Consider the following 495,516-nt stretch of genomic DNA (forward strand, 5'->3'; position numbering starts at 1 on the left):
GCTGAAAGTTGGTGGAAGACGTACATCAGTCCTATTGGTTTGGAGTTTTGCGCGGCCCCTTTTTATATATGTACTGTTTTTGTGAATAAGAATCCACTTCACTTTGGGACTTGCTGCAATTAGAACTATCCAGGCAACGTATTTGAAAATGTATATTGAACTCTTAGCTTGAGGATAGACCATCATACCAAATTCCCGGATACCCCTTTAACTATGACGGTATGTATCCCTTGTGTTCCTGTGGTTTTAATGCATCCTTTGTAGGGATAAGCCATAGTGTTGTAAAATGTATGGATACCTTTGTACTGCATTATTTTATTGTTCATTTGCTTCCTAAATGCCGAATGAACCAGCTTTCTAAATGGTCTTCATTAAAAAAAAAGATCCTACCGTTTTGCTTCTACAGAGTTTGTGTACCTCCCTTTTCTAGCTGTTGAATCTGACATCTCACCTGCTCCCTCCTGTAGGTGTTATAGACTGTACAGCAGGAAGGTAGACATGGCAGATGTATGTGTGGATAGGGGGGATAGGGTCTAGGAGAGTTCACACAAGCTGTCGATGGGTATAAACCGTACACACAAGGCAGTCTACAGGGAGAGGACAGCAGCATCCTGGACACACAGATCCAGCATGTATTGTTTGGAGGGACACACCAAATGTGCAAAGTCTGAAACTTGGAGCAAATTGTAAACTAAATATTTGGGTTTATTACAGCCTAATGATTTAGTGCTACTTTTTCACTCAAGGTAACCACTAACTTGTGCAAAAATAATTTTTCCATAGCCCTTAAATGGGTTCTCTGAGTCTAACATATTAACTTACCTATCTAAGATCATCCATCTAATATTGGTAGTGGTCTGACACCCAGCAGCCCCCACAAATCATCTGTTAGTGGCAGCTGCAGGTTCTAGAAGTAAACAGTGTACAGACTGGACGAGCACAGCTCCATATACTGTGTAGAGGCTGTCTTGGGTAGCTGATGCTTCTATTCCAGTGAATGGGAGCTGAGCTGCAGTACTTGAGAATGGCCACTACACAGTGTACGGAGCTGTGGTGTTCTTTACTTCTGGAACCTGTGGCTGCCGCTTCCAGCTGATAAATAGGGTTGCTGGTTGTCAGACCCCCAATGATGTCATATTGATTATGGTGGTCCCAGAGTACCCCTTTAAGAAAATACATGTTGTTTTTTTTGTGTTTTTTTTTTAATCCTGGCTAAATAGCTGATGAAACTTTTCTCTGGTGTTGTTTTTCTTATCAATGATAGACCTTATGTGAGACCTGTATTTTGTTCTCTTTCTATACAGGTTATGAAATTCATGGTTTGGATAAAATTCCTGAGAATGGGCCTGCACTAATTGTGTACTATCATGGGGCGCTTCCGGTAGACTATTATTATTTTGTATCAAGGGTCATTCTCCTGAAAGGAAGGACTTGTCACTCGGTGGGGGACCACTTTCTTTTCAAAATACCAGGTAAGTGATCACGCCGTGGTATTTGAAAGCAATCTGCTGGGTAAGTGACTATTATATCTAGAGCCAGACATGGAAACCTATAATTTATTACAATAAGAACATCTGGTCTTCTCATTCTGTCCCTATTTTACTAAGATTGCTTGAAAAGCACACAAAAAAAGTGTTTTGTATGGTGAATCATTTTGGCTTTCATGCAGGTCAGAGGTGGCATTATAATGCCTTTTTGTAATGCTTTTTACTTTACTAATGTCACTGCGTAATTGTATTGTATATTCTGAAGTGCATCAAATAATTATGCATTTTTATAACTTTGTGGTAGTTAGCTTTCCGGCATGTAGTCCCTGCAAACGTGATGCCTATATAAACCCTAGGTCTAGGGGTATGTGTGCTGATCCTAGGCAAATCACTTGGCGCTGATTTCTTCCACTATTTCAATATAGCTTTGACATTTAGGCATCGGTGTACCCTGGATCAGTTATGGGAGCCCTGTCTCTGTTACAGAGGCAGTGATCCAGGCTGTCTCTGTTATAAGGGTGCTGATATAGGATGCCTCTGTTATGAGGTGCTGATACAGCCTGTCTCTGTTATGGGGGTGCTGATCCAGAATGTCTCTGTTATGAGGGTGCTGATACAGGATGTCTCTGTTATGAGGGCGCTGATCCAGGCTGCCTCTGTTATGAGGGTGCTGATACAGGCTGTCTCTGTTATGAGGGTGCTGATACAGGATGTCTCTGTTATGAGGGTGCTGATACAGGATGTCTCTGTTATGATGGTGCTGATACAGGATGCCTCTGTTATGAGGGTGCTGATACAGGCTGTCTCTGTTATGAGGGTGCTGATACAGGATGCCTCTGTTATGAGGGTGCTGATCCAGGATGTCTCTGTTATGAGGTGCTGATCCAGGATGTCTCTGTTATGAGGTGCTGATCCAGGATATCTCTTGTGAGGGTGCTGATACAGGCTGTCCCTGTTGTGAGGGTGCTGATACAGGCTGTCTCTGTTGTGAGGCTGCTGATACAGGATGTCTCTGTTATGAGGGTGCTGATACAGGCTGTCCCTGTTGTGAGGGTGCTGATACAGGATGTCTCTGTTATGAGGGTGCTGATACAGGCTGTCTCTGTTGTGAGGCTGCTGATACAGGATGTCTCTGTTATGAGGGTGCTGATACAGGTTGTCTCTGTTATGAGGTGCTGATCCAGGATGTCTCTGTTATGAGGGTGCTGATACAGGATGTCTCTGTTATGAGGGTGCTGATACAGGATGTCTCTGTTATGAGGGTGCTGATACAGGATGTCTCTGTTATGACAGTGCTAATACAGGATGTCTCTGTTATGAGGGTGCTGATACAGGATGTCTCTGTTATGAGGGTGCTGATACAGAATGTCCCTGTTGTGAGGGTGCTGATACAGGCTGTCTCTGTTACAGAGGCACTGATACAGGATGTCTCTGTTATGAGGGTGCTGATACAGGATGTCTCTGTTATGAGGGTGCTGATACAGGTTGTCTCTGTTACAGAGGCACTGATCCAGGCTGTCTCTGTTGTGAGGGTGCTGATACAGAATGTCTCTGTTATGAGGGTGCTGATACAGGATGTCTCTGTTATGAGGGTGCTGATACAGGATGTCTCTGTTATGAGGGTGCTGATACAGGTTGTCTCTGTTACAGAGGCACTGATCCAGGCTGTCTCTGTTGTGAGGGTGCTGATACAGAATGTCTCTGTTATGAGGGTGCTGATACAGGATGTCTCTGTTATGAGGGTGCTGATACAGGATGTCTCTGTTATGAGGGTGCTGTGTGGAAATTGTTGCCCACACAGAAATTTCTTCGGGTTCTGAAAGAGAACGCAATCACTGGGAGCCAAGTCTGGACTGTAGGGTGAATGGTTCAGCTCCATGAAGCCGCATTCCCTGGTAGCAGCTTGTTATTTGCGTGACTCGTGAGCTGGCGCATTGTCGTGAAGCAGCAACACACCCGCCGACATCTTCCCACAGCGTTTCTCTTTCATTGCCTCACATAGTGCCTTCATTGTTGAAACATAGGTGTCTCCAGTGATAAAACGCCTTCGGTATACAAAAAAACTGTTGCCATGATCTTTCCAGCTAACTGCTGCACACTTCAGCTGGTGACCCCTTGTGCTTCCATTGCATGGACTCTTGTTTGGTTTTAGGATCATGGTGGTGGATCCATGTTTCATCACCTGCAATCGTTTGAGAATAAAAGTGTCCTGGATTTTCCCCAAGCATGTCATAATTCTCTTGCTGCCAAGTTTTTTGCTCAGGCGTCAACATTCATGGCACCCACTGGGAACTGACCTTTGAAATCCTCAAAACATCATGAATGATCCTGGAAACTGTGCCAACCGAAATGCCTAATTCATGAGATATAAAACTGATTGTGAGCCGACGCTCTTCCAGAATCAAGGCCTCTACTTTGCAGCACATTTCCTCTGAAGATGCTTTGACAGGTCGCCCTGATCTTCAGTTTATTCCCTACCCCATTTAAACTGCTTGGCACAAAACTTTACTAGGTAGTAGGAAGGTGCATCATTACCGCATACAGCAACCATCCTTTCATGGATTTCTTTAGGTTTCTTTGCTTCCTTTTGTAAGGAAGTTAATCAGGGAACAAAGCTCCAAATCCCTCACTTTCTTTGTAGACCTGCGCTTTAGGCTACTTTCACACTGGCGTTTTGGTTTCCGTTCAGGGCTCTCACAAACGGTCCAAAACGGATCAGTTTGCATTCTAATGCATTCTGAATGGAAAAGCATCTGCTCAGAATGCATCAGTTTGCCTCCGTTCCGCTTTGGAGGCGGACACCAAACGCCGCTTGCAGCGTTTTGGTGTCCGTCTGACGAAACTGAGCCAAACTGATCCGTTCTGACACACAATGTAAGTCAATGGGGACGGATCTGTTTTCTATGACACAATCTGGCACAATATAAAACGGATCAGTCCTCCATTGACTTTCAATGGTGTTCAAGACGGATCCGCCTTGGTTATGTTAAAGATAATACAAACGGATCTGTTCTGAACGGATGCAGACGGTTGTATTATCTGAACGGATCAGTCTGTGCAGATCCATGACGGATCCACACCTAACGCGGGTGTGAAAGTAGCCTTACTTCACTTGCCATCCTGTCACTTCCATTGCGTTCATCAGAATGACCTGCTACTGTGAGTGTTGCATGTCCAGTTATGTCTCAACCTGCACAGACAAGCCCAGCTCTCTGACAGAACATGCTGGGGTAGATAACTTATTGAACACCCCTTGTACATTGATATGTCTGCCCTGTTGTCAGTCATATAATGTAATGACATTTCTATTACAGGCTTTAAACCACTACTTGAAGTGTTTTGTGTAATCCATGGACCAAAGGAAGAGTGTGTGAAAGCTCTGAAAAATGGCCACCTCCTGGCTATCTCTCCGGGAGGAGTGCGGGAGGCACTGTTTAGTGATGAATCTTATGTTCTCATGTGGGGAAATCGTACAGGTTTTGCACAAGTGGCAATCGATGCCCAAGTGGTAAGTTTATCTAATTCCTACAGACATTGTGCTGCAATTACAGCCAAAAAGAACGGCATCCAATTTTCTAATATTTAAAGGACGGATCTCTCTCCCTCTCTCTGTCTGTCTGTCTGTCTCTCTCTCTGTCTGTCTGTCTCTCTCTCTGTCTATCTGTCTCTCTCTGTCTTTCTATCTGTCTCTCTCTCTCTGTCTGTCTCTCTCTCTCTCTCTCTCTCTCTGTCTATCTGTCTCTCTCTCTGTCTCTTTTATAGTGAATCCTTCCATTCACCATGAGATAACAACTCTGTGACAGTTCATCTTAGAACTGTGCAGTGTGATTTCACTGTTATTCCTCCTGGAAATGTATGGTAAAATCAACAGCTGGACATCACTGTTCTCTTTTTCAATAGGTCAGACACTGCCAGCACTGATTGAACGCACCAACACATCACTCAGACACTCAGTAATTCCCACTATAAAACTGTATTAGAAAACTGCTTCTTGTAAGATGTGGTGTGGAGTGAGCTGCATGAGGAGGGCTGGAGACTAATGATTTTGTTAAATGGTTTTGATTTCTTTCCTTAGTGCATCATTCCAATGTTTACGCAGAACGTCCGGGAAGGATTCCGATCTCTTGGATGCTTACGTAAGAGCCGTCTCTTGCCATGCTGTATAATCTTAGTTTACTTTGTGCAGTGCAGCGTCTATGAATGTAAACTGTGTTGAATGTCACCAGTAATAAGTCTACACATCTGTTTGGCTTGATGTGTGTACAGTCGCAACCTTCGATTTATTGCAGTCACGGAGCTCATAGCAAAGTTTACAAAAAAAGGCACATGGAGTATATATAGATATACTGTATAACACTGAAAAATTGCCTAAGACATAATAGTAGAAGCAGCGATGTGCTATGATTCTGTGCTGCGTTCGCTGCGCTCAGTTTATAGCCTGCATACCAGATCGGTACAGGCCTTTAGCAGAGTGAAGCGAGCAAAGGCCTGAACTCCATAGCACATCACTGCTCCTGCCTGTGCCCTTTCTGCCAAAGCCTGACATAGCACATGTATGCCAGGCTTTAGGAGAGCAGCACTGGCACAGGCAGGAGCAGTGAAGTGCTATGGAGCTCCTGCCTATACAGTGCTCATTGTGGCCTCAGTGAATCCGTGCTGTACAGGAGTTCGGGTTCTCAAGCGCTATAGGCAACTGAACGTCAGGCTCCTCTTTAGCTGAGAAAAAGAAATAATTAAAGGGTTTCTGTCATGAGAAATAACGTTATGTAGCTGACTGACAGCGATGTGCTGATGTCAGCAGTACATAACAGTGTGCTTTATAACTCCCTGCCTGCCGCCGTTCTCTTAAAATAAAGACTTTTAAACCATGCTAATGAGCCTCTAGGTCCTATTAGGGCGTTGCTTCAGCACCTAGAGGCTCGGTCTACGCACCCTTTAAAGTTTAAAGCATATTAGAGAGAAAAAATATCTTGTCACATTTTGAGTTGGTTTCAATAACGTGACTTTGTAAGTTTAGGCACATTTTAAGTATAAGAGCTCACGCTATGCAAGCTACATTGTCTGGATAAAGCTCTGGGTTTCCATAAACCTATGGACAGTTGGAAACCCTGAACACGTCTATACGTAGCCATAGTGAGGTTACATCATCTGACCATGGCCGCTAGGGGCTACTGCAGTCTGTTCTGTGTCAGGTTCATGTCATAAACACAATACAATGGCCTGGGTGAACAGGTCCTCTAAAAATGTCACTAAACTGGTAATTTTACTGTGAACTGCAACGAGACGTGACCAACTTGCTTAGAAGAAACCTCAATGGTATTCGAGTGGTCTAACCTTCCCATGAACGTTACTACTCTAACAATAAATCTGAATTATCTACATAAGTTTATGTAATGTATAATAGGTAACTACATTATATAGCAATAGAAAGATGTTTCCACTGAACTTTACAGACAGTCATATCTCCCTCTTCTCATATGCCTCCATCTTGCTGCACATCGTTTAAATGGAAGTTGTGGGGCAAACACCGGTTAAAGGGGTTATCCCATGAGTAATGTGAAAAATGACATCATACAGTACATGACAGGCAATTACAAAAGTATTCAGATCCAGATGCTGGTTTGAAACGTGTAGAATATGTTTCGTGGGACAACCCTTTTATTAATTTGTAAAATGAAGGACTCTGCAGGGAAGCAGTATCTTCTCCTGTTGCTTGTCCTCTTCGTTCCCCACCAGTCCTGTGTTTTTTCACCTCGCTTATCATCTCCTCGTTCTTCTCATCAGGCCTCCATTTCTGTGTGGCTGGGAGCGGCTGGTCTGCAACTTAAGGAAATACTGTAGACAACAGCATGTCCGCCCGAGACAGCTTGCACTGTGCATGACATGACTGTATATTAACATGTGTGCAGTGCAAGTCATGAACAGAGGGTTTTTTTTGCCAGAGACTACGGACTCTAGAAAAAACGTCATTTTTTTGCAGACTGTCCTTAAAGTGTAACTGTCATGTTTTCTATTTTAGCATATGTTACTGCTGCAGCAGCATTATGCATAAAGCAATCTTTAGTTTCTTCACATACCACTGTTTTCCTTGAGTTTTTCCCCTTAGTCACTTCTGTTTTAACCTCTACAATATGAAGAGACCTTCTCAAGATGGCTTCTTCCAGTTCTATGAGGCCAAAACTGGCATTTCACACTTCCCATATTCACTTGCTGTAGCCAGTAGCTTCCTGCCAGCCAATCTGATTGGATGACTGAGAGACACACCTCCTCACTCTTAAACCTAATGAAGGCATGCAGTGTAAAGGACCGCCCCTCTTTCTTCTGTTTATACTAAAGGGAAGACAGACAAGCCCTAGCAACGGTGTTTAAATTTACAATCATTGACAGACTAACTCAGGTATACATGCCTAGCTCTAATAAACTAGCAAATAAAAAACATTTTAACAGTTACATTTTAAAGGAGTTGGGCCATAAACTACTTTTCAATCTAAACTGTACTTTCATCTCTAGCTCTCATTATTCCTTTGCTTGTTTTTTTTTTTTTTTTAATAAAAAAAAAAAATGTAATTTACCTCTTTGCAGTTTTCTCTTATCTCCCATGCTTGAATCCTACTTCCTTGTTCGTCATGTGACTGCTGCCCATCAGGCCTTAGTACTATGGAGATGTGTCCTGACATCATCAGATCATGTGACACTAACCACACCCCATGTTCTTACTAATGCTGCTTCCAACGTCCTACATTATAAGGCTCCAATGCAGGACGTAACCAACAGCAACTGAAAATTGAAATTGATTTGTCACAGGGTGCAATGGTAGGCTAATAATTTTAGAATAAGGCAGTTTTGATAAATGGTGGTATTTGGGGAAAAAAATGATATAACAGCGATGTCTGTTGGGCGGTATATATTTATATTTGTGGCACAGCTCCTTTAAAGGGAGTCTGTCACCTGCATATGGTCATATACAGTGCTTACATGGCTCTGTAGCACACCTATACAGGATTGTAACGGTACCTTTGTTCTTTTCTTTAGACTTGCACCAGCAGGAAAAACAAAGTTTAATTCATAAAGGTGTCCGTCCAGTGGGGGTTGCCAACTGTCCGTAAATTTAAAGGGAGTCTGTCACCTCCATATGGCCATATACAGTGCTTACATGGCTCTGTAGCACACCTACATAGGATTGTAACGGTACCTTTGTTCTTTTCTTTAGACTTGCATAAGCAGGAAAAACTAAGTTGAATTAATATGCAAATGAGCACTCGCAGTGCCCAGGGGCGGTGTTCAGTGTGTCGGTGCCCAGGCTGCTCTGCCTTCTTTTCACTTTACTCCTCCCCAGTCTCTGCCTTTGCCCGCCCTCCAAGTCCGAACCTATCGATGAGGCAAGAGACTTGGAGGGCGGGCAAAGGAAGAGGCTGGGGAGGAGTAAAGTGAAAAGAAGGCAGAGCAGCCTGGGCACCTACACACTGAACTCCTCCCTGGGCACTTGCGAGCGCTCATTTGCATATGAATTAAACTTCGTTTTTCCTGCTGGTGCAAGTCTAAAGAAAAGAACAAAGGTACCGTTACAATCCTGTATAGGTGTGCTACAGAGCCATGTAAGCACTGTATATGGCCATATGGAGGTGACAGACTCCCTTTAAATTTACGGACAGTTGGCAACCCCCACTGATAAACATTGATGTCCTATTCAAGTGAATGGAGCAGGGATTCTGTTCCCTGCACAGAGGGTGACGGGTGTATCTCTAGGCACATAAAACTGTTATAGGGGTTCTGGCGGATGGCCCCCACAGATAATTTTTATAGTCGGACAACCCCTTTAAGTAATGGTATTTCTCATTGAAATATGTGGGTTGTATAATGTATTTCTCTTTCATTTCACAGGGATATTTAGGTGGATGTATGAAAAGTATAAGATACCGTTTGTCCCTGTGTACGGTGGGTTCCCAGTGAAATTTCGCACATATCTTGGTGACCCTATCCAGTATGACCCAAATATCACAGCAAGTGAATTGGCAGAGAAGGTAAGACAACAAAAACCAAGACAACCAGTGATTAATAGTACTTAGATTAATTTAGAGAATACTTTGTATTTTATGGATGTCTTCTATATCTTGTGTGCCAGATCAACCTTCACCTATCATTTCATTAGGAATGGAGCATGTGCAGGAAAACCCAAATGTTAGGAACAGGACAGATTCACATAGGGATTCAGGGGTCAGTGTTTGGGTGCATTTGTTTTCCCACAACTGCTTTCTCCGGAGTGCTTTCCATCTGAATAGCTCTCACCTAACACAGTAGTTGTCATCATAGTAGTAGTAGTCGTTATATTCTGTTTTACGCAGCACTGGGGGGAGTTAACCCACTGGACACCTGGGATAAAACAGTTAACCTCCTTAAAACCTCAGCCCTTAGCATGTGTCCTGTATGCTGAAAGGGAGTCTTACTGTCACCTCCAGTATAGTTTTCAGAGTAAGCAATATATACATACTTTTCATGTGAAAATCCAGTCTGAAAAAAGCTTCATTTGCAGATTTTCTTTGCAGAGAAGGTTTTCGGTGCACTGTGGACGCAGCCTCGCTCAGTAGGTGCACCATCAACATGTTGGTAACGCCAACCAGCTCCTTCCCGTCTTGTTTATTTGCCAGTCCCTGAGATTTCAGAGCCAGTTGCAGTGACGCAGGGGACGTCAGGTGCACCGAATGGAGTGGTCCTGTCTGCAGTGCAACGAAAAACCTTATTTGCCTAAAAATAAAAAGAAGCATGTCTTAGAATGGTCTGGATTTTCAGAAAGGTATGGTTAGGTTTAAGTACATCTACCCTACATGACAGTTTGGTTACTTGAAACTGATTTTGGAGGTGACGGACTCCTTTAGCTATGCATACAGCTGTGTTGTTTGGGTAACTTATGTGCTTAAGATTACTACATATATCACAGCATAGAAAGGGTTTGCGGGAGTTCAATATTGATGACCTTTCCTCAGTTAATCAGAGTGGGGCCAACTCCTGGCACCCCTGCCGATCAGCTGTTTGAAGAGACCGCAGCTCTCCAGTGAGCTAATGTACTTCTAGTTTTGCCTCCTCTCTTGTGTTCTATTTGCTATAAAATCATAGAAAAAAAGAACCCCCCCCCCAACATAACTTTTAATAAAGACATAAAATAGATTATGACATACCCCAATGTGAACTCACTCTAGTGTATCCCTAACGCTGGGTTTACACGGCCTGATTGTCAGGCAGATCATGATGACAGTCGTTTGTGCAGGCAAGTAAATGATCATTTCTAGGCAGCAGATCATGCAGTCTAAACAGCACTCTGCAGCCCAGATACAATGCAGTTGTATAAGGACGAGCTATAGCAATAGCCATCGCTCTTCCTTAGGGCTCATGCACACGGTCAGGGCCCAGCCGTGTCCGTATAACGGCCCGCAAACAGCGGGTATACAATATGCGGGCACAGGCCCTGTGTACTGCGCATCACGGATGCGGACTGAAAAGTCTGGTGCGGAACGGAGACATGGAACCCCACGGAAGCACTACGGAGTGTTTCTCTCCGTGCCTCCACACCTCCAAAAATATAGAACATGTTCCATTTTTTTGCAGTGCGGACTGATCACGGTCCCATTCAAGTTGAATAGGTCTGGATCCATTGCCGCAGCCCCAGTGCACGAAATGGCCGAACAACGGCCGCGTGCATGAGCCCTTATACTGTGGAGATACATGCAGCAATTCACCTCCAGTTAACAGGCAGCCGATTGGCAGGAAGGAAGCGTTTTTTCCCAACAGTCGGTGTCTCCCCGCCTGGTCTAAATCCACATTTAAACGTCCTGGATAACACTGGGGTATAGCACAACAGGATAGACAGTGGGGTCGTATTCAAGGAAAGATAGCATAAATCAGATCTAGTCACTGCTGCACACACTAAATAAACCAGATATAACCCCTTAAATAATCAAAGTTACTGCATCCAGTGGCCTGATAACAATTACAATCCTAGTAAAGCCCAAAGCGTTTCCTCCCACCAATCTAGTGGGATTGATCAGGGGCTACGGTGGCAGTAGAAAAGGGTGAAGGTTATAAGAATATACACGAAGGATGTTACAAATATAGTAGTAAAAACCTAACTGTGACCTCATTCCCCCTAAGATCCAGTAATACCAGATAGCTGTATAATACCTCTAATACAGAGATATGGAGAGAGCAATAGCATAAATCAGAAAGGGAAACACTAACTAACCCCTGACACCAGTGCAGGATTGGTTGTGGAAGGGAGGTGTATTTCTAGAATAGGGGTAGGCAACCTCCGGCTGTTGTGAAACTACAACTCCCAGCATGCATGCTTGCTCTTCTAAGGGTACTTTCACACTTGCGTTGTTTGATTCCGGCAGGCAGTTCCGTTGCCTGAACTGACTGCCTGATCAGGCAAACTGTATGCAAACGGATGTCATTTTTTCTGACTGATCAGGCATTTTTCTGACTGATCAGGATCCTGATCAGTCATAAAAATGCCTGATCAGTCAGAAAAATGCCTGATCAGTCAGAAAAATGCATTGCAATACCGGATCCGTTTTTCCGGTGTCATCAGGCAAAACGGATCATTTTTATTTATTTTTTTCATTTTTAAAGGTCTGCGCATGCGCAGACCGGAATGACGGATCCGGCATTCCGGTATTTTGAATGCCGGATCCGGCACTAATGCATTCCTATGGAAAAAAATGCCGGATCAGGCATTCAGGCAAGTCTTCAGTTTTTTTTCGCCGGAGATAAAACCGTAGCATGCTACGGTTTTCTCTTTTGCCTGATCAGTCAAAACAACTGAACTGAAGACATCCTGATGCAAACTGAACGGATTACTCTCCATTCAGAATGCATGGGGATATGCCTGATCAGTTATTTTCCGGTATAGAGCCCCTGTGACGGAACTCTATGCCGGAAAAGAAAAACGCAAGTGTGAAAGTACCCTAAGAACTCTCATATAAATGAATGGAGCATGCTGGGAACTGTAGTTTCACAACAGCTGGAGTGCCGGATGTTGCTGATTCCTGTTCTAGAAGATTCATCTCCTATGTGACGTATCAGTAGCCAGAAGGTCAGTCATAAAGCCTGTTTGTGTGACAGTCAAGTGTGAGTAAAGGTTGCTGGAAGTGTTTTATAAGCTGGCAGGGAGAAGCTGTCCAGCGGATAGTGAAGGATATTACTACGTGCTGGCGAGGATTTCTTTTGCTGTTTAGTTTTTTCTTAGGTTTTACAGAGAAGGCTGCACACGAAAAATAAAAAAAAATAACTACGAGTTGGCGTACACCGATAAATTACTATTGGCTTCTTTTGGATGGAACAGACACCTGTTCTTTTACCGAAGAAAAGGCCGATCCCAAACAAAAACATCCCACCCCTAGATGATATGTAGCTGATCTCATAATATTAAATGATCTGGTAATAATAAATACATCATAGAAGAATAGCTTATCTTGGAGGGACTGCCATGTACTATTAACAGACGTTGCGTTACGTGGATGACCACGAATTTTGGCTTACCATGTCGTAGGTAGCGGGTTTCCAGTCTCACTGATCTCACATCTGAGTAGAAGCACCCTGGGAAAATGGCCACTGATATGTATGTAAGGGCAGAGGTGATCTAATACGTCAGAAGATGTACCAAGGGACATCTTAGAGTGGATTACAAAATGTCCCCAAGGTAACAGGTGACGCAGCCAGAGTGCAATAAACATGAGCTGTACATCCATGGTCTCAACACAATAACACAAGGACTTTGAGCAATAGATGACGGGCGCAATAAATACAGTGCTAAGAAGCACCATGTATAAATAGACATGGTGACAAACATTGACGTGAGCTGTGCCCATAAACGGGTCTAGGCGTAGTAACCGGCAGCTCCTGGGGAATAACTTTTTGAGGGAAGAGCAGGAAGGTGGATTAAAAAAATGGAGTCAAGTATCAAATTGATGAGGATAAAGGAGGTAAAAATTACAACCACCCTTCCCTCCCGATAGCCTAGAAACTAAAAGGATGGATTTGAGGTTAAATACTCCAAAGTGGCAAGCACATAAAACTACATAGAAGCAGATACTACCACCATATCTAACCTGATGTAAACTGGTGAGCTAAATGACACAGGCAAAACCTAATTGCTCATTGAGGACCATCGGATGTACAGTCTTCAACCTATATCCTCTTATCTCCGACGCCAAAAGCCTCCGTGGCAAAAAACCTCTGAGCGTCTTATTATGCTGCTCCTTAATGTGTCTTGCCACCGGTTTGTAACGTTCATTGTTGATGTCCTAACTATGTTCCAAAATACGATTGCAAAATTCTCTGATTGTTTTACCTCTACATCTGCAGATATGAATGACCCCCCCCCCCCCCACCCCCAGTAGGACAATTGGCAGATCTTCTGTTCTCATAATAAATGCCTGTGCCAGGGTTCAGAGAAGAAGTAGCTGTTAAAATAAATCTGCACGTTTACATCGACCACAGCGGAAAGTGTTTGGTGGTCCGGGAGAGACAAAGTGACTTTTCAGCTGACCATCATGGAAATTGCGACACCTTCTATAAATGATAGCTAGTGAATCCGATAGAGAGTGACAAATATTTGGCTCAGTTTTTAAAAAAAGACCAGTATTTACGGTAGATATAATCTCGCCTATTGTCTCTGCCTGGGCCTCACATGTGCCTATAATTCAGATACCGGACTTTTGGTTTTAGATATTTTAGCAGCAAGAAGCGATAACTCCAATATTGTGACTTAGCATAATAGTATGCCTTATTGATAATATGTGCAGGATATTCTGTATCCCTAAATCTGTTGGCCACTTTGATGGAACGATATTTTGTTAGAATATGGCTGTGTATCCTTAAAAATTGTCCCTCATATATTTACTTTTTCAGTGGGTAAATATGACAACTCTTCCGTTGTAGAAAGCTATTACTACCAATTTTTTTCCCGAAACAAAGTGGTCTGTATACTATTATCCATACCTCCTTCACATGAACCTGTCTACAAGGTTTGCATAGATGATACAGTACCTACACGGATAGCACATTATATCCCCAAAGCAGCCCCCCCCCCTTTTTGTTTCAGGGTTTGCAGTGGTCCTGAAAATATTCTCCACACCTGATGATCATGCCCCCGAATAGTCCAATTCTGGTCCACAATCTATGGCATTATACATAGTCTCTTCACTGTCCTCATCTGTCGAGATCCTGTGGCTGCTCTCCTGCATCATGCTGTCACAGCTCCACATCTAGTGTCACCGTCTCTCTTGTGTTCACTTTGCTGTCAAGCAAGTTAGACAGTTTTCAGACGAGCGAGTGTCACGCCCCGCATCCGCAGCATAGCACCCATCCTGAACTTCCAGCACTGCCGGGGTCGCATAGCATTATATTGATTTATGGTGCTATGTAACCCTTACAGTTCTGGAATGTATTGGATAACACTGACACCATTATGTCAGTGTTATCCAGTACATTCCAGACCTCTAAGGGTTACATAGCATCATAAATCAATATAATGCTATGCGACCCCGGCTGGAAGTTCCAGATAGGTACTGGGCTGCGAGTCAGGAGCGTGAAACTCGCTCATCTGAAAGGGGCCTTATTGTTCTTTGTCTGTAATTTCATTGTGAACTAAAGTCTTCTGAAATCTTTCTCCATTTTAAGCACAGTACAGAAGTTCAGAAAGATCTGGTTCTCAGAGTCTTCGTTGTGTACATGTCAAAAGTGACTTGTAAGCAGAGAAGGACTTTGATGAGAACAGTCCCCTCCTGACATGTCTGTTGTAATAGCTCCATGCATTCTTCATGTAATAACAATTCAGGAGCATCTATTCTTATGGCTCTCTGTTGTTCCATTCCTTTATTATTTCAACTAGAAGTTATGAATGAATTGCTAGCAGAGGGGTGTTGGGGGTGTGTACCTGCTCAGTCTAAAAATGGAAGCACTGATTGGATAGAGTGAGTCTGTGCAGGTACACCCCCCAACTGGTAACACCCCTCTGTACCCTTACTGCAGACTGCTAGCAATTCATTCATAACTTCTAGTAGAAATAATAAAGGAATGGCACAACATAGAGCCATAAGAATAGATTCTCCAGAATTGTTATTACATGGGGGGATGCATGAAGCTATTAAAACAGACATGTCAGGAGTGGTAAGAGGTCCTCTTTAAATTCATTCACATTGGGAGTCATTTATTAAAGACGCTGGTCTTTGATACTCCCTCCACTCCTGGAAGATGCACCTAAAATTTATTACGTAGCACAGGGCTTGTCATAAATTAGGTGCAGCCTCCTCCAGTCCATGCACCTACAGTAAACTCTACTCCAGTCCCTGGCTGAAGTAGATGTCAATTGTCATTTTGGCTGGTTTCCTGGTGAATTTGCCTGGGCCGATGGCTACAAATGTAGGGTGACGGCAGATAACTTCCATGCATACGTATCTCTCTGACCCAGTGCTAGTATGGCGATCTGCTTGTCCCAGTGCCGAGAACAGGGGTATGGAATTGACAATGACAGCAGCAAACTATCTCCAGGAGGGACTGACGATCACAGCCAGGGCATTCAGTGGGGTTTTCCCCCCTCTCTACTCTATATCATACTTCATGCTGGAGTTGGTCACACGGGGCTGGTTTCTCAGCCATGTGGTCATGCTCAGGGCCTCCTCTTCCTGCTCTTTGCAGCATGTAGCTCACACAGTGGTTGCTGAATGACTCCCCGGGGCCCTGGCTCCTGCTGTCATGCTGCCCATGTTCTCATGCTATTAATATTTAATACTGATAATGCATAATTGAAGCATGTTGAAAGGGAAAGCATAGAAATCCATTATTAGATGCTGTGTGTAATTGCCCTATTAATCAAATGATATTATTGTGTATTTAGACATCAAAATAAAATAGGTTTGAATGAAACATTAATAATCTCCAGTATCTGCAATTCCAAGTCCTTCTGCCAAAGCAGCTCACCATATTAACATGTATAATAAAATTGAGGCTCGTGCCTCACTGAGGCTCAGAATGTGTCTAGCACTTACCTGATAATCTTCTTAATGGGGTTTAGTTGCTTGAAGTTTATAATCATTGCAGTGATGGAAACTTGCTCTTCATTCATGTTTGCACGTAACACAGTGGTGATCACACAAAGCCTGATTCACACGACGGTGCTTGGTCTGGAAAAAAACAGTCCTTATGTTAGCCGCGGCTCCCCCGACCCGAACTGATTCAGTTCCTATCTGACTATGGGTCTGTTGTACTGTGCTCACAGGAACTGACTGCATCATTAAAAATGATGTTGCAGTTAGTTGATTCAGTATGAGTTACCCATAGAAAGCAAAGAAAAAGTATGAGTAAGGGCTCATGCACACGTATTTTTTTCCGTGTCCATTCGTAGTTTTTTATTTTTTTGTGGCCTACATGCAGAACCATTCACTTCAGTGGGTCTGAAATATGACTCTGTGTGCATTCCTTTTCCATATGGCCGTTCCGCAAAAAAGATAACACATATCCTATTCTTGCACGTTTTGGGGACAAGGATAGGCATTGTTACAATGGATCCACAAAAAAACAGATGCAATACGGATGTCACACGGACGTCATCCATATATTTTGCGGACCACAAAATACTTACGGTCATGTGCATGGTTTCACACTGCCGACACAACCTTCCGACTGCTGCTATTTGTCCGGCCGATTTTGGCCGGATCACCGCTGGACACCATACCATAATAGTTAATGGGGCAGTACGGTATTGCGGCAGCATCCAGCAGTGAAGAATTCTGCTGAATGTTCCTGACCAGGAACAGATGGGACATAACCGTATTTTGGATCCGATCCTCATTTTTTGGAGGATCTCACTTCTGTGGGTCCGCAAAGAAAATGGACAGCACTCTTATGTCCGCATCTGTATGTCCATTCTACAAATGATAGAACATGTCCTATTCTTTTCCGTTTTGCACCAACGGACGGTATCCGTATTTTGTGGATCCATGGTTTGTGTACTGCATAACGGATATGGTCGTGTGCATGAGGCCTTATGCATAGCAACAAATTATATTTTATTTTTATGAAATGAGATTAGATTGGCTTCTATGGATAACTTCTTCACTTTTTCTTTGCGCACATTGTGAGGAATGTCTACTACAGTCCTGTCTTATCATCAGCAATATGCCATATACATCAGTCACATGAAGCCCCATCCGAGTATCTCTTATGTCATTTTTTAAATGTTTTTTTTTTTTCTTCTAGACAAAATGTGCCCTTCAGTCACTGATAGATAAACACCAGAAAATTCCTGGAAATATTTTCCGAGCCCTACTGGAGAGATTTCACCAGAGAACTAAAGAAGATTAAAGTGCGGTTATGTACAGGTTGTCCTCTGGTCTCTTATGTGTTGTACACTTGTGTAAATATGGGAGTTAGTTTGATAAATCATTTTATTGATCTGTTAGATGAAAACGTAGAAAAAGAGATTCTTTGCCGTGCAATATGTATGTTTCTAAAGGCTTTTTAAAAGTGACCTGTCAGGTCTGTTGATTGGAGTATAAGTAATTAATGTAAATTGTGCCCGTGTTTAGTATAAGTGTGCAGTCAGGAAGGGGTTACAGCTGCACCCAGTACTTTCTCTCCAGGGGTGTTGGCAGCTTGTTGGGCTTTCCTGGCACCAGCATACACTGTCTACATTCCTGGTTCTCCTGCCTACTGGGTTGTATAAGGGTGCAGCAATATGCAAGTACCGATGTCTTTCACGGTATCATTTCAAGCCACTGTTACATGACCAGTAAAAGTGTGCCCCATGCAGGTGGCACCTTCTTTACACAGCACACGTGAAGGTAGAGGGGACATTAAACTACCTCTTTTATAGACCAATGCAAGCTGTGATTATACGTTGTGTCTCGGTGTCTTTGTAGGCGGATTAATTCATGGCACCATAGTGATTACCATGACTGTTACTCAGTTTGCTGTGCCACCTTTCTATTAATTAGGAATCCTCTGATTCTAGAGATTATCTGCTGGACATCCACCAGTTTAACACGTATTATCTATAGAACTGGCACATTCATAAATGTCTGTTGTCAGAGACACATTTAAATGGTTTCCCCACCGAAAATCTGATTAAAGGGGTTATGCCATGGTTGAAAAAAATGAAAATCAAACAACATATAGTACATGACAATCCTCGTTCTAACAAAGCCAGATCCAGCCCTGTACCTCAGATGGATCCAGAGATCTCCCCATGCATTGCTCCATCAGGGTTGCCCAACCTGCGGCCCTCCAGCTGCTATAAAACTGCAACTCCCACCATGCCCTGCTGTAGACTGATGGCTGTAGGCTGTCTGGGCATGCTGGGAGTTCTAGTTTTGTAACAGCTGGAGAGCCACAGGTTGGGCAACCCTGTGCTGGATTCTTTTCAGGCTGGCAGCACAGGGGCCCGTCCTTTCTGCTGTAGATCTTTCCCTGTAACTGCCTCAGCTTCTAACAGTAAGCAATTGGCTGGTGGCAGTTGAAGATATAAACTGAGCATGTGTGACCACCTCAGTGAGATGGACAAGAAGTGAGGAAAATAATAAACAGCAGGTGGTGCTATACAGATACATTTCATTGAATAGTTAAGTGGCCTATACAAAAAATGTTATTACATGCAATTACAAAAGTATTCAGATCCAGTTGCTGGTTTGAACAGAATGTGTTTTGTGACACAACCCCTTTAATACTGCATCCTGATATGGGGAATCACAGAACATGACTGCTGACTAATTTCCTTATTCTCTGTTGTCAGAACAACACCAAGTCATCGTTGAACTGATCTCATACTGCCATGGTGCTTTTGTTTTATGTTTAGGTAGAAAACCATCTTTAAAGGGTTTGTCCCAGATTTTGCTACTGGTTATCCTATCCTCAGGACAGGTCATCAGTAACAACTTGGTGGGGGTCTGATACCCGGTGTCACCACTGATAAGCTGTTTGAAGAGGCCACTGTGGTCTGGTCAGTCCTGTGGCCTCCTCAGAGCTGACCAAGCACAGCACGGTAAGTGGTATAGCGGCTGTGCTTGGTATAGCACTTCAGGCACATTCACTTGAATGGGATGTGCCATGTGACTGATGAACACGATGTCACTGGCCTACGAACTGCAGCGCTCGCCGGAGCCCCATAACCTTTTCAAACAGCTGATCGAGGGGCTGCCGGGAGTTGGACTCCTGCCAGTGAGATATTGATGACATATCCCAAGGATAGGCCATCAAAATCTCAGACAGCCTCTTTGAAGATGATCTGTCTTGGAGACTGTCCTAATCTGACTAAGCTAGGGCTACAATTGCACCAATCAGGGATCGGTTTTCGAGTGCTGGCAGCATTCAGTACGCACCCCTTAATGGAATGGCTAAGATAACAAAGGACCTTTACAGTAAAGGAGTTACAAAGCTGCGTAATTCCTCTCAGCAGATCAGGCAAGATTAGGATATAGAGTGCATTCACTTTGTGCAATACCCACTATTATCCGCATGGGGGGGGGGGGGGTTCTTTCAGAACTACAAAATTGATAGCCCATCCTTAGTATAGGTCATCAATATAAGATCTGTAGGAGAAATATCAGGTACAACCAACTTCCACTGAAAGTACAGCGCTCTGCCTGTTCTCGTGAACATTAGAACCCCCACCGATCTAAGGGCTCTTTCACACGAGCGGATCACGTGCGTGGAATCCGCTGCGTTAAAGAGTGCCAAGCCCCGTTCCGGACAGCAGAGACACGGAGCAATAACATGATTGATGATGCTCTGTGCCTCTCTACAAAATCACAGTGGGATAAAGTTGTCACCGTGATTTTGTAGTAAAGAGGTCACAGAAAGGCACAGAGCATTCTCAATCATGTTACTGCTCCGTGTCTCTGCTGTCCGGAACGGGGCTTGGCACTCTCTAACGCAGCAGATTACCCCCACGGCATCTGCTCGTGTGAAAGAGCCCTACTAGTTATTCCCTATCCTGTGGATAGTGGATAACTTCTAACAACTGGAATACCACTTTGATTGACTGCTCCTGCTAAAATACTGACTATACCAAAAATCCATGTGTCTTTTCTATCGATTGAATTAGCTCTATATCTTCGTTGAAGCTCGTGCTGGTTTCAGCTTTATGAATCGTGTGCACACTCCTGATTAAGTACAACGCTGTTTGGAAGAAGGTTCTTCTGAAATGAATGTGCCTGGGTTGATTTACCTAGCATTTTATGGTTGTTGTGCTGTTGGAGTGTCTTGTGTTTTTAGAAATCTGATTGACTGTCCTCTTTTAACTCTGATGTTATACCGTAGCTGTTACTGAAATTCATATTCCGCATTCTTTTTTTATCTGAACAGCCTTTATACAGCTCTTATACCGCTCTTAATAGATCGATATTGAGAAATAAAACAATAAATATTACTTCTTTTGTACATTTACAGAATGCGGATGAATATTTTTTGAGTCATTGATGTATCTATTATTGCTGCAGCCACGTGATCCGTTCAGGGGGTCATAAACTGTAATCTGTAAATCTGTTTGTTAAAGGGATTGTCTTAGATAATGTAGAATCTTGGACAACCCCTACAATAGCTTAAAATAAAATAAAACTGTGATACACTCACCCGTTCTGGTACATCTGCCACTGCTTGCTTACAGACAGCAGCTTGGTATGGCACGTGACTGTAGTTGCCAGTCACTGTCCTCTGTGGTCTGCTGCTGAGGACAGTGATTGGCTGCAGTCGTCACATGCTGTATCATGGCACGTCACTGATGCTGTTTGTAAATAAGCAGCAGCAGTAACAAACCAGCGCTGCAGAGAACAGCACGGGAGAAACAGGTGAGTATGTCATGGGTTTTTATTTTAAGCAGTTGTGGGGGTTGTTGTGGATTTTTTAATTATCTCAGACAATTCCTTTAAGTGAAAATAAATAAAAGTTTTTTTCCCCACTAGTAGCTCTTATGCCCTACGCACAGAATAACGGCTCCTGCACACAAAGTATTTTATTTATTTTTTGCGGAACCATTCACTTCAATAGGGCTGCAAAAACAAAACTGTAAATGACGTGTGCATTCCGTTTCCATACGTCCGTTTTGCCCAAAAAAATGGAACATGTCATATTGTCCGCATTACTGAAAAGGATAGGACTGTTCTATTAGGGGCCAGCTGTTCTATTTCGCAAAATATGGAATGCACACGGACGTCATCCGTATTTTTTGTGGATCCATGTTTTGCGGACCGCAGAATACATATGATCGTGTGCATGAGCCCTAAAGGAAACATTTATGATCACTGGGGTCTGACTTCTGGGATCCCAAGCTATCATGAAAACGGAAGCCCCGAAATCTCCTCTGAGAATTTTAATGTGTACGTGTCCACTGCTTCTTTCTTCTTTAGGAGTGTTCAGCACTTTCTCTGGCACTCCCATATACTGTAAGTGGATCACCAAAACCACTCTATATTCATAGGAGTTTCCAGGACCTCCGCTTTCATGATTGTTGCGGGTCCCAGGCGTTGGACCCTCAGTGATCACATACTTTATCCCTATGATGTGGATAGGAGATAATTGTTGTTAGCAGGAAAAAACCCTTTAACAATGCCCCTACAGATAACAAATTTGAATATTTCTGCAAATTGAAATGCACTATTTGTGGCTATTTACCAAAAAATCATAAAAACATAGTGAGGATCCAATCCCTGGAACTTTCATGTTTCAGTTAGCACTACTAAGGCTACTTTCACACTAGCGTTCATAGGTCCGTTCGTGAGCTCCGTTTGAAGGAGCTCACGAGCGGACCCGAACGCAGCCGTCCAGCCCTGATGCAGTCTGAATGGAGCGGATCCGCTCAGACTGCATCAGTCTGGCGGCGTTCAGCCTCTGCTCCGCTCGCCTCCGCACGGACAGGCGGACAGCTGAACGCTGCTTGCAGCGTTCAGCTGTCCGCCTGGCCGTGCGGAGGCGAGCGGATCCGTTCAGACTTACAATGTAAGTCAATGGGAACGGATCCGCTTGAAGATGTCACCATATGGCTCAATCTTCAAGCGGATCCGTCCCCCATTGACTTTACATTGAAAGTCTGAACGGATCCGCTCAGGCTACTTTCACACTTAGAAATTTTTCTAAGTTATTAATGCAGACGGATCCGTACTGAACGGAGCCTCCGTCTGCATTAATATGATCGGATCCGTTCAGAACGGATCCGATCGAACGCTAGTGTGAAAGTAGCCTTAAAGGAAACCTGTCTCCATGAATGCAGTGCAATCTTCAGGCAGCATGTTATAGAGCAGGAGGAGCTGAGCAGACTGATATATACCGTAGTTTTTTAGGAAAAGATTTAATACTTGTAATTTATTTATTTTATTTCCTGCTCATTCTGGGTTTAGCATTCCAATGGGTTATCTTATCAGTAATTGACTGCTTTCTATGCATGTGCAGTTATAGACGGAAGGCTGTCAGTCATTGATTATGCCGCCTATTTAACTACTGAGCCCAGAAAGAGCAGAGATTAAAATGAGCGTCAATGGCCATTTTTACCCAGGCCAGATAATTATCAAGTTTCTTATTACAGATTTGTTTAGCTTAGCCTCTGAGTTACTATATAAGCGTTGCCTTCTATTTGCCAGAGTATTGCATTTTCCCCCTATTGTTGCTGTGTGCTGTCTGAGGTCTCATTAAGTGTCACGCTTCGGTGTGGGAGGGAAACACCACACCGAGCATAAGAGGGAAGGGAGGAACAGGGAATCGGGCCTGAAAACTAGGGAAGGAAGATGGACACCTCCTAGTAAAACCCTAACCAAAATCCTGACTATCAGTATTAACAGACCCCAGAGGTAGGTGTGTTCATACACAGGAATTCCTAGAGTCCTATCTAGCCCTATAGGATCCTGGTACTAATGGCAGGGATAAGACTACCTGTTCCTCCAAAAGGAAGGACGAACAGGAGTCTCCTTCTGGCCTAATACAAACAACAGGGAAATGCAACACACAGAACCCAAACAAAATGCAAAAAGGGGAAGGAAAGACTTAACTTGTACCACATGAAAGGTTAGTATATAAAATGAGAATGCTTGGACTGAGAGAAAATGTCTGTATGTGGGTAAGAAACTGGCTCAGTAATAGAAAACAGAGGGTGGTTATTAATGGTACACACTCAGATTGGGTAACGGTCACTAGTGGAGTACCTTGGGGGTCAGTATTGAGCCCTATTCTCTTCAATATTTTTATTAATGATCTTGTAGAAGGCTTGCACAGTAAAATATAATTTTTTAAGATGACACTAAACTGTAAAATAATTAACACTGATGAGGACAGTATACTACTACAGAGGGATCTGGATAGATTGGAGGCTTGGGCAGATAATTGGCAGATGAGGTTTAACACTGACAAATGTAAGGTTATGCACATGGGAAGGAATAATGCAAGTCACCCGTACATACTAAATGGTAAAACACTGGGTAATACTGACATTGTAAAGGACCTAGGAATTTTAGTGAACAGAACAGCAAACTAAGCTGTAGATACCAGTGTCAGGCAGCTTCTGCCAAGGCCAATAAGATAATGGGTTGCATCAAAAGGGGCATAGATGCCCATGATGAGAACATAGTTCTGCCACTTTACAAATCACTAGTCAGACCACACATGGAGTACTGTGCCCAGTTCTGGGCTCCGGAACAAGGCAGACAAAGTAGATCTGGAGAGGGTTCAGAGGAGGGCAACTAAAGTAATAACTGGAATGGGGGGGACTACACTACCTTGAAAGATTATCAAAATTAAGGCTATTCACTTTAGAAAAAAGACGACTGAGGGGAGATCTAATAACCATGTATAAATATATCAGGGGTCAGTACAGAGATCTATCCCATCATCCATTTATCCCCAGGACAGTGACTGTGACGAGGGGACATCCTCTGCGTCTGGAGGAAAGAAGGTTTGTACACAAATTTAGAAAGGGATTCTTTACGGTAAGAGCAGTGAGACTATGGAGCTCTCTGCCTGAGGAGGTGGTGATGGTGAGTACAATACAGGAATTCAAGAGGGGCCTGGATGTATTTCTGGAGTGTAATAATATTACAGGCTATAGCTACTAGAGAGAGATCGTTGATCCAGGGAGTTAATCTGATTGCCTGATTGGAGTTGAGAAGGGATTTTTGGCCTTTCTCTGGATCAACTTGCAGGATAACAGGCTGGACGGGATAGACAGATGTCTTTTTTCGGCCTTATAAACTGTGTTACTATGTTACTAACTTCAAAGGCCAATGGAAGCACCAGGAACTCTGCCGAGATCCGCACACCAGCAATCCACAACTTATACTGAAGCTATAAACCGCACAGCATTGGGGGAGAAGCAACAATAAATAAGGAAGGTTAAATGACCACATTAGCACCTGAGGCAAGTGGTGTGGGCATTACCAGAAACAACAGACACCTATTGATCCACAAGGAAAACCTGTCAGATCAAACCACGTGTTGCCAGTCTCATTGATTTCCTGCCACCTGTCGCGGGAATGTCCGTGACATTAAGATGGCCTTAAAAGGGTTGTTTCACTTCAGCAAGTGCCATTTATCATTTAGAGGAAGTTATTACAAGGCACTTACTAATGTATTGTGATTCTCCATATTGCCTCCTTTACTGGCTTGATTTATTTTTCCATCACATAATACACTGCTTGTTTCCATGGTTACATACCACCCTGCAATCCATCAGTGGTGGTCGTGCTTGCACACTATAGGAAAAAACGTCAGCCTCTCTGGTGGCCGGGACCATGGGAGCACACATAGGCTAGTGCTTTTTCTTATACTATGCAAGCACCACCACCACCACTGCTGGATTGATGGGTGGTCTGTAACCATGGCAATGAGCAGTATATAATGGGATGGAAAAATGAATCCAGCCAGCAAAAGAAACAATATGGAGAATCACAATACATTAGCAAGTGCCTTGTATTAACTTTCTCTACATGATAAATGCCACTTACTGAAGTGAGACAACCCCTTTAATGTGTCTGTATTGCAGCTTCATGACCGGACCTGTCTGTAGGCAAATGACCCGAACTAATAGCATCCTAAATTCCGTTAAAGCTACACTCCGCAAAACTGTCCCTGCATAGGCTCAGTTCTTATTATGTTTGGATTTTACATTTGGCATATACATTGGGCATATATAATGAAATGTCCAGCTCACCGAGGTAATCCATACAAAATGCAGGACACTTTTAAATATTACTTCAGTTGTTAATAATTTATTAATTGTTTATAATTCTTCTTGGATAGAAAAAGCATAAAATCCACACAGGAAAAAGTCCACATGTGAACAGCATCCAAAAGTGCAAAACAAGTCTAAATGGTCAAACAGGTAATCCACAGGGAGGCACGGTGGAGGTGTCAAAATATGGAGGCAAAGTGGCACATACTGTATATATTGAAAACAAAAGAGTTATTCCAAATCTAATCACAGCAGTTTATTTGTATTCTATAAAAATCCAACATGAAACTGTCACGGTAGGGAGTGGGGGAAACTCCCCACCGTACAATGTCACCAATTACTAGGGCATAGGCAGGGAAAAGAGAGCTGGTCACATCCTAAAGCTTCCCTCAAATAGCCCTAGTCTCCTGGCTGTATGAGCCGCCTTCAATGGTAAGCGGGGTCATACCCACGAACCTAGAAGTCTAGGAATCCCTGCATCGCCCTCAACATAGTGACAGGGCAGAGATCTCCTGTTGATCCATCACCATGGATGACAGGAGTCTCCAGAGGCCCAGTAGCTGACAGAGAGAAAGACAATGCAGCAACTGCACGGCAGGTAAGTACACAGTGTAACAACATAACACTAGAAACAAACAACACTTGCCTGCCGCAGCAGAGATCTACCCGGACCTCCATGCGAACACCGGATGCACGGAAGCTCCAGGCAGTACAGCACACTGTCTTGTAGAGTAGTTCCCCCTCCGGGAACCAACCCCTTTCCGGAGGACACACACAGAAAAGGGGAAAACGTCAAATGTCCATGCAGGCAAGTACACACCTACATAAAACAAACACCCAGACGTAAAACAAACCTCCAACTCAAACCCACACCATAAACACACCAGAAGGGGAAGGAAGACGGGGAAACAAACAGTATGACATCACCAATGACATTGCAGAGAACATCAATGTCCCACTAGGTGGCCCTCAAGGACTGGCCAGACAGAACACCCTGGACTGGAGCTGAGCTCCACCACCAATGACGGCTGGAGAACCACAGACTCCAGCCAGGGAGCCACAGGTAAAAAACCAAAGTGACCACACCCAGCCAGGGAGTTAACCCTTCCAGCATCAGACAGAGGAGGAACCAGGAGAAGGGGAGCAAAGAACACAGATGCAGACAACAACGCATTGCCCCTGGCAACCGGCATATACGGCAAAGGTGTCACAGCGTAAAACACTGAGGCCTTGACAGAACAGCCGATTCTTACGCATTTCAGACCAATACAGCCCTTAGTTACAGAATATATCAATGAGAACAAAAAAAAGTTATAAAAAGTACTCAACCAATTAAGAAACAGGAATAGGTCACTTGAACCGAAGTCTCCATACTCCACCAAATTAGGAAGGATCCACAATATAAGTCCCAAAGTTATAACATGAGTTGGGAATAGCTATGGGCATGTGCCTCAAACTTAAATGAGTTGTGTCACTTCAGCAAGTAGCATTTATTATGCAGAGAAAGTTGATACAAGGCACTTACTAATGTATTGTGATTGTCCATATTGCTTCCTTTGCTGGCTGGATTAATTTTTCCATCACATTATACACTGCTTGTTTCCATGGTTACAACCACCCTGTAATCTATCAGCGTGGCTGTGCTTGCATGCTATATTTTTTCCTATAGTATGCAAGCACAAGCACCACTGATGGATTACAGGGTGGTTGTAACCATGGAAACGAGCAGTGTATAATTTGATGGAAAAATGGATTCAGCCAGCAAAGGAAGCAATATGGACACTTACAATACATTAGTAAGTGTCTTGTATTAACTTTCTCTACATGATAAATGTCACTTGCTGAAGTGACACAACCCCTTTAAATCTCCAACATATACAACTGCAGGGCCGTTTCTAGGGGCGGGCGGGGCGGGCGGCCGCCCGGGGCGCTGCCAGAAGCAGGGGGCGCCCGTTGAGGTACAAAAAAAATAAAATAAAAATTTGTTAAAGGATCGGGCGGCCGGCCGGCCGGCGGCGCCCCTCATGCTGAGCCTCCTGAGCGGCCGGCTCAGTGCTGCGCAGCCTGCCTGCGCTGCAGACTGCTGAGTTGTTAGTGTAGCGTGGCCGAGCTCTGTTCGGTCCGGCCCGGGGTACAGGAGCTTTTGTTTCTTGTACCCGGCCGGACTGAAAGGAAGTGCACACTAAGTGAGCACTTCCTGTCAGCCGGGTACAGGAAACAAAAGCTCCTGTACCGCGGAGCGAACAGAGCTCGGCCACGCTACACTAGAGGTGACATTGACAAGGGGGAGGAAATGAGAGGAGGGGGGGGGGAGTAGAATGAGACTGAGAGTGACAAGGGAGGGGGAGTAGTAGAATGAGAGTGACAAGGGGGGGGGGGAGTAGTAGAATGAGAGTGACAAGGGGGGGGGGAGTAGTAGAATGAGAGTGACAAGGGAGGGGGGGTAGAATGAGAGTGACAAGGGAGGGGGGGAGAAGAGAGTGACAAGGGAGGGGGTGGGGGGGAGAAGAGAGTGACAAGGGAGGGGGGGGGAGAAGAGAGTGACAAGGGAGGGGAGAAAGAGTGACAAGGGAGGGGGGGGGGAAGGGGGGGGGGAGAAGAGAGTGACAAGGGAGGGGGGGGAGAAGAGAGTGACAAGGGGGGGGGGAGAAGAGAGTGACAAGGGAGGGGGGGAGAAGAGAGTGACAAGGGAGGGGGGGGAGAAGAGAGTGACAAGGGAGGGAGGGGGGGGAGGGAGGGAGAAGAGAGTGACAGGGAGGGGGGGGGAGAAGAGAGTGACAAGGGAGGGGGGGAGAAGAGAGTGACAAGGGAGGGGGGGAGGGGGAGAAGAGAGTGACAAGGGAGGGGGGGGAGAAGAGAGTGACAAGGGAGGGGGGGAGAGAGAGTGACAAGGGAGGGGGGGAGAAGAGAGTGACAAGGGAGGGGGGGGAGAAGAGAGTGACAAGAGGGGAGGGGGGGGAGAAGAGAGTGACAAGGGAGGGGGGGGGGAAGAGAGTGACAAGGGAGGGGGGGGAGAAGAGAGTGACAAGGGAGGGGGGGGAGAAGAGAGTGACAAGGGAGGGGGGGGGGAGAAGAGAGTGACAAGGGAGGGGGGGGAGAAGAGAGTGACAAGGGAGGGGGGGGGAGAAGAGAGTGACAAGGGAGGGGGGGAGAAGAGAGTGACAAGGGAGGGGGGGGAGAAGAGAGTAAGGCTACTTTCACACTAGCGTTCAGTACGGATCCGTCTGCATTATTTTAGCATATAAAAGCTAAGTGTGAAAATAGCCTCGGACGGATCCGTCCAGACTTTCAATGTAAAGTCAATGGGGGACAGATCCGCCTGAAGATTGAGCCATATTGTGGCATCTTCAAACGGATCCGTCCCCATTGACTTACATTGTAAGTCTGGACGGATCCGCACGCCTCCGCACGGCCAGGCGGACACCCGAACGCTGCAAGCAGCGTTCAGCTGTCCGCCTGTCCCTGCGGAGGCGAGCGGAGCGGAGGCTGAACGCCGCCAGACTGATGCAGTCTGAGCGGATCCGCTCCATTCAGACTGCATCAGGGCTGGACGGCTGCGTTCGGGTCCGCTCGTGAGCCCCTTCAAACGGAGCTCACGAGCGGACCGACGAACGCTAGTGTGAAAGTAGCCTGACAAGGGAGGGGGGGGGAGAAGAGTGACAAGGGAGGGGGGAGAAGAGAGTGACAAGGGAGTCCGCAGAGCCAGACTGCAGCCAGAGACAGATCATCTAATTGTCCTGGTGGTAAGTAGACAATGCAATATGTGTATTATTTAATTGTTTAGTTATTAATACTACATTTTGCGGACCGCACATTGCCGGCACTAAGAGAATATGCCTATTCTTGTCCGTTATTGGGGACAAGAATAGGACATGTACTATTTTTTTTCAGGTTCGGAATTGCGGATCCGGGTCCGCAATTCCGGATCTGATAAGGGGGGGGGCGGGGGTGCCAATTTTTATCTTGCCTAGGGCGGCAAAAATCCTTGCACCAGCCCTGGTCAGACTTACTGACGTCACGCGCCTGATCCTCCCACTAGGCGGCGCAGGCGCGTGACATACAGTGACTGAGTGAGCGCCGCACTGCCTGCCTGTTACCGCCCGCCCTGAGCCCCTGAGCAGTGCTGATGCCTGCTGTGAGGCGAGTGATGGTCTGGGGGGGCATTAATTACAATGGGGGGATGGGGGTTATTACAATGGGGGGGGGGCATTAATTACAATGGGGGGGAATTAATTACAATGGGGGGGCCACTGTGGGAGACATGAAAATGGGGGCCACTGTCACTGTGGGGGACATTAAGTTTAATAAGGATCACTATGGACATTATTTAGAATGGAGGCTGCTGTTGGTGTCATTACTCATTATAACTGTATAATGTCTGATAGGCCTAGTCCTGAGCTGAGTTATATTACCCTGCCCATGCCCTGTATAATAATGTACCCATCCCTGATACCCCTTAGTTATATTACCCCGCTGGAGTAATATAACTAAGGGGTATCAGGGTACATTATTATACAGGGCAGGGTAATATAACTCAGGACTAGGCCTATCAGACATTATACAGTTATAATGACATCCACAGCAGCCTCCATTCTAAATAATGTCCATAGTGATCCTTATTAAAAATAATGTCCCCCCACAGGCAGGCAGTGCGGGCGGCGGCGCTCACTCACTGTACCTCACGGGGGGGGGGGAGTTTTTTTGACACTCGCCCTGAGAGAAATTTTACCTAGAAACTGCACTGTACAACTGTATGCCGTATGTATTGCACTAGTCTCTCTCCATAATGCCATACTGCAAGATTTTTTTTCAGCCGCAAGACCCACCAAAAAGAAAATCTAGATGCGCGCCTCAGGAGCCGTATCCAAATACTTCTCCATTAAGTCTATTTATAGAAGTGGCAGCATCCAACAATTTGAAGGAAATGGTGCTTTAATCCAAGAAAAAGCTGTACAAGCAACCCAGTGCAACATTTCGGCTATACCTTACCCTTCCTCAAGCATGAGGATAGGTCATCAATAGTAAAAGCCCGGACAACCCCTTTACAGACGAAGCCTTAAAGGCAAAGCCCCATTTTTCAAATCTGACATGTCACTTTATATGGTAATAACTTTGGAATGTTTTTTGTATCCAACTGATTCTGAGATTCTTTCATTGCAACACATCGTGGGTCATTTATTAAGAACGGCGTTTTAGACGCTGTGGCTGGCGCTGGGTCCGCCTAAGTTGTGTAGAGTCGTCGGTCTAAATGTAAGACAACTTCCGTGCTGGCTTAAATTTATACCATCTTCTATGCCTCGTGGCCCGTCCCCTTCCATGCCCATGCCACTCCCCCTTTTTTAGACCTGGCGTAAGTGGGGAAAAGTCGCAGATTGCGGCGCAAGTAACCTTTGCCCCGCAATCTGCAACAGATATATGCCAGAAAACTGGAGTATATCAGGTCGTAAATGACCCTCATTGTGCTTTATGTTAGCGATAAATTTCACTCCATATATTTTGTCCCAAATTTAGTGAAAATTATCAATTTTCCAAATCTGAATTTCTCTGCTTTTAAGACAGATAGTTATAACTCACAAAATAATTAATATTTAGCACATATCCACAGTACCTGTTTTTGGAGATGTTAAAGGAGTTATAAGTATAGCAGCAATTTTACAAATTTTCAAGAAAGTTTCCAAATCCTATATATATTTTTTTAAATTCAGTGGCTTTGAGAGGCCTATATATTGGAAACCCCCAGAAATCACCCCATTTTAAAAAAAGGCATCCCTCAAAGTATTTAAAATGGCATTTAGAAAGTTTATTAGTCCTTTAGGTGTTTTACAAGAATTAATGCAAAATAGTGTTGAAAATGTATTTACATTTTTTTTTTCAGATTTTCAATTTTAATACATTTATTGAAGGTGATAAAATAGCACTAATACTAAAACTTTATTACCCTGATTCAGCAGTTTTTAGAAATATCCCATATGTGGCCCTAGAGTGCTACTTGGCTAAAGCAGTGGTGCCCAACCATTTTTTGTCTGAGGGCCGCACTAGACATGGTATAAATTTCGCAGGCCAGAACCAGGTAAGGCTACTTTCACACTGGCGTTTTGGCTTTCCGTTTGTGAGATCCATTCAGGGCTCTCACAAGCGGTCCAAAGTGGATCAGTTTTGCCCTAATGCATTCTGAATGGTAAAGGATCCGCTCAGAATGCATCAGTTTGTCTCCGTTCCGTCTCCATTCCACTTTGGAGGCGCAGCGTTTTGGTGTCTGTCTGATGAAACTGATCCAAACGGATCCGTTCTGACACACAATGTAAGTCAATGGGGACGGATCAGTTTTCTATGACACAATCTGGCACAATAGAAAACGGATCCGTCCTCCATTGACTTTCAATGGTGTTCAAGACGGATCCGTCTTGGCTATGTTACAGATAATACAAACAGATCTGTTCTGAACAGATGCAGACGGTTGTATTATCTAAACGGATCCGTCTGTGCAGATCCATGACGGATCCGCACCAAACGCGAGTGTGAAATTAGCCTAACTTTGCCAGAAAGAAATGCAAACACTGTGAGGGGGCACGTGTGAGCATTACTACTGTGAAGGGGCAAATATCTGGGCATTTTTTCTGTAAAAGGGGGCGCATCTGGGCATTTTTACCATGAAGGGGGCACATGTGAGCATTACTACTGTGAAGGGGGCACATCTGCGCATTACCCGTGTGAAGGGGGCACATCTGGGCATTACCACTGTGAAGGGGGCACATTTGGGCATTACCACTGTGAAGGGACACTTCTGGGAATTACTACTGTGAAGGGGGCACATCTGGGCATTACTACTGTGAAGGGGGCACATCTGGGCATTACCACTGTGAAAGGGGCACATCTGTGCATTACCACTGTGAAGGGAGCATGTGAGCATTACTGTGAAGATGGCATATCTCTGGGCATTATTACTGTGAAGTTGACACATCTCTGGGCATAGCAAGACTAGGGAGTGGAATGCAGGAAATTCTCTTTAGAAATGCCTTGTGGCACAATATTATGAGTCCTCTCACGCGGGCACCAGACATAGCAATCACATATTAAGAAATAGGCTCAAGTCCAATCACTTCCACCACTACCACCCTTGCCAGTCACATCCTCCATAGACCTGTTCCCATCTGACTGTTCCTCATGAGTGGCACACTGTTATGGGGTATATATGGGTTGCACACTGTTATGGGGTATATATAGGTGGCACACTGTTATGGGGTTTATATGGGTGACACACTGTTATGGAGTATATATGGGTGGCACACTGTTATGGAGTATATATGGGTGGCACACTGTTATGGGATATATATGGGTGGCACACTGTTATGGCGTATATATGGGTGGCACACTGTTATGGGGTATATATTAGTGGAACATTGTTATAGGGTATATATAAGTGGCACACGGTTATGGGGTATATATGGATGGCACACAGTTATGGGGTATATATGGGTGGCACACTGTTATGGGGTATATATGGGTGGAACACTGTTATGGGGGTATATGTGACTTCTTTTTGGGAACTTTGGGACTAGTAAAGAGGAGTCATGTAAAACATGTGCCCCTAGTACACAACAAATCTCTCCTCCTCGTGTGTTGTACTCTGTGGGGTGGGAGGATGTATATTATTAGCTACAGTGGTGATTTGAGGGGTGCCTTGTCCCCCTCACCCTGTCTATCTGATGTTCCTCCCCTATAGAGTGATTGCTGTACAGATGACTGAGCAGCTCTCAGGACACGCGGCACAGGAACAGATTGAGTGGCAGAAGACTAATCATGCTGTGCACACAATATTGCTGTGTGACTGTGCTATACAAATACCTGTCAGAGACGCACCGCCATTAAACCGACGTACACTGCTGGCTGTGGCACCTTCGCTCCGTCCTGCATTCTGTAGATAACAGTTCTCTCCGATGATGCGGGCAGAGCTGGATGGCGTTGTGACGTCATGTCATACAGTAACACAAACACGGGTGAACAGCACTCCTTAGTAATAATGCTGCGGGTGCTTGTCTCCAGGGGGGGTAGTAAAAAAAAAAAAAAAAAAAAAAAGCAACTGATGGATGTAAAAAAAAAAAAAAAATGGAGACCGCACGTCCAAAAGGCGGAATTTTATTCCAGATTCAACGTTTCGGCTTAGTGATAGCCTTTGTCAAGCTTGACAAAGGCACAAAGGCTATCACTAAGCCGAAGCGTTGCATCTGGAATAAAATTCCGCATTTTGGACGTGCTGTCTCCATTTTATTTTATTTTTTTGACATCCGTCATGTCATACAGCACACTGTGCGGACGGCGTGCTACCTCCCTGCCCCTGCCATGGTTAAACTTAATCGAACCCTGACCCTGTACCACACTAAAGGAGGACTCCTGGCTGTCCGTCCTGGCCTTGCGCCGGACGGAGGACCAGGAGTCTTAAAACCGGACTGTCAGGCCTAACTGCACGGGCCACATGACACAGCTTCACGGGCCGTAGCTTGGCATCACTGGGCTAAAAAAATAACCCCATTTTAGAAGCTAGGGATGCAGTGATGGTTTTGACCCCACTGGTGTTTCATAGAATTTCTTAACATTGGAGTGTGAAAATAAAAAGTTTTCATTTCTTCCAATAGTACGTTGCCTATGCCAAGCATTATAAGAAAAAAAGGCACCAAATAATTTATTTCACATTTTCTCCTGAATACAGAAAAATCCCATATGTGGTCATAAACTGCTGTTTGGGGACACAGCAGCACTCAGAAGGGAAGGAGCAGCATCTGGGCTTTTCTAACATGGAATTTGCTGGAATGGTTTTTAAGAGCCATTGTTGACTGAGCTGTGTGAGGACTTATTTGTACAAGAAAAGCTGTAGTTTTTATTTGTACCATTTGGGGGCTTTTTGATCACTCTTTTATCTCATTTTTGGGAGGTGAAGTAGACAAAATTGCAATTCTGTCAGTATTTTTTATTTTTATTTTTGCTATGAAAACTTTATTCTGAAGGTTGATATGATTATGGATCTCCTGTAGTCAGTTTTAAACTTTTGGCAAGACTTTTATTTTGTGTAGAAAACACAGACCATGTCCGTGTGAATGCAGCCTTAATGACTGTAATGAGAATAAGTGCCACAACCACACCCATTTTTATTTATCTTTTGCAATTTCTAATATAGCCACAAGGTGGCGATGAGGAGCCTATATATCATCTACATACGCTTAAAAATGATTTGGATGCGCTTTGACTGCAAGCGTCCCAAGGCTCTCAATATTGAATTTCACATATAAAAGGAGTATATTAAAGTAACTGCATGCTGAAAATTGGAAACACTCACAGCATTTATTTTTGTAAATCAATTGGAACAGTTTCACTATGTACAAAATTATTTCTGTATTAGGTATATACTTAGGTATATTGACTGTGCAGACAAATTGGCGAATTCTTGTTGGTGTTTGAAATAACTCTGTTCATCGGTTTCATTTCACAATAAATTGAATTCTTGTAGCATTTCAGTTAAAAAAAGCAGGTCAGAGTATACATATGCCAGAGTGCAATGCGTGAAGTAATGTGTATGGTGCTAGTGTTATATAATACTCCAATAAATAAAAAATTGCTTTTATGGAGAGGACTCCTCCCCAGGCTAGCTCGGAGCTTCTCCTCTATACTCGCACTTAGCACATATGTCAGGGTTGTTCCATTTTACTCTTCTATATGAAGAGGGCCTATTTAGATTTTTATTTTGGGACTGTTACCTAGGTACGGTATATCCATGGTTGTGGCTAAACATCTGATAGGAAATAATATAAATCAGTGCTCCAGACAAAAAAAATACCCAGGAGTCATTGACTCCTAAACTGAAAAATTAAGGAACCAAATTAAATTTTTTGTCTCCAAATTTAAAATACCTGTAATTATAATTAAAAAAAGACTTGGAGGAGAAGATGAGACACAGGTCACAGTAGTGAGCCAGCTCTACATATAGCAGAATACAGCACCACATACCTATTAAATCCAGTGACATCTCCGGGCAGACGTTCTCTTTCCTCTTCTCCTGCATTTGACCCAGACCACCATGACAAATTCTTTCAGCCGCATCTAGTCTCTACAGAGTTTGTTGTTACATAGATACGTTGGATTTCTCAATTTTTCCATCAGCCTCCTCATCCTGGTGTCTCAAAAATGTCATCCTGATGCCACTCCCAATACTGTGCCCGTTGTGCTCCCCAATGTCCGAGGTACTATACTGCTGAAAAAATAGTGACCCCAGTAGACATAATTGGGGTCATTTATCAAACTGGTGTAAAGTAGAACTTTCTTAGTTGGCCATAGCAACCAATCAGATTCCACCTTTCATTTTCCAAAGGAGCTGTCAAAAATGAAAGGTGGAATCTGATTGGTTGCTATGGACAACTAATCCAGTTCTACTTTACACTAGTTTGATAAATGACCCCAAATGTATCTATAGTGTCTACAGAAATTATAACTCCCCCTAGAGTGCCCCTAGTAATAATACCCTATATTGTGCTCCAGGTAATAATACCTGTATAGCGTCCCAAAAAATAATGCCCTATAATATGTCCCGGTAATAGAAATGCCCCTACAGTGCCTCCCCAATAGCAACGTCCCGCACACTGCCCCCACATAGTAATCCCCCATAGTAATTTTCCCCCATGTAGTAGTTTGCCCCCACACTGCCCCATGTAGTAATTTTCCACACTGCCCCATGTAGTAGTTTGCCCCCACACTGCTCCCCATGTATTAGTTTGCCCCCACATAGTCATTTCCTCCACACTGCCCCCACAGTAGTAATTTTCCCCCACACTGCCTTCACATAGTTATCCCCCATAGTAATTTGCCCCTACACTGCTCCCCATGTATTAGTTTGCCCCCACACTGCCCCCCATGCAGTAGTTTTCCCCACACTGCCCTATGTAGTAATTTGCCCCCACACTGCCCCCCATGTAGTCGTTTGCCCCCACACTGCCCCATGTAGTAATTTGCCCCCACACTGCCCCATGTAGTAATTTGCCCCCACACTGCCCCCATGTAGTAGTTTGCTCTCACTCTGCCCCATGTAGTAATTTGCCCCACTGTCCCTTCAGTAGTATGTCCTCCTGTGCCCCCCAGTAACGTCCCTGAAAGTTGGCACATACAAAACAAAAAAACAAAAACAAAACTAAAAGCTAATACCTACCTGTGTCCCGACGCTCACTTGCAGAAAGTACGGGAATGGTGAGGCAGGCACGCACACGTCACTGTGCTGCGTCCCGCCTCAGGCGTGCAATGATGTCATCACACCCGCCTGCACCAGGAATTTACTAATGCATAGGGTTCAGGCCTACTAGTCGCATTGGCGACCATTTTGGTCACCATCTGGAGCTCTGTAAATGATAAAAAATTCTAAACTTTCCTAAATTACTATGTAGTAAATATACAATCTGTGCATTTTATGAATAATACAATATTAATAACACATTTAATATTTTTATTTTGAAGCCGCTACCACCCAAAACTGAATAAATCCACAGTCCCAAGTGCATCCCTATAAAACTTACTTTTGCATAAAAATGAAGAAATAATACAATGGCAATACATGTTTTATGATCCCAATATACATGAGGGATTACTACAATGCTCAGTCGTTAGCACTGTTAGATTGCAGCACTGGAGTCATTGGATTTGAAGGACAACATTTGCATGCGGTTTGTATGCTCACATATAGAGGATAGGCTGCAGAGTTTCCATTGCAAAATTGTAGGTGGAAAATCTGGAGCATATTATAGTACCAGCAAAGTGGATGAGATTTTACTCTCTGCAGCATGGCTGATCCACACCGCCGGATACTAACAGTGTAAGGAGCGGAAGCAGAAGACTTCGTGCACTGTGTGGTTTTTGACACCATGTTGTGCCTTTTAATAGATATATAACATTTATATCAAAATATCCTATTATAGTGGATTTGATATATACAGTGGGATGCGAAAGTTTGGGCAACCTTGTTAATCGTCATGATTTTCCTGTATAAATCGTTGGTTGTTACGATAAAAAATGTCAGTTAAATATATCATATAGGAGACACACACAGTGATATTTGAGAAGTGAAATGAAGTTTATTGGATTTACAGAAAGTGCGCTATAATTGTTTAAACAAAATTAGGCAGGTGCATAAATTGGGGCACTGTTGGAATTTTTTTGATTCCAAAACCTTTAGAACTAATTATTGGAACTCAAATTGGTATGGTAAGCTCAGTGACCCCTGACCTACATACACAGGTGAATCCAATTATGAGAAAGAGTATTTTAGGGGGTCAATTGTAAGTTTCCCTCCTCTTTTAATTTTCTCTGAAGAGTAGCAACATGGGGGTCTCAAAACAACTCTCAAATGACCTGAAGACAAAGATTGTTCACCATCATGGTTTAGGGGAAGGATACAGAAAGCTGTCTCAGAGATTTCAGCTGTCTGTTTCCACAGTTAGGAACATATTGAGGAAATGGAAGACCACAGGCTAAGTTCAAGTTAAGGCTCGAAGTGGCAGACCAAGAAAAATCTCGGATAGACATAAGTGACGAATGGTAAGAACAGTCAGAGTCAATCCACAGACCAGCACCAAAGACCTACAACATCATCTTGCGGCAGATGGAATCACTGTGCATCGTTCAACCATTCGGCGCACTTTACACAAGGAGATGCTGTATGCGAGAGTGATGCAGAGGAAGCCTTTTCTCCGCCCACAGCACAAAAAGTGCCGCTTGAGGTGGGCTAAAGCACATTTGGACCAGCCAGCTTCATTTTGGAATAAGGTGCTGTGGACTGATGAAACTAAAATTGAGTTATTTGGCCATAACAAGGGGCGTTATGCATGGAGGAAAAAGAACACAGCATTCCAAGAAAAACACCTGCTACCTACAGTAAAATATGGTGGTGGTTCCATCATGCTGTGGGGCTGTGTGGCCAGTGCAGGGACTGGGAATCTTGGCAAAGTTGAGGGACGCATGGATTCCACTCAGTATCAGCAGATTCTGGAGACCACTGTCCAGGAATCAGTTACAAAGCTGAAGCTGCGCCGGGGCTGGATCTTTCAACAAGACAACGACCCTAAACACTGCTCAAAATCCACTAAGGCATTTATGCAGAGGAACAAGTACAACGTTCTGGAATGGCCATCTCAGTTCCCAGACCTGAATATAATTGAAAATCTGTGCTGTGACTTAAAGAGAGCTGTCCATGCTCGGAAGCCATCAAACCTGAATGAACTTAAGATGTTTTGTAAAGAGGAATGGTCCAAAATACCTTAAACCAGAATCCAGACTCTCATTGGAACCTACAGGAAGTGTTTAGAGGCTGTAATTTCTGCAAAAGTTGGATTTACTAAATATTGATTTCATTTCTTTTTTGTGGTGCTCAAATTTATGCACCTGCCTAATTTTGTTTAAACAATTATAGCACACTTTCTGTAAATCCAATAAACTTCATTTCACTTCTCAAATATCGCTGTGTGTGTCTCCTATATGATATATTTAACTGACATTTTTTATCATAACAACCAACAATTTATACAGGAAAATCATGACGATTAACAAGGTTGGCTAAACTTTCGCATCCCACTGTAATAGGCCATGTGTGTTATATTCACTATATTGTATTTTAAAGTAGGCCGAAAGAGGTTCTTGGGAAAGACACAGTTCATGTCCGAGAAGAAGCATTCTTGTCTCCATATGGATTTATGACAGGAGATAAGGATGTTCTCTAGAAGTAGCTGGTACTAATTAGTCCTACAGTTTGATATCTATTAATATAGCAGAAAATCTGTGATGTATATGTATACGTATAATCAACCTTAGTTTTGTTTGTATAAGAAAATAAATAATATTGTTACGTATGATTAACCCTTTCATGACCAAGGGTCATTGATGCCCCAGTGTCCAGGTCAAAATTTACAAATCTGACATGCGTCACTTTATGTGGTAATTGCTTTTGAACACTTTTATTTATCCAGGCCATTCTGAGATTGTTTTCTTGTGACATATTGTACTTCATGATAGTCATAAATTTGAGTCAATATATTTCACCTTTATTTATGAAAAAATCCCAAATTGACCCAAAATATTGAAAAATTCTAACATTTCCCATATGTCTACTTTATGTTGGCATCATTTTGGAAATGTCATTTAATTATTTTAGGACGTTAGAAGGCTTAGAAGTTTAGAAGCAATTCTTAAAATTTTTAAGAAAATTTCCAAAACCCACTTTTTAAGTACCAGTTCAGGTCTAAAGTCACTTTGTGGGGCTTACAAAGTAGAAACTCCCCATAAATGACCCCATCGTAGAAACTACACCCCTCAAGTTACTTAAAACTGATTTTACAAACTTTGTTAACCCTTTAGGCGTTCCACAAGAATTAAAGGAAAATGGAGATGAAATTTCTAAATTTCACTTTTTTTGGCAGAAACACCCCACATGTGGTCGTAAACTGATGTAAGGGCACACGGCAGGGCGCAGAAGGAAAGGAACGCCGTATGGTTTTTGGAAGGCAGATTTTGCTGGACTGGTTTTAGATGCCATGTCCCATTTAAAGCCCCCCTGATGCACCCTTACAGTAGAAACTTCCAAAAAGTGACCCTATTTTGGAAACTAGGGGATAAGGTGCCAGTTTTATTGGTACTATTTTGGGGTACATATGATTTTTAATTGCTCTATATTAAGTTTTTTGTGAGGCAAGGTAACTAAAAAATTTTGGCACAGTTTTTTTTTTTTTTTACAAGATTCATCTGACAGCGTAGATCATGTGCTATTTTTATAGAGCAGGTTGTTACGGATGCAATGATATCAAATATGTCTACTTTCTCTGTTTGTTTGTTTGTTTCAGTTTTACATAATAAAGCATTTTTGAAAAATAAATTATGTTTTTGTGTCCATTTTCTGAACGCCTTTTTTTTTCTATTTTTCTGCAGATCCAGTGGGGCTGATGGCTGTACTATACTTTGCAATGCTCTTGCATTGCAAAGTATAATACTATCAGATGCCCTGTAGGTGGCAACACTGGACCGTTTGGAAAGCGTCCGGTTGCCATGGCAACCATCGGGCGCTGCCTTCGCAGCGCGGCAGCCCCGATGGTGGAGAAAGGGAGCCCCTTCCCTCTATTAACCCCATGGATGCCGCTGCCGCTGACACTCTCTGCTGATGGTGGCGGCTCAGGAATGGAGCCGCCGCCATCAAACACAGCAGGGGGACCGCATCGGAGGCAGGGGGCAGCGCTGGAAAGGGGGGGGGGGGGGTACGGCCGGCATTGAGAAAGGCAGCACAAATGTGGGCAGGAGGAATGTATGGGGCTGGGAGGGGGCGGACCGCATCAGGGCAGGTTGCTGGCAAGGGGCCACTCTGATTGGTCCCTTGCCGACATTACTGAACTGTATGCTGTCCGTGATTAGTATGAGTTTATAGTGGCTCACCCTTCTGCTTACCAGGTTCGGTGCTCTAACTATGATGTGGTATACCCTAACCACATAAGGAGTTAACAGTAAAGAAATGTATGAATTATAGTGAGCACTCAATATCTGTGGTCAAATATCAGGTCTGTTAATATAACTAATTTATTAGATCATGAATTACGCATACAATAGATAGGATAGAAATAGACAATATAAAATATAGTACCTTAAAAAATTATAAATATAAATAATAAAATATGGAGAAACACAATTTGTTATACTGATAAGAAATTGGTCACTTAAGATTAGTATTGTGTCCTTATAGAGGCTGCGATTTTGTTCTTATGGGTGTTGCAACATTGTTCCCAACGTTATATGTCTCAGTTATGTCACTGATATATCCGTGAGTGTAGTTATCCAGAAGTACTCACTGTTTGGGGTCCGGCTCGTGTGTAACTGTCCGTGGTGGCGTCCCACCGTGGGTCAGTGCACTCACCCGGTGTGGCGTTTTTGGAGTATCTTCCGATGTTCACGGTCCGCGATGTTGTTACGGTAATCCTGCTCCCCAAGAAACCGCTGTGCGTCCCACGTGTAGCTGGCGTCCTGCGTTTTTGCTGGCACTACACGTGATCAGGGCGCCGGGGAGATCTTTACCCGATGCAAGGTTGTGGGATATCTCCCGATGTTCAAAGTCCGCGATTACAGGTAATCCTGCTTCCAGGTAGCCGCTGTGTGTCCCACGTGTGGCTGGCGTCCTGCGCTTTTTGCCGGCACTCCACGTGATCAGGGCGCCGGTGAAGTCTCTACCTGTGATTGGTTCAAGACTCCTGTGATGAATTAGGAATAATTTTGATCACCGTCTATGCGGTCGTGTCCGTGGTTACGTGTGCTGATCAGCTCCGATGGGTTAAAGTGTCCAGTCGTCTATAAGGATCCCAACCGCTATACGCGTTTCAAGGTCTCTGACCTCTTCCTCAGTAGCTACTGAGGAAGAGGTCAGAGACCTTGAAACGCGTATAGCGGTTGGGATCCTTATAGACGACTGGACACTTTAACCCATCGGAGCTGATCAGCACACGTAACCACGGACACGACCGCATAGACGGTGATCAAAATTATTCCTAATTCATCACAGGAGTCTTGAACCAATCACAGGTAGAGACTTCACCGGCGCCCTGATCACGTGGAGTGCCGGCAAAAAGCGCAGGACGCCAGCCACACGTGGGACACACAGCGGCTACCTGGAAGCAGGATTACCTGTAATCGCGGACTTTGAACATCGGGAGATATCCCACAACCTTGCATCGGGTAAAGATCTCCCCGGCGCCCTGATCACGTGTAGTGCCAGCAAAAACGCAGGACGCCAGCTACACGTGGGACGCACAGCGGTTTCTTGGGGAGCAGGATTACCGTAACAACATCGCGGACCGTGAACATCGGAAGATACTCCAAAAACGCCACACCGGGTGAGTGCACTGACCCACGGTGGGACGCCACCACGGACAGTTACACACGAGCCGGACCCCAAACAGTGAGTACTTCTGGATAACTACACTCACGGATATATCAGTGACATAACTGAGACATATAACGTTGGGAACAATGTTGCAACACCCATAAGAACAAAATCGCAGCCTCTATAAGGACACAATACTAATCTTAAGTGACCAATTTCTTATCAGTATAACAAATTGTGTTTCTCCATATTTTATTATTTATATTTATAATTTTTTAAGGTACTATATTTTATATTGTCTATTTCTATCCTATCTATTGTATGCGTAATTCATGATCTAATAAATTAGTTATATTAACAGACCTGATATTTGACCACAGATATTGAGTGCTCACTATAATTCATACATTTCTGTATGCTGTCCGTGACAGCAGCAGTGCAGGGGCAGAAGCTTTAATCCAAGCACTTTGCAGCGCTTGGATTAAAGAGCTGGCTTGACGTTTATACACGTGGTAGCTGCACGGGGCATGTGCAAATATCACGTATATAAACGGATTGCAGTCGGGAAGGGGTTAAGGATGTTAAAATATTTGTTATCATATATGTTTCTCAATAGGAACACATATATTCCTATTATATGATGAAAACTGTTTAAGTATGGACTTTGTTAATGGAAATCTGTAAAGATGTGTTATTTTAACTAACCATCCATCACCCGTTGGTATAGCAGAGGCGGCACAGATATCTGTGAGAGTATAATGTCCATTATACTGTTATCTATAACATAAATTTAGGAGTATGGGAAACATTCAAGTAGTGCCTAAAAGTCTGTGCTTAATTGGTAAAAGTGTCAGAATTTAATCCTTCTAGCTTTGATTTAAGTTCCAGAGGTAATGTGTATAGAATGTGAGATAAAGTCAGGCTTGGATATTTAACCCTTACTAGAATGATACTAATAGCTTGGGTAATAGTGTCATCTAGGGGTAAATGAGTAACATTACACCAACAGCAGAAATGCATTTTGGGTAATTCAGTGACATCAAAGGCATTATTATATGTACACACCTAGCCGACAATAATTGGAAAACTCCAAGCTAGGAAGGTGTGTCTAACTGATAAGTTTGTGATCTTAAACCACACACAAACACGAGAAAAAAAAAGGAGCAACAGGAAAGAACAACAGGGAGCAACAGATGACACAGAAACACTGAAAAACAAAGATCACCCCACGAGAAAGATCCTAATGACCAGATCGTACTTTAGAGCTGACTTCCCTTACTCTCTGCACATCATCTGCATTCTCAGTAATGTATAACTTTATTTTGTGTAGTATTGATATAAATTAACCAACCTGATATTTAGCAAACTTCCCGCTGTTGGCGGATGTATAGTTAAAAGTGCTACATCAATATTGTCACTATTCAGTAAAGATGTATATTACTGAATAAAAGACCTATTTATTTCAGAGGTAACTCTCTGATTGATGAATAATTTCATTCCATAGTCAATACCAGGCTTGAAAATGTATAAGTTGTGTGACCATCCTACCCGATTATCCGAGATTTGTCATGGTTTGTGCAGAGCAAGGGTTCATATCTATCCTTGGATATTATTAAGTTTTTATATCTAAAAATTGTGGTCGAGACGGGTTGTATTACATTTTTATGTTTGAGAGGTATCGTCTATACGTTGGTCTTGGTGTTAGTGCCATCTAGTGACAAGTTTTGGGTACTACATATCACTGTGTGTTATTGCATATTTATATTTATATTCATTAAGCTTTGATTGCATTTCAAATTATTGTATAATAAAATCATTTTTGCCAAGACAATTTTACCATGATTTACTGATTGCACAACATAATTAAATTAACAACGATCTCTTTTTGAGAGTTTTATATGTCCACCTCAAGGATCAATACGCTTTGAAATGTTTCCTTTGATCCTTTCTTTTATATAAAGCAATTTGCTTTATATCCCCGACAACCAGTGTACTGCAGCTCATCTCCTATTCACATGGATGGGAACTGGGCTGCAGTACTCTTACACAGCCACTACCCAGTGTATGTTGCTGTCTGCCTCCAGTTAAGTACACTGTATAGCTATATCCATAGAATGTATTTGGTATCTGTACCAGGGCTGTGGAATTGAAGTTAGTTTTTATTTGAGTAAAAAATAAAATGTATTAAAGGGGTTATATAACTACTTTAATGCCCAAGCCCCATATGCTGTGAGGATACGAGATGTGCAGCACCTGAAACTACGGATACTGGAAGCCTGTGCTAGCATTTCTCCTGCGGTGTTGCTATCAGTGTGTGAAGAGTGGGAGAAGAGGGTTGCATTGACGATCCAACACAATGGGCAGCACATTGAACACATTTCATAAGTGGTCAGAAACTTGTAAATAACTCATGAAAGAATAAAGTTTGATGTGTTACATGACCCTCTTACTATTGAAAAAACTAAAGTTGGATTCAAAATGGCCGGCTTCAAAATGGCCGCCATGGTCACCACCCATCTTGAAAAGTTTCCCCCCTCACATATACTAATGGGCCACAAACAGGAAGTTAATTTCACCAACCATTCCCATTTTATTAAGGTGTATCCATATAAATGGCCCACCCTGTAGATACTGACCATGTGAAAGTGGCCTTAAAGGGGTTGTCTCATCACAAACAATGGGAGCATATCACTAGGATATGCCCCCATTGTCTTATAGGTGCGGGTCCCACCTCTGAGACCGCACCTATATCAAGGACGGCACCTCGAAATTGGTGGAGGGCGCACTGCGCATGTGCAGCCGCCCTCCATTCATTTTCTATGGGGCTGCCGAAAATAGCCGAGTGCTGGTTCGGCTATTTCGGTCAAGCCCATAGAAATGAATAGGAGCGGTGGTCAGTCATGCGCGGTGCGCTCCCATTCACTTCTATGGGGAGCGCGCTCGGGTGGATGCCAGACCGGAGTCCTCCATCCACCACTTTGCATGGCTCCGTTCCCAATATCGGTGCTGGTCCTAGAGGTGGGACCCTCTCCTATAAGACAATGGGGGCATATCCTAGCGATATGGCCTCATTGTCTGTGATGAGACAACCCCTTTAAAAGCAATTTCCCTCTTGATCACAAGTGGCAACCAGACAGGATCAACATTCAGAATAAGAATTCTTTACATTTACATAAGCTTTAATGTTATATTATTCATAGAAATTGTGTACGTCTTTTTTTTGAAGCAGCCAACTGTTTCTTGTGTGACAAGTCCCTGATGTGGCTATTCTACAGATTTGCAGCTCTAAGGGTGCTGTCAAACATAGTGGTACTCACACAGCTGGGCATCAGCCATGATGTGGCCCAAAGCAGCAAAGACGTGCAAATAACTAGTGACGGTAGGATTGACTCATTGCAGTATGCTAAATACAAAAGAGTTAGCACTTTTGTCGTTAGTTATCTGCACGGCTGCTGTTCGAAGGCCACTATGTGTGACAACATCATTATGAAAAAGAAGCATCATCACCTCTGATTGTTCTCCTTTCCCAAATAGAGGTTACACTTTCTTGTCTTTTGAGGACATTTTACATAGAACAGCTTCTGTTTCTGACATATATAAACAGCACGCCGGGTTTGATTAAAGGGAACCTGTCACCATGAAAACGAGAAGGACTTGCTGGGCAGATTAATATATAGCTTTGTAGGAAAAAATTCTGTATAAATGTATTTCCTTCATCTAAATTCCTGCTCGTTCTGGACTTTGAAGTCAAGGAGGCGGTCCTATAAATGATTGACAGCTATCTCTGTATTTACAGTCACAGTAGAATGAAGGCTGTCAATCACTGATAGGACCAACTCCTTGTCTTCAAAGGAACCTGCTTTTTTAATAACATGAAATACAAGTTATATGTGATCTTTTCCTGCAAAACTATACAACAATCTGCTCAGTTCCTCCTGCTTTATAACATGCTGCCTGTAGCTCAGACACCATGTTAAACACGACAAGTTCCCTTTAAATTTATTTCCCCGTCATCCATCTAGTGCTGTCAGCAGTTTTTAGAGGTCAGAACTGCTGCCAATCCCCTTTAAAGCACTCCAATTTAGTATTTGTATAATTATTTCATGATAGCTGCTCCTATTGGGAAAATTGACCTTTTTAAAATGAAAAGTTTTTGCCCTCCCCATCTTTGTTTTTAACAGTTTAGAGAGAACTGGATAGTTAAAGGGGTTGTCTAACTTCAACAAATGGCATTTATCATGTAGAAACGAGGTGGCTGCATGGTCCCGGACACCGGAGGGGCATTTTTTCTATAGTGTGCGAGCACGACCACCGCCACTGGATTGCAGGGTGGTCATAACCCTTGGAAATGAGCAGTGCATAATGCAATTGGAAAATGAATCAAGCCAACAAAGAAGACAATATGGTCATAATAAAAATCATTATTCCCATAATAAACAATGGTCCTATTTATTTATCGCATAAATGTGTCCTGTCACTGTGTGCTGACCCAGCCAATGAATGTGTCATGTAACACTGTTGATTACTGAATGACAGGGTGTCACGACCATGTTATGGCCGTGACTCCTTGGGAGCCGCATACAGTTGCCCGCGGTTTTCGGGTTGTTGTGTCAACCGCAGCTGGAGGCATTTTGCTGTTTGCCTCAGGTGCGGTTGCCGCGGAAAACAGTTATGTGTGCGGTTCCCTTGGAGTTGTGTGCGTGTTTGTATGCACTTTTGTATGTCTGTGTGCACTCTGTTTATGTTTGGTGTGCACTAACATCTTTCCTACACTGTGGTTGCCCGTGGCAACGTTTGGTTGGAGTTGTACATGTGGTGGCAGTGTCCCGGCCTTTGGGCTGACTCCCAGGACACGGTTGCCACCCATGTCGTTGCCTGCGGCAACAGCCACAGTGTGTTTGTTGTTTGGACACTTCCCCTTTAAGTTGTGTTTTCCCTTCTGTGTTTTTGGAAGGGTTAACTCCCTTTCTGTGTGTGTGAGTCACGGGGTGTGTCTGATTGTTGGGTGTGGCCTCTTGGCCCTATATAGCCTCAGTTGTAGGCAGTAGCCAGAGAGGGTGCTTCAGTCTTGCTGGCTGGAGACATCCTCCTGGTTACTTACCAACTGCCAGTGGGGGCCATCCTTCTGGTCATAGCAAAATAGCAAAAAATAATGTTGTTTGGTGTTTTGAAGATATGTTTGTCTTTATGCTTCTTTATTGCAGCTTATGGATCTGGGTTCCTGTGCGTGGATGTGTAGTTGCTGGGTTCATCTCAGGTTGTGTGGACATCAGCTTGCCAGCACAGGGATCCAGTCAGCAAGGCTGTGGCAGGTAGGTGGAACTAGTATAGTTCACCTGCCATATCCATAAGACTGTTAGTGTTCCCCTTTTCCCAGCAGCTTGGCCAGTGAGACTCCTGTTCCTCCGTGTCCAGAAGGAACAGGCCGTCTTACCCTGACTCCTAGTCCAGGGACCGGTCGGAGGGTGAGTTAGGGATCCGAGATTCCGGAGCATGGGTCCTCCTACCTTAAAGGTCGGCCCATGCAGCTAGGAGTTAGGGTCAGGTTAGGGACGCTTTAGGAGGTGACCTGCTCCCTAATCCTGTAGTCTTGGCCGAGCAGCCTAACATCATGTGGCATCGCACGGCTGAGGATTTTCCCCGTCCTCAGCCGTGACACAGGGATTATATGGTGTGGAGAGTGTCACATGACAGATGTCAGAATTTTAAATACATGCATATTAAAAAATTGCAAGATTTCCTATTATATGAACAAATACATTTAAAAAAATAAAAACTGGTATACCCTTTTAAATGTGTGCTTACGAGCTGTCAGAAATTCAGAAGTACTGTAAGGGATATTCATAGCTGATTACTGCTCAGTGTGAAAATGAAACTAAGATACTCTGCAGCTAGGCTGAAATTTAACCATGTAGCATAAAAACTGCTGAAAATATTAAATAAAGACCAACAGAAAAAATATTGTTATCCCAAAATGAGTAAAATGCAGTGATAAAGATGTTCATAGTCTTTAACTAATTAGAACCAAATTGTTTATTCGCTGTTTATTTTTAATGGCCTCACTACGCACCATTAAAGGGAACCTGTCACCTCGACTATGCTTTCCTCACTCGCTGAGTGTCACTTCTGGGCAAGCATTTAGTACTTTTGCAGTGCAAGGGAGATGAGTCAGGCAGTGTCAGACTGAAGTCCCTTGTGCCTACCAGAGAAAATGATTCTGACGGCCCACCCTCTATGTAAATAGGACCTTAAAGGCCCTGTTTCACTAGTACCTCGTTTCCACTGAGCGGATCGGTTCGGGTCAGCACAGTTTGGTCATCCAGCAGCTCGTGTTTTCACTACTTGCATTTTGGTGTATGGTAGTTAAAATACATGCTGTCTGTATGAGAGAAGGTTGCGGCGTGGTGTTTATGTTGCGCTTACGTTTGACGTAATTCAGGCCGCCAATCAGGAGAATGTATTGTGTGACGCAAGTAGCTCCGCCCTAACCGAACCGTTCCATTTTTCTATGGCCCTACATCTGAAGCAGGACCCTGAATGGTGCGGTACGGTTTGCTTGTATCGATTGCTTTCATAGTGGAAACACCCAAAATAGCGAACCGTACCGACCCGAACCGATCCGCTCAGTGGAAACAAGGCATAAGGGTCCATTATTATCAGAGCTTGGGCCCACCGGAGGATCTTCTTGTGGTCTGGTGCGACTCATGGCCCCGCTCCCTCCCCTACCTTCTGCTGATGATTGGCAGGTTTCTTTCCTATGCATAACAGAAAATAAATCTGCCAGTCATGGTCAGGAGGCGAGGGAGGATGGGGCCACATGTCTCTTCAGACTCTCCTCCCTCCAGACGTGACAGACCCACTGATTTCAGTCAGTGCAGCCTTGTAGAAGTGACAGGTTTCTTTTAAGAATGAATACTGAATAAACAATTTGGGTCTAATTAGTTAAAGTGGTTGTCCGGGTTCACAAAATGGACAAACCTCCATTTTCTCCCTGGCAGCCCCCCTGACTTCAGCATTGGAGCAGTTCATGCTCCGATGCTCTCCTTTGCCCTGCGCTAAATCGTGCAGGGCAAAGGCTCTTTTGTTTGCAATAACATACTGCCGGGCGGAGGCTTCCGCCCGGCAGTGTGTTCTGTGACATCACCGGCTCTGATGGGTGGGCTTTAACGCTGCCCTAGCTGTTTTACTGGCTAGAGCAGCGCTAAAGCCTGCCCATCAGAGCCGGTGACTTCACCGGGTTCCCTGAGCAGCCGGAAGAAGAGGCTTCAGCTCGCCTGCAAGAGACCCGGTACGTCACCGAGTATAAGAACACAGTCACTTCCGGCTAAGAATTTCCTATATGAAAATGGGGCTTCAGAAATATGTGGCAAAGGTAGGACATGCATGTATGTAATATGTATGTCACTCTAGAACTGTTACACTAATGTCCCTAATCCCGGACAACCCCTTTAATTTGATCCCATGGCAACGTAGTAATAGACCAGAAGGTGGCCACGTCCCATGGCCAGACCTTCAGGTTTCTGCTCTGGGAAAATTGTTTGGACCATCCTATTTCATAAAAAAAAAAAAAAAAAAAAAAAGGTCTCTTTCAAGGCATTTGCTGTCCTGACACCATAATACTTAAAAATATCATCAAAGAAATGACAAGCGTTGGCATGGTAACCAAAACAATGGCAATATAATCAATTATATGATTGATGATGGAACAGTGAAATAGCCTAGATGGCAGGCCAGTAATTTGGATGAAGATAGTGAAGATAGATGATGGGAATCCTTAATCGAGCACACCTTCATGACAGAGCCCTCCCTACAGAAAACCTGAACGTTTCATACTGTTCTATGGGTCTGTATGTAAATCCATAAAGTGTAAGATAAAACCGTACATGTGCCAAATAAAGCAGGACTTGAGTGTTTTTGTGTGATCGGTTTATGTTACAATTGTTATCTGCTGCTTTAATCTGTCTTTGTGTCAATCAGGTTTTTATGTTTAATATTTCATATCTCTGTTTAAAAAAAAAGATTCCGACATGTTCTAGTTTTACACTGGCTGCTGAGCAGTCACAATATGCTAACACTTCTTGTCACCTGTGTATACAGGGGCCAGGTAAGCAAATCCTTGCTGTAACTAAGGTTATACATCCCTCTTACCCCCTTAATGACGTTGGATGAAAATGTCCTTTGTGGTTGTCTGCTCCTGCCAAAATAACTTCAGGCCTACAATTTATTGCCACAGTCAATGGCAACCACAGCATCTAAGTATTTAGACAGAAGGAGGACACTATCTGTCCCCCCCATCACCCTCCCCACCACTACGTTATTGTAGAGTACCAATAGGTTGTTATGGCAGCTGAGCCTAACATTGGCTCCCAGGTATGACATGTACATATGCAGAAGTATTGCATTTTTAAAATAATCAAGTAAAAAAAAAAAATCTATGAAATATTTTAAAAAGATTTAAAAAAAAAACACAAACACTCTTTCCCCTGTAAATTTTTTGATTATGTTATCATGTTAGCTAACCTGCAAGGTCAATGCTGTTAAAAAAAACAACAATGCCAAAATTAAAATTTTTCGGAAAAAATAAATATGATAAAAAAAATTGTATGTACCCCAAAATGGTACCAATGAAAACATGAACTTATCCTGCTGGCCCTGCCACATACTTTAATCTCTCTTGCTGGAATAGTTTGAGGCCATTTTCCATGCCATAAACTGGTGTGGAAAATTATGAATGAGATGGGCCGGCTTGCCCGTCCTCTTCCCTACCCCCTTTTTCTGCCCCTTTGCAAAAGTGGCGTGAGCGGGATAAAGTCACAGATTTTGTTGCAAAACACCTTTGCGACAAAAATCTGTAACCTAAATACGCCAAAAAGTGGCGTATAACACATAATAAATGACCGCCCTACTGTTTAAATCACGTTTTTATGTTTAAAGAATTTTTGATATTATTGATAAGATGTTATTTTAAATTTTCCATGTCAATATCGCTATTTAAACAAAAACCATAGCATTTTGCAGTTCTTTCCTTGTACAATGATCTCTGCACAGGTCAGAGTATGCCTAGTAAACTATCCCATAGAAGTCAATAGAGTCAGCTGCAGTCCATTGTGTATATAGCCCGAGTGGTTGCATCAAAGTTATCCAACAACTTGTGACATTTGATAAATTTGGTGAAAATAAACGCAACGCAGACTCAAGCAAAACTGACTTAAAAAATTCCCCTTATGATAAATTCCCCCTACAGTATGTATATAACATAAAATATTAGTTCCATCTCTTTTACATTATATATGGAGATGAGCGAAGTTCTTAAAAATTCGATTTGGCTACTTCGCCGAGTTTCACCCCAAAAAATTGTCACAAAACGCAATTTTGTAAGTAGTGGGATTGCGCCGCTCCCCATCATCCCTCAGTTGCCACATTCACCGCTAATCACAGCATCTGACATTAATATTAAGGTCTATAATAAAAAAATAAAAACATTTTATCTCCATTTCTTATCCATTTGATCATAAAGAACTTGCACGGCGTGTGATGACGTCATCACATTGGTCGGTGTGCTGACGTCATACATCACCACGCATGATGTTTCAAGTGGGATCTTAAATCAAGATGGTGGCGTTGGGCTTTTCACGCTCAAACAGAAGAGGTGAGTACCGGTATGTTTTTCTTTTACCCCATTTTAGGGAAAATCGATTTGTCACTACGAAGCACAAGGAAATTCGGCTTCACAGGGATAAGTACCTTTTAATATTTTCCATATATTTAGGACATTTTGTCTAGAAAATAATGAAAGGAATAGAAGTCTGTAAAAAAAAAAAAAAAAAAGTAAAAAAAAAACATGTTACCTTCTTCAGGCAGTAAAACCACTTGTGATATCTGAAGAAGGGGCCGGTAATATCGACGTGTGCCGATCCGGATGTGTTAATTTGTGGACCGCCACCTAATCTTCTGATGTTTAAATATGAGGTGAGCAGAATAGTAGCATCCAAGCAGGATACAATAAAAAAAATGAATAGCTTTATTCACATTCCTGCATCTCATTTGCAGATTATTTACAATTATTTATCGTTTGTCACATATTTATATTGGAGAGCCAACTGTTCTCCTTTGGGGAAAATGTGTTAATGCATCACTGCTATATCACGGCTAAGTAATTCTGTAACTAGAAACATAATCTACAGTACATACATACAGTGATTTTCATTTATTATGTAATGTATTCTCATGCTTTTCCAGACAGTTTACAGATCATACTTGTTAATTGAATGTGATTTCTTTAAACTGCATTGAAACACATTTAGTGAATCTAACAAAACATGTAATTGTCACGATGAGCTCAAGAACTCCTGCATACATTGGTTAATCCCCGAATATCTCTGTATGAATTGAGCTCTGATAGAACATAGCGACTTTCTCAGTAAGCTACATTTTCTGCAGCCCCCATATGTTCAAGGAGTTGTTTTCATTTTTAAATTAAAGACCCTCCTGCCCCGGTGATCGCCTGATTGCCGCTGGTCCGGCTTCTGGTGATTGGTGGTTAAAGGGGTTATCCAACCCCAAAAAGTCACCCCAAATACAAACACACAGATTGTACTTACCTTGCTCCCCAGCACCCGCTTCGCTTCTGCTGCTGGCACGGCCACCGCTGCATCTCCCCATCAGGCGGATGAAAACATCTGCCAAAAGGGCGGGGGCCACCAATAGCAGGCCACGACATGAACAAGCCTCCCTGGCTTTGCAGGTGCCAGGGAGCGTGGTAAGTACAATCTGTATGAGAGGCCTGGGCATTTGGGGGGGGGGGGCATTTTTGAGGTTGGATAACCCCTTTAATACCAGTAAGTGTCCAACCATCTAATACATGGATGAGCTCTGGTTGTGAGAGAGAGCCTCCTTCAGCTGCTCTTCACTCTGGAGATGGTGTTCAGGGGACCACTCTAGGGATGAGCAAATTTCATATTTTGAAGTTTGTGTGCGGGTTCGTGTTGTGGTATTTACTGAATTGTGTTATGGATTCTGCTACCACGGACCATAACGCAATTCCATAACGGAATGCTTTTAGAGGCATTCCATTATTCATTCCATCATAATAGAAGTCTATGGCCTGCATAACAGATCCGTCCGGTTTACATTATGCTGGAGTCCTCTCCTGCATAACGGAAAACGGATGGATCCGTTATGCAGGCCATAGATTTCTATTATGACAGAATGCCTCTAAAGGTATTCCATTATGCATTTCGTCATGAAATTGCTTTATGGTCCGTGGTAACGGAATCCATAATGCAATTCATTAAAGGGGTTGTCCAAGTTATGAAAAAAAAATATATATAGCACAGAAAATCTGATATATAACTGAGCTAAGCAAGTTTTATGCAAAAAAAAAAAAATATTTCCTCATTTCCCTAGTTCTTTTCTGGCCCTTTGTTTACATGCAATAAAAACAATCTCTGCCCCTCCCCCTGCTCTGCTAAGGGAGTGAATACAAGAGCTGCCCTGAGTGACATGTCTGCCTGCTGGGAGACTCTGCAGCATGTTGTATGTGTAGGACTACAAGTCCCAGCTGTATAATGACACTGCTAATACACACAGAGCTGAACTTTCTCCATTTATAGACAATTTGTCTTACCGTGGACTGATGAACAGCAAGGATTTTGGTGATACTTTTATAACCCTTTCCAGCTTTATGCAAGTCAACAATTCTTAATCGTAGGTCTTCTGAGAGCTCTTTTGTGCGAGGCATCATTCACATCAGGCAATGCTTCTTGTGAAAAGCAAACCCAGAACTGGCGTGTGTTTTTTTATAGGGCAGGGCAGCTGTAACCAACACCTCCAATCTCATCTCATTGATTGGACTCCAGTTGGCTGACACCTCACTCCAATTAACTCTTGGAGATGTCATTAGTCTAGGGGTTCACATACTTTTTCCACCTGCACTGTGAATGTTTACATGGTGTGTTCAATAAAAACATGGTAACATTTAATGCTTTGTGTGTTATTAGTTTAAGCAGACTGTGATTGTCTATTGTTGTGACTTAGATGAAGATCAGATCACATTTTATAACCAATTTGTGCAGAAATCCATATCATTCCAAAGGGTTCACATACTTTTTCTTGCAACTGTATATGGTTTTAATCTGCCAGGGACTCTGCCAATTGAAGGGCGTCATTAGGAACTAAAAGTGGCCCTGGAAGGGCGTCATTAGGAACTAAAAGTGGCCCTGGAAAAAATACTAAAAGTGGCCCTGTTTTGTTGTCGGGTCCAAACTGATGGAAGGCAGGGCCAGCAATACAATATTGTGGCACATGATGTGATTGAAAAATGAATCAAGCCAACAAAGAAAGCAATATGGATAATAATACATTAGTAAGTGCCTTGTATTAACTTTATCTACATGATAAATGCCATTTAAGTGAGACAGACCCTTTAAGACAAAATAGTATTGTTTACACTAAACTCAGATTAATCTGAGACAACCTCATTCAGAGTAGATTATTACAAATAGGTTACACAGAACATAAACAGTAATTGAATGTACTATGTTAGATAGACCCGGAAAGAGTAAGTAAAAACCCACTCAGTGTACATGAATACACAAACCAACAAGAATAAACTGAGATTAAACAGGTATATTTATCAAAATTAAATCCTTTATTGAATAACTGACACATAGACGAGACATGAGACAACAGATAAAAAATGGCTACATCTGAGGAGGCATATTATATAAATAAGACATGAGGAGGGGGGGTGGAGTATGCAATATAAAAGAGGAGGTAGAAAAAAGGAGTATAGTACCTCACTGATTTCTGTGTGTATCCCTGCAACCACTTGAAGATGCTAAAGTGCAAGTGTTAAATGGCAAAACACCATATCAATAAGTGGTTGCAGATTACACCGCAACATGTGGATGTATAATGGTTCCAATATATGGGACCATATAACAGCCAACAAAGAGGTTAAAGTGCAAGTGCATAGAAAGTCACCATATAAATGGTCTAATACCACAATTGTAGCTGTGGTTACAGCTTAACCTCCATATACATACAGAAATGGCTCAGGTGCACAGTAAACATCCACCTGTGGATAACCCAAGTGGGTATAGCTGAGCGCCTAGAGCCAACAAACACATCCCTCAAAGTCCACAACAATATAGCATATCTACATACTCATGATATGGAGATATACACCTCAGGAGAGCCACGTAACCCAGATGCGCGTTTCAGCGGATGCCTTCCTCTGTGGGTGAGGCTCTCCTTGTAAATGCACTTCTTATAAGGAGCCCTACACACCTGTGTCACATATTGAATTAATCTAAAAACGCCCCATTGTGAGCAGGACTATGGGAGGAAGGATAATTGGGGGCGGGCAAAGTAGCGCAGCCGGCCAATGGGCAGTTAGCACACCTCGCCCCACCCATATGACGCGTCGGAGCCGCCGCGGCCAATCACGCATCCAGCAGCGCCCAAACAAAGGCAGGGAGGTAGGCGCAGCCCCCCGATGGCCAGTCACGAGGCCGCACACTTCTCTCGGCCCACATGATGAGTCGGACACGTGATGGCCAATCACGTGCTCCGTCGTGTCATAGATGGTAAACCACTTCCCCAGGAAGGTCCTTCAGACAAAGTGAATAATTAAATACAGCATTTAGCTAGTTAAGACAAATGCGTCCATTAACATGGAAATCCTTCCCAATCGAAATACTCAGCAGCATATATACACTCAATGTGTATTATTGTTACATTGGGAAGACAAATTATTACTATATACAGAAAAAGTAAATGATTACTGTATACAGAAAAAAACTAACAAAAAGTAAGAAGTTATATAAATGTGACGTAATACACTACGTGCAGAATTATTAGGCAAATGAGTATTTTGACCACATCATCCTCTTTATGCATGTTGTCTTACTCCAAGCTGTATAGGCTCGAAAGCCTACTACCAATTAAGCATATTAGGTGATGTGCATCTCTGTAATGAGAAGGGGTGTGGTCTAATGACACCAACACCCTATATCAGGTGTGCATAATTATTAGGCAACTTCCTTTCCTTTGGCAAAATGGGTCAAAAGAAGGACTTGACAGGCTCAGAAAAGTCAAAAATAGTGAGATATCTTGCAGAGGGATGCAGCACTCTTAAAATTGCAAAGCTTCTGAAGCGTGATCATCGAACAATCAAGCGTTTCATTCAAAATAGTCAACAGGGTCGCAAGAAGCGTGTGGAAAAACCAAGGCGCAAAATAACTGCCCATGAACTGAGAAAAGTCAAGCGTGCAACTGCCAAGATGCCACTTGCCACCAGTTTGGCCATATTTCAGAGCTGCAACATCACTGGAGTGCCCAAAAGCACAAGGTGTGCAATACTCAGAGACATGGCAAAGGTAAGAAAGGCTGAAAGACGACCACCACTGAACAAGACACACAAGCTGAAACGTCAAGACTGGGCCAAGAAATATCTCAAGACTGATTTTTCTAAGGTTTTATGGACTGATGAAATGAGAGTGAGTCTTGATGGGCCAGATGGCTGGATTGGTAAAGGGCAGAGAGCTCCAGTCCGACTCAGACGCCAGCAAGGTGGAGGTGGAGTACTGGTTTGGGCTGGTATCATCAAAGATGAGCTTGTGGGGCCTTTTTGTGTTGAGGATGGAGTCAAGCTCAACTCCCAGTCCTACTGCCAGTTTCTGGAAGACACCTTCTTCAAGCAGTGGTACAGGAAGAAGTCTGCAAGGTAAGAAAAACATGATTTTCATGCAGGACAATGCTCCATCACACGCGTCCAAGTACTCCACAACGTGGCTGGCAAGAAAGGGTATAAAAGAAGAAAAGCAGATATTGGAGACCAGCGGCTCAACCTATAGACCGGATGGAAATGGGTGCTCACCTCTCGGTCCACCCAGACCGTATAGTAGACAAAAATAGACTAAAAAGTAGAGGGGCACTCCTTAAATGGGAACAGAACGGCAGTCAGAATAAAATGTTATCTAAATAGATATTTAATATGAATCACATGCATCACATATAATATTTATATAAAAAACCACATCAATTAATTCAATATAACAAAATAAAATGAACAATAGGGTCCTAATTATAACACAAGAGTTCAGGGGTTCATGGGACAATGCCCACAGTAAAAATCAGTCTCAATGAATCCACATACACCTAGTAGCAGTATGAAAGGTGTGTGGTTAGATTGAATTAGTTGAAGCAAAATTGCCACACAATGTCCAGCTTCAGGCCTCCAGAGCAGGGAAATCGATGATAAAATCAAGTCCTGGAGAAAATGGCAGTAAGCGCTTCTTACCGTGAGCCTGCAGTAGTCTCGCTGTGATCGAGAGGAATGTCAGCCTAGCACAGCTGAACGCGGCGTCCCACGTGGTACAGAGTCAAAGCGTGACGTCTCACGTGACTCGCCAGCTGGAGCTATTGTAGCTGTAGTAGCGTCTCTCTTTATGTTTCTGAACACCACCTCAGATGCGAGACTGGTTCTACAAATCACCCCGACCGGCGTTGTCACTGCTCGGTCACTTGTAGTATCGGGGGAAAAGAAGACTCACTGTCCCAACTTGCCCAAACGCGTTTCAGGGTATACACCCCTTCCCCACTGAGGAAGGGGTGTATACCCTGAAACGCGTTTGGACAAGTTGGGACAGTGAGTCTTCTTTTCCCCCGATACTACAAGTGACCGAGCAGTGACAACGCCGGTCGGGGTGATTTGTAGAACCAGTCTCGCATCTGAGGTGGTGTTCAGAAACATAAAGAGAGACGCTACTACAGCTACAATAGCTCCAGCTGGTGAGTCACGTGAGACGTCACGCTTTGACTCTGTACCACGTGGGACGCCGCGTTCAGCTGTGCTAGGCTGACATTCCTCTCGATCACAGCGAGACTACTGCAGGCTCACGGTAAGAAGCGCTTACTGCCATTTTCTCCAGGACTTGATTTTATCATCGATTTCCCTGCTCTGGAGGCCTGAAGCTGGACATTGTGTGGCAATTTTGCTTCAACTAATTCAATCTAACCACACACCTTTCATACTGCTACTAGGTGTATGTGGATTCATTGAGACTGATTTTTACTGTGGGCATTGTCCCATGAACCCCTGAACTCTTGTGTTATAATTAGGACCCTATTGTTCATTTTATTTTGTTATATTGAATTAATTGATGTGGTTTTTTATATAAATATTATATGTGATGCGTGTGATTCATATTAAATATCTATTTAGATAACATTTTATTCTGACTGCCATTCTGTTCCCATTTAAGGAGTGCCCCTCTACTTTTTATTCTATAAAAGAAGAAAATCTAATGACATGGCCTCCTTGTTCACCTGATCTGAACCCCATTGAGAACCTGTGGTCCATCATCAAATGTGAGATTTACAAGGAGGGAAAACAGTACACCTCTCTGAACAGTGTCTGGGAGGCTGTGGTTGCTGCTGCACGCAATGTTCATGGTGAACAGATCAAAACACTGACAGAATCCATGGATGGCAGGCTTTTGAGTGTCCTTGCAAAGAAAGGTGGCTATATTGGTCACTGATTTGTTTTTGTTTTGTTTTTGAATGTCAGAAATGTATATTTGTGAATGTTGAGATGTTATATTGGTTTCACTGGTAAAAATAAATAATTGAAATGGGTATATATTTGTTTTTTGTTAAGTTGCCTAATAATTATGTACAGTAATAGTCACCTGCACACACAGATATCCCCCTAAAATAGCTAAAACTAAAAACAAACTAAAAACTACTTCCAAAAATATTCAGCTTTGATATTAATGAGTTTTTTGGGTTCATTGAGAACATGGTTGTTGTTCAATAATAAAATTAATCCTCAAAAATACAACTTGCCTAATAATTCTGCACTCCCTGTATATGATATACAGTACAGACCAAAAGTTTGGACACACCTTCTCATTCAAAGAGTTTTCTTTATTTTCATGACTATGAAAATTGTAGATTCACACTGAAGGCATCAAAACTATGAATTAACACATGTGGAATTATATACATAACAAAAAAGTGTGAAACAACTGAAAATATGTCATATTCTAGGTTCTTTAAAGTAGCCACATTTTGATTTGATTACTGCTTTGCATACTCTAGGCATTCTCTTGATGAGCTTCAAGAGGTAGTCACCTGAAATGGTTTTCACTTCACACGTGTGCCCTGTCAGGTTTAATAAGTGGGATTTCTTGCCTTATAAATGGGGTTGGGACCATCAGTTGCGTTGTGGAGAAGTCAGGTGGATCCACAGCTGATAGGTCTACTGAATAGACTTTTAGAATTTGTATTATGGCAAGAAAAAAGCAGCTAAGTAAAGAAAAATGAGTGGCCATCATGACTGAAGGTCAGTCAGTCCGAAAAATTGGGAAAACTTTGAAAGTGTCCCCAAGTACAGTCACAAAAAACATCAAGCGCTACAAAGAAACTGGCTGACATGCGGACCGCCCCAGGAAAGGAAGACCAAGAGTCACCTCTGCTGCGGAGGATAAGTTCATCCGAGTCACCAGCCTCAGAAATCGCAGGTTAACAGCAGCTCAGATTAGAGACCAGCCACACAGAGTTCTAGCAGCAGACACATCTCTAGAACAACTGTTAAGAGGAGACTGTGCGAATCAGGCCTTCATGGTAGAATATCTGCTAGGAAACCACTGCTAAGGACAGGCAACAAGCAGAAGAGACTTGTTTGGGCTAAAGAACACAAGGAATGGACATTAGACCAGTGGAAATCTGTGCTTTGGTCTGATGAGTCCAAATTTGAGATCTTTGGTTCCAAACACTGTGTCTTTGTGCGACGCAGAAAAGGTGAACGGATGGACTCTACATGCCTGGTTCCCACCGTGAAGCATGAAGGAGGAGGTGTGATGGTGTGGGGGTGCTTTGCCGGTGACACTGTTGGGGATTTATTCAAAATTGAAGGCATACTGAACCAGCATGGCTACCACAGCATCTTGCAGCGGCATGCTATTCCATCCGGTTTGTGTTTAGTTGGACCATCATTTATTTTTCAACAGGACAATGACCCCAAACACACCTCCAGGCTGTGTAAAGGCTATTTGACCATGAAGGAGAGTGATGGGGTGCTGCGCCAGATGACCTGGCCTCCACAGTCACCGGACCTGAACCCAATTGAGATGGTCTGGGGTGAGCTGGACCGCAGAGTGAAGGCAAAAGGGCCAACAAGTGCTAAGCATCTCTGGGAACTCCTTCAAGACTGTTGGAAGACCATTTCAGGTGACTACCTCTTAAAGCTCATCAAGAGAATGCCAAGAGTGTGCAAAGCAGTAATCAAAGCAAAAGGTGGCTACTTTAAAGAACCTAGAATATGACAAATTTCCAGTTGTTTCACACTTTTTTGTTATGTACATAATTCCACATGTGCTAATTCATAGTTTTGATGCCTTCAGTGTGAATCTACAATTTTCATAGTCATGAAAATAAAGAAAACTCTTTGAATGAGAAGGTGTGTCCAAACTTTTGGTCTGTACTGTATACCATATAATATATTCTGTGATACATGATTAGGTAAATGATACAAGTGAGCAGACAAACAATACATAAATCGAAAAAACATGATCGAGATGTGTTAAAAAAAAAAAATCCATTCATTTCAAGATCAAATTGCCAGTCAGCCATGTCCAAACACGGACAGCGTCCCCCCCAAGAAAAATGGGGTAGGAGCTAGCCGCGGTCGGGCACAACAAATACTGACAAGGAACGAAGGAATGGGTAAATATATACCTACTTTAAATTATGATACACAGGCAAAGTATAAGTTACATTTGTAAAATATAAGTGACAGTGAGCACCATGTACAAATACATAAGGTATATATCGTAAGAACATGTAAAGTAAGTTCAATACATAGGTCAAAAAATGTGATCAAGGTGTGTTAAAAAGAATGAATTCATTAATTTCAAGGTCAGATTGCCAGTCAGCCGCGTCCAAACACGGACAGCATCCCCCCAAGAAAAATGGGATGGGAGCTAGCCGTGGTCGGACACAGCAAATACTGACAAAAATACGACGAAATGGATAAGTATGTAACTGCTATAAATTATAATACACAAGGCAGTATAAGCAATACTGTGCAAAGCAGTAATCAAAGCAAAAGGTGGCTACTTTGAAGAAACTAGAATATGACATATTTTCAGTTGTTTCACACTTGTTTGTTATGTATATAATTCCACATGTGTTAATTCATAGTTTTGATGCCTTCATAGTCATGAAAATAAAGAAAACTCTTTGAATGAGAAGGTGTGTCCAAACTTTTGGTCTGTACTGTATATGACAATGAACACCGTGCGCAAATACATAAGGTGTATATAGTAAAAGAATGTAAAGTAAATTCTCCATGTCAACAGACGTCCAAAGGAATCTAATCCCCCCAATATATCCTATATGCAATAAAAAGTTGAGTGATAAAACTTCCATGTCGATGGATGTCCAAAAAGAATCTTCTCATCCCAATACATCCGAAAAGCTCCATATGGTAAAGGGCGCACAGGTGTGGAAACAACCAGATATACTAAAGAATATAAAAATACATATATAAGTAATCACAGAATAAACTGAAACGCAAAAAACAAGGATACCAAAACTTAAAAATTATATATTAAAAACAAAAGTGTGTGGCACTCAGAGAAATGGGGCGAAGCCCAGGACCTCATTGAGGCCCTTGGGTTGCATGGTGTCCATGGTCCAGATCCACCTGGTCTCACGTTGAGCAGGGTTTTCGCTATATTGCCACCCCACATCCCCAAGTCCATGTGATCAATGCCACGTACCCTTAAAAGGGCTGGATTACCCTTATGATATTTCCTGAAATGTTTGGGAATCGGTTTTAAATTGACCAGATCTTCAGTATCCATTGCTTTCACTATGTCCCGAACGTGTTCCCTAACCCTCACTTTTAGTTCTCTGGTAGTGAGGCCTATATAGATCTTTTGGCATGGGCAGGTTGCATAATAGACCACTGCTTTTGTAGTGCAGGATATACTGTGCTTGATCTTTTACGTTTTTGTCTGGGCTGAATTCAGAAAATCCGTGGCCTTCTCCACATTGGGGCACGCCACACATTTACCGCATGGGTAGCAGCCCCCTTTGGGTTCACTTGACCTAAAAATTGTCCCTGCCTCACCTGGAGTGTAGTATGATTTCACCAGGCGATCTCTCACATTTCTTGATCTCCTTGCAAACAGTGATGGAGTGGGGGACAAGAATTTTTCCAAAATTGGATCCGTCCTAAGGATGGGCCAAAACCTTTTTAACATTTGGTACATGTCTTCCCACTGTGAATGGTATTTAGTGATGTATCTTACCATTTCAGTAGAATGGTTCTTTGGCTTCGGGTGTACCAGGCTCTCCCGTGGTGTGTGTCTGGCCCTGTTGTACGCCTTCTTGATGGACCTCCTACTATATCCCCTTTCAAGAAACCGATTCCTCAGAGTGTCAGCTTGTTGTTCGAAATCAGCGTCACTGGAGCAAATCCTTCTTATTCGGATAAATTGACCGGTCGGGATTGCCTTGATGGTCTGTTTGAGGTGTGACGAGGAGGCGTGCAACAGGGCATTCACAAATGTTTCCTTCCTGTGTACGTCCGTCTGCAAGTAACCAGAATCATCGACTTTAATCTTAACATCCAAAAAAATCCACTATCTTGGGGTCATACTTGTAGGTTAAATGGATATTGTATCCATTATTGTTAAGTTCATTGATGAAGGTTTGAAGTCCATCCGATGACCCATGCCAGATCAAGAGGATGTCGTCGATGTACCGGGTCCAAAAATTGACCCGATCCATCGACACACTATGATCTGACATGAATAGCTCCCTCTCCCACAGCCCCAGGAACAGATTGGCATACGAGGGCGTGAAGGCCGCCCCAATAGCCGTGCCCTGGAGCTGCAGGTAGGGTAGAAGGAGCCATTGAATGTGAAGAAGTTGTGTGTCAACACAAACCGCAATAGGTCTGTAAGATATCCTGACATCACACTTTCATTGTCACTCATAGACAGAAAATAAGATGTAGCTTTTATTCCGTCCACATGTCTGATGTTAGTGTAGAGAGACTCTACATCACATGTTACGAGTAACATATCCGTGTCTAAGTGGACCCCATCAATTTTCTCGAGTAGATCAGCAGTGTCTCGTGTGTATGAGGGGAGACACTCAACCATTGGTTTCAATTTATGATCCAGGAATTTACACACCTTTTCAAATGGTCCCCCACAGCCAGATATAATAGGCCTACCCAGGGGCCTCTTCACACTCTTGTGGACTTTTGGTAGGAGATACAAAGTCGGTATTGTAGGACCATTCATAGTTAATGCACATGCGCAGTGTGGGTCGGCAAAAGGCACACAAGGAGTTGGTCACCAGCCTGCCAGCCAATGATCAGCGCTGGCAGGTTGGTGACTTTTAAAATAACGAACCACCAGCCATTTAACACATTATATTTATAAATATAATGTGTTAAATGGCTTCTGTGCTCTCTGCTGGGTCCTTTTCGTCGGTTGGTCCCAGCAGAGAGCACAGATCACAGTGAGTACTCCAAGCACAACATATTTAGCCCCAGATCACCCCAATTAACCCCTGTCAATCACTAGTGAAAGGGAAAAAAGTGATCAGTGTAAACTGTCACTTTTTTTTCCCCACCAGTATTGACTGTTAGGTTTAGGTTAGTTTAGGCCCCTTTAGTAAGTAGTTAGCTTCAGTTAGCACCCAGCCCACCGCACCGCAGTCACTGATTCGCTGATTAGCGTATTCCAGTTTTTTTTAGCTGTTCTTCACTGCGGAGCTCTTTGACTTAGTCGTGGCAGAAACAAACCGGTATGCCACTCAATTTATAGCCGCCAACCCGGGTAGCTTTTATGCCCAATTTAAAACTTTTCTGGGCCTTCTCCTCAACATGGGCCTGACAAAAAAGCATGAATTGCGGTCATATTGGTCCACGAACCCAATTCATCACATGCCCATGTTCTCTGCTGCCATGTCCAGGACACGATTTGAGACCATCCTGTGTTTCCTGCACTTTAGTGATAACAGCACCTCTCGTCCCAGAGGCCACCCAGCTTTTGACCGGCTCCACAAAATTCGGCCCCTCATAGACCACCAAATTTGCAGATTTGTATACCCCTGAGCAAAACATCTGCATAGACGAGTCCCTGACGCATTTTACCGGACGCCTTGGCTTCAAACAATACATCCCAAGCAATCGCGCCCGGTATGGGGTCAAATTGTATAAGCTCTGTGAAAGGGCCACAGGGTATACGCACAAATTTCGTGTCTATGAGGGTAAAGATCAGACCCTAGAGCCGGTCGGTTGCCCTGACTACCTGGGGGGCAGTGGGAAGACAGTCTGGGACTTAGTGTCACCCTTATTTGTCAAGGGGTACCACCTTTATGTGGACAATTTCTACACAAGTGTGCCCCTCTTCAGGCATTTGTTTCTAGAACAGATTGGCTGCTGTGGCACCGCGCCACCTAGTCGCCGGGGCTTCCCCCAATGGCTCGTTACCACCCGTCTTGCAAGGGGGGAGAGGGCTGCCTTGTGTAACGAAAAACTGCTCGCAGTGAAATGGAGAGACAAGCGTGACGTTTGCATGCTCTCCTCCATTCACGCAGACACGACAATCCAAATTGAACAGGCAACCAGTGTCATTGAAAAGCCCCTCTTGGTCCACGACTATAATTTGCTCATGGGAGGGATGGACTTCAATGACCAGATGTTTGCTCCTTATTTACTCTCCCGCAGGACCAGACGCTGGTATAAGAAGGTGTCTGTATACCTAATTCAATTGGCTATGTACAATAGTTTTGTTCTCTACAGTAAGGCTGGGAGAACAGGATCCTTCCTCAAATTTCAGGAAGAGATCATCGAGAACCTCCTGTATCCAGGAGGTTCTTTGGCCCCAACCACCAGTGTAGTGAGCCGTCTACACGAGCGACATTTCCCCAATGTCGTTGCTGGTACCTCAAACCAAGCGTCACCCCGAAAAAGATGTTGTGTCTGTAGCAGGAGTGGAATAAGGCGTGACACCCGCTATTTCTGTCCTGACTGCCCTGACCACCCTGCCCAATGCTTAGGGGAGTGTTTCCGGAAGTACCACACACAGGTACACTTAGTATAGGGATTGCGTGACACAGGACAGGCACACAGGGGTCATAGGGCCCTTTCACACAGAGCTGCTGCAAACCTCTCTTTTCACCTGGGACAAAGTGCATAATGTACTTCGCTACATCTCTGGGTGATTTGCGCTTTGCACATTGTCCCATGGGGAAGGAGAGGTTTGTCCTCTAAAGGTAAAAAAATAAAAATAAATCACAGGTAAGCAAAAAAGTTAATGTTCCAAAAGTTCAATAAAGTTTATAAAAGTTAATGTTCTGTTTCAAATGTTATATAAAGTTAATAATAAATTTATTGCGTTGCTGCCTGTTTTTTTTTTTTTTTTAACCTTCTAGGTTGACCAAGCGATCAACCAGCTGCAGCACTGATGTGCATTCTGACAGAAGCATTGCGCTGCTGTCAGATTACACAAAAGTCGGTGTATGCGGCGCTGCAAGACGAGATTTCTCCTCTGCAGTAAAAAAGATACGTTTGCCGAGGCTTATGAGCTGAGGCAAACACTTTGTATATTAAAAAAATAAATAAAAAATTCCGCCAATGATTTATTCATCCACATTGATTGATGTGAATGGAGAAATCGGGTTTGCCAGGGCATACGAGCTAAGTGGGTTTGAATGATAGGCGGAGCTCCTATGTCCTGGCAGATGCCTTTCCCCTCCTTTTTATTTTTTTTTGCACATTTTTTGGCAGAGATTTTTTCATCCACATTGATCGATGCGAATGAAGAAATCTGTGCCGTTCATTTTTTCTTTCAGCCCAGAGGCTGAACGGAAAAAAAAATCTTATTACCCGTATGCTCAATATAAGGAGAATAGCAAAAATTCCTAATGCTGGCCATACATGTAATGATTGTGGAGACCCTCAAATGCCAGGGCAGTACAAACACCCCACAAATGACCCCATTTTGGAAAGAAGACACCCCAAGGTATTCGCTGAGGGGCATATTGAGTCCATGAAAGATTTAACTTTTTGTCCCAAGTTAGTGGAAAGGGAACTCGCCATGCCCCTCATGGAATACCTTGGGGTGTCTTCTTTCCAAGATGGGGTCACATGTGGGGTATTTATACTGCCCTGGCATTTTAGGGGCCCTAAAGCATGAGAAGAAGTCTGGAATCCAAATGTCTAAAAATGCTCTCCTAAAAGGTACTCATTGGAATTTGGGCCCCTTTGCACACCTAGGCTGCAAAAAAGTGTCACAACATGTGGTATCGCCGTACTCAGAAGAAGTAGGGAAATGTGTTTTGGGGTGTCTTTTTACATATACCCATGCTGGGTGAGAGAAATATCTCTGTAAAATGACAACTTTGTATAAAAAATGGGAAAAGTTGTCTTTTACAGAGCTATTTCTCTCACCCAACATGGGTATATGGAAAAAAGTAAACCCCAAAACACATTGCCCTACTTCTTCTGAGTACGGCGATACCACATGTGTGACACTTTTTTGCAGCCTAGCTGCGCAAAGGGGCCCGAATTCCAATGAGTACCTTTACGATTTCACAGGGCATTTTTTACGCATTTGGATTCCAAACTAATTCTCACGCTTTAGGTCCCCTAAAATGCCATGGCAGTATAAATACCCCACAAGTGACCCCATTTTGGAAAGAAGACACCCCAAGGTATTTCGTGAGGGGAATGGCGAGTTCATGTAAAATTTTATTTTTTGTCACAAGTTAGTGGAATATGAGACTTTGTAAGAAAAAAATAAAATAAATAAATAAATATTCTAGGAACTCGCCATGCCCCTCACGGAATACCTTGGGGTGTCAAAAAATAAAAACTTCCATGAACTCACTATGCCCATCAGCGAATACCTTAGGGTGTCTACTTTCCGAAATGGGGTCATTTGTGGGGTGTTTCTACTGTCTGGGCATTGTAGAACCTCAGGAAACATGATAGGTGCTCAGAAAGTCAAAGTATGTAAATTAATTTTTTTGCACCATAGTTTGTAAATGCTCTAACTTTTACCCAAACCAATAAATATACACTTATTGCATTTTTTATATTCTTATTTTTTTATTAAAGACATGTAGAACAATACATTTAGAGAAAAATTTAAATAGAAATGGACTTTTATTTGAAAAATTTTACAACAGAACGTGAAAAATGTCATTTTTTTGGCAAATATTTCGGTCATTTTTGATTAATATAAAAAAAAGTAAACATGTCAGCAGTAATGAAATACCACCAAATGAAAGCTCTATTAGTGAGAAGAAAAGGAGGTAAAATTCATTTGGGTGGTAAGTTGTATGACTGAGCAATAAACCGTGAAAGTAGTGTAGTGCAGAATTGTAATAAGTGGTCTGGTCATTAAGGGGGGTTTAAGCTAGGGGGGCTGAGGTGGTTAAGAACAAGTGAATTTCATTCCGTAATATACGATAACTTACTTAAAGGGTATCGTGACCTTTAACAATCAGCAGGATCAGTATAATAATACATGGATTGACGTCATCTGAAATAATGTCACAAAATATACAGGATGCAGTGAAAACCTTTTATAAAGACTTTTTTTGTACAATTACCTGTTCTGAGGCACGGCGAGGAGAGCTGGAAAAGAGCAGAATAGCTTTTCTTCCTCTTATTCTTCTGAAAGTTAAATAAAAATTAATATCTATTAGTAATATCGACACAGAGAGATATATATTGTGACATCATATAATCTTTACTCACCTATATTAATAAGTCAATATCATTGACTGTAGGTGGGCACCGTATATACTATACATATTCTTATTGATACACTATCATTGAGATATCAATATACGGTGCAATACGGTAGGTTATATTGTTATTATTATATACAGTCAGGACCATAAATATCGGGACATCAACACAATTCTAACATTTTTGGCTCTATACACCACCACAATGGATTTGAAATGAAACAAACAAGATGTGCTTTAACTGCAGACTGTCAGCTTTAATTTAAGGGTATTTACATCCAAATCAGGTGAACGGTATAGGAATTACAACAGTTTACAATATTTTATTTGTAATAGAACGTAGATGACAGGTCAAATGTTTAATCCGAGTAAATGTATCATTTTAAAGGAAAAATTTTCACGGTGTCAACAAATCCCAAAAAAGTTGGGACAAGTAGCAATAAGAGGCTGGAAAAAGTAAATTTGAGCATAACGAAGAGCTGGAAGACCAATTAACACTAATTAGGTCAATTGGCAACATGATTGGGTATAAAAAGAGCTTCTCAGAGTGGCAGTGTCTCTCAGAAGCCAAGATGGGTAGAGGATCACCAATTCCCACAATGTTGCGCAGAAAGATAGTGGAGCAATATCAGAAAGGTGTTACCCAGCGAAAAATTGCAAAGACTTTGCATCTATCATCATCAACTGTGCATAACATCATCCGAAGATTCAGAGAATCTGGAACAATCTCTGTGCGTAAGGGTCAAGGCCATAAAACCATACTGGATGCCCGTGATCTACGGGCCCTTAAACGACACTGCACCACAAACAGGAATGCTACTGTAAAGGAAATCACAGAATGGGCTCAGGAATAATTCCAGAAACCATTGTCAGTGAACACAATCCACCATGCCATCCGCCGTTGCCAGCTGAAATGCTACAGTGCAAAGAAGAAGCCATTTCTAAGCAAGATCCACAAGCTCAGGCGTTTTCACTGGGCCAGGGATCATTTAAAATGGAGTGTGGCAAAATGGAAGACTGTTCTGTGGTCAGACGAGTCATGATTCGAAGTTCTTTTTGGAAATCTGGGACGCCATGTCATCTGGACCAAAGAGGACAAGGCCAACCCAAGTTGTTATCAACGCTCAGTTCAGAAGCCTGCATCTCTGATGGTATGGGGTTGCATGAGTGCGTGTGGCATGAGCAGCTTGCATGTCTGGAAAGGCACCATCAATGCAGAAAAATATATTCAGGTTCTAGAACAACATATGCTCCCATCCAGACGTCATCTCTTTCAGGGAAGACCCTGCATTTTTCAACAAGACAATGCCAGACCACATTCTGCATCAATCACAACATCATGGCTGTGTAGGAGAAGGATCCGGGTACTGAAATGGCCAGTCTGCAGTCCAGATCTTTCACCTATAGAAAACATTTGGCGCATCATAAAGAGGAAGGTGCAACAAAGAAGGCCCAAGATGATTGAACAGTTAGAGGCCTGTATTAGACAAGAATGGGAGAGCATTCCTATTTCTAAACTTGAGAAACTGGTCTCCTCGGTTCCCAGATGTCTGTTGAGTATTGTAAGAAGAAGGGGAGATGCCACAAAGTGGTAAAAATGGCCTTGTCCCAACTTTTTGGGGATTTGTTGACACCATGAAATTCTGATTCAACATATTTTTCCCTTAAAATGGTACATTTTCTCAGTTTAAACTTTTGTTCCGTGATTTATGTTCTATTCTGAATAAAATATTAGAAGTTGGCACCTCCACATCATTGCATTCAGTTTTTATTCACGATTTGTATAGTGTCCCAACTTTTTTGGAATCCGGTTTGTACAATGAGCAGATAAAAGGTCCAGAGTTCATTTCAAGTGTGCTATTTGCATTTGAAATCTGTTGCTGTCAACTCTCAAGAGGAGATCCAAAGAGCTGTCACTATCAGTGAAGCAAGCCATCATTAGGCTGAAAAAACAAAACAAACCCATCAGAGAGATAGCAAAAACATTAGGCGTGGCCAAAACAACTGTTTGGAACATTCTTAAAAAGAAGGAACGCACCAGTGAGCTCAGCAACACCAAAAGACCTGGAAGAAAACGGAAAACTGTGGTGGATGACCGAAGAATTCTTTCCCTGGTGAAAAAAACCATCCTTCACAACAGTTGGCCAGATCAAGAACACTCTCCAGGAGATAGGTATATGTGTGTCAAAGTCAACAATCAAGAGAAGACTTCACCAGAGTGAATACAGAGGGTTCACCACAAGATGTAAACCATTGGTGAGCCTCAAAAAAAGGAAGGCCAGATTAGAGTTTGCCAAACGACAGCTAAAAAAGCCTTCACAGTTCTGGAACAACATCTTCACAGTTCTGGAACAACATCCTATGGACAGATGAGACCAAGATCAACTTGTACCAGAGTGATGGGAAGAGAAGAGTATGGAGAAGGAAAGGAACTGCTCATGATCCTAAGTATACCGCCTCATTAGTGAAGCATGGTGGTGGTAGTGTCATGGCGTGGGCATGTATGGTTGCCAATCGAACTGTTTTTCTTGTATTTATTGATGATGTGACTGCTATAAAAGCAGCAGGATGAATTCTGAAGTAATAAATAACAGGGATATGTCGCACAAGAGTGACTAGGGAACAACACGAGGTGCACCCACTAACAGATGACACCCAATCTGAAAAAGGAGATAATAAATAGTGGGGCACTCTCGATTGCAATGAGAACATTAGGTTGAATGAATATATGCATTTATTACTATCCTAAAATATAAATAAATTGTCACAGCTGGTTAAAATAGTAGCAGCAATAGTGGTGGCAATAATACATGGTACGATAAAACAATAATACAGATAAAAAATAGCAACTAAATATATTAGTCCATCAGTAGATTTCAATAATTCCTAAATAGGGTATTAATCATACAAAAAATATAGTGCTGGTGTCTTGCACCAAAAAGTGTACATCAAAAATGCTCTGGTTGTAATCAGAGAACTTCCAGTTTTGAAAGTGTATCAACTGATCTCCAATCTAAAGTCAGCGCTGGTAATATTCAGAGCGGCGTCCCGCTCCTAAACTGAAACAGCGTCGTCCCGCTGTATATTTCAAAAAGCGATCGCTTACTGATGCAGACACATCGATCTTACCCAGAGGGCTTCAATGGAATCGCCTACCCTTTACACGGTGCACCTCCTGTATGTATCGGTGCTCCGGTCTCGAGGGCTGTTAGTCTTCAGAAGATCCCGCGCCAACACTGGGAATCCACGTAGGTTCGTTGGAAGTGCAGGTTTCCCCTCGTGCAGCAGGAACCTCGTGCAGCTGGCGTTATCAGATCTATAAGATGGTGAGTCCTACTCCTCCTAGATCGATCAAAAGTTGTGTGTCTGTAATCCAATCGTGGGGGTTCGTACCTAACGTGTTTCGGGGTTTAGGAAATTGACCCCTTCATTACGTAACTAATGTGTGTGAACCAGTAGGAGCAACTGTTTTCAAGTGCAGACCGGAAGTGGGGCTGCAAGTCTGGATGCAGGCCTGGCATGACCGGGGCTTGGAGGGAGCTGATTTCTGGGATATGAAGGGTTAAGGAAGGGGAATGACGTTGGAAGGGTTTGGGGTGTGGTTTAGGGCTTAAGAGGGTTAGTAAGGGCAGGGGAAGGGACCATTTTGTAGGGACAGCCGTGTGGCAGAAGCCCAGGTCTGAGCTGCTGCAGTACCTCTTTTTTATCGGTCGATCCTGTCCCACGATGTCCAAGGTGGAAGTGCTCCTGGCACAGCTCCGTGCGGCAGCGGAGAGCAGGGGAGCTGGATTTTGGCAGGCTACTGTCCAGGGCCTGTTCCCGGGGTCTGGGGAGACCGCTGCTTCGGTTCTTTCCTCCAGCCAGCCGTGAAGGACTAGGCCTTCGGCGCGCCATCCGGCGCCAGTTAAGGAGCCCCTCTGTGGACCCTCCAGCACGCACCGCAGTGAGTACCAGGGCTTCCAGGAGGTCACGGTTGGCAGCATAGGGGGTGCAATGCTCGGGGTTGACGGGGACGAGTGCGGCTGGGGGTTTTGGTGGGGCGGGCGTTGGAGAGGTCGGTGCGGGGGCTGGGAGCATGCTTGGGGCAAAGCCGCAGGGAGGGGCAGATAAGGACAGGAGAAAGGAGGCAGATGGTGCCAAGGAGAAAGATGTGGAGGAGCTGCGTTTGGACGACGCGGCAAAAGGGGAGGTTTGCGTGTGTTTTGAGAGCCCCCTGGAGGCGCACTTGAAGCACGAGGTTAGGGAAATATATTTGGAAAGGGGAGTAAGTGGATATATTTTCGCTGCTTCCCCTGGAGCGTTTTAATTTAGATACGGATAGGCGGGATGATAAGAAGAAGAAGGAGGAGGATAAGCGGCGTTCGCGTTTCATTCCGCGGACCTTCTCGAACTGGTTGCAAGCCTTTGTTATTCTGGCCAGTGTTAACGGGGAGAAGGCGCCGGAAAATTGTTCCCCCCTTTTTTGTTATCTGGATGCCATAGGCCAGACGTACCGTGTCTATGGGGGGCTTGGGGGGTTGAGGTACGATGAACAGTTTCGTCAGCGGAAAGCGGTCCGGCCTAGTATGCGCTGGGACCATAAGGACATTGGCCTGTGGATGAGGGTTATGACGCCGGTCAGGGCCACGCAGCCCTTTCGAGGGGGCACCGGGGGTTCTGGGCAGTTGGAGCGCTCGGCAGCCTCGGTTAAGAGACTCTGTCTTTTGTTTAATGAATGGGGATGCAAATACGGGGACAAGTGCAAGTTTAAGCACGAATGTTCCTTCTGCGGTGGAAACCACGGAGCACATCGGTGCTTCAGGGGGCGTAAGGGGAAAAATTGGGGCGATGCGGCAGGAAAAGGGGTGGACACCAATTTGGGTAGCTGAGATGGCGCGTTTTCAAAATAATTACCCGGATGCGGCAGAATTTTTGTTAACCGGCTTTAAGGAGGGTTTTCGTATACCGTTTGTTAAGGGGGTCGTTGGGGCAGGGGGGAAGAATTTGCGTTCGACGGCGGAACTGCCCAACGTAGTGACTGAAAAACTGCGGAAAGAGGTGGAGTTAGGTCACATGGCAGGGCCCTATCAGGATTTGCCGATGCAGGACTTGCGGGTGTCGCCATTAGGGGTTGTGCCAAAACGGGAGCCTAATAAATTTCACCTTATACATCACCTCTCGTTCCCAAAAGGGGGCTCGGTTAATGACGGGATTGCGCCTGAGTTGTGTTCGGTTGTATATATGTCGTTTGATGAGGCAGTTCGTTGGGTGAGGTTATATGGCCGAGGGGCTTTATTGGCCAAGGTAGACATTGAGGCGGCATTTCGTCTTCTGTCGGTGCACCCGGAATGTCAGCATTTGTTGGGGTGTTTCTGGGATGGGGGTACTTTGTTAACCAGTGTTTGCCGATGGGTTGTTCGGTTTCGTGCGCCTATTCTGAGAAGTTCAGTACTTTTCTGGAGTGGGTGGTACGCGAACGGTCAGGTTGGAGTTCTATCATTCATTATCTGGATGATTTTTTGTTTATCGGGCCTCCAAGTTCTAATGGCTGTTCTGTTATGCTGCATTCCTTTGAAGCCATGTCCCGCCTTTTTGGGGTTCCTTTGGCCTCTGAGAAGACGGAGGGCCCTACAACGCAGTTGAGTTTTTTGGGGATAATCATTGACACGGTGGCTATTTGCCTGAGGATATCAGATCTATAAGATGGTGAGTCCTACTCCTCCTAGATCGATCAAAAGTTGTGTGTCTGTAATCCAATCGTGGGGGTTCGTACCTAACGTGTTTCGGGGTTTAGGAAATTGACCTCTTCATTACGTAACTAATGTGTGTGAACCAGTAGGAGCAACTGTTTTCAAGTGCAGACCGGAAGTGGGGCTGCAAGTCTGGATGCAGGCCTGGCATGACCGGGGCTTGGAGGGAGCTGATTTCTGGGATATGAAGGGTTAAGGAAGGGGAATGACGTTGGAAGGGTTTGGGGTGTGGTTTAGGGCTTAAGAGGGTTAGTAAGGGCAGGGGAAGGGACCATTTTGTAGGGACAGCCGTGTGGCAGAAGCCCAGGTCTGAGCTGCTGCAGTACCTCTTTTTTATCGGTCGATCCTGTCCCACGATGTCCAAGGTGGAAGTGCTCCTGGCACAGCTCCGTGCGGCAGCGGAGAGCAGGGGAGCTGGATTTTGGCAGGCTACTGTCCAGGGCCTGTTCCCGGGGTCTGGGGAGACCGCTGCTTCGGTTCTTTCCTCCAGCCAGCCGTGAAGGACTAGGCCTTCGGCGCGCCATCCGGCGCCAGTTAAGGAGCCCCTCTGTGGACCCTCCAGCACGCACCGCAGTGAGTACCAGGGCTTCCAGGAGGTCACGGTTGGCAGCATAGGGGGTGCAATGCTCGGGGTTGACGGGGACGAGTGCGGCTGGGGGTTTTGGTGGGGCGGGCGTTGGAGAGGTCGGTGCGGGGGCTGGGAGCATGCTTGGGGCAAAGCCGCAGGGAGGGGCAGATAAGGACAGGAGAAAGGAGGCAGATGGTGCCAAGGAGAAAGATGTGGAGGAGCTGCGTTTGGACGACGCGGCAAAAGGGGAGGTTTGCGTGTGTTTTGAGAGCCCCCTGGAGGCGCACTTGAAGCACGAGGTTAGGGAAATATATTTGGAAAGGGGAGTAAGTGGATATATTTTCGCTGCTTCCCCTGGAGCGTTTTAATTTAGATACGGATAGGCGGGATGATAAGAAGAAGAAGGAGGAGGATAAGCGGCGTTCGCGTTTCATTCCGCGGACCTTCTCGAACTGGTTGCAAGCCTTTGTTATTCTGGCCAGTGTTAACGGGGAGAAGGCGCCGGAAAATTGTTCCCCCCTTTTTTGTTATCTGGATGCCATAGGCCAGACGTACCGTGTCTATGGGGGGCTTGGGGGGTTGAGGTACGATGAACAGTTTCGTCAGCGGAAAGCGGTCCGGCCTAGTATGCGCTGGGACCATAAGGACATTGGCCTGTGGATGAGGGTTATGACGCCGGTCAGGGCCACGCAGCCCTTTCGAGGGGGCACCGGGGGTTCTGGGCAGTTGGAGCGCTCGGCAGCCTCGGTTAAGAGACTCTGTCTTTTGTTTAATGAATGGGGATGCAAATACGGGGACAAGTGCAAGTTTAAGCACGAATGTTCCTTCTGCGGTGGAAACCACGGAGCACATCGGTGCTTCAGGGGGCGTAAGGGGAAAAATTGGGGCGATGCGGCAGGAAAAGGGGTGGACACCAATTCGGGTAGCTGAGATGGCGCGTTTTCAAAATAATTACCCGGATGCGGCAGAATTTTTGTTAACCGGCTTTAAGGAGGGTTTTCGTATACCGTTTGTTAAGGGGGTCGTTGGGGCAGGGGGGAAGAATTTGCGTTCGACGGCGGAACTGCCCAACGTAGTGACTGAAAAACTGCGGAAAGAGGTGGAGTTAGGTCACATGGCAGGGCCCTATCAGGATTTGCCGATGCAGGACTTGCGGGTGTCGCCATTAGGGGTTGTGCCAAAACGGGAGCCTAATAAATTTCACCTTATACATCACCTCTCGTTCCCAAAAGGGGGCTCGGTTAATGACGGGATTGCGCCTGAGTTGTGTTCGGTTGTATATATGTCGTTTGATGAGGCAGTTCGTTAGGTGAGGTTATATGGCCGAGGGGCTTTATTGGCCAAGGTAGACATTGAGGCGGCATTTCGTCTTCTGTCGGTGCACCCGGAATGTCAGCATTTGTTGGGGTGTTTCTGGGATGGGGGTACTTTGTTAACCAGTGTTTGCCGATGGGTTGTTCGGTTTCGTGCGCCTATTCTGAGAAGTTCAGTACTTTTCTGGAGTGGGTGGTACGCGAACGGTCAGGTTGGAGTTCTATCATTCATTATCTGGATGATTTTTTGTTTATCGGGCCTCCAAGTTCTAATGGCTGTTCTGTTATGCTGCATTCCTTTGAAGCCATGTCCCGCCTTTTTGGGGTTCCTTTGGCCTCTGAGAAGACGGAGGGCCCTACAACGCAGTTGAGTTTTTTGGGGATAATCATTGACACGGTGGCTATTTGCCTGAGGATAAAATTGGGGACTTACAGCGGGAGGTGTCTGCGGCTTGCGGCAGGCGAAAGATGCGGCTCCGCGAGTTGCAGTCCCTATTGGGTAAGCTCAATTTTGCATGCCGCATAATGCCCATGGGGCGGATTTTTTGTAGGAAATTGGCGAGGACATTGGCGAGGGCGTGGTCTCATTTCGTTCAGATCACCCTTGAGTTGCATAACGACTTGACGGTGTGGGCGTCCTTTTCGGAGACTTACAATGGGCTGTCTTTGTGGATGGCAGAAGGGGTGTCGGCGGCAGAATTGGATTTGTTTACGGATGCGGGGGTCGCGGTTTTGGGGCGTATTTGGGATGTCGTTGGTGTGTGGGAAGTGTCTAGGTCTAGAAGGAGGAAGGTTTGGTGAAGAACTTGGTGTTGCTGGAGTTGTTTCCAATCGTGGTGGCGGTGTCTATTTGTTGTGGATTCTTTCGCAATCGGAAGGTCTGTTTTCCTAGCGACAATATGAGGGTGGTCGAGGCCATTAATCGCAATTCCGCTTCGTTGCCGCCAGTTGTGAGATTGCTTCAGCATTTGACGTTGGGTTGCCTGTCGTTAAACGCGTGGGTGGTAGCATCTTATGTCCCGGGGGTTAGTAACTTAATTGTGGATGCTTTGTCTCATTTTCAGTGGGAGCGTTTTCGAGAGTTGGCGCCGGAGACGGAAGGAAGGAGCTTTCCCCCGGATCTGTGGAATCTGCCTTTTAGTCGGTTGAGGATCTGATGAGGGGTTCCTTGTCGGCAGGGACATGGGTGGCGTACGACAGGGCATGGGGTCTTTGGGAGGTTTGGATGCAGCGTTTTGGGGTTGTGGGTTGGAGGATGGAGTGGTGATGTTGCTTTGGGTGGGGCACTGCAGGGAGGAGGGGTGGTCATGTTCCAGGTTGAATAAGTTTATGGCAGGTGTAGATTTTGGTTGTCGGTGCCGGGGGGCGGTGGATGTGACTAAGTCTTTTTGCATGGTGCAGACTTTAAGGGGGTTGGCAAAAGAATTTAGCTGGGGTGGATACTCGCCGTCCGGTTTCGTTCGCTTTGCTGTTGGATATGTTGGGACAGTTGGAGGGGATATGTGTGTCGGCAGGAGAAGTCCGGTTGTTCAAGTTGGCTTTTTCGCTCGCCTTTTCTGGAGCCTTGCGGATTGGGGAGTTGGTTAGTCCGAGTAAGGGTTGGACCGGGGGCCTTCGCGGACAGGATGTGGAATTATTTGAGGATAGATTGGAATTCCGCATCAGACAGTCGAAAACGGACCAACAGGGTCGGGGTTGCCGGGTGGTGTTGTACAAGGTGGAGGGGGTCGGAAGCGTGCTCGGTTTGTTGCCTTAGGGAGTTTTGGGGAAGGGACGAGGTCAGAGGGCCTGGCCCGTTGTTAGTCCACATTGACGGGTCTTTCCTCTCTCGTTTCCAGTTTGTTGCGGTTATGAGATTGTGCTTGTCGGGATTGGGTAAGGACCCCTCGTTATATGGGGGTCATTCGTTTAGGATAGGCGCAGCCACTGAGGGGGCTCAGAGGGGTTTGGATGAGGATGTCATTCAGCACATTGGCCGTTGGGAGTCCCTTCGGTTTCGGTCATAGGCCAGGCCCGTGTGAGTATGATGGTGGTAAACTTGGTGGGAGTGGGGGGTGTAGATGGTGGTCATTGGATGATATGTTTATTTTGTTTTTGTTTTTTGTAGGTGTTCCACCGTGCTTGATTTGGATTATGGGGCACTCCTACGTGTTCTGGGGAGCGTTGAGAGCGGCGGTCAGGCCGGACGGAAGGCAGTTGTCATTCTCGAGAGAGGTGGTCATAATCCGATGGCTGGGGATGCAGGGCATGCTGTGGAGTCGGGTCCTCCCTGAGTTTCACAGGTTTGCGAGGTTGGATAGGCCCCTCAGTGTTTTTGGTGTTGCATGTCGGGGGGAATGATTGGGGGTGCGTCCCTTCAGGGAGTTGGTAAGGGACATTAAGTTTGACCTGCTACGGTTGTGGGCGCTGTATCCGCAGCTGGTGACTGTTTGGTCGGACATGGTGCCACGTCAGCACTGGAGGGAGGCAAGGTCTGTGGAGCGATTTAATAAGGCGAGGATAAAAGTGAACAGGGCGAAAACAACGTTGAGATGGTATTATACCCCTGATCGCCTATGCCATATCTTCCCAGGATACTCACACCTTTGTTGGAGGGGTTGTGGCCAGAGAGGCACATTATATCATATTCTATGGTCCTGTCCATTGTTGCAGGGTATTTGGGGATCTACTTTCTCCCTTGCTTCGGATCTGTTGGGTAGCCAGCTCTCGCCGACTCCCGAACTGGCCCTCCTTTACATTGATCTGAATAAAATGCCATGTGGCGTCAGGGTGGTGTTGGGACATCTCTTCCTATCCACCAAATTAGCTATCACCCAAAACTGGAAAACCCTGACTATCCCTAGCTTTACAGATATTACTCGCAAACTTAATTCCACTTACATACACGAGAAGATGTGGGCGAGGGCTGGTTGTTCTTCCGCAGCGTTTGAGAGGGAGTGGATTTCCTGGAGTTCCTCCCCACTTGCATTGCAATCCTCTGACTGACCTTGCTCTGTCTGTTCAATTTAGACCCGATGCATAGGGTATTATATATGTATACACCTAACCCATGTATGTACTGAACGCTTTTTGTTGTTTGTTTATTATTTGTCTGTTTTTCTGACTAAGCAATGATGTACCGCAATACGGTTCAGTTGGCGCTGCCAATGTGGCTATGTGAAGCGCTGACTTTGTAACTGTTCATTGATGATCATTAATATGTCTAAAGTCAATAAAAACATATTGATTCAAAAAAGTGAACAGAGCTGTTGGTGGGTTTGTTGTACGGAACGGGGGCGTTGTGATTTGGCATAGGGACTTGGAGTCGGGTGAGGGGGAATTTTGGAGGAGTGATGGGGTACACTTGAATGGGGTGGGAATTGATCTTTGGTGTTCTGGTTTACAGGACGGTATTGAATTGGCGCTGCGGGTGTGGCAGGACGCAAGGAGGTAAGGTGTTCACCTTCTTAGGTCGTGGGCGGTGGGGGGTCCTTAGAGTTGGTGGTTATGGTGGTTCTGGCGTGGTGGGGAGGGAGCCAAAAGGAGGCTCTGGACTCCCCAGGTACTGGTTTAAGGTGGGATATGGCGGGTAGCGGCCTACGTTGGTTGCCCTTGGTTAGCGGTTCCTTCCTCTGAGCTGGCGTTCATCGGCTAGAGGCAATTTAACGGAGGGTGGGGCCGTTATTCATCATTTTTGGGGATCCAAGGACCCTTCCCGTGTTATGATTTTCCTAGATTATTGGTACGGTTCTTGGGCGTGGCCTTCAGGTGGGAAAACCTAGGTTTCTGTATTATTTATGTTATTTATTAGTATTTATATTACTAATAAAAGGCTGCTGTGGCCTTAAAATCCACTTGCTGTGTCTGTCATTATTGGGTTATGAGCGAGAATTGTGGAGGAGGGGGGTAAGCGACTTGACAATACACCGGTCAAGTGCAGGCTGGAAGTAGGCCTGGCAGGACCGGGGCTTGGAGGGAGCTAATTTCTGGGATATGAAGGGTTAAGGAAGGGGAATGACGTCGGAAGGGGTTGGGGGTGTGGTTTAGGGCTTAAGAGGGTTGGTAAGGGCGGGAGAAGGGGCCATTTTGTAGGGACAGCAGTGTGGCAGCAGCCTCACCCACCCTCCCTTTTTTTGGCTGCTGTTGGTATGGGTTAGGTAAAGGTCTTGGAGCGGTTAGGAACGGGGGCGGGGGACCTGGGGTGGTTGTGAGTGGATTTTGGGTTGGTCCGGCAGTAATTGGTTAGTGGGCTTTGTCATAGCGGCCTGGGGCGGTGGGGGGTCCTTGGAGTTGGTGGTTATGGTAGTTCTGGTGTGGTGGGGGGGAGCCAAAAGGAGGCCCTGGACTCCCCAGTTACTGGTTTAAGGCGGGATATGGTGGGTAGCGGCCCAGTTGGTTGCCGTTGGCTACCGGTTTCTGCCTCTGAGCTGGTGTTCATCGGCTAGAGGTAATTTAACGGAGGGTGGGGCCGTTATCTGTCATTTATGGGGCACCAAGGACCCTCCCCGTGTTGTGATTTTCCTAGGTTATTGGTATGGTTCTTGGGCGTGGTCTTCAGGTGGGAAGGCCTGGGTTTCTGTATTATTTATGTTATTTATTTGTATTTATAATATTAATAAAAGGCTGCTGTGGCCTTAAAATCCACTTGCTGTGTCTGTCATTATTGGGTTAGGAGCGAGAATTGGGGAGGAGGGGGTAAGCGACTTGACAATACGCCGGTCATGTGAAATTTATTCTTCATCCTTCTTTAAAAAATATGACTCCTTGCCATCTAATACATTTAAATCATTATAGCCAATACATTCTTTTTTTTTTTTTTTCCCAGTGTGTATTAAAAGATTATTGCTCTCCTCTTGTTTCTGGGCATGTTCCATATTTAATTAACATTTTATTATTATCAATAATATATTCCTCTAGGCCTTCTTGTCATCCTGCCTGGCTCTACTATTCTATGTTATTTTTCAGTTCTCTTATTTGTATCTAGCCTCCTGTTCAGCAAACAGCATCAAGAGTATGTGATTTTCTGCTTCATCGATCTGTTTGGAGGAGATGCCCTCTCTCAGTTCTTATCCAGCACGTTGAAAACATGGTGGCCCTTTGGCAGAATGGGTCACTGATCCATATTAATGCAAAAAGGTTGACAAAATGTATAAAGCTATGTGATGCTAATACATGGTCTTTCACTGATATTATGTATCATGTATTTAAATTACATAGGGTCATGTAATATACATTTATAATGCATAGGTTTACAAATGGACTCTGACAGGGAGGAATACAATTTTCATGCTATCACTTCTCAAGACTGAGGAGAAGAGAATAACTTCTGGACTTGCCTCTGGAGCTGGGAGTGAAAGTCTGGATGGATATCACCACCCCTTATACTGAATAGTGAATGAAACATCTGGTCTTCACAGGGGTATTGGGATCTGACAGCTACTGTGCCCGAAGGCTACATTGATAAGAAATAGGACAAATATATTGAGGCTACTGCCTAGTAGTCTCCACAACACTTTTTATAAGAAATTCTAATTTCTGAATGACTCCTAATAAATCATTACAATGAAAAAAATGTGGTTATGAGATACTTACCAAGATTTCTGTTGGTAAATTCGGGGCTTTGAAGCCCAGGCATGTCTATACCTACAGTTGCAAGAAAAAGTATGTGAACCCTTTGGAATGATATGGATTTCTGCACAAATTTGTCATAAAATGTGATCTGATCTTCATCTAAGTCACAACAATAGACATTCGCAGTCTGCTTAAACTAATAACACACAAAAATTTTTATGTTACCATGTTTTTATTGAACACACCATGTAAACATTCACAGTGCAGGTGGAAAAATTATGTGAACCCTTGGATTCAGTAACTGGTTGAACCTCCTTTGGCAGCAATAACTTCAACCAAACGTTTCCTGTAGTTGCAGATCAGACGTGCACAACGGTCAGGAGTAATTCTTGACCATTGCTTTTTACAGAACTGTTTCAGTTCCGCAATATTCTTGGGATGTCTGGTGTGAATCGCTTTCTTGAGGTCATGCCACAGCATCTCAATCGGGTTGAGGTCAGGACTCTGACTGGGCCACTCCAGAAGGCGTATTTCCTTCTGTTTAAGCTATTCTGTTGTTGATTTACTTCTATGCTTTGGGTCGTTGTCCTGTTGCAACACCCATCTTCTGTTGAGCTTCAGCTGGTGGACAGATGGCCTTAAGTTCTCCTGCAAAATGTCTTGATAAACTTGGGAATTAATTTTTCCTTTGATGATAGCAATCCGTCCAGGCCCTGATGCAGCAAAGTAGCCCCAAACCATGATGCCCCCACCACCATACTTCACAGTTGGGATGAGGTTTTGATGTTGGTGTGCTGTGCCTCTTTTTCTCCATACATAGTGTTGTGTGTTTCTTCTAAACAACTCAACTTTGGTTTCATCTGTCCACTGAATATTTTGCCAGTACTGCTGTGGAACATCCAGGTGCTCTTGTGCAAACTGTAAACGTGCAGCAATGTTGTTTTTGGACAGCAGTGGCTTCCTCTATGGTATCCACCCATGAAATCCATTCTTGTTTAGTGTTTTACATATAATAGAATCGCTAACAGGGATGTTAGCATAAGCCAGAGACTTTTGTAAGTCTTTAGCTGACAGGATTCTTTTTCACCTCATTGAGCAGTCTGCGCTGTGCTCTTGCAGTTATCTTTACAGGTCGGCCACTCCTAGAGAGAGTAGCAGCAGTGCTGAACTTTCTCCATTTATAGACAATTTGTCTTACTGTGGACCCTTTCCAGCTTTATGCAAGTCAACAATTCTTAATCGTAGGTCTTCTGAGAGCTCTTTTGTGCGAGGCATCATTCACATCAGGCAATGTTTCTTGTGAAAAGCAAACCCAGAACTGGTGTGTGTATTTTATAGGGCAGGGCAGCTGTAACCAACACCTCGAATCTCATCTCATTTATTGGACTCCAGTTGGCTGACACCTCACTCCAATTAGCTCTTGGAGATGTCATTAGTCTAGGGGTTCACATACTTTTTCCACCTGCACTGTGAATATTTACATGGTGTGTTCAATAAAAACATGGTAACATTTAATTATTTGTGTGTTATTATTTTAAGCAGACTGTAATTGTCTATTGTTGTGACTTAGATGAAGATCAGATCACATTTTATGACCAATTTGTGCAGAAATCAATATCATTCCAAAGGGTTCACATACTTTTTCTTGCAACTGTAAATGGAAATGCTCATGTATGGGCAGAGTTTTTGTATGCTCCACCTATTTTTAGGATAGGACAAGCCAAATTCACCGTTATTTGTCTATGGAAATTTGGTACAATCTCAACAAATTTAGAACTGTTGGTTAAATTTGGAACTGGATAGGTCATCAATATCAGATTGGCTGGGGTGCAACACCCTACTGATCAGCTGTTAGAAGTGGCCACGTGAAAACACTGTACCTCAGTCTCATGGCCTAGTTGCAGCTTAGCCCCAATGAATTGAATGCTGCTGGGCTGCAATGCCGAGCATGTACGCCGCTGTGCTCAGTAAGCTGCTGAGAGTCCGCAGTGCTCACCAAAGCTCCAGTGAGAGCAGAGGCTCCCTAAACCACCTGATCATCTGTCCCAGCACTTGAGGAAAGGTTATCATTATCATTTCCTGGATAACCCCTTTAAGGTTCTAGAGTTACCATATTACAAAATATACAATATACAGTTGTCAAATTAATTGAGCAGACCTAGTACTTTAAAATACTGGGGCAGATTTTCTAATGCTAGCATTTCATATTTCTTAGTCAAAAGCCTGGTTAGAATCTAATTAGTGGCATAGACCTCTTAAAAAATGTATCATATCATGGGCTGTTCTTGTGCCCCGAACTGAAATCTATGCAAGCCATTTGATGGCATCAACTTCAGCTATAATTTTTTCATAAATTCAAATACGTAAATGTGTGGGGCCAAATAGTCTCATTCTTCTAAGGCTTACCCACATTTTCGAAAATCGGTGTGAGCAAAAAAATCGCAATGTTTCTGCAAACTGCCATTGCCAATTTTTTATTGAAAATAGAAAACTAGTGTACATTGTTGGTGAAGTTTATTTGCTGTGATTAGGATTTGACCTTTTTTTTTTTTTTCATAAGAGTGGAGTTCTGGTTTTGTTTATTAAAAATGTCCTTCCTATCTCATGCCCCAACTAGAGTCAGTAAAATCGCCAAAATACTTTAAAATGGTATTCCCAACTTAGACACTTACATAGTAACATAGTATATAAGGCTGAAAAAAGACGTTTGTCCATCCAGTTCGGCCTCTCATCCTGCAAGTTTATCCAGAGGAAGGCAAAAGAAAAACTCTGTGAGGTAGAAGCCAATTTTCCCCACTTGTCCCCTTGTCACAGTCACAGTCCTGGGGATAAATAGATGATGGGAGAGATCTCTGTACTGACCCCTCATATATTTATACATTAATTACATAATTAAATCTCCCCTCAGTCTTTTTTCTAAAGTGAATAACCCTAATTTTGATAATCTTTTAGGGTACTGTAGTTCCCTCATTCCAGTTATTACTTTAGTTGCCCTCCTCTGAACCCTCTCCAGCTCTGCTATGTCTGCCTTGTTCACAGGAGCCCAGAACTGTACACAGTACTCCAAGTGTGGTCTGACCAGTGATTTGTAAAGTAGTAGGGCTATTTTCTCATCACGGGCATCTATGCCCCCTTGGCAGCAGCTGCCTGGCACTGGTTTTTACAGCTTAGTTTACTGTTCACTAAAATTCCTAGGTCCTTTTCCATGTCAGTGTTACCCAGTGTTTTACTATTTAGTATGTACAGGTGACTTGCATTATTCCTACCCATGTGCATAACCTTACATTTGTCAGTGTTAAACCTCATCTGCCACTTCTTTGCCCTCCAATCTATCCAGATACCTCTGTAGCAGTATATTGTCCTCTTCAGTGTTAATTACTTTTCACAGTTTAGTGTCATCTGCAAAACATGATATTTTACTGTACAAGCCTTCTACAAGATCATGAATGAATATAAGTACTGACCCCTGAGGTACTCCAGTAGTGACAGTGACCCAATCTGAGTGTGTACCATTAATAACCACCCTCTGTTTTCTATTACTGAGCCAGTTACTTACCCACATACAGACATTTTCTCCTAGTCCAAGCATTCTCATTTTATATACTAACCTTATATGCGGTACAGTGTCAAATGCTTTGGAGAAGTTCAGATATACGACATCCATTGATTCGCCGCTGTCAAGTCTAGAACTTACCTCCTCATAGAAACTGATTAAATTAGTTTGACATGACCGATCCCTTATGAAGCCATGCGGATATGGCCTTATTTGCTTATTTTTATTGACGTACTCCAAGATAGCATCTTTTAGAAAACCTTCAGTTTCCCACGACAGATGTTAAACTTACCGGCCTATAGTTTCCAGGCTCTGTTTTTGGAACTTTTTTTGAATATTGGCACCACAATTTCTATGCGCCAATCCTGTGAAACACTCCATCCCACTTAAGGCGTATCCTGCAGATATACTGTAAATATGATAGATGTGGGCCTCTCTTCTGAAACTTCCACCCATCTAGTGAAGAGGGTTCCCCCTACCAACATATGGCCAGGTTAGGCAGCTACTCTGAATGGAAAGCTGGATACACATGCTTAGTTCTCCTCAGGGGCAAAAAAGGGCAAAAAAATCGCAATGTTTCTGCAAACTGCCATTGCCAATTTTTTATTGAAAATAGAAAACTAGTGTACATTGTTGGTGAAGTTTATTTGCTGTGATTAGGATTTGACCTTTTTTTTTTTTTTTCATAAGAGTGGAGTTCTGGTTTTGTTTATTAAAAATGTCCTTCCTATCTCATGCCCCAACTAGAGTCAGTAAAATCGCCAAAATACTTTAAAATGGTATTCCCAACTTAGACACTTACATAGTAACATAGTATATAAGGCTGAAAAAAGACGTTTGTCCATCCAGTTCGGCCTCTCATCCTGCAAGTTTATCCAGAGGAAGGCAAAAGAAAAACTCTGTGAGGTAGAAGCCAATTTTCCCCACTTGTCCCCTTGTCACAGTCACAGTCCTGGGGATAAATAGATGATGGGAGAGATCTCTGTACTGACCCCTCATATATTTATACATTAATTACATAATTAAATCTCCCCTCAGTCTTTTTTCTAAAGTGAATAACCCTAATTTTGATAATCTTTTAGGGTACTGTAGTTCCCTCATTCCAGTTATTACTTTAGTTGCCCTCCTCTGAACCCTCTCCAGCTCTGCTATGTCTGCCTTGTTCACAGGAGCCCAGAACTGTACACAGTACTCCAAGTGTGGTCTGACCAGTGATTTGTAAAGTAGTAGGGCTATTTTCTCATCACGGGCATCTATCCCCCCTTGGCAGCAGCTGCCTGGCACTGGTTTTTACAGCTTAGTTTACTGTTCACTAAAATTCCTAGGTCCTTTTCCATGTCAGTGTTACCCAGTGTTTTACTATTTAGTATGTACAGGTGACTTGCATTATTCCTACCCATGTGCATAACCTTACATTTGTCAGTGTTAAACCTCATCTGCCACTTCTTTGCCCTCCAATCTATCCAGATACCTCTGTAGCAGTATATTGTCCTCTTCAGTGTTAATTACTTTTCACAGTTTAGTGTCATCTGCAAAACATGATATTTTACTGTACAAGCCTTCTACAAGATCATGAATGAATATAAGTACTGACCCCTGAGGTACTCCAGTAGTGACAGTGACCCAATCTGAGTGTGTACCATTAATAACCACCCTCTGTTTTCTATTACTGAGCCAGTTACTTACCCACATACAGACATTTTCTCCTAGTCCAAGCATTCTCATTTTATATACTAACCTTATATGCGGTACAGTGTCAAATGCTTTGGAGAAGTTCAGATATACGACATCCATTGATTCGCCGCTGTCAAGTCTAGAACTTACCTCCTCATAGAAACTGATTAAATTAGTTTGACATGACCGATCCCTTATGAAGCCATGCGGATATGGCCTTATTTGCTTATTTTTATTGACGTACTCCAAGATAGCATCTTTTAGAAAACCTTCAGTTTCCCACGACAGATGTTAAACTTACCGGCCTATAGTTTCCAGGCTCTGTTTTTGGAACTTTTTTTGAATATTGGCACCACAATTTCTATGCGCCAATCCTGTGAAACACTCCATCCCACTTAAGGCGTATCCTGCAGATATACTGTAAATATGATAGATGTGGGCCTCTCTTCTGAAACTTCCACCCATCTAGTGAAGAGGGTTCCCCCTACCAACATATGGCCAGGTTAGGCAGCTACTCTGAATGGAAAGCTGGATACACATGCTTAGTTCTCCTCAGGGGCATAGCTATAGTGGAAGCGGCTCCTACAAGGCCCAAACTCAGAAGGCTCCTGCCCAGAAGGAGAACTAAAATATTTTATTGTCAGGGCCCCCTCAACGGTATTATACAATATACAGGCATGATCTGAGAGTGCAATATTGACTATCTGCAGGAGTAAGGATTGCATGGGTGGAGGGCAATTCTGAGAGGGCCCTATCCAAAAATTTGCTGTGGAGCCCATTCAGTTCTAGTTACGCCACTGGTTCTCTTCATTCACTTATGTTAAAGTTCTAAGTCACTTTTAGAAATGTAATTTCTTTCGTATTTTCAAAACCAGGAAATAATTTTTAAATCAGAAGACATACAAGTTTCCGTTATGCTTTTCTCTCTAGGTTACATTCCTAGTAACATAACATAGTAACATAAGGGCTCATTTAATAACAGAAATTTGGGGGAGACACATCATTCTCACAAGATCGTTAAGGCTCGTAACTCAATAATCATCCCAGGAGTCCCATATGGCGTTGAAGAGTCCAATTTTGTCCTGAAACATAGCTGTGGAGTATTCCATGGTTCGGACCTCCGTCACCCTAGCATACATATCGGAAACCCGTGGCGGTTCGGGGCTTTTCCAACATTGGGAGATTAGACAATGAACTGCCGTTAGTATCAATAGCAATAACTTAAGTGAGTGTTTTTTAACTTGAATGGGGAACACATTAAGCAGGAAGGACAGAGGGTCAGGTTGGATTTCTACTGTAAAAATATCACTCAGGAGGGTGCCTACTCTAGTCCAGTAGGAGCGTATCTTGGGGCAGTCCCAGAAGATATGAAGCAATGCACCCCTATGTAACCCGCACCTCCAGCACTCTCCTGGGACTACTGGGTTCATTCTATGGAGGAGGTCAGGAGTGTGATACCAGTACATCAAAATTTTATATTTGTTCTCCTATATTAGTACCGACATAAAGAATTTCGCTGCCCTCCTCCATATAAGGCGCCAAAGTGCCTCCGGTAAGGCCTTCCTTAAGTATTCCTCCCACCGTACCATGTAGGAATGCCTTTGGACCCGATCAGAGAAGGGGGTTAGCAATATGGAGTAGACCTCAGAAATTAGACCCTTCGCGTGTACCCCTTCCCTACAAAGGCGTTCAAAGGCAGTCGGGGGGGGGGGGGGGAATGTAACCCCCGAAAAAATGGACTGGGCAAAGTGACTGATCTGGATATAAAAGTAATTGGAGGAGGAGGGGAGATCATATTTGGTCTGGAGGGTTGGAAACGGCAAAAGGTCCCTAGTCAAGGGGTCTACAATATCTGCAAACTGGAACACTCCTCGTTGAAACCATGGTCTCATCGTGGATGAGGTAAAACTAGTAGGGAGCATAGGGTGATACAAAAAGGAGGTCATGGCAGAGTGGTTAGAAACCAGCAGGAACTTACCACTACATAACTGCCATATAAATCTAGTGGAAGCCATGGGCCCTAAGAGATCCTTAACTGGCAGGGCCCCATGGGATCCAGACCATAACATAGAGTTAGGATGTATAGGAGCCAGCCAGAGTCTTTCTATCTGCAGCCAGACAGAGTACGGGTGCAGAGAAGCCCAGGCCGTGACATAAAGTAGTTGGGCTGCCCAATAATATTTGGACAGATCCGGTACCCCTAACCCACCTTGGTGCTAGCCTGTAATATTATTACACTCCATAAATACATCCAGACACTCTTGAACTCTTTTAGTGAATTCACCCTCACCACCTCCTCAGGCAGAGAGTTCCATAGTCTTACTGCTCTTACCGTAAAGAATCCTCTTCTATGTTTGTGTAGAAACCTTCTTTCCTCCAGACTCAGAGGATGTCCCCTCATCACAGTCACAGTCCTAGGGATAAATAGATGATGGGAAAGATCTCTGCACTGACCCTGGATATATTTATACATAGTTATTAGATCTCCACTCAGTTGTCTTTTTTTGTAAACTGAATAACCCTAATTTTGACAATGTTTCTGGGTACTGTAATCCACCCATTCCAGTTATTACCTTAACACCTCTGAACCCTCACTAGCTCTGCTATGTCTATCTAGTTCACAGGAGCCCAGAACTTTACTGGGCTCTACTCCCTCTGAGGAAGATGATGCAAAACATGTGTCAGGGTCTCTTGGAGGTGCCACTAGCCAGGTCTGTATTGTGTATATGTTGTGAATCATGTTTTTTTTTTATCTAGGTGGGAGAACCACATGGTTTGATTTTGTATTTATTTATACTTGTTTCTCCATCCCACCTTTTCCACTACTTGCAATGCTATACCTTGATGTCCTGACGTGTTTTGTGCACTCTCCATGTGGTTGTCTTTGCTAATTTATCTATTTATTTGTTTTATCGATTTCAATAAAGATATATTTTTGGATACATATTTTTGTATTATATTTTTGTACATGCGGAGTGCCTGGGTTTGTCCCATCTAGGAGCTATTCATTTCTGACACTTGCGTTTAGTTGTGCTGTACAAATGTATTCTGATTTTGTGTTTTATTGCTGATTGGTATCCTGACTAGTGATTTGTAAAGTGGTAGGACTATGTTCTAATCACAGGCATCTCTGCCCTTTTTGATGTAACCCATTATCTTATTGGCCTTGGCAGCAGCTACCTGACACTGGTTTCTACAGTTTAGGCTACTTTCACACTAGCGTTCGGGTGTCTGCTTGTGAGCTCCGTTTGAAGGGGCTCACAAGCGGACCCGAACGCTTCCGTCCAGCACTAATGCATTCTGAGTGGACGCGGATCCGCTCAGAATACATCAGTCTGGCAGCGTTCAGCCTCCGCTCAGCAGGCGGACACTTGAACGCTGCTTGCAGCGTTCGGGTGTCCGCCTGGCCGTGCGGAGGCGTGCGGATCCGTCCAGACTTACAATGTAAGTCAATGGGGACGGATCCGTTTGAAGATGACACACTATGGCTGAATCTTCAAACGGATCTGTCCCCCATTGACTTTACATTGAAAGTCTGGACGGATCCGTCTGAGGCTATTATCACACTTAGAAATATTTTAACAATATAATGCAGATGGATCCGTACTGAACGGAGCCACCGTCTGCATTATATGAGCGGATCCGTCTGAGACGGATCCGCTCTGAACGCAAGTGTGAAAGTAGCCTTAGTTTGCTGTCCACTAAAACTCCCAAGTCCGTGTTACTCACTGTTTTATCATTTAGTATGTACTGTTGACTCTAATTTATCCAGATCCATCTGTAGTAGTATACTGTCCTGTTCAATGTTAATTACTTTACACAGTTTAGTATCATCTGCAAAATTTGATATTTTACTGTGCAATCCTAAAAAGATCATTAATAAATATATTGAAAGGAATAGGACCCAATACTGACCCCTGAACCATTAATAACCACCCTCTGTTTTCTATCACTGATCCAGTTACTTATCCACATACAGACATTTTCTCCCAGTCCGAGCATTCTCATTTTATATACTAACATTTAATGTGGTACAGTGTCAAATGCTTCGGAGAAGTCAGGATATATAACATCCATTAATTCACCGCGTTCAAGTCTAGAACTTACCTCCTAACATAAACTAATTAACCCCTTCCGGACCCTGCCATTTTTCACCTTAAGGACCAGGCCAATTTTTGCAAATCTATCACTTTTACTTATTTTGAGAATAAAAATCACAATTTTCTAAATTTCAATTTTCCTGCTTTTAAAACAGATAGTGATACCTCCTAAAATAGTTATTACTTTGCATTTCACACATGTCTACTTCATGTTTGGATCATTTTGTAAATGCCATTTTCTTTTTTGGGGATGTTAGAAGGCTTAGAAGTTTGAAAGCAAATCTTAACATTTTCTGTAAATTTCCAAAATCCACTTTTTAAGGACCAGTTCAGGTCTGAAGTCACTTTGTGAGGCTTATGTAATAGAAACCACCCATAAATGGCCCCATTTTAGAAACTACACCCCCCAAGGTATTCAAAACTGATTTGAAAAATTTTGTTAACCCTTTAGGTGTTCCACAAGAATTAAAGGAATATGTAGATGAAATTTCAGAATTTCACTTTTTTGGGCGATTTTCCATTTTAATCAATTTTTTTCCGATAACAAAGTAAGGGTTAACAGCCAAACAAAACTCAAAATTAATTGCCCTGATTCTGTAGTTTACGTAAACAGCCATATGTGGTCGTAAACTGCTGTACGGGCACATGGCAGGGCGCAGAAGGAAAGGAACACCATATGTTTTTTTTAGGGCAGATTTCACTGGGATAATTTTAAGTTGCCATGTCACATTTAAAGACCCGCTGATGCACCCCTAGAGTAGAAACTCCAAAAAGTTTAACCTATTTTGGAAACTATGGGATAAGGTGGCAGTTTTGTTGGTACTAATTTAGGGTACATATGAGTTTTGTTTGCTCTATATTATACTTTTTGTGAGGCAAGGTAACAAAAAATAGTTGTTTTGTTTTTATTTTTTGTTATTTACAATGTCCATCTGACAGGTTAGATCATGTGGTATTTCTATAGAGCAGGTTGTTATGGACGCGCCAATACCAAATATTGGTTGTTTGTTTGAATTTTACTTAACCACTTAAGGACCACAGGTTTATACCCCCCTAGTGACCAGGCCCTTTTTTACAAATCGGCACTCCACAACTTTAGCAGTTTATCGCTCGGTCATGCAACTTACCACCCAAATGAATTTTACCTCCTTTTCTTCTCACTAATAGAGCTTTCATTTAGTGGTATTTCATTGGTGCTGACATTTTTACTTTTTTTGTTATTAATTGAAATTTACCGATTTTTTTTGCAAAAAAATGACATTTTTCACTTTCAGTTGTAAAATTTTGCAAAAAAAACCACATCCATATATAAATTTTTCGCTAAATTTATTGTTCTACATGTCTTTGATAAAAAAAAAATGTTTGGGTAAAAAAAAAAATGGTTTGGGTAAAAGTTATAGCGTTTACAAACTATGGTACAAAAATGTGAATTTCCGCTTTTTGAAACAGCTCTGATTTTCTGAGCACCTGTCATGTTTCCTGAGGTTCTACAATGCCCAAACAGTAGAAAAACCCCACAAATGACCCCATTTCGGAAAGTAGACACCCTAAGGTATTCGCTGATGGGCATAGTGAGCTCATAGAAGTTTTTATTTTTTGTCACAAGTTAGCGGAAAATGATGATTTATTTTTTATTTTATTTTTTTCTTACAAAGTCTCATATTCCACTAACTTGCGACAAAAAATAAAAAATTCTAGGAACTCGCCATGCCCCTCATGGAATACCTTGGGGTGTCTTCTTTCCAAAATGGGGTCACTTGTGGGGTAGTTATACTGCCCTGGCAATTTAGGGGCCCAAATGCGTGAGAAGTAGTGTGAAATCAAAATCTGTAAAAAATGGCCTGCGAAATCCGAAAGGTGCACTTTGGAATATGTGCCCTTTTGCCCACCTTGGCTGCAAAAAAGTGTCACACATCTGGTATCGCCGTACTCAGGAGAAGTTGGGGAATGTGTTTTGGGGTGTAATTTTACATATACCCATGCTGGGTGAGATAAATATCTTGGTCAAATGCCAACTTTGTATAAAAAAATGGGAAATGTTGTCTTTTGCCAAGATATTTCTCTCACCCAGCATGGGTATATGTAAAATGACACCCCAAAACACATTCCCCAACTTCTCCTGAGTACGGCGATACCAGATGTGTCACACTTTTTGGCAGCCTAGGTGGGCAAAGGGGCACACATTCCAAAGAGCACCTTTAAGATTTCACCAGCCATTTTTTACAGATTTTGATTGCAAACTACTTCTCACACATTTGGGCCCCTAAATTGCCAGGGCAGTATAACTACCCCACAAGTGACCCCATTTTGGAAAGAAGACACCCCAAGGTATTCCGTGAGGGGCACGGCGAGTTCCTAGAATTTTTTTATTTTTTGTCGCAAGTTAGTGGAATATGAGACTTTGTAAGGAAAAAAATAAAAATAAAAAAATCATCATTTTCTGCTAACTTGTGACAAAAAATAAAAAATTCTAGGAACTCGCCGTGCCCCTCACGGAATACCTTGGGGTGTCTTCTTTCCAAAATGGGGTCACTTGTGGGGTAGTTATACTGCCCTGGCAATTTAGGGGACCATATGCGTGAGAAGTACCTTGCAATCAAAATGTGTAAAAAATGGCTGGTGAAATCCTAAAGGTGCTCTTTGGAATGTGTGCCCCTTTGCCCACCTTGGCTGCAAAAAAGTGTCACACATCTGGTATCGCCGTACTCAGGAGAAGTTGGGGAATGTGTTTTGGGGTGTCATTTTACATATACCCATGCTGGGTGAGAGAAATATCTTGGCAAAAGACAACATTTCCCATTTTTTTATACAAAGTTGGCATTTGACCAAGATATTTATCCCACCCAGCATGGGTATATGTAAAATGACACCCCAAAACACATTGCCCAACTTCTCCTGAGTACGGCGATACCAGATGTGTCACACTTTTTTGCTGCCAAGGTGGGCAAAGGTGCCCAAATTCCTTTTAGGAGGGCATTTTTAGACATTTCGGTCCCAGACTTCTTCTCACGCTTTAGGGCCCCTAAAAAGCCAGGGCAGTATAAATACCCCACATGTGACCCCATTTTGGAAAGAAGACACCCCAAGGTATTCAATGAGGGGCATGGCGAGTTCATAGAAAAAAACATTTTTGGCATAAGTTAGCGGAAATTGATTTTTTTTTTTTTTTTCTCACAAAGTCTCAATTTCCGCTAACTTGGGTCAAAAATTTAAAACTTTCATGGACTCAATATGCCCCTCACGGAATACCTTGGGGTGTCTTCTTTCCAAAATGGGGTCAGTTGTGGGGTGTTTGTACTGCCCTGGCATTTGAGGGTCTCCGCAATCATTACATGTATGGCCAGCATTAGGAGTTTCTGCTATTCTCCTTATATTGAGCATACAGGTAATGAGATTTTTTTTTCCCGTTCAGCCTCTGGGCTGAAAGAAAAAAATGAACGGCACAGATTTCTTCATTCGCATCGATCAATGTGGATGAAAAAATCTCTGCCCAAAAAAAAAAGGAGGGGAAAGGCGTCTGCCAGGACATAGGAGCTCCGCCCAACATCCATACCCACTTAGCTCGTATGCCCTGGTAAACCCGATTTCTCCATTCACATCAATCGATGTGGATGAATAAATCATTGCCGGGATTTTTTATATTTTTTTTATATATACGAAGTGTTTGCCAAAGCATAGGAACGCCGCCTCCTCCTCAGCTCGTATGCCTCGGCAAACATATCTGTTACTGCAGAGGAGAAATCTCGTCTTGCAGCGCCGCATACACCGACTTTTGTGTAATCTGACAGCAGCGCAATGCTTCTGTCAGAATGCACATCAGTGCTGCAGCTGCTTGATCGCTTGGTCCACCTAGAAGGTAAAAAAAAGAAAAAAAAAAAAAAAAAACCAGGCCGCAACGCAATAAATTTATTAACATTAACTTTTATAAACTTTTGAAACAGAACAATAACTTTTTTGCTTACCGGTGATTTTTTTTTTTTTTTTTTTTTTTTTACCTTTATTGAACAAACCTCTCCTTCCCCATGGGACAATGTGCAAAGCGCAAATCGCCCAGAGATGCGGCGAAGTACATTATGCACTTTGTCCCAGGTGAAAGGAGAGGTTTGTGGCAGCTCTGTGTGAAAGGGCCCTAAGACCCCTGTGTGCCTGTCCTGTGTACGCAATCCCTATGCTAATAGTGTACCTGAGTGTGGAACTTGCGGAAACACTCCCCTATGCATAGGGCAGGCTGGTCAGGACAGTCAGGACAAAAAAAGGTGGTGTCACGCCTTATTCCACCCCTGCTACAGACACGACATCTTTTTCTTGTGGAACGTTGAGTTGGGGTACCAGGATAGACAGACGGGAAATGTCTGCCATGTAGCCGGCTCACTACATCAGGGCCTTGGGGCACGGACCCTCCTGGATACAGGATTTCCGAAATGATCTCTTCCTGGAATTTTAGGAAGGATCCTGTTCTCCCAGCCTTACTGTAGAGAACAAAACTATTGTACATCGCCAATTGGATCAAATAAACAGACACCTTCTTATACCAGCGTCTGGTTCTGCGGGAAACTAAATAGGGAGCCAACATCTGGTCATTGAAGTCCACCCCTCCCATGTGAAGGTTATAGTCGTGGACAGAGAGGGGTTTCACAATGACTCCAGTTGCCCGTTCAATTTGGACAGTCGTGTCTGCGTGAATGGTGGACAGAAGGTAAACGTCCCTCTTGTCCCTCCACTTCACCGCGAGCAGTTCTTGGTCACACAAGGCAGCCCTCTCCCCCCGTGCAAGTCGGGTACTAACGAGCCGTTGTGGGAAGCCCCGGCGACTAGGTCGCGCGGTGCCACAGCATTGAATTCCGACTAGATGTAAGTGCCGAAAGAGGGCCACGCTTGAGTAAAAATTGTCCACGTATAAGTGGTACCCCTTGTGGAGTAAGGGTGACACCAAGTCCCAGACAATCTTGCCACTGCTCCCCAGGTAGTCAGGACATCCGACCGGCTCCAGTTTTGAGTCTTTTCCCTCATAGACCCTAAAACGATATGTATAGCCTGTGGCCCTTTCACAGAGCTTATACAGTTTGACCCCATACCGGGCGCGCTTGCTGGGGATGTACTGTTTTATGCCAAGGCGCCCGGTAAAATGTACTAGGGACTCGTCTATGCAGATGTTTTGATTAGGGGTATACGCATCTGCAAATCTGGATGACAAATGGTCTATGAGGGGCCGAATTTTATGGAGCCGGTCATAAGCAGGGTGGCCTCTTGGATGACAGGTGCTATTGTCCGTAAAATGCATAAAGCACATGATGGCCTCAAAACGTGCCCTAGACATTGCAGCAGAGAACATGGGCATGAAATGTATTGGGTCTTTAGACCAATATGACCGCAATACATTTTTTTTAGTTAGACCCATGCTGAGGAGAAGGCCCAAAAAAAATTTAAACTCGGAAACAGTGACTGGTTTCCACCGGAAAGGCTGGGCATAGAAGCTTTCCGGATTGGCGGTAATAAACTGTGTGGCGAAGCGGTTGGTTTCTGCCACAACTAGGTCATAGAGATCCGCGGTGAAGAACAGCTCAAAAAACTGAAGGGCCGATCCTAAATGAGCCGTCTCCACGCGAACTCCAGACTGGGCGGTGAAAGGGGGCAATACGGGTGCGGCGGAATCAGGGGATTGCCAATTAGGATTTGCCAGCACCTCTGGGAGACTAAGGGTTCTACGGGCCTGTGAACGCGGTGGCTGCGACGGGGGAGTTATTGCACGTGCCACCGTACCAGCTGGAACTGCCCTTCTGGTGCTCGCCACTTCACCAGGGAATACGGCAGTGCTGGTAGAAGGTCCAGGCTGTGCTGCGCTGCTGGTGTATGCCGCACCATAAACAAGATCAGCGCTAGCACCACTCTGCTGCAAATGAGGATCATCATGCAGGGTAGGCAGAACTCTTACATGGGATCGGGTACGTCTGGCCGTAGCAGGGACCTCTACCTCGTCATCCTCACTAGCCGTTAGAGTGCCACTGCTGTCTACAGGTTCATATTCGGAACCACTGGATTCAGCGGATGAGGCGTCCCTATCGCTTTCATCCATCACGGCCAGAATCCTGTAGGCCTCTTCAGCGGAATACCCCTTGTTTGACATTTTGGGTTCACTAAATTTAGGGGGTATTCCTCTGAGACTACCCAGGAAAAAGAGCAAACCTGCCTAGTAAAAGGGAGTGCTTGCGAAGTAAAGCTGCGATCGCTAATAAAGATCCAAAAAGCTCAAAAGTGATCTTTTATAGCGCCGCAGCGATTTTACGGTGTTTTTGCAGTGATCAGAAAAAAAAAATTCTGTCACTGCGGTGGGGCGGACTGAACGCAAGTGTGCGCACAAGATCAGGCCTGATTGGGCGAACACTGCGTTTTTTGTAGAACCTAAGGTGACCCTAATGTACTTATATAGATCTGATTGCGATCAGTATTGATCACTTACAGATACTATATAGTACTAGTGCTGATTAGCGACAGCGATGACGCTAATCAGCGACTAATCGGTGACTGCGGTGCGGTGCGGTGGGCGCTAAACTACCTAGCAAGTAGCTAACTACCTGGCAGGGGTGAGGGACCCTTACAGGGGGGGGTGATCAATGACAGGGGGGTGGACAAGGGGGTGATCAGGGTGATCCGGGAGTCTAATATGGGTGATCAGGTGCTAAATAAGGGGTTAATAAATGACAGGGTAATATCTAATGTGTAGTGTGGTGTTTGGTGCTACTTACTGAGCTGCCTGTGTCCTCTGGTGGTCGATCCAAGCGAAAGGGACCACCAGAGGACCAGGCAGCAGTTATATCAGACGCTATTTTCAAAATAGCGTCTGACATAACCATTTCATTGGACGATTCAAAAATCTACAGCCTGCCAGCCAATGATCGCGGCCGGCAGGCTGCAGATGAACTTGTGCACTATGCGTTCCTGTGAACGCGCGCTCCTGTGTGCGCGCGTTCACAGGAAATCTCGGCTCACGCGAGATGACGCCAATCGGCGTTAGCGTAGCCTGGGAGCGCCGCAGAGATGACGCCTTTCGGCGTTAGAGTAGCGGTAAGTGGTTAATAAAGCACTTTGTTTGTGGAGAGAGGTCTGATCCTGTGTGTTGCTGAAAGCAGAATGAGTTTAAGGGCTCATGCACACGACAGTATTTTGCGTTCAGTATACTGGACGTTTTTTGAGCTCAGTATACGGAACATATACTGAACCATTCATTTCAATCGTTCAGCAAAAAATACTGAAGTGTCTCAGTGTGCATTCCATTTCAGTATTTCAGTATTTCCGTGCCGTGAAAAGATAGAACATGTCCTATTCTTGTCCGCAAATCACGGTGCTTGGCTCCATTCAAGTCAATGGGTCCACAAAAAAAACGGAACACATACGGAAATGCATCCGTATGTCCTCCGTATCTGTTCCGTTTTTGCTGAACCATCTATTGAAAATGTTATGCTCAGCCCAATTTTTTCTATGTAATTACTGTATACTGTATATGGCATACGGAAAAACGGAACGGAAAAACGGAAAGGAAACGGAAACACAACGGAAACAAAAAACGGAATAACGGATCCGTAAAAAACGGACCGCAAAACACTGAAAAAGCAATACTGTCGTGTGCATGAGGCCTTAGTCAAAGGACTGAAGCTATCTACTCAAAAGTATCACGCCCATAGGCGTGACTTACTTCTGACAACGTCAATTATGTTTTAATATCTTTTAAAATAAAATGATATTAAGGTTTTATTAACCTCTTGTATGAATCTTTTAAAATATGGACCTCTTTTAATAAATGAATCTCTTTTACGAATTTCTTAAAATTGTATGAATCTCTTGTATGAATCTATTAAAAATCTTATGAACCTCTTAGAATCTTTAATAATAAAATCATGAAAAAAACCAGACTATGACAACATATATCACATACTACTATTTCTTTAAAGCATGGGAATAAAACAATAACAAGCTTTTATTTATTTTTTTACAACAAGTATTACTATAATGCATATAATATTTATTACAACATAACATTTGCTGAATTGAAAAGAGTTCTCTTTTATTCAGCTTCAGCATATTGAGCACAGAGATGAACCTGGGGTCATTAGTTAGATTCACTTATCTTCTTCTGACGTAGCAGGGTGGAGGGAAAGGGGTGCACTGTGACCATTAGATAGGTTTCTTTATCTTCTGAAGTAGCAGAATGCATTTTTCTTAAGCTACATCATGCTACCACAAGCATCTTTTCTATCAACTACAGCAAAATATATGATGTACACAATCAAAACTTATAAGCTTATATATAAATTTGCCAAAAGAGCTCTGCATTTCTGCTTATAAACACAGCACAATTTACAAGTTTCTTTTACACCATAAAAATACCTTTTTACAAACTCTGAAACTAATGCATCATTTTTATTATATCTTCACTAAAGACATCTAAAATCTTTTTATATGACAAACCCCATGCTAAATGGTATAGTATAAATACGCAATAATGGCCACAATATGAAGAGATTGTATCCTGCAATTGCTTACTCTGATAACTGTAAGATTCACAGTTTCTTTTTAAAAAATCTATAAATTCTTTAGGGAATGTCCTTGCAGTTGGTGCAAATCCATAGCTACTGTATTAACAAATATGGCCTTTTTTCACTACATAACACAATTAATATCCAATGGCTACCACTCTGACTCGAATTGTCTGTATTGACGATGTACGCCACTGGCCTTTCAACAATCCTGTATTGTGGTAAAAAAATCACATGGGAACACACCTGTAAATATATGTCTGGTATAGGGATCTGAATTCAAAAGATCTATAAGTGTATTCATTATTAATTGTAGTTCGCATCTCTGATTAATCTGTAGCAAATTATCATGTAGCGAATATACTATCATATTCACAGTTCCAGGAGTAGGTTGCGCAAATCTTATTTCAGCGCGCAGGTAACCTGTTTTGACAAGGGAAAAGTGAACTCCAGGCGCCTGATCAGGAGACAGGTCAAAAGCGAATAGTGTATACCCATGACTAAACTCGTCGCAATCTATTGATAGAGCTATATTAAATTTCTGGTTTCCAGAAATGTGAACTAGAGCAAGATATTCTCTGATAGCTGATAAAGTATCAAAATTTGGCTGAAAGGGTCTTGCAGGTATCTGCTGACCATCCAGATGCAAGGCTGCATGATTTATGTTGTAGTGTTGGAAGCATAGTGGGTTTCTTTGGTAACTGCCACTAAAGGCCTCATTATCCACAAAGCCTAATATCACAGGTTTAGGAAATTGACCCAGGAACAGATTCTCATGATTTATAATTCTTGTACCAGTGGGTATACTGTATACTTTCAAACTTGCCCTATCAAGGTTGTACTTAGCCGTGGATGTTAGAAGCGCTTGACTGTGGCCTATTCTGATGGCTGGTGAGACTTGGACTCTCTTTACATAGAGTGCGGCTTGCTGAATCTGTACTTTATAATGTTCTTGATCATCAGACATTAGACAAAAGGTATCTTTATTTTGCGATCATTTGATCTTCAAATCCAAACCATTTAGCATTAATTTCGGTTCATTGAATATGTCTCCAAAGATAGGGCCCCAAATCTCTACAGGCTTAGATTGAGCGGTTGCCTGTGCCCTCTTGTTGACTCCCAAATTCTCACCATCAATATCGCGTGTCTGATGTTGTCCGGCTGTGTCTTTGTTGAACAGGCCAGCTGTAAACTGGAAGGCTAGAGTTTTCGAACTGTAATTTAAAATAGTCTCAATGTACGCTTTATAACTATAGAGGTTATCCGACTGCGAGATAAGGCGATCACCCAGGGTAATGTCCACCTGGTTGAAGAGTGTTGCTATAGGGCAGTGATGGCTAACCTTGGCACTCCAGCTGTGGTAAAACTACAACTCCCAAGATGCCCCCCTTGCTTGGCTGCTCTCAGAACTCTGTAGAAATAAATGGAGCATGCTGGGAGTCGTAGTTTCACCACAGCTGGAGTGCCAAGGTTAGCCATCACTGCTATAGGGTAATTAATAAGGCCAACATATATACTGAGGCTACTGCCTAGTAGTCTCCACAACACTTCTAATTTCTGAATGACTCCTAATAAATCATTACAATGAAAAAAATTGGGGTATGAGATACTTACCAAGATTTCTGTTGGTAAATTCAGGGCTTTGAAGCCCAGGCATGTCTATTCCTACAGCTGCAAGAAAAACTATGTGAACCCTTTCGAATGATATGGATTTCTGCACAAATTGGTCATAAAATGTCATCTGATCTTCATCTAAGTCACAACAATAGACAATCTATGCTTTGGGTCGTTGTCCTGTTGCAACACCCATCTTCTGTTGAGCTTCAGCTGGTGGACATATGGCCTTACGTTCTCCTGCAAAATGTCTTGATAAACTTGGGAATTCATTTTTCCTTTGATGATAGCAATCGGTCCAGGCCCTGACGCAGCAAAGTAGCCCCAAACCATGATGCCCCCACCACCATACTTCACAGTTGGGATGAGGTTTTGATGTTGGTGTGCTGTGCCTCTTTTTCTCCACACATAGTGTAGTGTGTTTCTTCTAAACAACTCAACTTTGGTTTCATCTGTCCACAGAATATTTTGCCAGTACAGCTGTGGAACATCCAGGTGCTCTTGTGCAAACTGTAAACGTGCAGCAATGTTTTTTTGGACAGCAGTGGCTTCCTCTATGGTATCCACCCATGAAATCCATTCTTGTTTAGGCTACTTTCACACTAGCGTTGTTTGAATCCGGCGTTCAATTCCGACATCGGAACTGCCCGCCTGATCCGGAAAAACGTGTGAAAACTGATTACATTTGAATCCTGATCAGGCTTTCGATCACAATGGAAAAATGCATTGGAAAAAGCGGATCCGCCATTTATGGACTTTAACTTTTTTTTTCTATTTTTCTGGTTTAAGGGTACTTTCACACTAGCGTTTTTCTTTTCCGGCGCTGAGTTCCGTCCTAGAGGCTCAAATCCGGAAAAGAACTGATCAGTTTTATCCTAATGCATTCTGAATGGAGAGTCAGTCCTTCAGGATGCATCAGGATGTCTTCTGTTCAGTCTTTTTGACTGATCAGGCTTTTCAGAAAAACGTAGCATGCAGTATTTTTACCTCCGGCCAAAAAGCCTGAACACTTTGACTGAACGCCTGATCAGGCTTTTTTCCCATTGACTTGCATTAACGCCGGATCCGGCCCCGTGTGTTCAGTCAAAACGGATCCGGCTTTTGCATGTTAAACCCGAAAAATGTGAAAAAAAAGTTAAAGTCCATAAATGGCGGATCCGTTTTTTCCAATGCATTTTTCCATTGTGATCGAAAGCCTGATCAGGATTCAAATGTAATCCGTTTTCACACGTTTTTCCGGATCCGGCGGGCAGTTCCGGTGTCGGAATTGAACGCCGGATTAAAACAACGCTAGTGTGAAAGTAGCCTAACATGCAAAAGCCGGATCCGATTTGACTGAACACACGGCGCCGGATCCGGCGTTAATGCAAGTCAATGGGAAAAAAGCCTGATCAGGCGTTCAGTCAAAGTGTTCAGGATTTTGGGCCGGAGGTAAAAATACAACATGCTACGGTTTTCTGAAAAGCCTGATCAGTCAAAAAGACTGGTCAGAAGACATCCTGATGCATCCTGAGGGACGGACTCTCCATTCAGAATGCATTAGGATAAAACTGATCAGTTCTTTTCCGGATTTGAGCCCCTGGGACGGAACTGAGCGCTGGAAAAGAAAAACGCTAGTGTGAAAGTAGCCTTAGTTTTTTTACATTTCGTAGAATCGCTAACAGGGATCTTAGCATATGCCAGAGACTTTTGTAAGTCTTTAGCTGACACTCTAGGATTCTTCTTCACCTCATTGAGCGGTCTGCGCTGTGCCCTCTTGTTGACTCCCAAATTCTCACCATCAATATCACGTGTCTGATGTTGTCCGGCTGTGTCTTTATAGAACAGGCCAGCTGTAAACTGGAAGGCTAGACTAATTTAAAATAGTCTCAATGTACGCTCTATAACTATAGAGGTTATCTGCGAGATAAGGCGATCACCCAGGGTAATGTCCACCTGGTTGAAGAGTGTTGCTATAGGGCAATTAATAAGGCCAACAAATATACTGAGGCTACTGCCTAGTAGTCTCCACAACACTTTTTATAAGAAATTCTATTGTTGACTCCCAAATTCTCACCATCAATATTGCGTGTCTGATGTCGTCCGGCTGTGTCTTTATAGAACAGGCCAGCTGTAAACTGGAAGGCTAGAGTCGTCGAACTGTAATTTAAAATAGTCTCAATGTACGCTCTATAACTATAGAGGTTATCTGACTGTGAGATAAGGCGATCACCCAGGGTAATGTCCACCTGGTTGAAGAGTCTTGCTATAGGGCAATTAATAAGGCCAACATGGGCTCCAGCTGGAATGGCGGTAATATCCCGTTTCGCAACAGTTTATGTACAAAAGGGTGTTATTCAGATTGTAAAAATATTCACCGCTACCCGATATAAAAAATTCTAGAGTTGCACCATCTGCAAGAGCCGCAATAGGCTCCACTTCTACAAAGAGTGATTTTTCAATACTGGTCTGTGTATGGGAAACGTCAAAAATATCCAATTCTGATTTGGTGCATTCTGTAGAGTCGTCGTGTATGAATGCCATAATGCAGTATTAGAAGATATCATCAGCCGTATTTTACGCACAAGCCGTATTTTACGCACCACCTTCTTATTCATAAGCATTGGGGCAACAAAGTGGCAGATTGCCTTTTTCTTTTGTGTTGTTGTCTTGCGACATAAACTACTCCAGTCCCCTTCTGCTCTTGCACCGAATTGTTGATCTTATCTATAACAGCCGTTGAGGTAAATGCATCTTTCGCAATGTTTTTGACAGCATTCTTCAAATGCGGTTTTACTATCTCTATTCCCCTTCTAAATAGAGGTATAGCCCGTCTAAAAGGTTCTTTGAATATCCCTGCAAGACCTGCACCATAACATGTATTCATCACCACTGAACCCCTCTAACCCGGATCCGGCTTGTGTAACATAATAGCGGGCATAAACCGCTAGGTCTCCATACACCCTTTGAGCCATCATTTATCTCCTTGATTCCTTTCGGGATCTTAAGTGTAGTCTTAACACACACTTGCCGTATTTGAACTTTAACAGTGTGGCCTGATATGATAATATTGAGATGCTAATGGTCTCAAAGTATTGTTTGCACACGGGTATATAGTCGGGCCTTGTATAGTGTAGCATGACAATTTCGTTGTTATTTCCGCTGACTTTAACACTCCTTAAAAGTTGTACAAAGCTATCACCAACACACTGATGTTGAACTATATCCGTGTACATAAATAGTATATAAAAGCCAGCATTTACTGTATATTGGCATAAATGGGCTTTCTCTGTTCAAATAGGTTATCTGCTGAAGATGATACATACTGACTCATACCTAAAATACATGATAACTTTTCACCAGGACCAAATTGTATTTTATTAGATTCAGTGGTATAAACTGTTCTTTTTACAGGATCAAAGCGCAGTTTATAGATTTCGCTTGATATTTTCTAATTATCAATCCATTCGTTGATTGCTTTTACAACATCACCGACTCTCGAATAAAATCCTGACCTGATGTAATATTCTTTCATCTCCTCATCATGCTTTCTGATAAAAAAAGCAACTTCTTGGCTACCAAATGTGTACCAAGACCTCGGGTATGAAATTTCTGTAAGACTGACCTCATAGGATCCATTAAGATAGACAGGTTTAGCTAATTTAGTGGTATAGGTTAAAATTGTGTTTTCTGGGTAAATTTTAGAAGATGCATTACTAGGCAGTGTTATATAGAATGAGCCCTTCTCCATAACTTACCGTATATCTCAGTCAGTTAATCGCCTTTAATCCAGCTGTTAAATTTTTCAGGATATCCAAGCCACTTTACAAAATAAAAAGTTTTGCCACCGCTATGTCTCTTTTCCAGCGTCTTTTCTACCCTGTAAATACGGTTCTTATTAAGAGGTATCTTTTGTATCTCCTCGTTATAAAATGATCCCTCTATAGGCTCTCCATCCAAATCAACAATTTGTACATCGGTTTCCTGAATCGTGTATTGACAGCTGAGATCACAAAAATCTGTGTAAGTTTGCTCGTAACCTTTATCGAATGTCCCCTTATACTGAGAGATTCTCACATGGTCTCCGATTTTTAAAGAAGCCTTCATAGGTTTAGACAAAACAGACTTAGCGTAAGTGATTCGCCATATTCTTAATGAGTTATGCTTTGTTACTTCAGAAGGTCTGCACTGAAGTGTGGAGTGGTATGTATGATTATAGCTATATACAAGGTCAGGTAGAGCATTGATGTACCTAAAAGTGTTATTTTTTTTGTAAGATAGCGCCACAAATGTGTTTTTAAAGTTCGATTAAAACTCTCAACTATAGCCACTTTGACTATATTCGTAGTAAAGTATTGAAGTATACTGTATGATTTGCAAAGACTCTTCATAGACGCGTTCATCGCCCAAGGTCCGTCTGCAATTTTTGCGGAACGCAGCCACCCATTTCAAATATTAACTCAAAAGCTTTTGCAACAGATGATCCCTTATTGTCCCACAAAGCCACACACTATGCGTATTTGGATAATACATCAATTACTGTTAAAATATATTTTGCGCCATCGTTTTCTTTGGAATAAAGTATCATCATAACTAAATCGGCCTGCCATAATCTAGCTAAATCTAAAACAATAATCTTATTTCATTTTATAACCATCTTGTTGATCCAGCCACTCACATAAATCTTATATTTTTACTCCATATTTCTTAGCCTCTCTAAACAGGTTTTCGATCCTGGTGTTTTAGGGTTGAAATACAACCCTGTTTCTGTAAAACTTTTTCACTACGATTCCTAGCCATAATAAATTAAAATCAGTTTACAGCTCCTTTTTATTTTTACACAATCACTTAGAAGTAAAATGAAGTGTTGATTCTATCAATATAAGTTGTTTATAGCCTTAATTAATTTATCAATTTATGCATATTATGTATACGTAGAAAGGTATATTCGGTATAAAATATTGTACAATGTATAAGGCTATAACATAATTGTACGTCAACTGTATAATTTTAATTACTAGACAAATTGCTTGCTCATAATAATGATTGGGTACGTCTTTCAGCAGCAAAACATGCATTGTGCACGCGTGTCATGAGATTAGATCTCTGCGCCACCGCTTCCAAATTATGGGTAATAACCTTGCTAAACTGTATAAAAGAGAGCTGACTGAGAAGCCTTATTTACACAGTCTTTAACCAAGCACTTCTATAGAGCAGATTATCACCCACATAGTGCTCCAAAAGTAATATTTGAATTTATTTCATTATACGCTGCTTTCTGCTTTTCTCTATTTACTAATTTACACCTAATTATTTGACACAGATTGTACTAATTGTTTTTCTCTATTCTTTTATTAAGTATTAATGTTTTACTAATTTCTATAACTAATTATTTAGCCCTTTTATATATCTTGAAATAATTGTTTTTCTCTATTCTTTTATTGAGTATTATTGTTTTACTAACATCTGTAACTAATTATTTTGTCTTTTTTATATATCTTGAAATAACAGTTTTTCTCTATTCGTTTATTTAATATTAGTGTTTTACTAATTTAGACATTATTTAACACTTCATAATAACTGATTCCTAATAATAATTAATGTCTATTCAGATTCCCGAGTTATTTTACAATAATTAGTATGTAATATACAAAGTGATTTATCAAACTTTTTTTTTGTTTTTAATACAATGTTTTTATTGCTTGATGGAAAATCATGTTCATGATCAGACTACAACCAACCTAAGGCCTCTTTCACACTGGCAAGTTCACCTCACGCATTGCACCCGCACTGAATCCAGACCCATTCATTTCTATAGGGCTGTGCACATCACAGCCCGTGAAAATCGCAGCATGCTCTATATTGTGCGTTTTTCACGCAACCCAGGTTCCATAGAAGTGAATGGGGCTGCTTGAAAATCGCAAGCGTCCGCAAACAAGTGCGGATGCGGTGCAATTTTCAAGCATGGTTGCTAAGGAGACGATCGGGATGGGGACCCGATCTTTATTATTTTCCCTTATAACATGGTTATAAGGGAAAATATTAGCATTCTTAATACAGAATGCTTAGTAAAATGTCCATTGAGGGGTTAAAAATAATAAACAAATTTAACTTACCCCATCCACTTGGTCTCGTAGCAGATGTCCTCTTCCTTCTTCAGGACCTGGGCAAAAATTCCCACAAAAAATATGCATTTTAATCAGGGGTCATTTTTATGCGTCTTAAAGGGAAACTCTCAAAAATGTGCCCTGTTGGAGCATGGAAGAATTTTATTTCCTATCTGTTTGATGTATACAAATGTGCAGCACTCCATGTTTTTGTATCCTGCAGAGTCCATTAAAAAAATGCATACGTTAACGTAATTTATTTTTCTACCATGGCACTGTATGGTGAACAGATGCCACTGTACGGTATCAGTCTGAGGCATCTGTTAACGCATACATTTTTAGTATGCATTAAATGGATGGCAAAAATAGGACGTGAACCCAGCCCTAGTGTCAGAATAAGCACCAGTACAAATCGGAGCAGCGTGGCAGAGTGGGGAGGTCGCCATGTACTGACAGAGCGCTAACTGGTCCTGGTGGTCAGGTATAAGGACTGTGTTTCCCAAGGATCATTTTCTACTGGGAAATACAATTAGGTGGTCATTTATTATATAGAAATATGTCTATATTAGGCGTATTTCTGACACAGATTGTGGCGCAAAGGTCCTTAGCACCGCAATCTACATATTTTTCCCACTCATGCCAAGTCTAAAAAAGGATGGCGTGGCAGGGAAAGGGATACAGTTATGGCCTTCCAGTTATTGGCTACCACCGCATACATTGACCGGATAACACCTCTGTACAGTGACTGGATAACACCGTCATACTGTGACCGGATAAAACGGTATAAGACTGCACAGTACAGGAAATGACTAGGGGCACTGCACAGGGTGTGGTAAGAGGGTACAATGCAGGGTATAAGATGGCACAGTACGGGGTGGGGGCACAGTCACATGACCTTGTGACATTAGAAGGTCCTTATGGTGAATGTGGTTCATATTCCACCATAATGAGAGGAAGAGGAGTGAGACAGGGGTGTGATTATGTGGCTAGAGATAAAACATTAACTGTCGGCCAGTACAGGCCCCAAAAATTAGGCAATAGGCATTCACCTGACAGCAAAGAACTTTGGATTCTGTGGCTGGAGGTGTATTAGGCGGTCACAGGATAAATATGTAACTGTCGGCCGGTACAGGCCCCAAAAATTAGGCAATAGGCATTCACCTGACAGCAAAGAACTTTGGATTCTGTGGCTGGAGGTACATTAGGTGGTCGCAGGATAAATATCTAACTGTCAGCCAGTACAGGCCTAAAAAATTAGCCAATAGGTATTCACCTGACCCCTCAATCAGTATTTTGTGGAAGAAGGTAAATAGCACCCCTCAATCAGTATTTGGTGGAAACTGGTATATAGCACCCCTCAATCAGTATTTGGCAGAAACAGGTATATAGCACCCCTCAATCAGTATTTTGTGGAAGAAGGTATATGGCACCCCTCAATCAGTATTTGGCGAAAACAGGTATATGGCACCCCTTAATCAGTATTTGGTGGAAGAAGGTATATGGCACCCCTCAATCAGTATTTGGCAGAAACAGGTATATAGCACCTCTAAATTAGTATTTAGCGGAAACAGATATATGGCACTCCTCAATCAGTATTTTGTGGAAGCAGGTGTATCGCAGCCCTCAATCAGTATTTGGTGGAAGAAGGTATATAGCAATAGCAACACTCAATCAGTATTTTGTGGAAGAAGGTATATAGCACCCCTCAATCAGCATTTGGCGGAAACAGGTATATAGCACCCCTAAATCAGTATTTGGCGGAAACAGGTATATAGCACCCCCAATCAGTATTTGGTGGAAACAGGTATATGGCACCCCTCAATCAGTATTTTGTGGAAGCAGGTGTATCGCAACCCTCAATCAGTATTTGGTGGAATAAAGTATATAGCAATAGCACCTCTCAATTAGTATTTTGCGGAAGAAGGTATATGGCACCCCTCAATCAGTATTTGACAGAAACAGGTATATAGCACCCCTCAATCAGTATTTAGCGGAAACAGGTATATGGCACCCTTCAATCAGTATTTTGTGGAAGCAGGTGTATTGCAGCCCTCAATCGGTATTTGGTGGAAGAAGGTATATAGCAATAGCACCCCTCAATCAGTATTTTGTGGAAGAATTTATATGACACCCCTCAATCAGTATTTGGCAAAAACAGGTATATAGCACCCCTCAATCAGTATTTGGTGGAAACTGCTATATAGCACCTCTCAATCAGTATTTGTCGGGAACAGGTATATAGCACCCCTCAATCAGAATTTTGTGAATGAAGGTAAATCACAGCCCTCAAGCAGTTTATTTTGGGGCAACAGGTATATGACACCCGTTGCAATTAGTTACTCCAATAGCATTTGTCCCTCTATCTAGCTGCAGTATCGCAGCAGAACCGCACACAACTGCTGCACAATACAAATACACTATAATATAATTTCTATGTTAAAAAAGTATATTATAAGTATATCATACTCCTCTATATCACACCTATCGATAGCACACCTATACCAGTCCTTAAAAGGCCTTTTGTGGCCCTATTAGCATTTGATGTCCCTGCTCCAAAATGCAACCGCCGGGTGAACTGCAAGGCTATCTTTACAACCTAATAACAGATTCTGAAATGGGTAAATATACTATACCAAAAACAACTTTTATAGCCATTCTGTTATATAAAATTGCTAAAAGCTATCTTTCATTTTATGTTATAAGATGCAGTTATAGGTGTATATGAAAGCATTAATGAAGGTTTTGATTATACACTTACAGCTGATACCGATATCCTTGCTGGAATTTTAGACTCCACTATTAACAGTATGTTTTATATCATTTAGTTTTAATATCATGCTATTCCCACATTAGCGCTAAATTAAATTCACTTTCTTATTCAGTATCAGATGTATATCATATGGAAGTCGAAGCTCAGCCCGAAACTATGGCTGGTGTTTACGAAGTTCAAGTCCACAACAATACTGCTGTGGTACCTTCTACTAAAAAAAGTAATGAGAACAAGATCACTTATACAGTATGCTCAAAATAACAGCAGCGGTTTTTAATATTTAATTTGATTTCTACAACTAATCGCCGTATCACTTACAGATGAGAAATGATCCAAACCTAAAATACCTAAGGGTAAAGAAAACATCGAAGCACAGACCAAAACTATGTTTAATGTTCACGAAGTTCAAGTTCACAACAATACTGTTGTGGCACCTTCCACTAAAAAAGGTAATGAGAACAAGATCACTTATATGCTCAAAATAACAGCAGCTATTTTTAATATTTGATTTGATTTCTACAACTAATGGCCATAATCACTTAAAGATCAGAAATTAATCAAGCCTAAAAAAAACTAGGGCTAAAGAAAACACTCCAGCAGATACAGTGAAAAACAGATCTGAACCGTCAATTCTCAATGACGCTGTGAAAGAGATTACGGAGCTCGATACATTCAGCATCCCGTCCTAGCAGCAATCTGCACTCATGTAGGTGTTATAAATAGTTTACATAACATTAAATAGTTTTTGGACTATCGATTGTGTTATCAATTTGATGTATATGATGATGTATTTGATGTTTGCCATTACTCATCAGACTCATCAAATAGAGCTGTCAAGACAACAGGTCCTGAATATAAATCTGGTCCTGTAAAGAACAATGGGTCTACACCTCCTGTATTGTGCCCACAAAATGTTCCTGTAACATTCACACCACTATCAGGGATATCAAGCCTCAAAATGTCAATGTCCAGGACAGACGTCGGAAGCGAAAATACCCTGCTTCTATGCCTAAGCAATCATCTTCAGATAGCAACAATTTAATCAGAGCATTAGCATCACAAAATGGATCTATACGATTTACACCATTATCACCGATCTCTGAAGATGGACTCATGACTACCCCTGGTAAGCCTCTTGTTATAACTCCAAACAATAAACGGGCCTGTCATAATTTACAACCGTCAGATAAAGCTATAGGTAAAGTAGCAACCACAAGTAATCTAGGTCAGCAGCAGCCTCTCCACTCAGTACACAGTACACCAATCATAAACACAGCCACAATTAAGCTTTCAAAGAAGTCGTAATTGTCCTCCACCAAAAAAACTGAAAACAATAGTCACACAAACCATACAGACCTTACAGAGCTACGTCAATCATTTTCAGAACACTTTGCAATAAAAATAAAATAAAAAAAAACACATCATATGGAACATCCCCTCGCACATTCAAATATTGGCCTGAATGCATACTGGACATTTTTGATAGAATGTCCTGTGAAAAAAATAAGATAACTGAAAATATACACTGCTTAACCTATTTGTCTCAGAGTCTGGCTGAAATAATGGAGATGGAGCCCACACCTGAGAAATGTTGCGGCAGCGCAGAACCTCAACACAACATATCAGACAATAATTGAATCTAATGACCTTCTGGACGCAAAAATAGACTCCTGCTTATGACTAAACATGTGCGGTGGGGGTTGGAAGAAAATTTCCAAATACCCAGTATCCAAGATTAGTAGTCACAGAGCGATAAAAAGAGCTATAAAAATGCTGGTACGTGCCAGGCGGTCTTTAGCAGCCAGAAGACGTAGAGGAGCACTGCATAACACAGTGGGTGATACAGATGATGGCCCCAGCACAAGATCATCACAATCACACAATACCCATTCTCAAGATCAACCCCCAAGTGTTGAGCAGCAGCCAGTTGGTTCAGCACTTATTTTAAAGACAAAGGAACCTTCAATGCTGTTGAGTATGTGAATCATTTTAGGTTTGTGAATTTGAATATAGATCATATACAATCATTTGTAGAGGCTGTGAATGCGGTGCATGATGCTATTCAGACCAGACCTTGCTGGATAGGGTCATCGAGGCATTGAACCTGGTGACTTTGTGCAGTTAAGACTTGAAGGCTTCATACTTTAGATCCTGTTTATTCAACAAAACAGTCTGGGCTTGATTTTAATGCTGAGACATTTTTAAATGTTGTCACCAGTACACTACAAAGTAACGTCGAATGTCTAGCTAGTGATTGTCTAAAATGAGTAGTCACAATAGTCAGAAACAGGAGAGGTGGTGTTAAGAAACGGTTAAGGGCTATAGTTTATAGTCAGATAATCAAGCAAAAAAGGCGGTGGCTGTATGACTTTAATAACTACGGCCAAATATACTACCAAATTTGTGTCTAGCAGCTAGTTTATATGCTTTGATGAGTGATGGTGATATTGATGACGGTTTATTGTTGTTACATGCTAAACAGCTGCATGTTGATTTGGGCATCCCTGATAATCAGCTGGTGAGTTTTAGTGATATTTCAGCTTTTGAGCAGTACTTAAATGTCAGTATCCGCGTTTTGTACTACAGCCATGGTGATTGGCGTTATTTTTATACTGGTGATGCTCTTAGCGATCAAATTATATACATTCTGTATCATGATAACCACTAGTGTTGATCACAAATATTCGAATTGCAAATTTTAATCGCGAATATCAACACTTTGAGAATTCGCGAATATTTTGAATATAGTTATATATATTCGTAATTTCGAATATTCAAGATTTTTTAAAATCAGTACACATGATCCCTCCCTGCTTCTAGCTTGTGGGCCAATAAGAAGGCTGCAATATCTTTGACTTTAGGAGTAGTGTTGATTGCGAATTTTGATCGGCGATATAAATATATTCATTTTTTAAGTAACTTAAGCAGGGAGGAATCATGACTTCAGATGGAAAAAAATGACAAATATTCTAAAAAAACTAATATATTCGATATAGTGTTATATTTGTTTTTCAGAATATTTGCAATATTCTAAAACAAGAATATATAGCGAATATTTGAAAAAAACTAATAGAGAGCAATTTAGCTAATATAGTGCTATAATCTTCTTTGTCTAAGGGTACTTTCACACTTGCGGCAGGACGGATCTGACAGGCTGTTCACCCTGTCGGATCCGTCCTTCCGCTATTTCCCCGTACCGCCGGACCGCCGCTCAGCCCCATTGACTATAATGGGGATGGGGGCAGAGCTCCGGCGCAGTTCGGCAGTTCACGGTGAGAGGCCGCCGGACTAAAAAGTCGGATATGCAGGACTTTTAGTTCGGCGGCCTTTCGCCAGGCACTGCAAAATAGCGGAAGGACGGATCCGACAAGGTGAACAGCCTGTCGGATCCGTCCTGCCGCAAGTGTGAAAGTAGCCTAATAGTTGTAATTTTTTTCTCATCTGAAGTTCAGATTGAAAAAAAAATCGCAACTATAAAAAAAAGATTATAGCACTATATTAGCTAAATTTCTCTATATTCTTTTTTTTTTTAGAATATTCGCTATATTGCTATATATTCTTATTTTAGAATATTACAAATATTCTGAAAAACGAATATAGCACTATATCAGCTATATTGCTCTATATATTTGTTTTTTTTTAGAATATTCTGCATTTTTTTCCATCTGAAGTCATGATTCCTCCCTGCTTAACCCCTTAAGGACTCAGCCCTATTTTAGCTTAAGGACTTGACCATTTTTTGCAAATCTGACCAGTGTCACTTTAAGTGCTCATAACTTTAAAACACTTTGACTTATCCAGGCCATTCTGAGATTGTTTTTTCGTCACATATTGTACTTCATGACACTGGTAAAATGAAGTAAAAAATAATAATTTTTTTGCATAAAAAAATACCTAATTTACCAAAAATTTCGAAAAATTTGCAAATTTCAAAGTTTCTGTTTCTCTACTTCTGTAATACATAGTAATACCCCCCAAAATTGTGATGACTTTACATTCCCCATATGTCTACTCCATGTTTGAATTATTTTGGGAATGATATTTTATTTTTTGGGGATGTTACAAGGCTTAGAAGTATAGAAGCAAATCTTGAAATTTTTCAGAAATTTACAAAAACCCAATTTTTAGGGACCACTACAGGTCTGAAGTCACTTTGCGAGGCTTACATAATAGAAACCGCCCAAAAATGACCCCATTCTATAAACTACACCCCTCAAGGTATTCAAAACTGATTTTACAAACTTTGTTAACCCTTTAGGTGTTGCACAAGAGTTATTGGCAAATGGGGATGAAATTTGAGAATTTCATTTTTTTGCCTAATTTTCCATTTTAACCCATTTTTTCCACTAACAAAGCAAGGGTTAACAGCCAAACAAGACTGTATCTTTATTGCCCTGACTCTGCCGTTTACAGAAACACCCCATATGTGGCCGTAAAGTACTGTACGGGCACACAGTAGGGCGTAGAGGGAAAGGTGTGCCGTATGGTTTTTGGAAGCCAGATTTTGCTGGACTGGTTTTTTGGCACCATGTCCCATTTGACACCATGTCCCCCTGATGCACCCCCTAGAGTAGAAACTCCAAAAAAGTGACCCCATCTAAGAAACTACACCCCTCAAGGTATTTAAAACTGATTTTACAAACTTTGTTAACCCTTTAGGTATTGCACAAGATTTAATGGAAAATAGAGATACAATTTCAAAATTTCACTTTTTTGGCAGATTTTCCATTTTAATATATTTTTTTTCAGTTACAAAGCAAGGGTTAACAGCCAAACAAAAGTCATTATTTATGGCCCTAATTCTGTAGTTTACAGAAATACCCCATATATGGTCGTAAACTGCTGTACGGGCACACGGCAGGGCACAGAAGGAAAGGAATGCCATACGGTTTTTGGAAGGCAGATTTTGCTGGACTGGTTTTTTTGACACCATGTCCCATTTGAAGCCCACCTGATGCACCCCTAGAGTAGAAACTCCAAAAAAGTGACCCCATTTTAGAAACTACGGGATAGGGTGGCAGTTTTGTTGGTACTAGTTTAGGGTACATATGATTTTCGGTTGCTCTATATTACACTTTTTGTGCAGCAAGGTAACAAGAAATAGCTTTTTTGGCACTTTTTTTTATTTTTTTTATTTACAACATTCATCTGACAGGTTAGATCATGTGGTAATTTTATAGAGCAGGTTGTCACGGACGTGGTGATACCTAATATCTATACAATTTTTTTTATTTATGTAAGTTTTATACAATGACTTCTTTTTTAAACCAAAAAAATGTTTTAGTGTCTCCATAGTCTAAGAGCCTATCAGTTTTTGGGCGATTATCTTAAGTAGGGTCTCATTTTTTGCGGGATGAGATGACGGTTTGATTGGCATTATTTTGGGGTGCATATGACTATGTGATCGCTTGCTATTACACTTTTTGTGACGTAATATGACAAAAAATTGCTTTTTCTACACCGTTTTTATTTTTTACGGTGGTCACCTGAGGGGTTAGGTCATGTGATATTTTTATAGAGCCGGTCGATACGGACGCGGCGATACCTAATATGTATACTTTATTTTTATTTATGTAAGTTTTACACAATGATTTCATTTTTTAAACAAAAAAAAATCATGTTTTAGTGTTTCCATAGACTAAGAGCCATAGTTTTTTCAGTTTTTCGGCGATTATCTTGGGTAGGGTATGATTTTTGTGGGATGAGATGACGGTTTGATTGGTACTATTTTGGCATACATGCAACTTTTTTGATCACTTTTATTACCTTTTTTGGGAAGTAAGGTGGGCAAAATTTCTATTTTCTCATAGTTTTTATTTTTTTATTTTTATGGCGTTCACCGTGCGGGAAAAGTAACATGACCGTTTTATAGATCAGGTCGTTACGGACGTGGCGATACCTAATATGTGTAGTGTATTTTATTTTTAAAATTTTTATTTAGTGATAAATGTTTGGTTTTTTATCTTAACTTTTTTCACTTTTTTTTACATTTTTTTTGACCCAGACCCACTTGGTTCTTGAAGATCCAGTGGGTCTGATGTCTGTATAATACAGTACAGTACTCTATATAGGGTACTGTACTGTATTTTACTTTACACTTTGTCTGAACAGATCTATGCCTTTAGCATAGATCAGTTCAGCACCATGGACAGCAGGACGCCTGAGAAGGCGTCCTGTTGCCATGGGAACCTTCCCCGTCTGCCACAACTTCGCAGACGGGGAAGAGTGAGGACGGGGCCGTACGGACCGCGGTATAGAAAGGGTTAAACGGCTGACATCTGCACAGATGTCAGCCGTTTATACCAGGATGTCAGCAATGTGCTGACACCCTAGTATAACCACTAGACAACAACTAATTTTCAAGAGGAGGCGGGCGGGGGATCGCGATCCTGCCTGCCGCACCGCCCGCCTCCTGCACCGCCCCCACCGCCCACAACCCCCCCTGCACCACCCGCCGGCATTAAATCATGCAGGGGTGCAGGGGAGGGAACCTGTCATGTGGATATTTGATTATAATCTAACTAATTATATACAATCATTAACTACTAAAAAGTGCCTTAGATGTATTCACTTACTGGTGTGACAGATGGTTACCTCATAATATACACACAAAGATGCCACATGCCGCATGCTAATGAGCTGATTTGAGTCCAGCGTGATGTCATTGAGTCCAGCGTATATTTAATTCAGAGCTATAGCCACTCCCCTGTCCACCTGCTGCTGATTCATATGGAAAATAACTGTCATTCAGCAGCAGGTGGGCGGGGAGAGCAGGAGCTCATGAATATTCATGACTCATCATTATCAGCTGGAGTTTTTCAATACAAGATGTTGGCAGATTGACTGGGTCAATTAAGGAAAGTGACCCAGCATTTTGCTAAGCGAATCAGTCACTTTTTTTATGTTGCCCTTAGTTAGAACACCATAAAACTGGTGACAGGTTCCCTTTAAGTTACTTAAAAAATGACGAATGCATTTATCGCTAATAAAAATTTGCATTATGAAAATTTGCATTACGAAAATTCTTAAGCAGGAAGGAATCATGACTTCAGATGGAAAAAAATTCCGAATATTCTAAAAAACAATGCTATATATTCGTTTTTGACCCACGCCTGTATTGATCGCGAAATATTTGCATATTACATGAACATTACCTTGCCGATTTTTCAAGTAAAAAAAGTTCAATATAACGAATATTCAAATTTGTGGATATTCTATGAATAGTCTACGAAATATTCTCAAAATATTGCAAATTCGAATATGACCCCTGCCGCTCATCACTAATAACCACTACTACGGTATCAAAAGCATGAACGGGTTTATTGGGGAGTGTTACTTTTATGAACAATACAATCATGCTTGTCAATATTATTGTAGTGAGAACTTGGAGACACAACCACGGTGTCCTTATTGTCGCTCAGAAGATTTGCTTAGCGCTTTATATTTAGTTAGCCCAAGAGGATCTTGGATTGTGTAGACTTAAAACATTTTGTGACAGCTGCTGCCTCTTTGTCAGTAATAATAGTGAAAAGGAGCATAAATGTGGTGGTTTGCGATGCAGTGTGAGTCATGCCCGTGTAGCGGTCAGAGGAGGGAGAGACCGCAAAGCAGGATTCCAGTACAGTACAGCGGACAAGGAGCCTGAAGCAAAAGCCGGCTTTAATAAGGAGCAAAATGAAACTGCCGGAAAACCTGAGTAACAATACAGTACCACCGCACCAGCGGCACAATGGGTCAATGACAGGAATGGTATGAACAGGTGAACATAACACAACAACAGTGGTAATGAGATTTTGCATAGACACATAATAAGCTAAACAGCAAAACAGTCAGCTTGCAGGCTACTCTCACTACCAATTTCCTATCTAGCCCTGCTACCCAGGGGACGCTTCTACAGCGCACTGACTACGTCCCTGACTCTATAACCTATCACAGATAAGCACCGGTGCCACTCACAGTTCTGCAGATTCTCCTGGATCCAATAAGATGCAGTCTGGCTCCAGGTCCTGTCACTTGCTTGTATGTCTTTCTCTCTCTGGTCACAACAGATGCAGCTCTCCACCTCTGGCAGGAGGGTCACAACAGATGCAGCTCTCCACCTCTGGCAGGAAGGATCCGGCTGGTCTCTACACACGGTCCCACTCCTCTGGAACACACAGTGAAGTCCTATGTGTGCAGCTCCCCAGCTGTCAGGAAAATCTGAGCTAATATAGCCTTCTGCCGCTACAGTCTTTTTCTGTTATCTCTCAGCAGTCCATCTCTCACCGTTATCTCAGCCAGGTCCCAGCAACTTCTGGAACAGCCCGGGAAAAAATTCTTAACTCTTTCTTAGCCAGCACTAGTCAGGTTCCTGATTAGTCACAGTGGCCTCTGGTGGCCGGAGGGAAACATGACAGTCTGCATAGATATAAGTGCTGGAAATGCTGCTGGTTGATTCAGGGCTGCCTCTTACACTCATATTGATAGATTTGATGGTCATCTCTGTTACATGCAGCCTTATAACCCAGATTGGAGTCCAGTCTGTATATTTTCTATGACTTTGCGTGTATGCAGGAGACAGGTACGCACATTACGAATTACACTTATGCCACAACACTACATAATCAGCTGTTCTGGGAATTTCAGGGCAAAACATGTGCTAGTGACTTTGTTAGATTTTTTACTAATGGTAAATTTTCAGGCTATACTTTTATAGCATACAATGCCTGGTAGATATGACTCTTATTTTGTTGTTAAGGAATTGATTAATGAAAAACTGCGGGTAAGGCTACATGCACACGAACAGTTGTTTGCTTCAGTTTTTTTACGGATAGGATGCGGACCCATTCATTTCACAGGGTCCGCAAAAAAACGCGGACAGCACACCGTGTGCTGTCCGCATCAGGCTACATGCACACGACCGTGCCATTTTTTAGGGTCCGCAAACCGCAGATCCACAAAAAAACAGAAGCCGCCTGTGTGCTTTCCGCAATTTTCGGAATGGAATGGGCGGCCCATTGTAGACATGCCTATTCTTGTCCGCAAAACGGACAAGAATAGGACATGCTATATATTTTTGAATGGCCACGGAACGGTGCAACTTGGAGTCCGCATCTGAATGGGTCTGCATCCGAGCCGCAAAAACAGCGGCTCGGATGCGGACCAAAACAACGGTCGTGTGCATGAGGCCTAATGCAAACGTCTGCTTCCGTTCAGAACGGATCCGGTTGTATTATCTTTAACATAGCCAAGACAGATCCGTCTTGAACACCATTGAAAGTCAATGGAGGACGGATCCGTTTTCTATTGTGCCAGATTGTGTCATAGAAAATGGATGCGTCACCATTGACTTACATTGTATGTCAGAACGGATCCGTTTGGATCAGTTTCGTCAGACGGACACCAAAACTCTGCAAACAGCGTTTTGGTGTCCGCCTCCAAAGCGAAATGGAGACGGAACGGAGGCAAACTGATGCATTCTGAGCGGATCCTTATCCATTCAGAATGCATTAGGGCAAAACGGATCCATTTTGGACCGCTTGTGAGAGCCGTGAATGGCTCTCGCAAACGGAAAGCCAAAACGCCAGTGTGAAAGTAGCCTAAATTGCCAGAAGCAATAGGTTTTTCAGATTCAATAGGTTACTTTCCACACTTTTTTAATACAGAAAATAATAATAACTATGTGGGGCCCTTACCAAGTAATTGAGTATTAGGCCTCATGCACACTACAGTGTTTTTTCACTGTCAGTGATTTGGCTTCAGTGGTCCGTGTCCGACTTTGCTTCAGTTGTGTTTGCTTGTGTCTTCCTTTTTTTTTGTCTGACAGGGGGGAAAAAAAGGAAGGTTAATGAAAAGTGTAATTTTTAAGGTCTTGTAGAAAAAAACGGACACGGACGCAGACACGGATGACATACAAGTTGTGCATCCGTTTTTTTTTTTACGGACCCATTGACTTGAATGGGTCCGTCCTCGGTTTTCCACTGAAAAGAATAGGACAGGTTATATTTTTTTGACGGACTGGAATCACGGATCACGGATGCGGAGAAAAAACGGAGGACTATCAGTATCAGTTTTTTCGTATGGTTTCCTATTCCACTGTCTACAGCATTCATATGTTTGAAGAGGATTCACCTGCTTCTTCGGTTCAGTGATGGTGGTGCCTGCCAGAGTGCTTGGAGACCTCAGGAAACGCTAGGAGCATCCAGCAACGGAGGTACTCAGTTGGGGTGCCAGGTGATCCGTTACATTGGTGGCAAGCAGTGGGATGGCGTCCTGGTGTGAGAGGAACAACACCTTGGAGACACAGGAATTATTATGGAGCGGCATAGAACCAGCGAGTCCCTGGACAACGCTCGAGGTAGGAAATGAATTTAACCGGAGGTTACAGAACCTCTTGGCACCACTGGTCAAGCCAATAGGAGAGGCAACCAGGTTGGACTGCAGAGAGAGCGCCCGACAAGAGATGTGAAAAGAATCACTAGAAGGTGTCCAGCGTTGGCGAGGTGAGCGTCTTCCCAGCAAGGAGCAGCGGTTACAGGCCAGAGTGGCCCTACGGATACCTATGCTGGGAGAACAGGCCCAGGAGGAATTGGTGATGCAACTTAATTCACTGGCATGGAGGGAACTGGGTCTCGATGATGCATACCAAGCGCTACGTTGGTACGCGGTTCAGCGGGTTCCCGGAATGGCCAAATTTGACAAACCTGAGGGCAAGGATTATAATGGCCCTGGCTTATTATGGGGGACCTTGCAGAACCGGAATTTGGGAGTGCGGCAGAGTCACGGCTTTGGGACATATTTGACTACAAAGAGGCCGTGCTGGATCTTCCTATGGCCGAAGACCTAAGGCCAGACCTGATTGAACTGGCTGTCCAGGAATGGGAACTGGAGCAGGATTACCAGCACCTGGTCAGCTCCAGTCAGTCACCCTATACCCTGCAAGTACCACCAGAGCAGTGGGAGATCGAACAGAATTATGCGGACTTATATAATCAAGTGACACCGCCTGTCTCTAACCTGATGGGGCTTATGGACTGTACACCATTGGGAGTGGTGAGTTTCGTTCCCCCTCCCCAACAACTAAGCCCGTCATCAGGAGACTTGCATTCAGTACCTCCTACTCCCCAACCAGCTCCAGAAATGAGGGACCTTATCGACTGGTCCTGGGAGGACCCACAGATGGCAGGTGGAGATGGGACCGAGGTCTCTCTACCGGCCCTACAGGGATGCTGGGCCGCCTGCCCAGATCTCCAACGGCAGTGCATATCACAGGGAGAGGAGACAACCGGTCTCTCTCCCCAGCGGCAACCAGAGTCCTGGGGAGGAGAGGCAACCGGCCTCACCTTCCACCAGCAGCCGGAGATACCGGGAAAAGGGGAACACAAGCCCCTCTGCACGGGCGCAGATGAGACCGCGGGCTCGGTACCAGTCCTACAGGGATGCTGGACGGTCGGTCCAGATCCCCAGCCATCTCCGCAGGGATACCAGGAGGAGGAGGTAAGCGAGCCCTCCCCTTCCCAGCTACTTCCCAACCGAGTTCTGGGGGCAGGGGATGAGCCTGCGATACCCACTGATCCCTTCCCAGTAGAAGAGTTGGCATCCGGGCAGAGCGCCGCTAGCCCCTGCTCCACCGACCCCCTTGTTACAGGGCTGGCTTGCACCCCCTCACCCCAGCAGAAGTGCTGGCATCAGGGCAGAACACCGCTAGTCGCTGTTCCCCAAGTTTGCCTAGCACACCAAGGGGAGACAGTAAGCCCCACAACAGTGCAGATGGGACCGTAGTCTCTGCACCTACACCACTGGGGATAGGGACAGTCTGTCCTGGTCCACAACAACAGGCCAATGTATTGGAAGGAGAGGCAGTCTGTTTTCCCCGACAACAAGGGAGGGTGTCGCAGAGAGAGGAGCCTGTTACCCCTTCCCCCCAGCAACAGCTTTGTTCCACCAGGGGAGAGGGCACCCTGGGTACCTTCCCCCCAAGCCATGGATCTACAACTGGGCACAAGTGGCAGGGGGCCATAGGGACAACTACACCCTGTGAGAAAAGCCGTCTGACTATCAGAGCCCCAGACCGACTGGAGGTCTGGAGTCTGGATAGTCTCAATGGGAAAGGGGAGAAATATGGCGGAACTCGCCTCGCCACTGGGCATTGGAGAGGACTGGCTACCCGCCTCCTACCTGCTGACTATGGCCCCTGGTAAATTTGTACGTTTAAATGCAATTTGGGCATGTGGTATTTTATATTGCTGCTACTGGCCCTTTAAGGACCATCCGTGGACATATTATGACTTTTAGGAACAATGCCCTTTAAGACTGTGTAGCAGATTGCATTCAGGCTGTCTTAAATATTATGTATGTTATTATGGGTTCGGTTGGATTGTGTTGCGATGTATTGTGGACTGTGTGTGTCTTGCTCTTGCTGTGATGTTTGCTATGTTGGAGGTATTGCTGTTCTGTGCCTGTTCTCCTCCCCCTTTTTCCTGTCCCATTGTTCCCCCAGCAAGGTGTTGTCTCAGGGACACTGGAAGACCAGTTTGAACCAGCTGCTCTGACCCCCCTCAAATCTCCCATCAGCCCTTGCTATTGTCGGGCCTCACCCTTCCTTGTACCATAGCCCTCAATGTGCCCTATTGTATGGAAATGAAGCTGTTGGGGGGATTTAAAGTAGGTGTGCTATGTCTAAATAAAGTCAGTTCCTGTTTTAACCCTCAAGGTGAAGTGTCGTCTCATCATTGGGGGAGGATTTATGGTATGCTGTTCCAGTTTGACTGCTAGGAGCATAAACCTATTCGTATGGTTTCCTATTCCACTGTCTACAGCATTCATATGTTTGAAGAGGATTCACCTGCTTCTTCGGTTCGGTGATGGTGGTGTCTGCCAGAGTGCTTGGAGACCTCAGGAAATGCTAGGACCATCCAGCAACGGAGGTACTCAGTTGGGGTGCCAGGTGATCCGTTACAAACACATTGCACTCGCACTGAATCCGGACCCATCATTTCTATGGGGCTGTGCACACGAGCGGCGATTTTCACGCATCACCTGTGCGTTGCGTGAAAATTGCAGCATGCTTTATATTCTGCGTTTTTCACGGGCCCCATAGAAGTGAATGGGGCCGTGTGAAAATCTCAAGCATCCGCAAGCAAGTGCGGATGCGGTGCGATTTTCACGCATGGTTGCTAGGTGACGATCGGGCTGGGGACCTGATCTGTATTATTTCCCCTTATAACATGGTTATAAAGGAAAATAATAGCATTCTGAATACAGAATGCAAAGTAAAATAGTGATGGAGGGGTTAAAAAAATAAAATAATAACTCACCGAGTCCACTTGATCGCGTAGTTGCGGATCTCTGTCTTCTTCTGTAATGTTGAGCTTCCGGCTAAGGACCTGTGGTGACGTCACATCACATGATCCAATCACATGGTCCCTCACCATGGTGATGAACCATGTGATTGGACCATATGATGAGCACAGTGACGTCATCAAAGATCCTTTTCCTGTGCACAGCAAAGAAGAAGACAGAAGAGAAGCCGGGCTGCGCAATCAAGTGGTTAAGGTGAGTTAAATTATTTGTTATTTTTTTTAACCTTTCCAGCCCTATTGTACTATACATTCTGTATTCAGAATGCTATTATTTTCCCATTTTTTTAACCATGTTATAAGAGAAAATAATACAATCTACAGAACACCTAACACAGGGTTTCGGTACCAAACATGCCGATTTTTCTCACGCGCGTGCAAAACGCATTACAATGTTTTGCACTCGCGCGGAAAAATCGTGCATTTCACGCACCGCGTGAAACCAGCCTTAGATCCACGTGATGCATTGTATGGGGGCATAACCAACGCTGTTAAGCTCTATCACAAGCAGAATATAGGGAAAACTATAAATTATTACGATTTCAAAAGCCTCTATCCCTTCGTTAACAAAACAAAAACATATCCTGTGGGTCCCCCCAAAATCTTTTATGATTATTTTGGTTACATAAAACAATATTTGGTATTGTCAAAGCCACAGTCTATCCACCAAGAGATCTGTTTTTCCCTGTTCTCCCTATGAAAATGAACAAAAAATGTATGTTTCCTCTGTGTTATCCATGAGCTGTAAATTCACAGACCGACCCTTGCATGCACAGCGATGAGGAGAGATCTCTGACAGGTACACGGTGCACTATAGAGCTAGAGGCAGCAGTGGAAAAAGGGTACAGGATCGCACACATCTTTCAGGTCATTTTCCTAACACCACAGATGATTTGTTTGCTCCATACATTAAGGTACATCTTAGGGATAAGCAAGAGGCTTCTGGTTACCCGAGCTGGTGTACTGATGAAATAAAAAAAAACTATACATTGACTCCTACATTGACAATTTTCTAAATTTTTCCTAAATTCCTTATGGGGAAAGTTTGCATAGGGATCAAATTTGTGGTGCACCAGCATAGAAAGTGACCCTGGGGAACTTTTTCACTATGCCTTTCTACCATACTATGAGCTTTCAGAGTTGAATTTTATTGATTATGAAACAGCAAATGTCAATTGGAAGTATGTAAAGGGTCCTCACACCATCAAAAAAAAACACAAACATCTTTGTAGCCTGTTTTACCACCGCTTAAGCCAGACTAGAGCTGTATTCAGTTCTGGACAGACTCCAAGAAAGGTGTCTTTATCACGACACAAACTCAAGGATAATTAATTTATCAATATGTATAAAGATCAGCTGGATGGAGTGAAAAATTTCACTCCATCCAGCTGATCTTTATACATATTGATAAATTAATTATCCTCACCTTAACCGGGGGTAATCTAGTGCCACCCCCTCTCTGCACTCTTGTAGGGAATTGTAAGGGGTAGTAGTCTAGGTACGTGGACAGGGGGCCTCCACCATCAGGAGTCCTCCCTGGGCTGAGGTTTTAGGATAGGGGTAGATATAGGGATAATTATTCCCAGACCCCAGGCTATTTACTACTACATGCTGGATGTGAATATCAGTTGCGTTTAATTCTTTATATATATTTTTGATGTTATGTATAGTGGACCCTGCTAGTTTTACACTAGCGGCAGGGGACTCCGGCAGGCTGTTCTGGCGGGTGAACAGCTTATCGGATCCGTCCTGCCGCTAGTTCACGTGTGCCCCCGGACTGCCGCTCTGTTCCCATTGACTATAATGGGGGCGGGGCGGAGTTCCGGTTGGCAGCACGGCAGCGCACGCCGAGAGTACTTTTAGTCCGGCTGCCTCTTGGCGTGCGCTGCCATGCTGCTGCCGGAACTCCGCCCCCATTATAGTCAATGGGGACGTAGCGGCAGTCTGGGGGCACACGTGAACTAGCGGCAGGACGGATCCGAAAGTCTGTTCACCAGCTGCTAGTGTGAAAGTACCCTAATACACAAGTTAATCATTTTGACAGCTTAAAAGATTTAGTTTTGGATTTCCCTCACAATTCATCCTCTAAGACCCAGAAATATATAACTGTAGAGCAACCCGGTATTGTGCGGAATAAGAAGTTTTGGGAAGACCTTTGCGTAAAACACAAAAGTGTATCTTTACAAAGAGACATTTATTAGATGATTTTACAACACTACCTTTTGACGTCTAATAATGTTATCACACAACGACATTGCCTTTTTTCAGATACTTTAGCTGCCCTTTTTAAGAAGCTCGGTATCAGTGAAACAATAGAGCCAACTGCAACAAAAAGTGTTATTGCACATTGCTTGTAAGGAGTCTCTTTTTAGAGGGATTTACAACAAGACCTTATGGTTATTAGTAACATGGACACGCGCTTACAGCGCCCTTTCTCCTGTATTTTAGCAGGGCCGTCAAATTATGGAAAAAGTTATTATGTGAAACAACTGTTACACAATGCTGATGTTCTTTTATCGCACAAACCCGATAATTTGTTTGGTTTTATGCATGTTGGCAAAAACTATATGATGAACTGTCTCAAAATTTTGCCAACATCAGGTTTATTGAAGGACTCCCGCATACATTTGTAGATGATGACCTGTTTCCACCTGACAAGGTAAATTTGACTGTTAACGATCTCATGGAGAGCGCTAGTGAAAATTGCGAAATAGAAAAAGCATTTACCAAGTATGTACATCACATAAATCTAAGCATAATTTACCTAGTAAAGAATATATTCTGGCAGGGATAGAAAAGTAGAACTATAAATTTAAACACCAAGTATATGTTACTTTTTAATAACCCCCTTGATACGTAAATTACAGATTGTGACACCAGCGAGACAGATGTATCAGGGGAAATCACGTTTCTTTTTAGAAGCTTTTGAGGTTGCCACACCTGCTCCTTACGGATATTTGTTAGTAGATTTGAGAGCTACCATTCCATAAGAGCTACGATTAAGGTCAAAGGTCCATAAAAGGGGCGTGGCACCTGTCAAATTGAGTTTGACAAATAATATAGATGTTACACTACTTAGGTCATGTGATATTTTTATACAGCAGGTTCCTACGGACATACCTTATATATATATACTTTTTTATTTATTTAAGTTTTACACAATAACAGCATTTAAAAAAAAAAAAAATAATCATGTTTTAGTATCTCCATATTCTGAGAGCCATAGTTTATTTTAATTTTTTAGGCGATTGTCTAAGTTAGGGTATCATTTTTGTGGGATGAGATGACGGTTTGATTGGCACTATTTTGGGGTGCATATGACTTATTAATCACTTGCTTTTACACTTTTTGTGATGTAAGTTTTTTTAGCACAGGTTTTTTTATTTATTTTTTATTTTTTTACGGTGTTTACCTGAGGGGTTAGGTCATGTTATATTTTTATAGAGCCAGTCAATACGGATGCAGCGATAACTAATATGTAGACTTTTTTGACAGTTTTTATTTTTATTTTTTATTGTGTTCACCTGAGGGGTTAGGTCATCTGATATTTTTATAGATCAGTTTTACACAATAATATCATTTTTGAAACCAAAAAATCATGTTTTAGTGTGTCCATAGTCTGAGAGCCATAGTTTTTTTTATTTTTCGACGATTGTCTTAGGTAGGGACTCATTTTTTGTGAGATGAGGTGACTGTTAGATTGGTATTATTTTGTGGGGCATACGCCTTTTTAATGGCTTGGTGTTGCACTTGATGTGAGGTGACAAAAAAATGTTTTTTTTAGCACAGTTTTAATTTTTTTACGCTGTTTACCTGAGGGGTTAGGTCATGTGATATTTTTATAGAGCCAGTCGATACGGATGCAGCAATACCTAATATGTAGACTTTTCTTTTTTTCCCAATTTTTTCAATTTTTACAAAAACTTTATTTTGGGAAAACTTTGTAAAACTTTTTTTTTTTTACTTCTTCTTTCACTTTATTTGTTGTCCCACTCTGGGACTTCAACTTTTGGTGGTCTGATCTCCCTTACAATGCATCACAATACTTTTGTATTGTAATGCATTGGCTGTAAGTGTATAAGTCGCGGTAATACACTTACAGCCTGCTTCCTGTGAGATCCAGGGGGTTGGATCACACAGGTTTTTACGAAAGGCAGCCACGATGCCAAAGGAAGGCATTGGGCTGCCTTCCCTGCCATCAGGTTTCCGTCACAGCAGTGCGGGGACCTGATGGCCACCCTGCACCTGGCAGGATCCAGCATGTGCCGTGGTCAGTCCTGGCCACAACAGGCTGATTAACCCTCCTGCATGTACGGCGCGGGTCCTTATGGGATTAAATTAGTTTGACATGACCGGTCCTTCATGAAGCCATGCCGATACAGTTTTATAAGCTTATTTTCATTGAGGTACTCCAAGATAGCATCTCTTAGAAAACCTTCAAACAGTTTACCAAGACAGATCTTAAACTTACCAGTCTATAGTTTTCGGGCTCTGCTTTTGACCCATTTTTGAATATTGGCATCACATTTGCTATGAGCCAATCCTGTGGAACACTCCCTGTCAGTATAGAGTCCTTATAAGAAATAAGGGTCTGGCTATGACATTATTTAATTCTCTTAGGATACGGGGGTGGGGGGTGTATACCATTTGGTCCCAGCGATTTGTCTATTTTTATTTTGCACTTCACTCTGCATTTCATCTGACAGTTTATTTTCCTCAGTTAATACAGTGGAGAAAAAAATAATTAATAGATTTGCTTTCTCCTTATCGCTCTCTACAACTACTTCCTCATCACTCTGTAAGGGGCCGACACTAGAGATTCGCCCGGCGGTCGTTTCACGGCAAACTTTGCTCGTTCGTTGTTTGCCGAACTGGCGAATATATAACGATGTACGCCTGTGCAATATTCTTTTCCATTATGAAGAACTTTGACCCATGACACATGCATCAGGTGGTACATGGCAGCCAATTGAGATGTTTCAGCACATGGACATACCCCCTACCTTATAAATAAACCTGATCTGGCCGCCATTTTATATTTAGTCTTTTGCCAGTGTAGGGAGCAGGGACAGACTGTTAGGGACACCAAACGCTAGCTAATAGGGCCACAAAAGTTCTTTTAAGAACTGGTATAGGTGTGCTATAGATAGGTGTGACTTACTGAGGGATGTGATATACTTATAATATACTTTCTAACATAGAAAGTACACAGTACCCAGATCAGCCGGAGGAAGGTGGCCCCCGCTGTTGCTGCCTACTCCGAGATCTCTAATGTCAGTGGTGGTGAAGGTAACGATGATAACGTGTCGATGGACGCACACAAGAGAGGAAGAGGAGGGGAGTTTAGAGGGAGAGACGGAGCAGCAGATAGGGAGGAGATGGAGGAGAAGCAGGCAGAACTTACAGTGCACAGGAGACAAAAAGCAGACTGCTAATGTATCTGGAACGAGCCATCCACCATGCACAGTCAAATCTGGCGCTCCCAGCACGTCGGCACATGGCTCCGCAGTGTTGGTTTTTTTAAAGTGTCTGATGCTGACAATAGTGTTGCCATCTGCAGCCTGTGCTGTTAACGCATAAGTCGCGGTAAGCACAACACTCACGTAGGGATGACCCCCTTAAGAACGCACCTGGCCTCCCATCACCGAGCCCAGTGGAAGCAACCACATCAGAACCCACAAAGCCACACTCCCGGCGCTCCACGTCCTGCCTCTTCTCTTTCTCCTCTCTCCTTCCATTTGTCCTCTACTCCACCTTCCACTGTGCCGTTGTCGCATTCATCTGGCAAAAGGCAGGCTTCCGTAGCCCAAATGTTCGAGCGTAAAAAGATTAAGATGCCGGATAACCCTCTTGCCCAACGGCAGACTGCTGGCTTGTCAGAACTGCTAGCCCTCCAACTACTGCCATATTAACTGGTGGACTCGGAGGCCTTTAGAAAATGTGTGGCTATTGGCACACCGCAATGGAAAGTCCCCGAATATTTCTCCCAGAAGGGCATCTTGGAGCTATATGGCCACGTTCAGTGGCAAGTGAATGTATCTCTGGCACACAGCGTTGGTGCCAAGATACATCTGACCACAGACACGTCTTCTAGCAAACACGGGCAGGGAAGGTACTTAACTTTTACTGCCCACTGGGTGAACCTTCGGGTGGCCATCAAGCATGTAACCCGTGGCACCCATGTGGATTTGGTGTTACCACCACGAATTGCATACAGGACTGCCTCTTCTCCTCCTCCTACTCCATCCTCCGGCCCTCTTTGCCTGACTCCTCCTTTTCCACTGCTACTGCCTCTTCCAATGTGCCCCCAAGCTCCCCAGAACCTATTCGACATCCCAGGTGAGACGTTGCCATGCTGTGCTGCGGCTGTTGTGCCTGGAAGCCAATAGCCACACCGTTCCTGCACTCCTTTCAGCTTTGCGGTCACAGGCCGATCAGTGGCTAACCCCGCTTAATTTGACAGTTGTTAAAGTGGTGTGCGACAATGGTGACAATCTGCTGAGCGCGCTGAAAAAGGACAAAATGACACACGTGCAGTGCATGGGACACGTCCTGAACTTAATCGTACAGCGATTTGTTGCCAAATACCCTTGGGGCCAGGACGTCTTGCGGCAGGCCAGGAAAATCTCTGGCCATTTTAGAAGATCTTACACGGCCATGGCTCGCCTTGCTGACATTCAGCGGCGACACCACTTGCCCGTCAGACATCTGATTTGTGACTGCCCAATGTGCTGGAACTCCACCTTGTATATGCTTGATAGGCTGCTCCATCAGAAACGCGCAGTAAATGACTACCTGTACGAACTTTGCGACAGAACAGAATCTGGGGAGCTTGTTTTTTTTTTCACTGCGCCAGCGGCTGCTCAGGCGCGACGCATGCAGACTTCTGCGGCCATTTTATGAGATCACCCAACTGGTCAGTCGCATCCAGAGTGCCATCAGTGACATCGTACCTTACGCCTTCTTTCTGCCGCGTGCATTGCGTAGTGTCATTGATCAAGCCGTTGAGGAGCAGAAGCTGGAAGATGAGGAAGTCGCAATGCTGGATGATTTCCCGGGGGGGTGGGGGGGGCTACTCCATCTGAGACAAGTCAACAGGAGTCTGAAGAGGAGTCAGAGGAGGATGGTTCTGGGGCGGAGGGGGAGCAAGAAGAGCATGCTTTAAACTTTTCTGGGATCCCTGGTGTTGTCCGTTGCTGGGGAGAGGAGACCGAGGACAACATTATCCTGGACGATGAGCAGGAGACAGGCCACTCCACTGCTTCCAGTTTAGAGCAAACAGGAGACATCATGCTCCAGTGTTTGAAGAGGGACCCCCATATAAAAAGCATAAAGGGCAAGAACCAGTACTGGGTGGCACAATTTTGGGGCCTGTAGTCCACTGGCCTGCTGTACAATTGATATCCAATGACCGTGTAATCTACCTCCAGATACATACTTACTTGTTCTTTTCTGTACGGTGAATGAATAATTGTTGCGGCCTCAGAGGAATTCAACACCAGTGACGACCACGTGTTATCGAATTTCAACTATTATCATTAGTTGTTTTTTTTTAAGAAGGGGGATTTCGTTAGCCATGTTTTTTTAATCTAATTTTATATGTTTAGTTCTTTTAAACATATGTATTTGACCTGTATTTGTACTGGCCTGCATTAAAATTGATATCCATTGACTGTGTAATATACCTCCGGCCACATAATCACTTGATCTTTTCTGTCCGGTGAATGCGTAATGTTTGGGGCCTGTAGTCCAGTGGCCTACAGTAACATTTTTATCCACTTACCGCATAATGTACCTCGAGCCACATAATCAGAATTTCTTTTATGTCAGGTGAATGCCTAATTTTTAAGGCCCGTACTCCCATGGCCTAAAATAAAAAATTTCTAGGCTCCAACAGGGCACATTTAAGAGTATTTCCCTTTAAGACGCATAGAAATGTCCCCTGATTAAGACACATACATTCTAGTATGTCACTGTCCATGTTGTGGGACTATTTGTGCACTTCTACTAAGTATTTGGTGGCTGCAAATATGAGCTGAAGGTTTTTCAGGTTCGTCTGCCATTAAAGTGAATGGGGCCAGCCGTTTGTGCGATTGCATTCGCAAACCGTCCAGGCTGATGTTCGTCTATCACTAGCCGACACCTTCAGAATTATACTCTTTATAGTTTATATAACTGAAGAACATTTTAGGGGTTAGACTTAATCTCTCTTTCTCAGCCTGGCTGCTTTTGTTTATCTTTTACATATTCTATTTTTTCTATTTTCTTCCTGTTTTAGTGATTTAAATGCTTTTTTTATGTCATTTATTGCTTCCTTTAAATTTATATTTATCCACATAGTTTTTATTTCTTGTTCCTTACCATTTTATTCGTATAAGGTATGTACCTTTCAACACTGGTTAAAAATAATGACCAGAATATTGCTGTGTAAAAGTGGCTTTTCAGCAGAACCCCCCTCTTCCCATTGTGAACAAAATAAAATAATCAATCTGGGAAGGCTATTTTCAAACAATTTGAAGTCTATCGTTCTACAGTGAAAAATATTCAAGACTGTTGACAGTCTTCACAGACGCTCTAGCAAATTTTATGATCCCAACCACACCAGCAAATGTACAATAGAGTGGCTGAAAAAGAAAAGAATCAAGGTGTTTCAATGGCCCAATCAAAGTCCAGACCTCAAGCCAATGGAAATCCTATGGTGGGACTTTAAGAGAGCTCTGCATAAATGAATGCCCACAAACCTCAATGGACTGAAGCAACGTTGTAAAGAAGACTGGGCCAAAATTCTGAACAACTTGAGAGACTGGTATGATCGTACAGAAAATTATTCCTTCAAGGTATTGCTGCTAAAGGTGATTCTACAAGCTATTGATTGGGGTGCACTTAGTTTATCACACAAGGACTAGATTTTTTAAAATTATGTCCTGATGTGTAAAACCATAAAATTCAAAGAGGCTGAACTAATCCAGTTTTCCTTTACACCAGTTTTGATGAATCTTCCCCTATTTTTAGTACAGAAGTACCTTAAGTAGTATTCATACTTCATGAAGTTTTCTGCATTTTTTTCATGTTACACCCATGACTAAGGATGAGGGAATCGACTTCGGATGAAACATCCGAAGTCTATTCTCATAATACTTTGTTTGAATACTGTATGGAAAGAGCGCTCCGTACAGTATTAGAATGCATTGGCTCAGATGAGCCAAGGTACCACGAGTTCAGGATTTTTTTTTTTCAGTAGAAATAAATTTATGAAGTTATTATGCAAAGTCTCGCGAGACTTTGGGAAGTACTAACTTCGGCTCATCTGAGCCAATACATTCTAATACTGTATGGAGCTCTCGCTCCATATAGTATTCAAACAAAGTATTATGCGAATAGACTTCGGATGTTTTATCCTAAGTTGATTCGCTCATCCTTACCCACAACTAGTGATGGCCTTGCGGTTCGCCCGGCGGTCGGTTCGTGGTGAACTTTCAGTGTTCGTTATCCGCCGAACATACGAACACATGGCGATGTTCGCACGCGCCATATTCTTTTGCATTGTGCCGAACTTTGACCCATGACACATCCTTCAGGTGGAAAAGGACAGCCAATTGAGTCATTTCAGCACATGGACACATCCCCTACCCTATAACAGAACCCGATCTGGATGCAAGTTTACATTCTGTATTTTGTCAGTGTAGGGAGAGGTTGCTTTGTGGAGCAGGGACAGGCTGTTAGGGACACAAAACGCTAGCTAATAGAGCTACAAAAGTCCTTTTAAGGACTGGTATAGGTGTGCTATCGATAGGTGTGATATACAGAGGGGTGTGATATACTTATAATATACTTTCTAACATGGAAGGTATATTATAGTGCATTTGTACTGTGCATCAGTTGCATTTGGTTCTGCTGCGATACCGCAGCTATATAAAGGGACAAACGCTATTGGAAAAACTAATTGCAACGGGTGTGATATACCAGTGGCCCCTCAAAAAAAACTGATTGAGGCAGGGGTGTGATATACCTATAATATACTTTCTATATAGTGCATTTGAACTGTGCAGCAGTTGTGTGCGGTTCTGTTGTGATACCGCAGTTATATAGAGGGACCAACGCTATTGGAACAACTAATTGCAATGGGTGTGATATACCAGTTGAAATATGGAAGATTCAGCCCGCACAACCCCTAGCAGGTGCAGATTGCTATGGCGAAATACAAATACAAACGTAAAAACACAAAATGCAATCGCACACTGCAACCAGCACTCTGCCCTGCCTTTATGCTGGATATTGAATAAGGCATTGGTGTACATTTTGGCCAAAGCGTAATAAGCCACTCACCACGTCAAGGTCGCCTTCATGAGTGGTCCCTAACACTAGTTCCTACCTTTTATGGGCCATGACAGCCACATAAAGTCCAGGGAGCGCTGGTACAGCATGCACGCCAAGCACACTCTGCTTTTAACCCCGTCCGGTGCCATTACAGCTTTCATCGGATCCAGGGATGCAAGTACCAACATGCATGCTGAGCCCACTATATACTTCTCCTGGAGCCTAATGGCTACTGGTAGGTGCTATGTTTTATACTGACTTTAAAACCAGCCTCCAGGGGGCAGATTAACTGGACAGGTGTGCTTGACTGCTTGGAGATCGCCACACCTCCAATACGTACTACAAAGAAAAAATATGGAAGATTCAGCCCGCACAACCCCTAGCAGGTGCAGATTGCTATGGCGAAATACAAATACAAACGTAAAAACACAAAATGCAATCGCACACTGCAACCAGCACTCTGCCCTGCCTTTATGCTGGATATTGAATAAGGCATTGGTGTACATTTTGGCCAAAGCATTGATATACCAGTTGCCCCACCAAAAAAAACAGATTAAGGCAGGGCTGTGATATACCTATAATATACTTTCTATATAGTGCATTTGAACTGTGCAGCAGTTGTGCGCAGTTCTGCTGCGATACAGCAGCTATATAGAGGGACAAACGCTATTGGATCAACTAATTGCAATGGGTGTGATAAGCCAGTTGCCCCCCAAAAAAATTGATTGAGGCAGGGGTGTGATATACCTATAATATACTTTCTATATAGTGCATTTGAACTGTGCAGCAGTTGTGTACAGTTCTGCTGCGATACAGCAGCTATATAGAGGGCCAAACGCTATTGGAAATACTAATTGCAACAGGTGTGATATACCAGTTGCCCCCCAAAAAAATTGATTGAGACGGGGTGTGATATACCTATAATATACTTTCTATATAGTGCATTTGAACTGTGCAGCAGTTTTGTGTGGTTCTGCTGCGATACCACAGCTATATAGAGGGACAAACGCTATTGGAACAACTAATTGCAACGGGTGTGATATACCAGTTGCCGCCCAAATAAACTGATTGAGGCAGGGGTGTGATATACCTATAATATACTTTCTATATAATGCATTTGAACTGTGCGGCACTTGTGTGCGGTTCTGCTGCGATACCGCAGCTATATAGAGGGACAAACGCTATTGGAACAACTAATTGAAACAGGTGAGATAAACCAGTTGCCCCCCCAAAAAACTGATTCAGGGGTGTGTTATACCTGCTTCCACAAAAGACTGATTAAGGGATTAGATATACCTGCTTCCACCAAATATTAATTGAGGCCTCCAATATACCTGCTTTCACAAATACTGCTCTTCTCTTAGGACTTAGGCACAGGGTCATTTTGAAAATGACAGGCAGAGGAATAGGCAGGTCGTTCTGCAGGGGTGGTAGGGGTTGGGCAGGTGCACCAGGCCAGAGCCTAAGTTGGAAGTTGGAGAAGGCGCATGCAATTACTTCAAAGGATGCACCAGAGTTGGTTGAGTGGATCAGTAACCCTTCTGCTTCTGCACCCTCCTTATCCTCTGCATCTGCACCCTCCTCACTCTTAGCTGTGTGCACCCCCAAATCCACAACCACCATAGTCCCTCCACAAGAGTCAGAGGAATTATTTTCCATCCATTCCCAGACCTTACCGATGCACAGCCATTCTTGAGAGCGGATGAGGAAGAGGAGGTAGCAACGGCCGCCACTCAGCGGTCTGACGACAGTACCCAGATCAGCCCAAGGAGCGAGGTCCCCGCTGTTGCTGTCTACTCTGAGATTTCTAATGTCAGTGGTGGTTAAGGTGAGGATGATGACATGTCGATAGACGTCACGTGGGTGCCCACAAGAGAGGAAGAAGAGGGGAGTTCAGAGGGAGAGACGGAGCAGTAAAGAGGGAGTAGAAGGAAGAGATGCAGGCACAGCTCGCAGTGCACAGGAGGCAAAAAGCAGACTGCAAATGTATCTGGAGCTACCCATCCACTATGCACAGTCACTTCTGGTGCTTCTATGATGCTGGCACATGGATCCTCAGTGTTTTTAACGTGTCAGCTGCTGACAATAGTTCTCACGGATGTAGTAGGGGAGAACACCAAAAGACAACAAGAAGGAAGGGGAAAGACACTAGGCCTCACCGCTAGGGAAGGAAAAGGGTCACCACCTATAAAACCCTGCTCCTGGCCCTTACTCCTATCCGTATGGGCACTTCTCGATGGTAGATACCCATACACAGGAACATAGAAAACCCTGGTGGCCCTCAGATGCCCTAAAGATAATGACAAGGCAGAGACCACCCGTTCCTTCCCTGGTGAAGGAACTAGCGTCTCACTGAGGCCTAGTAGCCTAGTAAACAACCGGGGGGGGGGGAATACAAAACACAACAAGCGGAACACTTAACTTCAGAGGATGATGGATGAAGAGGACTTCAACACAAACGACACTTCAGCTCTTCCAAGACCAAATAAAGCTATCCCAAGCAAGGAGTGATGGGAAAAGTCAGATTAATAGGGCAAGGTAAAGGTCACATGATCCACAACTGAACAGGAGGTGTGGACATACCAGCAACACACAGACAAAGTGAAACCGAAAGAAGCTATCAGATCACTAATGTGTAGATAATCTTTCAGACCTTCTGAGACCTGTCACAGATGTGACAATAGTGTTACCATCTACAGCCTTTGCTGTCAACGCATAAGTTGCGGTAAACCCAACACTCATATAGGGATGACCCCCTTAAGAACGCACCTGGCCTCCCATCACCGAGCCCAGTGGGAGCAACACCATCAGAACCCACAAAGCCACACTCCACGTCCTGCCTCTTCTCCTTCTCCTCTCTCCTCCCATTTGTCCTCTACTCCACCTTCCACTGTGCCGTTGTCGTGTTCATCTGGCAAAAGGCAGGCTTCCGTGGCCCAAATGTTGAAGAGTAAAAAGATTATGATGCCGGATAACCCTTTTGCCCAACGGCTGACCACTGGCTTGTCAGAACTGCTAGCCCTCCAACTACTGCCAAATAAACTGGTGGACTCGGAGGCCTTTAGAAAATGTGTGGCCATTGGCACACCGCAATGGAAAGTCCCCGGAAGGCGTATTTCTTCCAGAAGGGCATTCCAGAGCTGCCACAGACACGTGACCATACATGTGACCACAGACACGTGGTCTAGCAAACACCGGCAGGGAAGGTACATAACTTTTACCGCCCACTTGGTTAACATTCCAACGGCCGTCATGCACGTAACCTGTGGTTTTTGTGTGGATTTGGTGTTACCGCTACGGTTTTATCTTTTGCCTGATCAGTCAAAATGACTGAACTGAAGACATCCTGATGCATCCTGAACGTATTACTCTCCATTCAGAATGCATGAGGATATGCCTGATCAGTTATTTTCCGGTATAGAGCCCCTGTGACGGAACTCTATGCCGGAAAATAAAAACGCTAGTGTGAAAGTACCCTAAGTGATACATGTCTATAACTCAATATACTGATAAGAACTCTTTACCAGCATTTACCGTAAACTATAAAATGATGATAATTACCACCAAATAATTTAGTCAAGTGCGTGCCGGTTCACAGCACAGACGACGGTAGGAAGAGCAGGAGGAGCGCTGAAGGTGAGGAGCATCGGAGTCCGGAGCAGGAGAGGTAAGTATTTTATTTTATTTTAATTGCTGTGAGGCTGTGGGCTGATCTGAGGACTTGAGGCAGGGGGCTCAGAGACCTCAAAATAGCTAATATCTACTAAATTGCATCTAGAGGACTAACTTAATGAATTTCATAGCTTACAATTACTGGTGGGTTGCCAGAAAGACATAATAGGGTATTGTAAGATGACATTTTAGAGAGGGTGGGGCCCATATTCAGTTCATGCAAAGGGGTCGTCTGCTGTCTGTGTCTGACCCTTCTGTAGGGGATATATATACCACATATTGTTCATATAGTGACTACAAGCCCTGCATCTGTCCTATACTTCATAGACCTTCTTCCTATGTAGGGCAATGTTGTAGACAAGTTCTGAAATTATGGGGATACTGTTGCTCAGGATCATAACTATAAGGGGTATAGAGGCAGTATTCACCCCAACCCTAATGCCTATGCCACAAAAGAAGACACCCTCGGCACTGTGGCTGATTCTGTAGTGGGCAGTGGGATTGGCTCATTGTGGAGTCAGAAGGTATGATAACATTGTGTCATATGGAAACTATGTGCTACTTGAACTATTTGTACAAGTATGCACATTATATGTCCTCTTTCCCATCTTCAAGGAACCTCAAGATTGAACCAGTGGTTCCTAAATAGGTTATCCGAGATATTTTAATTGATGACCTATCACATGACATGGCAAAGCTGCGGGAAGGCTATGGAGCTACTGCAAGCGGCGGTACATTCTCAAACAGCTTATCAGCGGGTGTCCCGGGTGTCCTCAGGATAGGTCATCAGTTAAAATATCTCAGAAAACCCCTTTAACACTAAGCCCATTCCTAATATTCCCATAATTTTGTTCAGCTTTATACTGGGTTGTGACATGATGTTTTACTTTATTTCTCCTCGATCAATTTTATCTAGGCATAAAAGTATTTCAGAACTCACATATCAGTATATTATATTTTCCTCCTGTTTGACAGGAATATTTCTCTTACTTGGTGATACATGGAAAGTATAACTACAGGCAAGGATTTGACTCACTAAAGTAGCAGTTTAATCAGATAGACAGTCTTTTGCTACTAGCGCCATTTAAGCCTAAAACATACCGTTCAGAATTCACATTTAATTTTTGACTGCTAATAAAGTCTTTAGGTTTTGAACTCTGTCAACTAAATTACTATTGCTTAGTAATAACATTTTTATTATATCTTGTAAAGCTCAATACACTTGCAATAGAGAAAACCTTAATCATAGACAAACAAATCAAAGCTAAACAAAATGGTTTCATATACTGCAGAACTACATTACCACCAATAAAGTACATGTTTTCAGGTTTAGGGAGAAGTTTGGGGGAATTTTTGGGGAGTTTTTATTTTTTTAAACATACTTTATTGGGTTTCCCAAATATATCAATAAGGCAAAAAAAAAAATATATATATATTACATGTCCAATATGTGACATAGATATAAAGTTATACAAATTCTTCATGGTTGTAATAACACATAGTAAGATTTAAGGTAAGTACATTTAAAGACATTGATAATGATTATTCTGGTACATTCACAACAAACATCCCCGAACTTACCCCCCCCCCCCCCAGATGCTGATGCTGACACCTTTTCTCATTGAAGGAGTTTTGCTTTCCCAACAGCAGTATACATACCCACAACAGACATAACCCTCCCTTTCCCTCCTGACCCATCCAGTCACCAATCACCAAGTTACTTCTATCATAGAACTGGTGTAATGACAGATCATGTAACCTTGTTTGCTTATTACCTTGTTAATCTGATTGTATTTCGAGATGTTCCTCCAATTTTCCCAGTGTAACCCTCACCTGTCAAATACCAAGTCGTTGATCTAAACTGTTTTATTACCACATGTATTTCTTCTTTGTCAATTACCCTTGTTATAAAGCTCCTCCATTTTTTCATGAGTCCTTTTATTAGGCTATCTTTCGCATGTTCTGCCGCTAATAATTCCATTCTCATGCACCATTTGATTCGGTTTATTATGTCATTTAAATGCAATAAACATATTTTTGCTGCTAATATGCTTATATGCGTTATTTGCGTAATATGTGTATTTCCTGGGTGATAGTGGAATAACATTAACTCGGGTGATAATGGAATCTTAGTCTCCAGTATGTCCTCAGACCATTTTATGAATGTTTTCCAGAAAGAGACTGACTGCGGGCATACTCATAGTCCATGATATAGGTTTGTATTACTAGTGTTGCACTTTTTGGGGGGAGTTTTTATAATTCTTACCTACTGTATAATCAGCAGTCACTGCTGTCTTTTGTAGGTTTCTGAGTAGTAAAATATCGGACAGAATGTACTAGACTGTTGAACAGTAACTAGAGTGCATCTAAAATTTGGAAATTCAACCCAAATTCTTTAAAAAAGTTCTGATTGCACCAAACCCGAATTTTGTGTCATTTGGGAGAATGAAGGTGAGAGAGGGAGAGAAAGAGACTTTTCCACACATTGAGAGCACTTTCAGAATAAATTTTACTCAAAACAAATTGGACGGTCAAGTTGGCTGAATCGGAACGGAGTCAAATTTTAAGAAATCGCCCATCTCAAATCGTAAAAAATCTTTTAAGCCCTGTGTATTCTGCTGTTGTCTCTGAATTTCCTCCAGGCTGATTCCTGTAGATGATGTAAGACTATTGTCAGCCAATCATATTGGCCCCTGCTATGGTGTGGAGTGTGACATGAATGCTGCTGCACAAGGCACAGTCTGCAACCTCTTCTATGTATTACCTGCACCTTAGACCAGCATCTGTGGTTCTGCAGTGTCCTGCTGACAGTTTCAAATTTTGAAAATAATGGTAGCTTTTCATGGTTCCAATATGTGATACCTAGGTAAGGCATTATGGGACATAAAGTTACCAAGGCTATTGTAGTGATATCTACAATCAAGGTGGTAGAGAGAAGCTGGAATGCTATATATTACAATTAAGAAAAAATATAAAATAATTATTTGTGGGTATTTTGGCTTCAAACTCTACACCAATTTGTTACTAGAATTTGGTTGGAAATGGTTTATAAACAATAATTATATACTGTTTTATAAAGATAAATTAGAAATAACCCCAAAGGCCAGTGTTTGAAGGTTAAAATGCAACATTCTTTGGAACCATTACATTTGGTGACGTTTCAGCATATTATCTCCTAAACATTTTGTATGCATCGATATTTCAATACCTTCATCCTGGAAGATTCTTGGTGAAACACGGAGCTATGATAAAAGAAAATATAACATCAATTTCATGTACTTTGCAAAAGATGAAGATAAGGCCATCAAAGGAAATATTTACTTTTCATTTCAAATGTATGAAAATAAACCTACCGGTAGTTTTCACTATTCTGTGCCTCTTTCCAGCCTACAGTTTATGTATGCATTTTAAAATGATACTGAGAGCAGAATATGTAAAGGATTTGGATGTTTAGCACAATTCTCCAAATAAGTAAGAGCAGGCGTTGGTTAAACTCTAACTGTGTTGTTAATTTGCAAAAGTGAGAACTGTGAACAAAAACTTTTGTAAAGGGAATCAGTGCATTCAAATCAGTGTAAAGGCAATAGAAGAGTAAATGTGTTATCTATCTTTGTAATATAAACTATTTTACCTCTGAATGCATGTGGTGTGGATTTTAGGGGTGTAGAGGTAGCAGTCATAATCAGGACCCTATTCCTGGGGTCCCAGATATGTCTCTGTTACATGCTATGTGCACGTTAACCAACTGTAATGAGATGCAAGAGCTTTAATTTACTCCTTTACTTTTCTAACAGCTGATGTCATCAGTGGGATTTAATTTTTAACAGTTAAATATTTAAATTGTAAGAGCATCAGGGCATTTAAAGGCTACAGACACCTGCCATGTTTACCTTGAGTAACAAAAGTTGCACAAAGTTTCGGTTATCAATCTTCATTTCGTTATTAATTTTCAGACCCCCTGATATGCAGTTTGCAAAATGCTTCTTGTTTCAAGCTTCACAATTTGCGGACCGCACATTGCCGGCACTAAGAGAATATGCCTATTCTTGTCCGCTATTGCGGACAAGAATAGGACGTATTCTATTTTTTTCAGGATCGGAAATGCGGACCTGGAAGTGTTTCTGGGAAATGCGGACCAGAAATGTATGGGTCCGCAACTCCGTTCCGCTAAATGCGGAATGGAATTGCGGATGTGTGAATGGAGTCTTAGTAATACATACTATGTGAGAGGTGTGTGTGTCCAGGATGCTGCTGTCTTCATTAGCTCTTAGCTTCAGTCCTGATTTCTCTTCCCCACTTAAGGACCACAGGTTTATACCCCCCTAGTGACCAGGCCCTTTTTTACAAATCGGCACTCCACAACTTTAGCGGTTTATTGCTCGGTCATGCAACTTACCACCCAAACGAATTTTACCTCCTTTTTTTATCACTAATAGAGCTTTCATTTGGTGGTATTTTATTGCTGCTGACATTTTTACTTTTTTTGTTATTAATCGAAATTTAACGAAATTTTTGCAAAAAAATGACATTTTTCACTTTCAGTTGTAATTTTTTTTTTAAAACGACATCCATATATAAGTTTTTCTCTAAATTTATTGTTCTACATGTCTTTGATAAAAAAAAATGTTTGGGTAAAAAAAAAATGGTTTGGGTAAAAGCTATAGCGAATTTCCGCTTTTTGAAGCAGCTCTGACTTTCTGAGCACCTGTCATGTTTCCTGAGGTTCTACAATGCCCAGAAAGTACAAACACCCCACAAATGACCTCATTTCGGAAAGTCGACACCCTAAGGTATTCGCTGATGGGCATAGTGAGTTCATAGAACTTTTTATTTTTTGTCACAAGTTAGCAGAAAATGATGATTTTTTTTTTCCTTACAAAGTCTCATATTCAACTAACTTGTGACAAAAAATAAAAACTTCCATAAACTCACTATGCCCATCACAAAATACCTTGGGGTGTCTTCTTTCCAAGGGGCCCTAATGTGTGGGAAGTAGTTTGAAATCAAAATGTGTAAAAAATGACCTGTGAAATCCTAAAGGTGCTCTTTGGAATGTGGGCCCCTTTGCCCACCTAGGATGCAAAAAAGTGTCACACATCTGGTATCGCCGTACTCAGGAGAAGTTGGGCAATGTGTTTTGGGGTGTCATTTTACATATACCCATGCTGGGTGAGATAAATATCTCGGTCAAATGCCAACTTTGTATAAAAAAATGGGAAAAGTTGTCTTTTGCCAAGATACACATACGGACGTCTGAATGGAGCTTTACAGGGGGGTGATCAATGACAGGGGGGTGATCAATGACAGGGGGGTGATCAGGGAGTCTATATGGGGTGAACACCCCCCTGTCATTGATCACCCCTTACAGGCCTTACAGGCTCCATTCAGACGTCCGTATGTGTTTTGCGGATCCGATCCATGTATCCGTGGATACGTAAAAAACATATGGCCGTCTGAATGGAGCCTTACAGGGGGGTGATCAATGACAGGGGGGTAATCAATGACAGGGGGGTGATCAGGGAGTCTATATGGGGTGATCACCCCCCTGTAAGGCTCCATTCAGACATCCGTATGTGTTTTGCGGATCCGATCCATGTATCCGTGGATACGTAAAAAACATATGGCTGTCTGAATGGAGCCTTACAGGGGGGTGATCAATGACAGGGGGGTGATCAATGACAGGGTGGTGATCAGGGAGTCTATATGGGGTGATCAGGGGTTAATAAGGGGTTAATAAGTGATGGGGGGGGGGGTGTAGTGTAGTGGTGTTTGGTGCTACTTATTACTGAGCTGCCTGTGTCCTCTGGTGGTCGATCCAAGCAAAAGGGACCACCAGAGGACCAGGTAGCAGGTATATTAGACGCTGTTATCAAAACAGCGTCTAATATACCTGTTAGGGGTTAAAAAAAATCGCATCTACAGCCTGCCAGCGAACTGATCGCCGCTGGCAGGCTGCAGATCCACTCGCTTACCTTCCGATCCTGTGAACGCGCGCGCCTGTGTGCGTGCGTTCACAGGAAGTATCGGCTCAAGCGAGATGACGCCAATCGGCGTTAGTGTAGCCTGAGAGCGCCGCAGCAATGACGCCTTTCGGCGTTAGGTGTGCGGCAAGCGGTTAAAGGTTTTCTGTCATGAGAAATAACGTTATGTAGCTGACTGACAGCGATGTGCTGATGTCAGCAGTACATAACAGTGTACTTTATAACTCCCTGCCTGCCGCTGTTCTCTTAAAATAAAGACTTTTAAGATATGCTAATGAGCCTCTAGGTCCTATTAGGGCGTTGCTTCAGCACCTAGAGGCTCGGTCTGCGCACACTTTGGCACGCCCAGGTCCAGTTGATTGACTTTCGAGTTCTCCTCAGTGTCCCATAAATCCCGCGCCTGCGTCATCCTATTTGGTATTAGGCGCAGGCGCAGTGAGTAAAGGACGCGCTCCTGCTGCCGGCTTCCTTCCTTCAGCGAGGGCGAGGTGAGGAAGCTGGCAGCAGGAGCGCGTCCTTCACTCACTGCGCCTGCGCCGAATACTAAACGGGACGGCGCGGGATTCACGGGACACTGAGGAGAACTTGAAAGTCAATCAACTGGACCTGGGCGTGCCAAAGGGTGTGTAAACCGAGCCTCTAGGTGCTGAAGCAATGCTCTAATAGGACCTAGAGGCTCATTAGCATATTTTAGAAGTCTTTATTTTAAGAGAACGGCGGCAGGCAGGGAGTTATAAAGCACAATGTTCTGTACTGCTGACATTAGCACATCGCTGTCAGTCAGCTACATAACGTTATTTCTCATGACAGAAACCCTTTAACCCCTTATGGACCGGGTTCATTTTCACCTTAAGGACCAGGCCATTTTTTGCAAATCTTACCAGTGTCAGTTTAAGTGGTGATAAATTTAAAACGCTTTGACTTATCCAGGCTATTAATTTGCAAATTTCCAAGTTTCAATTTCTCTACTTCTATAATACATAGTAATACCTAAAAAAATAGTTATTACTTTATATTCCCCATATGTCAACTTCCTTTTTGGATCATTTTGGGAATGACATTTTATTTTTTGGGGATGTTACAATGCTTAGAAGTTTAGAAGCAGATTTTGAAGTTTTTCTGAAATTTTCAAAAACCCACTTTTCAAGGACCAGTTCAGGTCTGAAGTAACTTTGTGAGGCTTACATAATAGAAACAACCCAAAAATGACCCCATTCTAGAAACTACACCCCTCAAGGTATTCAAAACTGATTTTACAAACTCTGTTAATCCTTTAAGTGTTTCACAAGAATTAATGGAAAATAGAGATACAATTTAAAAGTTTCACTTTTTTGGCAGATTTTCAATTTTAATAATTTTTTTCCAGTTACAAAGCAAGAGTTAACAGCCAAAAAAACTCTATATTTATGGCTCTGATTCTGTAGGTTTACAGAAACATGTAGTCGTAAACTGCTGTACGGGCACACGGCAGGGCACAGAAGGAAAGGAATGCCATACGGTTTTTGGAAGGCAGATTTTGCTGGACTGGATTTTTGACACCATGTCCCATTTGAAGCCCCCCTGATGCACCCCTAGAGTAGAAACTCCCAAAAATGACACCATTTTAGAAACTATGGGAAAGGGTGGCAGTTTTGTTGGTACTATTTTAGGGTACATATGATTTTTGGTTGCTCAATATTACACTTTTTGTGAGGCAAGGTAACAAGAATAATAGAAATAGCTGTTTTGGCACAGTTTTTATTTTTTGTTATTTACAACATTCATCTAACAAAAAAAAAAATGTTTTAGTGTTTCCATAGTCTGAGAAACATATTTTTCTATTTTTTGGGTGATTATCTTGGGTAGGGTATGATTTTTGCGGTATGAGATGACGGTTTGATTGGCACTATTTTGGGGTGCGTATGACTTTTTTATCGCTTGCTATTACACCTTTTGTGATGTAAGGTAACAAAAAATTGCTTTTTGTACATCGTTTATTTTTTATTTTTTTTACTGTATTCACCTGAAGGGTTAGGTCATGTGATATTTTTATAGAGCTGGTCGATACGGACACGGCGATACCTAATATGTATACTTTTTTTTATTTATGTAAGTTTTACACAATAACAGCTTTTTTAAAACAGAAAAAAATGATGTTTTAGTGTCTCCATATTCTGAGCCATAGCCCCTACCTGAGCGATTGTCTCAGGTAGGGGCTAATTTTTGTGGGATGAGGTGACGGTTATATTGGTACTATTTTGGTGGGCATACGCCTTTTTGATCGCTTGCTGTTGTACTTTTTATGATGTAAGGTGACAAAAAAATTGTTTATTTAGCACAGTTTTTATTTTTTATTTTTTACGGTGTTCATCTGAGGGTTTAGGTCATGTGATATGTTTATAGAGCCGGTCGATACGGATGCGGCGATACCAAATATGTTTTTTTTTCCCCCATTTTTTACCAATTTTTTTTTACTTACTTTTTTTGCTTAAAACTTTTAATTTTGCGGGGGGAAACTTTATTTTTTTAACTTTCTTTTTACTTCACTTTTTGTCCCACTTTGGGACTTCAACTTTTGGGGGTCTAATCCTTTACAATGCGTTCCAATACTTCTGTAGGCACCTTGTTCTGATCACCGCCCGCCAGGCGGCGGTGATTGGAAATACACATGACGTACCGGTCCTAATGTGTCCTAATGAGATTAAGATACAATATAGTGAGCAAAATTCTGGCACAAAGTAAGTCAACTAATAGGTCGTATATACAAACTAGGAAGTGTCTAAGTCTAAATAAAAAAAAAATATTAATGATTGTTTGGGGAATGTTCAACCATGAATGAACCTGGGCAACCAAATCATCAAGGTCCGCTTCTGGCAGTCCAGAGACACTGCAGGCTATGGTAGCATGTTTAGGCCTCACAGACTGCTCATAATATCACTAGCAACATGTGGCTTGGCACTGTCCTGTTGAAATACGTCTCTCACTTTGGAGAAATGGCTGTATCATGGTTCCACAACCAAATCAATATACCACCAAGCTGCTAGTGTACCTGAAATGAAGACTAGAAGGTTCTGGGTACTGTACATTATGCCACCATACACCATAATCCTGGGAGTAGGACCTGTGTGATGTTTTCTTTTAAAGGCCTCTTCACGGCATTACCTATGAGGTCTCCAGACCAATGTCCAGCAACTACTGCACCTTAGACAAAAGTGAGACTCATTGCTAAAGAGGATAAACCTCTATTCCATCCTTCATTAAATGATCAGTCCATGCAGAGGTTCACCTCTGTGCACCTTTTGCTGTTATTCCAGTTCGTCATTGTTCTCTCCACCACCGGAACATGCAACGTTGATCATCACTGACATCTCAGCCTAGGTACATAGCGATGTACCAATATGATAAACCAAGGCTTCTCAGTCCAAGGATACTGTCCCTCACAGTTTGTGACAAGTGCCGATAACTGGCACATCCATGAACAGGGGGCATTGCACAATCATGACACATGACTTAATCCGATTTTTAAGATTTAATGTGGCTAAATAACTTTGCTTTCAATCTGGCTTAGGCCTGTGACGTCACTTTCATTGGTTATATATCCCTAGACGCAGCTCAGTCCCATGCAAATGAATGAGGCTGAGCTGCAATACCAAGCATAGCCACTACACAATGGACGGTGCTGTGCTTGGTAAGCTGCAAGGAGGCCCTCACCAGAGCAAATATTCAAACTGCTGATCGGCGAGGGGGTGGGGGGAAGGAGTTGGATCCCCACCAATCAGATATTGATCAATTATCTGTAGGATAGGTCATCAGTATTAAACATTTTGACAAACCCTATGACATAGCCATATACTTATTCGCGTCTCCACTTATCCCTTGGTTGAACTTGATGGACTTATATATTTTTTCAACTGTATTAATTATGTAACTATATACTTCATTTTAATGTTTGTGAATTTCGAAATTACCTCCATTTTGGTATAGTGCATCTTAGTGATTTATATTTAGTGAATTATATTTAGTGATTTTATGGCCTGTTGGCCATGGAAGCAGCGCTGTTCATACTCAGGTCTTGCTGACAAATTACTGTATTTTTCGTCCCATAAGACCGTATTTTTCAACCCCAAAAGTGGGGGGAAAATGCTCCTGCGTTTTATGGGGCAAATACTAATGAGCTGGGGGCAATATGAGAGGCAATGGGGTCAATATGAGAGGCAATGGGGCAATATGAGAGACAATGGGGGCAATATGAGAGGCAATAGGGGCAATATGAGAGGCAATGTGGACAATATGAGAGGCGATGGGGCAATATGAGAGGCAATGGGGGCATCATGAGAGGCAATGCGGACAATATGAGAGGCAATGGGGACAATATGAAAGGCAATGGGGGCAATATGAGAGGCAATGGGGGTCATTCACATAACTTGTTGAGGTCTTATTAACATTAGGGATCTGATTGGGGCTGTTAGCTGAGGTCTGATCTGAGATGTAATGGAAATTAATTTTTTCTTATTGTCCTTCTCTAAAACCTATGGGCCGGTGCGTCTTATAGGGTGAAAAATACGGTAACTTAATAAATGATACACCGGCAAAGAAGTAATGCAGGTTTAATAAATAAGAAATATAACATACTGTATGTTTTGACTTTATGTGGTCCTCTCTACAGGTACAGCAGTTGTAAAGCTTCTAGTTCTCCCTCTCCCTCAGCTACACAGTATGTTCAATCTTTGACCTTAATTAGGGATAATGGGCTATTTATCTAGTATTTACCATTTATTGACCGCCATTGACTGGAGTCATAAATTCTTGCATGCATTTCCTAAAATCGCTCTTTGGAAATCAAGGCCGGTGTTCTGTCAGAAAACCCTAAATCGTCAGATTCCCTTACCCCACGTGACTTCCGGGGGTGTGTCGGTGGTGTGCGCCTCCGCGCAAGCACAGTACCACAACACAGCGCCTCTGCGCAAGTGCAGTACCAGGGGCATGGGTAAGTTAAAATTACAGTCAGCGGTGACTCACGGGCGCACACATGGACACCGCGCGTGCACCCAACCGCGTGTGCACTCTCAGGGGTAAGGAGATCTGACGGTCTTTTGTCTTGTTAAATCTCCTTACTGTAGGAAGGCGCAGGGGTCCGTCATTTACAGAAGGTATGTGTTACCGAGGTTCCTGGCCGGATTTTGTGTGTCACACTGTTGTAGAGTCCGTTCTTATTGGGAGCAGCCAAAGAGCAGGGTGGGTGGCTGTTCCCCACGTCCAGGCCAGGTTTTGGGCTGCGGTTTAAAAACCCAGCCAGCAGCTCAGCTGGGTGTGGTGTGAGTCTCCAACTGATACTGGAGCTGTGGAATCTCTGTGTTTTGGTAGCTGAGAAGACCCGCCACGCTGCCAGGCTTTAGAGCAGCCTGCTGAGGACCGCCAGGTGATTTGTGGAATCTTGCTGTGTGAATTAACACCAGGACCCTGTAAAGTTTTTTTTTTCTGACCTAATACTAAAATTTGGAGATCTCAAAAATGTATCAATTTTAGAGGACTTTGTTTGTTTCTGTCCCACCTTAACCACGTTTAAATCATCCGTTGAGTGTCTGTTCTGTTTGGATGCCTTTTTTTTTTTTTCCTTCTTCTCTTATTCTTATCCTCTCCTCTTCTGTCCCCCCCCCTTTTTTTTCCCTTTCTCCTCAAACTCTCCTCACCGTCCCTTTTTTTTTCATTGATAAATTTTTTCCCCCTAACCCAGTAAAGCTTTCGTATCTCCTTTTTTTTTTTTTCTCGCCCCCACTTCAATACAGGAGGTTAACAAACAATTGACAATACTGGGGGAATAAGGGTTAAACACTAAGACTGTCACATAGGGGTTATAAAGTCAGGTAGTTCAGGGTGAGGCTAAGAAAAAACATGAGGAGAGGAGGAAACGAGGCACACAAGGGGTCCCGAGCAGGGGGGGGACAGCCGGGATGGGTCTCACCATTCGAGCGTCTTCTCAGGGTCTTCCAGTCTGATTTAACCCTCTGCAAAAAACTCCAGGAGAGTCCTACAGGCGGACAAGAAATAGGGACGGAAATCAGAGGGGAAAGAGAACAATCCACCAACGACCCAAATTAAAAAACAGCATGAGGAGTCCAACGGAACTTCGGCGTCTCTGCAGGCGTGATAGGAAGGAAACAAGTCGGAGCGAAGTCTCCACAGGGCAGCAGGAGGGAAAACGCGGCAGCCACCTGGCTGACAGGAATAGAGGAGATGGGAGTGCTTTTACCTCCCAGGATGGGAAGCAGAAATACAATAGGAACAACAATTCTCCCGTCCCGCTGCCGTCACATAGTGGGAAATACAAACGGGGAGTCAGCGCCAGCATCACTAGGATCCACAGCCATCTCGGGGACAGCCGATACAGAGGTAAGCCGGTGAGGAGAAGGGAGAGCGCAACGTTACGCTCACCTCATCAAGTTGTTTTTCCTTTTCTGCTTGTTTTGGTGTGAATAAACACTGAACTTTTGTTTTCCGTGGTCTTGCCTTTGTGTTGCGTCCACTTACCCTGCCTACCAGAGCAAATCCCTACAACTGGTGGAGGATGCGGGCAAGCGCAGTGAGGCTGGCGTGAATGCCGAAGTATTTTTGGTTTGCATTTTTGGGCACGGTTGTATGTAATTTATTAAACCAGCTAAATTCAAACCTGTGGCTCACGACAAAATGGAGGCTGTTGTGAAGGCCCTCATGGAGGCTAATTTGCAGCAGTGAGAGACCAACCTGCAGCTGCGAGAAACTAACAAGCAGCAGCAAGAGACCAACCAGTTGCTGCTACAACACGTTATGGCTTTGCAAACAGCAGGAGCAACCCCAAGCGTCCATGATGCCCGGAAAGCAGCGATCCCTAAGATGACACCCACAGCTGACATCGAGACCTACCTGGCGATGTATGAGAAAGTGGCCACCAGGGAAAGGCTGCCCAGGAACAGTGGGCTGAGGTCGTTGCTCCTTTCCTGGTGTCAGACTCTCAGTGGGTGTATTTCAATTTGCCGAACGATCAAGCGGCCGACTACCCAAAGGTAAGGGGGAGATTTTGGCAAGACTGGGGGTGAATGTGCTGGTCCGGGCCCAGCGGGTGCTTTAGTGGGAGTATTATAACCTGCTCAACCTGTTGCAAACGTGGCTACAATCTGACCTGCTGAACCCCACTGCTATGCTGGACCGGTTGTTAGCAGACAGGTTCCGGAGGGCTCTGCCACCCCCTCTCCAGCAATGGATTGGCCAGGTCTCTCCAGGTATCGCGCCGGAGATGGTCGAGCTGGTGGAGCGCTATGAGGCCACCCGGAACTTACAGGGGGTTCTATTGGGAGGGGGGCACTCAAATCCCATATCCCTCCACCCTGGACCCGGCGACTGGTGCCCACCAAACCTGCCTGGGATGTAACCCCTGTGGACCCCGCTCCAATAATCTGCTGGTGGTGTCGGGAGCCTGGCCATGTTCAAGCGGACTGTCCACAGCAGGGGGAACCCATGGACACGAACTATGGCTTCCGTCAATCATTGTATGCCAGGAAACTGTGTGCCGTGGGTGCTCCGGAGTCTCTGAACCACCTGTGCCAGGTGGAGGTGGGAGACACTCCAGCGGAGGCTCTGTTGGACTCAGGGAGTCTGGTGACCCTGGTAAGGGCTTCCCTGGTACGCTCCACTGAGTACACCGGCCGTAAGGTCGGAGTAATGTGTATACATGGAGACTTAAAAGACTACCCCACTGCTATGGTGTCTCTGTCCACGGTTTCCGGCAGGTGGACCCACGAGGTGGCTGTCACAACCAACCTTCACTATGAACTTATAATAGGGAGAGACTTCCCAACACTGTGACCAGCTACGAGAGTGACTGATACCCATGTGACAGAGGTAACCATAGAATAGTGGCCTGGCTCAGGGGGGAGACCCGAACCCTGGGAACCCGAGTCCAAAGGGCCAGCGGTAGGGGTAACCGCCACTTCGGTGGAAGAGGGGGAAACCACCCCGCTAAGTGTAATGGTGGGAGACATGGAGGACTTGCCGCCGGAGCATGAGCTAGCAGACCTCCATGTCTCCGGGGATAATTTTGCTACTGCACAACACCGGGATCCAACCTTATCCCGATTCTGGGAAAATGTACTAATAAAAACCAGGGGCAGAGTCGGTGTTCCCCCATTTTGTAGTTCATCAGGATAAATCAGCTGCGAGGTGAATCCATTGAAAAGTTGGTGTTGCCCCAGGCTTATCGCAAACTCGTGTTAGCGTTAGCCCACCAGCATGTTCTCGGTGGTCATCTGGGAATGCAGAAAACACAGGACCAGATACTACAACGGTTTTACTGGCCCAGTGTGTTTAAAGAGGTGGACGAATTCTGTAAGTCTTGCCCGACCTGCCAGGCAACTAGCCCCCAGCATCTTTTTCGCAGTCCCTTGGTACCTCTCCCGATCATCAAGGTACCGTTTGAGCGAATCGCTATGTACCTAGTAGGGCCAGTACCGAAGTCCGCTAGGGGACACTAACACATCTTGTTTTTCCTTGATTATGCCACTCGGTACCCAGAGGCAGTGCCACTGCGACATACATCGGCGAGACTTTTAAAGTCAGGTCCATAAATATTGGGACATCAACACAATTCTAACATTTTTGGCTCTATACACCACGACAATCGATTTGAAATAAAACAAACAAGATGTGCTTTAACTGCAGACTGTCAGCTTTAATTTGAGGGTATTTACATCCAAATCAGGTGAACTGCGTAGGAATTACAACAGTTTACATATGTGCCTGTCACTTGTTAAAGGGCCAAAAGTAATAGGACAATTGGCTTCTCAGCTGTTCCATGGCCAGGTGTGTGTTATTTCCTCATTATACCAATTACAATGAGCAGATAAAAGGTCCAGAGTTCATTTCAAGTGTTCTATTTTCATTTTGAATATGTTGCTGTCAACTCTCAAGATGAGATCCAAAGGGCTGTCACTATCAGTGAAGCAAGCCATCATTAGGCTGAAAAAACACAACAAACCCATCAGAGAGATAGCAAAAACATTAGGTGTGGCCAAAACAACTGTTTGGAACATTCTTAAAAAGAAGGAACTCACCGGTGAGCTCAGCAACACCAAAAGACTCGGAAGACCACGGAAAATAACTGTAGTGGATGACCAAAGAATTCTTTACCTGGTGAAGAAAACACTCTTCACAAGAGTTGGCCAGACTGAAGGAAAATGCCCCAAGAATAAGTAGGAACTGAAGACAGTTGCAGTAGAGGCCTGGCAGTGCATCACCAGGGATGCAACCCAGCGTCTGGTGATGTCTATGTGTTCCAGACTTCAGGCTGTAATTGACTGCAAAGGATTTGCAACCAAGTATTAAAAAGTGAAAGTTTTATTTATGATTAGTATTATGTCCCATTACTTTTGGTCCCTTAACAAGTGGGAGGCACATATGCAAACTGTTGTAATTTCTACACCGTTCACCTGATTTGGATGTAAATACCCTCAAATTAAAGCTGACAGTCTGCAGCTAAAGCACATCTTGTTCGTTTCATTTCAAATCCATTGTGGTGGTGTATAGAGCCCAAAAATTTAGAATTATGTCGATGTCCCAATATTTATGGACCTGACTGTAGCTAAAGAGCTAATAGAAATATTATCCCGAGTGTGGCTACCTAAAGAGGTCCTGACTGACCAGGGGACCCCTTTTATGTCCAAGGTCATGAGGGAACTCTGCAAGTTACTGTGTATTAAACAGTTACGGACGTCCATGTACCATCCACAAATGGACGGACTGGTTGAAAGGTTTAACAAAACTCTTAAAACCAAGTTAAAAAGGGTGGTGTCCAAAGATGGACCTTCTTCTGCCCTATCTCATGTTCGCAGTGCGAGAGGTGCCCCAGGCCTCTACTGGGTTCTCGCTCTTCGAATTGCTATATGGCAGACATCCTCGTGGTTTGTTGGACGTAGCCATAGAGGTGTGGGAACAACAACCCACTCCACATAAAAGCATCCTTGAATATGTTACCAAGATGCAACAGCGGATAGAGACCGTTTTGCCTCTTGTCAGGGACCATATGGAGGCCGCTCAGCGAGCCCAGAGTCGGATCTATAATCGGCAGGCCCGGGTCCGGATCTTTAACCTGGGGGATCGAGTTTTGGTTCTGGTGCCGACCATGGACAGTAAGTTCCTAGCCAGGTGGCAGGGGCCCTACGAGGTACGTGAAAAAATTGACGTAATTTACGTAAGACGTAAATTACAAGGTACACCACCCGGGGAGGCGAAAGCCGAAGCAGGTTTACCATGTTAATTTACTAAAACCTTGGAAGGATAGGGAAACCTGTACGGAAGACAGCTCACGACCGGGTTTTCTAGGGGAAGAGGTTCCGCCTCCTCTGTCTGATGCAAGGGCAGCGGTTGCCAGCCTCTTCTCAAACAGGCTCAGGAGACTGGGGAATTTGTTAGTCGGAACACAGATGTGTTCTCGGACCTCCCTGGACGCACTTCCGTAATCCAACATGACATTGTCACTGTGCCTTAGGCAAAAGTCCGCTTAAAGGGAACCTGTCATCAACTTTATGCTGACCTCATTGAGGGTAACATAAGTTAGTGACAGAAATGCTGATTTCAGTGGTGTGTCACACATCAGCTAAAAGTAAGTGGTTGCTGAGAACCAGCATTATAATCATTGCAGCTCAGGCCTGGAAAAGAGTCAAATCTACCTGAGAAGAGTCATGGTTATTCCTAATCTCCTGCTCTCCCCGCCCATCTGATGATGATTGGCAGTTCTCTCCTAGAGAGAAAGGGAGAAAACTAGGTAGAAGACTGTCAGTCATCAGCAGGTTGGCAAGAGAGCAGGAATTCATGAATAACCATGACTCTTTTCAGGTGGCCATGACTCTTTTCCAGGCCCAGTCTGCAATGATTGTGACGTTGGCTCTCGTCAGCCACTTACTTTTAACTAATAAATGACTGACCGCTGAAATCATCTCATCTGTCTCTACTTTATTCTGCCGTTAGTATGGACAGCATAAAGTTCATGACAGGTTCCCTTTAAAGCCATACCAGGTGCCCGAGGCTCGGTGAAAAGCCATCTCGGAGGAAGTGCAGCTCATGCTGCGGCTAGACGCCATTGAGGAATCTAAAAGTGAGTGGGCCAGTCCTATAGTCTTAATTCCTAAGCCAGATGGGGCGTTACGATTTTGTAATGATTTTAGGAAGTTGAACAAAATATATAAATTCGATGCATATCCCATGCCTCGGGTAGATGAATTAATTGAAAAGTTAGGCCAAGCCAGGTATTTTTCTGTTTTGGACCTCACCAAAGGGTACTGGCAGGTATCCTTGACGGAGTCGGCCACAGAGAAAACTGCCTTTGTCACACCAGAAGGGCTGTACCAATATAAGGTGTTACTCTTTGGCCTGCATGGCGCCCCCGCCACTTTTCAACATCTAATGGATATTATACTTCGTCCACATTGGCGGTACGCCTCGGCTTACCTGGACAATATTATCATTCACAGTACCGACTGGGAAATTCACCTGCCCAAAGTACAGGCCGTAGTGGACTCCCTTCAAAAGGCTGGACTAACAGCTAACCCAAAGAAATGTGCTATAGGGTTAGAGGAGACTAAATACCTGGGGTATGTAATTGGGCACAGAGTCATCAAACCCCAAGTAGACAAAATAGAGGCGATGCAGAATTGGCCCCGACCTGCCACCCCTAGACAAGTAAAGTCGTTCCTGGGAATAGTGGGCTATTATATGAGGTTTGTCCTCCATTTTGCCACTTTAGTGGCTCCGTTGACAGGGCTCTTAAAGGGATGGAAGTCCGTGATAGTCCACTGGAATGATCAGGCGGAAGAGGGTTTCTCCGCTTTGAAGTCGGCCCTGTGTGGGTCCCTGATTTTGGTGACGCCGGACTTCAAGAGGGAATTTGTGGTACAGACCGATGCCTCCGAAGTAGGTCTCGGTATGGTACTGTCTCAGGAAATCAATGGGGAGGAGCATCCTATTGTCTTCCTCAGCCGTAAGCTCACTCCAGCGGAGACCCGGTACAGTATAGTGGAGAGAGAGTGCCTGGCCAGAAAGTGGGCATTCGAGTCTCTCCGCTATTATCTGTTGGGGAGGAAGTTCTGTCTGGTGACCGACCACTCCCCTCTCAAGTGGATGACCCAGGCCAAGGAGAGGAATGCTCGGGTCACCAGGTGGTTCTTGTCTCTGGAAAACTTTAAGTTCACAGTAGAACACAGGGCAGGCTGGTTACAGGGAAACGCGGATGCCCTATCCCGAGTACACTGTCTGGTGTGTGTTCACCCCCTCAGGGTTGAACAAAGGGGGGAGGTATGTAGGAAGGCGCAGGGGTCCATCATTGATGGAAGGTATGTGTCACCAAGGTTCCTGGCCTCGGTGAGATAAGAACCGGTAATTTTGTGTGTCAGTGGCAGCTAGTGCTCGCTGACACTGTTGTACTTAGTATGGCCGTAAAGCCTGTCAGAACTATTGGGTATGAATAAAGTCCATAAGTATAAGGCCCAAATAGAATGCAACAATTAGGTATTTCAGTAAATCATACCCCTATGGTGATTTTACAAACCTTTAAAACCCAAATAATTGTGAATAACGGTATGCCAAATGAAGTCCATTTGTCTAAAGACACTATCATTGGTATGGCATTAGATTCAGATTATTATACTTTTGGGTTTCAGAATGTAATTATTGGCCTAATACCTGAATCGTATCTAACAGAAGAACAATTGGTTGAACAAACATTTTATTCTTCTCCTGAAGGATTGTTCACCATTAGTTCAGTATATCCTTTTAATCTTGAAGAAGGTACATGTAAGGTCGAGGAATCCTCCCTTACCTTTGATCATACAATCAATGAGCAGGAAGCCCAGGAATATCATGGGTTTGCTGAAAAAGCAGGTAAGTCAAATCATGACCTCACTGACAGGTTAGAGGAAACCTATGAAATAGGTCAACCAGAAGTTTTCCCAGGGTTTATGGAAATGGTCCAGCAACAAATCTCATTAGCTGATGGATGCTCCAATGACCCAGAGCGACAACAACTAAAGGAAGTTCTCTTAGAATTCAAGGATATCTTTGCTAAAGATTCCTTTGATTGTGGTCTGACTGACATACACATTGCCAGGATTCAGACTGATCCTGAGGCACCTCCCGTTTATATCAAGCAATATCGTCTTCCACTAGATTGTTACGACTCGCTAGCGGAAATAATTCGAAATCTCAAAAAGAGAGGTATTATAAGACCAGTGCACAGTTCTTATAATAATCCTATTCTTGGAATTCTTAAACCGAATGTTCAATGGCGTTTATGTGCTGATCTTCGTCAGCTAAATAAACGTGCATATATGTTCGGCTGGACCGTACCATATATAGACCAATGCTTGGTACAAATGCAAGGCGCTAGGATCTTTACCACCTTAGATTGCGCTCAGGGATATTGGACCATCAAAGTGAGTCCTGAAGACCAATACAAATTGGCCTTTACTTTTGGTAAAGAACAATTTGCCTGGACTAGACTACCGTTTGGGTACATAAATTCAGGTAATGAATTTGCGGTGTTTTTACATAAGGCTATGCCTGATGCCACAGAAAGAGGAAATTTAACTTATGTAGATGACATTTTGATGAAAAGTACTTCATTTGACCAGCATATCCAAGAAATTAGGCATGTACTGAATCAGTTGAAAGAGGCAGGTGTGAAAATTTCTTTACAGAAAGCCCAGTGGTGTCGAACTAAGGTAAATTTCCTTGGACATGAGGTTACCTGTGAAGGCCTGAATCCCCAGAATAAAAAGGTGGAGGCTGTTATGAAATCTAAAACGCCCACCAATATCAGTGAACTAAGATCATTTCTGGGTATGATGAATTACTCCCGTAAATTCATTGATAACTATGCTGATATTAGTAAACCGTTACTGACATTGTTAAAGAAAGGTGTACCCTGGACATGGGGGGAGGATCAGGAAAAAGCTATGTCTGAGCTTAAAAGGAGACTCACCCAAGCCCCATGTCTAGCTTATCCAGAGGTGGGTAAACCCTTTTATCTGGAAACTGGTTTTACGAATCTTAGTATTAGTACTGTCCTATGCCAAAAACAGGATAAATTGCATAAAGTTTTTGCTTATGCAAGTAAATCCCTGTCACCAGTAGAAATAAAGTTTAGCGACTGTGAAAAAGCTTTACTAGCCACAGTCTGGGCACTTCAAAACTTTAGAAGTTTTGTACAGGGTGAGAAAATCATTGTTGAAACGGCCTATCAACCCCTACAATATCTACAGAGTGATAAAATTAGGGATGGTAACTTGTCTAACAGCAGGATCACTGCTTGGACCTTGTCTTTACAAGGATGGCCGTTGGAAGTTCAGTATAAGCAAAATAAAAAGTGTCCAGTAGCCCAAGGACTTGCTGAACTGCATGATTGCGCCGCTCATTCTCATACAGAAGAGCTGGTAGATGATTTTCTTGAGGAACAAAAATCTTCCCCTTACAAAGTATATGAAGACGACTATTGCTCTCTACTCCCCTGTGCGTACATAGATGGTTGTGCTTACCACACCATTGTAGGGGACGAAAGAACACTAGTGGCAGGAATTGGAATTACTTGGATAGATGAGTGCCCGAGTATTTCAATAGGTTACAGTATTGGTGCTAAGAGTAGCCAGGTAGCCGAATTAGCAGCTGTCTACCAAACCGTTAAAATTGCTATAGAGCACAATATAAAGGAATTCTTCATAGTTACTGATTCAAATTACGTGCGGAACAGTTTTGTAGAATATATGCCCACATGGAAGAGGAGTCACATGTTACGGTCCAATAACAAACCAGTGAAACACGCCAAGTTGTTTTTTGCCATAGATGAGCTGGTCCGACATAATGATCTAACCATTTATTGGAAAAAGACTAAAGGTCATTCCAAAACCCAAAATAAAGATAAAGAGTGTAATGACCTAGCTGATAAACTATCCAAACAAGGAGCCATAAATGGTGATCATGTGAATATAGATCATTTACTAGAGATGATTCCCATTGACGCTATCACTAGACAACAGGCTAAGACCCAAACTGAAAATAGTGTAGTTCAATGGAGCCAAGAATCTTCTAGTGAGGATCTGATCAAAAGCCAGAAGGAAGATCTTATATTGGGAATCTTCTATAAACATATTGAGGATCCTAATAGTAATCCCATATCGGAGGATAATTATACCCAAAAAGAAGACCTCCGATTACTTATGAAATCCAAATCCCAATTTAGTATTCAGGATGGGTTATTAATGAGAACCTCTAAAAATGGTATTCAGCAGTGGGTAGTTCCTACTACATTTAGAGGTTTAATGTTACAGCATGCCCATGATGCACCTACAGCTGGTCATCGTGGAGAAAAGATTACATATGAGTCACTACGTGATTATGCCTACTGGCCTCATATGTTAAAGGATGTCCAGAGTTATTGTCAAGGTTGTTTAGTATGTGCGCAATTTCATCCTCAAGGTCCTAAACATCGTGCTCCACTTCAAAAGAAAGGTTTTTCATTACCCTGGTCTGACATCCAAATAGATTTTATTGGTCCTGTTACCCGGTCATCCCGAGGGAATAAATTCATGTTAACCGTCACTTGTGTGTTTACAAAATGGGTAGAGTGTCTACCGGCCCGCAATAACACAGCCGAGACCTGTGCATTTTTGTTGATTAACCATGTATTTTCCAGATTTGGGTTACCATTAAGGATTGATTCAGACCGTGGATCACACTTTGTAAGTGAGGTAATGGCGAAGATGTGGAAGATGTTGGGTGTGAAGAGAAAATTACACATTGCTTATCGTCCAGCATCTAGCGGATCTGTTGAGCGCTATACCCAGTCTATTGTCAACATCCTTAGGAAATATGTTAAGGAGTCGGGTAAAGACTGGCATATAAGGTTACCATTAGTACTCATGGCCATTAGAGCTACTCCAAGTACGGCTACCCAGATGTCACCTTTTGAGCTGATGACGGGGAGAAGAATGGTACTTCCTCAACATCTGTTGTATCGCACATCAGATCATAACCTGATCAATGCAGCCACGACCCATCAGTATGTGGAGGACCTTCATAAGTATCTTCAACACGCGTTTGCTTTCGCGCAGAAGAATCTTGAGAAAGCCGCCGTAAGTAACAAAACTTATTATGACTTGAAAACTACCAAAAAGGAATATGAGGTAGGAGATAGAGTGTATCTCTATAACTTTGCCCGGGATCGGGTAAAAGAAAAAGAAATTCTCCCATCATGTAAAGGTCCGTATGATGTCATTGATAAAATATCACCTGTAGTTTATAAGGTGAAAAAAAATAACAAAGATGGTTTTATCGAGAAATGGGTCCATGTAAATCAATTGCGAGTATGTTATCCGAGATCACAACTGAGAATCATAGATGATGACACTGAATAAGAGAATGAATAAGGATGCGTTAATCTGATTTCTCTCAGTTCACGGATGTTACGATTTTGGTGTTTCCATACAAAGCATTTTACATAGCAACGCTAGGGAAACTGTATATCTCAAAAGATTAAAGGACGGGCAGAACCAGACGCGATTAAGGATAAACAAGGTGGTTGACTAAGTATAAAAGTCATTGTCTATTCAAGATCTTCTCAAGGTTTTGTCTAAAACCTTAGATAAAATTTATTGCTAGTGTATAAATAAAAGAAAGAAGTGAGTGCTTCGACTTTTGTATGGAGTACTAGTGCCATCTAGTGTTAGGGTAACATACAGATCTAGGGAGGTTCTATTGATTATAAAGTGAGGTCACTAGTTAATGATAAAACTTGGCCAAGCCCTTTCTAAGATAGGATAAAAAGATGGTATGGGCTGACAGAAGGGATCGATCTCTAGAGCTCTCTAGCTCTCTCTCTCTGACCATCTTAAAAAGACCATCTTCAGAAGGACCATCCTGAAGGGACGATCATCAAGGGAAAAGACCAGATCCAGCCCTGACCACCTTTTCAGTCATTGGAGGCAGCAATCTTAGAACCATTGAAACTGATTTCTGCTAGCTGACATTTTGGTATAGTATAACCTTACCTATATTTTATAGGATAATTAATTAATATAATACATATCTATATATATTCAATTAACCATACCATGGGTATAGTATCTGTTTTGGAATAAGATTGGGGTGTACCTGCAGTTTCATTCTGAAAATTAATCCAATACAGGGAGATTGATAATATACTGGTGAAAATACGGTATTATCTCCAAGGAATTGAATTCAGTTCTAGACCAGTATGGTTGAGTATATATACAGACGTGGACAAAATTGTTGGTACCCTTTGGTCAATGAAAGAAAAAGTCACAATGGTCACAGAAATAACTTTAATCTGACAAAAGTAATAATAAATTAAAATTCTATAAATGTTAACCAATGAAAGTCAGACATTGTTTTTCAACCATGCTTCAACAGAATTATGTAAAAAAATAAACTCATGAAACAGGCATGGACAAAAATGATGGTACCCCTAGAAAACACAGAACATAATGTGACCAAAGGGACATGTTAATTCAAGGTGTGTCCACTAATTAGCATCACAGGTGTCTACAACCTTGTAATCAGCCATTGGGCCTATATATATGGCTCCAGGTAATCACTGTGTTGTTTGGTGATATGGTGTGTACCACACTCGACATGGACCAGAGGAAGCAAAGGAAAGAGCTGTCTCAAGAGATCAGAAAGAAAATTATAGACAAGCATGTTAAAGGTAAAGGCTATAAGACCATCTCCAAGCAACTAGATGTTCCTGTGAGTACAGTTGCACATATTATTCATAAGTTTAAGATCCATGGGACTGTAGCCAACCTCCCTGGACGTGGCCGCAGGAGGAAAATTGATGACAAATCTAAGAGACGGATAATCCGAATGGTAACAAAAGAGCCTAGAAAGACTTCTAAAGAGATTCAAGGTGAACTTCATGCTCAAGGAACATCAGTGTCAGATCGCACCATCCGTCGTTGTTTGAGCCAAAGTGGACTACATGGGAGACGACCAAGGAGGACACCATTGTTGAAAACGAATCATAAAAAAGCAAGACTGGAATATGCCAAACTACATGTTGACAAGCCACAAAGCTTCTGGGAGAATGTCCTGTGGACAGATGAGACAAAAATCGAAGTTTTTGCCAAGGCACATCAGCTGTATGTTCACAGACGAAAAAATGAAGCATATCAAGAAAAGAACACTGTCCCTACTGTGAAACATGGAGGAGGCTCTGTTATGTTCTGGGGCTGCTTTGCTGCGTCTGGCACAGGGTGTCTTGAATCTGTGCAGGGTACAATGAAATCTCAAGACTATCAAGGAATTCTAGAGAGAAATGTACTAGCCAGTGTCAGAAAGCTTGGTCTCAGTCGCAGGTCATGGGTCTTGCAACAGGACAATGACCCAAAACACACCGCTAAAAACACCCAAGAATGGCTAAGAGGAAAAAATTGGACTATTCTAAAGTGGCCTTCTATGAGCCCTGACCTCAATCCTATTGAGCATCTTTGGAAGGAGCTGAAACATGCAGTCTGGAAAAGGCACCCTTCAAACCGGACACAACTGGAGCAGTTTGCTCATGAGGAGTGGGCCAAAATACCTGCTGAGAGGTGCAGATGTCTCATTGACAGTTACAGGAAGCGTTTGATTGCAGTGATTGCCTCAAAAGGTTGCGCAACAAAATATTAAGTTAGGGGTACCATCATTTTTGTCCATGCCTGTTTCATGAGTTTATTTTTTTACATAATTCTGTTGAAGCATGGTTGAAAAACAATGTCTGACTTTCATTGGTTAACATTTATAGAATTTTAATTTATTATTACTTTTGTCAGATTAAAGTTATTTCTGTGACCATTGTGACTTTTTCTTTCATTGACCAAAGGGTACCAACAATTTTGTCCACGTCTGTATATATATATATATATATATATCTGTATAGATAAAAGATAAACCAGATTTGGGTTTAATCGGACATTTGTCGGCTGAGAGAAATCAAGTATTAAATTGATTTAAATATAATTGAAGGGTATCATTATAAGAAGGCATAATTGTGTGTATATATATTCTCAATTATTTTTGACTTTCTCACTATTTTGCATATCATTGATTGAATTTTATTATCACCAATTTTATTATATATTATTTTGCACTATAAATTGTATTAATAAATTACATATACAGTGGAGGAAATAATTATTTGACCCCTCACTGATTTTGTAAGTTTGTCCAATGACAAAGAAATGAAAAGTCTCAGAACAGTATCATTTCAATGGTAGGTTTATTGTAACAGTGGCAGATAGCACATCAAAAGGAAAATCGAAAAAATAACTTTAAATAAAAGATAGCAACTGATTTGCATTTCATTGAGTGAAATAAGTATTTGAACCCCTACCAACCATTAAGAGTTCTGGCTCCCACAGAGTGGTTAGACACTTCTACTCAATTAGTCACCCTCATTAAGGACACCTGTCTTAACTAGTCACCTGTATAAAAGACACCTGTCCACAGAATCAATCAATCAAGCAGACTCCAAACTCTCCAACATGGGAAAGACCAAAGAGCTGTCCAAGGATGTCAGAGACAAAATTGTAGACCTGCACAAGGCTGGAATGGGCTACAAAACCATTAGCAAGAAGCTGGGAGAGAAGGTGACAACTGTTGGTGCGATTGTTCGAAAATGGAAGGAGCACAAAATGACCATCAATCGACCTCGCTCTGGGGCTCCACGCAAGATCTCACCTCGTGGGGTGTCAATGGTTCTGAGAAAGGTGAAAAAGCATCCTAGAACTACACGGGAGGAGTTAGTTAATGACCTCTAATTAGCAGGGACCACAGTCACCAAGAAAACCATTGGAAACACATTACACCGCAATGGATTAAAATCCTGCAGGGCTCGCAAGGTCCCCCTGCTCAGGAAGGCACATGTGCAGGCCCGTCTGAAGTTTGCCAATGAACACCTGAATGATTCAGAGAGTGACTGGGAGAAGGTGCTGTGGTCTGATGAGACCAAAATAGAGCTCTTTGGCATTAACTCAACTCGCTGTGTTTGGAGGAAGAAAAATGCTGCCTATGACCCCCAAAACACCGTCCCCACCGTCAAGCATGGGGGTGGAAACATTTTGCTTTGGGGGTGGAAACATTTTGCTTTGGGGGTGTTTTTCTGCTAAGGGCACAGGACAACTTATTCGCATAAACGGGAAAATGGACGGAGCCATGTATCGTGAAATCCTGAGCGACAACCTCCTTCCCTCTGCCAGGAAACTGAAAATGGGTCGTGGATGGGTGTTCCAGCACGACAATGACCCAAAACATACAGCAAAGGCAACAAAGGAGTGGCTCAAGAAGAAGCACATTAAGGTCATGGAGTGGCCTAGTCAGTCTCCGGACCTTAATCCAATCGAAAACCTATGGAGGGAGCTCAAGCTCAGAGTTGCACAGAGACAGCCTCGAAACCTTAGGGATTTAGAGATGATCTGCAAAGAGGAGTGGACCAACATTCCTCCTAAAATGTGCGCAAACTTGGTCATCAATTACAAGAAACGTTTGACCTCTGTGCTTGCAAACAAGGGTTTTTCCACCAAGTATTAAGTCTTTTTTTGTTAGAGGGTTCAAATACTTATTTCACTCAATGAAATGCAAATCAGTTGCTATCTTTTATTTAAAGTTATTTTTTCGATTTTCCTTTTGATGTGCTATCTGCCACTGTTACAATAAACCTACCATTGAAATGATACTGTTCTGAGACTTTTCATTTCTTTGTCATTGGACAAACTTACAAAATCAGTGAGGGGTCAAATAATTATTTCCGCCACTGTATAATTTGTCTGTAACTGGGTTTTGTCTTCAATTCAACGCAGATCACAAGCTTGTTTTAGCTTGATATTTATGATAATAAATTAGAATCTCCTTCATTACAGATTTTAATTTATTCACATAAATAATATAGACTGTCAATCGGAGACAGCATAAATATTCCGACAAGCCAATCTGGGCCGGTTCTTATTCGGAGCAGCCAAAGAGCAGGGTGGGTGACTGTTCCCCACGTCCAGGCCAGGTTTTGGGCTGGGGTTTAAAAACCCAGCCAGCAGCTCAGCTGGGTGTGGTGTGAGTCTCCAACTGATACTGGAGCTGTGGAGACCCGCAACGCTGCCAGGCTGAGAGCCGCATGAGAGCAGCCTGCTGTGACCTGCCAGGTGATTTGTAGAATCTTGCTGTGTGAATTAACACCAAGACCCTGTAAAGTGTTGTTTTTCCTTTTCTGCTTGTTTTGGTGTGAATAAACACTGAACTTTTGTTATATAAAAAAAAAGGAGAAAAGAAAAGAAAAGAAATGAATCGCACATCCAGCAGCTATGCTTTGATCTCATCCCTGCTACTTTTGCAGAAGACAGCATTAAATAGCGCATGTGTACCGCCTCCTATGCTTCATGCTGAATGAGGCATTAGTGTACATTTTGATCAAAAAGCATAAGCCCACTCACCACGCCAAGGTTGCCTCTATGAGTGGGTCCTAACCTAAAATTGGCGCGGCGCTGCACGGCGACCACCTACGCTGTGGCGCCATCCCGGCCGGCGGCAGGACCCAGCAGCCGAACAGCACCCCTGCTGCCTGACCATGCCATACCTAGCATGTGCCTGGTTCACCAGCAGGTGGCAGCAAACATGGCAGAGCTATATTTAGATAGAATGGAACCTTCCATTCCATTCTAACTCCCCCTCTGGAGAGAGGCGGGTGAATCCTACTTCCTTCAGGAAGGATGGGGACCAGAGTTAGTGAGTTCCATTTTACCCCCTGCCAAGGGAGGATGTGCTGGGCACATCTCTGCTAGACATGCCCAACCCAAGCCAGCCAGAGCACCCTCAGCTCTGCTGGCCATGGAGGCCAAAGAATAAAGCCTCAGGAGTCAGGAGTATAGTTCCCTGGCATAACTTAAGAGACAGACTACAAACAGAGAAAGTGCAGCAGACAGAAGAGTCTGAGTTATATAGCCAGCCTGTCAGTACAGCAGAGCCAGAGAGAAACAAGTGTAGCAGAGACGAGTTTGCCTGCCAAGGTTTAATGCTAAAGCCTGCTGGGACCAAGATATAGCTTGATGATTGTCTTTGATACATTTATTCAAGTAAAGCTGCTGTTCAACTTTATATAAGGTCTGGACTTGATTCTTTCTTCAATCCCTCAGTTATTCCCACTATTTATTGCTTCAGAGCAAAGGCCTGGGATCCTGCCGTATCCAGGTAGGAGCACCGTGACATTTTAGGCCGCACTATACCACTCGGCATTTCCTACGTCTGGGACACGTTATATAAAGAACCCTAGGGGGAGGTGCCCGTTGAAGGCCATAGGCGCCCTAGTCCGACACTGCATACTATGATACTGTGTATGTCTCTTAAAGTAATCGTGCTTTTGTAGATGGTAAGCTCGCGGGCAGCATGGTGAATCAGTGGTTAGCCCTGGTGCCTTGCAGCGCTGGGGTCCTGAGTTCAAATCTGACCAGGTTTATATGTTCTCCCTGTGTTTGCGTGGGTTTACTCCCACACTCAATAGACATACTGATAAGGACCTTAGATTGTGAGCCCCATTGGGGACAGCGTAATACTAATGCCTGTACAGCACTATGGAATATAGTAGCACTATGTAAAATAAATAAAATATTAATCTGGGGGCAGGTCCTCTGTACCAGTCTGTTAATAGTTTCTTGTTCATTGTATTTGTATATAATGCATGTGTAACCCCCCTCTTGATGTACAGCGCCATGGCTTTAATATAAATAATGCTGAATAATGATGATGATAGTAAATATTACATGTATAGTTCTATGTATTTTCTTTGGTAGACAATCTATATCTTTTTGCCTTGCACAGAATTGATCAGGATAGTATGTAACGGATGGATTATCATTGATCTCTTTGGAGCCCCCTATAAGCCTTATGTGCAATTTATCAAGCAGAACGTCTTTACTCTTGTGCCTGCTAAATAAAACAGAACTAAAGTGCCTGACGATAATTACATTTCCTGAAAGGTTAATGCATTTCTAACTTGCTTCCGTACAGGTCACAGCCAACCAGAGAGGAGTTGGTATATACACTGTGCACACACTATATGGCCATTCACTTAAATGCCATAACAGATACTGTTTCAATGGGGTTGTCCTTGTGCGCAGGAGAATAAAAATCTGCTATGTAAAGAGAAGACAAAAAAGATCTTTAAGGGGTATTCCAATTTCAGCAAATAATGTTTATGCTATGTTTAATGAAATGTTTTACGATGTCATTATGTCCTTTCTGTGTCCATTCTCCATATTTTCAAGATCTCAGCTTGCAGTCATTGAAGAGGAACTTTTATTGCTTACTTCCTCTCCTGGTCATGTGATGGGCACAGGTGCATGGATCATTACAATACATAACTCTACTGTATCAGGTACAAGCAATGGGAGCTGCTCTTATTGTGGCTCCCTGTTCTGGCTTATAGAGGGTGGTCCTGAATGGAGGATCCCTATATAGGCAGGGGTTGTACCCCTTTAAAAACAGTACAATACTATGTACAATTGGGCGTCAGAGAATGGGACTGGGATGAGACACATCTTCCTTTCCCAATTCGGCAAAGCGGTATACCGAGTAGTTGGACATTTAGGGTGCATCTAAGGGTTGTAATACTGCAGTGATGCCTTAGTGCATGGATGTCAAACTCATGGCCCTCCAGCTGTTGCAAAACTACAACTCCCATCATTCCCTGATAGCTGCAGTATGCCCAGGCATGATGGGAGTTGTAGTTTTGCAACAGCTGGAGGGCCACGAGTTTGACATCCCTGCCTTAGTGTGTTAAATGCAATGACCTTCAATATAGGCAGACCACGCGACTGCTCGGGGGATTGGGGAGGGGTAGCATGTGTGAAAACATTGCAGTTTCACACCACCACCACTACAAAGAGATTATTATAGCTGCTATAGTAGATGTATAAGTTCCTATTCACTGAGCTCCCCCTAGTGATGGCTTGCTTTGTAATAGAAGAAAAGCAGGAGATTTATCAATGTACTTGACAGTTTTCTGGTGTAAATACATTGAGAAATAGGGTGATTTAAAAAGAAAACAAAAATTCATCAGAAATCTAGGGTGTTGCACATGTTCTGCTTTCCCTGGGGTTGATTGATGCATATACACTGGGTGCAGGGGTCCCATACTAAGTTTTCCTATGGGGCCCTATGAGATCTGTGTACACAAAAGGCCCCTGTGCAAGCATGTCTGGGCCCCCTCCCTACAAAGGCAACCGATTTACACAAATCATATTCCAAACACATCAGGTCCTCACCAGACACTTAACACAGAGACAGGACATATGTTGAACACACATTAGACACATGCCACACATACATTGCACATGTATACCACTCACATTCTGCACCTGCTGTACAAATGCCACATATACATTAGATATTGGCACACATCACTCACACATTACATACATATCACTCACTACACACACTTGTCACTCACACATTACATACTTGCCACACACATATGTCACTCAAAGTGCATATTTCTCTCATACACTAGTGAATATATATAGTATATACTCATTTCACACACAAGACCACCCAAAACCATCTGTTACCTTGTGGTAGTACCTACCTGCATTCTTTTGCAGTAAAGACACTGGCATAGTTTAGGCCTCTTTCACACTTGCGTTGTCCGGATCCGGCGTGTACTCCACTTGCCGGAATTACTCGCCGGATCCGGAAAAACGCAAGTGTACTGAAAGCATTTGAAGACGGATCCGTCTTCAAAATGCTTTCAATGTTACTATGGCACCCAGGACGCTATTAAAGTCCTGGTTGCCATAGTAGTAGTGGGGAGCGGGGGAGCAGTATACTTACAGTCCGCTCAACTCCCGGGGCGCTCCAGAGTGACGTCAGAGCGCCCCATGTGCATGGATGACGTGCCATGCGATCACGTGATCCATGCGCTTGGGGCGCCCTGACGTCACTCTGGAGCGCCCCGGGAGCCGCACGGATAGTAAGTATGCTGCTTCCCCGCTTCACTTTACCATGGCTGCCAGGACTTTGGCGTCCCGGCAGCCATGGTAACCATTGAGAAAAAGCTAAACGTCGGATCCGGCAATGCGCCGAAACTACGTTTAGCTTAAGGCCAGATCCGGATCAATGCCTTTCAATGGGCATTCATTCCAGATCCGGCCTTGCGGCAAATCTTCAGGATTTTTGGCCGGAGCAAAAAGCGCAGCATGCTGCGGTATTTTCTCCGGCCAAAAAACGTTCCGTTCCAGAACTGAAGACATCCTGATGCATCCTGAATGGATTTCACTCCATTCAGAATGCATTAGGATAAAACTGATCAGGATTCTTCCGGCATAAAGCCCCGACGACGGAACTCTATGCCGGAAGAAAAGAACGCAAGTGTGAAAGAGCCCTTAGGGTACTTTCACACTAGCGTTTTTCTTTTCCGGCGCTGAGTTCCGTCCTAGGGGATCAAATCCGGAAAAGAACTGATCAGTTTTATCCCCCATGCATTCTGAATGGAGAGCAATCCATTCAGGATGCATCAGGATGTCTTCAGTTCAGTCTTTTTGACTGATCAGGCTTTTCAGAAAACCGTAGCATGTTGTATTTTTACCTCCGGCCAAAAATCCTGAACACTTTGACTGAACGCCTGATCAGGCTTTTTTCCCATTGACTTGCATTAACGCTTGATCCGGCGCCGTGTGTTCAGTCAAACCGGATCCGGTTTTTGCATGCTAAACCCGAAAAATGTGAAAACAAAAGTTAAAGTCCAGAAATGGCGGATCCGTTTTTTCCAATGCATTTTTTCATTGTGATCAAAATCCTGATCAGGATTCAAATGTAATCCGTTTTCACACGTTTTTCCGGATCCGGCAGGCAGTTCCCAGGTCGGAATTGAACGCCGGATTTAAACAACGCTAGTGTGAAAGTAGCCTTACTCAGCCCCGATACTGTAAGGCACCGCCTACCAGCCATACCGGCCACGCCCATTTCTTGGGTTAAGCCATGCCTCCATGTGGCTAAAAGGAAAATCTCCTAGGGATCACTGTGAGCATTTACTGCTCCCTCTCTGATCCTGCTGCATAGGCGGTATGTCCACCCCTGGATTAATCATAGGCAGTATAAGCCGTCCAGCGTTCACAATGTGGACAGCTCATCTAAGATAAGATAAATTAGCCTCATTCAGATGACTCTTTCAGAAAGTGACTTAAAGAACCAGGAAAAGGCCTCATAAATAGCTTGTAAATCTTTACATCCCAAGAATGGAGAAACGCGATCAATAATTTTACTTGATGCTAAAAGCTAATCAGTCATTTATAAAGGCCCCAAGCAAATAAAATGTCTTAAATTTGGGAACATTTATTAAGCCTGCTATACCAGTTTTGTGGTGTAAAAATGTCACAAGAGCAAAATTTGGTGCATATTTTTGTGACATATGGTGAATTTTTTTTATATTTGGTGGCCCTCTCCACATTTAGAAGTGGAGTGTAAAGTAGGTCAGGATTTCAGTTGGGACACCTGTAAGTCTCATTTATGATGTGTGACTTTTAAAAAAAGTCACATCTCCATGCCAGGTAACCCCCTGGTGTACTTTTACAGACATAGGCGTACCCCACATGGCACTTACACCAAATATATTATTACTGTGCGCCACTTCATAAATTTAGCACAACTTTACAAAGCAAAGACAGACTGAAAACTGACACCAAAACCACTGCAAATGATAAATTACCCCCTTTAGGCCTCATGCAAACCGCGGATCTGCAAAAAACGGAAGCCGCCCGTGTGCCTTCCGAAATTTGCGGAACGGAAGGCCGTCAATATAATGCCGGACAAGAATAGAACATGTTATATTTTTTTAGCGGGGCCGCAGAACGGAGCAACCAATGCGGACGGCACACAGAGTTCTGCCCGCATCTTTTGCGGCCCCATTGAAGTGAATGTGTCCGCATCCGAGCCGCCAAAATGGCGGCTCAGATGTGGACCCAAACAACGATCATGTACATGAGGCCTTAATCGTTGCTTTTAGTAGATTGTAAAATACTTTCGCCCAGAAAACAAAAACCAGCTAGCTAAAGCCACTAGTATGGGAAAAAATTCTATTTGATCTGAAGTGCTCTAATAGCAGGACGTGGCCATCATGGAGGGTCCATTCATTGTCCAGACATTTTGTAGCCGTAGCCAAAGAGACTGTTTCTACAGAGAATCGGAGAAGTCAGTCCTTTTCTCAGGAGCTGTATACGATTAATGTCAGCTTCAAATGACTAAAGAAGTCACCACCGGTTTGCAAGATTAAAATGCCAGCTAATTTAATTACATTCATATCATTCTGAGCTGAACCTGACAAAAACAAGATGTTTCCTAAGCAAAGTGCACAAAGCAAAAAAGTAATCATGAGAACTGACAGGGAAGCTGTAAAATCCAGGGCTTATATGTAATAGTTATATAGAGATGTACATTTGTGTCTGGGACTTGCACGGCTCATCAATTCCATGTCTTACTCTCAAGACATAATGTGAAATATTGTAATAACCAGGGTCTGTCCTTCTCACCAATGTCCTACATATACCTTTTTAGTGGGGATGAACATGCCAGTCAGCTATCAAATTCTAAATCCTTATTTAAGGTGCACAGGTTTGTAGTTAAAATCTCAGTGGCCCTCAGCGTGGCCTCCAACCCTCTCCCCCTGAGCAACTTCTTCTAACGATGCCAGATGTGGCCCACCCCTAACTTTCAGCTGCATCACTGGTTCTCATAAGTGACCCATTGATGGACCACTGGCCAGTCAGTCAGCGTTAGTGTGGTAGGGGAGCCTCCAGCTAAGGTGTGACCTTACAGCTACAGCTCAGACCACTGATACTGTGAACTGTAATATGAAGAGAAGTGCAGTCATAACAAAGTGTACATGGAGGCATGTCCTCATAAGAACTTACTAACAATCTGGGATGAACAAAGGCCGCAATGCTTTATTATGGGTTACCTTAATTAAATTAACACCAGAATAAATTATCGTAAATAATTAAATCATTATAAATACTTCTCCAATAAATAATTAATTAAATAACCTATAAGAATAATCAATTAATTAGAACTACATCCACCCAGGTACACTGAGTGATTCTGCCCATTCTTTATGCCTTCTCTAGTGTCGTGTTTATTCCATGGTAGACCAAGTTATGTTAAGTGAAGGACTGGAAACTAACAATATGTGCAAATCACAAACTGGTGATGTCAGGTGACAATGGTTTCATTTTTGGTGTTCCACCATTGGTGCTTGGGTGATATCTTTGCACCCTTTCCAGGGCACTAACCGTGAATGAAAACAGAGGTGGAGATGACAGAGCTAAATATAGCTAACAAAGGCAGTTTTTACATTCAAGCTTCTGCCATCCACCACAGCATTAGACTTAGGTGCTGTAACAGTGAACAAAGTAAGTCATTCTTGATGTAGTCACGGTAGTTCTAATGTCATCATCTTTGTAGAATCATTAGTGTTCACTGGTCGGTATTAGGGGCCATGGGTTTCTATCCAACCATGGCAAAATTGCATCTGTTTGCATAGTCCCTCTGTTTGTGTGGGTAGTTCTGCATTATCACACACCATAAAAACCAGGGTTTACCCTACTGTGTATGTGGGCACAACCCTAAGATTGCCTTGCAGCAAAATTATGCCTGCATCCACCTGAAAAAAACCGTAAAGTCATGGCCACTATGGCAGAGAGGAAGTGAGGTCCTGTCAGAGCTAGCTGAGATCCTAAGCCTGATGAAAGAACTGCCTCTACACCTCACAGGAGCCGTCTGCTTTTCTGTAGGTGTGATTTATGCCTCCTTATCTGTTCTGTGAGTTCCGGAGCTGCAAACAAACATAGTGAGAGATAAGGGAAAGGATGTCATAGCAGTATAAAGCAGGCAGAAGGCATACGCCCGCTGCTTCTGCGTCAAACTGACTGTTCACCCGAAACAGACAATAACTTTACTGAATAAAACATTAAGGGTCCATTCAAACGTCCGTACAATTATGCGGAATGGGTGTGGACCCATTCATTTTCAATGGGGCCGGAAAAGATGCGGACAGCACACAGTGTGCTGTCCTCATCCGCATTTTGGTCTGCGTCCCTGAACTTCCGGTGCGCGGCTCTGTATGATTGTATGAAGCCAGAAAGATGGCACAAAGCCCTGGGTTTGTGGGAAAACACATCCTTTAAATATACCTGATTTAAAAAAAAAAAGAATACTAAAATTTACATAATGGCTATGCTTCTTTGTACAATCATACCTGTGAAGGAGCAGTTATGTTTGGGCGTGTCAGGGTCCATTCAGACGTCTGTAGTGTTTTGCAGGTCTGGACCGCAAATTACTGATGCTGCACATCCAGACCGCAAAACACTACAGACGTCTGAATGGACCCTGACACACCCAAACATAACTGCTCCTTCACAGGTATGATTGTACAAAGAAGCATAGCCATTATGTAAATTTTAGTATTCTTTTTTTTTTTTAATCAGGTATATTTTAAGGATGTGTTTTCCCACAAACCCAGGGCTTTGTGCCATCTTTCTGGCTTCATAGATGGAACCCCCTTATCCCATTCTATGCCAAGCTTCTATTTGGACTATTCAAATATGCTGTAGCGCACTTCTATCCGGGGGAGCATATCCTGCACATGTGATCCGTTGCTAACGGCAATCCCCATTTCGAGGTGCGCGGGCTCCGGTATGTTCTTGATATAAGAATATATTGGTGAAAATCTCATTTTAATATTAGTGTGAGTGTTTAGCCATATATTGTCAATTGCATTCACCATTGTAGTGCACTATTTCTTTGTCCACTCTTTTGTTTTATTTAATTGTTTACATCCGCACATTAGGCTATCCTGTTCAGGATGTCCTTTTAGTAAATGTGGTCAACTGCGGGCATCCCCCATTGTATGCAGAACAAAATTGCTGGGGATTGCTGTTAGCAACTAGCCACATGTGTAGGATTTGCTCCCCCGGTTAAGAATGCGCAACAGCATTTGGGGTTTGAGCATTTTTCAGCCTTTCTAGACCACTCTTTTGTGTAGGATGTTATTTGTGGCACATGTGATCCATTGCGGGCATCCTCCAAATGGGGATTGCCGTTAGCAACGGATCACATGTGCAGAATATGCTCCCCCAGATCGAAGTGCGCTACATCATAGGGGGTTTGGAGCATCTCCTGCTTTGTAAGACCACTTTATTCTGTGAATTTGTTTATATCAAGTTATCCCCTATTCACAAAATAACTATTAGATAGTTGGGAGTCTGACTGCTGGAACCCCCAAGATCACTAGAGCAGGGGTGCCGTACCCTCCAAAAGGAGCAGCAGGTTGAGCAGGCACACTGCTCTTCCAATTACCTCTGTGGGACTGCTGGAGACCGCTGAGTACGGTCCCAGTTGGGGTCTGACAGATGGGCCCCTTCTGATCATTAGAATAAGGCCCTCATACCCCGAAAACAGAGCAGCAGTTTGAGCATGCGCACTGGTGCTCCATTCACCTCTATGGGATTGCTGTGGGATACTATGGGAGTGTTAAGCTTTTTCCGCTAGTCTGATAAAGATACATGGAGCGGCAGTGCGGATGCTTAATTGGCAGTTCCATTGATTTCAGGGGTCCTGCCGTAGTAAGAAACCCTGGTTCTTCTTATCTTTAGTTGTATTTAGTCTAGACCTCCACAGATCAAACATCGATGGCCATTAATATTTTATTATATTATATAAAAAATGTATTGCTGATTAATTTCACTACATAACTCTATATCAGGTCTCTGTTTTTGTACTTTTATAATATATACTCATTGACAAAAAAAATGTATGCACAGAGAAGGAGTTGTTGGAATTAAGTAAAACTTTCTATGTGTAAATGTAATGATGATATACAGTATCTCATAAAAGTGAGTCCACCCCTCACATTTTTGTAAATATTTTATTATATCTTTTCATGGGACAACACTGAAGATATGACACTTTGATACAATGTAAAGTAGTCAGTGTACAGTCGTGGCCAAAAGTTTTAAGAATTACATAAATATTGGAAATTGGAAAAGTTGCTGCTTAAGTTTTTATAATAGCAATTTGAATATACTCCAGAATGTTATGAAGAGTGATCAGATGAATTGCATAGTCCTTCTTTGCCATGAAAATTAACTTAATCCCAAAAAAACCTTTCCACTGCATTTCATTGCTGTCATTAAAGGACCTGCTGAGATCATTTCAGTAATCGTCTTGTTAACTCAGGTGAGAATGTTGACGAGCACAAGGCTGGAGATCATTATGTCAGGGTGATTGGGTTAAAATGGCAGACTTTACCTGTTAAAAGGAGGGTGGATGCTTGAAATCATTGTTCTTCCATTCTTAACCATGGTGACCTGCAAAGAAACGCATGAAGCCATCATTGCGTTGCATAAAAATGGCTTCACAGGCAAGGATATTGTGGCTACTAAGATTGCACCTCAATCAACAATTTATAGGATCATTAAGAACTTGAAAGAAAGAGGTTCAGTTCTTGATAAGAAGGCTTCAGGGCGTGCAAGAAAATCCAGCAAGCGCCAGGATCGTCTCCTAAAGAGGATTCAGCTGCGGGATCGGAGTGCTACCAGTGCAGAGCTTGCTCAGGAATGGCAGCAGGCAGGTGTGAGCGCATCTGCACGCACAGTGAGGCGAAGACTTTTGGAAGATAGCCTGGTGTCAAGAATGGCAGCAAAGAAGCCACTTCTCTCCAAAAAAAACATCAGGGACAGATTGATCTTCTGCAGAAAATATGGTGAATGGACTGCTGAGGACTGGGGCAAAGTCATATTCTCCGATGAAGCCTCTTTCCGATTATTTGTGGCATCAGGAAAAAGGCTTGTCCGGAGAAGAAAAGGTGAGCGCTACCATCAGTCCTGTGTCATGCCAACAGTAAAGCATCCTGAGACCATTCATGTGGGGGGTTGCTTCTCATCCAAGGGAGTGGGCTCACTCGCAATTTTGCCCCAAAACAAAGCCATGAATAAAGAATGGTACCAAAACACCCTCCAACAGCAATTTCTTTCAACAATCCAACAACAGTTTGGTGAAGAACAATGCATTTTCCAGCACAATGGAGCACCGTGCCATAAGGCAAAAGTGATAACTAAGTGGCTCGGGGACCAAAAGTTGTCATTTTGGGTCCATGGCCTGGAAACTCCCCAGATCATAATCCCATTGAGAACTTGTGGTCAATCCTCAAGAGGCGGGTGGACAAACAAAAACCCACTAATTCTGACAAACTCCAAGAAGTGATTATGAAAGAATGGGTTGCTATCAGTCAGGAATTGGCCCAGAAGTTGATTGAGAGCATGCCCAGTCGAATTGCAGAGGTCCTGAAAAAGAAGGGCCAAAACTGCAAATACTGACTTTTTGCATAAATGTCATGTAATTGTCGATAAAAGCCTTTGAAACGTATGAAGTGCGTGTAATTATATTTCACTACATCACAGAAACAACTGAAACAAAGATCTAAAAGCAGTTTAGCATCAAACTTTGTGAAAACTAATATTTGTGTCATTCTCAAAACTTTTGGCCACGACTGTACAGCTTGTATATCAGTGTAAATTTGGTGCGCCCTCAAAATAACTCAACACATAGCCATTAATTTCTAAACTGCTGGCAACAAAAGTAAGTACACCCCTAAGTGAAAAGGGCCAAATTGTGCCATATGTGTCAATATATTGTGTGGTCACCATTATTTTCCAGCACTGCCTTAACTCTCTTGGGCATGGAGTTCGCTAGAGCTTCACAGGTTGCCACTGGAATCGTCTTCCACTCCTCCATGACGATATCACAGAGCTTGTGGATGTTAGAGACCTTACGCTCCTCTACCTTCCATTTGAGGAGGCCCCACGGATGCTCAATAGGGTTTAGGTCTGGAGACATGCTTGGTCAGTCCAGCACCTTTACCCTCAGTTTCTTAAGCATGGCAGTGGTCGTCTTGGAGGTGTATTTGGGGTCGTTTTCATGTTGGAATACTGCCCTGCGGCTGCGCCCAGTTTCTGAAGCGAGGGGATCATGCTCTGCTTCAGTATGTCACAGGACATGTTGAGATTCATAGTTCCCTCAATGAACTGTAGCTCCCCATAGCTAGCCGCACTCATGCAGCCCCAAACCATGAAACTGCCACCACCATGCTTGACTGGTTGCCGCCGCACACGCTTGACACCATCTAAACAAAATAAGTTTATCATGGTCTCATGAGACCACAGGACATCGTTCCAGTAATCCATATCTTTAATCTGATCTTATTCAGAAAACTGTTTGTGGGCTTTCTTGTGCATCCTCTTTAGAAGAGGCTTCCTTCTGGGACGACAGCCATGCAGACCAATTTGATGCAGTGTGCGGCGTATGGTCTGAGCACTGACAGGCTGACCCCCCACCCCTTTAACCTCTGCAGCAATGCTGGCAGCACTCATACGTCTATTTTGAAAAGAAGACCTCTGGATATGACGCTGAGCACGTGTATTCAGCTTCTTTGGTTGACCATGGTGAGACATGTTGTGAGTGGAACCTGTCTTGTTAAGCCGCTGTATGGTCTTGGCCACCACGCTGCAGCTCAATTTCAGGGTATTGGCAATCTTCTTATAGCCTAGGCCATCTTTATGTAGAGTAACAATTATTTTTTTCAGATTCTCAGAGTTCTTTGCAATGAGGAGCCATGTTGAACTTCCAGTGATCAGTGAGTGCGAGAGCGATAATACCAAATTTAACACGCCTGCTCCCCATTCACACATGAGACCTTGTAACACTAATGAGTCACATGACACCGGGGAGGGAGAATGGTTAATTGGGCACAATTTGTCAGTTTTCACTTAGGGGTCTACTCCCTTTTGTTGCCAGCGGTTTGGACATTAACCCCTTAGTGACCACCCATACGTGTTTTTACGGCGGTCACTAAGGGGCCTTGGGCTGGAGCGCCGCCATTTTACAGCGGCACTTCAGCCCAAGTTAGCGCTAAAATCATGAGCTGTAGCTCTGTGCCTGCAGCTCATGAAGGTAGCTGAGGACTCGGGGCAGTGATCAGAAACCGTGACAAGCGGTCTCTGATCACGTGATCGCTGTGATACACTGTATCACAGCGATCACTGAAAACTTTCTCCCTCCTCTCATTTAAGAGAGGAGGGAGAAAACCTCCGGTGCAGTGATCGGGACCCCCAGCTTCCCCATAAGGGAAAGCTAGGTCCCGATCCTCAGCCCCCGCCTCAAGAAAGATGGCGGTGGCGGCCTGGCGCATGCGCACACTGTAACCAGTAAGATTCTCTTTCCTCAGGAGTAATAATTATGCCCCGATCGGGTTCCGCAGCACCCCCATTGGGGCAATATGGCCCCAATGCATGTAATAAAGGGCAGGAGCCCCCCCGCAGTAAAAAAAAAACAAAAAACAAAATGGCGCAGACATGCACACTAGTTACTGTGCTGAAGATCTGCCTTCAGCACAGTAATCATCAGATTATCATCACTGATCATGTGGTCTCCATGATAAAACTTTCATGGAGACCACATCCATTATATTTACTAAATACAGCCAGGACATGGGCTGTGCTTCTCTCTCCCCTCAGTTCAGTTGTTATGTGAGGAGAGAGAGATCAAACTTCTGTCCTGGCTGTGCGATTTGTGTGATTTACTGTGAATTTTTATTTTTTTTATTTATAAACTGCCCGTCCGTAACTAGCGGTCAGTGGATGTCCGTCATTAGGCGTCCATCAGTGACGGTCAATTATTTTCATTAGGGACCCTGTGACCCTCACTTTTACTGGCGGTCAGTGGGTGTCCATCAGTGGGTGTCTGTCAGTGGGTGTCCGTCATTAGGTGTCTATTAGTGACGGTCAATTATTTTCATTAGGGACCCTGAGTCTGTCTGTTACTGGCGGTCAGTGGGTGTCCGTCACTAGTCTATTAGGAACGGTCAGTTATTTTAATTTTTTTCTGAGCTTTTTATATAAAAAAAATATATATATAAATGGCCCAGAGATTATTCAGTGCAGAGCAGGCATATGAATTTCTCTGCTGTGACCACTCTGAATCCTCTGAATCCGACACTGCTTCAGAGGCGGAAATATCTTCAGATAGTGGGGACTCTAGTTCCGCTTCCATCCCCAGACACCATAGCCCTATGGTGGTAGAAGTCGCCACCTCATCTCATGCTCCACCCAGCGGTCCCGTCCCTTCTACTACGTGGGTTACCTAAGTACCCAATTTTTATCCACTCCCCAAATTAATGTGGACGTCACCACTTTTACCCCTTATGATTTTTTTCATTTATTTGTGGACGATAAAGTCCTGGAGTTAATTGTGCAGCAAACTAATCTATACGCCACACAGTTTGCTGTCAAAAGGCCACTTGTATCTGAAATAAAAAAAAAATTGGGGCTTACCCTGGACATGGGCATTGTAAAAAAACATCTGTCTGAGCTGTGTTTGCAGCAATTATGTCTCGAAACCGCTATGAAGCCCTAATGCGGTTTATGCATTTTTCGGACAATTCCCAAGTCCCCCCTAAGAACTCACTCAGCCTACGATCGCCTAAATAAATTGAGACCCCTTATTTCCCTCCTTACAGATTTATTCTTTAAATTATATCCCCCTGAAAAAAATCTATCCCTCGATGAATCCCTTATTAGTTTTAAAGGCCGCCTTTCCTTCCGTCAGTTTATTTCCTCCAAGCGTGCCAGATATGGGGTAAAATTATATAAGGTGTGCGAGAGCACAACCGGCTACACCTGCGGTATGTGTGTATTTGAGGGCAGAGACTCCCAACTTAACCCCCCAGGCAGCCCAGAAAATATTGGGACATCGGGAAAAATAGTGTGGGATCTATTGGCGCCATTCCTGCACAAAGGGTACCACGTGTACACTGATAATTTTTACACTAGTATACCCCTTTATAAGTCCCTCCATGCTGCAAACACAGGGGCTTGTGGGAACAGTCCTTAAAAATAGAGTGGGATACCACTGGTGTCCAAGTGTTTGGAGAAAAGAGCATCCTTCACTCTTGCAAGTGACCAGCTGCTTTCAGTGAAGTGGAAGGACAGGAAGGATGTCTACATGCTCACCACCGTGCACGCAGACACCGCAGTAGCAGTTACGGAGAGGGGGGCTACTGCTGACAAGCACAAACCGGTCTGTGTGACAGACTACAATAAATTTATTGGAGGTGTAGACCTCTCTGACCAAGCGCTTCAACCCTACCTGGTGAAGCGAAAAAAGAGGGCCTGGTATAAAAAGGTAGCAATCTACCTCATTCAGATTGCTACCTATAATAGTTTTGTTTTATCTAAAAAGGCCCAAGGAACCCTCAACTTCCTTGAGTTCCAGAAGGTGGTAGAGAGTCTCCTGTTTGAGCACCTGGGCAAGCCTTTGAGGCCTCTTTCACACTACAGTTTTTTGCGTTCCGTATACGGTCCGTTTTTTGCGTTCCGTATACGGTCCGTATACGGAACCATTCATTTCAATGGTTCCGCAAAAAAACGGAATGTGTTCCGTATGCATTCCGTTTCCGTATTTCCGTTTTTCCGTTCCGTTGAAAAGATAGAACATGTCCTATATTTGGCTGCAAATCACAGTCCGTGGCTCCATTCAAGTCAATGGGTCCGCAAAAAAAACGGAACACATACGGAAATGCATCCGTATGTCTTCCGTTTCCGTTCCGTTTTTTGCGGAACCATCTATTGAAAATGTTATGCCCAGCCCAATTTTTTATATGAAATTACTGTATACTGTATTTGCCATACGGAAAAACGGAACGGAACAACGGAACGGAAACGGAACCACAACGGAAGCAAAAAAACGGAACAACGGATCCGTGAAAAACGGAACGCAAAACACTGAATTCAACATACTGTAGTGTGAAAGAGGCCTGAATCTAAGGATGTTCGAAGGCTTTCAGAACGCCACTTCCCTCACCCTGCCCCTGCCACTACCAGCAAGACATATCCTCAGAAACATTGCCGGGTGTGTAGCAAACACGGAAGGAGAAGGGACACCCGAATTTACTGCCCCATTTGCCCATCACAACCAGGCCTCTGCAATTACCCGTTTTGAGACGTACCATACGGTTGCTAATTAATAATTTTATTTAATACCAAAAAGGGTGGGTGGGGGGTCTTTTCAGGAAGTCAATTTATTCTCATTTTCTGTTTAGTTTGTGGGCTTTCCAGGGAGGCAGGGAGGGATCCTTTTGGGATGGGTTGTGGGGCTAATATGTTTTTTTTTTCAGACATTGGAACACATTTTACCTTTTCTGATTTGTTTTCTTAAATTTCATTTTTTATGACTATGTCCTGCCAGACAAAGCTGTTAATTCCATTCACATTACTGTATCATGATATTGGCATGATATTTTTTTATTTGGAGGATTTCTAATGATTGAGTTGTTCCTCACCAGTACACTAAAGGATGTCTAGAAATCCTGACATTATTTTGGGAATTAGCGATCCATTACTGTTCCTACAGACGGTTCTGGACATTGTCTTTTTACACATTCTGTAGGTGACTGGTTGATTGTGTGCATAGCGGTTTCTACCTTGCCGGGCAGGGGCCTGTTATGGTGCACAGCGTCACTTAGCACGTTCGTCTGTCAGATAGGGATTGATGGTACTAAAGTAACGTTGTACGACCAGTCACTGTACTTGAATGCCAGCTTGTCATTATAGCCCGTTCTTGTATCTTGTGAACAAACTGGAATTTGCAGCATAGTTGGAGACATTTTGCTCCGTTTTCTAGGACTTGTTGCCTTTCACTACAGTTCAGTTTTTTCCTTTCTTTTCAGTTTGGCGAGACATAGTCATATGTACAGGCAAAAGCCTTTTTTCGAAATCTAGCTCCCTTATAAGTGCACAGCTTCACTTCTCATCTGTATGCACCGCAAAGATAATAATGTGGCGGATTTCTAAGACAGTAACAGGGTTACCCATCAAAAAATACTCTTTCTCCAATTTCCTGTGAAAATGTTATTAGCAATTTGAATAAAACAATATATACTCATTATTTCATCCTATAATAATTTTGCACTCAGCATGCTTACTACACCACTAGCTGCATGCTTTAAGGGATCTAGTTTTTAAAATGGGGTAACTTATAATGGTTTTCTATAATTTTGCAGCTCAACACCATTACATGTGTGCAATGGGTCCTGAACCATTTTCAGTTTATTATCTGAAAGGCCCCAAGTGCTCCTTTATGTTTGGGCCCTGCCGTGTAGGGGGTCTAAAAGCTCACTACACCCCTAGATGAATACCGTAGGGGGTCTAGTTTTCAAAATGGGGTCATTTATGGGGGTTTCTATAATTTTGGCAGATCAACGCCATTACATGTGTGCAATAGGGACTGAACCATTTTCAATGTATTATCTGAAAGCCACTGGGTGTTCCTTAATGTTTGGGCCCTGCCGTTTGTCAAGACATAAGTTAGGGCCACAATGGGGGTATTTCTGAAGACAGGAGAAATGGGGTGACACACCCCTATATGAATACCTTAGGGCGTCTAGTTTTCAAAATGGGGTCCATTATGGGAGTTTTCTATTGTTTTGGCAGCTCAACACCATTACAAGTGTGCAATGGGGCCTAAAACATTTTCAAGCAAATTTTGTATTCTGAAAGCCACTGGGTGCTCCTTTATGTTTGGGCCCTGTCGTTTGTCAAGACATAAGATTAGGGCCACAATGGGGGTATTTCTGAAGACAGGAGAAATGGGGTGATACATTTTAGGGTGTACTTCATTTTCATGTGCTCTGTAGAAAAAAATCTGTCTTTAAATTGACACTTTTGTGTAAAAAATGAAAGAAAAAAATATTTTGCCTGCTTAGCATTACCGTAATTTCTACAAAAAACTAGGGAGTCTAAAAGCTCACTACACCCATAGATGAATACCTTAGGGGTCTAGTTTTCAAAATGGGGTTCATTATGGGGGTTTTCTATTGTTTTGGCAGCTCAACGCCATTACAAGTGTGTTCATTGATTACAGCTCGGCCTTTAACACCATCCCTCCCAACAAGTTGGCAACAAAACTGAACAACTTGGGTCTCAGCTCACACCTGTGCAACTGGATACTGGATTTTCTAACAAAAAGACCACAAATCGTACGCATGGGCAAGCACTTTTCTTCATTACTTCTTCAACACTAAACACTGGGGTACCGCAAGGCTGTGTGTTGAGCCCTCTCCTTTACTCCCTCTTCACAAATGACTGTAAACCTATTCCCAATACCAATACCATTATACAATTTGCAGATGACATGACCGTGATAGGCCTAATCTCCAACAATGAGATTAGGCCTATAGGAAAGAGGTTGAGAACCTAGAGAGATGGAGTAAGAACAACAACCTCATACTCAATACCAAGAAAACAAAGGAGCTAATTCTGGATTTTAGGAAGAAGAAACAAAATGGACACCATCTCATTAGCATTAATGGTGGAAACGTGGAGATAGTTCAAAGTTTCAGATTCTTGGGAGTTCATATTAGTCAGGACCTATCATGGATAAAAAACACAACAGAAATTACCCAAAAAGGCCTTCAGAGGCATTATTTTCTGAGGAGTCTGAAGAAAGCACAACTCCCAAAACAGCTGCTAGTCAATTTTTACAGGTGCACCATAGAATCTGTTATCACATAGTGCATTACAGTGTGGTACTCCGGCTGCTCTTCTGAGGACAAGAAGACCCTCAAGCGCATCATCAGAATGGCTGGCAGAATTACTGGTATTCAGTTACCATCACTGGATGACATCTTCACTGCTCACTGCAGCAACAGGTTATCTGCAGGGCAGACGCCCCTACCCACTGGTAGGCGTCTTAGAGCCCTACATGCCCGCACCACTAGGCTGAAGAACAGCTTTTACCCCAAAGCAATCAGTCTCCTAAATGCTAGGAGATTATTGCCCCTTCCCAGGATAGAAACTACCACAGACTGAAAGTGACTGCTGCATTCATGAACCCATGATGACCTCTTGTCTGCAGTGGTGTCTGAATCAGTGTATATATACTCACAAGCCCTTCCTACTTTGCTCTTGCTTTATATATGCTGTGGACTGTGAATAGTAATGCCTTCTAGTGCAATGTTTATTTTTTTCTAGTGTAATGCTTTAGTTTAAATGTCAGTTCTTGTTCCTCTGTCCATGGCATCTAGGATTGCTCCAAACAACATTTCATTGTATTGTACATTGTATTACATTGTATTGTACAGTGACAATAAAGGCATCTTATCTTATCTATCAATGGGGCCTAAAACATTTTCAAGCAAATTTTGTGTTCTGAAAGCCACTGGGTGCTCCTTTATGTTTGGGTCCTGCCGTGTGTCAAGCCATAAGATTAGGGCCACAATGGGGGTATTTCTGAGGACAGGAGTAATGGGGTGATACATTTTGGGGTGTACTTCTTCATTTTCATGTGTTTTGTAGAAAAAAAATCTGTCTTTTAAATTGACACTTTTGTGTAAAAAATGAATTTTTTTTTCTTTTCACCTTCTTAGCATTATTTTTTTTTAAAGACAGGGGGTCTCATTACACCTATAGATGAATACGTTAAGGGGTCTAGTTTTCAAAATGGGGTCACTTTTGAGGGGTTCTATTATTCTGACACTTATAAGCCTCTGCAAACTTGGCTTGTTGCAGGAAAAAATATGTATTTCAAAAAATTTTAAATTTATGTTAAAATGGTAAGTCAAAATAAAAAAAAGTTAAAGTTTTTTGTTCGTGCAGCCAAAATAAAGTAAAGATGTGGAAATATATTTCTGATAAAATGTATGTATGTGAAATATTGCAGTTGAAAATAGGAAAATATGCCAATTTTAAAAAAAATCTGAGATTTTTTCATTTTTTAATAAAGATATGCATATTTTATCGGTAAAATTTTACCACCTATGTAAAGTACAATATGTGACGAGAAAACAATGTCAGAATTACTTTGATGTGCAAAACCTTTACGAAGTTATTCTCTGCCAAAGTGACACATGTCAGATTTCCAGGCCCAAATCTAGGGCTTGTTTACACAAACGTTTTTTTTGCGTTCCGTATACGGGCCGTTTATTGCGTTCTGTATACGGTCTGTATACGGAACCATTCATTTCAATGGGTCCGCAAAAAAAACGAAATGTACTCCGTGAGCATTCCGTTTCCATATGTCCGCATTTCCGTTCCGCTACATTTTGAGTCTTGTCCTATTATTGTCCGCAAATCACGTTCCGTGGCTCCATTCAAGTCAATGGGTCCGTTCCATTTTTGCGGAGCCATCTATTGAAAATTTTATGCCCAGACCAATTTTTTCTATGTAATTACTGTATATGCCATATGAAAAACGGAACGGAAAAACGGAACAGAGACGGAAACACAACAGAAACAAAAAACGGAACAATGGATCGGTGAAAAACGGTCCGCAAAACACTGAAAAAGCCATACGGTTGTGTGAACAAGCCCTTACACTGTTATACAAGCTGTACACTGACTACTTTATATTGTATCAAAGCGTCATATCCTGAGTGTTGTCCCATGAATAGATAGAATAAAATATTTACAAATATGTGAGCAGTGTACTCACTTTTGTGAGATACTGTATGTAAGTGATTACAAATACTGTACAATTGAAAGGAGGCTCTAGTGCCCTGTTGGGCCACAGCTATCCTGGATACAAGATGAGATACGTTTGGGCATGGAAGCATGCAGGTTCCGTATGGTATCCTGCCGGGCATTTACACACAAATTTTGCAGCTGAGCCTGTAGATCCTGCACACTCATGGGTTGCTGAAGCTGGCTTTCTAGCTGGTCCAATAATTGCTTGATTGGCGATAAATCTGGCAGGCCACATGAGTGTCACAATCTGGCAGAGACATTCTTGGGAAACCCTTGCTGTGTTATCCTATAATAAATGCTAGCTGGAAGCTCTGCCATGAGCGCCTAACACAGTATGTGCTGTTATTGTCCCTCATATCACCACTAGGGGTGACCGACTGTTGTATGCGACTGTCGTATTCAGGAAAGTGACAAGGCCGGCAGAGAAATGCCACTTGCACAAAAGGTTTGTATAAGTGTTGAAAAAAATAAGTCGCAAACGTACAGTTTAAAAAAAAATAGTGCCACAAAAGTTGCGTATCTGTATGATAGATCTGCCCCATAATGGTCAAAGGAGTAATTGCAGCTTATAAAAACATATAAACTTATAAAAATGTACTTTTTTCTTTGCATCTCCATATTCTGACTCCAGTAACTTTTTTTTACAGAGAGCAGCCCCAGATGCTGTGGTCACAATTAACCACAGCATCTAAGTCGTTAAATGTCTGTAATCTACGTTATTGCCAATCGTAGACATCGGTCCCGGGTATCTGCTGTATGAAACCCGGCAGCTATGGCTTCCACTCCGTTTCGGAGTGGGCAGCATCTTTAAAGAGAGACATTTGCAGTAAATGTAAGGGATATTCTCATCTCAAACATTTATGGCATATCCACAAGATATGCTATAATTAGTAGATGTAGGTCCCACTTCTGCGACCCTCACCTACCTATACAACGGACCTCATTCCAACAAGCCAGACATTGCTAGAACTATAGAAACAGCCAAGTGGGCTGTGCTCTGCTAATTCCATAGCTCCTATTCAAGTGAAGGGGATTTATGAAATGTATTTCATAGTACCTTCAACCTCTGGCGTGATCAGCACAGTAAAATATTGCCATCTGATTGCCTTGCCCTGACTTCAGGATAATCTATCTTGGGCAGGCTCGGACTGGCCCACCAGGGAGGTGGGGGATTCCTCAGTAGGCCCCCAGGCTCCTGTGCCCCTGAGATAAGAGGGAGGAGTAATTATTTATCTTGTTTCTCAGGAGAGATAATTATTGTAGCCAATAGGTGGCAGTATCGCACAGTGATGCAGCCTCCTACTGGTGTAAATTGGACAGGAGGCCCCGCAGTATCTTCTAAGCTTCCCAGGCTGCTGACAGTGAAGGAGGAGAGAACATGTCTGGCCATTCTTCTGCCCTCCCTGCTGTCAGAAAACTGTGGTTGCTGGAGAGGACTCCTCTGCGGTGCTGGGATGATTTCTCACGTGTGTGATAGTAGTGAGCTGTAGGAGACTGTAAGGGAGTTTAGAGTAGCATTGGGGGGACTCTGTCCTAGGTCCCCCCAATGCTTCTGCTTTAGGTGCACCCCCATTAGTGCCACAGATCCAGATGCCCCCCAATGCCCCCACTCTAAATGCACCCCTAATATTACCTCTTATCCAGTTGCCCCCTAATACCTTTGCTTTAGGTGTACACCCATAAATGCCCCAGATGCCCCCACTCTAAATGCACCACTAATATTGCCTCTTCTCCAGTTACCCCTGCTCCAGGATCCCCACTATTACCCTACCTCAGGTGACCCTAATGTCTCTGCTTCAGTTATGACCCTCCTTTTGTGCCGAAAATTGAGATAAGTGATCAATTTAAAACTTAACTTTTTATAATCTATTCATAGAAAATTGGCCCCAAGATAAATAGATAACAACATAGAAGATACAACAAAAAAGAAGCAATGCGGAAGGTCACCCCACAAATAGTTGTGGCACTCGGTGACCAGAACACACTTAGATAATAAGAGGTGCTCGGCGGCACCAAAAAAGTAACCAGGTGGTCCTACCGCTCTGATGAGATGCTCTTTGGTACAATTTTATAAAAAAGCTATTTTTAAAATATGTAAATTACCTTGCTACCAGCAAGTAGGGCGGCTACTTGCTGGTAGCAGCCGCATCCTCCGATCCTAAAGACGCCCACTCTGCATGTTGATTGACAGGGCCAGGGAACTGAATCGTTCTCTGCTGGCCCTGCCTGTTTGCATTCAAAATCCGGCACCTGCGCTGCGGCCGTACCTATCTTCAATGTGCGCAGGCGCACTGAGAGGCGGCCGCTCGCTCGGCCGCTCCATCCTCAATGCGCCGGGTGTAGATGTAGATGTAAAATGATTATTTAACTTATGTATAGGGAGCTCGCAGTATAGGAATTATTAGTAAACAAAAAAATAAAAAATGGTTAAGTGGGCTGACAGAAGCCCTTTAAAGGGGTTGTGCAGGTTTTCAAGTTATCCTCTCCACACTACAGTATAGGACATAACTAAATGATTAGTGGGGTCCGATTCTGCACCCCCCACTGATCCCAGGAATTGGTCCTGTTCCCCCTTTTTATGGTGTGACCGGCTACAAATATGCCCTGCTGCTCCATTTATTCTTTTTGGGACCACTGGAAATAGCCAGCGCTGTACTCCGCCATCTGCGGCGACCCCACAGAGAATGGATGGAGAGGCAGGGCATATGCTCGATCTGCCACTCAATCATAAAGGGGGATCAGTGGGGGCTCCAGCGTTCAGACCCCCATGGATCACTTAGTTATCCCCGATCCTGTAGATAGTAGATAATTAGAAAAGTGCACACAGGTCCTTTAACAGGCGAGCATTTCTATTTTAGTTTGACACATATTTTGGGCCAGATTTTTATTTTATTTATATTTTTTACACTTAAAAAAACCCTTTAAGGATAGGGAATGTGAAAAGGTCCAACAGCTATGACATGACAGGTGATGTGTCTGATTGATGGGGGTCTGACTGCTGGGACCCCCCTGATCAAGGGAACATGGTCTTAAGACCCTTGTGTATATAGATTGGCGGTAATGTAATTGATTGTCTCAGGACCCCTTTTTTCATGATCAGTGGGTGTTCCAGCAGTCAGGCCCCAGCAATCAGATTTTTATCACCTATCCTGTACATAGGCAATAGGTCATTATGGTAGGACAACCCTTTTAATTATACTGTAGATTATGTATAATATGAGAAGGTTAAGATTTGGTAAATTTCATGCCAGACATTTATGCTTAAAGGGGTTAAAGGGTTTGTCTCACTTCAGTAAATGGCATTTATTATGCAGTTAATACAAGTCACCTACTAATGTATTGTGATTGTCCATATTGCCTCCTTTCCGTCACATTATACACAGCACGTATGCGTGGTTATTACCACCGTGTAATCCAGCAGTGGTGGCTGTGCTTACACACTATAGGGAAAGACTGGAAGTGTGCATAGGCCAACACCTTTACCTATAGCAGGATTACCGCTGCAGGATTACACGGTGGTAATAACCACGGATACGAGCAGTGTATAATGTGATGGAAAAAAGGCAATATGGACAACCACAATACATTAGTAAGTGCCTTGTATTAACTTTTTCTTTATGATAATTGCCAATTGCTGAAGTAAGACAACCCCTTTAAGTTAATAGGGTTAGGCATAAATGTCTTGGTGTGTGCATTGCGTGTTTCCTATGTGTGATTGGTGTGTGCTATATATGTTCTATGTATCAGTGGTGTATGTGCAGCATGTGACATATGTATCAGTGGCATGTGACCCATGTATACGTGTCTTGTGTGCCACATGTGTCCAATGAGTGATTGGTGCGCGCTGCATGTGTCTTGTTTCTGACTGACTGAAGTGCAGGATATCCATATATGTGTATATTCTGCCACATGGATCCGCAAAACATGGATACCGGGTGTGTGCATTCCACATTATGCGGAACAGAATGGCTGGCCTCTAACAGAACCGTCCTATCCTTGTCTGTAATGCCGACAATAATAGGACATGGTCTATCATTTTGCAGAGCGGCCATGCGGACATACAGACACGGAATGCACACGGAGTCATTTTTTATTTTTTTAAGTAAAGTGAACGGTACAGACATGGAAAAAAAATAAGTTAGTGTGCAGGAGCCCTAAGGTGGGCCCCCAGAATCCGTTACACTGGTGGGCCCTAAGTACCCCAGTCCGACACTGATCTTGGGTACTTGGATATTACATTTCAGATATTTAACTCTTTGGGAATTCGGCTGGTTAAAACAATTACAAAATGCTAAAGGACTCCCCTGAGCAAACCATCTATTTTTGCCTTTAATTGGCGCTGCCTATAACCTGCAGTGCATGTGTGAAATAAGGTAAGCTGTCTAAAAAACAACTTTACTGAGAGCTCGGAGGGTCCATTTATCTAATGGCTTTAAAGCAGATAATTGCCTGTGATGGTATGTGCTCAAAGCTTCAAGATTCCAATATCCAGGTTGCAAATGCAGTTGCTTCAACCTCCTGGCCAAGAGCCTGAGGATGTAATGCAATGTTTGCATTTATATATCCTGACAGTTTGATATATTAACATTGTAAGGTTCCGGCATAAAAAAGCTTCAAATGACTCCTCTGCCTTAGAGGGATCTGCAGCCGACTGCTGTACGAATGAAGGTATCAGCCTACAGTAACAGCGTACTGGCTTCAGAGCACCTAGATGAAATATTCTTATTAAGCATCATAAACATATAGGGCCTTCTGATTATCGGGTCCTTTGAGGTTTCTTCTCAAAGGACTTAGATGAAATGTGGAAAACGTGTGAATTGAAAAAACGTGTTTGGTTCACAATAATATTATACAAAATGAATATAAAAGCCACATGTCTACCTTAAATCCACATTCCCTTTCTTGTTTTTCAGTAGTTTCCTTAATCATTGGCTTTAGGGCTCATGCACATGAACGGATTTTCTTTCTGTGTCCGTCCATTTTTTTTTGCGGACTGTATGCGGAACCATTCATTTTAATAGGGCCACATAAAGAATGGAAGTTACTCCGTGTGCATTCCGTTTCCGTATGTCTGTATTTCCATTGTGCAAAACAATAGAACATGTGCTATTATTGTCCGCATTAAGGACAAGGATAGGAGAGTTCTATAAGAGGCCAGTTGTTCCATTCCGCAAAATATGGAATGCACACGGATGTCATCCGTATTTTTTGCGGACATGTTTTTTGCGGACCGCAAAATACATAAGGTCCTGTGCATGAGGCCTTAATCTGAGTATTTTCCTTTACAAAGTCTGTCTTACATTAACTTAAAGACAACTATCCTGTTTGTTCTGTTACACTTAAAGGGGTTAGCTGGGATTTTATTATTGATGGCCTATCCTCCACACAGCTTACCAAGCACAGCGCCATACATTGGATAGTGGCTGTGCTTGGTATTGCAGCTCAGGCCCATTCACATGATTGGGACTGAGTTGCGCCTAGGCCACGTGACCAGTGTACGGTGACATTACTGCCCTAGAAAGAAGCCTAAGTGCTCAAACAGATGATTGGGAGTCGGATCCCTGCAGATCTGATATTGATGACCTAACCTGAGGATAGGACATCAATATCAAAATCCCTTATCACCCCAGAACATCATTTATCTAAACCATTACTAAAATGGGTCCGACAGTATTTTTAAGGCCTCTTGCACACAAACTTTTTTTTTTTCGTTTCCGTTCCGTTTTTTGCGTTCCGTATACGGACCATATACGGAACTATTCATCTGCAAAAAAAAAACGGAAGGTACTCCGTATGCATTCCGTTTCCGTATTTCCGTTCCGTTATTGTCCGCATAACGGACAAGGATAGTACTGTTCTATTAGGGGCCAGCTGTTCTGTTCCGCAAAAAAATGGAATGCACACGGACGTCATCCGTATTTTTTTGTGCATTCGTTTTTTTGCGGACCGCAAAATACTGAAAAAGCCATATGGTCATGTGCAAGAGGCCTAATATTCATAGCGTAAGTGAAAACTTCCAATAGAAGTAGGTCACATAAACATACATATCTATTAGCTATTAATATTGTACCATGTATTAATATTTAAAGCCGTATTGTTTTCCTGCTGCTTAAATCCTAAGAAGAAATATGAATGAAATCAGGAGGTGCTTCTTCCCGAGCTGCAATTACTAGTTGGCAAGTCTTCACCATAACCATTACAACTAATGTACAGTTTTAGCAGTATGTGGTTTTTGCCTACATATTTTATATTCTGATTCTGTCATATTCAGCGAGAGAGTATTTCTTTTATACACAGGTTAAATTCACATTGTGGAGGCAGTGTCGTATTGCTGTGGCACTGGGAATGTTCCTGGTCGTTCCTATTAAGTTTTGACAGCACGCCAAAGAGTTGATGTTCAAATATTCAGTTGTTATTCATTCAAGTTTCAACACCAGTGGTACATTCTTAATACTTATTGCAACGTTTCGGACCCAGTTTCTGTGCCCTTCTTCAAGCTTTACATGAGGGAGTCTGAATCCAGGAGCGTAATACAGGGAGTGCAGAATTATTAGGCAAGTTGTATTTTTGAGGATTAATTTTATTATTGAACAACAACCATGTTCTCAATGAACCCAAAAAACTCATTAATATCAAAGCTGAATATTTTTGGAAGTAGTTTTTAGTTTGTTTTTAGTTTTAGCTATTTTAGGGGGATATCTGTGTGTGCAGGTGACTATTACTGTGCATAATTATTAGGCAACTTAACAAAAAACAAATATATACCCATTTCAATTATTTCTTTTTACCAGTGAAACCAATATAACATCTCAACATTCACAAATATACATTTCTGACATTCAAAAACAAAACAAAAACAAATCAGTGACCAATATAGCCACCTTTCTTTGCAAGGACACTCAAAAGCCTGCCATCCATGGATTCTGTCAGTGTTTTGATCTGTTCACCATCAACATTGCGTGCAGCAGCAACCACAGCCTCCCAGACACTGTTCAGAGAGGTGTACTGTTTTCCCTCCTTGTAAATCTCACATTTGATGATGGACCACAGGTTCTCAATGGGGTTCAGATCAGGTGAACAAGGAGGCCATGTCATTAGATTTTCTGCTTTTATACCCTTTCTTGCCAGCCATGCTGTGGAGTACTTGGACGCGTGTGATGGAGCATTGTCCTGCATGAAAATCATGTTTTTCTTGAAGGATGCAGACTTCTTCCTGTACCACTGCTTGAAGAAGGTGTCTTCCAGAAACTGGCAGTAGGACTGGGAGTTGAGCTTGACTCCATCCTCAACCCAAAAAGGCCCCACAAGCTCATCTTTGATGATACCAGCCCAAACCAGTACTCCACCTCCACCTTGCTGGCGTCTGAGTCGGACTGGAGCTCTCTGCCCTTTACCAATCCAGCCACGGGCCCATCCATCTGGCCCATCAAGACTCACTCTCATTTGATCAGTCCATAAAACCCTTGAAAAATCAGTCTTGAGATATTTCTTGGCCCAGTCTTGACGTTTCAGCTTGTGTGTCTTGTTCAGTGGTGGTCGTCTTTCAGCCTTTCTTACCTTGGCCATGTCTCTGAGTATTGCACACCTTGTGCTTTTGGGCACTCCAGTGATGTTGCAGCTCTGAAATATGGCCAAACTGGTGGCAAGTGGCATCTTGGCAGCTGCACGCTTGACTTTTCTCAGTTCATGGGCAGTTATTTTGCTCCTTGGTTTTTCCACACGCTTCTTGCGACCCTGTTGACTATTTTGAATGAAACGCTTGATTGTTCGATGATCACACTTCAGAAGCTTTGCAATTTTAAGAGTGCTGCATCCCTCTGCAAGATATCTCACTATTTTTGCCTTTTCTGAGCCTGTCAAGTCCTTCTTTTGACCCATTTTGCCAAAGGAAAGGAAGTTGCCTAATAATTATGCACACCTGATATAGGGTGTTGATGTCATTAGACCACACCCCTTCTCATTACAGAGATGCACATCACCTAATATGCTTAATTGGTAGTAGGCTTTCAAGCCTATACAGCTTGGAGTAAGACAACATGCATAAAGAGGATGATGTGGTCAAAATACTCATTTGCCTAATAATTCTGCACTCCCTGTAATATTACAGGCTATAGCTACTAGAGGGGGGTCGTTGATCCAGGGAGTTATTCTGATTGCCTGATTGGAGTCGGGAAGGAATTTTTTTTTCCCTGAAGTGGGGAAAATTGGCTTCTACCTCACAGTTTTTTTCGCCTTCCTCTGGATCAACTTGCAGGATGATAGGCCGAACTGGATGGACAAATGTATTTTCTTCGGCCTTATAAGCTATGCTACTATGTTATAGGCGTCATATTAAGCCAAAGGAGGCCAAAAGAGTGTCCTTGTGGCTCTGTAGGCCTGGTATATGTAGGTGAAAACTTTTTTCTTCTGTGTGGAATAGCTCAGTTCTCTGTGCCATTCCATAAGGAGGCATCCCACTAAAGAACTGTATACCGCAAGACTACACAGCGCCATACATCGGGGAACAGTGAAAATGTATACGTCCGATTTACACCTAACAGCTGACTAGTTCTGTCTTGCCCTTTGAAAGCAGATCAGAGAAATCCTTAGGATTTCCCCAGGATTACAGTGCCTCAGGGCTCCTGCATGCAACCATTATGTTTCTGAGTTGTAATAGGTCACTTCTATGGGGCCCTATAGCATGCCTCTGATTTCCTGGACAGACATACCAACAATATTTCTTAGAGTCCAACTGGCTAATTATTGGCTTTTAACAAATATATTGAACCAGCTGGAGCTACGTACTCGTACTAGTTTTCTAACACAATTTATGAGATCACTATATGTAACATAGGTTTGAAAAAAGACATTTGTCCATCTACTGTAGGTCAGCCTGTTATCCTGCACGGTTGATCCAGAGGAAGCCCATTGTCCTTATGTTAGGGAGAAAGTTCCTTCCAAAGCTCAATCAGAATAACTCCCTGGATCAACGACATCTCCAGAAATCTAATAACTATAACCTGTAATATTATTACACTCCAGAAATACATCCAGGCTCCTCGTGAACTCTTTTAGTGAATTCACCATGACCACCTCCTCAGGCAGAGAGTTCCATAATCTCACTGCTCTTACCGTAAATAATCCTTTATGTAGAAACCTTCTTTCTTCCAGAGGCAGAGGATGTCCCTTCGTCACAGTCACAGTCCTGGGGATAAATAGATGATGGGAGAGATCTCTGTACTGACCCCTGATATATTTATACGTAGTTATTAGATCTCCCCCCAGTCGTCTTTTTTTCTAAACTGAATAACCCTAATTTTGATAATCTTTCAGGGTACTGTAGTCCATCCATTGCAGTTATTACTTTAGTTGCCCTCCTCTGGACCCTCTCCAGCTCTGCTATGTCTGCCTTGTTCACAGGAGCCCAAAACTGTACACAGTACTCCATGTGTGGTCTGACTAGAGATTTGTAAAGTGGTAGGACTATGTTCTCATCTCGGGCACCTATGCCCCTTTGATGCATCCCAGATCTTATTAGCCTTGGCAGCTGCTGCCTGACACTGGTTGCTACAATTACTGTCAATAATATTCCTAAGACCTTTTCCATATCAGTTTTATGTAGCGTTTTCCCAATGTGATGACTATACTGGTTTGTTTAGGCTTTTAATGTCTAAAATTTTTTTATTTTAGAGGAAAAAAGCTTTTTAATTGGGTGCTAAGGAAGAGAAATGCACACTGCAAATAAAAAAATGGAGAGAGGAGCTAGAGGCAAAATTTATGATAAGGCTAAGGAAAGGTAGGAAAAGTTTACCATTGGAAATGAAGGGGAATGTAATTGAAAAGAACACCTATTAGTAAGAGATCTATAAGAAATATTTGCCCAAAATATTCGGTTGAGGGGTTAATTTGATGGGTAATATTGTGTCAGACATCTATGGCATATCCAGAGGACCCCCACCTCCATCGTAGGTGTCTGCTGGCAAAACAATGGACAGGTGGCCAAGTATTTGTTCTATGAGAGCCAAGAAACAGCCAAGCAGGCATTTGGCCACTACACCATTTTTTCTTTGCCCACTTCATGAGGTGGGGCAGGGCCAGGGGACCATCATTCTCAGCATAGGTGTGGGTTCCATCTTTTTAATGTGCCAGAAATGTTGAGATGGGAATAATCACTCTAATATCGGAAATCCTTTGGAAGGAGATTCAAGTAGCTAGAATAACAGGAAAATGTAAATGTGTATATTCTATATAGCTGAAAGACATAAAGAAAGAAAATGATATGGTACATTTAATATTGTTAGCATCAAAAATGCTATTTAAAATACCTGGGTTTCTCTCGATCCGCCATTGATAAAACAAATGCTATGGTTGTTAATAAAAATTAATAATAATAGATCTGAGCGATTTTTCCCAAAGGAGAGGGAAAATAGAAAAGTTCATGGGGAAAAAAAATCAAAGCAAACTTCTCTCAGGAGATAAATGATCTAAATGAGGATTTCAATATTAAGAGGTATCACAGTCTGTAGGGGGAGGGGGTGAATTGAATTAACACAATGAATAAATAGTATACTGGATCCAGGAGAAGGGAGAATTATCCTTTCAAACATTGTCTACATACGGTACTTTAGAAAATAAAAGATGACATATAATCTTGGAATAAAATGTAAGAATATAAAAGTAAGAAACTATAATAATAAAAAAAACAATACAATGTGATTAAAGGAGAAAAATAAGCACATTAGAAATGGTAGTAAGGCATTAGTATATGCCATTACTTCCTGATTGGTGAGAACCCCCAGCAATTTTCAGTATGAAGGTGCTGTAATTCATTAAAGGGGTTGACCCATCTCAGACATTGGCATATTGCTAGAGTGCCGGAAGTCAGACCCCCACAGTCATAATATTATGGTATATCTTACCAATATGGTGATGCATTAATAAGATGGGAACATATCTTTAAGTAATTAATATGTAAAGATAAATAATTAATTAAAGGTGTCACAATGGACATTTATCATCAATCCACAGGCTAGGCAATGGATGTGTGAGGGCCCCACTCCTGGAACCCCTACGGATTATTACAACACGAGTGTCTTGAGTCTCCCTGTTCCTCCTCATGACATACCAAGCATAGCACCATCCATTTGATATCAGCTGTGCTTGGTAATACAGTCCAGGCCCATTTACCTATTAATTAATTTTTGCAAAACACCTGTCAAAGTGCTCACTACCTCCCTTGGTAAATACTGTGAGAGATGTAGTTTCTAAACTTGTGTCACTTCTTGGGGGTTTCTTTTCTATTCATTTAACCTCAGAGCCTCTGTAGTTTTTGGCTAGTGCAGTGTAAATCCCCAAACTAGGCTTCAAATGCACATAGTGCACTTTCTCCTTTGAAACCTGCAGTGTGCCCAAACAGAAGTCTATGTAGAGGTCTATGAAGTTCTCTGAAACACCTGTGGGGTGAAAGTGCTCAATATACTCCTCAATAAATTCCTTGAGGGGTATAGTTTCCAAAATGGGGTAACTTTTGGAGATTTCCACTGTAGGGGTACCTCAGAGTGTCTTTAAATGTGACATGGCACCCAACAACCATTCCAGCAAAATCTGCTCTCCAAAAACCATATGTCGCTCCTTCTCTTCTGAGCCCTGCCATGTGCCCATACAACAGTTTACAACCACATATGGGGTGTTTTTGTATACTTCACAATCAGTATGATAAAACTTGAGGTTTATTTTGCTGTTAACACTTGCTGTATTACAGAAAATAATGGATTAGAATGGAAAATCTGCAAAAAAAAGTCTTCTAATTTTAACATCCTAAAAATATAAAATGACATTTTTAAAGCACTGCCACCATCAAGTAGATTTATGGTGAATGTTAAGTAATAACTATTTTATGAGGTGTTACTATTCATCTTAAAAGCAGAGAAATGAAAACTTTGAAAATTGCAAATTTTTCCAAATTTTTCATACATTTTTATAAATAAAAGTAAAATATATTGACTCAAATTTACCATTAACATGGAGTAAGATATTTTGCAAGAAAACTGTCTCCTATCGGTTGGATAGGTAAGAGCATTCCAAAGTTATTAACACATAAAGTGACACGTCAGATTTGCAAAAATAGGCTCAGGAAGGTGAAAAATGGCTGTCAGGAAGGGGTTAAAGGTATGACTAATAACACCACGTTTCAGAAAACCCATATTATAGCAAAAAGTCACCATATTGTTATTTCCCACAAAAAAGGTAAAATCTTCTTGCACCTGATTGCCCCCCCCCCCCCCCTTCAAACCCTGGGCCCAATAGCAAGTGCTCTGTCTGCTATGACTATAGTTACACCCCTGGGGCATACAGTAAGGTCCTATGTCTCTTTGTGTACAAATTAATATATTACAGATATCTGCTATGTATAGTATTAAAGCCTCATGCACACGACCGTATGTATTTTGCGGTCTGCAAATTGTGGATCCGCAAAATACAGATACTGCCCATGGTGCATTTGCATTTTTTTTGAAGACCAATTCACTTCAATGGGTCCGTGGTCCGCATTCTGCGGCCAAGTACAGGACATATTCTTTTTGCGGAACGGACATGTAACAGATGGAGAAAGCACACAGATCATCTGTTTGCTTTCTGCATCTTTATGTCTGTTCTGCAAAAAGATAGAATATGTCCGCAAAATCCGGACCACGGACCCCATGAAGTCAGTGGGTACGCCAAAAAATGTGGATGGCACACGGACCGCACCAATATTTTTGCAGGTCATGAAAATGGATACTTGTCGTGTGCCTGAGGCCTTAAGGCAAGTGTAGCAATAGGGGTAAGCCAGTGACATAACAGTTTTCCTAAGACGTAAGATGGCTCTTGTAAAATGTTATTACAGGTGTGTATTCGGTTGCATGCAATTTATACCATTTAGCCTTCTGCTGAGAGAGGAGGATTCGTGTGAGCTAGCCTAATTGCAACAATGAGCAAAATTAAATGGCTCATTGTGTTTTTATACAATTCCACCCACATTCCCTTTCATTTTACCATTGAATTAGTAATTACAGTGTTGAGACTACTAATCTGCGGATTTGCTTTGTGATCACTTCCAGGCACTGTTTTTAATGCTGAACGAATAAGCAATAGCTTACTGAGGTATTACTGTGAGGTCACGTCCAGTGGTTCAAAGAAGCCACTCAGCTGCCTATTCTCGAGGCCATCTACAGATGATGCATTGTGCATGTAACAATGAAATACTAGTATCAATGAGAGATGCAAAGCTCGAGTATTACGGTAATATCTGAAAGCACTTTAGCTGTAAAGTGTAGGACATGTTTGGTATTATATGAATAAATGATAATAGTTCTTATAATAACAGCAATAATGGAGCAGATAAATGTACCTATTCTGTATACCCTGCTTTCAAACTATTATCTTTGTAAATACAAAGGATTATTGTCATTTATACTCTCACCAGAATACAATAAGGACACCTTCAGACACCCCAATCCATCAAAAGCTCAACCACAAGCACCCACTCTTTTATATTATGTACTAGCAGAAGGACCCGGCTTCGCTAAGGTATATTTCATCTATTTCATTTAATGCTTGTGTGTGTCGTTAAAAGATATTGACAGTGTCCCACATAACAGTGACCTCTACAGCACCCCGCCCCTTTAACAGTGAACTCCACAGTCCCCCACCCCTTAACATTGACCCCCCACTTTAAAATTTGACCTGCACAGTAGCCCATCCCCTTAAAGGGACTCTGTCACCAGTTTCTAATCCCCACTTTTAAAACTATTGTTCTGTCCACGGAGCCCTTGTGATTACAAAGGTGTTGTTATAAGCTAAATCTGCTGGCTCGTTTTGATAAAAAAAACCTTTTATCTAACCTGTCAGTCATGTAGATAAGGTGCCCAGGGCGTTTCTCATGGTCTGAAGATGCCGCCCGCCGCCGCCGCCGTTGGTGCCCAGCTCCTCCTCTGCTCTGATCAGCGCCGCCTGAATGTCAAGAAATACGGGAAAGAAGGGACTGAGGGAGAGCCGGAGGCGTATTTCTTGACATTCAGGCGGCGCTGATCAGAGCAGAGGAGGAGCTGGGCACCAACGGCGGCGGCGGCGGGCGGCATCTTCAGACCATGAGAAACGCCCTGGGCACCTTATCTACATGACTGACAGGTTAGATAAAAGTTTTTTTTTTTATCAAAACGAGCCAGCAGATTTAGCTTATAACAACACCTTAGTAATCACAAGGGCTCCATGGACAGAACAATAGTTTTAAAAGTGGGGGTTAGAAACTGGTGACAGAGTCCCTTTAACTTTGACATTCACAGCAGCCAGCCCCTTTAACTGTGAGTTTCACAGCACCTGACTCCCTTGACAGTGACCTTCTTAGGGGCCTGCCCCCTTAACAGTGACCTCCACAGTACCCCGCTGCCTTAACAGTGATCTCACAGTACTCTGCTGCCATAAAGAGGACCTTTCATGGGTCAAGGCATTATAAACTAGTATCAGGATACATAGGGCATAGTGCAGGGATCTAACTGCACTTGCTATTCTTTCTGGGCGCCACTCCGTTCACCCGCTGTGGCCCCCGTTGTATTCTCCCGCCTGGTATGCTAATTTTAGCATCAGAACAAGGAGGAGGAGACTGAGTCTTTCTCCGTGGGTGTCTCCTTCTCCCTGGCTGTAGCGCTGTCCAATCGCAGCGGAGAGCGTCACAGCCAAGAAAAAGATGCATTTTTTTTGTTACCTGGCTGTGACGCTCTCTGCTGCGCTTGGACAGTGCTACAGCCAGGGAGAAGGAGACGCCCACGGAGAAAGAATCAGTCTCCTTCTCATTGTTCCGATGCTAAAATTAGCGTACCAGGCGGGAGAATACAACGGGGGCCACAGCAGGCGAACGGAGCGGCGCCTAGAAAAAATAGTAAGTGCAGTTAGATTCCTGCACTAATGCCATATGTATCCTGATACTTAGTTTATAATGTTTGGACCCATGAATGGTCCTCTTTAACAACAGTTGCCCCTTTAATAGTGGCCCCTGCCCCCTTAACCGTGACCACCACAGTGTCCGTCCCTTTAACAGTGACCTCCAGTGGCCTGTCCTCTTAACAGTAACATCCACAGTGAACGCCTCTTTAACAGTGACCTCCATAGTGCCCGCCCCTTTAACAGTGACCTCCACAGCGCCCTGCCCTTTCAATGTTAGGGCTACTGTCACGGACGGTGTACAGGAAACAAGACAAAGCAACATGCATATATGACTGAGTGGATCCAAAGCTAAGGAACCAAAAGGGAGACCCCTGCACAAGACCTGAGACTATCCCTGGCTGCTCAGCCTATGCAAAGATCCGAAAGGTGGAGGTTTGCATATCCACGTACCTCGACTATATAACCCCTGAACACCCTACAATAGTGAGGGGACACGACCACCGGCTCCCTACTCCAGACACGGAGGGAGTCAGGGTCACCTGGGATCCAGCAAACAGAAAATAACAGATAAATGTTCAGCACTTAACTTTGTAGCAGACAGGAAAACAAGATCAGCATGCACACACACTCCAGGAGGAAGTATAAGCCGCCCAGCAATGCACCATGGGGAGGGATTTAAAGGGAAGCAATCAGTCCAACTCCATGACAGCTGAGAGAGGCTAACGAGATGAGGAACTGAACAGCACAACAAAGAGAACTCAAGGAGGAGGTTCTGAAAGGCCTCTGTCAGAGCTTCTCAGCTGTCTGGTTGTGACAGCTACACATCGACATGTGGCGTGCGACATTGGTGCGACATCAATGTTGCGCGACACATGTAGCAGTGTAGTTGTGCCCTATGTGTCATGCGACTTATTGTCGCGCGACACATGATGTCAAGTAGCCCTAGCCTAAAGCTGACCTACAGCAGTGAAGAAAAATAGTTGGGTTGTTATGGAAACCTGGAGTAAAACTGTGTGTATGTGGAGACTAAGGGCCTGCGAGCTTCTATTGGCACTAAGGGACATGTGACTGTGTGTTTGGCAGTTGGGATATGAAGGGAAAGACCTTGCAAGCTTGTATTGACTAATGCAGGTAATTTTTGGGGAATTTCTCAGGAACGGTACGTGCTAGAGAGATGTGACCCCCACAAGATTTATTTTCCGGTAACAAGGGATGTGTATACCGAGTTTTGTTAAAATCAATGGTTGCGTTTTTGAGTGATCATGGAATATACATACATCCTTCTTTAAATATAGATCTCGGGTCCAAACAAAATATTAACATAGGTGTTCTATCATGGTTCTAGCTTACTCCATTCTATTGCTTGGTTGGAGTTTATATACAGGTATATATACGTTAAAAACAACAAAACTGTGAGCCTTTCTAATCTATAGCATTTTTATAAAATGCCACCACATAACTATACAAAATAGTTGCTACAGTTTTAATTTGTCCTCAAGTTGCTTTATTGTAAAGTTGAATACTTATGTGGTTATTCCACCTTTCCCTCTTTCACTTGGGGATAGGGGCCCCAGCCTGGCATTCTCCCTGCCTGTCACGGATGATGTTGCAGAAAGCTGGAACTTATAAATAAACATCCGACTGGCTTGATACCAAACTAAGGAGCATATGGGTGAGCCCTATAAAACCCCTAGAGCTCTCTCTGACTGCTATGCCCATGCAAGGGTCTCGATGGTAGACGATTGCATGCCCACGTACCTAATACTGTGTGACACCTGAAAACCCTGCAATAGTGAGGGGACACGACCACCGGCTCCCTGCACTTAATACGGACGGAGTCAGGGTCACCTAGAATCAAGCCAGCAAAGAAACACAAATAAAGAAAAAATACTTATCTGAGGAAACAGCAGCAGCAGCCTCCAGCAGTAAACACCTTATTCAGGAAGTAGTATAAACCGCAGAGTGAGGCAGTATGGGAGGGAATATAAAGGGAGACAATTAGTCTAAATAGGTGACACCTGGGAGAAGGAAAGGAGATGACAAAGTGAAACCAAAACAAAGAACGTCATGCAAGAGGTAGAGAAGAACGTCTGCCAGACCTTCTCACAGAACTGGCTGGTGACACTGCCACCCCAATTATTTCTATGGGAATTCTGAAGATGGCTAAATATAGCTCCTGGCTATCTCAAGAAACTCCCTTAGAAATGAATAGAACAGAAGCGCACATGCCCGACCGGCCACTCTGTTCATTTCAGGGGGCTCCACAGAGTACGGGGCCCTCGTTCTCTTGATTGGTGGGGATCCCAGTGGTTGAACCCCTACTGATCTAATAGTATCCACTGGATAGGGAATAACTTGTAACAACTGGAATACCGTAAATGTAATGTGTAGGTGTCCTTATAGTATATATCCTTTTCTCTTGACCAGTTCCATTGCTGATCAGTAGCTATTTCTATTGATTTTTAGTAGATTTTGATGTGACACAATGCATTGTGGGACAGATGGCTTTATCTGCCGTTTAAATTCGGCATGTAAGGGCATTTGTACCATCTGCAAAATTTTAAACCTATAATTTTTATAGTTTCCTCCAATGATTTATAGTCTTATGGGGTAATTTATCAAACTACTGTAAAGTAGAACTGGCTTAGTTGCCCATAGCAACCAATCAGATTCCATCTTTAGTTTTTGACAGCTCTTTTGGAAAATGAGTTGGGCAACTAAGCCAGTTCTACTTTACATCAGTTTGATGAATGATCCTATTAGTTTCACATCAGATATGTATGTTTTTGTAAGATTGAAAATACCAGTGTCGGACTGGGACACCAGAGGAAATTATTCTTAAGGTCCAACCTCTAGATCATCAATAAAGTCTAACAGGTTGTGAATCAAACAATAGACCCTTGTGGCAACTGATTGGCTCCAAAGGCAATCATCTTTTTTTCTCCTGGACCTTTGGGGTCCTTTATAGTATCAGAGCCTGGGCCCACAGAGGATCCTCTGGTGGGCCAGTCCAACCCTGGAAAATACTGTCTTGTACAGATTTTTTTTGTACAATTTCCGACAAGATAAACTTTTATATTATTTTTGGTGCAAAATATCATATGACTTTTCCATCAAAGATGACCTTTTTCAAGTTGGATCTGGCAGAGGAACATGGTGGTGGATCACCAACTTAAAAAAGATCTTGTTTGACCAAAATATGTGACAATATTGCCTGGATCTAGTAATTCCAAGTGCTCTAATTTTTGGAAGAAGCATACATGAATATTCTTTGTCTGAAAAATGGGTTTGATAAAATATTTCATTTGTACCAAAAACAGTATGCTGTGGTTTTCTAGATGGATGTTGTACGGATTGAAGAACCCTTCTGTAAAAGAAAATGGTGTGTGGTACCATTTAGTTTGTTGTGTTGTACAACTGATCTCCATGTGTCCTATAAAACCAGCAGCTAGAAGTGTCCTTCTATCGAAACTAGTGATGAGCGAATTTTTCTATATTTTTATTCGGCCCGTTCACCGAATTTTTCCGAATTTATTCACGGTGAATCGCGTTAAAAAAATGCTGCAGAGAGCCTTTGTAGTGGTGTAGAACACTGACTTGCAGTAACACGCATAGGGAGTCTGCTTTGGTAGTGAAATAATACTGTGAGTCAGTATGACATGCAGATGACAGGTGTCGCTCTTAGAATCACTACACACTTCACATATTTCTGCGACCACGGGGCCAAAACTGACCAAATAACTCAAGTATGAACTCAGCCTTACAGGTCGATGTTAGCGCCAAGAAGAAGCGCACTCCTTTTACACCATCGTCAGCTGATTCCACTTAGATACCTACAGAACCAGTTATATTAAACAATTATACAAGTAGAGCGCCCCGACATAGTGGAGAGGGTGTCAGCAGTAAGTTTGTGTCAATGTCACTGAACAATAACTCCCAAAAAACGGATCCTGTCTGTTGAGCATCTGCCTTCACTCGGTCAGCATTTGGTCAGTAATCAATCAGTATTGCTAATGCCCATAAAAACAGGAGTGGATCTAAATCAGAGATGACACGTGAATGGAATATTTGCATGTCTTCTGTGTTTTGTACCCACTCCTGCTTTTGGCTACCAAATCACAAGCCAATTCTGATGGGACCATACAGGCCTTACAGCTGCTGCACAGACAGGATTCGTTGTGCATCTCATTTTTCCTTCCTTCTGACATATCAGAAGAAGGGTCAAATAAATGATGATGTCAGTCAGGCTGAAAGGCAAAATAGTGGCCGATTCATGAAGTGGGGAGAGTTGAAACAGCATGAGAAGTCCACAGAGTGGCCCTATGACAAAGTGGTGAGGTGGAAGCAGCATGAGGAGGTCCACAGAGTGGCACAATGACAGTGTGGAGGTGGCGGCAGCAACAGGAGGCCACAGAGTGGCAAGGTGACATATTGTGAAGGTGGCAGCAGCATCAGGAGACTACAGAGTGACAAGGTGACATAGTGTGGAGGTGGCAGCAGCATGAGGAGGCCACAGAGTGGCAAGGTGACATAGTGTGGAGGTGGGTGGCAATACCAGTACCAGTTGAAGATGGTGGGTGAAAGAAGGAGCACTTGGCATCAGATGTGTGGCATCAGGCGGGTGGCAGCATCAGAAAAGTAGCTGAGGCAGGTAGCCAGAGTAAACCGGTTTCTTTTGTCAAAGTGTTGGTGTGGCACCATGGATGATCTAGTCTGATGCATCAGACATTGGTGGCCTTGAGATCTAGGCACCACGTCTCCAGTCCCCTGATCAGCCAGATTTACCAGCATCTGTTCCAGGACATGAAGCAGTGGAATGACATTGTATATCCCGTAGTCCTGGCAACTGACAAATAACGTTGCCTTCTCAAAGGGCCTGAGCAAACGGCAGGTGTCACGCATGAGCTGCCACTGGCTGACATCGAAGTTACACAGGGGAGTACTCCTGTCCGCTTGGATCATCAAGAAATCGTTTATGGCCTTTCTCTGTTCATACAGTCGGTCCAACATATGGAGGGTGGAATTACAAATGTCGCATATCAGCCTCTGCAGCTCAAGGAGGGTGTGCTTTGCGGTGTACAAGTGGCTGAAGTGCATGCAAAGTTTCCTGGCCATTTTTAGGATGTCTTGCAGATGGGTGGAAGACTTCAGGAACTGCTTGACAACCATATTGAACACGTGTGTCATGCAGGGTGCATGGCTCAGCCCTCCTTGACGCAGCGTCGACACCATGTTCTTCCCATTGTCTGTCCCATGGTTCTGATTTTGAGTTGTCGCGGAGAAAGCCAGAATTTGATTTCTTGATGAAGGACACGGAGCAGTTCCTACCCTGTGTGACTCCATTCGTCCAGGCAAACGAGGTGTAGAATAGCCTGACACCGCCGTGCCCTGCACATGTGGTATGCTGGAGGAGCACTGTGAATAGTGCCTGCAGTGGAGGCTGAGGACAAGGTGGAGAATGAGGAGGCAGAGGCGGACATTGTCGCAGGACCAACCGCGTGAGAAAGTGGAGGCAGAAGCGGTGTCACAAGGCCAAGTTGCTGGTGTGGGTGGCCAGGAACCATATTTACCTAGTGGGTCATAAAGGACATATATTGTCCTTGACTATAGTTATAGCTACCGACCAATTTTCCCAAAAAAGGCTGTTTCACAAAAAAATTTCACCACTGAATGGCTAATCAACGTAATTTGGTCTGTACAGCAAAAGGCCAACCGCAATAGACTTCAATAGGAAGGCGAATTTGAAAACCCACAGGGACTCTTTGTGGCCACAATAGTGATGGAAAAGTTGTTTCAAGGGGACTAACACCTGGACTGTGGCATGCCGGAGGGGGATCCATGGCAAAACTCCAGTGGAAAATTACGTAGTTGACGCAGAGTGTGGTTGAAATCGCAATGCGATTTATAGAACTTGAATTAATCGCATTGCGATTTCAACTTTCTCAAATCCGACAGTACATTCTAGCATGGAGTCGTTCCCATGGTGATGGGGATGCTCCATGAGCACGGAAGTCGGCAGAAGTTATAAGTTGAAATCGCAATGCCATTAATTCAAGTTCTATAAATCGCATTGCGATTTCAACTTAGAGCTTCTGCCGCCTTCCGTGCTCATGGAGCGTCCCAATCACCATGGGAACGGCTTCATGCTAGAATGTACTGTCGAATTTGAGAAAATTCTAATCGCAATGCGATTAATGCGGGCTATATTTTTTATTTTTTTTCACTACAAAATGGAGAAAGAATTTCGACATTAAGAAATTACATTTTTTAAGATATCCAATACATACAAATTTTTTCCTCTTTTTTTTTCCCTTCCTCTTCCCCTTTCCTTCCCCTTTTTCTATACACACATATTTACGAATATCTTCATTCCCCATTTACCCACCCCCTACCACCCTTTTGGAGAGGGAGGGGGGAAGGAGAGATGCGTAACCACGACAACAAAACACAAAAAAATAAAAATAAAAAAAATAATGTTATCTATCCAGCCCTAAAGTACCCAATTATTCCATATTTCATCAACTTTTTTTTTGCTTTTCTACTATGGCCCTCCATCATTCGTTCTTCTTTAATCAGATTATCCACTGCTTTCCTCCACTGTCCCACTGTTGGAGGGTCCGCCCCTACCCATTTCCTAAGTATAAGGAGTCTAGCTTGGAATAATATCTTACTCAGAACCATTCGTATATCTCTATTTAGCCTCAAATGTTCTGTTGCCCCCAGGATACAAGTCATAGGGTCTTCCGATATTTGAACCTTCAAAATTAAATATATCATATCTGTTATTTCTGTCCAATACCTAAACAGTTTTGGGCATCTCCAAAAACAATGTATTAGATCAGCATTCTCTCCCCCACATTTTGTACAGTTATCCGAAACTCTGACACCCATTCTTTTCAATATCCGTGGTGATCGATGGAGCCTATGAACTACAAAAAATTGTGAGATCTTGTGTGAGCCCCTATTTGAGACTCCCGCATAACTTTTTAATGCATCATTCCATTTTTCCTCCGTAAAAAATTGTAGTTCATTTTCCCATTTTTTCCTAGCAGGTATTGTAATCTGTTTCTTTTTTCCCTCCATCAATATCCTATATCTTTTAGCCGTTCTTCCTCCTTTTTCAACCACGTTAATGAAATTATACAGTGTGTCAGATGTTTCCACCTTATATTTATCCACTTGCCTAACTGTATACAATGCATTCTTAAGCTGAAAATATTTATATATGTCCTTTTGTGGTATACCAAACTCTCTAACCATTGTATTGAAGTCTTTTAGTTTACCCTGTTCAAATATCTGATTTAAATACTTCACCCCATTTTTTCCCCAATCTATATAGGCCTTAATCCCTTGCAATTCCTTAAGATAAATATTTTTCCAAATAGGTGTATAGTGCAGAAACCCTTTAATCTCTAATATCTTTTTGATTTCCACCCATACGTATTCCAATAGATTTAAAACTCTATTTCCAATATTATTTCTACCAAGTGTACCTGATTCCAATACCTCTAAGTAATTCCATTCTTCTTTCCACCCCACTCTATTCAATACCTGCCTACCCACTAAACCGTTTAAGCTAGCTTTAATATGACTATATTGTGTAATTAAATAATAAAAAGACCAATTTGGGACAGCTAGCCCACCTTCTCTCACTGGTAACTGGAGTATCTCTCTCTTTATTCTGGGGATCGTACCTTTCCAGAGGAAATCTCCCATTAGCCTATCAAGTAATCTAAAGGTACCCTGTGGCAACCTAACTGGGGCATTTTGAAGGACATAAAGTATTTTAGGGAGGAAAACCATTTTTATTAAGTTTACACGACCCTGTCATCGGTAGTCTTCGCCAGATATGTATTTTGGCCCTAACTCTATTAAACTGATCCCCAGTGTTGTGCATAAATAACAAAATGTCATCTGCATACATTAACAATTTTTCTTCCCCGCCCTCATAGTGAAAACCTTTACTCTCCCTATCACTTCTTATTATGCATGCCAGTGGTTCAATCGCAATAGCGAATAATAGTGGAGAGAGAGGGCATCCCTGCCTAGTGCCCCGATATAGGGCAAGGAGCAGGGACAAGCTCCCGTCCACCATCACTCTAGCCCTAGGATTGTGATATATTAACTGTACCCACCTTATAAATCCCTCCCCAATACCAACCCTTTTTAGTACTATCCATAGGTATTCCCATTCAATACAATCAAATGCCTTTTGGGCGTCTAGTGAAAGTAACGCTTTCTCCCCCGCTTCTAATCTATTGGCTTCAATATTTAGAAACAGCCTTCTTATATTTGCATATATCGTTCTGCCAGGTATAAAACCAGTTTGATCTTCATTTATTACACTTTTAACCACTTTTGATAGCCTATCTGCCAAAACTTTTGCCAAAATTTTGACATCCGTATTTAAGAGTGATATTGGCCTATATGACCCAGGTTCTAGTTGTGCTTTACCCTTTTTAGGGATTAATGTAATAATTGCCTCTTTCATAGAGTCTGGTAGATCCCCAACCTTTTTAGCCTCATCCAAAGTTGTTTTTAATTCGGGTACTAACACCTGGGAGAAAGTTTTATATACTTCGAAGGGAAGCCCATCACAACCTGGTGCTTTTTCAGATTTTACCTGCCCCAAAACCTAATTTATTTCCATCATCGATATTTCTTTTTCTAAAAATTATTTTTGGGCCTGGGATATCTCTCTGAGGGGAATCTGGTCTAGGTATACCTCTAAATCTTGTATTGAGTACTGTACTTTGGACTTATATGTCTCCTGGAAATATTCCAGAAACACTCCTTTAATTCCTTCTGGGGTATTAATTATTGTGCCCGTTTTATCTTTAATCGCCCCTATCCAAGATTTCCCTCTTTGATTTTTCACTATACTTGCCAAAAGTTTACCAACTTTTTCTCCCTCTGAGGCTAGACAAATCCCTTTGAAAAGTAGTTCTTTCCTGCTTCTCTCCATTTGATATAACTTTAATTTTTCCTGTTCTTCCTCCCATATTTTCTTATTATATTCAGTAGGGTATTTTACACATGTTATTCCTGCTTCTTGAACTTTTTTTTCCAATACAATCCCCTTTTCCCTTGTGGTTTTTTTCAAATAGTTCACTTTTTTAAAAAGCAATCCTCTCAAGTATGCTTTAGCAATTAACCTACTCGCGGAATGATTATTCTCCCTAAAATTTTTTTTTTAATTCTTCGGTTATACTCTCTTTATCTGAGATAATTGATAACCAATGTGGGTTAAACTTAAACAGTGGTAAGTCCCTCTTTTTATTCAAGTCTAATTCCATTACCACCGCATTGTGGTCTGATAGGGCCATGGGCAAGTACTGTATTTTCATCCTATTATAGGCCATTAAGTTCTTGTTTCCCAGGACCATATCTATTCTAGACCAAGTTTGATGTGTTTTAGAATAACATGAATACATAATTTCATCCGGGTTCTGAAAGCGCCAAACATCAACCCAATTAAATTCATGGGCTAGTTTAAAAAAGTCTACTTTTTGAATTCTTCCCCCTCTGCTAAAGGTTCTATCCTTGAGTGGATCCATTACCGCATTATAATCTCCTATTGCTATCATTATAGATTCCGGTCTATTCAACATGAATCTGTACAGTTGATACAAAACTTCTGACTTATATGGTGGAGGAATATATATGTTTGCGATTACCATTTTTACCCCTTCTAGGCTACAATATAAGAAGAGGTACCTACCATAGTCATCGGCCTCATGTACCAAACACTCAAATTTAATTTTGTTATGAATCAAAATTGAGACCCCTCTTGAATAGGTAGTGTATACAGAATGGTAACTTTCCCCTATCCATCCCTTCTCCAACCATCTTAAAGATTCCTTATCTAAATGTGTCTCCTGTAGGCAGATGATGGCTGGCAGGAACCTCCTCATCCACTCAAGGATAGCATGTCTCTTTACTCTCTCACGTAATCCTCTAACATTCAATGAAACAATTCTAACCATTCAACAGAGGGGGAGAGAAAAAAAAAAAAAAAAAAACACGCATCTCCCCTTCTCCCGACCCACCAATACCCACCCCCCCTAGATAGTCACCCATTCTGCTGACCAGCAGTCCGGGGGACTCCATAACCTAGCATAGTAGCTCCTTTCCCCCCTCTACCGCCCCCCCGCACAAAGGCCCTCCCCATCCACCCACTCGCTAACCTTTTCCGGATCCTGAAAAAACACACTCTTTCCTTTAAATTCCACCCTTAACTTAGCCGGGAAGAGCAAACTGTACTTTAAGCCTGCCTCCCTTAATCTTTTTTTTACAGATATAAAATCTCTTCTACGGGCATTAGTGTTTGCAGAGTAATCTGGGAAAAGTCTTATTTTTTCACCCTGTATCTGATATTTTTCAGAATTTCTAGCGTCAGCTAATATAGTATCATGATCCTTGGTTAATAAACATTTCACCAGTATCGGTCTTGGATAGTCCCCTGGAGCCCTATTTTTTGTAGGGACCCTATGTGCTCTTTCAATGGCGAACAGGGGGGAGAGAGTACCCTCTTTACAGTTCTCCCTGATCCATTTTTCCATAAATGCAGGCTATATTAATCGCATTGCGAATTCAACTTAGAGCTGCTGGGTTCCTAATGGTTGTATTGCTAGAATATAACGAAGATTGAGAATATAGTGCTATATTCGTTATATCGTCAATTCTAGCAATACAACCATTAGGAACTTAGCTCTAAGTTGAATTCGCAAAGCGATTAATATAAGCTGCATTATTCGCATTGCGATTACAACTTAGATCTGAGTTCCTAATGGTTGTATTGCTAGAATTGACAATGAATATAGCACTATATTCTTAATCTTCGTTATATTCTATCAATATAACCATTAGGAACCCATCTCTAAGTTGTAATCGCAATGCGATTAATATAACCTGTATTAATCGCATTGCGATTACAACTTTGTGACACTGCAGCTTCAGAATTAATCTAAGATGGATGCTGTCCTTGCTTTTTGATAGGCGGTGGGAGGGTCTGGGAGGGAGGGTATGCTGATTGGCTGGAATGTGTCTGCTGACTGTGAGGTACAGGGTCAAAGTTTGCTCAATGACGACGTATAGGAGGCGGACCGAACATCGCATATGTTCGCCCGCCGCGGCGAACGCGTACATGCGATATTCGACGGGGACTGTTCGCCGGCGAATAGTTCGGGACATCTCTATTGATCACACAGCACAATATCACAGATGTCGCAACGTTTAAGGGAGCGTGCAATTGGCATGCTGACTTCAGGAATGTCTACCAGAGCTGTTGCCCATGCAATGAATGTTCATTTCTCTACCATAAGCCGACCCCAAAGGCGTTTCAGAGAATTACATCCAACCGGCCTCACAACCGCAGACCACGTGTAACCACACCAGCCCAGGACCTCCACGTCCAGCATGTTCACCTCTATGATCGTCTGAGACCAGCCACCCGGACAGCTGCAGCAACAATCGGTTTGCATAACCAAAGAATTTCACAAACTGTAAGAAACCGTCTCAGGGAAGCTCATCTGCATGCTCGTTGTTCTCATCGGGGTCTGGACCTGACTGCAGTTCGTCGTCGTAACCGACTTGAGTGGCAAATGCTCACATTCGATGGCGTCTGGCACGTTAGAGAGGCGTTCTGTTCACGGATGAGTCCCCGGTTTTCACTGTTCAGGGCAGATAGCGTGTGTGGCGTCGTGTGTGTGAGCAGTTTGCTGACGTCAACATTGTGAATCGAGTGGCCCATGGTGGCGGTGGGGTTATGGTATGGGCAGGTGTATTTTATGGACAACAAACAAAGGTGCATTTTATTGATGGCATTTTGAATGCACAGAGATACCGTGACAAGATCCTGACGTCCATTGTTGTGCCATTCATCCACGACCATCACCTTATGTTGCAGCATGATAATGCATGGCCCCATATTGCAAGGATCTGTACACAATTCCTGGAAGCTGAAAACATCCCAGTTCTTGCATGGCCAGTAGAGATGGCCTTGCGGTTCGCCCGGCGGTCATTTCGCTGCGAACTTTGAGTGTTCGCGTTTCCTCGAACATGCGAACATATGGAGATATTCGCGCCCACCATATTTTTTTACATTGTGAAGAACTTTGACCCATGACACATCCATCAGGTGGTACAGGACAGCCAATTGAGATGTTTCAGCACATAGACATACCCCCTACCTTATAAATAAACCTGATCTGGCCGCCATTTTACATTCAGTGTTTTGCCAGTGTAGGGAGAGGTTGCTGTGTGGAGCAGGGACAGGCTGTTAGAAACACCAAACTCTAGCTAATAGGGCCACAAAAGTCTGGTATAGGTGTGCTATCGATAGGTGTGATACACAGAGGGGGTGCGATATACTTATAATATACTTTTATAATGAGTCAAAAACACATAGATCTATATAGTGATCACCTGGAAATCAGGGGCCGAGGGGCTAGGGGCTTACTAGGGCCATTTTTATATAGGGTAAGGTTCTGGATGGGGTCGCTTTTATCAGGGCGGGTGGTCTGTGGTTAGGCTATCAGGGCCAGAATAGCACCCCCCTGTAGGGCAATATCAGGGACAGTTCATTGCCCACCCTGTCCTTCAATACCACATCATCATCTAGCCCAGGGATAGATGTTTTTTGCTTTCCCTCCAGGATTCATGGATGTGCACTGGAACCCCCCGGATTGTGGTAGGACATATAGTTTCTGATTTGGTGCCACCGAGCACCTGATTTAGTGCTGCCAAGCACTTGTTATTGCCTACCATCTATGCTTTTTGCTTAACTTTAATAATTTTATATATTTTCATTTTGAGGGATTTCTTTTCCATTCACACGTCCGCAAAATGGGTCCGCATCCGTTCTGCAATTTTGCAGAACGGGTGCAGACTCATTAATTTTCAATGGGGCCGGAATGTGCTGTCCGCATCCGTGCTTCCGTTTCCGCAAAAAAATAGAACATGTCCTATTCTTGTCCGCAATTGCAGACAAGATTAGGCATTTTCCAATATAGTGCCGGTGATGTGCGGTCCGCAAATTGCGGAATGCACATTGCCGGTGTCCGTGTTTTGCGAAACATTTACGGACGTGTGAATGGACCCTCATAGTAACATTACAGTATTAAAGGTTACGTTTTATCTTTATGTATATTCTAATGAATTGCCTTCATTGTACAATGTTATAATATACTTTCTATGTTAGAAAGTATATTATAGTGCATTTGTATTGTGCGGCAGTTGTGTGCGGTTCTGCTGCGATACTGCAGCTATATAGAGGGACACGCGTTATTGGAACAAATAATTTCTACTGGTGTGATATACCAGTCGCCCCTGAAAAAAACTGATTGAAGCAGGGTGTTATATACCAATATACTTTCTTTAAAGTGCATTTGGGTACTGTATAGTGCATTTGCGCATGCGCGTACGCGAAAATTATATTGCCGATATTTTGCATTGAAAAAAATAATGAATGGAGATTGCAAATTTGAATAATACATCTGGTATGTCACTGTCCATGTTGTGGGACTATTTGTGCACTTCTAGTAATTATTTCTTGGCTGCAAATATGAGCTAAAGGTTTTTCAGGTTCACCTGCCATTAAAATAAATGGGACCCGCCGCGAACTTGCGGTTCACGAACATTTGTTCGCGATCGTGTTCGTGAACCGTCCCGGCAGATGTTCGTCCATCACTAATGGCCAGCATACTCACGGAACATGTCATTCATTGAGCATGTTTGGGATGCTCTGGATCGGCGTATATGACAGCGTGTTCCAGTTCCTGCCAATATTCCGCAACTTCGCACAGCTATTGAAGAGGAGTGGACCAACATTCCACAGGCCACAATCAACAACCTGATCAACTCCATGCGACGGAGATGTGTTGCACTGCGCGAGGCAAATAGTGGCCACACCAGATACTGACTGGTTTTCTGCCAAGTTGTACTTTCTAATGGCATCATTTAATATTGCAATGAGTTGTTTTTGTGTTTTAATACTTAAAATGCATATTTACTTCTACAGAGTTGTCTGAGGGCTAATTTTTTATGGGGCGATCAGTAGTTTTATCGATACTATTCTGGGCTGTGTATGACTTTTTGATCACCTTTTTTAATCTTTTTGGGAGGTAAAGCAACGAATAAACTTTGAATTGGCCTTTTTTTCTCAAGGTGTTCAGTGTAGTGTAGGGACGAACTAGGTTTATATTTTATCACTACATGCATTTTGGGACATGGCGGTGCTAATGATCTTTATTTTTTTATAGTTTATTTTTATTTTTAAGATGGGGAAATGGGGTGATATATATATATATATATATATCTTTATATATATATATATATATTTTTTTTTATATATATTTTTTTCCTAGGGGTCTTTAACATGTGATCCTCAGATATCTTCTCCCATAGACTTCAATTATATTATCATTGCAATCTATGAGTGATTCATTATGTTCCTATAGAGCCCTGCCACAGGCATGGATCCATAGGAATATAGCTATGGCAGGACTTGGAGCTTTCAGAAATCCTGAGGCTGCCACAACAACCGAACAGCTCCCCTGATCCCAGTGTGGGGGAAGCGCAGCACTCCCAGGGAAAAACCTGTCAGATGCCATGGTCACAATTGAGGACAGCACATGAGGGGTTTAAAGACTTTGCCTATGGGTGTCTACTGTGTAAGGGGTTAATGCTAAGAGAGTTTTTCAGCTTTTTATTCAATTCCCCACCAATCAACTGTACCTGTGGAGAAATGCATACTCACCTGCTCCCCACCCACCACTCAGTTCTATAATGTCTTGGTATGTTGGAAGAATTAAACCTAACCTTTTTAACAAGTTTATTAAAAACTATTCTAAAAGCCATATACTGTATTTCATTTTTGTAATATATTTTTTTTTACTGTTTTACTTATAAAGTAGACGCCCCAAGTTCTGGTTTCTATAGCGCTTTGGAATCTCTATACTTGTGCACTGCTCACCGGTCAGCTTTGTACAGGTATACGGATTCCACTGCACTGTAGACATAGGAGCTGCAGTGGCTGCTGTACTGGCAGGAGCACACATCGCTGCCCCAGCTCTGCTAAAGCCTGGCATAGTACATCAGATGGGAGAACGGAGATGCGGCGCGGAACAGAGGTGCGGATCGGAAGCCCACAGAAGCACTTAGGAGTGCTTCCATGGGTTTTCTGTCCATGCCACCGCTCCGCAAAAAAGTAGTGCATGCACTACTATTTTGCAGTGCGGACAGTCGGGAGGTGGATCGCAGACCCCATTCAGGTGAATTGGTCCGCAATACGCATGCGGTGGCCCCACGGTCGGTGCCCGTGCATTGCGGTTCATGTGCATCAGGCCTTTAGCAGAGCTTGCGCAGGTAGGAGCACTGATGAATGCTCCTGCCAGTACAGCTCTCACTGCAGCCCCTATGCCTTAAGTACAGTGGAATCTGTATACCCATGCACCGCTGACATGTCAGAGGCGTATGAGTGTAGCGATTCCAAAACGCTATAGAGACCTAAACTTTGTGTGCTTATTTTGTAAGTAAAATGGTAAAAAAAATAAAGTATATGACAAAAATTTAACTATATGATATTTAGTATAGTTTTTAATACACTTGTTCAAAAGTTTAGGTAAACGTTAAGATTTCCCTTCACTGAAACTAAGGGGCCTAGGCAGGGGCGTAGCTAAAAGCTCATGGGCCCTGGTGCAAGAGTTCAGCTTGCGTCCCCGTCCCTCATTGCTTGTCGGCAAGGGGCAGGGGAGCATATATCCTTCCTGCTGCCTGAGGCAAACATTGAAAGGGCACCCCCTCATGCTAAATTCTTAACCTAACCCCTTCCCTCCAGCCAGAGGTATAAATTGACAGTATACACTTTCTATAATGGCAGTGTCTTATGTGGCACAAGGGTCTTTGGGCCCCCTCAGGCTCCTGGGCCGGGTAGCGACTGCTACCTCTGCACCCCCTATAGCTACGCCCCTGGGCCTAGGCAAATCCCTGTAAAACAACCACACACCATTATCCCTCCTCCTCCTCCAAACTTTACACAATACAGTCAGTCCTGGCATTTACCAGACTCATGCATCAGGCCACCATATAAAGGTGGATTCATCGCTCCCCACAGCATGTTTCCACTGGTCCTGAGTCCAGTGGCATCGTGCTTTATTTTACTCTATCCGACACTTGGCATTGTGCTTGGCGATATAAGGTTTGCAGGCAACTGCTCAGCCCTGGAAACCCATGCCATGAAGATCCCAATGCACAGTTTCTGTTAATGTTAGAGGAGGTTTGGCGCTCGGCAGTTATTGAGTCAGAGAAGAAAAGCGTTGGTAATGTGGTATCAAGGCTGAGTTGCTGTGGTTCCTTAACACTTCCACTTTGCACTGACTTGGAATGGTGGTATCCCATTACAGTACCATGCTTGAATTCAGTGAGCTCCTTAGAATGACCCATTCTTTCACAAATGTTTGTATAGGCAGACTGCATGGCTGGATTTTATACACCTGCAGCAATGGGACTAAAGGAAATGTCTACATTTAATTACTAAAAGCTGTGTTGCAATACTGTTGTCTGTACATATACTGTAAAAAAAAAAAATATATATCTATATATATACATACAGTTGCAAGAAAAAGTATGTGAACCCTTTGGAATTCTATGGATTTCTGCACAAATTGGTCATAAAATGTGATCTAATCTTCATTTAAGTCACAACAATAGACAATCACAGTCTGCTTAAACTAATAACACACAAAGAATTAAATGTTACCATGTTTTTATTGAACACACCATGTAAACATTCACAGTGCAGGTGGAAAAAGTATGTGAACCCCTAGACTAATGACATCTCCAAGAGCTAATTGGAGTGAGGTGTCAGCCAACTGGAGTCCAGTCAATGAGATGAGATTGAAGGTGTTGGTTACAGCTGCCCTGCCCTATATAAAACACACACCAGTTCTGGGTTTGCTCTTCACAAGAAGCATTGCCTGATGTGAATGATGCCTAGCACAAAAGAGCTCTCAGAAGACCTACGATTAAGATTAATTGACTTGCATAATGCTGGAAAGGGTTATAAAAGTATCTCCAAAAGCCTTGCTGTTCATCAGTCCATGGTAAGACAAATTGTCTATAAATGGAGAAAGTTCAGCACGGCTGCTACTCTCCCTAGGAGTGGCTGTCCTGTAAAGATGACTGCAAGAGCACAGCGCAGACTGCTCAATGAGGTGAAGAAAAATCCTTGAGTGTCAGCTAAAGACTTACAAAAGTCTCTGGCATATGCTAACATCCCTGTTAGCGAATCTACTATACGTAAAACACTAAACAAGAATGGATTTCATGGGAGGATACCACAGAGGAAGCCACTGCTGTCCAAAAAAAACATTGCTGCACGTTTACAGTTTGCACAAGAGCACCTGGATGTTCCACAGCAGTACTGGCAAAATATTCTGTGGACAGATGAAACCAAAGTTGAGTTGTTTGGAAGAAATACACAACACTATGTTTGGAGAAAAAGAGGCACAGCACACCAACATCAAAACCTCATCCTGACTGTGAAGTATTGTGGTGGGGGCATCATGGTTTGGGGCTGCTATGCTGCGTCAAGACCTGGACGGATTGCTATCATCAAAGGAAAAATGAATTCCCAAGTTTATCAGGACATTTTGCAGGAGAACTTAAGGCCATCTGTCCACCAGCTGAAGCTCAACAGAATATGGGTGTTGCTACAGGACAACAACCCAAAGCATAGAAGTAAATCAACAACAGAATGGCTTAAACAGAAGAAAATACACCTTCTGGAGTGTCCCAGTCAGAGTCCTGACCTCAACTCGATGGAGATGCTGTGGCATGACCTCAAGAAAGCGATTCACACCAGACATCCCAAGAATATTGCTGAACTGAAACAGTTCTGTAAAGAGGAATGGTCAAGAATTACTCCTGACCGTTGTGCACATCTGATCTGCAACTACATGAAACATTTGGTTGAAGTTATTGCTGCCAAAGGAGGTTCAACCAGTTATTAAATCCAAGGGTTACATACTTTTTCCACCTGCACTGTGAATGTTTACATGGTTGGTTCAATAAAATCATGGTAACATTTAATTCTTTGTGTGTTATTAGTTTAAGCAGACTGTGATTGTCTATTGTTGTGACTTGAAGATGAAGATCAGATCACATTTTATGACCAATTTGTGCAGAAATCCATATCATTCCAAAGGATTCACATACTTTTTTGCAACTGTATATATATATATATATATATATATATATATATATATACACACACTAAACCGTTCTTTTTTAGGCAGGTGTAGAAAAAGAGAAGAGAAGTTAATAGTTTATTTTTATGTACTAACAAAATACAAAGTGGACAAAAAAAAATCAAAATCAAATCTATATTTGGTGTGACCAGTCTTTGCCTTCAAAACAGCATCAATTCTTCTAGGTACACTTGTATACAGTTTTTAAAGGATCTCAGTAGATAGATTGTTCCAAACATCTCGGAGAGCTAACCACAGGTGTTTTGTGGATGTAGGCTAGCTCATATCCTTCTGTCTCTTCATGTAATACCAGACAGAATCAATGGTGTTGAGATATCATTACTTTCATGACTCTTTATTCTTCTTTACGCTAAAGATAGTTCTGTTTGGGGTTGTTGTCCTGTTACAAAATGGATTTTGAGCCTATCAGATGCCTGCCTGGTATTGCATGAGGGATAACTTTCTGCCTGTATTTCTGAGCATTGAGGGCACCATTAATCACACCAAATCCTCAATTATATTTGTTAAATGCTTACTTCCCTTTAAAATGAGACGGTGTCCAGCAGTACCATCAGCTCAAAAATGGCAGCAGGTTCTTTGGGCTGATGAGTCAAAATTTTAAATTTTGGCTGTAACAGAAGACAATGTATTCGCTGAAGGGCAGGAGAACAGTCTTCAAGCAATAGTGAAAAATGGTGGAGGTTCCTTTCAAGTTTTGGGGCTGCAGTTTAGTAAATGGAGTTGGTCAGCATTAATGGTACCCTCAATGCTGAGAAACACAGGCAGATACTTATCTCTCATGCAATACATCAAAATGTATTCTGGAAAAGAACAACAAATGCCGTTGAGAACTATCTTCAGTGTAAGAACAACAAGGAGAGCCCCCCCCCCCCCCCCATAGAGCCCTGATCTCAACATCATCAAGTCTGTCTGAGATTATTTGTAGCATTATCAACTGGTTAAATATTTCTGATAAAATCTCAAGGATGTGGGATTACTGGAATTTTGCAGTAAATACATTTATTTCACATAATGTTATATCCCAGATGTTGAGATGATCTTACCTTTAAAAGACACTTCCATCTTGGAAACATGGACACGACTCTGGGGATAAAAATGGATGTCCAGGAAAATACGTCTACTGACTTTTCTGAAACAGCGCCACATCTGTCCATTAGTTGTGTATGGTATTGTACTGTACCTCTTTCCACTTGTAGTTAAAGAAGCACTCCCACAAAAAATTGTATTCTCTGACCTGTTAGAAAGATACATGATAAAACTATAGCGAAAGTAATCTTCTTACCGGTGACTGTACGGTATTTGTGATTTATAATATATCTCTTCTGATCCTCAGATGTGTCATGTGACCAACACTCTGATCTCCAACTGACACAGGACAGTTAGTCTGTGTTCTTTTCTAGTCTACAGTGTTTCCAGTCCACAAATAAGATGCTGTGGTATTTGGAAAGGCAGTGTTAGACATAGCTGAGGATCAGAAGGGAGGAGATAACTCACAAATACAGCCACTGGTAAGAAAATTACCTTCACAACAATTTACATCATGTACCTTTCTAAAGGTCAGAGAATAAAATTTTTGTGGGAGTGCTTCTTTAATGGAGATGAACTGCAATACCAGATACAGCCCATGGGCATGTGTGGAACTTATATCTGCAATAAAAAAAAATTGATTTCCAATCCTGGACAATGTCTTAAAAATGGCATGAAACAAAGTACTAGATAAGGAATAAGGTAGCATATTGACTATATAAAAGGGAATGGCTCATCTGGTGGCAGGTAACAGTGTTGAGGACATGTTTTCATCTTGCTGACACTATGTTATCCATCTTGATTTGCTGCCCCACAACTATAGACGTATATTGGCTGTTTTCCCTTTTGAGCTGTGAAATCCTGTCAGGGGTGAACTTTCTGTTAACAAATCAGTCATTATAGACCTCCTAGATATTTCTTAGACATTCTGGTGATATTTTCACACCGAAAATGATCATTGTTCTGTGACTATCTCTGACATAGTATATAATTTTGGTGCAGCCATAATTAGATTAGAAATTTTAATGGAAAACCTGACTAAAACATTTAATGGCCAAAATTCAAGCAATCCTGTTGATACTTAGAGGATACACCAAAGTAATCACATTAAAATTCTAATATATTCTAAATTCTAAAATATTCTAATATTCATTCATTTAAAAAGGACCTTTCATTGGTTTGTGAGATAAATATCTGTACCTGCGGGTTACCCCCTGCTGTGCTGCCACCTTGCCTGGTTTTTTAAAAACCTTCCTGGCTGTGACGCTCTGCGCTGCGATTGGACAGCGTTAAAGCCAGTGGAGAAGGAGACGCCCACAGAGAAAGACTACGTCTCCTCCCCATTGCTGAGTATTAGCATACTGAGCGCAAAATTTGTGGGGGGCATAACGGGGAGCAGGAGTGCTATTTTAAAAAAACAGACAGGGTGGCAGCACAGCGGGGGGTACCCCACAGGTACAGATATTTATCTCACTTACTACAAACCAATGAAAGGTCCTCTTTAAAATTCTGCCCACACATCTTTTTCATTTCAGTAGAGTAGACCTCTGTCTCTGCACAGCTGAATGGTATGGCCCATGAATGGAGTCTTGTGAAATGCATCCATGAGCTGTCACATAAACTGTCCCTATAAAATATAACTAACAAAATACATTCAATGAGAAGCAGAATAACTCATCCACTTACATTTCTATTATGCAAGTACTAGTTTTCTTGTAAAATACACTGTTGAATTTCACAAATTAAAAGTAGAAGAGTCTGAATGACAACATAACTGAGGGGTCTTACACAATGGAGTTTTCAGAACTTTCAGAACTGTTGACATATAGCAGATTTGGCATGCTGTGGTATTTTTAAAGAGGTTGTCTGAGATTTTGGTATTGATGACCTATCCTGAGCGTTCATCAATCACGTGGCATAAGTGCAGCTCATCCCATTCAAGAGAATGCGGCTGAGCTACGATACCAAGCATAGGCGCTATCCAATGGACGACACTGTGCTTGGTTAATAGTGAGGCAGCAGTGGCAATCTCCATAGCATCGTGGCCTCCTCAAACAGCTGATCAACGAAGGCCTCAGGTGTTGGACCCTGCCAACCTGATAATGATGACCTATCCTGAGGTCATCAATATCAGAATCTCAGAAATTCCCTTTAAATATTCCTATTATATTGTGGGTTTGCACTGGATTTTCACATGTTGATTATGCCACAGATAAGTAGCAAAATCTGAGCCACATTCCCCCCCCCCAGGTCTGTACTCATCCAATATGTACTCATATTGTGATAAATAGTGTTTAATTCTGCTCTTGAGTTATGAATGAGTGTCCTGGCCCAACCATGGTTTCACTGACCCGAACTCACAGCATCATAAGAAGTCTGTAGACCTCCAGTCAAGCCAGGACACTCGTCTGTAATATGGACCTATGATAATTCATATCATGTATCATTTTAAATATTGTTTTGTGTAATAACCACAGAACACATGTATGGAGACCATTCTGAGAGTTTTCTCATAAGCACCAGACATTGAAGCTAGCAGAATCATTTAGTTTGCCAATGTCTCTCCACGGTAAATTAATCTTAGCAACAACATGGTAAAGCACAACTAATGTTCAGATATTCGGTAATGATGAAGAACTAATGAATACTGTAATCCCACTTGGTTGTGTGTTCCATTACTGCAGTGAAAAAAAATGAAACATGAAAATAATGACACTGGTGAAAAGCCAACTATATTTTGTCAATCAACTTGATAACTTACATTTTTACCTTATTAACTTTACCGATGATAAATAATTTCATAACAAAAGATTCCTTTTAAGTAAATGAAATTTTTACAGCACCAAAGTTTGCATTGATTTGCACACACACATACGCACAAATATATTTTACCATTTTCCTATGAGTCAAGAATTCACAATTTATTTCCTTGGCATGCTTATTCTTATGTGACATTTGTTTCCAATATCAGCGTACTTATTTTTTTTTTGTGACAGGTGGCAACATATGACTGATTATCCTATAAAGATACTTTATAACCAGAGACAGCACATGACTTGAAAACATTTAAATCGAATTCATCTCGGAGAATATTCTTTGGTTATTTTTTTATTTTATTTTGGGGACTGAGAAAACAATAAAGTACTCCATACAAAATTAGGATAAATCCATGCTCGGTTGGCTGAGGTTTCTCCATTTGGTCTTTCATTATCACTGTAATGAATTAGAACCAACACTGGTTCTGAAAGTGGCATGCAATCCAGGTCAGAAATTTTTGAGAATATTTTTTTTGCTGATATAACACCTAATAAAATATGTGTAGGGCTTAGAGGAGTTTTTGTAGTCATGTGATATGTTCCAAGGGAAGAGACACCAACTGGGCCCCCAAACCTCTGGCAAATGGTTGACACATAGAATGAGTTGACAAATTTACAGTAAAAGGGGCATAAAATGGGCAAATATTTTTTAATCACTAAATTCATTTTATTGTCTTTATGTTCTGGTTAGCCGCCAACACTGGGGCCAACGGTCTCCTTGTCCATGTGATGCCACTGCATAGAATGAAGCCAAGATGGAGGCGTACAGTATGTAACCATCTTTACTCTGCTAAGAAACTTTACCAAAATTCACCAGCTTCAGTATCCGTGCAAATGCTGGAGTACAGCACCTGCAAAGACTGAACAGCCTAGCCTAGACTGAACAGGAGGATGAGGCGCGACCAAACATCCTCCAGCTCTGGCACTTCTCTATGACATCACATGGACAAGGAGACCACAAGTGTCCAATGTTTGTGTCGGCACCAGTGGTATTGAAAGTGGAATCATTTTTTATAGCCTTTTAGCTCTTTTTACTGTAAAATGGACAACCCCACCTAAAGATAAACCTGGAGATAAACCTGACCGACGGGTTTGCCGCTGTCACATGTTAGTCATTGATAACACCAGTCTTGAGATCACCCGTAGGCTCTAAAACTGTTTAAGATAAATCCACTATGGCTAGATTTTCCTAGCCATTAAAAGATACCTTCATTGAGATCGTAGTCCTTGTTGATATCTGTTAAATATTAATGGTAATAAAAATAAAAAAAAGCCTTTCCTAAATAAAATAAATAAAATATGTAATTTCCCATAAAATGTATGTCGCTATATACAGATACAGAGGTTTTGTGTGTTTTACTCATAGTTGGGAAGTTTATACAGTGGGGTTTCCGCAAACAAAAATGTGAGGTGCCATTAATGTCACACACTGTTTCTTCATGAACCCCCAATATACAGGTCATAATAAGTGTTTATTCAACTTAACTTCTCTGTGACTTCTAATGAATTACAGTATTTAGAAAGTGATTTACATTAGACTGTAACAATATTTCTCCATTTAATATAAAACACTTTGATGGGAGTAACATATAACATGAATAGACTGACTTGGTGCTGAGTCATTGCACTGAGAATCGTTTGCATTTGCTGCAGGCTTTGACGTGTTATGGACGAGCAGGTCAAGGACATCTACAATTATTACTTGTTCTGTAGGTTAGCACCTACCGTACTTTTAATTTCTCATATAGGTTTAGCAGTCTCTATTGGAACTCCTTAAAGGGAATCTGCCACCAGTGACCTCACACCATAGACACATAGCTGTGGTTCACCTGATTAAAATGCTGTTTTTCTTTTGTTGATCCAAGGCTCTCTTCCCGAGTTATGATGCTTTTTCTTAATATACAAATTTGGCCTTTGGTGCAATGAAGGCATCACCGTTGCTCTTGCTGTAAACAAGCTCTGCTCCTTTCTGTGGCCACCCCTTGCACCAAAGGCCTAATTTGCATATTAAGAAAAAGTATCATAACTCGGGAATGGAGCCTCTGATTAACAAAAGAAAAACAGCGTTTTAATCAGGTGAACCACAGCTATGTGTCTATGGATTGAGAGGTCAATAGTAACAGATTCCATTTAAAGGTGTTGTCCATTAATTTTATACCGATGGCCTATCTCAAGATAGGCCATCAATACCTGATCTGTGGGGATCCAACAACCCACACCCCTGTTGATCAGCTGTTCCGAATTAGCTTTGGATCAGGAAGTGGGAGCCGTAACTTCACAGCTCCGTCCATTGTGTAGCGGATGGTTACTGCAGTGCACATCTCCCCATCTCCTACACAATGAACAGAGCTGTGCAGTTCTGGCGCTAACTTATGGCGCCGGAGCTACTGTGGAAGAGCTGATTGGCAGGGGTGTGGAGTATCAGACATCCGCCGATCACATATTGATGGCTTATCGATATAAAAATCCTAGACAATTTTAAGTCCTGTGTAAACGTTCAAGTCTAGCTCTTCAAGTTCTGATTTTAAGACTACTTAAAACTGAACACTGGGCCTAAATTATCAAAGCTGTCTAATAGTAAAACTGTCTTTGCTGCCCAAAGGAACAAATAAGAAGATGTTATTTCCTCAAGGGCATGGCAACTTTATCCCTTTCAATCCTAATGTCAATTATATGGCACTTACTCATACTTCTTTATTTCAATATCTGGGATTATTAGTCATGCCTTCTCCCTCCCTCAACTCAGACAGTCTACTGTGCCATTTGGATGGTGCTCCAACCCATAAGATGGCTAAAGATGGAGGGGTATGTCACCGAACACCTCAGCATCACTCCTCCACTAAACACTAGCTGTCTAAGCACCTGTGTAGATGGAAGGTGAACTGTGTTCCAATGGAGGAGGCATGATGACCTGTTTGGTCACCTCCATGTGCAGCCATCCTATGGAATGGGAGTGTATGTGAACATACAAGTAGACTGACTTTGGTGGAAGGGGATCGGATGTGACATCAAAAATCTAAAATAAAGAAATAAAGAAAGAAGTGCCATCTAATCAACGTTAGGATTGAAAAGGTGGATGCGCCACATACCACCAAATATAATCTAGCCTATTGTCTGCCCTAAGAACCCTTACCACTTATGCTGTTGACTTGAATATCATGGGAAATGTAGTTGAGCAGCAGAAGTTTTGGAAGTTTTTGTCTGTATTTGACCATGGGGACAGACCGCATACATTGAACAATCCTATTTAACATTACATTAGACTACTTGATCATTTCACAGTTGCAAGGTATGAATTCACACAAACATCACATAGACCCCTACCCATTTAAGGTACAGCACCTCTTGGTGAATACTGCATGAACCTGAATGGATCCGATGTATTTTTTATCTGCTATGTTTGTATACTGTTACGTGAATGCTTTCAGTTAGTTTGTGACCTCAAAGTATGAACCGTTAACCAAAAATGATCAGCATTGCAAAGTGCCGAGCGCCAGAGAAAGCATTCCATTAATATGAGGTTGGCTGTAGCCATTGATCTGATCATCCTCAGTGTACCGCGTATAACGTCTGATTGAAGAATCTGCCTCTCTAACCAGTAACTCTACTGACGAGGTGTTAGACCAGACTTCGGCTCTACCAACCTGCATTAACACAGTTGATCTATGGATATAGGTTGTAGGGTGATATGAAAACCCCACAGTCCATAAAAATAATACCTTGAGTAAACCAGTAAAAATGAGAATCAACTCTGCGGTTTTGCAATGAGATTGCATCTTGCCCTTACAACTAAAAGCACCATTTGTTATATACTCTTTTTATGATATTTTTTGTGTAGGCCGAACCTAAAGAATTGCAGCAAGAAACCACTGTCTTACAAATGTTTGTGTGGTTCTCTATTAATATGGAAACAAGTCTGGACTAGGACCAGTATGATCTTCCACAAATGTAATTTATTCTACGCCACTGTGTATACTTACTAGTAGACGACCCAGAAGGCTCTAAAAGTCATCATTTTTCTCGGTTATAGATACAAAAGGTGAGCTGTCTGTACATATGGAGAACTGATATACACCTTCTGGCTTCATACTCTTGTACGGCTCATCATGCCACATGTTCTGTGTTCATCAGGCAACAAGAGCAATCATATACACTATGCAATGTTTGGCACTAGGAGGGTACGGCTTCAGTTCATTTCTGTGTAGTTATCATACCTGCATAAATCACATGGAGCCATGCATTCAGAGTCCTGAATCTCATCCTCTGTATAGTACAATGAACTAATTGCTTTTTTTCGCCTTAAAAAGTTCCACTAACATTTTACACATTTAGTCTACACAAGTTTTGTTTGCCGACTGGGTATATCATCATGATTATCATTTCACGTCTTTTATGGCATCAAAGGTTTTATCATTTATTCTTCCCACAACGACAACTTAACCAACTACATTGCTGTTCACCACATCTGCTGGTACACTTGATCAACTAGAGTTATATTTAATAGACCACATAGAGATGACTTATGACACAGGGCTATGCTTTTGATAAAGCACTTGAACCTTTAAATTTAACTGTGGGCATTTGCTACCAATTTTTATTGCACTTACTGTAGAATACGGGATTTAAAAAACACACCCTAGGTGGGACATCTATCGTACTGTTTCCACATGTAACTTTGGCGTGCAAAGACCTGAAGCACAGAGGTTGCCGGTTGTCCTATGATAACTTCTTTGAGGTTTTACATAAAGCATCTTGTAGACGTTACAATTCTTAAGACATTTATGATACCTATATGAAGGCTCGTTAACACATTACTAGACAACACATTGCCTACACTACCTAGATTTACTGCCCTTGGTTTTCATGTTCTCTTTACATACTGTTGAAATTCACCTATTCAACCGTCAGGGAATGCACCATCAGCAATTGTTCTTCACTTATCATAATATTAAAAGACTGATAATCATGATGAATAGCCACTTAAAATGGTCTCCATGACATCATTAGCCATGGCTTGTAGATCAGTTCTGGTAGAGACTATGCAATTGACTCCTAGCCACCAAAGTGCTGTTCGGATTACATTTGCAACTTTTTAAGGTCCCCGTTTGTTTGCTGTTCGATCCTCTTTTTGTTGTTACAACGTTGTTTCATACTCCAGACGTTCCTGAATAAGTGCATCGTCTTTATACTGCAACCGAGGGGGAGAAGGTGAACATTCAAAAGCTAAAATTGCCTTACGTAGACTTCTGTCCAAAACGTGTCTTTCCCAAGCTGGATACCTGTTTCTAAACAGGTCAATTTTAATAACAGATTCTTCAATCCTTGGAGGCCTTGAGGATGGAGTTGAAGGGGCTATTGGCCTCACCTGAAAAACTGGCATGCAGCCGTCTCTTTCGGAGAATTTTTGATCTCGGTCACTGGTAACACTCCGGTTATTGGACATAGATCTTAGAGTGCTCGAAGCCACTTCAGGGGGCAAGGGAAAGGCAGTTACAGGGTCTTCACAAGCACAGCTTGGTGACTGCCCAAATCTAGGTCCATTAGGATGAAAGAAGGCATAGTACATGAGCATAAAAACAATACCAGTTAAAAAGCTGCTAAACACTACACACAGTGCTGGGATAGCAAATGCATCCAGGAATTTGGGGGTCTTATTTATATACCACAGGGTACTCAAGGCAGTGTTCTCCAGAAGGATGACAAAGTAATAAATAAACAGCCTGCACCGTGTCCTTCCTTCCTTGACGTTAAACCAGCTAAAGATATAAATTATTCCGACCACCATGTCGAACACAATCTCCTCCCATTTAGTTATACAGAATTCCGTTTCACAATGCACAATCCAGAAGGTCATGATGCACCAGTGAAGAACGATAAATATTCCAAAATAGAGTTGGAAAACTGAGGCAAAGAGAGCAAATGTTATAACTCTTGCTGCGATGGTAAAGAAATGCCAACAGAACTGGATGATCACTGCTATGTAACTGATGGGCTTCTTGTCATCTCTTGAATCCCGTAATGCCTTCTGGTATGACGCCAGGGCCCAAGCCAAGGATACAAGGGAGGCGGCAGCGGTTAGACCTAAAACGTGAACAAAAGAAGGTTAAGAAACACAGCAGATACTGAAACATCTAAGATACAGAAATTTCTGAGGTTAAATAAAACACTACTACTACTGTAGACTGTCAACCTCATTAACTCAATGGAGCTCTCAATTTATTTAACCTTTCACCAGCGGCAGCCACAGGGGCGTGCAAACTGTGCTGTGACCCAAGACACATCAGTCACCCCTACTAAAGGAGGCACTATGGAAGACCAAGCATTTAAAGGGGTTGTCCCAAGATTAAATGTTATTTTAATGTAATTCAGCATGGAAAACTAATTTGTAATTTACTATCTGTTACAAGATGCTTCAGTTGCGAGATATTCCCTTTACTTCATCATCACACATAACTTTTACACAACATACACAAGTGCTTCACATATAACTTATACACAAGTGCTTCACACACAACATACACAAGTGTTTCACACATAACTGATACACAAGTGCTTCACAAATAACTTTTATACAAGTGCTTCACATATAACTTATATACAAGTGCTTCACATATAACTTATACACAAGTGCCTCACACATAACTTATACACAAGTGCCTCACACATAACTTATACACAAGTGCCTCACACATAACTTATACACAAGTGCTTCACACATAACTTATACACAAGTGCTTCACACATAACTTATACACAAGTGCTTCACACATAACTTATACACAAGTGCCTCACACATAACTTATACACAAGTGCCTCACACATAACTTATACACAAGTGCCTTACACATAACTTATACACAAGTGCCTCACACATAACTTATACACAAGTGCCTCACACATAACTTATACACAAGTGCCTCACTTAACTTATATACAAGTGCCTCACACATAACTTATACACAAGCGCTTCACATATAACTTATACACAAGTGCTTCACACACAACATACACAAGTGCTTCATACATAACATATACACAAGTGTTTCACACATAACTGATACACAAGTGCTTCACATATAACTTATACACAACTGCCTCACATATAACTTATACACAAGTGCTTCACACATAACTTATACACAAGTGCCTCACACATAACTTATACACAAGTGTTTCACACAAAACTTATACACAAGTGCCTCACACATAACTTATACACAAGTGTTTTACACAAAACTTATACACAAGTGTTCACACAAAACTTATACACAAGTGTTCACACATAACTTATACACAACTGCCTCACACATAACTTATACACAAGTGCCTCACACATAACTTATATACAAGTGCCTCACACATAACTTATACACAAGTACCTCACACATAACTTATACACAAGTGCCTCACACATAACTTATACACAAGTGCCTCACACATAACTTATACACAAGTGCCTCACACATAACTTATACACAAGTGCCTCACACATAACTTATACACAAGTGCCCCACACATAACTTATACACAAGTGACTCACACATACTTATACACAAGTGCTTCACACATAACTTACACACAAGTGCCTCACACATAACTTATACACAAGTGCTTCACACATAACTTATACACAAGTGCCTCACACATAACTTATACACAAGTGCTTCACACATAACTTATACACAAGTGCCTCACACATAACTTATACACAAGTGCCTCACACATAACTTATACACAAGTGCTTCACACATAACTTATACACAAGTGCCTTACACATAACTTATACACAAGTGCCTCACACATAACTTATATACAAGTGCCTCACACATAACTTATACACAACTGCCTCACACATAACTTATACACAAGTGCCTCACACATAACTTATATACAAGTGCCTCACACATAACTTATACACAAGTACCTCACACATAACTTATACACAAGTGCCTCACACATAACTTATACACAAGTGCCTCACACATAACTTATACACAAGTACCTCACACATAACTTATACACAAGTGCCTCACACATAACTTATACACAAGTGCCCCACACATAACTTATACACAAGTGCCTCACACATAACTTATACACAAGTGCCTCACACATAACTTATACACAAGTGCCTCACACATAACTTATACACAAGTGCCTCACACATAACTTATACACAAGTGCCCCACACATAACTTATACACAAGTGACTCACACATAACTTATACACAAGTGCTTCACACATAACTTACACACAAGTGCCTCACACATAACTTATATACAAGTGCCTCACACATAACTTATACACAAGTGCTTCACACATAACTTACACACAAGTGCCCCACACATAACTTATACACAAGTGCTTCACACATAACTTAAACACAAGTGCCTCACACATAACTTATACACAAGTGCCTCACACATAACTTATATACAAGTGCCTCACACATAACTTATACACAAGTGCCTTACACATAACTTATACACAAGTGCCTCACACATAACTTATACACAAGTGCCTCACACATAACTTATACACAAGTGCCTCACTTAACTTATATACAAGTGCCTCACACATAACTTATACACAAGCGCTTCACATATAACTTATACACAAGTGCTTCACACACAACATACACAAGTGCTTCATACATAACATATACACAAGTGTTTCACACATAACTGATACACAAGTGCTTCACAAATAACTTTTATACAAGTGCTTCACATATAACTTATACACAAGTGCCTCACACATAACTTATACACAACTGCCTCACATATAACTTATACACAAGTGCTTCACACATAACTTATACACAAGTGCCTCACACATAACTTATACACAAGTGTTTCACACAAAACTTATACACAAGTGCCTCACACATAACTTATACACAAGTGTTTTACACAAAACTTATACACAAGTGTTCACACATAACTTATACACAACTGCCTCACACATAACTTATACACAAGTGCCTCACACATAACTTATATACAAGTGCCTCACACATAACTTATACACAAGTACCTCACACATAACTTATACACAAGTGCCTCACACATAACTTATACACAAGTGCCTCACACATAACTTATACACAAGTGCCTCACACATAACTTATACACAAGTGCCTCACACATAACTTATACACAAGTGCCCCACACATAACTTATACACAAGTGACTCACACATAACTTATACACAAGTGCTTCACACATAACTTACACACAAGTGCCTCACACATAACTTATACACAAGTGCTTCACACATAACTTATACACAAGTGCCTCACACATAACTTATACACAAGTGCTTCACACATAACTTATACACAAGTGCCTCACACATAACTTATACACAAGTGCCTCACACATAACTTATACACAAGTGCTTCACACATAACTTATACACAAGTGCCTTACACATAACTTATACACAAGTGCCTCACACATAACTTATATACAAGTGCCTCACACATAACTTATACACAACTGCCTCACACATAACTTATACACAAGTGCCTCACACATAACTTATATACAAGTGCCTCACACATAACTTATACACAAGTACCTCACACATAACTTATACACAAGTGCCTCACACATAACTTATACACAAGTGCCTCACACATAACTTATACACAAGTACCTCACACATAACTTATACACAAGTGCCTCACACATAACTTATACACAAGTGCCCCACACATAACTTATACACAAGTGCCTCACACATAACTTATACACAAGTGCCTCACACATAACTTATACACAAGTGCCCCACACATAACTTATACACAAGTGCCTCACACATAACTTATACACAAGTGACTCACACATAACTTATACACAAGTGCCCCACACATAACTTATACACAAGTGCCTCACACATAACTTATACACAAGTGCCTCACACATAACTTATACACAAGTGCCTCACACATAACTTATACACAAATGCCCCACACATAACTTATACACAAGTGCCTCACACATAACTTATACACAAGTGCCTCACACATAACTTATACACAAGTGACTCACACATAACTTATACACAAGTGCCCCACACATAACTTATACACAAGTGCCTCACACATAACTTATACACAAGTGCCTCACACATAACTTATACACAAGTGCCTCACACATAACTTATACACAAGTGCCCCACACATAACTTATACACAAGTGACTCACACATAACTTATACACAAGTGCTTCACACATAACTTACACACAAGTGCCTCACACATAACTTATATACAAGTGCCTCACACATAACTTATATACAAGTGCCTCACACATAACTTACACACAAGTGCCTCACACATAACTTATACACAAGTGCTTCACACATAACTTATACACAAGTGCCTCACACATAACTTATACACAAGTGCCTCACACATAACTTATACACAAGTGCCTCACACATAATTTATACACAAGTGCCTCACACATAACTTATACACAAGTGCCTCACACATAACTTATACACAACTGCCTCACACATAACTTATACACAAGTGCTTCACACATAACTTACACACAAGTGCCTCACACATAACTTATACACAAGTGCCTCACACATAACTTATACACAAGTGCCTCACACATAACTTATACACAAGTGCCTCACACATAACTTATACACAACTGCCTCACACATAACTTATACACAAGTGCCTCACACATAACTTATACACAAGTGCCTCACACATAACTTATACACAAGTGCTTCACACATAACTTATACACAAGTGCCTCACAGAATTCTTAAATACCATAACATAACAGAATAAATTGCCTTTCAAATATTCCTCATTCTTTTCATCTAGCACAGTTTGTTAGACTATTGATTTCTAGAGGATGTTAGATTCTGGAAGGTTATGGTAATATCAAAATAATGTAATATCTGTTTTCTGCCAGACAATGAAATTTCCAAATGTTACAGAGTAAAGATGTCCCACTCCCAAGCAAACTGAAATTCACTTTATCTACTTTTATTAATTTATTTGCATGTGAAAATGTTTAGTTTTGATGTTTGTTCCTTTGACTCATCATTGTTCTGAACACAATATTAATTTATACTAAAGAAATAAACTACAAATGCGTGCTACAACTGCTAACACTACGCACACTGACAGAGAATTTAAAGCATATGTATATTTCTGCATCCATTTTCCTATGGTTCCAATATATCTAAAATAAAATACAAAATAAGCTTATAAAGTGAAATATCGCTAGAATATTCATTCACTGTGGGACTCCTACTGATCATGAGAATGAGGAGACCACGGTGCAGATTTACTGATGCACCCCTCCCTGAGATTTTGCTGTATATCTGTGCACATTGTACCTCACTGTGTACATTCACCTAGGTCTGTGTCCAATGAAGTGCGGTAAAATGTATCCATATAGTGATACATAAAAATGACAATGTGACAACAACGTCTGTGAACTGGAAATGATAAAGTTCTTGTTTTGCTGTAATTTCCAAGCTTTTTGGTACACGTTCTGCACAGGGGTCATTTTCAGAAGATGCAGAACAAAACGTTTGATTCATTTCGGCCCTGGTTATCTGAACATTTCAAGATCCTTCAAAGACCAACACTTCTGCAACTATAATTAGAAGGACTGATAATCTATTGACACACACAATGGTTATTGATCCACATTGTTTTCTGGATTAGAGCCAATTAGTGAGTAGTAATTGAAGCCGGGACTGTGGGTGAATTTCTTTTTTCGGAGCTTATTGTTTACCCAAATATATGATGTAAACATAGTCAGACCACACATGGAGTACTGTGTACAGTTCTGGGCTCCTGTGAACAAGGCAGACATAGCAGAGCTGGAGAGGGTTAAGTGGAGAGCTACTAAAGTAATAACTGGAATGGGTGGACTACGTACCCTGAAAGATGATCAGAATTAGGGTTATTCACTTTAGAAAAAAGACGACTGAGGGGAGATCTAATAACCATGTATAAATATATCAGGGGTCAGTACAGAGATCTATCCCATCATCTATTTATCCCCAGGACTGTGACTGTGACGAGGGGACATCCTCTGCATCTGGAGGAAAGAAGGTTTGTACACAAATATAGAAGAGGATTCTTTACGGTAAGAGCAGTGAGACTATGGAACTCTCTGCCTGAGGAGGTGGTGATGGTGAGTACAATAAAGGAATTCAAGAGGGGCCTGGATGTATTTCTGTGTACAAACCTTATTTCCTCCAGACGCAGAGGAAATAAACTGAATGTCTGCCTTGTTCACAGGAGCCCAAAACTGTACACAGTACTCCATGTGTGGTCTGACTAGTGATTTGTAAAGTGGAAGGACTATGTTCTCATCACGGGCACCTATAACCCTTTGATGCATCCCAGATCTTATTAGCCTTGGCAGCTGCTGCCTGACACTGGTTGCTACAATTACTGTCAATAATATAACTAAGACCTTTTCCATATCAGTTTTATGTTGCGTTTTCCCAATGTGAGCAGGGATCAGCAACCTCCGGCACACTACTTGTTCTGAAACTACAACTCCCAGAATCCTACTTTCACTTCGGTGGGAGTTACAAGAACAGCCAAGTTAAGTGTGCATGCTGGGAGTTGTAGTCTCCCAGCAGCTGGAGTGCTGGTCTAGAGGAAAGTTTCCATACAAACATAAAAGAGGATTATTTACAGCCATGCTACAGAATGCTTGAAAATGGCTGCATTGACCAGCTGCCACGTTGCTGGCATTGGGTGAATTAAACTTCTGCCTTCTCCTTGTACATTTAACTAGTAACCCACTACTTCAAGAATGTACCCAGAGGACTTCTCATCCTGCCAGTACAGCGAAACTATAATATGGGCCTAGGAACACTTTGTATGTACTATGACCACATTACATCAAGCGGACTGTTATGTTGCCAATGTTTGCATTGTATGTCATTTAAGGGGACACGTCCATCAGAAAGGGATATTTTATTTTATAAATTTTCAAAGAAAACAATAAAAAAAATGATGTATTTTTTCATTATGGCTGTACTGTGCTACTGAAAATAAAATATTGTCCCTTTGTAGCCTTCAGCACAGAGGCAGGCATCTCACTGTTCGTTTATTAGACTTACAATATGCTCCTGTGGGGCCCTGCCACAGACAGACTCCATAGGAACTAATGTGCGGCAGCCTTGTATCACTCCTGATAACAGAGGCTGCCGCACACACCATCCGGCACCACCGATTCTCTCTAGGGGAGCTGGTATATGGCCAGAGAGCGTGCTCCTGGTCTTTAACCTTCCAGATGCCGTGGTCCCATTTGACATCGGCATCTGAGGGGTTAAATGTATGCAATCAATGTTATCATCGATTGTATACATTAGTTCCAGGCACCCGACCACTATGGCGCCCACTCTGCTCGCAAGCGCCTTTTTTACATGCCCAACCACCAATGTAATTTATGTGGGGCAGTCGGGAAAGGCGTAAAGGGGTTATGCCATGAATGATATAAAAAAGAAAAATTAGGCATTATATAGTACATGACAATAGCTGGAACAATTAATGCAGAGTTATATTTAAGGGGTTGTCCGGGCTTTTAATATTGATGACCAATTCTCTGAATAGGTCATCATTATCAGATCAGTGGCGGTCTGACACCCGGCATCCAATCAGCTGGTTGAAGAGAAGGCCGTGCTCTGTGCCAGCGCAGCCTTCTCTACATTTTTTGCGTTTCCCATTACAACAGGTAACATGCAGTGCCATGTCCGGAATGAAGGAGGTGTGATCCTTGGGGGTCCACACTGATCATTAGAATAAAGGGGCTGTGGCCGGCCATATAAAAGCAATAGGCCCATTTGGATCTTTTTCTGCAGAGTGCCACTCACAGCTCTGGACTAGGCACATACATGCAACCGAAGAAAACCACAGAAACAAGATAATAATGCACTTATTAAAGCAGATGCAAGCACTATATATAGACTAAATCCTCACTCTGATATGATAATGTCTGAGACACTTAGTCGATATATTTTGATCAAAACACATCTAAGCCCGCCACCAAGCGTCAAGGTGGTCTCAGGTCAGGCGGGTCCTACGCTAAACCTACCTAAGCCGTTGGGCTTCTATGTTCAGGAGCGCAGACCCCGCACATATGGTGTGCTGCTCCTAGTAACCTCCATGTGCATCAAGCAACCAATGGGAGGAGGAGCAAGCACAGCCATATGTACCACCTAATTAAGGCGCTCATTGGATAGAGGAGAGGGGCAAAAGTGCAGAGGAATGCTACTCCCAAGATACTAGGTGCGCATTCACACTTGAAGGTGCCACTCCCTCAAGCAAACACTACATAAACAAAAAAATCACAGAAAAAACTAAGATAAAAACATCCTGCACGATATGATACAAATTTGCGGATGTCCCTGGCCATATTATTGAAGAAAACCCCAGAAACAAGATAATAATGCACTTATTAAAGCAGATGCAAGCACTATATATAGACTAAGTCCTCACCCTGATATCGACTAAGTGTCTCAGACATTATCATATCAGGGTGAGGACTTAGTCCATATATAGTGCTTGCATCTGCTTTAATAAGTGCATTATTATCTTGTTTCTGTGGTTTTCTTCAATAATATGGCCAGGGACATCCGCAAATTTGTATCATATCGTGCAGGATGTTTTTATCTTAGTTTTTTCTGTGATTTTTTTGTTTACATACATGCAACCCCAAAACACAGACAGGAGCAGTTATTTGCAGGGAAATGCCTAAAGAGGAGCTTTCATGGGTCCAGGCATTATGAAATAAGTAGGGGTGTTGTGTAGGGCAAAATTCAAGGATGTAATATCGTTTACTATTGTGTCTGTCTGGCGCTCCGTTTGCCCACTGTGCCCTCGTTCACTTTGCCTGCCTGATATGCTAATGAATAGCATCAGTACAGGGGGGAGGAGACTGCCTTGTTTCTCAATGGGCGTCTTCTTCTCCCCTGGCTGTAGCGCGGTCCAATGCACAGCGCAGAGCGTCACAGCCAGGGAGAAGGGGAGTTTTTTTCCTCCCTGGCTGTGAAGCTCTCCTTTGCGATTGAATCGCACTACAGCCAAGAAGAAAGAAACGCCCATTAAGTAACAGGGCAGTCTCCTCCTCCCTGTGCCGATGCTATTCATTAGCATATCAGCAGGAAAACTGCAGGGGGGCACAGCGGGCGAACGGAGCAGTGCCCAGACAAACTAGTAAGCAATATTACATCAGTGCACAGTGCCCTACATTTCCTGCTAGTTATTTCATAATGTCTGGACCCATGAAAGGTCCTCTTTAAGAGGCTGGAGCCTCTAGGGATCCTAGCAGTCATTCTCCCAATTGTCACTAAGTTATAGAGCAGTGTGATGGTGGCATTAATGTGCTTGGCTCATGTATTCCCTTCCCAAAGGCTGCATACAGGGAGGAAACAGTTAACTGGCAGCCCTTCGTAACAGTCGCTGGGTTCGGACTGCTCCCACCCCTGTAGGGTAGAGCTAGTTGAAAGCTCCCAGTGGAGAGTTGAGGAGCTTCTGCTGGAGAATGAACACAACCTAGAGAAGCAAAAACAGTCTGTGATACAACAACCTGTGAACCAAGAACATCTTAGAGAGAGAAACTTAATTTAACTGAAGTAAAGTGGCCACTGCAAAGGGTGAGTGCTGAGTATCTGTTAGAGAAGGTATACTTTGGCTACAGACTTCCCTGCATTTTTGTTGGGGCAATAAACTTCAGGTCCTCTATCGTAGTGAAAGTACAGACTGGCCATCTGTTTGGCGTACTCCCCTCCACTGAGGGTGCTGTAGAAATACTGATATAGAGAAAAAGGCTGCACCCCTTGAATTGAGAATATTGCACAGGTTATCTGGAGAGAAGCTCAGAGGGAGACTATGGACTATGTACACCCCTATACACAGACTTATCAAAGCTGCCTATACAATGTGTGTGATAGGAAAAATGTCTATCACTGCCAGTTTGTGAACTGTTGAAGTTTCCAGTAAAATGGTCCATCTGTTACCTCCAAAAACAGCCTCATCATTGCATGCACTAACACCTGCATTGCTGCAATATTGTATTGTCTGCCATCATTCGGGATCCTGCTTCGCACCCCAAAACTCATCAACATCTAAGGCACCCCAAACCACCGCCAGGCAGGAGAACCCCAAAAGGCAGGGTGTGCCCTGAAGGAAGAAGGGTGCGCCCTCCCATCACTGTACAGCCTAGGGAGCACAAGAGTGAGGACTGCCTCTGTGAGTACTACTCCTCCTATCATTGCCACCACTACCACTCCCATTCTCTTTCTCTCCCCTACCAGCATATCCTAGTACTATGCTAATAACAGATTTCTGGATGCAGCGCACCATGAACCAGTAACGACTGGTTTAATTCTCATTGTAATATTCCACTCCTGAAATGTTTACTAGCACATATCAGTGATCTTACATCATCATTCATTTGTTTCCATTATATTATTATACTTTACTTTCATAGGAATTAAGACCCGATTACCGAGGTTTCTCCACTGAATATAGTAATCACCCTCGTTTTAACTATTTTTGAATTGGTTCTTAATTTTGTCGTTTTAGTTCACTATGCAGTCAATTTGTTTGTATTCAACGTATTTGAATTAGGAACAATAATGAAGAAAGAAACTATTAAACCTAATTACTCACCTACGCGTGATATGTAAGCAATAATGTCACCGTAATACAATTTGTACGAAGCCAAGCTGCGCTATAGCAGTCCATGTTCAGAAATAAATCCTGGCTGTACAATGACAGGAACTCAGATTCCTCAGGTACAGGAAACCTGCTCCTGACCTACTCTGAACAGTTAGGCCTCGTCCACACGGGTGGCATCTGCGGTGCGACCATTTTTCACAGAAGACAGATAGGAAAGGCTAATATAGCAGTCACATTTTTAAGTTGAGAATTTTGTATGGCCCGCGAACCATGTTACAAATATCCAAATGGCCCTTGGCAGCAAAAAGGTTCCCCACCCCAGACATAGACGTATTAGGGCTTGTTTTTTGTGGGACAAGTTGCACTTTCTAATTCCACTATTTAATTTTGCATACGAAGCCTCTCTGCTGAGGCCAGTGATTGGCTGCAGTGGTGACCTTTGTGTGCAGAACATCACTGCTGCAGCCAGAAAAACAGAGCAGCAGTGAGGACCAGAGTGCAACACAGGAAGAAGTCAGTATTCATCCATTTGTTATCCAATTACCCCTTACACAATGCATGGGGATTATTAACCACTGACTAATGTATCACTCTCATAGATCCTGCTAGTTCAGGGGTGCACAACCTGCAGCCCAGGGGCCACAAGTGCTCCTCAGTGCCACTCTAGTGGCTGCTTGCATGTATTTCCCATGTCACCGAGGAGTTGCACATAGTATGGAAAAGCGAAAGGTAAGCACTGAAGGCTCATGTACACGGCCATTGCCTGGCCGTAGCCGTATTGCGGTCCGCATGCACTTGAATTGAATGGGTCTGCAATCTGGGAGATGTGGTGCGGAACGGAAGCACGGATCGGAAGCCCGCGGAAGCACTACGTAGTCTTTCTGTCTGTGCCTCCGCACCACATATAATGTTCTATATTTTTTACGGTGAGGACGGATCACGGACCCATTCAAGCTGAATGCATCTCGATCCGTCCCGGCTGCTGCACCAATGTTTCCCGTGCATTGGGGACCGCAAAAAGTGGTCCCCAATGCACGGAACGGCCGCATCAACGGCTGTGTGCATGAGCCCTAAGGGTGCACTATGGAACTATCAATGGAGGTCTTCTGATCCCTGTGTGTCCCTCTAGTATGGAGCAGATGAGGTAGCCATGCATGGGTGCTGCTATCTTTATTGGAGTTTATGGGAGCAGTGAAACCCTCAGACGTTTCAGCAACTGATATAAACTAAATTGAAATTGAAAAAACATGCCTTCTGTAGTGTGAACTGGGCAGAAGGTGACCCCCTATTTTCCTGATTGGTTGGATTCATGTAGGTAGAACTGCCACCTATCAGACATTTATTATACCTTCGATATGCCACAAGTATCTCATATGGTAAAACCAGTTTAAGTTAAAGTAGTTATCCAAGACTTTAAAAATGTCCCCCATACGCCGGGCACCTCACACTGAATATACTTACCTGGTTCCCTGCGCCGCTCCTGGTACCCACACCACCGCTGCAGCTTCTCCCCATGCGCGGATGAAAACATCTGGTGTCGGCCATTTTTATAGTCTTGGATAACCCCTTTAATTCTAACTCTTTAGATTGGTTTAGTCTGACAACGTGGCCCTTGGACCAGAGTTTAGTTAAAGGGGTTGTCCGAGTTCAGAGCAGAACCCAGACATATCCAATTCTTCCCCCACTCAGCCCCTCTGACATGAGCAACGGAGCAAGGGCTTATTCTGGAGATCTGGTGACGTACTGAGCTCTCCAAGCGTAAGCTAGGCAGAGGCTTCCGCCTAGCAGTGAGCCCGGTGATGTCACCGGCACAAATGGGTGGGCTTTAGGGCTGCCCTAGCCTGTAAAGCCCACCTATCAGAGCCCTTGCCCTGCACAATACATCAGAGTGGGGGAAGAAGGGGATATGTCCGGGTTCAGAGCTTAGTTCCAACTTTCCTAACTGCAATAGAATAATGAAAGGAAAGGTGGACTCACAGCGATAATTCCTGTGAGAAAGGCCTAACACTACATAGTAGGGCTGCTTTCACACTGTCAGTGGTTGATCAGTGATTCTAATCAGTGATTGTGAGTGTGGCCTACATGGAGATAAGGTATAATGGAAAGATCTGCACCTGTCCTGGGTTTCTGTCCCGATCCTGGTTCTATCTCACAATGGTGTCATGCACAAGACCGTTGTTGTGGTCCGCATCCGAGCCGCATTTTTTGCGGCTCGGGTGCGGACCCATTCACTTCAACGTGTGCTGTCCGCATACGTTGCTCCGTTCCGTGGTCCCGCAAAAAAAAAAATAGCATGTCCTATTCTTGTCCGTTTTGCAGACAAGAATAGGCATTTCTACAATGGGCCGCCCGTTCCGTTCCGCAAGTTGCGAAAGGCACACAGGCTGCTTCTGTTTTTTTTGCGGATCCGCGTTTTGCGGACCGCAAAAAACGGAACAGTTGTGTGCATGAGGCCAATCACTGATGAAAATCACTGATCAAACATTGACCAAACACTGACTATGTGAAAGCAGCCAAAAAGTAGCATGTCTTTATTGTCCGGAAAGTTATTATTTTGTGGATATGACAAATATTTCACTGTTTCTTGCATTTAATATAAATCTACAATCTAATTATTACTGCTTCTACTTAAAAAATCATGGAAAGACTAGACTAATACAAAGAGCCAATTAAATATAATTGGGTCCCAAAGGTATATTTGTGCATATCCTCTTCACATCACTATTACACATTTGTGCTTGTTCACAATGAACCTATAAATATTAGATTTCACGGATAAAAGTGACGGACCAAAGCGCACCTCCGGTATGAAGTAAAATATACCATAAGGTTATGTCCTCCATTAACCTTCTGTGACCTCTTAATTCAAATGAGCTGGCGGATCATACAGCCCCCCACAGCGCCCATTAATCTCCGTACTTGTGCTGCGTCCTCAGTTCCTGTTCTCTGTATCAGAAATCATTGACCTGACCCCAATCAGTTACCTCTCATCAGGTGCCCTCCTACACTGGCCGGAGCGCTTTTTTTTTTTTAATACAGAGCTTTAATTCCCCTGCATAGATATTGAGTCAAATGATGAATTCTGGCTGCATGCAGCCACCACTAGGGGGAGCTTAGGCTCATCCTGCCTGCTGTTTCATCATTAACCCCTTAGTGATTAGCCCTAAAAAGGCCTGAATGCCCAGACACTTTTTTTTTTGTGATTTAGCGCACATAACAATGTAACGGTTGTAAATCTTTTATACGTTGGACTACCAAAATAATTTTTGCAACACTTTTTATGTGACTCATTTTTTTTCTTCTTGTTTTACTTTTATTTGGGGGGGAAGCTGACAAATTTTTAAAAAAATCTTTTTTTTTTTTTAAACTATAGCTCTTTATTCTTTAGATATGCAGACACCAAAATACATTATTAAAATGGGTTAACTGTTTTGTGTCAGTCATTTAGATATATAATATGTATAGTTTTGCGTGAATGTGGGCGATAAAGGCAACAACTTCAGTAGGCTTGAATGTCTGTATATTTTTTCCATTTTATTTGTATTTTATTATATTTTTTGCTTATTTTGTTTATTTATTTTTGGCACATAATATGTCACACTTATAGTTTTTTTTTTGCATTATTTCCACTGCAATTGGGGGTATCCAAAGGAGCCCCAGTTACAGGCAAAACAGCCTCCCTGTGGGTGGCATTGTACACCGGTATCAGGGTCTGCTTAGACCCTGCAGCTCTCCTATGTACAAAACACCTGCCGAACACATTTTCGATGGGTCCAATAAAGGAAGCAGCATAGCCATTGAACGCTATGCACCAAGGAAAGGCGAATACAGAAACACTAATAACATGCTTCTGTCTTCTCCTCAGGGTCCAGACCTTCTGCTGCTAGGTTGCAGGAGCAGTAACTAATCCCACACTGTACATGTGCAGGACTTTGGATTAAAGCCCAACACCAAGCACTGTACATGGGGTTAAAGAGGACCTATCACCTCTCCTGACATGTCTGTTCTAGGAAATACTTGCATTCCCCATAATATAACAATTCTGGAATAATTCTGGGTCATCTTTTATACCGTTCCTCTGTTATTCTTCCCAAAAATGTATGAATACAGTTGGGTGTTACCAGTTGGGGGTGTGACACTACACATTCTTATGCCTTAGGCCTCTTGTACATGAACAATTGTTTCTTCCGTTTCAGTTCCGTTTTTTGCGTTCCGTATACGGAACTATTCATTTCAATGGATCCGCAAAAAAAAAAAAAACAGAAGGTACTCCGTATGCCTTCCGTTTCCGTATTTCCGTTCCGTCCAAAGATAGAACATCTATTATTGTCCGCATAACGGACAAGGATAGGACTGTTCTATCAGGGGCCAGCTGTTCCGTTCCGCAAAAAACTGAATGCACACGGACGTCATCCATATTTTTTGCGGACCGGAAAATACTGAAAAAGCCATACGGTCGTGTGCAGTAGGCCTTATTCACACAGTCAGTGTTCGGTCAGTGATTTCCATCAGAGATTGTGAACCAAAACCAGGTGCGGCTCTAACCACAGAACAGGTGCAGATCTTTCCTTTACGCTGGGTTCACACCTGAGCGTTTTACAGCGCGTTCCTACGCGCTGTAAAACGCTCAACACAGAGAAACCAATGATTCCCTATGGGAATGGTTCACACCTGGGCGTTTTACAGCGCGTACGATCGCGCTGTAAAACGCCCGACGCTCAAACAAGTACTTGAGCTTCTTTGGGGCGTTTTGACGCGCGTTTGTGGCCATAGGACACTGCAGTCAATGACACAAACGCGCGTCAAACGCGCGTTTACTATTACATAAAACGCGCGTCACAAACGCGCGTTTGGGAAACGCTCAGGTGTGAAAGCAGGGTCACAGTCACTGATGGAAATCACTGACCGAACACTGACGTGTGAATGAGGCATTACACTGTCCAATCACTGCTCACAGGGCACAACCGGGTAGAAATACAGCCACACTGGTTACCAATGGAAAGTTTACACCCAGTTGTCAATTTATTCATACATTTCTAGGAAGAATAACAGAGGAACAGCTCATTGTAAAGACACCAGAAAAGATACCACAGAAACGTTATTTTTAAGTCAATGCAAGTATTTACTAAGGCCTCATGCACACGACAGTATTTTTTTGCGGTCTGCACAAGGGGTTCCGTTGTTCCGTGATCAGTGTCCGTTTTTGTTTCCGTGTGTCTTCCTTTATTTTTGGAGGATCTCCAGACATGAAGGAAAGGAAAAAAAATCTAAGTCAAGTTTGCCATGCAAATGATAGGAAAAAAACGGACGCGGATGACAATCTTGTGTGCCTCCGTGTTTTTTAACGGACCCATTGACTTGAATGGGTCCGCGAACCGTTGTCCGTGAAAATAATAGGACAGGTCCTATTTTTTTCACAGACTGGAAACACGGATCACGGACGCGGATGACAAACGGTGCATTAGCCGAGATTTCCATGGACCCATTGAAAATCATGGAAAGCGGAACAACGGACACGGGACACAACAATGGTCGTGTGCATGAGGCCTAAAGGAGACATGTCAGCAGTGAGGACAGATCCCCTTAAACTTTAATGTATTACCAGAAGGCAGTAAGCACAGAATTCTGGATCCACTTAGATGCAAAGAATGGTGTTCATCCTCCTCAAATATGCTACACTTCCCAGCATTTATGGGTTTTCAGCTTATTGAAGAAAATATTATTAGGTTTATATGCGATAGCTTAGGGTGAATGCTCTCATTAGTGTTGAGCAAATCGAGCTTCAATCACAAATTTGTTTAAACACTTTGGGCTCATGCCCACAAACGTAAGGGCTCCGTGCCCGTGTTGCAGGCCGCATACGGCGGTTCCACAATACACGGATCACTAGCCGTGTGCGTTCTGCTTCACGGATGTGGACCCATTCACTTGAATGGGTCCGCAAATCCGGAGATGCGGTGCGGAAGCACGGATTGGAACCCTACGGAAGCACTACCAAGTGCTTCTGTGGTGTTTCTGGCCGTGCCTCCGCACCGCAAAAAAGTCGTGCATGCACTACTTCTTTCCGGTGCGGACCGTCGGATGCGGAGGTCCGCGATCCGCATGTGGCTGCCCCACGGTCAGTGCCCGTGCATTGCGGGCCACAATATGGGCAGGGAGCCCTTACGTTCGTTGGCATGATCCCTTTGTGTGAGATTTATCAAACTGGTGTAAAGGAGCTGTGAAAAATAAATGGTGGAATCTGATTGGTTGCTATGGGCAACTAAGCCAGTTCTACTTTACACCAGTTTGATAAATCTCCCCCTTTGCTTTAATACTGTCCGGAGACCTGTCTCCTGTACATCATTAAAATGTATTGCCTCTGTAGAGGCAAAATTAATTTCAACCGAAGTCGCGCAAGACTTTGGTCAATGAATTCGGTAATCACTTCTACGTCTTTAAAACATTTTAAAATAGAAATCTGAAGTCGGGTTTGGTTCCGAGGTACAACTCCCAGGGTGCACCATTCACTTCTAAGGAAGTTCTGAGAACTGTAGAGCAAGTGTGAATGCTGGGTGTTATAGTTTTGCAACAGCTGGAGTCAGGTGTCATCAAGCAAATCGGATCCAGAATTTATTTTTTTCACATTTTTATGAATACCGGATCCGTCAATGTAGCAATTTGAATGCCGGATCCGGCACTAATTCATTCCTATAGAAATAAATGCCAGATCTAGCATTCAGGCAAGTGTTCAGCTTTTTTGGCCGGAGATAAAACCATAGCATGCTGCGGTATTATCTCCGTCCTGAACAGTCAAGAAGACTGAACTGAAGACATCCTGATGCATCCTGAACGGATTACTCTCCATTCAGAATGCATGGGGATAAAACTGATCAGTTCTTTTCCTGTATTGAGCCCCTAGGACGGAACTCAATGCCGGAAAAGAAAAACGCTAGTGTGAAAGTACCCTTACATAACAACCACTCCCAATAAGCTCAGGCGGTCAGCATGCTGAGGATTGAGGTTTCACAACATCTCGAGAGACGAGAAACACGGCACATAAGTAATACACATACAGTACATACTGCACCACCAAAGTTAGTAGCGGGCTGAGTTTTTGCGTTCCCTTGTGTCACCATTAGGGCTCATGCACACAAACGTATTTTTCTTCCGTTTCCGTTTTTTTTTTTTTTTTACAGTTCCATAGGCAGAACTACAGGACAAGGAAAGGCATTGTTACAATGGATCCGCAAAAAAAACGGTTGCAACATGGACGTCACATGGATGTCATCCTTTTTTTTATTTTTTGAGAATACGTCTTTCGCGGACTGCAAAATACATACGGGCGTGTGCATGAGCCCTTAGGAAAATGAGCTTGAGTATTTTTTAGTACCTGGCATGAAATAACCCTGCACAGCTATACACTGCACTGTGAGAGCTTTCCTGACCTTCATACCAGTATACGTATATAGGAGCTACATAAAGAATGTATATCGGCCCGGGATTCACTGCTTTTTACCATAGTCATTGCACGTTCTTGCTGGTATGTATGTAATCTGTACACCCAGATCAATATCCACTACAGCGGGTGAATCACACAGTTTACCAGATCCTGCTGCGTTGCTGACTACAAAGATGTGCGCACAATTAATAAGTCGAGCTCTGGCTTCTGAAATGTCAGCACGTTCCAGTTCATTGCCATAATAGACAAACGCCGCAAAGTTCACGGTACTGTACATAGAACAGGAAAAATCAGAAGGTCTCCCGAGTGCAGCAAGCTTCAGACCAAAGTGTGTAGATTATTCATCAACATCTCATTATATGGCCGTGTGGATCATCTGATGCTTTTACTGCAATGGTTACTGCCCCGAATCGCTTTGCTAATTTTTGGCAAAATGTAAAATATGTTTTCCTATGGGCAGGTGTGCAGCAGCATTCGGAATTCCTTTATACTGTTCTGTTACAACAGGGTTATGACGGAATTTAAGGACGGAAAGCAAAACCGAACCCTTTAGGCCCCTTTCACACTGGCGAGTTTTCCGCGCGGGTGCAATGCGTGAGTTGAACGCATTGCACCCGCACTGAATCCGGACCCATTCATTTCTATGAGGCTGTGCACATGAGCGGTGATTTTCACGCATCACTTTTGCGTTGCGTGAAAATCGCAGCAAGCTCTATTAGAAGTGAATGGGGCTGCGTGAAAATCGCAAGCATTCGCAAGCAAGTGCGGATGCGGTGCGATTTTCACGCACGGTTGCTAGGAGACGATCAGGATGGGGACCCGATCATTATTATTTTCCCTTATAACATGATTATAAGGGAAAATAATAGCATTCTTAATACAGAATGCATAGTAAAATAGGGCTGGAGAGGTTAAAAAAATATAAAATAAAATTTAACTCACCTTAATCCACTTGTTCGCGCAGCCGGCATCTCTTCTGTCTTCATCTGTGAGGAAAAGAACCTTTGATGACGTCACTGCGATCATCACATGGTCCGTCACATGATCCATCACCATGTTAAAAGATCATGTGATGGACCATGTGATGAGCACAGTGACGTCATCAAAGGTCCTTTTCCTCACAGATGACGTCAGAAGAGATGCCGGCTGCGCGAACAAGTAGATTAAGGTGAGTTAAATTATTATTATATTTTTTTTAACCCCTCCAGCCCTATTGTACTATGCATTCTGTATTCAGAATGCTATTATTTTCCCTTATAACCATGTTATAAGGGAAAATACAATCTACACAACCTTAAACCCAAACCTGAACTTCTGTGAAGAAGTTCGGGTGTGGGTACCACATTCAGTTTTTTATCACTCGCGTGCAAAACACATTGCACCCGCGCAATAAAAACTGAACAATGGAACGCAATCGAAGTCAAAACTGACTGCAATTGGGTACCTACTCGCGCGGGTTTGCCGCAACGCATCCGGACCTTATCCGGACAAGCTCGTGTGAAAGAGGCCTTAGAGGTATTCTGTTTTTCTCCGTCCTAATACATTTCTATGGGGACAAATAATGGTTTGGTTCTGATCCGTTATGTATGACAGAAAAAAAGTCATGACGACGGGACTTTATTTTCCGTCATACATAACGGAACGAAATCGAACAGTATAACGGAATTACGAGATCTGATGTGAAACCACCCTAACCTATACAACCAGCCTCTAATAACTGAGTCAGTTCCTTAGGCCCCTTTCACACGAGCGAGTTTTCCGCGCGTGACGTGAACGCATAGCACCTGCACTGAATCCTGACTCATTCATTTCAATGGATCTGTGTACATGAGCGTTTTTTTCCACGCATCAGTTCTGCACTGTGTGAAAAATGTTCTATATTCTACGTTTTTCACGCAGCCCTGGCCCCATAGAAGTGAATGGGTCCTCAGTGAAAAACGTATTGCCTCCGGAAGCAAGTCCGGATGTGATGCGTTTTTCACAGATGGTTGCTAAGAGATGTTGTTTGTAAACCTTCAGTTTTTAAGCATGTGCGCGGAAAAAAATGAACAACTGAACGCAATCGCAGACAAAACTGACTGAACTTGCTTGCAAAATGGTGCGAGTATCACTGAACGCATCCTGAACACATCCGGACCTAATCCGTCACGCTCGTGTGAAAGAGGCCTTAGCCACTTATACACATCTTCCCCCTGGCCAAGAAAAGATACATGAAATCCTGCTCCAACTGCTTATAGCGCCAGCAGGGGATGCAGCTGTGGTTAGGGTTACTGAGATAAATTATCGGAGTGATGACGTTTTCACTATCTGGCCTTGTCAATCAAAGTGCAGAAGGCAGCTGCAGAGAGAGCAGAGCCTCTAGGAGTAAGGGCAACGCCCCCGTTGCTCCTAGAGGCTCATTTGCGTATATTAAAAAATAATTTTTCTCAGCAATGTGGAACATGGGACCAACACACATGCCTTCGGCTGCCAAGTGCACATATAACAGGTCATTCAGTTACAAATCTGCCCTTTAATTCAGACCATATCAAATAATCCATACTTTTCAAGACATAGGAGGACATTTATTAAGACCGTTTTTTTCCACGATGGTCTTAAGTCCCTCTGCGCCTGGAGGAAGCACCAAAGGTATGTGGAAGGACAGGCCTCTACATAAGTTTGGCACTTCCATGCGACAGACAAATCTGGCAAAAATCGGCGTGGAGAATGATAAATGAGCTGGGCCTCCTGGCCCACCTACTTCCCAGCCGCCTTTTCTCAGCACTCAGGAAAAGCGGAGTGAGCAGGGAAAAGTCGCATATTTTCCGCAAAAATGCCATGCTTTAAAATCTTCCACTTAAAGTGGTTATCCAATACTATAAACTGCCCCCCCATTTGCCGGCCCCCTCAGAGAGAATATATTTACCCCGCTCCTCACACCGCTGCTGCTGCTTCTCCCTGTGCGTGGATAAAAAACTTGCGGTGTCAGGGGGAGCAGCCAATGGCAGGTGGGGATGGGGACGAGCCTCCCTATCATTGCGGGTGACACTAGGGAGGCTTCTCCCCAACTACCATTGGCTGCTCCCCCCGACACCCAATGTTTCCATCCACGCATGGGGAAGAAGCAGCAGCGGCGGTGCGGGGACCAGGAGTGGGGTAAGTATGTTCCCTGTGAGGGGCCCGACATATAGGGGGGGCAGTTTATAGTATTGGATAACCCCTTTAAATACAACAAAAAGTGGTGTATATAAGTTAATAAATGCCCCCATAAAGAGTATCTTTAGATTTAGTTGTGCAATGTTTCAGTCTAATTTAAGACATTTTCAATCAAATCTGTGTGAGAATAACAAGGATATACTGTATATATATATATATATATATATATATATATATAAATACACACACACTTACCCTGTTATACTCACACAGATTTGGCTTGAAAAAAAATTAAAATTACATGTTTCACAACTAAATCTGGATATACTCTTTGGGGGAGATTTATCAAACTGACTTAGTTGCCCATAGCAACCAATCATATTCCACCTTTTATTTTTCAAAGTGCATTTGGAAAATGAAAGGATGAATCTGATTGGTTGCTATGGGCAACTCAGCTAGTTTTCCTTTACACCTTTGTGTTTTTATGCTGTTACATGTCATATGGTTTAAGTTAATAAAATGTCACCTATTGTGCACTGCAGGAAGTGTGGCGTGATTTTCTACAGTCATCACATAGTCATTAGAGGGTGATTAATGACGACTCTGTTGCCAGAAGCTCTTTCCTGTTCCAGCATTATTGTGCATGACAAAGTGAAGTCCGCAAAGATATGACTTGATGACATTAGGTCTGTAGGAAATTGAGACACCTACATACTGTAGAGTCAGGACTGTAACCTCACTGAACATCTTTGAGATAAACTGGAATGCAGATAGTGAACCAGACCACTATGTCCAGCATCTCTGTCTCACCTTACAGATGTTCTTTCGGCTTAGTCTAGTCGCACACTATCGGCAGAACTGCCTGCCACATCTCCATGCACTCCCGCATTGCTGGAAGTTTGTACTGGGGACCAGCGGAGATCTGGCTGCATTCCCGCAAATATGCAGAGAATTGGCCGGGGAAAAAAAAATGCCGCAACAGCTTGCCGGACCACTAGTGTGCAACTAGTCTAAACTGGCAAAATTTGATATAAAAACCAGAAAAAGGAGGCCAAATCCATATTAACACCCATGGCTTTGGAATGGGAGGTCCATTAAGCTCACATATAGTAAAGTAGCTGTGACAGTCAGGTGTCCACATACGTACTCCTATGCATGTGGTGGAAGGCCTAGTTCACATTACATTTTTTCATCTTCTTGAAATGTCTTGTGTTTTTATCATGCAAAAAAAATGGATATCAAATAGGACTCCTATCCTGTAGCACCCTGGAGATGTAGACTTTTATGGTACAAACCCCTTCCCTCCGTGCAGTTTGCATAATGGCTGTGCGTCTTTGTACAATCATAACTGTGAAGGAACAGTTATGTTTGGGCTTCCCTAATGTCTCTTTCAGATATATTATTTCCTGTTTGAGCTGCACAGATAGATGCCTTTCTCTCACAAGCAGTGTGCCTCTCCCTTCTCTTCAATGTGCCAGTACTGTATGCAGTGACCTCGCTTCCCTTACTTACTGGAGCTCACAGAACAGATAAAGAGGGAGAGATCACACTTAATCTTCAAAAGCTGTGTAGAAGCAGTTGTTTTATCAGGCTCAGGATCTCAGCTAGCTCTGACGTCCCTATTTACTGTGAGCCATCTTATGACTCTGTTACCAGGGATGGATCTTGCTTCACAACTGAAACTTAGGTGGAAGTGAGACCCATAGTGGCCATGACTTTACAGCTTTTTTCAGGTGCACACAGGCAATTCTCTGTGAAATAAAATTGTGTGAAAGTACAGTGATTTTTTTTTTTAATGGAGACCAATGAATACTTTTAAACAAACCCTGTTGAAAACCTATGACTCTAAGGGTCCATTCATGTGTCCATTTTGCAGACATGTGAATGGACCCTTAAAAGATTCCTTGGAACTCTGGGTAAATAGAGGGTAGAGAATTTCCTTATATAAAAAGTTAAACCAGGCTAAATTATCTGGGATAGTTATGTTATCAAGACTTGCTCTGCTATTTCTCTATCATAGGGAAATGTCATTATTATGAAAAAGAGGGTTTTCTGCCCCGCACATTCTAAGAATAGGCTCGCAGAAAGAGAGTCTCTATTAACTTCTAGTGAAGACTGGTGATTAACTTGAATTATTAGCCTCCATCAATGCATGAGTGTCAAGGGAGCTGAATATTCAACAACCAGATTAATTAGATTTTAAACAATGAAATATACATTGACAGCTCAAATCCTGACCACGCGCACTAGGCAGTGTTACTTTTTGCAAGGTTGTTAATACTGCTAGACATTTTCCCAGGGCACTTTGCTGTTGGCTAGGTGCATTTAAGTCAACCATACTGAACTCCTCTTAGAACAGTTTGATCATGCAACACAATTCATACAGTCAATAATTTCTGAATAAACTTCAAGATCACCATATCAGGTACAAAAAGTTCTAGAAAGTAATGGCACAGGACAGATGGGAATTACTAATTAGCCCAGGCAGATTAGGCTTAGCAGTTAATCAAAGCTCATTCCGTCACAGTCTTGATCCAGCATCACATTAGGCCATGTTCACAAGTTGTGTTTTCACAGGAATTTTGCTTCTGGGGCATTTAGCACATTATGCACCAAGTATGGTATAGGGAAAATATGCAGTAATGTAAGAGGCTTGTAGATCCATACGTGAGGCCTTTGACGTGTAGCTCCGATAGAAACAAGGTCTTAAAAGGGTTGTCCAGAATCTTACTATTCAATGCTTTCCTTAGGCTAGGCCATCAATATCTGATTGGCGAGGGTCTCACATTTTGTAACCATGCCTATCAGCTGTTCTTGTGTAGCTCTGGCGCCGGTAGCTGGTGCCGGAACTACACCGATCCGTCCACTGTGTAGCGGACAGAGCTGGTTAGTGCAGCGCTGCTTCCACTAAAGTCAATGAGAGCAGCACTGCAGTAACCAGCTCCATCTGCTATACAATAAACAGAGCTGTGTATTTCCTGAGACGACTTCCTGCTACCCTGGAACAGCTGATAGATGTGGACATAGGGTGTCAGACCCTTTCCAATCAGATATTGATGGCCTAACCTAAGAGTGGGCCTTCAATAGTAAAATCCTGGACAACCCCTTTAGGGGCCCAAGGATTCATAATGCAACACCCCTAGCCTGCTTTGGACCAAGAATGTACCTCTGTCTTTTCTTATTGATTCGTGGCAAGTCATATTACAGAGGTATTCTCCCCTAGAAGCATCAAATTGTAGCGCACTAACTGCTATAGAGCCATCATAGATGGTCCATGAACTGTCCAGGTTTAGATCCATTACAGGTTTAAAGGCTATGGACACCTTTGTGCATGAAAATTCAATAAACACATATGTTACTAAATTGCTGTAGAAAAAATATGTGCACTTATCTATTTTTTGCATTGAGCTATCCTTTCTATGCACGTAGCAACTATTATCGAATGACTCCCCTGCGCTGAGATCGAGGAAGCCATTCAGTTGTTCTGGCAGCCTCGAACCTTCTGAAAGCTCTGGGGTCCTTTCATAGAAAAGTTCCTAAACAGACTGATTAACCCATAAACTGCAATGGTAAATCATTGGAGTCTATAGGAAAATGCGAACGTTCCCTAAGGAACTAAAAATAAGTGTAAAAAAAAAAGTTTTTAAAAAAAATAAAGATTTAAATCACATTCATTTTTAAGAATAAAAATAAAAAAAATAAAGATTAATATACCTATTATCTATTAAAATATAAGTGCATTTACCCCTCACGGTGAACAGAACAAAAAAATCTAAATGGCCAATTTAATGTTTTTTTGGGTCCCTTCACCTCACCAAAAAAATTGAATAAGAAGTCATGAAAAAGATAATACACAGTATATCACTATATCATATGCAGTATTAAATGGTGACATTAGAAAGTAGAACTTGTCCCCAAAAAACAAGCCCTTAAACAGCTATGTGAATGGCTCCAGAAAGGGAGGGAGTAAAAACTGAAAACCAAGAAATGGCTGCAGCAGAAAGGGGTTATTAATCCACAAAGGTTTGTCTTGAATCCACACCTGTTCATGTCCCTTTTCTGTTCCCTAAATGAGCTCTGCAGCAGACACTGCCCACACTTTTACCTGGCGCTATGGTGAATCAAGCTGTTTCTTGATGAAAACGTAATTTAAAACCAATCATCACCAATATGCCCGTCTGCTCGGATGCTTATTAAAAAAAGATGTTTCTCCGATGTTGAGTACTAAGAGATCTAAATTCCAAAAATGTCCAATAATTTCACATGATAATTTAGGAAGCAGCTGTGCGCAATTTCTCTGACAATGCAGCAGAGATTAGCACTATTATTAAAAGCCTCATGTGCATTTTGTTAGTTGGATTGTTTCCTTTAAGAGCTTTCAAAGAGTTTTAAAAAAAGTTTGCACAATGGCTATGCTTCTTTGTGCAATCATAACTGTGAAGGATTACGTCTTTTTTGGGCTTCCCTGATGTCTTTTACAGCCATGTTATTCTCTGTTTCAGATGCACAGCTAGATGCATTTCACTCAGGAGCAGGAGACGGCTCCCTTCTGTGGATTCTGCCAGCACTATACTCCTGTCACGTCCTTTATTTTACTTCCCACTATGTTTTGTTCTGTAAATGTGAGGGGGAAATCACACTTACAGACAAAAAGGAGCCTCCTATAATCTTCAAAAGCTGTGTGGAAGCCGTTCTTTAATCAGACTCAGAAGTTCATCTAGCTCTGACACTGCCCTATTTACTGTGAGCCCTCTTCAGTGTCTCTGTTACTAGGGATGGGTCGTGCCTGGCAAATTAGGTAAGTGAGTCGCTTAGTCGCCATGTCTTTACAGCTTTTTTTCTTGTAAATAAAGTGATTTAGAAGTTTGCAAGTTATACCTTTCTCTATTAAATTAAGTGACACTGTGTGAAAGTACAGTGACTCTTTAAGTGTAGTTTCATACACAGATTTTTTTGTGGGGGGGGGGGGGGGGGTGTTTCTCCCTCTTTTTTTGGGCATTTTTTTAAGGTGTCCAGATGTTTCTTTAAACTTTATTCTGAAATACACTAAAGACAAAATATTTGCTTCCTGACATTTTTTGTGTTGCTTTTTATTTTTTATTTTTTAACTTATTTGCCCCCTCCCCCCTTCCAAAATGCAGCATCCTCTGGGTATGCGTGCTCTAAAGCATATGTTTGCACTCATCTTATTTGACAACTAAAGGAAATAATTAAATGGGCTGTCTGGCAGAAATCTTTTTTTAAAGGAGCAGAATGGGTTAAAAATATAAAATAAGCATTTTTCGCCTCACTGATCTCCCATCACTAGTGTTCTGATGCTTATTGAAAACTGCACAATTTTGGGAATTTTATCTTGAAGGGCGTCTATCAACAGATTTGTACCTATGAAACTGGCTGCTGATTGTGTGCTTGGCAGCTGAAGACATCTGTGTTGGTCCCATGTTCCTATGTGCCCGCATTGCTGAGAAAAATGAAGATTTAATATATGCAAATGAGCCTCTAGGAGCAACAGGGCTGTTGCCGTTACACCTAGAGGCTCTGCTCTCTGCATTTGCCATGCCCTCTGCACTTTGATTGACAGGACCAGACTGAAAACTTCATCACGACTGCCCCTGTCAATCTAAGTAGAGAGGGTGCAGCAATTGCAGAGAGAGCAGAACCTCTAGGTGCAATGGCAACGCCCCCGTTGCTCCTAGAGGCTCATTTGCATATATTAAAACTTCATTTTTCTCAGCAAAGTGGGCACATATGAACATGGGACCAACACAGATGCCTTCAGCTACCAAGCGCACATACAACAGCCAGTTTCATCGGTACAAATCTGCTGACAGATGCCCTTTAAGTATAGACACAGTGACATGGAAAATAAAAAATAAAAAAATCACCCATAATTGTAAAAAGTATGTTTTACAAAAAATTATGATTTAAACAATATGTCATTTTCTGATAACACATTGCTTTTAACTTATAATTAAGACAATAGTTGTCCTCCTCACTGCGTTCCTCGAAATGAACCTTGGGCATTCTTCTTGGATCTTCTTGCTCCAAAAAACAAACAAAAAAAAGCTGCCTAATGACCCCTAAAGAAACAGATCCCCATTGTCCCAAATGAACCTTAGATGACAGTCCAGAGAACTATCTATTGTTCAATCCCTAAATCTATTCTTCTTTAGCAGTTTTCATGTATGTACGGTAATTCATAAGGCATAAAAAATCCATAAACTGAAACTAATTTCTGATACACAAAACTACTAAAATATTCTGATTACTTCTACTTTCAAGAACCACAGCATACTGCTGTAATACACTGGAGTATTTCCCTGCAAGCAGTATAGATACAGAGCGTATCGGCCTCGCTGCTGTATACTCTGTGAGCCAAACCATTTACTTGATGCATTATTATTTATTTTACATCATTAGTAGACTTGTATCCTAAAGTACATTAGTGTTTTTGCAGTTCACTGGTGTGCTAGCGTGGTACGATGTTACTGGCAGGCTGCCCAGCCAAGGGACCTTGCCTTTGTCATTCATAATAAGTAAATCAGTGTGGTTCCTACTGGCTCGGTGGAATACAGAGGAGATCTCTCCAATTTACACCTGCTGAAAGGGCTTTAATTATGTGCATTGTAAAGCTGTTACATTACAAGGAGTTTAGCACTGTGTATTCACACCCCATCGCACTTAGTGGGTACAAAAATGTCCAAGCCTAGCTTGTAATGAAGCTTGTTGTATATCACTTCCAAAGTCCTGTGCTCATTAATCAATTGTCCATGGCTTCTGTGTGAAAAATATCCATTCTGAACAGGAAATCTCACCGCTATAGTGAAACTTCATTAACTAATTGATGAGTAAATTCTGCACCAGGAGAATAAACTTTTCAAAAAAGGTCTCTGATAAGAATGGACAAGCATGGATTTGGGGAAAAAAAGATTAATTGGGTTATAGGGAAGTACGCTATGTGTGTGTGTGTGTGCGTGGGGTTATTTCTCAAGGCTATAGCAAGGGAAAACGGGAGAAACCAAGAAACCAATAAAGGTTCTTGCTTAGGGTACTTTCACACTTGCGGCAGAGGATTCCGGCAGGATCCGTCAAAACGTATGCAAACTGATGGCATTGTCCATGGCAAATGCATTGAAATGCCAGATCCATCTTCTCCAGTGTCATCTGGAAAAACTGATCCGGCATTTTTGTTTTCACACTTGGCATTAATGCATAAAAAAAATGGAAAAAATGCCGGTTCCAGCATTCTGGCAAGTGTTCCGGAATTTTAAACAGTCAAAAAGACTAAACTGAAGACATTCTGAACGGATTGCTCTCCGGATAAGACTGATCAGTTCTTTTCCGGTAGGACTGAACTCAATGCCGGAAAAGAATAATGCTAGTGTGAAAGTACCCTTACACTTTCTAAAGGCCCCCTAAAAATGAGAGGTGAAATCTGATTGGTTACTCTAGTGTGCCGATATTCTGGTGTAAATGATGCAAAAAATTAAATATATGCCATGTGCCAAATTTACTTGTAGATTAGGGATGAGCAAGCTCATATTTTGAAGTTCGAGTTCGTGTCGGGGTATAGGTATATGCTGAATTGCGTTGCCACGGACCATAACGCAATTCCATAACGGAAGGCCTTTAGAGGCATTCTGTTATTCATTCTGTCATAATAAAAGTCTATGGCCTGCATGACGGATCCGTCCGGTTTCCATTATGCTGGAGTCCTCTCCTGCATAACGCAAACTGCGCTTATCACATGGTCCATCACATGATCCATAATTTTCAACCCCTCCAGCCTTATTGTACTAAGCATTCTGTATTAAGAATGCTATTATTTTCCCTTATAACCATGTTATAAGGGAAAATAATAATGATCGGGTCCCCATCCTGATCGTCTCCTAGCAACCAATGCGTGAAAATCGCACCGCATCTGTACTTGCGGCCTGCGTTGCATCAAAAATGCACAAAATAGAGCATGCTGCGATTTTCACGCAACGCACAAGTGATGCGTGAAAATCACCGCTCATGTGCACAGCCCCATAGAAATGAATGGGTCCGGATTCAGTGCGGATGCAATGCGTTCACCTCACGCATTGCACCCGCGTGGAAAACTCGCCCGTGTGAAAGAGGCCTTAGACAGATTTTCGGCGTGGACACACTGGCAAATCTGGATGGCGGTACTTTGATCCATGATGTGGGCCAAACATGACCACTGAAGTCTATGGGTCTGTGAAATCCACTGCAGAACATGGATAGCATTTGTGCTAACCATTAGTAGAAGATGCTCTGGAAATCCAATGTTTTAGCCTAGCAGTGTATGTGGAATACAGATGGCCCACGAAAGGCAAATATGGAAAAAAAAAAAATACAATCAGCTCACTGCTTTTGCCTGTCCTCGGTGTGCAGATCCTTAGGAGAAGCAAACAAAGTAGCGGGTCCCGCACTCGGGCCTAGGATAAAACCATTGATTTTTTTTATTTCAAATATCTTTTTTTTTTAAGTCCAAAATGGCACACAGCATTTTTAAAGATATTTGAAATAAAAAATGTATTGTTTTATCCAAGACCCAAGTGCTGGACCCGCTACTTTGTTTCTAAAATATGGACACATGGACCACCCCTTCACAGACATCTTCACAGATGAAACACCGACCATCTTGACGTCATCACAGACCTCAGGGTACGGCCACGTGGTCAGGTTTCTGCATGCAGTTTTGGAAGCCAAAACCAGGAGTGAATTCAAAAAACAGGAAAAGGCCTCATGCACACGACCGTAGTTGTGTTCTGTGTCCGTTGTTCCGTTTTCCCTGATTTTCTGCGGGCCCATTGACTTTCAATGGGTCCGTGGAAAACTCGGCTAATGCACCGTTTGTCATCTGCGTCCGTGATCCGTGTTTCCAGTCCGTAACAAAAATAGGACCTGTCCTATTTATTTCACGGACAACAGTTCGCGGACCCATTCAAGTCAATGGGACCGTGAAAAAACACGGAGGCACACAAGATTGTCATCTGCGTCCGCGCATCCGTGTCCATTTTTTTTCTATCATTTGCATGGCAAACTTGACTTAGATTTTTTTTTACTTTCCTTCGTGTCTCAAAAATAAAGGAAGACACACGGAAACAAAAACGGAAACGGATCACGGAACAACGGAACCCCCTTTTGCGGACCGCAAAAAATACTGTCGTGTGCATGAGGCCAAAGTCGTATCTGTCCTGTATACTTACTCTTCTTTTATGATCCACTCCTGATTTTGGATTCTAAAACTGCATCAGGAAATAACTGTGTGGCCGTACCCTTACACATATTCTTGCACCCTAAACTAGTGGGTGACATTTATGAAGAGGGGTGTACAATAGACACCTGCTTCCCATGGAAAGCAACGAGGGTAGTAGGCCAAATCCTGAACATGCATTGGAATAATGGTAGCTGGAAGGGCTTTGTCGGCATTGGCAACATCTCTCGTAAGCTGCAAGATGTGTCCCTTCCACCCTCCGGCAAGTCTATTAGGAATATGTAGCATATGTTAACCATGTTGTTTCCATTCAAAGCAAAAACTACTGCAGCACTTCACTGTATCGTGTCATCCCTAATATATTGGCTTACATTTCTATCTACAGCACCGGTAAATACAAATTTATTTAAAGGGAACCTGTCATCAACTTAAAGGGAACCTGTCACCAGAATTTTGGGTATAGAGCTGAGGACATGGGTTGCTAGATGGCCGCTAGTACATCCGCAATACCCAGCCCCCATAGCTCTGTGTGCTTTTATTGTTTAAAAAAATCGATTTGATACATATGCAAATTAACCTGAGATGAGTCCTGTCCCTTTAATCCTGACCTCACTGAGTGACAGAAATGATGATGTCAGCGGTGTGAGCTCATGAGCTAATAGTAAGTGGTTGCTGAGAACCAGCATCATAACCATTACAGCCGGGGCCTGGAAAAGAGTCACATCTACCTGAGAAGAGTCCTGGTTATTCCTAATCTCCTGCTCTCTCACCATCTGCTGATGATTGTCAGTTCTCTCCTAGAGAGAAAGGGAGAAAACTAGGTAGAAGACGGTCAGTCATCAGCAGGTGGGCAGGAGAGCAGGAATTCATGAATAACCAGGACTCTTCTCAGGTGATTGTGATGTTGGTTCTCGGCAACCACTTACTTTTAACTTATAAATGACAGACCGCTGAAATAAACTCACCTGTCTGTACTTTATTCTGCAGTTACTATGGGCAGCATAAAGTTGATGACAGGTTCCCTTTAGGGTCCATTCACACATCCGTAGTGAATTGTGGATCCGCAATACACCCGGCCGGCACCCCCATAGAAATGCCTATTCTTGTCCGCAATTGCAAAAAACATGTTCTATTTTTTTCGTGAGCCGCGGATCAGAAGTTCAGGGGCATGCTCTCCGCATCTATTCCGTGCCCATAGAGAATGAATGGGTCCGCACCCGTTCCGCAATTTGCGGAACGGATGGGGACCCATTATTACGGATGTGTGAATGGAGCCTTAGGCTGGTTTCACACGGGCGTTGCGGAAAAATGTGCGGGTGCGTTGCGGAAACACCCGCGATTTTTCCGCGCGAGTGCAAAACATTGTCATGCGTTTTGCACTCGCGTGAGAAAAATCGCGCATGTTTGGTACCCAAACCCGAACTTCTTTACAGCAGTTCGGGCTTGGGATTGATGTTCTGAAGATTCTATTATTTTCCCTTATAACATGGTTATAAGGGAAAATAATAGCATTCTGAATACAGAATGCTTAGTATAATAGTGCTGGAAGGGTTAAAAAAAAATAAAAACGTTAACTCACCTTATCCCCAAGATCGTGTAGTTCCCGGTCGGTCTCTTCTCTAGCTGTGGGCTTGGGCTGAATGACCTTTGGTGATGTCAGATCACATGCTCCAATCACATGGTCCATCACCATGGTGATGGAGCATGTGATCTGACATCACCAAAGGTCCTTTAGCCACAGCTAAAGAAGAGACCGACCGGGAACTAGGCGATCATGGGGATAAGGTGAGTTAACTTTTTTATTTTTTTTAACCCTCCCAGCACCATTATACTAAGCATTCTGTAGTCGGAATGCTATTATTTTCCCTTATAACCATGTTATAAGGGAAAATAATACAGTGAATAGACTGTCACCTAGAACCCATGCGTGAAAATCGCACCGCATCCGCACTTGCTTGCGGATGCTTGCGATTTTCACGCAACCCCATTCATTTCTATGGGGCCTGCGTTACGTGAAAAACGCAGAATATAGAACATGCTGCGATTTTCACGCAACGCATAAGTGATGCGTGAAAATCACCGCTCATGTGAACAGCCCCATAGAAATGAATGGGTCAGGATTCAGTGCGGGTGTAGTGCGTTCAACTCACGCATCGCACCCGCACGGAAATCTCGCCCGTGTGAAAGGGGCCTTAAGGAGACAATTCTGTACAGTTGCCTGTCTCTGAAAGAACCGCACTATATTAAATTTGTCTTTTCATTTTGCTCTTGCACACATGAATGTAAGCCTTTAGTGGAAATGTTAAAAAGAATAGAGGGGAAAAAATATGTTCTCATATCTCTGTGCTCCATGGTGTTAGTCAGTCGTGTACATAATAGGAAGTTATACAACTATCTATTTTGTTCAGCTGCAGACATAACACAGACAATTCATAAAGAAATGCAGTGAATGGAGACACAGTGGTTAGCAATGCTGCCTCGTAGCATCGGGGCAACGGGTGAACTATTCCGAACATACTAGATCAGTGATGGCGAACCTATGGCACGGGTGCCAGAGGCGGCACTCAGAGCCGTCTCTGTGGGCACCCGCGCCTTGGAAAAAGTCTATGGTGTACCAATATGCCTTAGACTTTTCCTGCCATTCATCAGCACAGGACGCACTATGAACAGCACAGGCAGCGCACTGAATGTAGGCTATTAAGCTATTATAGCTAAATGATGGAAGATATACTATATTGGTATTTAGGTTAAATTGCTGTGTTGGCACTTTGCGATAAATAAGTGGGTATTTTGTTGCAGTTTGGGCACTCTGTCTCTAAAAGGTTCACCATCACTGTACTAGATGATCGTCCTTGTGTATTCCGATTGTTCTCTTTTACTTCTAGTGTCCAAAGCCTTGGCTCTTTGAACTTCGATTGGCATCTTCCGCTTTTTTTAATTTTTATAAAACAACAAATTCTCTATGGTGGAAGACAACAAGAACATAGAAAAATATTTCCAATATCCTCACCTAGAGTTTTACCAAATAGGGCATGAAGTAGCCATCTATTGAGACGGACAGAAAACATGAGCTCTGTTCAAACATAGACTGCATGTATGTGAAATAGAAATGTGCTAGCTCAATCAGACAGGGCATGACGTTGTGTTTCTATAAGATTTGGTGGACTAAGGCTACTTTCACACTAGCGTTCGATCGGATCCGTTCTGAACGGATCCGATCATATTAATGCAGACGGAGGCTCCGTTCAGAACGGATCCGTCTGCATTAAAATGGCAAAAAAAAGCTAAGTGTGAAAATAGCCTCGGACGGATCCGTCCAGACTTTCAATGTAAAGTCAATGGGGGACGGATCCGCTTGAAGATTGAGCCATATTGTGGCATCTTCAAACGGATCCGTCCCCATTGACTTACATTGTAAGTCTGGACGGATCCGCACGCCTCCGCACGGCCAGGCGGACACCCGAACGCTGCAAGCAGCGTTCAGCTGTCCGCCTGTCCGTGCGGAGGCGAGCGGAGCGGAGGCTGAACGCCGCCAGACTGATGCAGTCTGAGCGGATCCGCATCCATTCAGACTGCATCAGGGCTGGACGGAGGCATTCGGGTCCGCTCGTGAGCCCCTTCAAATGGAGCTCACGAGCGGACCAACGAACGCTAGTGTGAAAGCAGCCTAAAGGGGTTATAACATGATTGTGTCATGAAAGGGTAGGGAACAGTGCAGTCAAGTGCTCCACCTGAATTACTGTCCCTATCTACTTGCACAATCCGTCCTAAGTGAGGGCCCACAACTGGACGACAGTCCCTTCTTAGCAAAGTGGTAAAAGAGTAGTAGGACAGAAAGGGATGAAAACCAGGCAGGCAAAACCAGGACAGGATCAGGATCCAAAATTTAGATAAACATACAAATCAAAGTGAAACAAGGAGATAATGACAGAGACAAAGTCAGGAGGCAAAGGCAAGGTCACAGACTAACGGAGTCAAATACCAGGAGGTCACGTTAAAAGCAAAATCAGTAATCAGAAGCAATGTCAAAGTCAGCGATCCAGAGTAGCAAACACACAGCTAACTAGTGAGGCTTAGAAAACCAATCACAGGCACCTGTGGCCAGCAGCTGCCTGTTTAAATAGCCCGCCTCAAGAGGCATGTGAGGCCCACACAAAGCCTGATTAGTCCAGCATCCTAGCTCCCTAATAGGTTGAGCAGCCCCAATGGCAGTGGAGTCAGTTGTAGCAACAGAGTGACGCCTCCAACACCACCATATTGCTTCTGGACTCACTTCGGAAGCACAGACAGGTAAGTGTGTGACAGACTGATGTACAAAAATGAATATCAGACATCATAGAGTATGTGGCAATCCCTAAAAAGCTAGAACCATCCCTGTACCTTACATGGATCCAGAGGTCTGTTCAGTTGGTGGCAGTTGAAAGATGGAACTGAGCATGTATGACCATGATCATCCAGCTCAGTAGGTGGACATTCACATTACTATGCCGATTAAATACCAATATAATAAAGTAAAGAGGGTATTTTTGTAAGAGAAAAGTTTATTTTACACCTTTTTTAACCAATGGGTGTTCAGTACAAATCTGAATTGTCAGCGTGAGGTTTGTTGAAGCATATCTGCTTGGAAAATACATGGACTTATATAAAGCTGTATTTTTCAGCACTGATTCTGCCCCAAGATAGGGCATGCTGCTTTCCACATGCAAAAAAAGAAGCAAGTGCTGCTCTCCCATTAGAAATCACTGGGCCCCCATGTCCTATTTATAGCCCATCCCATTACCCATATTTTATATATATATATATATATATATTGGTAAGGCTGATTAGTCAGCCTGCATTTGTGGGAGGGGCGGAGGCTCTTCATATACGAGCCACACCCTCACTCACAGGCGTGTGTTCTCAGGTGCCCCACCCTCCCTCCCTTATCTTCTCATTTCCACAGGGTATGCCCACTTATAGGCCTACCCACGATCATGGCTTAGGGCACACAACAAGCCATTTAGTCAGGTCAGCTAAGACGCGCCTAGCTGGCTTAGGTTGCTCCCGTTGTTTTCTCCCTAGGGTTCTTCGGATATCTCTTGGCCGTAGCCATGACCACAAATATATATACACACACACACACTGCATATATTACACATACTTGTATGCAGCACTGTATGTACAGCAGTGTACTGTATAGTATATACAGCAGTGTACTGAAATGTATATATCTCTACTATACCCATTGCATTTATTATATGTATATCTGTTTATTATACGGTATATATATATATATATATATATATATATATACAGACAGAGCAGTGATGTAAGAAGTACAAGGTATAAGAAATATGTGGTCAGTTATGGACAGTGTGTGTGAGGTACATGAGGTCAGGGCCGCCATCAGGGGGGTACAGCCGATACCCCAGTAAGGGGCCCAGACCCCCTCTCATTTGTCAGTGACTTGAGTTGAACTTTATTGTATGGCTAGAGGGGGGCAATTGATCATTCCTTGCTAGTGATGTCCAGTTCATGAACGAATCATTCATTTGAATCGATTCAGTTCACTGAACTGGAGGAGTCGATTCCTCTGACTGAGCCGATCCGTGTGAAGCCGATCAGTCTGAGTCAGTGAGTCACAGCACACAATAGCAGAGCCGCTGGCAGCAGGGAGGGACTCGGGAGGAGTGTAATCTGATCCTAGAGTGGAAGCTGCTTCTGCCAGCCCCTCCCCTCCCCGCCCACCAACCAATCAGAGCTGAGGCAAGGCAAGCACTAGCAGCTCTGAGTCTGAGTCACGGACACAAGTACAGGGAGTCAAGAAAGAATCGAATGAGTCTCAGGTTAAAAGAATCTAAAGATCCGACTTAGTTAGAGACTCATTCGATTCTTTGAGTTAAAAGAGCCGTGAGTCACTAGAACAGTTTACACTGAGGCTGATGCTTTTGTTGCAGCAGTGATAAGATTAAGGGACAGGAGCAGAGAGATAAGAGAAGTGACAGATGACTGTGAAGACCACGCGATCTGTTGCTCAGAAGCCATGAGATTGTAAGGCTACTTTACCACTAGCGGCAGGACGGATCCGACAGGCTGTTCACCCTGTCAGATCCGTCCTGCCGTTATTTCGCCGGACCACCGCTCCGTCCCCATTGACTATAATGGGGACGGGGGTGGAGCTCCGGCCCAGCACGGCAGTGCATGGCGAAAGGCCGCCGGACTAAAAGTACTGCATGTCCAACTTGTTGTGTGGTCTTTGCTCAGGGGTAAAATGCAAAGCTGTTTTCTGGATTATCCCACAGGGCCATGATCCTCCATCATTGTTATTAACCCCTCCCTTGCCAGCCCACCCAGCCCTATTTAGCTTTGTGTTCAGCTTTGAAAAAAATGTTTAGGCCATGAAGGGGTTAATTAAGTGTTGGAGGGGGTGGGGGGTGTTATTGTGCATATTGTGTTTGGGATCCATTTAACAAGTTTGACCAGTTGGATTTAAGAGTGGTTGAGTGTCATCCACAGATCCCTCATAACAGTGCGTCACCCACAGACCCCCCCATAACAGTGTGTCACCCACAGATCCCCCATAACAGTGTGTCATCCACAGATCCCCCATAACAGTGTGTCATCCACAGATCCCCCATAACAGTGTCATCCACAGATCCCCCATAACAGTGTCATCCACAGATCCCCATAACAGTGTCATCCACAGATCCCCATAACAGTGTCATCCACAGATCCCCATAACAGTGTCCTCCACAGATTCCTCATAACAGTGCGTCATCCAGAGATTCCTCATAACAGTGTGTCATCCACAGATTCCCCCATAACAGTGTGTCATCCACAGATTCCCCCATAACAGTGTGTCATCCACAGATCCCCCATAACAATGTCATCCACAGATCCCCCATAACAGTGTGTCATCCACAGATTCCCCCATAACAGTGTGTCATCCACAGATCCCCCATAACAGTGTCATCCACAGATCCCCCATAACAGTGTGTCATCCACAGATTCCCCCATAACAGTGTGTCATCCACAGTTCCCCCCATAACAGTGTGTCATCCACAGATCCCCCATAACATTGTGTCATCCACAGATTCCCCCATAACAGTGTGTCATCCACAGATCCCCCCATAACAGTGTGTCATCCACAGATCCCCCATAACATTGTGTCATCCACAGATCCCCAAACCAGTGTGTCATCCACAGATCCCCATAACTGTGTCATCCACAGATTCCCCCATAACAGTGTCATCCACAGATTCCCCCATAACAGTGTCATCCACAGATCCCCCATAACAGTGTCATCCACAGATTCCCCCATAACAGTGTCATCCACAGATTCCCCCATAACAGTGTGTCATCCACAGATTCCCCCATAACAGTGTATCATCCACAGATCCCCCATAACAGTGTGTCATCCACAGATCCCCCATAACAGTGTGTCATCCACAGATTCCCCCATAACAGTGTGTCATCCACAGATCCCCCATAACATTGTGTCATCCACAGATCCCCAAACCAGTGTGTCATCCACAGATCCCCAAACCAGTGTGTCATCCACAGATTCCCCCATAACTGTGTCATCCACAGATTCCCCCATAACAGTGTCATCCACAGATCCCCCATAACAGTGTCATCCACAGATTCCCCCATAACAGTGTCATCCACAGATTCCCCCATAACAGTGTGTCATCCACAGATTCCCCCATAACAGTGTATCATCCACAGATCCCCCATAACAGTGTGTCATCCACAGATCCCCCATAACAGTGTGTCATCCACAGATTCCCCCATAACAGTGTGTCATCCACAGATTCCCCCATAACAGTGTCATCCACAGATTCCCCCATAACAGTGTGTCATCCACAGATTCCCCCATAACAGTGTCATCCACAGATTCCCCCATAACAGTGTGTCATCCACATATTCCCCCCATAAGAGTAAGTCCTCCACAGATTCCCCCCATAACAGTACGTCATCCACAGATCCCCCCATAACACTGTAACTGTAAACCTTGTGCTTTTTTTTTTTTTTTTTTAAATGTGCCAGGGGGAGATTGCTAGGGCAGATTAGAACAGATAGTGTAGTTAGTGTTAGTGGAGGGTCCTGCTTAAAAGAGTCTACCTCGTGGTAGCAGGCTTCATATTATTTGGTCAAAAATGAATTCTTTACTGAAATCACTGATTATCACTTTTTACTGTCTTTGCAGTTGTAAAAAAATTATGAAATTGGGGGTAGGTCCTTGGGGGTGGAGGGGAGGTGGAGTCAGGATGGATTCTAAAGGGGCGGGGTAGGAGGGGGGCCCAGGCCTTGAGCTGTGTAAGGGGCCCCAAACGTGTGGGTGCAAAAAATCCTCCTAGGGGACCTGCGACCAAGGTCCCAGGTATGGATAATGTAGCAAAAAGAAGGCAGCACTCCAGATGATTGTGAAAAAGTGGACGGTTTATTCACTCATCAGCGACGTTTCAGCTCTCTCTATGGAGCCTTTTTCCAGCTGAGTAACATGTGCCAAATTACATTTATATATAGTGCAAGTGATTAACCGAATACAAATTGATACATCATATAATAAAGTGCAAATGCATAAATATTACAGCCATAAATATTGCATATATTGCAAATGCATAAATATTACAGCTGCTGCGATGTCTGTGTCCGGCCGGGAGCTCCTCCTACTGGTAAGTGACAGTTCTTTAGCAATGCGCCGCTCAGACCTTTCACTTACCAGTAGGTGGAGCTCCCGCAGACACACAGACATCGCAGCAGCAAGCAGGTAAGTATGAATCTTCTACAATTGTACTATTGCTAAGTAACCATGGCAACCAGGGATGCAGTAGCTCCCTGGTTGCCATGGTTACCAATCGGAGCCCCAGCGATTAAACTGGGACTCCGATCAGAACTCCGCTGCCACCAATGATGGGGGGGGGGGGGGGGAAATGGGAGGCCGCACACTGCCACCAATGGTTGTTACTACTATAGAGAGAGGGGGGGCCGATGGTGGGCGCACACTGTGCCACCAACGATTTTTAACGATAGAGGGAGGAAGGGGGGGGCGATGGTGGGCGCACACTGTGCCACCAACGATTTATTACAATAGAGGGAGGGAGGGGGGGCGATGGTGGGCGCACACTGTGCCACCAACAATTTATTACAATAGAGGGAGGGAGGGAGGGCGATGTGGGGCGCACACTGTGCCACCAACGATTTATTACAATAGAGGGAGGGAGGGGGGGGGGCGATGTGGGGCGCACACTGTGCCACCAACGATTTATAACAATAGAGGGAGGAAGGGGGGGGGGCCCGATGGTAGGGGCACACTGTGCCACCAACGATATTCAAACTGGGGAGGGGGGGGGGTCTGCCCCCTGGCAGCCCTGATCTCTTACAGGGGGATATGATAGTACAATTAACCCCTTCAGGTGCGGCACCTGAGGAGTTATTTGTGCTGATCACGGCCCCCTGTAAGAGATCGGGTGCTGCCAGGCAGCAGGGGGCAGTCATGTACACAGTTTTTCAGTATATTCTAACCTGAAGCGTCCCCATCACCATGGGAACGCCTCTGTGTTAGAATATACTGTCGGAAATGAGTTTCACGATGTAGCTCATATCCGACAGTATATTCTAACGTAGAGGCGTTCCCATGGTGATGGGGACGCTTCAAGTTATGTTCGGGTGTCCGCCTGGCCGTGCGGAGGCAAGCGGATCCGTCCAGACTTATAATGTAAGTCAATGGGGACGGATCCGTTTGAAGATGACACACTGTGGCTCAATTTTCAAACGGATCCGTTCCCCATTGACTTTCAATGTAAAGTCTGGACGGATCCGTCTGAGGCTATTTTCTCACTTAGAAATGTTTTAACAATATAATGCAGACGGATCCGCTCTGAACGGAGCCACCGTCTGCATTATGAACACAAGTGTGAAAGTAAAGAGACTCCTGACTTTACATTGAAAGTCAATGGGGACGGATCCGTTTGCAATTGCACCATATTGTGTCAACGTCAAACGGATCCGTCCCCATTGACTTGCATTGTAATTCAGGACGGATCCGTTTGGCTCCGCAGGGCCAGGCGGACGCCAAAACGACTTTTTTTTCATGTCCGTGGATCCTCCAAAAATCAAGGAAGACCCACGGACGAAAAAACGGTCACGGATCACGGACCCACGGACCCCGTTTTTGCGGACGTGTGCATGAGGCCTAATACTGTGTACATATGATACATAGTATTAGTTTTGATAAAGGGTGTTAACCAATCATATTCAACGGACATTAAAGTCTGTGTCAGTTGTTGAGGTGCTTCTTTTAGCTTGGTAATTTTTGAACCTACAGAACCTGCTGCAAATGTGAAGTAATTCTCAGATTAAATGTAAAGACACAAACAGGTCAAGGGGTTGTCTGGGCATGGGCGTCTCCGGAAATTTTTCTGGGAGGAGGTGGCATAATTTTTTTGACATCCATGCTCTGCTTGTTTCTGAGAATGTAATAAAGGGGAGGGGCATATTCATTATCACAAAGTATAATAACGCATGAGCTGTGCAGTGGCGGATCCAGAGCCTGGTCTCGGGAGGGGCACTTCCAGATTATTTTCTGTCTGCCGCCACAAAACAATGGTGCTTATAGAACAGACTACACAGTGTAGCGGTATACTGTATATTGTGTGGCACAGTGTAGGCTATATGTCTATAACATAAACACATTTCATATGAAAACTTAGAATTACTTGGCTTGGCCCTTGGGGATCTCGGACACCACTTCAACACTTTGGCCGGGGGCTCGGCGGAGCTGATATTGTGTTTTATCCTAATGAGAAAGATTTCATAATAAGGATTTGGAGAAGGGGCAGAGGAATAGCAGAGCAGGGAGAGGCCGGTGCTGCTACTAGGGGGTCATACCATGTGGGAGTAATAAAACCCACCATAATGCCCCCCAGTAGAAATAATTCTCCTTATAATGTGACAGTGCAAAAAATACCCCCTTGTAATGCCCCCAGTTAAGCTAATGTCCCCATAGTGCCCCCATAATGTGCCAGTATAAAATACCCCTTCTTAGTGCCCCCTGTAGATGACCCCATAGTACTCCTCTCCCCCCCTTCCTCATAGTACCCACCATAATGTGTCCCAGTATAAAATTCTACTGCCAGTAATGACAGCCCCCCCCATTATGTGCCAGTAATGACAGCCCCCCATTATGTGCCAGTAATGACAGCCCTCCCCCATTATGTGCCAGTAGCCAGAGACCCCCATTATGTGCCAGTAGCCACCAGTATTGTACACAAAAAAATAAACACTTTTACTTACCTCCTTGGCAGTGATGCGATGCAGGCCACTTCCGGCCTGTGTCCCGTGCTGTATGGCTCAGGCGGCGCGATGATTTCTGCGCTGGCCTCTGATAGGCTGCAGGCACTAGGCCGGCAGCCTATCAGAGGAAGGGAAAGGGACACAGCTCGCCCAATCACTGGCCACCATGGCTGAGCGGACATTTCTTGTGCGTCAAGAGGCTCTAGGAAGTAGAGTGCGGCAATAGCAGTCTATCAGCTCTAAGACTTTTGCTAATAATTTATATTGCTCAGACAATGCCTATAAGACGATTTATTATATTACAGCATTTATAAAGTTTTATAGCCTAATAATACATCAGGGGTATATCAAGAAAATCAGGGAGGAGTACATCAAGGGGAACAGGGGGCTGGTAGGGTAATTGCCTTAGGTTCAGGGGAGAAGGATACCTCTTCTGCTAGCAGAAAGAGTTAATAATGATTGAAGTGTAACTGTTATTTCAAGTCATGCTGACATGTGGGTGTATAGGAGGAATAACACTATTTTTGGCCATTATATAACTTGTATCCTGCATTTTAACAGTTCCTCGGCAACCTGTCTTTAATTCTATTTTTTCTTCTGAGATGGTGGATGGAGATTAGCTATTATCTTGGGAAAACGGGATCCTGCTCTCTGACTTTGTAGCACAATCTCAGAAGTAGCAGCAGCAGTAATGGAGGACATTATACAGCAGAACGAAGCAGTTAATATGTAAACTCAGCAGTTAATTAAGACAGTATATCACTTACAACCCAGCAGCGGTCTTTCTATCAGTCTCTCTAACTCTGTCTGTCTCCAGCCACCCCTTCCTTCTCCTCCCCCCACCCATCTCCATAGATTTCGATGTAATCTGATCCTTCAGTGAGCAGGCTGCCTGCCTTCACTGAAGACAGATTAGACCAGTGAATTGAGAGTTAGGCTGGGTTCACACGGGCGTGTCCGGATTAGGTCCGGATGCGTCCCGGTGTATTGCGGCAAACCCGCGCGATTAGGTACGCAATTGCAGTCAGTTTTGACTGCGATTGCGTTCCGATGTTCAGTTTTTATCACGCGGGTGCAATGTGTTTTGCACTCGCGTTATAAAAACCGACTGTGGTACCCAGACCCGAACTTCTTCACAGAAGTTCAGGTTTGGGTTAGTTGTAGTGTAGATTGTATTATTTTCCCTTATAACATGGTTATAAGGGAAAATAATAGCATTCTGAATACAGAATGCTTAGTACAAGGTCAATTGAGGGTTAAAAAAAAATAAAAGAAATTAACTCACCTTGTCCTCTTCATCGCGCAGTTCCCGGTCTCTTCTGATGAGCTGTCGGCTAAAGGACCTTTGGTGACGTCAGATCACATGCTCCAATCACATGGTACATCACCGTGGTGATGTACCATGTGATTGGAGCATGTGATCTGCTGACGTCACCAAAGGTCCTTTAGCCGACAGCTCATCAGAAGAGACCGGGAACTGCGCGATGAAGAGGACAAGGTGAGTTAATTTCTTTTATTTTTTTTTAACCCTCAATTGACCTTGTACTAAGCATTCTGTATTCAGAATGCTATTATTTTCCCTTATAACCATGTTATAAGGGAAAATAATACAGTGAATAGACTGTCACCTAGCAACCATGAGTGAAAATCGCACCGCATCCGCACTTGCTTGCGGATGCTTGCGATTTTCACTCAGCCCCATTCATTTCTATGGGGCCTGTCCTGCGTTACAAACGCAGAATATAGAGCATGCTGCGATTTTAAAGCATTGCAGAAGTGATGCGTGAAAAAAATCGCTCATGTGCACAGCCCCATAGAAATGAATGGGTCAGGATTCAGTGCGGGTGCAATACGTTCACCTACCGCATTGCACCCGCGCGGAAATCTCGCCCGTGTGAACTCAGCCTTAGGGTACTTTCACATTTGCGTTGTTTGATTCCGACAGGCAGTTCCGTTGCCTGAACTGCCTGCCTGATCAGGCAAACTGTATGCAAACGCATGTCATTTTTCTGACTAATCAGGCATTTTTCAGACTGATCAGGATCCTGATCAGTCTGAAAAATGCCTGATCAGTCAGAAAAATGCATTGCAATACCGGATCGTTTTTCTGGTGTCATCAGGCAAAACGGATCCGGTATTTATTTTTTTCTCATTTTTTAAGGTCTGCGCATGCGCAGACCGGAAGGACGGATTCGGCATTCCGGTATTTTGAATGCTGGATCCGGCACTAATACATTTCTATGGAAAAAAATGCTGAATCCGGCATTCAGGCAAGATTTCATTAGCATGCTACGGTTTTCTCTTTTGCCTGATCAGTCAAAATGACTGAAGACATCCTGATGCATCCTGAACGGATTACTTTCCATTCAGAATGCATGGGGATATGGATATGCCTGATCAGCTATTTTCCAGTATAGAGCCCCTAGGATGGAACTCTATGCCGGAAAAGAAAAACGCTAGTGTGAAAGTAGCCTTAGCAGGCAAGCAGGAGAGGTGCTTTAACCTTTAAATGCACCTGTACGTCATGGTGCAGTGTAAGTATACGGAGGGGGCTCATGGCCCCAGTAACTGGCATCAGGGATAACATCGTTCTTGGTCATTTAACCCCTCAGATGCCATGGTCAATACCAACCGAGGCACCTGAGCAGTTAGATATAGGGAGGGGCTTCCTCTATCCTCTTGTTGGAGCCCCTGCGGTGAATTCGTGGGGGTCCAATCAGTTGCCATGACAGCCTGGGACCATGTGAAGGTTCCCAGGCCAATCATGGATAATTGCCTGAAAAGCTGTGCCCGAGATCACATGTTCAAATCCTCTAAGGTGACCAAAAAGTACAATAAAAAAGTTAAAAAAATGCTTTTTTTTAATGTAAAAACACAAAAATATAAAAAATTCAAATCACCCTCTGAAAATTTCCAAATTTGTAGTGAACAAAAAATAAATAAAAAAATCAAAGATTTGCAGTTTTTTGGTCACCTCACTCTCCCAAATAATTAAATAAAAAGTGATCAAAAAGTCATATCTACCCCAAAACCAGTAGAAACTAGAGCTCACTCCACAAAAAAACAAGCCCTCAAACAGTTCGGTAGACAGCAATTTAAAAAATTTATGGCATTGAGGAAGAAATCACAATAATTACCAAAATGTGTTGGAACCCTTTTGGTCCTAGCAGCTACTTGTAGTGTGTGTGACTTCACCAGGCGCTTAATTGTGGAGCCCTGATTTTGTTTTTTGGAGTTCTTGCGCCAGCCGGGTCATGCTCTGTCTAGCAATATATGCCTTAACATCGCCTGTATTTAGTGCCCTATGCTCTTATCATTAAGAGAACATAGGGGATCCTTCCAGCTCTGTTAGGTACTCAGGTGTCCTAGTCTTTCCCAATTTTACACATAAAAATAAATAATTGTATCATCTGAAAATTTCCAAATTTGTAGTGAACAAAAAATAAATAAAAAAATCAAAGATTTGCAGTTTTTTGGTCACCTCACTCTCCCAAATAATTAAATAAAAAGTGATCAAAAAGTCATATCTACCCCAAAACCAGTAGAAACTAGAGCTCACTCCACAAAAAAACAAGCCCTCAAACAGTTCGGTAGACAGCAATTTAAAAAATTTATGGCATTGAGGAAGAAATCACAATAATTACCAAAATGTGTTGGAACCCTTTTGGTCCTAGCAGCTACTTGTAGTGTGTGTGACTTCACCAGGCGCTTAATTGTGGAGCCCTGATTTTGTTTTTTGGAGTTCTTGCGCCAGCCGGGTCATGCTCTGTCTAGCAATATATGCCTTAACATCGCCTGTATTTAGTGCCCTATGCTCTTATCATTAAGAGAACATAGGGGATCCTTCCAGCTCTGTTAGGTACTCAGGTGTCCTAGTCAGTTATTTTTTATTTTTTAATCTGAAGTGTTGGAGAAAGTGGCTCACTATGGTATGTTTTGGTGTGTTGTGCATTTGTAGTTAGCGCAGACCACTGCCATTATTTTTTAAAATTTCAGTTCACATAGCCATATGAAACTGAAACTCCTCCCCACACAATTCTACCATGTTTTTTTTTTTTTGCTTTTGATATTATGGCATTCACTGTTTGCTGAAACTGACATTAGGTCTGTATTCTGCTAGTTAGTATGATTACAGCAATACTAATTTTGTATAGTTTTAACTTTTTACTACTTAAAAAAAAAATATAAACTGAAAAAAAAAAAATATATACAGACGTGGACAAAATTGTTGGTACCCTTTGGTCAATGAAAGAAAAAGTCACAATGGTCACAGAAATAACTTTAATCTGACAAAAGTAATAATAAATTAAAATTCTATAAATGTTAACCAATGAAAGTCAGACATTGTTTTTCAACCATGCTTCAACAGAATTATGTAAAAAAATAAACTCATGAAACAGGCATGGACAAAAATGATGGTACCCCTAACTTAATATTTTGTTGCGCAACCTTTTGAGGCAATCACTGCAATCAAACGCTTCCTGTAACTGTCAATGAGACATCTGCACCTCTCAGCAGGTATTTTGGCCCACTCCTCATGAGCAAACTGCTCCAGTTGTGTCCGGTTTGAAGGGTGCCTTTTCCAGACTGCATGTTTCAGCTCCTTCCAAAGATGCTCAATAGGATTGAGGTCAGGGCTCATAGAAGGCCACTTTAGAATAGTCCAATTTTTTCCTCTTAGCCATTCTTGGGTGTTTTTAGCGGTGTGTTTTGGGTCATTGTCCTGTTGCAAGACCCATGACCTGCGACTGAGACCAAGCTTTCTGACACTGGCTAGTACATTTCTCTCTAGAATTCCTTGATAGTCTTGAGATTTCATTGTACCCTGCACAGATTCAAGACACCCTGTGCCAGACGCAGCAAAGCAGCCCCAGAACATAACAGAGCCTCCTCCATGTTTCACAGTAGGGACAGTGTTCTTTTCTTGATATGCTTCATTTTTTCGTCTGTGAACATACAGCTGATGTGCCTTGGCAAAAACTTCGATTTTTGTCTCATCTTTCCACAGGACATTCTCCCAGAAGCTTTGTGGCTTGTCAACATGTAGTTTGGCATATTCCAGTCTTGCTTTTTTATGATTCGTTTTCAACAATGGTGTCCTCCTTGGTCGTCTCCCATGTAGTCCACTTTGGCTCAAACAACGACGGATGGTGCGATCTGACACTGATGTTCCTTGAGCATGAAGTTCACCTTGAATCTCTTTAGAAGTCTTTCTAGGCTCTTTTGTTACCATTCGGATTATCCGTCTCTTAGATTTGTCATCAATTTTCCTCCTGCGGCCACGTCCAGGGAGGTTGGCTACAGTCCCATGGATCTTAAACTTATGAATAATATGTGCAACTGTACTCACAGGAACATCTAGTTGCTTGGAGATGGTCTTATAGCCTTTACCTTTAACATGCTTGTCTATAATTTTCTTTCTGATCTCTTGAGACAGCTCTTTCCTTTGCTTCCTCTGGTCCATGTCGAGTGTGGTACACACCATATCACCAAACAACACAGTGATTACCTGGAGCCATATATATAGGCCCAATGGCTGATTACAAGGTTGTAGACACCTGTGATGCTAATTAGTGGACACACCTTGAATTAACATGTCCCTTTGGTCACATTATGTTCTGTGTTTTCTAGGGGTACCATCATTTTTGTCCATGCCTGTTTCATGAGTTTATTTTTTTACATAATTCTGTTGAAGCATGGTTGAAAAACAATGTCTGACTTTCATTGGTTAACATTTATAGAATTTTAATTTATTATTACTTTTGTCAGATTAAAGTTATTTCTGTGACCATTGTGACTTTTTCTTTCATTGACCAAAGGGTACCAACAATTTTGTCCACGTCTGTATATATTTTAATCTACACAGCTTTATGAGGGCTTGTTTTTTCCGGGACAAACTGATTTTTTTTATCACATTTATTACATTTTTGGGGGGATAAGGTGACCAAAAAATGGTAAATCGTAGATTTAAATTTTTTTCACTGAGACAGATTAGAGCAGTGAATTGACAGTTTGTGAAGAGGAGGGGGAACAGGAGAAGAACGTTCACTGCACAGGAAAAATATTTTTATATTTTAATAGTTCGGGCATTTTGGGGCGTGATTATAGCTATTATGTTTGTTTGTTTTATTTATTTTTATATGTAAAATTGGGAAAGGGGTGATTTCAATTTTTTATATTTTTTAAACCTTTTTTTTTTTTTTTACTTTTTACACACTAACGTTTAGTCTCCATGGGGACTTAAACATGAAATATTCTAATTGCTTGTCCCATTCCCCCATATCCCAGTCCATAGGCACAGCTTTTCAGGCAGTTAGCAAAGACAAGCCAGGGAAAATCTCCAAGGCCACAGGCTGTCATGGCGACCGATCAGAGCCCCACAAGATTGGCATCATCATCTGAGCTCGCTCTATACGTCCCCTTATCGCTGATCACGCACATGGACGTGATTTTGTGTTAAGGGGTTAAAGGTTTTTATTTTTTTTATAGTAAAACATAATAACAACAATATAATTTGATATTGCTGTAATCATACTGACCCGCAGAATAAGGTCGTCATGTCAATTCTAGCTTACGGTGAACGTCGTAAAAACCAAACCCCAAATTCTTTGATGGAATTGCACCAATTATCCAATACAAATTATGGTAAAATAAACAGTGTTATCACTGAAAATAACCCTAATCTAAAAAATATTGCCCTGACATCCTTTCTGTAAACTTTCAGTGACTTACTTTTTTAAAATAAACAGTGCCATTAAAAAAACAACTTGTCTCACGAAAAACTAGACACATACGGCCATGTGAACACAAAATTAAAAAATGTCTCCCAATGGCTCTTGGGAGGATAGGAAGGAAAAATAAAAATAGACCTTGGCCTGAAAGAGTTAAATAATGCTGTGAATAGATGCTAGTTTGGCAATAGAACAGCTTTCCATGGTGGAGGAGAGAAGGGTATCACCCAACAACAGTAGTGTCAGGGCAGTCATCAAGTGATGACTCTGAGAATTAGTACATTAGATTACTTCCTCATAGGCTACATTTAAGATTGCAGCCTATAGGATATTCAATATATTCCTGTGGAGCACTGACACCTGCAGGCCTCCATAGGAATATACCTGTGGTAGGCATGATAGCCTCCAGCAAGCCTCATGCCACCACCACCAATGAATGGCTTCCCCGATCTCAGCACAGGGAAGCCATTCGGGCCCAAAACCGCCTCAGCTGCAAAAGTCACAACTTACCACAGTGTCTGGTAGGGTTAAAAGTCTGTGATCTGAGTTATCACCAATCTTAGACATAAGCCCAGGGCACCTGCTTTTCAGGGATTATGATCCTGTCTCCTCATGAACTCCATTCCTACAGAGATTCAGATGATCATATATTCAGGATCATAATACCTGACAAGTAGGAGAGAGGAGGATGAAGCAGCTCTTTAGCTCAGTGTTATGAAGTAACTTCCCCTGCTGTGTGATTAGGACAGGTTCTATGTGTACTAATAGGACGGCGGTCATTTTATTTCCCCTGATTGCTCCCCAGACAGAACGAGCCATTATAACTAATGAAAAGTATTTTGGGAATATATTTATAATAAAGTAATATTTAAGTATTTTTTTTTTCTTAATTTCCGGAGAACCCCTTTAAGGATCACACACATTGACCATGTTATGCAAGTATGTAATATATTATTTTGACATATTTTAGAATGATTGTTTGGATGTGTGCGTTGAATGTCAGAGATATTTTGAGTCCCTGTATAGCTATGAGATGCTGCAGAAAAATAGCATTTGAGTAAAGGATAATATCATGAAGATAAATGCAAATAAGTTGAGAAAACCCAAACAAAACACTTCGGGCAAGAATTTTTCAAGCCGTAAATGCATTTGGTTGATGATTTGTAACAGGCAAATATCCCACAGGGAATGTACGCTCAGCACTTTCAGATTATGAGACCTTTTCAGGTACAGGATGCTGTGACTTGAATTCCAACAAAATCATAATCAAATTGGTATATGCAAATTTCTGCAAGAACGTTAAATGAGAACACTTTTTGGTTCCTCAGCCATCTCACAAAATCCACGTCGGCTCTTTAAATGAGTGACACTTAATGAAAAAATGTCATATTTCCCAAGTGAAATATTGTGGACACGGCAGAATTCAGTCTTAATTTGTGCGCACGTGCTATGCCCCACATTTATTAAGTGTTTCAGATACTTTTGGTTGGGGTGTGATGTAATATGTGCTTCTGTGAGCCAAGGGTGCAACAATATTTCGATGCAAATTGGTGCAAAATCTACCAATATGTGACCTAAAGTCAGACAGGAAGAGAAGCACTACATTCATCATCCAGCATGAGCCAGCTTGATAATTCCGGCACCTCTTTAGACTGTCTAGGTCAGGTTTGGCCAACCTGCAGCTCTCCAGCTTTTATAAAACTACAACTCCCACCATGCCCTGCTGTAGACTAATAGCTGTAGATAGTCTGGGCATGCTGGGAGTTGTAGTTTTGCAACAGCTGGAGAGCCTCAGGTTGGCCATCCCTGGTCTAGGTTAACCTTATCTGAATATTAAAATTAGTAGATCTGTTCCTGAAAGTGAGACACATAGCAAAATTCTGAAATTCCAGCCTCCTCAGGACCACCAAGGTTTATTGGATTCTCACACATACATCATGAAGACACACATGTACATACAAACACAAGTGTCAGCGTGTATATATGTACAGTATATACAAACATACATGCACATGGTATATACTAACTTAGTGGCGTAACTAGAAATGACTGGGCCCCACAGCACATTTTCTAACAGGCCACCCCCCTCTCCAGCAACTTCTTCGCAACCTCCTCCTCCCGTGTGACCCCCACTCTTGTGGGTAGTCAAGATCACGCTCTCAAACGAGACCCCTCCGTTTTCTACAGTGTCTCTGCATATAATATCATTTTATTAGGCCGCGTACACACGGCCGCAACTGCGGTCCCCAATGCACAGGGCAACATCCATGCAGCGGGCCGGACCCATTCAACTTTAATGGGTCCATGGTCTGTCAGCACCGCAAAAAAACATGACATGTAAAATTTATTTTTGGTGCGAAATAACGTAAAGAAACACCAAGGAAGCACTCCGTAGTGCTTCCGGTGTTCCGTTCCATGACTCCGTTCTGCATATTTCGGACCCATTCAAGTGAATAGGGAAAAGAGGAGTGTAGCAGCTCTCACCTGCCCTTCCTTTGATTGTGAGCACGGACAGCCCGTGTCAGGTGCGGGCGGAAATGGAAAAAAGAAGTTGAGAAAATCCAGCTCCACTTAGATAAAGGAATATGCGTTTATTCAGCTTGCGGTTAAAAACTCATCCACGGATTACAAAATAGCAGTCATGTCTAAGCTTTTCGAGCTACCAGAGACAATTCCAGCCCTTCTTCATGACACTCGTCATGAAGAAGGGCTGGAATTGTCTCTGGTAGCCCGAAAAGCTTAGACAAGATTGCTATTTTGTAATCCGTGGATGAGTTTTTAACCGCAAGCTGAATAAACGCATATTCCTTTATCTAAGTGGAGCTGGATTTTCTCAACTTCTTTTTTCCATTCAAGTGAATAGGTCCACATCCGTGATGCGTGGTGCACACGTATTGCAGGCCGCAATACGGCCGTGTGCATGAGGCCAAATACTGTTGGTGGGGACCCTAATAAAATCTTTGAGTCCTCATCCTATGTGGGCCCCTTCTGAGTTCAGGCCCCAAAGCACCCGCTTCCCCTATAGCTACGCACCTGCACTAACTTATTCTGGATAGCGGTGGAGTGAGAATGTAAAGTGGCACTAGAAAAAACCTACATATGCTCCCCATTTTGTAGGTCGGTTCAAATTGATAGAAGGTGGGGCAGCACAAGTAGGCAATTCAAACACAAGTAGGCAGGGTCAGAAATACCATAGTGCAGCAGAAAATACCGCCCCAGCAGAACTTAATACGACAGTGCACACTAGATACCAATACTACACGTTCTGTCCTCCAGTTGTCTCTAATTGAGATATGGAGCCACCGGCCCCGCTGCAGTATCAGTATCACCGTCCTGAGGACAGCCATATAACTGAATTCAGGAGGGCACCTGCAGCCGCCGGCCAGGTACATGAGTACCGGATGATCACAGAGTCAATTACCGCCAAGAGCATCAGAACATTATGTACTTGCCCAGTGACAGTAAGAGGGGCTTGGGTGGACCCCTGAGCCTCAGCCCAACGGGAAATTTCCCTGTAGGTCCTATGGCCAGTCTGCCCTTGATCCTGGAACGGGAAGGTGGTGGCAATGGCTTAACACTTCTAGAGCCAGTTTCCCCATGCTAGCACAAGTAATGTATGCCTACAGGTGTTAAAAAAAGGCCCAAATCTATATCTGAGGACCACAGTGTCCCTTCTGCATGTATAGTTCTGATCACCACTGCTGTTATGTTGAGACTATTCTTACGACATGCTGGATTAATGGGATTTCTGTATGAGATTTTTCTGAATTTTACTGAATATGGCCACACTTGGTCACACTTCGGAAATTATATCATGTTCTTTGGAGAGGATGAGTCATAGGCAAAGCTATATTTCTTCTGCTAGGATACAGACATTATTACTAGTATACGATACATTATGTCGCTCCAGTGTCAGATTCTGCAGAAGTCATGTTATCAAGTGTTACTTTCAGGCAGCTCTACCTTTCATTACAATTTTTCTCTCGAATGCTTAAATAATTCAGAGCATTTTCCTTATGTACTTGATAGGGCTATAATGCTCCATTAATTTAGCACCGAGCACCATTCACCTATTCTCCCACACTTAAAGTGTCGGCTGCCTGTGGTCCCCATTATTTACAGCTTTATATATTGACAGGAATATGAGAAAACAGACGGTACAATAGCCTGTATGCATTGTTGATTTACTATGCGTGGTGTGTGCTACGTCATTGCTAGATTACTCATTTATTTGTTTATTTCATTTTTTCAAACTATAGTTATTTATCTTTTAAATATGCAAATTGACACCAAAATACAATTTTAAAATGTGTGCCTTATTTTCTATTGGTCGTTTTGATAAATAATATGCACAGTTTCGAGTGAAAGAGGCAATAATAGCGATGATTTTGTTTGTGTATTTTTTTCATTTGTATTTAAATATATTTGTTGCTTATTTTTGGCACATAAAATATCCCCCAAGAGGAGAGGATATTAAAAGACCTTCAGAGGACAGTGACACTTTTTTTTCAGCATTTTTCACTTTTCCACTGTTACTGGGGTTTCAAAAGGAGCCCCAGTTACAGGTGAAAACTGCCCCCTGTTGGGATTATTGTACACAGCCTGACCTGATCAGGGTCTGCTAAGACCCTGCAGCATTCCTATGCCCCCGAGAGACCTGGCAATCACATGATCACCAGGTCCTAAAGAGGAAGCGGCACAGCTGCTTCCTCTATTCATTGCACTCATTGAGAACTATACACTGAGTGTAGGAGAAGGCAGAAGCCAAAGAAACCACTTCTGATGTGTCCTCAGGTCCAATTCCCAGAACCCCTGCCAATCAGCTGTTTGAAGAGTCCACATCGCTCCAGTAAGTGCCACAGTCGATTCCTAAAGCAGTGACTTTCATCACTCACTTTGCATAGGTGCAGCACAGTCCTATTCAAGTGAATTGGCCTGGGCTTCAATATCAAGCATAGCTGCTATCTAACGTATGGTGCTGTGCTTGGTAAGCTTGGTGATACGGCTGTAATGCTCACCAGAGCGCCACTTCAAACCACTGATTGGTTGGGTTGCCAGATATCAGACCCCCATCAACCAGACACTGATTACCTATCGTGACCATCAATATTTTACGCCCAGAAAACCTCTTTAACTCTAATATTTTATTGGCATTTTGAATCCATTTGTAAATAGCGCAGGTGACAAAAAGTAGAGCAAATGCCTACAGTAATGTGGGGGAAAAAAGTACAACAGCAACAAAACTGATTGGGGGCATGGCGACTCTTAATTATGAGAAAAAATTGGTCGAGAAGAGACGTTTAAAGGTAATATTTTAAATTTGTACCAATATAGATACAAAAGACACAATAAAAGATACAATAAAAACCTGCTTATATAAAGTCTCAGAAGACAAGGTGACATCTGTTTAACTGGTTCAATTTTTACAAACAGCAAGAATTCTTTACTGTAAGAGTTGTGCAGATGTGGAATAGTTACTTGAGGACCTGCTATTCCTAAAGAAAACAAAAGAAAGGTACTGTTTTAATCAGCATGATGAGCCCCACCAGGTAGTATGTCTGGTTTAATAGGGTTGATCCTAATGATAGAGCCTCTTTAAGGCCCCTTTACAAAGGCTGACTGAGCAGTGAATTATTGGGAAAAAAACTGTTCATTCTCATAACTGCCTGCTCATCAGTAGAGGTGAGAACTGCATCTACATGCTGCAATTACCTTCACTGTATGGGGATGAGGGATCGATCCTGCGATGGCTCGTGCCCATAGAAAAGCATTGTTTTTGCTGTTTAAACAGAGATCTGCTGAACCTTTCACACAGAGCAATTGTCAGGAACAAGAGTTCCTAGGAATGCCTCTTCCAGATAATTGCCCTAATCACTGGCCTGTGTGAAGGGACCTATAGACTTCACTAGAAGACCACACATTAAATCATGTATGACTTTTGATGTTTGTATACTCTACTCCTTAAAGATTTAAGAAAATGTTACAGTGGACTTTTCACAATTTCTTGTCCTTTCTTGGGAGGCCTCTTCTCTCTTTGCACCAGGACTACAGATGAGTCCTTTCTTTGTATCTGTAGAATGGATGTCTCACCCTAGGTCTCTCTGTCACTGCCATTCACATCCCTATAATAAAGAAAATCAGGAAAAACCTGCAAACAGACCTTGAGCTTATATTGATTTCAAGTGAACAACAACTTGTAATTCTCCTCTCTAAATGAGAAGAAAGGAGAATGGGGGGGATTTATAATAGACTAGCATCTATGATATCCCTTGCGCTGCCAGAGGATGCGTCTAATTTATGACGAGGCACGCGCCTCGTTATAAATTAGGTGCAGCCTCCTGCAGTCCGTGCGCTCCTGGCTTGAGTAGATTTAAGTCTTCTTTTACACCAGAAAACTGGCATAAAAGAAGACAAATATGCCAGGTCAGCTGGCCCGTCCTCTCCCTCGTGATAACCCCTTTTTGGGAAACTGTCGAGGGTGGTGAAGACATGCCACTTGCAACAAAATCTGTTGGAGGTGGCGTTTAAAAAGCTGCAATAATTCTGTTTGCGACATTTTATGCCAGAAAACTGGCATGGGGGATATGTCTTTTACCACTTTAGTGTGTGCCTTTAAAACGCTTGTGTTCAAAGTGTTGTGAAGTAGTTTACCTTCTCATTAGAACTCATTGTGGGACTTCTATCCATTCATTCTGCATTTTGATTAATATTCCACCCAAAAAATTCACCCTGAACTATACAGCTATTTGGTGATTTCACTTTCCTGTCTCTGCTCAGGCAGAGAAAACACCCGGCTCTTTCACACCTGCGTTCTTGTCTTCCGGCATAGAGTTCCGTCGTCGGGGCTCTATGCCGGAAGAATCCTGATCAGTTTTATCCTAATGCATTCTGAATGGAGTGAAATCCGTTCAGGATGCATCAGGATGTCTTCAGTTCCGGAACGGAACGTTTTTTGGCCGGAGAAAATACCGCAGCATGCTGCGCTTTTTGCTCCGGCCAAAAATCCTGGAGACTTGCCGCAAGGCCGGATCTGGAATTAATGCCCATTGAAAGGCATTGATCCGGATCCGGCCTTAAGCTAAACGTCGTTTCGGCGAATTGCCGGATCCGACGTTTAGCTTTTTTAGAGTGGTTACCATGGCTGCCGGGACGCTAAAGTCCTGGCAGCCATGGTAAAGTGTAGCGGGGAGCGGGGGAGCAGCATACTTACCATCCGTGCGGCTCCCGGGGCGCTCCAGAGTGACGTCAGGGCGCCCCAAGCGCATGGATCACGTGATCGCATGGCATGTCATCCATGCGCATGGGGCGCTCTGACGTCACTCTGGAGCGCCCCGGGAGCCACGTGGACTGTAAGTATACCGCTCCCCCGCTCCCTGCTCCTACTATGGCAACCAGGACTTTAATAGCGTCCTGGCTGCCATAGTAACACTGAACGCATTTTGAAGACGGATCCGTCTTCAAATGCTTTCAGTAGACTTGCGTTTTTCCGGATCCGGCCTGTAATTCCGGCAAGTGGAGTACACGCCGGATCCGGACAACGCAAGTGTGAAAGAGGCCTTAGGATAAGTTTTACTCAGGCTCCTTTCATACGAGCGAGTTCCACAATCCGGACTCACAATATGGGTATGCGGCAGCACCCGCCCTGACCTCCCAACAATGACGGGGTCGCATAACATTATATTAATGTATGATGCTATGTAACCCTTACAGTTCTGGAATGTATTGGATAACACTGACAGCATTATGTCAGTCTTATACAATACATTTCAGAACTGTAAGGTTTACATAGCATCATAAATCAATATGATGCTATGTGACCCCTTCAGTGCTGGGGTTTCAGGAAGGGTGCTCTCCCTGACACACGCTGTGAGTCAGGGTGAGTCCAATGTGTGAAACCAGCCTTTGACATTTTGCTGACTTTCATCATAGCCTCCCACTTTGCATCTATTTATTGGAAATTAAAGGGGTTGTCTCACCAAGACCAAAAAAAGCTGAGCAACGATGAGCAACTGCTTGTAGCGGGCTGGCTCCTGGCAAACAGCAGAGGGAAGTTTTGCCCAGCCACAAATTTCCCTATAGAGGATGCTTCAAATGAATTAGTATCCATGTGAGTGATGAGTGTCAGAGAAGGAGCGGTTCCTTGTAGTGGCTCTCCAAATATGTAATTAATATGCATTTATTAAAAGTCACCACTTAAAATGCATATTAATTACTCTGCTCATTCTTTGTTCCTATAGTGTGTAACAGTATTAAGCCTCACTCACATGTCAGTAATTCATGGACATGTGCTGCACATGTTTTCCATGGACAGCACACATAACCCATTCATGTTAATGTGTGTGTAGCATGGTCCGTGGTTTTAGCATGGAAGTATAAGCTAAAGAGTGTCCAGAAATTGCCATATATGCCTACGTAGAGCATTATTGTGTCCACTTAGGGTAACATACTTTGCTTATATAGATCCAAACAGTGTCCTTACTAAAGTGTGCCAACATAGTATCAAATGGGGTCTATATTGTGCAAAACAGTCGATATAAAGCCATATTCTTCCAAACTAGAATGTTGTGGATGTGGATGATTATACCTGAGTGAGGCCTCTCTTTGCCCCATGATTACTTGTTACATCAAAGAAGACAATAGTAGAAGTCTATGATATTATATATCTTCTGGGAATTCTCCATGCATGAAAATTTTAATTTCAAGCTTAAAGGGGTTGTGTCACGAAATACATTCTACATCTGTGGCAGTTAGAGGGAAAGAGAGAGCTACAGCAGAAAGGACATGCCCCCTGATATGCCAAGCTGAAGATAATCTAGCAGAGCAACTGGAGCAGAGAATATGGAGACCTCTGGGTCCATATGAGATACAGGGCTGGTTCTAACTTTGTTAGAAAGGTATTGTGTGTACTATATGTTGTTTGATTTTCATTTTTTACATCACTTAACCCCTCTAAATGGCTATTCCTATCTGGACATTTATGGCATATGCCATAAATATCCGATAGGTGCAGGTCCAACCTCTGGGATCTGCCCTGACATGGATCCAGAGCAAGCCAAGCATGCCCTGCTTTCTCCATTCACTGCTATGTGACTTCTGAAAATAGCTGAGAGGATTCTTCATTAATGGTGGGGTCGCGTTCTTGAGACAGCAGCTGGTTTCAGAGGTCCTGTGGATATGCTATATACGTCCAGATGGGATAACCCCTTTAACCCCTTAGGGACCGGGCTCATTTTCACCTTAAAGGGAATCTGTCATGTGGATATTTGATTATAATCTAACTAATTGTATACAATTATTAACTACTAAAAAGTACCTTAGATGTATTCAGATGCTTACCTCATAATAAACACACAAAGATGCCACATGACACATGCTAATGAGCTGATTTGAGTCCAGCGTGATGTCAGTGAATCCAGCGTTTTTTTTAATTCAGAGCTATAGCCACTCCCCTGCCCACCTGCTGCTGATTCATATGGAAAAAAACTGTCAATCAGCAGCAGGTAGGTGGGGAGAGTCAGGAGCTCATGAATATTCAGGATTCATCATTATGAGCTGGAGCTTTTCAATACAAGTTGTTGGCAGATTGACTGGGTCAATTAAAGAAAGTGACCCAGCATTTTGCTAAGAGAATCAGTCACTTATTTATGTTGCCCTTAGTTAGGACACCATAAAACTGGTGACAGGTTCCCTTTAAGGACCAGGCCAATACTTCTTTATTGGAATGCATTGGCTGTATTAGTAATACTGTGTGTATTACTCATCTAGCTTCCGGCCTGTGAGATCCAGGGGTCTGGATCTCACAGGCACGTCACAGGAAGGCAGCAGCGATGCCTCAGGAAGTCATCGCACTGCCTTCCATGCCATCGGGTCCCCTCTACAGCCCCATGGGGAGCCGATGGCATCACCCCCCGCCGCTGCAGCACTTAAAAAGCAGCAAACCGCAGGTCTGAATTGACCTGCGGTTTGCGGCGATCGCCGACACGAGGGGTCACAGGACCCCCTCGCGCATTTAGCCAAGGTGCCTGCTCAACGATTTGAGCAGATATCTTATTCCGATCACCGCCCCGCCGGGCAGCTGTGATCGGAAATACACATGCCGTACCGGTACGTCATGTGTCCTAAAGAGGTTAAAGAGTAACTACACTTTTTTAAAATTTTTGATATGTCATACGGATATTTCAGAAGTGTTAATCAGTGGGGGTCTCAGCTCTGAGACCCCCACCGATCGCTAGGACGAGGGGTCAAAAGAGCTCAACCAAGCGCAGCTTCTCCTCAATGCTGAGCTCAAGACTCTAGACAAACTCAAAGACTTTCTATTGCATTCGTCTACAGTCTCGCACTCAGCAGTGAGGAGAAGCTGCGCTCAGCTGAGCGCTTCTGACCCCTTCTTTCTAGCGATCGGTGGGGGTCTCAGAGCTGGGACCCCCGCAGATCAACACTTCTGATATGTCCCTATGACGTATCAAAAATTGAAAAAAAGCGTTGTTACTCTTTAAGGTAATTTCCTGTGAGTCAAGAGGGACCAGGAAGTAGAGACCATTGGAGACCAAGGAAGCAATGGAACGGGAGCGGCGGGGGATTAGTCACTTACGTTTTTTTTTTTTTATGCCATTCGAACACTCAGACAACCCCTTTAAGAATTTTGTAAAACCTTTCAATAAATGCAAAGCTGAGCCAGCAAACCATGCCTGTACTGCTAGCCCCAGCATGTGCGGCTGGTGATTTAGTGCTCCGCTTTACACCAGACATAATGTGATATAGTTCTCTATTTGGAGACTCATCGCTTCATAGGACTTAATCCATTAGGGCAATTTGTGTTTGCAAATGTGAAATGAACATGAATCATTACTGTTGCATTTAAAAAGTTGTCCTTCATCCTGTCCTACCTGCTCGTACATTTAACCATCACCATTAATAGTAGGCATGAAGGGGACAGGTACTTTTTTTTTTTCGTTACAATGCGTGGAGAACTGATGACAACCTGTCCGATTGCCATTGTGATGTCATATTGTAGTGAGGCATTAAATTGCTCACGCCGTACGTATTGCATTACTTAGTGTTAATGGTTGACAGGTGCAAATTTCTGTGCATTACAATGGCTGATAAGGTCTTTTGTCAACCACCTTTCAATGCGTGAATAGCTCGATAGGTGTCGATTTCACTGTAATAAAATTCAGCCGATTAGGAGATATTTTCCATGTGACCCCAACACTGCACTAAATAATTCAGTCAATTAATTCCTCGTCATTATAATTTTATCAAAGACCTGCTTTGGTGTAAAACGCTGATAATCAGTGCTTTGTGAGGTGAGCTAATCACTGTGCATAATAATAAAATTGATGAACCAAAAATCCCATTCAACCCCTATGCAGGCGGCAGGGAAAGTCAGCGTGGCTGCATTTGATGTTTATTGAGCTGAATTATGAATTGCTGATGTAAACTAGAGTCTTTCTAGGAAGAGACCCCAGAGATTTGACATAAATACATTTACTCTCTAGACTGTCTGACGGGTTATTCTCTACAAACGGAAGGAAATACTGAAAATGCAACAGTTTATAATACAACGTTCCATGACCTGTATTATAAACTCTGCCTAACCCATCTCCATGTTAAACATATTTCTTTTATATATATTTTTTACACATTTTTTATGCCATTATTATCTACATTGAAAAAAATTCAGCATGATGGCTCAGTGGTTAGCACTATTGCTTCGCAACAGTGGGCTTGACTCGACCATGGGCAACATCTGTATGTTCTCCTTGTGTTTGTGTGATTTCCTCCATGTACCCTGATTTCCCCCACACTTTGCAAACATACTGATAGGTTAATTTGGACTGATGGGAGTAATGGCAATCTTTGTACAGCACTGTGGAATATGTTGGCACTAAATAAATGAATTAAATAATAATCCCAAAATATTTCAGTTTTCACACTGGCCGCTGAGCCTGTTCTGTACTACTCAGCAGTCATATCATCATCATCACAGGCAGGATTATAATAATAAGTAGGTGCTCTGAAGAAGACAAAACAGGATCCACCACTAGCAATACGTGATGATCACAGCTCACCTCCTCCCCTGCACAATGTACAGGTCACAACATGCACACAAAACCCTCCTAGAGAAGTCAAAAACCTAATGATACATCTAAGTGGCTGCTGTAAAGAATATCCCTGAACTGATGTTAACTGGTTTTCTGGGCTTTTAATATTAATGGGACTCTACGCAGCCTAGCAAGCACAGTGCTGTCCACCGATTGTGGCTGTGCTTGGTATTCACTTGACTGGGACTGAGCTGCGCCTAGGTCATGTGACCGATGATTGTGATGTCACTGGCCTAGGAAGAGGCCGCGGTGGTCACAGCTGATTGGCAGGGGTGCCGGGAGCCAGACCCTCGCGGATCTAATATTGATGATCTATCCTGAGGATAAGCCATCAATATCAAAAACTCGAACAAAAGACCTCAGGCAACATGGCTGCCCATAATCATGTACAACGAGAAAGTAAAGTAGAAAAGAGAATTTGCTTCAGCATATTATTTTATTTAATAAAAAAAGTGATACAATGTAGATGATATGATTCCATCTTCCACATGTACCAGAACTGTAGAATATTTATTTGCACTGTAGAACATGTAAGTAATAAAATCTGAGAATATTTATGATTCAACAACAACCCAAAGAGGCAAGTGATTGACTCCAAAGTAGGGATCTATAGCCAGTGCCGACCACAGGATCTTCTGGTGGGCCAGTCCAACCCCCGGTGGGTCTTAAATAACCCTGTTAACAGAGAGTCATTTTTTTCTGTCCCAGCAGCAGAAACTTGATGACCAAATTTTCAGAGCTGAACTAGAGAAGTAAAAGCAGCCAACATTTATCAAGACTTGATCATTTCCATACGCCAGTCTTGATACAAACATGTAGGCATTTCAGATGTCTCTTAATAAATTAGTCACATCTCTGCATGCGCCAGTTTCTGGTGCAAGTTACAATAAATCTGGTGGTCTGCAAAAACTCTGCCCCCTCCCTCTCCATTGGAATAGTGGCAAAAGCTGAAACAGTTGCAAATTATGGTGAAAACATTTTGATAAATGTCCCTTTTAGTGTTTACAAGAACTCTTTCAAGACTGGTGGGGAAAGCAGGGCTACCTTATGACATCTAGTTGTGGGACAACTGTCTGAGACCACGTTTGGCTATTTTAAAGTTATGATATGACATGGGTTCTTAGATTTTCCCCATTTTATAGATTTTATATGCCTGTAAAGTATTTAAACGTTTGACTCATGGCTATAATTGTAGCCTTTTATTTTACAGAGTCCTGCAAACAATCATTGAACAGTCAGGGCAGTAACCTTTTGAGATGGCTTAACCCAAACTGTCAAGTAAACCAAGCAAATGCCACGAGGGTCAGAAGCACTGTCAAAACACACATCTTTATGATCCCCTAAAACTATCATTACATGTGCCTCCCTGTTATGTGCTCCACTTCTATTCAGTACACGAATGTGAAAGAATATCGCTAATTAGATATGTTCCTAGTGTATTGTTCTAAATTCCTCTTGCATGCTAAACTCTAGTCAGTCAATATCAGACTGCTGAGGTGCTGATTAATAAAGTCAGTCAGATCCCTACAGGAATATCCTAAATGAATTAAAGAGGAGACTGAATCACACAATCTACTCTGCTGTTCTTGCTGAAGAATATTAAAAAATAAAACAATTTCACCGTCCCTTTGCTTTGAGTCCCTTGTATGAGAAAAGCGTCTTTACAACTTTTTGTTGTCACCATTGTCACTATAATTGTATAGACAAGTTCATGTATTGTGTCCTTCTAGTTTGTACTAATATACACTTTTATGCACCTTTTAACATTTCAGAGAGCTTTGTTACGGTGGCTGTACACATGAGATGGAAGTTGGTTGATGGTTGAAGAGCAGGTAAACAAACAATCATCTGGTGAACGTTCATTTCACAGACATGACCATGCACGTTTTAGTCCAGCAGTTACAGTTGTTCAAACTGGCCATGAACAGTCAATGAAACTAGGCGTCGGACCAAACATCTTACTGGGAACGTTCTTTCAAAAAAACTATTGTTTGTTCGAAAGATCTTTTGTCCGAACATCGGATGTAAATATTAAACATTGCCAACTTAACAAAAGATAATGCTCCATAATCGGTCAGCTAAAACGATAGATTGTTGTAAAAATTCTAACCAACAAATGATTATTTTGGTTGAAATTATATGTTTTGATTTTTAGGCTAAAGATGAAACTTGGTTGACACCATTTTCTGGTGAACGATTGTTTTTATATACATATTTTAGTCCACTTTGAGTGTTACAGTTGTTCAAAATGGTCATTCAATGAAACTGGGCAATGGAGAGAAGATTTTCTGGGATTTTTTTTTAGAGAAACCTTTCGTCTATGAACACTCTTGGCTTAAACTAAAGATCTTTTGTCCAACTATGGAACAAAATTTTTGAAGCATGGATGACTTGTCAGATGATAACAGTGTGTCATCAGTCAGCTAAAAGGATCGTTCATCGTTACATTTCACCCAACGAACGATTGTCTTGGTTGAAATTGTCAATTTTGATCAACTTCAGACTAATGTGTATAGCCACCTTTAGCCCTCTCTATGTTGAACTTGTGTTTGTCCTGTCCCCCTAAAACTGGTACATTACAGTGGACCTGTCAGTTCGTGATGCCGGTTTTAGTAAACACTTGTGTGAAATCACAATTCTGAAGCATCTTCTCTTACATGTTGTTCTGTGTTATGCAGTTCCTTTGTTATAACACCTAGAAATATATGAATAAATTGACATCTGGGTGATACCAGTCAGGATAGTATACTTGCACACTCTCACTACCCAGTCAGAGCTGGCAGTATCAGACTGTGTAAGGACACATGCCTTTGACGCAGGAAATGGAAACACACAGTTGTCAATGTATTTACACATTTCTAGGAGGGATACCAGAGGAATGGCACAACTCGGTGATGAGAAAAGATGTTCCAGAATTGTCAAGGGGAATACAAGTAGACATGTCAGGAGTGATGATGACGAAGTTGATAAAATGCAAATATGCCATAGAAATAACAATAGGAAATCTAGCGTAAGATGTTCCATTCAAGACCAAGAAAAAGACATGACATAAGCCACACGTTCCAACAAAAAGCTGCTGCCTTGTTGTTCCACAAGAAGCCTCATCTGGATAAAATACTTCACAAAAACCTGGAAAAAGGGACTCACATGGGTGCTGATATCCATGTAAGTGTTCCAAGGACGAGTGTCACATCATGTCTATTTACTGTATGCGCAAGGACAACTTGTTTTGGGACTGGACTAGTCCCTTCCTCAGGTCAATACACAGTGAAGTCTGAGGAAGGGACAATTCCATTCCAGATACAAGTTGTCCTTACACATTCAATAAATGCACTTGATGTAACACCCTTCCTTGGAACACATATTTGGAAAGCAGCTCTCGTGTCAGTCCCTTTTTCTTGTATTTTTTTTGACAATGACACTTTCCAACATGGTCACTAGATGGGCAGGACACAGATCTGTTCAGCTCCCGTTATGATCATGAAGGTCTTTTATTTATCCTGTTGTGGTAACAAATGATTTCATGACATCTCAGAACCTCGTAGATCTTTGTAATGTGATAACCACTATTTATAGGGGCTCCGGGGATGATTTCATTTGTATAACGTAATTGGAGCGCCATCGTAGTGTTTAGAAAATCATAAATCAAGAATAATTATTAGAATACAATAAAGTGCTGTACATAAACAGAAATAACTTTGGACCATCTCAAGGAGGCAACATTGAATTGGGTTTTTTCTGGAGATGTCATAAATGACTGAATCCATGGCAACATAGAGACTGGAGAGCACCCAGATTACACAATACCGTGCACCGAGCTTCTTCCTAGACATGTCAGGGAAGATGTAATACTACTGAACAAGTCTCTAAATCATGACTACAGAAGAAGCCAATTAGCTGTGTCACGAATGCCTTGCTGGGTTTTGTAATATCATCTTGAAAAGCCATAAAAGCGAAAAACAAAATGTCTTATCAATAACTTCATCATTCCCTTTTCTCTTCTTTTTCAAACTACTTACTCTATTTTATGGGACAGTAAAAATTCTGTTTCAAAATGTCATGTTAACTTATTTCTTCCCATTCAACTAACAGAAAGTTTCAACCAGAGACAACGTATTCTAATTCAACACCGAAGTAAATTACTTTGATGGTTTAGGTCTTATTATAACAGCACATATAGTAAAAAGTTCATATTTTGATCATTTACATTTATAAGAATAAATAAATGTAATGATAGATAAGAATGTAAAAGTTTATAAGAGAAGTAGTATAATCAGTATAATATAGTATGATGTATCTAGTCTCTTTCAAATATGAGTTGCTGTAATTGAGGGATATTATACTCCTGCTTTCTATTGTATGTAGACCTTTGAGGAAATAATAAGGCTTTTTAACAATACAAACGCTAGAAGGACATTTTGGAGAAGACCTTAAAGTGGATGCTGGTAAAAAAAACTTTTTTATATTAGTGCATATGGACCTCATAGGCCTCTTTCAGATGAGCGTATCCAGTGCGAGAAATACACTCCATGTGGGAGCATGATTTCCCGTTATGGACACTGCTCCTTTCACACCGCAAGGCATTACTGTAGGTCTCATGCACATGACGGTATGTATTTTGCGGATCCACAAAGTACGAATACTGTCTGTGTTGCATCCTCATTTTCTGCAGACCCCATAACTTCAATGGGTCCGTGGTCCGCATTTTGCAGCCAAGTATAGGACATGTTCTATCTTTTTGTGGAACAGACATAAGGATGCTGAAAGTCCACGGATCATCTGTGTGCTTTCCACACCCTTATTTCCGTTCCGCAAAAAGATAGAATTATGTCTGCAAAATGCAAACTAGAGACCTATTGAAGTCAATGGGTCTGCAAAGAAACATGCTGAGGCCACACAGACCGAATCCGTATTTTGTGGATCCGCAATGTGCAGACCGCAAAACGGACATGGTCGTGTGCATAAGGCCTTATCATGATTTATAATGCTGAGTGTCTCTGTCTGACCTTGCTTATACTGAATTATACTGACGGCTTTATGTTTATGTCAGTATAATTCGGTAGAAGAAAGGTCATGCAGAGACACACAGCAATATAAATCATTATAATGCCTTGAGTTCCTGTGAAACGAGCAGTGTCCATAACGAGAAATCACTCTTCTACATGGAGCATGTTTTACAAACTGGATACACTTGTCTGAAAGAGGTTGGAGAGCTGCTGATTATCAGTGGTTACCGCATATATGATGGCTGCCAGGGGCTGTATAGGAATACTTACTACATGACAAACTATTATGAGGTTTTTCTGACATAGTTTACCATTCAGCTTTATAGCCGAGTAGTTAAAGTCCTTGCCTCTAATGTAGAAGGTTGTGAGTTCAAATCCCGGCAGAAACTTCTTAGAAATAGAGGCTAAATTAGATTTAAATACACCGGGTGTCCCCAAGCACTGACTCCATATATGGACATAGCAATATATGGAGTCAGAGCAGGGACTCCTAAGAAGCCACGGACTCACACTGGGGGATTCCCTCACTGTACAGCGATCTTCTGCATATACCTCAGTGGGACCCGGCACCTTCCCCTCTTCAGAACAGGGGGTGCCTGGTTTAATGCTCGGTTTCTCCAATTGACTTCCATTGTGCTCTGTAAAGCACCCGAGCATTGCAAAGTGTTCTACTTGAGCACCCAAGCACTTTGGTGCTCGATCAACACTAGTAGGAAACAGACGAGGTGGCTGCCAGGCCTGGCCTTAGAGAGCGATCTTGACTGGTCACAGAAGTGGGGAAGGAGGGCCCTTTCAAAAATTTGTGGTGGGGCCTGGTCATTTCTAGTTACATCACTGACAGCTGCTGTAAAATAGATGACTGGCTACATCATTAAAATAAGGACTTTAAAGAGGCTCTTTCTTTTAGACAGCCCCTGTTCATATGTTCTGAACATACAGTAGCGATGTGGCCCACCTTCTTGGTTAGGGGAAAGGCATATGTAAGGGGCAGCGAACTGTCGCTGGAGGATGCAAAGGCCTGGAGAAAGAAGGGATACCGAAGAATATGAAATACCTAAGACTAGTATACTTAAACGGGTTGGGCCAAGATAGAAATGTATCCACTATCCAAAGGACAGTAGCTACAGAATAGTATCTACAGGAGAAGGGAAAACTATCACAAGAATGGTTGTCCTGTGCCCCTGTATAAATGGAGCAGCGGTTCAAACATGTGGACTGTTGCTTCATTCAGTCTGTAAGGGATTGCTAGAGACAGCTAGACCACCACTACAGACGGGCACAGAACCCCACACTAAATATCATTACCTGGCCCTGTCAAAAAGAAGTGGAGAGGGCGTGGCTGTTGTAGAGAGAGCTGAGCCTCTAAGTGTAACGACAACGCCCCCGTTGCTCCTAGAGGCTCATTTGCAATTTTTCTCAGCGCATGAGGGCACATATGAACATTGGACCAACACAGATGTCTTCAGCTGCCAAATCCACATGTAACAAGTCAGCCAGGTTCAAATCTGACAGATGCCTTTTAAAATGTAAATTCAACTATTTTTTTTTCTATTACACATTTGATAATCCAGAAAGTCTGCTAATCCAGAAAAAAAATCTATATTCTGGAAACAAAAGACTGATGCAAGAGAATCTATTGGAAAATATGCTTTTATAAAAAAAAGAGCTGTTAGCATTTCATTTTTAGATTTTGTCCTAAAGTTTTCTGTGACTATCCAATAATCCAAATGAGTGCTTGTATATAGAACATTTCTCAAATGTTTTAAATTAAAGAATACATAATGTAACCCAACATCAAGCATACAAACATAATATCCATTATTTTTTAGGCTACTGTCACAATTGCAGCACCGTCGCCGGAACTGCCTGCCGGATCCGGCAAAACTTATGCCAACTGATGGCATTTGTAAGACTGATCAGGATCCTGAAATGCCGTCCCGTCTTTCCGATGGCAAAACGGATTTGGCATTTATTTTTTTCACCTTTTTTCGGCATTCCGGCATTTTGAATGCCGGATCCGGCACTAATACATTCCTATGGAAAAAAATGCATTCAGGCAAGTGTTCAGTTTTTTTGGTCCGGAGATAAAACCGTAGCATGCTGCGGTATTATCTCCGTCCTGAAAAGTCAAAAAGACTGAACTGAAGACATTCTGATGCATCCTGAACGGATTCCTCTCCATTCAGAATGCATGGGGATATGCCTGATCAGTTCTTTTCCGGCATAGAGCCCTTTTAATGGAACTCAGTGCTGGAAAAGAAAAACGCTAGTGTGAAAGTAGCCTTAGTAAATAGCCTTTGATTCTATTGACACAGGATGGGGACATTCAGTTAGCAGTTTGTGCATTATTTTGTACATTTTCTTCATTTTTAGTTATTCAAATTATAATTCCTTCAGAATTTCCAATCTCTTCCTGTGGTGACATTTATAAACTGATTTGGAGAACATAAAACAATATCTTGTAACCCTGCAGTTTTTATGTTATGGTAATGGATACATCTGAATGTCTCAGAAATTAAGACACAATCTGCACATTTGGCCAAGTTGGTGCCCTGCAGGTACGGCTTCAGAAAGTGGTCAGTCAGAGCTGTAGTAACACCTCGGGGTATAGGGAACTGTCAAGAATTCTTCACGTTATTCCGTGTGACTAAGAATCAGGCTTTGATGGACAGTTTAGCCTCCCTGCAACAACCGATGTTTTCTGAACAAGCTGAGCAGCTGCACTGGTCCATGAATAGGAATATCAGCAGGCCTTGATCGATCCATTCAATGTTCTGCTTACAAAGGGCTCATGCACAAGGCCATTGCCATTTAGCGGTCCGCAAACCGAGGATCTGCAAAATATGGATACCTGCCATGTGCATTTGGCACTTTCCACGGGTCCTATTGTAGAAATGCCTATTCTTGTCTGCAAAATGGACAAGAATAGGACATACTCTAACCTGTGGCCCTCCAGCTGTTTTAAATTTACAATTCCCATTATGCCCTGCTGTAGACTGATAGCTGTAGGCAGTCTGGGCATGCTGGGAGTTGTAGTTTGGCAGCAGCTGGAGAGCCGCAGGTTGGCCATCCCTGTCATACAAACTGAAAAGAATGGCGTGGTATTAGCAGGAGGTGCTCAAACCCACATGCAGTCGTGCATATATATAGGGGAGCAAATCCTGCACTTGTGGCCCGTTGCTAATGACGATCCCCAGCAAAAATGCATACGGTGGAGGATGACCGGAACGAACCACATGTATCACAATAGACATCCTACACAAGATAGCAATTATGTGGATGTGATAATCAATATAACAATATAATAGCAAAGACAGGTGCACTCTGCGGTCTTACTAAACCCTCAAACTGATTTTAAAATTGAGAGATTAGGTGTAGGACATGTCTGAGCCCGGGCACCACCCAAGGTTTCTCAAGTAGCCTGGGAGTCGGCCTCATGCTCATGTAATTTGCCCACTGGCTCCTGGTATTGCCCATACAGCTCAGGTAGGAGAGTGTTAGGTCCCGGGCTACTTGAGAAACCTTGGAGTGGTGCCGGGCTCAGACATGTCCTACCCAGTAGGACATGTTGGCTAATCTCTCAATTTTAAAATCAGTTTGAGGGTTTAGTAAGACCGCAGAGTGCACCTGTCTTTGCTATTATTTTGTTATATTGGCCATCCCTGTCAAAGACTTCTAAGGGAGAGTTTTCTAGGCATGCGCTGTGACATCACCTATTGTGAATAGTGGATCCTTTGTTATCTATGCAAAGGCGATATCTGTCATTGTAATCCTACCTGTTATGATAATGCAATAGCTACTGAAAAGTTACCTGCACACAACAGGAAGTCTCAAGATATTATTAGACCTAGTGGCCAGTGTGAAAACTGCAGATAATATATATATATATATGTATAGTGACACGGAACGTTAAAACAAAAATTGCAATTAAAACAAGAATCGGTCATTTTTTTAAACTGTCTATTAAATATCTATTGGCCAATTATTTTCTCAATAAATTCTGCTGTCCTCAGTTTTTATGTCAAGGTTTCTTTAAGATGCCGTTGGATACTTTTCGTTCTTTGTATTGTGTTTAATATTGCTACAACGATTTATGTGGGTGATAATGTAAACCAGTGCCAGCTGGCAGAACCGATGACATCATCCTTGGCTGTATATGTTTGTAAAAGAGCCACGGTTTTGTTTGCTAAACTAGCAAGTCACACGCTTAACACTTTCTGTTGATTTTCAGCAAAAGATAAAGGCAATCCCCCCCCCAAGAAAAATGACAGTGGTGGATAGGAGAGTGAATAGAGCCTTGACAAAACCCCTCTGATTAAAATGAAACTCCCAAGTTGGTCTTCATTGAGAATCTCCAATTAAGAAATGTATAATGAACAAATGCTGATCAGTATTTGCAATGATAATATTCTTTTGGCAGGAGAGAACTGGAATCTGTTCATGTTTATTAGATTCTGAACAGAAGAAAATGAATGCTCATCCATTTTATTCTCTGAAAGTAATCTGTCAACACAATACCGCAGCCAGGAATACTGGGTAATGGCATTCAGATGCACAGGCGTCATAGTCCTGCCTCTTACTTCCTTCCATATAAGTTGCTAAAGACAAAGTTGATTATTCCCTAAAAGACACAAAATACTCTACTGAGTTTTGAAGGTCATAGGATTTGGTTGCCTGTGTGAATCTATAAAAAATCATAACCCATGGCAATCACGAAATCACTTCCGTTTTCCATCTAGAGGTGTTGAATATCCTGTGCCTCAAAATGAAATCTGTAACAGGTCCCCCAATTATTAAGCTTTATTTATACACTAATCAGTAATAACATTAAAGGGGTTGTCTCATCTGAGACAATAGTGGCATATCACTAGGGTTCCACCCCTGGGACCTGCACCTATCTCCTATGTGCATGCGCAGCCGCCCTCCATTTATTTCTATGGGGCCACCAAAAATAGCCAAGCACTGGCTCAGCTATTTCCGTCGGGCCAATAGAAGTGAATGGGAGCAGTGGCCGGTCATGCGTGGGGAGCTCCCATTTGCTTCCCTGGGGAGAGCGCTTGGTGGTGGCCGGACAGGAGTCCTCCAGCCACCACTTTGGCCATTATAAGGTCCCAGCGTTGGAACCCACACCTATAAGACAATGGGGGCATATCCAAACAATATGCCCCCATTGTCTTAGATGAGATAATTCCTTTAAAATCACCTGTCTAATATTGTGTAGGCTAACGTTAACTGGTCTGACCGATTGAGGCATGGACTCCACAAGGCCTATCAAGGTGTCCTGTCCTGTGGTACCAAGACTTTGGTAAGTTATGAGGTAGTCTATCCATCACAGTTCGGCCTTTGTCAAAATCACTCAGATCCTTACTAGAGATGAGCGAATTAACGATTCAATCTGTCTCATCAGCTGGACTTCTTCTCCTGCAAGAGGCTGTCCCCGCAGGTGAAGAAGCACCCACGTGTGGCATCATTGACAGGGCCTGACATTTAGCCTGACTCTGACAATTTCATATATGCACCACTACTCTGATTGGCAGAGCAAGGGTACAAGCTCTGCTTTGGAGCAGCTTATGCACGGGCAGATGCTTCTCCGAAGCCGAAGCAGAGCAGTGTCTGGCTCTCAAGTCCTCTTTATAGAACCACTCTTGACACATACTGACTTTACCTTGTCACATTAATTGGCAATTTACAAAATTTAGCTCTGTATACAGATATTCCCCCCCACCCAAAAAAATATGCTTCTTACCTTGAACGGCCTGTATGCTTTGACTCTGCACGACAATGCAGAGCTGCAGGACAAGTTGGGGAGCGCTTTCCAGAAATGTCGCAAGCAAATGCAACATACTCACATCTGCGTACTCGTACACCATCTTCCAGTAAAATCTCCACCTGTCATTCTCTCCACTCCGTCTGCTGCGAATCCCCAAATATATTGTATGGAAATACCTGAGATGAAGAAAAGGTATGTAACTATAGGGACACATAAACAATGAGTCTGAGAACACTTAGGATTAAGAGGTTCTCCAGGATTTAACAAATGAAGACTTATCCCCAACCATAGGTCATCAGTATCAGATTGTCTGGGGTCTGACACCTCGCATTCCGGAGATCAACTGTTTGGGAGTAGCTCCTGCACTGGAACTACACAGAGGTGTCAATTGTGTAGCGGACAGGCCTGGTTACTACTGCACTGCCTCCATTCACTTCAATAGGAGCAGCAATGCAGTAACCCGTTCTGTCCACTACACAGTTTTTGGAGCTGTGACGCTTATTTCCGGCACCTAACCTACTCGGGAATAGCTGATCGGCGTGGATTCAGGGTGTCGGACCCCTGACAATCTGATACAGATCTTATAATACAGTGAGGAACCGCACTCTATTCAAGTGTGTCACCGGTGCCAATCAAGGGCTTATTAAGCCATTTATCATGAGAATGAAGTATTGAGGCACTCAGGTTCTTTTTGCAATTTAAATTGCAAAAAGAACCTGAGTGCCTCAATACTTCAATCTGATACAGATGACCTATGGTAAGAATAAGTCATCAATTGTTAAATCCTGGGGAACCCATTTAAAGATCCTACTGCTTGAAATTATTATAAACCATTTAGTTGGACTATGTGGAAATCATCAAGGATCTCATCCTCTCTCATCAGTAATCTGATCAAAATCATCAAAGATCCATTCATAATGGGCTTGTTGTAATAGGTGTCGTATGTGTCATCACTTTTTACCATGGACTGCACTATTTCAGGCCTTAGCTCAACAGACACTGACACATATACTGTGTATTCATTTATTTCCTATGTAAATAGACTAAAACATTGTTAAAAGATATTGGCTCTTTGAAAATTCCCGACACAGCTGCTATAATCTGTATATCTGGGGTTAGCGATAAAACATATGCCATGTCCTCCCTTATAGGAGCTGCAGCCTGGAATCTCCTCTGTGAGGTTATTCTCTATATAAAACAGACATCTGGAGGATGCAGTCCTGTGGGTCTCACCGAATTTCTTATCTCACATATACTGCTGCTTCAAGCTCATTTCCAACCGAGACTGGAATTGCTTTTCAACTGGTTTTGAAATACGTTTGATGATCACAGCACAATGCACGTTAGCAAACGGCATTATTTTGTGCCTACTAAATCTAGGTCTTGTATTAGGCCTAATCAAGTATTTTTAGCGAAAGCATAGAAGGTTTTCCTTTGGTGTTCACATGCTTCCTCCTTTGAACATTCTTATTTTTTAAACATTAGGTTTTTGCTCCATAAAAATTACTTTTCTAGTAAGCGTGATGTCATAACCGTACTGCAACCTACTGTGCATTTCATTGGCTATGCCTGTAACTCCACATATGGTCCCTAGAAAATATTATGTTACAAATTCTTCTTCTTAAATAGCTCATCTCATGAAGACAACCATTTTTCAAATTGTAGACAGCTTAACATTCAACTGAGCACCATGGATCCAGATTGATAAACCCCTGCCGATACCATTTTCACCAATGGAAGCTGCAACCAGCCACATCCGAGCAGTGGAAATGTAATCCTACATGCTGACCATTCATAAATAACCTCCTATGAATGACTAGATCCACAAGAAACATGCTTAGTGAGAAGCTCTCCACTCTGTCTCATTGAACAAGGTCCCATATGAGTCCCTTGCCTACATAACCTTACAGATCCAAAAGAATGGGTTGCCTTCATAAAAGAACCCCTTCAACTGGGTTCAATATATACCACCAGTTTCCATAATCAAACTCTCTTTAACCAGGACCACTTTGAATGGTTTTTGCCAATCGAAGTACAGATGTGTCCACACAGATACGGAAAGAGATGTGTCCACCCTTGACTTTCCTCAACATGGGTCCTTCCTAATGTTTCCTCTTGGTTCAAAACCAGGAGATGAGTGGTTAAAGATGACCAGGTTTGGAACAAAAAAATATCTGTGCTGTCCACAATTTTTTTTTTTCATACCTGCTCGTCTTGCATCATACATTTTGTGACCTCCTAAGCCAAGAGGATAGGAAAAAAGGAAACATAAGAGGGAAGATAAGAAAGGATAGATCTGCATATAGGAGTATATTAGAGACCAAGTGTATCACCCATATAACCACCTCTGAAAAGGTTTCAAATTCCTATTTGTTAGAAACAACAGGTTCCCTGACTAAAGTTCATTAGATTACATAAACTGTGATCTTGCAACAAGGCTACCAATGAATGGGAAAATGAATGAGGGACATTTGACGATGAGCAATGATAAAGACTTGGCAGACTTTAAAACTTTACAGCTGGGTTTCTAAGGAATAGCACATCTTCTGACCTCCGTGAATGACTAAGAGAGCACAAGCCTATAACTGAATTGCATTTGTTTTTCTTTTGTGTTAAGTAAGATAATTATTATTGCCAAGACATAATAAAATGTTACATTGCTGATAGATCGTACATTCTAAGCCCAATCCCAAACGTGCAATATCCAAGAAACAAAAGGAATGCGGAACAAAAGGCTCAATATTCATTTGATATTTTTCAAGAGAACAATTTCTAAAAGTTGGAAACTTAAAGATATGAAACAAATGCTCTTCCCTGAAGCAGGTGCCTGGCAAAAGGTTACATTTTACTTGGCTACTGTCAGAACTCACTCTGTTGAACCTGAAGTCACGTAATTTATAAAAAGTTGCACAAAATAGAAAGCAAAAGAAAGCAAATTGGGGACTTTTACATTAAATAGTAATATATAATGAAGAATTACAGTAGGAATTACATTCCATGCAAACTGTATAATGGGCTGTGTGATATTGTTATCTACCTGTGCACATATCACCCAGTTTTTCAGGTCTCCTGAACGACAAATCAGTTGAATCAATCCAGGCAAATCTTTGGTTCTTCCAAATTCAGGTCATTAGAATCTGTATTGTGTTTATTCATTTGTTGGTTTAGTTTTTCTAGCTATTCTTTTTATTTTGCATTATTTTCATGAATAATAAACAGTTGAAGGAAGTTATACAACATGATGGTTTGAAATAGATGGACACCACTGACCATATTTCACAGTCATGAGTATTTAAAAACAAAAACAACCCTAGACAACAATTCCAGATTAAGGATGGGACCCCCATCATCATGCATTAATGCGATATCCTAAGAACTGAACATTGATGTAATATCCCAGAAACACCTTTAACTGACTGTACTCCTATTACTTCTATCACATCCTATTAATGTCCAGATACGTTGAGATGACTTGACTGCCACTGCCTTGGAGTTGCAATGCAATATGAGACGCACGAGGTCTACATCTCAGAAGCCTGCAGGCACAACACATCTTAACAAATTTTCTTCACTTCATAATTCTGAGTGCTATATTGAGATCTATATAGAAGATTTCTGTAACATTCTTACCTATTCCCGCGGACGTGCTCCGCAGCATGCAGCGCTGCCGAGTCCAGTTCCTAGGGAAACCTTGCTGGTCCTCCGTGTGTAGGAGCACTGACCAATCAGAATTGATGCTGGGACATCCAGCGTCATGATGTAATCACTGGTGTCCAGTTTCCAAGGCAACCAAGCCAGGCCCCAGTCTGCAAGACCACCAGCCAATCAGGAGTGATTCCGGTGTCATGACATCATAGGCAGGGCCGTCTTTAATATTGATTGGACCCTGGGCAAGAATTTACTTAGGCCAACTGGATCCCGCTTTCCCACACCCTAGCATGCAATCACACCCTCCACCACAACACACACAAAAAATACACACACCTCATAGAGTAGTAAACTTTAACAATGTAAACATAAAAAACTGGTTCACAAATAAGTCCTTAGCTTGACCTATTTATCACCTGTATATCCCTCCCACTTCTCCATCCCCCCAGCACCCTTAACCACATAAAACAATATATATATAATATAGCTTACAGTGAATTACTGTAAATACTTTTAGTTCTGAAGACTCCAGCAGGCTCAGGATCAGTGCTCTGGGCAGCTGGGCTCAGGGCTGGAAGTAGGCACCTGCAGTTCAGGAAGGAGACTGGGGCTCGGCTCACCCTAGCGTTGCAGTGCCTCCTCGTGACGTCTCGGCGCGCGGCGTACGCAAAGGGCAGGGAAGGTCGGGAGGAGGAGCAAGCAAGTACCATATTTTTCGCGCCATATGACGCACCGGCCCATAAGATGCACCTAGGTTTTAGAGGAGGAAAATAAGAAAAAAATATTTTTCATTACACCTCAGGTCAGACCACCAATCAGACCACCAATCAGACCACCAATCAGACCCCCAATATTAATCAGACTTCTGCTCAAAGCCCCGATGAGATCCCCAATGTTAATAAGACCTCAGATCAGAGCCCAATATAAAGAAGACCCCCAATCAGACCTCAGATGAGACCCCTATGCCTCATATCAGTCCACCATGCCTCATATCAGCCCAGCCATATGTAATCAGCCCCCAGCCATATGTAATCAGTCCCCAGCCATATGTAATCAGCCCCCAGCCATATGTAATCAGCCCCAAGCCATAATGCAGCCCACAGCCATATATAATCAGCCCCCAGCCATAATTCAGCCCAGCCATAATACAGCCCCCAGCCATATATAATCAGCCCCCAGCCAAATAAAATCAGTCCCCAGCCATAATTCAGCCCCAGCCATATATAATCAGCCCCCAGCCATATATAATCAGCCCCTAGCCATAATTCAACCCCCAGCCATATATAATCAGCCCCCGACCATAATGCAGCCCCCAGCCTCAGATCACACAAAAATATAAAACACTTACCTCTCCTGCTCCTGGACGCCGCCGCTCCTCACCGCCCGCGATCTTCTTCCTCCCGCTGTCAGCTGTGCTCTGTGAACCGGCGCACACAGCGTGAGGTCACAATGCGCCCTCACACTGTGCGCAGCCTTCACAGCCGACAGCGGAGGACCAGGAAGCAGTGAGTACAGAGCTTTCACCGCTTCTTGGTCCTCCAATACTAATGAGCGCTTCCATAATGAAAGCGCTCATTAGTATTTGCTCCATAAGATATGGGGCAGTGGCCAGCATGGCTCAAGAGGCAGCTGCCTTGGGCCCCCAGGAGAAACTGGGCCCGGGGCAGCTGCCCCTTTTGTCCCACGTTAAAGACGGCCCTGATCATAGGTATCATGTGACTTGGGCATCCCATGTGACTGATCGGGCTCCCTATTTAGACAGGCAACTACTGGCCACAGTTGCCTGTGATTTGGTGTCTTTACCACACTAGCTTGTTATACTGCATATACTTGTGGATTTTGGTTTCTGATTTGACACTGTCTAGATTACCCTAGTAATGACCTTGGCTAGGTAATTTTTTTCCCTGGCTAGGTACATTTTAACTTGTCTTCTGTGTTGGTTTTGTTCCAGATCTCTTGGCCTAACCCAATATGTCTGATATCCGTTTCTGTTGTTTTTTGTATCTGTAACTACATGTGTTATCTTGTACTTGTATGTCCCTCGTCGGCCCCTGCACCTAATTATGAAGGGACCACCATCCAGTTGTGGACCATCATCTAGGATGGATTGTGCAAGTAGATAGGGACAGTGGTAGGGGTGGTGTTCAGGGCCTCAATAATACCTACTGTGATAATTACTGTTAAATTTTGACTTCAATAAAAAATAAAACATTTTGGAAAAGTGGGAACAGATAAAATAATTTGAACAAAACTAAGGATTCTATTATAATATGTTTCATTAATTCGTCACAGACCATGATGACACCAAAAGTTGTAATTATTGAATTATCAGGTTTTCTGTTATCAACTATGAAACAATGAGATGATTATCAGTCATCCTATCACAGGTCCCTAAAGTATCCCCCTGAGATGACCTCTTCTTCATGAACTACTTGATTTACCTTATCTCTTGCTCCTAAAGTTCAATGAATGGACTATGCCTTAAGAACACAATTTCAAACATTACAAAGTGTAAATTAGTCTTCTATGTAGACAGTATCAATGGCCTTAATGGGATCTGCATACTGTAAATTTCCACAGCGATCTCAGCTCATCAAAGGGCAATACAATTAGTTTTCATGATCTCCCAGCAGAAAACCCCAGCTGTATCTTGAAATGGAGAGCATACATTTGTGCCATTAATGAATAGAGGGTTCTCATTAGCTTCACATTCACAACTAGGGACACTTGCTATAGATCTATTTTATTAGGTACTTGCCATTTTTTTGCATTTTTCTGTAGTCATGAAAATATATCTAAAGTTTATAATATAGTTTAACCCCCTAGTGACCTGCCTGTTTTGGGTCTTAGTGACCAAGATTTTTTTTTTCATTTTCGCATTTCAAGACTTATAATGTTTTTATTTTTCATGTAGCAGTATGAGGGCTTTTTTTTTTTGTGGGATTTAATGGAGCCATTTGCTGTACACCTAACTTAAAGGGTTTTTACCCAGGCAGCCCCTCCGAGATGAGCATCGGAGCAGTTCATGCTCTCCTTTGCCCTGTGATAAATCGGGCAAAGGCATTTTCTGGAGTTCCGGTGACGGATCTCCATAGGGCTGCCAGGCTGAGGCTTTCGCCCAGCAGTGATGGAGGAGCTTTAGTGCTGCCCTAGCCTGTAAAACGGCTAGGGCAGCGCTAAAGCCCGTCCATCAGAGCCAGGAACGTCACCGAACACACTGCTGGGCGGAAGCCACCGCCTGGCAGTGTGTTATTGTACATAAAAGAGCCCTTGCCCTGTGCGATGCAGCGCAGGGCAAAGGAGAGCATCGGGGCATTACATATCAGGGGGGCTGCCTGGGTGAAATTATGGGTATGACCGGGTTAAGCTCTGAACCAGGACAACCCCTTTAATATTAACTTGTATTAACTCTTTCTGGGGGGATGGGAAAAACAGCAATCCTGCCACTGAGATTTTATGAGCTTTTGCTGCTTTCATTTTTTTTTTTATAAATAATATGATAACTTTACTTTCTGGATCAGTATGATTACAGTTATATCAAATCATATAATTCTTAGAAAAAATGTTTTACTACTTTTGCACAATAAAAACCCTTTTTTTAAAAGAAGAAAATGTTTTTGCATTTCCGCATCCCACGACCCATAACTTTTTATTTTCTATTTCTACGGAATTATGTGAGGCCTTGATTTATGTGGGACAAATTGTACTTTTCATTGGTATCATTTTGGGGTACATAACACTTTTTGATTGCTTAGTATTTTGTTTTTGATGGCAAATAAGTAAAAAACAGCAATTCTGGCAGTGTTTTATTTTTACCCACGTTCACCGTACGGGATACATTACATGATAATTGTGTGGTTTAGGTCATTACAGACAGGGCAATACCAAATTGCATTCCCCGTATAATGACAATTCTGGAGCACCCTTTCATATAATTCTATGTTGCACCATTCCTCTATTATTCATACTAGAAGTTATGAATGAATTGCTAAAAGTCTGCAATAGGTCCAACCAGTTGAGGGTGTGCCCTTGTGCAGTCTGACAGCAATGGCACTAATAGAGATATAAAAAATGATTGAATTATGTTTACGTTATACATGACAGAAAAATACTCATGTCGACAGGACTATATTTTCCGTCATGTATAACGTAGACAAACAGAACCGTTATTTGGTCCCATAGACATGTATTAGGACTGAGCAAAAGAGAAGAGGTTAAAGGCTTCCGTTTTGCATTCCGTCCTAGCTGCACCTCCGTTATAACGGAACCTGTAACGGAATTCAATAATGCTGGCGCAAACCCGCCCTTAGCTGCACCTCATAGACATCCTCCTCCTGAGTGCACTCTGTACATTAAACTAGAAATGCTAGGAGCACTCTGGTGCATTTTAATTTCTTCATTTTGTATCTGGATCAGAAAGCAGGGGGAATTATTTGAATGGAGCAAACAACTCCCTGTTATCATATGGACATTGTCTGGATTCAAATCACCATTCACATCAACGTTCACATATTTTACATACACATATACAGAACCATGTAGCATAAAAGTAAGTGCTCTAGGCATAAATGTAGCCTGCTATAATTATTACTGATTAAAGATTACACAATGCATATGCAAACATATAATGTAAATGCAATTGTATAACATATAGCAATAATTACAAATGGTAAATAAAATATCCATATGAAAAATACCGGACTCTGATGTGGTCAGTAGTTCAGTACTGAAAGCAGGTACTGCGTTGGTACTAATGATGACCACATCACAGTTTGCAGGCAGTGCTGGAGCAGCGACTTCCATCATGCATAGGGCAGAGACACACAGGAACAACGCCAGGTGTTATGTTGTGGGGCGCCATTAGCTAAAGTGTCATGCCCGCTCCCGTCTGGTATTTGTGGAGGGAACATTAACCACCCTTCGGTATGTCCAGAACATTATGGAACCAGTACTCAGGAGACTAGTTGTTCCAACAATATAATGCCCACCCACACGCTGCCCGTGCTACACAACATGCTCTTCAGGGTGTCCTGCAACAGGGCCACTTTAAAGGGGTTATCCCATGATTGATGTTAAAAATTAAAATCAGACATCATATAGAACATGACAATCTCTCTCTAACAAAGCTAGAACCAGCCCTGTACCTCACATGGATCCAGAGATCTCCCAATTAATTTCTCTGCTAGATTTATATCAAGCTGCAAGCTCAAGGGGAGTGTCTTTTCTGCTGCAGCTAAGGAGACGTGTCCATGCTCTCCCTATCACAGCTCAGGGGGCGTGTCCATGCTCTCCCTATCACAGCTCAGGAGGCAGTTAAAGTATGAAACTGAGCATGCGCGACCTTCTCAGTGAGCAGGTCAAAGAAATAAGAAAAAGAACAAACAGCAGGTGGCGCTATACAGATAGATTTTATTGAATAACTCAGTGGCTATGCTAATTTTTTTAATTACATGTAATCACAAAGGTATTCAGATCCAGGTGATCGTTTAAAAACTGTAGAATATTTTTTCATGGGACAACCCCTTTAAGTTACCAGTCAGCCCGTCAGGAGCATATAATCAAGCATCTGTATGCCAGAGTGGCCGCCTGTATCGCAGCAAGGAGAGATCCCACCCAGTATCCCACCCCTGCCTCAACATATACCTTGCTGCAGAATACAAAATAAAGGGGCACCACCTTGGTTGTGTAATCATTGACCAAGCACCACTAGCTTTTTATACTTTGTCAATCTCAGCTCAATCGCATTAAGTTTCCTAGGTGTTTTCATTTTCCAGTACAGTTCTTGTAAAACTTTCTAGAAGTGGAAATACATATTTAGAAACAGATTAGAAATGACTTTATATACAGTCTATTGCTGTGAATAGATTGTAATAGATGATAAAACACCAATATTTCATTTTATACATGCCCTTTGTTCATAAATCAAGCACAAAAAATGACTTGAATTTGCTCCAAATCCCATGTATCTTTTAATCTGGCATGAAGCTGTCTGTGTACTTGTTACAATCCCATTTTATCAAAGGGCAGCCTGCTTGGGCAAAACAAACCTGACTACTTGACATTCATTTACAATAGCTGTCACTGCCTATAAAATACAAGACTAAAGTGTCACTTTTTATGCATACTCGATGTCATGTTCATGGCTCTCTTGTTGAAAATTGTGAGCAAGGAAAAAGAGAAGTTTCTTATATGAGAAATGTGTGTTCCGATTAAAATGAGATGACCATTATTCCCCTTTAAGGAGAATCGGTTGCCAGGTGTATGCTGCCCTATCTAAGGGCAGGATTTCTGCTGCCCAATCCTAAATAATATAATCTGTATACAATCAATATCTGCTTCCGTACATGAAAAATGACCTACAAACTACAAAGAGACACATACGGGCTGTGGTGTGCCCAGACTCGGTCTTAGCCTCATCTTCTGCGCCTCTTCCCCTCTCACAGCATGGAAGTCCCCCTCTCACAGCATGGAAGTTCACAGTGACCAAGTAGAAAAGATGCATCTGAGCCGCTGCATCCCCCTCTCTCCCTTCCTGTCTGCCATTTACTGGTTTACACTAGATAAATGGGCTTTTAGCATGTAAAAGAGTTCTCAGCAGTGGCGTAACTAGAACTGACTGGGCCCCACAGCAAATTTTTGAAGGCTGTCCCCACCCCCAAGCAACCCCCTTCTACCGTGCAACCCTCACTCCTGCGGCTAGTCAAGATCGCTCTCTCAGACCAGTCAGGCAGCCGCTCCATCCGTTTTCTATACATATATACCGTATGTCATGTCACTGTATATAATGTCATTGTATAACACTGTTGAGGGGGCCCTGACAATAAAACCTTTCAGTCCTTCTGAGTTTGGGCTCCGTAGCAGCCGCTTCCCCTATAGCTACGCCCCTGGTTCTCAGTATTTACAGAGCGTGCAGGCAGGGTAACTGGAAGGTGAGAAAATGCCACTTTTCCTTGTAGGATATAAAGTTTAATGTACTCATATGTAATACTAATTTATACAAAATAGTTTCATCTATAGTCTATTTAGAGCCAGAGCCTACTACACTCTCACACTGCAGAGCTTCAGGGAGCAATGGCGTACATAGAAAAGTAAGGGCCCCATAGCAAGCATCAGCCCCCGCAGGACAGAAGGGTTTCCATCGATACCCCTTTCAATGACCCTTAGGCTATTTATTCCACTGCCTCATTTGCTAAAAGTTGTTCCTTTAGAGGGTAGAGTCCTGACCTAGTTTTCACCCCCAGTAAAAGAGGGGATGATCCCAACTGGGCCCCGTCTTGCCTTGGGCCCCATAGCAGTCGCATGGTCTGCCGCTATGGTAGTTACGCCCCTACATTATTTATATCAGTTCTACAGGTAGTTCAATACTGCTACTCCTACTACTAATATAATGCAGTATGTAGACAGTATTTCTTAAAGGGTTTCTGTCACCAGATTTAACCCCATTAAGCTAGCGGACATTAGTGATCTGCTAATGTCAGCTGAACTTAACTAGCCTATTCCTACTTTTATCTATGCCCCCGTTACGCCAGAAAGCTAACTTTTATAATATGCTAATTAGCCTCTAGGAGCAGGGGGAGGGGGGGTTCCTGCTCCTAGAGGCTCTGTTCTCCCACCTTTGTCGCCTCCCTCAAAGTCCTGATTGACAGGGCCAAGCAGCGCTCGCATCTGTCTGCCAGCCCTGTGCTCTGGGGGAATCTTTCGTCGTTTAGCATTCGCCGCAGGCGCGGTGAGGGAAAAACGCTTGCAGGCTGCCAGCTTCCTCACCGAACCTGCGCCGAATACTGAACGGCACGAGATTTCACCAGAGCACAGGGCTGGCAGACAGATGCAAGCGCTGCCTGGCCCTGTCAATCAGGACTTAGAGGGAGGCGACAAAGGTGGGAGAACGGAGCCTCTAGGAGCAGGAACAACCCTCCCCCTCCCCCCTGCTCCTAGAGGATAATTAGCATATTATAAAAGTTATATTTCCGAAGTAACGGGGGCATAGATAAAAGTAGGAATATGCTAGTTAGGTTTAGCTGACATTAGCACATCTTTAATGTCAGCTAGCTTAATAGGGTTAAATTTGGTGACCGAAATCCTTTAAAGGGTTTGTCCCTCCAAACAAATTCTACTTTTTCAAACCAGCACCTGGATCTGAATACTTTTGTACTTTTCATGTAACTAAAAATTGTAGTATAGCCAGTGAGTTATTCAATAACATGTATGTGTATAGCACCACCTGCTGTTGGTTCTTCACCTTATTTCTCCATTCACCTCACTGATGTGGTTGCACATACTCAGTTTAGATCTTTAACTGTGACCAGCCATCTGTTAGAAGCCGTGGCAGCTACAGGGAGTGAGCTGCAGCAGAAAGGACCTACCCCCTGAGAAAGGATACCCCCCGAACTGTGATAGGGAGAGAGCTACAGCAGAAAAGGCATGCCCCTGAGAAAGGACATGCCCTCCTGAGCTGCCAGCCTAAAGCAAAATCTAGAAATAATAATGTAAATTATTACTATCAATTATTTAGGTCACAAGAAATCTTTCTTTGCTTATGTAAGTTCATTTACATTGGAGTCACTTATAGAGAAGGATTTGGGTGTCCTTGTTGATCACAATATACAGGATGAAATGTCAATCAGCTGCTTCTAAGGGTGCTACCACATGTTAAAGTTTTTAAAGCCTAAATCAGGAGTGGATTGAAAAAAGTGGAGAAGTTGTATCCGTCCCTAATACTTTTTCTCCTATTTTGATCCATGTCTGAAGTTGGCTTCAAAAGCTGCACCAAAAAGCCTTAACGACAGCAGAAGACTGTCATGTATTAAACCAGGCATGGACTCACGGGGCAGGGATGTAATATTACCACTTTACAAAGTTTTGGTGCAGTCTCATCTGGATATGCAGTTCAGTTCTCAGCACCAGTCCATAGAAAGGATGCTCTGGAGCTGGAAAGAGTACAAAGGAGAGCGACTAACCTGATAAGGGGCATGGAGGGTCTTAGTTATGTGGATGCCTCAAAGAATTACATTTATTTTGTTGTGAAAAGACACGTGTAGGGGCATTATTAACCTGTAGTAATATACAAATGACCTCTATAAAAGAATAATATGGCGAAATGCTGTAAAATCCCTACAAAACACAGTCTCTAGAGGTGGCAAAGTTCCTTCACCAGGAGAGCAGTGAATCTGTGGTCTGCCTTTCTTGAGCTACTCTGTGCTTTATGGGGTGGTATAATGCAAGCATTTAGATCATGAACAATAAGTGAGAACCTAAGAAGATGAAGAGTGCATTTCTTACCAGAAGCTTACCTTCAATTTATGTAGCTAATAGCTCTGTAAATCAAGCCTTATCATTGAGCACTAGCATCACATTGTTGTGCCTCTGGAATAGCTGTAATTCAAGCTCGGCTCAGTGTTGAAAGAGAAATTTGAAGATACATGGTTTTTCCTCTATGAGCTCTCTAAATCTCACAAAACGCATTGGCCCTGTCTACCATCAAGGATTGGATTCCTAATCCATTTTATAGTCTTTAGTCTTGGCATAGAGGACCCTTATCCATGAACCACAGAGGTCATTCATTGACTCATAAGTCATTACTGCAAATTTTGGATCCATTCACACTATTTGTTTGGGTAATCAGTGGGGGGTAAGGGGGTTGGTCCATGAAAGCACAGCCATCCATGACCTATTCTAAGGAAAGGCCATCTATGTATATGCCCCAAAAACCTTCTGATGCAAATTTATTGATCTAGTCAAAAAAGATGGACATTTTAAGGGGGGGCAAAGGATGAGGAAATTTAAAAGGATTGTCCGAGATTTTCTACCTGATGACCTATCCTCTGGATAGGTCATCAGTGTCTGTTCAGTGTGGGTCCGACACCCGGGACCCCCACCGATCAGCTGTTCGAAAAGGCACTGACGCTCCTGTGAGCCCCACTGTCTTCTCACAGCCTACAAAGCACAGTTCTGCACACTGTATAGCGGCTTTGCTTGGTATAGAGCTCAGCCACATTCACTTAAATGGGGCCGAGCTGCGCCTAGGCTACGTGTCCGATGAACATGTCGTCAGTGGGCTAGTGTAAGCTGAGAGAAGGCCCTGGCATTGCTGCGAGTGACGCTGCCTTCTCGAACAGCTGATTGGCGGGGTCCCAGGTGTCGGACCCCCCACTGATCAGATACTAATGACCTATCCAGACAATAGGTCTTCAGTATTAAAATCTCAGAAAACCCCTTTAAGTCAAATCTAGGGATTATTTATTTAAGAGAGGTACAATTGGGACACATAACTTAGGGTAACATTACTACTTTCCCAGTCAAACACCCTATTAGAATTGTTCTGTCTTAGTGTAAAATAAGGGTATTTCACACTTGCGACAGAGGATTCCGGAAGGCATGCAAACTGATGGCATTTTTTTTTTCACATTTTTTGCATTCTGAGCATGCGCAGACCGCAAAAACTGATCCGTTTTGCCGAAACACTCGGGGGCCGGATCCGGCATTAATGCATTACAATGGGAAAAAATTTCGGATCCGGCATGTGTTCCAGAATTTTGGACGGAGATAAAACCGCAGCATGCTGCGGTATTATCTCCGTCCTGAAAAGGCAAAAAGACTGAACTGATGCATCCTGATCGGATTGCTCTCCATTCAGAATGCATTAGGATAAAACTGATCAGTTATTTTCCGGTGTAGAGGCCTGAGGACGGAACTCAATATCGGAAAAGAATAACACTAGTGTGAAAGTACCCTATAAGATCTTTCCAACATTTATATTACAATATTCACATTAACAATTTTAAAAATGAACCAGCATCACAATTATTAGTGAACAGATTTTTGGCCTTAGGATATTAGTTTGTATAATTGCTTCTACTTATATTTGATTAATGAGATCCAAGAATCAGACGTTACACAATACAGTACTTTAACGATGAGAGTTTAACAGCTACATTTAAATACACCCATCCAGATATGCATCTGTTATGTACTATATATTTCCACGATGTAAGCAAATTGAACAAATTTTGAATTGATATAAACTTTCTTAGAATATTCCAAAACCTGAAGTGAATTTAAAGGGGAACGCAGGTTTCAGTAATGTTAAACAATCTTTTAATATAACGTCTTAACTGATTTTTTATAGTTTTCAAAATCTCTATTTTCAGTCATTCATTATTTATTCCCAGTGAATACAAATCTACCCTGGTCATATGATGCAACACCAACCAAATTGGGCTCATTGTTATTTAAAGTAAAAAAGGTGTATAGCCACTGCTAGAACGACCAAAATGAACAAAAAATACACCTGAAAAAAGATAATATTATGAACACATCTTTATTGATACAATTGACACCTAACATGAAAAAAGAGTATACATAAAACACAGCAGACATCCGTCGAGGAGGACACAAGAGAGCAACATAACACTGAGGAGTAAAGTAGTAAAATAGTCCAGGAGTGCATGAAAAATAGTATGAGCCTTAAAAATGATCACAATAAAAAAAAACAATACTGAAACTGAATGGAAAACCAAGAAGACAAGCATAAAGCACTTTGGCAAACAGTAACAATACTGACCAAGTGTGAAACACCCTCAACCCAACACCGTTTCGCCCAGAGGCTTCTTCCGGAACGTGTTTTTTTTGTTAAATTTGGTTCTGGTCATGTGATGGCCACATAGGTGCTTGGTGTATAAGACAAAGCTCCGATAACTGTACAGTAACGGTCACATGACCAGGACAGATCTACTGAAATAATGAGGTTTGTATTTGATAACTGCAAGCTGAGATCTTAATGAATTTATCCAAAAAGTATATTAGAACAAATTTTATTTCAAAAACTGAACTGTAAAAACCCTTTTAACCATTACTTGCCATGGCAATTTTCACTTAAAACATGCCCCTTTACACACATTTTCTAAAAGTAGACACCTGGTTCATTGAGAAAATGCCACCGAGCACTTGTGCTATGTGGTCTTCACGCTAGTTTGTATAAATAAATCCAGAAAAACACCTCCAAAACATAAAAGTTCAAGATGTGCAGCAATTCTAAGATGTCCATAACCATCTGACAAATGTTCTGATTAGACACACAGGGCGATTAGCTGTTATCTCCCAACTTTAGAAAAAAATAAATAAAAAAAATGAACCAAACTCGAATCCCCTAAATGTGATAATCTGGCTGATAAGAGGGATGATAGCATGAAGAAAAGCTCCTGCATCTTTCTCAGGTGTCAATGGAGACTGTACAGAGGGAAGAGATGACGGTAACAGCGTGTGATTGATAAGCGGGATGGCAACATGAAGAAAAGTGCATGTTCTCTGCTCCCCTGGGGTCACTTAGGTCTGTACAGGGGGAGAGATGACAGTAACAGGAAGTGATTGGTAAGAGGGGTGATAGCATGAAGAAAAGTTTACAGATTTCTCTGTAAATGACAGTAACAGGCTGTGATATTTCTTCCTGCCGCCACTTGCGCTTCCAACCCACCCTTACACACAACCAGGATGTAAAACTTTTCATCCTATTCCCCAATTCCAAATGAGTGCTGTTCCTCACAAAATGCAGACCAAATAGTGAGACTGGAATCTTTTAAAAGCTTTAATATGATCTAAGCCCTGAGCTCTACATTCTAACTGCGTCAAGCATTTAAAGTTGAGACATAATACTGCTATCCTTTGCAGTAAAAGGGTTAAATTTTCACTTTTTAATACTTTTCCAGCGTCTGACATCTTTGAATTCTCATGCTTATTGAAAAGAAAGAAATATTTCTAATGCCACAAGTAAACTGGCTCACCAAGGGAGAACTTGTTCTTTCTCCATTACTTCCAAACAGCCAGGGAGCATGACGGGACGCCTCGAACAGTCGGAACAATTAACGAGACTTTCATATGCCACGTGCATTTCATACATATGACTATTAATACATCAAACCTAGTATACATCCCAATGGGCAATGTGTTGCACTGTATATCTATCACCCGTGTCTTACAGGAGGGTCCACAGAAATCTAACAAGATGTAAAATAGAGGTACTAGTTACTTAAAGAAGTATGCCCATTTCAGACACTGAAGGCATATCGTTAGGATATCATGTCATATAAGCGTCCCTATCTTCAGAATGGGACCCCCAAAGTGAACAGAGAATTCCCATAGTGGTGAAGGGAGAGGTGGCCACGGATGCTCTCTCCATTCATGGCCACGTGACCTCCGGAAATAGCTGAGCTATTTTCAGAACTCCCATAGCAGTGAATGGAGAGCATAGTGTAGATCCCCATTCTGGAGAGAAGAGCAGGTCCCAAAGATGAGACCAGCACCTATCTGACATTGATGGCACATCCTAGTGATATCCCGCCAATTTCTGAGATGGGACTACCCCTTTAAACGATAACTACAGACGGGCAAAATACCATGGCTCGGTTTAAGTGAATTTCTTTTTATTCTAGCCACAGCCAAGTAGCTGTAAAAAATAACAGGAAATACTTTGTGGAGTAATATGTGGCTTGGATTTCAGAACAACATAACCTCCAGGAGAAATCTGTCAGTTCTGACAGCCAGGGAGAAGATGGATTTTACAGTGGGAAAGCTCCAGACTTCAGACAGTTTACAAAATTGGCTTTTGTTACTTTTCTTTATTTTGTGCTGAATAGTTCTGTGACAGGATTGATAAATCAGGCTGGTAAAGTCAGACCTCTGGCAGCGGTAGAAGAACGAGTGTATATACAGTATATATATATATATACGTAGCTACATTAGTATGGATGGACATTACTTCATGCAGATTAGAGATAGCGGTAGATTTCAGCACTTGAGGCTAAGGCGATACTGACAATACTCAAAAGATTATTAGTACAGGCTGTTATATGGAGTAGTGCCCATCTAGGAGCTGGGGTTGTGTCAGGGCACAGGATCACAGCTAGGACAAGAGATAGGCAGAAGAGGCAGCTGTCTATGGCGCAGGTGCCTCCCCTGACTAAGAGGGTATATCTCAATGCCCCTCTTTCACAAAGCACTACTGTCAAACAGAAAGAAAGTGGTATCTCTCTGACAATGATGAGGCGAACAGACTGATGTCCCTGGATGGTAGCATCAGTGCAGGAGCAGTAGATCATGCAGCGTCCCACATCAGTGTGTAAATGGGACACTTTAAAGGGAACCTGTCAGCGGCAAACCCCATCCCAAATCGCCAGCATTACCTTCAAGTAGCCGGCAGTGAGTTTCGAATTATGATTTTCTTACTGCATTCTGATGAGGCAGAAGTATGAAAAACGTTCTTTTATCCTCCGTCCACGCTATTTTCCAGTCAGGCTTGAAGTCAAGGGGGCAGCGGCCTCTTTGCTTCAAGTCAAGGTTACCGTGCCCCCTTCCCGGCCCCTTCGCTGTGACTGACAGCCGGCTTTATAGCTGTGTATAATAATCAAAAGGTTGTCTTGTTCTTAACCCGCAGCTGAAGGTGGCCATAGTGGCAAAGGGACCCCAATTTAATTTATTGCTAACCATGGTTTCCTCTTACCATGGTTATGTGTAGTCTACACACTGTGTGATCATGATGGATCTTACCTAATCAAAACAGAATTTTTGGGGTCTATTATGGATGAGAAACTGGATGATAAACAAATGGGATGTGAAAAGTACTGATGCCTATGGGTTTGGATGTTGTTGAGAATATTGTAGATGACAAAGAAATCAGACAACTAACCAAATTAGGACCTACCGTATTTTTCGCCGTATAAGACGCACTTTTTCTTCCCCCAAAAAGGGGGAGAAATGCCCCTGCGTCTTATACGGCGAATGCAGTCAGTTTTACATCGCTGGATGCGATGCAAAGCGAGCGGGGACTCGGGGAGGGACTGGGAGGAGGAGCTGGGGCCGGCAATAGCGGCGGGGCGGTGCAGTCACTGTACTAAAGGCCCGCCCCGCCGCTCCGGTGTACTAATAAAATGTCATATTCAATTAATGGTTACTAAATATGCCCCTTTATGCCTAATGGTACCTTAAATCCTAAGCGCATCCGTACAATGCAGGCCGGGCGGGCGGCAGCGTAACTCCCTGATGTCACGTGCCTGCGCCGTATACTTTATGAATGAAGCAGGCGGCGCAGGCAAGTGACGTCAGTGAGTGACGCGCCCGGCCTGCCGGCATTGTACTTAAGCGCTTAGGATTTAAGGTACTTTTAGGAATAAAGAGGCATATTTAATAACTATTAACTGAATAAGACATATTATATTAGTATACTGAAGCGGCGGGGGATCTGTGGATGGCACAGTTATGGGCTGGGAGGGTCTGTGGATGACACATGTATAACAGTGCCATCCACAGATCCCCCCCCTGTAACAGTGCCAGCCACAGATCCCCCCATAACAGTGTCTGTCATCCACAGTTCCCTCATAACAGTGTCCGTCATCCACAGTTCCCCCCATAACAGTGTCCGTCATCCACAGATCCCCCCCCCATAAGTGTCCGTCATCTACAGATCCCCCCATAACAGTGTCAGTCATCCACAGATCCACCCCATAACAGTGTCCGTCATCCACAGATCCCCCCATAACAGTGTCCGTCATCCACAGATCCCCCCATAACAGTGTCCGTCATCCACAGATCCCCAGTAATAGTGCCATCCACAGACCACCTAGTTCCAAACCCACAGCACACCTTTTGGTTAAAAATATTTTTTTTCTTATTTTCCTCCCCAAAAACCTAGGTGCGTCTTATACGCCGGTGCGTCTTATACGGCGAAAAATACGGTACCTTCCAAATGAGGTAAGAATGACTAGACTGAATCTATTGCTCTCTCAAGACTCTATTAGACTGCACGATTATCTGGCAAATTATCCGGAATAAGTGTTCATAGTTGTCAGGGTAGGCAACTACCGTCACACACAAACAGGGATAGCCATAAAACTGCCTCGACCTACTATTCCTACTTACTTACGTTGTACCCCAGGCAGTGACCCCACAACTGGGCGGCAGTCCTTATACTCAAATACGTGAGAGGACAATACACAAGCAGGGAACAACAGACAAACAATCATAGAGAGGACATATGGAAAGGGTCAAATGCCAGTTGGACAAGAAGTACAAAAAATGCCACAAGCAGACGAGAAAAACAACATGCCAAAATGTGATGGATAGATATAGTAAAATCAATCATGATTATACCAATGACGAAGCCCACGTGGCGAAACACGTGTCGAGGTTGAAGCAGTGGGGGAGTCGTGTTACCATTCTACAGCAGCAACATGGGTAGGTAACTTGGTAGCTGGATCAGGATGGGACGAGAGGTTTGCAGTTCATTGTTATATGCCATCTTTATTAGTAGTACTGCACCGTCCATTGACACCTCACAGCATCCCCGGACAGAGGTTGTGAGCAATAGTCAGTAGTTGTTTTATACTAGGGGATTAGCATTCGCACCCGCAATTACACTTTTGCTCACGGCCTCTGGTAAATTGTTGTTCTCTGCTGGGTATGGTCACATTATCCCCCATTGTGATTCTCCACATTGTATAGCCCTTTGTGGCTCAGTCTCCATGTCCTGTCCCATTTGAGCAATACCTGTAATGATCATGTGATTTAGCACTTTTAACTCCCTTCTCCGTCACCCAGCGCCCCCACCCTCTCCTCTCTTCTCAGCTGAGGACTTTGCCAAATATTTCAAACAAAAGATAGTCCACATCAGAGAAAGCTTTACTACACAGTCCCCACAGACCCTCTACACAACTGCTCAGTCCTCTCCCCCCAAAACTCGCTTCTCCACCATTACAGAAGGAAAACTCTCCACTCTACTCTCCAGATCACATCTCACCACCTGTGCACTTGACCCGATCCCATCCCACCTCATCCCTAACCTCACCGCAGTGTTTATCCCAGCCCTAACTCATCTCTTCAATCTATCACTAAACTCTGGTGTCTTCCCCTCTGCTTTTAAACATGCTACCATTACACCCATCCTCAAAAAGCCTTCACTTGACCCATCTTCCTTGTCCAGTTATCGCCCCATATCACTTCTTCCGTATGCCTCAAAGCTATATATATCACTGAATAATTGTCCTACTTAAAACTTAACTTTTAGTCATTATTAATTAAAATAAGTCCCACAAAAGAAAAATATTATTGATAGCTGCAAAAAAAGAAATAGAGGCCATGATGAAAATTCCATCTAATCATGATATCATCTTAAAACCATCTGATAAAGGTGGCAATCTAGTGGCCCTGAATCACCAAGACTACAAACGAATGTGTAACACCATTTTAAACGATAAAAATTACTATCAAATCCTTGGAGCTGATCCTACAGATAACTTCTCTAGGGATCTTGAAACTATCCTTATAGAAGCCCTAGAAAATAAAATAATATCCAACGATGAAGTTAAATTTATGCTCGTACCTTACCCCCAAACTGCTACTTTCTACACCATTCCTAAAATCCACAAAGGACTAACCCCTCTAAAGGGACGCCCCATTGTGGCAGGTATCAATTCTCTCACACAGAATGCGGGTATTTATGTTGATAAGATCTTGAGAAATTATGTCACAGCCCTCCCTTCATACATCAGGGATACCTCCGATCTATTGAGCAAAATAGACGGCATACAATTGGATGATGACATCCTTATAGCCTCCATAGATGTAGAGGCTCTATATAGCAATATCCCACATGACAAGGGACTAAGTGCCATAAATTATTTCCTTAAAAGCCGTGGTACACAATATAATGCACACAGTAATTTTGTTCTCAAACTCATGGATTTTATCCTTAGACATAATTACTTTCTGTTTGATGCCCGATTCTTCCACCAGCTCAGGGGCACAGCAATGGGGAGCGCTTGCGCCCCCACTTATGCTAACTTGTTCCTGGGCTGGTGGGAGGATACTGTAGTATTTGCAGACGAAAGTCCGTGGTCATCGAGGATAGTCTTCTGGGGCCGCTATATCGATGATATTTTGATATTCTGGGGCGGCCCCAGACGACTATTCTTTGACTTCTTGGCCGACCTGAACAAGAACGAAATAGGTATGCACTTCACAGCTGAAGTGTATAACCAAGGTCTGGCCTTCCTAGATTTATTTATCACCCTGAGAAATGGTACCATTATCACAAAAACCTATAGGAAACCTACAGCGACAAACAGTCTGCTTAGGTGGGAAAGCCACCATCCTGAAAATCTTAAATGTGGTATCCCTAAGGGTCAATATCTGCGGGCTCGCAGAAACTGCACTACCCAGAGAGATTTCTTTAGCCAGGCCAAAGACCTTAAAACTAGATTTAACCAAAGAGGTTACCCGGATTACCCCTTACAAAGAGCCTTCAAGTCAGCCTTGAATAAAAACAGAATAGACCTTTTGTCACCTAAACCCAAAAAAACAGATACAGATCCCATTTTTCGTATCATTGGGACATATGATACCTGTAGTAGAGAGGTCAGAAATATTTTCCATAAATACTGGGATATGCTGCTGCTGGACCCTGATATTCATGATATACTTCCATCTAAACCTGCCATTACATACAGGAGAGGTAGATCTTTAGGTGATCGTTTTGTTCACAGCCATTACTCAGCTCCTAAAAAAACTGGCACCTGGCTAGATAGAAAACCCCTGGGAACATTCAGATGCGGATCATGTATAGCCTGTCCTTACATACATCAAACCAAAAATTTTACTAGTCATACCACCAACAAAACATACAAAATCCGGGATTTTGCTAACTGCAAAACGACCGGGGTGGTATACCTCTGCACCTGCTCATGCGAACTTCAGTACGTCGGTAAGACAAAACGGGAGTTCAGAAGAAGAATTGGAGACCATCTTGGGGACATAAAGCACAAAAGGGACACTACTATCTCGCGACATGTGCATGATCTCCATGATGGTAATCCAAAATGTCTCAAGTTCTGTATTGTTGAGGTCATTCGTCCATCCCCTAGAGGAGGCGACCTCAATAAGAGAATTCTGCAAAAAGAGTCCGAATGGACCTACCGATTAAAAACAGTGAGCCCTTCTGGACTCAATGAAATTCTGTCGTTCGCTTCTTTTATCTAAAAGGTGTTCTTATGGTGTCTCCTCTTATATCTCGAGTCCTAGATATTATCGGATATACGCCCTGACCTTTTACGACTGCTTCTACCATCATAAATAAATAAATATAACATGTAAATTACCTTCCTATTGATGATTTGACATACTTAATAGAGTTGATCAAGATTATGTTTATCAATTATAAATTTTTTCGGACCTGACAAATGAAGGCATCAGACCGCAATAGGTCTACCTTGTAAAATCTATATCTAAATGGTACTCTTATCATATGGCAGGACTTAATCATTAGTTAAAAGTATTAACAATATAATGTCCTCCCCTGTCTCCATTTATTGTCCCATTCATTCCAACTTCCAAAATAAACCTTCATATGCTGTATCTTATATTATAATTTAATAATCATCATGTGTATTGTTTAAATCCCTTTAAGGTATTTCCCTCCCATTTTAGGATGTTTTCAAATATATTTAGCACCTTCTAATAGCGACTATCTCTGGAACGCATATATTCATGCGCTCCAGTGTCCTGTTTACGTCATCTCCGGCGATCTGCGCTTACTTCCGGTTTCCTGCGGTCCATCGTCGGCCTGCGTTCCACCAGCGGCCAATGGTAACGGTCGGCGCATAGGTTATGACGCACTTCCGGTCCCGGCATGGCCGATGGTGGAACGCACGCCGCTCACAAACCGGACTATGAGGTACCTATTCAATTTAATTTAATTTGCATCGATAATCTAGACCAGCATATATATAGGGGCAGTTGCAGAGAGTACTCTGGACTGCATCATTCAGTTGGATACATCGATAGAGAGCCATAGTGCTGACGGCTATTGTGCCATTTAAAATATCTAGTTATCTTTATCTATATATATTTCTCTTCCCCTGATGAATCCGGTCATATTTGAATTGGAGGAAACGCGTTGGGAATTCAAGATTTTTTCATTATTGGCTGTACTGACACTGGGAGTCATTTTTCAGGGACAGAATAACAGGGACAGCCGTCGATAAGTGGGGTCGCTCCTCTTGGGGTGATTCTCCCGCATTTAGGCGGGGGACCTCTCCACTTTCAGGCAGAATTGTATCAGTGGGATAGGGACACTATCTCCCCAGCCTCTCTCCCTTTTTTACTGTCCTCTTTAAGAAGAGCCGTTTTCCTTTTTATCAAGATTCCGGTGGACCCTCCCACAACGTTCCTTCCTGCTGTGGTATGATCCATCTCCATAAACAGAATAACCATCAAACCGTGAGTGGGACTACATGGTCCAAATCCGAGCTCTTGATTCTGCAAAGTCACCCTGTGTCTCATTGTACATAAGTCCATTGTATCTTATTTTTGCAGCTATCAATAATATTTTTCTTTTGTGGGACTTATTTTAATTAATAATGACTAAAAGTTAAGTTTTAAGTAGGACAATTATTCAGTGATATATATAGTTTATATTCCTACACCATATATTTTTTCTCTACTGTGAATTTTTTATGCCTCAAAGCTACTTGAACAACATGTCCATTCAGAACTGTCCTCCCACCTCTCCTCCTGCTCCCTCTTTGATCGCCTACAATCCGGCTTCCGAACCCACCACTCGACCGAGACTGCCCTTACCAAAGTCACCAATGACCTACTGACTGCCAAAACCAAGAAACAATACTCTGTCCTCCTTCTCCTTGACCTGTCCTCTGCCTTCGACACGGTTGACCACTCCCTTCTGTTGCAAACTCTCTCATCTCTTGGCATCACTGACCTGGCTCTCTCCTGGATCACATCATACCTCACAGACCAGACGTTTAGCGTCTCCCACTCCCGCACCACCTCCTCGTCTCATGCCCTCTCTGTTGGTGTCCCGCAAGGCTCTGTCCTAGGACCCCTGCTCTTCTCAATCTACACTTTTGGCCTGGGACAGCTCACAGAGTCTCATGGCGTTCAGTATCACTCCTATGCTGATGACACACAAATCTACCTCTCTGATCCAGACATCACCACCTTACTATCAAGAATCCCACAATGTCTATCTTCTATATCATCCTTCTTCGCCTCTCGCTTTCTTAAACTTAACATGGATAAGACAGAATTCATAATCTTTCCCCCATCTTGTTCAACCCCCCCAACAGACCCATCTATCATGATCAATGGCTGCACATTATCCCCAGTCAACAAAGCCCGCTGCCTTGGAGTGACCTTAGATTCTGCCCTTTCCTTCCGACCGCACATCCAAGCCCTTTCCACCACCTGCCGCCTCCAACTCAAAAACATCTCCTGCATCCGTGCTTTCCTTAACTTCGAATCTGCGAAAATGCTCGTACATGCCCTCATTATCTCCCGCCTAGACTACTGCAACATTCTCCTCTGTGGCCTTCCATTTAGCACCCTCGCACCCCTCCAATCTATCCTCAACTCTGCTGCCCGACTAATCCACCTCTCACCTTATTACTCCTCTGCCAATCCCTTCACTGGCTCCCCATTGCCCAACGAATCCACTTCAAAGTACTGACAAACGCATACAAGGCCGTCCATAACCTGTCCCCTCCCTACATCTCTGAGCTACTTTCCCGATACATCCCCACACGCACTCTCCGATCCTCACAAGACCTCCTTCTCTCCTCTTATCGCCTCTTCCCACAATCGACTCCAAGATTTCTCCCGTGCATCCCCCATACTCTGGAACTCGCTACCCCAACATATCAGACTCTCACCTACAGTGGAATCCTTCAAAAGAAACCTGAAAACCCACCTCTTCAGACAAGCCTACAACCAATGACCCTGCTGCCTCTATACCGCCATGACCAACTTAACCCGCACCTACTGTGTCCTTCTCCCATACCATGTAGATTGTAAGCCCTCACGGGCAGGGCCCTCTCTCCTTCTGTACCAGTTTGTAACTCATCTTGTTTATGATTAGTACAATTGTCTGTTATGTATGTGCACCGCTTATCATATGTACAGCGCTATGGAATGAATGCCGCTTAAATAATAAATAATAATAATAATATTGAATAAAATGAGATTTTTTACCTTGTAAAAATCCTTGCTCTTTTTTTGTACAATATACCAATGACAAGCCTACAGACCCAAAAAGAAGATATTCCGGGTACTCATTATTCACATGGTTGTAAGCAGGTAAATTTAATGGTGCGTATTGGACATTATTGAAGTGTACCTCAACAAAACGGTTTTCAACTGCCCAGCCAATCATTAAAGAGAAACCAGAGAAATGTTGTAATTATCAAAATGGGCAGTACAGGTTGTTAACCAATTCCACCTTCTCTGACATCACTCAATGCTCTTACTTTGTATTCTGGTCCAAATATAGAGAGATGCATCAAAAATGGAGCAGGGAGTGGGCAGGAAGTCTGTGAGGTGCAGTTTCAGCCAATCGTTGCAGAGCACTGAGTGATGTCAGAAAACTGTTTTTGGGCTGCTTCACCGATGCTGCCCAGTAACACTGTAATGCCGGTGGTCTATGTCCACTGGCACCTCCGCTCTCCCAGTGGGCACACCCACCAGACTACTCAGCCCTCTGGCTGGTCCATGCTCCAGGCCACTCATTGTCTTTCTCCTGCTCTGACTGGTACAATGTCCTGTATGGCACGCATGTACTCTTCCTGGCTCTTGCATGGACTAGTGTGTCCCCGGTCAATGGCATTATTCCCTAGGAAATATATTGCTCTTTTCTATATGGAAGGTGCCTGAGCAAAAAATTCCTTGCTTGTCTAGTCCTGCAAAGGTGGGCTTATCATGTGTTCTGACCAACCATGCCTGACCTCTGCATGTTGTACTGACGCTGTGCTGCCTGCCCTGACCTGTTGCCTGTTTACCGTAGTCCACTAACTCTGCCTTGACTTCGCCTTGCCCTCTGACCACATTTCTGCCTGTCCCTTTGGTGCCTGGGCCTCTTAACTAACCTGGGTCAGCAGCCTCTGAAAACAGATTACTCTTGCAGGTGGCCCCTGCAGCACATTCCCGAACAACGTATAGGGGTGAAAGGGTGAATATCAGGGCAACACTTAGACAGTGCGCTTAAGAGCAGCCCCAAGTCATATCAATTCAATGGCACAGTTGGTCCACACTTGCTGTGTTACAAACATGCAGCCATTCTGTGTTGTGTAGTAACCTACAGTATTCAGAAATCTGTACTTGAAGGAACAAAGTGAGAGAAATAATGGCCCTGGTATGTTAAAGTACACATAAGGCCTCTTTCACACTTGCGTTGTCCGGATCCGGCGTGTACTCCACTTGCCGGAATTACACGCCGGATCCGGAAAAACGCAAGTGTACTGAAAGCATTTGAAGACGGATCCGTCTTCAAAATGCTTTCAGTGTTACTATGGCAGCCAGGACGCTATTAAAGTCCTGGTTGCCATAGTAGTAGTGGGGAGCGGGGGAGCGGTATACTTACAGTCCGTGCGGCTCCCGGGGCGCTCCAGAGTGACGTCAGAGCGCCCCATGCGCATGGATGACGTGTCCATGCGATCACATGATCCATGCGCATGGGGCGCCCTGACATCACTCTGGAGCGCCCCGGGAGCCGCACGGATGGTAAGTATGCTGCTCCCCGCTCCCCGCTACACTTTACCATGGCTGCCAGGACTTCAGCGTCCCGGCAGCCATGGTAACCATTGAGAAAAAGCTAAACGTCGCATCCGGCAATGCGCCGAAACGACGTTTAGCTTAAGGCCGGATCCGGATCAATGCCTTTCAATGGGCATTCATTCCGGATCCGGCCTTGCGGCAAGTGTTCCGGATTTTTGGCCGGAGCAAAAAGCGCAGCATGCTGCGCTATTTGCTGCGGCCAAAAAACGTTCCGTTCCGGAACGGAAGACATCCTGATGCATCCTGAAGGACGGACTGTCCATTCAGAATGCATTAGGAAAATCCTGATCAGTATTCTTCCGGCATAGAGCCCCGACGACGGAACTCTATGCCGGAAGACTATAACGCAGGTGTGAAAGAGCCCTAATCCGTTCAGGATGCATCAGGATGTCTTCAGTTCAGTCTTTTTGACTGATCAGGCAAAAGATAAAACCGCAGCATGCTACGGTTTTATCTCGGCCCAAAAAACTGAACACTTGCCTGGATTTTTTTCCATAGGAATGTATTAGTGTATTCAAAATGCCGGAATGCCGGATCCGTACTTCCGGACTGCGCATACACAGACCGAAAAAAAGGTGAAAAAAATAAATGCCGGATCCGTTTTGCCAGATGACACCGGAAAGACGGATCCGGCATTTCAATAAATTTTTCAGACTGATCAGGCATTTTTCAGACTGATCAGGATCCTGATCAGTCTTACAAATGCCATCAGTTGGCATACGTTTTGCCAGATCCAGCAGGCAGTTCTGGCGACGGAACTGCTTGCCTGATCACTCTGCCGCAAGTGTGAAAGTAGCCTTACTTATGATGAAAATCTTAACACAAATCAACACTAAACCTATTAATGTAATAAAGCCTATAACATAGTTTTGAGGGATTCTCAAGACTTCAATATTGATGACCTATCCTCAGGATAAGTCATCAATATCTGATCAGTGTAGGTCTGATTCTTGGCTCCTGGTGGATCCGTTTTTTGAAGAGCCCGTGGTGCTCAGCATACCAACCACAGCACTGTACAATGGATAGGGGCTTTGCTTGGTACTGCATCATTCATATAAAAGGGACTGAGCTGCACATACAGATGTAGCAGGGTTAACACACAAACTCTTAACTCAAATTTCTTAAAGGGATTCTGTCACCTCCCCTCAGCCAAAAAACGATTTAAAAGCAGCCATGCAGCACAGCTTACCTGGATTAAGCTGTGCTGTTTAATCTTGAAATCCGTCCAGCAGTTACTTTAAAAAACGACTTTGATCAATAAGGAAATGCGTCCTGAAGGTGCCCAGAGGGGCGTTTTTTTCTTCCTAGTGAGCCCAGTACCGCCCCTCTTTCAGTGCCCAGCCCGCCTTCCTTGTATTTTCTAACCGCCGCCTCCAGCCTGCCACAGCCTCTCCTGCCTCTCCTCCCCCTCCCTCACGCCGAACGAAGTCTCGCACAGGCGCAGTACCCACTGAGGGCTGCGCCTGTGCGATCATCAGGAGACTGAGGGCGGCAGCTTCATCTTCGTCACTGGGCATGCGCATGCTGACTGAGGGAAGAGCGAGCATCGGACGTCACTGGGCTCGGCGCATGCCCAGTGACGAAGATGAAGCTGCCGCCCTCAGTCTCCTGATGATCGCACAGGCGCAGCCCTCAGTGGGTACTGCGCCTGTGCGAGACTTCGTTCGGCGTGAGGGAGGGGGAGGAGAGGCAGGAGAGGCTGTGGCAGGCTGGGGGCGGCGGTTAGAAAATACAAGGAAGGCGGGCTGGGCACTGAAAGAGGGGCGGTACTGGGCTCACTAGGAAGAAAAAAACGCCCCTCTGGGCACCTTCAGGACGCATTTCCTTATTGATCAAAGTCGTTTTTTAAAGTAACTGCTGGACGGATTTCAAGATTAAACAGCACAGCTTAATCCAGGTAAGCTGTGCTGCATGGCTGCTTTTAAATCGTTTTTTGGCTGAGGGGAGGTGACAGAATCCCTTTAACTCATTGTGTTATCTTAAAACAAAAGCCACTGAAAAGCAATTGAATGTGTTCGATTAACGCATTTAGTTTAGATAACACGTCTCATAAAGCATGTGTGTTAACTCTACTACATCGTAGGCCGTGTGACTGATGAACAGTGATGGTCAGTTCGCAGTGTTCGCCAGCGAACACATGCGGGCTGCCATCTTTAGTGAGGTAGACTCACCCGTCCGGCGATGAACAGGTAAGCCCTTACCTGTGCCGGGAGCTGGTCTGAAATGAAATGTAGTCACTGGGAGCAGGCAGTTCTGAGAACAGCCGCCGGGGGCCTTCATCGGGCTGTTCTCGGAACTGCCTGCTCCCGGTGACTGCATTTAATTTCAGACCGGCTCCCGGCACAGGTAAGGGCTTACCTGTGCATCGCCGGACGGGTGAGTCTACCTTACTAAAGATGGCAGCCCGCATGTGTTCACTGGAGAACACTGTGAACTGACCATCGCTGCTGATGAACATGACGTCACTGACCTAAGAAGTGACAGCTGATCGGCAGGGGTGCTGGGAGTTAGATCCCCACCGATCAGATATTGGTGACCTATCCTAACGATAGGTTATCAATATTGAAATCGTGGAAATCCCCTTTAAGCTGCTACACCCATCTATCCTTGCTTAGGTGTAGAAGAGCTGAGATTGTTCTTTACAAAGCAGTGTTGTTACTCCCAGAATTTGACATCTTTAAAAAGTGCAGAATTTCCTCACTATTGATTCCAATACAATTTTGTGTTCACCTTTCGATGTCTCTTTATCACACCGCGCATTCATTATGTTGCCCAAGTATCGTAATTAATTTATCACTTGTACTAAAAGTACTTGTGTTTCATCCACGCGTAATACCATTCAGTGACATTCAATTTCATCATCTAATATGAGAAATGTAATGTCTGTGAATCCAGCCTTCATCCAGACTGCAGCAGTTTCCAATTACTGTATCACATTGTTGACTTTTTAATTAAATGGCATGACTGTGATATCTGCTTCACTGCACGTCTGTAATAAATATCAGCCGAAGTGAGAAGGAGCCAATGAAGATGGAATCTAATTATTTCCTTATTTATTAGGAGGAAAACACGTTACATTAATTTAGTAATTTTTTTTTCATTGTCTATGAAACAGACCAAGTGGTGACATGACATTTACTTCTGAAAACGCATAACTATGTAAGGTATAAGGATATTTTATTGTGGTGACCCTATTCAAGCGGTAAAGCATCTTGTCAAAGTCGTAGAGTGTAAGGGATTGGATCTGACTGCATCGCATACGTAAAGCCGAAAAGAAGACGCCACAGTTTAAACATGAATGATCATCTTCTATTTTGGGTTTGATAACAAACCTCATGAAATTAATTGCCATATAATGTCATTAAGCCAACTGTTCAACATTGAACATGGACACGCAACACAAAAGTGCATTACTGGACTCATGGTAATTGTAAGTTTGAGAACCCTTGAGAATTTTGATATTTCTGCATACATTTCATCTAAAACTACATCAGGTTTTCATTCAAGTCCTAAAAGTAGATAAAGATGACCACATCAAACAAATGAGTCAAAAATAGGACGAGCAGATAAATGTAAAGTGAAATTAGAGTCAGGTGGTTTCTATCAATGGGGTGACAATCAGGTGTGAGGGGGCGACATGCTTTATTTAAAGAACATCGCAGTATCAAAGTCTGATCAAATCTCAAGTACACTTTGCTGTTTTCTTCCGTGCGGAAATTTACCTATTGTGCGGATTTTAAAATCTGCAGCATGTCAGAAGTTTGTGCGTTTCCGCACCCTCTGTAGTATGTTTTTCCTCATAGACTTCAATGCGACTGTTAACACAAGCAGCAAACCCACACCAACTGCATAAAAACCACAATAACTAGTGCGGATATATGTGTTTTTTTGTGTGGTTTTGGTGCAGATCTCATATGGATTTTCTACAAACAAATGTGCACTGTGTGCAGGTACCCTAAAAGGATCTGTGGTACCGCATGTTTGCACTGCTCTCTGCACTGTCAAAACTGAACTGCTGTCCTATAGGGAGTTCCTTGAATACTTGAATGAACAGGAAAGCGCCAACTGCTTGACAATCTCTTTATACAAATGTGGCTTTTTTGATCTTTTTGATTGATGGGTTGTTTTGATATTATCTGGCATCGTCTGATTGAGGCAGTCTTGTTACAGGTATCATAGTCTACACATAAAATTATTTTAGTCATATTTTATACTTTTTGCTATATTTGTACATGAGAACAATATTTGAACACACGGATGTTGTGATGGTCTTAAAGGAACCCGTCACCATAAAAATGCAGTGTGATCTGCAGGCAGAATGTTATAGAGCGGGAGGAGCTAAGCAGATTGATATATATTTTATGAATTTAAATCCCTGCTCTTTCTGGGCTTTGGAGTCAAGGAGGCGGAGCTACCAGTGATTGACAGCCTTCCCTCTATGACTGTGTAGGACCGCCTCCTTGACTTCAAAGCCCAGAAAGAGCAGGAATTTAAATGAATGAAATACAAGTTATACAGAATCCTCCTGCTCTATAACACAATGTTCAATGCGACAAGTTCTCTTTACAAGTGGCTCAATACAAGTTATCACCAGAGTAGATATAGTACAATTTTAATAATCCTTAAAGGGACACTACCATCAAATTTTTGTTATCACATATTAACAGCCTATATGTAAATATTCTATGTGATTTATTATTATATTTAATTTTTTTTTACAAAAAACAGGTGGATAGTTCTGTGGATATAATTTCTTGAAGTCCCTCCATGTATTCTACTTCCTGTTCTTGCACTTAACTTCCTCCTCTGTTTGCAGACCGCCTCGCTTGACTTTCCCAGCCAGACCATTCACTACCCGAGAGGGAATGGGGATGAGTGACTCAATTAGAGCATCACACAATACACATCTTTATCTAGGCCTATAAAGAGAACAATAGAGCTGTCATACCGTTATCCTAATTCTACTAATCTACAATAGGTATCTTTCCCTTACAGCAGCAGTAAACTGACAATGGGTTAATTATCTATATAAGAGTTTTATCTCTTTGTTCTGACTGCTAAAGATGGACCACATTTTGTATTTACTGTGTGGACTGCTGAAGTCCAAAAGAAAAAGAGCCGACAATTCTGTAAAAACAGTTTTCTATGGAATAAAAAAATACCCCTTTCTGACAGAGGTGTCCCTTTAAAGAAAAGCTGGCAAAACACGTAGTATAACTTGCGAACCACAGTGCGTACATGAGAGTGACATCTCCAGCCCTCCCAAAACAGTATCAGACACAACGGACCCCTAACAGTGCCAACTATGGAGGCCCCGGAATCGTCCCAACCACAGTGCCCCCACATTGAGTCACAGTGCTAGTCACAAAGATTCCGAAACAATCTCTGCCATAGGTCCAGAACAGTACTTACCCCTTCGTACCGCCACCCACACAAATAACACGCCAAAACAACACAACATAATGTGCTGACTGACGTATTTGAAGCTAATCACTGACCTCACTCCAAACCTGTAAAAAAGCTGTTTTCCTCTCCAATCCACCAGCAGCTTCAGAGCGGATCATGCAGGTCTAGCGTACAGGCCAGTAATTTACCTTTCGCTCCTAAAGTCACGTACAACATCCCCTGCTGACTGCTTCTCAGAAGTGGTGATAAACTGGATAAAACGTATGGCGACAAAGCCTGGAGTTCAGGGCATAAAGGGCCGGTGTCGGCTGCTCAAGGCTAACAACAATGCTACCACAACCATATTAAGATTTTAGAAAATGTAAATACTTTTTGGTTATGATATTTACTTCAGATCAAGAAAGGGAGAAGTGGGAAACCTGAACAGAGACAGCAGAATGTCCCTCTACAGTACAGTATATGGCCCCTTGCTCTCCAATAGCTTATTAGTACTAATAGTAAATGTATGCTAAAAAAATAATCTGTCCTTACATCAGGAGTACAACAAGAAACTATGGGGTCCTGTTGCAAACAGTTGCAGGGATAATGCAAACAGTGATATCATTAAAGTGGGATAATTAGCATAGTGATGTCACACAACAGGGGTAACGCACACAGTGATATCATCATAGTGGGATAATAAGAACAGTGATGTCACACTACAGGGGTAACGCATGCAGTGTTATCATCATAGTGGGATAGTTAATAGTGATGTCACAGTACAGGGATAATGCACACAGTGATTAAATCATAGTGGGATAATTAGCATAGTAATGTCACAGTACAGGGATAATGCAAACAGTGATATCATCAAAGTGGGATAATTAGCATAGTGATGTCACACTACAGGGGTAACGCATGCAGTGTTATCATCATAGTGGGATAATTAATAGTGATGTCACACTACAGGGGTAACGCATGCAGTGTTATCATCATAGTGGGATAATTAATAGTGATGTCACACAACAGGGGTAACGCACACAGTGATATCATCATAGTGGGATAATAAGAACAGTGATGTCACAGTATGGGGGTAACGCGCATACTGGTATCCTAGTGGGATAATTAGCATAGTGATCTCACAGTACTGGGTTAATACACACGGTGATATCATCAACATGGGATAGTTAGCACAGTGATGTCACAGTACAGGCATAACGCACACAAAGATGTCATCACAGTGGTGTAATTAACAGTGAAGTCATCATTGTGGCATAATTAGCATAGTGATGTCACAGCGCAGAGATAAAGCACACAGAAATAATATAAAAATTAATGTCCCCTTCCAATGTCCATAGTGATCACTAATTACACCTTATGGCCTCATGCACACGACCGTTGTGTGTTTTGCGGTCCGCAAACCGCTGATCCTCAAAACACGGATGGCGTCCGTGTGCGTTCCGCAATTTTGCGGAACGGCACGGACAGCCTTTAATATAACTGCCTATTCTTGTCCGCAAAGCGGACCACGGAACGGAGCAACGGATGCGGACAGCACACATTGAAGTGAATGGGTCCGCATCCGAGCCGCCAAAACTGCGGCTCGGATGCGGACCAAAACAACAGCCGTGTGCATGAGGCCTATGTCTGAGGGGAGATGGACCCCTTAGCCGTAGGGTCTATGACAGCTGCTATGCCTCCTACGCTGGTAGTTACGCCAGTGCCTTACATTAAAACGAATGGACAATTTACCCCATCACTTTCATAGAAACATAGTGAAGCCAGTTGGGTTATTTGTACTATAGCTCAAAAAACAAGCCATATTTCATCTCTCTAGAGGAGATTTTGGAGGGTGAGGAGCATTCTTAGTTGTGTTGGATTAACCTTTTCCATGTAAACCTAACTAGAGGTGACTGTGAACAGTTTGCAGATAATAGGGGATGACAGACATGAAATGTCCTATTATGAACACCGTAATACTTCATTTACGGCAATACTGCAAACACAGTGGCTGGATTGTCGTCAATTAGTAGTTATGTATTCAATAATTGCATCGGCACAGTAATGATCGAGCTGTCAGCCTTCATCATCCCAGAGTTACTTGGACAGAAGGACCCGCAGGACATGACTACAAACTGCACCTAGCGCTCTATCGACCATTTTAATTAGCAAATTACCTGTTATGCTTTTTATACCTTTGGCCTGACCTTTTATTATCTTGCCTATATTCTGAGCCGCGCTCTCATGTCAGTTTTTAGCAGTTTGCTGTCTGCAATGATCAGCTCATAAACGTTCCCTCGTTCTGGTTGCCCTGACCTCTGCTTGTTGTTAAATGCTTTTGCTTTGACTTCTAGTATTCCGAGCTGAAGCTTGTGAAAGATTTTCTCAAGCAAATAGTGTTTCCACCATCTGCTGCCCCTGATAGCTTGACCCATTTTATGAAAAGGCCCCTGGCAGCCAGCGGAAACCTCAGTTCATTAGAACATTATATTAATAAAGTATACAGCAAATAATGGCCAAATAATATATGACACTGAATACGTTACTCAATGGTAGCATCACCCTTGGCTTCAGAAGATTGCATCTGTCCATGGCAGAAGTATGGCCTCTTTCACACGTCCATGATGACATTCTTGAGAAGACAGTCAGTGGTTTATTCATGAAGATGTCGTGAAGAATTTGTTTTTGGTTCATGTGTCTGTTTTTTGCCCTCTGTGCGTCATCCGAACACTGCTAGGATGAAAATTGGTTTCCAGAGCATCTCCTAGCAATGATCTGTGAAAACCACAGACCAAATAGTTATAGTCCATTGTGGAACATTCAGTTCTAGAACAAGCCACAATTTGACCACAATGCCAATCTGAGACAACTGGTATCAACGGGCTGTGTAACTGTTCTCCTACTGCCTCAATGGCAGTGTAAATCCAGATTTTTGAGTAATTATTTGTTTAGTATTACTCCAGCCACATTGTGAATGTTGCCAGTGAGGGGGGATGTATGTCTAGAGCAGGGTTTCTCAATTTCCGGTCCTCGGGACCCACCTACCAGTCATGTTTTTAGGATTTCCTTAATATTGAGCAGGTAATATAATAAGGGTACTTTCACACTAGCGTTATTCTTTTCCGACATTGAGTTCCGTCCTAGGGGCTCTATACTGGAAAATAACTGATCAGTTTTATCCTAATGCATTCTGAATAGAGAGTAATCCATTCAGGATGCATCAGGATGTCTTTAGGTCAGTCTTTTTGACTTTTCAGGACGGAGAAAATACCGCCGCATGCTGTGGTTTTATCTCTGTCCAAAAGCATTAATGCCAGATCTGGCCTGGAGTGTTGCGGCAAAATGGATCTGCCATTGCGGTCTGCGCCTGCTCAGACGGCAAATAATGTGAAAAAAAAAATTGCCCGATCCGTTTTTCCAGATGACACCGGAGAGACGGATCCGGCATTTCAATGCATTTGTCATACGGATCAGGATCCTGATCCGTCTTGACAAATGCCATCTGTTTGCATACGTTTTGATCCTCTGCCGCAAGTGTGAAAGTACCCTTAGTGTCCATGCATCAGGTCTTACCACAGGTATTCATTCTGTGGGATATTCTCAAATCCTGACCGGTAGGTGGGTCCCAAGGACCGGAGTTGAGAAACCCTGGTCTAGAGTGTGTGTATTCATGTGAGCAGTGTGTAAGGACTAGTGGTGCACGAATACTTTGTATGTACTGTGTATATCAGCAGTGCATGTGTGCATACGTGGTGAGAAAACCAGGCAAGATTTGTTTCGTTTGAAGTTCGTTGAATTGTTTTAAAAATTCAGTGAGTAAGCGAGTGAGCCTAGTACACAAATGTACGTTTCTCAAATATATGTGCGTTGTCTAACGGGTACTAACATTATGGAGAGCCCATGGTACGCCGAGTATGCATGCGTGGTATTGTAGGCAGGCAATGCCCCTAGTATGCCGAGTACGTGTGCGCAGTATTGTAGGCAGGCGATGCCCCTAGTATGCCGAGTACGTGTGCGTGGTATTGTAGGCTAGGAGATGCGCTCCTAAACCTATCTGATGCCGACAGATGTTGCATTTGCATTTCTCTCTCTTTAATTCTCTCTCGCGCAAATCACAAAAAATTTGACTCATCTTAATCTGAACTTTTTAAAAAGTTCGGACCGAATCCCGAACCGATAGAACCAGTTTTCTCATCCTTAGTGTGTATATTTGTCAACTATGCCCTTTGCAGCTTTTTCTCCATGCCCTACCGCTCAACTGCCCCCTTTTGCTCATATGTGCCATGTTGTTTTGTAGACAGTGAAGACCTTTGGCATAGCTGCACGAGGAAATTTTACAGAGCTTTTATACCGCTACAGTGTCGAATGATACCATTTACCAGCAAACAGATAAATGAGCATGAGGGTGACTGCGAGCGTGCGTGAATAAATGGGTGATTGGTGGGTAAGCAAGTGAATGGACTTCTTAGTAAGAGAGGGAAAGCTACAGTGGGAAGGTGAGAACTCTATGTAGCAGTGTAATTTTCCTTCTGTAAGCAGTTTATAGCGCTATTGTTTTCATCATTCTGGTTCTTTGTAGAACTATTATTCAGGTGCTATATAGCAGTATTATTTGAGCACTGCATGACACTATTATTTATGTTTAGCATGACATTTTTATTTGTGTTCTGAACAGAGCTTTTATGATATGTTTGGTTACCACATGGTATACTGTTCACTGTAGCACAAGTAGTGTAAGGCAAGAATTGGTACTTTGGTACTGTTTGGCACAACTATGTTATGTATAAAAGATCTTGGGGCACATTTATTAAGACCATCCAGCGCCGATTCCAAATGTAAGCCAGTTTCTAAGCTGTTTTACATTTAGATCATTTTCTATGCCTAAGGCCTCATGCACACGACAGTATTTTTCCACGGTCTGCAAAACGGGGTTCCGTTGTTCCGTGTCCGTTTTTCCTTCCGTGATTTTTGGAGGATCACCAGACATGAAGGAAAGTAAAAAAAAAGTAGTTTTGGTGTCCGCCTGGCCGTGTGGAGCCAAACGGATCCGTCCTGACTTACAATGCAAGTTAATGGGGACGGATCCATTTGACGTTGACACAATATGGTGCAATTGCAAACGGGTCCGTCCCCTATTGACTTTCAATGTAAAGTCAGGAGTCCCTATCGGAGTTTTCTCCAATCCGATGGTATATTTTAACTTGAAGCGTCCCCATCACCATGGGAACGCCTCTATGTTAGAATATACCATCGGATTTGAGTTACATCGTGAAAACTCAGATCCGACAGTATATTCTAACACAGAGGCGTTCCGATGGTGATGGGGACGCTTCAAGTTAGAATATACTAAGAACTGTGGACATGACTGCCCCCTGCTGCCTGGCAGCATCCGATCTCTTACAGGGGGTGAAAAAGCTGTATGCAGACGGATCTGTCTGTGCTAAAGTAGCCTACGGACATGGATCACGGACGGCAATCTTGTGTGCCTCCGTGTTTTTTCACGGACCCATTGACTCGAATGGGTCCGTGAACCGTCGTCCGTCAAAAAAAATAGGACAGGTCCTATTTTTTTGACGGACAGGAAACACGGATCACGGTGCATTTTCCGAGTTTTCAACGGACCCATTGAAAGTCAATGGACATGGATGCACACAACGGTCGTGTGCATGAGGCCTAAACCAGGTGTAGAAAATGATAAATGAGACGGGCCTGCCAGCCCGCCCCCTTTCATGCCCATGCCAACCCCACATTGTTAGACCTGCCGTGAGCGGGGAAGAAGTCGCAGATTCTGCAGCACCATGGCGTGCAATAGAATCTGCGCCAGATATACGCCACAAAAGTGGCGTATATCTGGTGATAAATGAACCCCCTTGTTCGTAAGCTGTGTACACAATATTTAAGAAGTGTTTGTATGATAGAGCCAACGCCTTTAAAAATAGCAAATGATCTATGCACTGTCTGGGACTATTAGTGGGGGCGGCAGACAGAAAAGAGTAAAGTGGAGCATAGAGTGGACAGCACTGGTGTGGAGCAGCTTAGAGAGGCTTTCTGATAATTGTATGCTCTGTCCAGGTAAAAACTAGGAGCGGTCAGTCACAGAGAACCTATGGTAACATAGTACATGTGTTAGAACATGTAACAATTAGATATGTATTCGGGTATGTTCTTAGTACTGTAGCTCTTTACTACTGTATTTTAGATTTTGTGCATTCATTTGATAATGGTAATGTATACACACAAGCGATACTGCTTTATTTACGGTGCAGCTGATTTATGCCGTTTGCATTACATCTGAAATCTAATAAATGCAAAAAGTATCATATAGATAGATCTTTCATGGTACACTACCCTTATTATCTGACTTTCAAGCATGCATTCATATTGCACCAGCTCATTCAATACATTTTACAATATTAGCCTCCCTTGGCAGCTGTACAATGGCACTTTTATTAAGCAGTTACGGAGCCAGAGCTATTCAATGTGCACAAAGTAGTTATATAACAGCGGTGATTGTTAAATGAATATTTCTCGCTAAGATGACTCCGGGCTAACACAATTATAAAAATCTGTTGTGTTGCTCCTATTTGTTGAAACATTAACGGTATTACACCAGAAGAAAAAAACATAATGTTCAATCTTAGCCCTGTTTAGCAAACTGACTTCATAATATATTGTATAAAATTAAATTCCTCATACTCATATGATAGGAAGCAAAAAATTAAGAAATTGCGACACACGAAAGAGTTACATGTCCTGCTGAGCAGTGATGGCCAATTTGCAGTGTTTGCCGATGAACACATGCGATCTGCCATCTTTATTCCCAAGTCCAGCGATGCAGAGGTTAGACCTTACCTGTGCCTGCGCTGCTTGCCGCTCTGAAACACATGCGGTCCCTGGGAGCAGGCAGTTCCGAGAACAGCCTAAATCGGGCTGTTCTCGGAACTGCCTGCTCCTGCTGACCGCATGTGTTTCAGAGCGGCAAGCAGCGCAGGCACAGGTATGGACATTCCTCTGCATCGCTGGACTTGGGAATAAAGATGGCAGATCGCATGTGTTCGTCGGCGAACACTGCGAACTGGCCATCACTGCTGCTGGGGCGATTCTTTCTTGAAGAGTTCTAAATAAGGCAAACATAACCAAGTGTCATATCGGTGGCCCGTGTCTCTGCTCTCCAGGGTGGGCACGGGTGCCGCTCCACTTACCCTCCTGCTTCACCTCCGGCAGCCTGCCAGACTTCCTCAGCCTCCTTGAGGCAGATACGGCCAATAGAGTCTTCTAACTCGTCTCCCCTGGCAGGCCGCAGCCTGCCCTTGTCGGAAAGGCCTTTCCCCTCTGCCTGTAGAGTGCATGCACACTCCGTCCAGCTTTTAAAAGGCCAGTGTGCATCATAATTTACACAGCCTATTCCTGTCCACCTTTGGGTACTTAAGACACCTTCCCCCATGGGAGGATGCCTGAGTAATAGCCTAGCTTCCTAGTTTGCAAAGGTGTACTGTGTTCATTTGTCTGCCTCTTTACCGACTTCTGCCTTATGTCTGGATTCTGACCCTCTGCTGCCTGACCTTTACAGTACTGACCTTTCGATGCCTGCCCTGACCTTGGACTGTTTATCAGATTCCTCACACTCTGCTTGCCCTGGCCTCAGCCTGTCCCTGACTATGGTTTTGTCTGTTAACTCAGTGCCCAGCAACGATGTCTCTGAGTCCTGTGAATTCGCTGTCAATCACAAAAGTCTTCTCTCATAGGTAGCAGCCTGGTGGTTCCCCTGCAGTGAAGTCCAGATCCCTGTAAAGTGTGAATACCAGGGGACTGCCAGGATAATGCTCTTAGGTTTTGCCCACAGTCAAATTTATTGGTTAATACAGTGGTTCCACACCCACTGCTGTAACACCAAGTATATGTAATGCTGTAGTTTACTAACATATTTCACTACATTTGGTCATAAATAGCTGATAAACCTAAAAATATGACATATTACCTCTACAACAGAAAGATGCTGACGTAGCTTTGTTCCCTAGTCTGAACTGCCGCCTGACTGCCTTGTAGGGGCTGTCAATCGGCGGGCCAGATGCACAAGGCAGGAGACTGTAAAGAACTGCATGCTCTCCATGTGCTCATACTGTAAGGTGCCATACGGAATCATATTAGGGAATTCGTCCAATGGATTGTATTGTAAGGGTATTTCTTAAGTAGTGATTGGTTCTGTCCCTTTAATTCTGTTCCCTTTTATTATTAATATTCTATAGAATAAAGTTTCCCTTGTAATGTAGTGGGTTAGAGGAGTACCCATCCCCCATCGTGCTGATAAAACCACATTCCCGAGTGATCTCAGAGATATGCATACTGCACACTGGAGGGGGGGGGGCTAAAAGATTTAAAATCTGTGACACACATACATTCAGGAGACTCTACCAAGAACTTCATCCTAGGTAGGATGTAAGTATTGATTTGCCTTATCTTTTGTGCACTCTGTGGTGTCAGTCATGTGTTATAACGTGGTAGATAGCCATGTGTTATAGCATGATCGACAGAGTCTGTACCCTATTTAGGCTCGTGATGTATTTACTTTCGATTATGTGATTTGTTTGTGCTATCGTATATTTAATCCCACTTAGTAAATATATTTATTCACTTAGCCTGAGTAAGCTTATTCATTCTCAAATCTTTTGAATTCATGTTCCGTTACAGGGATATATCTCTTTATAATATGCTATCCATTGGAGCATACCACAATTCTCTTTCTGCTGGATTCTGTTGGTATCAGACAGAAAAGTGTACAGTAAATAGGGTCCTGTACAAATCTACTGGTACTGTACTACGATTCTGCTGCACACATAATTCATTACCTGAGAAGTCTTCTTCTGTTCAAATAAAGCTCAAGTCTTAATATCTGTATACAGATTTAGGTTTACTAGGTATTTATGAGCTGTAATTTTTATTGTGAATGTACACTGTAAAATCACCTTAGACATTCTGGTAAAATGAAATATCTCCAGAACATTTCTACTATCATTTAATAGATCTTTATGAGATCCACTTCTCTACAGAAACACAATTACTTTCAGTATCTCCACTTCTTTGCCCACAAATATATATATCTATATATTGATTGTGCACAGCTGAAATCTCAATGAATTATTTTTAAAGGGCCGAAAATAATGAGACCTCGAATGATTGAGATCAAACAAATATTCCTTACTTAATGTCGTAAAAATATTATCTCCCTGCTAAAGCTGTAATACTCCAATTGTTAATGAAATACACGGGATTAACGGGGTGTTAAGAAAATCTTTCTTAACGCATTTCAGTCTTATCAGCTTTATTGAATACAAATCACTATGCAGCCTAACCCAAATCAAAGTGCCTAGGACTGCAATGTCAGCGCCTTGTTTATGACAAGGTTGCCCTCATATCTACCCTTGATCTCCTTGGCTGAACATGTCCATTTTACTGTATGTATCACACTGCAGCCCAAACCCTTATCTGTTACATTTGTTCTTTTTACACGCCAGCGAAGATCCTGCCGTCTCAGCAGTGAACGTTCACATTTCCAATTGCTTAAAAGTTTAGTCCTATTAGCTTGTCACAAAGGATTTATGTATAGATATATACTTGCCAAACTGTGTTATTAACCCTAGTAAAACCTGCGTCTTTTCCAGGCTTCAGAACAAGTTAGCTTTTTCATTCGGAAGCTAACAACTTGTACGACAGAAAAGAAATGAGCAGAAGGATCACTTAATCGTGAAAGGGTTTTCAATACTGTAAAATACATTTCGGGAATATTCACCGCTTTGAGCTGTCAAAAACCCATTGAAAGAAACTGACCCTAAATGAAAGTTATTCTTCCACTTGAAGCACCAACTAGATCAGGGTATCCCAAGCCTTTTCTACTTGCCAGCAAGAATATGGTGGTGTCTGGGTCTTATGGTCAAAATCCATGCCAAGCTTGCAAGCATTGCAAATTTTCTCTTAAAGAGGACTTGTTGCCTCCTGCAACAACCTGACTATAACATCCGCTCCTCAGATTTCTAGTGCCCCCCCCATTCCCGATCAATCAGTGTTGTCACCAATATGTCATTGATCAGACAGTGTCAGAGTCCTCTGGTTTACTCCTCACTGAGAATCAGTGCCAAGGACCACCCTTCTTGACACTGCGTGGCCTCAGTAGCATCAGTTGCTTGGGAATGGTGGGGTTATAAAAAAGCTGTGGAGCACCCTCTACAAATAAAGACAGCTGTCGTTGAAGGACGTGAAAGATCCCCTTTAAATCCAGTGAAACAATAAGGTAAGAACAAAAGGAGTCAATATGATCAGCGAAAGATCACTCCCAAGTTGTGCCTCAACAGCAACCAATGGCCTTTAAAAGGGGAGGAATGCTTCTCATCTTCTGAAGCCATGGACAGAGCAGAATCCAAAAGGATTCAACTCATTAGAAACACTATTTTAATGGTGTGAAAAACCTAATTTGCACCAGAACTTTAAAGGGGTTGTTCAGGATTTTTATGACGATGGCCTATCCTCAGGAGTCCGACACCCAGAGGTTCTGAAATAGCTCCGGCTTTCGTGAAGTGGTCAGAGCTGGTTACTGCAGTGCTACTGCCTCGAAAGCAGGGGGCCATAGTATTTGTATAATTAGACAGCACTCAATTTGATTGATGTGATGATAAGTAATATTTATTCAGCGGGACATAATGATGCACAATGTAAAGTTATGGCAACGTTTCGGGCTAAATGAAAGCCCTTCATCAGGCCACACGTTTTTCATGTATTCTTCCATTAGATGGGAATCCTGGAGGTGTAACCAGAGATTTATAGTGTATACTGTATGTACAACATGCCATAAATACTGTATTTCAGTCGGTAATACCCCTTTAACTTTTATTTCCACGCCTTTGGATTCCTTCAGTCTGACAATGTGGCCCCCGACCAGAAAAGCTTGTGCACCCCTGCTCTAAAGTGAATGGAAGCAGCAGTGCAGTAACCAGCTGCGTCCACTACGCAACGGATGGAGCTGTGTAGTTCCACCACACTACTCCAGAAGAACTGGAGGGCAGAAGTGCGGGGTGTTGGACTCCTACCGATCTGATATTGATATGAAAATCCTGGACAGCTCCTTTAATGTTTCAGTGGAAAAATGCCCAACTGACCACTTGGAAAGGTCACTCATTACTTATATTTCTACAGGGAAAAATGAAAATGATGTCATGATCATGGTGAAACCACGATTGGCAGGTGACGTATATACTATATACATCTTCTGTCATACAATATAGGGTTAATTCCCCTCCCTGTCTGCCATACTCTATGGAAACCCTTCGAATGAGGCACCCTCATGCCGAAAATGGCTAAAATATATACAGGTTTATATTGTTGTAAAATCCAGTGTGCAATTCCCATGACTGACATCTCACTCCGGCAGGCCGCTTTTCTCACTTCACTCCCCTGGCAGAAATAATTTGTGCCTTTCTTTCTAAAAGGCTGATAACAAATTGAGTGTGTAGCTTACATTTTAGGAGCTCTTTCTTTAGGAGAAATGTCAAAAAAAAAAAAAAATAAGATTTGTTAAATGGGTCACATATTGCGTGGGCTGGAAAACAAGTCTAGCAAAACAGCTTTTTATTTGTCACTTCCAGGAATGAGAACGGATTTCGGAAGTCTCTGCGTTCCACAAATTAGTGCGATGATAACTGTAGAAAACACACATGAATTATGTTCTGGATATTGACAGGTGGCAACGGCATGGCTTGTACTGGGCTGGCTACCTCTTAAGGGGGTTGTCTCACCTCAGCAAATGGCATTTATTATGTAGAGGAAGTTAATACGAGACACTTACTGATATATTGTTATTATTAGTCTATTGTTATTACTAGCTATTATCCATATTGCTTCCTTTACTGGCTGGATTCATTTTTCCATCACATTATACACTTCTCGTTTCCATGGTTATGACCACCCTGCAATCCATCAGCAGTGGCTCTGCTTGCACACTATAGGCAAAAGTACTATAGTGGCCACCAGAGAGGCTGGCGCTTTTTCCTATTGTGTGCAAGCACGACCACCAGTGATGGATTACAGTGTGGTCATGCCTCTATGTCTAGAAGTCTTCTCCACCACCTCATGCAGCTACAGTATAATAATAAACTGGGTCGTCTCTTCAATGACCTAACCTGTTTTTTATATGGACGCATAGGCTGGTTGAGGTTCTGTAAGGTGCCAATTCATATGTAGTGCAGTCAGTCTAGTGTGCCACTTGCACAAGGGATGGAGGACTGGGGGGGCCCACAGGATTCACCTACTCCCCTGTCGGCCGCTACACACTATGGATCAGGCCATTTATTGGGAATGAACTTTGTATGAACACTGCCATCAGATAAGTGTCCTATGTAAAAGTGCCACTGATTACCTGACAAACAAATTATTGGCCTGGCATCGCCCATCTAATAGGACATTAAAGGGGATTTGTCACTTCAGCAAGTGGCATTTATCATGTACAGAAATTAATACAAGGCACTTACTAATGTATTGTGATTATCCATATTGCTCATTTTTCTGGCTGGAGTCATTATTCCATCACATTATACACTCCTCGTTTCTATGGTTACGACCATCCTGCAATCCATCACTGGTGGCCGTGATTGTACACTATAGGAAATAAATGTTGTCCTCTCTGGTGGCTGGGACCGTGGGAAAACACATAGGCTGGCGCGTTTTCCTATAGTGTACAAGCACGGCCACCGCTGTTGGATTACAGGGTGGTCGTAACCATGGAAACGAGCAGTGTATAATGTGATGGGAAAATGAATCAAGCCAGCAGAGTAAGCAATATGGATAATAATACATTAGTAAGTGCCTTGTATTAACTTTCTCTACATAATAAACGCTGTTTGCTGAAGTGACAAAATCTGCTCACTTACATTATGTCAGCTCCTAATCTTCTCACACACAGAACGGAGATTATGGTTTTACTAACAGTATTTTTTTAATTCCATATCATTTCAGAGTGATTTAATGTCATATTTCACAGTCAAATATAAACCAGTGGCACAGTCTGTGGGAAATCTGTTTTATGTGCTTGTTTTATTGTTTATTTTCCAACTTGTCCAATGCTGTTTGCGCTGAATGTTGCTGACATGCCATTTAAAAAGGTCATGGAGCTGAACTATGACTTTTTATAAAATAGAAATTGTAATAACTCTTGCAAAAAAAAAAAGTCTATTTGCCCAATGGGTACAGCGAGGCTAGACTACATTCAGTATGCTATACGTCAACATACAGTAGAAATAGCCTCCATTGCAATTCTAAGGAGTGGATGACAAAAAAGTTACGAGTAGCATCATGTTACAGTCTAACAGAACAGTATAAAGCATGCAGTGTACAAATAAGAATTTAAAAAGAATATATGTGTGCAATGTACAAATAATACTGCTCAATCAATAAATTATGGAACGATGCTGCCTCCTGTGCAGTTCATTGGTTCAGACTAGAGATGAGCAAACCTTCTAGGATTCCGTGTGTTTCAGGTTTCCTGAAACATGTGTTGCCTGTGGGGGGGGGGGTACTCTCTTTCTCATTACGGAGAGCGTGTAATACATGAGCGGAGTAGCGTATATCAGGCATGCCCCTCTGGGTTTCTGGTAAAGATATTCAAATTAGCTTTTCTAAGCCTATCTGATGCCAGCATATTTTTCCCAGAAACCCAGAGGAACGTTGACTGGCTTTCGATATTCCGATACTCCTCATGTATACTCGGCATCCACCCTAAAAATAAATAGTACCCCAACCAAGGTCTCTTTGCTCTGCTCTGTTAAAGGGTAGTTACCCAGAAAGATCTGGGTTCCTAGTATAAGACACTCTATAAGACACGCATCAGATAGTCTTAGGAAAGCTAATTTGAATATCTTTCCCTGAAACCCAGACTGGCATTGCCTGATATACGCTACTCCGCACATGTATTATACGCTCTCCGTAATGAGAAAGATAACCCCCTACCCCAGACAATGCAAATAAATTACTGAGAAACCCAGAGTAGCATACTATGATCTCTCTCCATCCCTCCTCCTCTCTCTCTCTCTTTCTCATTCCCAGAAATGTGTTTGGCTCCAAAGGGGTTGTCTCATGAAAAATATTCTATATTTTTCAAACCAGCACCTGGATCTGAATGCTTTTGGAATTATATGTCATTAAAAATGTTATAAATTCACGTATTATTCAATAAAATGTATGCGTACAGCGCCACCTACTGTCTGTTCTTTCCCTTTTTCCTTATCTATCTGTCCAGTTCACTGAGGTGGATGCACATGCTGAGCTTTGTCTGCTGCTAGAAGCTGTGACAGTTACAGTTTCCAGTGACATCCCTGCATGTCTCTGGAAAGAGCAAACCCAACATCAGATGACATGGCATGGCTTTTCACTTTGTTCTAGAGATCAGCGGGGGTCACAGTGTTGGTGTGCCATCAATGCTTGCACTCAGACAACCTAAAGTACCTTGCAGCTCTTTACTCCAACCCTATCGCTTTGGAGTGACTTTACCACCAGGCACACCAGGCAAATGACTAAACCAGAGGCAGACTTACCGCCTGTGCAGCCAGTTGGGCTGCATGAGGGGCCGGTTGGGGAGGGGGACCCCTTCCCAGCTGTAGTGTGCCCAGACTGCACTACTAAGTTCAGAGTGGGGCCTAGCAGTGGGACAGGGCAGAGATTAACTGTGTGATAGGGCTGTCACGCTTCGGTGTGGGAGGGAAACACCATTCCGAGCATAAGAGGGAAGGGGGGTGTAGGTTTGACGACTCATATGTCTTCAGACTCATGATTACTACAATTGATTTCCCTTGAAGATTTTACTATATCCCAGTTTTTATAAAAAATAAGACCTTCAACACATTATGCACCATCCATTGTGTGTCCGGCCATGAATATTGTTAGGACAGTATTAAATTAAACTTCCTATTCCATTGCTATAGTTAAAGGGGTTGCCCAGGAATAGAAAAAAAGGTGCAGTTTTGGGAAGAAAGCAGCCATATTTTTCTGATCTTGGACAACCCCATAGTCCCAGCAGAAATCTAAGTCCAGTACTGAGCATTCAATGACATCTCCTATACAAGGACGTGATTACTGCAGACTTGTACAAGACCACACATGAACACCATCTATTACATTATCTCCATACCGAGCCGCTCCTAGTCTGTCTTCAGGATGGAGGTACCAACAAGTCTCCAGATGAAGGTCCTAATGGAATTTTAATGATAAGTAATGTCGTCAGGCCTGTGTAATACCGCCTTAATCTTTCTTTGCCCTGGGGTTCTCTTCCCCTATCTTTGGGATCACTGCATTTCAATAATGGTAACCTATCAAATGTCCATAACAAACGGCAACATAAGGATGGAAGGCCATTTTATCTAATGACTTTGATGTCATGCAATTATCTCATAGTGGATGGTCATCAATGATTAACAATGGCAGAGCTGTGACATATGGCGCAGTCGTGCTTTCACCTCATGAAACTGTATCAGCGTGATTACTGTACTGTGTCTCCCATTCACATCCGGCCAGCAAAGCTTTTAAAGACCTTGCGTTGGGTAAGGTCAAACAGATCTATAAGCAGTTTTGCACAGGCATGTTGTAATTACAGGCTGTGCATTAGTGAATGTGAACAGCTGCCAAAGGTCAAGCCAACAACGAGGGCTTCATTCTTACCATGTGAGGGTGATCCTCCAAATTTTAAGCTCTTTCCATCATATCAGAACCCAGTCTCCAGCACACTGACCCAATGATACAGGGTCGCACTGGAAAGTGGTTTTTTTATAGTTCAAACACAACGCCCTCACCTACTGTGACCGGTGAGTGGCCTATTCCTTTCAATGCACCATGTGTGGCCACCTCTCTACCCTGATAGGAAACTGCGGGTGTACCCAGATCAGTAATCTGGGGGTCCAATCAATAAAATTCCCATCGACCACACTTTTATGTTATGTCTAGCTGATATGACCGTTCAGGTATATATTTAGACGTAGCAGAACGGTTGCAAAAATGTCTGTGACTGTTACAAACATCTGAATGAAGCTTGTAGAAATCCGTTCAGATCAGGGTGGGCAACCAGAATTTTTCTTTTTCTGGACAACTTATCCCAAAATCACGGACAGCCAACATTTTTTGAACATTTTTTGAAAACTATAATTAATGATAAAGATTACGGGGGTCATTTATTAAGACCAGCGTTTTAGATGTCGGTCTTAATAAAGCCCGGCACTGGCGGTGGATCTGCTCCATAATTTCGGCAGTTTCTTACATTTAGACCATTTTCGAAGCCTAAAACAGGCGTTAGAAAATGGTAAATGAAACAGCCCGTCCTCTTCCCCACCAATGCCGCGTCCACTTTTTTAGACCAGGTAAAATTTGCAGATTATGGTGCAAAGGACCTTTGCGCCGTAATCTGCGCCAGAAATACGCCTAATTTAAGTGTATTTCTGTTTAATAAATGACCCCCTATAAGTATCACATGTCTATAGCTCCATATACTGATAAGAACTGTTCAAATCTGCCTGCATTGCTGAGAATTATGAAGCTTTAATATATGCAAAAGAGCCTCTAGGAGCAACGGGGGCGTTACCATTACTCCTAGAGGTTTTTCTCTCTCTGCAACTGCTGCGTCCTCTGCATTTTATTGACAGGACCAAAAAGAGAAAACGTCATCACACCTGGACCTGCCAATCAAAGTGCAGAGGGAGCGGCAGTTGCAGAGAGAGCAGAGCCTCTAGGTGTAACAGCAACATAAGTTGAATGAGCACTGGTTCTGCTGATCATCGGCCCTTGTAAAAGAACCTAAAGGAGGACTTGTCCCCTCTCCTGACATGTCTGCTTTAGTAACTACCTTGCATTTCCCCATATGATAATAATTCTGGAGCATCTGTTCTAATAATGACTCAACGTTGTGCCATTGCTCTACTATTCTTAGTAGAATATTATGAATGAATTGCTAGCAGTCTGTGATAAAGGTCCAGCTGAGTGTTACTATTTGGGTGTGTCCCTGCACAGCCTGATATTATCCAATAAGTGCTGCCAGTGTCACAGACTACCTCTTGAAGCTCATCAAGAGAATGCCAAGAGTGTGCAAAGCAGTAATCAAAGCAAAAGGTGGCTACTTTGAAGAACCTAGAATATGACATATTTTCAGTTGTTTCACACTTTTTTGTTATGTATATAATTCCTCATGTGTTAATTCATAGTTTTGATGCCTTCAGTGTGAATCTACAATTTTCATAGTCATGAAATTAAAGAAAACTCTTTGAATGAGAAGGTGTGTCCAGACTTTGGGTCTGTACTGTATGTTCCTTCATTTTGGCTTTATCCTTTTTACATTTTTATTACTGTCATAAAGCTTTTTTGATCCTTCTGTCGTGCAGTCCTTTATGCATGACAATCTTGGTTTCTGTGCTGCATATCTTTAACACTTAGCACCTATTTGTGGTGTCCACCATATTGTTTGTTTTCAGCGCAAAGGAGTAAATATTGGTGGTCCAACAACCAGCACCCTCACCAATTAGCTGTTTCTGAGTGGGCACCGCAAGTACGGTACAAAGCTCCATGCACGGTACAGATAGTAATTCAGTGCTGCTCCCATTCACTTGCATTTAAAGGGGTTGTCCGGGTTAAGAGCTGAACCTGGACATACCTCCATTTTCACCCCAGCAGCCCCCCTGACTTGAGCATCCGAGCAGTTCATGCTCCGATGCTCTCCTTTGCCCTGCGCTAAATTGCACAGGGCAAAGGCATTTTTTGAAGATCCGGTGATGTACCAGGGCTTTCCATGGGGCTGCCAGGAAGCCCGGTGACGTCACCAGCACTAATGGGTGGGATTTAGCGCTGCTCTTGCCAGTAAAACGGCTAGGGCAGCACTAAAGCCCGCCCATCAGAGCCAGTGACGTCACCGAACACACTGCCGGGCGGAAGTTTCCGCCCAGCAGTGTGTTATTGAAAACAAAAGAGCCTGTGGCCTGAGCGATCTAGTGCAGGGCAAGGGAGCGCATCGGAGCATGAGATGCTCCGATGCTAGCCTCAGGGGGGCTGCCTGGGTGAAAATAAGGGTATGTCCGGGTTCAGCTCTGAACCCAGACAACCCCATTTAACAGCTCCATCCACTACACAATGGACAGAGATTCTGGTGATAACATCTGGCACAGAAGTCACTCTGAAACAGTTAATTGTATAAGGTGCGGGGTGTCGGAACCCTACCAGTCAAATATTGATAGCCTATCCCAATCCTGGAATACCCCTTTAACGAATAATGACAAGCCTAAAAGCGTTCTGCACTTTGTCTTGACGAGTCATTTGTAATATGCTTGAACCTGAATACATGAACTTCCTACCTTTCCTGGAAGCACATTTTTTATCAGCACGTACAGCCTTATGGCGGATATACAGTATTTAATAAGAAGTCCTATTTCCCCTATAATCTGGATTTCCACACTTTCATTAATATAGCCACTACTAATTAAAATGTCTGCTGCCGGTCTGCCGTCAAATAATACATTAAACTTGCTTCAGTTTTAGGTTTAATAAATAGGTTTTCATTTTTCGGTGAGATTTGGCATCAGGATGGCGGCTAAGCCTTTCTCTCTTGAGTTTAATAGCTCAGCATTGGAAAAGAATGAAAATCAAACACATTCCGAGTAGAGTCATTTGTACAGATAAGGCGGCCTTACCTAACAAAGCAGACGAGCAGAATCATTTATTTCCCCCTTTTTATTTTCAGACTTATGATTAACAATGGCCTCCAGTAATTGTATTGTGCGATTCACTGCTCGGGATGCTTACTGCTACAAATATGGTTTTTCTTTTGTCACTGGGGATTCAACATGAGAGAAATTCAGTCTACTCCATTATTGCCTGACTACGTGGTTTTTGTTTTTGACAGATAGATTTATGCACAAAGTCTGCAGGTTAGGTCGTTTTTGCTAAAGCCAACAAAACGGGATAAACACTTTTGTTTATAGATTTATGTTTTAAGGAGATTTAACAGGTAATACACAGTACTCGTATTTTTTGCTCCAGAAGACAACCCCCCCCCCCCCAAAAAAAAAAAAAGCAAGGGGAAAATGGCAGTATGTCTTATGTACCAAATGAGTATGCAGGAGGCACAGGGAGTGGTGAGAATAGTGCTGCGCTGGATGTACTCACTGCTCCCTGGTCTTCTTCCGAGCACCGCGCTACACATGACTGTGTACAGTGCCAGGACGTAGTGCACATAGGCGCACACTACGGCCTGAACTTGTGCAATGTCAAGTCTCAGTGCAGCAATAGTCCAACAGAAGACCAGGACGTGGTCAGCTTCAGTGCAGTCTGCAGCAGGAGAGGTAAGTTCATAATTATTTTTTTGTCTGATGGAGCTTGGGGATCTGATCTGAGGAGGAATGGGGTTATGATGGTAGTCTGAATTAAAGTCTGAGGAGGAATGGATGTTTGACTGGGAATGATACAGAGGTCTAGGGATCGACCGATTATCGGAAGTACCGATATTATCGGCCGATATTAAGGATTTTGCACGTTATCAGTATCAGCATCTAACCTTGCCGATATGCCGATAATGCGTATAAAGTGAATACTAGTGAGCGCTTATGGAAGTGCACACTAGTATGCATCGGGTGTTGGGAGCAGGGAAGAAGCGCAGAAAGCACTTTTGATACTCACCCTCCCTGGTCTTCTTTGATGGGCCGGAGAACACACTTTTGAAATATACTTTAATTACTGAAATCGCACATTTCTATTAGAAAAATAGCTCTAAAGTGGCCCATTTTGAGCCTTAGCAATGCTCCTCTGTCTTCTGTTTATATGACACAGTCAGTGTTAGCAAGTCTCCACTGTTATGTAAACAGAAGACAGAGGAGCGTTGCTAAGGCTCAAAATGGGCCACTTAAGAGCTATTTTTCTAATAGAAATGTGCGATTTCAGTAATTAACGTACATTACAAAAATGGTCAGTATCACTGCCCCTACACATTACAAAAATAAAAAAAAAGAATGACAGTTACACTTTAACTGCCTCACGACCGCCTAACGCAGGGATGCGTCCTGGTGGCGGTCGATTCATTCCTCCTAGATGCATCGGCGCATCATCTCGCGAGATTTCCCGTGAACGCGCGCACACAGGCGTGCGCGTTCACAGGATCGGCCGGTAAGCGAGTGGATCTACAGCGCGCCAGCGGGGATCGTTCGCTGGCAGGCTGTAGATGCGATTTTTTTTTTTAACCCCTAACAGGTATATTAGACGCTGTTTTGATAACAGCGTCTAATATACCTGCTACCTGGTCCTCTGGTGGTCCCTTTTGCTTGGATCGACCACCAGAGGACACAGGCAGCTCTGTAATAAGTAGCACCAAGCACCACACTACACCCCCCCGGTCACTTATTAACCCCCTTATTAACCCCTGATCACCCCATATAGACTCCCTGATCACCCCCCTGTCATTGATCACCCCCTGTCATTGATCACCCCCCCGTAAGGCTCCATTCAGGCGTTCGTATGTGTTTTACGGATCCACGGATCGGATCCGCAAAACACATACGGACGTCTGAATGGAGCCTTACAGGGGGGTGATCAATAACAGGGGAGTGATCACCCCATATAGACTCCCTGATCACTTCCCTGTCATTGATCACCCCTTGTCATTGATCACCCCCCTGTAAGGCTCAATTCAGACGTCCGTATGTGTTTTTTTACGGATCCATGGATCGGATCCGCAAAACACATACGGACGTCTGAATGGAGCCTTACAGGGGGGTGATCAGGGAATCTATATGGGATGATCACCCCCTGTAAGGCTCCATTCAGACGTCCGTATGTGTTTTACGGATCCACGGATCGGATCCGCAAAACACATACGGACGTCTGAATGGAGCCTTACAGGGGGGTGATCAATGACAGGGGGGTGATCACCCCATATAGACTCCCTGATCACCCCCCTGTCATTGATCACCCCCCTGTAAGGCTCCATTCAGACATTTTTTTCGCACAAAATAGCGGAAATTTATTTTTTTTTTTTGTATTTTCCTACAAAAGTCTCATATTCCACTAACTTGTGTCAAAAAATTAAATCTCACAGGAACCATACCCCTCACGGAATCCAAATGCGCAACATTTTTTAGACATTTATATTCCAGACTTCTCACGCTTTAGGGCCCCTAAAATACCAGGGCAGTATAAATACCCCACATGTGACCCCATTTCAGAAAGAAGACACCCCAAGGTATTCCGTGAGGGGCATATTGAGTCCATGAAAGATTGAAATCTTTGTCCCAAGTTAGCGGAAAGGGAGACTTTGTGAGAAAAAAAAATAAGAATAATTTCCGCTAACTTGTGCCAAAAAAAATAAAAAATTCTATGAACTCGCCATGCCCCTCATTGAATACCTTGGGGTGTCTTCTTTCCAAAATGAGGTCACATGTGGGGTATTTATACTGCCCTGGCATTTTAGGGGCCCGAAAGTGTGAGAAGAAGTCTGGGATCCAAATGTCTAAAAATGCCCTCCTAAAAGGAATTTGGGCCCCTTTGCCCACCTAGGCTGCATAAAAGTGTCACACATGTGGTATCGCCGTACTCAGGAGAAGTTGGGCAATGTGTTTTGGGGTGTATTTTTACATATACCCATGCTGGGTGAGATAAATATCTTGGTCAAATGCCAACTTTGTATATTTTTGTACCATAGTTTGTAAACGCTATAACTTTTACCCAAACCATTTTTTTTACCCAAACATTTTTTTTATCAAAGACATGTAGAACAATAAATTTAGAGAAAAATGTATATATAGATGTCTTTTTTTTAGAAAAATTTTACAACTGAAAGTAAAAAATGTAATTTTTTTGAAAAAATGTCGTTAAATTTTGATTAATAACAAAAAAAGTAAAAATGTCAGCAGCAATGAAATACCACCAAATGAAAGCTCTATTAGTGTGAAGAAAAGGAGGTAAAATTCATTTGGGTGGTAAGTTGTATGACCGAGCAATAAACGGTGAAAGTAGTGTAGTGCAGAATTGTAAAAAGTGGTCTGGTCATTAAGGGTGTTTAAGCTAGGGGGGCTGAGGTGGTTAAAGACATCTCTTTTCAATAAAAAAATTTCAGCTGACTGGATTCTGGGACTCTCATCAACATCCTAAATGAAGCATTATATCTTATCCTAAATGAAGCATATAAATTTTAGTTATCTAGACTCCACGGGTCAATTCCTACATCAGTCTGAAGCAGCACGTGATATAAAGGCCATGCATTGATTAGATGGCGCATGCCATTCAGCCATTCAGCATGTGGCTTTGGGGAGTTATCGGACCTGCAAGAATAACATTGAGGGCCCTCACTGAGACGTGTCCTCAGTGATTACACACTGGATAGGTTGGCTCACACAAGATCAGGCTCATCAAGAGCTGCTATGATTCTTATTATGCATCGGCTACTGTCAGACCTATTTGGGAACTGAAGGTATTCTATACGGAAACTTATAAAACTTGATTTAAACAATAGGTCATTTTCAGATGACACATTCCCTTTAAAAGATCCTAATAGTTGAAATAAATAAAATAAATATATAATACTGCTTCTTTCCCTGAAACGTTCCCTACCTACAGATACCTCCAGGAAAAAAGAGAGTATAGACAACATTTGAGACTGAATTTTAAATGTATCCAGGAATATTATAATAATTTAAATAGTGCAATGTGACTTATTTAAACTCATAAAAGGATTCATAGAAATATGTTTAAATCCTATACTGTATCTAGATAGTCCTAATTTTCCAATGTCTAGTCCCCACAGGTATCAGATGTGTGTGACTCCAATGAGATATTTAGTTGACATACTTTATGACATAAATAAGCTTCCCCTCCCAGCGCTTGATAATTCCCCTTTGAAAATAAACTTCACTATCAGACGTATTAAAATATGGAACATGAATCACCTTTGGACATTTTGGTAAGAAACTTAAAGGCTAGTTATTGTCATACTTGGCAATTCAAGTGGCAGCTGATCTTCACTTGCAGCCTTGGAAAAGAGACATTTGGTGTTTCAGTAAATTTGCAAGAACTTAAGGAAAGGACATGATGAATAATATGTAATATTAATAACTCTAAGTCTCGGTCTAGGATAAAAGGTTCTCATATTCCTCGACTTCGCTGGTAATACATTGGAATATTATTAGATCAGAATGACTTTGGCACCCAACTGTGTTTCCTGATTATCAGATGTCCAGCATTTCTTAGAGCCTGATTACGAATTTGCAAAGTTAATCTGTGCTTTCTAAATCTGAATCAACACTTCACATCTAATCAGAACATAACTCATGTTATTCACAAACATTGCCAATGACGTATCAACCTGATTATTAATGCCACAGCAATACAGAAAATCTATTTTCTTGGAAGTGGGGTCCACAGAATAGAAAAGACCCATAGCAAATGAGGCCCCTTCTGTTGCTGGTTTTCAGTATCACAACTACCCATAAGGGTCATGAAAATCCCAGTGGTTGTCTGCCCCCAGGCATGACCCTTTGGATACTTTGCTGTTAGGGGTCCCAGTAGGGAGTAACCTTGATTAGGTTGTCAGCATCTATTTGGAAGAAGGATGGGTTTAATATAAATTAGGTCATCTTTAGCAGTCCTAGAGCTGTTTCTATGTTATGTGCATCTCAGGATCTTTCTGAGGAACAGTGGATAGTTAAGGTCTAGTCTTTCATCTAACTTGCATACACATCATAGTTGCAGTACTTAGGTTGAAAAAAGACAGAATTCTATCAAGTTCAACCTCTTTCAGAGCAGTTATACAAATGATGTCACACTGGCTGTCCATGCCCGCCACTGACTTGCTGTCCTAGTTAGGGATGGACGTCGCTCTACTCTCCCTGTGTGAACTGGGACTAGTGCTCAGTGAATTGTCCTTCAGCACTGCAGAAGTTATTCCTTTCCTTGTGCTCTCAGCCCAGCTACTGATTAAGGAGCTGATCAACCTCCCTATTTAGCTTGGCTGTGGTTCCATCTCCTCACCTGAGCTTTGAGTTTGTCTAGTCTCTAGTAACCAGCGAAGATGATCTGTTGTCTGATCACCTGGGTACTACACCTTGCCTGTCTACTGATTCTGCTCCTTGCCGCCTGCCTCGACCTTGGAACTGTGACCTGTACTACGCACGTACTCTGCATGCCTCGAACTTGGAATTGTTATTTGAAATATGCAAGTACTCAGCCTGCCCTGGACTGTGTTCAGACGTGTATGCTTTTTACCTGAGTCCTTGGTGCTTCACACTGATGTTTTTGAGACCCGTGGGTCAGCAGCCAACTACACCAGGACTACCCCAGGACCTAGTGGCTTGGCTGGTTCCCTGCAGCGAAGTCCAGATCCCTGTATAAGGGTTAAAGGGTGAATACCAGGGAACCGCCAGGACAATGCCTTTAAGTTTAACTGGTTAACTGTTGACCAAAGTCAAACTGGTTAGTTGGCACAGTGGGTCCACACCCACTGCCGGTTACAAATTATTAGTTATAACCATCAATGCTATTTGCTTTAATATAAGCATGTAACCTAATTTTTAAGATGTTGACATAGTATCTGCCTATACTAACTCTTGAGATACGGCAATCCATAGTTTGACTACTTTAACTGTAAAGCCCCCTTTCCTTTATTGATGTCAAAATCGCCTTTTCTCTACACATAATGAATGTCCACTAGTCCTTTGTAAAGTCCTTGGAATGAGTAAATCACGCACCAGTTCATTGTATTGATCCCACAGATTTAGGCTACATACACATGGCCATATCCTTTTTGCGGTCCTCAAAATGTAGTTTCACCAAAAATGGACAGTAATAGCACATGCTCTATAATTTGTGGCACAGCCACACGGATACGGACAGCACACAGATGAGGCCCCACAGAAATGAATGGGTACACATGGGATCTGCAAAAAATACAGGTGAGTCAATGAGGCTTTAGAAACATGAATGACATCACCTAAGGCATCTTTATTTCCAAGCTGAACAAGCCAAATTTCTCATTATGAGAGACCTTTCCTTCCATTTCTGATCTTAAATCTTTGAATCCTTTCTAACTCCCCCATGTCAGCTAGAATGTGGAGCCAAAAACTGAATCTAATATTCAAGATGCGACCTTACAATGGAGTTATAGAATGGGTATTATTACATTGGGATCATAGGCTTTTATCTCTGTTTATACACCAAAATTTTTCTTTTGCTTCTGCAGCTCTTGCTTGACAATGAATACTAAATATCAAGCATTTTTGCTTAGTATTCATTGAACACAAAAAATAATACAAATACTAATCTAAAATAACCTTAAAAGAAAAACATGAGTTTCCCATTAAAAAAATTGAAACCTCTCCAGAAGATCACCCCTAGATGAGAACTAGACCAGGTTACTCTGTGACAGATTTATAATTCTTTTATATCCTACTGTATGTATATCGGTCCCTATTTTTGAGAGGACCACAATTTTCCACCCAATTTTGGGTGGTCATCTCAAAGAGGTTTTACTGTAATTTATTAGGGAATTTTTCAGAAACATCAACATATTGTCAAGAATGCAGAGCTGGATTGTGAATTTCCTAGATTTTCATGGTCAGGGTAGGTTTTGAAAAAAGTTTCAACATGAAATGTATACACATGGCTATAAATAAAGATTTCCAGTATAAAAGTAGAAAATAGGTTTATATCAGAACCACTTTCTGGATGGTTGTAGAGCTGTAGATTCTGGGAAAGAAAGCAAAAACAAGTGGGTTATGTTAGGTAAATTGCATATTTGTGTCATAAATTGTGAGCAAAGTATTCAGTCTAACTTCAGCCTCAGGTACATATATATTAAAGCATTTTTTATTCATTGGAGCACTTAGTTTTAAGTCGTGGTCTTGGCAAACATCACTGCATGAACTGGACTCATTGTCTTGCCTCGTACTATATCTGTTCTGCCTATAGTTGTCACCCTTACTGTTACTTTTGTCTCCTGTCCTTTGTTGTAATAATTTGGTTCACAGAATGATTGGAATAAAAAAGTTTTTCCGACCAGTTCACAGATACTTTGATGAAATAATAAAATAAATCTAAAACACTTTCTGAAGTAGCTTGCGGTGGTTTTCTTTATGTCAAAAATATTGACACTTAATGGACCCCGTTAGAAGTCAACTGGATCCTTTCTAAACAGCTGTCAAGGCTCTGCTAGAAATGGTCCTAGTGTGAATACAGCCTAAATTATTTTGATCAACCTGTTACATTCACTTAAAGTGCAAAAACATAAGGGTGCAGATACCAATGTGGACATCGTGTATGAAAAAGAAAAGTCCTCTTGTATCGGGATGATAATTGGCATGAACCAGCCACAGGAAGCATGTCCCATGCTGATTTTGGCTACAGGGATGCTCCACACGTTGGCATGCACTAGCCATGGAAAGTGGGCCCTATGCTTTTTTTTTGGCTACAGGGATGCTCCATGCTTTGGCATGAACCAGCCATGGGAAGCAGCCCCCATGCTGATTTAGGCTGCAGGGATGCTCTACACTTCTGCATGAACTAGCCACGGAAGCGGGCCCAATGCTTTTATTGGCTACAGAGATGCTCTAAACTTTGGTATGAACCAGACATGGGAAGAAGCCCCCATGCTTATTTTGGCTGTGAGGATGCTCTACACTTCGGCATGAACTAGCCACGGGAAGTGGGCCCCATGCTGATTTTGGCTACGGGGATGCTCTACACTTCGGCATGAACCAGCCACGGAAGCAGGCCCAATGCTTTTATTGGCTACAGTCATGCTCTAAACTTTGGCATGAACCAGCCATGGGAAGCAGCCCCTATGCTTATTTTGGTGGTGGGGATGCTCTATGCTTTGGCATGAACCAGCAATAGGAAGCCAGCCCCATGCTGATTTTGGCTATGGGGATGCTCTACACTTTGTAAACATCCCTAAAAAGTAAATTCCCCTTTGTTGTGGTTTACGCTTAAGTCTTCTTAACTGGGATTTGTGGCATCCAAGGTATGGGCATTAAAAAGTTGTCCACCTTTTATCAAGTGATAGCCTATCCTCAGGATAGGCCATCACTAACTGATCGTTGGGGGTCATATACCTTTAATGGGAGAAGCTCTGCAGTAAAAGCTTGGTCCACCACAAAGCTGACGGAGCTGTCTGCTTCCAAAGCTAGAGCTGTTGCCAAACAGCTGATCGGCAGGGGATTGGGGTGTCAGACAGCCAATCAGCTATTAATTGATCTATCCTGAGGATAGGCATAAGTAAAGGGGAGTGTCCCCCGAAATGTCACATGTGATGAGGACACGCTGATGACCCGCCATCCTCTGTGATTGCTATCCATCCATATTCTATTTAGAATCTTTTGGATCTTTGACAATAAAAGAGCCATTGTTATACCGAAGGGAATGTCAGTATTATTTGGTTGCTTTTTCTGATACACTATAAGCTGGCTACTGATCTGCACGCTTCTGTAATAGGACTTGTGTTGCGGAGTGAGATGAAGCTCTGGTGCAGCAGCCAATTTCTAACGTGGTTTCCCATTTCATTGTGGTCTATCCTGAGGATACACCGCCACTTAAAAAAAGGCCCCTTTAAGAAACCAGTTCTGAGGTAGGACCTTGATTTTAACCCTGTGCTTGTATACAACTACTGACATTGACTGATATGCTATGAGAAGGATGTGACATTTTTGATATTATTTCTCTCAACATATGAAAGTTGTATTATAATGTGTAAATTATTGCAGATTATGGTGCCTGAAGTAATCTGTAATGTCACATCTGTTTTAGAACTGGCGACTGATGTGCGAGTCTTGGAATCTCACTCTACACATATAAACATGGTGGAAGCGTCTTTCTCATATAAGAGCGTGCTTACAGATGTCTCTCCTTGTTTTCTCATTTCCATCCGCTAAATTGCTGCCAGTCTGGATTATAGAGCCCAGTGTCACTCATAAGCCTTTCAGCTGGCGCAAGCTGAAAATGACATTTTCTATTTCCTTCGTTTTGGGCTTCGTGTTGTTATTGTGCAGTGCTACTATTTCTGCTTCTGTCAAAGAAAAGCATTATTTTAAGTCGTAAACAATAGTTGTTTCTGAAGAGTCAGGTTTTGCTTTCTTTGGAAATAGCTGAGTACTTGAATGAAGGAAACAGAAGACGATGCTAGCCTAGGGAAGGGTGCAAATCATCTCTAGAATGAAATAGATTACGTGTGAAAATATATAGTGTTGCCTTTGTGAAGAATCGTGATATGCAAGAAACTCCTGCTCCTAACATTAGATGTTTCCATGTTCTAAATAATGTTAGTAGAAAATACAGTCAGGATCTGCGTCTGGGTGGTTGCCACACACCTTCAGCAGTAGTCTTTGTAAGCGCTCATTCACACGTCAGGGTGACCCATTGACTTGAACTAGTCCGTGATCTGCAAGATCCGGCAAAAGGTAGGACGTGTCCTATCTTTTGCGGTCCAGAGGCACGGACCCTTAGGCTGGGTTCACACGGGCGTGTCCGGATTAGGTCCGGATGCGTCCCGGTGTATTGCGGCAAACCCGCGCGATTGGGTACGCAATTGCAGTCAGTTTTGACTGCGATTGCGTTCCGATGTTCAGTGTTTATCACGCGGGTGCAATGTGTTTTGCACTCGCGTGATAAAAAACCGACTGTGGTACCCAGACCCGAACTTCTTCACAGAAGTTCAGGTTTGGGTTAGTTGTAGTGTAGATTGTATTATTTTCCCTTATAACATGGTTATAAGGGAAAATAATAGCATTCTGAATACAGAATGCTTAGTACAAGGGCAATTGAGGGTTAAAAAATAAAAAATAAATTAACTCACCTTGTCCTCTTCATCGCGCAGTTCCCGGTCTCTTCTGATGAGCTGTCGGCTAAAGGACCTTTGGTGACGTCAGATCACATGCTCCAATCACATGGTACATCACCGTGGTGATGTACCATGTGATTGGAGCATGTGATCTGACGTCACCAAAGGTCCTTTAGCCGACAGCTCATCAGAAGAGACCGGGAACTGCGCGATGAAGAGGACAAGGTGAGTTAATTTATTTTTTATTTTTTTAACCCTCAATTGCCCTTGTACTAAGCATTCTGTATTCAGAATGCTATTATTTTCCCTTATAACCATGTTATAAGAGAAAATAATACAGTGAATAGACTGTCACCTAGCAACCATGAGTGAAAATCGCACCGCATCCGCACTTGCTTGCGGATGCTTGCGATTTTCACTCAGCCCCATTCATTTCTATGGGGCCTGTCCTGCGTTACAAACGCAGAATATAGAGCATGCTGCGATTTTAAAGCATTGCAGAAGTGATGCGTGAAAAAAATCGCTCATGTGCACAGCCCCATAGAAATGAATGGTGCCGGATTCAGTGCGGGTGCAATACGTTCACCTACCGCATTGCACCCGCGCGGAAATCTCGCCCGTGTGAACTCAGCCTTAGGCCCCTTGCAGACGAGCGTGTCCGGATTAGGTCCGGGTGCGTTGCGTCTGCGTTCAGTGAAAACTGAGCGAGTTCGCAGGCAAAGTCATTCAGTTTTGCCTGTGTTCGCGTTCATTTGTTCAGTTTTTATCGCGCGGGTGCAATGCGTTGTGCACGCGCGTGATAAAAAACTGAATGTGGTACCCAGACCCGAACCCGGATTTCTTCACTGAAGTTCCGGTTTGGGTTAGGTATTCTGTAGATTTTATTATTTTCCATTATAACATGGTTATAATGGAAAATAATAGCATTATTTAATACAGAATGCTAAGTATATTGTCCATAGAGGGTTAAAAAAAAAATATTACTCACCTCATCCACTTGATCGCGCAGCCGTTATCTTCTTCTTTCTTCTTCTTACAGGACCTGCAAAAAGACCTTTAATGATGTAATCGCGCTCACCACGTGGTGAGCGCTATGACATCAGCACAGGTCCTTTTGCAGGTCCTGTAAGAAGAAGATAACGGCTGCGCGATCAAGTGGATGAGGTGAGTAATTTTTTTTTTTAACCCTCTATGGACAATATACTTAGCATTCTGTATTAAAGAATGCTATTATTTTCCATTATAACCATGTTATAATGGAAAATAATAAAGTAAATGGACTTTAATGGGGTCCCGGGGCTCATCCCTATTTAATACCATCATCTCCATAGCAACCATGCGTGAAAATCTCACACAGCCCAATTCACTTCTATGGGGACTGCGTTGCGTGAAAAACGCATGAATATAGAACTTGCTGCGATTTTCACGCAACGCGTGAGTGATGCGTGAAAAAAATCGCTCATGTACACAGCCCCATTGAAATGAATGGGTCCGGATTCTGTGCAGGCGCAATGCATTCGCATCACTCGTGTGAAAGGGGCCTAAGGCCTACGGAAGGTTTTCCGAGCGTTTCTGTGGGCTTCTAATCCATTCATCCACCCTGCAAAAGATAGGACATGTCCTTGTGGATGGCATCTTGTGGATGGTATCTTGTGGATGGCAGACCCATTCATGTCAATGCATCCTCTATTTATGTTCATATGGCCGGTGCCCGCCTTTTGCAGAGCTCTATTTGCGATCTGAAACATGGGCACGGCGATCATACAGTCGTGTGAATGGGTCCTAAGGGTGAGTCCACATCACCACCACATACGCCAGGCATGTTGACCATAATAATAATAATAATATTACCATCATGCAATACCAACGGGCACAGTGGCCCAGGTATTTTAAGACATGCAGATGAAAAGCTGGAGCCCTAGAATGGTCCATGTGCAATGCATGGTGTCTACCATGTTGGGCTGCATTGCATGGACGGAGATGCAGCAGATGGGCAGATCCAAGTGCTTTATCTGCATTGCATCCACTAGAGTGGCGGGAAAGGTGGAATCACTGTATGATTTCATCCTAATAGAGTAAATTATGCAATGGGCACAATCCTTTATAGGCGCCAAAAGCAAACTTTAAAGAGTCTGTAGCACTGAGTATGTCCAAAGAAGAGAACCGTCTGGCTGGAGGCACCTTTTGGACGTGGCGACCTACAAGTCAAAGTCTGACTCTTTAACAGACATTGGGACATGACAGGGGAGCAAAGCCAAGCCAAATATCCATCCGCAGACAGCTGTTTCGGGGTGATTGCCCTTTCTTATTATGAAGTCGGATTCTGGCTGGCTGAGTGAGACAGGTTCTCTTTCACTGGGCAATAAAACTTTGCATATTATTTTCCCATGAAGCATTGCCACTGTCTCCATACACAGCTGGTCTCCTTAAGGAGAGACAATGCAACGCCCTAAACTGACAGCACAAGAGAAAAATATCCCGGGGGCAGCAGACAAGCTGTCGTGCTAAAAATACAAAGGTGCTAATTTCCATTGCCACTTGCAAAGCTAGGATTTCCAGCAGTGAAGTCATCAGATGACTGCAGTTTACAATTCATAAGCTTACCTTTAAATAATTGCTGAGACACAATACTTACACCATAAATGGTAGCCTTTGCCAAAAAGGAGTGATGAAAGGATATTAATTAATTAATAACACGCTGGTATCTGACTAAGGCCTCATGCACACGACCGTTTTTTTTAAGGTCCGCAAAAACGTGGTCCGTAGGTCCGTGATCCGTGACCGTTTTTTCTTCCGTGAAAAATGAAAAAAAAAAATCTAAGTCAAGTTTGCCATTGAAATGATAGGAAAAAACGGACACGGATCACGGACACGGATCACGGACACGGATGCCAATCTTGTGTGCATCCGTGATTTTTCACGGACCCATTGACTTGAATGGGTCCGTGAACCGTTGGCCGTGAAAAAAATAGGACAGGTCATATTTTTTTCACGGCCAGGAAAAACGGGTCACGGATGTGGCTGCCAAACGGTGCATTTTCCGATTTTTCCACGGACCCATTGAAAGTCAATGGGTCCGCAAAAAAAAACTGAAAACGGCACAACGGCCACGGATGCACACAACGGTCGTGTGCATGAGGCCTAAGGCCTCTTTCACACGGGCGTCACGGATTTGGGCCGGATAGGATGCGGGTGCATCGCGGGAAAATGCGTGAATTTTAATGCGTTTTGCACGCACGTGAGAAAAATTGGCATGTTTGGTACCCAAATCCGAACTTCTTCGCAGAAGTTCGGGTTTGGGTTCGGTGTTGTGTAGATTTTATTATTTTCCCTTATAACATGGTTATAAGGGAAAATAATAGCATTTCTTAATACAGAATGCTTAGTACAATAGGGCTGGAGGGGGTTAAAAAAAATTATAAATAATTTAACTCACCTCATCCACTTGTTTGCACAGCCCGGCTTCTCGGACCATGTGATGAGCGCAGTGACGTCACCACAGGTCCTTTTCCTCCTGGGCTTCAAAGAAGAAGACAGGAGAGAAGCCGGGCTGCGCGAACAAGTGGATAAGGTAAGTTACATTTTTTTTTAACCCCTCCATCCCTATTTTACTATACATTCTGTATTAAGAATGCTATTATTTTCCCTTATAACCATGTTATAAGGAAAATAATAATGATCGGGTCCCCATCCTGATCGTCTCCTAGCAACCATGTGTGAAAATCGCACCACATCCGCACTTGCTTGCAGATGCTTGGATTTTCACGCAGCCCCATTCACTTCTATGGGGCCTGCTTTACATAAAAATCGGACCAAATTTCCTGGTGAAGTATTGGAAGGCAAAAACAAGGAGTGAATAAAAAAGAGCTCTTGTCCTTTATACTTTCTCTCCTTTTATGATCCACTCCTGGTTTTGGCTTCCAAAACTGCATCAGGAAACCTGACTGTGTGGCCGTACACTAAATGTAGATTTGTTGCTTACATTTTTATATGCTCCTGATATCTATGGTATGTTAGAACACGTATAAATGTTTTCATGGAATTTCTTTTGCTTTGGATATTATTCTGAAACCTCTGAGAGTAGTTTACTGTAACAAAAGAAATCCTACTACCAGCTGTTTCGGAGTGAATGGCTTCCTTTAAAAAGAATCTGTCACAACCATTCTGGACTACTACCTGCAGTAGTACTGCACATAAGGAGTCCAGATTGCAATTTATTTATGTTTCTACTTCCCCCTTCACCTGCTGTCTGCTCTCAAAGCTGTATTGATATATACAGCCAGGACCGCTGTGCTGTGCTAACATAATAGAGCGCATGCACAGCAGTCCTGACAACGTATTTCTGTGCAGATTTAAACCCTGACTACAGGGGGCAGTAGGAAAATAGGAAATGTACCGTATTTTTTTGAAATAAAACGCACTTTCTTGGCAGTGCGTCTTACACTCTGAATGCTAATGATCACTTCCATTACGGAAGCAGTCATTAGCATGTGGAAGGCACAGGGAGATGACAGCAACGCTGCACTAGCTGTATTTACCTCCCCTGGTCCTCTTCAGGGTCATACTGTGGTGTCCTGCCTGCGCACAGTGGCAGGACGTAGTGCGCGTCAGGTCACAGTACGCAGCAGCACCCAGAAGAAGTGACGGAGCAGTGAGTCCTGCATATGCGGCACCGTCCTGAGCTAGCAAGGTAAGTTTACTAAGGTCTGATGGGGGCCGTCTGAGTGGGGCTGGGGGGGTCTGATCTGAGGCTAATATGGTCTGATGTGGGGTCTGATCTGAGTCTGATGGGGGCTGTGGGGTCCTATCTGAGGCTTATGGGGACTGGGGGGTCCAATGTGAGTCTGAATGGGGGTCTGATCTGAGTCTCATGGGAGCTAGGGGGTGTGGATGAGGATAGCCTGGTGTCAAGAAAGGCAGCAAAGAAGCCACTTCTCTCCAAGAAAAATACTGGAGGAAGCACAGTGATTGGACTGCAGATGAATGGGGTAAAGGTATTTTCTCTGATGAAGCCCCTTTAAGTCTGTTTGGGACAGCTGGAAAAATGATTGCAGAAGAAAAGGTGAGCGCTACCATGAGTACTGTGTCATGCCAACCGTAGAGCATCCTGAGATTATTCATTTGTGGGGTTGCTTTTCAACCAAGTAGGCTCACTCACAATTTTGCCTAAGAACAATGGCATGAATAAAGAATAGTATAAAAACAGCCTCCAAGTGCAACTACGTACAACGATCCAGGAGCAATCTGGTGATGACCAATGGTTTTTCTAGCATGATGAAGCACCATGTCACAAGGCAAAAGTGATAACTCAGTGGCTTGGTGAACAAAATAACCAGGAAACTCCCCAGACCTCAATCCCATTGAGAACTTGTGGTCAATTGTGATAAACTCCAAACACCGATTAGGTACTGTAAGTATCAGTTGCCATGAGTCAGGATTTGGCCCAGAGCCTGATATTCAGCATGCCAGGGCGAATTTCAGAATACTTTAAAAAAAAAAAAAAAAAGGGTCAACAAAGTGAATATTGAGTCTTTGCATAGATTTTCATCAATAAAAGTTTATACTTCAGTATACCACAGAAACATCTGACAAAAAGATCTGAAAACAGTGAAGCAGAAAACTTAGCAAAAACCTAAATTTGTGTCAGTCAGGCCAAGTCTGTAGATCCGCTGCTGAAACCTTGAGCAATCCACTGTAATCTAAGAGCAAGTTCTCATTGAAATTAATGGGCCGTCTAATGCACGGACATGCTGGGTCCTAGAGAGAGAGAGACAGAGACATTCTTGTAGACATTTTCCACTTTGGATTATAAATAAGGTGTCACAGTAGGGAAGAGTGAGGCTTGTACTCCTGCTTAGCACCGTCCCTACCTAATTGCATGTTCCACCCTAAACGGAGGGCCACAACTGGATGGCAGTCCCTCTCTAAGTGCAAGGCCCAAATCAGGAAAGGGAAAGCTGGGAGACAAAATAACAGACGAATAGTGACAGAATGGCACAGTGGACAGAAGACCGAACCAAAAACATACCAAGCTGAGGTGAATACCAGAAGAGTCCAAACCAGAATCAGAACCAGTAGTGTAAAACTAAAGGTAGCCAGAGATAAAAACCATAAAATCCAAGGGGCTCAAACACAGGTCCGAGTCAGGGAACAGGCAGAGGACAGGAATCCAGTAGTAAGTTCACAGAAAAAATGCTAGTGTGGCCAGCAGGTTACCTGTTTAAGTAGGCAGTACTTCTGTGTCACGTGATGTGGCCAGTGTCACATGTCCTGTGACATCAGTACACCTAGCGAGCGAGCGCCTCCCCTAATTTGTCGCCACTCCTTCTCTTGGATACCAACCCATCCCCTAACAATCAGCCGCTGGCTATGCTGTGGGGAAGCACCACGCCAGCAAAGGAACGTGAAAGTAAGGCTCCTGAATTGGGGACAATCACTCTCTATAAAAATAGAAGAAAACCGGCACTCCTGCTGATAAGAAATGTATTGGTCACTCATATTAGGGTAACGCGTGTTTCGGCACTAACAGGTGCCTTTTTCAAGCAGACTAATACTAGCTACTCACTTTCTATTTGAAAAAGGCACCTGTGAGTGCCAAAACACGTGTCACCCTAATATGAGTGACCAATAAATTTCTTATCAGCAAAGATTATTGGAGTGCCGGTTTTCTTCTATTTTTCTGAAACGGGATTACATCCGCACAAACCGACCACCCATCGACCAGCACGCAGTGCCGCCTGACTTTATCACACAGAATCACTCTCTATAAACTCAGAAATTCCTAATAAGAGAAAGCAAAATCTCTTTTCTTAACCAAACAACCCATTTAATGATGAAAGCTGCTATTCAGGTCAATTAATAGCATAGTAATCTTCCAATATGATGCCCTCAAACCATGTCCAGATTGTACAAAGCTCTTCTTTTAGCAGAAGCATGGAATCAGAGACAGTTCCCCATAGAGAAGGCTGCAACATTTTTACTGTCCCTGCCTTCTCTATGGCTCTGATCCTAGCGGATATGCGATTGCTGGATGAGAGGAGACTGCATAAGCTGCTGGATCCTAGCAGACCAGGATCAACTCTGCAATGAGGCCCAACAGCCTTGATGAAAGCTCAGGGGACTGTATTCCCCCTTTGACTGAGGCTATTATAAAAACAATATATATAATGCCCCCTAAAGGTCTTGTATGACTGTATGTTGGGAAAAAATAAACTGTAAAGTAAAAGAAAAAATATAAACAGAAAAATGTATGCCCGGTATAAAAAAAATAAAAACAAGAAAACTAAATACTGTAATAATAATAAATGGCCTGGTTCACAGTTTCTTTTTAAATCATAAACAGGGTTAAAAAAAAAAAAAACAGGAAGATGAATTTTTGAAATCCTCCCCTCAAGATACTCTAGAACTAGAAAAAAGTACAGAGCATCAATACAGTTAAGAAAAAGGTCCCGTCTTTTATATCAAAGCCAAGCATTACTACTATTCAGCACATTTTTAAAAATTTAATTACACTGGTTAAAAAAATCCATAAATTGCACCCCATAGTTGGGTGGCTATATTACCAAATAAGCAATGGGGCTCAAGAGCTTCAAATTACAGCTATGATTGAATGGAGAACACACAGGATAAAAAATGTTCTGACAGCCTTGGCTGGATCTATATACTATATACCTATTTGGGGTTATTTACATACTATGTTGTACTCTCATGACCTTGCCAATATTGATATGTAGATTGCCTAGTGGTGTCCCATTTTTTATCCTGTGTGTTCTCCATTCACCATTGTATTGTCTCTCATTGTCTTTTATTGGATTTTCTGTCTCTTTTTGAGACTATAATAAAGTTTATATTCATTGCTATTTGTGCTAGCCTCTCTCTTCTTTGGTGTTGTACTTCGCGTGCAGGCTTAGCACGGGTACTCACGTTTGTGAGTCATTTATTATTGGTGTATATATATATATATTACAGCTATGATTGTCAAACTCCTACTGCATATTAACATATAATAAAAATAACTGCCTTTAGAAGCAGTGTTAGGGACCACTCATGGAGGCGACCTTGACGTGGTGAGTGGCTTATTACGCTTTGGCCAAAATGTACACCAATGCCTTATTCAACATCCAGCATAAAGGCAGGGCAGGGTGCTGGTTGCAGAGTGCGATTGCATTTGTGTTTTTGCCTTTAGAAGCAGTCTGGACACTCGTACCGATGAAATTCCTAATTTTCAAGAAGAATTTTCTAGCTACAGCGCCTTTTGAATTTTGTTGACCGGTTATGACAGAGGAAAGAAGCAGATGTAGCTATAACCTGTCCTGGCAATGTGACCTTCTATGGCAGGACTCGGCTGGTGTTCTGGAGTCGATCCAACTAGATTAATTATCTGTCCCTCTTCTCTAGCAAATGTTAAAAAGATAGAATTTATTGACCCCTTGCGACAACTATGATAATGCGGAGAAGGAAAGGGTACAGTCAGAAATATAGAAAATCATTAGTTCCATATCTGCTGCTTTCTGTTACTTTTGTTAGTTATTTCTTCAGACATCAGAACGTTTCCGGCTTACCAGCTAATAACTCATTAACATTGCTCTAGAAGACTAATCAATAATGTGCATTTAGATTACAGATATGGAGATGTCACCGCCACTCTTTAATTAAATGTGTTGTTGTACTTCATGTCACATTGGAAGGAATGGATTTCTCAGATCACAAGGCTTCATGTACCGCCATCCTTGTCATTTCAATGTATTCTTATCGACTATAGTTATACGGACTGAAAATAAGGATTGCTGAACATTACCCAAAACTGAGAATGGTCAAATCTGACATTCAAGACTGGTGGACGTGGTACGATACGCATGAGCTGCTATCCTCAAATGTCAATTCCCATCAAATGTCAAACACGGGCAGTGGGACATTAAATTTTTTCCCGTAATCAACTTTTTATAAAACAAAAATAAAAATCTCGTTCACTGAAAGGCCATTTTACAATCAGCGGGCAATTATCAGGAATAAACCGTTTGTTCCCGATAACTGCCTGATTGTGGGCAGAAGTGAGAGCGGCATTTACATGCAGCAATCATCTCTCCTCTATTGGTCTCCAATCACTCGTCGCCATAAAGAATAAATGTTTTCGGGTAGCAGATCCCAGTTCACACAGCACATTCTGCTGCCCAGAAATAATGATTTTTGGTGTCTACATCAACAATGCTTTCATCCATGAGTGTTTTCCCGTCCATCAGATGATCACCGGACAGTGATTGGGAACAAGTGAACACTCATTGGGCCGTGTTAAAGGACCTTAACTTAGCTAAATATCATAATATCTTACTGACCCATTATGTATTGACCACTGAATGGAATTATACCGTATTTAGTATTTTTGCTACTTACTGGATTTCATCTTTACAGAACAGAAACATGCATCACATTTCATATTGAGGTGTATTACCAAAAATGTACCAGACGGCATACTTCAGATGGAGGAACACTGCTTCGGCTATTGGGCATACTCAGAGATCAGCAGCACATGCGCAGTCAGGTAACAGTAGCAGATCTTCTGCTCTGGAATCAATACCTTAAGCAACGCCGCAGGTGTGAGATCAAATGAGCCAGGAGTCTGTGTGTTGGGGGGACGGGGGGCCTCTTGGTGCCCCAGGAGCCTGATTTTGAACCAATTTGATTTCAACTTTGTTACATCTCCAGCTACATAATTCTTTTATCAGCACTGATCTATCAGCCTCCACACTCCTAATGTAGTGAGGAAATTGTTTTTCTAAAAACCTTTCAGATCCTTTACATATACTGTATATCTCCTCCTCCACCTTGATGGCTGCAATGACCCTCAAAACTAGCGAAGGCCATCAAATGTTAACATAATCTGTGTTTTTTGTACAGGTTTTAAAGGGGTTGTGTCACTTCAGCAGATGGCATTTATTATTTAGAGAAAGATAATACAAGGCACTTACTAATGTATTGTTATTATCTACATTGCTTCCTTTGCTGGTTAGATTCATTTTTCCATCCCATTATACACACCTCGTTTCCATGATTATGACCAGCCTGCAATCCAGCAGCAGTGGTCGTGCTTGCACAGTATTGAAAAAAGTGCGGGACTATAAGCACTCACACAGTCCTACCCACCTGAGAGGCTTACATTTTTTCCTATAGTATGCAATCATGGCCACCGCTGATATATTGAAAGGTGGTCGTAACCATCAAAATGAGCAGTGTATAATGTGATGGAAAAATGAATCCAGCCAGTAAAGGAGGCAATATGGATAATAACAATACATTAGTAAGTTCCTTGTATTAACTTTCTCTAAATGAAGAATACAATTTGGTGAAGCGCGATGACCCCTTTAGAAGAACCCCTTTAAGGCTACTTTCCCACTTGCAATCAGAACGGATCCGTCTGCATTATATTGTAAAAAAAATTCTAAGTGTGAAAGTAGCCGCAGACGGATCCGTCCAGACTTTACATTGAAAGTCAATGGGGGACGGATCTGTTTGAAAATTGAGCCATATTGTGTCAAATTCAAACGGATCCGCCCCCATTGACTTCCATTGTAAGTCTGGACGGATCCGTTTGCCTTTGCACGGCCAGGCGGACACCCGAACGCTGCAAGCAGCGTTTGGGTGTCCACCTGCTGAGCGGAGCAGAGGCCAAACGCTGCCAGACTGATGCATTCTGAGCGGATCCGCATCCACTCAGAATGCATTGGGGCCGTACGGATGCGTTCGGGGCCGCTTGTGAGAGCCTTTAAACAGAACTAACAAGCGGAGCCCCGAACGCTAGTGTGAAAGTAGCCTTAGTAATGCTGCAGTCTCAACACACAATTTTGTGTAGGCCTGTTGAAAAAATTGGCAGTATTTTAGGACAAAAGAGTCCATGACACTTGTCTTCGATGCATACTGATAAAAGGCATTCAAGGGGTTAAAAGCAGCAGTATTTCCGAAAAATCATGAACTTAAATGCCTTTGTGATGCTGATCTTATGTAATGGAGATGTATGAAGCGCTGAGCGAACATCTCTCCGTTTGCCTACGTTTTTTCATGTCTGCAGTCGGTTCACCTCTGCTTTGTCTCGCATGTTCTCTGCTTCCATATTTCATCTTTTATACTCGTTTTCCCTTTCTCATTAAATCTTTCAAACACCGTTCCTTCTTTTTCCAGCAGCAGTATCCGTGACTGACTCCCACCTTACACATTCCTAATAATTTCCAAACACCTGTCATCTTTCTCATTCGCTTAAATGATGCTCTTTACCACCAGCATGTATAATCCTTCAGGATGTCACTCACATTTTTTCCTGTCAGCGTATATATCACGTTTGACAATATGTTATAGACTGGAATAGTAATATTAGGTCCATTCTGCATGGTTAACTGTTTGGTGTTTACACCGAGTCCATTGGGAACCTAGTACTTTAGTAGGGTGGTCTCGCATATCAGATACTGGAGAGCAGAGCTTAAAGGGGCATTCCAGTATAGGGATTTACTATTAGATCAGTGAGGTCCTACCACTATGACTCCCACCTTTCACAAGAATGGGTAACCCGTAAACCTCGGCGCCCCCCCCCAAATTGAATGGAGCAGCAGGTTGGTCACTGTGCTTCATTCAACTCTATAGGAATTCCAGAAATAGTCGAACTCCGTACTCGGCTGTCTTTGGAACTCCCATTCATTTCAGGGGTCTCCAAAACGTATGGGGTCCCTATTCTCATGACCGGTGGGGGTCCCTGTGGTAGGACTTTACCTGTTCTAATAGTTATCCCCTATCATGCGGATAAGGCCTCATGCACACGGGTCTTCATCCGAGCCGCAGTTTTTGGAGCTCGGGTGCGGACCCATTCACTTCAATAGGGCCACAAAAGATGCTGTCCACATCCGTTGCTCTGTTCTGAGGCCCCGCAAAAAAAATATAGCATGTCCTATTCTTGTCTGTTTTGCGGACAAGAATAGGTATTTCTACAATGGGCCGCCTGTTCTGTTCCGCAAATTGCGGAAGGCACATGGGCGGCTTCCGTTTTTTGCGTATCTGCAGTTTGCGGACCGCAAAAAACGGCACGGTCGTGTGCATGAGGCCTAAGGGATAACTTGCAACAACCAGAATTCCCCCTTAAAGAGGACCTGTCACCTCTCCTGACATGCTTGTTTTAATGCATTCCCCATGTAATAACAATTCTGGAGCATCTATTCTTATGGCTCTATGTTGTGCCGTTCCTTTATTATTTCTACTAGACGTTATGAATGAATTGCTAGCAGTCTGCAGTAAGGGTACTAGGGCTGCAGCTAACGATTATTTGAATAATCGATTAGTTGCCGATTAATTTCTACGATTAATCGATTAATCGGGAAAAACGACAAAATTACAAAACAGAGGTTTATATGATCTTACTTGAAAAATTATGTTCAAAGGCCATATTAAAACAAATTGTGGACGACACTTATGGGGGATCTGTGGACGACACTTATGGGGGATCTGTGGACGACACTTCTGGGGGATCTGTGGACGACACTTATGGGGGATCTGTGGACGACACTTATGGGGGATCTGTGGACGACACTTATGGGGATCTGTGGACGACACTTATGGGGGATCTGTGGACGACACTTATGGGGGATCTGTGGACGACACTTATGGGGGATCTGTGGACGACACTTATGGGGGATCTGTGGACGACACTTATGGGGGATCTGTGGACGACACTTATGGGGGATCTGTGGACGACACTTATGGGGGATCTGTGGACGACACTTATGGGGGATCTGTGGACGACACTTATGGGGGATCTGTGGACGACACTATTATGGGGGATCTGTGGACGACACTTATGGGGGATCTGTGGACGACACTTATGGGGGATCTGTGGACGACACTTATGGGGGATCTGTGGACGACACTTATGGGGGATCTGTGGACGACACTTATGGGGGATCTGTGGACGACACTTATGGGGGATCTGTGGACGACATTTATGGGGGGATCTGTGGACGACATTTATGGGGGGATCTGTGGACGACACTTATGGGGGGATCTGTGGACGACACTTATGGGGGGATCTGTGGACGACACTTATGGGGGATCTGTGGACGACACTTATGGGGGATCTGTGGACGACACTTATGGGGGATCTGTGGACGACACTTATGGGGGATCTGTGGACGACACTTATGGGGGATCTGTGGACGACACTTATGGGGGATCTGTGGACGACACTTATGGGGGGATCTGTGGACGACACTTATGGGGGGATCTGTGGACGACACTTATGGGGGGATCTGTGGACGGCGTTTATGGGGGATCTGTGGACGACACTATTATGGGGGATCTGTGGACGGCGTTTATGGGGGATCTGTGGACGGCGTTTATGGGGGATCTGTGGACGGCGTTTATGGGGGATCTGTGGACGGCGTTTATGGGGGATCTGTGGACGGCGTTTATGGGGGATCTGTGGACGACACTTATGGGGGATCTGTGGACGACACTATTATGGGGGATCTGTGGACGGCGTAGTTATGGAGAGGGGGATATGTGCACTGTTATGGGCATAACAGTGCACAGATCCCTTTCCTCATAACAGTGCACAGACCCCCCTTCCCATAGCAGTGCCATACACAGACCCCCCCTCCTCCCCATAGCAGTGCTATACACAGATCCTCCCCCCTCCCCATAGCAGTGCTATACACAGACCCCCCTTCCCCCTAACAGCCCCGGCGCTTGCATCTTTATTTTACCTTTTTACAATGACGCTCCCGCTCCTGTAACAGCCAGGCAGAGCGGACGGCGGCGTAACGTCACTCAATCACGTGACGCGCCTGCTCCGCCCACTTCATGAATGAAGGAGGCGGAGCAGGCGCGTCACGTGATTGAGTGACGTTACGCCGCCGTCCGCTCTGCCTGGCTGTTACAGGAGCGGGAGCGTCATTGTAAAAAGGTAAAATAAAGATGCAGCGCCCGCCCGCCCGCCCGCCCGAATAGCAACGAATCGGCGATTATTCGATAACTGGATTCGTCGACAACGAATCCAGTTATCGAATATAATCGATTACATCGATTAATCGTTGCAGCCCTAAAGGGTACAGAGGGGAGGTAACCAGTTAGGGGTGTGTACCTGCACAGACTGACTCTATCCAATCAGTGCTGCCATTTTCAGACTGTGCAGGTACACACACCAAAATTGTTACCACCCCTCTGTCCCCTTACTGCAGACTGCTAGCATTTCATTCATAACTTCTAGTAGAAATAATAAAGGAATGGCACAACATAGAGTCATCAGAATAGATGTTCCAGAATTGTTATTACATGGGGCATGCATGTCAGGAGTGGTGAAAGGTCCTCTTTAAGCATTACCGATGCCTCTATGAAGAACAAAAACATTACTTCCGGCTAGAAAAAAGGATCCAAGGGCTAAGGGGCCCTTTTTCCAGGGACAGTAATCAGCCAAAAATAACCTAATCATTGGCCCATGTGAAAGGCCTATTATTTTGGTAACAAACAAGCAAATGCTAGTTGGTTAGGTGACTGGATCTACATACTGCCGACAATAAGCAAACTGTATGGGGGACAAACAATCGTGGTAATGATCGTTTATTCCCCATCCAGTTTGCATGTATAAGTGCCAGCTGACTTTGACATCTATGATTTGTGCTCATTCAGAGTTTACATTGAGCCATATAAAAGGACCCTAGGAAACAGGATTTATCACCACCATGTGACTGGGTAGAGTCCAACCACAGAAAAATATTGTCTCATGAACAAAAGGCCCGTTTATATGTCTTAGGCTACTTTCACACTTGCGTTCGGGGCTCCGCTTGTGAGTTCCGTTTGAAGGCTCTCACAAGCGTCCCCGAACTGATCCGTCCAGCCCTAATGCATTCTGAGTGGATGCGGATCCGCTCAGAATGCATCAGTCTGGCACCGTTTGTCCTCCGCTCCGCTCAGCAGGCGGACACCTGAACGCTGCTTGCAGCGTTCGGGTGTCCGCCTGGCTGTGCGGAGGCAAACGGATCCGTCCAGACTTACAATGGAAGTCAATGGGGACGGATCCGTTTGAAGATTGACACAGTATGGCTCAATTTTCAAACGGATCCGTCCCCCATTGACTTTCAATGTAAAGTCAAAACGGATCCGTTTGCACTATCAGGAACAAAAAAAAAAAAAAAACTTTTTTTTTTTTTTTGTTTTGTTCATGGTAATGCAAACGGATCCGTTCTGAACGGAGCCACCGTTTGCATTAATATGAGCGGATCCGTTCAGAACGGATCCGATCGAACGCTAGTGTGAAAGTACCCTTACGCGGGCGAATGTCTCCTATAAGAGGGTCTGCTGCTCTTACTGACCCATTAAAGGGAACCTGTCATCAATTTTATGCTGCCCATACTAATGGCAGAATAAAGTAGAGACAGGTGAGTTGATTTCGGTGGTCTGTCATTTATAGCGGTCTGCCGAGAACCAACATCAGAATCATTGCAGACTGGACCTGGAAAAGAGTCCCAGCCACCTGAGAAGAGTCCTGGTTATTCATGAATTCCTGCTCTCCCTGCTGATGACTGACAGTCTTCTATATAGTTTTCTCCCTTTCTCTCTAGGAGAGAACTGACAATCATCAGCAGATGGTGAGAGAGCAGGAGATTAGGAATAACCAGGACTCTTCTCAGGTAGATCTGACTCTTTTTTTTCAGGCCTGGGCTGCAATCATTAGGATACTGGTTCTCAGCAACCACTTACTATTAGCTGATGAGTGACACACCGCTGACATCATCATTTCTGTCACTACTTTATGCTGCCCTCAGTGAGGTCAGGATTACGTTGATGACAGGTTCCCTTTAAGCATTGACCACTGGATAGAACTATACTGTATTTTATAATTCCGCTACTTACTGGATTTAATTTCTACAGAACAGATACATGAATCACATTTCATACTGAGGTGTATTACCCGAAATGTACCAGATGGCGGCTTCATGCGCAGTCAGGTAGCAGCAGCAGATCTTCTGCAATTCCGCAGGTGTGATATCAAAGAGGCCAAAAGTGTCTGTGAGGGGTCTCTCGAGCAGCAGGGCCAGTCCCTTGGTGCTCCAGGAGCCTGATTTTGAACCAATTTGATTTGTTAAAAGTGATTCGCTCATCTCTAATTGTGATATCAGAATGGATCATGCAAAATGCCAAACTCAACTTTCTTACATCTCTCCATAGTTACATAATTATTTTTCATCACCCATCTATCAACCTTCACACACCTAATTTAGTGAGGAAATTGTTTTTCTAAAAAACTCTCAGGACTTGACCTTTACATATAAATCCCCTCCCCCACCTTGATGGCTGCAATGACCTTCACATAGCAAAGATCATCAAATGTTAACATAATCTGTGTTTTTTGTACAGGTTTTAAGCCTGCAGACTTGTGAATGACTTTTATGGATGTTAAAGACCAGGTGTCGCGGCGGGGAGTGGGGAAAACCCCCCACCGTACGATGACTGGGGATAAGGAAAGCAACTAGGCCTGAACACAAGAATAAGAGAGCAGGTCACCTCCTAATGCATCCCTATACCTAGTCCTAACTCCTCACCGTATGAGCGGACCTGGATGGTAGGACGGCTCATACCCTGGATAACTAAGGCCCTGAGTCGCCCTGAGAATCACTCACAAAGGAGCTAAGGAGAGACGCCCTGTTCTTCCAGGACACGGAAGAACAGGCGTCTGAAAAGGCCTAGAAGCAGGGAAAGGAAAAGACCATATGCAGCAAGAGAATCGGCGGGTAAGAAAACAAGACAACACACTTACCTGCCACTGCCACCACAACTGGAACCTGTGAATAGGTAATGGAGCCCTAACACCAAACAGGACACCATACCAGCAACTCACACACGTACCCAGCACACCAGACTCCGCCAGGACCCCCATGCCGCAAGGTGCATGGCAGCCCCAGGCGGCAGTGCATACAGGCTAGGAAGTCAAGCAACCATGCTGGAAGATATCACCAAACATACCAGACAAGGAACACCAAGCTAGACATTACAACACACCAAATCATAATCCCACACCAAACATACAACACATGTAAGGGAGGGAAGACATCGCTGAAGACCTTGATGTCCCACTAGGAGGCCCTCACTCTGGGAGATGGAACATGAAGACCAGGAGCATAACTCCAACACACACCATGGCTGGAGTACCACTGACTCTTGGCCTCTAGCCCCAGGTAAGATGAAGCACTTAATGACCACACCCATCAAGGTGGTAACCCCTCCAGCACCGGACAGAGGAGGAAACAACTAAAAGGGGAAGTGCACACACCAGCATAAAAAGTTACACGTTGCCGCAGGCAACAACATGCAAGGCAACCATGTCAAAGCACACACCACAAAGGCCGTGACACTGCCCCCACATGCTGAAACAGCAACACGTTGCCACAGGCAACAGCAAGTGTGGCATAAGTGTCACAGCGCACAACAAAGGCCGTGACACCAGGCCATTGAGAAATCTGAAGACCCAAGTAGAACATGGGACAACTGGAAATCCATAAGGTCTACCAAATTCAATGTGATGGTACTGATATAATATAATGTGCTTTCACTGCACCTAATCGTTAAATTTATCAAACAATATAATGCCCCGTATATAAAATGATATATGTATACTGTTTTAGACTGTTAGTCATTGTTAAGTAATGCTGCATCCTCAACACACATTTGTCCTATAAGGGGGTCTGCTGATCAAGACTCAGATTGGAATAATATTGGTTCAGATATATCAAGCTCTTTAAGCCATGTTTGTGGCATAAAAAAAGTTTCAAAATATGTTCAAAAGTGGCAAGAAAAGTTAACGTGTCTTAGTGGGAGAGGTGCAGCCTTCCACAACCCACACCATTTATACCAGAAATTGGCATGTACCGCCAAAGGATGCGGCAAATTTGAGAGGCTTGTGCCTCTTAATAAATGTGGCACATTTTTTACATCAATGGACATTTCACTTAGACTGACATATTAGCATGTTAGCATATCTGCCCCACTACCTCTCCACTTCATTTATGGTAATTCTATATTTACGTTGTACACATATGGCCATACAAAACGGGATGGCTGCGTTCAGAGATCAAGTTATCTTCTTCATTCCACCCCTTTAATGTACAAAAAAGTAAAAAAGGAGCGCTTTCCAATCAATGGATTACCATTAAGTTTTCTAAACATCTCAGAACCACCACAAAAATTTGAACGATGCCACCACCCCTGATACGAGACCAACAGTGCTAAAGGGTTGGTGCTTATAAGATATGAGGCCTGGTAAACTGCTATGGTGCTGGGTGTTTCTAAATCTGGGGCCATATTCATATGAAATGGTTCAGATAATAGACGTATATTTTGGAACTGCTATCTGTAAAACCATACTTCAGTATTTTAATTTCCTGCCTATCGAACTTTTTAGATCTAGTTTTCATATCACTTGCATATTTTGCTTTAATACTGTTTATTACGTTCTTCCACAATACATTTTACAGTGATCCAGAATTTAGCAGACATCACCATTAAAATTTAAAGTGGATTTTTTGGACCAATTTCACAGATAAGTTAAGCTTGATGAGGACATAAATATCTTTGTACATAAATTTGTATATTTTAATGAATGACTCTTTATAGATAGTGACAGCAGTGCTAATTGTCACGAGCTGCCTTCTGTATCCATACAGATAAAATTTGCTCAGCGTTCACATTGTCATCTTGTGATATCCCCTGTTTCCTACCACGGCCACAAACTGCCCTTGACCCGTTGTTGTTCACTTTGCACAAAACATCAGACATTTGTACTTTCAGCACAGGGAATTAAAATGAAGGCAGCAAAGCAAGGCTCAAAGTGTTACAAAGACGACCATATATGAATTCGAAAATAAATTAGTCTTATGCCTTGAAGATCGGCAATCACCCCCTTTGTTCTTTCATTAGAGCAAAGAATTGGCAGCGGATAGAGAAAATTCTGGCAGCAATTCATCTCCAGTCTATCCAATTATGGGATGAGAAATGAAAATGGGAAGAATAAAGTAGTAATTTTTTGATAACATCTGTGTCCCATAGGATTTTCTTCTCGAAGACCTTATTGTCAGAGCGGGGGAGGTGATGTAAAGTTCCTCACATTTCCCTTCCTGTGAATTGGTCTTCACAAGCTGATATTTCTGTGAATATGAAAGTTCACAACGCCCACTAGCAAATCAAAGTTGTGAGGAAGAATAGCCAGATGTGAGCATATTGTAGATTCAGTAGATTCATGGAAGTGCTCACACCCTAAAACATGGCAACGAGGTTCTGATGTATTAATATTGCAAAAACAATCTAAACTTCTCCATCCACTGTTTTACGAGGAGGTATGAACTGAACAATATGTATTTTCCACCTTACATCAAGCTTTATTTTCTTAGGCTACCCATATTTTTGCAGTTTAAAGGGTTAATCTGGTTGTGACAAGTTATCCTCAATCCGGAGGACAGGGGATAACTATTAGACTGGTGGGCGTCCTACCGTGGGGACCCCACTGATCATGAGAACAGGGACCTATTTCCAGAACTCCCATATAGATGAATGGACCAGCAGTACATATATCCTGCCTGCCACTCTGACCATTTTGGAGGACCCTGAAGTACCCATTGTCGTGTATGGTGAGGGTCCCAACAGTATAACCCCCCACCGTTCTAATAGCTATCCTCTGGATAGGGAATAACTTGTCACAACTGTAATATCCCTTTAAACTTCCATATGGAAGGTCCTCAGGATAGGTCATCAATATCTGATCACTGGGAGTCCGACACCCGGCACCCCCACCGATCGGCTGTTTGAAGAGATGTCGTTCCATGTGGGCGCTGCTTCCTCTTCATTACACTGTGCGTCATCTCCCTTGCAGTGCCAGCACTGTGTAATTACAAGTACTCATTCTATTCAAGTGAATGGAACGAATACTTGTCATTACACTGTACCTCTGGGACGATGGGCAGTGTAATGACGAGGAAGCAGTGCTCGCATGGAGCGCCACCTCCTCTCCAAACAGCTGATCAGCGGGTGTGCCAGGTGTTGGACCCCCATAGATCAAATACTGATGGCCTGTCCTGAGGATAGGTCATCACTATATACTGCCTGCACAACCCCTTTAATGTTTGCTATGCCAACTAATAGCTATGTAGTTAGTAGGCTGCAAAAGACCTTAGGGGTTGTCCCTTTACAAAATGTATTGCTCGGATATCCCACAAATGTCAGATAGGTACGGGCCCTGCTACTATCTCCAGAATGAGAGCACGCTGCGCATGCGATGCATCGTCTTCATTCACTGCTATGGGATTTCCAAAACTCCCACAGCGGTAAATGGAGAGGATGCTGCGTAAACGTAACTGCTCTCCTATTCCTTCAGGGAGATGTGGAGATAGAAGCAGGTGCCAGAGGTAGGACCCATCTGACATTTCTGGCATATATTGGCAATATGCCATAAAGGTGGAGTTGGCATAACCCACTTAAGTCTCTATCAGGATCAACGCTTTACATTTACGATCCCAAATGAGCCAAAGTCACTATCCAATTTTTGGGGGGTACAAGGTAACTAAAAAATGGCAAATCACGCTTTTTTTTTTTTTCTGTTAAGGCATTCACCGGAGATATTTTTTTATATTTTATTAGTTTAGATTTTTTGGGCGTGGCGATGTGTAATATATTTATTTATTGTTTATATATTTTATATGTAAAATTGGGAAAAAGGGTGATTTATACTTAATATTTTGGTGTTTTTTTTAATCGCAGCTCACTGTTATAGAGGTCAGGTGACAGCTATGGTATTCTGCCGCGAGTTATCATCATTGGTGGCGCAGTGGCCACAGCCCCTCCCCTCCTCCGCCCCTCTCTCTCCTCATTGGTGGCAGCGGCAGCAGCGGCACAGGGGGAGGAAGAGAGTGACTCCTTCTCCCCTGTGCTGCTGAGGTAATATGGCGCGCGCTGAGAGCAGCATGCTCCATGTTCTCTGATACTAGGCTGCGCAGTAGAGGTGTGTCGGAGATGTGAAACTAGCCTAAGAAGCTGCTTTTAAATTGGCAATAGGCCCCCAAGACTACTAGACCCCTCTGCAGCTGAGATGATTGCACATATGGTCTGTCTGCTCCTGGACTATACTAAACCAGTAGAACTTGTGCAACGCTTTATAAAACTGATGGCTCCTGTCTGAGTTCCTGACTACTACCTCATAAAAAGCAGGGGCGAGATTTATCAAAACTGGTGTAAAGGAAAACTGGCTTAGTTGCCCATAGCAACCAGATTCCACCTTTCATTTTCCAAAGGAGCTCCAAAGCTGGAATCTAATTGGTTGCTATGGGAAGCTAAGCCAGTTTTTCTTTACGCTGGTTTTGATAAATCTGCCCCCCATGTTTTTTGTCAAAACAAGTCCTTTTATATGTTTTTTATACAGCCATGCTGTTTGCTGCTAACTGTATCATTATCTAAAACATACTGTTCAATATGACTAAACTTTCAACAGCATAATGATGCCAATTATGTGCACATGTAGCAGAACGTTACTTCAGAAATGCCAGATCTCACAGAACTGAAACCACATGAGAGCTATTAGTATACAGGTTCCCCAACAGCTCATGACACCTGATGCTGGGGCACTGCCCGGACAGCCTGCCTTACCGATGCCACCTGCCTTACCGATGCCACCTGCGTTACCGGTGCCGGCTGCCTGGAGAGGGTGCATCACTCTTTAGAAAAAAAAGCCATTTTCACTTGTTTCCCCAAGGGTCACTGTAAAGGGGTTTTCTGGGATTACTGTGGTATTTAACATACATACTCATGTAGTCCCTTACCTCATGTACATTTTCCCATGCTTTCTTCAATTTGGACTCCTGATCCTTTCACCATGTAAACAAATCACTCTGTTATCCAACCAAACCCATGATGCACTTCTCCTTTCTCTGCCACAGCTCCAGCACCGTCCCCAACAATGCCCAGTTAGTTTATAGCTCCTCCCACCCAGCTAGTAACATAGACACTCCCCTCTCACTGCTCCGCCCATGGACATGACATCACAGAAAATAAGAAAAAACTGCATCGATATGGTCATGTGACCACAGCCCAAAACGGGAGACAGGAGCAATAAAGGTAAAAGAAACACATTACAAAATTACAGCTACCTTCATAAATAATTATTTTAAAATATATTGTTGGAAAGTAGTGGAAAGTAGAAAACTCCTTGAAGTAAAGATTGGTCAAAACAGTAACACTAAGCGGCCACTCTACAGTGAATGAACTGCTGTTACCAAAAGAAATCATGGATCCCACATCCACATGCTCTGCATTGTTAACACCATAATTAAAATACTGGCATTTGTATACGTTTTGATCATAAGCCCACTCGCCACGTCTAGGTGGCCTCTTTTGAGTGGGTACCTAACTTGGCGCAGCGCCACTACACTGAGACCAAGTAGTAATTTATTAACCCTTAGGCTGATGTCACACAAGCAAGTTTCATACTCCGGACTCGCAGCGTGAGTATCAGACAACTCCCGTCCTGATCTCCCAGCACTGCCGGGGTCACAAAGCATTGTATTGATTTATGATGCTATGTAACCCTTAAAGGTCTGGAATGTATAGGATAACACTGACATAATGCTGTCAATGTTATCCATTCCAGAACATTAAGGGTTACCCCTGCCATGCTGGGAGGTCAGGACGGGAGCTGTCTGATACACTGCCAGTCCCGAGCGTGAAACTCACTTGTGTGAAACTAGCCTTAGGGCTCATGCACACGACCGTATGTATCTTGTGGTCCGCAAATCATGGATCGGCAAAAAAATTTATAGATGACATCAGTGTGATGTCCATTTTACATCCGTTTTATTTACATCCGGATCCATAGAACCAATGCCTGCCTGAAGTGCGAATATGAATATGTCTGTGATCATTTGGAATCCATTGGGTCTGATAAAATTATTCTCTGAATTGAAGAATGTTTGGCTTAAATAGTTAAACTGTGTCTTTGTTATTTGTCTTTACTGTTTATTTGAGACCTTGTATATTTCTGTTGGGTGAAATGAAACAGGTCTGACATGTGTATCAGGTATTTTCTCATTTAGTAGAAGACCTCTAAATGAACAGGGACTTGGTTGTAAATGTGTGTACAAGAGAGTTAGCATAGTCTGTATAGATTGTCTTGGGATTCAGATTTATTGCGGATCTGAGAATTGGCTACTCCAAGGTTCATAATAATACCAGAAACCCAAGATATGCACAGTGATAACTATGGATTGCGTAATCTAACTAAGGGGGTGAAGCTCTTTGGTTAAAACAGTATAAAAGCTGGACTGTTTCTGTAAGCCAATAAGGTTCATCTATGAGATAGAAGTAGAAAATGGTTGTTCTCAATCGAGTCTCTGATAGTCTGGCTGACCGGGCTCCCCAGCTGATGTGTGTTGCTATCAGATGATGCTAACTCAATTGGTGATGTAAGTACCTTCATTCTGGATGTAGTTAGGACTCCAGATGAAGTGTGGTTATAAGTATCTAATTAGTAGTTGTGTTATTCTTTGTCTAACCCTTATTGTTTGTAAGTATTGTATTTGGTGTTTACCTAATTTTGCTTAAAAAAACCATATATTTGCCTAATTATCCTTATTCCGTTAATAAATTTACTTAAAGTGGTTGTTCCACGAAAAATATTCTACAGTTTTCAAACCAGCACCTGGATCTGAATACTTTTGTTATCGCATGTAATTAAAAATTTAGGATAGCCATTGAGTTATTCAATAAAATCTATCTGTATAGCGCCACCTGCTGTTTGTTCTTATTCTTATTTCTTTGACCTGCTCACTGAGAAGGCCGCACATGCTCAGTTTCATCCTTCAACTGCCTCCTGAACTGTGATAGGGAGAGCTTAGACACGCCCCCTGAGCTGTGATAGGGAGAGCTTAGACACGCCCCCTTAGCTGCAGCAGATAAGACACTCCACTTGAGCAGTCAGCTAGATATAAATCTAGCAGAGCAATGAATGGGGAGATCTCTGGATCCATGTGAGGTACAGGGCTGGTTCTAGCTTTGTTAGAAAGAGTTTGTTATGTACTGTATGATCGCTGATCTTCATTTTTTACATTACTCATGGGATAACCCCTTTAATTATTTTACTATTCTTAAAGTGGTGTCGGTTGCCTCTCTTTAAAGAGTATCTGAACTTAAAATGGTGTATTTGTTAGCAAATGACCTAATTTGTTAGCAATACACTGTCCTTGTCCGCATAAGGACATGTTCTATTTTTTTGCGGAACAGACTTGCGGACATATGAATCCGGAATGCACACGGAGTCATTTCCGTTTTTTTGCTGCCACATTGAAATAAGTAGTTGCACATACGGGACGCAAAAATAACTAGAACGGACACAGACAAAAAATACGTTTGTGTGCATGAGCCCTTAAGCAGTCATCTGCTAATTAAAAACACCTGGGCCGAATGGGAGGGGCGCTGATATCATGAGAGAATGCAAAGCACTAAGAAAATCTGTATTAAGAGAGGTCCAGTGTGAACAGGGCTCAGTCTGACAGTCGGGGCGCTGTTGGACTGCTGGGTCATGCCACCAGCAGGCGATGTGTTGCGGTGGCGGCACATGAAATTAGAAGTAACCTTGACTTGGTGAGTAGGCTTATGCATTTTCAGCAAAACCTATACAAATGCTTTATGTACAGTTTAATAATTAAGGCGCTGTATACTATGAATTATGCTGGGAAGCTATAGATCAAAATGCATAGCCTGTGGATGTGCGATTCATGTTTTCTATTTTTTTTTTTTTCAATTGTTACCAAAACTGCCTACCTTGGAAAAACATTTTTTTAAAAGGGTTACACATTTTTTTTTTCTGAATAAATGTAATTTATCTAAGCATTAAATGTGCTCTAACTTTCTACTGTATATATTATATAGAAATTGATCCCCCAGCTTGGATCTGAAGGACGGTGGCCGCAGGCAAGCACAGTCTTTATGCTCCATAATACATGCATATTGCAGTATTCATGAGCAGGCGTCACACCGCCACACATAGGAAATACTAATAAAAAATATTACAGTTTGCCGACAACAATTGCCTATAAGTATCATTTAATAAAAAAAAACAGTGTTTTTATATATATTTATATCACTCCAATAACTGGTGACGGTCAACGATTATAATGTTTCTCTCTATTAGAAAAAAATTCTCTTTTGGGAGCCTGTGGCAAGTGAAACAATGTATGCGGATGGCAAACGGCCTGCTGGTGAGATTGTTTAATTAAGCAAGAGTCTCCAAACAAAACTGAAGCAACGCAGCAAACGAGAGCTGAAAATCCCCATCAAACCCAGCCAGCCGCCTGTACTTGGCTAATGAGCCTCCACCGTCAGGTTGCCATAAGCTGTGCCTGATGTTTTGGGTGGACACCAAAGCAAATGTGAAAAATGGCATTTTTTAGATGCTTCATATTATGTTGCTTAATTTCTCAAACATGTTAATTTAGAACAAGAAATAATCTAGTGACATTATAGAGAAGACACAATTTTGTTATTACGTGTATGATCAAACGTTCATAAAAAAAAGGGCTACACTGCAACTTTTTGTAGGCGGGCTGATTGATTTTAACTATTGAATGACAGCTTCAGTCTGGTAGACTGCATTCAACTGAACACATTCATTTGGACTGTAGCGGCAGTTCAATAGTTAAAAAAGAGTTTCCAGGATTAGAAAACCATGGCTGCTTTCTTCCAAAAACGGCAGCACCCCTTTCTGCAGGTGGTTCCACAGGTGATTCTAATAGAGCTGAGCTGCAAAACCAAACACAACCCATCGACAGAAGTGGTGCTGTTCATAGAAAAAGAAGACCACCCTAGCCTAATACTTTCTCTCCTTTTATAACCGCAGCATCTGGGCGGTCATTTACCAAGAGCTCGCTGCTCCCGGTGACCAAACGGTTCTCCTGCAACGAGATCACAGGAGTAATCCAGCTGATGGTAAAAAATGAGCCCTCACGCAGCTCTGTTGGCATAAATATAAAAACGTTATGGGGGTCAGAATATTTCAGAAAAACATTTGTTTTTTTTTTGTAGTATGAAAATAGAAGAAAAACTATATAGACGTGGTAGCACAGTGATTGTACTGACCTGCAGAGTGTACTGACCTGTTTTAGGGAAACAAAACGAAAACGAAAGCCATTAAATGGCAGAATTACGTTTTTTTCCCCAATTCCATTCCATTTTATTACAGCTTCTCTGTGTGATTTACAATATTCAACGGTGCCATTAAAAAGTACAACTTGTACCACAAAAAAACAAGTCCTGTTATGGCTCTTGGAAGGTAGGGAGTAAAAAAAAAAAAATAATGACTACATTAAGAAGGAGTTAAAAAAATATAGTTTTGTAGGAAAATATTTAGTCCAACTTGTATTTAATTTACTTGAATCCCTGATAAGGCTACTTTCACACCAGCGTTATTGCTGGATCCGGCAGGGTTCAGCAAAAACTCCTCCGTTACTGATAATACAACCATCTGCGTCCGTTATGAGCGGATCCGGTTGTATTATCTTTAATATTGCCAAGACGGATCCGTCATGAACTCCATTGAAAGTCAATGAGGGACGGATCCGTTTTCTATTGTGTCTGAGAAAACTGATCTGTCCCCATTGACTTGCATTGTCTTGCTCCGCATCCCATGACGGAAAGAAAACCGCAGCTTGCTGAGGTTTGCTCTCCAGTATTGGAACGCAACCAAACGGAACGGAATTCATTTTGGAGCACTCCGTTCTGTTCAGTTATGTTTTCTCCCCATTGACAATGAATCGGGGCAAAACGGAAGTGTTTTTCTCCGCTATTGAGAGCCTATTACGAATTTCAATACCGGAAAAGGGAAACGCTAGTGTGAAAGTAGCCTTACTCTGGGCTTTGGAGTCCAGTGGGTGGTCCTTTCAGTGGTTAACAGTGGTACACATATGCACAACCATAGATGGAAGGCTGTCAATCACTGATAGGACCATCTCCTTGACTTCAAAGCCCAGAATGATTAGGAATTTCAATGAATGAAATACAAGTTTTACTGAATCTTTACTCAATCTGCTCAGCTCCTCCTGCTCTGCAGATAGGACTTAATGTCCAAGGTGGCAGGTTCCCCTCTATGGTGTTGGCAATAATTACTTCAGGTGCCAGTTGGTTACAGGATGTGCAGAAGTCTCCTTACACTACAATCCCTGGCTGATACTAAGCAAACACATAGACATCATAAATAGGCATAGATTTCATCTGCCATGGTGTGGACATGACTTCAACAGATGCTGGTGGTCTTCCAAGGCTAAACACCACCCTGGTCTCCATATTTGTTAGCTACAAATGCCCTAATAAGGCAAATGAAATGAGTGCAAATAAAACAAACCAACTAAAATCTAAATTTTCAGATTAATAAAAACAATTTACTAAAGGTCAAAGTCAAGTGCTGACCACCCACCCCGGAATCTAAAGGTATGAACAGATGACGCAATATACTGTTATTATCAGAACATAAAAAAGGATGGAAACAGTAAAAATAAACAGGACCTCTCTAAAATCAGGACCTTCTATACTTTAAAGGGGTTCTGCAGTTTTTTTTAAACTGATGATCTATCCAGACACCCGGGACCCCCGCCGATCAGCTGTTTGAGAAGGCAGCGGAGCTGGCAGTAGCGCCGTGGACTTCTCTCTGTTTACAGCAGGCCCATTGACGTCACGACTAGTATAAATGGCATGGGTGGGGCAAAGCTCTGTTCACTTGAATAGAACTTAGTCGTGCCCAGGCCAGTGATATTAGTCGTGACGTCACTGGGCCTGCGGTAAACTGCGAGAAGGCCGCACCACTACTGCCAACGCAGCTGCCTTCTTAAACAGCTGATTGGCAGGGGCCCGGGTGTCGGACCTCCGCTGATCAGATGCTGATGATATATCCTGAAGATAGATCATCAGTTTAAAAAAAACAGCAGAACCCCTTTAATATTTGGTTCTTGATCTTAAATCAAATGCATTTTACGATTTGTGGTCTCATAAATATAGAACATTTGTTGGAAGTGAACAGTCTGGACAGAATACAACCTTCTCCAGCCCGGCCATACTGACTAAACACATCTGCTTTTCTGTATTCCACTGTCGTATTGAGTCTGGAAAATTTTGAATAGAACCAATATATTCCACAGCACGTTGTTCTTGGTTGGATTTGAATCTAGGACCTTAGCACCATAAGGCACCACTGAGCCACCATGCTGCCCACATTTCTCAGCATAATACTTCACAGGCACCTGTCAGCAGATTTGTCCCTATGACACTGGCTGACCTGTTACATGTGCACTTGGCAGCTGAAGGCATCTGTGTTAGCCCCATGTTCATGTGTCCACATTGCTGAGAAAAATTTTGATATATGCAAATGAGCCTCTAGGAGCAACAGGGGCGTTGCTGTTACTCCTAGAGGTTCTGCTTTCTCAGCAACTGCTGAGCCCTCTCTTTGATTGACAGGGCCAGGAAGTGTAAACTTGTCCTCTCAGCGAAGGGGTAAAGGTAGAGCACATTTCATAGAGCATGCTTGAAATCATTTTAAGGGGTTCACTACTTTGTGTTGACCAGTGTGTATGTAAGATGACTACATGGCACATATACACTAATATAACCTTTGTTGATATTCTCTGCCATTTCATAATCCTTGTTAGGCAAACCTTTTGTGCTATCCGCACAGAGGTCCTGTCCATAAGATGGCCGCTGATGGAGGATCATGTGACCAGACACATGACTCAGCCTCCTCCATTTAGTGCACCTGCACTACACTCCCAACAGTGCAACTTCAGATGGCACGTGCAGTGTATTTTAATACAGAATAAAGTGATGTGTCTGTCCTTGATTTCAATTCCATCTCCACCCTGAATCTCTAAATATATTAGCTGGGTTGACTCTAGTAGACGCAAGGAAGACTTACCAAGTTCAGTAGACCACTGCTTGGTGGCTCATCTGTGATGCAGATGGTGCTGTGACATCATCGCACCGCTTGCATCATCCTGAAGAAGCCAGCCATATGTGTCCTGGTATGCCAGGACCTGAGTGGCTTGAGTGAGACAGAAGTGGTGACATTGGAATTTACTGTGTAATAATAGGATTTACAAGCAGATACGTATAAGGACTGTTTCCCATTTGTGGCAGAAGTACCGGCAGAGAAGAGCCTGCCAGAGGTCTCTGGGTCCGGCATTGGAGGATGTTACAGGAATGTCCGCTGGACCCCATTATAGTCAGTGGGGCCGGGATTCGCTGGACAAATACCGCTGCACACAAATGTAAAAAAGGCCTAAACTGAACAAACATATTTTTCTTCTTTCTGTAACACTGTAGGGCTCTGGGAAAACCATATCCTAAATAATATAGCACTGGCAAATAATAAAGCATCAAGGGATGACCTTCTGTTTCATACCCCCCGGTCATCATAGTTCAGTACAGTCAAACTTTTTCTGTAGGTATAAATCTAATTTACCTTCCTTACCTCCAAGGAGACTGCACTGAGAAGCTAACTTTAGGAGAGAAAATCTACAAATTCCAGATGGCAGATTTGAAAACTTGCCCAAACTCCGAGTTACCGCTGAGACTAAAGCGTTCAGAATTAGGTATTATTTTGTTGTTCTGCGGTCGCAGGAGTCGTGCACTAAAAGCTTCATTTAATCCATTATATTCTCGACACATTCTTGGTATTAAAAAATCTCACTGGTGAAAACTGTTATGTATTGTACTGCTTTATTCATGACAGGAACACACACATAATAGACATTAATAAGGACTAGGAAAAGTCCATCGTTTCCTATATTCTTGGTGCCACTTAGAATTCTACGGATTTTACGGATTGCACCAGTTCTCGTAGCAAACCAGCAACTTTTAGGTTTGCTATTGAACTTTGCTGTTCTGTGACTAAAGCTGAACTATTACTCTTCATGCATAACTTTCTTCCCACCACAGGCATTCATGGTACGGTGGGCCTTCAAGATACAATGGCCTCAGGACACAATATTTTCAACATACAATAGTCTTTTCTGAGCCATCATAAGTTGAAACTAGACTCAATATATGATGTCTCAGACTCAGACCCAACCAATTAAGGCCCAGCTGTATTAGTTGCTAGTTAGCAGCTATTCCTGACTGTTATATGAAAAACTTGTTTTATCTGTGTTAGTTATCTGCTTATTTTTCTCTTATCTTAGATGACATTTTGGGGCTTTGGAACCAATTACTCAAGTTACAATGGTTTCAACATACAGTGGTGGTCCTGGACCCCATTAATGTTCTAGCTTGAGGGACTACTTTGTATATGCATACGATATGCCATAAATACCTAACAGATGTAAAGGCCAACTTTTGGACCCTCTCCCGTAGGTCTGATAAGCCTCCATTTGCCATTTCCCAGCCCCTGTACTTTCTACACAATTCAATGGAGAGGTGGTCTCATTAATCCCATAGACGTGATTGAGGAGGGCAGGACATAAGCATGGCCACCTCTACAGTGAAATGTATGCAGCACCAGGACGGTTCTCTGGCAAGAGTTAAAGGGGCTGTGTCACGAAAAATAATATACATTTTTCAAACCTGCACATGGATCTAAAGACTTTTGTAACTGCGTGTAATTCAAAATATAGTTTAGCCACTGAACTATAAAAAATGAATCTGTATAGCGCCACCAGCTGTTTGTTCTTTTCCTTATTTTTCCGTCCACCTCACTGAGGTGGTCGCACACTCTTAGTTTAAATTTTCAACTGCCACCACCCGTATCTTCCGTTAGAAGCTGTGGTAGTTACAGGGAGATAAATAGAAAAAATAGGATCCAGCGTGTGAATAAAATCCAAAAAGTTTTTGAAGTAAATCTATTAAAAAAAACTCATCCGCTCCTGTACATCCCTGTACAGGTTTCTACCGATTGTAGTCAGATGCTATGACTAAGTCAGATGCTATGACTAAGACCGCTACAGTCAGTAGAAACATGTCAGTAATCAAGATCATCACTGTGATGGTGTCCAGGTGGTGGACAACAGGTTGGTGTCAGCTTGGTGGAATGAATCCTGATGCCCTATTGCCTTTAAAAAAAATTCCTATACTTTAATGGAGACGGATTCTTAAAACGGTAAGAAGCAGGTGCACAGATTTCTTGCTTTAGCTGCTGTATTCATGTTTCATTTCACCGGAATCAATTATTTTTGAGAGGTAAATGAAAAGAGAAGAGATAAAGCTTCATGTTAGTTATACAGCTTTGTGCGGACACGAGCAGGCAGTCCTCGGCGTTCTGTCGGTAACAGCATGCAGTGCAACAATACAGTGCATGACGCAGCTCGCAACCCCCATGCTGCGGAATTTGCCCATTTACAGTAAGCGGTCTTTGAAGAGCTATATATTGTTTTCACGCATTTTTCTTTGCATGTCTCCAATCGAGAAGATAATAGGGTAAGAACTTTTGGTGGGATCTTTGGAAATTACATAAGCATCACTACATTCTGTGTATCTAATAGGGACATTATTGCTGCGGGGAGTAAGCACTGATCTCAAGTGACATTAATATCACTGCATGGGAATAGCAGACGGCAGGGGATTTTCCTACAGCATCTCCATTGTATGATAGCAAAATAATATTTTACTTTGAAGGATCTTTAGAAAGACTGCCCTCAACAGGAATTATGTTATTAGAAATGTTATTTTTTTTAGGGCACATACATTGGATCTGGCCAAAATCTACCAACACAAAAATGGACAGAAATGACAAAAGATTGCAGCAGGACTGCCACTGTTTTAAAGTTTTTCATTGGTACTACTACCTCTGTCAGTCTTCATTGTTACCACACCACTGTACACGCCCACCGATACAAGGGGGTTCAGAATAAAGGCCCATTCACACATTCAGGATCTGCTAACCAATGCAAAGGAAAGGTGAACCAGAAAACAATCTGCACAGATAAAACCGTAAAAAAAATCCTTAAGAAGAGTAAGAAAACTCATTCCACATGAAAAGCTATGGATTATCCTGAGCAGATTAGCCCCACCGAATGGAGCTAATCCTCCTCGGGGTCCCATGGCCCATCTGCCTCAGATTTTTGTTGCAGATACTTTTATAAATGCATGCCTGCTTTGTAAGAGGCAAATCCGTTACATGAAGTCAGAATGGACAGAAAAATGATTACAAGACGCAATCTCACCACGCACTGGACTTCTGGTGATCCAGCAAAAGGTATTGAGACTTTAAAGAGGTTGAGCCATGATTGATGTAACAAAGCTAGAACCAACCCTGTACCTCACATAGATCCAGAGATGTCATCATTCATGACTCCGAATGCTCTGCCAGGTTATCTTCAACCTTGAAGATCGGTGGATGTGTCCTTTCTGCTGCAGCTCTCACCCTGTAGCTGCCACAGAACATATGTCTGGTGGCAGTGGAAGATTAAAACTGAGAACGCTCGACCACTTCAGTTAGATGGACAAAAAATAAGCAAAAGAACAAACAGAAGGTGGAGCTATACAGATAAATTTTATTGAATAACTCACTGGCTATATTATATTTTTAATTATGTGCAATTACAAAAGTACTCAGATTCAGGTGCTGGTTTGAAAAATGTAGACTATGCATATGCTGTGAAGATACGAGATGTGCAGCACCTGAAACTACGGATACTGGAAGCCTATGCTAGCATTTCTCCTGCGGTGTTGCTATCAGTGTGTGAAGAGTGGGAGAAGAGGGTTGCATTGACAATCCAACACAATGGGCAGCACATTGAACACATTTTATAAGTGGTCAGAAACTTGTATATAACTCATGAAAGAATAAAGTTACGTTAATTCCCAATAAGTTTGATGTGTCACATGACCCTCTTCTTCAAAATGGCCACCATGGTCACCACCCATCTTGAAAAGTCTCCCCCTTACATATACTAATGTGCCACAAACAGGAAGTTAATATCACCAACCATTCCCATTTTATTAAGGTGTATCCATATAAATGGCCCACCCTGTGCATATATATATATATATATATATATATATATATATATGTATATATTATACTGTATATATAAATCAGGGCTGTGTAACTGCAGTTGAAAGAAAAGTACTGATTTAAAGGGGTATTCCCATCACAGACAATAGGGGCATATCGCTAGGACCTCTGGGACCCGCACCTACAAAGTTCTGGCTGGAGGACCCCAGACTTCCTGGGGTCCATTCACCACAAAGCGCTGCTCCCATATAAGTGAATGGGAGTGCACCGCGCATGTGTGGCCCCTGCTCCCATTCATTTCTATGGGGCCGACGGAAATAGCCGATCTAGTGCTCAGCTAATTTCGGGGGCCCCATAGAAATGAATCGAGGGCGGCAGCGCATGTGCAGTGCGCCCTCCACTACTTTCCCCGCTCCGTTCTCCATGTAGGTGCAGGTGCGGGTCCCACCTCTAGGACATATCCTAGCGATACGCCCCCACTGTCTGTGATGGCAAAACCCCTTTAAACTTTGACTCAGCTTAAAATTTTTATTTATTAATATTGTGTAATTAATTTAACTTTCATATACATTTTAATTTGAAAATGTTATTCATATTTTATGTTCTATCAATCTAAGGGCCTTATTTATGAAAATTAGTGATAAGCAGGGTTTTCTAGTGGTGATAGATAATCAGTTCTCAACTCACCTGTGTTCTCCCCTGTCCCTTATACTATAAACCATGATACAAAGGGTGTTCTAGTGGTGATATTCAGTTTTTACCTCTCCCTTATACTATAAACAGTGATAATCAGGGTGTTCTAATGGTGATAGATAATCATTTCTTACCTCTCTTGTGTTCTCCCCTGTTCTTATACTAGTGTATCCAAAGAATAGGCAGCACTCCAAAATGTGTTAAAAGGTGATGACTGGTTTATTCCCAGGTAACGTTTCAGCCCACACACTGGGGCCTTTGTCAAGCAAAAATTTCTGTTCTTATACTATAAACACTGATAAGCAAGGTATACTAGTGGTTATAGATAATCAGTTCTCAACTCTCTTGTGTTCTCCCCTGTCCTTATACTATAAACAGTGATAACAGTAGGCAGGGCTCCAGATGTCCGCCAATGGTCGCCAATGCGACTTACAATTGCAAAATGGGGACAAGACTTTGTAGTCTTGTCGCCATTTGTGCCTAGACCCTCGGCTGCTCTGCCTCTTTCACACACGAGTTGAACTGACATGGGACGCGCTGCTCACCTCTCCTTTTTTCTCTCCTGTCCCTTATACTATAAACAGTGATAAGCAGGGTGTTCTAGGGGTGATAGATAATCATTTGTTACCTCTCTTGTGTTCTCCCCTGTCCTTATTCTATAAACAGTGATAGGCAGGGTGTACTAGTGATGATAATCAGTCCTCCCCTCTCTTGTTCTCCCCTGTCCTTATACTATAAACAGTGATAAGCAGGGTATTCTAGGTGTGATAGATAATCAGTTTCCATCTCTCCTGTGTTCTCCCCTGTCCTTATTCTATAAACAGTAATAGGCAGGGTGTTCTAGTAATTATAGATAGGCAGTTCTCACCTCTCTTGTGTTCTCCCCTGTCCTTATTCTATAAACAGTGATAAGCATTGTGTTCTAGTGGTGATAGATAATCTGTTCTCACCTCTCCTATGTTCTCACCTGTCCCTTATACTAGGTATCTTCATGCTGCTCCAGGGCCCTTAGTTACAATGCCTGAAAACTTGTGCTACACATGCTAACTAGTAATTTTTAAAAACCAGAGAAGGAAGTTCACTACTGGGCATGCCTGCAGTCATCTCAGAACTGATAGACAGAACGGAAAGACAGCATTAAAGTGAGACATAAGTAACTTTTCACAGGTGCCTGCAGCCTGCTTCTGCTATGGAAAGATTCATACTTACCGACTCTCTGTTGCCTGCATGTCGGCTCTCGTGTGTCCTTCATCTAGTATGCGGCTTTTTGAATTCGTCCCTGGCATGGTCATGATCATCTACTCCACTGAAGCCAATAACTAGCATCTGCAGTGATGTTTCTCTTGTGGATGCATCACCATTGAATCCAGTCACCGACTGCAGTGGAGCAGATGATCATGCCCATACTGGGGTCGAATTAAACAAGCCATGGTCCGGAAGATGGACACATGAGAGCCGGAGAGGGAGTATGCTGCAGACCAGACACAGGAGAGCACGCAAGCAGGACTGGATCGGCAGATAGCAGGTAAGTATTGATCTTCCCATAGCAGAGTCATAGCGGAGGCAGACTGTGGCACTTGTGAAAAGTTATTTATTCCCAGACAACCCTTTTATGACAGCCCTGAATATAGCAGCTGCACTTTTTACATGTTTATTTTAATACCATTTAGACTTGCACATGATTCTCTGCATTTCCAGGATATAAATACAGGGAGTGCAGAATTATTAGGCAAATGAGTATTTTGACCACATCATCCTCTTTTCCTTTGGCAAAATGGGTCAAAAGAAGGACTTGACAGGCTCAGAAAAGTCAAAAATAGTGAGATATCTTGCAGAGGGATGCAGCACTCTTAAAATTGCAAAGCTTCTGAAGCGTGATCATCGAACAATCAAGCGTTTCATTCAAAATAGTCAACAGGGTCGCAAGAAGCGTGTGGAAAAACCAAGGCGCAAAATAACTGCCCATGAACTGAGAAAAGTCAAGCGTGCAGCTGCCAAGATGCCACTTGCCACCAGTTTGGCCATATTTCAGAGCTGCAACATCATTGGAGTGCCCAAAAGCACAAGGTGTGCAATACTCAGCGACATGGCCAAGGTAAGAAAGGCTGAAAGACGACCACCACTGAACAAGACACACAAGCTGAAACGTCAAGACTGGGCCAAGAAATATCTCAAGACTGATTTTTCAAAGGTTTTATGGACTGATGAAATGAGAGTGAGTCTTGATGGGCCAGATGGATGGGCCCGTGGCTGAATTGGTAAAGGGCAGAGAGCTCCAGTCCGACTCAGACGCCAGCAAGGTGGAGGTGGAGTACTGGTTTGGGCTGGTATCATCAAAGATGAGCTTGTGGGGCCTTTTCGGGTTGAGGATGGAGTCAAGCTCAACTCCCAGTCCTACTGCCAGTTTCTGGAAGACACCTTCTTCAAGCAGTGGTACAGGAAGAAGTCTGCATCCTTTAAGAAAAACATGATTTTCATGCAGGACAATGCTCCATCACACGCGTCCAAGTACTCCACAGCGTGGCTGGCAAGAAAGGGTATAAAAGAAGAAAATCTAATGACATGGCCTCCTTGTTCACCTGATCTGAACCCCATTGAGCACCTGTGGTCCATCATCAAATGTGAGATTTACAAGCAGGGAAAACAGTACACCTCTCTGAACAGTGTCTGGGAGGCTGTGGTTGCTGCTGCACGCAATGTTGATGGTGAACAGATAAAAACACTGACAGAATCCATGGATGGCAGGCTTTTGAGTGTCCTTGCAAAGAAAGGTGGCTATATTGGTCACTGATTTGTTTTTGTTTTGTTTTTGAATGTCAGAAATGTATATTTGTGAATGTTGAGATGTTATATTGGTTTCACTGGTAAAAATAAATAATTGAAATGGGTATATATTTGTTTTTTGTTAAGTTGCCTAATAATTATGCACAGTAATAGTCACCTGCACACACAGATATCCCCCTAAAATAGCTAAAACTAAAAACAAACTAAAAACTACTTCCAAAAATATTCAGCTTTGATATTAATGAGTTTTTTGGGTTCATTGAGAACATGGTTGTTGTTCAATAATAAAATTAATCCTCAAAAATACAACTTGCCTAATAATTCTGCACTCCCTGTATGTTACAGTAAGGAAGCAGGCACCAGGAGCGCGGCATTCACTCACTGCGCCTGCGCCGAATACAGAAGCACACAGCGCAGGCGCGGGAATCGGTACAAAATACTTAAAAGTTTCACGTCAATCAACAGGAGTGGGGCGGGCCGGAGGGACGCGATGGGCAGCAGAAATGGTTAGTGGAAGGAGCCTCTAGGTGCTGAAAAGACGCCCACATAGCACCTAGAGACTCATTTGCATATCAATAAAAGTACTTTTTAAGGTTAACGGCAGCAGACAAAGTTGATAAAAGAACACGGTTAGGTACTAACTGACACTAGCGATGTGCTAGTGTCAGCAGCTAAATAGGTCAAAATTTGGTGGTAGAAGTCCTTTAAATGTGTTGTCTGTGTAAGGTGTGGTTGGGGCTGTCAAAATTGGGCTTTTCATTGTCAATTTTTGTTTTTGCAGATTCAGAAGTTGAAGAGTGACTACACACATGTAACTCTGATCATCTTGTAATTGGTTTATTCCCTGCCTGGTAAAGATTTCATTCATTTAGGTAGGTTCACTATGAGGCGGTGTTCTGTTATATAGCGGTGATATCTCAGGAAGTGTGCACCGCTATTAATTGTCCCTTCATTGCAGACGGCACACTTGTACTGTTCCCCCGTCATCTTCTTTCATGTGCTTCGTGCTAATTTCTTTCTTCTTGAGTTGTAATCTCTTGTGTTTAACTTTTCTCGCAACTAAATCCCAAAATGTTTCTTTTTTTTTTTGTTGTTCAAATATATTCAGAAATACTGAATAATCCAAGCTTTAAGAATTAATCTGTCTTGTTCTGAGACAATACCAATGAATTTGCGCAGGAATAAGAGTAATGGAAATGACTGTCCGGTAATAAGAGCTTCAGCGCCACACCTCACGTCTGGTGATAGGCCACGGGTGGTGCTCTTTGTGGTTGGCAATTACATCCAGAGCTATAACCCATGTCTATTGGGGCGCCAAATAATATGCAATGATGGTGAGAAGGCATTACTACTGGATGTAACTTGGACTTCTAGCCACAGATAACCTCTAACAATCTGCATCAGAGGAACTTTTTGGCGCCTCCATAGCTTCTTTTCCAGGCCCTGGAGGAACTTTGTAGAAAACTAATGATTTGCAGAAATCAGCTTTTCACAGGAAGGATCCAGAACTCAAAGCCTTGAGAAAGAAGCTCAATAAACATCGGCGGCTTTACTGCTGACTCGCCTGCAGATGTTGAGGCTATTGACAGTCTGTAACCAGTCATTAAAGTTTTTTGTATTTGAATTCCTACTTCCATTCTGTAAAATAATCTGTGCCTGATTGCGGCACACATCCGCTGTTCACGTTCGTGGATCCTGGCTCTCATTCTTCTTTATAAATTCCTATTCAGTGCATTTATTTTTTTTTGCTACAAAATATAACTAGCACTTTTTGACAGATAGCTTAATGTCGGCTGCATCTGTTTGCTATTCGCGCTGCTCTTTAAGCAGCAAACTTTTTTTATCATTTTAAGATTTTTCGTTTTTCAAGTGGGAGTTCTACATAATGACACATTATTTTGATCTGACCAACTGTTCGTGTTTTTTTTTTTAACTTCTAAATAAGAAAAAGTAGAAAACATGGCTGAATAGTCAATCACCAATTGTCGTGCTTTGCAGATGCTTAGAAAAAAAGAACAATCTCTTGAATATGCAACAGAAGATGCTTTAGTCGAATATATTCTGAAACAATCAATATTCTGGTACCGAAATATAGTTTATTGGCTTAAGTTTTACATGTCTGCAGAATTGTGCGCTTATTTCTTATCCCATTGCTGCTATAGGGAAAACATATTTAGCAGCGCAGTACTGAATCTGCCACCATTAACGTTTGTCCTTGTCCCAGTGGGGCGCACAGTGTGATTGACAATCAAGGTCTCCATACATATTGGTGTACCGTCGGCTGAACCCTCCATGAACGGCAGGTTCGGCTGACAGTCTACAGTAATGTGTATGGGGATCTCCTGACTCTTCCCCCAATGATCTCAGGGTAGAAAAGGATCGGGCAAAGTAAATATTTTTGTTCTCCCAGGGGATAAGTCGCCACTAGGAGTATCTGACAGTGGATTTCGTATCTCTCCCCGCTGACAACACATACACGCTCAGCCAAACCGAATGTGTATGTTTATGGGGGAGTTGGGAGCAAAAGCAATTGGATGCTTAGGACATGCCCACTGAATGTGCATTGCCAGATTTACAAACTGGGGATAATAACTGTAGCTGGTGGTAGTTGAAGGATGGAACCGAGCATGTATGTTAACCTTAGTGTGCTGGACAAAGAATTTAGAAAAAGGGCAAACAGCAGGTGGCGCCATACAGATAAAGTTTAGTGAATGGTTATACTAAATTTTTAATTATAGTACATTCAATTACAAAAGAATTCAGATTGGTTATACTGATTAAACCCTTCCCACATATGGACGTTAGCTGTGCATCCAATTTAGCAGTGCCTTCCCACTAAAGTTAAATCCACAGAAAGGCTTCTGTGCTCATGCTATCTGCAGCCGGTGCCAGTTGTGACATAAAACTAACATCTTGCCTCAACGGCTGGGATCAGAGACAACTCCAGTCCTAGCTAGTCAACCCCTGGATGTTGCAGTCACTAAAGAGCACAGCATCTAGGCGGTTAGGCAGAGGGAGGGAGCTCACCCATCGGCAATGGGCACTGCCTCATTGATTGCCTGTCAGTTGCAATAATTTTTAAACCTGTCAAAACATTTGGATTGCATGACGAATCATCGGGTAATCGGTGGCAGTATTACACTGCCAGATCATTGCTAACGAGTGTTTATACAAATGCTCGTTATTGATGATTGGCCCGACAATTGCCTGGTGTAATACAGACTTTAGACTTCTTTCACCCTTGTGGCATCAATTTCCATTGTTTTGCTCCGTTATAGGAGCAGAACAACAAAACCATTAGTACTTAACGAAACAGAACGGAGCCGAAAAGACCCCACTGACTATAATAGTGTCCGTTCGGTTTCCACTTGGGAGTCTGCTCATTTAGCGGAAAAAAGTCTTGCATGACCGAAGACTGAAACAGAGCCGACGCAGATGTGAACTAAGTGGCTGAAAATGCGAATAGTCATTCTGCCATATTATAGCTTAGAGTTTGAAATAATTGCATCCGAACCTGATTCCAGACTGATACATTGAAGCACAGTGTATAGTAATATATTTACATAACACAGGCTGGTAATGGAAAAACAAATAATAAAACCCAAACATGACTCCCAGGACTTCCAGTTTAGTAAATAGGGACATTTTACACTCTTAACGTGAGAGGGAATAGTTTTAGCAGTAAAGTACCATAATCCTCCAGAGACTATAGCCACTAGCAATATACTAACTGACCTAAAGATGCACTTCCTGGAACAGTATAAAATCAAACGTTTAACCCTTTAGCTTATAAAACAGAACATGCGGCAACTGTACATCCAATTTAGGAGCAGTTTTCACTAGATGAGGGCAAATTATTAAAATGGATGTTTTAATGAAGCCAATTCTAATTCTGGAGAGAATTACAATAGTTTAATCAGACTTTCAAAGAGTGTCAAATCTAAGCACTACTATGTGACCCCCAGCACTGAACGCTCCCCTAAGGCACAGCAAATTGATGGTACTGCTATAGCTGCAGGAAGGATGAGTCAGAATCCATCTGTCAGTATGTCAGTATTTATCATACAGCAACTCCTTAAAGACAGGTGGCAAAAGTTAATGGCTGCTCCCTGAATCATAACAAAATCTGTGTTTGTCTCTGAAATACATTCTGCGTCCATATGTCCTATTGGGGCGTATGGGCGTCATGACCACCCCTATATGAGCCACAGCAGGGAGTATTAGCAGCACCTGCACATTCGGACCTGGGGTCAATCATTCAGCAGTTGACCTGTAAATGGTCTGCAGGTCAACTCTGGGCAGCTAGAACCCCTTGAAATTAGGGTGCGTACACACTATTACTGTAGTACATTTGTGTATGTGCTGGGGAAAATCAAACATATCCATAGCCTCACATTGATCTGGCAGAGCCAGCAATGTGTCTTTTCAGCCTCCATCGGGTCACTATACATCTGTGTACCTTTTTTTTACTGTCTAGAATAGCATAGTTAACCAACATCTATACTTAGGAGACCAGTCAGGAGAGTAAGTACTGGTGCAGTAGGGGCTCGCACCAAACGGGGAATCTGCCTGGAAGCCAGGAGGGTTGACTATTAAAAATTTAGAGACAGAGGAGTCTCTAGATAATTGCAAAAGACAGCCAGCCAGCAGTCAGGCCAGGCCCACAGGCTCCCTCCTATCTTCACTGAGGCCCCTATCACCTACCCCTTTCTCGGCTGCTCTTGTAACTCCCATAGAAGTGAAAGGAAGATTCTAGGAATTGTAGTTTCAGAACAGCTGGAGGGCCGGAGGTTGCTGATGCCTGTAGGCCATCAATACTGATCATGGGATGGTTGTGCCTCTGTCCAAGGGTCTCCCTTGGCACACCTATGCCAGGAGGCTGGATTTGAGGATGCTTGGATATGTTTAGGGCATTGAAGAAGAGTTTACTCATGTATAAGTAAATCTGGTAAATCCATGTCTAGAATAGATCTTGCCCTAATGAATATAAAATATATGTTATGTAAAACAGATAAAATACGAGACAAGATCTCTGTCGGACCATGTGCCTTTGTCCCTTGAGCTCTGTATGGCTTATGATAGGAGTACAGGGAGACCCCCATTTAGATTAAATCCATATTGAATGTCGCTAATGAAGAATCATGAATAATACTCGAGAGCTTTTGGGATATTAATTATAATTCAGGTAAAGTTCAGATAGTCTGGAATACCTTTAAGGCCTTAATTTTTGTTAGTAATATTGCTAATTTAAGGAAAGGGTATGCCATCAATGAGAAAAAGTTAAAACCAGCGGTATTATCTACACATTCTTTCTATAGGAATAAGAAAATAGGATAGCTATGCAGAATGCTAGTCAAGACTATTATAATTTTTTATTGGAGAAGGCTCAATAGAGGCTATTCTTTAAGGGTCAAAAATATTTCACAGAGTCAGGGCGTCCGGGAAAATTGTTGTCCAGATTTCAAATCAAGAGCAAAAAAAAAACAGATAATAGTCGCCTAACCAATGGTAAAATAGTTAATGGACAGGATCTTATAGAGAGAATCTTCTTGGACCATTTTTCAGATCTATATAAAGCAGATATTAATATTGCCGACAAAATAATGGTGTGAGGAATATGGATTATTATTTCATTCCTGCCATATGCTCCAGGAGTGGGCAGAGGAAATCATACTCCACAGGAGGGCCCTGCTTCAAAGCGCAGCCAGATAGCAGAGGTCAGAGAACTCCACAAGAGGTACTGGCCAAGCAGGCCACTTGCGTACAATTTCTCACCTCCATTCAGACAGCACGGATCCTGCAGGAAAACCTCTCTGCAGGGAATCTAAGCCATTCACCACTTCAATCAAATTTATCAGACATCATGGAACCGGCGATTCATAAGGAATTATGAATCGCCTGGCCATCAGAGGCATAAACCAGATACATATTTGTGTCCCTGTGGCCACGATGAATAGGCCCATGGTCGTAGTTTGGTGGTGGGATGCCAGGGAGAGAAGATATACATATCTCCCCACAGAAACCAAATAACTGTACCATGCTTGGACTCTACTGGTAGCCAGGATCCCATGCGGATCCATTGGTCCCAGAGCCACCTCCCTGTAACATTCTGGTCTGAAGCCATGAGCCCTAATCGGTGTTGCGACTCATTTGCTGCCAGCCCCAGAAGAGGGGGCGTGGACTTCTCCCAGGGGCCAGAAGGGCAGGGGCCGGCTACAGGTCAAAAGGCTTGTGCCAGCAAGTGGGCATTTTGATTTTTTTCTGAAGGGGGGTCACATCATGCCATGTGTTTAGAGGGACCTGCAAACTGCTGACATCACTCCCTCCCAAGTGACTACAGCTAAGAACTCATTACAACCCAAAGGACTGCAACCTCAGACCACTGTATATATTCTTTGTGTGTATAGTGTTATTTCTAGTGAGCCCTTAAGGCGATGAAATATATAATTTAATCTTGTGCTGTCTTGTATCTCGATCACGAATCCCCATATTCGTGTTTTGGCCTAGTTATACACTACTGCAGGTTGGTTTCTCACCCTATATAATCCCATTAGTGGACCGGGCTTATATCAAACGAGAAGCTGGTGGCATTCTTCCTGAGCTGAGGAAGCGCTGTTTCACTGGGGCAGTGAAAAGGCTCCCTCAGCTTGTTGCCTCTCTGTGCCCGTGTGGACAGGAGGAGTCTGTGACCACTGTACCAAGCTGACCTTACCTGCTCCTCAGGGATTACGTATATTCACGCCTTGATAACCAGTGACTATACCGTATCTCCCTGGCTCTACGTATTTGACGTCCGGCGGCAGTGAGATGCGGTATTCGTCACAGATGGATTCCTATTTGGATGCCATCTCCTTTTCAGTCATTACTAACGTTCAAAGGGAATCGCTTGAGGTGGATTTCTCTATGCAGGAACTGGAATTGGCAAAAAAAAGCTTGTTCTGGCAATTCCTCTCCTGGATTAGATGGATTCCCATATGAATTATATCGTAAATATAAGGAAATTATTCTTCCTAGGCTTTTGATGGTATTTGTTGAATCGTTGAAGGATGGGAGTCTACCTGAATCAATGACAGAAGCTGTAATAATATTATTTCCAAAAAAAAGGTAAGGACCCCTTAGATTTGGGATCCTACAGACCTATATCTTTATTAAATACGGATGTAAAGCTTCTTTCAAGAATTCTGGCTATAAGGCTCTCCAAGGTTATCCCTTCTATTATTCATCCAGATCAGAATGGTTTTATTCCAAATAAGGGTACCCATTATAATCTCCATCGGTTGTTTTATGCCCTGGGGGCATCTCTCACTCCATCCTGTCTTTAGATGCCTCTAAGGCCTTTGACAGGGTGGAGTGGAGATTCCTCTGGAAGGTTTTAGGTAGGATGGGTTTTGGAGATAGATTTATAGATATGATTAAACTAGTATATAAATCTCCTTTGGCGAGGCTGAATGTTAATGGGATCTTGACATCTAGCTTTGACTTAATTAGGGGTACTCGTCAATGCTGCCCACTATCTCCATTGCTATTTGATATTTATATCGAGCCTTTGGCTCTGGCCGTTAGACAGGATGTAAACATCAGAGAGTTTGGAACATTAGGGATGGAAGATCATATCTCTTTATATGTGGATGATGTCCTAGTTTTTATAGCACATACAAGTACAACTCTTCCAAGAATCATATGAGTGGTTAATCTCTTCGGCGGGGTTTCAGGTTTATATATAAATTGGTCAAAAACTACTCTTATGCCAATGGACTTTGTACCCTCTAATGACGGTTTTTTGACTACGTTAAATGTTTCCGATTCTTTTCATTATTTAGGCATGACTATATCCCCTAAGATTGAGGACTTTTTACAGCTTAATTTGATTCCATTGGTAACTAAATTGAGGTACAAAAATCGGGATATGGCTTTGATTTCCCTTATCTAGAGCTGATATAGTATCCCTGGTTAAGATGGTGAATTTACCCCGACTAGTTTATATTCTTAGGAAATTTCACCTATATGGATAGAGGACAAGCTTTTGAAACTTATGGAGAGAATTATTAACAATGTGTTGTGGGGAAGAAAGCGTGTAAGGCTTAAATTGGAATATTTATATAAACCATTGGAGCAGGGGGGCTTGAACCTCCCCTACTTCCAGGGTTATTTTAATGCTGTCCAGTTATGATTCTTTATGACTTTGCGAACGAGGCGATCCTCCTATAACAACATATTTACCCTACTAGAATCTGGCCAATTGAGTAATCGGGAACAGGACTATAGAGAGGCTAAAACGTTATTATCCAAGTCTTGGGATACCATTAGATCATGGTTGGGGGTATAGGGATCACTTCCATGCACTCCTCTTTGCTATAACTCTTATTAGCATGTTTTAGGTGGAATAGCCGGGGATCAGTTTTGGCAATGGAGTGGTATTTTATATCTCACACAGGTGGTGAAGAATAGAGAGATATTGCCGTTCTTAAATCTAGCACAAAGGGCGGATAATTTATCGTTGTTTAGATATTTTCCATTGCGAACGACACTTTCTAGTTTAAAGGACAAATCAATTTTAGAGATAGATACTTCTACCTTTTTAAATGAGATGATAGGGAATTCAGTGCAGAGTTTGAAGATTTCTCATATTTATAAACTCGTTCTTAAGGCTCGATTTTCTAAAATACAATCACCAGGACAAAGGGCCTGGGAAGTTGACTGTCCTAGCATTCAGTCAGAGGGATGGGGAAATATATTTTTGAATTCAAGTTTATTATCTCACAATTTTAATCGCATTTTGTTACAATTTTATATTTTTCATAGATTATATGTCACACCTTTATGGCTTAATAAATGTGGGTTAAGGGATAGTTCTAGATGTCCACGGTGTGATCTACCAGGTGTGGATCACCGACACATGTTTTGGTCCTGTCCAGAACTAGATCAATATTGGAACCGTATTAATAATTTTCTTATTCATAAATTGAAGCTACACATTTCTTTTAGGGTAGAATGTTTTATATTGAGTGATCTTTCTAAGTTAAGCAGCTATAAATATAAAGAGATTTTTCTAGATAGAATATTATTTCTGGCCAGACTCTTGATTACCCGGGTCTGGTTTTCACGATATAGTCCAGATGTGGACACATGGATACATTTAGTTAACAAGGTTAAAAACTATTAGAACATTCTATATAAGCAAAGAAATGCTCAAGAGAAGTGGACCAAGATATGGGAGGCCTGGAGTTTTTAAAATTTGACTATCTGACCTCACAGAGTTATCACTATGTTTGTTACATGTGAGGTTACATGGGACTGCAGGGGACATCTATACTTTATCTGTACTCACAAAGTAATCATCGTTTACCTGTGGTGTTACATGGGAATGTGGGTGACATCTACTACATTATCTATATCTATTCAGAATCAGCAAGTACAGTCCTTTGTAAGGGAATTAGGTTTTGCACTAACTCCTTTTAGAAACAGGGTAAAGACTATATGGCACATTCGCCATGGATTTCGAACATTGTAATACAATCTGTACAGGTGGATTACGACTGATTCGGGGGTGTATTTTTAGTCTTATTCCATGGCATATGTTTTCCACCTTGTCTGAACTTAGCCGAAAAGTGAAATTTAAGTAAAATTGAAGCCTTCTATTGTAATCCTGTAGGCTTCCTAATCAATAGTTTATTGCTGCGCCATTTGCAAAGTAGCATCTGACTATATATTGGCCATAGCTTGGCTATGGATGGTGTAATTCAGTGAAGTTTCTCCTGTTTTTATCACTGATTACTCCGAGGCCAGTGTAGTCCAAAACCGTAAATTGGCTTTTATGCAATTGTGTGCACTGCAGGTGTAGCTCAAAAGTTAAACTCAATTGAACATGTTAAAAAAAAGTCTAGGTTTAGCTCCCAACCTAAAAAAAAAAAAAAGATGGATGCCAGTGATGTGTTGCATATAGGAGTCCTAATGACATTATTTTTTTCTTTGTGGTGCAGAATCATAGACAGACTGCAGGGAATTTTTCGTCTAATGGCACACTTACATTAGCTCATAGGGAAATGATCAGGAGTGAACTGTTCGGTCCCAATCATTGCTCTTGTGTGAGTGGTATTTACATGCAGCAGTCATCGCTGCTGTATGGGAATGAATGATCGTTACTATGAATCTTCATCCCCATACAGATTCATTAGTTGTCGACATCATATCTGTTTACACACAGCTATGTGCTGCCAACAATGATTTTATATGCTGCATAAACAGCTGGGTCATGTGACAAATGAGCATTTTGCTCGTTTTCTGGGTGATTATTAGCTCATTTACACAGGACGTTTTTTGAGAACAAGTGTTCATTAGAGCGTTCGTTCCCAATAATTGCTTGTATTCTTAGCTCATGTAAAAGGGCCTCAATTGCTGGCAATTTTGGGAACCAATATAGCTAGTTCCTACAGGGTTTTGTTTTGAATAATAGAAATTCAGGTATATAAATTCAAAAATGAAGTAATATTATTATCTAATCTTCCACAAGGATCCTCTATATCTAACATATTTCAGCTAGAGATTGGGACAGCTTTACTAATCACAATGCATTCAATGCAATCTGCAGATAGCATGTTATAGAGCAAGAGGAGCTGAGCAGACTGATATACCGTATTTTTCGCCGTATAAGACGCTCCGGCATATAAGACGCACCCAATTTTAAAGGAGGAAAATCTAGAAAAAAAAGATTCTGAACCAAATACTGTAGTAAAATATTTTATATCAACTGTATAAAGTTAACAGCAGTTTAAGAACAATTTTATGTCAACCATGTAACCGGTACGTATCTTTACTCTCATTAACAGTCAGAAAAGTCAGTAAACAGTGAGTAACAAAAATAAGGCTGTAATGTTTTTATTCGAACCCCAAGAATTCCTCTTCTTCGCTGCTATCAGAAATGTGGAAGGACAGATCCACGCAGTCATTGTCATCACTTTCTTCCTCACTGATGTCAAATAAGACGTTGTCTTCTATTCCATCCAAGGCATTACTAATGCCACACTTCTTGAAGGATTTTACAACAATGTCCTCCTTCACAGAGTCCCATGGCCTTTTAACCCATTCACACACTTGTGTGATAGTGGGCCTCTTCATCCACCCAGTAGGCGTCAGATCATGGTTTCCAGCTGACATCCAGGTGTTCCACTCCTCTCGCATCAGAACTTTGAACGGTTTGTTAGTGGAAACGTCCAGAGGTTGCAGCTGGCTGGTAAGACCACCAGGAATCACAGCTATTTGGGTCTTAACTTCCTTAAAGTTCTTTTTAGTAGTTTCTGTAATGTGCGCTCTGAACTGGTCAAGCACCAACAAGGAAGATTTCTTCATAAGCCCGCCAGGACGTTTGGACCACACTTTGTCAATCCACAGCCTCATGCCATTTTCGTCCATCCACCCTTTATCATGAACGTGCATGACGGCTCCCCTGTGGAATTTCTTTTGGTAATGTTTTCCTTTTAAAGATCAACATCGGAGGCAGTTTGGTACCATTTGCACAGCAGGACAGCACAACTGTGTAGTGGGTTTTCTCATGCCCTGAGGTTTTTACGGTTATGGTTTTGGCTCCTTTGTTATCTACGGTTCTGTTAGATGGCACATCAAACGTTAGCGGGACTTCATCCATGTTCCCAATCTGGCTCATTTCAAAGTTATTCTTCATCGCATCAATAACAAACTTATGAAAAGACAGAATCTTTGATTCATATTCCTTTGGCATTTTTTGTGCAATCCTGGTTTTGGTGCGCATAGAAAGGCCAGATCTCTTCATAAATCTAAAGCACCACGATGGTGATCCGGTGTAATCCTGAATGCCTTTCTCCACAGCAATGCGTTTGGCCTCATAGATTATCATTTTTGTTGAGACAGAAAGTCCATTTTGCCGGTGACGTGTGATCCACTCCTTCACTTCTACCTCTAACTCTGGCCACTTTGCAGTTGGTCCACGTAAGGTGTGCTTGCTTTTATCCAACTTTTGGAGCTGATCCTCCTGTTTCATCCACTCTCTTATCATTTTCTCAGTTGGAGGTGGCCCGAAGTGTCTCTCCGCTGCTCTGTTTCCGTGCTCCTTAGCAAATTTGATTACTTCCAGCTTGAAAGCAACTTTATATGCCAGTCTCTTCTGCTTAGACATCTTGAAAAGGATAACGGTGTTCTTCATTTCCCTCCCCCCTTATATTTCATCTGGTGCTTTCTTATCCAGCCATATTTCATCTGGTGCTCTCTAACCCCCCATATTTCATCTGGTGCTCTCTAACCCCCCATATTTCATCTGGTGCTCTCATACCCCCTCATATCTCATCTGGTGCTCTCTAACCCCCCATATTTCATCTGGTGGTCTTATACCCCCCATATTTCATCTGGTGGTCTTGTACCCCCTCATATTTCATCTGGTGCTCTCTAACCCCCCATATTGCAGACATCTCAGCGGGAGATATGCCCATTGCCCGGGAGATATGCCCAGAAGCGGATTGTGCCCACACTGCCCAGCAAGGAGTGAGACTGCGGAGGACATTAGGAGGCACAGCCCGCACTGATGGAGGGAAAGGTAAGCTCAGCAGAGCGTTGACATGGTGCCCGGGCAGCATGTGGTTAGACTGTCGGGAGGGGGGGGACAAGGCGCGCTATAGGAGGAAGAGGGAAGCCCGAACACACACAGCCTGGCCGTGCAGGGAGGGTCAGAGAAGTCTCCACAGCCCGCAGTACATGCCACAAATCCAGCCTGCAGCACACACAGAATAAAAAGAGGACTGCGAGCAAGCACCACACAAAGTTAGGGGCACTTTTAATGCAGGCAAAATGTGTATTCGTCGTATAAGACGCACCAACTTTCCACCCTCCCAGTTTTGGGGAAGAAAAAGTGTCTTATACGGCGAAAAATACGGTAGTTTTATTGGAAGTACTCAGTAAAACTTGTAATTTATACATTAAAGTCTCTGCTCTTTCTGAGCTGAGTTGTAGAAAGGGGCCATCTTTTTAACACTTGACAGCTATTTATGCACACATATACACTACGTGCAGAATTATTAGGCAAATGAGTATTTTGACCACATCATCCTCTTTATGCATGTTGTCTTACTCCAAGCTGTATAGGCTCGAAAGCCTACTACCAATTAAGCATATTAGGTGATGTGCATCTCTGTAATGAGAAGGGGTGTGGTCTAACGACATCAACACCCTATATCAGGTGTGCATAATTATTAGGCAACTTCCTTTCCTTTGGCAAAATGGGTCAAAAGAAGGACTTGACAGGCTCAGAAAAGTCAAAAATAGTGAGATATCTTGCAGAGGGATGCAGCAGCACTCTTAAAATTGCAAAGCTTCTGAAGCGTGATCATCGAACAATCAAGCGTTTCATTCAAAATAGTCAACAGGGTCGCAAGAAGCGTGTGGAAAAACCAAGGCGCAAAATAACTGCCCATGAACTGAAAAAAGTCAAGCGTGCAGCTGCCAAGATGCCACTTGCCACCAGTTTGGCCATATTTCAGAGCTGCAACATCACTGGAGTGCCCAAAAGCACAAGGTGTGCAATACTCAGAGACATGGCCAAGGTAAGAAAGGCTGAAAGACGACCACCACTGAACAAGACACACAAGCTGAAACGTCAAGACTGGGCCAAGAAATATCTCAAGACTGATTTTTCTAAGGTTTTATGGACTGATGAAATGATAGTGAGTCTTGATGGGCCAGATGGCTGGATTGGTAAAGGGCAGAGAGCTCCAGTCCGACTCAGACGCCAGCAAGGTGGAGGTGGAGTACTGGTTTGGGCTGGTATCATCAAAGATGAGCTTGTGGGGCCTTTTTGGGTTGAGGATAGAGTCAAGCTCAACTCCCAGTCCTACTGCCAGTTTCTGGAAGACACCTTCTTCAAGCAGTGGTACAGGAAGAAGTCTGCAAGGTAAGTAAAACATGATTTTCATGCAGGACAATGCTCCATCACACGCGTCCAAGTACTCCACAACGTGGCTGGCAAGAAAGGGTATAAAAGAAGAAAATCTAATGACATGGCCTCCTTGTTCACCTGATTTGAACCCCATTGAGAACCTGTGGTCCATCATCAAATGTGAGATTTACAAGGAGGGAAAACAGTACACCTCTCTGAACAGTGTCTGGGAGGCTGTGGTTGCTGCTGCACGCAATGTTGATGGTGAACAGATCAAAACACTGACAGAATCCATGGATGGCAGGCTTTTGAGTGTCCTTGCAAAGAAAGGTGGCTATATTGGTCACTGATTTGTTTTTGTTTTGTTTTTGAATGTCAGAAATGTATATTTGTGAATGTTGAGATGTTATATTGGTTTCACTGGTAAAAATAAATAATTGAAATGGGTATATATTTGTTTTTTGTTAAGTTGCCTAATAATTATGTACAGTAATAGTCACCTGCACACACAGATATCCCCCTAAAATAGCTAAAACTAAAAACAAACTAAAAACTACTTCCAAAAATATTCAGCTTTGATATTAATGAGTTTTTTGGGTTCATTGAGAACATGGTTGTTGTTCAATAATAAAATTAATCCTCAAAAATACAACTTGCCTAATAATTCTGCACTCCCTGTACAGGGAATACTATCAATCACTGAGAAGCCACCCCCTTGTACAAGTGAGCTCAGAAAGAGCACAGACTAAAATGTATACATTACATGTTTTGCTGAAACTTTTCCCAAAAACTGTATATCAATCTGCTCAGCTCCTCCTGCTCTATAACATTTTGCTTACAGATTGCACTGTATTTAGTTGTGACAGATTTTCTTTAAAACTATATAAAAGTATAAATGTAGCAGAGGTGAGTTCTGTATGTGGCTGTACTCACTGCAATATCACCATGTGGTTATCTGTTACAATTAAGTGTATGTATGTGTATGTCATTTGGTCTTCTTCATGCGACCTTCCTGCACACAGATCACAACTGAACAATTTATTGTAACCTTCTCACTATAAATGTGTTGCAATCCATCAATTTCCTGCTAACCCATCGTAACATGAGAAATATTTGATTTAAAAATGGTCAAAAGAATAACATTAAATGGAATCTGTCACCACATTTTCCCAATATAATCCTCTCCTGGTGCCCTGTAGATCACACTTACTGTATCCCATCTTTTTGGATATATTGATCTTTGTTTACCCCCAAAAAGATCCTTATTCTGATATGCAAATGAGCAAAAAATAACCCCAGGGGCAATACCTTTGGGTATCGAAGCCCATCCACTCCCATTATATTGAAGACCTCAAATGAGGTGTGCATGGGCTGGAAGGGTTGATTACGCCAAAGCCACAGAAGGGAACAGGCGGCACAGGGGCAAACAGATGGGTGATACGCACCAGTGCTAGATTTCGAGCACTGGGTATCTGACTTCAGGAGTGGAGGGAGATACAGAGAAGATAAACATGGGAGAAGGTCTCAATATATTGGGAGTGGATGGACTCAGATTCCCAAGGGTACTGCCCCCTTGGGCTCTTTTCTGCTCATTTGAATATCAGAATATAGATTTTTTTTCTGGAGGAAACAAAGATCGATATGTCAACAAAAAGGTATGTCTGGGATACAGTAAATGTGATCTACATGGCAGCAGGAGCGGTTTATAATGGAAAAAGGTGGTGGCAGACTCCCTTTAAATGAATATAATGATACATGTCAATGCAGAGCAGCACTTTTGTTACTGAATCATGACATGAATTCAGAGTCTTGTAATTTTACAGATCATCCAATGGGAAAAGCCTGTTCTGTAAAGTAGGTCAACAAGGTGTTTAAACACTGAATGTCTTGGGACAATAAGACAGTGATGAATAGATGAGCTTCTCTACCTCAATGACTTCAAGGTCAAAACTGTTTTCACCAAGCAACCATGCTATGCTCCGCCATGCCAGGAGGTGTGCAGAATATGAAATTCCTCAATGTACCGGATAAAGACGATCACGACTCTGACATCACTCACAGACAGTCTTCGTCTTTAACCTTTTGACGACCACAGGCTCTTGTAAACTGCTGCCGTGTATGTGCGGTGTAGGCTGCTCTGGGATCAAGGGGATTACAAAGATGATCTTTTGGCTTTATAATCTCTGGGATTTCCTCTTTACGTCTACTGTACATTGGGTGCCTTTGTCAATCAGACGTCTGTATTAATCACATCTGCAAGTAATCTGCTACCACTTTCAGTAAAGGGCAGGGTTAGATCATGGCCAGCCTGGAATAATCAACATAAATTTTATTCTGCCTTGGCATAATCTGTTGACACAAGATGGGCAATCACACTGACGTGCCCATAAAATAAAATAAAACAATGAGTATGAAAATACCTTGAGCGATGAACAAAGTAGTTGTGAAGGCACCACTGGTCACTTTCCTTTTAACAAACCTTGCATAAATCAATAGTGCAGGTGAATAAAAGAAACTTGCCTCTTTTTCCCACTAGCAACTCCCTCCTCTCCCATAGCTGTAATCTGATCCTTAAGTGAGCTGACAGTTGAAGACAGACTTGGCAGAGAATGTTAGTTAAGGAGGGACAGAAAGAAGCATTTTTCTGTTAAGTTGTTACAAAGTTTCTCCTAGTCACCTGTTCTAATGATTTATGCAACGTTGGATAAACGGTAAGTGACCATTTAAATTTTTCCCTGTGCTGAAGCAGAAGATCCTGATCAACCAGCTTGTGTTGGAATTGGGAGAAAAATGTAGTATATAATAAAAAAGAAAAATAATAAAACTGTACCGGTCCCTTTATCAGGTATAAAACACAAGAATAAATGAATGGACCAGTACAGTCACGAAATCCGTTGTGTGAATTAGCACAATAATAATCAATACAATAAATCTATTCTTCCATGAATCCTTGGTGACCAGTGAGATCAGTTTTGTTTTATTATATCCTCTAGTTTTGCAAGCCAGAATTGTATAGGGTGAGGGGAACGATATAAATCAATTTGAAGGGGTAGTCCAGGAATAGAAAAACATAGCTGCCCTTAGGTTGTGTGTGGAATTGTAGATCAGCAATACCAGACGCAACCATGGACGGGTGTGGCACCGTTTCTGAAACAAGTACCCCCTGTTTTGCAGGTCCTACACTACCCTTTCAGGTGTGGGCCACCTTTGAAGGACCTGAACTTTGTAATTATGTAATGTCACACAAAGCATTGCAAAGGTTGAACTGTGTACAGATTTTGCTACATTATAATCATGCTCTGGGTTTTAAAATCTCCAGTTACAAAATCTTCTATGTGTGAACGGGGTTTTGAAGCTGGGGCAGATTTACTACTGCTGTCTGCGATTTAGACTGTATTTCTCATAGTGGCTGAGGATAAATTATACATTTGGTGCATTATGGCATACACTGTCACAACGTAAAGGGGTTATCCCATGAGTAATGTAAAAAATTAAAATCATACATCATATAGAACATGACAATCTCTTTCTAACAAAGAAAGAACCAGCCCTGTACCTCACATGGATCCAGAGCTCTCCCCATTCATTACTCAAGGGGAGTGGCTTTTCTGCTGCAGCTACAGGGGGCGTGCCCATGCTCTCCCTATCACAGCTCAGGGGGCGTGTCCATGCTCTCCCTATCACAGCTCAGGAGGCAGTTGAAAGAGAAACTGAGGTTCCTAATGAGCTGGTCAAAGAAATAATAAACTAAGTGGCACTATACAGATACACTTTATTCAATAACTCAGTAGCTATACAAAATTTTTAATTACATGCAATTAGGGAAGTATTCAGATCCAGACGCTGGTTTGAAAACTGTAGAATATTTTTCATGGGACAACCCCTTTAAGCTACAGGCTGTTACCATCAAGCCACACCCCTTCTATTAAGCCACACCCTCTTGTCAGAGAAGCTGAAACAAGTGTCAAAAACACCTGTAGGCCATTTTTTGGCACAAACTTCACCAGAATTTTATCACAAATCTCCCCATGTCAATCAAAGCAGTGAGGGAGGGGCTGGCCACAGAAAGGAGTGAAGCTTGTGTGCAACAAGAGCAATAGTGATGCCCTCGTTGCACTAAAGACTTAAGTCTGTGCAAACCCTTGGATAGGGAGGTCACTGGTGACAGATTCACTTTAAACATATAGTATATATATATATACAGTACAGACCAAAAGTTTGGACACACCTTCTCATTCAAAGAGTTTTCTTTATTTTCATGACTATGAAAATTGTAGATTCACACTGAAGGCATCAAAACTATGAATTAACACATGTGGAATTATATACATAACAAAAAAGTGTGAAACAACTGAAAATATGTCATATTCTAGGTTCCTAGCCATGTTTTCCTTTGATTACTGCTTTGCACACTCTTGGCATTCTCTTGATGAGCTTCAAGAGGTAGTCACCTGAAATGGTTTTCACTTCACAGGTGTGCCCTGTCAGGTTTAATAAGTGGGATTTCTTGCCTTATAAATGGGGTTGGGACCATCAATTGCGTTGTGGAGAAGTCAGGTGGATACACAGCTGATAGTCCTACTGAATAGACTGTTAGAATTTGTATTATGGCAAGAAAAAAGCAGCTAAGTAAAGAAAAACGAGTGGCCATCATTACTTTAAGAAATGAAGGTCAGTCAGTCTGAAAAATTGGAAAAACTTTGAAAGTGTCCCCAAGTGCAGTCACAAAAACCATCAAGCGCTACAAAGAAACTGGTTCACATGTGGACCGCCGCAGGAAAGGAAGACCGAGAGTCACCTCTGCTGCGGAGGATAAGTTCATCCGAGTCACCAGCCTCAGAAATCGCAGGTTAACAGCAGCTCAGATTAGAGACCAGGTCAATGCCACACAGAGTTCTAGCAGCAGACACATCTCTAGAACAACTGTTAAGAGGAGACTGTGTGAATCAGGCCTTCATGGTAGAATATCTGCTAGGAAACCACTGCTAAGAACAGGCTACAAACAGAAGAGACTTGTTTGGGCTAAAGAACACAAGGAATGGACATTAGACCAGAGGAAATCTGTGCTTTGGTCTGATGAGTCCAAATTTGCAATCTTTGGTTCCAACCACCGTGTCTTTGTGCGACGCAGAAAAGGTGAACGGATGGACTCTACATGCCTGGTTCCCACCGTGAAGCATGGAGGAGGTGTGATGGTGTGGGGGTGCTTTGCTGTGACACTGTTGGGGATTTATTCAAAATTGAAGGCATACTGAACCAGCATGGCTACCACAGCATCTTGCAGCGGCATGCTATTCCATCCAGTTTGCGTTTAGTTGGACCATCATTTATTTTTCAACAGGACAATGACCCCAAACACACCTCCAGGCTGTGTAAGGGCTATTTGACCATGAAGGAGAGTAATGGGGTGCTGCGCCAGATGACCTGGCCTCCACAGTCACCGGACCTGAACCCACTCAAGATGGTTTGGGGTCAGCTGGACCGCAGAGTGAAGGCAAAAGGGCCAACAAGTGCTAAGCATCTCTGGGAACTCCTTCAAGACTGTTGGAAGACCATTTCATGTGACTACCTCTTTAAGCTCATCAAGAGAATGCCAAGAGTGTGCAAAGCAGTAATCAAAGCAAAAGGTGGCTACTTTGAAGAACCTAGAATATGACATATTTTCAGTTGTTTCACACTTTTTTGTTATGTATATAATTCCACATGTGTTAATTCATAGTTTTGATGCCTTCAGTGTGAATCTACAATTTTCAGTCATGAAAATAAAGAAAACTCTTTGAAAGAGTATTATATATACAGTACAGACCAAAAGTTTGGACACACCTTCTCATTCAAAGAGTTTTCTTTATTTTCATGACTATGAAAATTGTAGATTCACACTGAAGGCATCAAAACTATGAATTGACACATGTGGAATTATATACATAACAAACAAGTGTTAAACAACTGAAAATATGTTATATTCTAGGTTCTTCAAAGTAGCCACCTTTTGCTTTGATTACTGCTTTGCACACTCTTGGAATTCTCTTGATGAGCTTCAAGAGGTAGTCATCTGAAATGGTTTTCACTTCACAGGTGTGCCCTGTCAGGTTTAATAAGTGGGATTTCTTGCCTTATAAATGGGGTTGGGACCATCAGTTGCGTTGTGGAGAAGTTAGGTGGATACACAACTGATAGTCCTACTGAATAGACTGTTAGAATTTGGATTATGGCAAGAGAAATGCAGCTAAGTAAAGAAAAACGAGTGGCCATCATTACTTTAAGAAATAAAGGTCAGTCAGTCAGCCGAAAAATTGGGAAAACTTTGAAAGTAAGGGCTATTTCACCATGAAGGAGAGTGATGGGGTGCTGCGCCAGATGACCTGGCCTCCACAGTCACCGGACCTGAACCCAATGGAGATGGTTTGGGGTGAGCTGGACCGCAGAGTGAAGGCAAAAGGGCCAACAAGTGCTAAGCATCTCTGGGAACTCCTTCAAGACTGTTGGAAGACCATTTCAGGTGACTACCTCTTGAAGCTCATCAAGAGAATGCCAAGAGTGTGCAAAGCAGTAATCAAAGCAAAAGGTGGCTACTTTGAAGAACCTAGAATATGACATATTTTCAGTTGTTTCACACTTGTTTGTTATGTTTATAATTCCACATGTGTTAATTCAGTTTTGATGCCCTCATAGTCATGAAAAAAAAGAAAACTCTTTGAATGAGAAGGTGTGTCCAAACTTTTGGTCTGTATTGTATATATATATATATATATATATATATATATATTTCAAGTTTAATGAGCTCTATGTATAAAAAGGAGGGCACATATTTGCAAGCATTTGAAAATTATTTCAAGGAACATTTTGTTACAAAGCTGGTAAATATTTGCCTATAATATAAAATACATGTCCTGGAAAATCAGACATATCTACAATTCCCAATATGATAAGGTTAAAGAGTCTCAGTAAAATGCAGTTTCGCTTCTTTAATGGTTGCACTTTATGCATATTAACTAAAAAAAAAAACTTGAGCTGTCATGAACTAAGCATACAACGGGGGTGGGGGTTCATGCAGTATTTCTATATTATGTCAGAACATCTGAAAAATACACATTTACAGAAGAAAAAAAATCTCAGAGGTCATTATTGAACACACATAGAAGGTTACATCAGTGTGCCGAGGCTCCCACAGACGACTTGAATGAAGGGGGGTAATAGCTCATTAAAACATTTTCAGAAAGAGCTGCTCCTAGCTAAAGACAGCCTGTTAGACTAAGCATTGGCCATCTTCTGCTAACCCCTTACATTTTGGAAAAGAGGTTGAAGTTCCAGACAGGGGCACAGCATAAACCTGAGTGTTTTGCCTCTTCATTTTAATGCTCATTGGTGTCTCAGTACACAGAGTCCCTTTAACCTGAATCTCCACCTGAAGAGCCAGTATTGGCATTGAGTTTGATCACTGGTGTGAATAACCAAACATCACTATTTTCCAGCTGATGAGGAACCAAGTTTGACAGGCCTTGTATTAGGGTAGAATATAACAAACCTAAGATCATTTCCTCTCCAACATACCACCGCTGAATAGACCACCCCATTATCCAGCCCAGATTTTACATCATAGATTTTCAGTTCCACTATACATTCGCATACTGTCTGTCTCCTTTGTGAAGACCACGTTTTGATGCAACTTTAAGTGGTAGTTCAAAGAGGTTTCACTGTACATTCACTTGTTGCAGTAAATTTTGCATCTGTCCTATTCATTGGAATAGGGCTTGTAAAAATGTATGTATATGCTGCAGAAACATCCTCATTCACATGTATAGAAGAATTCTGCAATGTGTAATCCCTTACTCGAATCCCTATGAGGCCAGCAGCCAGGGAAATCAAAATTTGGCACAACTGTTCTCATTACACCTACGCCATAACACTGTCATCATTTAAAGGGAATGTGTCAACAGAAAATGGGTTATTGTCTAAATCACCTTTTTATGTTAAAGGGGTTATCCAATACTATAAACTGCCCCCCAGCATATGTCGGGCCCCTCACAGGGAATATACTTACCGTGCTCCCTGTGCCGCTCCTGGTCTCGGCACCGCCGCTACAGCTTCTCCCCATGCGTGGATGAAAACATCCGGAGTAGGGGGGGTAGCCAATGGCTGTTTAACACAAAGCCATGATTTAAACAATAGTTCATCTTCTGATGACACATGTCATGCCAAAATTACCAATCATTTAAATAAAGTTTTATGTTATACATATTTGTTAAGAAATTTTTGTGATTTGAGTTGTCCATGTTTTTTGTCCTCAGGATAGGCCATCACTAGCTGATCGGCGGGGCTCAGACACCCCACACCTGTGTTGATCATCTGGTCTGCGTAGCTCCGTTTGATGAAAGTCAGCACTGGAGCTACACAACACTGCTGACATAGTAGCAGTGGGAGCTCGCTACTAAAGTTATACTCCCTTTTACTGAAATAGGAGCAGCGCTGTAGTAGGGATCTCCTGCCGCTACAATGTTGCCAGCCTATCCTAAGGATAGTCCATCGCTTAAAAAAGCCTGTATAACCCCTTTAATTTTTCATTTCACTATATAAAAAAAAAAAATCCTAAAATCCTGCAGTTTTCACACTGACCACTAAGCCTAATCATTGGCTGACACTTCCTGCTCTGTAGATATCACTTTTCAGCAGTCATTTTATTATAATCACAGGCAAGATTATGGCAGATAAAACTTTTAAAGATAACTCAGGTGCCACCACTCACAACAGGTCAAGTCACAGAGCATATCTATAAAACTCTCCCACAGAGGTCAGTGAGGTCCTGTCCTGTCTGACTTTATGGCCCATGGTGGCTGCTGTAAAGAACATTTCTAAATGCTGTCAGCAGCTCGTGCAATATGGCTGTTCAGGAAATAGAATTAATAAAAATAAAGTCCAGGTTCTTTGACTGCATCCATCTTCAGAACAGTCGTGATTATGATCCATTAGTAAATTGCTACAGGACTTTTTGGTCTTTGAATTACCTGTTCTAAAAAAGCAACAACTTATAAAAGAAGTAGGTAGTAGGTAATTGGTATAATATAGTATTTCCTATATAGATGTGTAGATTCCCATAAGTTGTCCATGAAAATTGGCCATTTTAAGCCACTATGGAGATGTCTGGGAGATTCGGAAACAACCTGGAATCTGTTTAGAGACCTCAAATTGTACAACGTTCTCTTCTGAAGCTACTATGTGCCAAGGAGACACAAGATAATGGATGGAAGAACTATCCAGATGATGTAGAGTAAATAATCTTATCATGAATACCATACTGTACTAGGCCTCATTTACTGCACTCTATGGAATTACTACCAGTGCTCCACTTATTTAATAATTCCCTATGACGAGCCATTTTCCTGCTTTCCTTCCTGAGTTAATTCAAGGCCCTCTAAACAGGCAAAATGAGACAAATTATGAAAATGAATGAATCATTTTGCTCATCTCTACACGGCAGCTAGAGTCTTTATGAATGTGATCAAACCCTTGTGACACCGTAGAATATGTCTAAGGGCACAAAAGGTTCCTTTTGCATAACTTGAAATATTTTGTGCTGGCAAATCAAATTTTGCATGACATTAATTTATTTTGGCTTCCCCCCCCTCTTTGCTGTAGCTTGCAAATCATTTCCTTGTACATCTGGAGTGCTGCCAAGTGAAAGGCATGATTAGCCCTTAGTCACACGTGGCCTGGATTGATTCTCCAGGCATGTACAGAGCAAAGAGCACGAAAAGCTCTTGGTACATATTTTTAAAATGTCAAGATGTTGACCTGCTAAGTGCTAACCTGCAAAGCCACAAGTTACTAAATAAGATTCTTACTGTTAATGAATGTCTTTCAGGGGAAGGATGTACATAATTTACAGAATGTGGGAAATCACAGAAAACTGTAAACCGTCTCGTCCTCCATTAATTCAAAGAAAGAAGAAAACACATCTGCATTGTTTGAAGGATATCGCATTCATAAAAACTCAGCGGCTGTATTCCTGCTGCGAGAGACACCAGTTATCTAAATGAGTCATGTTAAAGTACTGTTGTAGTACCCCGTGCTGGTTATGGCTTATTTTATGTTGGAGTCCCTTTTAAAAAAAATCTATCTTATATCTACTTATATCTTTCCTACCTTAACTTAATAGTGTTGGATTTTTGCATATTTTTTTTAATGTAAATATTTTATTTAACAATACAGCGTTCCTAATTCTGTTATAGTGTTACGCTCGACAAGACTTTTTTTTGCGTCATGCATAATGGAAAAAAAACTGAGCCATTATTTGTGCCAATAGAAATGTATTAGGATGAAGCAAAATGGAATGCTTCTTAAAGGGTTCCGTTTAGTATTTTGTCCTAAAATTCTCTTATATTCCGTTATAACTGTTATAAAGAAACTCTAGAACGGAATTAGGAACGCTAATGCGAACCCGCCCTAACATGTATAGCAACATCCCATGGGACACAAGGTGACCGTTTGTTCTATTCTCGGGTTCCGCTGGTGGCTACCATGTTGAAAAGCCAATAAATCCATCTGCCTATGCAATGATTTAAAGGGTCATATTTTTTTTATTTGCTAGTTTATTAGAGCTAGGCATGTATACCTGAGTTAGTCTGTCAATGATTGTCAAAAGATCTATAATTACCTTATAATAACAGATTTCATTAATGTCAGCTGTCCCTTTCCGCTGCTCCCTTAAAAGACCATTGCTAGGGCTTGTCTGTCTTTCTTTTAGTATAAACAGAAGACAGAGAGAGGGGCATGCCTGCATTAGGCTTCAGAGTGAGGAGGCGTGTCTCTCAGTAATCCAATCTGATTGGCTGGCAGGGAGCTGCTAGCTACAGCAAGTATGTATGGGAAGTGAGGGAAAGCAGTTTTGGCCTCAGAGAACTGGAAGTGGAGCATCTTGAGAAGGTCCTCATATTGTAAATGTTTTAATAGTCGTAACTAAGGGAAAAACTCAAGGAAAACAGAAAGATTGCTTTATGCATAATGCTGCTGCAGCAGTAACATATGCTAAAATTGATTTGATTCTGATATTGTTGCACTATCTTCAGGTCTGACATCAGGGACCCCAGCCGATTGAGGAGGTTGAACTGCTCAGGCCTCCTTGCAGCTTACCAAGAACAGCAACGTCCATTGGAAAGCAGCTGTGCTTAGTATTGCAGCTCAGCCCCACTCACTTGAACGGGAAGGTGCAGCGCCTAGGCCATGTGACCAATGAGCGTGACATCACTGGCCTAGGAAGAGGCCGCCTCTTTAAACAGGGAGTCAGACTTCTATTGATCAGATGATAATGAGGATAGGTCATCAATATCAAAAATATCGAAGAAACTTTTAAGCAGGGATACAATTTTCTCTTGGTTTCCTTAAAGAGGTATTAGTATTTTAGGACCGAACTGTTATTTTGAAAGCAACACAATTTCCCATAAATACCATTTATGTACTGTACTTATATTACTTAAAGTTCCCCTTTTTTGAGTACTCACTAGTGGTGCCATGACTTGGAAAGCACTATTGTGACCCAGCTATGCTTACGGCAAGTCTACAGGTCACCTCCTTAGCACTGCCTTGTTGTCAGGGTGACAGAGGTTAGAAGATTGGAGACACTGACTGCACGTGAGATTAACTGACAGTCTCTTGATTCTCAGTGTTGTGGTTTGGTAATGACCACACTTCTTGTCAGGTGCAGCCCGTGGTCATTACTGCATTCCCTACTTGGTTTGGTCTTACACTTTATACCATGAGGTTGATATTCTCTGCTTGGATTTGGAAGAGTTGGTGTGGACCTTACCTGTGTTCCTGCTCATCCATTTTCTATAAGATAAGTTTTTCTGCTCTTTGTATTTGGTCGTTTCCCCTGTGCTTGTTGTTACTAGGCCTCAGGGAGACGCTGGTTCGTTCACCTGGGAAGGAACTAGTAGTCCTATTCCCTGCCACTACCTAGGGCATTTCAGGGCTCCTAGGGTCTAGGTTCCAGCGTATGTATTTTCCCACCTTCAGGGTATATACATACTGACAGGAGTCAGGGCCAGGATTAGGGGCTTCCTAGGAGGTGACCTTTTCCCTCTTTCTAGCCTTGAGGCCTAGTTCTGTGTCGCTCCCCTGTATTCGTGACACCTGTTGAAGTCATCAATGATAAGACATTTTGGAGAGTGGCATTGTGGTGTCGGTTACTCCCTTGGGCTAGATTGATGGGTGACATACAGGGTGTGATTCCTACTGGGAAATGTAGTTTCAGCATGGAGCTGAAACCACTGACAGGCCGCACCACTGCAATGTGGGAATCTAAATAAGCGGTGTACATGTGAGCACGGGAAGGTCTTGCACATATGGGGTCATTTATCAAACGGGTGTAAAGTAGAACTGGCTTAGTTGCCCACAGCAACCAGTCAGATCCCACGTTACATTTTTGACTGCTCCTTTAGAAAATGAAATTTGGAGTCTGATTGGTTGCTAAGCTAGTTCTACTTAACAACAGTTTGATAAATGACCTCAATAGTCTTTAACAAGTGGAAAAGAGACTTTTAAAATAGAAGGTATGTATGCGTCCTTTAAGCCAAAACTTGTCCTGTGCGCCTAGAATTCAAAATCCTACAAAATTACTATGAGCTCTTGGGTATGCAGTTATTCACAGCTCATAAGGAAAGTGTGAACATGACTTCAGTAAAGGTCCCTTAACACGGGACGATGTACAAGCAGATTGTCGGGAAAGAAGCATTCCTTCACGACAATCTGTTGATTGCTAGTGGAAGAGACCACTGCATTTACACGCATCAATCTTCTCTAAAAGTATGGGGAGGAGCGATCACTAATGCCATCCGGCAGCAGATCATGTTTACTTAGCACAATCTGCCACTGGAAAACAAGGATTTTCACTTATTCTTCGGGTAAGAGGCAGTGCATGTACACCGCCCGATTATCGCTAACGAGCGTTTCTATGATGGTTTGTTAGCGATAATTTCTTCAATTCTCTGCCCGTGTAAAGGGCCTTTTAGTCACACAGCAGTTCAAAGATATGCTTTACGGCAGCCGTGCAGTGGGTAGAGATATGCTATGATAGACCAATAAATGAGTAAATGAAGAAAATCGAATGGCCCATATAAGAAAAGTTGAAGTACAAAGTGAAAATGACTGACACTTGGCAAGTGGGAAATACAATCACAAAAAAAAAACAACGTCCCCAGATAGAAATGTCAGATTGCTGCAAAAGTCAGCATGCTGTTATGTCTCAGACAGATATGTAAATAACTACAGGTGTAGTCTGATTAGTTACTCAGCCTTGCCTGAAGAGTGAGTGAAAGTTCTTCAACAATAGCCTATTAAAAAAAAAGCTCTCAAAGGCTACTTTTGGGTAGTGTACTTCTGGGTGATTGATCGCTGACTGCTAGAAACTCCTCTATGACACACTCAAAGACATTTTGCACAGTTGACAGACTTTCAGAGCATCATTAGACTGAGAGGCAGGATGGTAGCTTCGATGAATTGCTAGCCATCCAGGCCTAGTTGTTAGGAGATGTTGGGAGCAGTGGTTATGTGAGGGCATACAAACACGGTGAACTGGCTCTGGACGGCCCACCAGTAGAGTGGATCCTTTTCATCCACTGACAAGCATGAGCAGCTCAGTCGTTGTCCACCATCCAGACACAGTTGACATCTTCATCTTCTGTCGAGATCTCATAAGGAAACCTGGTGTCATGGCGCCCATTACATGTCCTGCCATTGAGAAACAGCTATCATTGCCTACATTTGCAGGGGTGTCATGAATGAGAAACCTAAACTGCTATGGATTAAACCTGTATCATCTTTTCAGTGACAAATCCAAGTTCTGTTTGTGATCTGATAATGGTTGGGTTTAAGTACGGAGGCCTCGTTAAAAACGCTTCAATCCTGCCTTTGTTGTGGGGAAACTCACTCCCCTAACTACTGGTGTCATGATCTAGGGAACCATCACATATGACAGTCGGTCACCCCAGTAGCGATTCAAGGGGCACTAACAGCTCAGAGATGCATGCAGCGATCTCCTCCAGAGTATGGGGAAGAGCAATCACTAATGCCATCATTCTTCCCCATAAGGACTCGTTTGCCGGCAGGAGATCACTTTTGCGTGCACACAAATAACTGGATTACCCGATGAACGAGCGTTTCACTCGTTCATCAGGTGATCGGTGGTACATTTACACTGTCTGATCATCGTTAACGAGCGTTAGAATGAACGCTCTCTAGCGATAATCTGTGCCATTCTCGGCCTGTGTAAAGGGCCCTCAAGAAAAAGTCGGACAACCTCTTTGAGGAGTTTTTTTTTTTTAGAGTAATTGTCATTTTATTACACTTAACGGGTATCTATCATTTTTAAAAAGTGAGATGTCATACATTTTGATATGTTGTTATCAAGGAACTGAGATAAAATTTCTATAACAATAGGGCAGAAGTGCTCAGCTAAGCACTTGCCCCTGAGCTGTGTCCCTCATTTAGCTCTGCCTGGCTTTTAAATGAAGCAGTATACTGATTCATAAAAGGTCTGTAGACTTTGTAAAAATTCATACACCACACTATGACAGGTTAAAAGTGATAGATAGCTTACAGTGCTCAGATTGTTGTATTTTCTTACTCTCCTCCTGGGCTTAACAGAGGCATCCAATGTATAGCATACTAGGTCATATTCAGCTAGCCAAACATTTTCCATTAAAAGTTAGAAAATTCTGTCAGGAGCCAAAAGGACATAATACATTGTTCTTCTCATTTTGCTTAGTCAAGCTCCTCAATTCTGGGCAGGAATTACATTTACCAGAAAGAAGCTTGCAATAAGATGGATGAATACTATCATAGACATCATGAAGACCCTAAAGTCTTGAAGGCCCCATCAGAACAGAAACTGGAGAAATGCTGATCATTAGTTGTATCATTTTAAAAGCCACTCTTTTTATGAAATTTTGTGGAGTGGTTACCCACTTACAGCCTTTATTTGCAGGGTCAACAATACTATCCAAGCCCTTAGTCAATAGATCCATAGCTACAGATGATGAAATAGATGTGGGTCATTTGATTATTATACTATAGTATAGACCTGAAGCAAAAATACACTTTTCATGGCCTTCTCTACAAATCAGGCTTTTCTACTTTTTGTATTTTGTGCTTCGTCTTTCTTGGCAATATAAATATTTTATCCCTGTCATCCAACCTCAATTAAATAGGTTCTTCTGACAGGTAAAAGGCATTTGTATGCCATCTTTCTCAATAGCGCTTGCTTCTTGCAGTTCTTTCATTCTTTCCTTCATATGACATTAGCTTGTTTCTGCCAGCGTTTGGTAAAAGCCAGAAATGATTTATTATTCTTTTGTTGGAATAGCTGTGACTGGCAGTTTTGTAGCAATGTAATAAAATGATAGTGATTGTGAATTCATGAAAAAAGTAGTCTTTTAATGACGGATTCTGGAGAAATTACAGCAGTAACCATTGATCAATCTCTCCTGCAAGCTAAAAATGTTATTGACCATTGAACTATTTCAGACACTGAGGGGAAGAAAGCAGGTTTACCGCTATTGCATAGCATTAGTAAATCTTCTTCATGCTCTCCACTGTGAAAGGGACATAGTGGGCTATAATAACATAGAAAGACCTGGTACTAATCATATGAGGCCCATTATCTACTCTTATTTCCCACCCATGCTGTAGATCGACTAAACACTTGGAGATTTCAGAAAATGTACAAAACACAGCACCGTAGTTACAGTCTACATAGACTTACCACAGCTGCCATATATATAATGTGCCGTCATCAAGCTGAAAAGGACATTGGGGAGGAACACTGTGAGAAGCTGCTCCCAAAGGTCCTTCTCGGTTGGATACTGGGCACACAGTGCATTTTTTTATTGATGCCGATCAAAACCAGATAGATGGGGATCCGACAACCCGCATTCCTGTCGATCAGCTGTTTTGTTGTAGCTCCGGCGCCAGAGTGAATTGAAGTGAATGAGAGTAGCCATTACACACTGGAGCTGTGTAGTTCCAGCATCTACTTCCAGGCAAGGAGTGTTTGACACCCAACAGTCTGATATTGATGGCCTATCCTGAGGGTAAGCTATCAATATCAAAATCGTGGACAACTACAATAAAGGAATTCTCCACTTTACATAATACTGACTTGTTAGAAAGGGTTCCTTGACAACATAAAAGCTCAAAAAACAATTTTAGGTCAGCCCATTAATTTTATAAAATGTACAGGTAATAGGATTTTCGAGGGATTCCCATCCTGACCATGTGTCTGCTAGTTAGAGAAGCAGTTCTCATTTACGCTGACAATACTGCTAAGGTTTCCTTGTACAAGGCTTCTTGCAGCTCTTTTAGAACATGACATTGTCATAGCAACAAGGTTCCCATTCTCCTTTCGTTGTTCATGTGTCATTTACCATGTGAAAAGAAAAGAGGAAGTAGAGCCATTGCATGCACCGCCGTGATTTTCAATGGGCGTAGAAGTGTCTTTCCATTTATTGTCCTTTTATCTTTACACTGGACTCAAAAAGCATTCCATAAAGAACCCAAGTATTATTATCATCTATTACATATGCAAAACCTCACGTTTCATACATAAGTCTTAAACCATACTTCATTAGAGTAAAATACACCAAATTTATCTTTTCTGACTTCACTAACAATAAATCTGATGAAAAGCTGGTTTGCGTTGCCTCTTCCTAGTTAAGCTCACCCACGTTTTTCTCGACACTTTTCAAAATGGGAAAGAGGCCAAAAAAAGTTGCAAAGGTGTTAATAAATTCCCTCCATTAATTTGTATTTAGAAACGGATCTCCAAGTTCTGTATATATCTTTAATTAAACACTGTTGGCTTCTAAAACTTTGCTTATGGATGTCAAGCTTATAAGTGGAAGTTAAGCAGGGGACGTCTATCATGGAACAAGGGTTATCGTAATGGGACAGCCCCTTTCAAGATGACCTGTAACAGGTGAGGTCACATTACGTCACCAGAGATTACTGCAGGGTACCAGACTACAGTAGATGTGAGATGTCCTAGACCAATGGTGGTGAACCTATGGCATGGGTGCCACAGGTGGCACTCAGAGCCATCTCTGTGGGCACCCACACCCTGAAATAAGTCTATAGTGTACCAATATGCCTTGGACTTTTCCTGTCATTCCTCAGCCCAGGGCGCACTATGAACAGCACAGGCAGCGCACTGAATATAGGCAGGCTATTATAGCTAAATGATAAAGTACATGGAAGATATACTATATTGGACTGTAGTATTCAGGTTAAATTGCTGTGTTGGCACTTTGCAATAAATATGTGGGTTTTGGGTTTCAGTGTGGGCACTCAGTCTCTAAAAGCTTTGCCTTCACTGTCCAAAACTGATGTACAACCCTTCTCTCACAAGCCTCAAGATTACTGCAGGGCAGCAGACTGTGGAAGTCCATGTCACGTGAACGTTGAGGTCCCAAAAGCTGTCTATGAATCAACTTTTGGAGGTTGTGGGTTCCGTGCAAAAATTCCACCAGAGGCCGCATGTCCACCTCCCATTGTTCGCCAGTGGTTTAGAGGTGCGACAGATCCAAGAAGTGACATGTCCCTTTTTGGCATGGTATTCAAACAGATGCCGCTGAAAGCAGTGGCGGGTATCTGCTTGCAGTTAAGCTCCACTCGATGGCGCTTAACTGCGAGTGGGTCTGCAGCATTTTATGATGCAAAATCCCCTTAATGTCCTTTGGATTCATGCACACAGCAAAGTCCTGTAGGACAGTGTATGAAGCCTGTTCAGTTCCCATGTTTGAAGCCATAGAGGCTCCATCAAACTTGAATTTGTAGATATTCTCCCTTAAAAATAATAGAGTCCAATGGAGCATGGCTTATGAAAATGGGGCATAGAAAGAAACAGTAGACAGCTCTATGGAAGCTCAGTTACACCCCTGTTCAAAATGGAGTCGCAACCAGCTGTAAATTAACCCTAAAACTGATTTGACTTCCGTCCCTTCAGTAAAGGGTTCAATAACATCTTTCATAGACTTTTGTTAACACTTCTCAACACCACATACTTGATGATAGTGGCTCTTGAGTTTAAAATGATGAAGTCCCTAGTCTTATGAACTCTTCTAACGTATCATGCTATAATGATCAAACCTGGGTCTACAATTCTTACAAAAAACGGCATGAACAGATTCCTAAATCATGCTAAAAATATAAGAACATTCTGTACCTATGGGCTGCTGCTATGGACTGATCATAAAATGTGCAGATAACAGTAAAGTCCCTTTGAAAGAGCACATCAAAAATCCTCTTTCCCGGCTTAAAGCTAGCAGTCATTGGGAGGGGAGATGAGTCAATCCTGAAACGCTGATAATCTAACATTTTTCATAATATTAGGTTTCACATCAAAAGTATACTTATTGTACATTCTTCGACATTATCTGTTCCTGTGCGGCAGCTTTCCAGCCTTCTTCTATTTGCTATTTTGTTCTGGTAAGAGATGAAGGTACTTTTAACAAAACTAGACAAAAATGAAAACCTTCTCTTGCTCCTTGGATACAGAAATGTCAGACGCTCAGGCAGCGGTCATGATTATATCAGAAGCATTGTTGCACAACCATGTTAACAGTTCAATATTCTGATTCCTGCACAGTAGGTCCCTTTACTCCTTTCTTCTGCTGGTCAAAGCAAGTACAATAGACCGAGTTAAACACATTCATTTTCTTGAAATGCTCAGATAATAAAGAATAAGAGCAATCACAGCATTCTCTCTCAGCTAAATGATATAAAAAACCACAGCCTGCTATGAAATCTGATACACATTCATATGATGCCCTATAAAAGCTTAACTAATGGGTGAGATAGTTCCCCCGTAATTTCACATAAAGTGACAATCTTGGGGAAAGGAGAAGTGATCACAGTGATCACTTATTTAAAAAATGTATACAGTTAAAATGTAAGTATTGTCTACTAGGAGGTCTACTAGCCTAGGTTGTCATTTGCATCAGAAGTTCCACTAATACGATTTGATAAAAATTACAACTTTTGAGAGCAACCCAGGAGGGGAAACGTATTGTCCCACTCACCTTGTGCCATTGTGCACCCAAAAAGCTGTAAGTATGGGGTATGGCTGCTGCCTAGTGGTTCCACCAGAGGAAGATCCAGACTTGAAATACTTGTGAATGGTCGAAAAAGGGACCTTGTACTGGGGCTGCTGTACTGGAAACAATCTCAGAAGATTGGCACTATTCCCCTCCTCAGGTAATGCACACTAGGTTTATTATCTGAGGAAGAGACCAGTCCAGTCCCGAAACGCGCCGTCTTTATACACAGTCAATAAATGCAATTGATGTCATGCCAGCCTTCTGAGATCTTTTGTGGTACAGCAGCGCCAGTACAAGGTCCCCTTTTCTACCATTCACAGGATGTTCTACTGGGAAGAGTCTGTCAAATATGCCCAAAAATAACTGTGCAGCACGCAACACTATCTATATCGGGAAAATTACTTTAAGGCTGAGTTCACATCACCTGCTTTCCGTTCTTCTGAGCAGTCAGAAGAAGAGAGAGGAAAAAAATGGATCCTGTTGCATCATTTGTCATCCGTTTGAGACATTTCTGTCTGAGAGCCATTTATTTTTTTTTCAGACGGAAAAAAAAAGTACTGCACGCAGGATTTTTTTTCCTGCATACAGTACCAACTGCTGACAAACTTTTTGAGAAGGCACCGGCGTTCCTGTGAGCACTGTGGCCTTCTCTGCTTACCAAGCGCAGTGCTGTACAATGTATAGCGGGCATGCTTGGTATCGCGCTCAGCCCCATTCACTTCTATGGGGTGAGCTGCTCCTAGGCCATGTAACAAATGAATGTGTCGTCACTGGCCTAGGAAAAGATAAGAGAAGGCCACCACTACTATAAGCACCACTGCCTTCTCATACAGCTGATCGGCGGGGGGCCCAGATGTCAGACCCCCACCGATCAGATACTGATGACCTATCCTGAGGTTTCACCCTGCCTACATGCCATAGGAGCATTGTGGATGTGCCTATAGTTTCAATAATTACCCTAATTTAAATGGTTGTCTCTGAGTAAGGGATATAGAAAGAGAACAAATGGAACTGGCATACCTGCCAACAGAAATAAAGTCCCAGCTGAGAACCAAGTAACGCCATTACAGGAAGGAGCCATGCGCTAGCACAAAACAAATAGAATAAGTGAACCCTGCATGTAGAAAAGGTTATCTTTAAGTGCACCCCAGGCACCTGAGCACAATGGAAAAAATCCTACTAGGAATCCAAAAACCATGAATAAATCAATCTATTCTAGAAAATCAGTAATCTGAGAGCTAAAGTCATTTCCAGAGAACTGAGCAGCCAGCTGTGGATTTATCTTACTGTATGAAATCTCAAGTATCTGCGCTAAGCGCCTCATCATGAGTAACTTCTGTTTCACTTCATATGCTCTGTCACTGTGACGGACGGCATATGGGAATCTTTTTGACTGCAAAAGGACTTCTGGAGTAATGTGACATAAATGACATTTCACTTTTTTAATTAACCAACATGCAACATTCATGAAGTAGCTCTACCCAGGACATGGAAACAAGCCTGCTCCATCTACTGCTCCCCAGAAATATTTAGCCGCAGACCGTTATATCAGCTTTTTACTATGCCTTTCTCTCCCTTAAGATTCAGGATCTGAGTTCACCTAAAGTAAGCTATTTTTCCTTTGTCGATACTCTAGAGAAAAACATGACTATTTCCCCGGAGAAGATGAGATCATGGCTACCAAGCAGCATTTGTGTAGTGCCCGTCGAGAAATAAATCATTCTTAATTTTTTTTTGTCCTCGTATGAACTTAAGGTTATTCACAAAACAAGAAAACAACTTGTTGATTACTCAAGATGGTCATAAATAGGTGGACGGCTGGACATCACGTTGATACATGTTGACGTATCGTATTCCAAGATGTCCCTTTTTTTTGGCCTATCCTCTTCTGGGAAAAGCTTTCCATTAGAATTTGGACCATGGCTGTTTGCATCCATTTTGCCACAAAAACTTTAGTGTGGTTGGCACTGATACTGGATGATAATTATAAGACCTGGATTGGTGATGACAATTCATCCTCATGGTTTTAGTTCTATCACATCTAGACTATTTGTCCATGACGGTATCTATGAGAAACAAAAAAGGATCTTCTAGATTCTGTTGCTTAAAAATTGGAAGCACATTATAGTCTAAATTTTCATAGTATGGCATTAAAGAGGTTATCCAACATTATATCAGACCTTCAAAAATGGCCGAACCGCAGTGGTCACCATGGAGATGAAGAGCTGGCCATGGAGTGATAGAGACTGAACCCAGAGGCGTGTACCAGGTAAGTATGATCACCACCGAAGTTGGCCACTCTGTGAGGTCTGATATATTGTTGGAAAACCCCTTTAAAGGGGTTGGAATACATGCAGGTAACAGAGCTGATCTATACATGAATGAAGTGAGCCAAATATAACTTACTCATGATTCTTCTAGTATAACAATACCTTCATATTTTTATTTCTTTGTTTTGCGTGTGATGAGGAAGTCTGGAAGACTTGTAAGAAGAATCTTGATTAAGGCTAGTTCTGGCAGGGAACAGCCTACTGTATCTCTTTGCATTCTGTCATACAATGGTTTTCTTCCATCCGATTCGCTGCTTATTTTTGCCGGAATGTGGCCGGATCTCCACTGGTCCCCATTATAGTTAAACTTCCGGCAATGCTGCAATGCAAAGAGATCTGGCAGGCAGTTCCCTGCCTGAACAGCCTGCCCGATGTATAACACTAGTGTGAAACTATCCTTAATTGCAATTGGTTCACTTCATTCATTTATGGATCGTCTCAATTACCTGCATGTATTTAGACTGTGGATTTAAAGAGGACCTTTCACCTCTCCTGACACGTCTGTTTTAATAGCTTTATGCATTCCCCATGTAATAACAATTCTGGAGCATCTATTCTTATGGCTCTATGTTGTGCCATTCCTTTATTATTTCTACTATAAGTTATGAAAGAATTACTAGCAGTCTGCTTTAAAGGTAACTGTTTTGGGGTGTGTACCTGCACAGACTCACTCTAGCCAATCACTGCTGCCATTTTCAGACTGTGCAGGTACACCCCCCAACTGGTTACCTCCCCTCTGTACCCTTACTGCAGACTGCTAGCAATTCATTCATAACTTCTAGTAGAAATAATAAAGGAACGGCACAACATAGAGCCATAGGAATAGATGTTCCAGAATTGTTATTATATGGGGAATGAGTGAAGCTAATAAAACAGGCATGTCATGAGAGGCGACAGGTCCTCTTTAACAAGTAGAGCATGGTGAAGCTCTAGGGCAGGGTGCATTCAACTATATAGTAAAGTGTTTATAGAACTTTACTGAGATAAAATAGGTTGGCCCATAAACAACATTCATCAATGATCCACAGAGACCCCCACTGTCCACTTGTGTGCACCACTCCATTCACTGTCTATGAGACTGCAAATACATGCTTTGCTATTTCTGTCAGTCCCATAGTAAGTTAATACAGCTGTCATTGTGCCTCTGCATGAACAAAACAGGCCTAATTTCATCTTCATGGACGGTAATGCGCCAGCTCATCAAGGTTGCATCATTAGGGAACAGCTGATGGAGACTGGGGCACCTCAAATGGAGAGGCCTGCACTCTCTCCAGACCTGAATCCCATTGAAAACCTATGGGATCAGCTGAGTCGCCGTGTAGAGGCTCGTACACTGTACCCCAGAACCTTAATGACCTGAGGGCCACCCTTAAAGAAGAGTGGCATGCCATGCCTTAGCAGACAATAAGTCGAATTGTGAGCAGCATGAGACGTTGTTGTCAAGCTGTAATTGATGCTCAAGGCCACATGTCAAGTTATTGAGATACTGAAATTTATTGTGGGGGTAACAATAAATTGTTAGAGATGAGGAAATCCCCATTGCATGCTTCTACTTAAATGCCCTACTTCCATGATATACCGTAATATCACTGTAGCGTGAACTTTTTAAGTTTTCCATAAATTTCACCTGAAAGTTAAATATCCCTAACTTTTTGTGAGTAGCGTATTTATCACGTAGCCTGTGGATACATGATGAATGTTGAGTGTCTCATCAGAGACAATCCCTTTCAAAATACGGTTGTCATGTGTTCAGAGAAAACAGATGTTTTATCCAGAGAAACTGCAGCTATCCAGGCATTTCATCTGCAGCAGCCGCTGCAGAGTTCACAGAAATCATCCTATGATGAAGAAACTAAGGTGGAAATTTATCATTCCCCTATGAAGTGTTTTTTGTATTATAAAGTCGCAAAGCCATTGCAACTGAATCTAGTCGCAACTGGTGTTTCTAAGGTAGACATACAAATTAGAGTAGGTTTATGGCTGAACAGCAGTTGAACAAATAATGATCATAGGACCCCGTAGCATGAAACCCCCTGCACCACCACAATTACAGGCAATGCAGAACATGAAGCACAACACTCTAGAATTTACTTTCTTTTTTATTAAGAAGACATTTTAATAAAATAAAATAAAAAAAGTTAAAAAATATATAAAATAGTCGCTTGGACTCACGCACTTTATTCGACTTCTGTGCTTGAAAAAATGAAAAAGTGAAACTGGTGCACTCATCCTGAACACCATATTTATTCATGTATTTACAGCAGAGAACTGGCATAAATAGTTAGACGGGTTCCTAACACTAAATATTCCTGTTATGTGCCATAGCGGCTATCATATAATTCAGAAAGTGCAGGTTCCACTTGCAGGTTCTGTCCCTGGATAACTGCTTTCCCTGGATATAATGGAGGCCATTTTGGCACCGAAAATGACAGAAATTCAGGCGGATCCAGCATGTAAGTGGAACCTGCACTTTCTGAATTATATGATAGCCGCTATGGCACATAACAGGTATATTTAGTGTTAGGAACCCGTCTAACTAGAGATTGCCTTGATGTTCGGCAGACGGGCTCAAATAATTTTGTACAAAACGATTTGCCAAGTATCTCTAACTTATTAGTTCAGCATTTGATATTATGATGCAATTTTGTACTTTATTTGGTTTGCAGTGAGCTGTTGCATTGCTTGTTTTGTTTAACTGGCATAAATACACTGATAAATCTGCTTCAGTTCACATATTACAAAACTGTCTGCCTGTAGCTACCACTAGGGGGAGCTCAGTGCATAGGAGTTTATACAGTTACCACTGTCTACAATGAAAGCTGTAATAATCTCTTTGCACTGAGCTCTCCCTAGTGATGTATGCTTAAAAGAAGCAGTTTTCACATTGGTAACATAACAAGTACACCCAAAAAATTGTATTCTCTGACCTATTAGAAAGGTGCATGATGTAATTTGTAGTGAATGTAATCTTCTTACTAGTGACTGTAGTTGTGCGTTATAACCTCCCTTCTGATCCTTAGCTGTGTCATGTGACCAACTCTCTGATCTCCAACTGACACAGGACAGGAAGTCAGTTACTTCTCTATTCATTCCTATGAGACTGACATTGAGGTTCCCATAGGAATACATAGAGAAACAGATTTCCTTTCCACACATAGAATGCTGTGTTATTTGGAAAATCGTATTGCTGGTCATATGACACAGCTGAGGATCGGAAGGGAGGGGATAGCTCACAAATACAGCCACTGTTAAGAAAACTACATTCACTACAGATTACATCATGTACCTTTCTAACAGGTCAGGAGTTTTTCTTTAGGCTACAGGCCCATCCTCCTTCCTGGCCCTGTAGCAGTTGCCTGGTCTGCCTCCATTGAAGGTACGCCACTTACATATTGGCCATTGTAAGTTGTGCAAACTAGCCAAATATGTTTGATGAAACTGGGCAATGAAGGAAATAGCTTTCTGGGAACATTCACTCAAAGAAAGATTTTTCGCCTAAGATCTTTCGTCCAAAAATTTTAAACACAGACGACTTCTTTTGAGACAATGATGGCCTATAAATCGGTCAGCTAAAACGATTGTTTTGGTTGTCAAATTTTTCAATCACGCAAGTTATTGTTTTGGCTGATATTGCCCTTTTTGATCTACTTTAGACTAATGTGTGAGGCTGCCATTTTATCTGAAAGTTGTTTCAGGTAACGCATCTGTGAAGATATCAGTAAAGAATCCATGTTTCCAGAGAATCTCTTCCCATCTCTTGGGAAGCACGGTGGCTCAGTGGTTAGCACTGGTACTTTGCAGCACTGGGGTCCCAGGTTTGAATTTAACCAAGGACAACATCTGCATGGAGTTTGGATGTTTTGAGTTTCCTTCAAAGACATACAGACAGGGAACTTAGATTGTGAGCCCCATTGGGGACAGCCCGATGCTAATGTCTATAAAAGGCTTCAGAATATAGTAGCGCTATATACTTTAAGTGCATAAAATAAATAAATAAATAAATAAAATAAATAAATAATTCCCAGTGGTCAGGGCAAATTGACACCGACAGAACAAGAATGCTAGGCATTTGTGCCAGGGGTTTTCACGAACCCACAGACTTCCATGGGCATGTTTGAGGCTGAGCCACATCATGCACCAAAGTGCATGTCTCTGTGGTTTTCCCAATGACCTACGGTCAGTGGGAAATCAATGAAGTGTAGGCATACACATTACAATCAACGGGTACATGCGCTGTTAGTGGACAACATGGACAACACACATCCGTGATTCAATGAAGTGTGAAAGACCCTACAAGTGACAGTAAGAAATGATGAGTCTGAGGGTCACTATCACTTTAAACAATAAAAATTAAACTTGCATGAAGTCGCTGCAGACTTATATCTGTAAATTATGTAATTTACAGTACGACAGCACAGAAACATCACAATACTTACAAACGGGCATAATAAAAGATAAGTGACAAGAAAATGGGTTTTGACAGACTTCTGCTCAGTGGCCCATGGCCAACTGTGACTGTCCATCTGTTTCGATAACCTGGCAGTCACTTTAAGATTTATAACAGTTGGAAATGTAACTTGAAATTAGTACACAAATGTTGCCTTATAAAACCGTATATAGAATACATTTTACACTCTCCTATCATGTAGGCTTTCTTGAAGGAGGTAGTGCTTGATCGAGTCTTACTTTATCATATAAACTCTCTCTTTGAGAGAAGATATCCTCATTGCACATTACATATTGTACCCAAGCCAACGCTGTAAGAAGGTTATTGAGAGAGTAAATACAACACATATTTGCCATGGATTTGTAGTCTGAATACTCAAAGTACTGAAGATCCAACCGAGAATTAGCCCCAATTAATTGTTTGCGGCTAATCCAGTTGTGGACACCTGCCACGGCTGCCACGAGCCCTCCTGTCGCAGAAAAAATTGCTACAAGTAGCAAATTATGGCGAAGACCATATTTGCGACATTTTACACTTCTTGGCACTTTTCTAAAATAAGGTGGGGCTTAGCTGCAGGGACGGGCTTCGCATAGGCCCTTTGGATTTACTATAACTTTCGCCAGAAACTGCCGAAGTCTAAACCAACCTCTAGCTGGCGTAGACTTGAGTTTCTGCTGTACAGACTGCCAAAGATGCATCGAAAGCTGGCATATGGGAACGCCAGCCTTGATAAATGTCCCTCACTGTGTGAACGTGCCCTTAAAAAATCGATCCTAGCGATTAAAGTGCTCCAGATATTGGTCCAGATTCACAGTTGTTTCGCCGCACTCGACAAGGAATTCTGGTTCAGCAGGAAAAAAAGTAAGACAACTCAACGTTGGCTCAAACTTTTGGACAGGCAGTCTATAGATGTGACAGATTTATCGTATAACCTGACACACATATGTCTACCCTGTCTAAATCATAGTAACAGCCCAATTAGACTGCCTGAAATTTGGGCAGGACAACCGCCATTCAACCATAATTATCTCTATCAGCGCTCAATTGCATCGGAACGCGGTGAACGTGGGAGGAATGATCGCGCCCCCATAGTCGTTCCTCCCTCATTTGGCTCTATTATCGGCAGAACATCCCTATGACACAGGGAGATGTGCTGCTGATAATTGTGCATCTGTCTTCCTGATGAAAGATGCAAATCAGCCAACAAACGAACATTTGCTCATTTATTGGCTGATTGGCGTCACGATTATACCGGCCGAACGCTGGTTCCAATAATTGGCCTTAAAATCGTTCAGTCTAACGGCTAACATCACGCACATCATGGATCTGCAAAACACGGATTCTGGCCGAGTGCATGCCCCCATTTATTTTTTACCTTCTGTAGAAATGTCCTATCTTTGTCCACAAAACGGACAACAATAGGACAAGTTCTATTTTTATGGCAGGGCCGTGGAACGGATGTACAGAATCGGACAATGCATGGTGTGCTGTCCGCATCTTTGGCAACCCCATTGAAATGAATGGGTCTGCATCGAATATGCAAACCATGTGGATAGTATGCGGACAGAAACTACAGTCGGGTGCAATAGGGTCTATTGAGTTAGGCCTAGCACAAAACCTGGGGGAGGTACTCTCTGTAAAACCATACATCATTTATATTATAGAGTAGACTGCAGACGTGTATATAGATCACGCTGTAGGAGCACAGTCTGTCACATGGAACAGCTGACACTCAGCAGGTCACTATCTTTTTAATATCAGATATCATATGGCGCTGTCATTGCGACTTTCTTCCTTGGGGGCCAATAAACTGCTACCAAATTCTAATAAAATGCAATATCTGTCACCAGGAAATCCACTGTTGTAGAGCTAGCTTATCTGAATGTAATGATTCCTCCACTTAGTGATCTGTTGCTTTATTACTCTAAAGTAAAAGTACTATTAAGCCATATGCAAATTAGCAATTAAGTGCACCCAAGCCACTCTGTGCACCCTTGCTGTTTCCTATGCCAGCCCCTCCTGATCCTTCCTGATTGACAAAGGCAGGTTTCTTCACAGTCATCTCGTCTGGCCCTGTCAATCAAGGAGGGGGCTTGCAGAAGAAGCAAGGGTGCACACTGGCTTGGCCCACCCTCAGAGCCCTTAACTGCTAATTTGCATATGAATTAACAGTACTTTTCCTGTATAATTGTTAGGATTATTGAAAGTGAAAGGTATCAGAACATGTAGCAGAGCTAGCCCTTCAAGGTATTGTACCTGGTTTAATTTTTGAATAAGTTCAGAGTTTCATAAATATTTAAATATAATCGTTATAATAAATATAATCTATATGTGCAGTATGACTATACAGCTTATATCACACTTAGGGCGCCTTCACACCTGGAGTTAGCTCCATTTACCTGAATGGGGCTTGAAATCCATGTGCTTCCCGCCAAAACAACCCCATGCAACTGAATGAAACTAATTTCCAGTTGCAGAACTTTCTTCAGCACAATCTGCTGTGTGTTAAGGCGCCCTAAGGGAAAGAAACAATCGCTTCATTTTGAAGACCATAAATAACAGGTGATAATATCATTTATTAAGACAGGTTAAAGGGGTTTTCCGGGATTACTATGGTCTATAACAGATACAGTATGTTCATGCAGTTGCTTACCTCATGTACATCTTCCCCATGCATTTTTCCCTCCTGGATAGTCCTGACCTGTTTTCACATGTAAACAGATCTCTCTGGTTTATTCCAGCCTGTACGTATCACTTCCTGTCTCTGTATCCAACCAAACCCATGATGCACTTCTTCTTTCTCTGCCACATCTACAGCAACGCCCCTAATCACACCCAACTAGTTTATAGCTCCTCCCACCCAAATAGTTACATAGACACTCCCCTATCACTGCCCCTAGCAACACCCAGCTAGCTTATAGCTCCTCCCACACAGCTAGTTACATATACACTTCCCTATCACTGCCCCTAGCAACACCCAGCTAGTTTATAGCTCCTCCCACACAGCTAGTTACATATACACTTCCCTATCACTGCCCCTAGCAACACCCAGCTAGCTTATAGCTCCTCCCACCCAGCTAGTTACATAGAGAATCCCCTATCAATGCCCCTAGCCACACCCAGCTAGTTTATATCTCCTCCTACCCAGTTAGTTACATAGACACTGCCCTCATACTGTCCCTAACACTAGGGATCGACCAATCAGAGTTACCGATATTATCGGCCGATATTAATGATTTTCTAAGTTATCTGTATCGGCATCTAACCTTGCCGATAATGCGTCCAGTGCGCTATCACAGAACATGCTGTCAGCGCGCTATGTTCCCTCAGCAGCACAGGGGAGAAGGAGTCACTCTCTCCGTCCCCCTGTGCCGCGCTGCCAATGAGGAGAGATGGGAGGAGCAGGGGCAGTGCGCCACCAGTGATAATTAACGTCTAATACTAATACAGGAGGCAGTGCCCAGCCTATATGACAAGAAGCTGCGATCAGTGGCAGTTAACCCCTCAGGTGCCGCACCTGAGGGGTTAACTGCTGCCGCTGATCGCAGCTCCCTGTCAGAGGCAAGGTGCCGGCTGTGTGATTCTGCCTTCCGACACACCCGCCTCCTGTATTAAATGTTAATTATCATTGGTGGCGCAGTGCGCCCTCCCCAGTATTAAAAACATTGGTGGCGCAGTGCGTCCTCACCCCCCCAAGTATTAAAGTAATTGGTGGCGCAGTGGCCAGAGGGTCCCCTCACCTCCTCCTCACTGGTGGCAGTGGCAGCTACTGATCTGAGCCCCAGCAGTGTAATCCTGGGGCTCCGATTGGTTACCATGGCAGCCAGGACACTACTGAAGCCCTGGTTGCCATGGTAATCTCCCTGCTGCGGAGTGTGAAGTTCTATTCACCCTAATAGAGCTCTATCAGGGTGAATATGACAAGGTATTGAAAGATCCTAGGTTCTAGCCCCTAAAACACCAAACTATTAAGTTTAAATCGTCACCTTTCCCTATTTTACATATAAAATATATAAACAATAAATAAATAAACATATCGCATATTGCCACGTCCGAAAAGTCAAAACTATTAAAAATATATATATTTAAATCTCCTATATGGTGAACGCCGTAACAGAAAAAAAAATATGTTTTCAAAAATGAAAATGCACAGAATATCGGTATAAGTTATCGGCTATCAGACTGAAAGTTCACAGGTTATCGGTATCGGCTCTAAACAATCAACACCCAGCTAGTTACAGAGACTCCTCTATCGCTGCCCTTGTTGCTGCTTTAACTATCCCAGAAGGACTACTGCAAAGTGTTAATTACCACTGACAGAGTTAACGCAATGTTTCTTGAGTTGAATATTGTGGTTTGTTATGCACGTCCACTTAATAGCATTGTATGGACAACATCTAATTTTATAGAGTACTGTTAGCAGACATTGATTGACCGTGGGTCCCAGTACGATAGCACACACCAACGTGTGTTCTGCTTTCTTTTCTTTCTTTCATTCTTTCTATCTATCTTGCTATCTAAAACAGGAAAGAGAGGCAGCACTCCAAAAAATACATGGAAAAAATGGATGTCTTTATTTGCCCATGTATCAGCAATGTTTTAGCTCTACTTAATAGAGCCTTTGTCAAGCTCCATTGAGTAGAGCTGAAACGTTGCTGATACATGGGCGAATAAAAACATCCACTTTTTCATGTATTTGTTTGGAGTGCTGCCTCTTTTTCTTGTTTTTGCCTACAGCAGATCTTGGTCACCGATCCATAGGGGGATTGCACCCAATTGATATTGAAGTGTGCTGCTTTTTTAATTTGATCTATATTCATAACCCCTTCTTCCCAACCCCTCTGAAAAACATAGACACTCGGTTAAAGGGCTTATCCCATGAATAAATATATATATATTTTTTAAACAGACATCATACAGTACATGACAATCTCTTTCTAACAAAGCTAGAACCAGCCCTGTACCTCACATGGATCCAGAGATCTCCCCATTCATTATAATTATTCCAATTACTCTGCTAGATTTGTTTCATGCTTTCAGCTCATGTGTCCTTTTTGCTGCAGCTGGTGGCAGTTGAAGGATAGAACTGAGCATGTGCTTCCATCTCAGTGAGCAGGACAGAGAAATTAGTAAAAGAGCAAACAACAGGTGGCGCTATACAGATAGATTTCAATGAATAACTCAGTAACTATAATAAATGTTTTTTTAGATGCAATTATAAAAGTATTCAGAACCAGGCGCTGGTTTGAAAATGCGTGTATTCTTAAAAGGGAGATGGCAAAAAATACCCTACCAAATACTACTGATGGTGGCTTATCTTCCCTGGGAACAAAAGTATTGGGCGTTAAAATTCAACATGCTTAATCCTTCATTTGGGAGGGCTCCATTCCCATAGCTGGATGTTCCAGCCAACTATTCTCCCCTGAATGTAGATGCTCAATGGCATAGGTAGGTTTACAGTAGGACCTGCCTGACTGAGATCACCTTGGCACTGGTAGGCGGGCACAGATGTGTTTTGATCAAAATATATTGGTGGAGAGTCTCAGATTTTATATCAGAGTGATGGCTTAGTCCATATATAATGTTCGCGCATTATTTTCTGTGATTTCCAGCCAAAGGTTTAGCCAGCTTTGCTGCAATTTCCCAACAAAAATCCACAATAATGCGCAGTACAAAGCAAGTGAATGTGAGTTCAGAAAACCACAGTCACATGCAGTGATAGACATCTGAAGGCGTTTTATATTACGGTTCATTCTCGGTCCTGCTGACGATTTGTTTCGGGTGTGCACTGGATTTCACCTACCCTATTGTAAAAAATTCAGATGAAATGTGGATTATAAAGGGTCCCATTGCGGAATTTGTCCACATTTATTATACCCAATGGGCCGATTTACATATCAAATTTTCCAACTGGACTATGGGTCCAGGCAGAGAAGATTAAACATGCACTATTTTGGTCCAATTTTTGTTTTAAGAATCGATCATTTAAGTCAATAGGCGTGCGGTAAAAACGGCGAGCATACAGATGCCATCTATATCCGCTTTTTTGGTGGCCACAACAGAGACGAGTTCAGCATTGCTCGCTTGGGTATATATAAGTGTCCAGTGCGCTGCATTTCATTCCACTCACAGTGTACTTGAAAATGAATCACTCCTGTGTTAAAATAAAAGCTCTGACTATCTAGAATTATCTCCAAGATATTAAATGTAACATAGCAGTGAATGGCTTTGAAATTAATAACTCCTCGCATAAAATGTGCCCAAGGACATTTCACATATCAGAAAAGATGATCCCTTGTAGAAGTTCAGTGTTTAACGCGTTCTATGAAAAGCTGGCCAGATCTGAGACAGGCTATAAATGAAAGACTGCATAGCGTATAGGAAGCGGATAAAAAGGTAATAAACTCGTCTTCTGGACTTACATTAATGACTAGCCCACAAACAACGTATAAAAGGGTGCCAGCCTGTAACAGTTCTTATTTAAAGATGGAGGTCCCAAATAGAGCATCCAACGCAGATGTAAACCTGGCCTTAGATAGCTGTCCCTATCTTGCTCAAAGCTCTTTGGCCAAGTGCCAAAGTATTCTCAATAGGTATAGGAGGGTAACGTACTGCCAGACTCCTCCGTGGCATATCTCCCATGAGAACCAAATGATGGGGCATGTTAAAATCTAACAGCCCAATCCTTCTTTCTCACAACTATTGTTGTCAAGGGAAATTGGGATACCCCAATACACATTAGATTGTTTGCTAGTCCCTTCAAAATCGGCAAGTTCCTCCAACATTCTTCTAATGTGTATGGAGAACTGTATAGACAGACAGAAGGACAGACAAACAGATAGATGGATGGATAAAAAAAAAAGCTAAAAAGGGGCAGCACTCTAGGTAAGGTGTGGCATGAGAAAGGCCACTGTCATTGTGTTGGGCTGAAATGCTGCAGTTGGAGTGAATAACAGAGCGGGTCCACCACCCTTCACCTGACCTGGAGTGCTACCTCTTTTGTTTTGGCTTTTTTTGATACTTGGACGTAGAGCCTGTAACCATGCTGATGTCTTTATAGTAGATAGGTAGCTAGATAGATAGAAAGATTTAAACAGATAGATATCGATAGATAGATGTAGATAGCCAGACACACATATAGATGGACAGACAGATAGAAAATTAAACAGATAGATTAGATAGATACATAGATAGATATAGATAGACGAGCACTCTATTTAAAAAGGCACCTAATGGCCACAATTGCCTGTGATTAAGGTGTCATCATATACCCTGCTATATTGAGTTTTTGACTTCTGGATTTCTGGGCCTCAGTGTTTTCTGTATACTTTTTTTTATTTATTCTGTCCTTTTGCCTGACCATTTGGACCAGAAGAGATTTCCTGGTTTTGACTTCTCGGCTTGGTATATTTCAGCTTTCCGGTTTCTGATTTGGTTTCAGATTGGATTCTCCTGGTACTGACTTTGGCTTGTGCTATATTCCGTTTGGATCTGTTCTGATTTTCCGACCCATCCAGTCAGTTACGTACCTGCCCTGCGCATCTGTCACTATGTTTATTATTATTTTCGGCTATTTCCCTGTAGGCCCCTGCACTTAGTAAGGAAGAGACCTCTGTCCAGTTGTGGGCCGTCATCTAGGGTGGATCGTTCAGACAGGTAGGGCCTCACTGATCCCTAAAGATAGTCAGACAGAAATACATAGACAGATAGAGATAGATAGTCACAAATAAAGCACATCGGGTCATTTGCTAAAACTGCCATAAATAGGTTGTAAATTTTGAATGTAAACGGCACTTTGGCGTAGGTTTTATATCTTTTGCCGCACAGACAAACTAGATGTGACACCTTTTTTAAGAGCCTCTTAATAAACTGGTCGCATATTACAGCAGGCTTATTACTAAGACTGGCATGTGAAATGCCAGTCTTTAGTAAATGCCCCCACACGATTTCCTGCGGACATGATCTGCTCTTTCACTGTATCTTCCACAGCTCTCCTGGCATTGACAAGTGTCTTGAAAATTAACCAGATGTAATGACCGGCGTCACGCACAGGGAGGGAAAAGGGAAAGCCCTACCCAAGGGAGAGGGAAAGGTGGTGACCCCTGACTCACCTTGCGGCTGGCACCTGACTGCCCTGACGTCCCTAGACGGGTTCCTCACCCGTGCGGCGATCACGTGCCTAAACTCTGGCTTTCCCGAAAATGAGCCCTAGATAGTGAACGGGCCGGTGGGATCGCTAGTCCGCACCACTGACACTAAGAGGGAAACACCAGGGAGAGGACAGACAATACAGACAAACACATAGACCCAGGTGGGCGACCACAGCAGACCACAAAGGTCCAACAGGGATCCGGAGGGAAACGTTCTGGACCAACAACCAGAGAACGCAGCAACACAGCTCCAGTGGGTCAGTATAGAAGTCCAGGCAGGAAGCTCTATATCTGGCAACCAGAGAAGTGTGAGAGGGGAATATAAGGAGGTTGGGAGTGCTGGACAAGGAACTGCTGAGGAGAAGGAGCTACGGATCCCTGAGTGAGCCAAAAAGGGTTGCAAAGCAAACCCAGAAAACCGCTGCGACTTCCTGACCCCGGGTTCAACGGAGTCAGGCGTGGTTCTTGACACCCTCGTGACACCAGAAACATCTAGGGAGTTTTTTTTATTCTACTAATAATAACTGGTATTAAATCCCTTGTATGAAGCAGCTGCTGAAGCCAGTTTCCCAAACCTATGGCGTTATCACAAGTCAAGAATTGCCAGTTTTATAACTAATGACAAAGCTTTAACATATTTATATTTTTAACCTTTTCTTACAAGCAGTGTAAATGTAATATCATTAAAATATCATTTACAATTCTGCACGAAAAAGACTATAAATGAAGCGCACAAGCACTACAATTTAAACACCCCGTAAGACTAGCATTTTTTACAACTTGTACTTGGATGTGACAAGTTGATCATTACATGGTCTCTCTATCCTGTAATTAGAAAACTCATTAATTAAAGCTGTTAGCATTAACTAAATGAGCAATAGTTTGTATATTTTAATGCAAAAGGACAGCATGACAATTTGGGAGGGGAGAAGCTTTCAATTTCTAGAATAAATGGAGGAAACCATCTCCCATGAGAGGGAATATCTTCAGCCGGAGTCCTCCTACTCAGACAAAGCCTGTCATGTCTTTCATAGCTCCCATAGAAACTAATTAAGGGTTAATAAATTAGTTTCGCAAGTAAATAAAATGTGAGCATATCCTAGTAGTAGAGAAGAGGACAGAAGTCGTAGAGAACATAAGACATGACAATATTCATATTTGAACAGTGAGGTCAAATTATTGTCTTGCTTACATGGTTAGTACAGTTGAAAATAAGACATTATCAATCAAGTAAAACCCGAGGATCGAAGAATATGTGAAGGGGAATGCATAAACTTTAGAAAATTGATTCTCCCTATTGATCCAGAGGACGTTAGGAAACTCATATATGTATGAATCAATATGTCCTAAAAAATAAAAATTTCCTTCCCAACCCAAAGTGGGGATCAGACCATATCAATGTTCAAAACAAGAACTCTATACTTTTCTACAAACGCAAATGTTATTTTATTTTAAGAAGTCTTCTGAGCCTTTTTTGAAGCCATTAACAGTTCCTGATGGGACCAGCTCTTGAGGTGACTATTCCACAGATCCACAGCTCCAATGGAGAAGAAGCCTTGAAAAAGCGATTGGACAGGTCACAGTAGATGGACCCCTTAAATCGAAGGCATGTCCTAGTAATATTCCATGATTGTCTCTTGTGACAACCCTTTTAAATTATTTGCCACTTCTGAGATCTTGCTCCCTATACTTCAACAAATACATTTAAAAATATTTGAATACATCACATAAACTTTTTTAGATGACTGTGATGTAAAATATCAGAATGGCTTAAAAGCCTTGGAGCCAACAATCGCTTTGGTCCTCCCCTGCACCCCTGAAAGTTAAAAAAGCCACTCTGCTGAATATTACATCACTGGTGTATGAAAGCCGAGGCCTGGAATTGGCTGAATCGGTCACGGCACCCAGCCACTTCCTGGTCTCACAGCTCCAAGGCCGGACAACCCCTTTAAAAAAATAAAATGTCATATCTCACTCATTTCCCACTGCTTCCATTCTGAAGCCTCTCAAGTCTCCTGCTGGTCTCAGTTGGAGCGTAAACTGAGCACTGTGTGAGTCCTCTGTATTCATGAGCATCTGACTTCAAATTTCCAGCCTGCCTCTGATTGACAGCTTTCTCCCTATGCACTGCGGGATAGTGGTTGGACCCCGCCACTCATAAATATGAGGACTCCAGGCTTACATAGCACTAGGCCCATGCTGCACCTGTTAAACTGTGACTTTATTAAACTACTGCATACTGACAAGGGAGAAAATGCTATAATGGATATCTTCCCTCAGACGGATCTGGTGACAGATTATCTTAAGGTAGCTCCCCCAATACATATCTCTCACAGACAATGTCTGGTTCTCAGTAGACCCATTATTACTTAGGTCTGAGAACCAGGAAGCGCCTCCCCAAACTAGGACAATCTATTGTAAACTGTGACTTCTTTGAAATCCACGTCACACTATATAGCCTCTTATAAATGGTCAAGCCCCATACAGTTTTATAATCTAATATATTATATACAATGACATACACACTCGTATGTACCTACAAACTAATAACCAAATTGAACTATTACACTTGAAAAGATCTGTTTCTCCATTATTGATAATATCAAAAATATGGTGACCTTGTGCCTGAGTACCATATCTTTTTAGGTTCTCTGAAGCACAGTTTAACGTTGTATTACATATGAGATATCATGTATTGACATAGTACAGGTAGTTTCTATATGGGACAGTTTGTGTGGAATAACCATATGCAAAATTAGCATACTAGTTTAAAAGCACAGCCTGTGGGCATGGTTTTGACCGCATCTGACGACCACAGCATCTAAATCAGATTAGGTAATTTGCTTTCTTAATCTAAACCTAAAAACAGGTTGTTGAGCTCTAAACTCACTGATTTCAGTATCGTCAAAACTGTTAGTAATTGTGCTGGTCCATCAGGAGTACCGAAGCATATTTCTCACAGACCACGTCTGGTTCTCAGCAGGCTCCATGGTCTGAGAACCAGGAAGCTCCTCCACATGGTGCTGGTCCATCAGAAGCATGGAATTGGAAGCACTACAATGATACATAAGAATGGGCAGAAAACAGTACTTATAGTTAAAGAAAGCTGTAAGACTCCTTTAATACATGGAGGTGGTTTTCTAGACAAAAGTTGCAACACAGAATCTGGTGTACGAATCCAGTAGGAATTTTTGCCATTTTCATTGTCATATGATCTTGGACTTCCCAGCTTGACCTCTGGGGTTGAAATATTGTCACACGAAATTGAGATATTTAGAATCTGAAATACAGTTTCTTGCTAGAAATAAAACCTGAAAAGTGGTCATCGATTTCTACCAGGCAAGGTGAAAATAGGTCAAACTTCAGAAAACATAAAGTGTGATTTTTTCTTCTATGTGCTCCAGTCAACTCCTCCATACTGCCCCCGCTATATTTAACGTGTGAAGATGCCAATGTCAATGCTGACTGTGACAGAAAACACTGGGCTACAAAATGTATAAGTAAATTATTGTAAAAAAATTAGCTCTACACAGATATAATGTTAATAATATCCGTAGGATTTAGGGAAACTAAATCCTGTCAGAGGACTCTGGTATACATCAGGGGTTGGTTTCTCTGAAGAGAGTTCTCTACATATAACGATTTATATACATACAGTTACATGCATTTAAGTTTTTAAAAGAATGGTTAAAAGGGGTTAAAAACACCAAAATGCCAGGAAAGGCCAGTCACTGTGTGAGGTGGGTCATCATTCAACCAATCAATCCAACGCTTGATGTATGAAAGCCCAAAAAAAGTCTCCAGAAATTGCTGCCAATCAGATCATTAAAACTTACCAGAAATGAAACACAGTAATGATAACAATAGGAAACCCTAGGTGTCCAACAAAAGTACTACCACTCAAAATATGGAATACAATATGCTGCTATACTGTGTCACTCCGAGGCATCATCTACCTCCCTGCAGTTCTAGAGATCTCAAAGTGCATCACACCATCAGTCTAGGTCAGTCACAATCATAATCGGTTTTCTTATAGGATTCATCTTGATTTTTTTTATGAGATCAATGGGTGAGGGATTGAAAAACTAATGGAAATTGATAGAGTGTCATCAGTTTTCCAATTAGGTTAGATCAGATAAAGCATAGAAAAAAAAAATGACAGAGGGAATCCAGCCTTAGATAAAAAAGAAGGAACAGAAGGTACAGTGAAAGGTATTATATAACATATTGGTGTTCTATATTGGTGATACCAGTGAATTTTTGTCTTTTTAAAGGGATACTTCTAATATTTTTAACACATATTAACAACCTGTCCTACTTAACATTCTTTGTCAGACCATCAGTCAGACCATGGAAGAGTGAGCGTTGGTGACTCAATTAGAGCACCCCCAAGTAGTTATCCAAGTAGTGTGGCTGGTCAGGGCTGTTTGCATGTTTATCCAGGCCTATCAAGAAAACCCCAGAGCTATCATTCCAGTCTACTTATTATTCAAATGAGGATCACCTTGCAGATACACCCTTCCCTGTTTAAAAGTGTCATCAACTGAGTTTACTTCTCTCCCATTGAGAACTTTTATTTCTCTGTGATCACAGCTACAGAAGAAAAATATTCTGTATTTAATTTTCATAGTAGTGGTGAACATCCTTTTGAAAATATAGTATATCTTTCCATAAATCTAATGGTCATCTGAGCTTTGGGTGTTCCCCTCTATGGAGCTCCTATTGTGAGCAATTATTAACTGTAGCTGACCTGTTATCTTTAGCGTTTCTATATGTTGTAAAAAAAAATTGACGCAATATGGATGCTCCCACTACAAATTAGATGATCCTGCCCGCCACTGCTCCATTCAAAGTCGCTATGTTTGTCAGTGCCACATACTTTGAATGAAGTGGTCTCCACTATGATATGAACTTATAGCGTACCTCTGGCTAAAAACTAAAACATTCCGGCACGCCTGAATCCTCAAGTGAGGTAATTATGTGAAGTCTTTCTCTTCAAAGCTCAGCTATAGCTTAGCTATGTAGACTCATATCGAAGATCTTGATGGGATGACTTTACAGGCTTGACCGGAGGGGCTTTGATTGTGGCAACACAGAGCAAACATACTGCTAAACTGTAACATCACTGTATGAAAGGCCCTGGAGGGGCTATAGTGTAGCTTCTCCTATTACAGTATTTGCAGAAACGGATGGATCATTGAGCAACTCTAACCAAGCAAACAGCATTTTTATTATATGTACTGTATGTGGTTTTTGTTTCTTGCAGTCATTGGAATTGAGTAAAGAAGATCTATCAGGAGGTCTACCAACTACCTGAGGAAGGACGAGATAGGAGAGTAATCGGCCTCTTTAGGCTAGATTAACACAGGGCATTTATCTTCATGTTTTTCTTTTTTTTCTTTTAATTACTGCTGCAGCTATTTATGCATTATTAGTATTGATTAAAATGACAAATGGTGTACGTGTCCTCTGATAGATTTATTATGTGGTTTAGACTTGTGCATCACTAGAGTCTCTAGAAAAGGGGCATATCTTATAAAAAGGGGATGTGACGTAATAAATGCCAAATTGTGCTAAATACTTAGGGGGTCATTTATCAAACTGGTGGAAATGGCTTAGTTGCCCATAGCAACCGGATTCCTCCTTTAATTTTGGACAGCTTCTTTGGAAATTATAAGGTGGAATCTGATTGGTTGCTGTGGGCAACTAAGACAGTTCTACTTTACACCAGCTTGATAAATGACCCCCTTAGGAGCTAAATATCTGTCCAAAGTAAGCTAACCAAGAAGTGTCTAGAAAGTCAAGCAAGATGCACCAAATGAACTACACAACTGATAAATCTGGCATATATTCAGTGTCCCTGTTCTAAATGTATGACAGTATTAATAAATCTGTCCCATTGTGTGCTATGCTGCACAGTGCCGCTCTGTGGTGCCTCCAAATGGCACAATATTTACCCCCCAAATTAATGCTTCTTAGGCCTCGTGCACACAACTGTATTTTTCTTCAGCGCAGTGTCTATTTTTAAAACGGACACCACATACGAGTCAATGGACTAGTCGCACATTCGTTTTTTTTTTTTTTTTTACAGATCTGTGTGCCCGATCCGAGAATCTGAGCACAGGTCCTAGCCTAGTTCATTTTTGCAGATCAGAAGAGACTGTTCTATTGATGGGAGTAAGAAAGAACGGAATACACACAGAAGCTATTTTTCAGAGATATATTTTTTGCGGACCAAAAATCTGATACAGCCTGTGCATGAGGCCTCGCTAATATAGCATGGAAAGAAAGACGCCACAATCCTCTGTCTTCCTGTATGAAACTGGTGGCATGTGAATGTACAATATTCTACAAGTAAGGGCTCATGCCCAAGAACGTGTTGCGGATGTGGACCCATTGACTTAAATAGGTCCACGATCCGCAAGATATGGCAAAAGGTAAGACATGTCTTATCTTTTGCAGTGCGGAGGTACGGACCTGAAAGCCCACAGAAGCGCTTCCTAGTGTTTCAGTGGGCTTCCGATCCGTGCTTCCGTTCCACAAAAGGTAGGACATATTTGCAGTCTACAATACGGGCTCGGAGCAATTGCATTCGTGGGCATGAGCCATACCTGTGCATATATCCATACGGCTCCCTCCCACTGGCAGGCATGGATGTATATTGCTTTTTGGGGACCCAGATCCACTGTAGGGCACCATTGTAGGGCAACTTTATTATTTTTTGATGTGTGGTCCATTGACCTTAAGGGAGGTGGATGGGATGTTAATGTCTTTCCTCCCCTCTCAGCCCCCTTATGCATACTTTATTTTGCTAGCGCTTTACCCTAACTAGCCTTATACTACTTGTATTCCATATATTTGAAGCATACCCTATTTTGTGTATTTCCCCTGACGAGTTAATTAACGAAAAGTGGCACGTTGGGAACCATCTTTTAAGGTTAACTAGGGACTTTGCCCGGGTATAGGGTCAGGTATCCGGACGGGGTCGCCCCTTTTGGGGCGAGTGCTCTGTATAGATAGGAAGGGAATTCCTAGCTCCTTTCCTTCAACTAGGGTTTTATAGGGTTAGCTGTTCCCGTTGTCCTATCTATACCAGAGGTGAAGAGCCACCCGACTTCATCCTTTCAAGCATACCATGACGCTATAAAGACTTTGAGAAACCTCCTGACAGCTATTGGAATATGTCCCTGTTTCCCGCATACAAAGTACATCAAGCATCAAGGTAGTCTCAACACTGTTGAGATTATTATTAATTTTCTCTTCTTTTCTTCTCGATTGTGTTTAATGGTCCATGATTTGCCTTTTTGGTATTGCTGCAATCCAGGTGGCTCTATAGTATGCTGCTTTTAATCATATTTTGTGTTGTATGTCTAATTGGTGTACTCTTTTTTTTAATATGTATTCTAAGTAAAAGTTACGTTTTACCCCCCTTGCCCCCTCGGGGGTTTTTGTTAGTGCTAATTGACTCGGGTGCTTTTTGAGAGGTTTTACATACTTCTCTATCAGCATTTTGATTTCTACTGAACGCTTGTTTCATTCCAGCCATTAGAAATGTATTAGGCTGACAGCCTTACAATGGTAGTGTCGTATGACAGTCATTTTTTCATTTTAGTAATTGTAGTAATATTCAGAAAAACCTCACAAGCCTGGAATTTGTCAAACTACATATGATAATAACAATGCAAAAACAGATATTTTTATAAATTTCAGTGCCTTTTATCATGTGTTACAACAAACCATATTACAAAGCTATTCATATTTATGTGATAGCATGCCACTAGCTGCAGCAAAAACAGAGAAGTGCTTAAGGGGGCTCGCCAAGATTTAATCAATGATGAAATAAAGTATCAGTACTGAAAGGGGTTGTCCTGCCATGTATATTGATGACCTATTATCAAGATAGGCTATCAATATCTGGGTGTCAGGCGCCCACCGATCAGCTGTTTGAAGAGGAGGCGGCGTTCCATGCGAAGGCTGCATCCTGTTCATTACACTGCATGTCTAAAATATAAGGGCTAAAACGGATACAAAATGAGCATAACGGATGCTCAAAATAAAGGATACATTTTTATTAAATTTTTTTGTTTTCTGTCCTGATGGATCAGAAGAATGTAAAATGAAAGAATGATGTGAACAGGGCTAAAGGAGTTCTCTGGGGCCTAGTGTGTCCCACAAACCAACCTAAATTACAAATGAACCCACTCTTGAATCCACTTTATCTGCGTATGCACCAGGGAGAGGAACAGTTCTGGTCCTATTTTTAGCCAAAATGACATCTTGTCTGTAGCCCAGGCTGGAAACTTGGTAAAGGGTGTGACTCAGGTGGAAGCAGGATTTTCAGGAAAACAGCGTCATGTCATATAGTTCCCGAGCGGACGATCAAAGCAACTTTGGGACAGTGAGTATTTTACAAACTTTCATCTACAGCGAATATGTAATTAAAGGCTAGGTACACCTTTGGAGGCAATTTTTTATTATTGCATTGTACTCGTTTTAAGCTAAAAATCATTTTTTCAATTGGTCTTTATTAAAAATGTGCAGCTCTTTTCTCTGTACAGGGCTGAGTTTCTCTAATAGCAGGATTAAAATTTTTACTCTGTCCGGTCAGGGAGCTCAGCTGCCGGCTGCTTATCTCTGACTTTATAAACACTCATTATAGATCAATTCTTATCTTACTGATAAGAATGTGGCTTAAATAAGTGTTTATGACCTTTTAGTAATTTAGAGATAAGGTTTATTCGATGACGAGCACAATGTGAAAGTAAAAAGTACGATTCACACAAGTAGAAATGTGATCATAAAAAAAAAATTGCCCCCGAAGGTGGACATTGCATGGGTTTGAGGGAACCTCTGAGTCCTGGAAATCCCCTTTAGATGACAAAGTTTTGGCTACCTACAGCCACTAAAAGATCTATACAATGAACTAAAAAACAAAGCAATATAAACTTAGGGGCTCATTTATGGACTGTCGCACAACGGGTCGAGAAAAGTGGGCGTGGGAGGGGAAGAGAGTGGGCCAGCAGGCACGTCTCATTCATCATTTTCTATGCCAGTTTTTGCAGTAGAAAATGGCTTAAATCTATGCCAGCAAGGGAGCTGGTGAAGTTTTAAGTCTACCGCATGGCCTCCTGGAGGAAGAGCGAAACTGATGTAGAGGCCTTCGCCTCCACATAACTTCTTATTCAGCTTATTATTCATCTTCTTCCAGCATTACAGAGAAACGTAAGAGCAGTTTTGAAAACGCCGGTCTTAATTAATTAGCCCCTTAGTTCCTAAGTTCCCCCTAGTGGTGGAAGTAAGAAGTTACAATATTATCACTTAAAGGGGTTATGTCACAATTGACGCAGAAAATGAAAATCAGACATCATATACTACATAACAATCGCTTTCTAACAAATAAGTCCTGTACCTAACATTGATCCAGATCTCCCCTTTCATTGCTCCAATTGCTCTGCTAGATTCTCTAAGGCTGACAGCTCAGGGGGTGTGTCCTTTCTCAGGAGGCATGTCCTTCCTGCTGCAGCATTCTCCCTGTAACAGCTTCTAACAGTAGATATGACTGTTGGGAGTTGATGGATGGAACTGAGTTTAAGCGACCACCTCTTTAGGTGGACGTGCAACTTATTACACAAATTAAACACTAGGGGTTACCATTATAATGAAGCAAACATTATATCTCACAATTGGAGCATTTTAATAACAGACAGCAGATTACAAAAGCGTCAGATTTTTCACGCTGAATTATATTAGAATAACATTTAATGATGACACATCCCTTTAAGAATAAACTGCGGATTTGGAGATCTATATAAGAAAAAAACATGAAAGCTATAATGACAGCTATGAAATTAATCCGAACAGAATTTTGGATCAAATTAGATCAGACATGAATTAATGGGAGCTGACAGATTAATGCTCCTCCACAGAAACGGATAACCTCAAAGTGGCATATATTTGGCTATAAGACCATCCCTATAACACAAAAGGGGCACAGGAACGTGAACAGGGGCGTAGCTATAGGGGGTGCAGAGGTAGCAGTCGCTGCTGGGCCCAGAAGCCTGAGGGGGCCCAAAGACCCTTGTGCCACATAAGAGGACACTGGTATTATAGAAAGTACATGCTCGTCAAGTTACACCTCTGGCTGGAGGGAAGGGGTTAGGTCAAGAATTTGGCATGGGAAGGGGGGGCTGCCATTTTCAATTTCTGCCTCAGGCAGCACGAAGCCTATGTGCTCCCCTGCCCCTGACCACAAAGCACTGAGGGAAGGGGGGCCCAAGCTGAACTCTTGCAGCAGGGTATGCCCTTTAGCTATGCCCCTGGTCGTGAATACATATTTTTCCGCATTTACCTGACTCCTGTCAAAGAAAAAAAAACAGCAAAAACCTTAGAAAGCCAATTAGATTAGCAGTGAGAACTTTACTAATTAGATGCTTCAATTTAACTTTCTCATCTAAATCCTGGTGAACCCCATACATTACATTATACAAATACAGGGAAAGGCATAAAAAATACAAGAAAATAAATAAGTGTGGAATTTCCAACCGAATTCCAGGATGACATTTCCAGACAACAAAATCGTAATATTCTAATACGAAACAGCAGTAGATCTAACAATTCAGAGCACACATAATAAGTGCCTGCTAATAGTAATAGGCTCCGATATTTTCCACACCACAATGCCATCTCTTATTGGTAGTGGCCGAGGTGCAGCAAACATTTAAAGATTTAACAGCAACAGAGTACCGTAAGAATTAGCATATTTATACCGCTTGTTCCAATCAATGCTTATTGAACTAATGTCTAGACTTTTCTTCACTACCGGGATAGATTACTTACATTCAACGGAGTATACTGGAACTGCAGACAGACATCTTTCTTTTCGTAGTCTTCCTTTAGACCTTAAAGGGGTATTCCCATTTTGCAAAGTGATGGCATATCGCTAGGATGGGCCATCACTTGATGATCATGGATGTCCAACCTTTGGGATCCCTCAATCTTGAGAATGAAGGGGCTGTAGTGCTGGTATAAGTGCAGAGTCCCCTTCAGTGGCGCTGTAGTGAATGGCATCAACTGCCGGTCTCTGCACCGCCCGTAGCCGGTAACATCGCTGTTCAGAGGCACATTACTGAATCAGTGCTGTGGACTCTGTATTCTCAGGATTAGTGGAGCGTAAAGTGATTCCATGTCCTAGCGAGTTCTGTCTAGGGTAGTGGTGGCGAACCTATGGCACGGGCGCCAGACATGGCCCTCTCTGTGGGCACCTGCACCCTGGCAAAAGTCTATGCTGTACCAATATGCCTTAGACCTTTCCTGACATTCATCAGCGCAGGGCGCTCTATGAACAGCACAGGCTAAGTGATAAAGTAGATGGAAGATATACTATATGGGTATTCAGCAGGGTGGATTTGATTTAAATGAAAATGATTTAAATCACTAGTCAGTAAGGTTTGATTTAAATCATTGTTTTCTACATAAAGACTAATTCTTGCTGGTATAACTTATAATATGCAAGTAGATGAAGATTTTTAGAATAACAACTTTTCATATTAGTTTGATTAGGTTGATTCTGCATTCATAGGTCTGTAGAAGTTAGGATTAAGGTATTTTTCTCAACTCTGTTCATGTTATAACATTTTTGCTGTGAAGAAGAGGCATGTGATCTCTGCTGAGTCCAATTCCGTTTTGAGAACTGCAAAAGTAAACCAAGCATCTGTGATAATATCTTGTAGGCAGAGAAACTGCCCAGTAATCTTACAAAAAACCTCTGGAAGAGCATGACATTGTGAATGGATTAATGGAATTTATTGACCCAAAAAATTACACATATAGAAACATAGAATGTGTCGGCAGATGAGACCCATTTGGCCCATCTAGTCTGCCCAATATACTGAATACTATGAATAGCCCCTGGCCCTATCTTATATGAAGGATGGCCTTATGCCTATCCCATGCATGCTTAAACTCCTCCACTGTATTTGCAGCTACCACTTCTGCAGGAAGGCTATTCCATGCATCCACTACTCTCTCAGTAAAGTAATACTTCCTGATATTACTTTTAAACCTTTCCTCTAATTTAAAACTATGTCCTCTTGTAGCAGTTTTTCTTCTTTTAAATATTTTCTCCTCTTTTACCTTGTTGATTCCCTTTATGTATTTAAAAGTTTCTATCATATCCCCTCTGTCTCGTCTTTCTTCCAAGCTATACATGTTAAGTTCCTTTAATCTTTCCTGGTAAGTTTTATCCTGCAATCCATGTACCAGTTTAGTAGCTCTTCTCTGAACTCTCTCCAAAGTATCAATATCCTTCTGGAGATATGGTCTCCAGTACTGCGCACAATACTCCAAATGAGGTCTCACTAGTGCTCTGTAGAGCGGCATGAGCACCTCCCTCTTTCTACTGGTAATGCCTCTCCCTATACACCCAAGCATTCTGCTAGCATTTCCTGCTTCTCTATGACATTGTCTGCCTACCTTTAAGTCTTCTGAAATAATGACCCCTAAATCCCTTTCCTCAGATACTGAGGTTAGGACTGTATCACTGATTTTATATTCTGCTCTTGAGTTTTTACACCCCAGGTGCATTATCTTGCACTTATCAACATTAAATTTTAGTTGCCAGATTTTTGACCATTCCTCTAGTTTTCCTAAATCCTTTTCCATTTGGTGTATCCCTCCAGCAACATCAACCCTGTTACAAATCTTTGTGTCATCAGCAAAAAGACAAACCTTACCATCGAGCCCTTCTGCAATTTCGCTGATAAAGATATTAAACAATATGGGTCCCAGAACAGATCCCTGAGGTACCCCACTGGTAACAAGACCATGGTCTGAATATACTCCATTGACTACAACCCTCTGTTGTCTGTCCTTCAGCCACTGCCTAATCCATTCAACAATATGGGAGTCCACATATAGCCTTATTCTACATAATTAAAAAACAAATCTTTATTTCATGATGGAATAACCTTTGGATGGTAATATATTTTCCTCAAAAAGCATTTTATATTAAAAAAAATCCGATTGAAATAAAAAAATCCGATTGAAATAAAAAAAATCGTATTTTGTTTATTTATTTATTTTTTTAAATCGTAGATTTTTATCCACCCTGGTATTCAGGTGAAATTTCTGTGTTGGCACTTTGGGATGATCGTAAAAAGTCAAATTACAATAAGCCTGTAGTAACAGTCTGGGGGTCATCACTCACTTGATTGGATATGCAACCCTTCTAATTTGTATGGAGGGTCACAATACTCAGCCTCGATGGCAGATGTGAAGGGGCATAAGGTTTTCAACATGGTAGAGAGGGTAAGAAAACAGCTTAGCTTAGTCTCCTCATTGAAGCAAGCATTCACACTTGGTTCAACATATTTATGAGGGAACAGGAAGATATCCACTGAGCACTTAAAGGCATTGTCCACTGACCAAAAAAGATGTTGCAGGGTTTCTTCAGGATTGAAGCAACTGACCCACAGGAATCAGTTTTAAAATATGTGCATGGACACCGCTCTGCCCCCCGTTCATGACAGCCAACCATTAGGGCTACTCTCCGGGTGGCCCCTGCCCTGGAATGAGCTAGCCATCATTTCTGCATGTCCAGGCTCGCTGTATCTATCTGTATCCCTCACATGATGAACAAATGGGGTGGGAAGATGAGAGATGGAGCTGGACACAGTGAGCTTGCACTTGAAGAAGCAGTTGTCCAGCTTGTTCCATCTGAGGGCGGACTATGCGGAGTGTAGTCCATGTGATCAGCAGAAGAAACGTCATGCCACTGTAGGGAGCACCAAATAGTACTTGTCACGAGACTGAAGGACAGAGCAGTCTTCGTATGCAACATTTAGAACTTACTCCTATGGGTGAGTGGCTGCAAACACTAAAACTTCCTTTTTGGTGAGCAATCCCTATAAAATGCATGGTCACCTGACCATTCTTCTCAATAGTAAAGCAGATAATAAAACGACTATCCTAAATCACTATTCCTATACACTATGGGGACTACATATCAATGTGCTCATTTCTATAGCCAGCTGTTATCTTAGGCAAACTCCAAGTCATAAATTTCAACTTGACCTGGGAGAAAGACAGTATATGACAGACCTAGCTGGCGATTATTTGTATTATATACTTGTACAAAGAATTCATATCTTGAGCTGATGTACAAGTTGAAAGATTAGGGCTGATGGGACAATTGTTGAGAACATTTAAAGGGTTTTTCTGAGATTTTCCTCAGGATAAGTCATCAGTATGTGATCGGTCGGGGTCCAACACCCGGGACCCTCGCCGAACAGCTGTTTGAGAAGGCAGTAGCTCTCCTGTGAGCGATGCAGCCTTCTCTCTTCTTTTCCTAGGCCAGTGACGACACGTTCATGTGTCACGTGGCCTAGGAGCAGCTCACCCCATAGAAGTGAATGGGGCTTAGTGCGATACTAAGCACAGCCGCTGTACAATGTATGGCACTGTGCTTGGGGAGCACGGGGAAGGCTGCGGTTCTCACAGGAGCGCCACTGCCTTCTCAAATAGCTGATCGTGGGGGTCCTGGGTGTTGGACCCCCACCAATCACATACTGATGACCTATCCTGACTCACTTAAAGGTTACATATGTCCACTTTTTGCAACCAATTTTATTTATTGCATCAGTGCATATTAAATGAAAAAATAAGGAACTCTGCTGATTGTTTCACTGAAATTGATTTGTGTCTACAGCTTCCATACAGGCTATGTTTCCAATGGTGACAGACAACAAATAATGACTGTGCAGTCTGATTCTGCAGTCAGATTGTCTTCCATCTGTTCTCTAACTCTTATGAACATATAATTGATAGGCAAACAAGAAACAGGGGGATCGAAGGCAATCAAATTGCAGGATGATCAGACTTCGCTAGGTTTGCTTGTTGCAGGTTACAATGGCAACATATAGGCCAGTACAGGAGATGTAGACACGAAACAGTGGGAAATGTCTCATTTTTATTTTCAAAGTGGTACTGAAAAACATGTGAGTCTATAAGCTGCCCCAGACCAAAGGTGTAGTTTGAGAAGAGAAGAGGTCCTACGACAAAGCTTTGAGGGACACCAACAGAGAGGGGACAAGACAAGGAGTCTGGATTGTGAAGTATGAGGTGATGAGAGAGTATGTAAGCAAATGATCAACTGTGTCAAAGGCAGAGGACAGGTCAGGAGGATTGTTGTTTGGCTTTGGCAGTTAGCAGACCCTTGGTGACTTTGGTTAGGGTGGTTTCAGTTGAGTGGTGGGGTCGGAAGCCAGACTGCAGCCAGGTGAAGAGGGAGTAGGATAAGAGGTAGGGTGACAATTCAAGGTGGACTTGTTGTTCAAGGAGTTTTGAGGCAAAGAGGAGAAATGGTATGTGATGAAAGCTGGACACAGAGGAAGGGTCAAGGGAAGTGTTTTAAGGATGGGTGTAATGCTTGCATGCTTATAAGAGGAGGAGAAGATACCAGTGGTTTGTGATAGGTTGAAGAGATGGGTTAGGGCTGGGATATGTGGTGAGGCTGAGGATGTAAAGCTGTGGAGCTCACCACACTTCAAAATAATAAGTGGCCATCAAAGGCTTGTCACTCACCTAATATATAGAAGATTAATAAAACAACCTTGTTTTCAAAAACATTCCTATGTTACATGGTTTTCTGGGTCATGAAACATCCATTAGGACAAAGTATAAGGTTACAATAGAAAACCTGTTTTTCGTTGCTTGTGTTGAGTAAAACATTAGAAAAAAAATAGGATTCTGCATTGGGGCTGCTGTACACAAACAGTACTACTAGAGCTCCTCCATATGTGCAAGAGTATGTTGAAAAGAAAATGTTAACATCATTTTTGTAGCAGTCAGAATAAAGCAGGTGAGTTTACACGGGTTCACGGATCTGTTACCCTTGAGGCTTCCTAAGACAAGAAAGAAGCATGTCAGGTGCTAAATATAGATTTCCTACTTAGCCAAAATCAAAGCTAATTCTGGGAGATGAGGGATGGCTGCTCATATTTTACATTGTTTCCATGAAATTAATACACCTTAGGCTCAGATAATGTGCAGTCTGCATTTTTAATTGGTTTATGACATTAACCCCTTTGATTGTGACTTATGGTGGGTTTACACGGCCCAATAGTTGGGCAGATGAGAGTGCTCGTTCCCGACAATCTGCCCGTCTAAAGGTGCAGCTGATCACCTGATGAACGCTCGTTCGTCAGGTGAAACTGTCGTTCGTGCAGAAAAGTACGTGATCATTTCTGGGGAGCAGATCGCGTTCTCTAAACAGCAGCTGTATGAGGATGAGCGATCCTAAAAACGGTGCAGTTGATTGATGCATGTATATGCAGAGCTTCACCCCCACTGAACGAGCAGCCAATTGTTAGGAAAAAACGTTTTCATCCCGATAATCGGCTGCATGTTCCAGGACCGGAACACCAGAGCTCCGTACACTTACATACTGGTCATGTTCCGGCTCTGTACATTGTTGCTGCTCGGCAGTTGATTGTGGGGGTGCCAGATGTTGGACTCAACTAGTCTCAAAATGATGACCTATCCTATGGTCCGGGAATACCTCTTTAATATGAACAAATGACACATGATAATAACACAAAGTCATAGACGTTATACTTATACTATTGAGCCACAAGATCAAATTGTAAGGTCGCTAAGATTTTAGTCTAAAGTTTCTTTTACACAGGCCGATTTCAACCAGAAATGAGCACCAGTTGTCGATATAACATATCAATCACCACTAGTTTAAAGAGAACCTATCACCACAAAACGCAGTGCAATCTGCAAGTTATAGAGCAGGAGGAGCAGAGCGGATTGATATATAGTTTGACAGGAAAGGATTCAGTAAAACTTGTAATTTATACATTTATATCTTAGTTCTTTCTGACTTCAACTGTACATGGCGGTGATGTTATCAGTGATTGATAGCATTTTCTGGGTAAGTGTAGATAAATAGATAGCTGTCAGTTACTGATAGCTGTACACGGGGAGGTGTTATCAGTGATTGATAGCATTCTCTGTGTAAGTATGTATACAGATAGCTGTCAGTCACTGATAGCTGTACATAGGTAGGTGTTATCAGTGATTGATAGCATTCTCTGTGTAAGTATGTATACATAGATAGCTGTCAGTCACTGATAGCTGTACATAGGTAGGTGTTATCAGTAATTGATTGCATTCTCTGTGTAAGTGTGTATACATAGATAGCTGTCAGTCACTGACAGCTATACACAGGGGAGGTGTTATTAGTGATTGATAGCATTCTCTGTGTAAGTGTGTATACAGAGATAGCTGTCAGTCACTGATAGCTGTAGACAGGGAGGTGTTATCATTGATTTATAGCATTCTCTGTGTAAGTGTGTATACATAGATAGCTGTCAGTCATTGATAGCTGTACACAGGGAAGTGTTATCAGTGATTGATAGCATTCTTTGTGTAAGTGTGTTTTGATAAAGGCTGTGAAGCGGCCGAAACGTCACAACTTTTTTGCACGTTAAGTTCACTTGGCTGTGCCCATTAAAGGTTTTTTTTACCGGACATGCTGCCTCCATTGCTTTTTTTCGGATATACATAGATAGCTGTCAGTCACTGATAGCTGTACACAGGGAAGTGTTATCAGTGACTGATAGCATTCTCTGTGTAAGTGTGTATACATAGATAGCTGTCAGTCACTGATATATGTACACGGGAAGGTATTATCAGTGATTGATATCATTCTCTGTGTAAGTTTGTATACATAGCTGTCAGTCACTGATAGTTGGACAGGGGGTGGTCTTAAGTTCATAAAAAAACATAGATATAAATGTATAAATTAAAACTTTTGCTGAAGCTTTTCCCATATAACTATATATATATCAATCTGCTCACCTCCTCCAGCTCTATAATATGCTGCTTGCATTGCATTTTGTGGTGACAGGTTCTCTTTAAAAGGTAGAGCATAGTCTAGTGACAGATTTGGACAGGCTTTAAATTTTGAGCTGACAGTCAGTACTTTTATAGCACTGACCTGCCGAACCCAGCATTGAGAGGGAGATGAGTCCGATGAGAGTCTCTGGCCCCGTCATGACTGTCAGGTTTCTTTCCTAGACACAACGGGAAAGAACAAATGAAGAAACAGTTCACGTCGGCATTACCTCTCAGTCATCCGGACACCAGTGTACTGCTGTGCTGCAGAGCCTCAGCGGTGCTCAGTGGTAAAGTAAATCAAAGAAATGCATCCATGGCACTCACCAGTAATCTCTTAATCCCTTTTATTGCATTCCACAAAGTGCACAAGACATCAGGAACATCAGCATAGCAGAGATGACAACAGGCCTATGACCGTTTCACATCTGCTGATGCTTTCTCAAGGCGTCTCAGAGGCCTGAGAGAGCAGAGCCTATAGGTGTAACGGCAACGCCCCCATTGCTCCTAGAAGCTCATTTGCATATATTCATTCATAAACGCATTTTTCTCAGCACATATGAACATGGGACCAACACAGATGCCTTCAGCTGCCAAGCGCACATGTAACAGGTCAGCCAGTGTCATAGGTACAGATCTGCTGACAGATGCCCTTTAAGAGTAGTCTGGACCAACTTAAGTGAGAGCTGCTGCTTTAAGAGCATTTATAGCATCGGACTGCATTTTGTACATATTTTCACATGACTCTTTATGATTGATGTCACCAACCATAAAGCCAGGCATATTGTACCGTTTCTGAAAACATGGTTAACGTGTGAGAAGTCGTTTCATTATTCTTTATAGCGGTAACAGCCTTGTGTGTTCCCTTTAGAAAGTCAAAGCTGTGATATTAGGCGCCATAATGCCAAAAATACATATTATTATGAAGTGGCAAGGACAGTCTTAGTATCTGATCCATCTGTAGGTATTATTACAGATTATTTATTACATATCACTAGTCCCTTTAACAGGAAATGATGTCCCTGTAAAACGCGTTCCAACAATAATCTGGAGGTTTATTCCACAAAATAGTTATCCTCAATAAGAAGATTATATGCTTTATGTTGTATTGGAAGTACTTACTGCATTTATATATTCACATTATTACCTCCAAAGTCAAGGATTTCTGCACGGGACTAGACCGGCAGGAATTCCCCCCATTATCCTACGGTATGACATTGCTAAATGGTAATGACATTAACACTTCTGGCAATTGTGTGCATGTGGTTTGATTCTGTAAATGTTTCATCATGTTCCAACTTTTATCTTGCAATTTTCTGGACCCTTTACATCCCTTCAGATACATTTTTTTAATCCATGGAAAATCTGTAGGCACCAGGGCCCAGGACTGCCACTTCTCCAGACGGGTGGCTGAAAGCAGTCAATCCGAATATTTCCCCGTGTCTGAGAAACAGATAGAGCATTTTTTTTTTTTTATGTTACGTGCCTTTTTTATGGCATTATTCTGAAGTGTTTTTACAAATAGTGGGGCAGATATACTAAAACTGCCATTACATACACCAGACTTAGTATAAAGTTCAAAGGCTTAATATGCACCAAATTTATTAAGAGGCACGGGCTTAGTGCCTGGCACAAGTTTGAACTATAATTTATGCAACTTTCAATGTAAATCATAGTAAATCTGACAGGCCCAGTGAGGCCATGCCCCTCCCGCTAAGACCCACTCACTTTTCTCACCACTTCTGAAATGTGCCAAGAGTCATGAACAAAATTATGCTGTAATATGTATAATATATATTTAAATATATATATTTTATTGTGTTTTATGTTCAGGTCCCAGAGCGTCTACATGCGATGCTGCATAGACATAGTCACCTGCTCCACTGCGACCAATAACTGGTTTCAGTGATGATGTGGCCACAAGCAGCACGTCACCGCAGAAGCCAATCATTGGCAGCAGAGAAGCATGTGACCGTGCCCATGCATAACCCGATGTAAACACTCCGGGACCGGAACATGTACGCAGCGGAGTCAGCGCAGAGGACGAGAGAGGTGAGGGAGCAGGTAAGTATGAATTTTCTGCTTCAGGAGGTAGCCTGCAGGCAAGCAATTAGTACCAGAAAGTCTTAAGTGCTTCACTAATTGGTGAATTGTCTATAAAGGATCTTGGTTTGCTGCATATGGAGTGAGAAATATAGATAGACATCTCAAGATTTCAACCTCCACTGACTTATAAGTGAGACCTCTAATGACAAACTTTCTTTTGAGGTAATGACTTGCTCAATTGACCATCAAGTGATTGAATTATTTGGTGGAGCTTGTAACCAGCTGATATGACTGACTTTAGCGGGGATTTCTAAAGGAAGAATAAAGACAAATTTTATTAAGAGCATATGGAATTTTTGGGTATGGCTAGCGAGCTCTTCCATGAAGATGGCGAGCTCAAATTTGGACTAAAGTACTAAAACAACATTGTAAGATTGTTATCAAGGAACAGCTGCTGACTACTGATGAAAGGTTCTTAAAGGAACACTAAACACAGAAAAGGCACAAAAATATCCTTAACTCTTATACTATTAGTCATATTGCAATTTTACTAAGAAATGTATAAAGAAATCTGTGTTCCAGTAGCTCAGTCATGTTTCCCATCCTCCTCCTTACTTTCCTGACTGAAAAACAGTCCTCTGTCTTGTCTACAGTAGGACAACACCATAGTTAAGTTCAGCTTGTCCACAGCTGGAAATGGAACAGATCAGTAGGACATCAACCCCTGTGTACACCTCTACAGGACTGTTTGTTCCAGTCCTGTAGACTGACAAGATTATTTCCTGATCACTTCTGTCACTTATTTCTAAGTTTATCGTTCCTTTAAATCCCCTTGTTGCTTTTGACCAAGTTCATCCATATCAAACGAGGAAGTTTGCTGTAAAGTGAAACGTTTCTTTCATGGGTGTAACATGGATTTGGTGAACAGATGGTGAGATGGTGTTCCTCTGTGGAGATGACTCCCTGATACTTGCTCATCAATTCTTAAAGTTCAGAATAGGTTTGATGGCTAGTGAGTCTAGTAGTTCTTCTAGCACCATCTAGGAGCCCCGAGGCACTGCATGTGTGAAAACGTGAGATCTTACAACTTGTAATGAACCCGCCAACAGCAGCACACATGCCAACATGAATTATATAATGTTACTGCACTCAAGGTTTCTTCGACTGACGTGTATGTTGGTCCCGTTAGCCTTAAAGGAGGGTGACTCGTTAACTTCCTCATGTAGTATGGCTATGATAATGAACATCCTTGCAAATGTTTTACACTGCATGTGAAGAGGCTTGTGGAAATCTCATTCACTTGTATGGTGGTGGTGGTGGGAATCTGACCAAGGATATAATATGGATTTCAGTATGGATTCTGCACAGAAATCTTGTCATGGGGAAAATTAGCTTAATACACTTGTATATTCTATTGAAAGGACCACACAACATGGCTAGTCAATGATTGGAAAGCCCTGTTTCCCTAACCTTTAGATTACAGACCGGTAGTTACTCCAGTTATAGTATTTTCCTAAATTTCTGAACCGATTCCTCAAGAGAAGGAAATGTCTAGAATTTCCAGCGTGTGAGAATGATTAAACAAGCCACTCTTATCATGTGACTTATCAAAGCCATCTGCTTTTCAGGAATCCCTTTAGGAGAAATAGAAGAAGATCTTCTCTCATGAATTATCTGCGATATTATTAACAGTATATTTTTCCCTGAAATCAGGGGCCGTCTTACATTCACATGAAATGTGGGTCACTGTTTCTGTTAGGGAAACACAATATTCTGTGCCCCTCGTTGAGATTACCGGTATATGAAAGTTATAAGCGACTTTATACCATTTTAATTAGATTTTATAATTTAATTCCTGAGTTTTAGGGACATGTTGGTTTTGGTCATATAGAAATATAATAATTATTGCTGCACTGAAAATAATGTAATTCTTGCTCCTAGTATATTAATGGCTTTTACTATTAAAGTGGTTGTCCAAGAGTTAGACAGACCTCCTTGAGTGGCTGACCCACGGTGGAGATCATACTTACCTGGTCTGCACTGCTGGGTTCGAAATCTCCCGAACGCTTCCCGGACAGATTTTTCTCTGCTTGCCGCACTGAGATCAATGTCTATTGACGGGAGGACATGTGACGGCTGAAGCCAATCACAGGCCACAGAGGTGACCTGCTCCTCTTGCTTCATGACAACTGGTTACATGATGCAAGGAGACCAGGTCACCTCTGTAGCCTGTGATTGGATGCGGTGTTCACAAATCTGTGTGTGTGTCCAACGTCGATGGATGATGATCTCAGTGTGGCAGGGAGAGGAGGAGCCGGCCGAGGAGTGGTGGGACAAGGCAAATATGATCTCCACCATGGGTCGGCCACTCTGGGAAGTCTATATAACTCTTGGATAACCACATTTTGGCATGCTATGTTATAAATCGGAATAAGTAAAGGGAATGTCCAGGCTACAGATATTGATGACCTATCCTCAGGAGAGGTCATCGATATCCGATCAGTGGGCGTCCAACACCCAGAACCCCCTTAGGTCAGCTATTTTGATCAGCCGTGGTGCTGGAAACAATATAGATCTGTGCACTGGAAAGTTTACAGTACATAGTACAGTATAGTTTCCTGGGCCGTGGCTGTCTGAAACAGCTGATAGGTGGGGGTGTTAGGCATCGGACCCTCATCGATATAATACTGATGACCTATTCTGCGGAAAGCCCACCAATATCTGAAGACATACAACATCCTTAACCACTTCCGCCATATGATATAAACGTCCTATGGGTGGATGTTTATCTCTGAATGGACGTCCTGGAATGTCCATTCAGAGATGGCAGCTGAATGCTAATTGTGCAGCTGCCGAGGGGGGTTCCCTCTGTCAGTGACAGCAGGGCACCTCAGGGAGAAGGCAGTAGATCGCTGTATACTAAGCGCTCAATGAGTGCTGTGTATACAGATCAGGAAGCGCTATGCTGTAGCGTTGCATTCTGCTGTGGAGCCTCTCTGGGGGCTGTATTTCCCCTGTAACTGGGGCTACTATGTCAGCCCCAGTTACAGGAGAAATCAATAGTGAAAAAAGGTGAATTTAAATGTAATTAAAAAGAATGTAAAAATAGAAAACGACCAGCTCTATAAATATATCACATGATCCACCACATCCGATAAACACCATAAAAAAATAAAAAACTGTGTCAAAAAAGCCAATTTTGTCATCTTACATCACAAAGAGTGCAACTCCAAGTTATCAAAAAGGCGTATCTCCCACAAAATGGTACCAATAAAACCATCACCTCATCCCGCAAAAAATGAACCCCCACATAAGAAAATCACTCAAAAAATAAATAACAAATATAGCTCTTAGAACATGGAGACATTAAAACATGTTTTTTTTTTGTTTAAAAAAAGCTATTATTGTGTTAAAGTGAAATAAATAAAAAAAAGTATACATATTAGGCAGCGACGCATCCATAACAACCAGCTCTATAAAATTATCACATGACCTAACCCCTCAGGTGAACATTGTAAAAAAAAAAAAAAATGAAAAAAAAAGCCATTTTTGGTCACCTTACATCACAAAAATTGCAAAACCAAGCGATCAAAAGTGTGTATGCCCCCCCAAAATAGTACCAATCAAGCCGTCACCTCGTCTCGCAGAGAATGAGACCCTACCTAAGACAATCATTCAAAAAATAAAAAAGCTATGGCTCTCAGACTATGGAGACACTAAAACATAATTTTATTGATTTCAAAAATGCTATTATTGTGTAAAACTTATATAAATAAGAAAAAGTATACATATTAGGTATTGCCACATCCGTAATGATCTGCTCTATAAAGAATGTCACATGACCTAACCACTCTGGTGAACGCTGTAAAAATAAATAAATAAAAAATGTGCTAAAACAACCATTTTTTTGGTCACATTGCCCAATAAAGTGTAATAGTAAATGATAAAAAAATCATATGTACCGAAAAATGGTACCAATAAAAACATCAACTCTTCCTGCAAAAAATGAGACGAGCACGCAGGCCGTGTCCTCGCTCCTTCACAGATGCGGGATGCCGACGGCGCCGCAAGGCGGAAGCGCGTCGCCGGCTCCCTATTCCAATTGATGAGTCAAAAGTGCTTCATCACATTCTTCACGGTGGCTCCAGCTCCATTCACATTTACCGGGCATGCATTCTGCCTATTGAGGACGTCATTCTTCCCTGCCTGCTCTTGATTTTCATTGAATTCCTCAATACATTCAACAAGGGCAAGCCTACAAGACCATATTAATAATGAATGATACCAGTAATATGTGGGGCTGCATTAAGCTGTGTGCGTGGAGCCGGTATGGGGGAGTGTTCCGGTGCACCAGATGTTGGAACGTTGGTATAAAAGCAGACGGAGATGCATTAGGGACCTATAGACCTCTTCGGGTGATATTTTAATGGCTCTGTACAGCTCGGAGATTGCATGGTACGTAATACGGACGCGTGCATCTGTCCTCTAAACCGCTTCATCTTTTACATGAATCATTTGTAGATGTTTCTAGTAATAGAGTATATATTTTACTGCCATATAATTAGTGCTTTAGGGTTGCCCTTGTGAAAGCTTGATGACATGGCAATAGGGGAACTATATATGAGTAGTAATTCAACCTATATACTGCAATGTCAATGCTACTGTATGTCATTACCATCTTTATTATGTTTTATGTGTTTCGGAAAAACACACAGAACATATTTTTATGTTATAACAAATGATTGAAATTATTCTTTCTTGACCAGACACAGGGTTCACATCATGTTTTTCCCATCCGTTTAACCTATACAAAAAAACGTATATGTTAAACAGATGCCTCAGATTGAGGCCATATGGTGGCATCCGTTCACCATAGAGTTCCACTGTAAAAAAAAAACTTAAGTGCTTTTTTTTACTGGACTCTGCAGAATACATGAATGTGGTGTGCTGCGATTTTGTATCCTTTTTTTCCTAATTTATATGTCAAACAGAGGCATGAAACGTGATGTGAACCCAGCCTTAGCATGCAGAAGTTTAGTGGAAAATTAATCAAATTACTGCAAGGGAGCGTGCATTGCACAGACAGTGAGGGGCCCCCAACGAGGGACCTAAAGAAGAACAGAGGACAAGGTAAAATACAAAAGCTCAGGACACCCCTGAAATGAAGCATTTTAGTTCTACAATATGAAATGAATTCCAAGTTAAAGGGAACCTGTCACCGGGATTTGATGTATAGAGCTGAGGACATGGGTTGCTAGATGGCCGCTAGCACATCCGCAATACCCAGTCCCTATAGCTCTGTGTGCTTTTATAGTGTAAAAAAAACTATTTGATCCATATGCAAATTAACCTGAGACAAGTCCTGTACGTGAGATGAGTCCAGCGTGAAGGAGCGCAGCACCGCCCCACATCCAAAGAATCTCCTCCTTACTCCCCGACGTCAGAAAGCTAGAGCACCGCAATCTCACGATGTGTGAGCTAGCGCATGCGCAGTTCCTTCCCTGAGGCTGATGCCAGCACAGTGAAGGAACACTATGAGGACACTGTACATGCGCTAGTTTGCGCATTGCGAGATTACGGAGCCCTAGCTTTCTGACGTTGGGGAGCAAGGAGGAGATTCTGAGGATGCGGGGCGGTGCTGGGCTCCTTCATGCTGGACTCATCTCACGTACAGGACTCATCTCAGGGACAGGACATGTCTCAGGTTAATTTGCATATGGATCAAATCGTTTTTTTTTGCCACAATAAAAGCACACAGAGCTATGGGGACTGGGTATTGCGGATGTGCTAGCAGCCATCTAGCAACCCATGTCCTCAGCTCTATAAACCAAATCCCGATGACAGGTTCCCTTTAAATTATAGCTGAATAATGTAATCTGAAGGTAAATGTAATTTTTAATCATTAAAGGGGTTTAGCCCATGAACAACACTGATCACCTCCCTACAGCATAGATGATAGACGTATGATTGCTGGGACCACCACCAATCACAAGAACAGGGGTCCCAGAGTCACTTTGGAGCGGTGGGGCGCACTGACTACTGCTCCTTTCACTGTCTATGGAACCACTGAGTACAGGACACAGTGATCTCTGGTAGTCTCATAGAAGCTAATGCAGTGGTGGTCGCGCATGCACACCATCGGCACTGCGTAGACTACACTAGAGGTCCTCCACTAGATACCTTAATTCTTGTAAAGGAGAACAGTTGTGTAGTACAGCATGTGGTGTAATGGACACAGACAGAAAATATGGCCATGTGCAAGGGGTCTTCAGCTGTCCTTGATTTTGACTCACAGGTGGACGACAACTGCTAAATTTCAACATTTGCAAAACATGAAAACCAGACATCATATAGTACACGACAAGCTCTTTCTAAGAAAGATAGAACCGGTCCTGTACATCACATGGATCCAGAGATCTCCCCATACATTGCTCCAATTGATCTGCTAGATTCTCCTCAGGCAGAGTCCTTTATCACAGGGTGTGTCATTTCTGCTGCAACGCTCTCCCTATCACAGTTCGGGGGGGGGAGTCTTTCTGCTGCAGCTCTCTCCTGTTAACTGTCACAGCATCTATCAGTAGAAAGGGCTGAGGGTAGTTGAAGGAACCAAGCATGTGCGACCACCTCAGTAGGTGGACGTGCACATTACTATACAGAGACAGTTAAGAGAATATCTCACAGCTGGGGCATTTTAAAATGACAACGGTAACTAGTTTTCTGGTGGAATTATATTAAAATAACATTTAATTTTGGCACAATCCCTCTAATCATCTACAGCTTACGTTGTGACCACTTCACTGAATGCACTGTAATGGATTTTTACTATGGTTGGTCATCCATATTAGATGAATGTCGGCCCTCAAGATAAGGCTCTTCTTGTGTCAATGTCTTAATCCTCTCTCCCCATTGAGAACACGTCGGGAGGAATAGCTGGCAGCTATCTAATGGACATGGCTAGCCTTAGGCCTCTTGCACACGACCAATATTTTGCGGTCCACAAAAAATACGGATGACGTCCGTTTGCATTCAGTTTTTTGCAGAACGGAACAGCTGGCCCCTGATAGAACAGTCCTATCCTTGTCCATTATGCGGACAATAATAGGACATGTTCTATCTTTGAACAGAACGGAAAAACGGAAACGGAAAGGCATGCGGAGTACCTTCAGTTTTTTTTGCGGATCCATTGAAATGAATGGTTCGGTATACGGTCCGTATACGGAACACAAAAAATGGATCCTGTTTTTTTCCCTCTTCTTCTGACGGATCAGAAAAAATTGAAAGCTAAACTGAGATGTAAACTCGGCCTTAGGGCTCATGTACACAAACGTATTTTCTTTCCGTATCTGTCCTGTTATTTTTTGCGGACAATATGTGGAATTATCCAATTCAAAGGGTCCACACAAAAAAATAAGTTACTCCGTGTGCATTCCGTTTCCGTATGTCGGTTCCGCAAGAAAACAAACATGTCCTACTATTGTCTGCATTACGGACAAGGATAGCACTGTTCTATTAGGGGTCAGCTGTTCCGTTCCGCAAAATACGGAATGCACACGGATCTCATCCATATTTTTTGCGTATCCGTGTTTTGCGGACTGCAAGATACATACGGTTGTGTGCATGAGCTCTTAGAGGTAAATTTGTACATTTTAGACAGAATAATCAGCACCATGGAGAGCGCAGACAGCAGCAAACAGGCGGCACGAGAAAGAGATGGGTATAATAAACCTTCAATGAGCCGCGATTTCTATTACATGCAATGGAGGCGGCTACTCCTCTGGCTTCAGATTCAAAAGAATTCCCAAGGACAAAAGATTCACAAAAGATCTGCTCATAAATAGTATATTTCCTTTGGTATGGCTGATTCTCATGGGATTAATATTCCAGAGTCTCGTCATGAATAATGGGTGAGCCCTCCGTTCCTCTCCCCCATCGCCTGTTAGTGATGATGAGCCATCTCTAAAGCAATCTATGACCTTCATCTGTGGCATTAATGGAATCTAGAAAAACGCAGTCTATATACCTAAATACAATGACATCAGCAGCGCGCTTTGCATTTCCCAACGCGCTACACTTTGGCGCGCCCTCCTGCATGTGCCTTATGGCGACTGATCAGACCGGAATTCTGTCTTACAGCCTTCTGAAATGGATACTGTATGTTATATGGCGTAAAGCTGTGTCTAACAATATGGAGCAATGAAATGAGATTCCCCTAGCAGAACGTAATGACAAATTCTATCCCGTACGCGTTAGTTTTTTTTTTTCTTTCTTTCTGAGGAACAGGAAAAAAAATATTAGATTTGCTAAAAAGGCAAAGAAGCATTACTATGGCTCTGTCAAAATATATGTATGTTTCAGGATGATTACTGACAGGCGATATGCTCGAATGAACCCCAAGGGTTGTGTCTGCTCCAGTAGGCAAGGAATAAGACAAGGCATCTCTCCCCACAGAAAACCATGACTGCCCTTTGCATATTCTGGGTTTAAAGCAAATGTGCAATTTAGTGTGCTATTCTTGTAAAAGAAAATGTAAAATAGAATAAGTGATATTTACATAATTGCTACATAAAAATGGGTTTGGGAAAAAGTATAGACAAAATATTATAATTTTTCCAACTAAAACTAATTTTGAGAGACAGGAACAGAAATTCTGAATCCACATTATAATATACAGATTAATGCTAGGGTAAAATATCTTAGAATTTTTCTTTGGCTGGGACATTCCTAACAATTTGTTTTTTGGGCAAATCTTACACACAGCTCTATCCATCTATAATCTCTCCATCTATAATCTATCTATCTATAATCTATCTATCTATAATCTATCCATCTATAATCTCTCCATCTATAATCTATCTATCTATAATCTATCTATCTATAATCTATCCATCTATAATCTCTCCATCTATAATCTCTCCAACTATAATCTCTCCATCTATAATCTCTCCATCTATAATCTATCCATCTATAATCTCTCCAACTATAATCTCTCCAACTATAATCTCTCCATCTATAATCTCTCCATCTATAATCTATCCATCTATAATCTCTCCATCTATAATCTATCCATCTATAATCTCTCCATCTATAATCTATCCATCTATAATCTCTCCATCTATAATCTATCTATCTATAATCTATCCATCTATAATCTCTCCATCTATAATCTCTCCATCTATAATCTATCCATCTATAATCTCTCCATCTATAATCTCTCCATCTATAATCTATCCATCTATAATCTGTCCATCTATAATCTATCTATCTAAAAGTGAGGGAAAAGTGGCAGTGCGTCTTATAGTCCAAATGCTAATGACTGCCTCCATTATAGAAGCGGTTATCAGCATGCGGGAAACACAGGGATCGGTGAGGGAAGCGCTGCCCTAAGTGTACTCACCCTCCCTGGTCTTTTTCCAGGTCCCCCTGTGCACTGCGTCCTGACAGGATGTAGTGCACACACACAATATGACCTGGCGCTGTGCGACCTCAGGTCACAGAGCATAGCGGGCCAGAAGAAGATCAGGGAGTGGCGAGCGAGTGGCAGCACTGTCCCTAACAAGTGAGGTTTATTTAATTTTTTAACACATGATCTGAGGTCTGATGCGGGTCTGATCTGAGGTCTGATGGGGGTCGGATCTGAGGCTGATGGGGGGTCTGATTTGAGGTCAGATGGGGGGCTGACCTGAGGATGATGGAGGATGGGGAGGTCTGATGTGAGGCTGATGGAGCTTGGGGGTCTGATGATTGTCTAATGGATCTTAGGGGTCTGATCTGAGATCTGATAAAGAATGGTGGTCTGATAAAAAAAAAAAATTATTTTTTTCTCCTCCAAATCCTAGGTGAGTCGTATACCGTAGTCCGATGCATCTTATAGTCTGAAAAATATGGTATCTATCTATCTATGTAGAGGGATTGTGCTTATGTAATTTGACATTGAATCCAACGTATTATTTCCCAATGCATAGAAAGAAGGTTGTGAAGGCACAACCATGGCATACATCTCCTATAGTGTCTCAATATAAAACCATGCAGTAGACACTTAACTGGATGTAGTCAACGCTATTCAACACAGAAAAAACAAGATGCATTCCCCCATGATGTACGCCAAAATGACCCTCTTTTTCTGCTCCATTGATATGTTTTGGGCACGCTTTAGGAGATTATACAGTTCATACGCTGAGCGCTGTACTAGGCAGTCCCATAGAAGTGAATGGAGCGGGGGTCACACCTGTGCACCACCTCTCCATTCTTATTGGGGACTCTGGGAACTCTGTGTCATTCCTGTGGACAGGAGATGTTGTTAGTTAGAAAACCCCTTGCTATCATGGTGCACAGTGAAACATCTTAAGGCCGGGTTCATCTCATCATTTTCTATTCTTCTGATCCGTCAGACGAAATCAGCTCTGCTATATCCACTCTTTACGCATTTTGCCGGGACATTTATTAAGAATGGCGATTAATACGCCGGTCTTAATCACTGTGCGCGGCCGGTGGAGGCACCTAAGTTATGCCATTTTCCACGTCGGACCTCCCTCTTCCCCACCCACGTTTCGCCCCATTTTTCTGCCCCATGAGCGGGTAAAGTCACAGATTTTGTCGCAAAACACCTTTGCAACAAAATCTTCACCCTAATTACGACAAAAAGTGGCGTAAAACAAATAATAAATGACCGCCTTTGTCTTTGAGTCCACAGTTTTACTTTCTCGAGGATGTTCTTAGGAGTCTTTTAGTTCTACTAAAACCAGACACTTCCTAAACGTGACTTATTTTATTCTGTGCTTCGAGAACGGACAGAAGGAAAAGCGTCCCTTCATTTTCTATGCGGTACAAATGGCGAATGTGCATTTCACAGTTTAAACTCCTGAGTCCTTGAGCCGTTTAGATAAACCTGCCTGTGTAATGGATAGCTGGGGCTGAAATGCCACTTTTGAAAAATGACTCTTCTTTTACAAATTAATTCAACTGTTTTGAAAGTTCTGGCGCAGATTGGAGCTGGAAAGGTCAGATATGCATAGTAAAGTCCTTACAGAATATTCTTTACTTGACTCGAGAGCAACACTTAATCATTTGGATGTTTTAATGCAATAAAAAAATACATATTAAAAAACACAACATTCTTAAAGAGAATGGTATGGGGCGGAGGTGTAGTGTGTGCGTATCGAGAGCATTCATTGTAAGATACTGTGCGTGTGACATGTCCGATATAATGCAGAAATCACAATGCGGTACAATGGGCGGTAGGACAGACGCATGGCGAACACAGCTGTACACCACTCATATAACTCAGCACCAGACTGGGAGCAGGGATTTCCATCCACTTATTGGCTATGGAAGCGTTGCTCAGCAAAAAGGTAGGTCCTGTGGACTCACTGAATTGTCAGGGAGTCAACAATTCGTATATGTGGAGATCTTCCACACGCCACTATTAAATAACAGACTGGTCTGATGGGCATAGCCCTGTACCGCACACAGATCCAGAGATCTCCCCAATCATTGCTCCAATTGCTCTGCTAGCTTTATTCCAAGCTGGCAGCTCAGGGGTGTGTCCTTTCACATGGGTGTGTCCTTTCTCAGGGATGTGTTCTTACTCCGGGGGGGTGTCCTTTCACATGGGTGTGTCCTTTCTGCTACAGCTGGTGGCAGTTGAAGGATGGAACTGAGCCTGTGCTTCCATCTAAGAGAGCAGAGCACAGAATTTTCAAAAAGAGCAAACAGCAGGTGGCGCTATACAGATACATTTTATTGAATAACTCACTGGCTAGACTAAATTTATAATTACATGCAATTACAAATGTATTCAGATCCAGGTGCGGCTTTGAAAAATGTAGAATATTTTGTGTGGGACAACTCCATTAAAGAGCATCTGGTACCAGGACTAACTATATTAAACCAAGCGCAATGCCCGGTAGAGCTGCCCCAGTAAAAGGATACCTTCCTCCCCAATCACTGCAACGTTAGGAAAACATTTACTGGTTTAACAATATGCAAATAAGGCTTTAAAATCATATTTTTATACAACTCAGTGTTGTGCCATTCTTCCGTTATTTCTTCTAGAAGTTTTTGAACAAATTGACAGCAGTTTGCAATGAAGGTCCAGCTGGGTGTTACCAGTTGTTACCAGTTGGGGAAGTGTCCCTGCACAATCTGACAATCAGAGCTGCCAGTGTCAGACTGTGCAGGAAGGGGGGGGGGGCCCCCCCCCCCCCCCCCCAACTGGTAAGGGCTTGGACTGTGCGACTCAAGGGACTACTTTTACAGTCTATTGTTACGTTCTGTGATTAGGGGAAAAAATATATATATAATAATATATCACAGCCACTGCAACATTCATAGTGAGAGTAAGAAAAGGATAAAAGCTTGAAAACCCATTTGCACTGGGACACGTAAAGGGTCACCGAGTTTTCAATAAACTTTCAATATTTCATACGACATAACAAAGGTTTTGATCTGTGGGGGCCTGAGTGCTGAGACCCCCACAGAGCCCGAGAACAATCAGAGTGAAGTGCTCACATATCGCTCTCTCTCCTCCCTGCGAGATGGGCCCATAGACTTCTATTGAGCCCGTCTCCTGCATCGAGGACAGAGCGTGATATGTAGGGTCTTCTCCTTCCTCATTCTAGAGATCGGCGGGGGTTCAGACTCCCACCAAACAAAACTTTTCATATGTCCTATGACATATGAAAAGTTTTTGGAAAACTCAGTGACCCTTTAAATGATTTGACACATACAATCCACCGTGCCATCAACTTTTGGGCCCCTTTAAGTCATTACGCAGCAGCGTGATGACCTCTGACCTGTTCGAATATGATCAAATCTTAGCACACCCCAGACAGATACATATGCCGCTCTATATTCACGGAGGGAGATTTATGAAGCAAAATACGCCGGAATTTTTTCACCAAAGAAACAGAAGTCCCTCAGTTTCCGGTTTATACGTATTCGCCTTTATGCACCTAGCGTGATAACCTTAAGAGATGATAAGGCACGGAAACAGTTACCACACCGCATGCGCCATTTCTATCAATTTGGTGCAACATTTCCACCATTTTGTTAATTCATGCCCCCATTTTTATTTTTATCTTCAGAAAATCTGATCTCCAAATCCACACCTGGTATTCCAGATACATCTGCTCCACGAGTACAAAAAGTTTTACCTCCGTGCTTGGGGACATAAGAAGCGCTTCTTTCCTGCGCGCAGCCTTCGTTCTGGATGTGTGTGTTTCTCTATAATTGTTTCACTTATCTGCGGTAATTGCCAAGATTGAAAAAGAGGAGCAGAAGCTTTATTTTGCATGAGCGAATTAAGGATGACTTTTGATGCTATTATGTATACTGCTCTTTTCAGAAGCTATGTTAATGAGTTTTGGAGTACGGGCAAGTATATGCGCGGTGTCAAGGGAAAACTCGGCGATTATCATGATGTGGTTGGCTGGCCGGCCATATTCTTACAGTGCTATTTAAATTTCATATAAAGCCTCCATAATTTACATTTATCTCTGCTTGCTTCCTAGGAGGAACCCTAAATCAAGAAATCTCTTAACTAGGTGCACTGAGATGCAGCAGGTGCACTGAGGGCTGTATACATCGATTTATTACAGATAATGCTGGTGTGTTCTGAATTAAATTGGGTTTCCTATCTGATCAGTGGGGGTCCGACTCCTGGCACCCCTGCCGATCAACTGTTTGAAGAGGCCGCAGCGCTCCAGCGGTCGCCATGGCCTCCCTACTTGCAGCTTACCGATCACAGCGCCGCACATTGGATAGTGGTTTTGCTTGGTATTGCAGCTCGGTCGCATTCACTTAAAGGTCATGTTACTGGCCTCGGAGGAGGCTGCGGCACTCACTGAAGCTAATCGACGGGGTTGCTGAGGATCAGGCCTGTCGATAAGATGCTGATGAGCTATCCTGAGAATAGTCATCATTATAAAACACTCGGAGAGCCCCTTTAAAATGTAGAAGAAATCAAATCTGGAATTCTGTAGACCAGTAGTGAGGCTTAAGGGGTGCTTAACTTTTTCATGACTAGAAAAAAATTTCATCCGACTTTACGGTGTCATACAGGGGTTCTGTGGACCCACCAAAGGAGATTATTATTATTATAATTATTATTATTACATCCTCCCTCTAGACAGAACATGTGGAGATCCACTTCTTTCTTCTGATGAGCCTTTGGGGACTAGAGATAACCCAATCAATGTGTTCTTCACCTGCGAGGGGCTGTCCCCGCTGCCACCTGTGCCTTCTCGCAGCTCACCGAGCACAGTTCCGCACATTGTTTAGAGGCTGTCCTTGGTATTGCAGCTCAGCCCCATTCACTTCAATGGGGCTGACCTGCCACTAGGCCACGTGACCGATGAATGTGACGTCACATGGCCTAGCAAAAGCTGGAGAAGGCCACGGCGCTGGTCGGTGAGGATCCTCGGTGTCGGACCCCCACAGGTCAGATACTGATGACCTATACAGAAGGTAGGTCATCAGTTAAAATATCCTGGAAAACCCCTTTAAGGTATTTTTGAAAATGACAATAGGAACTACAGTGCATTACAAACAGTCCAGGGTGGTGACAGATTCATTTTAGGATTTATTGGCATAAAATAAGAAACTATGGGGAAGATTTATCAAACTGGTGTAAAGTGGAAATGGCTTTGTTGCCCATAGCAACCAATCAGATTCCACCTTTCATTTTTCACAGCTCCTTTGGAAAATGAAAGGGGAAATCTGATTGGTTGCTATGGGCAACTAAGCCAGTTCTACTTTACAGCAGTTTGATAAATCTCCCCCCACTGTCTTCTTACTTAATATTATTACTAGAGTTGAGCGTATCGACTTCGGATGAAACATCCGAAGTCGATTCGCATAAAACTTTGTTCTAATACTGTATGGAGCAGGAGCTCAGTACAGTATTAGAATGTATTGGCTCTGATGAGCCGAAGTTATTCCGTTGCGAAATCTTGCGAGACTTCAGGTAATATCTTCATAAATTAATTTGTACTTTTGTACTGTAAAAAAAACATTTCCCGAACTTGGGTTTGGTTCCAAGTGGTACCTTGGAACCGAACCTGAGTTCGGGAAATGTTTTTTTACAGTACAAATTAATTTATGAAGTTATTACCCGAAGTCTCGCTAGACTTCGCAAAGCAATAACTTCGGCTCATCGGAGCCAATACATTCTAATACTGTATGGAGCTCCTGCTCCATACAGTATTGGAACAAAGTTTTATGTGAATCGACTTTGGATGTTTCATCCGAAGTCGATACGCTAATCCCTAATTAATACTTTAGTTTTATGTTCTTTTTTTATGTTATGAATGTTCTTTTTTTACATGGGTAAATGATGCTGTAGTGTACATGTAAGTCTACTTTCACACTTGCGTTCGGAGCAGATCCGTCTGCATTATATTTCAGAAAAAATGTGAAAGTTAGTCAGACGGATCCGTCCAGACTTTACATTGAAAGTCAATAGGGGACGGATCCGTTTGAAATTGAGCCATATTGTGTCAACTTCAAACGGATCCGCCCCCATTGACTTACATTGTAAGTCTGGACAGATCCGTTTGCCTCCGCATGGCCAGGCGGACACCCGAACGCTGCAAGCTGCGTTCGGGTGTCCGCCTGCTGAGCGGATCGGAGGCCAAACGATGACAGACTGAGCGGATCCGCATCCACTTAGAATGCATTGGGGCAGTACAGATGAGTTCGGGGCCGCTTGTATGAGCCTTCAAACGGAACTCACAAGAGGAGCCCCGAACGCTAGTGTGAAAGTAGCCTAACAGGAAAGCTTTCCAGTAATTTTTTGTTTACCGTAAATGATTAATACTGTATTAAGGTGCTTACAATAAAAATGAATGTGATATAAATATATATATACGGCATAATGCCTCTATACTTAAATATTCAGGAATGGCATCTCTAGTTCCACTGGATAAGTCAGGATCAAGTATAAGAGTAATACGTTGAGCTTCAATACTTCTGCCTCACTACAGCTTGACCTCACTTTCTCAGATAAAAGCCTGTCATGTAAAACTCTGAAGGAAAATGTGTACGTTTCCGTACAATCACCAGCATTGAGTATCCAGCATATAGATCAGTAGATCATTCTGCCAGGGAACACACTTACAGCTCTTCACTTCACCATCTTTCACACCGTGTGTCAAAAAGTAAACAGAATAGTAAATCCACTACAACCCAAGGCATTGCAAAAATGATATTTCCACCGATCCGTGCCAGGGCGTGATACACTGTCCACGGTCACCGCACACCCCTGCACCTACGCATCACTCAGGCTGGACAAGGCTCTCATGACTGGGTATTTACATGAATGGGACTGAACTGCGTTTAGGTCACGTGTCCATTTCTGTCTACATGTTTCTCCTGGGCTTTTGGCCTACAAAATGTCAGGGCAATGTAGAATCCACCTATGGGATACTCTGATTAAAAGCCCTGGGCAGATGGGTTGTGATCCAAAAGGGGGCATCCACTCCCCCAAATGTACAATGCAAAATACAAAGTTAGACCAGTGCCTCCAAACAAGATTAAAAAGGGGGTTCAGCTGCACGCTACCATGGCTGCAATGCAAAAGCAAACAAGGACTACAAGTGAAATTTTGTGGGCCAAAAGCCCAGAAGATTCAAGTCTGTCTGTGTAAGTCACGTCTAGTGGAAGCCAACTTAACACAATTTTGATCAAAAAGTGCTCAAAGAGCTTGTAATTTTTAGATAGTAAGTATAGTAGTGTTGCAGTTTGTTGCCTTGTTTGTTCCTGGGTTCCCATTATAGTCTGAGGGGTCCGGCGGGCACGTGGCACTATCTGGCTATGCCAAATCCAGAGGACTCCAGCAGGCTGTTGTCTGCCGAGACAGCCTGCTGTGTTGCATGTGTGACACTAGCCTAAGTCATGGACATGATGGCTCCTCCAGAGAGATGCTCTTTGCAGACATGTTCCACTATAACTAAGGATCCCTGTACAAGGACAGATTTCTAAGGGGCACCAATCAGTCATACACACAACTCATTAAAGGGATTTTCCAACTTTTTTATACTGATGACCTATCCTCTGGTCATCGGTATCTGATTGGTGGGGCTCTACACCCAGGATCCCCGCCGATCAGCTGTTTGAGGAGGCTGAGGAGCTCCTTTCAGCACCCCGGCCTTCTCGCAACTTACCCTTGACCATGTGGCCTGTCCTGAAGATACGTCATCAATATAAAAAAGTCGGAAGTGTCCATTACATGCGGCAGTTATCATGGATTATAGGGACAAAATAAGTTAATACGATCATTCATCCCGTTTCAGTTTTCATTTTTCGGCAGCACATCCGCATTTTACATATGGCACTGCACTGCCGACAAACAGCGCAGCATAAAAGGTGCGATCAGCCAGTAAACAAGTGTTTGCTTATTTGTCAGGTATCGATATTTGCATGGGGCAATGATTGGGAATGAGTAATAAATGGTTCTTGATCATCGCCGTGTGAAATGGTCCTAACTAATGAATGAAAGTCCTCCCCATTCATTCTCAGTGTAGTCATTTGCTCTAATGCTCCTGTACATTGACATCTTACATAAGGAAAGGGTGAAGACTTTTTGAGTCACGGGAACGCACACTTAATCAGATGAAGTGTCCCTCCTTGACTCAAGTTCTTGAATCAAGAAACATCTCAACGAGTTTTATGATCACGTCATTCATTGTGAAGTAGACAGTGAATGTCACAGACTGTCATGGTAGACATGTAGATCAACATATGGAAGCCTACTAAGAGTCACCTGTAGGATCAGATGGGACAGATCACAGAACACATTGCTGGTGACCTGCGTACATGAGCCTGGTGGCTTTAGTTATTCAGTCTATTACGAGATAATTTGACGCTAAGCGGACACAGCAGGACTCCCATTCTCTTTACAGTATTAAAGCTTCTGCCAGCTGAAGCCTAGAGCTTCTCGAAAGCTGCATCCTTAGAAAGAGTAAAGGCAGATGAATTCTGTGGAGTCACTACTATCCTCAACACCAAAAATATACCTGCAAACTAATCAGATGTCATAGCACAGAAGACCCCACTGCATCCTACAGCATCAATGTGCAACGCCAAACCGTGCAACCCCCTGACACATTGTAAGAAGCTAGATATTCCCAGCATGATGTAGACACAAGTTGTGGGCACCACAATCCATGACCAGGCAGGTGTCTACCGGTGACTGTATTCTCACAGCCTCATGATGTCACGTGTAGTCCCTTCACCCATTACAGGTCTCCCATGCATGTTATAGGAGCTGCGGTATATGCAGCTGCTTGGAGGGTTGTCCTAACTGTGAAGGAAAAATCAGCATAGGTAGCTTCCTATTGTATTCTGGCCGCTCGGACAAGTGACCACTGTATATCCGTATGTAACAATAAGAACCATTATCATGTCATCACAATCCCATCACAAGTGAGCTGATCCGATAAACCATCCCTATCAGTCTACTTAAAGGGGAACTCCACATTTGGCAACTTTACATTGTAAACTTTGCTAAAGCTCCATCCACTCCCAGGAGACATCTTGGGATTAATAGTTGGGGGGGCATGGTCAAACCTTATGCATTATGTACCCAAAGACCCCCCATAAATAGGAGTGAACACTTCTATAGGTTCTATAGACCTCCACATATAGGGGTGAACAACATGTCTATAGGCTCTTTAGACCCTCCATATACAGGTCTGAGCACATGCATATAGGTACTATAGACCTCCACATTCAGGTGTGAGCACATGTGTAGGTGATACTATAGATCCCGGTATACAGGTGTGAACACAGGCATATAGGTTCTATAGACTCCACATATACAGGTGTGAACACGTGTGTATGTTCTATAGATCCCCACATTCAGGTGTGAACACATGTGTGTATGTTCTATATATCCCCATATACAGGTGCGAACACATGTGTGTATGTTCTATATATCCCCATATACAGGTGTGAGCACACGAGTGTAGGTTCCATAGATCCGCATCCACTGGGATGAGCACAGGTTCTATAGAATCCCCACATATATGTCTGAGCACATGTGGTAGGTTATACACAGTCGATCCCAATATACATAAGCACATGTCTATAGGTTCTATAGAAGCACCTAGCCATATACAGAGGTGAGCACATGTCTATAGGTTCTATAGAAGCACCTAGCCATATACAGGGGTGAGCACATGTCTATAGGTTCTATAGAAGTACCTAGCCATATACAGGGGTGAGCACATGTCTATAGGTTCTATAGAAGCACCTATCCATATACAGGGGTGAGCACATGTCTATAGGTTCTATAGAAGCACCTAGCCATAAACAGAGGTGAGCACATGTCTATAGGTTCTATAGAAGCACCTAGCCATATACAGGGGTGAGCACATGTCTATAGGTTCTATAGAAGCACCTAGCCATATACAGGGGTGAGCACATGTCTATAGGTTCTATAGAAGCACCTAGCCATATACAGGGGTGAGCACATGTCTATAGGTTCTATAGAAGCACCTAGCCATATACAGGGGTGAGCACATGTCTATAGGTTCTATAGAAGCACCTAGCCATATACAGGGGTGAGCACATGTCTATAGGTTCTATAGAAGTACCTAGCCATATACAGGGGTGAGCACATGTCTATAGGTTCTATAGAAGCACCTAGCCATATACAGGGGTGAGCACATGTCTATAGGTTCTATAGAAGCACCTAGCCATATACAGGGGTGAGCACATGTCTATAGGTTCTATAGAAGCACCTAGCCATATACAGAGGTGAGCACATGTCTATAGGTTCTATAGAAGCACCTAGCCATATACAGGGGTGAGCACATGTCTATAGGTTCTATAGAAGCACCTAGCCATATACAGAGGTGAGCACATGTCTATAGGTTCTATAGAAGCACCTAGCCATATACAGAGGTGAGCACATGTCTATAGGTTCTATAGAAGCACCTAGCCATATACAGGGGTGAGCACATGTCTATAGGTTCTATAGAAGCACCTAGCCATATACAGAGGTGAGCACATGTCTATAGGTTCTATAGAAGCACCTAGCCATATACAGGGGTGAGCACATGTCTATAGGTTCTATAGAAGCACCTAGCCATATACAGGGGTGAGCACATGTCTATAGGTTCTATAGAAGCACCTAGCCATATACAGGGGTGAGCACATGTCTATAGGTTCTATAGAAGCACCTAGCCATATACAGGGGTGAGCACATGTCTATAGGTTCTATAGAAGCACCTAGCCATATACAGGGGTGAGCACATGTCTATAGGTTCTATAGAAGCACCTAGCCATATACAGAGGTGAGCACATGTCTATAGGTTCTATAGAAGCACCTAGCCATATACAGGGGTGAGCACATGTCTATAGGTTCTATAGAAGTACCTAGCCATATACAGGGGTGAGCACATGTCTATAGGTTCTATAGAAGCACCTATCCATATACAGGGGTGAGCACATGTCTATAGGTTCTATAGAAGCACCTAGCCATATACAGAGGTGAGCACATGTCTATAGGTTCTATAGAAGCACCTAGCCATATACAGGGGTGAGCACATGTCTATAGGTTCTATAGAAGCACCTAGCCATATACAGGGGTGAGCACATGTCTATAGGTTCTATAGAAGCACCTAGCCATATACAGAGGTGAGCACATGTCTATAGGTTCTATAGAAGCACCTAGCCATATACAGAGGTGAGCACATGTGTAGAGGTTCTATGGATCCCCATGGGGTGAGCCCCTCTCCAGTCCTATGTAACAGAGGTAAGTACATGTGTGTAGGTTATATGAGCCCCATGGTATGAGTCCCTCTCTAGTCCCCATGTACAGAGGTAAGTACATGTATAGGTTCTATGAGCTCCATGGAGCAAGCACCTCTCTACAACCCCATGTAACATAGGTAAGTACATTTGCATGTTCTATAGACCCCCATGGGGTGAGCACCTCTCTAGCCCCATGTAACAGAGATAAGTACATGTGTGTAAGTTCTGTAAAACCCCATAAGCAGTGGTAAGTACATATGCAGGTTCTATAGACCCCCCATGGGGTGAGCACCTCTCTAGCCCCATGTACAAGGGGTAAGTACATGTGTAGGTTCCATAGCCCCATACACGGGGCGGGCTGAGCACCTCTCTAGCCGCCATGTACAAGAGGTAAGTACATGTGTAGGTTCTATAATCCCCATGGGGTGAGCACCTCTCTAGCCCCATGTACCAGAGGTAAGTACATGTGTAGGTTCTATAATCGCCATGGGGTGAGCGCCTCTCTAGCCCCATGTACCAGAGGTAAGTACATGTGTAGGTTCCATAGCCCCATACACGGGGCGGGCTGAGCACCTGTGTGTACTTCCATACTCCCCCGCCCCGTGTAGAGGCGGTAAGTACCGTGCCCACACCGTCAATAGGCAGCCGTGCACTTACCTCCAGAGCTGTCCTAGCTGCAGGATATGGATGAATGACTGCAGGAACCAGATGCAGCAGGAGCACGAAGCGGACCTGGGGCTGGCGGCCCGGCTGCTGCTGCCGACCCCGGCCGGGTTGTTGGCTTTGTTGCTGGCGGTAGACGCCTGTCTCTGCGGGGTGGAGGGTCGCACGTCCACCTCCGCCGGCGCCGCCGCCGTCTTGCCGTCCACCGGCGAGCACTGGGCGCTGTTCTCGGTGCTGAAATCGTGGACGAACCACCTGAAGCTGAAGAGCTGCACGGACAGAGAGCCCAGCACCACGAAGAACAGCGTGAGCCCGAACCACCAGCGCTGGCCCCGCAGGTAGTAGTCCACGGACAGCCAGATGTCACTGCCCACGTCGGCGAAGTACACGGCCATCGCCGCCAGGATCCACAGACAATCCCACACCGAGTAGCGCTGCTGCTCCCGGGCCAGGCGCAGGCACAGCGCCGGGGACCCACCGCCTCCCCCGGCGCCACCGGCCACTCTGCTGCAGCAGCACCGGGAGCCGCCGTCCGAGCAGCCCCCGTCTCCTGCACCCGAACCCGGGTGAGATCCCGACACCAAGCCCTGCACGGAGCCCGAGTGATCCGAGTTCTGCAGGGGGGTGAAGGCGACGTCGCTCTTCTTCATCTTCAGCATCCCGTCTGACTTCGCCGCCATGATGGGGAGCAGGGAAAAAATAAAAAAGAATCAAAAAATGTAGCGATGAATCGCGGGGAGAACGGAGGAGCAGGTCCCTCCTTTATTATGTGACAGCGGCGCGGGCCGGCCTCCTCTGCCTCACAGAGTAGTGGTGGGCCGGCCTCCTCTGCCTCATAGAGTAGTGGTGGGCCGGCCTCCTCTGCCTCACAGAGTAGTGGTGGGCCGGCCCCCTCTGCCTCATAGAGTAGTGGTGGGCCGGCCTCCGCTGCCTCAGAGAGTAGTGGTGGGCCGGCCTCCTCTGCCTCATAGAGTAGTGGTGGGCCGGCCTCCTCTGCCTCATAGAGTAGTGGTGGGCCGGCCGGAGGAGAGCGCCGCCTGTCTGCGTGAGACGGCCTCACCCTGCAGCCTCCCCGCCTGGACCACAGCCCTCCCTCCTCCCCGGCCTCACAGGCAGATGATGGGATGAGGTCATCCCTTCCCTCTCCTTTACCTCCTCCTGTCTCCTCCACGAGCAGTGCAGGGGGAGGAGGGATGCAGCAAGGCGGAGAGAGGGGTGAAGCGAGGATAGACCCACAAAGCGGGGGCAGAGCACGCTCAGCATCTCCGATAGGACGCTCATCATCCACTGTGACATTCAGCTTCCCCTATAGGACGCTCATCATCCACTGTGACATTCAGCATCCCATATACGACTCTCATCATCCACTGTGACATTCAACATCCCATATAGGACGCTCATCACCCACTATGACATTCAGCATCCCATATAGGACGCTCATCATCCACTGTGACATTCAGCATCCCCTATAGGACGCTCATCATCCACTGTGACATTCAGCAACCCCTATACGACTCTCATCATCCACTGTGACATTCAGCAACCCCTATGAGAGACTAATAATCCACTATGACATTCAGCATCCCCTATAGGACGCTCATCATCCACTGTGACATTCAGCAACCCCTATGAGAGACTAATAATCCACTATGACATTCAGCATCCCCTTTAGGACGCTCATCCATTATAGGGCACATAATTTATTATGATGTTTAGCAACCCACTATAGGACGCTCATCATTCAGCACTCCCTGTAAGATATTCAATATTCATTACGCCAGTCTGCACCCCTTATATGACCCTTATGCATTGTAGCATTTCACATCTCTTAGGACACTCTTCATCCCATGTGATATTCAGATACCCTATAGGGTGTTCATTATCCATATATTACAGTATGCGCATCATCCCTATAAGGACACTCATCTTACGTTATAAGACATACAGCAGTCCTATAGGACACTCATCATCCATTATGAAATTCAGCATCCACTATAGGACACTCATCATTCAACACTCCCTATAGGACGCTCATTATTCAGTATCCGATATAGGATACTTATCATCCGTTAGGGCATTCTGTACTCCGTCATAATGCGTTATAGGTCTACAGCATCCCCATATAGAAAGCGCATTATCTATTCAGCATTCTCTATATCATCCATCATATAATGATAATCATATAATAATGCTAGTCACCCATTAAAGGATACACAGCATAACCTAAAGGATGCACATCATCCATTATGACATTCAGCATACCCTATACCTATAGGGTGCGCACCATCCATTATCTGACATACTGTACATCATCTCCTATAGGACTCTCTTCATCTATTATATGACTTTCAGCATCCCCTATAGAACGCTCAGCATCACCTATACGGTATTCAGCATCTCCTGTAGGATGCTTATCATTTTTTTTTCAATATCTGACATTCAGTATCCAACATAGGATGCTCATTAAATATTCAGTAAGTCCACAATTGTCCCCCCAGCAAAGCTGGGTGACTAACCCCCCTCTAATACAGGACCACGACTTCAAATGGGGAGGGCGGGCAGGACGACGTCCTCTTCTTCCAGGCTCCGCGGCGGACAAGCTCCGGACCTGCTGCGACCTTCTTTAAATACTTAAATTTCCCGCCCTGAAATGTCATTAGCCAATCAGCAGCTGGCAGAAAACAGGTACCTCAGCAACAGGTAGGCAACCAGGTACCAATCAGAATCTTTAGACAGATTCACCTCAAAATGCTGAAAAAGAACACATATTACTAAACAGAAAAGGCGGGGGGGGGGGGATGGAAATTAAACCAACTACTACTCCCAATATGCTCAATGCCACCATGGTGGGCATTCCGTATACACTTCCGTGCCCACTATCAGTATAGGACACTCAGCATCCTCTGTACAATGCTCAGCAATACTTATTGTATATGAACTATAGAATTACAGGATGTCTGGAACACACTACAGAGTCTCTGGATCACCTGAAGAAAGAGGGATCACAGCAGCATATCCGGTGTATCTTTTATTAGAAGCCTTGAGTGCGCACCAAAGCAAAATACGACGTTTCGGCTACGTAGTAGCCTTTATCAAGCATATATACAATAGAAATATCAACCTTAAATACTCCTAAATAACCCCTCCTACATCGCAATGGACCAATCACCTACAAGCTCCACCTCCTAAACACATGTGCATAATTAAAAGCAGCCCAAAAAGTGTGATCAGACTGTCTGTGACTCATTATTATCAAATGTGTACCTTGTATGTATTAAATAGTGTCCGGCCGTGCCGCGTGCGTTAGCGCTCCATGTCGGCGTCCCACTGACTGTACTGCGCATGTCAATGATGTCACCGCGCTGCCATCACAGCACGCCGACGTCAGAGGAATGCACGTACGTCTCCTACTCTACTGTGCGGGAACCCGCCCCCTTGACGGAGGTTGTACATAGTGTACGTCACCAAGCCAACCCCCGATCACATGACCATCACATGACAAAAACAAGGTCCTGCAAGTGTCATGCAAATATGGTCATCTATTAAACCATATATATGGGAACCACCAGTAGCCGTATATGCACAAATTGGGACAAAACAATGTCTCACCTAAAATGTTACCCCATAGGGCCAGGTGCACAAGTCACCACAATGGTCATCCATATAATATAATAGGGAGAGGGATGACATATTACCTGTCTATCAGTGGGCACCGACATGGAGCACTACCCAGCTGGACTCCAAAGAAGCTAACATGCAAAAATAAAGATATAAATGTGTGGAGTGAATGACAATAAAAATAATTACTTGCCATAAAATAACATATAAAAACAGCAATTATACTGTGTCGGTCAGAAGCTCATATAGTATTCTACCTATCTATACTATTCACGTTAAATTCGATATTGAGACCCTGGGGTTGTAGAGATTGTAATGTAAGCTCCTTTTTTCTCAACATACGTTCCCTGTCACCACCCCTCCGAGGAATATCAACAGAATCTATGACCCCGAATCTCAATTGGTTAACAGAGTGTTAGGATCCTGAAATTTAATATGGAAGGATCCGCATGGGATTTTGATCATGACAAGGTCATTAGGTGAGGTTTTGGCGGGAGATTTTCCCGCCGAAAGTGGTGGTCAGTGTGGCTAAATTTAGCCAGTGTTGCTGAGGGGAGGTCAAGGGTTGGGGATTGGCTAGTTAGGGCACCTATAGGGGAAGGTTGCTGGGCAGATTAATTGTTGATGCCCAGCAACAGTTAGGGCATTGGATGTTGATTTGTGGGGATGGGGTCTGTCTGTGTATATATTGCGGTGGCTGTCAGTGATCCAGCTGTCAGCCAAGCCGCAAGTTTAGAGCTGCACCCGCCCGCCCAATTTTGCGCTATTGTCACGACTGCTTTATTAGAAGGAGGGGTAAAGTCGCTCACTGAAATGGTGAGCGGACGAGTTATTCAGGTATTTAGGCCGAGCTTATGGCTGGTCTAATCTATGGTATTAAGCTGGATGGTCCGAGCTTATGGCTGGGTCGTTATGTGGTTATAAAGGTTATATTGGTACATGGTTTAATGTTTATTTGGTTTAAGCTGTTCTTTAATAAAGCTGGTCGTGGCCAAAATCTTCCACCATATAATGTGTCCACGTGTCTTATTTATTTATTTCAGTTGTATTGGTAAGGAGATTGGATGCAGGTTTTGTGTGATCTATAATCCCATGACCACAATCATTGGAATACTTGGCCACCGATTTGTCCATCAGTTTTTTCCCTTTGGTGCTTTTGTGTTTGTTAATGCGCTCCCTGATTTCCATGGTCGTTTCTCCCGCATAGACCAGGCTACAGGGGCATACAATCATGTAAATGACAAATTTAGACCGGCATGTGTAAAATTCAGAAATATTGTATTTTTTGCCACTGTATGGGTGAACAAAGGTGTAGACTTTAAGCATGTTCCCACAATTACAAAAACCCAGACATGGGAAATTCCCTGTCTTTGTGGGTTTCAAGTACTGTAACTCTGGCCACCTCTGCCCCCATCTCCTATATCTGTTTTGATCAATTTGTCATGTAAATTAGTGCCCCGCTTGTATGCCATCAATGGCGGACTACCAAATTCACATACTGTGGGTAGGCCTCTATGCAGAATGTACCATTCTTTTCTCAAAACTTGTGCTATATCAGCACTATGGCCGCCATAGGTGGATACAAACGGAATGCGTCCTAAACTCCTCTTCTTTGGGGAAGCCTGGAATGTGGTCACTCTATCAAACAAGGAGATCTTCTTTCTAGTGTTCTGCAACAATCTACCGGGGAACCTCCTGATGGAAAATGTATTGCACATTTCCTCAATCCGATTGACGAATACATCATTTTCTGATACCACTTGCCTAACACGCAGCATCTGACTCCCAGGCAAGGAATCAAGCATCCAGCGTGGGTGACTACTGTCATGCCTCAAAAGATTGTTTCTGTCGGTAGGCTTCTGGTATAAATAGTTTTCAACTTATCCCCCTCTGTATATACCCTAACGTCAAGGAACTATAACTCCTCACGAGAAGAGGTCACAGAAAATTGAAGACCGGGTACACCACTATTAAGATGTTAGTGGAAATCATTTAAAGAGTCAATGGAGCCACTCCAAATCATAAAAACGTCGTTGATGTAGCACCACCAGCACAGGACCTACTCCATGAAAGGAGATGAATATACCAGTCTGTCCTCCACCTCAGCCATAAAAATATTGGCATAAGTTGGTGCCACGTTAGAACCCATGGCCACACCGCGTATTTGTTGGTAAAAGGTGTTCCCTAAGAGGAAGTAATTCCTCTTTAGGACCAACTCTAGGAGGTGAAAGACAAACCGGTGAGCCTCAGGAGTGAGTCCTGTGCCGGCTAGGGTCACATCAACGACATTTAATCCATACTCGTGTGTAATTGACGTATACACCGATACCACATCAAAGCTGACCAAATAGAACTGAGCAGGTAAAGTAATATTACACAATTTGGTAAAAAAATGTCCAGTATCTCTAATATAGGAGGGAGCTGCAGTTGTATGCACACGAAGTAGCCTGTTCAAAAAGATGGCAATGGTGCTAAAGATAGATCCCCTGACAGACACAATGGGTCTGCCCGGGGGGTCAATCAGGCGCTTATGAATCTTAGGGAGAACATATATCAGGGGAGTGATGGGGTACTGTACTTTGAGAAATTGACATAAATCCTGATCTATAATGCTCCGCACCTGGGCTGTATTTACTAGATCGTTCACCACCCTGGCAATGTCCCATTTAGGGTCTTGTCTCAATATTACGTACACCTCATCATCACCCAACTCTCTACGTATCTCCCTAATATACTTATCCGTGTCCATGACAACCACAACTCCCCCCTTGTCGGCTAGTTTGATAGTGATATCCCTATTTTGTACCAATATATATCTGAGTCGCCTAAAAAAACTTTGCAGATCAAGTTCGATCTCAAACCAGTCAGTATCAGCCGTAGGGCAAAAGGACAGTCCATGTCCCAAGACATTGATCGGAACAGCACTCAGTTCAGTAGATATATTTACCACCAGTTGATTTACTTCTTGTACGTGCGTCTCGTCACTCTCTCCCGTGCTCCCTGGTTGTAATTCGGGTATGTAGGTGGAGGCAGGTCTTTTCTGGGCCCTGTGACGTTTCCTTCCGCCACGTCGGGATTTCCTTCCATTGTGTGTTGTGATCTTCCTAAAAAAACAGACTTTACAGATTCATCCGTTGACTCAGAGTCACAAGTAGTGAATCCAAAATGACCCTATTTCGGAAAGGAGACACCCTTAGGTATTCACTGATGGGCATAGTGAGTTCACAGAACTTTTTATTTTTTGTCACAAGTTAGTGGAAAATTATGTTTTTTCTTACAAAGTCTCATATTCCACTAACTTGTGACAAAAAATGAAAACTTCCATGAACTCACTATGCCCATCACGAAATACCTTGGGGTGTCTTCTTTCCAAAATGGGGTCACTTGTGGGGTAGTTATACTGCCCTGGCATTTTAGGGGCCCCAATGCGTGAGAAGTAGTTTGAAATTCAAATGTGTAAAAAATGCCCTGTGAAATCCTAAAGGTGCTCTTTGGAATGTGGGCCCCTTTGCCCACCTAGGCTGCAAAGTGTCACACATGTAGTATCGCCGTACTCAGGAGAAGTTGGGCAATGTTTTTTGGGGTGTATTTTTACATATACCCATGCTGGGTAAGAGAAATATCTCTCTAAAAGTCAACTTTTCCCATTTTTTTTATACAAAGTTGTCATTTGACAGCGATATTTATCTCACCCAGCATGGTTATAAGTAAAAAGACACTCCAAAACACATAGCCCTACTTCTCCTGAGTACGGCTATACCACATGTGTGACACTTTTTTGCAGCCTAGGTGGGCAAAGGGGCCCAAATTCTAAAGAGCACCTTTAGGATTTCACAGGGCATTTTTAACACATTTGGATTTCAAACTACTTCTCACGCATTAGGGCCCCTAAAATGCCAGGGCAGTATAAATACCCCACAAGTGACCCCATTTTGGAAAGAAGACACCCCAAGGTATTCCGTGAGGGGCATGGCGAGTTCCTAGATTATTATTTTTTGGGCACAAGTTAGCGGAAATGATGTTTATTTATTTTTTCTTACAAAGTCTCATATTCCACTAACTTGTGACAAAAAATAAAAACTTCCATGAACGCACTATGCCCCTCATGAAGTACCTGGGTTGTCTTCTTTCCAAATGGGGTCACTTGTGGGGTAGTTATACTGCCCTGGCATTTTAGGGGCCCTAATGCGTGAGAAGTAGTTTGAAATCCAAATGTGTTTAAAAATGCCCTCTGAAATCCTAAAGGTGCTCTTTAGAATGTGGACCCCTTTGCCCACCTAGGCTGCAAAAAATTACCACATGTGGTAATGCCGTACTCAGGAGAAGTTGGGCAATGTGTTTTGGGGTGTCTTTTTATATATACCCATGCTGGGTGAGAGAAATATCTCTCTAAAAAGACAACTTTTCCCATTTTTTTATACAAAGTTGTCATTATAGAGAGATACTTCTCTCACCCAGCATGGGTATATGTAAAAAAACACCCCAAAACACATTACCCAACTTCTCCTGAGTACGGTGATACCACATGTGTGACACTTTTTGCAGCCTAGGTGGGCAAAGGGGCCAAAATTCCTTTTAGGAGGGCATTTTTAGACATTTAGATCCCAGACTTCTTCTCACGCTTTAGGGCCCCTAAAATGCCAGGGCAGTATAAATACCCCACATGTGACCCCATTTTGGAAAGAAGACACCCCAAGGTATTTCGTGAGGGGCATGCGAGTTCATAGAAGTTTTTTGGGGCACAAGTTAGCGGAAATTGATTTTTATTTTTTTTTCTCACAAAGTCTCCCTTTCCGCTAACTTGTGACAAAAAGTTCAATCTTTCATGGACTCATATGCCCCTCAGTGAATACCTTGGGGTGTCTTCTTTCCGAAATGGGGTCATTGTGGGGTATTATACTGCCCTGGCATTTTAGGGGCCCTAAAGCGTGAGAAGAAGTCTGGAATACAAATGTCTAAAAATTTTACGCATTTGGATTCCGTGAGGGGTATGGTGAGTTCATGTGAGATTTATTTTTTGTCATAAGTTAGTGGTATGTGAGACTTTGTAAGAAAAAAATAAAAATAATCAATTTCCGCTAACTTGTGCCAAAAATAAATAAAATATCTTCTATGAACTCGTCATGCCCCTCAAAAGTGATCTTTTTATAGCGCCACAGCGATTTTACGGTGTTTTTGCAGTGATCAGAAAAAAATATATTTTTGTCACTGTGGTGGGCGGACTGAACGCAAGTGTGCGCATAAGATCAGGCCTGATCGGGCAAACACTGCGTTTTTTGTAGAGCCTATAGAACATGTCCTATTCTTGTCCGCAATTGTGGATCTGCAAAACACATACGGACGTCTGAATGGAGCCTACAGGGGGTTGATCAATGACAGGGGGGTGATCACCCCATATAGACTCCCTTGATCACCCCCCTGTCATTGATCACCCCTGCAAGGCTCCATTCAGACGTCCATATGTGTTTTGCGGATCCTGGATCCGTGGATCCGCAAAACCACATACGGACCTCTGAATGGAGCCTTACAGGGGGGTGATCAATGACAGGGGGGTGATCAGGGAGT

General features: G+C 42.6%; 3 protein-coding genes across 6 annotated transcripts in view; 1 reads left to right on the forward strand and 2 right to left on the reverse strand.

Annotated features, from left to right (window-relative positions):
* The window catches only part of TMEM68 (transmembrane protein 68), a 40,523-nt gene extending 21,802 nt beyond the window's left edge, over positions 1-18,721 (forward strand). For all 4 annotated transcript variants that reach the window (XM_044293141.1, XM_044293143.1, XM_044293142.1 and 1 more), the window contains exons 4-8: positions 1,305-1,472; positions 4,802-4,995; positions 5,563-5,623; positions 9,369-9,508; positions 17,739-18,721. In XM_044293141.1, coding sequence (XP_044149076.1) covers positions 1,305-1,472; positions 4,802-4,995; positions 5,563-5,623; positions 9,369-9,508; positions 17,739-17,843 — 668 coding nt within the window. In that variant the 3' untranslated portion in view covers positions 17,844-18,721. The remainder of the gene's footprint in view (positions 1-1,304; positions 1,473-4,801; positions 4,996-5,562; positions 5,624-9,368; positions 9,509-17,738) is intronic.
* A 208,173-nt stretch (positions 18,722-226,894) lies between these two features.
* LOC122939077 (XK-related protein 4-like) lies at positions 226,895-487,111 on the reverse strand. Its single transcript, XM_044295048.1, has 3 exons — positions 486,328-487,111; positions 299,112-299,311; positions 226,895-227,841 (listed from the first exon to the last, which is right to left on the reverse strand). The coding sequence occupies exons 1-3, from the start codon at positions 487,011-487,013 to the stop codon at positions 226,895-226,897; spliced, it is 1,833 nt and encodes a 610-aa protein (XP_044150983.1). The 5' UTR covers positions 487,014-487,111.
* Positions 487,112-492,909: 5,798 nt separating this feature from the next.
* The window catches only part of LOC122939318 (XK-related protein 4-like), a 20,006-nt gene continuing 17,399 nt past the window's right edge, over positions 492,910-495,516 (reverse strand). Inside the window, exon 4 of the mRNA XM_044295388.1 lies at positions 492,910-493,055. Coding sequence (XP_044151323.1) covers positions 492,910-493,055 — 146 coding nt within the window. The remainder of the gene's footprint in view (positions 493,056-495,516) is intronic.

Source organism: Bufo gargarizans, chromosome 5, assembly GCF_014858855.1.
Source record: "Bufo gargarizans isolate SCDJY-AF-19 chromosome 5, ASM1485885v1, whole genome shotgun sequence".
NCBI classification, from domain to species: Eukaryota; Metazoa; Chordata; class Amphibia; order Anura; family Bufonidae; genus Bufo; species Bufo gargarizans.

Excerpts from the sequence above, each read along its gene's own strand:
- LOC122939077 (XM_044295048.1), bottom strand. The coding sequence starts at position 487,013 with ATGGCGGCGAAGTCAGACGGGATGCTGAAGATGAAGAAGAGCGACGTC. Across the intron at positions 299,312-486,327 it reads CAGCTAGGACAGCTCTGGAG|GTATTTCCATACAATATATT; the intron begins GTAAGTGCACGG and ends TCTTCATCTCAG. Across the intron at positions 227,842-299,111 it reads AAGCATACAGGCCGTTCAAG|GTCTAACCGCTGCCGCCTCC; the intron begins GTAAGAAGCATA and ends TTCACGTTTTAG.